A 538,472-nucleotide genomic window follows, 5' to 3' on the forward strand; every position below is an offset into this window, starting at 1 on the left:
AAACCAGTGTTTTCGACATTTTTCAGCAGGTGCTATTTCGCTCGCCATTTCTCTCCTGTTGGTCCTACGCTGTTTTCGCTGCGTTTTCTGAGTTCCCGGGTGTCCAATTGATCAGAAAACGGTCGTTTGAATCAAATCTAAGACCAAAAATTTTTCGCCAAAAAAAAAAGCAAGGCTAACCCCTTTGTATTTTTGGCGAAAATTTTCGCGATTTGAAAAAGTGCTGGAATCAATTCTTCCCGGCACTGTTCCGACGTAATTTTGCGAGAGAAATCGATTGGGCGCAGTCCCAATACGCTGCGATCAACGCATCAAAAGTTACAGCCAAAAAACAAAAACCTGAGTTTTCGACATTTTTCAGCAGGTGCTTTTTCCTTCGTAACTTCTCTCCTGTTGATCCCACGCTCTTTTCGCTACGTTTTCTGAGTTCCTAGGTGTCCGATTGATCAGAAAACGGTCGTTTGAATCAAATCTAAGACCAAAAATTTTTCGGCCAAAAAAAAAGCAAGGCTAACCCCTTTGCATTTTTGCGAAAATTTTCGCGATTTTGAAAAGTGCTGGAATCAATTCTTCCCGGCACTGTTCCGACGTAATTTTGCGAGAGAAATCGATTGAGCGCAGTCCCAGGACGCTGCGATCAACGCATGAGAAGTTACAGCCAAAAAACGAGAATCTGTATTTTCGACACTTTTCAGCAGGTGCTTTTTCCTTCGTAGTTTCTCTCCTGTTGGTCCCACGCTCTTTTCGCTGCGTTATCTGAGTTCCTCGGGGTCCAATTAGTCAGGAAAGGGTTATACAAATCGAATCCAAGACCAACAATTTTTCGGTCAAAAAATGAGGAAAAAAGTAAGGCTAACCCTTTGCATATTTGATGATAATATTGTCGATTCCAACAAATGGTGAAATCAATTTTTTCGAGCACGATGTCTGTGTCATTTTGCGCGAATAATCGATTGAGCGCAGTCCGAACAGGTTATGTTAAGCTAGTTAGGTCTGGTACGCAAGGCTCATACTCAACTCTGTCAGGCACGTTTCTACCCATAGTTTCACCGGCCACCCGTGAGATTACATTGATAGATCAGGTTAGGATAGTAAACATAGCCTCTAAATTACTCTCAAAGACGACACAGACGAGGCTCCCACGCTTATACCATTACCTCTTGCAGTCAGAATGGAAGTAAATATTAAGGATGTTGTGGTTCCTGGCGATGTCGCGGTAGAAATAATGAAATCAAGTGAAAAAGAGCGAGTGATTCTTGGTCCTGGACTGCGTCGCGACTGCGACCGCGTCCTTGTCACCAAAGCTGGTGTACTGAAGAGGCGAAAACCAGCTATATTTTACGTGGATAGCTATCAGAAAAGGTTAATAATATGAAATGTTCTATGTATTGGTCTGTCCAACTCAGCAATAACGTAAGCTGATGCATGTTTATCATATCATTCGATCAATAAATAATATTCTTGCCTGATTCAAGGACTTTTCTTCGTTGCTGTTCCTTTTCGCTTCGATATCGATTAACTGATATTTTCAGAATAAATTACCACAATTGTATTTCGAGCCTGTTTACCTTTTACTTATCAACATTATGCTTCTTTGCGGAAACATCTCTTTCGATATGTTCTAAATAACAATTTATTTATTTCATTACAGGTACGTCCCGAACAGAGGGGAGAATGTTGTTGGAATAGTGACGCAGAAGGCTGGGGATATTTACAGAGTTGACATCGGGGCAGGGGAACTGGCATCTCTATCCTACTTGGCTTTTGAAGGAGCAACAAAAAAGAATCGACCTGACATTGTCGTAGGTGACGTGATTTTTGCCAAGCTACTGGTGGCTAGCAAAGGCATGGAACCGGAGTTGATATGCGTCGATTCTCATGGGAAGAAGGGCAAGTTAGGTGTCTTAAGTCCAGATGGGATGCTGTTTGATTGTTCCCTTAGTTTGGCGAGGAAATTGCTTCACCCAAGTTGTCAGCTGTTGACATTGCTTGCCAAAGAACAGGCCTACGAAATCGCCATAGGTATGAATGGAAAGATCTGGATGAAGGCCAGATCGGTCCACGAGACAATAGCGGCTTGCCATGCTATTTTAGCTGCGGAAAACACCCCACCAGCCGAAATGCCAGCCTTGTGTTCGAGTATCGCCCGTAATTTACTCCGAATAAGCTAAGAAAACGACTAATTCCACAATCCTTGGTGTACATCCAGATATTTTAAGTATTTTATGAAACATGCTTTTTTTTGCAATAAAATCTTCCTTCGATATGAGTGATAATCTACTTAGATTTATTGAAAGCAATAGAGCACACAACAGTCGGCAAAAGATAGTGAGAAAGAATACTCTGTAAGTTAGAATGTAGTTTTTGGAGACAATTTTTTATTAAAGAATATAATACTTTAATACCATCATCGTTTGAGAAGATGAAGACAAAGGACGTAAACAAGGAAAGTAGATGGGCAGGGTACAATATTGAGTGGTTACTATTTTAAAATTAATTATTATTCATCACGTCTATTTGGTTGCAAGTCGTATGTGTGTGCTCTAATTTCTACACGTATTCCAAGTGTTCCTACTCATATTATAACAGTACTATCCTACTTAGTATCCTAGTATACTTCGTTTCACACCCCATTCATTGTTAAGCTACAGAAATTATGATCTCCATACACAAGTGTAATCAATATTTTTCAATTTCACAAATTTTATTGGTAATTTGCTATTAATTTACTGTATATAGTAATATTACGTTAATAATGCACGTCAAGAAGTTTGTCCAGCATTGAAAAAAAGTTGACGTTACAAATTCCAACAAACTTTCCACCGAAATTGAGAAATTAAATCTTGGTAAGAACGCGAAGAATTTAACGTCAAAAATCATTTGAGTAATAGCAGCCAGTCCAACGTTACGCTTGACCATAGATCAAAACGTTATTGGTAAAGAATATTATTATATTACCGCAATTTTCTAATTCAAATTAGTATAATCATAACGATTTCTCATTGCTGGGCAATTAATTGTAATCAAAGTATATGTATACTGGGTTGTTAAAATTTTGTTCAATTTTTTAGTGTGATGAAATAGATAATTTGAGTACAGTAGTCACAATAGGGTATAAGGTAGATTAATGGTTAATATTCAATGTGTAGTAGAATAGTATAGCATAGCAATAGTATATTATACGTGTATGTATATAAATAAAGTAATAGCGTTACGTAAATAGTAGAGCCAGGTCAACTTCAGAACTTCTCGAGCTTAGGTTTTGGATGAAGACTTGCGTTTGGACAATAATCGATGTTCCAGAAGAAACTGTCAAGCTAATTACAGGGTGAAGGATTTTAGAAGTGTATATATGGTATAGTCATTAACGTCCGTTAATGATGATCGATCAACGATCAAGCTCTAGATAATATTTACTTATTCAACGAGGCTACTGTATCTTGCATGCAATTTATTCTATCAATTGATAACATGTTTTGCATCCGCGACAAAAATATGAAGATAGAAAATCACGTCGAACAAGCGATATGTTGTAAAGAATTTGATTCAATCTGGTATTAACTGAAGTCAAAACTGGCTCTAATAATTATCATTTCATAATTTTATCATCAAGCTCAAGAGGCCTCAACAAGAGACTCTGAAACCTTACTTCACGTTTCAAATAACTGTCAGGCGGAAACTCTTCCCGCAAAACGGACTGAAATGAATGAAATTTTTCTCAGGAGTGCATTAAGATAATCGTGGTCTGTATATCCAATAATATATTGTATCACGGCGTGATAAATTTATTCAAAGCTTGATCGCAAAAATATCGAAAGCAGTCAAAGGGCTTTACATTTCGTTACTTGACCGATAGACCTATTTATTGCGCCACTAATCTGGAACTTACAATTTAGCGAACCAATCGAGTCTGCTTGTCTCTTGAAACATTTTTTTCTTACAACAATATCATTGTACACGATAAATTTCTCTATTTTCTTATGGCATACGATACCTCTTCAGAAGCCTCTTAAAGCCGTTTGTAGCCCTTTAATTTGAATACTTTATTACTGTTAAACAATATTATTACAATTACTAATTTATTATACTTTATTATAAATTAATTAAGGATCTCTTAATCGTATATGCTTATGTGTTTTTATAATAGTATGTACGATAGCTTTTCAGCAGCTTACTTCTGTGCCATCCCCATATGGAACTGGACTTTTGTTAAGTTTCAGTAATTTCAGAAACTGGGTGACTAGCGGCATTCCCAAACCTTTACCGTCTGATCCACGCTACCGCTTACCACGTATGGATGGCTCTTGTGAAAATCTACAATACAAAAGATGATGTATATCATGCCTCCATTCTCATAGCGCCTGAAGGGCTAGCCCACTTATTGCAATATTCCCTCGAGTAATTAATTAAAAAGCGGAGAAAACCAAAAAACTCACCAACGGACGTGCAGAAGTGCATGTGTGCCTCAAGCGTCTTCATTGACCGTTTGTTGCGGGTGTCCCATACCCGCAGCGTCTTATCGTCTGATGCACTGACTATATATTTACCACCTGGGTGGAACACTATTCCACGTACCCAGTTATCATGCCCTTGGAGAGTGAATAGACATACCCCAGCCCCAACGTCCCACACGCGTATTGTCTTGTCTCGGGATCCAGATGCCAGGAAGGGTCCCTCGTGTGCCCCTTTATTGTCTGCTCCAGCTGCAGCGTTGATCGCTCCACGCGATGTTTCCGGGGCCCACGCGATACATTCCACAACATGATCGTGGTCCCTCAGTTCGACCTGTAAGGAACCAAGTATAGTTTATATCATGTTATTCATAGGATTGATTATTTACTGGATAAAAATTAATGGAGGGTACAATTAAGGAGCATTTTTAGTACCTTGGTTTCTTTAGTTGCAACGTGCCATACCCTGACAGTCTGGTCGTTTGAGCAGCTTGCAATCAGTTCACCGCAAGGACTCACCCGTGCCATACGGACCCATTCCCTGTGCCCCGCAAGCGTTTTTACACAATAACCAGTAGCAACCTATGACCAAACAAAATGGTGATATTAAATCGTTTGTCACATACAATCCTTTCTCTAAAAGAAATATCAAGAGAAATACCATAACTGTTTTTCAGTGTGAATTTTGCACCCTACTCCTTACCTCCCACATTTTTATGGTCTTGTCCCGTGACGCGCTGACAATAAAGTCTCCTTGCGGCATGAATGCTACCGAACTAACGTTATGGTCATGCCCGTGCATCGTCTTGATGCAGGCAAATGACTGTTGAAAGTCCCACAGCTTGATTGACATGTCAGCGCTGCAGGATACCAAGAGCTTTCCAGTAGTATCGAATGCAATATCTTGAACACTGTCCGTGTGGCCTTTGAGTGTTCGCTCAAATTCTCCGCTTTCGAAATCCCAGACCTAGGGAATATTAATAATTCAAATTCTGCGGGTATACATGAGATATACACGTGGGAGTTGTACAATTGAGGAGGTTCATAATCAAATATATTTACATGTGACAATTTTACACGGTATGGTTAGCCAAGAATGATCAAGGAGATCCTACTTGCACATGCCATGTTAAATTGTATTGAAACTCACCTTTAGCGTGGCGTCTTCACTGGCAGAAACCATAAGGCTGAATACTGGGTGGAAAATTACTCTGTTTACAGGCGCCCTATGCCCAGAGAGACAGAACTTTTCAGGTGGCCTCGGAATCCATTCGGTCGGTGATCTCTTACCCCTAGTAGGCGCTCCCTCAATAAATTCTTTTTCTGCCTCTGATAGTTTCGACTCGAGTTCCATGACCTATAAATATGAAATAACATTGGTGGATTTTATCATGTAACATGTATGACCCAAGGTATCCAATTGATGTGAATGGGTATGACATGCATACCTTTTTTTGTAGTCTTATGACTGAAGTCCACTTCTTCTCGAGCAACCCACCGTATTTCCGCTCCACCTCACCAGGCATGTCAGCTTCCTTCTTGAACGCTTCCAGGGCATCTTGATATCCATTGCTACTCAGATAGTCTGCAATCGCCTTGTTTCTGCAACGTAAATGATTTTTTATTCATTTAACACATTATCTTGTTCCATATAAATCACAGTAAACTTTTGATCGTACCTGTAGAGCATATACTCATGCAATGAATTGGCAATTTCCACCATCTAGTCTAGTAGGTTGTTGAAAAGGACTGGGGTATTTCAAGTGAATTTTCAATCAACATTATTGAAGTGTTTTATGAGCAACATAAGCATGGAGAATCTGTAACTTTTGTCTATGTATAGCAAAAAGTTCAGTTCTCTTCTCAAAACAATCTACATGAGTGCATTTTTTGTGAGTAGCGGATATTTTTTGGAAAAGTATAATTTCGTAACAAAAATGTTATACTTTCTGATAATATGTATTGTATACTTGGTGATAATTCCAGTTTTGAGCTCGGCACAAGTAAATTTTATGAATGGAAGGATTTCGCGGAATCGAAATTTCCTTACATTTCATTACACAGTATATTTAAAATTTGAGTAAAAAAAAGTTGAATATTTCTATTGATTGGCAAAATCTGAAACCATACAGGATGCAAAACTCCTGTCTATCATACCAAACGGTAAAAAGGACAATTCTCTTATACCAAAACCCTAACTTCAAACCTAAGTTGGGTAAGGGGTCGAGTTCTGAACGAATCGTCGAAAATACATCGATACTTCGAACCGTGTGTAACGTAAAATACATTGACGATAACAGAAATGTACTATAGATACGCGTGAAATGAAAGTGAGAAAATTCTGACGGGATTAACAAAGGTTGATGAATTCCCGAAGAGATGGAATCAAAATCGAGATAATTACAAAGTTCTACTTGAACGCGCGTTTCCCGAATTATTTGGTTTTCCGTCGTGTTCCTACATGCTTCGAAACCCTTAGGAGTGCGGCGAAAAACACCGCCTAGCGCCTTCACAATCGATCTTTCTTTAAATTCTGCAGCATCAATGAGCAAGCCAAGCATCGTAGTATAATTCCGGTCTATAGGCGGTAAGCACCGGCAGGAAAGGTTGAGGGTGACGTCAGTCAGGGTGGGCGGGTCGAAAGCCACCACGCGGATACGCGGCCGGCGTCGGCGCGAGCGACGGCAGAGGGATGAAGGGGAGCGTGTTATTGATCCCTTTCAGGATCGCATCCTTCCGTGACGCCCGCGCACGACTGAATAATAACGCGTAGCCGCCGACTGGATGAACAGACGAATGATGACTATAAAAACCGCTCCAGCGAGATACCGAGATACATAGAGACTTACAACTCCTCCCGCTGACGTTGAGACAAGACCATTTTCATGATCCTCGGATGACCTGGATAATCCTTAGTAACTCGGGTGCAGATCTGGGCTTCAAGGACCTCACCGCAAGCTTCGGGGCTCCTCCAGCCTCGACTCAGTACTCTGCCGCGGACGTCATCATCTGCAAGCAGATAATGAAGTAGCGTCGGTTGTAATGAGAAAATCACAGCGTCCCCCCTCTTGCAACTCTGTCACGTCGTCCGTTTTTCGGTTCTTCTCCTAGAGCGATGATGGTATAAGTTTTCAATTCGAAGTAATCAATTTGTATCGCTCGTTTAATTGTTTAACAGGTGTAAATATATTTAACGAGCAATCCAATAAGAGCGCGAACGACGCACGCCGCGTAAATTACACCCGGCATTAGCCGTGCAATTCAACTTGAACCACGCAGTTCATTTTATATACACCTAAAATAATATCCATTGATACTTTCACCTGTATCTGGTGTCCTCGACCACCATCAGACTATCGACCATCGCCGTCAATTCATAAATTAAAACCGAATGAGTAGAGTAACCGGGAAGGTGGGACAAAAGCGCTATTCGGCGTCACCGATTCTTCTTACGTCATGCAAGAATTTTAGCAGCGAACGGAACGATTTCTGTACTGCTGGCACACGTTTCGCACGTGTGCGTGCCGTTTAACTTTTCTCAAGCCTCGGAAGCGCGACCATTATATCTTATGTCCAATGCCCACGTGCTGAAGGCAGGCATTCGTAAGTGCGTAATATGAAGTTATAAATTGTGAAAAAATGTCTCACAAAGGAGGACCGGATACAATTTTCACCAACAAAAAATCTTGGTTTTTGTATACCATAATTTTTGATACACTTGACAAGACGGCGTGCAAAATCGATGCCAAAGATGCACGAGACGCAAATTGAAAACCAGACGTGGACGTATGCGGAAATCGTAAATTCTCGAGTAAACATTGAAATTTGGAGACCTTGATAAGTCGCAGTCTCCGAAGACGGGCGCCTAGTCGTCGCCCCCGCATGCCACGCGACAATCAATACCTATCCGACAACATCGGATGCGCTGGAAATAATCGGCACCGCGGTCGGAAAAGGAGCTGATTCTTGAAGCGAGAAGCGGCTACTATCAGCAGCTTGCGAATTATCTATGATTCATTTCACGTGGTAGAGGAGAAATAATTTTTAAAAAATGGCGAGTAAATCGCGACACGAAACAATATTCTTTCATTGTTTACAACTGTTTCGATGATGCTATTATCGCACACTTGTTGTAATCATTCGCGGGAGAATTTTTTGAGGTACATACATACATACATACCGAGGAATAACGTAAAAATATTACGTTCCACTAATGAGGGAGGATTTCTTTGATCGAAGAGCCTGTAACTTGATGAGAGATATCCCGCGGTGTGATTGATGCTGCGCAGAAATTTAAAAGATTTTTGCAAGCGACAAAAAACATGGTAACATAGCGTTGGTGACAAACCGCGAGACGCGCACGTTGACAGCACTAACAGCTGATCTCAGGTCGCAATGGGGAGGGTGGGAGGGCAGGCTATACGCTGTCAAAATTAAAACGCATACATACTCCGATTCGACGTTTCGGATCGATAATGGATGTGAAGCGAGAGTCTTTGCGAACGCGGAATTGATCTGGATCGACAGAACTACGGACCAAGAGTTCGGTAACACGTTTTCGATAGACGGTCATCGCAATTCCAACGTACCGCGCAAGCCATAGCTTGGCGAAAAAATCAATTCCAAGAAGAGAGACGTGAAACTTTGTTCGCAAACCTCTGACAGCCGATCGGGGGCGCGGGGAGAGGCAGGGAGATAATTTTAGTTCAGCCCTTTTGCCCGGAGGTAATAAATCTCAACGGTTGCGATTTGGGAGTAAATTCGTGTGAATATAATCGCGAGAAAAATTAAAGAACCGTTTTGTTGTACATACGCAGACCACGGCCATTTTGATAGGACCCGTTGACGTCTGGCGATGAAAACGTTACGGATTATCGCATATATTCGACTAAAACTACCGCTAAATGTATGCTGTGTCAAACTGGCTGGTCAATACTCACAGTAATCACGACAATTCGGCGTCAGAACGCTTTCGAACTACTGAAAATCACTCGACAACCGGGATACACAAACGTTCAGAAGCTTTTCACGATCACTTCCACAGACCAGACTACTCGCAAGGTGGCGCGGGGCGCCTCAGGGCGCATGCGCCATCTTTCCTCTTACTCACCCCCGAAGTTAGAGCATATACTACCGGAGGGAGCTACCCATCCCATCGACCTCGGGAAAAATGCAGCTGAAGTGATGAGAGTGTGAGACATACATCAGAACTACTCCGTCTCTCTCACTCGGCATTTTATTGGCTGAGAGGAAACGTATCGGCCAATCAGGTGTAGAGCAAAAGAGACAGATTGTAACTCACATGTACCTTTCTCTCTCACTCCTCCGATACACTATCTGACACGCGAAACTACCTCAGTAGTATATGATCCAAGCCCCCGAAGCGGACGAATTCCAGAAGCGTTTCCGCGTATCGCGCGCCATCTTCTCGTCGCCGTTTAAATCGATTCTTCGCAGATGTTTCTAAAGTACTGTTTTCAACAACTCCTTTCGGAAATACGATTAACGAATGCATTTGGTCATTAGACTCATTATGAAAGTACTATTGGATAAGATGTTTTTCGGTCCCGTAAATCTCTGCAAATACCTTTGTCCACTGATCTCTAGCGATTTGTCATCTGCACTGTTGATCGTCATTCACCAGTCATGCGTGCCGGTCCGACGGCAGCGACGTTGTAGGCACGTTACGTTCATACATACACGTACGAATAGCAAAACATGCTGAGATTTTTGGTGATTTGTGAGCTTTGTAATCTAATTTACACCGTTGCTTGGTCAGTATAAAGACTGTTATAAATACGTGACTCACCGAGATCCAAATGTTCTTGTTCCGGAGATGCTCGATTCGAGTTATAACGTCGAGTACACGGAGCACCCCTGTACAAGCAGCTAGGTTATACAGCGCCGAACGACTTGAGAAATATGATGCCCCGGTTTCAGCGGACGATGATTTCAGCAACGTACGTAGGGAAGAATTCAAATCTTTGAGAATCGCGATATTGGGGCTACCGAACGCGGGGAAGAGTACTCTTATCAACCAGCTAATCCATCATCAGGTACAAGGAAAGCGTTGAAATTGCATAAAAAGACCAATTAAATTTGTTGCTGTCGCTGACCTCTCCTCTGTAAACCAGGTATGTGCCTCGTCAATGAGGAAGCACACGACCCGTATGGCATGCCGTGCCGTCCTACACACAGACACCACTGAGTTGGTGTTTGTAGATACGCCTGGTGTCGTCACGACCCAAGAAGTCAAACGTCACAACTTGGAGAGTAGCTTCCAAAGTGACCCTGAAGTCGCCCTAAAACAGGTAGATGTTGTAGGTGTTCTCCACGATGTATCCAGATCCAGACTTAGACAAGAGATACTTCCAGAAGTACTAAACCTGTTGAAGACCTTGGATTCTGATACGCCAACTTTATTATTAATGAACAAAGTTGATCAGATAAAGAATAAACGAAGGTTGTTAGAATTTGTTAATCACTTAACTGGTGAAAATGGATGGCAAAACTTTGCAGATATCTTTATGTTGTCTGCATTGAATGGGGACGGAGTGTCGGATTTAAGGGTAAGTAATTAATTATTAAAATCCTATGATTCCATAGATTATTTCATTCAACATTGATTAATTTCATGCTGGAAATTAGGAATACCTCCTTGTTTCGGCAAAACCTCGAGACTGGGACTACGAAAAAGATACTTTAACTGATCAAAAACCAGAAGAAATGATTATACGTATTGTACGTGCCAGCCTCCTAGATGTTCTTCCAGCAGAAATCCCATACAACCTCAACATTCAGATGGAATATTACAACGTTTGCGAGGATGGAAGCATCAATACTTTTGTTCTGATCGAATGTCCCACTGAGCGATTGTACAAGCTAATTCTTCGCAAACTGAAAAGCAAGTTGAGATATATGGCTGAAAAGGTAGAACAAACACTAAGTAAGAATCTTCAACAGACCGTCAGAGTAAGATTGGTTTTCCAGCCAAAAAGAGTAACTTAAGTATACAATTACATGATAGCATCAGCGTGTATATAGTAATAGCAAAGTATCAATTATTCTTTTATATCTCCTTGTACACTCCTTGGTAGTTCAATAAAGTCTACCAACTGCGTATGATTCGATTTCGATGTCGTGGCACCAATTTTTTCCTCTCCAACTGCTCATTGTACAATCGGCCGTTATATACTTATAATATTATTATTATTGAAATTCGGGAAAGTGAAATCCGTGTCCTTGAGATTTTTCGCTATCCACTCGTCCGCATCTGCCTCGAGCTCGGGTGTAAATGTATCTATCCATCCTCCAGTCTGTCCTTTCCGTATGAAACTTGTATTTGCTATAACGCCGCACTCTTTCAATTCTGTCCCGTTTACGGTTGAAATTTGCCGAAAACTATTGAAGTCCAAGTAATCAACCAGATTGAATATCTGTTCCCTAGTCAGGCTTTTGTGCAAGAATTTGGCAACCTTCACAATGGTTCCGGGTAAATCCTACAACGGTGAAATCGTAGTTAATCATCCGTATATGTGGATGTGGAGCACTGCTCAATTATGAAACATACCATGTTCATATCCTCGTAAAAAAGGAAAAGCAAATTCGGGTGTGTCCTCAATGCCCAAGCTTCCTTCAAATGTTCCCAGTACGGTGACCACGTTGCTAAAAAGTGAAAGTCAACGGTAAAAGCTTAATGACTTGGCAGTTTTTTCTTGGAGTTCCTGGAGAATTTCCCAAAACGCAAAGAAAGTGATTGACGACTGTGAGAAAGTGTCAAACTTTTAATGCATACAAATCACAACACTATGACGTGCTTAACGCCCGAGCTAACGGTAAATACACGTTGCATTAACTCGTATTTGTCGATAATATTACATGTATGTCTTCTTCGCAGAGCAGAGTCGCTATTATTTTGAAACTCACTTAAATCGTTTCTGAAGCACTCCCAAAACGCTGGGAAGTCACCAATGTACCCCTGGGTTTTGAAAAGCCTGTTCAAATGAAACCAGGAAACTGCAACGTCCTTTGGATTCCTGGCAACGTAGAGAACCTGCACTTACAATATTTCAACAAGATTGAAGTCAGCGATTTCGACTGATTGAGTACATGGTGTAAGAGAATGATATGTCACCGTTTCGAAGATCCTGAAAGATATGCCCTGGCGAAATTGATCTTGATCTTGATGATCAAGGTCAAATGAGGTGAAAAAATTTTACGATACGAAAATGTTCTACTCGCCGAGGAGAACCAGTCTCTGAGGAACCATGGATCGCAAACCACTCGTTTTTATAGAAAACTGTCTTTGAACATACAAGAAATTCGATAATATTAGGAAAAAATTACAACTCGACACTTCACCGAATTTTTAAATTATTTAGTAAACTTTCGTCATCTGTCAGTTGCGCAAACGGATTTACGAATCTCTTGTTCATGAGAAACCCAACGAACATCAGCACCGACATCGCTGACGGGCACGAGTAATTCAAACGATCTTAACATTGTAAAATATACTCATGACATCTGAACTTGAACATCGACATGCAGATCAATTTTGCGATGGAATATCTTTCAGGATCATTACCGATCTCGACTTGGGGAATTATCTGGTAAAATGGGGACTAATAATTTTTCACGCCCTATATAACGATTATCACGTAACTTGCCTTGCATCCGACGTCGAGGAGGCCGGGCAGCAAACTGAAGGGGAAATGTGACTTGATGAATCTCGGGGAGGGTGCGTTTTTGAAGAATTCGTACCCAGGCACCGCGACTTGCCTACAACGCGCTACCATTACCGGATCATCTTTTACCGCATCGACGAGCTCCTCGATCACTTCGGGATGCGCGCATAGGCTTAGCCTGAAAGAAAACAACCACGACTTAGTCTCAATTTGCACTCTGCAGCTACCTCAAACGAAGTATGTGTAGAGGAAAAAGGAGAACGAGTTGGCTTACTCTAAGAACGGGAATCTTGTCGTGAGATCCACTTTTCGCGCTGTCTCGAAGTCCAAGTCGTTAGATATCAACCACACTAATTCCTGGGTCCAGGTGGTACCTGATCGACAATTCAAATGGTTGATTAACAGTGTTTACGGTCTAGTAGTTTCCTGCGATCATGACGAATCGCTTTTTGCAGGGAAGAAACGGAATACCTGATCTTGGGAAGGAGATGACCCAAGTGTCGTTCGGTCGAGCTTTGAAGTTGTAGAAATGTTTTCCTTGCTCGACGTATTGTTGCGGAAAAATCCACTTCTTCTCGCCGACTTGAACCCATCCAGTTCTTTCGCCAAGAAACAACTTCAGCATTTTTTCGCTCTTTTCTGGGTCCAAACGCCGATACGCGGGCGGCTCGAGACTCATTTTTTAAATGTACGTAGTTAAACGCGCGACACAGGCTGAGCGAACCGTTCTTCACTATTCCCGGTCTGTGTAAGAATAAAGACGATGCTCTATGCGACTTTCATTTTAGCTTAAAACCCGGGCTTCAACTCTCGAGTGTTAAATGTCGAACCTTTTAATTTCGCGAAAACCAGGTTCATGTGATGGTAATAAACGCAGAATGGATGTGAGGGAATTCTTCGCAGAGTTTACACTCGTAATTGTTCGATCAAAATGCAAACTAAATCAGTTCGTTGCTACAATTGGTTTTATTCACGGTTGAATTTCTCGATTTTTTAACAGTGATGCGAACTTGAAGGATCCACAAACGATACTACTGAAATTTGACGGTGAAGTTGGTGTTCGATTCGGGTCAATAAGCTACTTTCACCACAAAGAAATTTTTACTTTCGCTACCAGCAAAAGTGGGGCCTTCCATTTGTCGTCGTACGCGCAATATGATTTTGTCATTATTAGCATCATTTCGAAAACATTCTCTCTTTTACCCATCGGAATTTCCGTCCATTCGATTCAGGCTGTAGAGAGTGCGGTGGAGGAGGAAACGGATGTTTGACAAGACTGAGGTGCGCTTGATACACACAACACTACTAACGGAAATGTACACATAATAATATAACCGGAATATATAATTATATTGTAATATATATGTTTAGTTTCTAAACTGAGATTATTGCGTGGCTATTAGATGCACCAAGGCTGTCGAGACTTCCTGCCATTATCTCAAATAGATTTTCGCATTTTCTTGGATACTTTCATTATTATTATAACGTATGTATGGGTGGATCCAGCTCATATCGTCCGCCCTCTAAACCTCGACACCTTGGACGTTTTTCTTTTTAGGATTTTGTTATACTATGTGAGAGTAATTCCGCGGATTTTTTTTCAAAATTTGTCGGCTTTCCATTGCGCAGATTTCAGCAACCGATGTTTGGCAATTCTTGAAATCAAAGAATTTTCAATCTCAATTAAGTCGTAGAAGACAGTACAAAAATAGCGCTAAAAAATTATGTAAAAAAATTAACTTTATTTAGGAACTTTCAGTTACAGTCTCAGGGTAAATCAGTCTTTTAGTTACAATATATGGACAGTTTACAAGCTGGAGATTTAGACATCATCACGCTAAGAAGTCACGTGATTAGTTCACGACTCGAAAATATAGAACGCCGGCAAGGTTGTATTCAAACTGCAATTTGAATTATCAATTAAAGAGAGGAATAAAACAAACAGTTGATAACTTGAACGTCATAGGAACTAAAAACATTCGGGTCTCAGTACATTCTCGGTAATAACCATATTACCCTCATTCTGAAAAGCGATTATGTTGGTATTTGGCAGTGGGAATACTTCTACTTCACCCAGTCGTAGAACTTTTCCATCCTTGTCGGATTTGAATTCCCCAATGCCTTGATCACGTATAAAGTCACGTGAATCTCGTAGGTCCGAGGTCGATTTAAAAGATGTAGAATCATCAGTCGTGTCCGGTAAGTTTATCTTCGTCATTCCTAAGTTAGTCTCAATTTTTTCATTAGGCTTTGAATAAGTAGACGCTTGCGTTGTAGCAGCTGGTATGGCGGGCGCTTCTGATACCGAGACGGATTTGGTATTCGTTACACAAGAACTGGTAGCATCCATTTGATCCATCCACAAATTCTTCATTTCCGGATTAGAATTGAATACCTTACAGCGTCGTGTATGGATTCTCATATTGTCTTTACGGTTGAAGAGTTTACTGCAGCCAGGACATGGATATCTGAAAGAAACCGTTGAACAATACTCATTTTAAGTATAGGATGGTCCGAAAAAACATTAGGTTCAATTTTTCAATTTTCGCTTATTTGTACAATACTTTTTGTTAGATATATGTATACATGTATGCTCATGAATATGTAAATCCTCAACAGTATTGTGCATCACCTAAGGGGATCAGTCCCAAGGTTTAATAAAGCAGCTTTTTATTTGTCCTTGTTCATTTAATTATTACAAACAACAGAGGACTTGTAAATATTCTTTGCTTGCCAACAAATTGAAAGCATTCTACTACCAAACCTAAGATATTATTGTAAAAGGGGAAATAAAATTTTGGAAGTAACTGAAATATTTCTTGACAAATTCACCTTTTACCCATATGCACGCTCATATGAGCAGAGATGTGGGATTGTTGGCCAAAAGACTTCTGGCACAATTCGCATTTGTACTTTCGAATTCCTTGATGTTTAAGAATATGCTCCTTCAGCATATGTTTACTTTTGTAGACGTTTGAACAAAGTGGACACCTGTATTTAGCTGCTGAATGTACCTGTGATTTCACAACGATCCTGGTAAATTTATTTCTATTCATTTTGTTCATTGTGTGAGCATGTACATTTAAAAACTACGGAAATTACTTTTTCATGGTTGGTTAAAGCTTTTTTCGACTTGGTTCGTATACCGCAAACACTGCAGATGTAGTCCCGCGAGTGAACCTTGTCGTAATGCTTTTTGAGGGCCTCTGCATTGCAAAGATATGTAGAGCAAAGCTTGCATATCAGACTCCTATCTTTTTTGTGCACAATCATGTGTGCTCGCATTCTGCAATTTGAGAAAAACTTCTTGCCACAAACCTCGCAGGATATATCCTGTAAAATATGAATGTAACTTATAGTACATGACGCAAAGCTTTTCCCAAGTTCAGGAGCATAGGAATAAGGCTTGGTAATTTATGAACACTTCGACATGTTACAATTATATTAAGTATTACGTCATATACTCACTTTCGCGGGTTTATGGGTAGTTTTGTGATAGCTCAGCACCTGCCTGTTGGAAGTGGCGAAGTCGCAAATTTTGCATTTGTAAGGTTTTGCACCCGTATGAGAATTAATGTGTTCCTCTAGCAAGACTGCAGTGCCGTAACTTTTCTCACATAGATTGCAGTGGAACGGTTTAATCTTTAAATGACGTTTTCTTATGTGGCAGCGAATGTTGCTCACTGTTAGTGTGACAAAGTCGCACGATTTGCAACAATACGGCTTCATGTTTAGGTGACCCCAAACATGCACCTGTTGGATTTGTTACAGTATTGTAAAAATTTTCCAGTTACATCTAGATGCTGCACAAGTTAGCAAAAAAGAAGTAGTCATTTACCTGGCATTTGTCCATTCTTGAGTATATCTTTCCACATATTGAACACGTTACTCTCACTTTATCTAAAATCTTTATATTTTTGTGAACCTTCTCGTCATTGACTACACCCATGTTCACAGTATACAGAGTTTCTATGATCTCCTTCTGCTCGTTTGTTATCAGTTCGGTAAGTTTACCAAATCGACCCTCAGACTTTTTTCGTCTATCCTGACAACTAGTAACATTTCGTTTACTATGCTTATTTAATTCTTGCGAACCATCGTCCTTCAATGAATCTATTAAAGACAATGGTGCGTCAATGATCTTCGACTCGTTTCTTTGACAATTTATTTCATCGTTTGACGAACCTACCACTGTTAGTAATGCCGATGCAAATTCATCACCTCTATTTGTTTGAACATCCTTTACCAATTTGATCACTGAGTTTCTCACCAGCAAAGCTGCTGTGGAATTCGTTTCACGCCCGACATCTTGTACAGATTCAATTTTTGAAATATCGTCACCTGCCCATTCTTTCGTTGTATCATACTTCCAGGATTGTATTTCTCCAGCCTCCTCGCCAGGTTGGGGACTTTTCTCAACTGATTCTGCGCCTACTCCTCTTGAAGAACATTGTGTGATTGACATTATAGCACAAGCTCGTAATTTCACAAATTTCTCACTTCGATTCATTGTCCAATTTGAGTTCTCACCTTTTAGCATATTTGGTACATTGTTAGATTCGTTAATTTTATCCTCAGTGAAAGTTGTAAGCTGCTCATCGAATTTCTTGGAATTATTCTCATTCCGAGAATTATGCTTGGAACATTTACCATCGAATTTAATAATCCCCTGTACAGCTCTACCTGTACCTCTGACACCTCTTTCCATCAAATTGTTCTTCCACGAAGTTGAACATGCTAGATTTTTGCTTTCATTTTTTTGCATTTTCCTATTACCACAGTTTTTCCGCCCTATTTTTCGTTTGTCACTATGGGTGAGTGTAGCGCCTCCTTGGCCAAGACCATTGCAACTTTTTCCATGGGTTTTTATTGTTTTAGAATTACGGCTCCGGGCCAATGCTGCCTTACATGTTTTATTAGGCAAAGTTCTCTGATTTTGACACTCTGAAATTTCCATTACTCCGTTTTCCCTTAAATTGCCAATATTTTCCAAAGAGCCGGTCACACGTTCAAAAACCTTGTTCTCCTCTTTAAGTATCTTGACTTTGTTTAATTTTTTCTTCTGAATGCGACTGCTCTTTCTTGGTAAAGACTGTTTGTTGTGATATTCAAAAATTTGTTCGAAGGGTCTGTTTCCTTCGAACTTTACATCTTCTGTGGTAGGCAAGACTTTTAATTCAGCTCCATTAGATCTAATCAAGCTGTTGTTCGGCAAAATATTTTCTTTATCCACTTCTGAATCTACTTTAACATCACGCTCGGTCAATTTTTTTGTTCGTTCTTTCTGAAATTGGAAAATTTGTGTGGTTCAGTTAATTGACATAAATAATATGTAACTATCTAAGGGAATGTTAAAAATATACTATATAAACTTACAGCTTGTAAAAGTTGTTGTTGTGTTTCATGACATTTGGTGTGAAAATCGCTAACAAATTCCAAGGTGCCTATGCACCGCATGCAAACTTTCTGTGTCAATCCATCATCCTCCTTGATCTATAAAAATAAAATCCGAGTTGAAATCAGTTATACAAATAAGTTGAATAGTATAATAAAGATATCAAATAAATATCAGGGTTCATAGAATTTCTTGTGGGGTAATTGAATATACTTACATAATAAATTAGATAATTACGCTTCCTTTACTAATTGTATTTCTTTTTCATTTCCCCTTTATAAATCATCAAAGAAAAAGATTCGTTTAGCTTAAGATATAGGTAAGCTGCGAGCTAACTAACATCCAGATGGTATTCAGCTTATTATTCTAGAAGTGCAATCTATTCAAGGATGGATATGTGGATGGATTATGTTTTTTGGTGATTAGATTGTAAAGCAATTCGCGTATGTCGTTTTGGCTTAATACCAGGTGAACTTTACTTTTTTCTCGGGTCGTGGAAAATGGTTAACCCATGCCTATATTATGATTGTAAACGATATTTTCGGTGTTTCAAAATATCATTCTTTATTCATGATCTTATCAAATAGAACAGATGTTTTTTTCAGAGGTACTTTGCTATTTCTTAATTCAACACATAGTGTTAATGGTTTCAGATAAACATTCTGATTTGGTAACTCAAATAGATATTTAAAAAAATGTTCATGACAAAATTTTTTCATGTTGTTAACAATAATTGGAAGCTGAACTGACAATGAGTACGGATTGTTTTTTACTAACATAATCTTCAAAAAAATAGCTGTAGCATAATTAATTACTTCTATTTAGTTCGGCAAAGACAACGTATTACAGTTTTATTCAAAGTTCGATTGAAAAATTAATTTGTGTGAATTCGTTGCTTTCCGTGTTTACATTTCTTTAACCGCTTATGTCAACGGTCAAACACATGCAGAACTTTTATATTCAATATTAAATAACACAAAATTGTGCTATCTTTATCGAAATGAATATAAATATTTGATGCTACGGTACTGCAAATTGCTGAAGGTTATTTAAAAGAAAATCATAATATAGTGACTTCAGCTCTCTCTTAATAATCGACCTTAGCCGATTCGTCCATAAATACTACTTTGATAAGGAGTTACCCATTTTTTGCTAGATCGCATGAGAAATGCATCAAATTTTCTTTTAGTTAATATGAATTAGTATAAAGTTGATGCTGTTTACTCGTTTTCAATTACATGAATGTTTTCACAAACCAACAGCCAGGCCGTTTTCTTAAGTTAAAGGCACCTGCATACATATTCAATTGATTATCATAAATCTCCTGTGAACCTGAGCATCAAATAATCAATGCAGATGTATTAATTGCACTGTTTATAGCAAAAGATTTTAATCTTTTTGACACCAGCTCTGGAAGTTTAACGCAAATACTTTCCTAAAACAATGATTACTGTATAATATTTATCTCATACGGTTTGGAACTTTCTTAAAGTTAATTCTAAATGTAGAATTTTCAAAAATATATATTCGCTCGTTACTATCTCAGTATAAAAGTCACAAAAGTAGTCTTATACATCCCTCTTCAAATTTCATTTAAATTAGTTAGATAAACAGTGGAAAATTGTTTTATTTTACAATAAATTTGAAATTAGTAACGTTGACATAACGAATTATTAGTAAAAAATAAATAAATCACTGACTTCCATCTTTACAATGGCTTTGAAGGTGCTGAGTTTTCAGAATCCGTATGTACTGTTTCAGTAAGGTTTACTGAATTTCAGTCAGTATTGAAGTTACGAAATAACGATTTTTCCGAAAAACACATTGTTACATAAACGTTACAAATTTCAAACCTGTACTTTACATCAAATTTTTGAGAATTTTTCATATGTCACATGTTTGTGACATCTCACCTTGGAAGCCCTACAGATTTTTAGTCGCGACTTATGATTTGCCAAAGATATCTATCAACCTTTTTTCCAGTCTGCATAATTTCATTGGAATTTTTTGCCCCACAGTCAATCTTTCCTACAGTTAGCCCAAATTTCTGGGTATAAACTTAAAGGGCAAAACAGGAATAAAGATAAGAACTGTTTGCTTGGCACTTTAGTGTACAAACAAAGGAAAATCCAAGTTTAAACTATTTTTCAATTGGAATTGCAGGATCAACATTGTCCTTAGCAGCAGCCTTGGTTCCCTTTTGCTTATCCTTTGGCTTGGCGCTTGTAGACTTAAAGTGCCGTTTTCTATGCACCTTCATGTTATCTTGCCGGTTGAAACGTCGTCCGCAATCAGGACAAGGGTACTTTTTCTCTCCGTGGACGTGTCTGTGGGCAGCCAGATGACTTGCCTGAGCAAAAGTTGCACCACACTTCTGGCATACATGTTTACGAAGGCCCTGATGTTTCGATAGATGCTCACTCAAAAATGTCCTAGAAGCGTATTTATTATTGCAAATGGGGCAACTGAACGGCCTTGGATTTTTGTGCTGAAGCACGTGACTCTTGTACTTCGACTTTACTTTGAACTCTTTGCCGCAAACTTCGCAGACATGGGTTGCAGCATGGCTGGACTTGATATGGTCATTTAGTACGGATAAGCTAGAGTACAAATTGTAACAGAAGTGGCATCGGAAATTTCGCCGATTCTTCATATGAACGCTGGCTATGTGGCTCAGCAGTCTCGTGCGAAACGGAAACACATTGCCACAGTACTCACACGCAAGATTCTGGGAGGGTAGGTGAGACTTGGCATGCATTTGTAGTGAAACTTTATGGTGATATCGAAGGCCGCATTCGTCACATGCATATGGCTTTATGCCTTGGTGTACATTCTCATGTTCTGTGAGGTCGAATTTAGACCGCAATCTCCTTGGGCACTTGGGACATTGGAAGGGCCTTGGATTTGTGTGGGTGGACCTGATATGCTTCAGAACGTCAGACTTGCAGACAAATTTAGCTGGGCAGAGGGTACACAAGTATTGTTTTATCCCGAGATGAGTTTTGACATGAACGATACACTTGTCCTTGCGGCTGTATTTCTTTCGGCAAAGCCGACAAATGTAGCGCGATCGCTTGTCCACAATTGTCTGCTCAATGTTTTCATCCACGCTAATTTCTTCTCCGTCCATGCGGAAGAGGTCTTCTGGATTCCGTCCAGCTAGTAGCCGTGCCTCAACATCCCCATCTTCATCCTCCTTAGAGTTCGTTCGGTTGAATACTTTGTCAACAATAGCACGAATCTCTGAGCCGTTCTGATTTTCAAGGAGTTTTACTATAGCCCCACGATCTACCATGCATGAGCCCTGATCAGGAAACACCTTGGCCAGGACGGTAACACAGTCGGTTTTTTGTTTGTGCCGCAACTCAATAATGAAGTTGATGTCCTCATTGCAACCATTCATACCTGTAGATTCTTTGACCGTGACTTGCATATTCTCTGAATTAGCAACAGTTGTAAGAACCTTGTTCAAGGCAGAAGTGGGAATCTGTATCATATCACCATGCTCCTGGGATGGCTCAGACACCTCTGAATTCTGGCAGGCCACTGAGCCAATATTTTCTGTGTTATTGCCGTGGCTTCGTAGCCTATTTGCAATTGGTGCATTCTGACAGACTTCGTTTATGTCAAATCCAGGTGTATCGTTATTTGTACTACTGCTGCTGCTATTATTATTACTATTACTACTACGACTACTACTACTACTGTTACTTTTACTAATTGGCTGTTGAGTATTTTGCAAATTATCGCATTGAGTTGTATTTGTTTTTGCTGTTTTTTCCGTTAAATCCACCAAAATATCAACTTGAGGTTGCTTTATAGGCAGATTTGTGACTGACGTTTCAACCGAATCTGGGTCAATTGATATACCAGTGCCTTCAACGATAGGTGAAATTTGGCCATCCAAAGGTAGACTTTGATTGCAGTCTTTGGAAACGGCATCTTCACCTGGGGGATTTTGGTTTTTGTCGACGTTATTGTTGTTCATTGGAGGACAAGACGGAGTTTGGTCGTTTTTCACTTCATCCTGCAGACAGAGCAAATTAAACGTACGAGGACACTGAGGTGCTCGAAGTACCCACAGAAAGATGTGTACATAATGAAAATTTATGAGGTTTTACACAAAAACTCGAAGACTATTTATTTGCAGGCACCGTTTGTTTTGGACTCAGCAAGCTAATCAATGTTGCCACGCACAGGAATTGAAGCAGAAAAGCAAAGATAAATCCTTCATCTGGAATAAATAGAAATATTTCTTGGCACTATACTATAAAGTGAAATACCTCAATCTTTGATGCTCCTGATTTGGCAACATTGAGCAGAAAGCCCCAGTGTGAAAGGCACATGGTTAGAAATGATTTTTAATTCCATTGTAAGTTGAAATCAAAAACAAAAGTAGAAAATATATAAAATATACCACGAGTCCATTTCACACGGAGAGAAAAACATCCAAGCAGAACGTGTACTTGCAATCAATTGTATCAGATATAGAGTAATAGAGCGGCAGAGCTATGGGGATTTAGCTAGTGTTACAGTGAAAACAATATATATGACTTACAACGTCAGTGGGAGATGGCCAATTGAAACGATCGCGCAACAGTTGTTGGGTGCGAAGGCATTCCTCCTGAAAATCGCAAACGAATTCCAGCTTGCCCAGGCACTGTACGCAGATCGCCTTGGGCAGCGGGTCCATCTCATCTATCTGCGATTCAAACAAAAATTCTAAGGCTTAGGCATACAGCGAATAAACAAAAACCGAGTAATAATAAAAGACTTAAACAGTCGATGAATAATGTTTTAGAGGATAGAAGTAATAATATGAGAACCAACATAATATATTCATTTTGTTGACAAGGAGACAAAACAAAACTTACGAAAACAATTTATTTCAGTATCTTTTGTTGTGTTTCGTGCTGTTCTAATAGTTTTATAATAATTTATAAAGGAAAAGAGTAAATAAGGAAACTTTCGGAACTTAATATGTCTTGTATTACTCGATACTCTGCATCAACTCGATAAACGTATAGCATACATGATCTTTTTTCTCAGAGAATACTGCCGTAACCATGTATTACACATAAATTCACACAATAAAGGACAGATGGTTCAACTGAAATAAAATACTTCAAATTCAAGAAGACATGTGCATGTGGCGTGCGGTTGAAAAACCTATAGACACATTTCGAAATATCTAATCAGGTTGACGATAAAAAAAAACAAACTTCTCAAATGAAACAGTACAGATGAGCGACGTAATATTTTAAAAGCCTACCGCTCTATACTCTATTGAAAACAATAAAAGTTTACAGGATTAAAGTCTAAGCTTACAGCTACAAACAAAAGACGTACCTGCTGCGACACACATGGTATGTGTCAGATTATGAAATAGTTTCAACAATTCTCACATCACACAGAGGCTATGTTTTACAATTTTCACAACTAGTCGCAGACTTGAAAGGCATCATCACAACGTTTAATAAATCATTCTATTTATACCTTAACGGCTAGATTCGGATACTTTAAGAAAAAACAAAAACATGCAATATGTTTATACTAGTTTTACGCAAAATGGTTGGGGGGCAATCGGACCTTAGTCTTCGGATATCCTTATCAGTGAAATCATTATCAATGAAATCGAGTATCAGCGTGGTTCAATTTTCTTGATGATTTCGGTGTAGGGAAAAAAGCCATTTAAACCTAGGACCATCCACGTGGGTAATTGATCGAACGCCGCCTTCGACGGTTTTGACCAGCCGACAACAACATTGGACTCCGGGCAGTGAGTGTGCGTAATCAAATGTGAATTGAGGTATACAATTACCAAAATGTTGATTTTCGTGTGAATCTTCAAGCCCAGATATCTCTTGGTCCCTTCCTCGCCAAATACGTCAATGTAAATGCTCTCGCACTGCCCGCAAAGCCTGCAGATCTGCGCCTCCTCTTCCAACGCCATTTTCGTTGTTGTGTACGCCGACATGGGGCACCGTTCAGACTACTTGAGAACCCGAGAAATGTTGAAAAATCATCAGGAAGAGAACCGATGACATCAAAGTAAACCATCAATACCTAAACCTGCCATTACTAAACACTGGAAAAATTATCGTTACACACACTATTTTTAAACTAAAAAAAAAAAAGGAAATAACGCGTAAAGAATAATCGTGCCTATTGCCGACTCGCTGCGGCAGACTGCACTCTTTTGCACGGTCAACGCGCTTCGCGTAGGGAAGGGGGTGAGGAGGGTCAGCCAATCAGGTTCTAGGACAGAATTGTGAACCGTGGGGGTGAATCGTATATGCTCTATGGTTTAAAGAGCGCTTCTTATCGACAATACATGGTACTGAAAATCTAGTAATAACTTGAGTAATACATTATCTGACAGCGCTAAGAACTCCCTAGGATAGAGGCAGAGGAGCTACTCACGAACTCAGTGGCGCAAAGGAGATATGAAATTGTTCGAATTCTTCACAGTACTGGGTATTAATACCGGAACGCACCGTAGGACACACCATTGCTACCAGTAGTTAAGAACAAAAGGTATCGTGCGTTGGGTCATCGGATAGTCAAGTAGATGGTCAGGAAGGTCCGGAAAGTCCTACGAAAGTCAAGGTTTACGTAAACAAGACTGTCAGATTCATAGTATTAATTTCAGGCACAAGTCATGCCTGGTACATAGTTTTGATTACTGGATTTCTAAAATGAATTTCAAAACTGTTGAGATAATTAAACTGCGAGTAATCTATCTCTACAACTCATATGAAGTGATACCTTGGTTGACCACTGAATTGTAAAATGTACCAAAGTTTGTTGTTCTTTTTCATATTCTTCGCATGATTATTATGCGTATACTCATTACTTCAATATCGGGTGAATAATTAATTCAAAACGATCTATGAATGGGGTAAACCTGGGAAAAGTGCTAACGCTCTGTTCTTTAAATTTCAGCAATGGTTGTTAAAAAGCCTTCTTAGTCAACGATCTGCGGCAACTAATGGACAATATGCCTAACAAGCAAAATGCTAATGTCAAAGATTCGACATCAGTAATCAAACTGGATGTCTCGCCAAGGAAGGAACCAATTCAGAAAAGACAGAGAGACTCAAGTCTTGCTTTAAAGCCAAGTGCCAAACGGCAAAAGTTTAATAACAGAACTTACTACGAGAGTCCCTTGAAGCATTTGGGAAAAAGCATGTATACACAATTTTATGATCATTCAATCAAGTCTTTATAAATGTGCAACTGCATTCGCATTCACCATTGACAAATCCAAAGAATACAGTCTCATTATCATTTTTCAGAGATAGAACCAATTCGGCTGTAAGTCTAGATGAAAGCGTTGTTGTAATAGAAGATAACACAGACTTTCAAGCATCAAAGAGTTCAGCTAGCGCAAAAAGTAACAGTACACAATTGACTTGTCCCGATGACAGCATCATTATTTTGAGTGACAATGAAGAGATATCGGAGAAACAGATCAATATCGAAAAGAGAAATCGGAGAATTATTCACGACCAAGATTCGTCCACGGTAAATGCACAAGTGTCAGAGGTTGCATCAGTTGAAAAACGAACGATCAAGAAAAAGAATAGATTTCAATCCCGAATCACATCTCGCAAGGCCAAATATGGAGCTAAGACTATAGTTAGAAAAGTCAATTGTCAAAAAAAGCAAGATCTAATGCCAAAAATGCAACCTATATCAATTGACTCTGAAGATGAGAATATAAGTATGTTGAAAATCCATTGGCTACAGAGACTTGGGTAGATCTTGGGTTCTTGAGTAAAAACTAATCATTTCACTAATTTCGAAATGTTTTCAGTTCCTAATGATGACACCACCAAATCACAAGCAAAAATTGCAATTGACAACAATTCTGAAAGTCTTTGGACATCTAAGGATGTTTCTCCGCCAAATTTCCAGGGTGATGTTAAAGAGAGCACAAAAAATACCAAAACCAATAGTCTTCGCACAGGTGATAACAAGTCTTGAATCTTATAAAAAATACTCCAGTTTTTCATAATATCTCCACCTTCTAGAGAAATAGAAGTGGCGTTTTCAATGTGACTAGAAATTGCATTAAAATTACATGATTTTTACTGACTGTTAATCGACCTTAAATCGTTATACACACCCTCTTCCAAGTCCAGAAAAATCGGAAATGTATTTCATTATTTTTGTCTTTGATGAATGTTATGTTGTAAAGCATTTACTGTTTTTTTTTATCTACTCTGTAGAAACCAACTACCTAGCACCGTAAATATTTGCGTATTTGGTTTTCATATTTTGCTGAACACTATCAAAAAGACACTCACAAAATGTCGGACCATTATGACCTATAGTAATTTTCAAAGTTGTATTACATTCTCTGATTGATCTTTTAATGCCAAAAATAATTTTTTGTATTTCTTGAAAGCATTCGTTTAAACAAAAACTAATTACAGAATCTACAATTCAGTCAGAAGCTACACCAGATGATATTTTAATAGTCTGGACACAAACCGAAAGATGTCATACAGCTGCAAAAGAACTTCCTTCACCATGTGAGGAACCTACAGAGGAACCTTCAAACCTAGAAGAAAGATCAGGCTTCTGTATAGATACAAAGGGCGATCCGTCCAGTTTGCATCATTTGAATGAAAACAACAATAAAAGCGATAAAACAAAACAACAGCTAAACCCAAACTGGGCTAGATTCACGAAGTACCAATCCTCCGCAAATCTACCTGTAAAAAAACCAAACATTGGATTACATCAGCCTGAAGTAAATGCAGTTGGAAGATGTTACACCACAGAAATCGTTGTCAAACGACCTGGGAGCTTACGGGATATTGTCATTGATGGCAGCAACATTGCAATGGCGTAGGTTTACACAGTTGAATTATCACCACCAATCATTGCTATAAATGACAGACAGTGCATAAGGCTGTAAAAACTGTCATTGATTGCAGATACACAAATCACAAGTACTTCTCGGAAACTGGACTCAAGTTGGTAATAGATTACTTCAAATTAAGAGGCCATACTGTCAAAACCTTTATCCCCCAACATAAACGATCCATGAAGCACCAGCTGCTTGAGCAGCTTTATTCCGAAGGCATCGTGGTTTTCACACCTAGTCGATACATAGGAGGAAAAAGAATCAGTTCACATGATGACAGGTAAGCTTTTCTTCAATAATCTTTTATGCAATAATAATTGTATGAAATGTGGTTTCACTGCTATACAATTTTTGTTTCAATGGCAACTATAAGAATACAAGAAAAGGAAAATATTTCTATTTTTGACTGCATCAAACTTGAGATTGACGTAGAGAAATTTGAATGGCAGCATTTTTTTAAACTAATATTTTCCCATACTTTACAAATAAACATCTAATATTTCCATCAAAAGATATATTTTGGAATACGCTACAATGTGTGATGGGATAGTGGTTTCGCTGGACCAATACCGGGACTTGTACGCAGAGAAACCCGAGTGGAAAAATACAATTGAAAACCGTCTGTTAGTGCCTACCTTTGTCGGAAAATGCGTCATGTTTCCTGAAGATCCTCTAGGAAGACGTGGTCCAAAACTCGAAGAATTCTTGAGGCATTAGCAACGATTGTGGTTTTTATGCCATAGGAGCACGAAATTGTATCAATATGGTAAAAAACAACGCTGTCAATCCGTAAATTTAATAGCTTATCTAACTTTTCATATTACAAGATTAATTAACAAATATGTGTTGGCCCAAATTTGGTAAGGCTGCGTGTTAGCGCTTGGATAAGGTATAATTTACATATGTTACATACATTGATGGAAACGTACAAGTAATTTTTATTTTCTTCTTTGGATGTCATTTCAGCGCTTGGTTGACAACAAATTACTATGATTTAATTTATTATCCAAGTTGATCTTATTCTTATATGAATACGTACTCAGATATTCTAAAGTAAATCCACATGTGTAATTTTCTGTTATACACATTTATAGAGTATTTCATATACAGTGACTTATTAGTTTGATATTGTTTACTTACAAAAGAGCTTCTTTAACCAATGTAGAAATATTTTTCGGTAAACTTGTTTGATATTCAGTACAATGCATATACCATATGAAGTGGCTGTCACAAATTATTTCCACCATCCATTGATGTAAGATGTAAGTATTCAAAGGAATAATCCGAATGCACAAACATATTTAAATGAAAATTCAATGGATATTCAACTTGGACCTGCCAAGCGGCATTAAAGGTTTCAGTATAGTAGCCTAATGTGTCAGATAGTGAGAACGGAAATTTTACCTTTGGTACATGTATGCACCACTGTTGGAAAGTTACATTCGAGTATGTTTTTCAGCCATCACGACAGGGTGTTTTGTTCCACGTGGGTCTCCAACACCATTTTCGTGACTGTCGCAACAACTCCATGCTCTCTTGAGCAGCCTTCTGGGCCTGGCGTTGCATTACAGTTGCATTGTCATTGCGTACACCTGATAAGATGCTGTCGTGTTGAAACGCCGTGCTGACCTCTGAAAAAAAATGAATGTGCAACCATGTGCTTAAACTAAAAGGAAAAAAATTATGCAAGAAAATACATACTTGATTTTGCAAATAATTTTTGTAAGACGTAGTTATCGTCTGAAGGTATAGGCTCGTCAATTTTTTGATGTCCAAAGCGTCTTCCAATAAGACAAGAGACGCGTTCTCCCTCAAATAGCGATGAGATTCTACGACTCTTTCTATTCTGTGAACGTTTTTTCTTGTGCCTTGACTCATGCTTTGGTTTATGTCCTTTGTCATTATCACCAATAGGCTCAACCTCGTCTGTCTGGTGATTTACAATTTCATATTCTCCACTCATCTGCGATTTCACTTTAGATTCAATACTTCCGTTGAGTTCTGAAGGTGATTGAATATTACAATCATTTTCGATATTATTAACAGAAAGTTCTACGGTTGATGATTGTATATGTGAGCCATTTTCATTTATATCAGGCACTGTTTTATCTAATAACTCAATGTTGTTTTCAATTTCGATATTAATTTTGTCATCCAGTATTATTGGTTGATGAATTTCATCAGGATCAATTGGCTCCAATTTTATTGCATCAGCAGCATGGTCCAGTTCTTTTTCTCCAACTCCACTCGTATCATTTACCAAAGATAAATCATGATCGTCTTCCATAGGTTTTATACTTTCGGCATCCGTACTAGTAATCTCAAGATAGTTAGAATTCTTTGCGCTGCTTTTCGTTTTCACGTTTATAGGTGATCGATTTCCCCTGTCAGTACTTTTTTTTCTATTGATACTACTGGAACAGGTTTCAGTCGTTTTAGTGTTGTTGACTCCACTGCCCAAAGTCTTGGTCTTTTCGCAAATACTCTTACTCAGCTTGGCAGCCAACTTTCGCATTGCTTCTACTTTGTCTGAAGAGAAGCTTGGACTGCCTAGTGATAACTTGGAATGGTGAAATAATTTTTCCGATTCAGTTTGATCATTCCCAATTGGTTCATTCAATGAGAATAACTCTGTGAGATCTGACGTCCGGAACAATCTGCGCTGACGGGGATCTTCCAACACTTTGTTGGAAAGCAGTTGCTTGAATATTTGGCGGTGATAAATCTGGAAGTTTCAATATTATAGTTTTTTATTTCGGTAGGTGCTTGATTTGAATTGAGCATATAAATTAACGGCACGAACTTTACCTTTTCTTCTATGGTGCCAGCAGTAATTAGTCTGTAAATGGTAACATTTTTCACCTGACCTATTCTCCAGGCACGTTCTCTGGCCTGTGCATCAGTTGCGGGATTCCAATCAGGATCATAAATGACAACACGATTTGCTCCTGTTAAATTTATTCCCAAACCTCCGACTCGTGTGGTTAGAATAAATACGAAATACGAAGTGTCCTAAAAAATATACGGGTACAGTGATTTCCACCTGTGCTTTTACAATCGAATAAGAAGTGAAAGAACGTTATAACGTACTGACTTTATTGAATTTGCAGACATCTTGTTGCCTCTGAGACATTGGCGTAGTACCATCCATTCGTAAATACGAATAATTCTCATGCTGAACCAGAGTTTCTATGACAGCAAGCATCTATAAATATTGAACAGAAGGACATCATTTCGTTTCAAGCCACTGTTTATATTTGTAGCTGCTATCACATAAACGCAAGACTTTTTCTACCTTAAAAAGCATTCACCTGTCTACTCTGTGTGAAAAGTAATACTCTGTGCCCTTGTTTCTTCCATATCTTGAGTAAAGAGCGTACAACCGCCATTTTTCCAGCACGCTTCCAGTATCCAAAATTTTCTACATCGACGTCGATCACTTCTTCTTCATTTGAATGGTATTCATTTGGATCCTTTTTGTTCATTAAACAATATTAGCTCTATAATGTTCCACAGCTTCATTATCGATCTGTGTGAGATACTCACCATTTTATTATCGTACAGATAGAGATCCGGATGATTGCATATTTTTCTGAGTGCTGTCAAGGCAATAAGTAGCCGCGCCCTGTATCTACCGCTATCCCTGGAATTGCTACGCTCGTGCAAGATGTATGAAACATCTTCCGATCTTAAGTAACCATTGTATAATGCTCGTTGCTCGTCCGTCAAACTGCAGAATAAGACCTAAGCATATCGGAGTTATAATTGCTCTGCAATCTTACTAAAATTTGAATGCTGAAGCGAAATATTTCTGAACTAATATTGCACTAAATATTTAGGCATGCCAAACCTGTTCGTTTTTTTCAGGCAAGCTGACATGATGCTGAACGTCACTTTTTGTTCTTCTTAGCATATAAGGAGTGATAGCATCATTCAACATTGTAGCCACGTTTAGTGCAGTAGCTTCCTGAAGGGAAGAAGCATTTGTGTAACCACCTCGGGTAATTGGAGCTGCAAAATGCTCCATAAAGGCAGGTAATGTACCCAGTTTACCTGGCAATATGAAATCGAAAAGTGACCATAATTCCCTCAATGAGTTTTGCATGGGACTCCCAGTTAGGATCAGACGATGAGGGGTGGAAAATCCTTTAACAACTTTTGTCACCTGCATTTGCAAAATTTGAACGCATTACCATAGATACAATATGTAACAAAGACAGAAATAGAAGAAGAAATTTATTAACGGTATTGAAACTAACCTTAGCCTCTGGATTTCGTATTTTGTGACCTTCGTCAAGAATTATATAATGCCATTCCATGTTGAGTAACAACTCTTTGTGGGTCAGAACACCGGTATAGGACGTTACCAGTATTCCTCCGCATTTCAGGCTTCGCACCAAAAGCTCGGGATCACCTGCAACATGATTGTATGCTCTAAGTGCAGAATTACCGCTCATTAAGCTCTATCGGGTGTTGACTTCAATTATTGATTTCTAAACTGCAACATTACACTACCTTTGTGAGTTCCCATGTAATGTAAGGTTGCAACTCTCAATGTTGGCCACCACTCATGGAAGTGTTTAACCCACTGTTCCAAGAGCGTAGCTGGACAAATTATGAGTGAGGGTCCCAGTCCTCGAAATCTGCATTTTGTAATAAAAATTGATGGAACGACAAATATGGGTGGATGGTTATGCTGCTTCATGTAACAAGGGAACTTACCTTCCACCATCTAACAATAACTCGCTACAATCTAGTCCAGCCAGGAAGGCAATAAGCTGTACTGTTTTTCCTAAGCCCATCTCATCGCCTAGCAAGCCACCCAAGTTTCGCCCATGTAATTCCCATAACCACTGTACAGAAACCTTTTGATACCTTGAAATAAATCGTATTGATTATTTAAACTGCATTACCAGTGCATGGAGTTGAAAACGTTTTACCTATACCAAGGTACTTACTTGTATAGTCTTTTCCAAACAGACATGGGAACTTTAAACAGATTATCCACCTTATGATACTCTTTTTCTTTTGGGAATCCGCTGCTCTCAACTCTTTGGCGGTAAATCCATTCATCGCCGTCATCCAAAACTGAAATTGTAATATAATTGAACATTTGTCTTCACATCAGTTTAAGATTGGTACAAATCGTGAAAAAAAGTTAAAGCAATACTTACATAATCTGTTGTAACCAGATTTTGTTTTTATATTGCGAACACTTTTCTTTGCTAAAGATCTTTTAGAATCGTCACCTGTTGAAGAAATTCTTGGTATAGGCTAATAGACTGGCGAAGAAATAAAATAAAGTAGCCCCCAAAGTAGTAAATACCTGCCCCCAAATCCAATTTGAAATTAAAACCAAGATTTTGTCAAGAAATGGAATGAATAACACATTCTTTCCTTAAGTACTCTTCTACATACGTATATATTCAATCTTTTAATACCAGAGTCTGGCTGCTCATCACTTGGTAAGTATTCGCTTCCAGACTCGGAATCCTCTTTACAAGTATCAGAATAGTCTGCAGCTTCAATGTTGTCAACTCCAGTGGATGGACCAGCTTTGTTTTTTAAAGGCTTGTTTTTGCATTCCACATCGACCATAAATCTTCTTGTATTTCGTGGTAATGAATTATTCATGGCTTCTGCTACAGCACTGGCCTGATTGGACTGGTGAATAGCTACTTTGTTCTCTAAGTCGCCTCTTTTCATAATTTCAGGTTCTTTGAATTTTGTCCTTTTTTGAACATACTTGGACTTAGGATTGTTTTGAAGTTTTTGCTTCTTGCATAAATTTTTATCTTTCTCTTTGTTAGTTAGAGGGCGCTTTTTAGAGCATGGCTCTGTTGCCTTGCGCCTGGCAAGCTCAGCTTGTTGAAATATATACTGTTCCAAATCCAAAAGCTGGGTCGTTTTGTTGAAAGTACTGAGGAAATGACACAGGTAGAGTACTTACGTCCTGTATTCCTTAGGGATTACAGAGTGGATTTTAAAACTTTGTTTACCCTCCATTTTTTGGTTTTTGTGCAGCTCTAACAGATGCAGCTTGAAAAGGAGTGATTTCTCCCGACCGAACCTGATTAGCTAGTTCAGCCTTATCTGATACTAAAGATGCTTTCCTTGTGTCGACAAGTGTATCCTTCGTAGTAAGTGAAGCTTCAATTTGGTGTGAGATCTCAGCCAGGACGCTCGTTTCCGAACGTACCGTAATGATCTGTGGGTAAAATTATAGGTAAATAAGTACAATAAATTCCGTGATTGCACTGAATATATCGCTTGAGGTATTCTTGCGAAAATCAATCAAATTCACCCTGCGAAGTATAGAGTCGTCCTGAAGATCGCCATTCCGATCGTTCCTAGCTGACTTATCTTCAATATTCGGATGTATCTCGCTGCTTTCCATTGCGGAACTCATCTTGTTGAGCCGCACTAATACTTACGACTACATAAATTCGATGGATTTCAATGTTTTACCGAAATGATTCACCGTTCTATTTTATCGCACGTGATGATTTATTTGTTATTTGACGGTGTAGGACATAACCTCTGGATACTGACATATGTATACGTCACAGACTCAATGAGCATGCAGATACACCGTCAAGCTTTCTCACCCAGGATCCTGGACAAAAATGGGATTGTCCATAACTAGCTTTAGACCAACAACTAGTGTGCGTAAACGGGGATTTTTTCCGGGAAATACCAATCTATTACACCAGTTAGGCAGACTTTTACCAGCATATTAGGAACTCAAGTGCCACTTGTCTATATTCCAGCGATTAATTAACAGTGACGCATGCAGGTGATACACGGTGCCAACGAATTCAGACGTACTCTGAATTTGTTGACGGTGCACTCTGAGAGAAATTTCTCCAGTTTTTGCCAAATACTAAAGGTATCAAAGGAGGGGACACGTAACAGTAGTGCTCAGTGCAACTACATGAAACCGTGGTTAAATAATTATCAACAATTACCGAAGTAAATTTTTTATTTTTAAATTCATAGAATTTCCAAGTCACCTAGGTGAGTCGCTTTTGAGCCAATCCAAATTCGATACAATACAAAATGCTCAGCAAAAAAAAAAAAAAAAACTGGTTTACCCCTTTTCTACTTACTGTCAATTTTTCTTTAATTTTTTACCAATGTCAGCAGGATCTTACTGCAATACGAATAAAGATGAACAAAACTGCTGAAATAATGAATTAAGATACATACATAAGGTTTTAATTTGGGGACAATGGATTGTAACTGATTATGGTAGCAAGAATACATTCACACCCAAACCCACTTTGGAGTTGTCATGCCAAAGTTGAAGGTTTCTGGATGACCACAGTGAGGCTCATTTGGAAATGTTCTAGTCCAATTAAATGCCGGAATTTTGTTAGAAAAATTTGGCCCTGAATAAACCTGGAAGTTCTCAATTCCATCTATGCCAGCTGTGACAATTTTAGCGTCGATAACACCAACAGGGAACGGTTGGGCATAGAGATCACCTCTGAAAGCGAAAATTTCTACTAGATCGGTACCCGATGTCATGCTAAAGTTGTTAAAAACAGCATGGGCGTCTGGAACGTGACCGTGCATTAGATCAGCGATTTCGCTTGCTGTCGTTATATTTGCCAGTTGCCTTGCAATCTCATTACTCCTAACGCTGGCAGCATCACGTGAAACACCAGCGACCTGGCGAATTTCCTTAAACATCGGCGCCCCAGTGCAGGACACAAAGCCAACATTAACAAAGTCCTTCGAATAGTCAACAGCATGTGTTATGCTTGGAAGCTGTTCAACCAGCCAAACTGAGTTTAGCCGCGGATCAACAGCTAACCATTGACGGCTCGCTGTTCCACCGTTGTAAAGCGCCAAATGTCTGGACCAAGTAAGACCGTCGGTAGCAAGACGATTTGCTGACATCACCCGCACTGCAAGCATTAACTGTAAGGAATTACATTTTGGTTCATTTTTGTCCATAATTTGTACAAATAACGATACTGGTGCGGTAAATTTCAACTTTACGCACCTGATTTTTCAGAATCGGCTGACTCCAAATACCATGATCACCAATCGCCAGAGGTGTTCCCGCTACTAAAAGTTCTCGACCTTCATTCTCAATAATGAAATATTCATCCTGTGATGACAATGCTCCAGGATATGATGTCATGACGATCGATCGACCAGGTACCACCTGAGAATTTTCGGATGGGGAAAGATGGTACCCTAAATCGTATCTTTTGAGAAGCCTCAACATTTTGCCATATCTGTAAATACAATCTTGCGTTATCTTGGGATCTAAATGATAAATTATTATTCTTCAGCAAATGATTTTAAATTAACTATCTGCCATACATTGTACATACTCATATTAATCCATGCTGCATGAAAGTATAAATAATCGAGTTATATAAGCGATTTTGTCATTGTAACTACAGACGTCATAATAATAATGATTTTCGTAGATTTTCCAGTCATGCGACAACTCTGATTTAAAACATTTAAGATTCTCACGGTGCTGCGGTGTTGTGTGCCAATGTGATCTGGGGTTCTCCATTGGTTTTGTTGAACAACTTGAGAAAGGCCATTCCTGCAAGATCTGCATTGACTTTCGATTTATTGATGGTGTCTTCAAGATAAGGCAGATCAGATGCCATGGCGAGCCACAGAAAATCTTCAGATGGAATTTCCACTGTCTTTCTACTGCGACGAACGGCAAACTTCCAGCCAGCTTCCATCCCAGCAAGTTGAGTGTAGAACAAACTTACCTACAATTTCATGAAATTTATGTAAAAAAAAAGGATATCATTTTCAGCTTTTGCACGTTTTTTCACTGAAGGGTTTTCAACAACGGGCTAATATTTAGAGAACACACCATGTGCCAGTACGGATCCTTGGCTGCCAATACTTCAGCACGCTTTCGATGGTATTCCCGATTTTCTTTAAGATGGTGACGAATTTTTTCACACATCGATTCTTGTGTGGAGCATGGCGCTTCAATTGTGTTATGCCAATGGTGATGAATTAACTGCCAAGTCAAGCTACCCTCCAGAAGGCCGGTGGAGTATGCCTGAACCGTATCTGGATAATCTTCAGAAGATTTTATCTCGATGACTGACCAGCTGAAATGAAACATGGCACAATGTGATCGTTTTCAAATTACTCTAAAAATCCCATACTTTTGTAAAGAATATTCTATTAGTGAAGACAACAATGATCAAACAGCGTGTGTCTGTGAATAGGTTTGATATTGTATGATATCTACCCTGTATGGTGTATTCCGGTTCTATAATATGCACGAGCAGCGCCAGTTGGAATAGCTTCCAGATCATTTCCTTGTCCCCAAAAATCTATTCTGTATGCTCCATTCTGTTTCCAGGTAACAGTTGCCGCGTACGTACCATCGTTCTCAACACTAGAACGATAATTAAAATGTCCAATTATATTCTACATATAGATCTACATAATCACACGCGTTGTAGAAAACAAATGTGTTTACAAACTTTGCAGCACTGTAGAACTAGAAAGGGACTTGGACTTGTTAAAATACATTTGGCTATGCGGATTTTACTTTCAATTTGTGTAGGCCTTTTGAAATTTTGGAAACTTTGATGTTTTGAATATTTAGATGACGAAGATGAACAAAATCAAGGGGACCTTGTATATACGTACTGCCCAAACTCGCCAAGGATGATGGCCCCTATGCCCAGGAGGGCAACGGTGCCAAGTATGTATGTGGAAATGCGAGTTTGCAGCCACGAGGCTCCGACCACCTTCAGCATGGCTCATTAGTATAAGCAACACACCTTGGTCCAAAAGGAAATTAAAAAAAAAATCACAGCACTGCGTTCTCAACCCATCGATTACAAGCTTTGACGCCCAGTCGTGGCCTCTTCCTTTGAGAAGTTGCCTCCGTAGTTCTCCTTGCGGCTGATTATACTCTCTGTGAATCAAACAAATGTGCGATGGCAATCGTTATTTGCTTGGCCAACTCTAGTTTTTAAATCTGATTGCATCGAAATTTCGGATATTCCATATTTTCGTTGTAAAATTGTCTAGAATTTTCAGCATATAATTCAAAATTCAACTTCCCTATACCTGATAGATCCCTAAGACGCAATAATTATTACTTCTTTCTTTCTGCAACGGATACCAACTCGTCGCTCGTTTCACCATCAGTGCGACTTGCGAGTGTGTGCAATAAATACACAGTTAAGCTAAAAATTTATAATCCTAATCTCTATCACATCAAGACGAAATCTAAATGTACATTTCAATATAACTGAAGTTTTCCCAAGTTGTGTCTAGAATTTAAAGCATCATGCCTTATTAACACACACATGTTGCGGCAACTAAACGTCTGGACTATTTTATTTTATACATTATGTAATTGGGTTGATATGAATAAATAAATAAATAAACAAATAAATACAAATATACTGAATTGTTCCTGAAGAATTAATTGACCGTTATTCTTCCAGAGTCTGTTACTTGCCTGCCGAATTCAAAAAGTGAAAATGAGAGACGATGGAAAAATTACATATATAAAGACAACTGTCCACTGCAAACCAAATTTAAGAATGCGTGAAGACAATCGTTTGAAATTCAGGATAGGAAATTATGCTCTGGTCTATTAATAATTATATCACGATTTCGTGATGATGGAAGAAGGCAATTATTATTAAGAGCTTATTCTATAATAAGTTGAAATTTTCGCGTTTAATAAATGAAAAATTGGTATAAATCGATAAAGCAAATATTGCAATCCTGTAACCGGCTATCAATTTATAATTAAACTCGATAAAAATAAATTCTCACACTGATCGAAGTAACAGACGCGATACGATTCCGGAGTTCTTTCGAGCCGTGTTATTTCTATTCGTCCAAGCCCGAACGAGTGAAGATCGTAATGAGAGAGCCGTATTTACGATATATCCACATTGATCGTTATACAAATATGTACACATGCACACACTTACGTATATACAAAACGTACAGGGGTAAGTGTATGCATGTACGTCTGGCTGAGGTGTTCTGCATGAAGGTATAATGAATATATTACAATATTCTCGGAATGTTACACGTGATCTTCTCCGTATATACAGATAACGCAAAAAATAGGTGTAGAACACGGTTATACGGGTAGATCAGGTATATACTTATATATCATACATTGAAGCATAACGTATAGGTATCGTTCTACTAGATTGACCGCGATAAATCAGCTTATGTAATATCATATACTAATTTTTTCGAATACTAAGCGGCAGGAAGCGACTGCGAATTATAACTACTACCGCATGCGTATAACGTACGCGTCACGGGGGGTTAAAAATAAATACTTAAATATGTAGTACTAATTGACCTCAGATACTTCTAAACAGCTTTAAACGAATTTACAACTTGTAAAACCTTCCTGGAGCCTTCAGGCCACGTGTAACTGCGATACATAATCTTTCTTATTAATGTTTCTATGCCTTTTTTCTCCCTTTCCTGTCCACTTCCATATTTCTATATTACCTTTATATTTTAACCGCAACGCAGACGATAATTAGTGTACAAACAGAGCTGTAAGCCGTACATAACAATTCTCGAGAAAAATCGTATTATGTAAAGTAATGCGAGGTTGAAGTTGGTGTAAAATTGTCGTTACGAAACATTGCGGGAAAAAAAATTCCTATTTTCTTAATATTACAATGATTTTTAAGGAACTAAAACTTCCAAATATGAATGTGTTTTGTTTTATTACGGTTCACGGAATTTCAGACAATTCCAAAATGGCGAAATAACGGTTTTTCCTCAGCATGAATCGTTACGATAACGTTACTAACTTCAATATGATATGGCAATCGGGTATATCATCTTTCGCGTAAAATCGGGTTTACATTTAAAATAAGCAGATATAACGTATGTAGAGTTTGAAAATTATAGTTTCCTTCCTAATTAGCTTGACGGTGTACCGTGATAAACATGTTTATACATTTAAAGAATCTCGGAAAAGTGTTTACACCTATAAGCAAGTTGGACAAATTCATTTTCAAAAAATAATTTTCGTTTGTAAAATACGTGTGCCCTGTGTGAAGTCAGAAATTATAAGCGCGATATTTCGCAAGTAACAAAATCCACAAGTCAATCCATATATCAGCATTATATTTGACCCTTGAAACCGTTCACGTTTTCTATGGATACTTTTCTCATCTCGTATGTATATCTCTTTCAGTTTTCGATGTATGCACTTAGGATCCTCGTTCTGCAATTTCGATATAAAAATCATAATCTGACTAAAACCTGTACCGAATAATTTTACACGTAATTTATGTACTTCAATTAATTCTAACCATTACCGACGATCTGTGAATTATGCACACGCCGGTGACGTAACACGAATTTTTGTAAATAAGAACGTGATTCAACGCTGATAACAAGATACCTACTGAGTATAATTTCAACCAAACATGCATGATGACGAACAGCTTCACGTGATCGAATTATCGGTTATAGATTCTTGCTCATTCCTAAAATACTATAATTCGTACATCATTACTCTCGAATAATACATACACTGTGTCGAAAATATTTTCCAATCACACCGATACAACAATTATTGTATCTGAAAAAACCAACTCACGTGTATTATACCTGGAATAAAATTGATCGATCGTGAAGCTCTCATTATACACAAATATAGTAGTACGAAACAATCGCGTGGTGTAATTTGCAGTTGAGTCAATTGATAGCCGATGTAGAACGACTACAGCTATATTAATCACTAGATTCACAATAAGTTACCACTAACGGCGCGTTGCCGATAAATATATTCTGCTTGCAACAAAAACGAGTTCGATTCAAAGTCACGTATTTATACTTATAAATATAATATATATATAATACGCGCGTATTTTATATACCGTACGATTCGCAACGTTGCTAATAAATACTGTACATGTTGCAAAAAGTGAAGACAACGTGTCCGTTGTAGATCCCTGTAGAAAAAGGCATGCAAAAATGTGTTTCATGATTGCGAGAGCAAAAACTTTAGCCTACATAATAAGCATGATTTGCAAAATGCAGAGGACTGCACATTACAACTGTTGCCGAGAGCTAGGAGACTCGTCGCGAAAAGAAGTCTGCGCGTGTAAATATAATGAAACATGAAAGTTTTTCAAGGAGACTTTATTGACTGATTTCTTCCACTTGACCAGACGCGAGTCGAACGTGTATTAAGTATAACTATAAGTAAATACGTATGTTGTTTCATTCTATTTCTACGCTGTCGCGTCTCGACGCGCAGCACCAACATGCATAAATTTAGAACAGCGATCGCCGACGAATAAAAAAAAATAAAAAAAAACAAAAAAATAAAAAAAAAAACATACCGTTGCAAATGAATAAGTACTAACTTCTGCCAAAGTACAGTTTTCCACCTTATCTTAAACCCCTCGCGTAACGGGTTTAACCCTTTGAGTCACAGATTATTGTACCAAGTTAACTTTTATAACAACATAATAGTTTTTGCTTTTGGGGTAGCTGATTACGAATCTGAAAGCAGATTTCGAAAATTCAAAGTGGTGAATCCAATATGGTGGAGGAAAATTTCAAATTTAATCAAATCCGGTAAAACACTCTATGCAAGGGTTTTCGGGGTAACTGATTGGATCCACCATACTGAATTTTCAAAATTTGATTACAGATTGGTAATCAGCAGCCTCAAAAATCTATGAACAGAATTTTTTTTCCGGATTCGATCGAATTTGAAATTTTCGTCCGCCATCTTGAATTTACAAAATCCGATTTTAGTTTCGTAATCAGCGACCCTAAAAACTTTTAATTTATATAAAACATTTATACGTGTAGAGGGTTAACTTTCTCGGAAATAAATTATTCCTTAAATTTTCCCGATCTTTGTCAATCGAATTTGTTGTCAACAATAATAATTTACATTACATCGCAACAATTACTCTCGATTATTGAAAACCCACTAGTTTACTATCAGAAATAGCAAAAACATCGTAAAGAAATATGTTTAAAAGTTCTCTAAATATCCCAAAAAAAAAAAAAAAAACAATGTAAAATAGGTGGTAAGAATACTTATCAATACGATTCAATTTCGCCATTCGATGTAAATATATGTATACGTTTTTTATATTTTATCGCGGGAGTAAATGTTTGAGGAAAAAAAAAAATTATAACCGTGAGAGATAAGTGAGCACTGGTCCGTCTGCTTGATAAAAATATCAGCATCTTTTACGAAGTATTTCACCTATAATATTGCCAGTTGTAAGAAGAGTATAGGAGAGGATTAATTTCAATGACGTAGCCGCAATTGAAACCTGATTCTATTTTTAGCATGTGGACTCCGAAGGCTTGCCCGTACGGTTAATTATTATCTATATCACACCATGTTTAAGATGAAATGACATCGGAGTCACAACTATGACGATTAGACGAAACGTGATTAGATTTCAAGCGGTTAACGCGTGCCGGGAGTTCAGCTTCCTCCGCTTTGTATTTCGCTTATTATTTTCCGAGTGCATCAACCGGCGCAATGCAACGCTCCTGTCGGCTCGAGACTTTGGCCCTCAGGAGGTCTCAAGGTGAAACGTTCGGTCGTCTGTCGGTCAGCTGGTTTGGGGGGCCGCTATTCCTGTATGACGTGATTCGAGAGCTTTGACTCCACGTGAATAGGTTACCGACGCGTCGTCTAGCGCCGGACGAGTATTCAAACGAGCTTTTTCAAATGGTAAACGAATCGCTTCGCGTTTAAAGGATTACATGTGCAAAAGTGTGTTGTATTGCAAGTAAGCTAACACGACGTAAGCTTACAGTCTGTTAGATTACGCGCTGCTTCGTCCCGCACATCAATTAAAGAATCAACTAACAAGTGGAATAACTAAGAAAAAAAACTACATTACTAATTCTTAGCGTTACGCTTCGAGTAAATAACATAAATGGTTCACAATTACTACCCATATTATATTACCCGCGAATCATTGGGTTAAAGAAAATTCTATCTACACAGTGACGCCTGATCTCACGCGTGACTCAACGCCACGTGTAAAATTGATGTCACGAAGGTTAACGATTACAGTATTATACGGTAACGTTTAACTCGTTGATCGCAAAAATGATGATACGATATACACATACAACAGTTTTAAATAAATCGAAAACAGAAACGTGAGAAAAAATTTTTACAAATAATCTTTCATTATTCTCTTACATATATAATACACGGTAATTCTTTTCAATTTAATCTTACCTAAGGGAGTCGAAGTTGTTGCTGGTCACGCGCAGAGACAAGGAGAATCAATCGGCACATAGAGATTACATTCCTCACGCAAGAAGTCGGTCGCGGGATGTGCCTCCAACCGTTCACAAGTTTCTCCGACACTGACTGATGAGAGACGCGGAACGAAGTTTCGCTGGAACCGTCTCCCCCCCCCATCGCTAGACAACCCGCATCCCCTCCTTGTCTCCCCCCCCCCCCCCAACCGCTCGAACCCGCTGCCATCCCCTCCTTGCCGCACGCCTCCGACCTTCTCGGTTGGCAACGACGCTACGCGGTAACACGGCCCTGATATGCCGTGCCGATGCGACGCTGAACGAGACTTGTCGACAATCTATGTGATCGCAAATTTTTCACTGGTTCACCGTCCGACGTCGTGTGCTGCAATGTTACATTCATACGTAAACGAATAACTATGCCGGCAGAAACTTTTTCTTATTTCTAGGGAGGCAATGATGCGAGGCGAGGAAGGTCAATGTCTTCTGACAGGTCTCTTCTTTTTCCTCTTACCATTGACAATGGGAATTAGACGAGATGCGTTAACTGACGTGAGAATGCGATTTTTTTTAAATCGAGAATTGTAGTAATTTTACGTCACGGGGATTCCCCGAATAACTATTGATATTTAGTAACTTTTCAGACGATTTTTTTTGGGGAGATTATTACGGTAAGGTTGTTTTCCCCGACAAATACACACACCTGCGCGTATCTGAACGATCCTTGTTGTCACAACGCGGAACTTAAAAGTATAAATTAGTAAATTATTGAGCTGGTTGCAGGGTTTTGAAGAAGGCGGGACACCAGATACGTATCATCCATTATATACATTATACATGTATCTTTAGTTAAGTAAATAGAAATAAACGGCTCATGCATTTATGGCGTGTCATTAATCTCAATCGATCTTAATTATTCCACTGTAACTGGATATTTGTGTAGTCAGTGCGACGTGTTTGAATGTACGGATAACCTGAATCCTTGATCTTCGGCAACTTGTACGCACGAATTAGCTATAAAAGTACAGATATATGTTTGCATTTGCATACATAAAAAATGTGTAAAGAAAAATACAGTTGATTTTCACGATAATGCTTGCGAAAACATTCAAGTCCACGCATAGGTATGTACGCAAGCAAAACCGAAAGCTGTCGTGTCGTCGTCTTTATCTCATTCGATTCGCTTGCTAATCGCTGCCAATTAGCGCCTGAATGCGTGTTAAGTTACAATAATTCATCTAAGCGCGATTGATCATTAAATATAACACATATACCTGATTGTTCTGATCGATTACCGATGCAAATGTAGCGGAAGCAAATAATATTTGATTATTGGATACTGTATATGTATGATATGGCTTTACGAATATCTATAAGTATAATATATTTTCCGCCGCAGGCGTTTATTTTTGCGTTTTTAAATTTAGCAACCGACTATCGTACTGTATAAAAAAAAAAAAAAAAAAAAAACAACATTTATTTGGCAGCTGGTGCTTGAGGATAGTTTGTTTCACAGTTGAGTAGTTAAGAGAAAATCTAGTTTCTTTTTCAATAATTGGAAATGCTAGCACAACAATGCAATACGTGTGGACGCAGATCTGTTTCTATATATACATGTGCATACATATAAAACGTAGTGTCAAGCATTGCGTCACGTTGCGAAACACTTTATGACACAGTAGCAGAGAAGATTTATGTATCTTTGCAGTTCAATGTTTGTCTTTCCCATTGATATATTCAGCTGCATATATGTTTACACCTATACATATATAATAAATAAATTGGAAGCTGTCATCCCCTATCGGATTGAGAAGCTAACGTGTAATCTTGAAAAGATCTTGTGATCTATACGTGTATACGGCAGCTGTATAGATGACTCTGTATAACGGAAACGAAATTCATAACCGAGGAATTTCTTGATTGCGGTTTCTTAAACGTCGCGTCAGCCCGAAGGAATGCAATATCACCCCTTTGGAATGTGCCCTGGGGTCCATTGGCAGTTCGTACTTGCATATTATTCACGGCACTCTCCTAATGAAATGAGGTCGAAACGTTCGGGAGTTTCATGCTTTCACGCGATTCAAACGCGTGGTAGAGGAGGATTGCGCGCTATCCTTTTTTCACTTCACCTTCGCCCGTTTTAATATTGCAAAATCGTATAAGCTGCCTAATCTCAATAGTTAGAATTTCAGCAACGCTTCAATCTACGTGCTAACGCAACTCCAAAAATATCAGTTATCCGGGTCCGCAAAACCTCGTCTAATCGACTCCTTCGCTTATCGTTAGCAAAGCGATCAAGCAATCTTCGCGTAATTGGAGTTAATTTCATGGTTGATTACATTGATGAAAATACGTATAACCATGACGAGTCGCGTTCAAATTGTTATTGCTAGCGATGATTTCCAACAAATTATCCAGCATTTTCAACTTTTAGTAAAAAAAATATTAGGCCAAATTTATTAATAATACAATATAACATATTTATAAAGGCCGAGGCTTGGGATACCTTCTGGATAAAAATCGCTGAAGATGCGCGATCCTGTAGAAGCGCAGGCGTCCGTAGGATCTGTATCCCCGTCTTCGTCGACGTCCTATACATTGTCGGGGTGGAAATACGCTCGTCGGATGCGCGGCAGTCTTGAGTCTCGTTTCGAACTTGGTACCGAATACGAGGTCGCGATTCCCAACGCCGAAGTTTGCTCTTTTCATAAGTCTAGCTGCATCGTCTTACCCAGAAAATAATTTAGAAAATAATTAATCTGTTACTCGCGAAGTATATCGATCACTTTGTCAAAGTATCACGTCCCGCATCGCAAACATGAAAATGTTATTCTTGCTGCTTCTCGCTGTAGGAATTACGACGAGTCTCTCCCAGTCCAATCATGGGCAACCAGCGATTGAAAATACCATTAAAGTATCAAAAAGAGGGACGGAAAGCAACCGCGTACATTCGATACCCTTGGGTTCCGATGTGACGTTTCACTGGAGGTGCATTTTTTCGACCTGCAGTAAACCGACCGACTCCGAAAAATACATCAAATTCTGATATAACATGACAGGAAACATTTTTTTAGGGTCGAACTGACGGACGAAACGATCATGGTAGAAGTTCACTATGTCGGTGAAGATAACACCTGGTTTGCGGTTGGATTCTCTGATTACGGCGAGAAGAGCCCGGCTGATTATTGCATTTTGTGGTCAGGCTGGCATCGGGAAATAAACCTACAAGTAACACCTTTGGCTAGTTAGCCGATTTTTACCCAATATCGACGTTACTTTTTCTATATATTATTGCATGAAATTCTTCCGGACGTACAGTAAATATTTTCCTGCAGGACGTTTGGGCGGATGAAGACGGTAAAATAAGCGTCGACGATCAACAAGACTGCAAAGACTTTTTATGGAAAAAGCGGGGAAATGTGACGAAATTTTCTTATACGAGAAAATTTGACACCTGCGACAACGAGGACTACGTTATCGAAGTATGACCATCACAATTGCCGTGATACAAACCAAAGTTTTATATCACTTGTAAGAATTATTCGATGTCGACGGATTTATACATACTACCCATCAGGATGGGACGACGCACATTGTCTGGTTGAAAGGCGAAGGGCCCTTGTACTCCATCGCGGGTCTGCAAGTCTCCGACGCCAAGGTGACGGGGATGTCCAGGGCTCAACTACCCAGGGTGGTTCACCGCGCAGCGCCGGTCCCGAACGACGCTTGGACATTAGAACTTTTGGCAAGCCAGGTCAAGGTACCCAGCGATGAAACGACCTACTGGTGCAACGTTCACAAGCTTCCCTCCTCCTTGAGAGACAGGTAGGCCAAGAAACAAATCGAGCGAAAGGATGATATTATTTTCGACTTGTTTAGACCGTTTCCAAACCCGTCTGAACCCTTCTGATTTTTTTGCGTCCCGTTCCGGTTTCATTTTCACGCGTTTTTACCGTTTCTGTACATACCTGAACCCGACCGATTTTTTTCTAATCAGCATCGACGGTTGCCGGACCCGCTCGAACTAGTCCCAGTTTTTCCGGACCCGCCCGAACCTTCCTGAATTTTTTCCGATCCATGTCGATCGTTTCTGGACTCGGCCGAATCTTTTGGAAATTTTATCAACCCGTTTCTTTTTTCAAATAATGAGATATTGTATTACGTGCGTTATAGCGATAATCCGATTGATTTTTGTTCGACAGGCACCACGTCCTCAAGTTCGGACCGGTGATTCAACCGGGCAATGAGCACCTTGTTCATCATATGGAAATATTCCATTGCGCTGGGCCCCCCGAAAGATCTATTCCCTCATACGCCGGCCCGTGCAATCATCCCGATCGACCGGAGGAAACCAAGGTGAAGTACAAGATTCGTTTCTTTTATTGTAGCTCAACGATTTCTTTGAAATTTTTCGACGAGATTGGTGTCCAGGTGAAAATTTCTACTATTACGAAATTTTACAGAAATTGTAACATTTTGTATTATTTCTTATAAAATTTTAAATATGCATAGTGTTTCCCAAACAATGGGTATCTTTTGTTAAAAATTGTAGTAGCTTGTAGATTTTTTACTGAAAAAATTCAAATTTCGATGAGAAATCTATAAGTTTGTATGAGAAACTATGCATATTTATAATTTTGTACGAAAATAATTTTTTTCACGAAATTTTATACACGAAATCGCCCAATTTCCCTAAAAATTCGTTGAATATCGTAGGAATCATTTTCATCAGGGTGGTCGAAGTACTGCGACATTGATGAGCCTTTTTTCCTTTAGCAACTAGGCAAGTTGCGATCAAGAGATTCCAATCAACTTGTAAATACCTTTTATTTTGAACTGACCATCTTGGGCGATTGCAGGTGTGTCAAAAGGTACTGGCGGCCTGGGCAATGGGGGCGGAGGCATTCGTTTACCCGGATGAAGCTGGTCTTCCGATAGGCGGTGAGGATTTCAATCGCCATGTAATGCTCGAGGTTCATTACAACAATCCCGAGTTACATTCAGGCCAGGTAGATTCGTCGGGAATTCAATTTGTTCTCACAAAAACCCTTCGGAAGTACGATGCGGGCGTAATAGAGCTCGGTCTTGAATACACGGACAAGATGGCAATACCACCCGGGCAGGTAAGAATTTATGTACCTTAATTAGCCTGAAGTTTCGATCGATTAGGTTTGATTAAAAAATAAATATGTCACGGATACTCGCGCGATGTTTAAATTAACTAAGTGGTATATCTTATTCTCTTGGGCGGCTCACCAACCACAGTTTAAATAAATTTACCACTGAACAATTTGTGACTTCAACTAAAAATCTGCGTTAAATTGAATTCTCGATCAAACTTGATCGATCGAAACTTCGGAAATATAAAAATCTAACATCTCAGGATCTATTTCTACACACGTCGCATATACCAATATTAATGAATTTGCCGTTTAGGAAGCCTTCACTCTTTCGGGTCACTGCATAGCGGAATGTACCGGAGTTGGTTTGCCCAGGGAAGGAATAAAAATATTCGGGTCTCAGCTTCACACCCATTTGCTCGGTACGCAGGTCGCGACTCGTCACGTAAGGGACGGCATTGAACTACCGATACTGAACCACGACAATCACTACTCGACCCATTTTCAGGAAATCAGACTACTCCCCAAACCCATCACCGTTTTGCCCGTAGGTATTTCTCGGCGAAGCGTGTAATTTATCGCTGTTACTGCTATTATTATTATTGTTCCTTTTTACGCATCTCGATACTTCGTAACAAAAACATATAGATTATTGTACTCAGCACCCACTTTCAGGGGGATTCTTTGATAACAACGTGCACGTACAACAGTCTGAAGAGGTCCAAAGTCACGTTGGGTGGATTCGCGATATCGGACGAGATGTGCGTCAACTACATTCACTATTATCCGAGTACGAGACTAGAGGTAAGTACGATTGTCGAACTTGCACTACATTGAGAATGCTAATAATATCTGCAACCACCGCAAATCGATCGTTAAATTGCGTAACTTGTCCAGGTGTGCAAAAGCGCGATTAGCAGCGACGCGCTTAGGACATACTTCCGTTACATGCGAGACTGGGAGAACCAGCCGACGTCGAACGCCAAGGGAATATCAGAGAACTACCACAGCATCGAATGGAACAGGGTCCGCATAGCAGCCCTCCACGATCTTTACATGGCCGCGCCATTAAGTACGTGGTAATGAAGCTGCGGCTTTGGTCAGGACCCAGGTTCACGGGACGATTTGGTCCAAGTTCCATAGCTGATCATTAACACTCTCTTTGGACGATGTCGACGCTTTCTTCCTTCCCGCAGGTATGCAATGTAACAGCTCGGATGGCTCCCGACTTCCAGGGCTATGGGAAAACGCGGCGTTGACACCGATCCGGTTGCCCTTGTCTCCACCAGCTCGTGACTGCCTCGGTATCTACGAAAACGCATAATCATTACGGAATATAATTAGAATACACTTGAAGACTTCAAAGAAACGTATGCCGTAAAATAAATATATTATTCAGATTCATGTGTGAAGATGCACTCGTTGCAAAAATATGTACCCCATTTGGTCTTTGAATTGTCCTGTAAAATGCGAAAATGTATCAATAAAAGTGAATGTGATAAAACAGAAAATTTTCGTTCAGTGATCAGTTGAGATTTGATGTATTAAATTTTGAGAAGTTTCTATGTTGCAAAATTTGATAAAATTATTTTTTCCCTGCCGCAATTATTATCTGGCTTGTTTGTCGTGGATGAAACACATGCCAGGTTTAGGTATTTATAGGACGTTATAACGCTGAAGTAAATGATTCAGCTCGGACTTTCTGTGTAGGTGTATAAAAATATTGGTTCTGGGTAAACGATTCAAGGCAACAATACGTTTTCGTTTACAAAAGGAAACATGGGCCAAGGACATGTAAAGTGCGTATTCATGTGGAAAATTATTGAAGAGCTAACACGATGCTGAGACGTTTATAAAACTCGCTTTATGTTTCCAAACGAGTGTGCACTAAAGTAAGAAAACGTGAAAGCACTCTATCAAAGAAGCCTGATAAAAGCAAAGTTGCCAAACGCCCCAGGAAATCCCCGAGGCTGCTCGCCTTCCCCTTATCAAAGTTTTGTAAAGAATGCTTTTCATTCATCCAAACGATCTAGTTGGATGGAAAATATCGATACATATATAAAAAACAACGGAAGTTGCGGAAAGATTATATAAATGATGTATATTGATACAATATTCATATCTTATATGTTTATATATAATATATAGATGTATAATTTGTCCGGTATAAATGTGTACATTACGTATTTCAGATCGTACTTAGCTACGCGATCTCGGCAACATTATCGTTACAAGATTAATCGATTGACTCTCATCTTATACCATAAATCCAAACACAAGTGTGTGTTACGTACACATATATATGTATATGTATGTAGGTATATATTACAAAATGACGGCCACGCCAATTGCTTATCTAGTTGTGATCATATAGTATAAAATTAAAAAATATGTAATATATTATACGGTATTATAATACACGGTGTATGCGCATTAAAAATTAGAATGAATTGTCTTTACAGATCTTTCTCTATCCGATTGTTTCCGTTTTTCTGAGTGTCTTCCTTCGATTTTATTAATAAACTTTTCTTCTTCTCACTAGCTGCGCGTAAACGCAAGACACCCAAAACTTTTGACGCAAAAAGAAAAGAACGGAATCATCCAAATTACACCCGGTACTCATAACTACACTACAAAACATTGTGCACAACTGGTAGAAGACGCATGAACACTGGTTTTCTCTCGTTATTAATTAAATATGTACGTGAGAACTTTCACTATGACAAATACCTTTCTCGTACCTGGTAGTTTGTAAATAAAGTTTCGCGTATGGAATAATCAAATGGCGAGATGATGAAAATGATAATAGCAATAAAAATCAAAAGGAAGAAAACCACGACAAAGCATAAAATAGAAAAATTCTCACAAGCACACTTTGGCAGTATTGGCCGCAGAAAAGTCCATAGTAAAAAATATAATGTAGTATCTAGTCGTTTCAGATCGTCGTCGTGAAAAGACCTCACGACGCGTTTCATCATCATTTATCAAAGTACCTTCAATTTACCTTGTAGAAGCAGCCAAACTCGTTGCTGTTCGACTGCCAGTGGTTAAATATTCAATCCTGATATCACTAATTCGAATTATTTTATAATATTTATATAATATATTAGGATATAGAATTATGCGGCGTATACGTATAACTAATCAAGTGCTACATCATTTCCGTCCGTAATATAGATCGTATAAAGAAAATCTGTAAAAAAAACGTATAACGAAACCCAAAAATACTGAATTCCTGTCATCTATCGTAAAGCGTCGATAGCGTACACGTCAATTGTACGTCGCCAATCTTGGACTAGAGTGATTGATTTTGTTACAGGTGCGTTTGTAGGAAGCAATATAAGATCCCGGCCTGAGCCATAACGTCAACGGTTCCAGCGGCAAGAGGGTCTCGACTCTTTGGATCCGCGCGGGAATGAGTACCGGGTCGCAGGAGTGTAGGTCCGAATACGGTAGCTAAATTGTGCAGGGACATTTTGTTCTGTGCCTCGTGTTTGTTGACACGAATCAAATGAGACAGGAGAAAGTCAATGACGGCTCTGTTGACAGGCGGCAGGTTTTCGTGGACTCTTTTTAAAGCAGCTACCCTAGTCATCTCTCCGGTCTGGAAGGCCTCAAGAAAGGCAGGATAAAGTGCGTCGGTGAATAAGGCTTCTGGCATTTCACGGAGGTAAAGTTTCAAAACGCCGGTTACTGAATGAACGTCCACCTGAAATTATGAATCGGATCAGCTGACTGTCCAACTGTAGATGCGAGTTCATACTGTCACCAAGTTACCTCTTTGAGAAGTTGCTCAGCTTCGTAAGCATTGCTTTCGAATGATTTTCGAAGTTTGATTAAATCAGAAGCTGAACCGGACACTCTGTACAATCCGACTTCGCCAACTCCCCGTCTTTCAACTTCGCGAACACAGGCAGTCACTATGAAAGGAACGTCGCGTTTTTCTCGCCTGAAATAAATTGATGTTTATGTAAATTGATAAAAACCCTAGTCTAAACGTGTCTGTTTTATGTATTACTTACTTGCAAACTTGTTGAATCTTTGCACCAAACAGCCCTTGGGGTTTAGCGGAAGGTACTCTTCGTAGCGTTACTTCGCTTGGAACAAATTTTAGTACTACATCAAGCGTCGCAGGGCCTAGACTCAAGGCTCTCTCAACTTGTTCGGACTGAAGCCATGATCTACTCAGTCGCTGTGTACATTTACCTCTTAGTACAGCTCTCGAACCAAATTCTTCGTACAATAGAATCCTTACGTTTTGACTTCCTTCTAATTCAACAACGAAAGTCTCACCTAAATGGGAATCAACCAAATATTATGCCGTACCAATCAAAGTATCCTTTAATAGATAGTGCTTTAAAAATGTCATCTAGCATAGTACTATTGCAGTGTGTACTAATGCCTGCCCTAATGGAACTACACGCACCCCAAGTTGGTGCTTGACCTCTGGCAATCCGACTTTTGGCCCGCTTGAAATAGTGGCCATAGCTGTCGACTTCCACCGTTACATAGAGATCTCCAGGCCTGTCCAATCCAGGAGGTGTGAGTCCGAGTAGGGTAATATGCAAATCACCCAGTAAGAGACTTTCGTCTCGTCCCGAGCGTAGAAGGTAACTGCCCATATCAGTTTGCAGGTAAGTCCGGCAGGCGGTAACCCACGCCTGGAGCTCATACATGGATAACGGCAATGGCCCTGGAGGTTGGCCACCCTAACAATTGATTTGCGAGTATGGTCAGTGAAATTTAATTAATTCAATTATTTTGATTCAGAAGTATTTTGCTGTTTCAAAGTACCTGTTGTAACGCTTCAACAGCCTCGACCCACTGCGCACGTTCAAATTCACTGGAGAGAAAGAAAGTGTACGAATTGTGGGTACGGTGTTGCCCTTTATGCGCAACCCGTAGAACAAGATTTGGGGAAGCCAGTACCAGCTGAGCCTCAAGTTCAGCCAATTTTTTCCGATGTTTTTCCGACCCTCTTCCACCGATCCTAATTCTCTTCTCATCGTTCTTTTCTTCCCATAAAATTTGGTCCCTTACCGTGCATGCCTGAGATCTATCTCGAAGAGAAATATATTATAGTTTGTGTATACTGTATAGTGCCGTAATAAACAAAAATAGGCATAAAACCATCTAATGATTAGGAAAAATAAAACTTGTGTTATTATGTGTTACAAGATATGTATACCTGAGAGCAACAACGTTTGCTGGACTTGTCTCTCGCGGTTCGCCACTATCTTCCGAGACGAGAGCCTCACCTAGAGGAACGTACCACTTCAGTTCAAAAGTAAACTTGTCTCTTCCAGAAGCCTTGTATTTTGCACAGGCAATAACGTCATTGAACAAAAATAAATGTCGCAATTTACGGTGCCCATCTGCAAGTTCGACGACAAACGAATTCTTAACCAGTCTTCTCTGGGCTCGGTCATGGCTCTGTAATAGTTAGGATCACATTAGGCTCATCACGTATTTTGAATTAAATGTGATACGCAAAGGAAATTGGGTCAAAATACTTACAGGAAACATAGATTTTGTCTGAATAATATTAAATTCATCAAGAAAGTGTCTAGTCATTGCCAAGGCCTCGGACAATGGCGTGTGATCAGCGTGATTTGACGGCGTGTGCTTAAGGAGATCCTGAAATCGACATGTCCATAATGAATTCGTTTGATTTTACCGGAAATTGAATGAAAGACGACTACTCACGTGCAGTACTAAGGCATTCTTCTGAACACGGGCAACGGGCTTGTGAAGAAGATCTTCCAGGGAGAGTCCCTGTCCCTTAGGTAGGCCTTTCAGTCTAATATCTTTTGTGATCTGTCCAAATTGAGCGGAATTGGCACTGCATCGGCGCACAGTATCCGTGGCACGGGCATAATTGTGTAAGAAAGCTCCGTAAAGGCCAATGTTGCTTGCCATCACCTGATAGGAATACATTAAAATAATTGTCAAAATATTCATCCACCTCAATAAGGTATATCAAGTATGAAATAAAAAGTAGGCACCTTGAAATGCTCTCCAATCGTAGTTCGGGAATCCCACTTCTCCGACTTTTTTCGCAAACCTTCCAAAAAGTCTCTATGCAGCGCATGCAGCTCTGGAATTTTATAAAACATTGTGCCGAACTCCTCCTCCGAAATCACAGGCTGCGATGTTGTCAATGTAGCTCTGATAGCTTTCATATACTACAAAAGAAGACAAAAACGCACAATTTATTTTAAACCTGTCACTTTGACTTGTGAAAGAATGGATTCCCGTAAGGGCCTTTTCCAGCCTCAAAAATGGTTGAATAACAAAATGGTTCATATACATACATTGAATAGATACATGCACGCTCTGAAAGATTAGTTCTGTACAGTTGTAACAATAATTTGGATGTTTAATAAACATGTATGCATGTGTTATACAGAGTGAGTCGCTCGATATATATCGAGAATGGGAGAAGCATAGTTAATGCAAAGTTCGCCCCTCCAGCCAATCAGAGAAGCTATGAGATCTCTCCAAATCAATATCACTCTAACATGATTACCTTTACCGTTGATACATACACAGAAACTCCGTAATTACTCTGTAATCAACCATCTGTTAGCATCATATAATGAGAATGTAAATCGGTTTGATCCATACATCACTAGTTTTCATATTATAAGTAACTTCTCTAGAGCTTTAGTGAAGTATGAATCGCCATTTCTTTGTAAATTACACTACACTACCATGCCACCTAATGCTTATATATCGTATTACATCTTATTTTATGTACAAGGATATATCCCGTTAATCTTTAAATAAATAAATAAATAAATAAATAAATAAATATACAGTGCTATGAATTGTGTGCGTGACTTCGCGTCAACTAAGCCCTTTCCATTCTCAACACATTGAATGACTCATCCTATATGATCAAAGTTGATCTTTGACGGGATTTTGGCTGAGAACTCATTATTTTTTGCAGTTCTCTCATTAATTTGTGAATCAGTGCAATGGAGCAGCACGTTCTTTTACAAATATGTGATGTAGTATGACGTTAAACTTTGTGTATATATAAATCAAAGTATTGATCCATTGCGCTAATAGAAAAATCACTCAAAGAAGTGCAAAAAAATGTGTTTTCAACCAAAAACCTTGAAAAAGGTCAACTTTGGATATGTAGCACACACATATATTTTCATTAAACATCAACATTTTTCCTAGAACATCGTAAAATTGATTTTTTAGAACGCTTTTCTGCTAGAAAGCTATATATAATCTTTATTTGCACCATATTGTTTTTCGAACATTTCTGAAGCTGGATAAGGGTCTTTTAGATACCTATCTTTTTGATGATTTCTCAAAATATCTCAAATATGATTCAAATTTTACTGTATCATAAAATATCACCTGCAGCATGACGGAAAGACATTCTACATAAACAGCTTCACTGTCAACGACGGAATTTATGATGCACTTGACCATTGACGTTCGATCGTCATCTCGCTCCCCACCCTTGTCATGTCTTCGTGGTGTCGTAGGTGTGGGGGATTCTAAGCTTCCTTCACTCAAACTGAGCGGCTCTGCATCACTACTTCCTGTTTCATTGTCAGTGCTCAGTGCACGGAGTAGGATTGGGGGAGCCGGACTCGCACCCTCCTCGTCCTCGCTGTCCAAAGCTGCCCTGTGCCTGGAAGAGATAAAGTTGTTTGAATAATGCAATATTTGCTTGTCAATATATGTGACTACAAAACTCCATACTGTATAAAATAGTCAATGTTGACATAATTGCTCTGGTTCCCAGGTGAGTCAGGGAGCGACGGCGGCCTTCGAAGAGGTACTCGATTACTATTAGTAAGTGGGGCAACACGTGCATCAATGTAAACATATTCTCCCGTCGGATCCAAAGCAACTGAATCATAGAGTGGCTCATCATCTGATGCCTCAGAATCTCCATCTTCGGCCTCTTCATTTATTGTATTCTCAGATTCTAGATAAACAACATGAAAAGGTTATAACACCTTTAAATTAAATTCAGCCTTAAATATAGCCAAGCAATTTTCGAAGATACTCCACTAAATGAAAAAATAGAACAAAGAAAAACAATAAAAAATGTACCGAAGAACCCTACAATTATTATCGTATAATTTGTTATGTGTGCTATTTTAAAACCATACTTCAAGAATAAATATGTCTAAAACAAATGCAGTATTGACATTACTGAATGAAGAAATTGGTTGCATTACCTTTATCGTCGCCATCTTTGGTTACTTCTTCACTTTTGTCTTTTTTCGTACTACCAGTTACTTCGATAACGGTAACATAATTACTAGGAACATCTGGATTACTGTTTCTCCTAAGTTCAAGCACCTTTTCAGGACTTCTTGGAATCTCGCTCCTGGGCCGTTTGCAAGAACTCAACGTTGAGCTTAATTCAGACACGCATTTATCTTGGAGCTTGCTTATATCCTCTCTTAGTGGAAGAGACGGAGCAGAGGATTCGAGGGCTGAGCGTAAGCCGGTTAGTTTATCGGAATTTTGTAAATTGTTTTCAAGATTTTCGTAACTATTTTTAATCTGGGCTTCAACTGCTGTTGTTTTTTCTTCCACAGCTGCAAAGCTTGGACAATTGGATAATTGTTTGTGACGCTCTACATCAGCTAACAGTCTTTCTAGATATTCTACATAAAATTCTTCCTTCTCAAGCTCCTCCCGTAGCGCAGTGACCTGTCAAGTACAGAGCATGACAAATTTAATACTGATTGTGCATGCGACCAATAGCCAAAGCGATGACACTTGTCAAATGACAGAAAATCATTGTCTAAATGTGCACTGAGTCAAATAATCCACGATGTTACTCACCTTTTGCTTGTGTTTCACCAGGTTGGCACGGACGTCCTCCTCCCAAGCGGCAGGCAGGGTGCTGTCCGGGAATCTCTGCACCCATACCCGTTGAAAGTCACCAAATACGCTCATCACTTATAGATGAACTATCTCAGATCACTCGGCCTGCGTACATCGCGCGTACGTCTGTATATACAAGACCCCCGCGATATGTTGCCACTTGGTGGGCGCTTTTCCGTGGAACTCACGATTTCCTCAAGGCAGACTGGGATTCTTATCGGATTCGGGGAAAATTGCCGTCATGAACGTGACGTGGGAACTTCGTAGCCCGCGAAATCCTGCTATTGCTCAATTTGTGTACAGCGAACTGAATCCCAGTGAGCTGACCGCAAACGAGCAATCGGTCAACGATGATCCATCAGAAAAATCTTCACGACCTGCCCGACTAGTCGGCTGTCATCTTACAACACCTACGGACGTCTTTGGTGAAACCCCCACTACGCAATAACGAAATCCGTGCCGGGAAAGCCACAACAAATTTGTCTGGGGAACTTTTCTTACGTTAGCCCACGGCACTCATTGAATTCATTTTTGATCAGATTTTGATTTTCTTGGGTACAATCGTAAATATTTCCGGTTACTAACCGTTATTTAGACACATTCCTCACTTTAAATACATCATAATCAACCGCTAGACAGACCCATGTGGCTGCAAATCATCCCTGGAGGATTCTCCGACTGAATGAACTCCCCAAATATAGAAGATTTTGTCCTTTTGCCTACAAAACTTACGAGTTACATGGGCCCGGGGCCAGATTCGGATTTTGTTTTCTCCGATGAAAAGAACATTTTCCGATTGAAGCTGTTACCACTGGTCTAGACAGTATTTATCACTGTTCTCGCTAGTAAAAAGAAAATCAGAATCAAGACTCACGAGCTTTGAGGGGGTCTCCTCGCCGTTTATGCACACTGTACGAAGGGTGCGTTCCGATAATAGGTATCAGAACTATCAATAATCTTTCATCTCTTTTGCGATGGCCAGTTCGTAAGTAGCTCTGCCTCTGTCCTAGGGAGTTTTCAGCCCTGCTAGCTGCCAGCTAATTACGGAACGCACCCAAAGAAGTAAATCATTCATTGTTCAAACTGTAACGCCTCCGCGCTTTCGGCACAATTTCCTTTGTTTTGAAAAAATAAACATGATTCACCGTCTTTAGCATTTTTTAGTCGATGTCATAATTTATTCACGGTTCGAGTGCGTTCCGAAATTAACTCCCGCGATCTTGTATACTTCTAATGCTAAACAGTATCTTGTATCTTCTTTGCAATGTCGAGTTGACGTTGAAAGTTCGGCGTCTGTCATAGGATGAAGAAATAAACTTCAAATGTTTTTCACCTGAGCAGCGCTCAAAAAAATTCTGGAAAATAAGCAAACTGTATTACGAGAATCCCATAAAAAATATTTAAGAACACTTCCCGAGGCTTGCCTGACGTTGTCCAAAAAAAAAAAAATTGTTTAAGGTTAGGAATGTCAACTAGCAGTGAGAAAAATGACAGGCAATTAAGCCTCAACCTGATCAAGGATTTGAAGTCAGATTCAAAGACCGAGATTTGTTCGTCATTGACACTTTTGAAAAGAGACTCAAAATGTCAAAAACAGTTTGTCTTGGACGGAGGTCTTCTTTTATTAGTTCAACTTTTTCACTCCGATAGTCTCAAGATTTTGGATCTATTGTTGAGTGTCCTGGCTAACATGTGCCTCCACACATACGTCAGGATCGAGGTGAATCTCTTCTTAGTTGTCAAATTTTTCACGGAAAAGTTCGTTATTGACCGAACATTTTATATAATCTCAAAAAATTTGATCTCAGTTTCGCAGCAGAAACCCTGCCTCCGAGGTGACGAATCTTTTGAAAAATAATAAGTCACAGAGCATTCAATGTCGTGCTTGCAGATTGATTGGAAATCTGGCCGAATGTTCGTGGCATGCTAGAGCTTTGTGCCAAGCAGGTGTTGTTAGAATTATTACCAACGTGTTGAAATCCGCAAAGACAATTCGACGTGTTCAAATTACAGCTGTTAGAGCTATCAGGTAAAGAAACTCTTGGGCTTTACAAAGAATCTTTATGTCGGTAATAAAGTATATCATATTACTTTAGTAACTTCAACTGTACTCTGCCAAAAACATTACTGTACACATATATTTAACATAGGTTCGTTTCTACCATTGTACTAATAGTTCAACATTACTGCTTTCCAGGAATATTTGGTCCTCAACAAAAAGCAGTCGTGAAGAAATTCTAGAGGTGGGAACGTTTCGTGAGATAACAACTATATTTGTACTCACCAATGAAAAAAAAGAAGAAAAGAGTAACCAAGAGTTAATCCATGTCTGTCTGAAAGCTATGCTTGCCTTTGTTCAATCATCGGACCCACGATGTGGCTCTCAATTACAGGAAGGGTTTAAATGTATAGTTGATCACAGCCAAAAAAAGAATGAAATGGCTATCAAATGCTTGTATGTTCTCTCTCAAATTGCGGAGTATCGACCATCACTAGGAACATTGGGTGCTGTTGAATGTATTGTATCGTCAATAACTGAAGATAGCAAATTTTTGTGGGAATTGTTGGGAAGTCTGTGTCTATTTTGTCGAGAGGCTATTAATCGCGCTCGAGTACGATCAAGTACTGGTGAGTTCAAATTCAGAGGTCCAAAACTCAAGAATTATGACTTTGACTGGCTGCCAATGGGGTTGTAACAATCAGCAGTCATACTTGGGAAGGTGTTTTGGAACCAAATTCTTAATTTACAAATATATTGCGATTGCCGTCAATGATAATAATGCGATTTGTTGCCATTGCACTGAAATCACATTTGTCAGAAAGTAAAAAGTCATGATGAAATTATAAATTTTTCATTTCTGCTCTGTAGGTTTAGAAGTCATGCTGGGAATTTTGAAAAGACCAGAACACGACCGATATCATCCTATGTTGTTACATGCTCTAGCACAGTTCATATATGATGATCCAAGCATTTTGAAAATGATAAAAAATGGTTTGTTGGATGTACTGATTATGAAACTGCAAGAAATGACAGCAGAAAGTACGGGTGATGATGCAGAACGATATGTAACAAAAAAACGAAGTGCTTCTAGTCCTTTGAGCCATAGAACAGAGACCAAATTTAACAGGAGCGAATTTGGACGGTGAGTTATGCCAAAACATACCCAGTAGGGCTAAACAATGATACATCTGAGAAAATCATCGCATTGAATTCAATGTAAATTGCGTAATAGTTTATCCCGCAAAGGTGAAACAGTAGTCTTCATTTTATTCAAATACCCGCATCGTTTATTACGTGTTCAATGCAAAATAATGATTAAACTCAAAACACATTACCGGCTACGATAGTTATTTAAATACCAGGTACAGCTTGGACTACAAACAAGGTGACTGGAGTCCAGGAAGTGCTAGAAGTATGTGTTCATCACCACCGAGCACACCACCCCTCCAATCCTTCTTTGAGGATGATACAAACAAAACAGATAGCAGCGCCGAAGAAAACTACAGTCCAGTATGCAGCGATACTGAATGTGCTGAAAATGATGAAGGTGCTAAACGATTGAAACATGCATTATTCGTTCCAGAGAATATATATTGCTCATTTAACATTTTTACTGAGTTAGATGATGAGGTCGAGTCTACAAAAAGCTGCTCATCCATCATTCTGGAATCTGCAGCAGAGTCAAACGACTTTGGTGATGCTTTCAAAATGACGACGATGAGGAAACAAGCTGACATATGGACATTATCGCTGCTAAGTCGTTTGAGCCATTCAGATGAACCAGTTGACAAGCTGGCTGACCCTGCAATGATCCAGCCATTGATCGCTTATATTCGAACAACGAAGAATAGTAGAGCATCGAGAATACTAGCTAGAATTATTAGGCAAGATGATCTTTATCCATATGAGCGTTGACGAATTCCCGTAGTAACAGTGAATTTTTTCACATTTCAGGAATAGAGCCTATTTGGTCACACTGTTGAAGCAAGGATTCATCTTCGAACTGCAAACTATGCGCGGTTCAGAGCAGTACACTCGGCAGCTGTGTGCATTGGCAGAAACGGGCTGTGCCCTCGGCGAACTTGCTTCGATATTGCTCCGAGGCCAAGAAACTCACAAATTCATTATAGCTGTGTCGATTCCATATTTAATACAGTCCAAGGATTCACTTCGAATCCTGTTGAAAACGCACGATGGCTTAACTTTGGTATTTCGGGTCTTGGCTGACAAAAGGCACTGTTTGCACGTAAATGCAATCCACGCCGTTTGTCGGTTGGCTAATGCTCTAGACATCCGGCCAGAATTAGTCGATAGAAGCCAAGGGGAAGGTGTGGCTCGAATTGACTACGCTAAGAATTTAGAAAATCATTTAAAGCCTGCAATAGTGACGTTTGAGCTAGACAATGGAACTACCGTAGATGCGTATCGGTACATTCTATGTCAAAAATCTGAGGTTTTCTCCGCAATGTTGGAAGGAAATTTTTACGAGTCTGGTAAACGCAGGGTACACCTGAAGAATACGTCCAAAGAAGGTCTGGATACGTTACTACTAGCAGTAAATGGTATGCCATATAATGAAAGAAATATCGAATCCCTACTAGACGCTGTACTTTTAGCTGATAAGTTTTTGATGCCAGATATTCTTGAATCGTTGATAGAACGATCCCTTTTAAATATCAATTTTCAAAATATTAGTCGAACATGGCACTGGGCACGTACCAATTCCTGCCATGAGCTTAGACTTGGTTGTATAAAAATATTTTTAACCGCAAAATCCACCAAACCTGAGAAATTGGACGCATTTGAGGATTTTTCAAAAAGTGAGCATTTTTCACTGTTCATCGATGATGTCGAACAAGTACTAAAAACTGGACTTTCTTGTCATTGAATGATTCATGGCAAAGAATAGAGAACAATTCATTGAATGGTTTGCTCTACACAATGTCGCCCCAAATTAACGGCCACTTATATTATTAAATAATAAATAGAAATATTGGGCTGTAATGCGAAATAATCGAAGTCAAAGAAATATGAAAAATTCCGAGATGTGCAGGCAATACCGGAAAGTTAAGTAGAATAGGGACAAAGCTTGTTAACAACAGTTCAAGCGAAATAGAACAGCTTACATAAATTTGACAGTAATATTAGTAAGATTTTTCAAAGAGTGACCTGAATCCTAAGGTAATTGTAAATTGATAATTGTAAGCATGTTGATGCAGGTAAATGACATCTGTGACAACAATAAATGTAATATAATAAATAGAATCCTTGTTCAGTCATCCCAGAATCGTGCATGTCAACATAAGTCGTGAAAATTATTCATTTCAATTGAACGTTTCAAGTTACACGTATATGTTGAACCTGTATAAATTAGTCAACTCTATTTTCAAACTTTTCAAATACATGCACAAAACAAATTAGGAAGCAATGTTTCCTAAAGATGATCATTACAGTGAAATTGAATTCCCGTATTGTATTGTCGTATTATTGCAATTATACGCAACAGTACGAATAACCAGTAGTCATTGTCAGTGCCATTGAAACCGTGTAACAAACTTTGCGAAGCGTAGCGTGCGCCATTCTTTGCCGAGATGGGACAATAATTTGGCTACTACCGACCTTGTCTATTCCCGGACTCGAAGTGTTCAGTCTAGTTCACAATCAGTCCAGTTCGATCGGTCGTTCGCTAGTTGTGAATGCAGTAAAAGACAAAGGTCGTGGTAATTAATCCCCCCAAAGTTAACGTGACCGTGGTCAGTTCGGTTCGACAAGTGGTGACAGTCAGCGGCATTGATTGGGGCTTCATCTACAAACGGCGTAGCGACAGTGCGATTATACTACCCATGTTTATCTGCCGCGTCAATCGAATACCGATAAGTCATCGTTGCTTTACGCAACAGAGCGGAGACGCGGAACCCAGTAGCCGCCAAACCTCGCGTTGAGTTTCGATTTTTCGGATCCGAACCTAAGGATTTTTGGCAAAGATGGATACCGACGTGGAAACTTGTCTCAAGGATTGGAATGAGTTAACGCAAGAGTACAAAGTCTTGGAGGTACGGAGATCTTTGAATAATTAAAGTCACAATGATAGACTATAAATTCTTTAGGTTAAGATAAAGGGTGCACAGACTTTTGAATTTCAACTAGGTCTGCAGTTATTTCCCAAAACACCTTCGTACATATAGACTTAGTTACTTGCTTATCGCGATTTTCGTTCAAGTCGTAATTGTAACGTAATATTCACCTTATACAGATTTGTTAATTGATCAGTTGGGATCCCACAACATTATCTCCTCTAATTCACCTCTTCACAGATAAACATATGCTTTGTATATTACAGGCGTTGAACAGAGAGTACTGTGCAAAGTTGGAAGAGGTAGGCGAGCTTCAGGCAAAATGTTTGCAGGGAATATCGCACCAGCGATATAGAATGAACGTGATAACCAAGTCTCTCAGGCAGTGAGTTGAAAGACTACATGTTAAAATCTCAGAGAAGCGAACATGTCAACAAATTTTTACTGTTGTCTATCCCTTGTCAGATTAGATGCTAGTGACGTGCGTCAATCTTTAGATAAGGACATAAACAGACGACTTGAACAGTTACACGAAATGGAACAGATATTGCCAAAACCAAACGGGACTTACTTGAAGATCATACTGGGCAATGTCAATGTTTCAATATTAAACAAAATGGACAAGTGAGTATTCATCCTCTAGTGGGATTTAAGTTTCAAAATGAAGTTAATCTTGTATCGTTCCACAGGTTTAAGTACAAAGACGAATATGAGAAATTCAAGTTAGTTCTGTCGATGATCGGCTTTGTCTTATCTGTTGTTAATCTCTTCACCAATGTGAGGTAAGATCTATTGATCAGAATGTCGTTATCATTGTACCATATAGCAGCTATCATATGCAACAAACAAGATAATTTTGGGTCTATTCACCTTTTAGGACACTGGAGCTAAGCTTCATGTTTCTCTTGGTTTGGTATTACTGCACATTGACTATACGTGAGAGTATATTGAAGGTCAATGGATCAAGAATAAAAGGTTGGTGGCGTTTTCATCATTTCTTGTCAACTGTAGTATCCGGAGTTCTATTGGTTTGGCCAAATACAGGTCCTTGGTATGCTTTTCGTGGCCAGTTTATGTGGTTCAACGTCTACATTAGTGAGTAATTACCTTGATATTTACGTTTCGATGCGTGTTCCCATTTCATTCGATATTTATTTCCAAATTACGACATTAATGGTATTTCATTAACCTGGTAACCTGAAAAATCAGGATATTAAAAAATTGACTTTTTAATCGCCCTAATTAATTTTACAAATGTCATATGTTATAGGCGTGGTTCAATATCTGCAGTTCCGATATCAACACGGTGTATTATATCGTTTGAAGGCCTTGGGTGAGCGGCACAACATGGACATAACAATCGAAGGTTTTCATTCCTGGATGTGGCGCGGACTGTCATTTCTTCTTCCATTTTTATTTGTGGGCTATCTTTTTCAATTGTTCAACGCCTATACACTCTACAAGCTGATATGGCATCCTGAGGCGACTTGGCATGTTCCCGTATTGAGTTTTACATTTCTCGTGCTCTTTCTAGGAAACACGATAACTACGGTTATGGTTATACCCCAGAAATTACGCGAGCGCGTTCGAAACAGCTTGCCAGGCGTTTTCTCATCAATAACAGAACGTAGAAAAGAGGCTACTGTGAAAAAAAACTCTGAGAATAAATCCGAATAAACTAATTGCGTTAGAATGAGCTTCTGGCAATTATAAAACATGGTCCCAAACCTCGCAAATGCCCCATTGCCACTCCAACAAATTTCAGAGAAATTACCTTACTCAGGCGGGTTATTAAGATTGAAAAAATTGCGTGTTCAATGTAATTGTCAATAGGTTTTTTTCTAGTAGCGTTATCTCGTGACTTGAACATATTATTTTGTATTTTCATAATGTAGCATTCTGAAAAATATGTCAACATCAATCAGTGAACAACATTTACTGGCATTTCTCGATTTCTTATCACTTTTCTCTTATGCTTGACATGTGAAAATGTGGTACTTCGCTGGATATTGCGAACGGAAAGCTTTATAACATTTCTAATTACGTTGTATTATTCGAATCTTGCTGTATACCGTAAATGAATACAACGCATGTGTACTGTGTATGTACGACAGGCTGTGTTATATGATAATTCTCTACATTTAATGTATTTGATGTACAATGTGTATGTGTAAATAACAGTGAATTGTATAATTTATCACATAACCGAACAGTCATATCGTATAAGAATTGTGCGAACTAATTTTCCATACTTTAGCGTAAAAAATATAAATTTAGTGTAGAATATGCATGTGACAAAACCATATTACATACACAGGTACAAACACGCGCGTATGTCTATACATGGGATATTTCGTTGAAAAATGAAATGTACTGTGATTTTCAACATTGTCAGTGTATCTGTCATTGATTTGGGTATGTGCAGTCCCACCTATACCGAGTCACAGTGCGGAATTTTCTCAACAACGTGATTTATGATCGCTTACAAAGAATACAGTGATTTGTTAAAATAATATCATCTTTAATGGCAATAGTACACATTGCATTATACATGTAATAATATGTATGCATGTACATTCACTAACTTATTCGCTCAACCCCAGTAACGGAACCGAATATCTAAAATACAATAGTTTCTATAAAACTACGTTAACGACATAATGTAAACTTATTCTACCCGTCGGTAATTGTTTGAAACTGGAATTATCCGAGGAGCGCTTCAAACTTTTTGTTTTATTGTCAACCAGTGTCGCCATCTCGCTAAACATCGATAAACTAGACAACGAAGAAAGGCTTTCACCGCACTTTCCATGGTTTGTAAGGCATTTCGACGATTTCAACGAACTACAGCAACTACAGTATTACTTCGTGCATACTGCACACTACCATTGTTATTACGCACCTCAAACTTGCTTGAAACACCCTGAATTCCTAATCATAACCTTTTCGCCCGGAGATTTGATAACTGTGCAAACTAGTATTGACCTGTTTAAAGAAGTGTGCGAGCATAGAAATCATAAATTACAGTCAAAAATTGATCTATATTTATCTAATTTTCGAGTGAAATTTTTTTTATCCTATCTAGGGCGGGTCGGTTCAAAGTAATAAGTGAGGTTAAGATCGAGGATGTCAGGACCTAAAGCTGATTTCGTTTATCCACTAAGAGTACAATACTGCGGAAATTGTTCACTTCCCATCGAAGTAAGCATAAGCACTACTGCTGATATTTGTCCTCCGTTTCTCCTGAAATCTTCAAAGTGTCTACGCGTGCTACAAAGTGAACAATCACGCTACATTCCGGCCATTCTAAGCGTTGAATCAAATTGACGTTTAATTATCCCGAATTTTTCGGAAAAGAAAAAAATTAGAGTGTGAACGATTATTCGAGGCACGTTTAAGACGAGTGACAAACGTTGCATGAAGCCCGTCCTCTTTATACCTTTGCTAGACATTTGAACTTTGGAGGGCTGGCCTGACTCCTTTAGGAGCCAGCAGGTAATTTGGAAACTCTACCGGACATGCTGACTATTTATGTCCATCAATCATACCTCTAAAAAATATCGAGTATCAAAGGAAAAATGTCAGCCCTCTAAAGGTTAATGAATGATTGTATTGTATCACTATTGAAAATTACACGCACACAAAAGGTACGAACTATGTTGCCAGTTCTTTAACTTTCAGATTGTGTTACCCAAAAATTATTTTTACATAAAAATTAGTTTACCTCGAAAACTAGTTGGGACACTCTACTCCAAAAATTTTGTAACACACTAGCATTTGGCACATTTAGAATGTCCTATATAGATTGACTCTGTAGGGCGGCGAATAGACACAATGTAAAGTCACTGCCTTGGATTCGGACCTTTTTGATTACCTATTACTTCCACTAATATTACATTAATAATCGTTTTGCAGTACTGCGAATATTATCCGGAATATGAGAAGTGCAAACACTGGCTGGAGAGAAACCTTCCTACAGAATTTGAGAAAGTTAAATTAGGTATGCGTTTTTTAGTTTTTCAATTTGAACATCATTCTTGCATGCAAGGCGATTTCATGTTGCAGAGGATGCAGCAGCTGATTCGGGAGGTGGGGAAGATGAGAAGAAGCGACAGAAACGTGGTGGTAAAGGAATGTTAAAAACAAAGAAGAAAGAAGACGTACCAAAATTGGTAACTGTTTCAAGGGCTCCAAGAGGCAAAAAGAAGTCTGTCACAGTTGTTACGGGTCTTAGTACGTTTGGTATGTACATTGAAAAACATACTATATCTTGTCCAATTTCCATATGCTGAAACTACTCAAGATCATTGTTGTTTGGCACAAGCTGCAAAATGATAATATACCATAGAGCGCAACAGTCTGGTAAAGCTGTTTTCATCTTTTTTGCAGATATCGACCTTAAGGTAGCAGCTAAATTTTTTGGTAGTAAATTTGCATGTGGCTCCAGTGTAACGGGGGATGACGAAATAGTAATTCAAGGAGATGTCAAGGATGACTTGTATGACGTTATCCCTGAAAAGTGGCCACAAGTGAGTTATATTTGATATATCAAAAAAATAACGACTTGAATAAAATCCACTCAATATACACTAATGACCGTTTTTCAGATTGATGAGGATTCAATAGATGACCTTGGCGATCAGAAAAGATAGTGGTACAGCCATTTACGTATGCTAATTGATATTTTGTCATGACCTCGGATGTTTATTATAAATAAATGTACATAAAATAAGCTAAATGATTATCAGTTGCTATCCATAACACACGTCTTACTGGTCAGTATCCATTTCCATATCATTTGTCTTATCGTTACCCAGGTGTGTTGCGATCACTTGGAGCAAGGAGTTTACTTCGTCTTCTGTCAACCTCTCTTCACTATCTTCGATTACCTGGATATAATTGTGTTACATTTATGTCCGGCTTAAGTGAACATCAATATTAGCTCATTATTGTACAAATTGTTTACCAATTGAATTTCAAGCGCAGTCGTCGGACACAAATTAAGTAGGGTAAGCTTTTCACATTTGGTCAACTTAAAAGCTTGGACTGCTTTTAAAAATCCTGTAATTGATTCTGGTGTATGTTTCTTAGATGGTGTATCCTCCAGGTATCTTATAGTTTGATAACTAATCGTAGCCAACTGATTATGGGGCTTACGATGCTGCTTGTTAGATTTAGCCCCTTGCAAGATGTCCAATACCTCGTAATTGCTCAGGTATCCGACGCACGCCTTTTGCCTTAGAAATTGGAATTTTGTAATAATTAATGAAGAAATTAGGAGTAACGGGCGACCTCCGCCGTCCCTCGTACTGTACTCACAGTTCCATCCTGTTTACGCAATTCCAGTAGGTCACCAGATAGGTTAGGCTAGTTTCGGAATAAACAGTATGGACACGTACCGCGTTTATATTTGAGAAAAATTGAATCTGAGGACGGTCAGCTTCATCATCCCGGACTGGTTATTTATTATATTATAATTACTTGAGCATCATCATCATTCAAACTTTACTTGAGTATGTATACGTATTTCGCAGATACCATTTACAACACGCGTGAAGTATCAACATTCGTGATCAACACCACAATGTGCGCGTTCTAAAACCCTAGTCAATTCTGGCCAACTCTACGCGTTCTACTTGCGTTCTACCTGCGACAACCCGAAAACTATAACTCGATCAAAATCAAAGTAGATCCAGTATCAATTAATCAGTTGTTTATTAAAGTATAAATGTACTCTTTGATGGGGGAAAAAAAGTCAGAAAAGTGCCGGATCGGCTTTGCTCGCTGTGCTCGCTGTAGCGATCGAGAGACACCAGCCGGAAAATTTTGTGAGCGCGCGAAAAATTGTAAATTTTAACTAAATTTCATTTTATTTCATTTCCTTGTTCGATACTCCATATTATCTTATATTTGCATACGATACCGTTACATGGTCGTATATCGTATGTGGACGTGTGATTGTCCTAGTTGTACGATACTTATTGTACAGTTGCTAACACTGATGTCGGTAAATAGTGTTTGAACTGCGTCAGGCAACCTTAAGTTGGCGGAGGGCAAAAGGCGTGCGACGGCCAACAGCTGATCGGGACTACTTCGCGTATTAATACAACCGCTCACCAGATAAGTTGCGGCTCTACGTTCAGACATTTTCTGAAGGGGGAAAATTGCGTGCTATTTTTCGGGAACGTTATTCAGTTATTGCACCATTGTCCGGGCGGTTGTTTCGATTGCGGAGTTGAAAATTGTGCGGTAAAATCGGTGTATTGTTATGACGTAGAATAGGAGTAACACATCGCTCCGCAGATGTGGAAACTTATTAAATTTTTTCCAAAAAATACAAACGCTTTGTGGTTCGTCGCGTATTGATCTCTCAGGGCGATGTGGAGTCTTGTGTTATGTTGGCACTGTACTATTTTGTTTGTAAACTAATACTCGCTACAAAGATTATTCTCAATCAAATTACGAATAACTGATTGTGAGAATGGAGATCGTCGGGGATTACGAATACAATACGAAAGACCTGATCGGCCACGGCGCTTTTGCCGTTGTATTCAAAGGCAGACATCGCAAGGTAACTGAAACGGGTTAGGCGATCGCACGTTCATTGTCGTTTTCATTGTCAACTATTATAACGTTGCCTCTTTCTTTACAGAAACTTAATTTCGTTGTCGCCATCAAGAGCATCACCAAAAAGAGTCTAGCCAAGTCGCAAAACCTCTTGGGGAAGGAGATCAAAATCCTAAAGGTCAGTGAACCATCCTCAAAGGTATATCCGTGTCTAGAGGGATATATAAGTAAACTTTGAAAGAAAAAAAAGAAAAATTCTCACACATTTAAACCAGGCACGCCGCTGCCGCGACATATTTTTCTCCGGATCTATTTTTGTTCTGTCTAGTGAAGTACGATATAACCTCTACTATCCATGTCATGCCCGAACGGGTTTCCCATCTGCTTCCACCACTTTGTAATTTCTACACCAGTTTTTTACTCACAATTGTTATTTTGACTATTCATTTTTTACGTTATCCGTGTTAACTCCACCCTTGCTGGGTGAGCGTAACTGATGAGGTTTTAATGTATTCAATCCCCTCCACCTGACCATCTTTCGATTCCAATGTATCTAACATAATATAATAACTACTTCATTACAGGAGTTGACTGAGCTTCATCATGACAATGTCGTTGCACTGCTGGATTGTAAAGTTCGTACCTCACATTCTCAATAATAATTCATAAATAGCAAATGAATCTTTTTGAATCTTCTAAACAGTCCATTGAACTAAATTACAGGAGTCTAATCACAATGTCTTCCTGGTTATGGAATACTGTAATGGCGGTGACTTGGCAGATTACCTGAGTGGTACGTATTTGGAATATTCCAGATTGTCATTGTTATAAATGACACTCATCAAACTTGGAGCCACATTTCGTAGTATAGTGCAACCTCAGTTATACGTTTCGCACTTGTATGTATTTTTTCGTTTACACATTACATTTTCTCGGTCTTGACAATTTGTAAATATTGTCACTAGTGAAAATATTTTACTTTTATATTTCTCGTTTAAAGGTTTGTCGCACTTATATGCTACGTATTACATCCCCTAGTGCTGTCTCGATGACCCTATCTAATCTTTTATGTGTTACCATTTCGAATGTATGGGTTTGAGCTACCTGAAAAAATTCAGGGATACGCTTTCACTATCATAAAATATGATAGTGTTGTTTAGAATTATAAATATAAGTCGAATGGCAAAAAAAAATATATATATATATATTATTATTATTAGGGAAGAGAATTCTTTGAAACATTACTGTTTTACAAAAAAAGGTATGAGTCAGAATGACCCGGTGTATTCTCGAAGGGTTAAACTAGCGCATGCCATCTTGAAATGCTCTAATAATAATATCGTTCAATTTTGCTAGAGGTGAATTAAATGACGAGATGAGACCTATAAAATCACTGAAAATCATTAATTTTTCATTTTCCAATCATGAAGGTTTGGAATACTTAAGTATTTCACCCTAAAGTTATTTTCACATATATATCAATATTGCCATATCCCTTTAAAAACGTATAACTGAAGTTTCACTGTAGTAGCTAATCCTGAATCTATTTTTTATTCTTTTTGTAGTAAAGGGCACATTATCTGAAGACACAATCAGAGTGTTCTTGAAACAGCTTGCCGGTGCCATGAAAGCTCTACATGCTAAAGGCGTTGTTCACCGCGATCTCAAACCTCAAAATATATTGTTGAGTCACTGCTGCGGGAAGGCTTGCCCTCAGCCGCATCAGATTACTCTGAAAATTGGTAAGTTGGAAGAAAAGTCCTTAGAATACAATATCTGTGAGTGTATCTACCAACATAATGCAACTGTCTCCGTCGATTGCTGTACACGTTTTTTCTCCTGTGGATTTTTTCAGTACATGTTATATTGAGAATGCATTTTTTTAGCGGACTTTGGCTTTGCCAGATTTTTGCAAGATGGCGTAATGGCTGCAACGCTGTGTGGTTCACCGATGTACATGGCACCTGAAGTTATAATGTCTCTGCAGTATGATGCTAAGGCCGATCTGTGGTCATTAGGAACGATTGTGTTCCAGTGTCTCACAGGAAAGGCTCCCTTCCAAGCCCACACGCCTCAGGCCCTGAAACTATTTTACGAGAAGAACGCCAACCTGGGCCCAAAGTATATTTTTCACATTTAACTGTTTAAATATTCTGATTTAATGAACGCACCAAGACTCACTATCTGGCTGAACAATATTTTAAGTAAATAGAGTTCCATAAATTTGCACAAATTCATACAATACATCTGCTGCAGTTATTGAGTCAAGATTAATTATCCTGATGTTAACAGTAATTCCTCTTTCAGAATTCCTGTTGGTACATCACCAGAACTCTCAGACCTTTTGGTTGGCTTGTTACGACGTAATGCCAGAGATCGCATGCCATTCGACGAATTCTTCAATCACCCATTCTTGCAAGGACCCAGGGAGAGTGTCAGCCCTCTACCGGTTGAGCTTCCCGCATCTCCTGGAGGATTAGCGACAGTTGATACAGGACCTAGCAGTCCTAGATCTGGTCCAGAGGCTCACAGCCCCTGTTCTAGTCCAGATGACGATTTTGTTCTAGTACCGAGCGATCTCAGTAGCGAAACCGAAAATAACATGCCGCAACCAATCAAGTAAGACTGCTGAATTTTTAACAAAATGAGATAAGTACTGCAAAATAGTAAGTGGCCGGATAACTTTGGGACACAATTTTTACCAGGTATGTCAAACAGAACAGTCGCGAAGCTGTTAGTCCTCCTAGACCCAGTTTTCTTCCAATATCTGAACCAATACCAGTACCAACCCAACGTAACATAGTACAGCCGTCATCGCCATCGTCAAATAGGTCAAGAGTCGAGGGTAGCAGTGTGCCTAGGTCACAGCCCATAACAATGAGACGCAGCAGCGATACTCGCCATAACTATGCTCCAGACATCGGCTCGCTAAGCCCACCAAGCGTTCAGTTTGTGATTGGAACTCCACCGGGTAGAAGGTAGAGTAATGCAGTTATTCTATTGATTAATAAAACTATCCACCCTACGTTGGTTAGTAAAACTACGATTGATTTCGTAAGTTAGTCAATGACTCATTGCGTTTTGTTGTTTACCTTATATTTATAGACTAAGTGAAACGCCTCCACCTCCAAGTACGTGGCAGGTCAGTCCTGTTGCGAGACATTCCTTTTCCCATACATCCAGTGGCAGCTCACCACTGCGACGTTCTTCAGGCAATAACGGTGGATCATCGCCTCTGCTCACCGGGCCTTTGGCAGTTTTAGGATCTCCAACTACCAGAGCTCTACACGACAACAACAATACTCTGAGGCATTCGCCTGTTATCCCTTTTGGTACTCGTGCTGTTACTTTGCCTGAAATATCTGGTGCGTCCCACTTTTCATTTGAACAGTTCTTCACTTCTTTGATTACCACCAGAGGGACGTCATGCAAATGATTTTATGTAATAATTTTCCGCAGAAGCTGGCAGTTTTCAAAATCTCTTCCCTGAAACTAACCAATTCACCACAGACGACCGTCCACTGACCTTCCTTGCTCCCGAACTTCCGGAAGAAACACTTTTAGAAAGAGAACACAACGAGATATTAGCCAAATTGAACTTTGTTGTCGCGCTGTGCGAGTGTGTCTGTGAAGTGGCACGGAGTCGCGCAGGCCCCCTTGGAGCTCCCATAGGTTCCCTGGAGCAAGCTAGTGGTGCCGTGACTCGACGACGAGCTGAGCAGGTTGTGCTTCTCGTCAGGGCGCTTCAGCTTCTCAGCTCAGGTTTGGGATTAGCTACCCAACAGTTGAAAGCTGGCAGACTACAACCAACGGCGAGTGTAAAAGAAGGTACATAATATATTCTTTTCTGCTTTAAATCTGAAACATTTATCCTCAGAATGTGCCAAAAATTTCGTCTCTTAAAAATATTCTTTCTTTACAATTCATCAGTTGTTTTTCTTACAGCTAGATAAAAGCCATACGTGAAAACCATGTGGGATTGCTTTGACACGTATATTTGAAAGATCATTTTTAACCTCATCTCGAAATTAACTATCAACTTGCATTCGAAGCAATAGGGTATCATGTTGCTTTGCTAATTTATGATACAATTATTTCTAGTGGTCAGTGTAATGAACGATAAGTTCCGATCGTGTCTTTCTGAATGTAAACAACTCAACAGTGCTGGGCTATTGAGGCAAGCTGGTGCAACTGCAGATAAAATCCTCTACAATCATGCTATTCAAATGGTAATTTTTCAGTCCTTTTTGTGTCTTGATATCCAAATCCATTGATCAGTGACAATCATTAAAAAAAAAAAAAAATTCAGTGTCAATCTGCAGCGCTTGACGAGCTCTTTGGAAACCCAGCAGAATGTTTCCAGAGGTATCATACTGCTCAAATACTTCTGCATTCTTTATCCCAACATGTCAGTCATAGCCAAGACAGGGCTCTTCTAACTAAATGTAAGTTTAACGCTGACTGAACATGTATAAGTTTAATAAGCGTTAATCCACTATACCTGGTTTACGCAATGCAAATAGTCAAGACTAATAAGCACTTACATTTTTAGATAAGGATGCTGTTGAGAAGAGATTATATGTTCTACAACAGCAAGGCTACATCTACGCGACGGATCCAACGTAACATAAAACAATTTGGCCGCAAAAATACAAATTCCCGCCCAACTTGTATTGTATCCTGAAATGTTGATTTGAAAAAGAAAACTCATCTGAGTAACAAAGCAAGACGACCTTCGCGTTGTCGTAGTTTCATATTACTTACCATAATTTGAATTTATCATTGACAATATATATATATACGGTTTTTTTTTGGGTAATATTGCTTAATCATTGTTGAACATCGATTATATGATATCTACGCATACATCCGTGCAAGTACACTTTATGTGTTGGAATATCCATCAAATTCTATAATTGTTGGATAAAGTTGGCGATGTTAGACTGCGTAAATTCAAGATAATCGAAAACAATGTAAAACTGGTATAACAGACGAGTCAAAATATAATGCAAAGCATGAATGGGCGATTTGTTTTTAATTTTATATTTACAAATTGCTCGGTGAGTTTTATGATTTTCACAACTGCTTCACGTTAGACATTTTCATTTTAACAACCCTGTATGACAGTTTTCCAAATCTAAGGGTTGAAATCACACTACTGGTGGCATACATTTTGTATGTATGCACGCATTTACCTCTGAGTGGAGGTATAATAATAGTACATGCCTGTGTACGCGTGTTTAATACATGTATTGCACTTTATTCGTGGTTGCAGGAAAATATACTAACGTTTCTTTAATATCAATTAATAAACAGACGTGTACTGAACGGCCGTACGTGTCCTTGATTAAACGTAAGTTTGAAAAAGAATAGCGAGCAATGATCAGCAAATAAAGGTTTTAGAGGTCCGTCAAAAATTTATACATAGTTTATTTGCCAATAACATACCGATACCTGATACCATGTATAGAATTAGTAAAATATAATATTAATAAACTTTTCTTTATGATTTGTTTCTGCTTATCGGATTGATATTCCTATGTTCGTATTGCGAAAAAATATATAAACTAGTATAGTTAGAAGTTCGTACCAATTTTACCTGACTCGTATTACCGCAGTCAAAATTGCTATATGCAAAAACAGGGATGGTAACCCTGTAAAATTCCTCTGTGTCGTCAGACACATTGAAGAGGATTGGGCCATGTCTAGCAGCGTTGTGATGGTACAATTCTAATCCTTCTTGCCCTCTATTGCAGGAGCTGGATTATCTCTATAGACAACATAGTTTAAAGCTGTGGCCAAGGTACCCCACGCCAAATATGGTATGAGCAAATAGCCAGCAGTTTCATTTACTTTGAAGAAAGCAACGGTCGTTACTGCGGTGCTGCCCAATAACACCAATATTTCGTAAAAACTCTGTAAGAAAAGATTCTTATGCTTTATTACAGCAAGAGATCAACAAACCTGGCAAGCAATGAATTTTGTATATTATGTAAGCTGACCCATTTCAAGCTTTTCGCGCCGAAAAAGATGGGAGTCCAGGCCCAATTCAAGCCAATATTTATCCCATAACTTATTAAGGGATACCTCGCGTCACCCTCGAAACCCCCGCCGTCGCGCCAAACCAAATAAGATGCGTAACCCATGCCGCAGTAGAGGGTCGTCCAGACAGGGCCAAATGCCCAATTCGGCGGCCGCCAATTCGGTTTGCGCAAGGTCTAGGGAACAGTAGAGAAATACTCAAACAACGAAATATTGCAGTTGCCGGGTAAAATTTGAGGAAGGAATACGAGTAGATAACTGGCCGATGAATAATCGCGATTGTAACGAACCACGGAAATCTTTATGCTTCATGCATAAATTATACGTAAATAAGTACATACCAGTAGAGAAAATGCAGAACCAATATAGGTTGAAACATACCTCATACCACGGCTTGATATTTTTCGTGGTAATTAAACTGCCGGCCCAGCCTCCCAAATTTGGAAGAATAGTTGCACCTACAGCAGGCCAAACTATCTCTATAGGCATTTTACCTCCGTCAATAGGCGGTGGTCACCCGTAACGAATTGCGTACGTAAGCGCCACCAGTAGTGTAACAGCTGATTCTCTGGCTGTTACCACCACCACCATACCGTGATGGCAACCGCCGACTTCTGTTATCATCGTGAGAATCGTGATTAATGATGATAAGTGAAATGACGAACTTTTGGTTACGCAATCATTGCGTCAACTTGTCAAACCGTATCGTGTATCGAATTACCAACAATCAGGCGTTGTATCTGATTAACAACGGAGTGTAAATTTGATTCTTAATTTTTAGATATGTAACTTAATTTTCGTACATTTTAATTATTCTATTATTAAATCATATCTAATATATTATACGTATAACAAGAACTAATTAAAATGCCGAAAAATGACGTGTCATTTATATAGTACAGGATGTATACATATTATAGATGATGTAATATACTGCTAATTGAGACATTATAACTTTTTTTCCATTCCGTACCGCCAATTTCGCTAATACATCGAACACCATTTCCTACACACTCTGTGATTGAGGCTGCAAAAATCATTCATATATTTTAGTTAGGAAAATCATAGTATGGTTCGCACATTTCTAATAATACCAATTTGTAATCAATGCTTATTTAAACTCACCATTATGTAAATGTGACTTGGTAAGGATCGTTCAAGCATTTCGCCAAGTCTGCTTCGGCTCACCTTATGATCATCTTCTGAAAAATAAAAAAAATTGTTACATGAAATTAAATTTTATTCAATCAACTGAAATAACCGCATTCTTTGTCACCATACCACTAATCTGTGTTGACAAAAGGCAATTATTATAATAAATATAAGCACCAGAAGGCATAGCCAAAGTCAACATAGGCAGGGCTACTGAACCAGCTACTAATGGGCGCAATACCCACTCAATCTTGCGCTCCCCCTGAGGTAATATGCAAACTTCTACCTGTAGAAAATAAAATACCAGACAACGGAGCTTAGTTATTCATATGAAATTAATTGGTCGACTGATTCTGGTTGTAAATATGACAAATCATTTTTCTATGTACTGATTACACTGTACAATATGGCTAGACAACGAAATAATTTACCTGCTTTTGTCCAGCAAACATGAAAGCATCACTGGCATCCATTGTGAGCTGTAAGGTGATCATATAATCGGAATAATTACGAAGATAGTAGGAAACGCAAAGTGGGGTTCGAACCGAACCATGTGCAGGCAATTTTGCCACCAATCCGACTGGTGTTTCTTCGACCCATAGGGGTGACAGTGTTACACTGCTACTTGTCACTAAGTCTGTGGGACTATTAGTTCTGAAAAGCAAAAATATATCAATAGACAGGGGGATATAGACTGGACCTATTCTTGGTCTTGTTTAATTTTTATTCAGTGTACCTTCTCCACTGGATCGTATATACACCTGTGCTGGCTGGTTGTTCGCTACCTGCCTTCGGAATAATACAGTACGCTTCTGACCCAGCTTCGCCATTACATAACGTAATTCCAGATAAAGCAGATTCTTGGACCTCTTCGTCTTCCCTTTGCATTGACTCACCCTAAGTGAAAAGTATTTCCAATGTCATATTGGAGTAGGGGTAAAAGTGTATACAGATTATAAGATAAACGGGTCACAATATTCATCTTTGAAAAAAAAATTAATTTCATAGAATTTTAAAATGTAGAAAGTCAAAATACAGAAAAGTTAAAATCTAGTAAGGTGAAGTATGGAAATCCCACAAAGAATATCGCCAAAATTCTGGTCTTTATGATTTGGTTTTTCATATTTATTGCACTTTGGTAGTATGAGTAAATTCATCAACTTACCAGTTCAATGCATGTGCCAATGATTGTTATAGGAGATGGGGATGAGCAAATTATATTCGGCATCATGATAAATGGTTCGTAAACGAAGCCTTTACTAATTGGTTCAAACAATGTTGTGTAGAATTGTGTTGTGATATCAAATGGTTTAACCATTGGTAGATTGTAGGTGATTTCTCTCGAATATTTCACTTCCTCAATATTAGAGTAATCAACCTATCAAGCAAAAGTAGTTTTAATTATAGCATAATTTCACTTCGAGTTTCGCGCCACGATCTAATGGAACCAAAATTATACCTTCATGTTAATATTCCGATTCCCAATACTATGGGCTCGTATATAAACTATTTTATGTATTGCCTGATCCTTCTCAATCATTGGAATATCCACTGTTATGGGTCCCGCCTCTTGCTTGGTATTCGTAGACAATCTCAATTCAGCTATATTACAGTAAAATCATTAGAATAAATGGCGGGAAACTGATAGTACCATGTTCTTTTGAATTAAACATGACATACTTAATTGTAGGTTTCAAGTAACTGAATCAGGTTGAAAATACATACTGGACTGATCATTGCCTCCATCCGGAACCAAAACGATAGATAATCGCGTACTTGCGACTTGCTCAGAAGTGGATAAGTTTATATTGATAGGAAGCCACTCGCCTAGTAGACCAGGAGTTGCTGAATCGGCTAATATTTTTATACTCGATTCTTCCTGTTCAATTTCTGCACTTACTAAAGGTCTCATATTGTTGAATTCCAGAACACTACCACTGTATAATCAATAATTTCGTAAAAATATTTTCGTAAGCCAGTAGTAGATGGTTTAGATTTCCGCGTGAACAATTTGCTTACCGGATTTGTTGAATTTCAGGATACGTTCGATCAAGAACATTGTTCTCCCCACCAAGAGCAGAAAATCGCATGATCAAGCAACGATTGCTGTCACTACCCAGGTACAAAGAAACCGTGCTGATCTGAATTTCATTGCCAACATCTTGTTGCCTTGCTTGAAATTGGCAGAGAAATTTTTTGGTTTCTTTCTCTTGAAATATCACTGGCTTATCTTGGATATCGCTTACTGCAAATTCTGAACTGTAACCAGGACTGTTAACAGTTACAGATACTTTGGAAAACTCCATACTTTGATGATAGAGATTCCTAATGAAACGAGAATGTCAGACTGTTATTATTGTACCAAACATGAATTCAGATAAACATCACTTTGCGTCAGACCAGATAATGAAATTACCTAATGAATACTTCAATTGTCACATTTGATTTTACTGTATACGTTTTTTGCGTGAATCTAGCTTTAACCTCCATAAATGTTGCCATATTATTGGCATCAATTGTAATAACGAATGGTTCTGATTTATTGACGATAATATTCCACTTTTCCATTGCCAAGGACGCCGTTGTTTCTGGTAGATGTGGTTCAGGATTGGGAATATTTTTCTAAAAATGCGTGGAATAATTATAAGCCATGGTTTTCATCGAAAAGAAAAAAATCCAATGAATATTGCCAGGACCAGTATCTTTGGCAGTAGCCCTTGATCAATTACCTGCAGTATATTTGATATATTGGTATATATTGCAGCTTGATGATCCTTTGGAAGACAAGATGTTGGTCCCAGTGCCTCTAAGGCTAATGTGAGGTAGTCTTGCAAGCTCGTGGATAGATACGCTGCTCGCAAAGCTTTAGTCAAAATATCTGTCAACAGCCCTGGCCATCGTTCACCTCGATAATCCCATAGCATATGCATCAACAGTCTAGTAGAACAAAGAATTTAGGCATTTATTCTACTGTTCAATTCACTTGCATAAGCCTTCAAAGGCAGTCGTATAAACTTACGTGAGTGCTTTCCCGTAATCTCGAGAATTGTAATACTCATCAGCCATTTGTACAACTGAAATATTAATTCTTTAGAAGCCAGTGATATTCAAATTAATACATTTGCATAAAGTTATGGTGGTATTCAAACCTAAATGACGACGCATTCTTGGACATCGATAAGTTTTGAACTGGGAAATTGCATGTCCTAAAAGACCGATGATTATCATCTGAAAATAAATTGTAAACAACTATTTCTGCTACCAATTTATCACACGCATTACAATATTACCTCTCAGCATTCCTGAGAAATTAATTGACTTACAGAATGGTTGACAGTAGTCTTCTCTTTGTGTTGTAAAGCTTGAATAGCCGCTGCTTCCCGTGCCATGTCTGCAGGCTCGGCACTCAATTTCCCTGGACGCCATGGTCTCTGACCGTAATATTCAAGTTTGTCTTGGCCTGCCAAAGGATCAGGTTCAGGATACTCATTAACATCCTGAATCATAATCAAATACAGGTTTAGATTCATTATAGATGAAATAATATAAACCAAGTCAAATATCTGCTCACTTTGCAAAGATCTCTGCACGCTGTTTGCCGCAAAGTAGCATGCTGAGCTGCCAGCTGAAAGTAGTATCCTGGATGCTGAGTTTGAACAGCAGGAAGACCTTGCCTGATGGCTTCATCAAATAATTCCGCAAACGTGGAGAACTGTCCTGACATCCACGCGTGATGTTCAAACATTAGTTCTTTGGGACCAACTTTCAATTTAAAACTGTAATGGTATATGGAATTTGAGTTATGATATTCCCTTTGAATGCAATCAATTTTCTGGTACTGAGGCCTACTAGTAATTGGTGAAAGATAATCGTACATGTAAAATTTTATATTGTAAAGATATACATACCGATCTGTGTGAGCTCTAAACTGCGAAATAGCATCACGGGGAAGATTTAAGTTGAACATTAGACGACATAGTTTGTAATTTATGAAGCTTGCAACAGTCTTTATTTCCAAAGCATTTGTGTCCACCATTCGTATATCGAGCAAGTTATTGTACGCCAACTGATAATGCCTGTGAAATAAACACTTGCATGATTAGAAGGGATTGGTTCGCGAATTGAGTTATTGAATACAAAAGTGTTAGCTATGATTCGAAGTTCTCAACAAGCTTGTTTTTTTTTTTTTTACTAGTCTTGATTAGGTGTCCAGATTGAAATATCACATGAAAAATAATGACAACTTGCTTGTGAGCCATGTGCTGATCCTGTTTCAATTCATTTAGAAAGCCCATCTTAAACTGATGCCGGACAAACAAATATTGATGTGTAGTCTTGTTCAGGTGATCTCTGTGATTTTTCACGATGCGGGCTTCCAGGTGATAGAAGTTTTGGGCCAAATCATAGAAGGCATTTTCCAACCTACAGGTACAGATTGTCATTAGTCCTATTCAAACTTGCTGAGCACACAACCAACAAGTATTACACTTTATTATTTCAAGCAACTACCTTAGAGTATAACCCAACAAGTGATCGCCATGAGGTAAGACATATAACGATTTGGCTGGCAATTCACATGCAGCACACAAAGCTGTAGCACGCTCAGTTGTTGCAGCATCTTCAGCGCCTGGTTGTGGCGGTGCTCCATGCTGTATTAGAACTACAGCAATCTTCGTACTTCTACCCTCGATAGCAGCTCTATGATTGTTTGAAGATTTGTTATACTTAGATATATTTTGATTTGTAACCAAATAAATAATCTGATACATGTACCTCAAGGATTGAACTCTCGATGCACATTCGATCTTTTTTTCATTCCACATAGAATCATTCCAATCCAAGTCATAAAATATAACAACGACGGATGGTATGTCATTTAGATATTTATTCATCCAATTTCGTTTTAATATCCCTTTGGGTATGTACCATTCGTAGGAGTTACGCTACAGCAGACATCGAAAGTTATTCGTCATGCCATTCAATTTAAGGGGACAAATTCTTAGTGAAATAACTTGAATATTCGAGTTGTTGTATCGAAGAGTGATCTAATGTCAACAGACCTTTGGTTTAACTGTTGGAAACTCATGGGCATTGCTTAATAGTTTAAACTGAACAGCTGCACTGTCTGGCCGGCGATTGTTGCTGAATGCATCCCAAATCAATCGGTGAATCGCATTGTTTATTGTATCCAATCCGGTAACACCGATCAAAGCCAAGGGCTTCGCTGTCAATTCTGCAGGTAGTTCTGACATGGATCAATGGACAAGAACCAGGAATAACAGAACAGAAGTCCCAAGTAGAATCTGTTGTAAAATTAAAAGGGTCACATATCTCAATTTGAAAGCTGTGATAAGTTATTGAGTTCAAACGTTATCAAATCTATTTGGTTTGACATTTCAATTGAGGTTAGGCTAAATAGGCACACTTAACAAAATGTGTTTTCAACCTATTTGAGAATGGTTTGCGCGTAAACTGGGCTCAGCGCTCATGCAGGATTTGGCGATTTCTTCTTTTTCTTAAGTCTTTTAGTTGGCTGTCGGGTCCCTACAGAGACCCCTGTACCACCAGTTATGACGATTTTTTTGAATGACAGAAAACTCAAATGATGACAGCTACGGTGTCAGGGCGGAGTAAAGATGCGAAATACGTGGGTAACAGATAGCGTGCTACCGCGCAAGCGTTGGCGAAACGTCTGCTATAGTAAGAACGAATCTGTTATCCACGATGAATTGATTGTGTCAACTCCCAAGCCGATCAAGTCTCACACAAAAAATGAGAAGTATGATTCCGAATAATTTTAAAATACACTTTCCTGACGGTCATCACAATTTGCGGAGGTTATGGGAATAATTAAGGTTGACAGCCTCAACGGAAGAAATTGCGACGCCTCGTTGCAGGCAACCCTGACTACAACCTTGTCAATTTGTAGTATTTACATCAAAACGGCGTTTCATCTACAGACAGGACGTATTTTGACATGTGTGCTGGCATGTGGGATATTTCGGAATGATCCGAAATGAAAAAATCAGATATAGATATACATTGAATCAGTGTCGCGGTTAATACAGAGATCAGTGGTGTGGAGATCAGATTTTTTAATCTGGGAACGTTGGCGTGTGTAGATTTCAAACTTCCTACATCAGATTTTTTAATCTGGGAACGTTGGCGTGTGTAGATTTCAAACTTCCTACATCATATTTTGAAATCTGAGTGTCTTTAAAGGTATCGGAAACTCCTAAATAGTAAATTCTTTCCAATATTTTGTTACGATAAAACGTCAACAACATAGGCCACGTCGTTTCGAAATACGTTCATTATTATTTTCAACGCTCTTCCAAGAATAGATTTCGGAAAACGGTGCTGGAAAATGAGTCCCAAGTCGCTGCGTTAATTTCTGAAACCTTAAAGTCAAATAATTCAAATAATTAGCATTTAACCGTACGTTATTTCAGTTGAGTTTCTTGGTCCAATTTGTAAAAACGGGTCGCAAATTGGCAATTTCGAAAAACACGCGACTAAATTTTTCGAGACGCTATGTGCACGTAGCTTTGCTAGAAAAAACGTTTGCGCACAGTCTCAACCCGTTGCGATCAACGAATCGAAAACTACAACCGAAAACAGAAAAATTGCTTCGTATTTCTTTAGGTGTTGGTCCATTTACGTTTGGAACACTTTTTCTTGAATTCTTCTGGGCCAAATTAATTCAGAAAAGGTAATTGAAATTGATTTTGGGTATTAGTCGATTTCGAAAATGGCTAAGATAAATTTACTCCTTATACCAACGTTTCTTCAATTCAAAAAATTGTTCATTGGCATTATCTGTTTCCAAAAAAGGAATCTGATAGAAATCTACTTTTGTTGCAATCCTTGCTATTGTATATCAGAATTCTTCATAAATAGCCATCACCTTTTGTTAAACCTAAGATCTGTTCTATCTTGTAGGTCTTTCCATTAAATACATTTAAGATCCTAATTATTAGTTTATAAATGCTCAATCACGGTCTTTATTATTACAATTTGTATCAGTTTTCCAACACACACTGCACAATCACTAGCAGAGTAATCACATTTTCTCAATACAACTAATAATTAAAAATATATTTACACATATCTAGATCTATTCATGCATTCGTCACTTGTTTCATACGGAGTTTATTTCACAATATTTACATACTTACTTACGCTTTAGGTACATACATGAGTACTATACCGTAAATATCGCTTAAAGCGGGCTGGCCGACCAACCTAAGGCCACTTTATGTCACGTGTCAACCACTGCGAACTGGCCTTTAGCGTGGATGTAAGTTGTCCGTCTTAAGAGATATTTATGGTGTAAATTTGATTAATCTTTGATTTTACTTCTTGCTCTCAAGTGTTTCTTGTTCAACATATAAGGCCACTTATTTGTTACAGAACGTATAAAAATATTTCAAAAGTAGACGCATCTTCGACTTCATGTAATATTCATCCGTTCAACAAATTACCAACATGCACAATTATAAATATACTTATCGAATTATCATATGGCTCGGAAGCTCTAAATATCGTAGGTATGTATATCTATCAACCATGGTAAAGAACATACTGGTGGGACCGGTACCAACGAGAAGTAAACGCTGTATACCGCGCCTTTAGAGAACAAAAATCAATTGTACAGAGCAGAAAATTCTGGAAGCAAAGATCCAGTATCAAATAACCGTCTCACATTACTCCAATTGACAACTTGGAACAACATCGGATCGGTGGAATTGACATAAAAGTCAATAAATTATTCTAGGTCGTGAAACAGAGACAAAGAGAAAAATTAGATGAGGGTGAAAAATCACCTCCAGAACCGGTTTTATGACTTGCCAACTTGTGTAGAAAAAATATGCCGTACTTCCGTAACTTCAATATACCATATACATTTCAGGGGCTTATTGAAAATATCAAAGGGTAAGGAAGCAAGTTCATCGGTAATCAGCGGCTCAAAAACTAGTCTCTCCGTGAAATAAAGATGCAGGTAACGTTAAAGTCCGTCCAAGTTATGCATACCTGCACATTACCAGATATGTTACGGGCATTGTGTAGGTAAACGGCAAAAACTGAATAATCTTAGCCGAAACACTTGTGATTATCTCTATATAGAATTAAACGGCGACTATTTTACTAGGATCAACTTTCACTCTGATGAACATCGTATCATCTTTGACGAAATGTCGTTTTTTCACCATCTCATGAGATACAAACCTAGGAAAACCAAAGCCTAGGGAATCTGGCTCACGACTAGGTCTCTGAAAATTTTTCCAGGTCGGATCAGGTATAAAGCTTTCTACGATGTTGCACGCCTTCTCTGCAACGACTGTTTGATCGAACATCGTGAAAGAGACACTATGGGAAAATGGCCAGCGCAACAAAGCATCGTATTCCCCTGGCAAAATCTTGATATATATAGAAATGTGACTCCCTTCGCCAGTTCCATTCCCGTTTAAGAAAACAGATGCCTGCAAGTAATCAAAATAAAAAACAACATGTTAGCTATACGAAAGGATACATCTTTTCTATTCTTTAGAGCGGATGCAGAAGGATTAAAAATTTACAAAACAAGAAATAATCATTACCTGCAATTTATACCCATATTGACTAGTATAAAAAGGTGGACTAACTAGCTCCATGCCTTCTTTGACCTTAGCTTCAGACATTTTCGCGGTGTAGTCAGATATCTTCCATATTAGTGTACCGGTGTAATTAAGTGATAATTTACTGATCGCTGACTTCAGACTAGTGATTTGATGCTGTTGCTTCGTAACAACACTGCACATCAAGCTCAGGTGCATTTTTGTGGATTCTTCAAGATGTTTATCCAAAGAAAATCTATTACCCTGTAAATTTAACGCGTAGAGGGTCAATGTAATTGTAAGAGAACAAATAAAGCGTGTCTTATGGAAACCTGAGAAATATTTCAAAAACTTTAGTCTCTAGAGCACCTGGAGTCACAGGCAAGCTTACAGATGTCTAAGCATTAATATAAACATTGCATACCTTGAAACGGCACCCGGCATCTTTGAAAGTGCACGAAAGTAGATGCGTTGTGCAATGGTCCTTCAGGTGAACTTCGAGATCCTCCCTTGGCAACACTGCTGTCTCACATCGATGGGGACAAGCAACAGGAAAACGACCACACTTTGCGTGATGTGCACCAAGAGTATCAAATACAAATTCCTTGTTACAGTAACGGCAGGCTACCAATCTCTTAGCGCATTCGCCTAATTTATGCTGACTTAGATGCCTTCTCTGCACTTTCATGCCACATTTGTTCTCGCAATACAGCGGTTCATATCCGCAAGTACCACTGTGCTTCTGTAAGTATGAAATTTGAAAAATTATTAACTATGATTTGCGTTGTTGATGATTGAAGCTACATTGTTTATATTAATATTATAAGTTTACTGAAAAAAGGAACAAAAAGCATGTGACTCCATTAGTTTAACATGCAGGCACTTTTATTTGTAAATTGAATGTAGGATTAAAATCCGAACGTTTTATCTTGAAAAGGTAAAAGTTTCCAGGAATCGGTAAATATCCGAAATACAATAATTATCCTTACCTCAAGGGTATGACCGGTGAATTCCTTAGCACAAAAATCGCATCTGGCCCGTCGCTGGGCACACGTGTATTTGAGATGGTCCTCCATTAGAACCCGTGGAATCATTGCCCCACATTTGTTACTGCATGGTACAGCGTCATGTTTACACGTGTTCAAGTGAGCCTGAAACAAATCAAATTTAGCCGTTAGATTTTTACATTTTATGCAAGCCCCGCAAAAAAAAAAAAAAAACCTAAAACTGCACCATTTTTTTCAAAAATTTCTCAAAGCTAGTCTTGATTTTTCATCGTATACGCATCGCAACTGATTCGGTAATTGAAAATAGAAATGCAATGGTATTGTTAACGTAAAGAAAAAAAACTCACTTTTAGCTTTCTAAGTTCATCTGACCATTTGCAGCCGTCTTTGTGATGAATGCAATAAACTATCGACCCCATTATTGCCTTCTCAGCTTCCAAGTCTTGAAAACTCTGAAAAACCAAAAATAAATGTCGAAAACGAACATGATTATCACTGAAATTTATATTGAATAAATATATTACTTATGATATTATAAAAAATAATTTGATGTTTATTTGAATAAATAGTTCGCGAAACTCTGTCGAAGCATAGAAACGCATATCTACGTACATATCTATCTATATAAATCACTGTATACCTATAGGCAGAGTGTTGAGTTAACAGCAACGTTGAAATGGCGCAAAAGTTTCCCAACTTCTGCCTAACTAATTTTTATCGCATTTATCGACGTATGAAGTAACTGATATTTACCGGTCAGATTTAACACGAACTACATGCTACATTACAAAATATCGAACGCGATTTAAATACATCAGTTGGGTACACGTTTTATAGAAACGCGGTCAATCACCAATTCTGTTTTCTCTCGTCACTTTACATACTATAATTCAGATACACCTATGCGTATTCACCGACAAATGTGAGTTGAAAAAAATAAAAAATTTAAAAAAAAACCATACCAAGAAAGATAAAAGTTAAAAAGATTGTCTAAGAGACACGTTATTTTTTAGAAACGTTAAGGACGATCGACACCAGAAGCGTTGGTACTGGAACGGTTGCTGCAGCGTATAGAACGCGATGTAAGAAAGTAAGGAGTTATTATATTATGGGTATACCGAAAGAGTCTTGTGCGGCGCTCGAAAGATTTCAAAAATAGCACTGCAATAATGTACTTCGATGCAGGAAGCCCAAGGTAGGAGGTAGGCATTAAAAGAAGGCTCGCGCACGTGTACAGTCTCGAATGACTAAATGTGTATCCAAACGCGTAACACAGCGGTCACAACCCTCCGTGGGAGAGAAACGATATTTTCCGAGGTTCAAAGTACGTAGATGCACGTATACAACTTACAATACTTACAGTAGCAAAGAAGTTACGGTAAGTTTTGCGTAAGTTCGTACAATGTATACAATACATACATACAAATTACCAGCCCATTTTATGAGCCGAGAGCTGTGCGTCGTTTAGCTTTCGACGATTTAATGTTACAACACCCACCCACCAACCCACCTACCGACCTACCTGCTCACAAATATTCCAAAGACATCTGGCACGCCAAATGATTTATTATTAAACTGTACGTGGAATGTAATGGAATTCAAAATGCGGTCGGTACTGACCAAAATTTATATATAAAAAAAATTAATAACAGGAAATGGCATTACAGTTAAAAACAACGAGAGCTGTATAAGATTTGAGAGTACGCTGCCACAGCCAAGTCGATGATTGACTTGAAATATCAGTAGTAATTTTCGTTCAGTGTCCTCTCATTTCACATTCTCCGTCTCGTGCGTCTTCGAAAAGAAAAGAAAACGAAGCGGGATCAATTAAAAAATACGGAAATTGAATCAAGAACATATCGATGTGTACTCAAGTACAGAGGCGCAACGAAAATGTTCACATGTAGAGTATATAATAAAATCCGCCCATAAACGAACTGATTGTTATTACGCACTTTTATGCGACTCGTTACACGGACAATTTCTTAATCAAGGTTTAGTTAGTACTTTTTACGTACTTCCGTACCATGATAAAGTGAAGCTTTATGTCGTGTATAATCGAGGGTTGGGTATAATGAAGAGGATTCGAATCATCGTCAGGTAACGCAACGCGTACCTAGATAAGTAAAAACGTACCGACTCGTAAACTAGAAAAAGACCACGCAAGGGTCGCCCGTCGTTGAGAGTTTTTCGTGACATCACCCGTCGCTTGGGGCAGTTAGTTACAGCGGTTACGAGGTGCCGGTGCCGTCTGTTGTGTGACGTCAGGGCAAAATAACGGACACAATCTTCGCGTTCCACTTTATCCGGGGAACGAATACATCTATCCCCCATGCCTATGGTCATACCATGAGAATATAAATACCGCTTTCGTGAGTCAAGTGTGAATCTTACTCGAATTTTCGAATGCAAGTCTTCCTTGATTTAAGGAGACGCAGTTGTGAGCATGTGTCGGTAGTACATACAAAGATAGAGAACGAATGGATGAACGAATGACGGGTGGTGACCGATTCGTTTATGAATATAATATGTTAAAATAAAATGGAAAAGAATAATGCTTTGAAATGAGCGAAGGAAAATGAAGAAATAAAAGACGAAACAAAAATTTGAGACGAACGGAAAGAGGTATGAGAATAGATGATACCTAACTGAAATATTGAAGGTTGACACGAAAAGCTTCGGTTAAATTCCAGAGTGATTCATTCACTGCCATTTACAGAAATGCTAGTCTACGGTAAATATTTTCTAGGGTTATTCAATTAGCCCCAATTTTCGTTGACGAACCGTGCATCAACGCAGCAATCTCGTGTCAAAGTTGATTGTCAACGTATAAATACACTTTCAAGTCACCAATCTCAACAATCAAAATTGTTTTCGGAACGATGGTCAGGTCATTACAATTAATTTACCCATCCGAATGAAATAAAACAAATAACATCCTTGCCCAATGATACCAATAACCTTCCTGTACTTTTTCCCTATTGCTAAAATCAGTTAATGTCAACGAACTATAAAGGAACCAGCATCTTTACATACGTATCTCTATGCTATTATCTCTGTATTAGTTTGTACTCAGTCCTGGGCAACTCTTTTCTTTCTTCCCGTTTTCTATTCTGTTGGATCTAGATTAAGATAGTAGCTTACTTAGTTTAGATATAGGTTTAGTTACTTCTGTGTAAATTTTTCTTCTATCAATTTTTTTCTACGCTTTTAATAAATTGTTTTCACGAAGCTCAAATCTAGCAGCCAAATGTTAAACTCTTTGAAAATTTAAAAGTATTCGGGGTTCAAAGTATTTAAAAAAATTTTCAGGTTTATTTTACCTTATTCAAAAAAGAATTAAAACCTTTAGCTGCTAATTCTGGCTGCTAGTTTCAGCCTTGTTTGTTTACGATGTTGAAGTTAGTAACGTAATCGTAACGAAACATTGGGGAGAAAAAAACCACTATTTTCTCATTTTTTACAATAATTTAGAAAGTAATTAAAATTGCAAAATCTGAGTGAGTATAAGTTTTGTTTCGCGAAATAACGGTTTTTTCTCAGCATCAATCGTTACGATAACGTTACTAACTTCAACATGATGTTTGTTTTCAATACCCCTTCCCCCTCCCAAGCAAAATATTTTCAATTACATGCAGAAACGTAACGCACGCGAGTGTTGTCTATAATTGTAAGGTAGGCACCTCTTCGCATAGTCGATTCATCGGTCAGTCGCGTCGTCCTCGCGCGCCGCCGACGTCCCTAACCGTGCGTAAAAGTTTCGCATCCCGAGGCGAAGGCGTCCGAACTGTCTCGGAAGTAGCCGAGGCCATCCGTTGCGCTCGGTTCCCACGCTTCCGCCGACCGAGAAGAACCGGCAAGCAACCGGCAGGCGAGTTGAGACAGGCAAGGCAAGGCGCGGCTACGCAAAGGCAGGGCAGGGCAGGGGACGGAGGCAAACACCACGGTTGATCCTGAGGCGAGCGCAAAAGCCGGTCGGAGCCCTTTCGTTTTGTTGCATCTTTTTTTCTTTTTTCTTTCTCCTACCTCTAGTTATTTCGCATCTTTTCGCACACATTCGCTTGACCGGCGTGTCGTGCGCAGTTGTACCGTATTATACCTATATAATATAAACGTAAAATTTATAAGAAATTACGCATGCTCGATGATGATTTAGTCGACGTTGATCCTCTATAATTGTCTTTTTTAGTCATGAAATCGCCCGACGCATCCGAGGAAATAATCTGAACCCGCGCTTTTTATTCATCTTCGCATATCTGAACAGACTATTATTCTTCGTGTCGTACCTATATATCGCGCACATCGCACACATATGTAATACTCGTGAATACATCGAGTTGTCCGTTACACTCTTGTAATTTCATACCACGACGCCGAATTGAAATATGCCAAGAGAAGATTGTGCTCACCCGACATGATGCGGATTATTGCGGAACTTTATGCTGAATAGCGGAGCGTTTCTTTTGAAAATCGAAGAAAAGATGAGTGTAGATGTGTACGCGTTATGAACGCACGTAACTACTACCGTTGTCCCGTAAAGCCTCGACATGGTCTGCGGTTTCGGTCAACGTGAGACCAAGTTATGCGTTTCCGTTGTACGTTTACACGTTCTTGGATTTAATTGGGATCATCTTTTTAATAAGAAGAAATGATGGCGTCGCTGTCAATAATTAATTATTGACCTACGTTGAAAACCAGCAATTCTTATGAAAACTAAACCAAGGCATTGGATCGCGAGTGTGCAAGTAAGTAGTGTATGAAATTAAAAAGCACCGTCCATATTGAAGTCTTTGTCGTCGAAAAAATACTGGTGAAGATTTGATTAGTCGTACAAATTTCAGGAAAACTGCGAGCGGAAAGGGAAAAAGATTATCTTAGGATCCCCGAGCTAATTGACGAAGGAACGGAGAGTACTAAATACTTATTTACATGTATGAATTAAAAAGGACGGACTTTGATGTGACGTATGTATAAACTGACCTAATAATCTAATCCGAATTGTAGTGCAATTGGATTATTTTGCGGCCTGTAATTGGATCGTATAGTAATGGAGGACAATACCTTGCCAAGTCTTTCCTGCAATCGAATTCCTGTAAATCGTATTGCAGAAAAACGAGACTATTTCTGGCGAAACTGTACGACTTATTTCGGAAGAAACCTGCTACGATTGTTGTACCTCAGAAGACTGACACTTATCGCATGGGATGCTCTTTTTCCGTCCCTAACAAAAATGTAGCGCGTGAAATCCGAAGAAAACCATGAAGGAAGTACGAATTGGCCTAGTTTCTAATATTTTACACACCTACTTAGAGCAATCTATACATCCTCACATCTCGTTGGCACATGCAATGAAATGAAACAGAGTGATGTGCGAAAACCGCGTATGTCCGTTAGCTCGGTGTTGAAAGGATGAAAGACAGAAAAATATAATATATCTGCTCATGCCTAAGAATGACAAATTCTATCTCTTTTGCTCTTCGACGTGCAAAGATTCCCATAATAATTTTAATCACATTGTTTCGAAACATGCATGCTTCCAAACAAATTACAACTACGGTGTAGCTGAAAAGCTGACACAATGAAGTTGAGGCATTTGGGATTCAATGAGCAACACAAGTAAAACAACACTGAAAGTGAAACAAGCATAATTGTCCATGTCGTGTGGTCATCACTGCGTTGAGATCTTGAAATTAAAACTTATTTTCTATTCTCGTAATAATCCCGTCTAAACACATTAGGTACACCTGTGTAATACGTATATGTATAATTACACGCGGGGTGCGTTGCAAAAGTTTGTTGTAGGGGAGTCAACTGCATGAGACTGAAGTTAGTAACGTTAACGCAACGATTTTGGAAGTTTATAGTGACTTTGGAGTAGTTAAGTTTTCAACACATGAATAAGTTTTGTCTTATTACGATTTATGGTATTTCAGATATTTCTGCAATTGTGAAATAACGATTTTTTCAAAACGTAAATCACTACCAACAACGTTACTAACTTCAGCCTCATTCAACCGCGATGTGTTTCACCTTCTGTTCTTCCTCGGTGAAAGAAAAGTACGAGATTCCACGCGCAGCAGGCAGAACGTACCAAGGAGGTCAGGATTCGGTCAACCAACTGCATTACACTGTTGCTCGATGCATGAATTAAACGTTTATGCATATTCCGTTTACATCACGTAACTTTACGTGCCCTTCGGCTCACTGTGTGGTTTGTACTTCCGTAGTTGACGACGGCGCGACAACGACGGAAAGAGAGACAGAGAGGGAGTACAATAATAGGATATATAACAGAGTATAAAAGAAGCCAAAGTTCGGACGACGAAAAATGACAATGATCCCCTCTCACCTCTTCGTTGATGACAGCTGGTTTGTCGATGTTATCGCCGATGGGACTCGGCGGAGTCGTCGGACTCGCGCTGGGGCTGACTTGAAAGACTTTCGCCTCCTTCGCGGGTCTCTGGGGTGACACCCTCGCCGGAAAACTGAGGGTCTTCGTCCATTGCGTAAGGCCGCGAACCATTTTTGCAAACTAACAAAACAGTTATCAATCGAGGGAGAATCGTCACCTCGTCGCGCCCCGGACGTTCACCCTGTTATTCACGACTCTTGCCTTATATCACACATTCAGAGTATGCAAGGACAGACAGACGTATCCGAATTCACTTTTTCACACAACACTCCACCGGGGATGCCGTGAAACCTTGTTCTATCTGTCGCCAATAATGTACTTTCGTGCATGCATACACGTGAATTGGCGCTTAAATGAAACACAAACACAAATGTAACGGATGATAATGAAATTCTGCCCACAGCCTCGTCAACGACGACGACAGCAACAAAAACAACGCGTTACTCACTTCCCGAACGCGTGTCTCATCCGGTTCTCGCGCGATGCGACGAAGGCAAAACGATCGTTCAATCACGGCTCGGTAAGACCGCGGATCGACCGACTAGCGAGAAGCTTTGCGATTGACTGACTGGCGGCCGAAACTGCCTGCCTGCCTGCCTGCCAGGCCGATGCAACCAGTGTCGCGGAGCTAAAGAGTGCGGAGAACGAACAGACAGCTGCACACCGTCGCCTCGGGGAATTCGAAGCTGTGATTGGCTACGGTCGCGCGTGTGCGATAAGGACGGACTTTCACAGGCAGTCAGTTAAGAGCGAGATGCATCGAACGAGGGAGAGAAAACAGGAGTGAGAGAGAGGGAAGGATAGACGGGGCTTCGAGAGAGACAGAGAGGGCGAACCGGAGGATATTGGTAAAGTGGCACATGCCAAGAGACAGCCTTGAGGTACGCAGGCTTGCTTGCGATTTTCGCGATTAATCTGTTGGTGGTTCTCCCATACTTGTAACGTCTGTTCGAAAATCAAACCTCTGTAATCTACGAAAACGCGTGCGGATTCAAGACCGATTTGAATCCTTGCAACGAAGAGAAATCGCAAGTTTGCTAGAGGAATTAAAAATTCAATCTGAAAATTGACTGTTCCATATTTAAAGAAATCGGAAAAACTACCCAAATTACGCAATATTTCAAGTATTCCACGTTTTCCGCATGCTTCATACACGATCTCGTCACTAGCGAACGGAAAACAATTTTACAGTATACGTAAAGGAAATTTGAATGAAAACGATAAATATTTTCAAAAATCTAGGGGAAAATCTAGGGGAAATAATTCTTGAACAGTGTTCATCCCCTGAACACGAGCCCGGTAGGTAGTTTGCTTTTTTATCCATTGGATCAACAAGTAGTGGCGGGTCTGTAAAATCGAGAATGCAGCATAGGTAACGTAGTGCGACATGCGGAGCGAATGGGTGTGGGGGAGGGGGGATGGTAGTTGTGCGACCCGGGCAGCTGCGGCCTTCTTCGACCTTCCCCCTTCCACGCGAGTACCACTGTGAAGTCGGTGGTAGGTTAGGTGGGTACAACAGACTCCCGATACCTGATGATGACCGTTCCCGAGAGCGGTCGCGAGTCACGGATAGCGCGTATAGTTATATTGCCACGCAACACACTCTGAACCGGATGGCTAACCCATCGGCAAGTGGTATTATCGTTCAACACTCGCAAAGTATGGGCATTTGGTTTTGATTATACGCACGCGAGTATTTATATGCACATAATGTATTGTATCCCTGCGACCTTCGGTTGTAGGTACGTAGGTTAGGTTATACCGTACCCTTGATAAGGTAACACGCAAAAGTTATCACACGTAACTAATGATGATAGGGCTAAACGGTTTGGTGTTGATACTGCGCCCAAGCTTTCGGCTTACGCCTATATCGCGGCTTGCACTTTCTTTCTCTAGACGATTTCGATAAGTGACTAACTACGCGAAATCGAAATGGGATTCTTTGTTTCAGTTAACCCCTTGAGTCATAGTAGTAGGTATTATTACCACATATTTTACATACATTTTTTTGTATATTTAGAGAACTTTTCGACTTATTTCTTTGCGTTTTTTTTTTTGCTGTTTATGATAGCATACTAATAAGTATTCAACAGCCGAGAGTAATTATTGCGATATAATGTAAATTGTTATTCTTAGAAACAAATTGATTGAAAACAGTCGTGAAAACTGAAGGAATAATTCATTTCCGACAAAGTTACCACTCTACACGTATACCTTTTTTACATAATTTATAAGTTTTCGGGATCGCTGATTAGGAATCTCGAATCAGATTTTGGAAATTCAGTACGGCGAATCGAATCAGCGAACCCGAAAACCCCCTGCATAGAGTTTTTTGACCGTATACGATGAAATTTGAAATTTTTATCCGCCATATTGGATCCGCCATCTTGAATTTTTGAAATTTCTTCACAGATTAGTAGTCAGCGACCCGAAAACCATTGCAAAAGTTGTCTCGGCGCAATAAATTTGTGACTCATCTGGTTGATTAAAAATTTCGATATTCCATTGACGCCGTGTCTCTATACCGAGTTCACGTGTGCTACGAAATCTTGTACCATTATAGCTTCACCTGCATCGGAACAGACTAGACGTGACATAGACCAAGGAAGGAGAGAAGAGGTAAAATGATGGGGGCGAGTCGATCGCAAGAAGGCTGGGCTGAAAGATCATCTGCCGCTGCAGGATTCTTCGGGGACAAAGAAACCGAAATTTCGAACCGAGAATGTTATACCATCGAACACCTGGATGCTGTTTAGCGAGACTGGATGGAGGAAGCTTACTTCGAAGTGGGTGACGAGCATGAAATAATATTGAACCGAAAGCAGCTGCTCCGCGCTCTGTGGCAGCTGCAAGTCTGCAACCCTCCTTTCCTCACAATCTGGTCGACAGACATTTCACGTATAAACGAACAAACCTATGTATATCACACCAGCCTGGCCCTGCACTCACATCTTGAGGCTTCTAGTCTACCAGCTGTACTTTTCCTATAGTCTCGTTGTAGGTGTGCCTATACACCGCAGAGGATGTAGCTGAAGAGGATTAGCGCGAACGATCGTCAAACTGCGAGTGGCGAAACGCAAAACAATAATTACTTATACTTAGATACCTTAGACCTCTAAAGGCTGACGACTTTATTTCAATTACCAATAACGCGTTCTTTATCGCCCCTTGGGCCTCGGGATCCTTATGGGACTAATAGTGAGTGTAGACTATTATCGTCACATTTTATTTCGAATACGAATTATATCGATGACGAAAGAAACGGTTGGTATCACCGATGGAGTTCTTTATAGAATTAAAAAATAATCGTGGCGATGGTAAAAAAAAATATATATATATGTGTGGGTGTGTGTATGCCTACAGAGAAACGATTGCTAAAATGCTAATGTAGTTTGACAAATTCCCAACATATGATGTCTTCCTCGTAATCTGTGCTTGAATATACGTGTATGTGATGTTTAATACACGACAAAAAACTATAAAATGAAAGCATTAAAAGAATATATTAAATACGTCTACTGGACTTTCCGAAAGTTATGGTATTTTAATTTATACCTCTACACTTTCGCCTATTATATACAATTTTATAAATTCCAACAAATTAGCCACTCGAAGCTCGATTTTTTCCTTACAGATTCCAACTCAAGATTTATAAAGTAATTATAACCTAACAAAACCTCATTTATTATCGGAACTTAAACGAACTTGGTAAAATATGAGAATCACGCGTTATACACCCTCAAATCTATGCAGGAATGTTTACATGAAAAAAGCTGCGCCTTCCTCTACTTAAATTTTCCATAGTTGGAAGACATATAAAGTATTTTTTTTTTTAAATAAAACACTTTTCATCGCTGATGTTTAAAAATTAAAAATGCTTTGCCTGAACAGTCTAAAAATTCAAGATGAGGGTGTCCGTCCGTCGAAGGGTCCGACGGACATCAGAGCCCGTATAAAGGCCAGCTGCCCTCATGTAAAACCAAATTTCCTGAGGCATGCGAGCACATCTGCCACACGTCCTGTAGGATAGCTATATACGTATACATATACGTGTGTATATATAATGTCTATGATGTGGGTATAGTGAATACTAGACCGCTAGAGAGCGCACGCCCTCTCGACGATCAACCCGTGGAGGGAAGGAAATGAACACAGACCTCGTGCAGGGGGAGTAAGACACGAGCTGTTAATTAAACCAACGCAAGTATGCCTCGGCGGAAGTTGCGCAGAGCGAAACTCTAAACTTGGTCAATTGTAGGATTCTTGAGTCGTGAGAATAGCGCAAAAATCACGGGTCTGCCTGTCTGTAACTACTAACTACTTGCTAGTCCGACAGTTGTGTGCGTCGTCGGGTGTATAATAACCTCCTCACTGACGGGCTCGAGTGAAAGGTGACTAACCCGTAAACTTCGTGTATATACCTGCCTGTGCCTCAGGTGGATATGTACGCGGTATAAACGAGAGGCGCCTGCCGAGTAGCATCTCCGACAAGGGAAGTTAGAAGGACACATATCTATGCCGATCCGTATTACTTTATTGTTCGCATACCTGTAATACTTGTATTTACGTACACCGCTTGCATTGTTAAGATTACTCGAATTATATTCAATTGTACGGATGCTACAAACATGCCCCTAAAAATAATAACTGCTTCTGCGGTTCGTTCATATACGTACATCTAATGTACATATACTCAAAGTTCAAAGATATTTTGTGCTTGGTGTGTGTCAGAAGTTCACAATGAGTTCTATGACAGGAAATTCTTCTGTTAGATTCTGATGCGGGAATATAATATATTTGTAAGCTGCCCGTGAATGAAATTTTCAAACATATTATAATATATACCCATATAAACACAAACACGAAGCTGGTATATATTTTCTTCAATTACTTAGTTAACGTCCACCAACTTACTTGTATGCATTTTTTTACATCGAGTCGTTAAAATCTCACAACGACTGCAGGAATACTTTAGCGAATAAATCATGATGAACATCCGTTCGATTAATGGCAAACTATAATGCATTTTGTTTTTTTTTAAGCGCTACCTAGTAAGAAATTGAGATTTTATAACACTCGACTCAAACCGTTCATCATACGAACAGTAATCGTTGAACTGTACTCTATAAAAATAAATAAAAATAAAATGAAATACACATCTGAGGTCTTGAAGGCTAATTGTTCTATTTCATTCCTCCGTTATTCGTCAAACTTTATACGTTAAGCGTTCACAGTGTTCATGAAAAACTGAATTAACGAATGACGCATGAAGGTCACTCCAAAGTTTGGTTTGGTCACTTTCGAACCGCGTCCGTTAGAAGTCAGGAAATCGAAGACCGTTTATTCCGAAGGCGTGCGGGCTCGAACAGGTTTTCATAGAACCGCGCCTACTATCGTTTTCAAGAACGTTACGAATTTTGAAAAGTCAACAAGAAAATGACCGTCAATCAATCAACGAAAACGATATTAACATTTCGTGTTACGTGTTATACGATAGCGTACGGCGTGGGCTCTAAACCTTTATATAAATAAATGTTACACACCAGCGAAGGGCCAACCACCTCGACGCGCCGCTGCACGTCTGGTAGATCCATACTTCCGGCAGTATTTCCTGTGTAACACTGTAAGAAGAACTTAAAAATGTGTACGATAATAATGATAATAATAGTAATATTGGTTCAATGAAATAAGATACTATATATATACATTATCCGCGTTAAGACCACGATCTTTGCTATCTGTAAACTTTACGTAATTAGATTGTTTATTATACCTGTACCGAAATAAAATGAATCCCTCCCTCGACCGAGTGAAGGAGATTTTGTTGTTTTAATCATTATTATTAAAATTTATTTATGTATTCCAAGCTTAGCTATTAGAAATATAGTCAGGTCACTGTATGTATATTGGATGGGTTTCATTACTATACGTCTTGCTAGACGATACCTGGAATGGAGCATTGATGTAACAAACTCTTCTAGAAAGTTCAATTTCGTTTGATGAAACAACGATTCGTTTACTTCGCCAGTACGTATAGGTATAGCTTTTATTTCGATACTTGAACTCTGCATTATACAATCATCGTTAATCCAATTGGTATATTGCTCGGTTGCACATTAGAACAGAGACATTACGAAAATGCATTACTCTGCTGCTGTTGCCGCCCGCAAAATCTGAAATCTTATCAAATTACCTTCCGCTAACCGAGGAATACCAATTGGATCAACGGTGATGGTACAATGCAAAGTTCAAGTATGTATTAAAGTAAAAGCTCCGCACGATCTTTCTCGCGTGCGGATCACGAACGGAGTCCAACGACGTACATGCGTGCCTGCTTAGCGTGAATCCTATATAAAGAACAGCATGCTTCCCCGTGCCGCAGATGTTACATAGGCATACATGACATGTGTGTGTGTGTGTGTGTGTTGTGTGTCTGGTACACAGCGAAGTGAAAGGATCGACGATACGCGTTCATCCCACGTCTCCGGTCTCGTGTTTCGGACTATTTGTTACACAGTATGGCGTATTATACCATTAAATTGTATGTTATATGTATGAGGATAGCTTCTGAACCTTATAACATTCGGACCAGATGCATTATATTCATAAACGTGTACGTCTCATTCTGTTCATCCCACCGCGGCAAATGTACTTACAATTAGCTACAAGTTAAGTTTTCTAAATTGTATAGGAGGTACGATAAAACGCATCTAAACAACGCAATTATCTGCAATTCATGTCACATCTTGAAAACTTGTTGATCCTATTTCTTGTATGAATCACAACCCCTTTTATATGCAAACACGTAAGTTATTGTTAGCCTTGTGAATACACTTGAATCGTCAATTATACCCCACCCGATGTATTCCAAGTGTGTAGGCCACGTGTTCTGTACTATAAGCACAAGGGTTCATCGACTGAAAAGTATATGTAAAATTTACGATAAACCACGATATACTTATACTGTAATGCCAAGTTAAATGTATAAGGGTGTAAGTATGATGAGATGCAAAAGACCGTCATCAACTGTCCTCACAGTTGTCGTTCTCCGAATATGCATTTTCCGTCATTCAAGAATTCTAATGGCATTTATTTACCCGTGATGCGGAGAGACATAGATTCGGTGTGTCCAAGTGATTCATTGCGCAATTTTAGTATCTCGAATTGATCTTGCGCCACCGAATATATTGTGTAATTTAATTAAACATAACCATTTGCCATTAATACCTAAATACAATTTTATGAACATTCTGTATGCTATAAACATTCCGAGCATACTGTACGTTGTATTGAAACAATTTTACGTAACTATTTATTACGATTCGCGGTAATAAAAAAAAAATTGATGCAATCATAGAAGAGTTTCAAAAATCTTCGATTCTGCATTATTATTCGTGTGTCCTAGATGAAGCGTCCCAGCAAGCCTGACACACGTTAAAACATATTTTCGCAACGTCTTGAAATCTTTACGGCTAAAGTTTTCAGGTTTCATTACATTTGCCTAATGGCTCTGGAATATGAGTTTAAAGCGGAGTAATAAACAAATACGTTACACACGCATGCATAGTAGACAAGTATTTATGTCTGTCCGATTATTGTACGAATGGCTGATTACGAGGATGAATTACACGCGTAATCGATCACAAACCATCCGCCAGCCATAAACATTGATTCGTAATGTTGTCTCTCTTTGCTATCTGTTCCTCAGAACTGGATAATCAGCACATACGTACATAATTGTAACTTTTAAATTTAAACAAAATGTTTTTATAACTCACCGTGTAAAAAAGCCGGCCAGCATCGTTGCAAGTATTGGTGTAAGCAAGATATTGAAATAAATCTCCGCATGGGACGAAATTGACGAATTTAAAATCTGCGACCATAGATTTTAGGTCACAACGACTCGGACTCGCTTTTCGCGTCTTTACCGTACATACACGAACGTAATATAAATACCGTTGGCATTTTAAGGTAAAGATTGAATAAAAACCGCGAAACAAACGGTCTTGTTCGAAGAAGAATACACGTTAAAAATCATGAGCATGACTATTTTTTGTACGATTACATGTTGCAATCATCACGCTTAATATCGTAGATTACAAGTTGACCTGCATCACTTGAAAACAAATTACCAAAATAATAAAAGTTGTGTACAACTTTATAAGAGAAACCGCGTGTTGCACGGTAGTGTGACCGAGGATCGACTGGCTGCGTGACTTTGGTCTCTCACATATACGGATACATCCTGGATAGATAGACAGTGCAACAGCTGTCGTGTACTTGCAGGTGATAGTTGTGTACGCGCTTATACGTATACCCATATGGGTATTAGAGTACCTACCCAGAGACACGTCTCAACACCGATGCCGTGGTTTGTACGCAAGTAAATACATGTGTACGTGCGTGTGTATATTGGTTGGTTTATATAGTTATAACGCAGGTGGCGAACAGGTGAACGTGGCGGAACACAGGAAGTTTCAGAGACGAAGACGGATACTAAGAGACAGAGACAGAGACAAAGGGGACGGTTGAACAAGAGGGAACCAAGCTCTTTCAGAGCAGTGGCTGTTTTCAACAGGGACAGTTACTTGCGTTGGGTTTAAGAATTAGTCCCTGCACTCAATGCTGCCACCTTATTACATGCCATCATTATAATTATAACATGAAAATTTCATTCAAATCCCGCGGAGCAGATATGGTGCATCATCATGTACATTACCGCTTCTTCGACACTGCAATTTCATTCTACTCCGGTACAATTTATACTCGGAATATATGTTACCCACATCCTGTAATATACTTTTTCATACGTGACAGCGAAGACGGTAGAATGACATTTATTCGTACTTGGTATAAAGTATGTGAATGTCGAAGGTTTTGCTGGTACAATATGAACGTTTCAGTTTCCCATTGATGTAAGTATTTGTTACACGACAAAACGTCCTGGGAGTAGGTACACCGAATTATCACAGATCAACGCGTTTTTCGAATCAATTAAAGGTCATTCGACATATTCGGAGGGAGAAAAAAAATATTTACACAAATGACTCGCGTATTTTTAACGCAGCTATGTTCTCGTTTCTTGCATAATACGGTTAACCTGAGATTAGCGAAAATTTAAGTAACCTCTGTACGAGGTAGGGTGAAAATATTGGATTGGTTTAGATGATAGTAATGTAGATCGAGGATTCGATTAAACGGAATCAAAAAACGGGAGTGTTTTGGGATGAGTTCTTCGGCAAGAACAGACGAAAAATTTATCTACCATGAAGGTAACAATGGCGATTCGCTAAACGTGGATGACGTGACACTGGCCAATGTAGCCGAGGTCGTAGCTAATTTGAACGAGAAAATACATCTCCTGCGAAAAGAAGTTCTGGAACTGAAAGATTTTGGTACCATTTCGTTAATTCTTCGTCCATCAGCGCCGAATGGAAACAGCAGCCTATTGGGGTAATCATTGTCAATGTATTAAACAGTCGAGGGGACATATTAAGGCTTTGCATAAAGAAAAGATGGACGAATGATTGATAAGAGTTTGTGATGATTATACAGATTGCCCGTGCCGAAGAAGAAACGAAACGCAAAAAACCTGGGACGTAAATGTATTAAGAAAATTTCATCCCTGTCAATTTTCGAGAGAAAATTACAGAAAATAGACTGCGATCTGTGTACCGGTGACTGGAAATTAGCAGCGTCTGATCACCGTACGGGGGACAAGAATTTTCAATTGAAATTTGAAACTCAAAGTGGAAACGAACGCGTTTACGTTGCCGGCGTTCAGAACAGGTCGAGATCAGCGAGCCCATTCAGAGCAGAAAATGAATCCAAGAGCAAAAAACGACGTCCGGTCGTAGCTGCCGGCGAAGCAATACCGGAAAATTGTAAGCTCGTTCGCCGGAACGCAAAGAGCAGAAGAACCGCTGGGTCGAAGACTGCAGTTATTAAACGAAGGGAAAAACGGGCGTTGGATAAAAGTGAATATGATAAGAACTACGATACGGGCGTAAGCAATGTAAGGATCGATACTGTGGAAAAAAATTTATTTGACGAGAATTCATGCGGCGAAAAACGCGAGGAAAGAAAAAGGCGCCCACGTAAGTGGAAAAAGTCTATGCACACGGAGCCAATTACAAAGTCGAATAAACGTTTGAAAATTAAATGTTATAGGAAACGTGTGAGAAAACGTATATCTCGTGGCGTTCAAACACAGCCAAAGAAAAAATTCTCGTTTCGCATAAGGAGGGAAATCGTTAATCTATTCAAATGGCGATCAAATGAGATTCGACAAAGCAAAAGACTTTCGGATAGTAGTGACAAAGATGTTAATCCGGGGAAAGATAACGCCGAGCTAATTTACAAACCACATATAAATTCCGACGGAATCGACAAAGTTCCGAATACGCCGCGCGGTGAAATTACTAATTCTCTCGCGTATTATTATAAGGAACTCAGGGAAAAGCCAGTCTCAGTATCTGGAGAAGATTCGATAAGGAAAAAATATAATGCAAAATACGATTTTAATGTCCATGGAACGAACGTCGATGTCAGACGTAAAGAGGACAGGATGACAAAAAGCAATGATAAAATATTGCAAGAATTGGAAAAGGGAAGTGCAGTGGATTTGCGAAAGAAAAAAACGAAAGCCGTAAAAAAACGTCGTGGCGGAACTGCGAAAAACGCGGGGAAGTCGATATATGTAAATAAGAGAAGCTCGTTAAGGCCAGACGGGGTAGAATCTGACGATAAAAGAAATACTTCAAAAACACGCCAATCAATCAAACACAAAAATAATTCAGTAGATAAATCCGAAGTGTTTAACGATAGTAAAAAATCAATAGAAATGACTAATAATGAGGACGGAGACGATTTGACACAGGAAGGAGTCAATGCGTATAATGAAACGGTCATGGACGCAAAAGAACGATCGGCGATTAGGATGGAATCTGAAGATTCAAATGGAAAGAGAAATCGATTAAATTTTAAATTGTTTACCAATAGAGTGCGAAGATCTTTCACCAAGAAACCGGTATCCGGTAAGGTAAATACCGAGAAACACGGAGAAGAATATCAGCGCAACAAACTGGTCAACGAACAGTTAGACAAGAGAAAAAGCGACATTGTTGACGTAAAAAGGCGACTTAATGCCTGCATAAACGATCTGAATGACATTATTTTCAATTTATCAACACTATTTTGGGAAATACCCGCTTTGGAAGGTCCAGCCGGTGAAGGAAACGGACGATTTTTAAGAAAAGGCTGATTTCTTCTTCATTATCAAAGACTCAACAAAAATTCATCACAAACTTATCACCGTGGGAGTAGGTATTCACAACTATACGTGTTTCAAACGGGAAGTCGATATTCCTGCTGAAATTTATGTTGTTTTTCATCGTACCGTATCGAGGAGAGTCAATCGCTCTCGTGCAGCGTTTTCCATTTGACTGGTTCAACTCATCACCAGCTGACACCGACGTAAAATGATCTCGTTCATCAGATCTAACGGAACGTTTTGATAAAATTACTTTGTGTCTACGCAGTGCAGTGCCGCTTCTATTGAGCGGTTACAAAGCTCTCTTTAATAATCTCGTGCGACCCCTTCATATAATAATTATCCCTAATGAAGTAGTATTTAATCGAGTAAAAATTATTGTTTCCTTTCGTTGGAACTCAACGAATTGAACGCACCGGGATAGATCACGAAACCTATAGGTTTCAAATTTATTGCCAATCAAACTACACTTCACCACTCCATAATAGACTGATCAGATTTTAGATTCGAGCGGAAATCTCCAGTAGGATTTTCCCAATGCTATATTGCGACTGTATGAATGTATGTAGGTATATTATGCATACATCCCAATGTTACGTGTAAGTGAATATTACATCACTAGACCATCGACTGAAAGTTGAAGACCATTGAAATATCTCCTTCTTCTTCTTCCTTATTGGCTACTCTTATTTATCCAAATGTAAGTGCCGAAGAATGTCTGTTAACTTACATACGGTACATACATCCATATTAGCATTGAAATATAAAAATACCTGGAACGTGCACCAACAGTTTTTATACAACGCGATCATGTTTTACGCCGTTTTTCCGTACGCAAAGTATCCGTTTACATGACGGTAGAATGATTCAGCAGGTGCGCATGCGCGGAGTACAGACAATACCACTTTTGACACTTAAAAGTTTTCTGTACTGCGCGTACAGACTGTAGCAAACAAATCTGACATTAGGCGACCCTAACCTCAATTTCTTGTTTCATGAAAAAGCGCGCAACATACGCTTTTCGCAGCGGTCTTTTCACTTCGAGTATTTGTTCAAAATTCTAGTTTACTTACTGTAAACTTGCACTAGGCCCAAAAAGATCGAGTTTGCCTCCTTGTTACACATTATATTATTTTTTTATTATTATTATTATTGGAAAAAATTACGAGAGATCGCAGAGAGAGGGCCATCTCTGGGTCACTCCAGAAACTACCCAGAATAATGCTCCACACGATCGTTGGCCGAAGCACGTAAAAAATACGCAAGTGCACCAAGTGCACTTAGAAAAGCCTAGCGAATAATGCGCATGTGCAATGGCTTCTATATGCCGACCGGCCTTTACCCCCACCATCAACATTTATGCTCCGTCCGCGCGTTTAGTGTTCTTATCTTATACTCGCTTATTGCAGTGAGCGCAGCGACGTGTAAAATATATATATATAGTGGGCAATGCCGCGCGAAATATTATTCAAGGAGACATATGGTGACAGCGAGAGGGAGGTCATTTTTGTAAATTCCACAGGTGAATTTAGTCAAGCTAACATGTTTTATAGCCTACTGCCGATTTCCGCTTGCTAACCTAAATAATTCTTCGTGATTCTAGATGATCTAACAGTAACTAGAGTGGAGCCACATTTGCAATCAAAATCAAAAACTTACGGAACATGGATATTGACGTTTTTAAAGGAGGTCTTCTTGCCCGCGGGATACCCGGAAAGTGTGCATTCAGATTACGTTCCATATCAAATATGGGACACTGTTCAGGTATTTGTTTACTACACTTGCAAAATGTTCATACGCCGAAACGAATGGCAATAATGTTGAAAAATGAGAGAAACAAAGCTTCTTACTGGATTTGGTACAGTAACGAAATTCACGACACGTATAACTACTGTGACATTAAGCAAGCCTATTATATTTTCATTTCAGGCATTCGCTAGCACTATAATGGGAACTCTGACTACTCACTCGATTATGCAAGGGGTAGGTGTCGGGAAATCTTCAGCTAGCGCATTGGCTGCAGCGATAACTTGGATTTTGAAAGACGGCACTGGGATGATTGGTCGGATTGTATTTGCCTGGTGGAATGGGTAATCGGATTATACTTGAATTTGAAATAGCTAAGACAATATTGTATCAAACCATAATATTTAACCTGTCGTAACATATTTCTTTTCAGACATGGGCTCGACGCACAGTGCAAAAAATGGCGTTTATGCGCAGACATTCTCAACGATTGTGCCATGGGCATAGAACTGACTCTTCTTTATTTTTCAAACTATTCTTTAATCATATTATGCATTTCTACAGCATTAAAATCTGTTGTTGGTGTCGCTGGATCGGCAACTAGAGCTGCATTGACACAACATCAGGTATTTAAGTAGTGAAACTACTTCAACATTGCAAAGCAAAACTCCAATTATGACTTAGTGATTTTTATTGATCAGATGAATTTTTTGTATGGTAACCTGATGAGTTCTTGTTTGCAGGCATTACAAAACAATTTGGCTGATGTCTCAGCGAAAGATGGAAGTCAGGAAACATTTGTTAATTTAATCGCGTCATTTGTGGGGATTCTGATATTATCTAACATTGGCGACGGGAGGTAAGTTATGACACACATAGAGACACTCGTTTTAACAATACACTAGTGTCGTAAAAGTTTCTATTCCTAACCAACATAGAAGACATGCCAAATCCATACCAAGGTGGTATGTACAGCTTTCAGAACTGGCTGTAATTCCTAGTCAGTTTCATTACACACATGTACATAGTTTCTCAACGGCTTTATGTTAGAAAACTGAAAAGTAACTGCTAAAGATGATCTACACACAGATATGTAATGGAATTATTTATATTGCTGGCGACAGTGCATATGTATGCCAATTACCGTGCAGTGAAAGCACTACGTTTGAACTCGCTAAATGAGGATCGCCTGGCATTGATATTGAGGAGCTTCCTCACCACTCAAAGTATACCCAACCCTCTTGAAGTTAATCGATCCGAATCTGTAGTAATTGGCCGAAACGTGTGTACGTGTTAACATTATCATATCACAGGTTGGTTGTATGAAAACTCAGTGTGATCCATCCTCAATTTTTCTTTTGGTTTATTCTAATTTCAGCAAAAGATATGTTTGGCTTTGGGGTCAAAATGGGCGTCTCGTTAGAAAGTGTTCTTCAAAATAATTCAATCACGCCTGATGATGTGCGGCTTCTATCAAAGCTTTTTCAAAATCGAAAATATCTTATTGTGATGGACGTAAAGCGAAAAACCATATTCATATCTATTGCAAGAAATGCAACACCCTCTGACCTGCTGCAAGCTTATTTTCACGCGTGTCTATGCAGCCTTGTTACTTGTATGACCCTTAGATGGCCGATTGTGAGTCTGCTTTTTAAAAATCGAATTTCTTTCTAATGGTTGCATCAAACCGATTTTAATCAATTATAGGACATCTTACTGAAAGGGAGATCGCATGCACCCTCTTATCCTCTGATGCGGCTGTACATCCTGAGTAAAAAGTATCCATCTCTCAGTAATAGAGCGCTTTCGAGAATTCCAGGGGAAATAATTTTGGCCACAAACGATATTATCACCAATGAGTATCAACTTTTCGAAGAGGCACTAGAACAAAGTGGTGTGTTGAACATTACTATCATTGATTCTCTATCTAACTATTTGAAATTACAATTAACTCAAATGTGATTAACAATCGAGATATACATTCACCTTCTTGTCCAATTTTGTGTTTCCTTAAGTCTGGAGGACAGAAGTGAATTTGCTACCTGCTGGACAATGGCGAGGTATTTGGAACCACCACGAAGATAATGAACCAAAGTCGAAAAACTCCTAACTCGCAGGACTTACAAATTATGAAGAAGTACAGACTGCGAATGAATAGTTCAATAATAATTCTACTGAACCACATTAACCCCAATGTACTTCAATGTTACTGAAAATGCACCATTGTACGTGTACATGTTATATTGTAACATTAACTGTATTGTATTGTATCGACTAATTAGAAATTTTCAATACAATTTTGTTGATCATTTTCACATGCTTTGAATAATCCAGTCTTGCTGTATTTTATAAGCATTGCACTCTTATTTTGATCAGTTAATAGATGATAATTATTTTTGCAAATTTATGTAAACAAGTTTCAAGAACAAGTATTTTGCTCATTCTCGAAACATGTTTAATGCTGGGATTATAAAAATATACTCGGTTAGGAAATTTGGCCATACGAATCACTGAGAGCATATGCTAAGATTCGTATTCTTGCTTGGAACTAGTTTGAGACAAGTGTTTCACTATATCCATCCAGTCCCATCCTCTGGGCTTTTCTCCTTTACCATCAGCTTTATTCCATTGTCGTCGTTTTTGTGCCTTAGTAAGCTGTTCTTTTTTGACTTTCTTCGATGACTCATCCTATGTAAGAATGAAATAATTGCATTGAAAGAATAAATATCGACTCACTAAGACAAGGAATTTATACCTGAACGTTTTCGCCTGTGATTGAGATTTTGTTGACATCCGTTTCAATTTCTTCTATCGAGTCTGGTTGATCTATGATTAACTCAGCTAGGTTTTCTTGGACAGATTGGAACAATGTGTACGTCATTGCAGATCCCAACCATTGCTCTGCCTCAGCATCAACATATGCGGCCACTTTATCCTTCACACCTTGCACACTATATTATTGCCAATTATTTTTTCATTGTAGATCGTAACTATACAACTAGACATATCCAAGGTACATACATAGATTAATCCTTTCATGATGCAACTTACATATGTTTGTTGTAAAATGTGTTCATATTGACATTTGGTTTTTCCGACGGATACTTGGGCCCCCAGGTTATTTCCAGTAAAAATGATTTCACATCATCATTTTCGCCATACTGAAAATCGACCACACAATTGTAATAAGTATCACAGTAGCTATTCCCACTACAAAGTGAATCTAACAATTTAATTTGGTATATAATTGCATAAATGCATAAATGAAAGAACTGGCAAGCGTGTTCAACGTATATATGTATGTTGGCATGGACGTAATTGTACCTTGTACTGGTATGTCGTAGGGTCGAGCTGTTTGAATGCTGCATCACCATCATAAATTGAAAGTAGGACCTCCCTTTCTTCTTCTTGCAGTTCGGCATCCGTCATTTCGCAAAATTCAAGCACCAAAAATAATCTCAATAAACCAGAATTCGAATCAAAACGTCACTTGGAGGGTTAAGTTAGGTTAGGTTAGGTTAACACAACGACGGACTACCACCACTAAGAAGCGATTAAGGACGAAATGTATATTTTTTTTAAATCATCAGGTATCGGTCTCCGACTATGTCCCAATGAGGGCGCAATAGACCAGAGGTTAATCAGGACCGGGAAGGAGTTTTATTAGGCTACTGTATGGCTCCAGTAACATCGGTAATACTCTGATACACGGCTTGATGCGAACTACCGCCATACAATACACGTATAGATATGACTGAAGTTTCTCCTTCTTCTTTTTTCGTGTGACGTACGATTCCCCAAACGAGGATGTGCCAAAAATATAGTTTCGTGCATAGTTTCTTTTCTACCTTCTACTGAAAGTTTTTACATAGGCATAGAACATGGACTGCTGCTCTCTTGGCAGCAGATGCGTCCTACCATAGACGTCTATGAGTGCGGTTTATTTGCCACCTTTCGAAAACGAAAGGCTTGAAGCTGCCGATAGGCTGATTTTTGAATATTGACCAATCATACCAGTCTTTCAGTTCTTTCGTTTTCGAAAGGAGACAAATAAAACGCACCCTATGTTTCTATTGGTTTCTAGGCTCTTGTTCCATCCTCGTACAGTTTGTGGTTCCTTCAATGCCGCCAAATTCAAACTCGAATGACTCTCACGTTTTTGGAAAATAAACGTGGACTGAATGTTCTTCAGCCAACGCAATAAATAATCACACAAGTGATTTTTAAACTCAGTACGACAGTGCCAAATCGACGTATGTACGTACAATACCTATGCATTTGTTTTACGGTAAGGAATAAAAGTCTGAAATCGAACGCAATATGTGAATTAAATGTTTCACATAGCTACCTACAGGCGTTGACTGACTTGAGTCAACGCTATAGGGTACATCTTTTTATTATACTTTATTGTAATAAACTTGAATGAAGCTCTCCATCTTGACTCAAGAGCATTTAACTACTCATTCAGTTTGTAGTACAAATCCAAGTGATACTTGTCGTAAGTAGGATGACGCTGTACGATACATTTCCAATAGTAAATCTCACCCACTAATGCAATGAAACTAGCAATATAGCCAATTCCAAGAGCAAGCAATGCTCCGTACAGCTTACGAAGGTTTATTAGTCCCTTTGTGGAACTACTCTCTTGTGGTCTTTCTGCATTGATGGTCCACTCCATTGTATCGCTGAGCCATTTTTGTATTAAGCCAGTTTCTGTAACGCGTCGTATCTAACGCGAAATAAAAAAAATTATTACACCTCGCGATCTTTCATCCCAGTCACGTGCATTTATTTAAGACGGTTAGTTGTATACTCGCCACAAGATCTACACGCCGTTTGAGCGGAGAGTTTCTATCGAGACCAAGGGAAACAGGCATGTGAATAACGCACTCGGACATTATGTGCAGGTTTCGATCGATGGTGACTGTTTTGTGATGCTTGGTTGCATTCAGCTTCTGTGCTTCTTCCAGTTTCTGTCTTTTTGCACGAGCGTGACGGAGGAAATACTTATTTTCGTAGTAAGCAAATTTTCCAGCAGCAACCCGTGAAATAGCTTCATTATCCTGAGTTATTACCTCAAACTTGTTACCAATTTCTTGAGAGTCAGTATCGAGAGAAGACAGAAAAAAGTCTTTCATTTCCTCACTCCATCCACCTACGGCAATTTGACTGCTTGCTAATTGATTCAAAGTATCTATCGTTACTCTGAAATCATTCAAACACAATTTTAAACATACAGAGAGTTTTCCGTTAATGTGGTCACTTTGCAACTGTGGCGGGTTACATACAAGTGTCCACCCTGTGCGTGAGGCTCTGTCAGGCAACCTATCTTTGTAAAACCAAGCCTCACGTACGTGGTGTACATCTATGCAGGAACGGCTACAGTCATATAACAGTCGGATTCGCAGAAAACTTTAGATGTAAAAAATAGTTATTGTTCAGTTAAAATTTTACCTGCTCATAGGATTTGCAAGAATAGCTGTCATGCTGGCACGATACGCTACAGCGACTAGTATGCTGTAAAGCCACCACCATCCTATAAACACCCGAAGAGCCCAAGCATTGGGAAGGCGAGGTAACGAGACCGAGAGTAGCATCCCATAAGTATACAGTATGCTATTTTGAAATTCTGTGTATGGATACAGACTCAGCAGCGAACCCGTTGTGTTTTTGTGTCGTTTCACAACTTGTAACGTACTAATATTTTTAGCTGTCATCTTCTCTTTGTATAAGTGCAGAGTTCGTTTGTATGTATGAGCGAATTGGTAAAATATTAATCCTCCCAAGAATAGAGCTGTCAAAACGGACAACCACATGTACATCCTGGGAATAACGAAGAAACTCATGGATTTTCTTATATTACTCTAGCAATCTTTAGTTTGCAATGCAAGTAAATTTACTTTAGAATTAATTTAAAAAACGTACTTGAAAGGCATGATGAGTATTTTCCAGGAATTATCATTCAATGATTCGGGTGTGAGAAATGTGAGACACTCGGTATTGTACGGCTCTGATAAATCAAATAGTTCCAAATGATTACTAGTATAGTGGATATCACCAAGTAGAAATGGACTATTGCCAGAAGCTGCCTCGCCAAAGAGACCTGTGAAACGTTCGTTCCCTCCAACAGTTCCCCATTTTTCGTTATCCACATTAGATGGAACATACACCACAGGCCAAAAGTTCAAAGCCTTGGCAAGAATTTTTATCAACTGAAAATACATTGAAAATCATCCAGATGGAAATTTTTAGCGGTTCCGATCTTTTCGGAGATAGTAAATACCAACCTCGATCTCAATGCCAAATGCCACCGAATTGTCAACAAGATTTCCGTCACGTGATATTTTCAGTTTTTCACTGACCGCCGGAATGTGAGGAAATATGGGCACCCTACAGAAATAACACACTAACTGTATGTCAATGAATTAACCAATATTCTTTGGATACTGAACTGCAAGTACAAACCTGAGCGACTGATTGAGGAGGTTTCTACTTTTGTCAGGATAATGTTCATTCTTGTATCGAAACCTTCCACGATACCAAGTATCAATATATTGCAGTTCTAGGTCACCTTCGCTCTGGTATGGTAATGGTACCGTACTAAGGTCAAACCATTTAGGAAAAGTTTGTTCTCCTGAGTGTCGTTTAGCAGAATTATAAATACGAATAAATATTACGTTCACTATCCTGTTCCAAATATAATTTGTGCTGGAGTTGAATAAACGATCATCATGTAGAAGTATCAAGTCTCCACGGGTGTTAATTAGACGTTCCCTTGTGAAGAAAGCAAGGAAATGAATCTTTCAAACGATCAATCATTAACGTGGATCAACCTAGATGCAAGTCTATGTTTTTTCCTTACTTCTCCACATATTGAAGCATACGGGATACTTGTAGCCCATTTGTATTGAGAATTACGTACGCACTGCAATCAGTTGCTTTGCTGGCTCGAAGAACTTCGTGAAATCTCCGTTTCGGTGGAAAAAAATCATCATTTTCTCTAATGACAATCTACGCACAACGTAATGACCCAATGCAATTAAAATAGTGCATGATTACACATGCTATACTGACAATGAGTTTATTACATGTTACCATACCATATAAACTGACACATAGCTGAACCTCTTGTTCCAATCAAGATTTAAAATTTGATGATAGTACTTATCGACAATCAAATTAACGCAGCGATTTCGAAGCAGAATCCCTTTAGCCACAGCTTCGATAACTGACATCAGAGACTTTCCTCCTTCGTACTTCTGTTCGCTCGACAAATAGCTGAACAAATTAATTAATCAACTAGGCTGTATTATAGAATAAAAGGATATCGTCTAGGTAAAACTGTCGAGAAGTGTGTATATTATTCTATTTACATTTAAAAACCTATATTTAACCTTACATACCTTGCGTCTACAGCAGAAATCAAGTAAACAAGAATTAGAATGCAAAGCATAATAAGACTGATAAATACCGAAATAAAACGGAGTTCAAATGAAAGTCATGGAAAGCATTCTCCTGATTTGAATGGCAGTAAACCCTAAACATTCTCGTATTCTGAACGAACAGAGTAACTATCTCTATGGGTAATGAATAATTGATGGTCCAATTAGTGTAGCAATTCGATTCTATTCAATTATGTAAATAAAATTAAAGGTCACGAAAAACTAGGCTTTGTACTTTAATAGTAACAAATAGTTAATCGGATAACACTGATGCTGCCCTTAAAGTAGATCCCGATTTACAACGAAGTTATTGATATCTTATATTTTCTAATCCTATCTATCTACCTTAAACTTAATTAATTTATCTATCTATCTAGCTATCTATCTATCTATCTCTCCGTGTAGTAATAGCGATTTCTACCTGCGCTAGCAATTATAATGAACATTGTTAACTAACATAACAGAAGTCTACACTCAATTTAGTTGCGAACCGTAGATAGAAGTGAATCTTTTTCTCTGCGCTCTATCAATAACTTAACCCCTAACTATCATCAAAGCTTCACAGGATATTCAGATTCTGTAGCTTGCTTGTAACTTACATGGTCAATGTTCGTTGACCTTTCATATTTTACACGCTGTAATTCAAAGATGAAAACCTTATTGGTAGTTACTTAATTTTGTAGAAAATTTTCACATCAGTTACACAATTCGAAAATGAATTGATCATGTACCTGCATTCAAAGTTAATACCACATGATTCTGTAATCTAGGTATGACAAGGTTTATGAATACTCTCCCCTTTTTTCAGACAGCACTTATCCCGCTCGCTAAGGTCTTTCCAAAATTTAAGTCGCTTCTTCAACTTCTCAAGGTGTGAATTCATTTGGCATATAATTTTCTCATATTTCAATATGCACATATTCTTTTCTGCTATTTCTTTTCTAAGCTCTGCAATTATTGCATCTTTTTTACTATCTTCCTGAATATCAGATACAAATTTGTACATTTCTTCTTCTTTCGTATCAGCCTCACTATCGAACGTTGAAACAGACTCGACTTCGGTTTTTGTTGTTACAGCTGTAGAATTGTTTATGTCTCTGACGAAACGTGGCATTTTCATAAAATAAACTAGCGGAGGAGGTTCCTTGCTAAAGCTGTAGGACAAATCTGGTTGAATTGGTATCGGTACTCTTGGCAGGTTTCGCTCCTTCCTCTTAGTATATTTCAAAGGCTTCTGAATTATTGTTGGGACTGCATTCCATTTCAATCGATCCAAACGCTTTGATTCCCACTGATCTTCATCAAAATGAACCTGGAATGTTTTACGTCTTTAAAATTTGATCCAAAGTAAGTTGCATGCCGTTAAAATCAAATAACAGCGAAGAAAAAGAATACTGGTAAATTGTTTCCGTATGTAAATAATTTCATACAACTATATTCTAACCCAACCTCGCAAACATACGAATTGTTCGTTGGTTCCCAATTTCTTTTCTGAATGTTCGTCATCCATAATGTTCTTCGCTCTGGGTCCCTGGGGAATCTCTTTAGTAGAAAACCTTTTGTTGTTGAATTATTACATCCAGGTGCCGAACACTGAACCATAATTATCTGAAATTATTACTTATTCATGGCGACTGATGGTTTTAAAGTATTATGAACGGTATACTATAACTTTGACCTACCAGACATTTGATATACTTAAATGAGTTCTTTTCAGGAGAAGTATATCGTTACACCTTCCAAAGTAAAAAATGTAATTTCAACAACGAATTTGGTTGACGCACGCAAGGTGAAAACATTGAAAATCTGAGGTTAGGAACTGAAATACAAAAATATCGTTGACAAAGCAGAACCGACGATTCAAATGGCATGAGATTCCACGAATTTCTCACCTCATTACTCTGTCCCAACCGTGTTTTTGAAAATTTATCAACAGCTGTTTAGCCGAAACGGTAGTAGAGCAAAAAGCAGGCATGCTCGCTTATGCAGTACACACTGCATGCATGCATGCATGTATGTACACATAAGAATGGAGGATACAAACACAAAGTTTTGATAGCCGTGAGACGCCCTCATTGGTCGAGACCAGTTTGAAGATTTGAAAGCGAAAGAGAAAGAGTAAAGAGGCGGTGAAGGCAATCATGGAAATAGCGATAGCTGCGACGAGTACGAAACCAGATACAACAATAGCGGATTATCGTTGCGTTGAATATTTAACCGTACAATACGTTTGACACTTGTATCTTGAAATTGAGTTGTAAAATTAATATGCCATAAACATTGCAATAATATTGTGATAATCTTATCGTAGATTAATACCATGATCGTGAAACATTATGTATAGTTAAGCATGTAACATATATATACTGAATTTTTTGCGTTGCCATCCGATGTCTAAAAACTTTGTACAGTTAAACGTCAAGCAACTAATTGTGTGTGTATATACATTCCACAGGTCAGCGTGACTGTCAATTTAAAAATTATTTACAAATACTTTAAATTAAATAGTGCGCGTTAAGGCTGAACGTGGCGCATATTCAAGAAGGTAATTGTGTAGAAAGCTAGTATCATACAAGCCAACAATAATTCTGTTAGTTAAAAAACAGGTGCGATCGCATGCAGTCGATTGCAATTATATGTGATATACACAGTACAACTTTTTACAGTGCATTATAGCATTTATATCATCAGGTTAGAACACACAGCGTATTTAATTCAAATATATCGAAGTTTAGAAAACAATTATTCAACGAGTCACGTCGTAAACGTCATTCGTAGGCAAGTTATAAAAGTATTAATGCGCCTAGGAATATGCATATATGTACATACATATCTATATGCATATACGAACATATATATATATATGACCAATTGAATAATATACTGTGGTTCGGGGGATGGAGTCATTCAACCATGTTTTATGTTGGTCTGTGAATTAAGATTTGTATGAAATTGGTCTTTGTATTCACAATCAAGCAATTGCGATTTGTAATTGTGACTTATACGAAGCCAAACTGTATTGCGTAATTAGTGAAAAAAAAAAAAAACTGTATTGTAATTTCTTGCGTCGTCTCCTGCGATTGTTCAAATGCAAATCAGGCCGGGATCTACAAATTTTTATACGTCTACATCAATTCCCGTTACAAGAAAAGGCTCCTGGCAATTACCTTGTATATGCGATATGTGATATAATCAAATCAAGGGAGAGTCTGCAGAGATTATGATATCTAGCGATTTTAATCAGTAATTTGTCTTCAAATGGTCCGCGGCTGCACTTATTCGCAAGTGCACAAACTGTATCTGTCGTAAGGCCGCGAGTCATTCTCAGCTACTTTTTCTCCGTCCATTTGAATAATTGCAAAATCATCCTCTCTGCCCTAACCTGTACCGTCCGCGTAGCAGCAGACTGAATTAAAAACTGGCAAGAAAAATTGACAAAACCAAAGGAGACTGACAGAGAAAAATCTAGAAAGCGAAGGGCAAGTACGTAGGTACGTTCATAGATATACATATTATCGCGGCCAAATACCGAACACCGAAGACTTGAAGTTGGCGATGTTTAGCGTTCAATCATCTCTGCGGTAGTACGGTAATAGCTTGATTATTAATTGTAATTAACATGTTTGCATAAATATACGCATTGCTTGGCTTTTGGACCAATTTTGAACAACACTACACTATATACATCGCGTACTTATAATTTGTACGCGTACTTGCCAAATTTGAAATTTCGAACAAACTAGGCAATTTCACCTGTAAATCTATCACATGATTGGTTGAACGCTCAAATTGTTTGTGTCAAGTCTTTCTTAAGGGGGTGTCCTGGTCGATTTGGACGTTAACGTATATATCTCCAAAGATCGAAGTCCTGTACCTCAAACGCAAGAAAGAGCTTAACAGCTCCATTCTATATACAATTCTGAACAAAAATGCTTCAATAAATTTTCATTTCACGTAGAAATAAAGAAATGGCATGAAGTTTACTATTACGATTTCGTAGAATCTGTGTCATGATGCATCTTAGAGGACGTACACAATATACATAAGTCCGGAAAAACTCAGCAAGATCGCTTATATTACTGATAGCCACGGGCCTATCAAAGGTCGCATCTAACGACATCCGTTGTTTAAAATAAAAAATTTGTTGAGGTAGAATTAACTCAGCTAAGTTCACGTAATTATATCTTCTATCCACTACGTAAAATCGGATGCTTCGCAAGGACAGATTACGCGAGATTAAAATTTACATTCAAATTGTCACTGAGCTTCATTGGCTTATAAACCGCGAGACTTGTAGAACTTTGCTGAAGATTTGCATTTCATCGAATGTGAAATGAAAACAAGATAATTCTTTTTTCAAAAAACTAATAATCCATTGTCTATCAAGGACGCAAAGTAGGTCTTTTTACGCCGCGCCTAATTTTGCAATATGATAAGACGAACATTGCAAATACGCGAGGCGAGAAATATAATTTCTTCGATATTTTATTTCACAAAAGTATGGTTTACAATTTTTTTTTTTAATCCCACGTAATAAAAAGAACACTTTTTAGTAGTAGGAGGTTAAAGTGTACTTTTTTATACTGTCGGTAAAATGATTACTTTACGTACGGAACCAGAATCTTATTTATACGATTTATAACACAGTAATATATATTACATAAGTATGCTGGTTTTTCAATTTAACACGCTTGGATTACTCGACCTTATCTGCTTTAAATATGCAGAGCGTACATCTATCAATAGTAAAAACATTTTTTAATTGAGCCAGTTATTGAATTGAAATACACGAGTACCACTGGTTTAAATGATGAACAAAAATTTCAGAGATTAGGTACAATGGATCTCATGAAGGTGAAAAATTTAATACGCGATCTACCTCTGGGGCCTCTCCACAGATACAGACAACAGGCCACGTTTGATTGGAAATCGCTAAAACTCAAGTTTCACGGTGAGGCTGTGTTGCAATACAAGGTAAATCTCTGAATAAACAATAACTCAAAAAGATTATTGTTCGTTTCGACTGTTCACACACCCTGATATCTCATAACATTTAGAACAAAATGTGGTCATACATGGAAAACTCACCAGTTTTCCAACCTCACGTCACCTCGCAGACAGTGGACGCACAGCGTAGAAGCTGCCATGCAAAAATGCTTGCCATGCTCAAAGATGACCTGCTGCAGGCTCCTACTGAAGTTCCTGTGAGTACAATGTAGGAAAATTAGATTTCATACAAAACTTGGACAATCTTGCGACACTTTTACATAGTCTAGTTCTTAAACCTCCCCATCTAGATATGGTCTTACAAGGTAAACTGCTCGAGTAGACTCGGCCAATCGGATTTGCATTGTAAACAGGCGAGTCGCTGGATCTAAACAAAAAATGTATACCTGAAATTGAGTGTATCTGAAGGCCACTTGTTCATGACAAAATACTTGACGATTTTCATTTTCAATAATTTTCCCAACCCACTGTCGAAAGTTTTCGATAAAAGAAGATTAAGGCTGACATTCAATATTTCTAAGCAGTTGAAATTGTCTGATGCTAGAAACATGGAATCGTTAAAGTAAAATACTCAATATTGAAACGTAGAAATTATAAATTAATGTACCCATAGGATTGGTTGGAGTACTTTTAGTTACGATCACAAGAACATTTTTAAAACAAGACAGCGTATCAATTGCTACTTTTGTTAAGTTTGTCGATACAAGAAATTGAAGCAAATGGGAGATCACATTTTTGTTCCCCATGAATGGATGGTATGATTAACAGAATGCTTGATACTTGAGATACCTATATATTTCAACTCGCCATACTCTCCTCTAATATTTGAACTTACAATCAACCCACCGGGGTTACTCGACAAACTTCTCTTACAAAGGCAGCTGAAACCAATAATATTTGATGATACATTATTCAAGCTTATCGTAACTACAGTGATGTGAAACTATCCTTAATCATTTACCAGAATGCTGCTTGGATCGATACAATGTTTCAATATGATGGATCACTACCTGTAAAAACTGCTGTCACCTTTGGCATGGTACCTGGAGTGGTATTTGCGTTAGGAACAGAACGACACAGTGAATTTCTTGAAAAGCTTCGAGAGGGTGAGGTGAGCATAATGCGTGTGTCGGTAGTGGTAATAGCAGTGTCCAATCAAGGATTGATTTTAGAAGCTGTTGACCTTTATTCCAATTTTCCCAGATACTCGGATGTTTTGCTTTGACAGAAATATCTCATGGAACAAATGCTAAGGGTATAAGGACAAGGGCTACCTACGAACCGAAGAAGCAATGCTTTGTTCTTCACTCCCCAGATTTTGAGGCTGCAAAGTGTTGGGTTGGGGGACTCGGTAAGGGCCTTGCAAATATTGATATATTAACTGTGATTCTTATCTATCATCCAAATAATATCACACAACCGTGGTAACTGAATTATGATACGTAGGAAAATCAGCAACACATGCTATAGTATACGCACAACTAGTAATGCATGATGGTACAAATCATGGACTACATCCATTCATTGTACCTATACGTGATGTCCGCACCTTAAAATCGCTACCTGGGGTAAAAGTTGGAGATCTTGGCGAAAAAATTGGCCTAAATGGAGTAGACAACGGTTTTGTGCAATTTACTAACTACGTTATACCACGAGAAAGTCTTTTGAATAAAATGGGTGATGTTACGGAAGATGGGAAATATGTCACACCTTTCAAAGATCCTAGTAAACGATTTGGTAAGGTACTCCCAACAACTCTGTGATATGTTTGAAGAAATTTTGTAGTTTATCCTCGACTCTGCGTCCTTTTATAATGTTTAGTACCTCGTGAGAGTGGAACGCGAATATTTTAAATTTCGCTCAAAATCTTTGAATTTAAATTCCAGGGGCATCATTAGGGGCGCTTTCTGTTGGGAGAGTAAACATAAATGTCATGTGCACCGCGTATCTAACTGTTGCAATAGTTATTGCAGTTAGATATTCAGCCGCAAGAAAACAATTTGGACCTCCCAAGGAGGAAGAATGGCCAGTTCTTGAATACCAAATTCAGGTAACACATTGGAGTAGGGTTTTCATTATACTATAATACATGTTTTCATAACTATTATGCATAGTAAGCCCGAAGTTGACCAAATTCAATGTTCAATAAATTCATGTTTCAGCAACTTCGACTTTTTCCACATTTGGCAGCTGCCTTTGCTTTAAAAATATTCTCGTACCAGTTCAGCATTAAAACAGAGGATTTCCAAATCAAAATGATAAGCGGAGAAGACAGAGATCTCCTTGCTGCCGAGGGTCTAGAGATTCACGCACTGTCCTCTGCAACAAAGCCTCTCTGTGCATGGACTGCTCGTGACGCTATTCAGGATTGCAGAGAATCCTGTGGGGGCCATGGATATTTAAAAGGTAAACTTTGTAGTTTCACGCCTTATATTTTTTTTTTCTACCTTCTACTCATTAATTATTATGAAATACACGAATATTCTTTTCTTGCAGCGTCTCGCTTGGGCGATTTGAGGAATGATAATGATGCAAACTGCACTTACGAAGGAGAGAACAACGTTCTAATCCAACAAGCTAGCAACTGGTTACTCAATCAGAGATTATCTATTGAAAAAGATGAACCTCTTCTATCTCCACTTGGCTCTATAGACTTCCTACCAGATGCTCAAAGTATTCTGCAGCTAAAGTTTACCAGCACTACCATCGAAGACACGATGAAACCTGAGAGTGAGAATACATTTATACTTTTTATTTACAGTAATAGTAGACATGCAACCACTAAGCATTTACGTTCCATGTTAAGTATTAACATTCAAGGATTCAATAAGTGACCAATCTTAATAGGTACAAAAATCTTTCTCATTACAGATCTACTCAAATCGTTTAGGTGGCTGGTTTGTCATTATCTTGAAATAACATACGAGCGTGTAAAAGAATTAAGTAGTAATGGACAAGATTCTTTTTCGGTGCGAAATAATAGCCAATCATTTTTCGCTCGGACTCTGTCACTGGTATATGGGGAAGTAAGTTATGAATAAAAACTGTTTCCTCGAAAAAGCGAATAAAATAATGTCAATGAAAATTAACGTTTCTAACGACTTATTAACATTTTGATTACCTTTTGTTCCCTTAGCATGCGATAATAAAGGCCTTTGTTGAATATCTGCAAGATCCTAAATGGAGCATAGAGGAGCGAAAAGTGTTGTCCATATTATGCTCACTATACGCAGCTTATTTGCTTGAACGGAGACTGGGTGACCTATACGCAGGTGGATATGCGGCACTAGATTCTAAAATTGACATCTTGTTACGCGACGGCATAATTTGGCAATGCAAGGAACTTTTGGTAGATGCTGTTTCGCTTGCCGATGTCCTTGCACCACCAGATTTCATTCTCAATTCGGCACTGGGCATGTGTGATGGTCAGGTATGACGAAATCTCCCCATTGCACGGCAGTCAGACTATTCCTCTTGCCAATCTGGCAATTTGCAGTGCTATTTTAAATCTAATGCTTGTGTTTTCTTTCACAGATATACAAGAATATCGAACAATGGATTTTAAAAGATAAGCAAAATCTTGAGCGGCCATCATGGTGGAAAGAAATTTTGCAGGCAAAATTGTAAGAGTTTTCTGATACATATTCGTAGCGCAAATTTACTCTTAACATTCGTATAATTCAATTTTTATACAATTTTAATATTTTTATATAATTATATGCCTGGGGTCCTTTAATTCTGTACAAATAGGTTGATATGAATATATATTATAAATAACATGAAGTTACATCAAGGGTGCCAATAGAATTTTCCCATGATTTTTCGAAACTAACACTGATATCGTAGGACAAAGATATCTAATCTATACAGTAAATTTCCACGGGATATCCTTAAAAATCAGAAAACAGGTTGAAGAGTTTTCTATAAACAATGATGCAATGCATGAATATAATAACCTGATATTGTTAACTCGTATAAAGTGTTTTTAGAAGTGCAAAGTATGAGGCTGTCGTGCTCATTATCTGGAACAAAGTAAGTAAATAAAACTAAATTAATACATAACTGGGTATGAAGTATGACGAAAAGAAATCACGAATAATATATTTTACCCACATTAGTAAATAATATCAGGGACACATCGGCAAATTTGAGGGCAGTAAGTTTAATGGGTTTTTGAATTCTGATCATCATAATGTGGACACAGGTAGGAAAAGCTTCATTGTCTTGCTGAGCGTTGTACCAATCTATATCGTACAGGGCCAAGCCAACTTCTAAGCTCTGGAAAAACACTGGTTTTCTGCATCTCTATTTTTACTGTTAAAATCTACCAGCAGAAGCAATAGTCCTCTCAACACTCGTACTTACAGCAAAGATCAGAGAACTCCCGAACCAGCAGTACAATAGTACTTCGGAAAATTCCATGGAAAAATACACTATAAACAATGCTACATTTCCATTGTGCCCACCTTTGGTCTACAACACAGTATGGGATTACTTCAACTTGACAATATGAAAGCAAGCAATTACTTATACTTACAACAATTGCATGGAATGTCACCATGCACATGCTTAAAGTGCTGACAACTCCAAGGCCGAAAATAATCGGACTGTAAATTTGTTCTAAAATGTAGCTATGTCTGCAAAAAAAAAAAAAAAAAGAATGACTGTTGCGATGACATACAATTATTTACAACACACTAAATCATTTGTTACAAAAAGAACAATCTTACTTGATGATAGCTTGATGTTTTTCTACACATAAGCGTAAATAATCCAGTGCCAGCTTTGTTTTATCCTTCTTATCAAGGCTTCTTAATCGTAATTTAATCAGAGCACGTTGTAAAAGCTGCAAATGTAGTACTAGGTGCTGAATTGCAAGGCAATAAAACGCGTCAATTCCGGATATGTAAAAAATCAAGGAAACTGAACATATTGTTACCGGCACATACGCAATGGCATGTTGCACGGAGTCATTCAAATCTAAAGGCAATTTAACTAGGTACGGAAGAACATAGACAAATTCCGTTGGTGCTTTTCCTGATTTCCATTGATAGAATATGGAAACAGCAGGTGCGAAAAAAAAATTAGCTATTGTAAATATTACAATACTAAGAAATATGTAAGTGAGCTTGTGTGCTACTTTTGCTGCGCTGATCATAGCGTCTGTGTTGTCTGGGTCTCGAAATTCTGTAATCCACATTTTTCTACCTTGTGCTTCAAAATCAAGAATAATATGTTGCTTGAAAAAAAATACAACTGCCTTGTGAACTATAAGAAGTGACGTTGTCGTATTACATAATATTTCCAAGCAATCAAAAAAGTTTCCCCAAATTAGGTAGATGTGGTAGAATTGAGTCAAGGTAAGACTAAAAAGAACAAAAATATAAAATATTGTTAGAGCACGTCTCCAAATCGAATCGACCTTCCCTTCAACCTGAATATACAAAATCGCAAATTAGGAATACAATTTTTTATTCACAGGATCTTGTTTCAAAAATATACATTCATTAGATGCTCACTGGTTCATTACTCTAACATATTATTTACTGTTTCACTTTACTCACCTGAGGCCACAAGCCGACTGCCCTAAGTAATCGCTTATTTATATTTGTATACTTGTCATAAAATTTTTCAATCTCTGTTTCTTCCATTCTTTGCATTATTAATTCAGATTTGTAGAAGTTTATTAATATTTGAAAGATGTATATGAGTGATGGCATTCAGTCAACCTCTGGTGCATATGAGCAATTCTTGTTAGCGAGGCTTGCTGTACGGATATTTATGCCTGTACAACTCAAATATAAAAACAAAAATGATTACATATTGTATGATAAGCCCCTCATTTCCAGAGCTATAACTCGATCTAAATTCTGTAATGATCACACGTATCAACAGACATAAGATAAGCGTATTTTGTACGAATACTGCAAACCTCTCATTATTAGTTGGAAGGACGAGCAATCAGTGGTCAAATAAAACCAGCTATTATCATGATTACATTTGTCTGGAGTACTTATGTACAAATAAAATATAAGAGCATCTGTTGTTGGGGTTGCATCATTTGCATTCTGCACATTAGTACAAATTTCTTGGCTTATAACGGCTGATTATGATTACAAGCGGCGCAGAGTTTAGAAACAAAGTTCACAGACTGACATCTCCAATGTTTCACCAATCTGTTATATAAAACGTATCGACGGTTCTCTTTCTCTCTCTCTTGTTGCATTTGAAAAAGTTTTAATTCTGTTAAAACAAACGTGTCTTGCTCCATTTATCAGGAAAATCAAAGTTCCGTATGCTGAACAGGTGGCGAGAGATACGCATCAGCTTCAGCGAACCACTCATCATACACTTGTTTGGGATCAATTTGCCAAAATTTGTGAAACGATACCGGTTCTTGTGACGCAAGATATACTTTTGGATAATCATCTGGTCGGGCCTGGAACAATGGTATTTTATTAAACTGTAATGAGCCAAGCTAACGAATAATAATTATTCTATTCTTAGCGGACCTGATGGAAATGTGGTAAATGTATGGGCTCTGTACCAACACGTTTAAGGCATACTCCAAAGAGAAACATGTCATCGGGTGTGGACGGTGATGGACAGCTACAAAAACCTGGTTCTATTAATTTCTGGACTAAATTAGCTGATAGAACCAAACCCGCTCCACCGGTCAAGTAGTTGTATCCACTATTTTTCCATAAACGAAAACCATATCGTTCACCCAAAGCTACAGGATCGGACGGATTGTAGCAAGTCAGCAATTGCAACAACTTCCCTAAGCTGTTAATATTTAACGATAATTGAACATTTCTCGCACATTTAAATAAGACTCTCTATCAAAGATAAAATACTTGCCTCAAGATTGTATCGTCATCAGTGATAACCAACCAATCCAATTTTTTACTCGTCAAAATTTCATTGCTGTGTTTCAAAATTGAGTAAGTTTTTGCACAGTGTCCTTGCGTGGTATTTGGAGTGACTATAGCTTCGGGTATATTGTCATCTGTTCTGAAAAAAAATTAAATACACTGAAAGTAACAGTCAGTGTCAAATGTTGTTCAATTTAGTACCATTGAATGGTATGACGAATAAATGCAAAGCACGAATGGTAAATCTACGCACCTGCTTTATCGCTATAATATCCGATATTGGCGGCATGTTTAGCCCATGTTCTCTTGATAACTGAAATTCTTTGCACGTGAAATTTACTACAAGTTTTGACTGCTACATATACCTTTTGTATAGGTATAGATTGGCCCTGAAATGTTTTCAAGTTTCAGCAAGAATCTCAATGTTATGCATTAGAAAATGTTAACATTTGAAACTCTTACACAAGGATGAAAATGCTGAGGATATGTAGCACAAGTGTCGTCAGAGACTACGCAGAGTTCAGGGACGTGTATCAGTCTAGTTCCCTTTCCATTATCCCAAACAAATTTAGAAAATTCATAAGCAGCGTCTATGGAAAATTCTCCTTCTGGTTTTTCACCACTGGCAACTCTTTGTGCTAATCTTTTGATATCAAATTATAATAAAACTGGGCAATTAAACATTATTCTCACAAGTACATATTAATATTAAATCTTATATTTATATATACAATGGAAAGTAGCATGGAAAATATTTGAGATAAAGCAAATTGTTGAATGAACATACTTTTTAACGAGTGGTGCTGTAATAACAAATCCCGACGATGGATTTGGGTATTTGAACTTTTTAGTATGATCAGAAAAATGATGAATTATTGTAGGCTCGTGATCATAAACTGCATATCCCAGCCAGATGTCCTAAAAAATAATTGTAAGATGAATGGAAATAAGGATCTGTGTCACATTAGGTTATAAAGGGATTGCCAACTTTTTGCACCTGTGAGGAATTTAAGCCCCTTAAAAGATCCGTCAGACGTTTCAACTTGATAAATGTATTGACTTCGCAAAACAGGTACCATTGTGATTCTTCAACATTTCTAATGAGATCAGGCAATATGTTTCCAATGGTCCACGAGCCAACTAAGTTCAGCTCGTGCGTCAAAATAATATTGACAGAGACCTAAATCATAAATAATAGCATACAGCTTGTTTGAACAAGTCCTTGTTTTAAAATCAAAAACAAAGGAAGTGAGGTCGTAGAAACTTTCTAGCAGTTATAATTGTATCAACATACATCTTGGAGATCTTTTGCTTGTTCTTTGATATTGTCACGCAACCTGTATGCTTTAGCAGTGTGATAACCCGGATACTGACTTAATACTGTAATAACTAACTTGGCTGCATCTGTAAAGACAAAAAGAATGTTCCATGGGAAATGAATAATCGAGTGAATTCACTCCTTCCTCATACTTTTATGACTTAATTGTTATTACACAAAGGGTGTCTGATGCAAAATAAGCTGCTAATAGTGGAAATGTATGAGTTATGAGACAAGCTAGTCATCAACTCACAATTATGCGTACAGAGATATAAGATTGTTTTCAATATTGTTGCAAATTATTCTGGATTGACGCTAATATGGGGATTTTCTTCTCTAATCACTGACTGGCAAGTCAGTGTTATTAAATATATGTACTTTTCCAAAGAAGTAGGAACATCTTTATCAATTGCATACCTGAAGCAATTGCGACTAAGGCAATTTCCAATGCGAAAGCAGCAAATATTGCCAGTTTAATAAAATGCATGCCTGATGTGTAATTTCCCCTGGAAAAGTATACATAAAATTGAATTTCGATCTTGAAATACAATGAATTATGCACAGGACAATATTACTACATGCAATCAAATATGGCATGATATGGACGCTGACTGGAGTCATTTCATTTTTAGAAATTAATAAACCATGCTAATTTGTATTGTTTCGTACCTGGAAATAATGTTCACACAAGGTGACACTTGAATATACCTGTTTATTTACAAATGCAATCAGGTGTTATGCATAAACCAATGACCTTGGTTTCATCGATAGAACTGGTAGCAGCTGATAGATGGCAGGATTTCCACGGGCGTCCAATTGACCCCGCAGCGCCACGCTGTCGACGGCAAAAAAGCGATCATGAAAATGGGTACCGACGCAACGACAAAATGCGGCACGTTAAAACTACGAGGTAGAGTCAGTGGTGCTCAGTTGCGTTTTTATCATAAGAATTAAAAAATCTAGGATTGTAATTGGAAGTTACGAAATAAATCACAAACGTATCAACAAATGATGTTATTGCAGCAAGAATGGTTGAGAACAAAACTGACTGCAGAATTATCTTACATAATAATACTCAAAACACCTAAACTAATCTTAGTAACAGAAATTAGATCGGAAATACTTGGGATGCATCGGTAATACGAACTGAAGTAATTCCGAGGTAACTTTTGTTACAAACATCAAAATCAATGTCTGCTACAAGCCTCATAATTGCCAACAGACGCTTGATAAGTCCTGCAAAAATCGCATTAGGATGTGCCATGAAAAATTGCTGATCGGGGAAATATTTCACGTCAAAAAAGATACTCTGTCAAGTCACCAGAGATGAAATATTTAATCAGCAATTTGACACATTTCAATTTGATTTTAGCAGGATTTATCAAGGCTTTATAAACGATTCCGGAAATCGAAGCTAAAATCGCTGCAGATGTTGTTAAAAAAACGTTTCATCGGAAATACAGAAGATTTCACTAACTGCGACAGACGTAAGGTTTGACTAGCTGAAACAGACAAAAGGTTTTATTAGTTGAAACAGAAGAAATGTTTCGTTTGCTAAAACAGTCAAAAGGTATGAGTAAGTGAAATAGAAGGTTGGTTAACTGAAACAGAAAAAAGACTTGATTAGCTGGAACAGACAAAAGATTTGATTAGCTAAAACAGAGAAAAGGTTTGGTTAGCTGAAACAGAAAAAGGTTCGATTATCTGAAACAGATACAAGATTTGATTAGCTGAAACAGACAAAAGGTTTGGTTAGCTGAAACGAACAAGTTTTTATGAGCTGAAAGTGACAAAAAGTTTGGTTAGCTGAAACAGACGAAAGGTTTGATTAGCTGAAACAGACAAAAGGCTTGATTAGCTGAAACAGACAAAAGGTTCAATTAGCTGAAACAAACGAAATTATGATTAGCACAATGACAAAATCATTTCTATTATTAATGAAAGAAATTATAAACTTTTTGATCAAAATTAATTTTGTACCTAGAATTACTGAAATAAATATGCTTTATAAATACTTACGAGAAGATTCTTCACTATCACTATACACTCCGCGATTTTTATCTCCGTGAATTGACTGCCGTCTTACATATGCCACTCTGTCTCTCAGAACCAAAAAGTATCAAGTCAACGCGCAAAAGGCGCGGTCAACTTCAACTTGAAAACTCAGTTCTTGGTAAGAAAATTAATTTAAAAGCGGAAGGCTTCACGTATAGAAAATGCTTTACTTTTTTCATGTACCATTTACGAAATCGTTAAGCAAAAGGAGCGATCGATCGATTCGCATTTATTAAATGATATATAAAAGAAGTGCGTTTTACCGTATGTTCCATCATAACTCTGATGACGAAATTCCCTTACCAATCCCGGTTTTCCCGGTGTGTAGCCACCCTGATTCTCAATCATCGCGCAAAAGGCGCGTCTGATTCCCGTGATTACTACGCGCAAATCGGCACGATCGATTAACCTGTCAAAAAACCTTCAATATCTAGGACTTGTTGCAAAATTCTGCAGAAACCCAAGCCGCATCTGTGTCTCCTTGAATCCGACACATTGCGATGCGAATTGTTGTTCTGAGAAGCGAATCAAGTCCGGGAGGGAGGTTGGAGGACATGCATTATTGTGTGGCGTGGCGGTCGGCGGTCCTCTTCGACGCGACGTCTTCGAGCTCAGCATCTCTCCCCATCTAGCGTACCACGGAACGCGATGGATGGTCCAGAGATGTGTTTTGCCCATTCAGACGATCACAGAGATCAATTTAATGAAATAATTATCGATAATGACTAAATAATTAAATAGACAAGAAATGGGAAATTGAACCTCGTTCAAATTTGAAAGCTCACTAATAATTTAGAGACTCTTGTATTCAAGTCTTTTGAGTATTTCTTGAGGAAAATCACTGTGATCATTTGACGCTGTGGATTACAAAAATTTGTAACATCGCGACACATCGCGACCTTCCTACCCTCGCCTAATTCCCAACGGAACCACCCAACGGAAATGTTGAAGAGAATCACACACACACATCTACATTAAACCCCGCGACGGATCCCAAAACGACCTCCTACCTACCCGATTACCTATATTCGCTCTAAACGATTCTCCATACTTTCCAACACACATCATTCTTCCTCATTCGCGCCGTGGTCACTGTGACTTACTTTTTCAATGGTTACCTGTGGGATGCAAAATGTTTTTGTACTCTAGTCAGCGAAAATACTATTTTAGTGATTGCTGGCTGACTATCGGTACATAAACCTTTTGTAAGATGGATTAAAAACATCCTAAATGCTAATCAGCATTTTTCTAAGCGAGCTAAGCCTGTAGTTATTCAATAGTTGCTGGGTATTAAAAAATTGAAAATGATTCAAGATATATCATGCAATTTGATTACGTTGATACATTCTGCCAGACTTTGAAATGCTATCGATTAAACAATCGTTGGAATATGTTTAAACCTCAGATTTATTCATCACTTAAACAACATCATTCGAAAATTCAAACGTTGGTAGATTAATATATCTGTAGCTAAACACAATTTGTTCTCGCGAATGTCGAGTAAGTGATGGTAACCTGTCGCGATGCTCATTCCACTTTCAGCAACGTGCAAAATTTCTAACTGAGTACCTATGGTAAAATAGGTCAATTGCTACGAAAAAAAAGATCCAATTTAAAGTCAAGCAACGTTGCGATCATGAATGAGCCTATCCATGCAGCTAGGAAATCGAAGATTTGTGTAACAATTGTTACCGCCACGCCACATGATAAAGGAGTCCCAGGGAAATACCCGTAACCTAAGACGTGCAAACTCACCAACGTTGCTGAGTAATGGAGAAGTTACTCGGATGTCTCTGCTTAACTCTAAAAAAGCGAAAAAGGAAACTCGAATTAATTTAGCAAACTGGATTTTTAGTTCTCAGGTAAATTATTACTGTTGTCTAGTTCCATATTTATTCACCGCATGTCATGCAATGACAAAAATTTCCAATGCACCACATTGAATTATCAAACAATAATTAACATAAGTTTTCTTACCTCCTCCAGGTTGCTCCACACTTTACATGTAGTAGTTCTCGTAGCATCTCAGGTTGTATGGTGATGACACACTTTTCACACTACAATAAGGATATAATAAAATATTACTTGCACAATGTATTTGGATCACATTTCATGTCACTACAGATTGTCTGTCTCAAAATAAGTTACTTGCATGATATTTCAGTGGTTCCTGAGTTAATTATAAACGAACTGCAAAAATTAATTAATACTAGAGGGCTCATAAAATAAGCACAGATTTTGAATAAATGCACAAAATTAGTGAGCAGTTAAAATCATTTACGATCAAAAGGGATATGGTAATTAAGAGTCATATTAAATATGTACCTTTCAGTTTTATTCACTGCATAGCTTGTGATTTAATTTCTAGTTCGTTGTCAAAGATCGATTGATTGGGTTAGGTCATTCGGATCATCGCTAAATGTGGTTGACAGTGCTGTAATATAGTTTGCCCCTGTTAACAGGTAAGAAATAACAACATTTAATTAGTATTTGTTTTGAAAAATTGATATACAAAACGTTGAAAAATTACTCTTATTTTTGTAAATATAATGTAGAACTGAATACCAGTTAATTTCAACTAACTGAAGTTTCTCAAATTGAGAATAGCCTAAAAGTATAATCAAGAACGATCTCAAACATGTACCTGTTTTCTAGTCTTCCACAAAATTGCGACCTGTTCACTTTCTGGTTTTGTTTTCCATCATTGTGTTACCGGGGTCACTTAATGCGGATACTCGCTAACCTCATTCATTCTTACAGTAGCTCGATTCTGTAATCAGCTAAAGGACGAACGAACAAAAATTTTTTAATATTTGATCTTAATCACCATCCATATACTCAATAATGTTTAAATGCATCTAAATTTTGGTTTGTAGCTAATGTGTTATGCTAAGTTTTGGAATATCTTGCCAATTACATAAACAGGGAAAAAATGAATGGGATTGTTTGATACCTGTTGTTTATATGTAATAAGTTCATCAGTTCCGTTACCGAGTGGTGTCTTCCACGATTTATCGACACGGCCTTTCAATCTAGGTAATTACTAATGCCGATTAACGTTGTTTCAGTTTCTTTCTGCAATCAGGTAAGATAAAAAACATTTTGTGAGTAATTTATGGATCTGTAATAACGATTTGAATAGCATTAAAAATTCACCATATTTATCCAAAATATGATAGGTACAGTAACGTTCATAAGTTAGGGATCTCTTTCCAAATTTTAAATGAGGACAAAAATATCTCAGCCAAAACAGTCATAAAAGTGAGTTTTTTTTTTTTTTTGGGTGAGATGTCAAACTTATTGTCCGGATCTAAAATTCGAAAAGTGATCTCGCATTTATGAACGATACTGTGTGAGGAATGAATAACAGTTGACGATTTAGATTCTCTCGCGATTTCGAAACGATTAGTAACGTCGAGATGCCTTAACTTTTGTTAGATGGTAATAAACGATTACGAAATGGAGGATCCCCATCGATCGATCTCCAGGAAAAAATTCGGAAACAGATGGAATCGCTTATAGTGTTTTGTTACATAAGAAACAACGCCAAATTAACCACGAAATAAAACTTCATTTTACAAACGTGTATCGACGTCAGAAACGCTATCTGTGAATCGAGATCCGAGACGCAATTCAAAGGTCACCTTCCGCAAGGCCCGTTTTTCCAGAATGTTAGAAAGAAAACAAGCGAAGATTATCGACGCATTTTCTTGTATCAAAACGCTTGTGACTGGTCAAAAGTCTGCCCGAGAGCAATTTCAATCTGTTAATAACCTGTTGTTCAGCCAACTTTGGAAAGCTAAAATCTAAAAATCCACAAAGTAATAATTACACTAGATATTCAAAGCCCAGTCACAGTTTTTTTTCTCGTAGATGGCTGCCTAAACGGATTGAGTGAAACTTGCTAACAATGCGACTATGCACTTACCGAAAGTTAGCCGCACAAAAAGAAAACAAACGACACCCGACGCAGAGGGTCGAAAATCGAAATCGCCAAAAGCTGAAGTTGCATCATAGAATGAAAATATGATACACGAAACTCACCTTTGATGTCCCCGGTTGTTGATATTTCCGTACTCGGTTCTTTTATCGACCATACGCTGCATGTCGTTCGTATATTATTCACAGTGAGTTTCGTGGGAATACACTAAGCGAATAACGTTGCACAGCCGGTTTTTTTAACCATAAGGTATCAATACTTAGCCATGTCCCGAATAGTCAAAGCCTGTGTATGGAGATCTGAATTCTTGACTAACAACTCGCGTGATTTCACTACGGCTGCTCGGCAGCGACTGATCCGCGCTACGCTCGGAATCAAGTCTCAACCGGTTGGAAACGCCATGGAAGCTGGGCAGAACGCGTTTAGAAGTTTGAGAAATTGCCGTTGCACGAGGCGTCAGGCGTTAAGTGAAATTTTTTGGCGACTTCCAACCGAATAAAATACGTTGACCAAAGATATATTATATATACTTCATTTTCTGCGGGTTTAATTAGCGGAAAGAGTCCTGAAAAAACGATTCTGAGATGAAAAGTTGCTGAGCTCTGAAAATTGCAAACAAAGGAAGGCTGGTACGCCCTTGGAGTTTTTCAGTCGAAATGTGGCCGATTTCGGAAAATACTTAAATCAATTCTTTGATACACTATATGGACGTAATTTTGGGAAAGGAATCGATTGCGCGTAGTCCAAATACGCCATCAGCTACTTCATTTCACTTCTTCATATTCTCCATTTTTTCACACTTTCAATTTACAGTCCTAGATTTTTGAATTCTCAGAATAAAAATGTAATTGAGATCCACTGACCTAACTACGTGGGTTTCGACGGGCGGCATTTTGCCGTATCCTCGGTACCTATTTTCATGAGTTTCTTCATACCGCGACAATTTACCGTCCTGTTAATTTGACGCCCGTGAAAATCCAGCTATAGATTCCGACGCGAGACTGGCATCAAAACAGCAACGATTAAAAAGTTAACGTTGCAATGCACAAGGCTTAGACGTTGTTAAAAATATAAACGTATGAATAAAATGGTTCCTGAGAATTTATTCATGAATCTGGTTTTTCCTCTCCTCGCCTCCTTCTAGCGATAAAAAGAAAATATTTCTAATCTTCGACGGACATCTGACTTCCCGTTTCCGACACTGTCCAAAGCTTGGACATTTTGTCGCCATCATAGCGACGAGGTTGTGATCGGGGTGGATCGCGACATAAATCGTCGTTTACGGCGACAGGGAGGCACATCTCTCCCTCAAAAGTGTACTCTTGTGTGGAATCTTTAACACCTTAGTTTCGCATACAAAAATCTGGTATCGCCTTTCTGGAGGTTTTATACTTTGGAACTGTCGAAGATGGCTTATTGAAAAGATGAAGGGCCTGCACCAAAGCTACGTTTCTCCACAAGGAGGAGACCATATCTCTGCCAACTACAATACACTTGGTCGTAACTACGGTCGATTCAACGATGGAAAAGAAATCACGATTACCGCAGTCGTCCTCCAAGGGGACGACTGGTGATGCTAAAAAGAACCAAGGTGCGTGTTATCGTTAGCTCCGACTTACATGTTACGTACATATATGCACACCTGCTTACTTTCCGCGAATAATTGCACACGTCACGTGACAACACGAGTCTTTAATGTTAAGTCATCGGAATATAAGTGTACGTGATTTTTGAATCGATAGATTAAAACTCAGCACTTTACCAACAATTTGAAGAATTGTACGTATGTCTGCATGATATTCGCAAGTTTATTTACATTCCGTGACTTACAACTTTTTTTCCAGATATCGTAAACACCAAACTATTTCCGAGAAGCTCACGGAAGCGCGAACCAATAGGAACCACAAATTTGCCAAAAAATGAACAATCTCGAAAATCCTATGTACCAAAAGGAAAAAATCATGATAAGAGACCAAAACCTAAAGGACAGTATCATGGCAGTCCAAAGGAGGATACCAAGGTTCGTCACATAGGATGTTGATCCTTCTAAAAATCCTCAAAAAGTGGCAAAATAATATGAAAGCTTTATCTGCCCTGAAGCACTATTATTCATTGACAAAGACGATTTTTTCTTGACCTTAGTGACTTGTTGACTAATATTATTCTTGGATATGAAGGTCAGACAACAACAACAAGATTCAAACTCAAACTCAAACCTCTTGATTCAAACTTACAACGGCCGTCGTGTGTTTTATTTTATTAAATTAACAATAAGTATGAAGGCTTGGGAGCTACGTATCGCGATCGCAGTGTGTTTTGGTTTTAGTTTTTTTTGTCTTATTCTATTAACCAACACGCATTCACCACTTAATAGTGGTCCCTTTCGTCTGGAATTGAAAGTGTCAAACCACACCAGGTAATTCCTCTCACTTATAGTGCATAAACATCCTGGCTTATTATCTAAACTATTCATGTTATTGTTATAATTGAGTTGTACATTATTTTATTATTTCTGTTCGTGACAGATGGTTTAAATAAATTTGTTCTGAGGAGGGCCCCCATCAGGGCTGAAACGTAAACACAATAAAAAAGTGTTTTGTCGTCTGACCTTCATATCCAAGAATAATATTAGTCAACATTATTCATCGACACTGTTGAGGTTACTCAGATAACGCTTATCTATTAGGTTGTTAATTTCGTGCAGTGCTCAATGAATTTCTCACGCAGAGAAATATTATCAGTTCACGTTTATCATTCTATGTTCATTTGAGATAATTAGTAGCAGTGTCATAATGAATTTGATTTGCCAGGTAGAGGAAAAAGATGTTGCCGAGTATGGCTCGGTCATGGTCCAAGGAAGTAGGAAGCAGAATTTGAATCATCTGTTGAATTTTCACTACGAGCCACGGGATATACGTGGCGTGTCAAACACACGGAATCTGGGCAGATTCATCAACAAGTATAATCAAAATAGCAATCGTTGGCTTCCACCCGTGCAACGGCGTAAATACAACACGGAACAGTTTTTACAAGCCAAGTACGCATAAATAACAAAGATTTTTGTTTTCCAACGTGGCCACAAATTTTTGGGAAAAAATATTGTATAACATTTTCAGGTTTTCAAAATATGTAGCCACCCTGTTTTTTCATTCATACATATTTTCACATATTTGTCGAATATTGGAGAGAAAATACAACAGCATAGGCCGACAACGGAGCTGTCACCATTTTTTTTTTTTTTTTTTTTTTTTTTTTTTTTTTTTTTTTTTTCACGGACAGCCTCATAGTCAACATATTTCTCTTTTTAGTATGTAAAAATGCTTTACCTTAAATCAGACCACATTAAGCTCCACTCCCTTGGTCTTGCAATTATTTTCACCCCTTTATATTGCTCTTTCCAGCTGCCAGTTTGTTGTGAAAAGTGACGGTGATTATACAGCTTATCTCGCTGATCCTGATACCCTGGTTCAATGGAATTTGATTGAACAAATTGTAAGTTTTTATTTACTTTTCAGTACTATCTATTCACATTACAAACAACCGTTAACTTTTTAGACACTGGCAATGGGCGAGTCACACTATTTCGTGAATTACCCAGTGTAATCATGGTAGTTTAGTAGTTTTCCGAAATGTATCTGGTCCTGTAAAATATTTGGTTCTGACAGTTAACTTGTGTACCTCTTTATGTGTTCACAGAGAGTCCACAGCTCGGAGATCTTATCTTGTCCAATTTGTTTATGTATGCCTGTTGCTGGCAAGATGACTCGCTGTGGTCATGTATACTGTTTGGCATGTATTCTCCACTATTTAGCAATATCGGATAAGCCTTTGTGTCCCATTTGCGGAAAATACATTGACAAATCTGACTTAAAAAGGTGCATAATCTTGTAGTTGGATTATTGAATTTTATCTCTTACCGAATGAAACAATTTTATCAGAAAGAATACATTCTTCACTGAATCATCCTTAATTCCAGCTTTGTACAAATTACACAAAAAGTATGGAATGTTGACGATACTGTAACTTTGCGTTTGATGCGTCGTGAAAGAGGATCATTGCTTGCAATTCCTGTAGGAGATTCTTTTCAAGCGGCTTCCCCAACCACATTTTTCACATTGCTCCAAGATGACCCTAATATTATTTACTCAAAGTTGTTGCTTGCCGACTTCAATAAGGTAACATTATCTAATCTCTCATAATTGTGCCACAGTTTTTATTTATTCTGCTCGTTCCTTAAAAACATGTAATCGCCTTTTTATTCTCATAGATTATAGACATCATAGAGTGTGAACGTGTTCAGCTCCAGCTTGAACTAGCAGAAGATGCTGAGTCTTCAGAAAATTACTACATTGAACAAGCTCTCAGGGAATTGGCTACAAGAGAACAGGAGCTTTTTGCGAAGGTCTGTCACGACCAACCTACGTGAAGAAATAGTATAAAAATACTATGAGAAATAGTTCACTATAATTCCGATTGTAAATAACTAAAATTCGATTTTTACTCATCTGTACTCTTCCTGGACAGGCAACATACTGTAGTTTGGATCGCGAAGCTGCAGAGAATAAGATAAAAGAGGATGTCAAGGAAAGTCAATCAAAAAGTGAGGTAGAAGTTGGAGAAAAAGAATCTGAATCGAGTAAAGATTCGGCTTGTGAGTCCGGAGAAATTCTCGTACCATGTGCTCACGATTCCATCTCCAAACGTCAAACTTTGACTGCTTTGCCGAAGTTTTTTTACTTCTACCAAGGTGAGTACGTGAACTTGATCAACTGAATTTACCGACTATTGTGGATGTTTCGTTCCAGCGGATGATGGGCAGCACATTTACCTGCATGCGATGAATGTTAAAATGCTGGAGCTGCAATACGGTAGTTTGGAAAATAGCCCTTCCACTGTAACAGGAAAGTTGTTGGAAAAAGAAACTTGTAGTATGACTGAAGAGCTGAGACGCAGATTACGTTACCTTTACCACCTGCCCCTAACTTGCCAATTTGGGATTGCTGAGATTCAACTAAAGCCTCCCATAATATCGAGAGCAAATCTTTCGGTTTTCAATGGTAAAGGCTCAAAATTAATTTGTCATCGAATTAAATAACGTGCCCAATAATTATGTTTGTTATAAACGCGGAAAATCGAAACAGGCAGACAATTTATTAAAACTCAGCACCCATACCTGATACATTATTCTTCCATGGTATTACAGCGCAACTTGTGACACGTAAGAATCGACGACTGCGTCGTGAACGTGATGAACAGTACAGGGAGAAAAGGATCATGGAAGAAGAAAACAAGCGCATTGGAAAGTACCCGACTCCGAATGTGCATATTGAGTCTCACCGTCATTTTCCTCGATGGCAATCAAATTCACCATCTGTAGAGTAATAACGAGCTTTAATAATACTGATGATGTATTCAAGTGCTTATGTAGCTAATAAAATGTATATAATTGTTGATGCTCCGATAATCAAATAGCTCATATCATATTTATCAGGTTGAATATTCCATCTTCACCGGAATCCGTAGTGTCCAGCGTAGCAAGCAGTCCAACAATGCAATCTTTGAACATGGATTTGGCAACTGCAGATTCCCGTGACAGTGGACCATCTTTTGCAGAGATGTTACGTACTACTGGATCACAAGGTTCATCGAAAATCAATGTGCCTGCATCGTCTGCCTGTAATTGGCCTCAGCAAAGAGGTGCTGCACTCACATCAATTTCAGACAGTGAAGAGGTTGAAGGGTATGCTCCAGCTCCATCCTACAGTCAAAGCTTTAGCGATGCTTTGGCAACAGCTTTAGAACACACAGAGCTACAGCCTACAGGTGCGTCGCACGTTGAAATATATCTGGAAGATAAAAATATCGATTGCAATATAGTGTATTTTTTGAAGCTCTAGTTCTTCCTTGTTTAGAGTAATCTGATGTATTTCAATTTATTTCAGGAAGCAGCGAAAGTCATGACAGTGCTTCTGGAAAGAAAAAGAAAAAGAAAAAGAAAGGAAAAGCAACAGTCCTCTTCGCTACAAACATGGCTCGTGCATCATAGATGCAACTGTGCAATTTAATTGCCTATTCTTCTTGACGGTCTTTCCCTGGCATTGTTTTGCCATTATGGCGGATTATCGATCTTGGTTCAAATACATGTATATTATTTTCAAAAATCATGGCATCAATATACCTAATTTTTATTTAAGTAACATGTAAAAATGGACGAATATTTGATGTAACCATTGTGTCCACATAAATATGATTAATTTTGGTTTGGATACATGAAAATACTCTTTTCATTACCCACGAGAACGAGTAATCATCAACAAATGATATTGGTACGAAATTTATTCCATCGCTTTATTGGAATCATTTCGGCATCATGACACTTTTAAACTTCAAGGATATGTTATCGCTACTAAGTGGCAAAATATAAAAAAACAATTCCTCAGATTAGAAAGGTAAGTCAATTGAAATCAAGGAGCCACTCGTGCGAAGTTTTATTATTTGTTGAAAATTGTAGTATTAGAAAATCTTTTCATAAATTGTAGGATTATGGTAGTATAGGCTTTTAAAATAGATTTCAGCCTCCTGTGATGAAAGTGTATGCGCAAAGAATTTTTGGTAGCGGTGGGCAGAATCTCTTTCGAAAGATTCCTTCGAAACTATACATTTTCATTGGAGGTTGAATCTTTTTTCAAAACCTGTACTACCATAATCTAAAAATAGGTAAACGGATTTTCTTATACTTTTTTTTTAGTCAGTTTAGAAGAAAATTTCAAGTTATAAATTTTGGCCGATGAAGCAAAAGTAATGGAAAATTTGACAGAGGTCACATCATGTAATGAATGTTGAATTGATCGAACTTATTTCTGTCGACTTTAACTGTATCGCCAATCTAATTGCTTAAATTTTTGTTTCCGACACTTTTTGTGATAAACGATTAGTGTGAATGTGGCCTTGAATAACGTACGTATTTTTTTTTTCTTCAAATTGCTATAAATAATTACATAATTGAGAAGAAAAAGAAAAGGATTGTTTGATTTGTTGTGATGCAAGGATGTTGATTCAACAAAGCATGATTGTGTTTGCATGTTCATTTATTTATTTATTTAGTTACTTATGATTGGGTATTCATGAGACTGACTGATTCAAGGCAGTGTCAAAATGAAAACTGTTTTCAGTAGAGATGGCTACCAGGTGACGAGGTTTAATCGACCTCTTCGATCGTAGGTCCCGATGCGCCACCGGCGCCTGGTGCAGCTCCTGCACCTCCAGGGGCAGCGCCACCAGCTCCTGGGAAACCACCTGGCATTCCTCCCGGAACTCCTCCAGCTCCCTGGTAAAGCTTGGTAACAATTGGGTTACAGATGCCTTCCAGTTCCTTCTGCTTATGCTCATACTCTTCTTTGTCAGCTAGTTGGTTGGCGTCAAGCCATTTAATGATATCGTTGCATTTGTCAAGGACTACCTGTTTGTCACTCGCGCTGATCTTGTCCTTGAGCTTTTCATCTTCTACTGTACTCTTCATGTTAAAGCAGTACGACTCCAAGCCGTTCTTAGCAGAGATAGTTTCCTTCTGCTTCTCATCCTCACTACGATACTTTTCTGCCTCGTTGACCATTCTTTCAATGTCTTCTTTGCTCAAGCGTCCTTTGTCATTAGTAATAGTGATCTTATTTTCTTTACCAGTCGATTTGTCAACAGCAGATACATTCAGGATACCATTAGCGTCGATGTCAAAAGTTACTTCAATTTGAGGAACGCCTCGGGGTGCCGGTGGAATCCCGCTGAGCTCAAACTTTCCAAGTAGATTATTGTCCTTGGTCATTGCTCGCTCACCTTCGTAGACTTGGATGAGTACACCAGGCTGATTATCGGCATAGGTAGTGAACGTTTGTGTCTGCTTAGTTGGAATGGTTGTGTTACGCTTGATAAGTGCAGTCATGACACCGCCGGCAGTTTCGATACCAAGAGAAAGGGGAGTAACATCTAAGAGAAGAAGGTCCTGCACTTCCTCTGACTTATCTCCATGGAGAATGGCAGCTTGGACAGCCGCTCCGTAAGCTACAGCTTCATCTGGGTTGATAGATTTATTCAGTTCCTTGCCATTGAAGAAGTCCTGCAAGAGCTTCTGAATCTTAGGGATACGAGTGGAGCCACCAACCAGAACAATGTCGTGAATCTGAGACTTGTCCATTTTAGCATCACGAAGGGACTTCTCCACAGGTTCAAGAGTACCACGGAAGAGGTCTGCACACAATTCTTCAAATCGAGCTCTTGTGATGGAAGTGTAGAAGTCAATTCCCTCAAAGAGAGAATCAATCTCAATGCTGGCTTGGGTGGATGAGGATAGCGTGCGCTTCGCTCTTTCACACGCTGTGCGAAGTCGACGTAGAGCACGTTTGTTCTGGGTCAGATCTTTCTTGTATTTTCGCTTGAACTCTTGGACAAAGTGGTTCACCATGCGATTGTCAAAATCTTCTCCACCAAGGTGAGTGTCACCAGCAGTCGACTTGACCTCGAAGATTCCATCCTCGATGGTAAGGATGGATACATCAAAAGTACCGCCGCCAAGGTCGAAAATGAGAACATTACGTTCTCCAACAGCTTTCTTGTCAAGTCCATAAGCAATGGCAGCTGCTGTGGGCTCATTGATAATTCGCAGTACGTTCAGACCTGAGATGGTACCAGAGTCTTTGGTTGCCTGACGCTGCGAGTCGTTGAAATAGGCGGGAACAGTGATCACGGCATTGGTGACGGTTTTACCAAGGTATGCCTCGGCAGTTTCCTTCATCTTAACCAGGACCATTGAGCTCACTTCTTCTGGGAAGAAAGTCTTCGTCTCTCCTTTGTATTGAACTTCGATTTTGGGTTTTCCACCATCACTAACAACGGTAAATGGCCAGTGTTTCATGTCTGCCTGAACTGTGAGGTCCTCAAAGCGGCGACCGATCAGTCTTTTGGCATCTATGGGAAAATGTCATATTTGAAAATTTTATACTCAGAAACATTACCTGACGAACGTTGAAGAGTTGAACAAAATTACAGTTCAATCGTGAGTAAAATTTAATCATTATAGGGTCCGTAATTGCTATTATAGAATAAAATTAAAATAAAAGACGAAAAAAGCGTAGCAGAACCAAATAGAAAGTTTCAGGTATTTCCTCAATTTTTCAATGTACTCATACCCTCATACAATGAAATGTTGTGGCATGCAAGGTGATTTGAAGTAACAAAGTCCAGTACTTACCAAAAATTGTGTTGTTGGGATTCATGGCGACTTGGTTTTTCGCGGCATCTCCGATGAGACGCTCGGTGTCCGTAAAGGCAACATAGCTGGGTGTAGTTCGATTTCCTTGGTCATTGGCGATGATTTCCACCTTTCCATGTTGGAAAACTCCTACACAGGAGTAGGTGGTGCCAAGATCGATACCAACTGCAGGTGCGTTAGCCATTTTATGATTCTAAAAAAATTATCGAAAATCGTTAGCTTCCATTTTGCGAAAAATGAACAGACAAGACTAGGCAGGTTGCCTGGGATATCGATGCGACAAGGGATTGACGTGATATTTTACGATTACAACGACGATATTTCAAGACCTTTTTTATATATCCTACCTTTGTTTCGTTTGTGTAGTTATGTGGTTAGAGCTCGAAGAAGTTTTCCGTACAACGATTCGCAACGTGAGTGACGAGTCAGGAACCTCGCCCGTTATATTATACGGCGGAAGGACGCTTCTGGAAACTTCTCCCACTGCGTCAGTGTTGTGAACCAATGAGAGCCTAGATTAGGTTTACCATGGGATTCTATTGGAGAGAAAACTGGTAATACGTGAATAAGCTTATTAACATCACTTGAATTAAATTGATACGAAGATGAAATTAAATATCCGTAATAATAAGTTTGATATATTTAAAGCACAGACATATATCACTAGTTTGTCAATTCGTGTTTGTTTTCTGATGACATGGACTTAATTTTGACCGGAAAATAAAGCTGCGAATCATGGAGAAGAATCTAGAGTTTATTCATTATTTAGCACACTTCCGTAAAACCGCAATACGTGATTAATGGCGTCATTGGCATCATAAGATTAGATGTAATCCCCGGATGGACCTTGAATTTAATGCCACTTGCCAGTTTATGCAATTTACCCAAATCCTAACCTTACCCTAAAGCATACCGTTACTTTTCTCCCGAGTCCATGTATCAAACTTAAGTTGTTTATTTGAATATTTGCTTGCACGAAATATCTTTCCAGTGCCAAATAAGGACGCTGAACCATCGCTGAACCTGACGTTGATGGTCGATCGAGGCTTCTTGAATCTTCGCCTTCTGTTCGACCACCTGAGTGTCTGACGCATATACCAATGTGTACAAGGATAATTGTGGATAATCACATGAACTGTGTATCATATATACAGGCCTCTGAAGAATACCCTTTCTCTACTGTTTCTAGTCATATGATTTCGCCAAAAATGGCACACGCTTTACGTGTATGTGCAAAGCAAAATTGCGATGTTACGGAAAAGGAAGCAATCCGAAGCATTACGCATCATGGACTCGCTTGACGTCACAAGTAGCAAGATCGCTAATGGCTATGCGATACATGAACCTCGCGCTTCGTACGACATTTACTATCTGATACAAGATGGCCGCGCGGTTTGGAATTTTTATTCCAGGACTCTTTATTCGTTGCTCCACACGAACAACCGCTAGCTGCTCGCTCAGTTCGTTGTGTTCAGCGACGAATAAATTAGATCCCCCCCATCCCCACCTGTGTGTTGGCATTCGTAGAGGTATGCATTTTTCTAGCTCGGCAAACTTGAAAAAGTTCAGGAATTTTTTAGGTAATTCACGAGTCATTTATATGATTCTATATCAAATTATATCGTATTTTTGTATCGTATACTTGTTTAAAAGTAGTAGCGCAACTTTCCTTCACACGTGTTTAAAATAGATGAATTTTATTTCGAGACACTATGAATTGAGACCATGAAGTAAAAAGGGTGGTGATGCCACTGCTTATCTTTCTATATGCATGAATGTATATTTGTATACATGTATGTACACATGTGTGTACGATCACGCAACAATATCGTACGCAAATATACAATAATTTTGTGTAGAACAAACAATTGAAGACTACACTTATGGTGTACTACAGTCACCAATGCATGACAAAATATTCGTATACATTTATGGACAAAAATTGATGTACATGCATACACAAGTCAGTAAATGATTTAATAATTGAAATTAGAACTACTGATTTCATACGAATTTTCAAATATGCAAGTTTTCGCGCCATGTGGGTGACGTGATACGATAGATCAGAAAATAGCAAAGAAAATTCAATATTGGTTACAGTATACGGTTACGATAATGACAATTAAAATATTCTATACACCATCAATTGTATTTTAAAATGATCCAATAGTACAATGATTTTTACTTCAATACTTGAAAATTACGTTCCTATTTCTTACTTGAAACACGCGCTATCTTCAAGGTGGCTAAACTGGAGGGCTCTACTCAGCGTCACTGAATCAAAGGCATGAAAAAAGGGAGCGCCGGGGTGGCGGGCTGTCTGAGGCTCCTTTCGTTGGAAAAACCAATTGATGTTTATTATAATTTATACTGCAATTTTACGAAGGGTATTTTATTGTCACTGAACAAGAAATGCAGTGAGGGATTTCCATCAAATTTTATAATTTTCTAATATTCTAATGAAAACATAATCATGTGTATTGGTCCGTGTTGAGGATACAAAAACGGTGCTAACGCTGCCATCTCATATGGGATATGAAATTGTTCGAATGAATACGTGGCCGATAGACGTATTTGACACGTAAACTCGTTCAGGAGAAATGTTCAGAGTGGTTTCCTCTCGTGGTCAACACATGCTCATAGACTCGGTTGAATTCAAAGCAGAGGACTCAAAGTTAAGTTGCCAATTCTGGGTATAGTTTTTAACAATTAAATGTATGAAAAGTGAAAGTAAATGATTATCCGGCATCATCAGTATATTTTTCAAAATTACGTGCTTAATTACATGCCAAGCCGTGTTAAATAAATATGCGATTGTGTTTCTAACCTATCATTTAATAATTCCCCCTTTGAAGTTGGTGAACGATGAGATTAATACCAAAGGAAATTCTAATCGATCGTTTTTAAATTAATGTTGACATTTGACGGCACCTGATTGAATTTTATAAAAATGATGCTGTCATGTATGAAGGATCATTTGCTTGCGTGGCATATACATATTGCCACGTTACTTATTGCATTCAGCAATATTCCACCTGGTATCGAATGTCTGGAAGTGATATACGCAATCAATGCTGGTGGGGAGGCGCATGTCGACAGTATAGGTGTACGATATATGAAAGATCCACTAATGGGAAAAATTGGTACTGCCTCAGACTATGGAAAACAGTTAATCATAGGACGTGTCAATAGCGTAGATCAAATACTCTATCAGACTGAACGTTACCACCATAGCACGTTTGGTTACGACATACCAATAAAAGAGGATGGAGACTATGTGATGGTGCTAAGGTTCTGCGAGGTTTACTTCAATTCCCCAAATATGAAGGTTGGTGCCAAAAATATTTCTGTTGGTTTTTCCTTCTATCATATATAGGACTAATCAATATTAAATTAGACATCAAAAAAAAAAAAAGCAAAACTTGGATCAAGTTGACGTCTGTTGATTAGATAGAGATATGGAAGACGTAAAAGTATCAGATGACTTTCCAAATTACCACAATTGTCAGAATGACTGGCCCAAACTTCCCTCAATCACTAGGGTGACCTACTAAAATTTACCACTGTATTTTTTTTTTCTTCATGCAGGTGTTTGATGTCGTATTAAATGGAGATCATACCATCGTTACGGATTTAGACATATTCGAAAAAGTTGGACGTGGAGTAGCTCATGACGAATACATACCATTCAAAGTACAAAAAGGAAAATTAATATACAATGACGAGGAATCAGACATACTTGGTGGCAAGATAAGGGTCGAATTTATTAAGGTTGTTGTACTAAATAAATTGCAGCACTGCTTGCACGTGCAAATATCAATGGAAGTCAAATGGTAATAATAATAATTTACAGGGTTACAGGGACAATCCGAAGATTAATGCCATAGCTGTAGTCAAAGGCAAATTAGAAGGTACCAATACATTCTGGCTTTATGAATATTACTTACGATGTATTGATTGAAGTATACACTTTGATGATGTAGTTTGTGTACTTATAAGTTTGTCTTCATTTTCTCAGATGTACCTCAATTGGGGCCGATCCCTCAAGAACCGGAGGAATACCGTGGCATGCAGGATGAAGAAGAAGAGGCCGTTGTTCGCAGTCGGCACACTAGTGGACCGCGCACGCCAGATCCCTACTCGATAGATGACACATCAATTTTACTTCCTATTTATGTAGCAATAGGAGCATTTATACCTCTCCTTTTCTGTTTATGCAAACTTTAATTTAGCTCCGGATAGATTCCTATTCCGCCAACTTCCTAGTTTTCATACACTTAATTAATATAAGGACATATAGAAGGCATAAAAATATGATTTTCTATTGTTAGTGAGCTATTAATATGTTGCTTGACGTACAACCCAAATTACAGAGAATTTATTGCATTGTGCTAAAGATTATATTAAATTATTTCATTTATAGGTGATAATATTGTCGGTTAGTATTTATATAATTAATGATAATTAACTTTTTGTTATTTACCAGACAGGATCAATGTCTGCAGATAGATGAACATTTGCCAATCCATACGATTGAATCTGCTTACCTATTACGTAAAGTATTCAATTAGACTGCTACAATTTCACCTTGTGATCCTAGAGAAACTTTAATTAGTTGAAAATGCTAGCTGTGAATAAGGACAATTCACACCATGTACGGAATTATTTAATAAACAGTTGTATCCAACGTGATCTCTCCGGACATGTGACCGCAACATGTTATTTTCAACGGAAATTCCGAATCGAACGTGCGGTGTTTTATTTTTTCCGTTCTGCTAAGGTTTTATAGATTAATGTAACGTGATACTTTCGCCTTGTGTCAAACCAGCAACTGTTACTGTTTCCCTAAATTGTTTGGTACTCTCAAGATCCCTTTACATGTTACAGAACTGCAATTAAATTACACAGAATTCACCTTGGAAATGTTCTATTTCGAGTGTTAAACTCCTTATTCTGTTAATTATTGACCATGTGGAGGGGCGATTGAAGTTATATTTAGGTAATAACGTTATATATTTGTTATCAATCAGGTTCTAGATAACTGTGTAATTGATTGCTTGATGGCCACGTCAATTGTGGAATCATCATAGTATTGACAGTATCTAAAATTAGCTATCAAAAATAAGAAAATGTAATTTGCCCGTTGTGCAGGGCACAATTTGCCATGATTAGCTTTTCAAGTGAAATCAGGTATATTATAGTAACGTGGACATAAATGTTTGGAAATTGTCGAGAATCAATTCCAGGGTATTGTACCTCCAAACTGTTCTTGCACCGAATTGATTATGCTAGTTCTCATCTTGGGAAAACGAACAGTCTACAAGTTGGAGCTGCTGAACTGATAAAAGCGCATTATAATTATCAGTGCCACGAGTTTACATTCGCATGTATTTGGTGACAAGTAACAAGATATGATCTTTTGTTGAGTAATATATTGTATAATTATAATGGAAGGACAGACGATATTGATAATTTTGATGCAATCTACCTACTTATGTAACTTGTAGCCATGTAAACTGTTGGTGTACACCGGGGGTATTTTCCGTTCGCCTCGCAACGCGCGTTTTCGCTCGAGTCTACTTGCACGGTAAATGACGAGGCGCCGATACTCTCAAACCGCAACTATATTTATATCAGCAAAATGTGGAAGTTGGAGATTAGATTCAACGTTTCCTTACGAATAATGAACTACAAATACACGATTGAATTCGATGTTTCTTGAAAAAAATAATTACCTGCAAGTATACCTACGCTCATGCTTAAACAGAAAATCCGTAATTTTTACCGGTGAATTTAAATGTCTACTTCTTATGGTGAAGTTCAATCAGTCAGGTCGAGTAAAGAGTATTGTCTCGTCAATTCTTAATCTGTAAATACATCTGCTTTTGAGACTAGTATATTAATTCGCTATTAACTAACTCAATACGCATTTTTAAGGTGCTCTACAGGATCTAGGAAACATTTTTGATCAGGACTTATCGTTTTTCATCATTAAAAATGCACTTAATAACGCAGGGCTTGCACAATGTCTGCATAAATTTAAAATTAGTGTAAAGATATCAAAGCATCTCACAACCAGGGATTCGTTATTTGTCATGCTCTTCATCAGCTGTTCGAATGCGACGTTCATCTGTTGAAGTGATTTTCACATTTGCCTGTATGAATTCAACTATAATCAACTTTAATACATGTGTACTTTGGTGTATCGCGATACGATTAATTGATATGTCGCGTCACGTCACTCAAGCCCAGTACTGCGTATAAGTTATTTCAAATGAGTTATAATATGCCCTTTGAAACGCATTTCATATGCACATGCGGACCAATCAACTAGCCTACAGGATTAATTCAATTATTTCAAATCCGCAAAGATAGTCGGTGAGATGGACAGAGAGGACTGTGATCAGTTTATGACATAGGATGCAGCCCTACAAGCGCATAGTGACATTACGAATTAGAGATAAGGATAGCCAAATGAAAAATAATAAGGGAATAATAGTACATAGGTATAACACGCACAGATTTTGTCTGTGGCAAAAGGAATAAAAGAGACGATGGTTGGATAAAAGATAATTCATGTATTTCCGCATTCAATCTGAATGCACTTGTCTGTAACCCATTCGACGATGGCTTGACGTTCGCCGTTCTTTGGAGATAGGATGATGATCAAGACGTTCGATAGTTGGGGAATGAAGGCGTGTGCATCGCAACTTCGCAACTTCTAAGTACCTGCTCGGTACAGGGTCCAATCCTTATACCATTATTATCTAATCTGTAAAATGAAGACTCATGCCGTCTAAGCTCAACCAAGCCGGGGGCTTGGAGTTGCGTAACTGCAAGTCGTTCTTGTATAAAAGGGAGTTTTTCTGCGGTGGATCTTCAGTCGTAAAGCTCAAACAGCAGTGCACATAGGTACTGACTTTTGTAACCCAGTAGACGCTCAGTAATCTCTTTTGAAGCAAAATGGTTCAAATCGTTGGAAAGTACCAGCATGTCGCTAGCTCTCCCGAGTTCGCAGACTATCTCAAGGCTGTGGGAGGCGACGATGCCAGGGTAGGGCTGCTCCTTAAAAGCAACCCATCGTTAACGATTTCCGAGGCTGGCGGTAAATGGACAGTGACAGTTAGCAACGAAGGCAAGGAATCCAGTTCGGTTTTCAAGCTGGGAGAACCTTACGACGAAGTCTTGCCACAGGGCGCAACCCTGAAAGTATGTACCTTCACTACATAGATAATAAACAATACATGCATATAAACATAATACATACATGTAGGTAAGTACACGTTAGTGACTTCGAGTGAAGCGGTGTTACTTAAACCGTGCTTCTTCACTGGTGGTGTAGAATTGTTAGCATGCCATAATAAAGTAACAATATACACCAGTGCACTCATTGAGCAAATTTTGTCGTAAAAGTACAGTATAGTCGATATCTGAAGTTATACGTCATACACGTACAGTTATAGACGTACAGTTTCCGGCGCGAGGATTCATATTTTTCAAAAATGAAAGAAAATGCAAAAATGCGGTACAAGTTAGAATATGGTTGTGATTTTCTTTGCAATTAGTTGCTAATATTATCAATATTGAAACAAATGCATACCTTTTATTGCAGAGCGTAACGAAACGCGAGGGCGACAAGTTCATCACTGAGTCAACAGTACCCGACGGTAGGAGGGGTCTCAGAACTTACGAATTCACTGACGCCGGTATCACCCTGGTAAGTTTTTACATCAGGTTTATCGGTATCGGTTCGAAAAAGATGTAACATCAAGCTTTTCAATGGTCAATTGAACCATGTCGGTAAAATTAGAGACAACGGGCACTGCACTAATCATTTTTAAATAATATTGATTGTTTTTACGGATTAAACTATCTTACAGCTGATGTGTGTACTTGCCCGTGATAATTTCTCTGACACGTAGTGATTTTTGTAAATTGTTGGGTAACATTTCAAATCTTTGGTAAATGTAACTATTAAACACCTTGAAACTGGACATAATATATAGGGTAGATCTCTTGAAAGCGCCGATTCCGAGCCACGCGGTTATCGCCAGCGTCAACTCATGAGCAACTTTTACTTCACAACGAGCCAAGCGTGGCGGACAAATTCTTCGAACGAAAACTTGCGCTTTCGAGAGACCTTCCCTGTATAGGCGATGAATTATATGATTCGACTATTGAATCAAATTTGTTTTTCAGCATCTGGTTGACGAGAAGAGTGGCGTTAAGGCCACGCGTACTTACAAGAGGGTTTAGATTGATTAGTCATTGGCTAAAGTATATACACCTTCGCTACAAACGGATGCCGAACTCGGACACGTCTCTACCGATATAAACATATGTATAGATTTTTCAATGTGTATCAATAAATAGTTTCATACCGTGCAATCTACATATGTATAAATTTCCTTATCATTGTGCCTCTACCCAAAGTTACTTAAAATCCTATATAATTACACGTACCGATTAGGCTGTACCGTTTCAACATAAGGGGGTGCAGCCTGGTCAATTTCGATGTTGACGCATATATCTTCAAATATCGAAGTCCATGTATCTCAAACGCGAAAAAGGGCTTAAGAGCTCCATTCTACACGCAATTATAAACGAAACCACGTCCAATAAATGTTCATTTGACGCGGAAATTAAGAAATCTCACGAATTCTATACGAATTTACTATCGCGATTTCGTAGAATCCATGCCATTTCTTTATTTCTGCGCCGAATAAAAATGTATCGGCGTCTTTTTGTTCAGAATTGTGTATATAATGGGACTGTTTAGCCCTTTTTCGCGCTCAAGATACGTAGACTTTGATGTTCAGAGATATATACGTCAGCGTCGAAATCGACCAGGGCACTCCCTTAATACGACATAACACTATACGTTAGACATTTCGTAAAACCAATAGGTATTAACTGCCGTTAATCGTATATACGTGGACTCACTTCAGTAGCGATCGGCAAATTTTCACCCCCCCCCCCACACAAATATACTGAATTTTGGTATCTCGTTGCAGCTGATTGTGCTGATTGATATGCATCAAGATATTGTACAACGAAAAACGTTCTATACACCGATTCCAGTGATCTTTTAATCCCGAATAGTTAGTCATATATAATTTAAACTACACGTATAATTTATGAGGAATACATCAGACACAAATCTAATTGATTTCACGTGTTGCTGGTTGAGATAAAACGTGCGCTGTGTCACGATACATGTACCGATACTTTATTCCACAGACGTGTCGACTCATTTTTTTTTCAACATTGACAGATCAAAATCTCCTGATAATTGTTGATCACGAGTTGAAATTTTTGCATGCACCGAAAGCTTAAAGGTATACCAAAGTTACATGTGTGCACGTATTTGAATATGCATAGTTGCATCGTGGAATAATATACATACATATACATATATTTCTTTTTTTTATAAACTTTATTACATTTTTTTATACTGCTCGAATTTATTAATTAATAAGGTATCACATTAAATCATAAAGGTGCGGTACACTGATGGTAATACGTATATGGTGACGAAAATAATCCGTATGTACTCAACTTCGGTAGGAACAAACAAAATAAATAGGACTTTCATTATTACGATATACGATGATTAATTATCATTTATAACATGCACATATAAAATTAAAAAATATAAAAAAATCATCCAGTTTTGCTATGTCATTATGATATAATAATGATGATAATAGTAATAATTTCACCGCCTCCATTCGTTGCGCTTAAGAATACCTAATTCGTCGTATAATGTAGGCTGGAGTCACTTTTCGGAGGCGATATCCGGGGGCGGCGTGTCTTTCTCTTATAATTCATGACTTTATGGTATTCTTTTTTTTATACTTCGATTCTATTTTTCTCATGTTTAGAAAATTTCGTTCAAATTTTTGCTTTATGAAATCTCTTCAAATAATAATTATTATACCGCACGCAGATCACCTAAAACGAGCACCTCGAAATTACGTACTCTCAAAATATTGTATCGTTATAATAATAAGTAATTCTCAAACTTGTCTGATTATTTACACAACAAAGGTTTCAAGCCTTCCTCTTTCACCGCGATTTTTCATATATCAATGCAACTCCACAGCACACCGAAGCAGTTAAGCAATAGTATATTGTGATTGTTTATATATAGCATAGGTATACTTAACTTTCTTAATTATGAATTGATAGATATTTTTTCCGTTTTTCGTTTTTTTTGTCATTTTTTTTTTTTTTTACTTTAATTCTTACCATTACGTAAATATTATAGTATAAATTTTTACTCTTTACTTTCCTATCTACTACTGTGAATGCATTGTGGGTTTTCAATTCACTTTTCGAATTCATAAGAAAACTACAGTAGCGCGGCGTATTCTATCGGCGCAAGCTATTCCGAAATTAAGTATGCGCACTTGTGCGTAATGGTCCTTGTTGTAATACTCCGACGATCCAAGTCGTATTCAGTCAGCAGTCATGATCAGTTGATTATCAGTCGATGATGTGACCAGAGATGCATCCTTTTGCGGTACGTCTTCTTCGATAGTACTAGTTGATATTATCGTCTTCTGCTCGTGCACTTCAGTAATTCCGTTCTGGACGTGTTCGGCCTCAATTGAAGTCGTTATCGTTGTCTTTGTCGTAGAATTTTTTACCGCTGACAATTTTCCCCCTGGTCTCGTTATGGGAGCTGGTTTTTTTTGCGGCGGTGTGGTAGCTGGAGCAGCATTTTTACTCGTCAAGTTTCGCTTAGCAGTGGTTGAAGTGGTGCTCGTACCCGTTACCGAAGAGCGTCCAGTTCTGGTTAGCGTTGATGCATTTGCGCGTGCTGAGGACAATTGTTTATTCGTTGTCTCTTTTGCCTGCTTGTCAGCTGCTGGCGATTTTGGCATAGCAGATTTTGGTTTTGCTACAAGTCCAGTCGCGCCGATAGTTGTAGCGGTCTTTGGACGAGGTGAAGATACAGAGGTGCTTGTTGGCTTAGGTTTTGCAGACGTGTTTGTAGCGGAAACAGACCTCGGTTTTGCTGTTGTTGTAGTAGATGAAGCAGAAGTTGGACGAGCTGTTGCTGACGGCTTCATCGTAGTCTTGGAGACAGTGGTTGACATACCTGTCGAAGAACGGGTTGCCGGCTTAGAAAGAGCTGACTTGCTGGAAGTTCTCACATCACCGTTGGCTGTAGATTTCTTGTCACTGGAAATTGGAGTAGGTTTAGAAGTAGTGCTGGATGGTTTCGACCTGGGTGCTGCTGTTAAGGATACACTGGTGCGAGTTGTTGACGTCTTGGTCAGAGAAGCCACTTTCACAGGAGCTTTTGCCGCTGGAGATTTATTAATTGTGCCAGTGACAGACGTTTTGGCAGTCTCCAGATGTTTGGGACGAGATATAGTGCTACCGGTAACTGCTTTTTTTGGTGCTGAAGCTCCAATCACTCGCTGAGCTGCACCAACACTTTTTGTTGGAGAAGTTGGTGTTGATTTGTTTGTGAGTTTCGCCGCCGTCGTAGTTCTGGATCCTGTTTTGGCCGCAGGTTTCACCTTTGCTGTTTTTGTAGTAGGTGATGCTGTAACTGTTGCTGCAGTGGCTGCTGCTGCAACGGCAACAGACGCGGCCACAGTTGGGGACAGAGGTGCACGAGGCAATAACTCATCAGTCTTTGGCACTGCATTGTCATTCCTTTCATCTTCTCGAATTTTTGCCACCGTCTCGCTTTCTTCTAGTTCCCTAGAATCATCGTATTTCACTACAGTGCTCTTCTCAACTGAGTTTTCAACAGCTTCAGGGGCCAGGCTTTGAGATTCGGTTTTCACTTTGGGTTCCACAATTATTCCGTTTGATGGACGAACAGTATGTAGTTCAGGATTCAATTGTTTTTCCAAGCCAGTGAATTCCTGCATGGATTCGGATAGGTTCATAACTGGTGTGTCAATTTTTGGTTCTTTGTTGATAGCGTTCTCCAGAGTTTTTGGGTCCCCTTCGGACACTTCTCTTTCAGGAACAGTAGTTTCCTTATCCAGTACGATTTCCTTATGCAATTCCACCTCTGTACTGGTGTTATTTTCTGTCCGCATTTCGTCTCTTAGTTCTAGAGCTCTATCTTCTGTAACTTCCGGCTCAGAAGACAATGCTGATGTAATCTCTTGCTGTGCAATCGGCTCTGACATCAATTCTTCCGGCGCAATGCTATCGTTGCTAAGCGGAGGATGTGTGAAATTAAGCAGAATTTTGTTTTGCGCCAAATCCTCGGTCGACTTGTTGTGAAACTGTGATTCGTGCATGACCTCTTGCTTAGGAATTTCAGAATAAAGTTCTTCAAGAATTTTCTGCTTTTCAATGTCAGTATTTGGTGATTCTTGGGTTGACGTTTCATCCAGCATAAGCTTGAAATGCTCATCAGGCGAAGTATTCACCTCTTCATTGAGGCATGATTCATTCGGAGCCACGGGTGGTGTGACAGGAATACCTTCAAACGGCGTTGAAACTTTTCTTTCGTCAGCATCAAGATCTGAATGCGACTCTTCTTTTCGCGATGCAAATGCATCCCCTTCCTCAACCGGAGGTTCGCTCGTGGGTGGTGGTGATAATCGGGAGTCTTTGTTTTCGGTTTTTGTGAATGAAACATATTCAGAAACGTCCGTAACTTCATTCCGAAATGGTAAAGTCGTGTCACCTTCAGTCGCAGGCATTGGTGAATTCGGTGACGATGAAATGGCGGGCTTCGGGCAGGTTGAGATCTCGAGGTGGCTAGTGGTTTCCATGCCCGGCGAGGCTGACGTGAGAATTTTGGGAACTGGGGAAATGTTAGTTTCAATATCAATCTGCGTCGATTTACCGAGAACTTCCGCTTCACCGAGTTCTGTACAGAAAATACGCGGCGCTGGTTCTGGAGTGATGCCACTATCCAGCGTTGAGAAAGAGTCTACAGCATGATACCCTGTGTCTCCTGAATAATTTTGTGGTGACGGTGTGTTGACAACGTTACCGGAGGCTGTACTGAAGGATGGAATCAACTCCACCATTCCAGACATCAGGCTAGTCTCATTTGCTATCAATGGTTCTGGGGAGCATGGATTGGATATTTCCGTTCCAGGCAGGTCGTCATTTTTCTCGATCTTTTCGCCCAACAGATCGAGCATTGGTTCGTTTCTACTATCCGGGAAAGCGGCTGTCGGTGGAGGGTGATCGGAGCCAGGGGTGACAAGAGTTGTGAGCTCTGGATGAAGTTCGGGTGACTGAGCAGTGAGACCGTCATTGTTTATATCTCCTGTGTTTTCCTCGTCCCCATCACCCATTAGGTCCGAGTCGTTAAGCTGGTGTACGATGTTCAAGTCACAGCCCTGGTCAAATGCGGCTTGGAAATCGCCTGGTGTTAAGGACATTGCCATAGGATCTTTGGAAATGTCATAATCTCCGCGTTCAGAACCTGCAAACGAGTCGTCTGTGATAGATATTCCAGTTCTTTGGAAATCCGTTGTTGTCATGAAGCTAGTCGTTGATTCATCGCCGAATTCGGCTCTCGTGGATGATATTGCAGACTCATCTAAGCCATGGGGCGTTCGGTTCCCGGTTTTCTGCGGATCCATTAAGTAATCTGTGAATTCAGGCTGCAGCAAATTCTTGGTCGACTCTTCGTTCGAATTTTCGGTTTCATGGGGGCGGAGGGACACTTCAATCTGAAACTCTCCTTGACTGGGTACTGGTATATCATCCATTTCAGGGGTCTGCTTTTGGGGTGACCCTGACAGAAGGAAATCATTGGTCAAGCCTGTCCTGGTTGATAGCATTGTTGGCGGAGAAACCGGGACGAATTCCGCTGCGTTTGGATTTAATTGGAAATCCATATCTTCTTGACCTGCTTCGCTGGTTGCGAATTCCACTTGTAGTTTTTGTTTGGCACAAATCTGAAAAATTCAAATGAATAAGAATATTTCTTATGACGTACAAAGCACAGAATAATCTTAGCTTAGAAGCCTAGCAATCTGAAAGAACTTTGGTGCATGCACAAAATAATTGAAATCTATTGGTCAGCGAAATCATACCGCGACAACATTTTCGTCTGGAAAGCAAAGCAGCCAACTTGGTCGAACAGGGGCATGAGCTGTCAAACACTTTCGTAATATATAAATACGTCATTTTTTCAATCTTCGACAAAACAAGCAGAAAATACCACACAGTTTCAAGTTTACAAATTCAAAAATAATGCTCCTTCAATGCCTGTCTATAAGTGAAAAGTATTCCATAACTTGCCAAATTTAGTTCAGACCGATTCTACTCTCTCATCATTCATGGTTTGTTTACATCGTCACTATCCTGTCAATGCAAGATTTGACACATTCTAGCAAATAATGTCGTTATACTGTCACAAAAATTCCGGAAGGCTTGACAGTTTCAATGACACGCAAAAACTGATTTAATCACTACTCACATCAGAATCAATTTGCTCTGGCTTATTTATTTCCTTGTGGTGATCCTGTAAATCGTCTTTGCCAAAGTCCACAGCTTCTGGCAATTGAGTTTCGTTTGGACAATCAACTGCTTCGTTCGTAGGCTTGACGCTGGTTATCGCCTTGTCGTTTTTGTGGTCGACCACCTCCGCAGGCGTAGTTCGTTCCTTTTCCTTGTTCGGATAATAGTTCCACTCGTCCTCAGAGTCCTCGCTATCTGCTACATTATCTGCTTCAGGTATTACTGCATGCTGATCAGGTTCTGGAAAGAGAAATCATTTCGATGACGTCTAAATCGAGGATGTATGGAATCACATTTTAGCAGGTTATTATTAATGCGGAATCATGGAGTTGGAAACTGACGATACTACACAATTGTTAGTCATGAACTGTGTCATGTTCTATACTTTTACTCATTACATGTCATGTGTACAATATAGATATAAGGATGATTCACAATATTATGTCGGCATAAAAATTAAGATAAAAAAACTTTGATGCATATCGAATCGTCACCCCGAGTTTTTTGTCTCACTACGTACATTTAATTTCCTCCAATTAAAAATAGGTAGAAAAAAAAATTCTTGGATTTCCGCGGAAATCGAAGCGCCGCACCTCGAATACAACAGCGAGAAACTGAAGAGAGGGTAAGAATGGATGGGGCCTTTGCACGAGACAATAAAGTTGCGGCTCCTCGTCGTCGTAACGCCAAGTCTCCCACGCCGTTTGAAGCGGCGCGCGGCAAAGGAAAAACGAAGTGTTCGTACTTTGTACGAAAAACCGGTAATTCAATGCTCAGGGTTATGATTTTTCAACATTTCATTGGGCAGTGATAAGTGGGTTCGATTGATTCGTTGTAAGTTTAGATTAAATGTGAAAGGACAAATCTGTTATCGATCAGGCCAAACATCAAAGAAAAAAAAAACTCGCCATGCAAGACGAGGCAAATATGGTCTACATTCGATCATTCTTTCGAAATATTGAAATAAGATTCGCAAACTTTGCCAAAGCCGTGACACGGACTTGACGACCTTCAACTAGAAAATGAGTCGATGAAAATGACGTCATTTTCTGAATTGCACAAATGCAAAGCTAGCAAGCGCGGTAATCCGAGCATACGTAGTTCTAAGTTTCCGAAATTGGTGAAATAAAAAGATTCACATCAGCGATAAGCGACCGTCGCCGCTTCGAGAGAGTAGTAACGCCAATCGGGGCGGACAGTTTCGTTCTTCATTTCCCTGCGACATGCAGCCTTTCTCGTCAGGCGCGCACGCACGACATACCAGGTGCCGAGAAGCTAATTTTATACCTACACGCGTCTCGCTTTGGTTCTTGCTATATTCAAGGCCCGGATAGCTTCCTAGCGTTTTCAGTTGGTTGATGCTGCGTGTGGGGCCATTGCATTTACGATGTAAATCTCACCTTATCTCGTGCCAACCCGCAGCATGTTTAATTTTGATTTTCAATTTGTCATTTATATTATCACCAACGAGCCAGAAGTTAAGAGTGAAATTTTATCAACCTCTGTCAGATAATAGTAGATTGTGCATCAAGGAGTCGAAGTAGGTTTTTTTTTATTCCCAACTCAACCATGACGTTCATTATTTTTACCTGAAATATGGCATATTATTCCCTCTTTACTTTATTCCCTCATCTATGAGAAAAATAATTCCAATTTTCTCGCGCATTTACGGGAAATATGACTTATATTTCACACAAATTAATTTATCAGTTTTAATGGTTTTCCCTTTATTTTTTTCACTTTTATCTCTGTATTATTATAAACATTCGATAATATTATACTTTTCAGACTGATAGATCACACTTACACGTAAGAGGAAACCACTTTTAAGTCAATAATGTGGCCAGAGTTGAGTCGAGAATAAATTCCTATATTTAACACGGGAATAATAGTCCATTATTTCCGCGGGTGGGTTTACTGTCCAAGCGAAGCGTACTTCTTCCGTGGTGGATGAAATCTACGGCTACCATAAGACACTTCCACCTACCAAGTTTCTCAAGATCCGTCATTATGAAGCGTATACAAAAAATTCAAACAAGTTAGCCATTTTTTTCGTTACAGTAAAAAAATTTAATATCAATTGATTATCTTGTGAATTGTTGATGTTACTAATGTAGAGTAAATGCCATTGGGGCCCTCCCCCCCCCCCCCCCTTTCGACCTCTCTCTACGCCTCCATGCCCTAACTCCTGCTGATTTGCATCCATGCACTTCTTGTATGCGTTTTTTGGATTTTCTCTTCTTTCTTTCTAAGTCAGTAAAATGTGGCCATAGTCGAGTCGGCAATAAAGTCCTATACGTAACACAGGAATAAAAGTCGTTTATTCCCTTGTTACATAATCTATTATTACGCCGAGCGTAAGAGAGCTCTTTTTTTTTTTTTTCTACTATCGCAGAAACGATCGCTTCAAGTACGAAATGCAGACAAAAAAAAGATTAGGTTGAAGTTATTAACGTCAATGTCATGAAACATCAGGAAAAAATCATTTTTACAAAATTTTAGAATAACTTTCAAAGAGTTAAGTTTTCAAATTACGAGTTTTCAAAGCATGCGTTATGTTTTACTAAATTACAGACAATCCTAAGTTTGCAAAGTAACGATACATACAATCTTTCATAAACATTCATCGTTGCAATAGCGTTACCAGCTTCAACCTCGAAAAAAAAAATGACACGTAAGCCATACTTGCGTTACATAAATATAATTACTGTTGTTGAAAACGGAGAATACACGGACGTGCAAAAAATATCTCCCTTGTCATTAGAGCATAATAACAATTATTTAAGTAAAACAATACTGCCTGGTTTTACCAGCCTCCCATTTGTCTCCAATATATGTACTGTCAGTCTCTACAGTTCAACTGAAATCTGAGTTGATGGCGTTTGTCGAATCAGCCGTTAACGGATGTCGTTGATAAGTCATCCATTATTTTGTAACTTATATTTTACCTCGTGCATGTTGGTTTAAGACAAGTATTTTTCTTTTTTACGCCTTTTTAGTTTTTACTGAAGTACACAATTCACGTGCCACGATGTATTAAAATTTTTAAGACTTCAATTTGAATGAAATTATTCAAGGAATTCAGTTTTTGAATTGTTCAGCGAAAAGAAACTCGCGTGCATGGAAAAGCCCTTGGAAGTGCATTAAGAAGAAAAAAACAAAAAAAAAAAAAGTACTTCGTCACATGCAAACGGGTGAAATTTCGTTATTACACTTTACCTAACATATACTGGAAAATACCGAGAAGTGAACAATTTTTTACGCCTGTGGTATACACGTGTAATTTATGATTAAGGATTATTTATTGTATTTGTCGTCCGTGAAGGTTCAAGAAAGGAATTTACATCCTTACATAAAATTCTTCAATTTGTTATACATATCAACATTTGAAAACAAGAACTCTCGTTTGACAGACAAAAGCGCATCGTAAACAAAGCGGTTCCCATTGCCCTTGCCTATTATTATGTACACGTGTATACTTTATGTGCATATGTATCCACTCGTATAATTAATCGCGATAGAGTCTCCGTGCCAAAATAATAACAACAAAACGAATAAATCGACAACGAAACGTTCGATGATTCGTAATTAAACTTATTTGTCGGAGGAACATATTTATTCCATTCTCGTATCGACAAGTCTCGACGAAAAGGATACTCAAACGTTAGGAATTTCGATTATTGTCATAAAACAGACTATGATGTGAACGTGAGTGAAAATGTGTAGGTACGCAGGTGATCGGAATAAGTCTCCGATCCTTTGCTTTAAACGTCAGTCAAGAGTCAGTCAAGAGTTCGTTAAAAAAAAAAAACAAAAAAAATAATAAAATTAAAACAGAATCGGAGTGATTTTTTATCCGAATAACACGAACGTCGGGTAAAGACTGAATGTACATACGTTGAATATATGCATTCAGAGAAAACCGTGAAGAGACGAGAGGAAAGGAGGGGGGGGGGGCTAGAGTTAGCCCAACCTGGTCACGATATTAACGACACCGGTGAATTCGCGTTTGTTCGTGACGTTAGAGTATCCTTGGCCACGAATCGCGGTTGCAGATTTACAGATTTATGAAATCCACTAATCAGGCATGAGACGAAAAAGGAAATAGAAACTAAAGCGAAACTGTTTTATCAACGAGTCGGTTAGCAGCCGGCCGGAAGCCGGTCGTGCGTTGAAGCATTTTTTGAATCGTCGTTAGAGAGGCAGGAAAAGAAGAGAAAATAAGAATACAAACGAATATATATTTCGGGAACATCGCGGCTATGCGTCGAAATTAGATTTACTCACCGTCTAGTTATTCCCTGTATCATTAATTACTCCTTGGCAAGACACGTGACCACTTTCAGACACACCGCGAATTAATAATGTGGCGAAAAACTGGACAGCACGGGTAGAAACAACTGAAATTTCGTAGGATGTTGGAAAAATGTCTAGGAAAGAGAGAGTGCGTGTGTTTGCGCGTGTGTGTATGTGTGAAGAAAAGAAAGACGCGCACTCCACCCAACTACGAGAGCCTTGCGCATCCAACTGCCGGATCCCTCTGCCCCGCTTTGCCCTGCCGGTTGACGACGAATGAGCGTCTCAACCAATCGGAAGCCGCGGCGCGCCAACCGGTCTGCGGTCGGGCGGCGGGAAATTTGAATCGTATTTAATATTTATAACGCAGTAAATTGCAAGCGCGAAACACCGGCAGGGTGTCCACTAAAACTCCATCGCAAAATTCCCTATATTTGCCTGGTTTTCCAGACAAAAACCGTATAATTTTCCCTGACCCATTCGGATAAATTGGATGAAGAAAATTGAAAAAATGTGCGTATTTCCCGTGTTTTTTTTTTCATGAAAACGCGAACCGTCACTTGGGTCAGACTATCCCATCTCTAGCCGATGCGCCCGATCGTTTGTAAGGTAATATTTAGGAATATTCAACGTTTGAAGAGAAACTTCCGGCGATGGTGAAAATAATTTGTATTCGATCTAATTCTGAAGCTTAATAAAAAATTGTGAGACGTATTTTTGTGGAAAAAAAAAGAATGTAGCAAACGATTCCATGACTTTTCGCAAAAACCACTGACATTTTTTTGACTATTACAGAATTTCAGAATTCCATGACATATGCAGGTTTTTCAGAATTTCCTGAACAGTGGCAACCCTGACCCATTAACGATTGGCAGCTGTCGAGGTGGGGGCCAAAACTTGGAAGGATCAATATTTCGAATGGCCGATATATCGAGATTTCGAACAATTCATCTGTCGACATTTTATTTTCGCATGTTTGAAATTTCGATACATCGGCCATTCCAAATCTTGATCCCCGCCCAACGATTGGATATCCAAAGCGACGCAATGTCAACTGAATGATTGAAAATTTGTTGGAATAATTCAGGTCATTTTTCGAAAATTTGAGTAACTTCAACTAGGAGCAATCCTGAACTTACAATTAGGAACTGCTTGAATGACTCCAAAGATAATCAATTGAATTGTTTTACGCAAGTTCAAGCCTGCAAACAGTAAGTCAAAAGCGAGTTATCGCGGTGTAATTGACGTACTTATTCCTAAGCCGAAAAATGTGCGAGAGAATAAGTATACATAAATAAATGGATAAATCAACACCGAGTCGGTCTAGTCTACTATAAAATACTGAAAAATGCGTCGACTAACACCGTAAGTAGGTATATAAAAAGTAACAAACCTAGTCTAATTCACGAGTAAAAGACGATAATTAGTGCAGGAAGTGCAGGAACCGGGACTTGCACCGATACCAGTCCAGCAATGAGATAACGCGGTGGTGAAAGCTGAAACTGGCAGAAAGTCGGCCAACTTCGTTGCGAATAAGAGCATGAGCCGTACGAGCGTCGACATTCAGTCAATTGGATATCAGCACACGGAGCACAGTTTTGAACGCTACGCACGATAGCCAAAAGTAATGACAACCTCGGAGTAAGCATTATATCCCTGAGCTCTACAACGATAGCAGGGATTAGAATCTAAACTTCCAACGATTATTTTTTTTTTTTTAGAAATCGATTCCAAAAGTTTATGCCGCCTATACTCGCCTATATATAATATATATAATAAATTGGGTTTGTATACGTATGGCAAAGTAGCCCAACGCAATGTTGAGTACATACTTATACTCTTGTTCTTTCGCCTGGGATACGATTGAGTGAAAGTCGAAAAAAGTCTTGCCATATTTAAGAATTAGAATTTCAATGATTACCGATTTGATTTACAGTCAGTATCAAACTCAATGTTTTTCTATGCAAAATTCTTTTCAATATGAATTTACTTTTTCTGACGTTACAAAAGCACGACTAAGCCGAATAGACGAGAACCTGTGCCGTTATTTCTTGTATCTTTCCTTTTCTTCTTCTGATCTAATTGTTTTCCGTTCTCTTTGACGGTGGTTGGTAGGAAGAGTGGAGGAAGGACTGTGTAAAATAGAAGTTTTACTCTCCTCGCTGCATCGCCGAGGTCGGTGTACCGAAGCCGCGTATAAAGTTAGAAGTTATTCCGGTGCGCGCTGTGTGGGGGCAAAAGAATGTCAAATTTTGAAATAAGTCTGGTGTTGCTAAGATTTAGTATGGCGGAAGAGGAGTTAAGCGGCACGTGAATAAAAAGCTTGATATGCAGCAGCCCCGGATTTTCTTTAAAAATCTAATTATAATTATAAGTGACGCCTTTTGGTGTCCTTTTGGTTACGAGAATTGCATCATACATCTTTACATCTTGTTAAATTTTTCATATCTCGTAAAAATTCTGACTATGTAACACGTTTAAAATTTCAGGGAAACGTGTAAAAACATTTCGAACTGAAATTCTGCGAAGTAATTGGAAAACTGACAAAGTTTATTTACAATGAAACGTATTAGAACCATTTAAAATCCTCGATCAAAAAGTTGACCACTTTTCAAAACTCTTCAACAAAATTGAATATTCTGTACTTTTCGAAGGGAATTTCTTTTTTTTCGACGATTTAAAAAAATAATACTCGCACAAGTCTCACTCATAAAAGGGTATGAAATCGCAATTTTTCATTGCACGAATAACGTACCAACCATAAACATCTCTGGACGTAAATAACTCGCATTTATGTTTAGAACCAATCGAGGGGTTAATCACTCGTGAAATCTCATGTACACTTTTCCGGGAATCTTGTGAAATTTCTTAAAATTTTCATTTGAAAAAATCCTTTGGAATCTCACGAAGTCTCTTGTAATATATTGAAATCCTTCGAAATCCCTGAAACCTTTCGAAATCTCTTGGAATCCGTGAAATCTTTCGATGTCTTCCGAAATCGTCTGAAATCTTTTGAAATCACTGAAGTTAGGTTTTGAAATAAACCCTTTGAAGTCCCATGAAGTCTCTGGTAATCTTTTGAAACGTCTGAAATCTTTAAAAATCCTTTGAAATCTTTTGAAATCATTGTAATCTTAAGATCAGTTATACAAATCGACGAATGATTAACCCCTCGAGGCCAACTCACAGTGGTTGATAACGCCAGGCACGACGCACGTCACCTTCGTCAACAAAAACCAGCCAGTGTGCAGAAACATGATATAATTAATTGACGTGATACGTATAACAGACTGTGTTAAAAAAATATGAAAAATAAAACTAATTACAAAAATAATTGAATGAACAATTAAAAATTTGTTCCATGAATGCGCGTGAAACGCCGGTGACGAAAGATTGAGAAAAACAAAAACAAATTATTTCTGAACCTACCGTAAGTACCAATTAAAAATTTACCTGCAGACAGGTGCGAAACAACCGATTCGCTTTGGGGTACGAGTGCTTCTTTATGTTCAAATAGCTCCTGGTCATCGCGATGCTTTCCTTCGGGGAAAAGCTTGCGCGAGATGTTCTCGTTAGGTCCGACTAGCACAAGACCTTCGTCTACCGCGTCGACGTCGGTTTCGGGACCAAGGTCATCCTCGTCGTCGTCGTCCTGTTCATTGTTCCGTGCACCGTGAGCGTTCCTTTCGTACTCGGCCGGGCAATTTGGATGTTTCCCGTTACTCGGCGCGTCGAAATGTCCGTCATAACGAAGGTTTTCATCGTTATCGGCACAGGTGCCGTTGGTCTGTTGTTGGTGCTGCTTGCCGAACGGATTCTCGTCAAACTGCAGCCCGTTGGCGTTGCTCAGGAAAGGATTCGTCGACTCCATGTTGTTCAGCTGGACATCCGCGAGCAGCGGATGAGATGAGGGATGTCGTGCCGCGATCTGACAAGGATCTGTCAGAAATACGACGATCGTTGATATGTTGTCGGTCGAACCCTGGCTCCTTGCAAAGTACACCAGACGTTGGCTCACGACTTCAAGGTCACCTGTAAGGGAAACAGAAAAAATCATGGTTACACACGTTCCAGGTTCTGTTACACGGTGTCGATTATGTAGTGTCCAAGCATTCCGATTGGTTTGCAAAGTTTAGTCAACCAATCGGAATGCTTGGATGGTGGGTAAATGTGAAAAGTAAAATTACATAATTGACCTCCAGGTTACAGAGACAAAGGCACACAGAGTCAGCGCGACCTGTCGAAGTCACGGGAGCCATGCACTGCAACTTCAAAGTCATTGCACTATTTTTTCGAGTTGATATTTCTATGTCTGCTAGGCTGCGAAGTCACTTTAGTTTGGCTATTCAGGGTGGGAACAAGTTTTTCGGAAAAAAATTCCATGACCTACGACCTAGTTTTCCCCGACATTTCCCCAGTTTCAAATTCAATTCAAATTGAAGAAAAATATAACGTACAGCAAAGAAGTCAGTTTAGGCCAATTTTTTTTTGTTTCCTCGAGGAAGAAAAGTAAACTTGTTACCTCGAAAAATAATTTCTAATTCCCAAGATGGAAAACTGATATTTTCCGTTTATTCCATGAAAGATTTAAAAATTCCCCTGACAATTCCAGGCTTTCCGAGTGGATGATTTTGTACGCGATTTCATTTCTCAACGCACTAATTATTCTCGCCTGCTAACAAAGCGAGGTTTAATTAAGGGGTTGTCATATCAATTGTCAATGTCTACGCTTATAGGAGGGCACAACGTTATTACACAATTGACGGCGAAGTAGTTGAAATGCGTTGCGTCGAACGAACTTCCTCCAGTTTATTTAACAGCTCCCGGTATACGCAATGCGTAGGTAATACACTTTACGAGACTTGGTCCGGTGTGACGGATCAGGAACGAATTTAGCAGTTTTCAGTTAATTAACACGTAACCATGCCGTGTATAAGTCAGATTAATTAGGTAGAAATTGCATCTCTAGTGAATCATGAGACTGCAACATTCAGGTGGAAAAAGAACATTAGAATTTCGGTTAAGGGCTGTGAAGTTTACCAATACGAAGGATCAATTGTTTGCAAGAAGAAAAAGAAAAAAAAAAAAATTCTGCTATCGCAAGAAATCAGTGCGCATTGATTCTAACGATCATACAAAATATCGCCATCATATATATATGTCTGTTGCACCCAATTAGAATTTTTTTTTTTTTTTTTGTCAGTTTGATATCAGTGGAAAATTGATATAAATTACTGCATCAACGATGCAGACATTTATATCAAACGGTAGAATCGACGCTCATCGATTTCTTACGCTAATAAATTTTTTTCCAAACATTTAGTCCCACGATCAAACGTAACAACGCATACTGAAAATTGATTAAAAATGTGTATAACTGAAACGAACAAACTTCACAGACCTTGCGATAGGGTTCAGGGAGAGATTCTGTTAATTTATTTCTACGAGGGGGGGTGAAGGGGGTGGTTCCGACTTTTTCTCTTTTTTGGGGGATACCGCTCGAAAAATTTACGTATTACGGAGTTGTCTCGGTCGATTTGCGAAAAAATTCAAAACAAGGACCACCTCGATAAGTGCAACGATAGAAATTCAAAGGAAAAGAATAAAAATAAAATAAAAAATGAAAAAAAATAAAAATAAAAATAAAACAACAATCGTCCTACGGATGCCTATGACGAGATGTTGGGGAGGTCGTGGATATTTTAATAACCTCTGCCACCCGCTCAGACCGCGGTGTGGGCCGCGTCATCGGAAAAGGTTTAGGCGGAGCCGGTGTACGAGTGTTGGTAGAGCGGATGATGGTACGTTATAGGATGGTACAATATAGCGCCGAAGAGGAGTTGAGAGTCGGAGCAGGAGTAAGTAGACAGAGCAACGACCTGAATATCCCTCGACACCCGGCCATTCCCTGCAACGGCCGGTTTTCATCCGGCGCGTTTGTAGCCTTTCGCTTGGACTCGCGTTCAATGGATCTGCGGGATCTTCGCGCTTCTCTCTCTCTCTCTCTCTCTCTCTTTCTCTTCCTTCCGCTATTACCATTATCTTTCAGACCGTACACGTATTACAATAAATGCAAGTCTGTAAATTTATACGCAAGAAGAGTGCGGTCGTTCAACCGTCGCGGTTCTATAGCTGTTTTAGATATTGAATGGGAAATGAAAAATTTAAATAGAAATTAAAGAAGAGGATGAAGATGAGGAAGAGGAAGCGATGCGGGAACTTCTGCAATTTTATGTCTATCTACACCACCGCCACCTACCAACAAGTGTCGAGAAGGGTGATAAACTAAGAGGATGCACACAGTCAGCGTCTCGGCATGCGCTTTGCCAACGCAGATCGAGCGGAATGAGAGAATGACGATAAAGAGAGAGAGAAAGAGAGAGAAAAGCGTCGTGTGTCGGAGTGCCGATGTGTCCCCTCGAAGGTTGAATTTTGCATAATTATAACCAACTTGCACACATACATCGTAAGCAATATCCAGCATGTAACGCGATAATGATTATTCCAGGACTGGTCATTGGTTACGTAGGAACAGCAGTTGTGACAGATGTTTGTATAACAACCCTGGTCTCATTGTTATTGTATTTTTATTTATTTATTTTTTTTCAAATCTGACCAACAATTTGTGTCCTTTATTTTCACTTCATCAAGGTATGAGAATGAAACCGTCCAACCAAACGTTCATAAATTTATACATAAAACAAACCATCCGAAATATATCTACTATATCGATATAATTGTACGTAAAAAAGTTGACGAATCCAACGATTTTCTAATCAAATCATCCGTTTGTCATGCAACGACGCTCTATACCCTTATAATCCTTGCTACAAGTGCTTGCAAGCATTTTATAAAATACCTACCCAACACCGATTACGACGTGAGTAGGTACAACGGAGAGACACGTGAAACCGTAGAGGTAATAAGATGAATCACTCTAGGCGCATTAATCCTCCAACTCCTCCTCCCCTGCGAGTGCAGCGATTAGGGCGAGAGACAAGAACGAATAGACGAGAGACGAGGAGAGGACACGTGCCGACTGTCGGTCAGTCGAAAACCACGCCTACGCCAACTGGCAAATCTATTGCCGGATGACGCACCTCATCCCCTCCCCTTCCACCCCTCAATGCTCACACGTGCCCTCTTTTGCCCCCTTTAATTCCGTAGTTAAATTTTTTTATATACATAATACAACGTACAATCGAAATTAATTCGAATAACATGAGACGATAGATAAGAGGAGAAAAAGAATATTCGACTGGACGTTAAAATGAGTTTCAAGAATTACTCGTAATTCACCAATTCTGGTATAAACGAAATTTTCTCAATCATTTTCCTCGCTGTTGATATACTGATACGGCACGACGGATCATTTGGTTTATTTGTTAATTTGTAAGTGGATATCAACAGCCCGCGAGTTCGTTCGACCGTTTTCTATATGTAATAACACGCCGATCGTCGTTTAAAAAACTATCAGTCGTGGTATACGATGGGACGAGGAAGAGGAAATATCGAGTTACAGATCCAGTCTGCAAAGTAGGTACAAAGTCGTCGTTACAGTCGGGAAAGCTACTAACCATGTCTCATTGTGTACCGCATTATTCGCGTCGTTTTAAATAACGATGAAATGAAATCGAGTAACGACCAAAGTATATAACGTTTATGGAAAAAAAAAAAAAAATAGAACTACACTTCGCCGCTGGTGAATATTATATTCCAAATGTAACATTTCCTCTCGGGGATTAATTATTTAACCGTATAAATTATCAAACGATTAAGCATTTATCGCATTTTTAAAGACAAATTGTGAAAAAGATAATATGATATAGCCGAGACCTCAAACATCTAAAAATATATGTTATACCAAATTAGGATCGTTGAAAATTTTCCGTCTTTTATTTAAGATATGAGTTTTGAATCGTTGGATCGTTTATCGGTTGATAATAATTGATACACCGGATGGAGCCGATTGAATATTATCCCATCAAGCATCGAGCTATTCAAAATGCAAATTATTGGCGGTGATATAACTTAGTGTAAAATAAATCACACGAAAGAAAACATATACATGTAATATACAATGAGTACATTTCCTTGCGAGGCACGCAGAGTTTGTCGCATCGATCGGTAGGTGCCAGACGAGTTCCACACCTTTATAGGCTTCTTGACAGACGGCGGAAAGACTCAATTTACGTCGATAATAACGTTTAATTTGCAAGCGATTTGATCAAAATAAGCCTGTAGAATTCCCGCCGCAACTAACGACGGGCTGATAATACTTGTAGTAGTATCTCAACTGTAACTAATATCAGTCAGAAGTAATCACCCTCGGATTGGTCGGCGGAGTTCAATTTCCGCCTTTATTTCTCCCCGATAAACATTAATTTTATTCACGAAAAGTTCAACACCGATAATCATTGTATACGACACTATACAATAATCCACATAATTAACCAGGCAATGTAAAGTATTTATTTTAATAGCGAATAAAAATCAAGGCCTGCCGGCAAAATTGCTGCTGATGCTGGACTGTAAATCATCTGTATTTAATGTATGTAAAGTAAATTTATACATCAGCTAGTATCTGTTTCGTTGGTAAAATTTTTCTTACTCGTGGAGAAAAGTGCAAATTATGAAATAATAAGGGAAGGAGAGAGAGAGAGAGAGAGAGAGAGAGAGAGAGAGAGAGAGAGAGAGAGAAAAAAACAACTAAATAAAATGAAAATACGTCAATCCGAATCGATAGACAATAATTTTGCGTATCGTATGAACAAAATAACAAATATAAGTTGACCTGTCGTAATCGCGATACCCAATAATCGTTAGACGAAATCTTTGCAAGGTGTTTCGTATTTCTTTTTCTTTTCATTTTTTTTTTCTTCTTCTTCTTCTACGTCTTCTTTTCTTCTCCACAACCACTTCGAAATACGCGATAAATGGCGGCATCGGTAATAGAAAAATACGTAACTCGCGCGTTGCGTAATTTGTTTTTAAAACAGGAATCCTGACCGAATTAACGAATATACGATTTTTTCCCTACGCGCCAATCGACGATAGATAATACTGCATATATTGCACACAGGGGGTGGATGGGGGTTGGGGTTGGGGTTGGTAAATATGTATGTATACCTTTTTACACGTAGGAGTAAAAATCGTGCATGAATATCTCGCACAGCGGGCGTGGCGTTTCGCGACTAACTGAAGAAGATTCCACCGGTTACCGAGTCTTGTTCCCCACCGGCACCCCTTAACCCCCCTTTTCTGTCCGACGGCTGCGTGACTCACTCCTCAACCCCGTCTGGCCTCCGAATCCCCCCTCCGCTCCGCCCGCCGCCCGCAACTTTATGGTGTTGTATACCATGTAGGTAAAATACATAACGCACGCGACATAGGCGGGGCTGGTACGCGTCAATCGGACCTAACTTCGGACCTCGCCACCTTCGGTGTTCATCCCCCTCCCTCCCTCCCGACAAATTTTAAAAACTCGGTATTTTAGGAACGAAGTTAAGTTTTGCGCGATGCGAGTCGTAGGGTCAAGTCGAAAACGATTATTGCAAATACGAGAGAGAGAGAGAGAGAGAGGCGAAAAGAACGTTTTTCACGGAGCAAGAAATTGAGGTTAGGATTTGTTCGGAACGGCGCATGCGCGGAGTACAGAAAATACCAATTTTCAACTCGTAGGAGTTGATGGTGGCCGTTTCAGCAATACGCGCGTGCGCATTCGCAGAGTAACTCGACCGTTATAGAAACGGGTAATTTGTGTGTACGGAAAACGTGCTCGTGTTATATAAAAACATTTTCAAAGCGCATCGAGTGTGAAAAGATTGGAGAGGTGACGATTTAAAAATAAAAAAATTCATCGTATCGAAAAGTATTTGCCACATCGTGCGAATCGAAAAATAATTCGAATATTACGTGCTTACTTACAGATTGTATTATTAGCAATGACGAGCGGACGATTTATACGCTTAGTAACGAAGCGCGACGCGGACGTCGCGCTATTTCTTTTCTTTTTTTTTTCAGCACGAATTTATAAGTTATTTAGCACAAGTTTGTTTCACATTTTCCAATGTATCTCGCGTAACAGCACGTAAGACGTGAATAATTTCAAGTAAAGAAACATGCGTAATTCAATTTGAGAAGTTTGACAGAAACGATGTCATGCTGGATATATCGGAGAATGTACACGTTCGGGAATTAAAGTAAACGGGTGAAACTTGGTGATTTCAAAGTAGGCGAAAGAATTTTATATCTTTGGACGATTTCAACGATATGAGCAACGGATATCATAAATTTATACAACCGCGAAAGTCTAAGGTATATAAATTTGTACTTGCTTTATGTCGGATTGCTCATTGTCAACAAGAGGAGGCCCGCATTGTTGGATTACTGATATGCCTGCTGCTCATTGAATTCACGTATAACTCGCGTGATGCATAATAATTTCATTACAGGGGGTTTAGTCTCACATCTCAATAACTTTTTTTCAATAATTTCTTTTCTTTCATCGTATAATTATTTAATAATTTCAAATTTTTTACACATAACAGAGGAAGTTGTAAAGTATAATACAGCAAAAATTTATTGTTCGTTTTTGACGTTAAGTTTCACCGGTGTGACCGCCTGAAGTTTACCCCTATTTAAAACTGCCTGACGCGATATCTCAACTTTAAAGCATCCAAGAAAAACAAATAACAAAGAGATGTGTAAAAAATTAGACAATACTAAAAAAAATTTATTATAAAGACGTAAAAAAAAAAAATAAAATAAAATAAAATAAAATAAAATAAAAAAGGCACTGAGATGTGAGACTACCTCCTTAATAAATAATACAAAGGTTATACGGTAATATTTTTCCTTATATTACACCCCAATCGATTTTTAGCAACCTGCAGCAGAGTTGTATGTAATATACCATTCGAGTTTGATCCTCGTCGAAACAATCGAAACGTGACCGGCATGTGATATATACCATAACAGACAGGGAGAAGGCGTGTAACATGACGTAACATCCTGCAGCAGCCAGGAAACCCGCACGAGAAGAGAAACCGAACTTCTTAGTTGCGGTAAGAAATAAAAAGGCGTTCCTTAACTCCGAAGGAATTGCACCGTAAATGTATTTGTCCTGTACACCTCTGTGTCTGCATGCCATGGTTCTCAGGATGAATTAACCTCTCTAAGAGTGCCGGAAAGTCTAAATATAGTCTCTGCCTGTGATCGGAACTTAACATACGCTATATGTATGTATCATGTACATAAGATACAGACTTGAGACTTTCTAAAGGGGAATAAAGCTCTTAAAATCCCGCTAGTCTAAAAGTTATAAGTATGTATATATGTTTCTTTGTTTCATCCCCATGGCTTTGTCATCTTCATACATGTACCATTGTTGATGATTGTTAATCATTTTGCATCACACATTCTTGTACATGCGTTCAATTTCATTACTAATATATTGTTATTGCATAATGCACATGACGTACTTAAGTCTACTCCGGTAATAACCATAATTAACCCTCCGCCAATCCTGACTTTCTCACTTATCGGTGTCTCGGAATTAATTTATCATTGTTTAACCATTCAGTCGTTGGCAATTCGTTAGATAAGGTAAGTGTTGACACGTTTATATTCAAAAATTATAAACTGACGTCACGAATAGTAAATTTCTCGACAACTAAAACCAATCGCCAGAGGTTTAGATGCTGCAGATTTGTTTCTTGATAATTTCAGAACCAAGGATCAAACTCGTACAACCAAAGAAGGTGAATAATTGGGACAGGGTCGATAACTGGTACGCTTATCTGACAGGTCCGAATGGTTATATGATCAGGTTTTGACCCCCGGTTAGTGAGGCGAGTTAAAATGTGCAAGGAGTCCAACCGTGCACCTGCAAAGGTTGATTCTAAAACCGGAATAGTGTGTACAAGGATATATATTGGTTTAGATTGTTATCGCGGTAGAAAACCAGAAGCGTTGAACAGGTGGAATGCTTTATAATTTGTTTGTTATACTGTGAGCTATTGCCGTGTGGTATAATAATCGCGCGTTACACTGCAAAATGTCATTCATCGCCATTGCAACGTGTGTACTTTCATAATTTCGTTGCGTGACGGCGCGGTACGTAGAATTAGCAGCTGGTATAAAGTGGTATAAATGTGGAAGTGCGACAGCGACACCGGCGAGTTCTTGTAGAGTCAAGCTCGCATAGCAACGTCGTGAAAGAAGGAAGCCGTCCAGATGGGGAGGATGACGTTACGGGACACGAGAAAAATGTAAACTGACGAGGCGACGACGAGCTGTGTAACCTTTCTTGTTTGTAAAGTAAGCTCTTTGCCAAACCAGAAATTCGACATATGATGCATTCTTCATTTTTATTTCATACGTTTACCACGGAATAGGTATTTAGCGATAGGTTAAAAGTTAAGGGTTAACACCACTCTAGGATTTTAGGAAAATCCTACCCTTTTTTTTTTTTTTTTTAATGTAAACTGTTTTCTTTTTTTATTAACAACTTACTGCTTATTTTTTGGCCAGACATGGATTCATTTTTTCAAAAGTGCTCCATTTCGACAAAATTTTATTGAAAAAAAAAAAAAAAAATCTACATATTTCTATAGACAATAAGTATATATGTAGATTATAATATTTTTTGGTTTTTTGTCCCAGGTCTTAATAACTTTACGAGAAATCCGTCCTCCCGTGAAGGAGTTTTAAAAAAAGATGATTTCAAAAATTGGCTCAGTCGCCGACATTTTACATCAAAATGGAGATAATTTTTTTTTTTTTTTTCATAAAATATTATAAAAATAAACCCTCTGTAAATAAATCCTATTCCTCGTTTCATGCTCTCGAAATAAAACGTCAAAGTTGGACCTTTTTTCAGCCGTTAAAGTGGTGTTGCCCCCTTATAAGGAGAGGTCGGAGTATCGACCGCAGAGTTTACAAACGTGAGTTCGTGATGGGCTACTTCAAGAAAAGTTGAAAAAACGCACTTGTAGCTGATTTTCGCTCGGTTTTAGGTTACATCACGCCACAAAACTGTACAGCCGAACCCGAATATTTTTTTAAATATTTGTTTCAACAATTTTTCTAACTTCCTTTACCCAATGACGACGCAAGAACGATCATACAAAAGCCCTATTACATAATTTTCCAAATTTTCAGCGATTTTAGGGCTCAGGAGGGGAAAAAGGAAAAAAATTGATATCGAAGAAAATTTCAAATTTGATCAAACAGGGTCAAAAGACTACGCAAGGGTTTTAGGGGTCGCTGATTGGATTTGCCATACTAAATTTACATAATCCGATTTCAGACTGGTAATCAGCGACCCCAAGAACCTTTGCACAGAGTTTTTTGATCGTCTTCGATCGAAATTGAAATAATCATCCGCCATATTGGTTCCGGCATCTTAAATTTTTTAAATTTGATTTCAGATTCGTAATCAGCGACCCCAAAATCAAATCATTTATGTAAATCACGTGTATGTGTAGAGGTGTACCTTTTTCGGAAATAAATTATTGTAATATCTGTTTCCAACAATAATATTTTACGTTGTTATCGGAACAATTACTCTCGAGTATTGAAAACCTATTAGTATAGCAAATTGATATGAATAAGAAATAAGAATAAGAAATTGATAACAATATTTATATAATAATAAAAAAATAACAACGCTTAAACGTCATAAAAATATTACGTATGAGAAGAAAATCGAATCCCGGATACGGCAGATTTATCCAAAAGAATTATAATTAATAATCGGAGAATATCACGCGGTCAGGCAGGTCAATCGGCCGGTGAACCGCATCCACATTTGCGAGGCGATACGCGTACCGCGTATGATAGCTTCGACGTATGTACATAAATAATAGCCACGCATACCTCGGCGTACGTTAGGTATCCATATACCGTATACCTAATCGTAAGCCAGATTGGGACGTTATTTTGTGATTGTGCGTGCATGCATTGAGAAAAATTTTAATTTCAAATCAATTAAATAAATAATAAAATTGTATTTCTTCAATATTCGGATATAATGCCGCGGTAAATATTATTCGCTATATATTATATAATATACTAGGTATACGATACTGAAATTATTTTTTTCGACAAATACAAAATAATAAATTTCGGGATCTATCTCCTCGCAAGTCAGTCAATATCGTATACGAGATTCACTTTTTGTTGAGAATTTATAACCAAATACATTCTTAACTACAATGCCGATAATACAGTTTATTGGGATGCTGTGAAAATGTGTATTCGCTGCAACGAAATTGAGATTTCCTTGGATAAATGAAGTCCCCGTAGGAATTTGCGGTATGAGCATATGACTCATGCAACTATCCAGTATTACCCGCGAGGCTATAATTAGTCCTCTGGCATATAGCGTAACACACGCTTTTAACTCGAGTATTAAAAGTCTTGGGATGAGCGCAAAACGGCGCAGATAATTGTATGCATACGTATCTCGCGTATACGTATAACGACGGTCTATTTCGGTGCGAAATTTATATCGGGGCGGAAAAATTCCATTTTAATTCTCATTCCCTGAGAAAGTGGGACAGGGCGGAAACTTCGTCGCCTCACACTTGATCGGAAGTAGGTAAAAATCGCTAAATCGATACATCGGAAGCTGTACTTTAAGCGAAATTGTTCAACAATGCATCCTACTATCCTCTACAGACATGTATATACGATAAATTCTAGAATTGGACGGAGCTAAAGCGACCAGTCAATGTCAGGCAAAATTATTATGTCAGTTTTTCGGAGATCACAGGAAATCCTTGCGAAATAACCTGGCGTTTGTAAAAGAATTTGTGTATGTATTGCATACACTGAAACTCGTATCCGGATAGCTCGCAGACTTTATTCACGTGTGTGTGTGTGTGTGTGGGTGAGTAAAAGCAGACGCCCATTAACTGACAAGCTAACGAGAAAGTCAGTCTACCCGGTTGCTAAGTGCCTATGTAGCACCTACTTGAATTTCAAATACGAAGAAAAAAATATTGTACAAATAATTTTTCTTACAAAGCGTAACATGCATCAGGCCGATTCTTGTTTTCGATTTTATCAAATTTTTACACAAACCGTCCGGCAATTTGGTTTCAAATAAATAAATAAACATCTTCCCTGAAGCGATTAGTATAATCTCAACCTTAACAGCCATCGCGCAATTGTTGTCATAGAATATTTTACAGACGAAGCTGATATTTTTATCATACATAATTATTATCGATTCTCACGAACTTCTCACAGCGTTATATTTATATTATTTTTTTTATTCTTCTTTGCAAACGATTCGTACTGCACGACGAAAAATTATACATATATACGTTACACCGAAAGTGTATCACAAACGTGGTTATTTCGAACGACAAAGTCGTACACTTTATAACTATAATTCCGTGTAAAATACACTCACACCTTGATTGCACGTACATTAATTTTTTATGTGTTTCAAGTCTGTCGGTAACGTCACTTTAACGACGCATATTCAGAAAAAATCTTTACTTTGTTATTAGAGAAGAAAAAAAAAAGTCAACTCCTTGAAAGTCGTTCTAAAATTCTACAACAACCGTTTCTTTCCATGATATTTCGTTAGGTTAACGTTGCCGTGATTTAAGCCTTCTATTTTTTTCCACCTATTGCAGGAAGAATAAAATTTGAAAAACTCTTACCGTCTGGATTTTACCGAGACAAAAGATTGGTGAAATGATTTGTCTAGCGAGTGATGCAAAACGTACGGCTGGTTATTTATACGCTCAACATTTCTGTAGTAGCACTCGTACAACAAGGTATAGAAGATATGTATTAAATGGAAAATCAGAGCCGTTTTTTAAATCCTCTTTCAGCCAGACTCGAGTACCTATGTCTGCAGCGGCTGCAGCTCATTGAGGATAAAGAATAAATTGATCCTGGCGATTCCTCGGTGTGAAATGTACGTTGATCCCGTACGTATACCTACACAATATAACGCAACGTTGCCCCGATGAATCACGAATTGCGAAGCCCCGGGTTCCGATCCGACGCCCGTCGCGTCGAGCTGAGAATCGCGAAAATCTTCAGTGGTTCTCAAACGATACTTTACTTGCCACGCTACGCTTGCTCTGGTATCGCGGTCACCGTTGCAACAATCACTATTATCAACAAACTACCGCTAACTCTACGAGAATGGAAAGAAAGGCCAACAATGCATATGGAAAACGAGATGTGTTACAATTTATACGGTTCACGAGGGTGTCTAATTTACAAACGATTGTGACGTCTCCGGAGTATCTATGTACGTACATACGTAGAAAAATATACAGGGTGTCCCGAAATTTCAGGCAATAAGTAGTTTTTACAGAAAACACAGGTTTGTCGTTCAATTTTTTGAAATTTATTCGTGAAGTATACAGTATATGGAATGGCTTTGTTGTTTTATTGAAATTTTCCATGACAGTTTTGCCTAAATGTGACTGAATTTCGTTCACAAAGCGGTCAGTTTCCTCCTTCAAGTCGTAAGTGATCGTCGGCTTGTCGACGCAAACCTTGGATTTAAAAGCATTAAAATCTGATAACCAAAACGAGAAATTAAAGCGGCAGGAAAATTGCAACAAAGTAGTTCGCATGTGCAAGAAAATCCGTGGAGGTCGTTTACCCGACATGGAATTCCATACATAACCCGAACGTAAATTTCCTAATCGCAAGCCTGTATTTCCTATCAAAATAACTTCTCGCTTGAATTTTGAGACACCCTGTATATACATCAGGTTTTGCATGAGTATTATACCCTTGGCAACAGCCCCGGCATAGTTGTATCGCAATACTACGATCATATTAAACAATGGAGTTCGCGGAACCAAACCATAAGACGTAGTTACTGAAGCAAGACAACCTCCTCGCCTCCACTTTACCAAGGTTTGAAAAACCTACCGCGGGTATGATCGTTCTCCGAGTACCGCTTCGCTCCGAAAGCTCGACAATAAATATTTCTGCACCGTATTATTGACGTGGAACAAACTTCGCCGATATATCCCGGTCATCTTCAAACGGATTAAATTCGAGTCACTGCTCTGACCATCGTCTGCATACGACGAATTAACGCCAAATTACACAAAGAATTTGAATTTTACTGTACACCTATAATATGCGCCAGGTAAACCCGATGTGTCGCGACGACGACCGGCGGGATAAAGGGGGGGGGGGGGGGGGGGGTGATGCTTTAGTCAATAATACCGTCTGGCGATCGCTGCGACGAACTTCAGACAGCTGTACCTCATCATACTTGGAAACGTCTCGCAGTTTATGTACAACTTTGCTGATCCGAGCCCATAATTGTGGTTTCACTCTAAGCTCGGATAATCATCGAAAAAACTCGGACGATAGGGAAATAAGGAAGTAACAATAGATATTTTTTTTTTTTTTTTAGTGACGACGAATATGAGAATTGTATTTACCTATAGGAGCAAACCGGCTTATTGTGGTTGCAATAACTTAAAAAAACGTCGAAAAAAAACGAACATAAAACGAAACTTGAAATACAATTTTACATGTATGTATTCGGAAAAAACAGCCCTCCGTCACTCGGAAGCGAAACTTAACTTTAATAAACGTATATTTGTTATAGGATTCGATATTTCTGACGAAGTTTGAATGTTTAGTAACGTTATGCATGCGACAATGCATGTTAAGAAACTTCATTGGATTGTCTAAGATTTAATAAATCATAAATAAAATAAAAAACAACAATAAAAAATGTAATCACGTTTTGCAAAGCGAACTCATTGTTAGTCACCCTAAAATTGAGCAATAATGCATTTTTCCCCTTGTATATATATACATATGTTTCGTTACGTCAACGTTATTAACTTCAGCCTCGTTATATTTCTATTTGTCGCAGACGAGACGAGACTAGTTCGAGTGATTGTGAACTCGGATAAGCGAGACTTGTACTGTATTCATTCTGCTTTCGTCTGCTTCCGCGAGTATTTATGACGAAGAATACTCGTTTTACAAGGCTCGGTGATGATGTGTGAGAAACGAGGCACGCAGCATTAATCATCCCTTGCGTCGCAGAATTACGTGGAGGAATTTAGCTTTGTCGCGGATAAAAAACTCATAAACGGATGAAAATGCGTCGCACGCACGCGACTTCAATAAATCGCTTTCCAATTCAATCGATTCACGTTCCGTATAAAGTAACTAGGCAATCAGGCAGCCGGATCATCGGCAGATTGCTATATTTCATAAGCTTTACCAGTTGCAAGCTGTAACGTTCGCGTTTGTAACTTGGTAAAGGCAGCTAATCGTAAATGCAGGGAACTGAATTTCGCTAAATTCATATCCAAAAAGAATCAGTGCAATCACGCTACCAACTTCAAGCAACAACTTATAAACCACGAACCAAAACACTATCGAACTGGTAAATAATTATCGCATCGTGATTAAAAATAGGTAAAAAATACTATTTCGCAATGAATTGAAGTTGTGCATTAAACAGTAATATCAAAGTATCGAGTCATAGCTGCACCCGGATGAATCACCGCATACCGTATACTCGTATATAGCTATAACGTAAATACAACGTGTAAAACTGTTAATCGAATATGGTGACAAATCGCGGTTAGTCGTCCTTCATTGGCAAGTGACGATGTCTTCCTTAACTTCGGAACTTACCTCGAATTTAAATCTGATCCGTGTCGTGTTTACGGTTGATAGACCGTATCTCTGGGACGGATACGGACAACAAAATCTACGCTGAGAATCCTTCCAGGGTATAAAAAAAAAAAAAATAACAAATAACGAAGAAGCACTTCACTCGCTGCACGAAATGGATTAAGTACAATATCAGACCGAACAACGGTCCACGTTTCGAACAAAGAACGAAGCACTGAACGACGGTTAGAGAGGAGCCTAGATTTCGTTTCCGACACAGTTTTCCCCGGTGTTAAAATCGAAGCCGCACGACGCGAACTGTGCGAGATACGATCAGGTCAGCGATTAATTGTAAGCGAAGTATTTTGCCCGGCCTGAATCGTGCCTGCACTGCAGATTCGGACCTCGAAGTAGGAGGAGTAAGATGTTGAACGGGGGTGCAGGGCGTTGTAACCGTGGGGTAAGGACAATCAATATGCCTGTTTGGCTTGGTAAATAACGCGGGCAACGGTTTCTCAGGGATGATGATTATTATTATGTCCCGATGTTGGAACGCGCAGCTCGGCCAACAGATGCCAAGTGAATGAAGCGAATGCAGCGTACCCGGCAGCCGGCACCAACCAACCAACCACCCAACCCCGCAGTCTCTCAAGTTTCGACGAGAGTTTCGATGGATTCTCTCCGACGGTGGACGACGTAGCCCGGCCGGACGTTGCGCTATAACCGCACAATACTTACTTAGCCGTCGTGTTATCCTTTGCCTCGGTTTGCTCGCTTTACACTTGTCTTTCGCCACCTCGCCCCGTGCCTTTGCTCCGCTTCGCTTAACTTTCGTGTCTATTTGGTTTGTTTTGGTACGTAGCCGACCCGTGACGTCTGTGACGAGGACCCCTGGCACACGTATTGTGTGTGCCATGTACTATACGACACGAATAAATACGATCCGTGTCTTTTTTCTTTCCCTCAGATTATTTTAACTGCTGGGAATTTCTCGTTGTTACGAGCCAATTTTAAATCGTGGTGTCCGGTGGTCCTGGACATCTCTTTGAATTTTGCTTGTCCTTAAGATGTCCTGGAAATATTCCATTTTCAATGCCCTTGAATAACCTGAAAATGTCCTTGAATTTGTTACGGATTTTTTACTGGACACCGTGTCCCTGAGGACACAAATATTGCCCGTGAGATATCGCACGCAAAGACAAATTCGAGGATTGCACTTTGACGCCGATTTGCCGCGGCTTAGTTATTTTATCTAGGTATGTACAAGCTGTGGCAACGGTTATGGAGCCGGAGGAAATAGGTATGCAATCATTGTTTCTGTGTGCAACGGTTGTTGAAGTACGAAAGGGGCATGCCGAAGCTATAATTTCTAGATTATTAATCTAGACTAAACATCTAGGCTGGAATAGAGAAGCGTGCATTTTCATAACGGTATAATTACAATTGTAATTCAAGCGAGTCCTTAGATTTCCTCGCGGCCAGCGTCGAGCCAAAACTGGATAGATACTTGTGGCCTAGGGTGGTCCTTATTTAGGGTGCTGATGATTTTTTCCGTCCCACCTCGTAAATTGACTTCAACTATCTCAAAAACGATTGTCCAATTTTTTCAGATTTTCACCTCAACTCAAAGATCGTCCGCTTTGTGATCAAAGTTTTTTGTTGGAAATAACGTGAGAGAACCTTTTTTTTCTCAGTATATATTTTATTGTTTTTCCCATGTTATTTACATAAGAACCTTCGATCGCGAAGCGGACTTTCTTTGAGTTGAGGTAAAGATCTAAAAAAGAAATGAGGCAATTGTTTTTTGGATTATTTGACGTTCATTTGGGGGGTGGGGTAGAAAAAATTCGTCTACACCCCGAATAAGGACCACCCTACTGTGCCCGGCATAGCGGGGGAGGGTAATTTCCGAACAAAACCAACTGATATTGCCACCCTGATTACAGATTTCGTACTTTTTCATGTATCGCTGAATTTAATCGTGTCAAGAAAGGATGTGCAACGTAGTATGCATGGGGCGTGGTTTAAAAATCAATATCACATGCAAGATTGATTGGAACTGGCCGATCGTGAAGAGACCTGGATTGGAAACATCTCGTCTACCTATGGATCCGACGCTGTATCCAATACCAATACGCACAGGTACGAGGTACGAGAGTGATATGAGACACCGAAAATACATATAGCTTGGCAAATTTGACACTGACAGTGCGAAAGTTGCTGGGCACCGGTAGTGGCATAAGGTAAGTATGTACAATGTACATAGTGTACGTACGTACATGTAAAAGAGCATCGTGACCGTTACATTAATGATCGGGACTCGCGGACGGTACGTAAGAATTGGATATCATGTTACGAGCTAGGCACGATCAGGATAATTCATCCAGCAATTATTCGGTCTATTTGCATATCGCGGCAAGCGCTGATCGTGCGAGTGGCATAATTTCTCCAATTTGGCATGGCCGTATACATACAGTAGCCAAGTGCCGGAGCGAAGGACTTAACCCTTTCTTACCACCTGTTGTAGATCAATTTTTTGTATATTTAGAGAATTTTTCGCACATATTACTTTGCGATTTTTTCCTATTTCTTATAGTATGCTGGTGGGTTTTCAATACTGGAGAGTAATTGTTGCGATATAATGTAAATTATTATTTTTAGAAACAAATTGATTGTAAAAAACCGTGAAAATTGAAAAGTGACGTAATTTATGACCGACAAGGTCAACCCTCTACACGTGTAGTATACATGTTTCCCATAAATTGTATGTTTTTGGGGTCACTGATTACGAATCTGAAATCGGATTTAAAAAATTCAAGATCGCGGACCCAATATGGCGCTGAAAACGAACTTAATACCTACCTATACAAAATAGAGTTTATTCGATAATTATTTTTCCCTGAATTTCGACATGCGGAATCCGAATCGACGATTCATTTTCTGCCAAAATGTTCATCTTCCTTGTTAAAATAGTTGCGATTGGCTATACGGCTATAGTGGCTACCGGAAAAAGTTCTAAACTAAAAATTCTCGTCTTTTAATTTTCAATTTCTACAGATCTTGAATAATCACTAATATAAATGACGATAAAAGATTATTTTTTTAAATCTTTCGAATGAATCCCGTTTGGTATATTCAAGTCTGCTCGGTGTATCGACTAATTTTTATCCTCATTTTAGAATTGGGGGCGCTGGCCTTCTCACTGGGTCCGGGCGGCATAATCCGTATAAGGGACGCTATCGCCGGTCACCTTATACCTAGATAGGTACAACAGTGTCACGGTACAACCAAGTAGTCAGAACATCATACCGAGATGTACGACTACTTCAAGTTTCGAATGTCTCAGCGAGTCTGCGGCAAAGCATGTAGGCTATCCTTAGGCCCACGTAGCTATTACCCGTGTTACAATGTAACGGGCATTCGTTCTCAGTCATGCTCTGCTTCTCGTGCGCCACGGAGGTATGGGTAGGTAAGAAGTAAGAACCAAGAACCCACGGTATCCCGTGGTTTTGCCGGAGTGACGGACACGTTTTATACAACGAATGGATTTGCGCATGTACCAACTTCGCGACAACGAACCCTGGTGAACCCGTTCTTAATTCTTCATTACACATCAGCGCTTCACTTACAATTAAACGACCAGGCATAATTCCTGTAAAATTTTACCGAGGTACAATATTTTCTATATTGTCTGATTCACCGTCTAACGGTTGGATAATTCGTAAATTGCATATGCGTGCATACAGAAATACAATTTAGGGGGGCGTTTAGGTTTGGTCGGTGTAAAATCATAACTATTTTTAGGATTTTCCTCGGTCAATTTTTATCCGATCGTCTTGAAATATTGACACATTCTTCAAAATTTGTTAGATTCGATTTTTTTTTAATTTTAACCCCAAAAGTTTTTTATAAAAGTTATTTTAATAATATTTTGTTCATTATTGTATACATTGGAATTTTTTTTTTACATTTGGGCTACGAGCCGAACCCGAAAAGGTGTTTTTAACTGAAAAAACTTTCTCAATCTGTTAAAAGTTGGACAATGATGTCAGGAGACGAGCCACCGCAACAGCCCTCGAGTTTGGAGTCATTCCCCATGTCGCCAATTTTTTATTAATATCAATGAAAAAATTCTAAAATGTTCTTGAAATTATAAATAATAAAGCCCTCAAACTCAATTTGCTCTAAGTGTTTTCATTTTCTTGAAAAAAAAAAAAAAAACACCTAAAAATAGGTATAATTTTAGACCTTCCAAGTTATCCCCCCTCCAACTGAAGATCAAAACAAGTTGCGGTCATGATAATAGCCAGAAAATAGGGAAAATTGAGTTTTTCTTTTTGTTTTTTCAAAATACTCACGAGGATCGTCTCGCAGTTGTTGGTACACGAGGGTTGTAGCCATGGCCTCGCTGACGTAATCCCAGAGACCGTCGCACGCAACGATTAAGAAGTCTTCTGTCCCGTCCAGGGGAATACATCTTATATCCGGATCCCCTGTCACGTACGGCTTGTATTGTACATCACCTGAAAAATACACTTGTACATGTACGTTTGCATACATGAAAATGTCATGGCGGAGGCATGAGAAAACAAGATATACAATTATGAATATTGATCTGACACGTACAATGGGGGCCAATTACCAAGGTTGTTAACCCTGGGCACAAAGTCACGTTACATGTACTTATTTATTAATTGAAAATGAAGAAGTATAACAAATAAAAATATTTCCCTCACATGAGTGAACTTTAAACTTGAATTAAAACTAATTAATTTAATCATTAAACGCCAGCTTTTAACTTCTGATATGTGCGAAAAAATTTTACGCTCCATATTTATTATTTCATCGCGACTCTAGATAGAATTGTACGACATGGCGTACAATAATTTTCTGCGCATATGTACATAGGTATAAGCTGCGTTTAACTATCGCTGTAACAGATGATAAAAACAGGTAAGCTGAAACGTTTTTCAAGATTGTTTTTCTCGCATGCACGTAATTTAAAGGATAGGCAAAAATTTAGTGACTCTTATCAAGTGGGATTTGGCACGTCGGGACAAGAGTAATCGTACATCCGTAAGAAGCACGCGATACCGCATCAGTATTCCACTTGGTTCTAATTAAATTTAACTATCTAATTAATGAACGCATACATGAAAAGTAATTTAAATAATGAAGAGCGGCAAGGTGCCGCGGCGGTGACTTCCGGCCTTGTATCCATCGCCACATGGTTTGTTCAAAGGCGGTTAACGTATACGAGTGTAGCTAGTTCGTTTATTCGATTCATCACTGAGAAGTCAAAATTCTCCGCATAACATGGTTCTGCATATGAAAGACGAAGAAAATTACTTTTCGCACGTGGTTTTGAGACATTTCTGAAACCGTTGAGAAGAATAAGAGGGAATGTCGCGAGCCGTCCGTCAATATGGCATGCAGTTATATGCATAGACTTTGAAGAGATGTTTAAAAATTATTACCTCTGTCCAGCGAATATTGACCGCGTAGTTTTATACGTAAAAAAAAAGTGGGAACTTCGCTGTATACACATATCACGAAGGGTTTAACGGCAGACAAATTATTCCATGCATTCAAACGATTGCTTAGAGCCCTTATAGAATATCAGAGAGAAGAACGACGGCGTTGCTGCGATGCACGTATGATTGTGTCAACCAAGCAACCAATTCCATGACGAACGAATTCGATAGCCAAACGTGCCCAGAATTACAACGCGATTTCCGAACATGGCGCTGATTGTCTCAAAGATGCCTTAAATGGCATTGGTCACATCGCGTTAGTATGTGACGTTAATTTGCAATGAACAGCGCAAAGAATATATAGTAGAGCTCAAAGAAAATTTAATTAAAATAACAGATAAATGATATAGACTTGACAATAAGAGAATATACTAACAGTCCAATCACGATATAATTATATCCGAACTTAAATAAAAAATTCTCTAATGCTACGGATGAATCTACCCATAATAAAATATGAGCAATTAGCGGAAAAGTTTCGTTGCGAAGCGGATGTTCGTGCTCATCAGCCCCGACCATTTTAGTGTATGAAATGCCAGTATGATACATGTGGAACCATGAGTTGTAAGCGGCAAAAAAAAGTGTCAGTTTATACAGATGTATGTAATATGTAACACGCGACTTTCTCGCAACGAGACATAACGCTGCGACATTGCCGCTGTTATAACAATTAAAGGAAAACGCGAAGCGCAAAGAACAAAAATGCGGATGATAAAACGGATTGGTTTCGGTATTCAGGTATATTAGAATGTATATACGATCATGTATTGTCGAAATCCACTAAAATTACGTCACAAATCACACTCATTGCATTAAGTCTGGACAGTTCCGTACTCTAGTTAAACCCAGTAGACGATAAAATAAATAGCTTGTTTCCTATTACATAGTTAGTTTTTCACGCATCTTGCGAAATAGACCATTCTTCTCGCATTTCCCGAAATGCGACTCCTTCCTCTGACCAGTAGGATATATGCTCATGGACAGCACATTGCCTATCCTTTAACGTTACTATGGCGGTTGGAACCGAGTAACCAGTGATAAAGGCCTAAGCGTGACAGAGAACAGAGAACCCTTAAGGATATCAACGTTGCCAGATCGGCGTGCAGCCAATAACTACCCTTATCGCTCTACTCGGCTTCACCGGCACAGAGCCGGCATTCGCTGTCTAAGTGTATATAATATATCTAGACAAAAACATTTGAAGTGTTAAAAAATCCGCCAAGTTGCCAAAACCGCATCACAATAAAAATACAAGAACAAGTTAGGTATTGTCAGTTTCTGTTGTGAAATTAAGAAAGATCTCCAAGCTATAGGATCTCTTAGGACTTGGGTAAAAGTCGTGAAGTCGGACCTCGCTGCTTCGTGTAGTGATATTGGAATATCGTTCCAAGAGCTACGTACATACGTGGTGGGCACATTTTTGTTGAAAATCAATTATGTATACTATAGCGACAAAGTGATCACGGAGACTAATCTGTTCCAATATCACTACACGAAATAGCGAGGTCCGACTTCACGACATACGCCTAATTGCTGCGAGATCCTAGGGCTTGAGGATCTTTCCTAATTTCACAACAAAGACTGGCAATGTGTAATGTGATGCGGTTTTGGTAAATTGGCGGATTTTTTTACATTTCAGATGTTTTTGCCTGGATTTCATTACTTTTTCTAAGTATGCGGAAATGGTACTGCTATACCGCAGTAACCAATAAACTAATTGTCAGTAAACCACAACTTTTGACCGCCACGATGAGAACGCGAAATAGCAATGCAATACCGATGCTGCCGATCTAATTGGCGCAACTCTACGTACATATTACTAAATAAACATAATTCCGATAGATTTTTTTCACTATTGTTATATTACCTACTTCAGCTGACTCAACATTATTCATGTTAATTACTATCAGTAGTTAAGTTCTACCAAAGTCGCGTTACGAATGATTACCTCATGGTGCTCGACTAGTTTTACATGGTGCAGTCAGTTCCAGTCACGGCTGAACTCTATTCAGTTTTCGACTTCTTTTCTTTTGTTTCACAATTATCATCTTACGATTTTTCTGTTTGTGAATGTCACAAAGTGTTCATCAGATGATGCCTTATTCAAATTTATACCAGAATAATGCTAAGTCTTGTATTAGCAATATTTAAATGTTGTCTCTCGTGTCGATCGTTATTACGTTCGATTTTTGCAATAACGGATGTTTCAGCTTCGGCGTTCTCTGTTCAGAGCTGTATTTGCTCATATGCCGACATTATTTCTCGAATTGATCAAAGACAATTAAGAAGCACAGTTACGAAAGTAGGGCTTGACAATAATAAAATAAAGCTATTTTCCAAAGAATAAACACGAACCTATAGCTCTTGAAACTGCAAGCTGTCCATTTACACGCCATATTCCCCAATGGATGACTGCTCCTCCCATATCGTTTACACGCTCCCGTTCGTCCTGAAAGTTAAGTACATCTTTAACAGGCGAACGATTGATACGTATATACGACGAGTAGTAGAAATACAGTTAGATTTATGAATCAGGAACGAGGTGTTAATAGCGCGTTTTCATTGTAGCAGAACGAATTTGTAATTTAATACCGTAAAAATAAGTAATTTTTGCAGAAGAAATAAGATCCCGAGTATCGCTTGGATTTTGCATCTTCTACTTTGATATGTATAAAATCAAATCCTTTCTCAGTCCAATGAAAATTTTCATGCATTTATTTTCAATACATACGTTTCAGTTTCAGTTGAGGAGTGAAAAGTGATAATTTTCCTGTTCCTAAATTTTATGAGAAGGAAGTTCAAGTTGCCTACTTCACAAATCGCTCTGATTTACAGCATTAGCTGCCTATCAACAGTATCAATAGATCTTCAGTTTTTTTTTCAAAGGACAATTGTTTCTATTTATCTGTAATTTAATCTAACCAATAGTTCAGGAAAAGATAAATAAAAAAAATTAATAATACACTTAATGGAATCCCAGGCTACGCACCAATGGAAATATCTTTTGTAATTTGTACACTTTCGAATCACCAGTTACAAAATAAAATTCCATTATGTTCGTCGTTTATTCGTTTGGCATATGATGACTCAAAGGGGCACACAAATTGACGGAGATCGGAGATTGCTGGAATTTCATACGTACGAAGAATATTTAGACTCACTGGTCACAACGGTAGATCTATGCTACCTGAGAAGTACGACGGTAGCTCGTTCAATAGCAGAATTGGGCTACAGATGCATAGGAGAGACTCTGACAAAGGAAGAATTTTACAGACGTCTCAAGGCCGTTGAAAATTTATTGTATCCAACTCGCGGCCCTTATGAACTCGCGTCAGAGTTAATTGTACCAGCTAGTACCCTTCAACAGGAGTTGGCTCTGCGGGAGCGAGCGAACAGACTTGGGACATTGATGACGATAGTGTTTCTGCGTCATTTCACAAGGTTTGGATTCGAGGTATCAGGCTACATCGACTATAGGCATAGATTGACCGAGGAAGACTGGACGCCGTTCTTTCAAGGAAAAAGAAAACTACTACCGCTAGAGTCCGATCTGGCTTTTTACCACTGGAGGATGGGAAAAACCGTGTGCAACGAAACACCAAATTTTCATCCATTCATAGACCCCAAGCAGGGACTTGTGTTAAAGAATCTGCACGATCGAAGCATCATTTCTATTGATCCTGACGGACCGTCACCTACGATAAGCACAACGCGAGTAAACGTGAAATGTGATGGTTATGAGCAAGTCGTTTTCTACGACCACGTTGTGAGGCGAAAACTTTGAAGCAAATTACTCAGTTAAATTGATTCAAGAGAGATTATAATTATTTTCCATACTAATAAACTCACATCTCTGTCAGGTTTATGAGGATTTACAAGTTGAGTTATTTGGCCTCGTTTAGCAAGCACGGCTTGAGAATCACCCACCCAAGCGATATAGAGCTTTCTTTTTGACAGTAGAGCACAGACTGCCGTTGTCCCACTGTTGAGATTCTGTTGAAAAAGAAAAAAACAACGAAATATTAGTTTTAGTACCTGGATCAAATTACGCTTCAAAATTTATGATGCCCTGTCGCTTATTGCAGGCTCAATCTTTGCGTGCGCATATCTGACTGCCCCGACCCATACATATTTAGGTTGAATACAATTTGCCAGATTTACCGTACCTGTTTATTTGATTTTTCAATAAAATGTGCATCTGTGGTAAGGAAAGCATCTCGCAAGGCACGTTCAGGATCTGTGGGATAATGATTACTCTCCGCTAAATATTGATGAAGATGAGCTGCACAATATACCGCTGCATCTTGCCCGGCGTGCCCGTCAAAGACCGCATAGTAGTGTCCTGGAGAATCATCCTGCAAATGGAACAAGTTCCTTATAGATTAGGAGTAACTACTAGGTAAAATTGAATGTTGTACGTTAAATTGTACAACTATATTTTTGTCTCTACAAGAAGAGAAGCGTACCAATTGTCTGTAACTTTGTCTTAACTTACCTGAATACTGAATATGGTGTGCAAGTCGTGTATGACCACGTGACGATCTTCCATTTTCCGCCTGCTATTTTTGATCGCGCATCTCGAGACCAATGGAATCGGGGTGGACGGAGGAGGTGGTAGTAACGCTAACCTACTGTTTTCCAAATAACGTAGGCAGATCTCATTGACCTTACCGATCACAACCTGCATCAGTCTAAGTGGTGCGAAAGCTGAAAAATACAAAATGATTAATAACTTAAAAATGTATATATTAAGCGGTAAATAATCTCTTAGTGATATATTCTGTTAAAAATAAGCAATATCTATATATAGAATATAAATTTAGTCATCACTGATTTGCTAAGCAGGATTTGCTAAGCAGGAGAGTATGCTAATATAACATTCAATATAGTTACTGTTATCCTGAAATCGCCAGCCGCATGCCTCTGACTGTTTACTGCAAATCCGCTTCACTTCCTCCAATACCAATCGGACCAGGTATGATTGTAGACTAGGTGGACAATACCTGAAAAAGAGTATAAGACAATGAGAAGATAAACTTTAATTCCGATGAACACTTTGACAGTAGTGAGATTCTATAAATTTAAGCAGATCAATTGTGACGTTTACTTTCTTTTCTTTTTTTCTTGTGAAACAACTCTTGTGAAGGCAATTTTTTTTCCCAATAAGTTGAACTTTATTTCATTAATTTCTCCACCAGAACTGCAGTGATTTAAATAAATTGCAAACAAAGTAAACTATAAAAGTAAATGTAAAAAATTCTATTTATTTGTATACTATGATAATTTTTTGTATCTTATTTAATAAATCAAGTGTAAGTTCAATGAGTGAGTCATGAGAAATTTTATATGGAAGCGATGGTAACAATCAAGCGGAAATATATACATATAGCAAAGATAAAATCGGCTTTATCACACGCATGTATAGTATGCATGAGATAAATATCCTGTTATGGCATGATATGAAATGCTGCGACATTATTCGTGGAGAGGGGGAGCTGCACAGGGCGTTATACACAGAGATAGTCTACAAGTTATCGTTCGCGGATAACGAAAATTGTCGCTCGACATTAGCGTTACCTAGAACCTACTTATAAGTATAAGTTTTCTCGAACACCGTACTTAAGCAGGCTGGAGGCGTGTGGAAAAACATTTAGAACTGCTACAGCCCGAGCAACAAGAATCAGATTGAACGAGCTTTCAATAAAATCGGGAAGAACGTAAATTTTGAATTCAACAACGATTGGTTTGATTTATTCTATTACTTTCACGAAGCCCGAAATACATCACATCTTATAATCATGGCAGAAATAGTAGGAGTTTATCGTCACGAACGTAGCGAGAATTTTGACGAATACTTCAAAGCTGTTGGTAAGTGTTTTTTCTCTCAATTTTCGACACTTTAATCCATAATTCAATTTTTACATTGCCGAATGCAAGGTCTTAAAGGTATATTTTCTACTTAAAAAAAAATTAAATAAATAAAAATACAATTAGTAGATGAACTACCCAGCTATAAACTATGTTTCAACATTACATTCGTGTTAGACACAACGCGAGCTTTTATCGTAAAAATATAATATTGTAGCAGCATATGCGCCGGATGCAATGATAAGGTCATTACAAAAAGCATGCGTGTAGACGCAAGTCACATTTTCACGTATATAATGCAGGCATATGCGTATTGATAAAATTTGCAACATATGAATCACGCCCAGAGTATATATCATCAAATATATCTTATCTATAATTGACATTTCGAGACGGCTTTAGAAGGTGGATGACATAAAATTATATAAATATAATTATATACGTTGCACTCGTAATCTAAAACCCACTTTCTGTAACCACACCGATATCTTATCATGGATATCGGTACGTGCCCGATAACATCTTCGTGATATAATGCGAGAAAATGCTGACAAATTATTAGACACAGACTTTACATATAAGCTACGCATCAACCGATGTAAGAATCGATAAGGGATCTGACATTACTAATCAATCATTTTCGTACATACCTATTGCGTCCTTATATACATATACCTAACGAAATTGAAGTTGGCAACGTTATCGTAACGAAACATTAAGAAGAAAGTTACTATTTCCTTATTCTTACAATGATTTTAAAGGAACGAAGAATTCAAAACATCGGTACGTTTTGTTTTGCTACGATTTGCTGAATTTCAAACAATTCCAAAATCACAAAGTAACGGGTTTTTCATCACGATCAGCATGAATCGTTGCGGTACCGTTACTAACTTCAGTATGGTTATATCTACGTGAAGTTCAAAATCATGAAAGTTTTATTTTTCCAAGAACGTTAATTATATTCCTAATAATGTTGATAATATCATCCGATTCTTACGCGATTTTTACACCTTTGCCTCAACCACATGACGTTTAATTGGGAAAAGAAATATGACCAAAACAAGTTATAAAAAATCAACGAACGCTTCACGCAGAATTTGTATGATGAGGCTAAAGTTAGTAACGTTAACGTAACGAAACATTGGGGGGAAAAATCACTATTTTGCAAATTTATGGTGACTTTAAAGTAGTTAAGTTGTCAAAGTATGAATACATTTTGGCTTATTACGATTTACTGACTTTCAGACATTCCTGCAATAGCGAAATAACGATTCTTCGAAACGTTTATCATTATAATAACGTTACTAACTTTTCAGCCTCGGTTTGTATGCATTTGTGTATACAATACATGTGCATGCGAGTTCCGGTCAAGCGAACGCATTATTTTTTCTATATTCGTCCTCGCCAATTTAATTGAATTGAAAGGTGAAAAATTAAATGAGATGGAAATTATTTCAGGCGTGCCCTACATCGGTAGAAAAATGATGGCCATGAGTAATCCACGTCTGGAAATTGAGCAAAACGGAGAAAAATGGACCATCCGAAACGTATCTGCGATGCGAACTAACGAGCTAACCTTCACCCCCGGGACTGAATACGAGGAATCGATGCCATCCGGAGATGTAGTCAAGGTCGTACTCTCTTTTCAGCCTTACACTTTTTCTAAAAGAAATCGGGAGGGAATTGTAGAGCGGAAAAAGTTGGATTTCGAACTGATTATCTTTAGCTATCGCTGATTGGAGCGGCGGTCCCACAAGTTTTTGTTTAATTTGATAATAACGTCTCTTTCATTAGTCACGGTACTGCTCGTCACAAAATCTCAGATAATATACTATTGTCATACGTCTTTGACGTTCTTGGGTTTTAGAATGTAACAGATGTGGTGGACGGCCGGCTAGTTACGAATTCGATCAGTCCGAACGGTTCCAGAATAACACGGACATACGAGTTCACCCCCGAAGGTGCTATTTTGGTAAGAAACATGTTTACGATTTATCTACATCAGGCATCACGAAGTTTGCAACGTTATTGTAATGATGCATCTTTAGAAAAAACTCATTATTTTGCCAATTTAGGATTCTCTGTAATTTAGGAAACCGTTAATAAAGTATGAACAAAGTCAGATTTTGTAAATTAAACTTTTCCAGTTATTCTAAAAGTGCCAAATATAGTAATTTTTCTTTCTACATTTCGATACGGTAACGTTACTAACTTCGGCCTCGTAAAATGGTCTGATGAGGTGCGACTACATTAGACGTAAAACAAAAATCTCACAATTTGTCATCCTTGCCATTATAAGTACAATCCAACGACAAGTAAAACTAAAAAAAAATGCAGTCTTCTGCGAATTGAGAATAGCGATTATTATACCAGTGCCCCCCTCCCACTCTCTCGCTACTCGGCAAGTAAACATAACATTTCTTTCTATCTGATGGTGAGATTCAGATTAATTCTCAGTGCTAAACGACACTGCAGGCGTCCCAAGCGAGGAAATAATGTAGCATGCAATAATTACAAAACAATTCGCTATTTCAGACTATGACACATGAGGCAAGCGGACAAGTGGCCAAGAGATTCTACAAACGTGTGGTCGCTACGTAAATGGTGGTCGGCTGACAGTGAAATTTTTTTTTGATAATAATGTACACATTCCTATTGAGACTACGAACGGTTGGCGTATAACTAATCTTAATTTCTTTACTTTGGGTTTATTCCTAAGTAAATAAACTCTATATTTGTAAATTTATATAGAATGAAGATTGTTTATTTCGCAGCGATTTATCCTGAAACTTTACCCTAATTTCCTCATCCTTACACGTTAGTCGAACGAGGCTGAAGTTAGTAACGTTGACGTAACGAAAAATTACTATTTTGCAAGTTTATAGCGATTTTGAAGTAGTCGAGTTTCATAAAAAAAATATTAATACGTTTTGCCTTACTATGATTTACTGCGTTACTAACTTTAGCCGCATTTAGGTGGCCCGGTTATGTATTGATGAAACTCGCTGTGAATGATTCACTGGGAAACACCTGTGTCGCAAGGTAGTGAACACCACCTGTCGGCCGGCCTTATAATCGCATGTGTGGGTTTGTGAACCGACGGTAACGTATTTACATGTATAACATATTACTCCAGCTATAAATTGCTGTGTGATCAGGGTTGCCATGGAAACGATGCCGTCTCAATAAATGCAGAGGAATACCACGAGATACCGTTTAAATTTAATTAATACGTTTCCGCGGGAGTTGGTTACATCGATCATGTCGCTTACGAACTGGTCAATTCGGCAATGAATTTCGTATTCGGAAATTCAAATCGAGTCACCTCGGCTGCAGTGCAGCACGTATTTTTACTACGATGAGTCGCCACTCGCCGGCCAGGTGACATGTATAGTATTGCGTAATATTGTATGAGCGTCACACATACATAGCATCGATATTCATGCACAGCATGTGACGAGAAAATGGTATTACAGGGCGCGGTCAAGACGCAATCTAACAATACAGAATGTGTCAACTGCACAGCGGGCCGCGAGGATATTGGTCAGAGCCGACCCCACCCCTACCCATCACGTTACGAGTAAAAGAACGTGAGATTGCGTATAATCTGCGATGTGTGGCTGTCAAAACATTCCATTTCCGCGATGTAAACACCGCTGGTAATCGCCGGATCGCAGATAGAGAAGATAACTTGTATTTTTCTGGACTTGATGTATATCAATGGCGATGCCGCAACTTTTGTTTGTTGAAAACGTTACAACGGAGCAACCGTAGAGAGAAAGAAAGCAGTGTTAAGCGTAATATGATTTACAGATCACAAGATAATCCACCGCATCTTCCGGATCGTTGCTGACTAATGATGTATACACTTACTTTTGATTGAGATACTGTAGCGTCCAGTCGATTATTTCCCCGCTGATCTCAGCTTCCGTGAGATCGTACGAGCTGACTTTTACAGGTAGTTGGTCTTCGGGGTCGACCTGGGCGACAAAATGTTCGAAAAACCGACGATACGCACCGAGGTAATCGCCTTCGCCGCAGTCTGTAGCCATTTTTCAATCTTCTATGTTAATATTTTACAGGTGGGTCAATGAGAAACAATTGACAAACGACACAGTGCCAAGTATAACAATTTCGGATTCACACTTTGAATTACGCGGACGTGTAAACACCCAGATTAGTGAAGAATTGTCGTTTTTTACCTCCGTTTAGCCTTATCGCTTAATATTTGATTTTCACATTCGATGTCTCGTGTAAGAAAAATATTCGTTGATATGCGGTATTTGTACTTTGATTACGTCACTCAACAAACATGCCAAAACTGGATTCGTAGTAAAGGAACTGAACGGGTATGATTATACGCTATCGATATCATCAACGCCTACGGGGAAGGATCAAATATTCAAAACACTCTTACAACACTTGTCTCTCTTTTTCTACAACTCGGCTCGTCGCGAGTCTATCTCAACGAAATGAAGTTCACTGCGATTTGCAAGCGCGCCACCTATCGCTCACTTCAGGACGCACAGCTGCCAATAGCAGGAAACTTCTGTACCCGCCTGCGTTACACTTCCTCTTCTATTTTTACGACGGATTCTAATACTTATGCTCCAAGTTCTAGATGCTGCTGATACGCTTGAATACAACAAACTTGACAACTTGCGGTGCACGCACCATATTTCCACATATATTTCCAGTGTTACACACATGAGCGGTAGACATGAACTGTCGTCCCCCCGTCGATCACCTAGCGCCCATTATTTGATATATATATACGTAAACATACACGACATCTCCGACTTCTAACTAAACTGTAATTGTCACTACACAGTGCCCGATATAGGTACAGCTGAGCCATTCTATACTGCGTGATGATTGAGTTGCCACCGTTGCCACGCAATTCATACACTATGCGTAACGAGTTTGCTAGCTGCAACATGGCATTCTAGGTTAGGACGGCCTGAGTAATCACATGGTCAATCAACGCCAGCTGTACCGTAGCTGCGCCATGAGCAAATGCATCTCATGGAGCGGCATTGGATGCCGATGATTCGTTCATGTTAAGCGTATCGTTGGCTTTTCCGTCATTGTCTAAAGCGTCAAATGAAAAAGGATAAGGAATTGATGCCGGCTAGTCATTAGGCCATTCTGATATAATGGAGATGTGTTTTCTAGCATTACCAGACGTGTCAGTGATTATACAAATTTTTGTATTGGACTTACATTATCCAAGTCCATGGCAAAAAGTATTTCACAAACTTTCAAATGTTATTGGAACCGCAAGGTATTGAAAACAATCAATGGCACTTGGATGATAAAAAAGAACCCATACCTTTTTAATGAAGGACTTGGTGGGTTATGGAATGCTCGAGAAGCAAGTTGACTTTAGTTCTTCCCTGTCTTATCATGTTATTGTGCTCTGTTAGTTAAGTGACAGACTTCATCTCCATGCGATGTTCAAATGTGCACTAGGCAATTATGTTCAGCAATTGGTTCCCTATTTGAGTAAACCTGTAATGGGATAAACATTTTGGATAGAACTGAACAGTTTATTAGTATGCAAGAAAATTATCCTCGCTTTTGAGTATTTTTTTGCCTCAGATAATGGGATTGAATTTATTTACACTACGACTTGTTACAAATCCTTCTAAGATATCGAGCATGAGTCTTTTTTTTCGAGAACTGGTTCGGCCCCACTCTTCAACTCATCTGCCTTTATCCCAAGGTATGAATTCTCATTGATCTTATTGAACCATTCAGGTAAGGGTTTGCTCCAGTCTTCAGGGGGTGCATTTCGCTTCTTCCATGTAGTATTAGCGTAATGTGGCCTCAGTCTGTCTGTTCTACGCTTTTCTTCGCTTTCTATGAGTGATTCCTGCAGACAATATAAACGAGTAGCGGACTGAATTAATACTTGCTTGCGAAATGCTTAAGACAATACCTATATCAATTTCAATATTTACAAATGCTGTTTCGTCCTGTATGCTTGTCCACAGTTGGCAGTTTTTGTAATCAATTTTCCACTGCTGGCAATCGAGATATTGACCATGGACGAAATACTGCTGGAATCTACCGCGGAAGCTTGAACACTCGGAGAACTCAGCATCGTAAACAAAGCAGGGTCTAACCTGTAATTAGTGTATTTAATTTCTAAATAAATACAGAAATTTTGGAATTGTTCAGTCATTGACATAGCAATACCGTCTGATATAAGTCATGTATTTCATCGAAAAAAAAAATCGTTATGAACGTACTTCAGGGATTGTCGTAATCATAAAAATTCTTCAAGCGAACATCCCAGCGCCGAGGAAATAGGCGAATTGTATTTTACAGTACAATTTTCTCCAGAAAAACGAAATCGTTTCAAACTTTGTAACGTGATAGTTTTTGCAATTTTGCGCGTGTGTTGGCCAAAGGAAGTTCGAAACATTGTCGAAAACACAAAATATACAACAGATTCTCACTTATTCAGAGGTTATAATACGCTATTATTTCCGATTCACATCGTTTTCTGACTTTCAGATTAATTTTCCGAACTTCCCTCAATTACCACACAAGAATTATGACAAACACGAAGACTTACTAAAATTTAAACGATTTCAAAACTCTAGAAATAAAAAAATTGAATCGTAAAATACTATTTGCTACCTTCGTTAGCACTTCGACATCCCTTTAATGTTAATTTACTTGACGTTATAACAGAATATTGCTGGTTCTCGGTCCGTTAAAATGTGTACCCTTATACAGTTTGTTACCCTTGGCCTCGTCAATTTAAAATACACAGTAATGACGAGGCCAAAAGTGCATAGATCCAAATTTGAAGAAATAAGTCACGGCAAATGATTCGACAAAGGTAAGTCTTTTGCTTCGTACCATCCATTTATTTTCCAATATTTTCTCTTCTAATTTTTGTGGTTCCGTCATGTTACTTTCAGAAATAAAAATAATCAACAGAGATGGTAAGTATAAATTGTAAACTCTATTGTAATTGAGCTTGCGGACTGTGCGAAACGATCACTCGCAAGCATGGCTAGGCGAGTAATAGGTCACGTTTACGCCAAGAACTTGATACGCGTATTTCAAACCGTCTAGGGGATTTCTCTTGTAAATCTAGTGTATCATTGGTGGATCGCAGAGTGCGTTCCAAAATTGGCACTCAATGCTGTTGACAACTTTTTATCTCTTTTGCGCTGCAGAGTTCGTGACTAGCTCTGCCTCTGTCCTAGGGAGTTTTTAGTACGGTCAGGTAGTTCGGAATGCACTCTATATCATCTCAGCTGTGATGTAAACATGGCGACTAGTATATTGGGGATACTACAAGTTCGGCCTCCGTATCTTTATTTTTTATGGTCCACATATTTTGTCATAATTTGCATTCCATTTGCAGGTGGGTGAACCTATGCACTTTATTAACTTCTCCAAGTAATCATGATGCTGTAGCTTTCATCATTAATTTAGTTCCGTATGATAGAGACGTGAAACTATATTCCAAGATATTCTAACCTCTCTTCTTAACTTGACGTCAACCATGATCGCATGAACGAGTAAAGCAATAAAGTTCGCAAAATATAAGCGGTTTCCGAAAGATTGGGAATAAAATATAATGATGTCACGATCTGTGAGAGCAGAGACACGAAGTCGTGCCAAAGATGATATCAAGCGGGTGATGCAAGTTGTCGACAAAGTACGACACTGGTAAGTAAACATACGATCCAACAATAATAAACACTTTCTGGCTTGTTAGTCCTATGGTTGTATAAAGCGAACTTTGAAACCGTAGGGAAAAGAAATGGGTGACCATAGGTGAAACAACGATGAAAATCTACAAATGGGTTCCTATATCTACACTTGAGCAGGTAACATTTCAAGTTTCTATTAGTTCTTTGATTTTTGAATCTTTTTTAGTAATCCCAGATAGTGAAAAAGGGTCTGTGCAAGTTGCATTGTTCTGCTAATATAATTATTTGTAAATGACTGCAAATACTCATGCATATAATTATAGACTAAAAAATAATCGTAAAAGCTTGGATCTAACGATGGCATCGGTGCTGATAAACATTGACTCAAATCGTATTATTCACAACTATGTAAATATTTTTGGCAGCTTGCTGTAACTTAAATTCACTGGAGATTAGTAGCAACTCTATAGGCACAGTGCTATAATGATTGCTGCTAGTACTTACAACTCAGTACCACTTAATGTAGTAATCTGCTCTTAATTTAGTTATCTGGGTTGTTGACTTTGGTTTTATTCTCAGTTTCTGTGCATACCTAATATTTTATCTTATCTTGTTAATGTAGAAAAAAAAAGGAAAGGTTATTGGTGACAAAGAGAATAGTTTAGCTAGGAAAGCCGGCATGGATTCCTCAAACTCAAATTTTGGTCTCGCAGAGGACTCTAATACCTGTAAGTCATTAGTTCTCGATCCACCGACTCTAAGACCATTGACATGTATCAGTAATGAGGCAGATTTTTTGAATAAACAGGTTTTTCAACCGTGAGTGACTCACAGGGACTGACAGATTTCTCCGCACATCTTGGTTTCTCTGAAGATTCAAATTCGCAGAACAGCGAGCCAACGCCTAAGAGATTGAAGACTGATTAAGTTTTATTCATGTACACAAATATCAAATAATCAAGCTAAGTTGACTTTCCATTAAGTTATACTAAACTTTAAAAAGTGTGTAAAAAGTTTGTCCATTCTATTGCATGCTTGCAAATCTTGACTAGTATCATATTACCGAACAATAATAAATATTTGATCATAGGTGATGGTATATATCTTTCCGAATTATAGTTGAACGGCACATAATGTCATTCAACTAATATATCCTACTTTGTACTCAGAGTTTTCTGTGAATTCGGACAGTCCATATCTAGCAGGAGACCCAACCTGGACATACACAACAGCATGAAGTTTGGTTTGTAATGCTACAGTAAAAGTGCAACAGGCTTGTTAGGTAATGGACCTGCTACGTGCTATGGAATGTCCGAGTTTACAGTTAAATTATGGTAGGTACACCAAAAATACTCCAATTTCAATATCGTCCTACGACATTTAAATTTGTTTAAGCGATAAAGGAATTCCTCTATCCACTTGTAGTATTTAGTCATATCATACGTGGCATTATACTTTCGGATCACAAATCAATTTTGATGAGTTGAAATTGGTTTTCATAAATGCTTCTTTATTAACAGTAATCAAATACTAAAAAAATTGTATTCGAACCTTTAACAGAATGTTGCCATCTTACATATCTCACTCTGGTTTATAATCATGGCAGAGGTGGACTATCAATTACCAGGGCAGAGTTTTGCCGTCATACTGTAGGAACGATCCGGTGTGACTTTTGTTGAGCGTTTTCAGGGTAGATAGAATTGCTTTTATACTGGTATCAATGTCCATAGGTGCATTTTGTGTACCCATGTCAGTTTTCACCCATCCAGGATGAAGAGACGCCACAAGAATTCCGTCACTTTGTAAATCCATACTCATTGACTTGGTTGCTGCATTCAGTGCGGACTAAAATGGCGAGTAGATATTTTCTTGGGTAACAAACGACCAATTTAAATAATTATCACAATAAAAAAAAACATATTACTTTCATACCTTGCTACACCGGTATGCGTAATATCCACCCTGAGTATTTTCACCGATGCTGCCAAGAATCGAGGACATGTTTATGACTGCTGCACGTTCGACGCTCAAGTCTTCAGTCTCTTTATTAGAAGCTGCCTGTTTGAGAAGCGGCAAAAATGCCTGACAGAAAATATTGATAATTTAATAATCTTTTAATGATTATATAAGAATTTTCTCCAATGCTCAACTTTAATGACAATAGCATTGACAGAAGAATCGGAAACACCTGAGGGTAGTTGATTCCATGTGGTTCCCTTAGCAGACAATTTCAGCATTGTAAGGGGGACCAGAATCGAATATACTGGAGTGTATACTATAATCGTAACTAACCAGGTAGCAAAATATGCCTCTTCAAAACTTACGATACAGTGATATTAATTTCCATAATTACGAAAACCCGAATTTATATTTGCATACAGTTATTGACTAATAATTACAGTCAAAATTTGAATATGGAGACAGCATTCATGTTAAAGACTATCAACTTGAAACTTGGGTATTGTTTGTGTGTATGTCGGTGCATTGATTCAAATTCACTTGAGATTAAACTATTCTATAGCTTTTTGAAGGCATAATGCCATAATTTTCGCCACGTTAAAGAATGATTCCGTGTTGGTACAGTTCTCACCTAAAATGTACGTGTTACTTACAAGCATATTGCTGGAATTTTATTGCACCAGTGTGATATTTATAAATTAATGACATCGATGAAATGAAGTTACGATTTACCTTCGTCAGTAAAATCGGAGCAACAGTGTTAACCAGAAAGCATTCGGTCAATTGTTCTTCTTTTACAAGCCCGAGGCGAGAGAATTTAGTGGCAATCCCAGCGTTGTTCACCAAGACGTTCAAACCCGCATCTCCAACCTCCTTTGAGACCTCCTCCACCACCTTTTCATAGCTTTGTGTGTCCTTAACATCTGCGACGGTAAAAATAGAAATTAACACGTCACATTCTACATATGTTCACATGTAAAGTTAAAAATTAAAATACCGTTAATTTTGTTGTAAGTCGGCGAATAGTTCTTGTACGATGTATTTTTTTCTAACAGCTTGTTTATGTATTCCAAAATTTCGGTTGATAGGTTCGGAAAAAGTAAACGGACGTACAAATAGTCGATGTTCTACTGTAGTTTCGAAATAGTAAAGGTTTATTGCGTCAATCGTGTGCTTAGACAGGCACATGACGAGCTCATTTTTGCAGGATGCATTATAACTAATCCTATAAAGTATTGTCAGTTGTTATGTTAACTGGCTAGAAGAGGCAGAGAACAATTCCGTGTGAAGCATGCAGTTCGCAATTAGAATGAGACGCTGTGATCTCGATTTTGCAAAAGGGCCTTCCCCTGGCATTCAATGAAACGTTTTGTTGCCAAGCGAATTCGCTTGAAATCATTCGCGGTCGATACAACAAGATCTGGGTCAGGGTTCCGCTGTCTATAGAGCGCTTGTCATATCGACTTTCCTGTACAAGCAACATTAATATTTGTAATTTTACACCGGGGAAAAAAAAAGGGTAACAATGTGAAGGTGGGTGAAATGAAACACAGCTGAATGCAACTTGATCTTTATTCCCGGAAATTAGTAAAGTAATCAATTGTATTGAAGTTAGTAACGTACGTTATCGTAACGATTCATGCTGAGGATAAATCGTTATTGCACCATTTTGGAATTTTCTGAAATTCGGTAAACCGTGATAAAACAAAACATACTCATATTTATAAATCTTAGCTCGTTAAAAATCATTGCAAAATTGAAAAAAATAGCGATTTATCCCCCAATTTTTCGTTACGATAACATTACTAATTTGAATCTCGTAATAATAAAGGGTAAAAAGTAATTATTCGGTAATAAAGGTGTTGCGTCGTTTACCACGCAATCTGTTCGTGAGTACCGAAACAGCTACGAAAAATGTTCAATCTATAACACTTTGAAGATTCGTCATTTACGCCGCTATCACGATAAGCTCGTGCGTTAAGCCGAGTCTCGAGATATAAGGTATTACCGTAATTACTGTTTTTCGTCTGGCGATCGCGCGAAGTAACGGACGGTTATCAGTTCGAAAGGACGTTGAATTTAACAATAAGGATCGAGTACAATTATTGCCGAGGGCAAAGATGAGTGAACGCGGGAAGAAGAAGAGATCTTGGGGATTTTGCCATAAAAAACCTGAAACTCTTGACGACGATTCGGGCGAGGAGAATACTCAAGCAACGTCTGCTGGAACGGCGTTTCCACCGCCAACCGAGGTGATACAAGTACCAGTTCTCGAATCGACAGAAAAATCAAACCCAACTCCAGAAGGTAGGCGTTCAAGGTTTCACGTCAACGGCGTTACTTCAATCCATAAATATAATATTAACACATTGTGGAATTACGTGATCGTTTGATTCTTGATACGGAAAAAGTCGATCTTCAGTCTAGGTACAATTGTATGTTTGATTTTCACTTAAATTTCACCGCCAAGTGAAATTATTTTTCAACGTCAATGAATCTGAGATTTGAACAAAACATGTCTTATTGTACTATAACATATTCTTTATGGAGATACCGTCCTATAAATCGCGTGTATAAGTATATCTAATAGACTGCAATGTGTTATTGGGAAAGTTAGGTAATAACAGACGTATATACCTATGTACTCGTATATTATAGGAATGATGTACGATCACCAAGAATAATCGCTAATCAAAGTTCAACTTGCGAAATGAACATTTCCAAACTAACTGGTTAACATGTTTGCCCGAATGAAACAAGCCATACAAATTAATAGATTCTTGTCTAGATTCAATTATATGATTTCCGTTCCGCTCGTGTTAAACGATAAGTCGATGACGTCAGGAATCTTACGTGATAAAATAATGAATAAGTGATTGTAAGTGTACTATTGAATACACGACAGCTGCCTGTATCTGCAATTAACGCATTGCAAAAATTCTCACGCTATAACGTCATGACCGCGGGTATATTACGATATGATAATAACGATCGAATAAACAATTCTTAAAATTTAGATATCATCCGTCGTAACCCGTATCGATGACTGCCATACTTTGCAATAATTTTATAAGATACTGATATAATGTATGATGTACGCAGTTCCTGAAGATGAGTACGACAACCGAAATTCGATTTTTATCTTGCACTATAATGCCCGAATGCTACGAGTATAAGTTAAAACAGGTTATAACATCTATTCTTCGCGGGCATAAAAAAAATATGGACTCATTGTTATTGGCTTGCCGTTTCCCCTTTTCTTTCTATAACATGCATAATTTATCACGTAAAGTCCTTTCTCCGTGTGTATATTATTATTTCAATGTTGATTGTGAGAGATATAGCTGTAAATAGTTGGAACGCGAAATAAACGTTTCGTGTAAGAAAATTTTTACGAGCGAAACTTTTACAATTTTTTCTTCAAAACTTTGACTAAATTCGACTCCTCAGACATTGAAAATGACCTACCGTTTTGCTGAAAATCGATTTGAAGAATTCGGAAATATTCTAGAATTTGGTAATCCAAACACGTGTACTTAAAATTGTCTTAAAGACTCACCTAACTGTAGAATTCGGATATTTTTCCATTTATCTGCCAATCCCTGTAATTCCTGAAAAGAGAACAAGAATTGATCAGTAAAGTGTACGATATCATTATATTGAATGATCGCATAATTCTTTTCACTGTATTATGTACAACAGATCAATTGCACAATTATATACTTAGAACTTAATCAAAGACCAAGTTATAGCAGACTATGTGCAAAATTTTAATAATAATTTTCAGGTGTTCTAACAATATTCATCTACTAGTCAATATTTCTCGTTTGTGATTTGCCCTGCATTATCTGCACAGATCAGATACATAACTTCCATAAATTATCGTTTCATTAGGATCGAGAGCACATACTGTAATGTTGTACGAGCTAGCACTAATTGTAAGAATTATTATTGTCATCAAGATACCTCCTATAATAGTTTATGTTAAAGATAGAAGATGTGTGGTTAATTGCGAAAATCCGATAACCTCTCATATCCAAGGTTATGAAAAAATTGCGAATTTGTGTAACGCGGGTCACAATTGGACGCGATTTATCTTAGGTAAGCCTGGAATTATGATCTAACGTTCATCTAATCCGCTAGCCAAGGTATTTGCAACGATGAAAGTATACCACTATTCTTGCTCAATATTGCGCAAATTTCCAGGCTCTGAAATTATAGTTATGATTCAAAATTACGTTCCTGCTCTTATTGCCGCAACACGGATACAATGCATGTGTTACTGTATTACGTGAACCCAAAAGCGTAATTATTGAAAACTGTGATTAAGATGAGAAATTTAAATTTCGGAAGCTTTCTGCAATTCTTACGTTTTGTACGGCTTTATGATTTCCCTGATAGGTCAAATGAATTTCTCTAATTCTCGGCCGATGGATTCCATATACAGAATAAATTTATCTATATTTCAAAACGATGCGTGGTAAATACCGCATGTCGATTTCGAACCATGTTGAAGTTAGTAACGTGATCGTAACGATTCATGCTGATGAAAAACCGTTACTTCAAGATTTTGAATGAAACAAAAACAAAACATACTCATATTTTGAAATCTAGGGTCCTTCAAAATCATAATAAAAATAATAACACTGATTTTTTCCCCAATGTTTCGATACGATAACATTACTAACTTCAACGTCGTGATTTCGATGGATATGACGTTAAGATGATCTCTGTAATATCGCCCGATGAACGCACGGTCTTCTACGGAGATATTCAGCGTTGCACCGACTCAAGCTCGAGTAAAATATACACATAAATGCATACAGTCCTATCTCTACATAATATTATCTCTGAACAAAATGTGTGTTACAAGTCAATTAGTCTAACACGCAATCATTGTGGAACATTACACTTCAATTTCGATATCGTCATCGTGTCGTAGACACGGATCAACAAGTTGGTGGGGAATGTGGGTAGTTATTGGGGTATAACAATAGATGGCGAGACACGTCTCTACCCCGTCTGGGGAAGATTAGTAGGTTTTCATCGCTTCTAGCGTCGAGAACAACGCTGATCGTCTTTCATTGGGTGTCCGTGTCGTCGCCTAATCTTCATCTTGACGATTCAAGAGCAGCGAGTAACCGTGCAAAAAATAATCTCAATTGATATTACAATTTTCTCACCGAAAACCTAACAATGGCTCCCATTGGTGAGTAAGAGTTGCGTTTATTAACGTCACTAGGGCGTGCACGGGTCCACAATTACGTAAATATAATAAAAATGTACAGGCCGAATGAGTAGTGATTTACCGAAGCTTTGTTAACCGTCCGAAGCGTCGCGAAAATCTTATCCGGCGGTCTCACCGACTCCGCAAGATGTTTCACTAAACCGAGACCGAGTCCTCGGTTACAGCCCGTGATCAATATAGATCTCATCAAGCGGTTAGAGTGTCTTGCAGTGATAAAAAGAACACCACTTTTTGCTTTGCCTCCGGTCCTCGTCGTGGAATCCGTACTTCACGGCCATTCGAAAGTGGAACGTTGGGAGGGGACGGATAGCACTGCCGGTCGGACTTTAAGCGAATTATACCGTGTTTCCTTTTCATTGTGACGTCATCGAATTTTTAACTTAACGCCGGTCATTGCTTGTTGCGTATGGCTGCATGTACATACATAATATATACATACGTATGTAATCTGGAAGCATAGTGCTACCGCATTGCAATCACTGTCATCATGGCAACGTTAATGTTCTCCCTAACGTTCCTGCCGCTTCGACACGCCAGGTCGAAACTATTAGCTTTCCCTAAGTCACGAATCAACTGTTTCTTGATCGGTAAAAAATCGATCGCTTGCTACTCCAGTGAGTAAATTTATATTCACCTTCAACTGTCTGCACCACGTTGAGCTCTACTTATATCTAACCATTTAAGTTTTTTTTTTTTTTTTTTTTTTTTTTTTTTTTTTTTTATATAGAATTATGGGGTGTACCTACGCTATTTTCTGTTCATTCTGTTTGATTTCACACTCCTTTTTTCTTCTTTGTACCTAACAGATCAAGCCTCAACATACGATTTAATCGTTATCGGCGGAGGTTCAGGTGGCTTAGCCGCTGCCAAGGAAGCTGTTGAACTTGGAGCTAACGTTGTAGTGTTGGACTATGTCACTCCTTCACCCCAGGGTACCAAATGGGGTCTTGGTGGAACATGCGTTAATGTTGGTTGTATTCCGAAAAAATTGATGCATCAGGCAGCTTTACTTGGTGAAGCAATTCATGTGAGTATAATTCAGTAGAATTAATAAATGATAGAATTTTTTCTGAAATTTTACCTCCTACACCTGTTGTGTTTTCGAACCTTTTCTTCTCAGATCAATTCGTAATTTATTATTTTTTTATCATTGTCTTTAGAAGGCGATGTTGGATACTATGTTTATTCAACTTTCATATCTGTGTATTTTTATTAATTGTAATTACTCATTCTTTCATAGGAATCTGTTGCTTATGGATGGCAAGTACCGAATCCAAAAGCTATACAACACGACTGGCAAACCTTGAAGACTGCTGTGCAAAATCATATCAAGTCAGTCAATTGGGTTACTCGTGTTGAACTAAGAAACAGGTAAGTCAAAGAATTTTTAAGATAAAAAAAAAAAATGAAATATTGCATATGTGTTGAATCTTTGTTTGTCAATGGCAAGTCTGTTTACTTGAAGATTATAATTGTTCGCTTAAAGCCCTATTTCCTTTGCACGCTAATAAAAAATATTTGATACTAATTTTCAGTATTTATATTTCAGAAAAGTTGAATATTTAAATGCTCAGGGTTATTTCAAAGATGGCACCACAGTTGTCGGAGTTATGAAAAATGGAGAAGAAAAGGTTGTATCTGCCAAGTATATCTTGATCGCCGTCGGTGGTAGGCCGAAATACCCAGATGTACCTGGAGCTAAGGAATACGGTATTACCAGCGATGATATTTTCAGTTTAAGTCAGGCACCTGGCAAAACCTTAATCGTTGGTGCTGGATGTATCCTTACATGAATTTTGACTTCTTTCGAATTTGAACAATGATGTGACACATTTATCATCACTGGTTACTTTGAGTTTGCTACCGTGAATCAATATTTATCCTTAGTCAAGACTTACAGATATTGGGTTAGAGTGTGCAGGATTTTTGAATGGACTTGGTTATGATACAACAGTCATGGTGCGTTCTGTTGTACTGAGAGGATTTGACAAACAGATGGCAAATATGGTAGCAGACGAAATGCAAGATCGTGGTGTTCGCTTCATTTATAAGGCTAAGCTCAAGGCTATCGAAAAACAGGATGACGGACGTCTGCTTGTCCATTGGGTGGATCGTGTAAGTGTTGCTAGACAACTTATCGTACATGTGTTTTATGTGTCTCATTCCTCTGCAAGCTTGGATTCAGTGAACATATCAGTTAATGAATCCAGCTAGTAAATTTTACTCGCAATACCGTTTGTCTATTTAAAAGATTCAGTACCTTGTGTTTATTCTTCACATTATTGTTGAAACGTATCGAATCATATCTACCAATACTTCAGGATGGAGGTTTATATCACGATGCTTATGACACTGTACTTTTTGCTATCGGACGCCGATCACTGACCGAAGAACTGAAACCTGAGAATGCCGGTCTCGAACTTGTCCCGGATACTGGAAAAATTAAAACTGTCAACGAGCAGACCAACATCTCCAACATTTATGCTGTCGGCGATGTACTCCATGTACGTGAAATCTTGTATACACGATTGCCCAGAGTTGAATACATTTAAAAATTCTGACAAGATTTGCATTATGAATAATTTTCTGAAGGTGTTTTAACCACAGAATACGATTTTATGAGCATATATAACTTTTGTTTTATTTGTAACAGGAAAAGCCAGAACTTACCCCAGTCGCGATTCATGCTGGCCGACTCTTGGCTAAGAGGTTATTCAGTTCCTGTGATGAGAAGATGGAGTACACAAACATTGCAACTACCGTTTTTACCCCCCTCGAATACAGTTGTGTTGGACTAAGCGAAGAGGAAGCCATCCACATACATGGGGAACACTATGTAGACGTCTACCATGCCTACTACAAGCCAACAGAATTTTTTATACCGCAGAAAAATGTTAGTCATTGTTACTTGAAAGTCGTCACTCTGCGAACTGACAAGGAGGAAGTCCTTGGAATGCACTTTATTGGCCCTAATGCTGGCGAAGTTATTCAAGGCTTTGCTGCAGCTATGAAGTAAGTAATTCACCGTCGAGCTAAATATCAAATTCATTTGAAACTAATATTGGTGATTAAAATTCTATTTGTGCTATAATTTACAGATGCAATTTGACTTACTCATTACTCAAGTCCACTGTCGGGATTCACCCAACAACAGCTGAGGAATTCACAAGAATAAGTATCACAAAGCGATCTGGGATGGATCCGACACCACAGAGTTGCTGCAGTTAGAGCAACATTAGCAAAGATAATTGAACTTCTGATGACTGTTTCCTGTAGGCTCAGCATCATCTAATATTGGCATTTGTTACTCTGCCATGCTGCGATAAGGAAAATAGTTATTAGCAAGATCACAATTGACACTTTTTTCTATCACTCATTTAGATATTACCTTGCATAATGAGTTGTAAGGCTGCAAGCATGTTGTATCTATCATACTCTGTAGCATCATATAAGATTGTATGCACAATGAAAGACATTAACGCCAGTGCATAAATAAATGAAACGTACTTTCCACAGCAAACTGCTGTTATGCAATACTGTGCATAGCAGAATGATGTCATTTTACGTCATGATTTATTCAGTTAACTTTGTCAAATTTCAATATCAATGGAATAGGTGCAAGATTCAGGTATAGAGAGAGTTTTGGATCACATTCTTTAAGAATCGTTACAATTTTTTTTATTTTCATTGTTTTACTTATTAAAAACTGGTGTCTGGGACAAAATAAATTTTGAATAATTATTACAGTGTGGCATGTAAAATAAACAATATTCAATAAGTTATACATTTTAAACTCAATAATAATTACACGACCCTAACCTTTAATGCCAGCTCATTGACGGCACTTCATTTTCTTTTTTTTTTTTGTTTCGTTGTTGCGGCCTGTGTCAGAAATTGACCTGCACGCCAACAAGGCCATTGGTGACAAATTTTGACCTTCTCACCGTGCTTACAGAGCTCGCGTTTTTTTTCTAATTATTATTTATTTACCACCAAATAGTATCAAGTCTCTCTGGACAGCCCATCCAGTATTGGGGAGCCGGAAGAGGGTAGCGATTGTCAGTCTTGATTAGAAGGTTATCGAATTTCCAAAACAATTTGTCCTTGAAGAAGTAAGTCTTGCCTGCCATTATAAAAACATTCATTAGATTGAAAGATTTAAAGTGTTGGTCCATGATGTTTACCACAGTCCTTACCGTCGATCCATGTCATTGCAGCATCGATGTGAGATGGAATTCCACGCCACCTTCTTATGTTGTGAGGATATCCAGGATCCAACATGCGGGATGTTGCATTAAATCTCCAGAATTTCTCACCCCTGGTATTAAGAATGCAAAAAGAATATTACTTTCTTCCTCAGTGTTAAATTCTATTTCTTGTCAAGTCTCGCTTACCTGTACAGGTAGACTTTTTTGTTTTTCTCCCAAACTTGCACAGCGTCTATCGCATCAACACCTTCATCGATACCATAATCCGTTAGTGGTCTGGGACTGTTTTCAATAAAAGAGTATCCATCATAGACCCAGTATTGTTTCCCTGCCACATAAAATTATTTGAAAAATTTCAGATCGTGAAACATGGTTCTCAAACGGTTCGGAGGAGTGAAATGCTATTTATTGACTTACCACTGAAAAGAATAATGTTAGCATCGTCTTCTCTTTGGTAAGCAGCATCAATTTTTTTAACATAATCTGGCAGTTGCCAAAATAACTCATGGAACTTGACCGGATAACCATTTTGAATTATCCCTCGCTTGCTCAGTCGCCAAAGATACTAAAAATAGGGAATCCTGTTAAGAAAATCACGTTTTGTATCTGGCCTGCTGCGCAGATAACTAGCTTACCTCTCCTTTGAAAACAAAAAGTTCTGTTCTAAAAACTGATATGGCGTCAAAATTGCCATCACAGATATCGGGAATGGTCGATGTAGGATATGTCTCGACTTCTTCGTAATCTTCAGATTGATGCCGAAGATGATCTTCAACTGTTTCGTAATCCCCTATGTACGTCACTTGATAACTCCGTTCTGTTGTAGTTTCCCGAGAGGGTACTTCTGTGACTATGTTTACCTCGGCATCTTTCTCTGTCGTGACGCGCTCCGTGGTAGTGGTAATTGGCTCATTTGCTGCAAAATCATCATCTTCCACATGTTGAGAAACTAAAATTGATACATACAGTTAATTTCTAAATGTACGACAACTGTATCTGGTGGTATGGCGAAGTATGTACGCGCAACATCTGATCGTAAGACTGTCTTTGAAAGAGTGGATTTGCCAACACAACATGCCGATGTATTAGAGATGCATTGCAAAAGTGGTAAATATATTTCAATCCTTACTGTACAGCTGATACAATCCCAAAATATCATCATAGTCGAGCTGCATGTCTGGGTTCGATCCCCTGTAGTAGGCATACATGACAGAGGTAGGTGAAGGCGAGTGAGCGAGGCCCAAACTGTGACCAATTTCATGAACGGCAACACTGTAAAAGTCAGTTCCGTCTTCTGATTCCGTAGGCCTTATTCTCCACTGTTCGTCGTCATCAAAATGAAGATCTCCCGCGTAAGACCCCATCTCGTTGGGGAAGAAGGCATGGGCCAGGACATTTCCAGGACCGTCGAAGGCATACCTTGATCATTCGAACAATAAACATGACGGATTTTCGTTACAAGATCCAAGGTGAAGAAACAAATATGAAAGTAAAAAACAGTACGTACACCGCAACCGTGTTATTTGATACACAGATTGTACTTCAATATAAATGTATTAATCTCACCCATCTCCGTGTTCGCCTCTTCCAAACGCCAATATTATATCTGCACTCGGATCGTTGATTTGTTTAAAATTCAAACGCGAATATCCACCCCAAACAGCAAAAGCTCTTGCGATTTCGTCACTGACAGCCTCTTCACTTAACTTCGGACTCCAGTTTGCTATGCTGTAATAAAAAGTGCATTGAATTCATTTATTGGAGAAAGATTAATTACCAACATTTATCATTTAAAATTGTCAATTATTGTGATGATCCATTATTTTTATCGTCGTAATAATTCTTATCTCCAAGGAATTACTATCCGTATATTAAGACTTGGTTCCGGTCAACGTTTATTTTGTTAAAAACTGTGACTCACTAATAGGTGATGTTTCGTTTTCCCCATCCTTTAGATCCGACGACGTATCGCTTCCTTCGAGTGTTCACTTTTCTATCAACATCAGGAATACCGCATCGTGGTGATTTCATCAACTTGAAATGAAAAGCAATAATTATGTGGCGCAGGTAAATATTGGCAAAGATTTAAGAGAGACGAAACAAATTTGCACTTTCTTCTATAAAAAGAGCAGCAATTTCAATACGCCTCGACTGGTTTAAACTTATTGTTAGAAAAATAATTTCAAACAATCGACACTCTATTATTGTACTGTATACAATAGTCGTTTGTATTATGATAATGATTACCTGGAGTGTGTTATTATCGAACACTCCCGTTTGAGTTATGTTGCCGAACTTCTGAACAGTCTTTAATGCGTTGACCATCGAATCTTGGCTATACTGTGCTTCCGCTCCAGGCATTCCCTTGGGTAAGTACCCAAAATTCTTCATGAACGTCAGCTGTCTCAAAAAATAAATTTAATTTAGTCATTGGCGTTTTTTTACCTCGAATCGAGGAAATGGAACGGTTGTAAACCACCAGAAGATTGCGGTAGAAATGATAGTCGGATAAAAAAAATGTTTACAGTAAAGCAGAGAAGACGTGTTTAAATAATTATAGCTTATACGCTGCAATAAATTAGGCCTGAAACGAAGTGAATCTGGTAATTATTAAAGATTGATTTATCAACTTAAATCAGTATCGCAGAGGAAGTGAACAGTGGAATTCCTTTTTACAGATATCAAGAATTGACGACAAAAAGTGATATCGCCGCAATAAATGGAATAAAGTGAAACTGATAAATTCAGGCTGTATTGATATATTATAGTATCTCTCTAAAATTTTTATTCATTCGTCTGCAATCAATAAAATTAAAGGGTTTACCAAAGAATGAAACAATTATTCTACACATTGCGTTTTCTATAGGACCAGAGTGAACGGTATAATTCCGACTTATACGAATGTATTATTTTTTCCATGAAACGTACTCATAGTTTTCTGTAATTAACAACGCTTATCGGCAAGAGCGGGCTGATATACCGACGTAAGGCGAGAGTGCAAGCGTTTCAAGTATGTCGTGTATGCATACATACATTTACTGTCTATGTACAGAGAATGTCAAAGAACTCTTAACTCGGAGGCGGATAAAACAGTGAGTAAATTTAAGTCAATTTAAAAAATCTTTGAGCTAGACCGCTTGGCAAATACTGATATTTGCTCCATGCAGTCTAGTTTGAACATACCGCGTATGCTGGAGGCACTGAAAGTGCGTCTGTCGATTTTTCAACAGAAATCGGCGCCCCGCGAATTTCGACGATTGAAAGAATGAAGATGCAGAGCACTTGGATGACGGTATAACGCATCATCACGCTGCCCTCGTGGACACCCACATGAACTTTATCACTGTCTGACATCGTCGATCATTTACTCGACGTTTGTTTCCACTGATTGTAAATATATTTTTACGTTCTTCTAACAGTAATTAGGGTGCAGGTTTCAAACGAGCCCGGATCAAACGGCAGAGATCGATCGGTTATAAATTAATGTGTAATTTGAGTTTGCGGTAAGGAAAGTAAAAAAATTATTGAAAATAGAAAAGTAACAATAACAGTAAAAGTGAAAACGTGTGCCACCACTTAAACTTTCTGGCGAGCTTGTTCGAAATTCAGAGTTTCGTTATTTATTATACATGGAGCCGCTTCTATGATATCCAGCCTCGGCGGCCGAGGAACTGCTCTCCGCGGATTGAAAAAGATAACTGAACAATATATATGAATAAGTATGCGCGAGAAGTAAAATGATCAGAATACGTATATATGTACAACGAGTGGTAGGCCGAGATTGTAACTATTCTTTCTACTGCGATGATTCTCGTATTAATATCGAACGATATTGGGACGAACTATATATATAGTATATATATTCTCGGGCGGGGGGTAAACAATCCATTCATAATTGTGTAAAACCGCGTTACACATTTGTATAAAACCACAAGGTAATCCTTACACTTTCTTTAATATGTACTTACACGCTGACCACATGTAAATAGTAATGGGGCAAAATTAAATTAATAATACAGGATACTGTATCATGCACGGATGGTAATGACGATATCGCAAAATGACTATAATAAATTCCTCGAATCGACGGAAGGAATTGTCTTAAAACCGCGAATACTGGCTAAACAAAACAAATATAGGAAAATTGTACTCATGTACGATGCTTTCGACACGTTTGCTCTGCAATGACCTATCATTGATAAACTTCTTTCATACTACATGTAATATATGTATACAATATGCGCCAAACTATCGGAGTAATGGTATATTTGATATTTGACTTTCGGGCTTATCATGGATCTATCTGCGGTCAGTTTAAAAAAAAATTCCGTACGCGCTTTTGATGAGTGATCCATATCTGACGTCTCGTCTACGTAAATAGGGGTTTTATTTGAACGTCACGCCAATGATTCTTCGATTCTAATCATCGTGGGCGAAATGACGTCAGTCAGTTACGAACTTGGTCGAATTTGAGAAATAAAAAAATGTGTCTTAAGCATTTAACAACGAAGCTGCAACGCTATAAGTATGAAATCAGTGTCGTTTGTGCAAAGTTGATATTTAGTTTCATCTTTGTACGGCCAATTTAAGCACGTGATATTACAATTACTGCACTCCAGCAGTTATTATTTTTTCTAGTAATAACGCGTTACCATTCGAATCAATGTATATAACAAAAATTAAATACGCTTCGAAAACGACAAAGATTTAGGGCAGGAGGAGTCCATTTTTCCTGACGCATCCCTGCACAATACGTACTTCGGAAAATATAATTCCGATATGTGTTTGTTATTGATTTTACGAAGGAAAACTTTGACAGCGTATAAAATTTAGTTAGCCGTAAAAAAAATCAAAACATATACCATATATCATAGGTATGTTCTGAAAGCGTAATTTCAGTGTCATTTTTTATAGTCATTATCAGGTAATTGTGAAGTAAAAAGTCGTACGATCGCAGTGAGTAAGTCACCGTGTAAATATAAACAATCAGTGGTGAAAAACCTGAAGCTACAAGTTCAGGGAAATAAGAGGTAAACAGTGTGAACGGAGCTAATGTTACTCAACCCATAATTCACACGCGGAATATAAACTACAATCGCCAGATTATTAATCATTGCGTGTTTTCTTTTCCTAACCCGTCGCAAATAAAGTTTCCGGCATCGGGAAAAACTAGAAATTAGAAGATGAATAAGCGCGAGGATTCGTCATCGATTTCTTCCAACTCCTGGATTTCCTTCGGAACTCCAGTCGAGGATGAAGAGCATTTGAAAAGTTCTCGCTCACCTCGGCACAGCTCATCTTCCGAAAATCCAAAACTCACACCCTTTGTAAGTACTATAAGTATATACCAAAGAAATAAGACTAAAGTTCCTACGTATACAATTTATGAGGGTGAAGTTAGTAACGCTATTGCGACGACTAAAGTGTCAGAAAACCGTTAATATTTAACAATTGTATTTTGAAAACTTGACTAGTTTAAAGTCACTATAAACTTGAGAAATAGTAATTTTTCGTCACGTTAATGACTACAATGAATACAAATATGTGTTATACCCTACGGTTTTCATTTACAGAAGCTGCGACACTCTTACGGCATTAATCCACGAGTTCCACTTGTCAACTTAACATCCAAGGACCGAACTCTAATCGCTTATGCCTGCTCGCATGCCACCGCATTGTACGATTACACATCGAGGGATATGCATCTCCTGCAGGGACACGTTAGAGAATTAATATATTAGTACAGCCATAACCGTTTCCAGTATTTGCAGGTGAACCGGACAACCGTGGTTCGTTCGACTTATCATAGTTGTGTGACTATGTAATGCTAGTAAAGCGCATGCAATCAACGTCAGGTTGACCCGACGTTGGTCCTCGTCGTTCGCGTGTCAGGGGTCCGCTTCACCGGATACTCGCGGTATAATGAATCAAACATTTGTTATTACTTATTATACGTATATTAATGTGCGACAGTGTAAGCCCTCACTCCTAGGTTTTCCTTGGTAATTTTTTATGATTCCCCGAATCCTCACGGTTCGCAATTAGTCATGTAATAACGGTAGTTTCCGGTGAATCAACGCCAGCAGCTAGAGAACCGAGGCTATATTTTGTATTTCGATACTAACGAATAACCAACTACGTAATGAGACTTGATTAATGGTATGTCAGTTCAATCTCTTTCATTTGATTTCTTTTGTAATATGTTCGCCCCTTGACATACCTTATTTTGGAGGGTGGTTTCACCCCCTGAAAGTGTTTGACGGCACATAAAAAGATTGGTGTCGCTTAGTTTTTAGTCTACTCTAACATATTACAAAAGAAATCAAATCGGCGAGATCGACGGCGATACCTTCCTTGTTAGTATATGTAACGGCAGTATTATGGGTGGATCGTATATTTTTTTATGTTTATAATTTCAGCAAAATTATGTGTCAATGATATCTACAGATACGGAAGGAAAGTGGTTACTGACTGTTGATTCCGGGAAGGATAACGTTGTTATTATTTGGGACACGGAAACGAGGTCATGCTTGCTAAATAAACGGATGAATTGTTGGAGCGCATTCGTCATCATTAATCATTTTTCTTCACATGATCACTTAGAGTGCCAATATGTACGCTGTTCAATCCTCACGGCATGGAAGAAATACTGGCAGCCAAACTGAGTCCAAATGCAAAGTACATTGTGACCATAGGAAATGGGATAGAAATGACGATAAAGTTCTGGTTGTGGTCGTATGGTCGCCATGAATCCGATGGTATTGAGTAAAAATTTTGATCATAGGACATAAATTATTGAAAATTATGAATCAATACGTTCCAAGCTATGAATATTAATTTTGTTTCATAGCCACTGCCGTTTTAACCGGTCTTGGGAACGACAGAGTGAAAGAAATTATTTTCAACTCCGAATTTTCTAATCATTTTCTACTTGGCTTGGAAAGTAATCTCGTATTTGTTACGTGGGTTAGTATTGTGTGATACCATGATTTAAAAATTTCTATCAACATATATTACAAACACTTACAAAGTTTGTTCGGCTCACACGTCAACGAAAGCTTTATGAGAGTTCTATAATGGAAAAATTCATTTTTTACTGTAGGATAATCAAACGTTGAACTGGAAAATAGCGAAAATTAACGGCGATGCCGGGCGATTAGGACTCTTTAACGTTTCTACGTACATCATGAAAACTCATCAAGTCTGGACGGGTACTAGCAACGGTACGAAATTGAATTATTCGATGAAGAATTTCTTACCCTCGCTAAGAAATAATAAATTATTTCCTTTTAGCATTCTGATCTCGTGCATATTAATTGCAATTTGGCAATTACTTGATGAGGATTTTTCTCAACAATAAGCTCAATATTTTCTAGGACACATACTAGTCTTGGGTGATATTCTGTACAGAGAATGCTTTAGTACTAAACGGAAACCGAGCAATTTCAAAACACATGTGAAATCCCTGCGTCTACAGTCGTGCGAAATATCTGCCATTACGAGCCACGAGAAGTACAGTTATATCTGTTGAAATAAGCTTTTTAACTTTTCCATTCGTCGAATCTATAACGGCTAAATTTTATCACGGAAACGTCATATATATGCTACCTATAGATCTCAAGCCTCGTGATGAATGGATCACGCATTATGTTTAAACTTATTTCCTGATTTCAGTGTCGTAGTCGTCGGCAATGTTCTGGGTCATATCAAGTTCTACGACAATCAATTGCGGCTGATGTTTTGCTGTCAGAAATTTGGTCTCGATAGAATTACTGCAATCTCTTTTCATCTCAACTCTCGCCGGAAGGCTCCTATTGAAGTAACAAGCGAATCGTTCGGTAAATTACATTCCTATACTGCATATACTGCAAACTTGCACAATTATACATGTAGAGAAAGTTGTTTTTTCTCATTTTTCAACAATAGTTATTACCGACTAATTTATCGATGACTTTCGATCAATTAGGTATGAATTTTTCAGTTGACTGTTGACTTATTTTTCATCAGTGGTTTCCTCGACCAGTACTCTCGACCGTACTGAAAATTCTAAGGATGACGTTGATAATGAAGAAATGGATGGCGAGCCGCCTTCGGATGATCAAAGTAGAGGACCTGCCCTTGAAGAATTGCTGTTACCCAGGAGGTCCAAACACGCAATAGAGAAACGTGAAAAGTTTGCCAACCTTGACTCGAATATTACGATATCCTTGGATTTGGCGCCTCCAGTTAATCCAGACGAAGATCAAATCGTCCTTGACAACCGTGTGATGAGCCAAAAGCCCGAGATAATACCCTCGGATTACACCCTGGAACAAACTCCGTTTATTATCGACGATTTCATAGTTTGTACGAAAGAGTGGACGAATCCGCACTATACTATATAGACCTACCGCAGATTTTCATAGCTATAATTTAATGTCTTCTTTTCTCCAGTTACAGGCACATCCAGAATAGCTAGAGTGGAAACATCTAGTCTCAAGTGTCACTATATTTCACATCAGGCTGCGGCAGCCGTTACAGCTGTCGATACTCATCCCGACAGGTTCAGTGACTTCCATTGCAGTATATATTACTCTTTAACGATCCATGTGTCGAACATTTTCGGAGAAGTAACTTATCGGCCAAATTCGTTAATTGCCGTTCCAACACAATGTGGTATGCACTGACGGCTACAGGGATATCCTAGCTACCGGCAATATGGCAGGCGGTATCCATTTGTACGAGTACAACAACCATCATCTTCTGGTATCCAAGCAAACTCCGCCAATACCATCTTTCGAAGAGTTGATCGCAAGTGATATCACAGGGGCGATAAGAAATTATGTGACATGTGTACATAGCCATCAAGAGCCATTGGCTGGAGTCACAGCGTTGAGGTTTTCACCAAACGGCAAGAATTACATCACGCTATACACTCTCAGATACGGCACACAGCTCTTGATTCTTTTTGTTATACAATTCCCAGGACGGGAGTTGGCCTGCGGTATGCAGAGTGGTGTTTTATGGATTCTAAATCCCAGTACCCTGGATCCAGAGGATCGATTGCCGTTCAAGCATTCATCCAAGTCGCTTCTGGATATCGTTTACTCGGAAAAATCGGATTTCATGGCATATAGGGTATGCAGCATGCTTTCTATTGCATCCCTGTAGGAACTGATCATTCAATTAATAACTCTTAATCCAAGGATGATAACATGACTGTTGGAGCGTACCATTACGCGGCATCAAGCGCAGAGACTGGCGCTGATCTAGCAGTTTGGAACTTTCTGGGCAAATATCAATCTCACCATTTGCCAATTAGAGAAGTTCTATTCGGACCACCCTTGAGCGGAGGGTCTGTACCCCGTCTGTTTACTCTTGCAGAGGACTGTAACTTTATTGAGTACGACCTGGAGAACAGGTGCAATTTGCTTCTACGCAGAGTTGCCAAAGTGTAAGCCTCAATTTTACTCGATGAATTTTCATTACTCCACCACAGCGGACCGTATCCAGAACCCGGTTTAAAGATTTGTAAGGTAATCTGTATAGAGAGTTCAGCAATTCCTCTTTGTATGGCTTGGTATCCAAAATTTGAAGTAGAGAGATTCTTCGTATTTTCTAATACAGAGGTTTGTAATGTTTGATTAATTGCAAATAAAATAAGAACGCGTGAAAAAAATGTTAATTTTTAGCAGAAATTCAAACTGTTGAACGACTGTACGAAACTGATTCAAGGAACGTACCTTGGTCCGTCTTCCGGGGCTCCAGTGGCCAGGATAACAGTAAGAACTTGATAATTATGGTTTTAACGAAAAACGCCGTGATTTAAATCATTCTTTGACACGATGCAAACACAGTTTTTACCGACGAGAAACATGCACAATCAGGCCTACATGGTGTTTGCTACCGATACTCAAATCGGGTTGCAGCTTCTTCCTTTCGACGGGAATCCTTTCATGGTCGTGGGAATTGTTGGTCACCCGCAAATGGTTAATTTTTCGTAAGCACTAATCACATTCGTAGTTTATCATGACAATAAACATATGTAACGTTATTTTTCAGATTACCCATATGACGCTCAGTTGTTGCGGTGAATTTCTCTTCACTCTTGGCTACCGAGATCCATGCGTTTTGATGTGGAAGATTAATCCGCGGTAATACAAGATGAAAACCCAATCATAATAACAATCTGATACAGCAACCAAGGTTGCAACTGTATTGTTAGAATATTATAAATATTTTATCCGAAAAATCTCTATTATAAGCTAAGGACTGCAGACATCGAACATTTCGGAAATATCTGTAGGATATCCCCAAGACTACGTTAAGAAAATGTCGGACTCCGAATTAAATATTTTGCTGATAATACTGAAAAGAAAATATTTTGTAGAGATTAGGAATATATGACAACGAAATAGTTGAAGGTTTAAAAGTAATTTTGCAACGCTGAATATCTTATTACAGCGCTGTCGACATTATGGCTAAACTAGGTGGTTCTAGTCTCTCCCCGTTTTACTGCCTTATTGACGGAGGTCAGGATGGCTGGCTGTTGAATGAAATGCAGGATCTATTTTATTATGCACAAATATTGCATCAAGGAGAGAATACAACAGCTACTCGAATTGTGTCGGATAAAGTGTCAATTACGCAATTGCCAAACCTAATGCGAGCTGTTGGATACTATCCTAGTGCCTGCGAGGTGAGTGATGTCGTTTGAAAATGGCTACAGCCGAAGAGGGTATCTCTAGTACACATTTCAAAGGTACTATTTAATGTGGACAATTATTCGGTATAAAAAATTAATAAAAGATAAAATTTCAAAAGGACGCCGCAGCAGTGTTAAGCATTTCTAACAATAAGGTATATACGGTTTAGTGGTACACGCACAAGTAAATGGCCTGTGATATTTTGGGGTGTAACTAATTCTTTCTGGTTACAGTACACAAGTTATTTGGTTCATAAAAATTAAGCCACGTTCTCTGATGTTACCTGGTTCACAAAAATGTATCGATTTTTTTTTTCTTCTTGTAAGCTGAGTAGAAATGAATTAATGCATCAATCCATTTTCACTTCGTACAATGATTAATTTCAGTTTACATACGTATCAAAGCGTTAAATATTTCTTGCGCGAACCAAACTTTCGTGAAGCATCAAATAATTTGTGGAACACAGGTATATATCTACATATAATGCAGATATAATAGTATTATATGTCAAGCTCAAGTTGATTATTAACGTTTACCATTGACGTATACCTTATACATGCCTTCCAAAGACAGTTAATGCTCTGTGCACTTTTGTAACTAGCTTAGTGTACGTTTGAAATGTGTAATTATTGCGTTTCCCTCGTGTATGCAGGGTTTCGGAGTTACAGATCTTTTTGATAATTTGTTTGCTTATGACTTTCATCATGTTCGTGAACCGTCCGCATCAGCTGGAAGAGCTTATGACAGAGGTGGTTTCTAAGAATTACGCAAAAACTGGGCAGCTGGTTGAGGAAATCACATTTGAAGAGTTTGTGAAATTGTACGTAAATCATCGCCCCGTGTTCGGTACGTCTATGCAGCAGATAAAGAAAGCCTTTGCGGTATTTGGTAAACCTGAAATGGAGAATAGTCCAATCATTACCAGAGAACAGTTTATAGAAATTCTAACTGAGCATGGTTAGTGGCATCACATCGCATCGATTGGGGTAAATGACGTTTGTAAACATTTTCAAAAGGGATAAATTGCAATAATTTCGACTTAGGAGATCGCATGAGTACTGAACAGGCTTACAAAGCCCTCAGTCTTCTGATGCCGGTGGAAGATGAATCGGAGAAAGATGCTGCAGATATCAATTTCTCGTTTTTACCCGCGGTAAGTTACTACACAGTAACACTCTTATTGGCCAGTTCCAGAGCCAGTTATTATAGCAGCTGAAGACTTGACGTGAACTAGGAGCAGATAAGAATACGACATCAATTCGATTGCTTATAGTAGTATATTATTTTATGGTACAGGATATATCTTACAAAGATTTTGCTGTGGAAATTTTGGGCATCGAACCCACTGCGGAGATGAATATTATTTCATCGGCCAAGGATACTCCACATTGATACAATTCGACAAGACAAATATCAGTAAGTTATGTGTCATAATGCGGTTACATCTTTAAAATCTGCAACGTTCATAGATCTACTGCAGTTTCCATCCACAAGTTTTTCACTCATCGTTTGGCTCAGCACTGAGCTTTGACAACTTGTGAATTTTATCGTGTGATATCGAAATTAGAAATTTCACAGACTACTTTTATAACATGAGATCATCTACTCACTATATGTATTGTACGTGTTATAGGACCGCTGTAGAACTGTTGCACTTAATTATTTATTAAATACCGAGTTACTTGATGTACGGTTTCAACCGTCTATCGTTAATTACTTTCCAAATTTACGGAATGTTGGAAGGTCATTTATTAAAATTGATCAACTGATTGTTTCACTGTTTTGACGTCGAAATATTATTCAACTTATTATTTTTGCCTCGCTTGTCGAATTCCGGATCACCTCACTTAGAAAAATTATTAACGAAAAATTGATGCCTCATTTACTAATGTATTTGCGCTATTTCTTACATGATAAATCTAAAGTTGTCGTTCAACACGATAAGCCAAGTCGAGGTACGAGCAAAGTGTTGAATATCACTACCATTCGCAAAGTATAAATCTCGGCTCCATTAGGAGAAAAACTATACGTATGTTATATCATCCCTAGTTGGGCCAAGCTGTTGCGTATAACGATCAAAAGTAATTATTCGTACTTTCCCAGAAAAGAAACTTGAATCTGATATAAATTGTTTAAAGCGGAACAAAGCGAAGATTATTTGTCTAGAATCACTTTCGAAAATATTTTTCTTTGTGACCAATAGTCTAGAGTGAACGTAACATACACAATAATTGACCAGGAATTTACTGGCATAAATACATAGTGTAACAATAGGTGAAGTACAACACAAGTTATTGTAATGATACATAAGTATTATTATAAATAAGCTTTACTGGCTATCAAGATAATTGTATATATTGCAACTAATAATGATTAAGTGCGAATAATGAACATGAACAGTAAAATACAAAACGTTATAACAATTGTTAATCGCTGCTCGGTCGTAAGTCATGCTAAAATTGTAATTTAATCGATTGAACATTCCATTTTCTAGAAGGAGACTACTTAGAATTACTTTATCACGTACAGTAATAGCTTAATCCAACAATGTATTTGCATAAGAATTTTTGCTACGCAAAACGTGGAACATATATTCATATCAGCTCAACTTTGCTTTCTTGTGTCTGCATGTTTAATCCTCATCAACGACAACAATTATTATGAGGTCATTGATCTATTTTTAATCAATGAAAATTGTACTTTAGAAATAATTCATGCAAGTATATATCTGGGGGAAGGGGGGTGTTAAGCGGAAAATGTATGTAAAATAAATATTATGCTAGCTACGCGCGGCGATAGGAAAATTTTTTAGCTATGTAATAATTTTTAATGTGAGACAGAGAAAAATGCGTTGGGCAGTACAGCACCGGTTAGAAGTATTTGCACCTGAAAACGGATGAACGTAACAGGAATACAGGCCTAGACACTGCCAGCAGTGACAACAACCGCATCAGTGCTTACAAATTTTATAACTGTTTTAAAATCTTCTTCATTCCATTTTCACCTCTGTCCAGTTATCAGAACTTTCGTACAACATATGCGAGCTATTCTCTACAATTTTAGGGTTTACCTAGAGTAATCTACACTGATGGCATTAAAAGAAGTACAAACAAATTTTTACAGGAAATCCTCATTTCATCGTTATAAACTCTACGTTATATTTACAATTATATACAAACAATTGCTGGTTTGAGAAAAATATCAACACAGGTCACTATTGCGTTATTCATCATGAGACGAAAAGGAGAAAAATGTCAGCTATTATACCTGGAAGCATTTGCTACATCTTTGGGTATTGAACCAATTTCAACAGTTTGATCGACTACCGCCTGGGCTCGTATCACTTTCTAGATCTCGTGGATACATTTTTGCACGAGGGAGCCTAAGCATTCTGTCGTCAGACTGAGTCATTTCTTTTCTTTCACTTTGACAGTTCAACGTAAATGATTCAGTTTTGTTCAAGATAGATGTATGCAGTTTCAACTCTTTAGTTGAATGCTCGTTGTTGGTATTATCAATCAAAGTAATCGTCATTACTGTTAACAATACCATGCTTCTTCCGACAATCTGGGCAATACCACTTTCCTTTTGGGGGCACCATTATTCCTACGCACTCAAAGTGAAACCACTCGATGCGGCAGTCATCCCCGTCACAAGCAATCATTTCCGATACTTCGTCATAAGGACACTGGCAATAGCAATATAAATTGTCAGAACGTTCCAAGACTGGAGCATTGTTCTCAGTTGTGTGAGAGTTGTGTTGCAGTAGATGATGCATCGGCGGTGGTTGTTGTTCATGATGATAATGTTGCACCTGCGACTGCTGCTGCTGCTGCAATTGATGATGCTGGTGTAGAAGTGGCTGCTGTTGTCGTTGTTCCTGCTGATGCAATTCAGTGTCAGATCCACTTGAATCGCTACTACTATCTGCCTGTGCTTCAGACTCGCTATCAGATACTGCAAACGTTGGGGATTCCACATGCTTTGTAACTGAAGCAAAAGGCAGTGACTTATCAAAGAACGCTGTCTGTAAAGGTCTCAGATTTGTAACTGGAGCTGGAGCAGGAGCAGGTGGCGGGGGTTCGACCTTTCTCCATTTCAATGCTGGTTGCTTTTCACTATCTTCATCGCTCGAGTCGCCGTAAAAACGTTTCGGAACTCGCTTTCTTTTCGATGAACGTTTGTTATCAGTTTCAGATTCGCTTCCAACTGTGTGAATAGCACTTGAGTTTCCTGTGTGAGATTCCTTTGCAGAACATACTTCTGGGCCAGGTCCCGAGAAGTTTGGAGTGGAAGATCTGCTAGGTACAACAGTTATAAAAGCTGGCGTACTTGAGACAAATCCCGGTTTTGTTTGATAAAAGGATTTCGGAATGTTCAACTTTATGGATTCAACAGTTGGGGTGCTCGTTCGCTGTTTGTCTTTGTCACTTTTCTTCCGTTTCTTTGTTTTTGCTTTCTTTTTTGGCTGTGGAGTGTTTTCACGGCTTGCAGCAATAAGTGGGGGAGCTTGTTTTACAATGTGTTCTGCCATGTTTATTGCTCCGTTGTTGAGGTGCTCTGTCACTGGTGAATCTGAAGAAGCAGGTGCAACAGCAGCAAGCAGCGTCAACTGATTACGCTTTTCAGTTAATAGCCTATTGGCAAGCTGTTGGGGGTGTTCGTCGTAAAAGTCTTCGTCAGTTTCAGTCTCGTCTGTATCAAGATCGGATTCTCTGAGTAAAGTGTCTGGAGGAGGTGCCGGATTACACATGTCGGCAGGACTGGGACCGTTTTCAATTTGCAGTGGCGCTACAATGGAATCAGGTTCAACCGAATCAGAGTTACCTCGTTTCGTCAAGTCCTTGAACTTTCTGCGATCCTTGCGATTGAGTTGTTTGCGAGGTGATCCCTCAGACGCAGAGCTATCTGACTCTGAGCTACTGGAGGAACCAGATGAAGAGCTGCCAGATGATGAGCTGCTGCAGCTACAATTAGTTCCGCATGAGCAATTGCTGGAATCGCTGTTGCTGGACGAATCACTTGATGACGTGCTACCGCTATGCTTCTTCTTGCGTGGCGTTTTAGGTTTCTTTTTACTGCTTTCATTTTCAAAACCTGCATTTTGAATCACTGCTGGTTGCATTTCTGGGCTTTTGGATGGTTTACCATTATAATCATGTTCTGTACTGTGAGTCTTACTATTTCCAGCATTTACGCCTTCTTCACCAGATGAAGGATTTATTTTTTCCATTTCAGATGCAACCACACAATAGTCGTGATCAGACAATACGATCTTTCTCAAAATTTCTATTTCTTCATCACTATTTTTTTTCTCCGTACTAGATGACTCTTTCATTTCAAGACTAGCCGTATATGACTTAAAATTATCCCAAATCCCGTCAATTATTTGAACCTCTTCTTTTTTCTCGTCTTCGATCAGATCAATTTCAACTGAAGTCTTTGTAAATTCACTCGGCGTAAGGTGAACAGGTTCCACAAATTTATCATCCATACTTTTGGATTCTTGTTTGAGTATATCTTGAGCAGGAGTTCCTTGGTTTGATCCCTTGGAAGGTTGACCTTTCTCATCTTGGCTGTCCGAGTCACTATCTGAGGATAAATTCAACGGTGGCAAATCGTAAACATCGACTACTTTCTTAATGCTTTCTTTGCTCTCTTTAGCAACGTCTACTATCTCTGCCACACTGTCATTACTTGTTACTTTATCTTTCCCAGACCTTTCCTCATCATTGAGCAGCCGACGATGAGTCTCATCAGTAACATCTACACGGATATCAACTTGTTCTTTGTGATTCTTTTTGTGCTTGAGCATCAACTTCTTTGATATGAATTGTGCAGTACAATTCTCACAGCTATAAGGTGAATCATTGGAATGTAATCGCTTGTGCACCTTCAAAGCTACTGCTCGAGAAAAACTTGAGTTGCATTCTTCACAGACAAAGGCAGTTGGTGGGATACAAAAATGATAAACGTGTGGCCATTTCTTCTGCAAACACTTTTTGCACACAACACTCTCTGTGCCATGTTTCCAAAAGAGGTGCTTAGTGATATCTGGTTTATTCCTATAAGCAATTCCACATCTGTAGCATAAATGATGGAGTTTGTGTTTCCAGACATGGTTGGATAGTCTCTGTTGGTTTCCCGTAGATTCCAAACAAACATCGCACGCGTGATGTCGCTTCCGAAGGTGAACCATCAGCCGGAACGCAGAAGGCAAATTATTAGTGGTGCAGAGACAGCAGCGATACTTGACGTTTATATTGGGCGAGTAAACTCCTGGACATATGTGGCACAACAATTCACTATAGCTGTAAAATGTGGACTTGCACATAATACATATTAATATGGTCTTTTGGTGCATTTTTCTGTTATGTAGATACAATTCTTTGTGTACCGACGAATGAAAGCGACAGTGAAAGCATTCGTATGATCTACCGTTGGATACATTGTATGTGCCTGCTGTAGAATTATAGCTATCTAAATTGAAGAAATAAGCTTCAATACTTTGCAGGGCCTTCTTTATCCTTGATATAAACTGTTCTCTGTGGATTATAATAGCAGGATGTTGGGGAAGGAATCTATGTTCAGCTAGCATGTGGAGTCCCAACTGCCTTCCATTCACAGCTATTTGGCGAGCGTGGTTGCAATAGATGCAAGTCGGACTTGCCGCTTCTATACAGTGCTTAAGAAGTGTTTCAATTTCCATGCTCTCCATAGTACCCTCAACATTGAGATCTATACTTGGAACTTCTTGGCCAGCTAAAAGAATCCCATCCAATTCAAAGTCAGTCTTGTCCTGATTCCCATCTCGCGACTTCTCACCTCCAGAATTATTCTCATCATTTGTGTCTTTGGCTAGTTTCTCAGTTTCATCTAAGGGGCAATCCACGACAGCTAGCTTCTCACTGTCAGTGTCACTTTCCTCTGCATCTAATTGATAACCGCCGGTACTGTCTCTTTCTATTTCTGATAAATTCGGTGTCTTTTCTTCGGATGTAGTACCTTCGCCATTATTATTCTCTTCCGACTCTCGATTTATGTTGTAGTTCTCTCTGCTGTTAACCATGGTATTTGCATTGGATACTGAGAACTTCGAAACTCTGTTCGTACAGATTTTAATTACTAGACTTCTATCTGTCGCAGCAACTGCATTGAACGACACGGATGTTTGAGGTTCTCCAAACTCGTTAACCTCTTCTTTTTCAGTAGACTCATTAGGCTCTTCTTCTTCGAGAGGCACCTCAGATTCTTCCTTCTCCACATCTTCTTTGGGTGGGGTTCCCTTCAAAATATCATCCAAAGTTTGTACTTCATGTTGAGGACTAAATAAAGAATGTGACACTGAACTTTTAACAGGACTGTCAGGCCTTTGAATCTGAGGTGAGGTCTCATCATTCTGAGTAGTAACTGGCATCCCACTACTATTCGGTTCCTCGTTGGCTGACTCATTACAGACGGAACCTACTGAGTTGAGTCGTTCGTCTAGTTCCGGATTCAGGCTCAATGACACTAAATCCTGTACTTGAACCAACTCTGTGCTTTTTATGGGCTCTTCCAACTCCTGTTTGCTATCCTGGTCTGATACTTGACTGGAATCCCCGTGAAATCGTGACACTTCCATAATGGTTTCTGTCACACTATCGTAACTCTCCGTGCTGGCATCTCGTGGTGATTTCTTACTGCAAGCTTCGTCCTCTGGCTTCTCACTTTTACGTGCTGAATCGTCAACACCTGTCATTTCGATGCATCTTGAAACCTCCATAATCGTTTCAGCCACTGTATCTCTGGCAGTGCCAATGAGAAACTCTGTATCAGAGCTCTCGCTTGTGCCGCAATAAGATTCGCTGCCGTCGTCATTTCCAGGAATAAGCTGTGCTTTTTCCTCTGTCTTTTCAGTCTCAAATAGTTTTTGAACCGAAGAATCCAATATTTTTGACGAATTGCTTGGCTTTAGCCTGTTATTTCGTATTATTCGTTTACACGTACCCTTTCCATTCCCAACTGCTGATTGCATTTGCGCTTTCATAGACAAGGTGCTACTTACCGGTAGCGGAGTCGTATCCGCAGGTACTGGTCGGGCTTCTGAAACCAAAGCGCAAGAAGAAGCATGCGAGTCAGTTTGCCGACAAACCGAGCATGTCTTAGCAGTAGGTTGTCTCTGTGGCACAGAACAAAAGTGATTATAAAAGTCATCAGTCTCGGAAAACACTTTCTCACAATTGCAGCAAATTAGGTAGCAGGAACCTTTGAAAGCATTATAGAAATCTTCGACAGATTGAAACTCTGTCTCCGGTACACTATGCTTGCTTGACAAGTGATACGAGAGTCTCTCGGCTTGACCAAACATTCCAAGGCAAAACAGACATATGTGTCGCTTGTGAACCTCTCGCATGTGCAGGAAAAGATTCCAGTTCTCAAAATACGTGCCACAAGCAGAGCACAGATATACTTTGCGCGTAATCCTAAAGTTTGTAGCTATTGGCATTGAGGTAGATTCGGGACTTCCCAAAACTCCCTGCATCGGAGACATTGATGTAGTACAGTTTCGCTGGTGCTGTTTCAACATCGACATGGTACAGAAAGTCGCTCCTGACTGACACTTCAAACACTTGTATTTTGCCGCAGGTTGAAGCCCCAGGTACTGGGCGTACTCAGTGATTTTTCCTCTCTTAGTATCCAACTTCTTCTCTTTGACTCCTCTTGAATTGAAGGCTTTTGTTTGAAATTGTATTTCTACGGATTCTTTCCGCAATATAGAGGGTTGATTTTCTTGCGTCTGGGCAAGAATGCGCTTTTTGAAACCTTTGTATGCTATTCTGGAAGACGAACCAAGGCTCTTGCTAGCGTTATCCTCAGACTCTGAGGAATATAAATTTTCTAACGAACTCGTATTGATTTGGTCTGAACATGAATAAATTGTTTCGTTGTTTGATTCTTCATAGTCAGTCTCCTTGCATTCATCGTTGACTGCAGCAGCTGCGGTATCCATAACTTTGCACTCCCCGTCTCCATCTTCCATAATCACGTTGACTGCGATCGCAGGGTCACCTGGAATTAAGATTTATAATGAGATTGATAACTCAAAGCAGTGTTTGCTAATTTACCGCGCCAACATTTTTTCATATGAAGTGTTTAACAATACATATTCACAGTAGCCTAGGGGTATGGAACTCAACATTAACTTTCAAGTCTGCTTTTTGGATTGGATTGGAATTTATTTTTACTCTCTTCAGCTGCCTTATATAATATGACAGTTGCTTGTCAAATAGTTTTGAGCATTAAGACAAAAATACCAATTGACACTATAAGAAAGTCTTTCAGAATACTAAGCCTGCCAGTTTTTTCTTAGTGGCGCGCATCTTGTATGATAGATAAGTATCCTGTAATTATAATACTTTGATTTTCAGGGACATTCAGTTAATAAAAATATTTGGTGTATTACTACGCGATTGAATTATATAACAAGGCTTCGGATAGCATAGTTTCTACAAAAATATTGTAGTGTAACAATATCGAAGCATTTGTGTGTATATAATGCTTACAGCTCATTGACTTGCCTAGCTACATGTTGTATAATAATAAAATTTGTATGTCAAGACGAATCAAAAGACCAGTTTGTATATGGTAAATTCCAATACCTGATCAACCACCCTGTCTATTATCACAGGCAATAAAGAAACAAGTTAACGGACTCGTTTACAGTAGCTGAACACTCAAACGATACTGTTGAATATAATTTTGTCCAAGCTAGGCATTATGCACAAGTACTTTGTCATCGGTTATAGGTTATCGGGGCTTTAGACTAAAGCTATACCAGCTGCCAAACGCGAGGCATAGATAGAACGTAATCATGTTAACTAGCTGAAAACCAAATTATTAATGTTTATCTTTGCTTATAAAGAACTGTTTGATTTCGTAAGAATGTATTTTTGTGTAATTCCGTGTCAGCATTAAAAAATTTCTGCAAATCAAGCTAGATATCTTCAAAAGACAAAAGGATAAACTCATGCCAAAGCGTGTAGCTATAGGTATTAAACAATATATGAACAGCATGATGTAGAATATCGAATTAAGAATTTTTATAGAAGTCTAAGCTTCTCATGAGATTTGTCACGATTTTAATCACTAGACTTGGCTGCATTAGCAACATTGGCTTCTTTGGTTAACTGTGACTGTGAAACTGAACTTTGTTGATAAACTATCTCTGAAAGCGACTACGAAATCAGATTGAATACTTGGACATACTAGCGATATGAATAAAAATGAATAAAAATGGGTAAATATTAAAGTACACCAGTGTGAAAATTTCTACTAGCTCGACAAATCTTGAATCTCAACAAAATTAAATGTCAGGCAAATCTTGTCAATGATACCAAGAGAATTGTCGAAGAAAGATGCCTAGTCAGTGAAGGAGTTTCAACAAATTTGAAGGAGTAGGTTGCATGCATGGAGATAAATTGGATAACATCATTAAGCGAAAAGGAGGACGATAATATCATTGCGCCTCCTGATCGGCCTGAAGGAAGCTGAGCATAATACGAAACCGTGATGCCATACCTTAGTGGGTGATTCCTATCTGATCGCCGTATTCTCGTATACGAAATATTATATCGAAATACTCTTCCCGCAAATGCGTCCAGGGTAAGCCGATAAACGACGATCGGTCACGCGCAAATTAATAGCTTCGTAGCGCTTGAATTATTCCACCGCGCCGAAAAGGTTAGTAAAATGGCGTCAATATCAATGAACGCGGCTCCGTCCGCGCTTCCAACACATCTCCAGTGATGCCACCTTTTGTCATGTTCCCTCTGTCGTCGCTAGCTGACACGGCCCAAGGAATTAAGGTTTTGGGAAAACTCAGGGGAACAATTAGATATTTCGAAAATGTCTCTTTGTTTAACAAACATCAAAACACCTCGAAACTGCACACTACACCCCGTATGAGCCAAACGATTCTTGACGGACTTGGGGAGGTCGGTCCAGTCAGTGCCCGCGTGAAGAATTTTAACGACCAGCGAATCGCGGTGCGTAACTACACATGTAGTTATTGTATGCACTAAGAGGCTGGTAGCGTTGCACTTGACGATGCCTGCTACGACGTGCTGCTACTATCCCGAGTTTGTAGTGGGTCGAACGCTCGAAGACGTCTGCTGGGATTTTAAACTCGGGCTGAGTTGAGGCTCGGTATGACTGGCGGTAGACCGAGCGACCGACCGACCGACCGACCACGACGACCGACCGACCGCGGTCTTGTTACGGCTACTCTTAGTTTCCGTACTACTGCTAATCTGAGCTTTAGGGCAAAAACTCAGCATATAGGAGGTGGCCCTCGGACCTTTTTCTTCCTAACCCTAACCAATAAGCCCAAGAGCACCCCTCCCCTCCGTCTCCTTGCCCATAGGCGTCGTGTCGTTATGCGTGTAACGATGGACGCTATGCATACTACCCATGATATCCCTATGCGTAAGTATGTCGCGGTACACACGTTATACAGCTTACAGAGCTCTACAGAGTAGATCTCGCGAACCTCACTGTACAATTTTGTCATCTGTACAGCTATTAAGGTATATTATACTCTATGTTTAAACTGTATATACATGCACACATATAACTGTGAGACGGCAGTCATTGCATTATCATTTATCATACACGCATTCTTACGCAGGTCCAAACACACATCATACCGCGCTTGCATTTTCCTAGGATTTTGCTTCTGCCATGCGTTGAAAACCGGGGAAACCGTATTCACTGCACTCCGAGCGCAGCCAATAAAAAACACTAACGCTCGGTGCACTGTGGGGTAAATTTAGAACCTATGAACTCATAAACTAACATGCGTGCGTTCCGAAATTACTTGGCAGAGCTGAAAACTCCCTAGGACAGAGGCAGAGCTAACCGCGAACTAGGTAGCGCAAAAGAGATGAAAGATTGTTGCCAGCACTGGAGCTAATATTGGTTGGAATGCACCCAATTCACTTATTTATTTAAAAATATGTTGCACTCTCTGCAAATATTCTAGCCTTCAGCCAATGAAAAGGCTAGAAAATTAAGGAACTGTACTAGCATGCACTTTTGCTGTAAATCGAATTCGCCATTTATTAATGAGATCGGTTGACATGAGAAATCCCCCAGTTCATTTCAAATCTTGTACACGATGCCGCGCATATCAATCACAGTACACGACGTAATGTCCTATTCCATTGCTGTTTTACGTTATATTATTATGACTGGTATTAAGAAGTTGACAGTTCCTTGATTGATTAAAATACCCCTATCTGTCAGCGCTTTCGGCCGTCAGTGTGAACGAAAAAGACAGCCTCCAAAACTTAACCACTACCGTTTTCAGACCTGTATGCGAGACCGTGATTAATACACTGATCTGTACATATAACTACTATAGAAATAGAGGATTCCCATGGGCCAAAATATAAAATAACATTAATATTCGATAAGTTAGTCAGCGAAAACTTTAACTTTAGTGCATGCATTACACGCGTCTCTAAATGCGGACGCAGTACGCAATCCACAGTGACGCAAACGCACTGAGACGAAACTTATGGAATAATAACGTTTCACGGGATCTCTATAGTATATTATATCAGTGGATTAACATCATGTAGTAATACGCGATCTGCGCGATGGAGTGCGAAATTTAGATAAACCTGTAAACCTACCGTACGATTGGTTAATAACTGCCATGGTCCGTATGAAATCTGCCTGGTACAAAACATGGTATGTTAAGAGCGATGAAGTGTAATCTGTGGATTTCATGAATTGGATACCCAGAGCATTTTTGTGAATTTTACTAGTAATACTTCAAACGACAACAACACATTTTGATAAATTGAACAGTGATTGATAGGAATTCTTCGTATTACCAACGAGCAATACTTTTTCCAAACATGGCATAAATAGGGTAAATCCAGAGTTGGGAATTGAATATACCAATTTGGTTGAAATGTCAATTTACATCATTCACGAGAGATGGTGATGACATTTAGTGTAGTATGTTAATTTAAATCCACTTATTTCCCGTTTATCATCTCAAGGGAAAGGAAGAAGAAGAAATCCACTTATTCTCGTTCTATTCACAAATTTTAAGGTTAAAATGGCAAGCAGAGACTCTTCTGCTGTTATGAAAAGCGCCGATGACCACAGCGTCGAGGTTTGTATGTGAAAATAGGTAAAGATTTTACATCAGTTGGTTTGTCCATTCGTCATTGACAATTTCCTGTTCAATTGTTAACAAAACATAATCATGACAAATGATTGGCAGAATAAAAACTTTCATAGTCACTAATCATCGCATCAGTTTTACAATATAGACCTTTTCAAAGTGATCAAAATTGCTTCACAATTTTTGGGGTTTAACCCTGTTTTTAGGCATCAAAATGGAACAGCTTTGTTTGCAGCTGCCAAGCTCAGTAAGCTTGTGAAGCATTCCTAGAGAAAGAAAATACTAAGCTATGCTAAACCCTCAGTCTTAATCTTTACCCTGACAACAGTATCAAGAATCATAGACTGCCTTGAAAATGAAAAGATTTGCCATTATTTTCTATGTCATATTTCTTGCAAGTATTTACAAATGAATCTGATTCCAGACACTGGCAGAAGTTTTTCGATGTTTCATTTGTATGGAAAAGCTGAGGGACGCTCATCTTTGTCCACACTGCAGCAAATTGTGCTGCTACGTCTGCATCAGGCGTTGGTTGACAGAGCAGCGTTCCCAGTGCCCCCATTGTCGTGCGTCTCTCCATCTCCATGAACTTGTTAATTGTCGTTGGGTAGAAGAAGTGACTCAACAGCTTGACACGCTTCAAGCTGTCGGCATATCCAATTCACGTCACGAAGACTCATCAAGGGATAGGTATAGATTCCGAACCCTAATTTGCTTCTAATTCTACATCTGTTTTCAGTTTTACAATATTTGCTAACCGATCACACAGCCAATCAGCCTTATCATTTTTGAAACAATGTACTGGAGTAACAATCGTCAGATTCACTTCGTTAGAGAAGACAATCTGAGATGGCAATGACACCTGTTCTTCTTTTTTTCTCTTTTCATCCTGCGCCGTTTTGTACTGCATACCTATATTTTGAGTATTTTCATCCTGTAAAAAGTTTACATGTGCATCAATTAGTCCTATGAATTTGTAACTCTAATTTAATTTTGTTACGAATCTGTACATTCAGCCATTCTATTTGTCTGTACATTACTCTCTTGCGTATTTATAAGAGGATCATTGTTTATCGATCAAGGGTTATTTTCATTAATGCTGATGAATGCCTTCACTATAACTCATAGTAAAAGTTGGAGAGTGAGAAAAAGAAGTGTAATAGAGATTTTTATTGTGTTGTAATGTCCTTTGACTTTGTTATTATCTTTGCGATATGCACGACAAATCAATACCTATTCAAAATTGTTTATTTCTTGAGCATCTATGTAACATTAGGTACGATTGATCTTGATTCGCCCTATTTTGATAAGCTTCAAGGTACTGATATCTCGAGGTTAAATTTGTATATAATTATGAGACTCTCGCCAATTCAGAACAGCTGTCTTTATTAAACAAATGATTACTTGACAGGTGCACAACGCATCATGAAAAATTATCAGTCTATTGTTGGACCTGCCGTCGCTGTATCTGCCATCAGTGTGCTCTGTGGGGGGGTACTCATTCTGGACATACATTTAAACCTTTGGAGGAAGTTTATGAGCAGCATGTTACTCAAATTAAGGACGAAGTTGGACAGCTAAAACGACGGCTTATGGAACTCATAAGTCTTGTACAAGAAGTGGTAAGTTTATACGGATATGAATGGATAAGCTACGTCCGCCATGTGCCGAAGTCTAGGGCAGCAAAATGCGCAGTTGTGCACTTTATGGTAAAAAACTTCACAATGCCTCTATTTTAGGCAGTTTGGGTGCTTGAATAACTTTTACATTTCTTCAATACAGGAAAGAAATGTCGAGTCTGTGAGAGCAGCAAAAGATGAGCGAGTGCGCGAGATAAGGAATGCTGTTGAGTTAATGATTGCTCGTCTCGATTCTCAATTAAAGGCCAAACTTCTGACTTTGATGGGTCAGAAGAATTCTCTCACTCAAGAAACTGAACAACTCGAAGCTCTGCTGCAAGAAGTTGAACACCAGCTTCATTCGTGTACCCGTTCAGAACTTATTGTAAAAAGTGCAGAGCTCTCCCGAATGATACATCAAGTCCGAAAAAAACCAATGGCTAGTTTCGTCACTGCACCTGTACCTGCCGATTTTCACAGGTACACAGATTTTCGGCTGCTTGATAATGCACAGAGTAGATACATCTATTCAAAATAAATCTGCGCTTCTATCGTATTCAGCATTGTAATTATAATGACATTACACCTATCTGGACTATTGCCATGTATCAAGTCTAGTGTTGCCTTAATTTTAATGCAATTATGTTTTGCGCTTCAGTGAAATAGTGCCGGGGTATGATAGCGCGACATTTGCAATGCAACAGTTTACTCAATTGCAACTGAAGGCAGATCCGGTCTACTCGGCACCGCTGCATGTCAATGGACTTTGCTGGCGGTTAAAAGTTTATCCGGATGGAAATGGAGTAGTCAGAGGAAATTACCTTTCCGTCTTTTTAGAGCTCAGCGCTGGATTGCCGGAAACGTCAAAGTAAGGCACTTTCACTTTATATTATAGACTAACTCAGGTGGACTATACGTTAACGAATTTACACTTTCACTCCAATCATAGGTATGAGTATAGAGTTGAAATGATACATCAGGGCTCCAGGGATACTAGTAAAAATATAGTACGAGAGTTTGCCTCTGACTTCGAAATTGGAGAATGTTGGGGCTATAATAGATTCTTTAGACTGGACTTACTTGCGACTGAGGGATATTTGAACACAGAATTGGACACGCTGATATTGAGGTGCGTTTCTTGTTTTCCTCCTATATGAACACTGTGACAACATTTTTGAAAGTCAAACATAACGAGAACAAACATTTTACTCAAAATTTGATTGAATTGAATTCACCTTACCTAACAGCAGAAAATTTGAAGCCGTAGAATGTTTCTAATCCTTGAATGTTACTCAGATTCCAAGTGAGACCACCAACATTTTTTCAACGCTGTAGAGATCAGCAGTGGTACATCAGTCAATTAGTCACAGTTCAGAATCAGTATGCGACGCAAATAAATGAGCTGAAAGAGGTAATAAGAGCTTTCAATATTCCAATCACACGGTTCAGAAACATATTCTATTTATGTGGAACAGAAACTTCCAGCTAATCACCAACAGATTAATTATTTCCAATCAATATTTTATTCGTAACATAATCAATTTATTTTTGTTTAGCGATTAGCTATAGAAATATCACGGAATGCAGTGACGGCTACAAGAGCAAGTAGCGGAGCTACTATATGTGATCCATCAGCTGAATCCATTGGAACATCCTCCACCCAGCAGCAGCAACTCTCGGGCGCAGGAGACCCTCTTCTCAGTCCCAACTGCGTCCAATTGCGTATTTTTGATCCCTTCTCACCGGTTAACATCACTTCCACCAGGTTTCTAGCTTTCTCGTTTTTCCTTTTTAAATCTTCTTTCTTTCATTCCTCTGTTTGCCTCTCACAGCTTGTAACTCTGATAAAAAAAAATCGCACACAAAGATGCTGCCTTCTAGAATCAGGTATCTTATAAAGAAGGTGCCAACTTCAATACTCTATCACTGTTGACATCCTTTTTTCAGGTCAATACAGAATATAGTGCCTAGTGGAAGTCTAACTGGCACAGGGAGTGGAAGCAGAATCCTTCCTAGCAGCACGGCACAGCTATTGCCAATGCGTGAGCTGAGAGACGTAAAAAATATTCGACTTCTTGGTTCAGTTTCCACATTGTCTTCACCTTCTTCGAAAACAAGCATGAAACAGCAAAGAGCTGGTAGTATAAACGCGGCAACAAGGTCTCCAAGGAACGGAGGATCTTGTCAAACTGATGGATCAGCAGGAGATTGTCAGGCCTTGGTGAGCCATTCACCAGTTCCATCCCGCTCCTCTCCTACCATGCTCAATCAGCAGCCTTCCACACTTTCGTCCAGCAGCAGTAGCAGTGATAGCGGCGTAAGGATAATTTGTAACGTTTCTCCAAAAAATTACAGTCAATCAGGCTATCACGTTCGTAATATTCGGGTACTTTATTCAATAAACGTATGCAACAATCGCAGTTGTGTTTGGCGTAAATTTACGAATTCAATAGCTACCCACTAAGTATTCAACACGCAGAATGAACTTTTACTTAAATTGCAAGTGTGCCCAACATAGTAATCCTGTGTTTTAAATTGAACTGGATGTAGATTTTTATTTTACAAGTCATTTTGGGTTCATTGTCAGTATTATGCTTTACTTACGGTGCTTGAATCGTTTGTTACAGGAACTCAGCGAACACGACATATATTTGGATGACTGTGACCACCATGATACTAATCTGGGAATCTTGGACGACAATTCTAATGATGAAAATGACGTTGATGACGAAACTATGTCCGGTAAGAGAATGTAGAACTCAATGTACCTAGAAAACTCTCTCGCAGCATCTATACACAAAAAAATGTATTTCATCTCCAGGGTAGATATATTTAAAATATTCACGTATATATGTACATACATTTGTGTAATATCGGCAAATGTATAATTGTATGCATTTATCTAAGCAGACAAATGGGAAAATTTCACATCTCACGGTCGTACTGTAATCTATGGATTAATGACCTAGGTGATAGCTCCAACGGGGGATCTTCAGTTGAGGATAGGCAGCTTGTGCGCAACTGGCGCGATAGTGACCCTGAGTTAGATAAAGATGCTGAAAATGAGAAGCCCGCTAACGAAAAACAGGAAGGGGAACGTGTCAAGGAAGATCTCGCTTCCAACCATCCTACACTCTTTCCTAAGAATATTTAGAGGGATTGACTTGAAAATTTCTGGCGACTTCGTTGCTCAATTATTCAGATTCTATGATTATGTAAACCAAAGCAAGAGATACCGAAATTTACTGTATTTCGCATCTAACTCTGAAAACTTTCTGTCGGAGTTTCCAATATTACCCATATTTATGTGCATTAATCAACTAGTTGAAATTAAATGGTCAGAGTTGGCAAACTCTGTGTATCTACCTGTAGGCGACCAATCGGCCTTTTAACCTACTTCGCTTTTTGACAGCAATTCTGGAGTGTCTATTTACATGTAATTTTAAACTGAATAGCAATACCTGGTTTGAGTGAAATTTTGTAACGAAACCAATATTCAAAAGTGAGTCCACTAAGAAATTTCGGGTAGATTTGTCGTATATAGTACACGATACACCATGTTTTCCGAGCTCCCCCCCCACCCCCCACTAAACGTAGTTTTAAGAGTAATCTTTTATTCCCTAGGGCTTAAAAGTACTACTTCACTCTTTGTTTAGACGCACCGAAAAGTGAGGAAAACGTGGGAGTGTGGTGTGGCAAAAATTAAATTCAGGAATTCCGTGATCGATATTTACTTGCAAATAATTCTGTTTTATTATCCCTTGGTATGCTTTTGAAATAGGTTTACCCAAGTACTGACGTGTGTTTTATGCAATACGCATTATTGTCTAGGCATACTTGCGCACATGAGTCACACTAAATTCAATGAATTGAAAAGGTTTAGTGTTTTGGTTTAAGGAGAAAATGATGTTGAGGCTGCGGAGTCATTGGTTGGATGGTTACCCAGAAAACGAGTCGACCCGCAAGAGGCTCGTGAAAATTTCAGAGATGCTACCAGGTATACCTGTAATTTGGGAGAATAGACCTTTGTCAATCTTAACCCTTTGTGGTCACCAGAGGTCTAAACGATCCCATATGCAGCTTTAAGTTAAAACTACTCTAAGTTGTTGGCGAAGGTGATTAGCCTACCGTCTAGCGCTACTTTATTTCACTCCGAAATGAATCCTCCAGATAGTAGAATAAATACCAGTTTTGGAATGCTCGCTATGGAGCTATTTTTTTCCTCAAATTATCATATCTCAAGAGTATCACCCTAAAATGTTATGAAAAAAAAAAGTTAAAATTGCAAGAGTTATGATTTTTTAAGTAAAAAATGGCATTTTTCACGCATTGACTCCTTGCTGATTTTTTTTCGCTATTTTTAAATTCGATTAATATACAATACCGTCAATTTCACATTCTAGAATGTTCAAACTAATATCCTGAATTTTTATGAATCATTCGAAACGATACGGTCAACGCAGCAGATGTTCAAACACGGCTGGGGTCATTGTGTCCCCGTGTGACCAGCATATTACAGTCAGAACATGTGACCATGGAGGGTTAATGGTTATAGGAATATACATAATAATACGTAATTACATTTTGATTAACAAGGTTACGAAGAGGTGATGGCTTGGAGGATGAAATAATGCTTCTTCACTTGTTTGAAATGCAAGATCGGAAGTCTGCCTGGAGCGACCCGTCTTTGTGGTCCTCATCATTGGTTCCAAATCATCATCCGGATGAAAATTGTGACTCTAAAAATGTTCCGGCAACATTGCAACACACTGGATCAGTATCAATGCGTCAAGGCACAATGACTCCCTCTCACACTGCAGCCAATTGCACACACAAGCATTCTGAGTTGGACGACTTGCACACTGGCCCAAATTTCCCGGGTCCGCATAAGTCTCATTCGATTGCACATTTATGTCAATCTCAACTGCCATCCGATCAAAGGCCTGAAGTACATCAAGCTGATAATACTTTTCATCAAGATAGTATCAAAGCTATCGCTTCGGGAATTCAGACAACTAGGTCCGAACCTACAACGTGCTCAAACTCAGTAGATCGCGAAAAAGACGTGGCAAAGGCATCAGGAAGTCAAAGTGTGGATACCAACGTGCCTACAACATCTGACCTGATGGTACCAGATTGTAAGTTTGCTAACGAAGCTGTTGTCAAGCTTTTTTCTCATGTAATATAAGTCAATTATTCCAGTATCAGTTAAAATTTATGCTACTTTTAACATTGACTAAAGACTTCTGAAGATGATCAATCTAATGGGGTTTTGTGTGTCTTATGGGTTTGTACATTGAACGGCTTCCTCTGACAAAGGAGATACATATATTCTCATGGCGCTAGATCCACTCAAATTCACGTACCCGTAGAGTGCCTGTTACAAAAATTTGCACAGGATTAGCAGTCTCTAAATTCTTCACTTTAATGATGCTTTATAACACAACTAACTGTATTTTGGAATTATTTACAAGTCATCGAGAGGTTGTCATTGCTTTCTCTTTCTGTCGCAGTGGCTCTTGGCAGCAATAAAATTATGTCAAGACACATCTCGTCTCTGCAACAATCATTGCCGTTATCTATTGGTAAAACTGCTGGTGATCAAGACAGGACGAAAATATCAGAGTTCGAAAAATTGTTGGAAACAATTCAATTATCACCTTGTTTGCAAGAAGATACGGCCGCCTGCCTTGTCAAACTGAGGTACTTACGATACTAATTCTCATCAGCAGATTTCAAATGTTTCAAAATAAGTGATTACTCATTTATTGTTCGTTCTCTCAGCAAAACCAATTACTCTATTTGTAGGCAAAATTTAGCCGGTGAATGTAAGAACAGTAACTGTTCAAGTAATTCTGTACCATCTCCACTTTCCCTGGGCTATGAGGGACCATCGACATCTTCGCTGGGTAGTAATTTACTTCCCGACCCTATTTCAAACTGCAATAATTATAGCTGGTCTCCACCATTGTATCAACCGCATAAACATGGTGAGTCCAACTGACTGAATGGAAATATATCTGATACTTGTTTCTCAACCATTTTATACTCACTTTGTAAACACGGAAAAAAGGATATTAACAATCTGCAATTTGATTTCAGGTTAGAAGAAAATTACAGAATCGTTATGTGCTAATTACAGTACATTAAATATAACTTCTACAAGCAATTAATTTTCCTACTATTCAATTTAATTATAAATTCATAGACTTTACAATGTATTGCAATAGAGTTGATGGCAAGAAGAGATGTTTTGAAGTATGTTCGAAATTTGTGTAATAGGTCATTAGAAACACTGATATCGTCAATTTCAGAATAATTTAAGTGTTCCTCGCGCTGTGCATATTGTACACTTTTTGTGGATGTTTAAGGACGAATAAATAGAGAAAAAAATAATTGCAAATTGATGTTAGATTTCATAAATATTGCAAAAATTATTTATTTACAAATGAATAAAATATGGTTTGAATAAAGCATTACAAATGAAACATTTTAATATTTTTCTGCCCTATTGTTTGTAATCAACGATGAACACGATCGTTGCAATTAGCAATTAAAATTTAATTCCAAGTAAACTAGCCAATTGAAGGTGACCAATACGAATGAAACATCAATTTCTGGATCTAGGAAGAGAAAAGTATATTACAATACATAATACCACTGATGACATGAATATTTTACAACAGTTTTTATCATTTGTTTGCGTTGTCAATTACCATATTTTTTCTTATACACGTAAAACTGGGTTGTTCCTTGAGTATACATTGTAAAAATTGTACTTTGTTAAAGTTTATAGGCAAGATTATAATGTTTGACATCTGTGGTTTTAAAGCAATGTTTCTTGATCAATACCTAATGTGTAAGTTTGTCCTCTCACAGGCATAGTATAGTGTTTTCGCGTTATAATAACTTGTTAATAATCAAAACCGTTTACCTTTCGTGGCAATGAGTGTAAATATACCCAGTGGAAAATCCATTTCAAAAATATGGGATTCTATTAAAGCTCGTGAAATTTTTTATTTATTTTTTTTTCAATTAAAGATCAAACAATTCTGCATGAAATGATTGTGTTACGAAAGTAATTAAGTTGAACTAAACAAATAAAAATGAACGTTGAAGGGCTTCGATCCTTACAGTCTGCTCCAAGAGTACAAGATTTTTCGGGGGAAATTTCACCCTCATTGCTTGTCAGAAGTTAATCTCTTTGTAAGGTCAACACTTTTACTGATTATTTGACTTTTGTTCATTATCATTGTTCGTATATTTTGTAGCCTTAATCTTTAATATATTTTTGACTGTGATGTATTGTCCCTATTTATATGAAACGAAATGATTGACAATCAAATCAACAAATAGTCTCATAGCGTTGATCAAAACGTGAAAGAATCTAATGCTAAATAATAATGACGTGGATGATTAACAATAACCATACTACTTGCATCTAACTAAACAAATTGAGTAAAAAACAATTGCCATATGACGCAATACAAGTGTTTTTATAGGCGCTAGTGCACGCCTAGCTTCGGATGCTACATCGTCTATATTTATTAGTAAACCAAATATTGTATCAGTACATTAGTCGCATTTATTTTTATACTTGTGTAAAATACTTGCAGAATGCTTAATCTAGTTTTGTTTGGATTTTTAACTCAAGTTATTCTGAGCTTTCAGGCAATGAGTCTTGAATGAAACTTCAACACTATTGAGAATAATTATGCTTTCATCCAATGGGCAAAGTGACTCTTTGGTGGCTGTGTACTTGTGCTTGAGTGCCACTGCCCTGGACTCAGTCATTTCGAATCGACAATCCTGGTTCAGAGTATGAGTATATGATGTGAATATTGTATTTACCGTATGAAATAAAATTCACGTCCGTAAAACTCTGGGATTGGACTCCAAAACTGGAACATCCAGGATAAACTGCTCGCTAAATAAATAAACCAACGAATGCCTATTGATTGTTCCGGAGGTTTGACAAGGAATTTTCAATTTGGTGTAACCATCTTGAGTTGCATTTCTTGGGCTCTGTTATTAAAATAGCGCACACAGTCAAATTTTTCAGCCACTAGTACGCTCGTAACATGTTATTTATTTATTTAACTTCCCTACGTTAACCTATGAATGGGAATAACTCGTACAACTAACAGTTGTTTCTATTGTAATAGAACGTATAGTCAAATTGGAAAATGGTCAGATAGTGTACATATATATTAGTACATTCTCTACCGTGTGATTCTTCCCAGTTTATCTGCAAATATAAATGAGATATGCAATTTTTGTAGGGGAAAAGAAAAAGTGCACAGATTACCGGGTGATCCTGGCGATTTGATGTAGTTCATACGAGGATAAAATTTGATGAAGTTACAAACAATTAGACAGTAGTTACGTAGTACTTACTGAATATAATTAGCTTCCACTATGCGAACTCGTATTTCTTCGTCCTCTGGATACTCCCTTGCTTTTTCCTCGTTTGGTACATAATGGGTTTCATTAAATCTACAGAAATACCTTCCAATCTCGTAATGATTTACCCACTTCGGTGGGCAGGCAAGCATCAAATTCTCTGAATCATAAAAACAAGATTCAAATATTGTTACTTGTTTATTGACTTGAGACACCAATGCGAAGTCTCGCTGATGCGAAGTTTGGGTAATATGTATAATATCGTTGAAAGCATTCGTCAGCGAATTTTTCATTGATACGAACACTATAACCATCAAATGGAAGAAAGCATAACATTCTTTTCAAAGCGTTTTACCTTGGGCAGCATAACGTGACGACCCATCCTCAGCAAATACATTATAGAAGGGCTGATTTGATCCACCGCAAAGTTCGTCTACGCCCATCTCGGTCATCCATTCCGTCGTAGCTGCGCAATGTGGATCCCATCCAGTTATTACACACAAGTAATCATAAGTTCGGTGTTTCATGATCAGTCCAATGGCATACAATACTTCCGGTGTTCTCTTTTTTGGTAATATGTGTTCCTACAATAAAATTGAAATAGATTCATAAATCAATAAACCGATTATTATATTTTTCATGTGAGAATCATTGGCAATTGTTTCTCACCTCAGGAACATCCTTCATGTGCCGTTCATAGTCGTGGAGCATTTGTAAAATATGATTAGCCTGTCCTCTTGACCCAATCTCAAGATCCTTCAACATGTTAAGTATGAAACTAGCTGAACAAGTTCGATTATAAACACATTTCAACACTACCATAATATTTAGTTACCCGTTGTATCGTGTTAAGCGTGTTGACTAAACCTGCTAGATCCATCTGATGGAGCATGTAAAAGCGAGCAAGATGTAATATGGTACTTGTATCGTACGGCTGTACAAGATGTAAAAGCTCTAAGGCTGAACGAAGACGAGCTGCTCTGTTATTGAGTTGAGTGCGTTGCCGTCCAGCGACTTCCAAGTTATTTGCCATACGTCCGATAACCTGGACATGTGCATCGGGTAAAAGTGAATTACTCTTTTGATTTTCGATACTGCTACTAATCTGATAACTCTATTACATGCAATTAGAACACTTGTATTACCTCTATGGCAGTGGCGGCATTGTGAATGTTATACCGTTGAATGGGACATCGTGACGTACCGCTAATTTTAGGACAACTGTTTTTGGTCAGTAGTTGCCCGTCATAAAATACATCTATGTAAAAACTTTCATCTTCTTCCGATTCTGGGAGGGTACTGAAAAAGAAAGAAGTTGGGATTATAATCATTGGGGACTGGTACGAACGATCGAAAAAAGAGTAACAGATATTTTCTTACTACTTCTCCTTCCAACGTAACAAAAAGTGCGCAGGAAAACTGACTGGCTCACACCGAACTCCAAGCCTTCGTGCTATACTTTCAAACACTATTGCCAATGTAATGGGAATACCATGTTTTTTTTCAAGTACCTGGAAATTTTTTAACAATTCACTTCCAATCGTTTACAAGAACCAAAAAAAAAACGGCTTGTATCAATGAGAAATTAGAAGTTTTTTTTTTTTAAATTCACCCTGTTAATAAAAGAATTCTCTGACGAATAGAACATCTCGCTATTTCCGTGGAAACAAAGCCGCTTGAACATGACTTCACAAAGTGCAGTGATAACTTGTCTCGAATTTACACCGCTCCATTGATTGTCATCAATGTTGGCCAATTTCCATAATTCGAATTGTTCTTTGGAGGTTGAAAAAATGGGATGCGAAGGATTCTGCTCCCTCAGATGTTCTTTGACTTGTTCAGCGATCCTATCCAATGTCGCAGATATGGACGAGTAAGAAATTCGCAACTCTGGCTGACTCCATTGAGCAACTAAAACGGCACCTCGTTCTAAAATCTGGTCTTTTGCCGGAAGATTAATATATGCCTGCCACTCTTCTCTCAAGCAATTCTGTCGAAGGTATCTTATGACTTTGTAAGCATAGTACTTGTGGGTCAGGTTGCTTCTTCTGAAACAGATGATTTGAGATGCTAGTATGTTAATTGTGTCAACAATAATTATGCTATAGAGTAAACTGAATTTCTTTGTAAAGTTAAAAAAGCATTCAAAAAACCTACTTTGTTGGACAATTGATAAGGGTAATAAGCTCGTCAATTAGGAAATGGCATGCCAGTAAATATCCTTCGTTTTTCAAATTCGTTGGCGCATCGAATTCAATCAAATCGGAATTAGAAAGCTCTTGTTTTCTATAATACTTGGCAGACATGAGGGACAGTTGATGCTGCAATCGCTTTCTGTACATTACAGATTTCTTTATCTCGTCCAACCAATTCGACACTCGTGGTTTGGTCCTCTCGGTTGTTTCGTAAATTTCTTTTAGATCTGGCCACCTGATAAATGAGAAAATTTTATTTTCAATTGAATCGAATAGACCTTTCAAGATTATGTGATTTTCAATAATCATTAAAGGGCTAATACTTGACTCTAGAATTTTTTTGATCTTACAATTTTTGGATCAATAGTTATAGCGTCAAGGAAATGCGAGCTTATCCCAAATATGAGTAAATCTAAAGATTATATCCTGTATGAGAGTTTGTCTCTCTGTAAATAAAGGGTAATAAGTATAAACAGAAGGATGTAACATGGTAGCAATAGATTGGCGACTACATTAATTTATTTATACCATGCTCGAGGTGTAAAAGAAAAAAATATTGAATATTGTAGGACATATTGAATATAAGCTGATCACATAATTCACTACTATGTTTGAATTTGTTAAAACTGAAAATCTATTTGTTTTGCAGGTGTTTGGTATTTAAATTGGACGGTATATATAATATTTTGAAATGTCGGCGTGTTTGTTGAGACTGAAATACCTTTGGAAAAATTTCGCTCTCCAGAGTTTGTTGCTCCCTGTAATTATTATATACAAGTGTCTGCAAGTCAAGGCGAGGTTTATGATGTCAGTCATCTTGACATTTTCACGCTCCAGCATGTACTCGATTACCTCATGCGGCAATGAAGTTATCAACGCTTCGGAGACCATTATGAAAGTTTTTACGTGAAACACTCTCGGTTAGCTATCTGCAGTAAGGCATGCGAAACTAAATACGGTTTGCGACGTAAGTAAAATCACAATCATTACAAGTCATACAACTACACCGATTATCCAGTTTCGTACAGGCAACTCGCAGCACCGTGAAACACTGAGCGCTGTTCGTCACTCATGCAGGGTCACGCAGATTACGGAATACGTATAGACTAAGGTAACATTTAACTACCTTAGGTACGGACATGCGCATTTACAGCGCGGCGCGGCAACGGTATTGAACATTGTTTCGTCTTCAGCGCGGTGGAACTCGCGCTTCGAGAAAGCTGCGATGTTATTGGCTGCTGGTTCTGCGTTCAATCCGAAAAAGTGTGTTATGTCAAGTATGGCGGCCCTTGTAATTCGAAAGCAAATGAAACCAATGTGAGACTTTTATTTGTTGATAATTAGAACGAACATAACGTAAAGATAGTTATTTTCTATGATTTTTACTTCACTATGCTTATACTTGACAATTGTACCTCTACACGTTTTAATTATCAACTCACGTAAGACCTAACCTAAACACACCTAGCCTACAAATCTGTAACTTTTAAATGTTGCTTCTTTCTTTTACAGTTTTTATCGGAGATTATACGACATAACTAAAGATAAAGTCATTGGAATTAATATTAATCAAGGATTGACAATAACTTGGGATCAACGCCAGTTATTTCATGCAACTATATGGTGTAGACGTAAAAAAGCTGTGGATGCGGTATGTTATTTATTAGATAAATACCGGGAGTCTAAATAATTGTGATACCTAGTTCGTGGTCTTTGTATATCTCAAATTTCATGATTGACTCTGAAGGAGTAATTATAAAATTACAGAGATCGATACGCCCTATTCTATACCCTTCAAAATCGAAAACGCAACAGCTAGAGGCAGTAAAAATATGGAAGAATATGACTGTCGCAGAAGTGGCGCAAGCTGCAGAAAAGGATATAAGCTTAGTATTTGAGGCTATGGAATTTACGGGTGGTAATAGATTCTATAAAAACCGCAACTCTGTTATAGATGATATGAAAGAAATCCGAGAAATCATTAAAATATTTGGTAGAAAAGTTGAATTCGTATCGCAACCCAGTGATAATACAGAGTCTGCTGATGACACCAATAAGGATGCACTAAGGCGGTAAATATCCAGTATATTTTAGCAATAGAATATGAATAAAATAATTTCATTTCCATACCAAAGCTTCTTGTAATTAAATGGTTTTGCCTAACTCTTCATTCAAAAATCTTTGAGAGTCTGCTGCATAGATCGCGTTATGAATTAAATGTGATTTGTAAGCAGTCGTATTATTCAGGCCTCCACCAGACCCGGCTGTTCTGATAAAACGTCATCCAGTAGTTACAGTCATGGGCCACGTTGACCATGGAAAAACAACACTCTTAGACTCGCTGCGTAGCACAGCAGTTGTGGACTCTGAGTTTGGTGGGATAACTCAACACATTGGAGCGTTTAATGGTGAGGACTTGTACATTTCAAGTCTCATTGAGTGCAAAGATTATACTGTCATGTTTCTGTTTGTAAGACTTATCGTGATTCTCATTTCAGTTACCCTTGACACCAATGAAAGGATAACTTTTTTGGACACTCCTGGACACGCGGCATTCAGCGCAATGAGAGCTAGAGGTGCACATGTTACAGATATTGTTATTCTAGTGGTAGCCGCGGATGATGGAGTGATGGAACAAACAATTCAGAGCATTCGAATGGCAAAGGACGCTAAAGTGCCGATAATCGTAGCAATAAACAAGATTGATAAGCCAGATGCTGATATTGTAGGTAAACGTTGTAAACGAAGCAACTTCTTAGTGTTTGTCACACACAAAATTAATTAAACGTATGTTAGTATCGCCAAATCGGAGATGCATTCACTGGTATCCATTAATAACGGATGATTTAATCTTCTCGTTTTTAGGAACGGACAAAGGCAATGCTGGCACAAAATGGCATACAAGTAGAAGATCTAGGTGGAGACGTGCAGAGCATAAATATTTCAGCGCTGAAAAAAATTAATTTGACCGACCTGACTGAAGCAATCGCAGCGCAAGCAGAAGTGATGAGTCTCCAGGGAGATCCTACAGGTCTTGTGGAAGCAGTTGTAATTGAGGCATCCATTGATCCAGGACGTGGGAAGCTTGCAACTGTATTGATTCAGCGTGGAACCCTCAGAAAAGGATCTATTCTCGGTACTGCAACAAAAGATTTTTCTATAATTGAGTGGCAGTTGCTTCAAAGTGGATCTGTCATACAAAAATTATTTATTTAGTGTGTGGAAAAGCCTGGGCCAAAGTTAGATCAATGTTTAATGAAGATGGTAAACCTGTGATGGAAGGTAAGTTGTCCGATGCTGTGCAGGTCATTGGATGGCGCGAGATGCCAGTTGCTGGGGATGAGATACTTGAAGTTGAAAGCGAAAAGAGAGCAAAAGATGTAATCAAGTACAGGATGAGTCAGGAGTTTGAGAAGAAAGCCAAGGAGCACGCGAAAGCTGCAGAGGAAAGACACCAGCAACATCTTGTTGTAAGTTAAATCCTATAAAATCTACGGCAAAATCTTTGTTCAACAGTTTGTGATTTTAGGAATACAGAGAAAATTTATTGCAAAAAAGAGCGTTGGGAATAAGATATAAAATGAGAGCGACCGGTCCGCGACAAAAGGAAAAACCCCGCGATGACGGATCGCTCAAGGTTAACGTCATCATCAAAGGCGATGTTGGTGGATCTGTTGAAGCTATATTAGACGTACTGGATACTTACTCTAGCACAAACGCGTGCCAGCTTAACCTAATTCATTACGGTGTTGGAAACGTCACAGAGACCGATATTGATTTAGCGGATGCATTTAACGGTGAGCGATTACTCTTCCTGGACATTAAGAAAAATCGTTAAAAAATTTTACATCACAGAAATGGTTGAGGAAAGCCAGGGATTTTTTAAAGAAAAAAACAAAATCGAATCTTTGTGAAAAGTATGATAGAAAATTTAATATACTCACTATTTGCAATGTCAATCGTTAGTTGCTCGTATCACATTCCAGCTATAATATATAGCTTCAACGTTGAGACACCAGGTAAAGTTGGAATTCTAGCCAAGGAGAATGGTGTCCAGATCCGGCCATTTAACGTCATCTACAAACTAATCGACGATTTAAAAGATGAAATAAGTAGAAAGCTTCCCGTAGTTCAACGAGAAGATATTCTTGGTGTGTTATTATCGATAAAAATTTTTATTTTGGGTGAATAAAGTTCGAAAATATTGATAAAAAAAGTTTGTTAATTTAGGTGAAGCAAATGTTTTGCAACAATTTGAGATATCTGAGAAAAAGAAAACAGCTTACGTAGCTGGATGTCGATGCGTAAAAGGAATGCTAAAAAAATCTGCATTATTCAAATTAGTGCGTGGAAAGGAAGTGATTCACTCAGGTGAGAAATATACACATATTCATCAGTTTGTAAGTTAGGAAATCTATTAGAAAATTAGGCTACTCAGATATCTTGATTTACAGGTCCGTTAGAATCGTTAAGGCATATCAAGTCTGAAGTTGAAACCATTAAAAATGGGGTGGAATGCGGTCTCAGACTGAAGGATCCTGAGGTTAAATTTCAGTCTGGTGATACCCTGGTTTGCTACAATTTGGTTGACGAAGAGCAGAAATGCGAATGGGATCCTGGATTTTAAATTATACACTGTAAAGACGTATTGTTGGTAACTAATTATGATCTAAAAATTTGTTGTATAAAACGAATAAACGATGTACATATGCTGGAAAAACTATGGATTCTTTTTCTCAAACGACCTAGGCAAATTTAAAAAGTTTTGTATTTATTCATTCAATTTTTTTGTTAGATAAAGAATATTACTTAGGGTTGCAAAATGAAATCATGTACAGATTTATTCACAAATCTGTTCTGAAGATGAATTGATGAAAAATAGAACCAATATTACATTTAAAAAGTAAAGAAATATGATTTGCATATTTTATTCGAAATATACACGTTAATAACATCATTAGATACTATTGTGCAGAAATAATTATAATTTAATAGGATATTTAAATAGATTGGATTAGATATTCATTATAGATTATATTAGATGCAACGATAGCAAATGTATCGAAACAAGACTTGCTGATGAAACATAAATATGCAAGATGAAATCTTGAAATGACAACCAGATAAGTTCATTAACTCTAAATTAATCAACTGAACCCAGTCAAGTAAATGATCGAAATAGAGAATACAGTTCGCGCACCGATTTGGACACTTACGATTCAGATACTGGAAGTTTTTTTAGAACACTAGTGACTACTGTCATTTTTATTTTAGCGTGAACATTTGATTTCTCTACAACTATTTATAACAACCGTGAGGTGTATCGATATTTGTAATCCACCTTTTTTTGATTTCCGATTTTTTTATTGGTCTGTGTTAGAACTCAAAATCAAGATAACTACACTTTATAGCCCCATGCCTACTGTATACATGTACTACAGAGTATTTTTAACTTTAAAATCAATTGGCTGTCATCGAACGTTATAAAAATATAAAAATATAGTCAAATATCGTTAAGTGTCTTTTTTCCAAAACGTGTGCATACCATACATTTCATAATTTAGTACGATTGTTCATCCAATTGGTGAAAAAAATCAAGAAAGCTCTGCAGTACTGATGTACAATAGCAGTGTACCTAATTGTAAGTATCATCAAGTGTTGTAATTTTTTTTTATTGAAAATAAGTATGCTGATGTGTTAAATTTTAAAGAAAAATCCATAATCGAATCAAAGTAATACTGTTACATTATTTACTTGGATTTTAATACCGCCAAATCAAATTACGTTACAAAAAAAGATCCTTAGTTGTAAGCACCTAAGAAAATGTATATATCTATCAATAAATAATACTATTTAAACTCTTAAAGAAACGCACGTTGCTCTATTATTCTTTGTATTGATTATTATTGCATGTTGATAATTATTGTAAGAAGTAAAAGAAAATTAAATAAATATTGCGAAATAACCTAAGTAACTTGACATATATAATTATAACGTTTATAGTTGACGTAAATTCAAATATGTTTCTGTTATCATGGTTTAGTAAGTATTTCGTCACTTTAAGCAATATAACAACAAGATTACAATATCAATGAAATTATAGGGTAAAATATATACCTTTACCTATGTACAATAAATACAACATCCAGTCGACTCTTCTTTATGTTGCTATACTATATGTAATTTATAGATTATTAACGAAAGTTATTTTGTCTCAACCTAGATAAATCTCAAGAAAGTCCAAGCGCGATAACGGGTAATTGTACAGATATAATTCATAGCATGTTAGTTATGAGTCCTGTAGTAGTTTGAATTTCCATTAAGTAACGGAGTGAAAATGACAGGTATAACTTCAAACTAAAGTTTGAACTGACCGATTGCATACATGTTAGTTATAGTGAACTGGAATAATTTGATTTCTAATTGGATTATTATCGTATCGTGAACAAGATTTACTGCCGATAGTGAGGAATCTGCTTGTTTCATACTTTCGTTTTAAGAAGTAAATATTTATATCATCCTTTACTATGTCATAATTCGATAACAAATATCCGAAGTATATGTATCTATTTCTGTAAAAATATGACGAATAATTCTAGATTGTCTTTATGTTACAGATGCATCAATTTGACCTTTGTTGAAATTTTAAGATCTTGTTTATGTGTATATGCTCTGGTCGTAGTGTTCAGTAACGTACTGTTAACAAAAGCGTTCATCGAGTTTGATAAGACGTTTATAGAAGTGTATCCATATAATAAATGATTTATGATAATGCAATCTGATGTAGCATTGAAGTCATGTGATACTTTTGTTAATTTTAAATGCATTTATAACAATGTTACTAATCGAGTATGTAATATTCGTATCCAACTACGATTTACATGTAATATAGATATGAAGGTATGTATATCATATCATACATACGCAACAAATAATTTTACAGTGAAATATTTTGTGTTTTCCATATATTTTATTTTCTGGAGTGTAAATACTGACTAACATCTAGCATGTTTCATCAACTTTTTTATCAGGGTATTTAAAAGCGGGTTTCTTCTTCTGTTGCATAGCGAATAATTCCTATTTTTGTATATAACTAATGTAAAGCCATTATTAGTTTGCTCGGAATGAATAACGACAAAATTGCGGAAATAAAGCTTTACGAATGTGTCAAGTAATATACTGAAATTTAGTTAAATTGTACAACTCATTACATAGATAATTTTGAAATAAAATGGATTTCAGGCCAAGAAATGTAACTGATGAGATATACTTTATACACAGTATGGAAAAGCTTGATGAAGAAAATATTCTGTAATTGGTAATACTTAGATTGGAATTTGATTATCGTTAGGGCACTGACTGCATGATTAAGGATATTAAAGGTGAGTCTAATTACGTTGAAAGTTGCTTAAAATAAATACAGTTATTTCAATCAACGAACAAAATCAGTTTAAACTCTCCGATGATACAATATTGCCCAACATTTGGACTGTGTTAACTAATATCCAATTCTCAAATTATAACGCTTAATGCAGATGATTAAATAATATATGTGTGTATATATGGTTCTATATAATTTAGTACTATGAAATTTAATACAGATAGACTAGACATATAACAATATTTATAATATAATATAAGAAATTAAATCTAAGGACGGAAAAATTGAAAATATTTTTTTAAAGGGGGATCATCTCAATTCCCCGAAGTACAAATGGTAGCTCAAATTCGGTTTAGGAAACACGTTCAAATAGGACATTATAAAATTCTGGAATATAGTGTTGTATAAAGCTTGAAAAAGCAAACAGTTGTATTTACTATTATTATGCTCGATGCAAGAAGATATAAATAAGTTACTCTCGCACATAATGAGGTAGCACCGCCTAATTGTTACATATCCATTTATTCGTTTGAAGCAAATAAAAAAAAATTTAAAAAAAAAACCCCTACGAATTATTTCATATAAGTAAAATATACAAACTTTGTTGGGTAAATTAGTTTAAATCATTCCGATTTTATGTATTATCCAACTTTCTATACGTCTATATAGATAAACGTTGCGCAGCTTTTATGCATTTTTTTTTGGGTTATTCCTTTTATGGAAAATGCCAATGATGCAACGCTGACAATAATCTTTGATTTCTCGTTATCATTATAATTGTTAGTATAATATTTATCCAAATATTCTAAAATCCCATTACCTAAATCTTGCAATAGAGATGTTTGCAGCTTTCTATAACTATTATTATCATTACTTTTATTATTATTTACAATCATAATTATTAATAAATAAAAACGTAATATTAATAATTTGATCTTACGAAAAACGCATAATCGTTAATTGGTATAAATAAACAATGTTGTCCTCTACTGTTATTAAAAAATTAATTTACAACAGAAAGAAGAGAAAGTAATGAAAACATAAAGTTGTACATAACTTTTCACCCTAATCTAATAATGAATATTTCATTCAGTGAGTTGACCAGAACATTTCCACCGATCTTTACTAAACCATCAGCATGACGGTTGCAAATTTTTAAATTGTAAAAAAGAAACATAATACTTCCCAAATATACAACGAAAACGTGTTACTACTCTGCTATTTGTATCTAGGACTATCCGGTGGTGTAGCCTGAGATGTTCCTTTGTGTTTTGGGCCAGTTTTGAAAGACATTCTTTTCACTGGTCTCGGCGAGATTCCATGCAGCGTTGAGGTATCTGTTGTATCGCTGCTAAACCATACTCTGCTTCCATCTGATACTGAAACCGACGCAAGTTTTGTTCGTCACATTTAATAGTTCATCGTTGGCTGAGAAAAATCTTTCGAGTCTTTTTTATTCTGACTATTTTTTGTGCATCTAATTAGAGTATAACTTGAACTCGGTAATTTTTTTCAGCCAATGACAATATGATTATCTCAAGAGAAATAGTTTTTTTTCTGCTCATTCTAGGTTGTGAGTAATAAAAGAAAAAAAAAATTAAATTGACTATTTTTAATGGATTTTCATATCTATGAATATAACACCGTACATGTAAAAAGAGATGTCAGTGATGTGATGAGCTAATAGAGCTAATTGCTAGCTATAGACACAAAAGGCGGAAAATTACCTCGCAATAGATTATGCAAGACTGTCGAAAGAGAATTATAGTTATAAAAACATATATATATATGTATATATATATACACCAGAGTAGGTTTTATGAAGAACAATTCAGAAATAAACTATAGGGTTGCTACAGAAGATTAACATGGTTCGGAACTAGATTTTTTTCGTTCAAATTTTCTTTTTACTTTGAACTACGTGAGTACTGTAAACGAATTTGAACATCAACTTTTTGTTCGTGCAATAAATTTTCTAATATTGTATTACATTGCATTCGTGCTTTTTTACAACTATAACTTCGTATACACGGTCTAATTTCTACTCGTAATACCAATATTAGGTGCAAAATCTGTCTTAGCTTTAGGCTTCGGGAAAGATTGTTTGTTTCCTTGCTTTATTACACGTAAGTTTAAAGGTTCATTTTGTGGTAAGTATGTTTCAAATATAGGCTATCATCAGAGTAGATCTTAAATAGTAAAGGAAAGTTATTTTGATGTAAGATAGTACATACGTGTGTGTGTGTGTGAGAGTGTATGGATGGGAGGTGATAGTACAACATTTGAAAAGAAGATACACAAAATAGCACCACCTCATACAGGATACAACAGAATGTCACAGGAATAATTGAAAAAAAAATTAATAATACTAACTTGTCGGATCATGTTACAGGGTTGGGTGGGGGTTAGTGGACTGGGTTAGTCACCTCTGTTTGCTCTATTGTCGCTGCTGGCTGCTGAACTACTCCGAAGACTAGGTCTTCCGTGATGCGAGTCGATAAGTGCTGCCGCAAGATTCGAAGAAGCAGTTGACTGTACGCTCGTCATAGAACCTTGATAACGATAAACCATAAAACCTGCATCACTACACCTAATCAAACTAATAAAACAACAGTACATGAGAAACTATCATTAGATGATTCTTCTAAATCTAGTAACGACTGTGACTATAGGTTTTTCTAAACTCTATATCATACCGGAAACAGAAGATGTGCAGCTGAAAGGACTTGGTGGCTGAACAGGGGAGTAAACATTTGCCGCAAACTCCTCAAAAGTTGTAGCTTCCTTGTGATTTCTTACCACAGTATCGAGAGACCTTGCTCTTTCCTCGTAACTAAAGATAGAGAAGAAGAAAAGTTTTCAACAAATTTTTACTGCTGAAATTTCAATCTTTTTAACTTACTAATGCTGGTACAGCGTCAGGGTTGATCTTTTAGCTCTGCTGGCGGCAAGTGCGGTTGCTCTGACCAATCCGGGTAGGACTGCATCTTCTACAATTGATTCATCGAACAGTGGTCCAAAAAATGGGATTTCTGTCTTCCTTGATATTTGAATTCTAAATAATTTGTTAGGCAAGGGATAAATGACTATCAAGACGTCGCAAAACTCTGTGGGTATAATATCCCTGCGATAATCTCTCCAATGTTCAGACCACACAATGTGAATTTCGTCGTTACCAAGATGCCTTGTCTGAAATAATCCAATGCCTGTGTTATATTCGTTGTCTTTTTGAATTTACTGTAGCTACGCACCTTTTGCAGAAGACTCTCTGGGCTGTCGGAAGGCATTCTAGTAGCGACATGGAAGATAACCTCGGTGAAGGATGTTGCAAAATAAGGAGCAGTAACGCCGCTAGCTTTTCCAGGAACCAAGCCACCGAGAAAACCAGTATGAGATTCCAATTCAATCTCCCACGCGAGCCTAGCCACAAAGTTTTCATACTCTTTGCTAGCTGTTACGTTATTTAATATAGAATTCTTGTCCTCTTGGCCCTGGCTGACGTAGATAACTGCCATTTTATGGGTCTCTCTGGAACGCTGACTGTCCAAATTTCTCAACTCTCTCAATAGCTTCTCATTTTTAGAAAGCAAGTGTAATTTTCGTCTCTGCTCCCAGCCTGACAGACCGAGATGCGAAAACAGAAGGCGACAGTGATGAAATGGTGCGGGCGGTGGACGACAGGATGGAGGACTAATTGCCGCTGCACACATGCTACAGAATGAAAGATTTAGTAAAATAATTTTGTTTTGAATCTATTCCAGCTTTGATTAAATTGAAATTTGTCTTATTAAAATTAAAATATGTGTCATCAGAATACATTTTCGACATTTTTAGTATATAACAACTCACCTGATATGCTGATTCCAGTTGTTAATGTGATCTCTCTCCATATTTCTTTGCCCTAAAATAGAAGCAATAGTTTCACTTTCAAGTTGAGGCCCTTGTGGCGAATTTGCAGGAGCGTTAAGCGCTATTTCTGGATTCGTTAATACTTCAGGGCTGGTGTGGCCTATGTATTGCAGGAGCTAGAACAGAAAAATAAAGTCCACTAGTATCACTTATGATCGCGGTAAGATAAAAGTGAATTACAACGAAATGCAACAAACATCATCAAGATTATCCATGTCACTGGCAGCATTCGCAAACGTGGGAAGAATGTGCGGCTCTCTGTGTCTCATGGTGTGTTGAGGAGGACTGCTTTGCGCTGGCAGTACGCTGCTCAGATCTTCTCTGCGTAATTTCGAGGACCAATCGACTATAGCCAGGATTTATTCTCAGTTAGAAACAGTTTCAATAAAATGTAATTCAAAAAATTCAAGAGAGAGCGATTTACCTGGCTTTCCAAAGGGTGGAGGTAAGTCGTCGTCAACGAAGGGTTGACTGTAGAGAATGGAACTATCCCATGAAGCCTTGCCGGCCAAATCTCGAAGCAGAACACGTACCGTTGATGGAGCAGTTGTCAAGCCAGCGGTGACTCCGCCGCCAGGTGCATCCAGCGCTGCTAATTCGACTAACGAAAGTATTATTGAATTCGATAGCATCAAGAGCTGGACGTTTGGAACTTGGAAAACAGCCGAAGACAGTTCGTCGCTGTCTATTCCAGGAATGTCGTCAAGCTCGACTACAAGAGATGAAAGACGAGCGGCACCAATGCCCATTGGAAAATGTCCAAGATGATTTACTAGGTGCATCAACACCTGGAGAATAAAGGACGATATATATACTGCGAAATTCATTGGATTAATTGTACATAGTGAAACGAAAGCTAACCATTTGAGCAGCCAGCTGAACTGATTGAACGTTTCCACGCCTCGGTGATTTCATACCAGTATCGTCGACTAAATTGTCTAGAGAAATATCAGGATCAAAATCGTCGGAGTCAGGCTGGTAACACTTTGCCGAGTCTTGTAAATCTTTGCTAATTTTGTTATGCATAATGTTGTCTAATACCTGAAAACATTACTGATTAGAAATGTTTCGCAATACTTTGCGGGGAGGGAAATCACCCAGTTACATACTGTAAATAATGTTAGAAGCAACGGCTTTCCATGGAATGGTTGTAGTAGTACAGACGGTCCCAGCTGCATAGCCCATTCGCCGAGGCAAAACAGCATCGAAGTTGCCAAAGCGCTTCGCCTTTCACGACCAGTCATGCGACCAAGAGTCTCTGCTAGAACCTGGAAATTGTGAAATGAAAGATTGAAGACAATAAGGAAATTGAGGGAAGTACTAGCTGTGCTTTTGTAGTGGAACAAAAACGAACCTGAATAATTTTGGCTGGAATGTTTGGATAAAGTTCCAACAGTACATCTGCTTGGTCGCAGAGTAACAGAAGAGCATCACAAGCAACTTGACTAACTGTCGCGTGAGTTGCCTGAAATAGACTTTAATATCAGTACATGTAAAAATTATGTCAGACTATTACCGTCATGTGAGGCATTGGGACAAAGCGATCGATACTTTTGGACAGAGGCAAAACATTTCATAGGACAATAAATTGCTCAGAGAAGATCTAATTTTTTTAAGTAGTAAGCTGTAAGCTCTGATGTTGAAAAATGAAAAACATTTTACTGGACCCTCACTTTCCCCTAAAATAAAAGTTTTGAGATGCCATGGGTCTATCATTTAGCTGTATAATTATTTCTGTACACGATCATTGCTGGTACTTCTTTAATTTGGAAAGCTTGATTCCTGCATTTAAACAAAAACATAGTGTAATGAAGAGTGCAATAGATCATGCGAAACAAATAAGCGTACATGAACGACATTGTGGTAGGTACTTCATAGTGTTCGTTCTGTGTACAAAAGCATGAGTCAATCAAAGTCAGTATTAACGTAGCCAATCACTAGTTGATTTTCGGTGTACGCTGAAAATGATCGATTAAATGTAGATTCAAACTTCTAACCGTATTCTCTTCTGTAACGTGTTCGACGTCGCTTTATACAATTTGATCTTTCTTTGCGGGATGAAACAGACAACGATTTAGGCTTCAGAACGTCGGACGTGGACAATTGAAATAACAAATGTTGGACGGACACTGAAATAGTTCAAGATGAACAATAAAGACTTGGGAGTGAGTTTGTAGGAGCGACCAAGAGAGAGACTACCTTGTCTAGCAGGGGAAAATTCATCCCATCCTTTCGCTGCCCAGCAACCTGCAACCTCTGTCAACCAGACCCAACAGAAATAACAACAATACTAATCGCTACAATAGCTGCAGCATCTAAATCACCTCCGATATTGAGTTATTCAACAATATGTGTATTATAACATGCAGCTTTGTTACGCGCGTTAAGCATTGTGCCGTATATGTGTATATTGCTTTACTAAATCATGCTTGAGTGGCTCAATCGACCAAATACCAAATGTGTCGTTTCGTTAATAAATAATAAAATTTATACTACTTTGAAATATAATATCATAAGATATATTGAAAATGGAATTGAAAAGAAAATAAATTGTCGAAGATTCAAACTACTATCACCACTTCAGCTTTGTAAAAAAAATATATACTTATATACTTCTGCGCTCAAACGAAATTACAACATGCATAGATTGATCATTGTCCATTGAATCTGATTCAACTCACCCTCAGGCCTAGAAGAAGCACCGTAACAGCTTCTGGCACTCTGACATGTTGCGTTTTATGCGACAATTCTCTGTAGACAAACATGCTGATGCTGGAAAGTGCGACACACCTTGCCACACCCGTTGGTTCTCTGCGACAACTCCTGATCAGGATCGTCACGATGTGCTCCTTTTCGAGTTTAAAACATGATATCATCTCATTCTTTGAACAATCGTTGTTAGACCTTACGCGGTATTAAAGAAATATAATCTTGAAACTTTAAACTTTGGCTTTTCAGAAAACTTGTCAAGACATTTTCCTTACCTTCGCATCGGGGCACGTTACTGTTACGATATCGCTTCCAGAGGGCTGTAATACTGGAAGTTTAGCAACTGTAGCTGGTAGTGAGAGCAGCGATCCCAATATGGAAACAGCTTCTGTTCTGGGCGCCTGTAAATGTGCCAAAAGTTTATTATACACTGACTAACAGCAATAAAGTTACGACGAGTCTCACCTCAACGTCGTTGCTGTTGAGTATGACGTTAGCTGCGTGGATGTAGTCGAGAATTAGTAAACTGGAACCAGGCAGATTGAGGCTGAATAATCTGGGTCCCGTGTACTTTACAAGAGCGTGAAGAACCTTGGTGTTATTGCTGACTATTCCGTTGTGTACAGCGCGGTAAAATAGCGTTAAATGTGGCTTGGGAAGAGATATGTCCATCGGTTGAACAGTGAGAAGACAAATCAAACGATATGCGGCTAGCCTTCCAACTTCATACTGTTGCGGCAACTGTATCGCCTGCAAATGAGTAGAATAACAAGACAATTTAGTTGCTTTTGCACAGTAAGGGGACAAGAATAGTGAATAATTTGTCGCACCTTGAAGCACCAGGGAGCGATTATAGTCAATGGTGGAATTAAGTCTGGTACAGGAGGTGTGCCTTGATTGTCGCCGGACACTCCTTGGTTTAAACGAATCTGAAGCGAAGATAAATTATTGAATTAATTAGCCGGGTGCTTGAAAACGAGTCTATAACTGTGAAACTCACTTTTATCAGTGTGTGAGTCAGCTGGACAAGGTAGTCCATAACTTGTCCATGAAGAGCTGGGTCTTGAATATTGTTAACATCGCCCAATGCTGATAGCATTCGTCGCCACAAAGCTACAGCGACGTCTGGTAGCCAACCAGGAACTCCGCCTCCAGCCATAACTGATCGTCTTTCCGATACATCGCTTGTATCTGAACAACAATAATAGAATGTTAAACCGAAGTGTTTCGAAATTCAATTTTCAAGCAATTCTTTAGTATCGTAGGTCAAGAACTTGTACCGTGTTTTTTTTCTCTCTTTCGAATTCACATAATCAGAAATAAAATATATATTTCCTTGAGGGCTGTTTGAAGAATACGAAATGTATATTTTATAATAAAATTTTTTTCAAAAGCGATAATGATAAACACGATTTCCCAGTAATAGCAAATAAAAATTAGCCAATGTATTGAGCAAATCGAATATGGCAGAGAGACAGAGCGAGAGAGAAAAAGAGAGAGACTAAAACAGACGAAAGGACAAACGTAAAAAACTTCTTACCCTTGAGTAATTTTTTAAGCGAAAAAGGCATTGTTGTTGTCCAAGCAATAAAGTAGAAAGATTCTAGATGCACGAATTGATCAAGCTATCAAAGAAGTAAGAGTGAATGATCTAAATGTTAAGTTCCCACTTACAGTTGCGTAAGTGAATGAATAAGTAGAATTTATAAAAACACCATCTTCAGTCAAGCGTCACTTCCAGTTTGCTTTAACTAAGAGGTTTAGTACAATCAAAAGGAAACATTGAATTCTTCCTGCGTTTGGCAATAAGCCATTTGTATGTACTTTCCTGTTTAAATTTCTAATTTCAAGGCTTGTAATTCCCAGTAACACAATTTCACTCAGTACCATGTTGATGTTTAATAGTAAATGAACCTGACGTAAAGTAGTTATCAGAATTAAGCCATGTGGTATTTTATCGGAGCGTGCTAATGCAGCTATTAAATTACTTCATGTATTTACGACGTTATGTGTAAACATTTTGCAGAAATTCCTAAAAATCCATCGAGCAGAGTAATATGTAATTACCAAAAAATTGTACGCATGATTTTTAGGTAAATCGTTACAAACGTCGAATTATTCGTCTCAAGACTGTATTTACAATTTCGAATCGATAAGAAAATTGTTGCTTATTGAATATTTGACGAAAAATATTGTCGATTCAAACTGCGCTTAAACGTGTACAGCAACGCTTATTTTATATCTTAAAATATTCTAATCTCGGTAAGTGAGATAGAAAGAATAATCATTTTTTTACAATTCTCAATTCACTGCCATTCTAAAATTACCGTGCAGTTTGTTTTTCATATTCTGGGGATGCTGTTACTACTCACCAATGCTGTTCCCATCAATATTTTCTATCTGTATTGGACTATCCTTGTTGCTATCGACGCCACTGCTGGGTGTAGGCGAAGGACAGCGCGGAGATGGAGGTTCGCTGTCGACGACAACGACGCTGTCCAATGACTTAGTGCGTCTGCTTGGTAACATTTTTGATACTGTTGTTGCAGGCTCGTTACCCGTTGTAGTCGTAGCAGTAGTGGACAATAGCCTTGCCATATCTTGCTCTATTGACAAGGGGAGTACTGCCCGAGGAAATTCACGCTTAGTTCACAATGATCGTATATACCGCAATCAGAAATTGCGATGTGCCTACTTTTTCTTCTACAATATCACCACGATTCGTTAATCGCAAGTACCGAATTAATGCGAGTCCATTCAATTCACAGTCAATATTTTCACATTTGCTGTCCCATATACCACCATTGGATAATTATCCATTTTATTACTTAAACTCAATGTGAGATTAATTTTAGAGCAGAGGCATTGGACACTTTAGCAGACAGATACGTAATTGAAAAAAATTGTGCAGTAGAGTTTCAAAAAACAACATTTTTTACTGTCACCAACAAACACTGCTTGAATAATTGAAATGGCGATGACTGATATGATAAATAAACGTAAGTGAAAAACGATTTAAAACTGTGCTGCATCCGATGAAGGAGGTTTGACACAAGAGTCGATTATTTTTATCCCAGTGATGATGACACACCGAAAAAGCGGGAAATAAACAACAATAATAATAATATTTACGATGACAAAAATAAAATAAGAATAAAGGTAATAAATAGACCAGGGTCAACAAAATGGCTGTTTTATATGCATCCATGTTTGAATATGAGTATGAACACGATGGCGATTAGATTGTAGACTCACAACGAAGAAAAAAACATCAGCGAATCATCAAGCCTACCGACAAATTTAACCAGTGATCATACAACTTACCAGGAACTCCGGAATGTATAGTGTGAGTGCGATGTCTGTGCAGCTTAATTTTTCCTTTCCCATTGTATATTGTGTTATCGCTAGCGCTTCTCGGAAGCGGACGGAATTTTCTAGGGTCGCGCAGTGGATGATCTGCGAGGTTTGAGAGAAAGCTCGAGTTGAAATTGGATTACACCGAATAGTTTAGGCTTTTAAAATGGTCGAAATGGTCTACGCATATTTTTAATCACCAGTAACACTGTCCTTCATGGTTGCCCCAGTTTCATGATCAACACTTCCTCTCCTTTGGGGCTGAACACATCCCGTTGAAGCGGCACGGCTGCCGATACCTCGTCTTTTCTTTGACTTTTGCTCACTAAGCCGATCCAGTGGTAGATCATTGAGATCAAGATTGTACACATGTCTTGCTAAAACTCTGGTTAGAGTGTCTAAAGTTTTCTGCAAATCATATTACGGAATTGAAATTTTACGAATTATTCTGTTCGAAGCAGTTTGAGATTTTTTAAATTTGTAAACACTTCAGGTAATGGGATTTTTTTTCCCATGTATCAAGGATAAGTAATAAGTTACCTCTACAGTTTTAAGTGGTACTAATGTTAATTGAATATTTTTTCCCTATAAATTATCTGCAACCAGTGTCGAATACTGATATTCTTTTTTACATGCGTGACTGAGTGATCCAAAACAAAAAATAAAAATAAAATACTAATTCAAACCACTTTGGGACTTTAGTGGAGGGTGTGTGTTGTGTCAAGTTCGCAACTTACAGCCCATTCACGAATCAGCTCTTCCCATTGGGTTAGGGAAGTTAAAACGGCGAGAAATTGGTCCCAAAGCTGAGTAGATATAACAACGTTTAAATTAGCTTTGATCCAAGTTACTATCAGAGTCTGAAATATCGCCGGCGCCAATTTACCGCCGATACTTTCTTGTTGTTTTCTACGCGATGTTTTGTCGCTTAGTACCAAAGATGTTATCTGTAGTAATACTCTGAAAAATAACAATTAAAAGGATGAAATGCAAAATTCCAAAGGTTTGTCGATAGTAATAAATCATGAGTTCAGATTACAAGCACGAAAAAGTTATGGCGTGTGTCAATTTGTGTACTGAAACAAATATTCACCGAAGTAATTGTTCCCAGGTGGCGGGTTCAAGTCTGACTTGCATAACGACGTGGCGATAAACATTTAGCACACGTTTACAGCTATCAGTTTGTTCCTCTAACAGAGTTGCGGACGCATTACCCCCTGGCGTTTCTAAGAAAAATACGTTTGAAGCTTGTGTTACAAAAACTTGTAAAACATTTTGCAATCCAGCCCTCACAAACAAATTTTCCCTGTGAATAGCTCCAAGATACGAATCGTTTCTCAGTCTAGTCTGTCTGTAGCTTTCCGGTGGACTTCGATCGTTGATTAAAGCCTCCCTCTTCACTTGATCTTCAATTTCTCTGTCCTTATGACTCTCCAAGGGCTCTAGCATGAATGATGGAAGTTCCTGACGATAATAGTTGACGAATTAAATTCTATACTACAATTCGAAGCAATCAATTCAAGTTCCACTAGCTTTCAACAAAATAGCTTACATTCATTTGTATCCAGTCTTTGTAAACAGCAATAGCCTTTCTTATAGCACCAGCGTGAGTGAAATCTAGTAGAAATGCTTGTCTGTAAAGTTCGTGAACGAAATTAACATTGTCTCGGTTCCCGTAGAAGACTTCTCGCACTAGATTAGTGGCCAGCACAGTGTTATCCTCCTGGTTTTCATGCTGGGAAGCAACTTCGGGAGACAAAGTATTTGGATCCGTTGAATTCTGGATAACGGATACACGCCGAAGTTCTGGTTCTGGATTTTCATCACTAGTTGTCGTGCTGATGAGATAAAAACAATTGATCAGTTCCTTAGAGGATCGAAAAAAAAAAAGAACTATTTTTGAACATGTAATCATAAGTAACAATCATTCGTTGTTTCGTACTTTGGTAAAGGCTGCAACAATAGACCATCCTTCTTCGTGACATGAGTATATTTAGCGACCCATTTGATAAGCGTAACTTTGCAGAGTGTGTAAACGTCCTGGCCTTGATTAGGGGAAGGTTTCCTCATTCCAGGAAGCTCTAAATTCGGTTTGTACAGTGAAAAATTGTCGTTAAACTCTGGGCAGATGTATCGCAAGTAAGTTGCCTTAAATCTTTCCAGTAGAAATTGAAACGCCTTGTGTTGTCTGGCGTGTTTGTCTCGCCATTCGACCTTGACAACCTGTAATCATAGGAAGAAGAAAAAAGAAAATTAAAAACGACGGGCGACAGAATAGGGTTCCAATTGTATATTTATCCACGATCATATACCTGGCTAACCATAAAGTCAAGTAGAGCTTCGAGAAACCGCACGGTTTCGTGGTCCAGTGGCTTTTCGCCGCTCTGCGGCGGTAAAATTGGCCCGCCATCAACCAGGCTGATGGGTCCTTGAGTTACCCCGGTGTCATGGAAAATGCTTTGTCCCAATTGCGTGTCATAGAATTCTCTCTTTTCCTTGTCATCGTAGCTCGCTGATTTCGTTGGCTTATCCTTTTTGTTATCCGACTTACGCTCAAGCTTATAGGGCGATGCCTGACTTGGTGGAAAGCCGGGTACCAGACAGGCGAACATTTGATGTATGTGTTCCGGAGCATTGTCGCCGAGCGCTTGGTACCAGAGTATGAAGTATCTGCAGCGATAAATGAGCAGAATTTGAGGATCCGTAATTGTTGCGAAAGTAATAAACAGGAAGCAAATCGGAATATTTCAATGAGACCATAAAATTTTGCAAAACCTTATGGCTTGACGACGTAATTTCCAGCTGTTTCCTGGGTGTAAAAGTTTCCTCAATATCCTGGCAAGGCTGTGGCACTGCCATCTTCGATTCAGAAGCTCAGGAAGGAGTGTCAGTATTTTTTCCAAAAGCTGTAACACCTGTTCCAGTTCTTCTCTGTGCGCCTTGTGAACTGTTTGCAGAAAAAAATCTATATTTACAGGTCAATTCTAAAACGTCTTTGTATCTCCTGATTTATATCGATTATTTTTCAACACACAGAAAATCATGCCATCAATCTATCAAGTCATCGCTTTCTGAAATGGGTCATTTTTGAAAGGGGAATCGTTACTGCCGTTTCCGTGCAATCTCATATTTGATCATGCAACTTATTAGCGACGATGGAAATCTGTATTAGAAGTGCAAACGAATGGGAAAAAAAAAAAAAAACGAACGATCGAATAGCAACATATTTGAGAATATTACAGTTATTACATAATTGAGCCATAGAAAGTAGGAGAATTCAGAGATATTTTTATAAGAGAATAGTTCATCCCATTGTGCAGTGCGTTACATATAAATTTCATACACAATTCTAAGTTCTACGACCTGATCGACTGCGAAAAAAAGTATATAAAAAAAAATATATATATATATGCAAGGTATTTTGCATGCTCGGCAAAAATGTTTCACTTACCGAGGTGAAAGGAAAGTTCTGTCAGCAAAGTGATAGAGGGGGAAAATAGAGAAAAACAATTGTCATCAGTACACAGTTTATCGAATACACAGAATTAATGATTGTGACAATATAACAACAGGCAACAATAAATTAATTAACAAATGCCCATTGATGAAACCAATGTTGTCATTGATGTATTTGTTTATATAAAGAATGTTTCCATACACATGTGTATATCTTTTTGCAGTAAACGGGGCATAACATTGTGGAATAAAAAAAGTTTAGAAAACTTACCACGCTGGCGTAAATTTGCTTCCGCGGAAACAAAGCAGTCATATAGTATGAAGTATACATGACTGAAATTCCCCTCGAAGAAACCCTTCGCTTCATCCGTGTCTACGTTTTCTGTAAAATACAGTGAAAGAAAAAAAGAGTGTAATGAGACGCTCGACTTTTCTGAGAAAAAATTACAAGTCCTTGATATCGTCAAGGTAAAAACATCCTTTGTTTTCTAATGTTTTGCATCGGAAAAATAAAATACTAGAGACTTACAACTGGGCAAATAGATTGTTGTTCGTGGAAAAGAACTTGGGATTAACTTATTGAAACGATTTGATAACATCATGATATGAGAAAAGAAAGTCTTGCGGATGTAACATAAAAATAATTAAATGAGGAAATTCTGCAGCAAGACGGTTCGGATTGAGAAAATTATTGATATGCAGTTATCTGTTTTCAACAGTGAAGAGTAATTTTAGCTCCAGATGGAGGCCGAACCAAGCTGTGTGGTCAGCTTGGTAATGTGGTCCGGTGATTAGATACCAACCAGTTACTATAATGTCGTTTGACCACAACTGCCTCAGGACTACGCAGAGGTGTTTTATTTATTCTAGGCATTTTTTATTATTGCCATTCACACTGGCAGCAAGTGCTTGTATCTAGCAATTTGCCGACAGTAAAAATTTCAGGATCAGGAAAAATGAATAAAAATTACATATCCTATACAATGTTTTGTCAGACTAGAAGAGCCATCATTTACAGATTACTAAATATTCCACATCTGCCTGGTGGAATAATTGGTGAGAAATTTATTCAAAAATCAATTCGTGTCCGTTTGGACTCGGTTTCAATTGCTCAGATTTCATGTTTACGTTGCAAAGAAAAATAACCAGTTGGCAAAAATTAAGTTCTCTCAATTTGTAAAGGATGACTCATAATCATGGTCATATACATGGTCATTTTTCAAGGCAATATTCATCTTTGACTTGACACAAATAAATAAAACCATTTCAAACTTACTATAAAATTATAGCATGCAATCGAAGAAATGAATCGGTAATTTTTCTGTTATGGAATAATCCGATCTAACATGAAATGCAGAACAACATAAGAATGTATAATATGATAATAAACACCAAGTAATTTCAAGTAAATACATTTACTGCAAAATATTTTGTATTTCTCCAAGGATCCTGACAAAATATCAATATCAAGGATTCTGTTAATATAGGTAATTAAATACAAAAGGAACTTGCAAATTTTTATTTACATCAACAACTTTTTGTATTTCAGAATAAGAGAAGATTGAGGATAATATATAGCACCTCTCTCTTGTTGTACAAAACAAATATTTACATGCAATCGTGTCAGTCGATGCCAAATATGGACAGGACAGATCGTTTTATGTGTTTACTCAAAGATGCAAATCTCAGATCAAATCGGACCATGTGATACACCGATATTAATGGAATGCAGATCAGGGACTGAGTTGCGTCGCGACGTGTCTTTGCTGACGTTAAAGGCTTCGACAACTATCCCTTATTCTACAACAACAAATGTGATTTCAACTATGCGTAAAGAAAACAGGTATTTGTGATGAAAATCGCGTAGGTGTAAAGACCAACAGAAGTCTCTCTTCAAATAGATGTGAAAGAGAGAGAGGGAGGGGGGGGGGGGGGAAAGAGAGAAAGAGAGAATGTGAAATAACACCCTGTTGGTTATTGGAACCTAAAGGTGTTTTGGTTAATCAAATGTATCCATCTGATTTGACACAGCAGGCAGGGAGGTTTGTAAAAAGATATTTATCATAGTGTAGGAAATGCCAGATACTCACCAAGAACGATTTTCAGATGTTTAAACCTCGTAGCGCTGTCCTTTTTTACATCCTGTATCTTGAGTGTTGACTTTTTGACGTCTACGTGAAGTTTTTTGCTGAACATTGTCGTTCAATGCGAGTCGCCGGCGGACTCGCGGAGAGATACTATCATCGAGCGGATTGGAAATATTCCTCATCAGTTACACGCAATGATAATTACCCCGACAAAACACCCCGAAGTACGATTGACGGATCGGTATAAAAAAGTAGCTAATACATGTACCAAATGTCAGTGTGTCGGACCGAGCACACTGCACAAGTCGGATGTCCGATGTATCGTTAATCGCACGTGGCAGCCATCTTGATTCTCGCCGCGAACCTACTTGCCAGATCCCAAAGCAGGGTAATGACATCACCGATCGTTAGATCACTCCGATTACTCCGATTTTCAATATTAGCGAGCAGCTGCGACCTGATATCTTTGAAATATTTTTAAATACTGATCCAATTCTAACTCTCGCTTATAAGCAGCACGAATTTCCTTTTCAATGTATGTCAGGAAAATGTAGAAACAGTTCCGCAGTATGTGAGTTTGAATTTGGCGCGCCGACTTAATTCACTGCTGCCAACTGCTGCGCCACTGAAGCGAAAACTGAGCGAAGGAGGCAAGCTCGGACAAAATTTCGATCGCCTGATATCGCCATTTGCATGGGAACGAAGCTAGCGCCACAACGGTCGACGCCACAACTAGTAAGACAAGTTTAAAAGTAACGAAGTTAGCCCATCGAAGGCTGACTAGTAGTTACGTACTCCGTGGTCACTGCGAGAAGAAACAAGCGCAAAGCGAGAAACAAACGGACAGAGAATGACCGAGAAGCGACATGGCGGGAAGCGAGGTAGCCGGTATCGAGCTAGATTTTACTAGGGGCGGCGGTAAGAGTCGTCGAGCGAAGATAAAGTCTTTTTGGGAGTTTATCGACTGTCAGAAAGAACTGGTTCCCCTTCGGCCGGCTCAGGGTACGCTGTTTAACCCCTAGGTGATAGAACAGCGTTGACGAGAATTCTCCGCATTCGAGACAGGTCTGACTATGAAAGCTAGATGGTCCTGATCGGCGTGTTTGCGTAAGAAGTATTTTCAGTAATTGCTTCCCGATCTATTTTAACAGATAGTTAAATTTTTCTTAAACGACATATAACGTACATGCTAAGGTAGGGGTAACCTGCAGCCAAACGAATAAAACGTTAACGCTAATTGTATTCGTTGAATCCATCCGATGATTTGCATGATTAAAGAATGGCTTGCAGTTGCAGGTTCCGTAGAAAATACATGACACGCCTGTATTTTGAGTACAATGTTTTCGGTGAACGAAAACAAATCATACATTTTTATTAAGTAGTATTAACCTAGTAAAAAAAATCTATTATTTTCGTCATATCGACGGATTATCGAAGCCGCATATTGCGATTATAGATCGATTTTATGTAAAAAAAAAAAACAAAAGAAACTAAAGGCGTCGCTTCGTAAACACCGTGACTTAAATCTCCCTTTCCAACGAATTTGCGCTTTTATAAACAAGTAATAATCCGAGGGTATATTTATTTCGACATATTTCTATTATTTCACCCCTCCGACGCAACAATCTTCGTAATTCAATGCACTTCCGGTTCGAATCGCGACCGCAAGTTTAAATCTATACGCAGATAATGTCGATGGTTTTAAAAACAATTGAACAGAGCGCGGGATGTGGTAGTATGCGTCGTTCAATTGTCGGTTTGTTAGCTCAGTTCGATCCTCGTTCGACAACCAAGCTTTAATTGAAAGAAAAAACCCTTGTTAAAGCACGCGAGAGTTGGCTGAATCGTTAAATTCGGGCAGGAATGTGTAACGTTTACTTGTAACACGAAATAAAACGCCGCGATAAAAAGACATTAGTGCTTATAGTGCGGAGTTTTCAGTTGATCAATGCTTAATTCGAGCGCCTTGAAGTAAGCTGCGAACATACATGGTAAAATTTGTCGGCAGGCAATGGCCATGAGTCGCGAGTGAATTGGTCGAAGGACTCGTCAGTTCGGTGCGACAAGTGCCTTGATTCGACGATTCCAGGATGCGATGACAACAGTTCGGGAGTTTGTGCCGGTTCCGAATCGCCGCAAAGGAGGAGGATTTGGTTCGACGAATTGAGGATCCTGAAGGAGCTGGGACTGGACCGAGTCGCCTTGGCAGCCAGTAACACCTGCAAACGCTGCGTTCGCGAGGAGCAAAACATGTGAGTCAGGTTTTTCCATTTCGATTATCAGTGAGATTTGGATATAGATTTATTCAAAGATCGTTTTTGCTTTTTCTATGTAAAATGTGCATGTTTTTTTGTTCGATGTTATCCACAGTTCTCCGCACCTGAGCAGCTATATGCTTGTGTGAATGGAGTCGTTTTTTTTTTGTTTTTTTTTTTTGTTTCTACAAAAGTTTTATTCCGATGGCAAGTTATTACTTTACGGTTTGACATGTGTATGTTTTGTGTGTCTATATTTATACTTATTCCGTATGTTACTTAATTACTTATTTATAAATATTTCGGTTCGTACATCATTCCGTCGCTTTCTGTGTTATAACTGCTTGTGATCACAATTGTTTTTACACCATAATTAGGGAGGTAGAGCCCGAATTTGCCGATTCCGTGCCGCCGTCTTACCAGGAACTGACCGCGGACTTGAAGGCCTTTCAAGAACGCGTCAAGCACCAGAAATCGAAACCCGCTTACGAGAAACCCGCGAAGTATCAACATTTGATTCCGTGATGATGGATTACGTTGTATTCGACATAGTTTGTCTCGACGGTAGAAATTTCAGTGTGGAAGTGTGGTTAGGTTCAGTTTCCCGTTTCCACGTCGATCAGGCACACTCGTATTAATCTATAAATTGTTCGTTTTAAGATATTGATTCTGTTTACGGCGGATTGTCCGTCTCTTGAATACAGAAACAACGAATTCCATCGTACGTCTGTGATAAACTATTTAGAATCGTGTAAATTACTTATAGGTCTACATATTATATACCATATAAGCTGCTTGCATGGGGCGATTTTCGTTCCCGATCATTGCGGATAATCCGATGAACCGATGGTCGATTTCCGGTAAAATCTACGACCCGGAACCGACGTATATTATATAGAAATACACGTATAGAGTGTATATATATATATACATGCATATAACGGGGGCCGCAAAAAGCGCCCTTAATAAACGACCGTCGTTCGGCTGTTTTGCCGCAGCGGGAAGGGCGGTGGTAAAAAAAAAAAAAAACTGTTTACCCTTGCGGGGGGCGTCCGTAGGGGGCGAATCCGGAAGTCCCTCTTCTCCCATGTACGACGTATGCACGTCTAATAGTAACTCCCGGCAGACCTGCACGGCTTTAGTAATTCGTTCCGCCTTCTTCTTCTTAGCTTCCTCGTTCAGTTCGGGGTATCCCCGTGTTTCTTTTTTCTATCTCTCCCTCCCCCCCCTCTCTCTTTTTCATACGTCATGGATATACTATACATGCATATAATCAAGGTTGTATGCATAAGAAATCGATCCACGAATGAAAAACCCGCAACGTCACGTCGTGCATCGGATAAGCCAACACATTATAAGCTACGTGAAAAAAGCATTGCGTCTATCTGTATAATAAAATTAACCTGCATGACCGATTTTCCATGTGGTATTCAAGTACGAATGTATACGCGTGTGCGCCTGACGCTGAAATCCGTTGCGAAAAAAACAAATGAGGAAGAGTATAGAAGAGAATAGAAACCGAAGAAGTATACTATACGTATACGCGTAATCCTCGACCTGCCGCAGGAGTAATTAAGACCAGGAGAAGGGGATGCGGAGTGTTTTTTAGCTTTTAATACAAGAAGACTGTGCGAGGGTCGCGTTATACCCGCCTTGTGGTAGAACGCGTTATGCGCAAGGAGAGACCCGGGACCAGATGTCTGGGTCCGTTCGTTCGCGTCGCGTCCTCGCGAAGGAGGCCCCATTCATGCGTCGACGCGAGCGAGGAGCCTAGTCTATCCCTGCGGTGCAAGCACCGCCAGAGCACACCTTGCTCTTTGGTGGGCTTACGGCTCAGCCGCCTTCTGGATAAGAGAAATTCGATCCACCTTAGGCCTACGACTATATCCCCGCCCCCCCTCCACTCACTTTTCTGCTCCTCTTAATTCCACGATCCTCGCAATATCTTTCTTACCTCCAGCGGCGGCGCATGAACCGCGTCCTTATTTTTATTTTCTCGTTTCTTCACAACCTGTAGTGCCCTTTATTTTATTCCTTACATTGTGCACACTGCGTGCAATGCACTACAAGAATTCGGGATATTAAATCGGGTGGAGGTGAAAAATAAAAGAATGACCGAACGATGGAAGTATCCAAGATGTAGAATTTTCAAAGACGTGAAAATTTAAATTAAAATTATCGAAATTCAGAAGGTTTCAGTGCGGGAAGTCGAAATACGGAAATACAAAACATTATAGAACAACATATAATCTAGAATCTTATTCAATTATATATTATCGACACGAATTCTGACGTTTCTACATTTTGGTATTATATATATATATATATATTCTGACCTTTCTATTTTTTTACTTCCCCGTACTTCGATATATTCAACATTTTCTACTTTACCAAATTGAATTTTCGCTTCTTTAAATATTCGATATTGTCACCTTATTCCATGTCTTGGTCTTTCTAAATTTTCACCCGCAGCCATTAATTCTCTCTCCCTCTGTAACCAGAAAAAAACATTAGAAAACATCGCGTTTCAGATCGCGACATATGACTGAATCAAATTTTATCCCTCCGCAGTATATATATATATATATGTCCATACGCATATCGACAGCTCAACAGCTTCGGTTCCTCTTTATAACCAACGAACCACCATTCGTCCGTATCGTGCTTTTAGAAAAAATTGAATGAAAAAATGTCTGGAATAACTAATCGGTGACTCGATACTGACGAAACAGTCGCGTCTTCTTCTCATCCGATGTTTAATCGGTGTTGGCCCGCATCGTCAGTCTGATCGAAGACCCCCCAGTCGGGTCCCATTCGTCGACCGGGTGTGCGGCTCTTCGTTCGCGGGCCACTGGACGTGTCGATCCCCCCCCCCCTCCCTTCCTCTCTGACGTCATCTCATCTCATCTCATCTCACCTCACCTCATCTCATCTCATCTCATCTCATCTACTCTGCTTCTCGCTTCTCCGGTACCTGCGTCGCGACTCGTCCTCTCCTCCTTACTTCTTCTCTTCTTCCACTTCCACTTCTTCTTCTTCTTCTTCTTCTTCTTCTTGTTCGAATATCCAAACCAACCCGCGTGGTGATGGTGCCCGGTGGTGCCGATGTAACGAACAATGGAGGCGGGATGCTCATTTGTCTGCGGGCATTGTTGCTCGACCAGGCGGAAACACGAGCCTCCCCCTTTTCCTCCTTTCCCCTTCGTCCTTCTTCACGTACCTACTCGATGATCCGGTTGCGGCCACACCGAGTCTCGACTCAAATCAACCGCGGGCGAATATCGACCCTTCGAATTATCACGCAATCATGATTAACAAGATATCGATTTGCGATGGGGAAATCGGGATGATACCATTTCGATGAATCTGAGGAAGAAATTCGTCAGTCTTTAATCGATGTATCGAAGGAGTAAGATTGAAAGAAATCTTACCGTTGATCCAATTTCTCATAATTATAACGAACGATAAAATATCGAATATATGGGTGGTGCTTCTTAAATGATGCTTCGAATCTGATATGTAACCATAATCCCAAACGTACCGACAGAACCAAAGTGCAGACCAGTCCCCTTAATCTGGATAATCCTAATCGTTGTAAGGTTGTCAGAATGTGACTTCCGCTTTGCGACGGTGAATCGATCAGCTGCATCCATACGACGTATCGAATACCGTCCACATCCTGTTTCACTGCATAAATTGGCGTTTGTCTTTTCTTTTCTACTACTTTTTTTTTTTTTTGTTTTTCTGTCAAATGTTCACAAGGATACACGAATACAAACACGTGTACACGTATATACGTATTGAAACTTGATTTGGGTTATTAATGCGATTTGAAAGGTTTAGATCGTTATAACGCGAGAGATTCGTTCGCCGGTAAATTTCGCAGAGTCTGCGGACTAGTTGGGGGAATTCACAACTTCACATATCGACCTTAGATCCATCCGTACAACAAATTTCGGCGTTATTAAATTATATACAGGCATACGACGACGGTCCGCAAAACTGGAACAAGACGCAGCTTTCAAAGCTCGTTATATTCACTTGCCTGTACATTATACACACGTCGTATACTACATTCATACATTTTACGTACATGTGTACGTTTATTCCCTGCTTTTACGTTGCGTGCGCACCGCGACGGTGGACTTGTTGGAAGAAAAGAAGCAAGGTTACGAACACACGGACTCACACAATACCCATATACATATATGAATATATATATATCCATGATGTTATATGTGCGTGTACATAATATTACATAGGTATATACGGGCGTCTTCTGGCTCATTGAGCCCCCGGAACAGATTCGTCGCGACGTGGTCGACGTCCCCGTGGATTACGTGGGCCTTATGTTAGGGTCCCAAAAATATACTACGGTCAAGGTAGCAGCTCCTCTCGCGATGAGAGGAGGAGAATTGGGTCCTGAAGGGCGGCAAAGAGGGGGGGGGGGGGGAGCAAGGGGGACATCGTACCTTATCTTCGACATCGGTTGAGCTTCCTTCTTCTTCTTAACGCGTGACCGAAGAAGACCGCCGTGTAACAAAAATGAAGCTGCTGCTGCTGCTGCTGCTACTACTGCGATTATCTATATATATATATATATATATATATATATATATATATATACACATATAATAATAATAAATGCAAAATGCAAACTTATCCACATGTAAAATTTTTACTATATAACACAGATTTTTATACGGTATTCCGTAAAAATATTTGCGAAAGAAATTTAACGTCGTTTATTTATTCTTTGTCGATACAATCACTTTTTTTATATTACCGTGTAAATTGACTGAAAAAAAAAGAACAAACGAAAGCAAAACGATCTCTTGAACCAATCAAACAGATAAACGTTTCAATTTGTATCAGAAAATTTGACAGCGACGCAGGTATAATCAATCACCGTCAATAAATAGTTACTTGTACCGGTTGTTTTTTTTCTTTTTTTTTTTTTTCTCTTGTGGCGGTTTTTGATACGTACGACAATATTCGAACGTTTATTAATGTAATTATTGAAACTCTGCCATTTACCACAATTTTTTGGTATCGTAATTTGAAACAAAGCGATATATTCTCTCTTGCAATTAGTGCGGTTTGCAGTTTCAATCTTTCGCTACGCGCTCCCCGTTCTTTGAGAATGATCGAGGGATGGGAAAGGAAAGGAAAGAAAAGTTGAAGGAATGGGGAGACGAGGAGAAGCAACCAATTTGACGGGAAGATAATTTGATGTTAATAGAATATTGGCGAGCAGTAACCATAAATCTTTGGTTAATTTGGCAGAGTGATTCAACTTGCTTCTGTGCTGCTGCTGCTGCTGTTCGCCTTGTTGCTCTTTTTCAACGATTCTTCTTTCTGCTGCTCTTTTGTTAAATGCACCTTGATGCGCATCTCTTTGTGTTACGTAAGACTGTTGCGTCTAACGTTGTATACATGAACTATTATCGTTGTTGTCATTATTAAGTATATTAAACCTTGAGCGGGATTAACTGCTGTGTATAATTGATACAATTTTATTTTTGCTATTTTTAATCACACATCCGTTGAGAAAATGCGATTTAAAGCTGATCCTCGTTTTCCAAGCTTTAAAACTTTTCAACAATTGATCGCGATGATTTTCTTTTTCCTGTAAAATTCTGTCGATGTACGAGACAATGTACGATCGGATAGTATTTTTGAAAATAGTTCGAAGTGCTGTAAAAAATCGTCGATCATTTAATTTCGCACTACAGTAGTGACGCGATTTTATATCCTAGGATATGAATTTATTCGTTTAATTCATCCCATTTACCGTGACCTTAAACATTGGACTCGTAATTGCGCGTTTAGCAAACTTCCAAAGGCGTATCGAGGTTCGCTTCAGGCCTGGATTCGTATTTTGCAAGGATAATCGTGTACGTAATTTCGACTCTTTAACGGGTTGTTTCGATTTGCCCCGTTGCGTTGAACACGCGCTGCAACCAACTAGGCGCGAGGCGCTTTTAATTCGTTCAGGGATCGTCCCGCTGCTTGCACCGATCAAAACACTAATTTCACGGACGTTTAACGCTCCGATAGCCGCGAGTTTGCGCCACGTAATGTTGCCGATGGTACCGCGGGTCGAGGGCTGACCCCCAAACAACATCCTCGGGGTTAAACACCCTACGTTACACGAATATTACGCATCGTCGCTTTCCCGTCTCTCTTTTCCCTCCATCTCGCCCCCTCGCTCTCGTATAATTAATCACACATCGGGCTGTCTACGTGTCGTCGATTTTTCATATAACAATTATATATACGTGTACACAAATGTATGAATAATTTTTAGTTATACTTACAACGTGTTGTATATATTATAGTTGTTATACGACAAGAAAATTTACTCTCATTAATTGTCGTGATTTATTTATTGGAAATTCATTCAACTGCGGTAATTGTGAGCACGCAGTTTGTAGGGTGAAATTTAAAACTGCGAGTTTGAGAAAAATTTGAATATTTTAAGTTACGACGGAGACATCTGATGTCTACTTTTCAATTAATTTGCATAAAAAAAGTGAGTTTGTTAGTAAAGTTTGGTCAAAACGAGTCCTCGGAAAATGTCCATTTTCGTCTGGAAAATCGAGAAATGTAATGAAGTTTGAACGATTTGCTATTTTATAAGTATATATATATATATATATATATATATATATTTCTCTGTATTAAGTACACGAAAAATCATTATCTATTGTGTACGCAAGTTTGGAGTCGTGGACATACTATTATTATCATTATTACTATCATTATTATTGTTATTATTATTATCCTCGTATACTTTAACGTACTGTACAGAGTTCGAAGAGAAGTTTTATATACGTATAATACATACCCACCGAAGATCCAGTCCTTCTACATAGATCTATACACACGTGAATACACGTAGGCATGTATTTATGTATAAGGATGGGCCAGATGGTCGATAGGAAAAGGAGATCGATTATTATCGTCGATATTGCCGAATGATCGGTTGATCCGTTGTTGTTTGTAGGTAATGAAATTAAAAATTCTACCTTTATGGGTGTTTCGCCGTAGGGTCCGTCCCCTGCCTCTGCCCCTCGTCCCGACCTCCTCACCTGATATTGTTATTATTTATAAACGTTCGGCGATCGCTGATCGAGCCGTACTAACCCGCAGCACATGCGCTACTAGAAAGTCTTCTTACCAAGTCCTTAGCTTGGGTCAGGAATAACCCACTTCAGGTTAACTGCCGCCGCTGCCAGGCCTCGACCTCCGTCTCTATTGATTACCTGTTACCATTCCGCCTCCTGGGCTCGTGATCCGTGTTATTACAACAAATTTTAGTCTCCCCTCCCACCTCTCTTTCATTTATGGGATAATATATATATGCCGTTACGCGCAAAACGTGCAAGGCTGAAAAGACACGAATAAGATCTTTGACTCTTGACGTAAAAGACTCCGTGGTGGTTTTCCTCGATTTTGTGCAAAATTCTCATACCGGGTCGGAGTTGAATGAAGCCAAAGCAATGGACCAATTTTCAACCGAATTGGTACGTCCGACAATAGCAACGTTCGTTGTAACAAATAGTTCGCTCGATTTTGCTGGTCAGAATCTGATCGGCTCTGAGTTGGAAAATATCGAATTAATCAGGATTGAAATGGCGCAAATCTGTCGATTCATTCTCAAGATTTTATCGTATGAAAAATTGATCAGTTGTGTGTCCAGATGCGGGACATTTGAAAATGGTCGGTAATGATTTTTCAAATCTCGAAACATGGGTTCGGTTCATACATCGAAAATTAGCGCAAGCAGCCGTTCCATCGGAATTAAGACAATAATACAGTATGTAGGGAAGTTATGAAGATCGAGGGCAAACGACGCCAAATTTATGTAACAAGTAAATATGTCTGGCTGGTTTGGTTCGGTGGGAGTTTCGTTGTCCCATTTTCCACGGTGTAGAGAGCTAATCATAACCGAAGTGACGCGACTCGAGACTTCGCATGTACGTATAGAGTAGAAAGATCAAGACCAGACGTAACTAATTATTCTAATTTGTACAGAATTTGTCCCAATTCGTCGTCGTCGTCGTCTTCCACGTCGCTATGATATAACAGCCCTAGCTAGGAAGAAGCTATTATTCTCTCAGACGTTTGCAGACAGAAAAGAAAAAGAAATAAAAAATTGAAATTGCCCGCACACGCATTACACACATCTCTGGATTTCACACTGTGCTTGCACACTGCCTATTTCATATCAGAACTAAACACCGGACTACCAGCTAGATCTGGACAATGGAAGACCAGACTACGTAAATTGCTATTTAAAACGTCTCTATCCGTTATTAAATGTATGACTGCGGAATATATTATGGGAGAGGATTTTCCACGTCGCGTTGCTCTCGTTTTGTTCCGTTATTCTCATTTTCAGAAAAAACAGTTTAAAAAAATGTGTCCATTCTTCCACGAACCATCGTCATCTTGTCGTCATAATATGGTCATTAAATTGAGGAATTCAATTTCTAATCAGGTTCAAACTGAACCTGTTCCATCTTGTTTCTCGCACTGGAATCGTCGCGGAGTGTATGAAACTTGTTTTTTTCTTTTTTTGTTATTTTTAAATTGTTGTGTCGTTTCGTTTCCGAGAGACGTTCCGCACCTGCAGCCGTTTGTTTAAAAGGGAACATCCTGTTGAAGTGTTTATAGATATTGTTTATTATTTGTGGAAGACTGGATGTAGTGCCTGAATATGATCGTGGCCCGAACGAATGCGTGTTGATTTAAACACGTTTATAAACGTACACAGAGCGCAAGCGCGCGATAAAACGTGCGAAGCTTCGCGCCACAGTCAATTATCATTAATTACGTTGACGAGTGACAGCCAGGGCCACCATCGTCATCACCATAGCCATCGGCCAGCCGACGAACGAACGGACGGACGCAGAAAGCAGTAGGTACTTTAATTCGTCGCATCCCCCAGCCGACCTCGACGACGCAGTTCGTCTCTTCCTTGGTAGTCAGTCGGTACTATACGTCCCAGACGTGACAGAAATACCACTATAATGCAGCTACTACTATACCGTAACCGTTAACGACAACAACTCGCGCGTTAATTTGCTTACCGCAATTTGCTACTTCCTCGTATTAACCCATATTACGAAATGCACCAGCCCATTGATAATCGTCACTCTTCGATTATTCCTCGATTCGCTTCATACCCCTTCAATTGACCTTCTGAATTCACCTCCTTTTCATGGACGTGTGAAAGGTTGTCAAATTTCAAAATTGCAGGCGGGACGAATCGTTGGATGCTTGCAACTTGTTACAATGTGTCTCGTTTTCGATTGTACTGGAACCTACAGACTGTACAGAGTTCTCATTAACTGCTCCTCGTTCAGAGAAACCAACGTTACTTGCGGTTTGACACTATTCTCAACGTAATCCGAACATCTTTGACCTTCCAAGGATCTCGTCAACTTGTACAATCATTTCAAAAGTGGATTTAAACGTTCTTACTGACCAGGTATCAACTGTTTACAGAATGGAAACGAAGGTCTGATTGCATAAGAAACGTTTCGACGCTGTGACATGTATGCGCCATGTGCTTTGCCGTGGCAAATTGACAACAGCAATAGCATTGAAAATTAGTATTTAGATGAGTTGACTCCAATTGACGTATACCGTGAGAATATCTCGCTGTGTGAACCTCGTCATCGTCGAGATCATCTAGACCCAGTATAAAACACTTCGTACGTTGCCACGATGCCGTTAATAATGCAAATTGTTGGACGTATACGTCCGCGTGCTCACGGGTTACGCAACTGCATTACACCCGCCTTCTTCGTTTCCCTAGAATCTCGGTATTTTTTTTTTTTTTCGTTACGTTGGATCAATTCCATGCTTCAAAACTCGTAGATATTACTTACATACATTACGTTTTCAATGTTTAGGGGACTTTGGATATAAGAATTCGATAATAGCGGTAGGAAAGTGCCGGAACCTTGCCCACTTCAAGGATTTGAATTTCCGCCACTTTTACTGTTGATCAGTAATAATTATGGAACAATGTACGAATAAGCAGACCGATGGCAAGAACTCTAACCCTCAATTCGTAACGAAATTTTTTTTAATCGATTTTCCTAGTCTGAGCAGAAATTGTGAAGCGATACTTTTAATCCCGTTCATCTGGACATTTGAATGCCAAGTTATGGTCTCCGTGTGTCGAGCCAAACACACCGGGAACTAAATCTCGTCGTGAATGAGGGGTATAATTTTCACGCTTCGTTTAAGAGAGAAGAGTCGCACATCTTGTGATGATATGGCGCCAGTATAAATAAAATTCTCACACGTACGCGGTGTTCCAACAGCTAAGGTATATATGTATACATGCATTCATTCATGGACGCGGACACACGCAGTTGTTGTGTATAAAAACGACCGAGGATATCTACGCGCGTATAGCTGTCAACGTAATAACATAGTTTTCGGTTTCCGTATTGAAACACGATTCTCTGCCACACCACTGCCATGGGGTAGGTCGTCGAACAGCAGCCACGAGTCGTATTATACACCCCTCCACGCGTGAAGTGGGTTGTTATAACTGGCATGCCTATGTGTATAAATGGCCTGAAATACCTTCTCACACCTGACTTAATGTAGTAACCATATGTATACACCGTGGTTATTATACGCACTATCCAAGTATCATCCCAAATCACCACATTTACATGACCCACAGTATGGGAAGTAGAAGAAGAAGAAGAAGAAGAGGTGAAATTAAAGTTACACTCTAAAAAGGCTTAGATCTTATTTTTGCAGTTACATTTCTGTTCTTCAGCTTTATCCAGTGTCGTTGCTTCGACAACGAACTTAAAGTTAAGGATGCACGAGACGTATAGTCAGAGCGAAAACATGCCGACGGAAAAACGTGACAGAGGTTTAAAGAGTCCAACTCTGAAGCTGATCAAGTTAGACAGTAAAACATGTTGAGCTCGTCACCGAGATATCTAAACCATACATAGTTTGACAACGGCCTTTGTTTCAACACTTTTCTGAACTAACCGTACCTGTATGTTCCTTTGTTAATCCTTAATTCATTCCACCGCATTTCACATTCCTCGACTTGATACTTGTAAACCAGCGATTTACTGCTCCATCTGAAACGTTACGTGTGATTTTGCATGCGGGAAGGTTGAAACCCTTAATCCCACGCTGTTCAAATTCATCCCTGATTGTGAACAGTATGTTTTAAACCCCTCAGATTTTTGATTTTCGTCAGTACAACTGGAGCACCGCATGTCCGACGTACCTAACGTAACAAACATTCCCTCATTGTCGTGAATCCATCCCCTGATCCCTCTTCTCGCGTGCGCACCCCTCTACCCCCGTCCGTGTGACGAACCATTCGTTGTCCCTCCGCCGGTTGGCGGATGCTCGACCAATGAGCTCGGGCCACTCGAAGGGCTCGTGTCACTCGATTGGGGATTTTGAGCATATGTCTGGTCTGCATCGTGCCAAAGCGAGCGAACCCTCGCGTTGGGGATGAATCGGAACAATATGGTGAATGCCCACGTGAAGATACGTGGTTCACGGTACAGGCATGTCAGTTTATACGCGGGTAGATGGATGGAAATAGGCGTGCTGCTGTCTGTGAGCTTTCGGAGGTATTGTATTGTTTGCCTGCGCGATCGAACAATAACTCGAATAAAGAAAAAAAAAAAAAAAAAAAGAAGGAAAGAAAGAAAAGGGAGGGAGCGCAGGAAATGTAAGGGAATTGAGAAAGGCTCGCGTATTTATAGAAAAACGAGGAAGAAAGAAAACTAGGAAGGAAGGAAGGAAAGGAGGACAATCTTGATAATCTGCACTCGTTATTGTACCGTCTACTACACATTGTGCTTTTTGCGCCCTTTATAAGTTCCTTCAAGGGGTTCGAAGTCTGTACAATGTACGAAAGTTGTCGCTTATATCTGACCGCTTTACAGTTCTCTCCTGTAGTTACATCTCCATATTCTTTCCTCTTCTCATTATAACCGATAGCACAATCACCCTTATCGTGTCTGTAAAATTATTATTCACCGAATTGCGATCGAAGGAAAGTTTCATTTGCCGATTGAAAACTTATTTATCCATCGGTTGAACTTTTCGGGAAAAAATTTAACTAAATTATCTTCCAACGAGTAGACGGACTAAAAAAATTGGATTATGCACCTGCGACGTAATGTACTTGTCACTTGTATCTCAGGTATAATAATATATCCATACACGAGTAGAAAATTGTAGGTACAAGGTGTATTATTTATATATACATATATATATACTTTTACATATGTACATTATGAATATACACGTTACGTAGAGAGTTAGAGAAAGAGAGATGAGGAGGTGGAGGAGTAGGAGGAGAGTGTAAGGTGACACCTGTAGGACATGTCCGCCGCACTGGGCTTCGCCGTCGCCATGCACATATTATCATACATATATTACATACACACCATGGCCTGCAGCTCTTCGCTGCACCTCGAGATAATCGTTGAGTAAAATATGCATAATTCGCAACTTCGCAGCAAACATTTTATAGCTAGTACGATACCTTTCTGGACGTGAATCTTGTGAACCATATTAAAAATGGGACTGTAGAAAATGTCGAATAAATCTGATGACAAAGAAAGCAACACATTGAGAGAAATTTCGTTAAAATTAGTCTCGTTACGATTATAAACGAAATAATTTGGTATAGATCGTTGAATGTACACTTGTATAGTCAGACTTTTTAAAAAATATGATTCAAGTAATCGTATTTATGTGTGATTATAGTTGTCGATTCTGGCTTTTTGCTGATTTTAGCCAAAAGTTTGTCTAGTCTGTCACATGTTGTCGTGTAAACAAGGCTTCAACATATCGTTATTGTCGCAGCAGTATCTATGAAATCAGTAGTACGAGTCACCGTATCCAAGAAGAAGAGTGTAACAGGTACTGGATTTTCAGGCCTCCAGTTTTAACGCAGAAGTGTATTCACCGAATTGTATGGCGAAAAACGAAGGCAGTGAAGCGGTGAATTACACTAACCGTAACTAGAAATCTACCTCCTTGCATGTGTGTTGTGTAACATAGTCATAACCCGCCACGAACGATCCGCAGGACAGCTTGGCAGCGTGTCCTGCGAAGCAGTGAGGTCGTGAGGATGTTATAAGGTACCGTATATAGTACCTTATACCTCTTTCCCCCTGTAGAGACGCGTAGATGCACCGCGTTTCATTCGGAAGGCTGCAGGGAGGTCTGATGGGTTATGTGCCCTAAACGCACGTGTGTATTCGGCACAAAAACTCACCGATTCGGGGGTCTTCTTTATGTCTGGGTGTGCAGCGCGGGCCTACTAGTTCGTAACTTGACACCGAGCGTCCTCGTCAGAGGCCCCTGTGTCACGGGGCCCTCCTGTTCACTTCGTACCTATCCTCGCATCCTCCGCTTTCGTCGGTCCTCGTTCCTCCATGAAAAGTAAATCATAACCGTGCATCCCGCAGCCCAGTGACGTTCGAGGATGCTGCCGATGTGCACAATGCGTTTTCAGGTTAAACGTCGCTCCGCATGATCCGGAAGCTTACCTGATTTTCAGACCGTATTGTGGTCCTTGGAATCACTGATCATGCCCTTCGTCGCCAGGGTGGCTACTGGTCAGGGAATTCTGGAAAACCTCGAAATGTCATGGAATTATTCGGTAATTATAGAATAGTCAAGGAAATGTCAGGGAATTTCGTGACGGAGATTTAGTGGCCACCCTGATCGATTCCAAGGACTGTCGCTGTTGTACCTGGTCGATTATTGTTCCACTTACCAATTTTGGTTTCGTTTCGTTTCTCGTATACGGAGATTGGATTTGATACGGTGGTTGGTATGAAACTGAAACTAGCAGCCAAACAACGCGTTAAACTTTTTCGAACTGAAAAAATACAGTTCAGTCCTATCCTGATGATTCTATGAATGTATATATCGGGGGTTCAAAGCATTTCACAAAATTTTGATTTTCGGATTTCACTACCTAATTCGAACGACCATTACAACGTTTTGCTCCTAATGTTGGCTGCTATCTTCAGCATCGTTTTGGTTGGTGGATTGGATAAAGATTTGGAAAATAGAGGTACCCAAAGTCACTGCAGACCAACCTGATCTTGATCGCGAGGGTTTAAGGTACGTAATCTTTCTCCCGGCTCATTTCTATTCTTCACACTGTTGCGGAGTAAAATTTGAATCCTTGTCTATACGAGGGAATCTCCGATCTGTGATCCTGGAAAGAAAGAGACAGAGAGAGAGAGAGAGAGAGTGGCTGCTGCCACGTAGCCGTGACGTGGTGTGGCAAAGGACGATTATACGCAGGCAAACAAGTTGGCATAAGGCAGACCTGCCGGGGTTAAAGACAGGAGTGCCATAAAACGTTGTCGAGGCATACACACGTAGGCATACACCTACAACGGGGAGACAATTTGTCGGGTGAGTTTTTCTCCGGGCTTTGGTCCGCTTTCCGCCGGACAAAATCTCTCCCCCGCATCTGGGGCGGTGCGGAGACTCTCCGCATCAGCGTCGTCCCGTATCGTTATGATTTGTTGCCTTCAAGATCTGGCCGTTCCCCAAGGAGACGCAGACGCACAGGCGTACGTCGTATACCCTCGCCTTCGTATGAAAATATAGACGAAGAAGGCCGGGAGGAAGGAAGAGAGCGAGAGAGAGAGAGAGAGAGTGAGAGAGAGGCACCCACGCTTTCCGAGAACCTCGACTGACCGCGCCGTCCGTTCCTGATGTTCTCCGCGATCCTCGAGGGTATCGCACACACGGCGCTACCAAAGGTCGGGAGATTGGACGTCAGATTCCGGGGAAGGTGTAATGAGCTACTTAATTTGTGAAATTTAAATTCAAGAATAGCTAGGGGTAAAAGAAGCTGAGAGAGAAAATGTACCGTGTGCCAACGCAGGTGACTCGGAATGGAACGTTGCGGCGATATTTTGTCTCTTCTCGAATACCTGCATGTTTGGTTTATGGTACACTGAGAAAAATTTTTAGTTCCGGTTACCGCTCAGTCCTTGACTAATTTTAATTTTTTACCATCATCGAAAAATATAGTTCTATAGGTAGAAAATGAAAATTAGTTTTGTAGCTGTTACCGCAAAGTCTAGTATCCGTTACTATTCTTTCTCATTACGATCACTGTTGCCATATTTTCTTGCAACTGTTGCGAAAATTTAACGCTCGTGCAACGATAACTTGACGTTAAAGCCTTGTTTGACTAAAGAAGTAGAGTAAACCTCAGAAACTGATTTTGCGTTGCAATTGCCAAAAAAGGATCGACGATAGCGCAAAATGTTTAGGCGTACCTCGTTTTTCCTAATTCCAACAATATTGTAACAGATTTTTTAACGATGCCTGTTTTACTGAATTTCTCTAGTAACTGTAACAAATGAAATTTTTCCCAGTGTACATAATAATATCTGAGCCCGTATGCCTACGCGTGCGATAATTCTCCAAATCGAATCACGTTCAACGTTGCGGAAAATGGAGTGTGGATTGTTAATCTCCAATGTACCCGGCTCATCGTAACGATTATACTGCTTTAAAACCTGCTGGGTCTTGGATGTTACAAGCGGTTTATAATTGATCATTCGAAAGGCTCATAGTCGAGGCTCGTTAATTTCCGTAATTGTTATTACCGAACACTGTTCTGAACGGTGATTATTTACATGTAGCAGTAGGCACAGGTAGCCCTTGATCGTAAATACTGAATTATATACAAAGAGGATTATTGCGTCTGTGCAAGGAGCAGGTCGTACCGCAGTTATCATAATATATAGTAGCGGACAGGAGGCGAGTCTTTATCGCTCTCTCTCTCTTTCTAACCAGAAGCGGTACTAAAACCTCCGCAAATGGCTTGTACGTGGGTATACTTGGAAAAGTTGAAATAAAAATCTGTGCATCCACCCCATTCGCCTTCGCTGGGGAACGAGGAATGTATAACAGAAGATAAAGCGAGCTTGAACTATCGGCACCGTAAAATTGATCAGCTGAAAACCCTCAACCGTACATCAACTATCACTCACCTTTACACATCCATCCAACCTGTTGGCAGTTGACTAATAAATTAGTATAAAGTACCTTCTATCGGTTGAAACCCAATTTCCGGTCCACTGATCAGTAAGAGACCGAAGTTAGTGACGAAACATCAGTGAAAGCTTCGTTATTGTGCAAGCTTGAAACAACTCTCAAGGAGTCGTCTTAACAAAACACGAGAGTACGTTTCGTTTCTTAATAATGACTAAATCTTAGACAGTATAAGCGTTGCAAAGCAACGATTTCTGCTAAACGTTCGTCGTACGACAGTAACGTTACTAAATTCAATCTCGCACCGATCGCTAACCGAATCCGAATCCAAAACCTGCGAGCCAATTCTCACGTAAAAACGAAAAACGCTACGGTATTCATTCGGTGCAGATGACGTTGAATCGTTGGTTCACTACCGACCGAGTTTATTATCACGAAGAATTTACAACAAAGGTCGGACATTCGAGCATTGTTAGGTAAGCGGGTCGACGGGCAGCAGATGCGTTTCGCGCACCCCTGAGCCAACGTGACGTAACCTAGACCAACTCCAGCAGGACTCACGGGTATGTTGGATGCGTACGTACGAAGCTGTGCGGTTGAACGCTCGTCGCCGGCACTTCAATGAGCCGTGATTACGCCACGAAGTGCCTCCTCAACGCCGTCCATTGTCAGGCGTTGTAACTTATTATGTAGCTATCCGTCGCGCTGGGGGCTGCACGCGAAATAACTCGGGGGGTTACTGCAGTAGCCATTATGTACCATCCGTCACGTGCAATCCCTTCGGATCAACTGACGCAGGTCGAAGAGGGCAGGTTCACAGAAATATTATACCTAGACTGTTGAAAATTTCATTTGTTAGAGTAACTGGAAAAATTGTGTAAAACAGGTATCGTTGAAAGAACCGTTTGAATATCGCTGGTATTACGAAAAACGAGGCAGGCCTAACCATTTTGGTAATTGCAACGCAAAATCAGTTTCTGTGGCTTACTCCACTTTTTTCTGTCAAACAAGGCTTTGACATGGTTTCATTATCCCTCATCGAAGTCAAAAAAAAAAAAAACTGGCTCGTACCAAACTTTTTGGTCACTGGTACAAAAGCAATTTTCATTTTATACATAGAAATATGTTTCTCCGTTACAGTAAAAAATGAAAATAGTCAAGGAACTGTATTGCAGTAATTGCAGCTAGAAATCTTTCTCGGTGTTCATCGATTTACCATCTTACGGTCTCGCAGTTCTTTATCGTTCGCTCGTTTCTACATTTTTCTTTCTTTCGTTTTTTTTTTTTTTATTTCGAACTCAACTAGGCGTATATTAATATAAGAATAATAATAAGTAGAGTAGTTAAATTTTAACTGCAGTTGATGCACTCTCCTCTTCTTCTTTTTCTTCTTCTTCTTAATCGAATCCGTATTACGTATTATATATATATATATATATATATATATACTTGTATATGAGCCAATATTTTCACGCTACTTGCTCGTTGCGGTTATTTTGAACCGGGTTTTATAACGCTTATTAAAATTTTGCAATTATCCGTTTTACGCACGCGTGTTATAATAACCAGGGCCCGTGGTAATGTGGGTGCAAGCTGTTTTTCAGGATGATTTATTACTCTATATGCCGCTTGTATTTATTAACCAAGCGGTTTCGAGTAATTTACTACATCCTGCCAATAACCGCGTATCATATAATACTATACTATATATAATACAATATAATATATTATATCTTGATATATATATATATATATATTTTTTTTTTGTTTATTTTATCGAAGTACTTGCTTAGAATCTGGAAACAGAATAGAAAGAAAAATACAGTTTAGTTTTCGATAAATTTCCAATATGCTTGACTTGTGATAAACAAATTTATTAACTAATCTAACTGATATCCACTCGATCCTTGCACGAATTATATATATATATATATATATATTTGTGTTTCTTCCTTTACTCGGTTGTGCGATGAATAGACGTAGCCTGAAAGATCACAGGCATTGAGATTAGACGTTCAGGGTATAACAGGGGTTAACTATCCATGGATATAATAAATTTAAAGACCTGCCATTAGAGACAAACGGCGCAGGCCACCAGGTGTACAAAAACGATAAGCTGCTGCTGCTGCGGCGCAGGTAAATGGCGGCGTGAGTTGCAATTTTTTTTAATATAAATATAAATTGATTAAAAAATTCATTTCCTCTCCCTTAAAGGGATGCGGAAATTTAGTATTATATATAATATTTAGAGGGTCAGTCGAAGTGATGGGAGGTAAAGCGTGAAATACACCGTTAGACATTTTTTTTACCAAAAAAAAAAACATAATGTCCTACTTAAATATTCATGTTATTTTTTACATTTCTATCAACGAATGTGACATAAATTTTCACTAACGTCAATATTTGATTTGTAGTTTACGTCTTTTCTTTAACTCAGCAATAGATTTAAAAATGGTCAAATGAACCCAAAAATCTTAGTGAATCTGCTGAAACATTTTTCTTCTAACGTTGTAGATATATATATATATTCTCACATTCATTATAGTCCTCATTCAGCATCGGTTAGTTCATATTTTATATTACTGTCTAGTATCCGAAACGCCGCAGTGTTTCACATCTATCGACTCTTAGATTCATTTAAGCAGCAGCCGTCACGAGGAAAAGAGCAACAAAGCATTAAGATCGTTTTCACGATAATTATCCGCAGCACGGTACAAGGGTGAAAAGTACATGTCTGTCTGTCTGTGTGTGTGTGTGTGCTTGTGTTTGCGTTTGTGTTTGTGCAGCATGGAAGAAAAAAGAGTCGAGCTGTTCCGAGTGCCTTTATTATACGCACATTGGTGGATGACGATGATGACGAGAGGAAGGATGAGTTTCGAAGGGAAAACTTGCGCACTACGACACAGGGGCGCTTTTCTACTTTACTTTACTCTCTTTTTGCCGCGGCCGTACACACACACATATATATATATATATATATGGGCTATTCCGCGTCAACCGGATCAGTCATCTCTCAGATATTTTTTTAATTTGGCATGTGGATTGTGTGGGACGAGTTAGATTTTTGTGCCAAAGCGCGAATCTCATAATGCAAAATTCGATTTTTTATTAACAATAACAAATTAGACTCCCATTTTTTTCAAAAATTCATAACTTCGGCAAAAAATTAGATACAATATATTTTTTTTTTTCAAATTACGCGGAAAGCTCCATAGAATTTAAAAAAAAATACGAAATGGTAAAAACAAGTTGTTATCAATTGTTTATTTAACAATTAATTTTTCAAAGATTTTCAAAACAGTGACTGACACGATCAAAAAATTTTTTTAAAATTCTGACATGTTCCTTGAACTGTACTACAACCTGTGAATTAATTCCAGAGGGGTGTTTTTCTTCGTTTTCGAGTAAAAAATCATTAAAGGTGTCGATGCGCATGAAATTGCGGCCCGCCGAGTCTCTACGTAATGGCGGGCGGCCGGTTGCCGTCCACCGCTACACCGCGGTGGCGTCGCAGCGTTATTTTAGAGTCATTTTCACGATGTAGGACATGATTGAAGAATCTGAAAAAAATACTGTACCTTCACAAGGCCTGCTCAAAGCGATAAGTGAAGTTTCAGGAATGTGTTTTTCACCGTTTTTTTATTACAGAGATTCAAAATAACGGTTACACACCATGAGAGTGCACATAAATGATAATAATTACATAACTTGCTACTTATTTTAAAATAAAAACACATTCTTGAAACTTCACTTATCGCTTTGAGCAGGCCTTGTGAAGGTACAGTATTTTTTTCAGATTCTTCAATCATGTCCTACATCGTGAAAATGACTCTAAAATAACGCTGCGACGCCACCGCGGTGTAGCGGTGGACGGCAACCGGCCGCCCGCCATTACGTAGAGACTCGGCGGGCCGCAATTTCATGCGCATCGACACCTTTAATGATTTTTTACTCGAAAACGAAGAAAAACACCCCTCTGGAATTAATTCACAGGTTGTAGTACAGTTCAAGGAACATGTCAGAATTTTAAAAAAATTTTTTGATCGTGTCAGTCACTGTTTTGAAAATCTTTGAAAAATTAATTGTTAAATAAACAATTGATAACAACTTGTTTTTACCATTTCGTATTTTTTTTTAAATTCTATGGAGCTTTCCGCGTAATTTGAAAAAAAAAAATATATTGTATCTAATTTTTTGCCGAAGTTATGAATTTTTGAAAAAAATGGGAGTCTAATTTGTTATTGTTAATAAAAAATCGAATTTTGCATTATGAGATTCGCGCTTTGGCACAAAAATCTAACTCGTCCCACACAATCCACATGCCAAATTAAAAAAATATCTGAGAGATGACTGATCCGGTTGACGCGGAATAGCCCATATATATATATATATACACGTACATATATATATACACTCGGCTAACAAGTAGGTATTGTGGCCCGGTGTCAAGATCCTATACTTGACAGCATCATCCCCTTGACTGGACCCTCTTCAGGGGAAGCGGCAGCAGCCCTCTCGGCGTCTCTCTTGATGCAGTTTCACGAGTGTCTAAATAAGTCCTTTCGAATCCCCGCGCGAGCCTTTATATATATTATATATATATATATGTATATATATATATCCTCTGTTATTATACCCCGAGTGTGTATAAGCCGATGGTACGGCTACTGCGCACATAATCCAGTTCCTGGCATGATTGTGTCATTGGAGTGGTTCTCCAAAAAAAAAAAAAAATAAAAAAAAAAATAAAATAAACAATACACGTATTGTTTGTTTTTTATTTATTTATTTTTTTTCACTGCTAAATCTTCATAAAACTGTTGTTTGTGACGCGAAAGAAAAATTCCCCGGAAATTCGAACTCGATCGGACCAGATTCCGAGGTTCCCACTTCGGGGTTTTCTTTTTTACATCGAAACAACACGCAAGAAAACAAAAAAACATTCTATATTGTATAAATATAAATATTTAAATATTGAATTCTCTTTTGAAGTTTTGTTAATTTAAGTTTCAAGTTTTGACTCGTCAATAAACGGCGGTTCAAAGTGCGTTCCACACGCCAAACACGTAATTCGAGAGTGCATTTTATCTCGTCTTTTTCTGACATTATGTACATACACGTATAATATATACTCTGAATATTTTCCCACATCCTCCAAGCTTTACAAAATTTTTTCCATTCGGTGTTCGTGATAAATTTTTCGATCGGCGCTTTGTATCAAAAAAAAAAAAAAAAAAAAAAATGAAAAAGAAGAAGAAAAAAAAAACAAAGTTAAAAGAGAAACCACCCCAAGGCGAACCCTTAAATCGGGCAGCGAGGCGCAAGTCGGTTTACAAAGTTTTATTATACCCACTCCCGGGTGTCAACTGCTCTTATTTCGCGTCGTTGCAGCAGCGGGGAAATACGACGGGAGCTTATTGTCATTTTTCGAAACACTTTCTTACAAAAACCCGAGTATCGCTGCTGCTGCTGCTGCTGCTGCTGCTGCGGACTAGATTACGTCGATCGTCCGCAGGTCGGACGGGACGTGCAGGTAGATTATACGAACACCTCTCAACCCACACTGTAGGCATTTTGTACGTGTTATACAGATATTGTGTGGCATCAGGTAGGAGGCTACGCGGTTACCGGATATACTTACGACCGCTTGACTGGACCCCCTCCCCCCCCTTCTTTTCCCGCCAACCCTATAATCTGCATTATCACATTATGCGTTATACTTACACACACACACACGCACACACACACGCACACTTTAGAACGATTCCATCGATGTGTGAAACCGTTAGAAAGGTGCAGGCTACCGTATCTCGTTGGTAATTTTCTTCCGCGCATATCTTGTAATAGCCGTAGTAATCTTTCTTGAAAATTTCCGCACCTCGTTCAACGCAGTTTAGTAACTCGATGCCTAATCAAACCGTTTTCCACGTTCCCGGCGTTTGTTCGTAATATTGCGTTTAACGACGGTAAACGTTGAATGCAACGCTGAACAAAAGTCCTCTTATTGGTCTAATGCGATAATCGTTAGGCATTTAACGACGGTTGAAGAAACGTATTAAAAGAAGAGGAGAGAGGAATCCCTTAAGGAATATACGCAACGAGTATAACGAAAAGGAAAATAAACTATAAGACAAAAAAAAAAAAAAAAGAAAACGTAACAACACGAAGGATACGTCGTTAGAAATAAATAAAGTCACGAGTAAAATAGGTTAATTAATCGGTAAAAACGAAGAGCAATTATCGAATAGAAATACGAAATATGTAAATGAAACGAAGGGAAAAAAAAAAAATTTCGCGAGGCTGAAGTTAGTAACGTTCGCGTAACGAAATATTGGGGAGAAAAAAAAAAAAAAAAATACTATTTTGCAATTTTTTTTAGTGACTCTTTCGAATTGGCCAAGTTTTGAAAATATGAATTCCACCGTTTTGCCCTGTTTTATAATTTTTACCGCGTTACAGAGATTCCTAAAATTATGAAATAAAGAGGTTTTTCCGAAACTTTAATCATTTGCAACGCGTGGCTTGGTTTTTGGACGCTCTTCTAATCGTACGCTTCTCTTCTCGCCTTGCGAACGCGAATTTCAGCTGCCACTTTATCGCAGTATTCAAACCGTCTCTGCGAGTGAGCGGAAAAATTTTTGCGCTGCGTTTGGCGTACTGCGGGGCATGCCCATTACGACTAGATGCGAAACTGGATAAAAATGAAATTCAGCAAGATCGGATCAGCACAAAGGAAATCGTTCGTATTTACTACCTTATATACCTACACGCGAAAACCGGACCAGATGCTCCCTGCAGTGCTCTGCGTGCAGCTTCGAGCATCGGGCACCTTTTCAGAAACGGTATTTGCTCAACGGAAGCATGTGAATCAGGGTGGCCACTGGTCAGGGAATTCTAGAAAAACCTGGAAATGTCATGGAATTATTCGGAAATTTTTAAACAGTCAGGAAAATGTCAGGGATTTCTGCCGGAGGTCAGGGGGTTTTTTTTTGTTTTTTGTTTTTTTTTTTGATACAAATACGTTCCATAATTTTTTTAAGCTTTAGACAAGTTAGATAGAATGCAAATTTTTTTACCATCGAGGGAAGTTTCTCTTCACACTTTCAATATTCCTACATATTACCCGTACAAACGATCGTGACAGTTCGTACTTTCGTATAAACGGAAAAAAAAAAAACAAACAAACAATTATATGGAAAATACGTATACTTTTTTCAATTTGCTTGCAAACAATCTATCCTTGCCGGTCAGGTAAAACGACAAGATTTTTGTCTGGAAAATCTGAAAAATTTATGAAATTTTGCGATGGAGATTTAGTGACCACCCTGAATTGTTTTTTTATTCGCCAATATTCCCCTTCGTTAATTTGCTCTCAACGTGACGCAGAGCTTTGAATCAGATTAGTATAATAAACTTCGTCGAATCGAAATCTCGCAGTATTTATCCTTCGGGACTTTCCTTAACCTTTGATCCTTCGAAAAACCGTAAACACAGGTGGAGGAAGGAAAAAGAGCAAGAAAAAAAAAAAGATAGAGAAAAAGAGGGAAAATTGGGGCGTCTAATCTTATCTCCGATCGGAAATCGAAACTAATTCAAGTTACTTGAAGGCTGTTTGTTATAATTACCTCTTCGTATCCGTCTTCGATCTCTCTACAGCTGTACCGCACGGCAAAGAACTTCTTCTTCTCCTTTTCTCAGGTCAAAATCGTTCTTTCGTATGATTTTGCTGCAGCTTCAGCTCCATCATCATATCACCGTTTTCACTGTCTCGGAATTTTCATTTCTGGATTTTGGGTATTCGGACTAGTTTTGTACATACATGTACAATCACAACGCATAGACTGCGACATTTATCGTATGTATAGATAATATTCCTTCTTTTTATTATTATTTTAAATAACATCAACTTTATTATTCGTACAGTTTTTTTTTTTTTTTACCTTTTTCTTTTTCTAATATCATCTTTCTTCACACGTATCGTGAATTTACAGTAATAGAATCATCGGTTTATTGTTAGTTAGTTGTGCATGACAGGCTTGTTCGCTAATCGTTTCTCTTTCTTTGTTTTTCATCAGTATTATTTTTTTTTTGTTCTCGTTTATGTGTGTGCGCGCGTATATATGCATATATATATATATATATATATACACACACACACCGTACATTCTATTGTTCGTTCTCAATTATTTAATTTTTCCCTTCATTCTATTTTATTTATGTACGTATCAATCGTCGCGTAAGGTTAAATTTGTGTACTATTATAGGTATATATATATAAATATATATATATATATATATATATACATAATGTTGTTCTTTTGTGCAATTAACATCGTACAGCGTAAACCTATACGTACTGTATATAATTAAAAAATCAAAGCCCTTTCACTTTTCACTTTTGTTTATTTCTTTCTGTCATACTTTTTATTTTTTTTTTTATTTTTCCGGCTGGTACGGTTGTCTTATTTTTTTTTTTTTATCTGTCTTACTTATTTCTTCAACTAGTACTATTACTATTGACACGATCGTGATCATTGTCGTCATCCTTATTGTTATTGTTATTATTTAGTAAAAATTTACAAGTGGCACTGGGTCATCGTCTATAACAGGCATAATATTAATAATAATACCAGGCATATAATATCATGTTCGTGTATTATAATATACTGTGTTTTGTTTTATACTCGCGTTAAATCAGTTAAATAATAAATTCTATTTCAATGCACGCGATCATTATGTTCGAAAATTTTACACTTTGGTTTTGTCTTTTAATTTTTTTATTTTTTTTTATTTTTTTATTTCTTATTCTCATATTCTTTCGTATAACGAAATAAAATTTTCAAATCGAAATTTCAAATTGAAATCGGAGCGAACAAATAATGTATCTCTTTCACTTTTTCCATATATATATATATATGTATATTCCATATATATATATATATATGTATTCTCTCTACCCTGTTTAGTCCCAAAGACTTTTACATGCGATCATGATGATATTCCTATTTAGAACCGCCCTCCGAAAAAGAACCCTTTTTTTTTATATTCTCATTCTTTTCTTCTCTTCTTCATTCACATCTTTCATCTTCCATCTGTCTCGACTGTACGAAAGAGGTTCTCGATAAAATCTAATCTATACATATATATATATTTGTGTGTGTGTGTGTGTGTGTGTGTGTGTGTGTTTCAGTGTGATATATTGCAGTTAATAGAAATTTGAACATCTGCGCTTTGTATGTTATATATAATATATATATGTATGTATGTACGGTATGTATAATACATATACAAAATTTTACTTTCATTATTGTTATTATTATTACTACTACTGTTATTATTATTATTCTCCTTCTTATCGTTATCATTATTATTACTGCTATTATCGTATTTACAGAGAGTAAATCGCGCGTTTATCGTCCTAGTTATTACAGGTATAATACTTATTGTATTATACGATTAACAATATAATTTATCAGATAGGTATAATAATAATAATAATAATAATAATCGAATTCATCATATTATTTTACCTATATTTATATACTTTTATGCGTACAATAGCATGTTGTTTTCTATGTATCGTAATCGTGAAACGCGAATAATATTGTAACTCTGCAGTAAAGAATGTTTGTTATCAACTCTGTTTGTGTGTGTGTGTGTGTGGGTTTTTACGTATAGATTATCTACATATTTACATAGGAGAAATACAAAAGCATAAATACATATACGTATGTATGTATACATGTAGTTGCATATGAAACGTACTTGCGGTTACGCTAACGAAAACAAAGAAAAAAAAAACTGCGAGAGCGAGAGAATAGGAAACAGTGAATTAATTATTCGTAAATATATCGTAACTGTAATGAAACTCGGAAGATTAAATCGTTCGAGAACAATTATTTACATAGGTATATAAATTTCATCAAACGAAACAAAATGCTTAGCTATATCGTATAGTATTTTGTCTTTTACTGGGTTCTTGTAATATAATAATATCTATCGTATTTTTCAAATTCTTCATATATATATATACATATATGTGTGTGTGTGTATTTGTATAATATATTTGCCTCGATTTTGTTGCCATCTTGAATATGATATACATGTATATAATTTAATATATTCATATATATCACAGCGAGACAAGCGATCGGCACTGTTCAGGGATATTTATTTCTTTGTTAATTTATCGGAATATTTTTTTTCTTTTCTTTTTTCTTTCTCAAGGTAGAAACGTTACTTTCGTTCGGTACACGTGTTGTATATGTATATACACATATACATATATATATATATATATATATATATATATATATATATATATATATATATATATGTAATAATGATTAGCCATGACGTAAAATAATTCGACGTGGTCGATGTAAATTTTATCACTGTATCACCGGTACTGTATTTCCGTTTTTTCTTACATTATTAATTGAAATTTTTAACCGATTCTTTTCTCTGGTAAAATTTCAAAGTCATTCGAAATAGCTGAACGATATATAATTTATATATATATATAGGTATGCGTTATAAATTTATAGATACTACCTATACTATAGAATAAAATTTTCCATTCTTTTTTAAAAAATACATTTAATTATTCGATTTTCGATAATTCTTTTTCTTTTCACGGTATTCATTTTTGGTACTTGCTTGTTCGATTCTTATGCAACTCGCGACAGAATTTCTGCACAAAGAGATAAGAAAAGAAGACAGGGAGAGAAAAGAATAGAATAGAATAGAGAGGGTGAGAAAGCGAGAGAAGAGAAGAAATATATACAAAATATATATATTTATATATATTATTGCGATACGTAGTAATGCGAAGAAAAACGTCTTTTGTTTTTGGAGCTCGTATTTTACGGACCGTATACCTTATCCCGGTTCGGGACCGATCAAAGAATGCTAGAGAGAGAGAGAGAGAGAGAGAGAGAGAGAGTGAGAAAGGCAAGGCGCCCGCAGCCTTCCCGATTCTTCAGAGACAAGTCAGTAAAGACCTCGGTCTTTTTCGATACCTAGAGACATTGACTGTGTCGGTCTTCTTCGTCCTCCCCGCGTGCCCCGTGTCAACGCCTCCGTATAATACGAATTCTTACGGGGCAGAAGCGGAACCCGGTCACCCGAAATTATTATCCACGGTATCAATCTTAATCGGATGTGAATAGCAGATGTGAAAAATACTGCAGGGTGCCTGCGACGGAGAAAGGCCGACGCCAGGCGTCATCGATGTTGACGTATTTTGCTCACCTTTACAACGCGCAACTAACCATTGACCGTAAACCATAGGTCGAGTACGAGTCTTACACGCTTGCTCCAAACTCTGTGCTGGTTGTCTCCTGCACCCTTCGTAGATATTTCCAAGCCTCTGCGTAAAGCACACTCGGATGGACGCAGTCCGTTGGTTTTACGCTCGCGTGACCCAGCCGCGAATCGACCATTACGTCTTTTCTTGATCACGTTTACCCTGATTACCCTGAACCCAGTGTCACAACGAGTGGTAGTCCCCCAGTACCAGTCCGCTGTGGTAACCCGTGTGCGTTGAGGTCATTCCCATCGAGCCCATTCCCTGGTACGCACCCATCCCCATACCGTTCATCGACATCGTGTTCATCGAGTTCACACCCTGCATCGTGTTCGGGAGCATCGTCGTCGGGCCCATCGGACTCAGGGCCCCCATCGATGGGGCTATCGCTCCCATCTGCATCGAGGTTGCCGTGTGGGGCAGCGACTTTTGCAGGTCCGATGAGGTCGGCGTCCCGATCAAGTAGTCCTGGAGCACAATCAATCACACCTGACAGTTACGGTTTCGACATTCGTTACCGTTTTATCGGTTCGTTATTAATAGAGTGCAGGAATCATGTACTTCCGAACTTTGCACTCGCTACAGATATGCCGTCTCCTTCCGAGTTGTACGCGAAAAATAGCAAAACTGGTCTCAATTAAGGGGGTTATAGGTTGCACGCTCTTTTAGGAGTTTTTTTTTTTTTTAAGACCATGAAAACACTTGGAGCAATTTGAGTTTTAAATGAACGTTCGATTTTTCCCAAAATTAGACTAGGTCCGAGTGGAATGAATGCCAAAGCAATGGATCAAGTTTGTTTCATCCAACAATAAGTCTATTCATCCGATTCCGAGTTACAGTCATGCAAAGAAACGTACATCGTCATGTAAAACGGTCGGAGGCGATAATCTGTCAGACAACATCGCAAGGTCAAGTTCAAATGTAAATCGAACTTCACACTTCCGGGATGATCGCGATACCTTCCCTTCCCTTCTCCACTGAATCCAGAGAAGCCGGCAGCTAAAAAGAACGAATTATCGTCAAAGACACCAACCTGCGGACTGTAGTACTGCATGTAGTCGAGCTGGCTCTTCTGTTGAGCGCAACTAGGAGGTGGCGGTGGCAGGGTGGCAGTGGGGTGAACGAGGCCATGGGATAAGTGTCCGCCTTGTAAATGGTGTTGCAGCTGATGGTGGATGTTGCGTTTATCGTCGCCGCTTTCGCTGCTCGTGTCATGGTGCTGCATGTGGTGCGTCGTCGTGTGGCTGTGGCTCAGCGTCGAGGAGTGGGCTTGGTGGTAGGAGTGCGGACTAGAAACTACGCTGGTTGGGGGTGGCGGTAGCTGGTAAATACCCGAGGAGTGCTGGTGGTCAACCATTTGCTGCTGTTGCTGTTGCTGTTGCTGTTGTTGCTGCTGGACAGCGCACGCCGAAGGCTGTTGTTGACTCACGGATTGTCTCTTCGTATCGTCGCCGCTTTCGCTGCTCGAGTCTCCCAGTCCTCCGCCGTGACCCTTGTCTTCTCTTTGACCGCTGGAAAACAGGGCAAAAAGAAAAGAACATGGTGAATCGGGTGAATTGGAATAGTGCGAAGACACTCGTCTCGTTACTAAACGAATGGCTGACTCCTGAGCTTCCGGCACAAGGCAGCTTGTGCCGATTAGAAGCCCCAAGAATCGATACTAGCGCTGAAATACCCGAAGTTAAACTAACGGGTCACGTGGGTGACAGCCTGTCGGAAACGGATTTAGTCACATGGTACTGTCACTTCAACCAATGACATACACAGTGAACCACGTGATTCGTTGGTTCCATTGAAACTGTCGAAGCGCTGGTGTCCATTTCGTCTTCTCCTAATCAACTCAAGCCGAGGACGCTGGTCAGCCATCCAGTTAGTACAGAGATCAGTGTCCGAAGATGTGTCGGACAAACTGTACACTGTGAGAGAATGATGTAGGGGAAACTATCCTCGACCTTGATTTAAGGTCAGGATAAAGCATCAAAAACTTCATCGTAATCATTAAAGTAGTCAAAACCATACACTCGAACCGTGCCTTGGATAAGTCCAAACCGTAAATCAAGTCTGAGGACCTCTACAATCATGTGTACACCATATTTTCTATCAGCGTACTACATTCTCTGTGATTGTGTCTAACCATTATCAGTCTATGCCTGACCCTCAAATTTTTATCAGTTATAATCACGTCCCGTGGTTCGCAAGTATCCCATCGGGATGTCGGAGAAGAATCGTAAACTAAGCCTAACCTAACCTAACCTAACCTAGCCGCAGGTCCGTTTGCACGGCATTCCAGGTACATAAAGTATAAAATGTGATTGGTGAAGCGGTTGTTTTACAAGACATTAAACGTTCCGTTGTTCATCCTCTTGGAGAAAGGATAGTAGATTGGTCAGAGAAGATGTTTGGAATGCTTCGGGTTTCATTGGGAAAAATCGGCCAAATGAGATATTGAAAAAAGAGGTAACGGAGAGGAAAAATACAACTTTTAAAATAACACCGCAGAACGCGAGAGTGTCGCTGCTGGACGCTGCACGGTGTCTGAAACGGAAATAGAAATCGTCAGAACGTTTCACGTGCTCTCGGTTCTCGCAGAGTCTGTGTATAGCAGTCGGACGGTACCTGCGTAATATTTATTTATTTTTCACAATCACACGGCGTGGCGCCTTCCTCCTGATATCGCCGTCAACTTGACGGACCAAGTCAAAGCTCTTCCATCCGTCGTAGCGTTTTTTCGGGTCCTTCCGAATTCGCCGATGTTCGGAATTAGCAACTGGCGCACAAACCAGGCCGGAAAAGAGTTATTTCCTACTCCTTATTCTGGTTTCCTTCCCGGTATCCATTCTCTTTTTTTCTTTCTTTTTTGTTACTACCTCTGACAGAGATTGCTCCGCAGGCTCACGATCAGAGTGGGGAGTCCGTTTTAACGTGAAACGGAACGGGGAGTCAGCGTTGAAGGTGTCCCCAGGTATGCCTTATCTTTCGAAGATCGCGCAATAAATTTAGACGCTGCTGCAGCGCTTGGGTTCGGTATATAACGCGTGGATCCGCTCTTATACATACATACTGCAGTCCAGAACTCAGCCACCGGGAGAAGAAGAGACGGACAGCGAGAAATAGTTGGAATTAGACAGGGACAGGCGAGGAGATCGTCAAGATGCAAAGAATATCCCAGAGCCAAGTTCGGTTCTTCGTTCTCCAGAATTACGATTCATCAGCATTTTTTAAACGCCATCAAAGCACCTCGTTCAATTTTCATCCTCACGTGCAAGGTGTGTTTGTACATACAATGTGCGTAACGTACTATCATCGGGACATTGAGCATCTTCCACTTCTTGTTCGTTAATTTTTGTTCCTCCGTACTCGGATTGCTCGAAAACTGTTTTTTTTTTTTTTCGAGTCGAGTGACACGGTCTTCTTATCGGGATGATTGGTTGGTTATTAGCTAATTCCTTCAACACTTTGCGGCACAGCGTCTTATATATGCTACACTTTTTTTTGAATGGATTACTCAATACTTATATTCAATTTTCGAGATACCGTTGTCAGCTTTGTTTTCCACAACTGGACTTCCAAGATGTAAATGTTGATTTTTTAAGAGAGATTACGATGATTCTGCACATATAGTGAGTGCTATGGATAAACAGCGTGAATAAATGTAATTGTGGGAAGATTATGGAAGGACTAGAAAAGTGGGACTCGGTAAATGAATCCGCTAAAAATGAATCCGACGATAAAAATTTCGAAATTTAAAATAGCGGATCCAATATGGCGGAATGAAAATATAAAAATTGATCCTATTCGCTCATACTAGATCCACTGTTTTGAATTTTGATAATTTCTCAGATCTGACCCCATTTTTGATATCATCTGCCTCGAGAACCCTAATAAATCAAGTTTCAGGGAATTTGATTGCAGGAAAAAGTGTATGCTTCGAAGGGTTAAGCCACTTTTCTAATGGGCTTGCTATATAGTTGAGCTCCGGTATTTTGATCCTTGGTGTTTTTTTTTTTTTTTGCCTGTTTTGCAGCTATCTAGAATATCTTTTTTCCTCCATTTTTGGGACAGCTATGTTATGTGTGAATGGTGGCGGTAATTTGTCAAGCCTAGAGGCTCGCTGGAGCCCAGCAGGTGTGACGTGACAAGATTCAATTAGCTGATAGCCGGTGCGTTTAGCCGAAACGCAAATTAAACGACGTCCCTTTTTAGCTTGTAAAAGTGCAGCAGGCGTCCGGGGATCGTGATACCGGTAGAATTTTATGAAGGGTATGTAACGCGTTTCCCGATCCCTTCTCCATCTTATAAGTTGCTGCTGCTGCTGCTGCTGATGCTGATGCTGTCGGAGAGATCTTATCGGCGACAAATTCTTACGCTCCTTATATCCAGGAGGTATATTCTATCCCTATACGTATATAAACCGTCGATAAAGTTCGCTAAAAATTATTAAGAATTATTATCAACTTTTTTCTTTCTTAATCTCGTCTTCTTCTCTCATTGCCTCGTGATCCTGATAAAAATCTACGCCCTGAAAGTTGCTGTATATATAGTAATAATAATCCGACAATTTATTACCAAGTTAAATTTCGCAAATTATTATAATGCTAAACTCCACGCTGTATAGCGCATCTTTTCCATCTATTTTCTGCCGTAGTTGTCGCTTGTTATTTTCAAATTCCACGGCAGCTATTTTTCCCTCTCAAAGCTAATTATAATTTTTTTTCTTTGCGCAATATACAAAAAACGGTTCAGCGTTTCGAAACACGTATTTCATTCGTATAATCTCAATTATAATCCCATTCGGGTGAAATATTACACAAAGCTGGTTTTTTCTGTTTTTTTTTTTTTTTTTTTTTTTTTACCACGTTCATAAATACATTTATAGTTTTGCGGGAAAGATAGAATTCTTCTAAACTTACATATTAAAGAAAAATAACTAAATAAATCAATTCGGTAATTACCAGGCTTGTTTTACTGACAATTATATACCTACTCCTATCGCCAGAGAGAGTTTCAGGTACGTTAATCGTTGGATAGATTTATCAATTGTCAAGATCTCCCTATTCCCAGAATACTAGTCCATAAATCTAAATGAAATCGTGTCTTCGAGATAAAGACGAGAATTTAGAAGTAGATAAAAAAATAAAAATAAACGAATAAACAATATGTTCCAGAGTACACTATCGGGATCTATAAAACTATGTAACCGAGTTTGTACTTTCGAGGATAATAGTAAGAACTACTATTATATTTACAGCTGCTTTGGTATAACTTGATAAAAAAAAATTGCTCAAAAACGGGGGGAAGAAAAAAAAAACTAATGTAGAATAAAAGCGAACAAGAGTAAATGAATAAAAATTAAGAACGGTTTGGGCGTGTATCCAGAATTCATCTACTCTTAACGAGAGATGCGATGTATAGATAATGCCTGAGTAGTTGTTTCGTTTGTGACATAACAACTACATGGCCGGTGGCATTTGCGTGCAGAAAACAAAAAGAGAATTACTCATCGGCCTATTTCAAACTCCTCAATCACGTAGGAAGCGGAGCTGAACGGGGTCTCCACCCTCCCCCCCCCCCCCCCCCCCCCGTTACTGCTCCTTTCCTTATCCCGTTTTGAAATGGACTGCGGACAACCGGTGGAAACTAATAATAATTCTTCTCCTCTCTAGTCCGAGGGGTTTTCGTCTCGGACTCTCGTCGTCCAGTCGAGTAGGTAGGTATATCAGATCGGAGATCGTCTCCTGGGTCCAACTCGCGGTTATACCAGTGAATACGGAAATAGATCGACGACCAAGCCTAAGACGAGAACGACCTACCGCTACACCAAATATCACCAATTTATCTAACGATAGTCGAAATTTTCCGCTCTAAAAAACCAGAATCAGTACTCGTTTCGTGTTAAAAACCCCAATCATGAGTTGTATTATGGTACAATTAAGTGGTCTTCGTTATACATATATGGCGATAAAAACGTAGGTGCTTGTTTTTCATGTTTTTATTTCAAGAAAGCTTCGTTTTCTCGAGTGCTAAGTATGTGCCATGAAAGAGAAAAATCGAAGGATTTTGCAAGCCGTTTTCAATTTATTGCCATTTCGACTGCAACTGCGTTCTGTGTGCACCCTCCGCATCTGCATAGTTGGGTATAACGCGTTTTACAGTAAACTGGAGGCAGGTGATCCTTATAGGCAGTCTCCTACTTGAGAAGGATCTCTAAGAAGGACCAAAAGCGCAGCTGATTCCTTAAGCAGATAAAGGAAATCTCGTCCCTAAAATAATGGGCGACCAGTCTACCGTGTACACATCGTACGAACTCTGTTTACAAACTTCGGTTCACTCCTTATGCTCTCTTCCTCATCTTCATCCCACTCTTATTCTTATTCTCCCTTCTTTTGACTCTGGTATTCTTCGAACCATGTGATTTTTCCGGCTCTTGTGTATACCTGGACTGTGAGCACCGGGGTTATAGCAAGTAAACTTGGGAGTGAAGAATTTTTGGAACAAAAGAAGTCGACCAAGCTTTTCTTCGCTTTATATGAAGATTTAATGCGGTGGCAAGCGAGAGGGGAAAATGGTAGGAGAAACGGTCAGGCTAGTGATTAAACGGTTTGAAAATTGAACAGCAGCTCTTCTAATTGATATCAGAAAAGGTAAAAGAATTGAAATTGCAGGAGTATGCGTTGAACAAGCAAATAGCTACAACCTGTTCCTTTTCTTTCGTTTCCTTGTTTTTCCTTCGACTATACCTTGGCGTAAGCCGGCCGTGTTAAAACGTATTCGATGTTTTCGTATTCGTTAATCCGGATTATTTCAAATCCACCGACCGAAGGGATAGCGGCTAAGCTACCGACGGAGAGAGAGAAAGAGAGAGATAGAGAAGGCAAAACCAGTGATGGATCTGTAGCAGGAGCGACAGAGAGAGAAGCATAGCGAGGGAGGCGGAAATTGTGTTTCGTTAGTCTCAACTTCGGCTATATTAGCCCGGTGATTATCATATTTGTTGCTAGTTAACAGGTTCGTTTAGATAAATGTGATTAAGCGTTTTACTCTCGTGTTTTTCTTTCCCAAGTCCAAACCACCCACTGCGATTGGAATTTCAGAAAACCCGGCCTTATGTTGCCCTGGTCCCGATGCTGATGCATCCCAACTACCGTCGGCCACCGTTTCAACGAACTTCACGCCGATCTCTAATTGTCAGTGCCATGCGTTTGGGCGATTTCGTTTTGATATAAGGTAAGTGTACCAGTCATTGACACGCTTGGAACCACTTATCGACCCTTTTATTTTCCATAATTATAAATTGACGGCAGAAGTTGTGAATTTCGCGACGACTAAAACCAATCGCTGGAGGGTTAGACACTAGAAATTTATTTTTTGGTTTATTAGAACCAAGGATCAAACTGATACAACCAAAAAAAGGTCAATAATTGGGACTGGGTGAATAACTGGTACACTTGATAGCAATTGCAGAATGAAGTATCGTTTCAATAACGTTTAAACATTGTTGGAACAACAAGGAAATGTGATATTGCTTTTCGGTAAGAAATTAGAATAGTTAAGGACTGTACGGTAACCACAGCTAGTCATTTCTCTCTCTCTCTCTCTTTCTCTCTCTTGCTCAGTTATTCAAAAGTTATTTCAACGATGTTCTCTTACGATGTCCGAATCGTCGAGTGAGATGAAAAACGTCGTTCTAAAGTTCAGGAGAACTCTATGGAACGGAAAGTGTCATTGCTGGTAACGCAAATCTTGGTCCTTCAGCTGATAATGCTCGACGTTTTGGAGTGTGATTATTCGTTTACGATTATCGTATATCAAAGCTTTATTTCGGTCCCGCAAGACGTTGCATCGCGGTTGAGTTCATCATTTGACTACAAGTGTTTGCAGGTAATTTACAATACAGCCTACGACTATGATTCGAAATAAGATATGAGGGTGCTCTATTTGCAGAAGACAGTCCGCAGCGATCCTCGACTGGACGACTAAGAGATAAAATAAAAGAAATACTGCCACGGTAATAATGTTATGTTTTGGCATTTGTATTATGTACGTATAACTTACGGATGCTGGTGGTCGGTACGGACTGCCAACGGAGTCTGACTTGGCACGGTGCAGCACGTACCTACCCTCAATACTACAAACGTCAAACGATCCGGCATGCTTCAACCTTTTATCTCTATATATTCATTTCAGCCGTAATGTAACCAGCTACTCAACGCCAGCGACTCTTCATCCTGCATCCAACAAACTGTCACTCCATGCTCCAAATGTTACGCTGACGCGCTACTGTTGGTTGGTTCGTTGATTTGTTTGGTTGAAAAAAATAAGTGGCTAGATCCTCGTGTGTTCGCCTGTGTCCAATCGAGTCCACGGACTATCGTTTATCTACGACGTTTCGTACAGCGATAAATATTTTTGTTATATATGTGTTTTTTTTCACCTCAACGGAAATAGATAAGTAGCACGTAACCTGGAACGAGTTCTTCCGGGTTTCCAACTGACTTGAAAAGTTCACAGAGTTCCGCTACGTCGTACTCTGATTTACGTAGCTTCGATTCGTTGACGAGATTAATTCGAACACCGTCTTGACATACTGTAGTGAGTCCGTCCGTTTTCTGATTTTCCCGACGGTGAAATCACAGTCACCACGTGACACTCTTTCCTCTTGGATTTCGGGGCACCGTGCGAAACGGCAAGTAATTATCCTATCAGAAAACCCGAGTTTTCATCGGTCACTGTAAAAAACGCATCTTGGTGGGGTGATATTAGATTGAAGCCTGCTGCTGGTGCGGATTAATTAGCGCCAATTTTGTACCGAGTAGAATAAGCATGGAATGGTGTACGCCGGAGATGCTGATTATAATAGACGGTTTCCCAAGCAGGACGTCGCATGGCACGGCTGTAATTAACGAGACTCGTGCTCGTCTAGACCGACCTCCAGACTTTAGACCATCCTAAATTATCCCCGTACCACGAGACGTGGGCCTCTCGAAAACGCCGCGTGTTCCTTACTTTCCACCTGTGTCATCCATAAATCCCAAACCGGCTATCGATTATGCGGCATCAGCCTGCAAGCCGAATCTGATCGCCGGATAATTAAGACGATGAATGAACCCGGGAAATGGAATATATATACTCAAATCTCTAACACTGGACCGTGTCGCTGCTGCAATGGGAACGAAAGAATCGTCTTGATCCTATGTACTCTAAATTTGAATCGTGATGCGATGAGAATTGTTACAATGCAGGAACAGCAGTTGTCCCGGTCAGTCATGCAGCGTTGGCTATTTATTTTCGGTGAAAAACTGGTCGTTACCTAAGTTTATACTGTCTTCAATTAGTGCAGACGGTCCTTCTCAAACGTGCTGTGTCAATCTCGTTGATTGAACGAAGTTACGGTTCACTGATTGCATAGACTATTATCAACCGGTGACTCAGTTTTGGAGAGTATAAGACAACGGAGGGTTGTGATGAGAACAATTCTACCACGTGCGGTTCTTCTTTTCCAGTATACCGATCCCGGGTCCGGCATGGCAGACACCCTGACACGTTCGGTACCGTGAAAGCGGCAGTGTTCAGGAGCCATTTTGGAGCAGCACACATGAAAAAACAGAAAAACGCGACCCTCGAGGATATACACCGTAGGACGAGGGATGTCGTACCTCCTTCAAGAACACGTCAAATTTGACGGGCACGTCGAGGACTCACATGCGTGCCAGCCGGACGCGAGTGCGGAGCGCATGCTTTGAGGGGGAGCAAGAAGGGAGCAAGACTGCCTGTCTCTCGAACCCGTCGGGAAGAGAGGAGCCTCGAGGAAGAGCTCTCGCCCTCTTATTCTCCTCGATGCCTCGATGCCAGGGTCAGGGTGGCCGACCCACAGGCGGGAGCCAAAGGAGGAGCTAAACCGAGGGCGGAGTAGCTCGCTTACCTACGGCTACTCCGAGCCTCGATCGTTACCGAGGAAGTAGGGAACTGGGAACTCGCGGGGCCACTGCCTGTGGCCACGACGCCCCGCCGGAGAGGAAGGAGACCGAACCCACGAACAGTGGGGACTTTCATTCATCGAGACTTCCAGGAACGCGATTATAAACCGACTTTATTCTCGCTTTCGGCTGCTCTTAGCCGCTAATTCTCATTGGTACTCTCGGAACGACGATCGCGAGGATGTATTCATCCTTGAATATAAGGTGTTCGGTGAGCTTTCGTTTTACTGGGTCAGAATCTGATTCGGGTGATGAGGTTCTTCGGGTTTTTGTGTTACTTCTTACGGTATAATCGTCTCAGTGTGTATCCGATCAGAAATAATCTAGTCAGGTATCGATTTTTACAAGTCCGTTAAGGATCATTACACATTTGCACCTTATCCTGATTACTGACTCATTTTCACAACAAACACTTAGGTTGGGATTCTGACCATGAATTTCCACTCCGTGTGGAATTTCCAAAACGTTGAAAGTTTGGAATTCTCTCTTCTCAACCTTCAACATATGCTTCCACACTTTTTTCATTTTTCTCTTCTCTTAACAGAATGTAACTTAATGTTCGACGAATTTATAACATCGATAAAGAATATACTATATATCGTGGATATTTTTTTCTTCTTTCTTTCTCATCTCAAACGTCTTCTGCATTGTACAATTTCAGTCGTTGGATGAATTACGTGTCAGATGAACAAGGCATAAATTGTTCGATGAATTTTATTTTCCCATGATCAGTAGTAATGTTTCGCAAAGTTCAGGGTGTGGAATAGATTTCACGACGGTTGCTGAGGACTGTTTCTCTCTCTTTAACTTTTCCACACATGATAACTACGTCTGCACAAATTGGCTGTATCGCAAGATCCAACGATAGCCTCGTCTTCTTAACGGAGCGTCATAATTTAACGGTCAATAAATTGTTGGTGCGTCGTCGTAGAAAATATTGTAACGTGTAATAAGCGATTCCCTGCAAGCGACGATGTCGTGAGCAACGTTTGCTTCTACATCGCATCTTTTTAGTTTATTTATTCTCTTCATCTTTTCGTGACAAAAATTTATTCTTCTGTTCATATATCTTAGAAAAACATCTTAGAATATGACGTTTTGACAGATGATACGAAGTCTTGACACGGCTGATGATCAGTTGCTTCTTTTCTTTACAAACACCAAACGCTATTTCGGTTCGTCTGGCTTTGTCTCGCCGCCAATTAACTCCATAATTTCTACCCAGACGAAGTTAGACCAATGTTTTCCAATACGATATTGCCGTGCTATTCGCGTGGCTTGAGCTTCAAATCCACTCCTACTTCTCCTTCTTCATTTTCATCTCCGAACGCTGCTACTAGAGATGACGCGAATTTGTGGAAACCGGAGTTGCCGTGATCTTAGACTCCGAAGAGGCAAGGACGCCTTCGCGCCGCTGGCGAAAACATAATAAACCGCGTTTTCAAATTCCTGTATCTAGGGGGGAGGGGAATAAGATTTAATGCAAACACGTGAGAACAAGACAGGTCAGACGCACTTAGGTGCGCCGGCTATTATTCTGTCAACCAGTAGATATACTTCAAAGTTCCTCGAGGCGAGGTGAGACGGCGGTGGTGACGGTTGTGGCCACTGGCCTATACTGACAATGAATAATGTTTATCTTTACCCTACGCATGCCGTGCATTTGCACGCTTGCACACTATAAACTGCCCCCGGAAATAGCGATCGAACTATATTTGATCAGCTAATGACGATTGTGTTATTTAGAAATTGTAACCGGATACAGACCAGTGGTGGATAAACAGTTCGGTAATATCGCCAATTCTCAATTCGAAAGGCTCGTTTCATCGGCTGGCACTGATTTAACACCTCTTATCGAATTGCGATCGCGATCGGTCTTGAGATATGATAATTTCAGACCATAAAACGGCTCTCGGCTGGACACTTTAACAAGGGTGCAAATAGTCGTCAGAAGTGGATTTCACGATCAAAACACTTGAACACGTTGGAATGAAATACGAGTATTCCGTGAAGATAAGTCTGGAGATGAACCTCGTTTACTAGAATTTGTCCAACCGTAGACTCTGGTTCCAAGAGACTTCCTGAACTCTTGATTCCAAAGATCCAGTGACACTTGATCCGCGCTTTTGCCAATCGTATAATTAAATACCTGCAGTAGCACGCGCGGTTGTAATTTTGTCAATTGGATTCAAGGACCGTCGTTTCGTTGCGTGGTTTTCTTTCGTAGTATCGTTGGTGCTCTCCTCTCTTCTATCTCCTCGTATCCTGTATCGCAACGAGTTATCTAACCAGAAAGAACTCTGGAGAGGATCAGAGCACATGGTTATAGGTATAAGAGACTTGGGTAGGTGGTATAGTTCTCTGGTTTCAAGCTGCAGAGCGCCGTTTTGTAACCGTAGCTTCATTCCGTCGCGGCACGGCCGCCGGCTGGCCGGCTGTTGTTGGTTGAACCGTACGTCGCGCTATTTTCGTACCGAATTCAACGCGCGGCCTGCTTGCTCCTCTCCTCGTCGCCGTCGTCGACGTCGCATTTGCCTACTCTCTCTTTCTCTCTTTCTCTCCTTCTCTCTTTCACTCTCGTCCGCGTTTATTATACGTACACGCATACACAAACCGTCCAGCTTATAAGCTCGTACCCTTGCACTCCTCGTGCAGCAGCAGCTCTTGCTGCAGTCCACGGTTTAGTTTTTATCTGCACCCGATACTTGGTCTGCAGCGCGTGCCCTCTGAAAATTCTTTTCACGAACCGATTTCTATGCACGCGTGTTGCTCAATTGTCACTGTAAATCGGGATCCCCTAAATAATCAGTTTTAACAAGCAATTAAGACGTCAAGCTTCGAAACATCGCTGGTTTTTAACACCTCTGATGCTACTATTATCACCCATTTCATTCCGCGACATTTATTGTTCAATGATCGATTAGTCCATTGTGAATCGAATTCGAGGAAATTTTCTGACCTCTTGTAAATTGGAAGATCTTGATGATCTGTAACATATGGAAAATCGTAGTATCTACACCGATTTCGTGCCTCTATTATCTATCTCAACTTTTTACGATACGTCGTCTAGATTTCTAGACAGATTCCTGACCAGTTGCTCACCGGTAACCCGATCCCTCGGGAGTTAGTTCTCAGCTTCTTCCCCCTTGGGCTCTCCTATAAACTCATCAGCATGCGCCAACGTCTATATAGAGACGACGCGTATTGTAGCGTTGTGTAGGTATCTCTGGCTGTTGGGACTGCAGGCTCTATCAGCTGCAGATGAGCCGCGAACTTTAAGCTCGTGCTCTTTGACGGTGCAGCAAATTATATCCTCCAGCTTGCCCCAGTGAAGTAATTTTAGAACTCGGTTGAACCATTAATATTATAATCGTCGTCATCGGGCGTTACTTGAAAAATTTCCGTCATTCCGGGAAATCCTTTCGAGCATTCCTTACACAGACTCTGTAGATCAGGATCGAGAACACTGCGTAATAAAATCTTGAGGAAGGATCCAAGTGCTCTGATCACGCCGTACAGCAAATGGCGGTTAAAATTCGCGCGAAAAAAAGCCAAACTTTGGAACATGGAGACTACGTAAGGAGTAGGAACTCCATCTATACGAATTGCTGCCCGAAATAAGAAGGTAGCAGTGAAAAACCTTCTACGAATCACATTGCAAGATCATCGATCAGTCGATCTTGGGCATCCCTACATCCGATGACACTTCGGTGCAAAAGAAACACTAGCGACGTTAGTGGTACTAAAAATAAATAAACCTAACGTGTACGATTACTGTGAAAAGTTTTGTCGATTCATCGATTTGAGTTCCTGTTCCTTATCTAGCTGGTCTCCATGCTTTGGAAGTCCCATGCACATAGTCACATACGTACAATATTTATAATATGCGAAACTGCTGGTGTGTGTATTTATACGTAAAGGTAGCGCAAATAGAGCCGAAAAAATAGTGAGGTTTGCGTCGGGGATCTGCAGAGGCGCCATCAAACCCTCCTCTCCTTTCCTCTCCTCTCCTCATGGATGAAGTGGGTGGTGTGTATATAGCTGTGTTGGACCGTACCCACGTATACGTGTGGGTGTGCAACGCATACAGCAGCGCCAGCCCATCAGCTCTGGCTGGCTCCTGTGTCGCCGGCTTTCCCTCGGGATGTCGTCGTCGAGTGTCAATATTGGCGTAACCTTTACTAACGTTTCTGGGGTGGTTGGTAGGTCGGTACGCCCCTTATTCCCTCCGCTTTTCATCCCATCCATCCATCCATCCATCCATCCCCCGAACGAACACTCCGCAAACCTCCACGCAACTTTCCATCTGCGCCGATCCTGCGCACACGCCGACTGACTGTACGTACTTCCATTCCATTCCGTATCCCTTTCCAATTCAATCGCATCTCTGCGGAGACACTATTTCACCTTTCCTTCATCGAAAATTTTCAATCCATTATTGGACAAGTTTTCCGCGGACTTTTTTGCGGCAGTTTTATACCTCACCATGATTCTTCAACTCTTTTTGCAGCTGAATGTAAAGACCTCTTGCAGTAGTCGGTTCCAGTTCTTCTTTCCATTTTCGCATTCACCGTTCAGTCGATTCCGATCATTCCCTTTTCGTTTCATTGGTCTCGCGTCTTTTTTCTCCGTTCTGACATTACTCACTACCGTACCAATTCCAGTACGGATCCAGGGAATAAAACTGTCCGACTTTTAACTTCATCGTCAATCGCAACGTTCGGAATTTGACTTGGACTCTTGAAGTCTAGACGCGCCCCCGCGACCGCGGCTTGCATCAGGGTGCGCAAAGGGCGGTGAGGGAGGAGGGGGAGGAGGGGGAGGAGAAGGAGGAGACATTCAGGGGGTTCGATAATGGCTCCTGCATCCCGTCTCTCTGTGTCAACAAAACGCTACTAATGCACGACCCACGTATCCCGGTGTACCTTATACCTACCGTATGTATTATACACATATTTGTCTGCCACTGCAGCAGTCGTCTACCCATCAATATACGCGACCATACCTTCATGTGTGATATCGGCCGGCTGGTTGGTTGGCAGGCATGAACGCATTTGTGTAATGTACATACTCCACAAGGATATACCTCGATGGGTGTACCTCCTCAACCTGCGTAATGCATCAGAAATGAAAATCATAATACTATCCCACAGTCGGCCGGGAAACAGCTTGAAGTGAAGTGTTAAAACTTTTCACATGCTTATACATGGGTGAATCCCAGTATTGTTAACTTGTCGTGACGATTATTCGATTCCAAGTTACAGGGTCTTTTATACTCTTCTTACAAGGAAGGTATCTCGGATAGATTTCTCCGATTTGATTTCTTTCATAATATGTTATGGTAGACTGAAAACTAAGCGACACGTATTTTTTTTATCCACCATTAAAATCAAGGTACGATTTGGCAGGTTTTTGCCTTTTTTTTTGTTTTTCAATTGTGAAAAATACATTTTTTATTTCTCGTTATGAGAAAACTTTTCCACTTGGATTGATTGAATTATCCGAATAATTTTTCAAAAATACAACTATTCAGTGTTTTTCAAGAGAAAAATACATTTCGAAGAAAGAAAATGATAGTTTGTTACCTCGATGTCTCAGAACTGTAGGAATGCGCGAAAAACATGACTTTTTATGTTCATAACCATATTCCTAGACTTCAAAAATACTCAAAAATCATGTTTTCAAAATTAACCATTCACCCGAGACACGAAAAACCTTGAATTACTTTGTCGACGCCTTGGCAGTTTTAAAAAAGACTCGTCATTGTTGCAGTTTCTGGAACGCCGAAGTACGATTTCGAGAATCAAGGACCGGGATGCGTGAAACAATGATGACGTAACAAAGCCATTGCAGCCGTTGGTGCATTATCACGATTACAATACATACGAAGTCAGATTTTGCCGAGGCGAGACCAGCGGTGAGTTGTTATTGTTAGCCGATTATGAGACAGACGAAACACCCTGCCGAGAAAGAGAGATAGAGATAGAGAGAGAGAGAAAGAAAGAGAGAGAGGCTCCGGCCTGCTGCAGAGGCGGGTATTATTTATTATTTTTGACTTATCTATGCGCAGTGTGTGCGATAAACGAACGAACCGACTCGCACAGTTATAGGTATGTGTTATGGTATACGGGGTGTCGCCTTCGATACAAAGCGGTTTGATTTTTCTCCTGGTTATAGCGGCAGGTCGGAATCATCGTCTCTCATCTTTGCCCTCATCAAGCGATGAAAACACGTCTCGATTTCGCGGTATGAAAATATTATGTATTGCCAAAATATCTCTGCATACGTGCAGGGATTATTGTTATTATACCAGTATCGTTGTAAACTTATATGTATATGTTTCTACCTTAGTGTAACTTCCTGCCTCAACGAATCTAGGAGTTACATAACACCTCGGAAAAAAATCTCAACCATATCGGGTTTCGATCTCGCGTTCACACATGTATATATATATATATATGTATGTATGTGTATATACACCGTTAAATATCATAACGACACTGATGTTTGTGTGTGTGTGTGTGGATTGGCCACGGGTACAGATATATATGTATGAAAAACCATATTCATTATACGACAATTTTTGGATTAAACGTTTATCGGGAAACGAATGAAAGAAAATGTGCCAAATTCGGAAGAAAAATTGTAGAAAAAAGAAATTATCATTCAAAAATCAGGTTCTAATAAACTGGATGATTATAAAATCGGTTAAAAATCATTCCATGTTCTGATGGCGATATATAAATTTTACTCCGAAACGACAAGTTGAAGCTTGAGTAAACGCACCTTCGTTGAATTACAATATGTTAATCATTTTTCAACGGATGATTTTAACTCTTGGTATGAATTATGATCCAAGAAATTTTGTGACTTATATCTAGAAATATTACACATAACAAAGATTTGAGGACGTCGTTGCAGCAAAGGAAACACGATGGCCGCTTAGACTTGTCTAGCATTATACAGATAATCAAAAAGTGTGTGAAAAAATAAACTTTAAGAAAATATATCCGGTTAGGCCGCGGTTGTCTTTTTTTTTTTTTTACTTTCTTTCCAACTTCTTGTACATCAGTTTTATTGTTTTGGTTTTTGAACCCTTCTTTTCGGAAGCTCATAAAAATCTTGAGTCTTCCTACCGCACCTTGCATCGCAGCTTTTCTACACACTAGATTTCGTTTTCTTCCTATATACATATATATATATATATATATATAGTGTTATACTAAGTATAACGTAAGCGTAAACATTACTTTTATGTATGTTTCATAGAGCATATATATTATATATATATATGTATATATATAACGCGTCACAGAGAAAATAGTAGAATTTCAAAAGGAACAGTAAAAGAAACGAACCGCGCGAGATGAGATGAAAATAAATAGAAAAAAATCAAATAAAACAAAACAAAATAACACCGCGGTGGTGAGAAAACGGTTTTTCAGGGTAAAAGAGGGAAAAGAGAGCTGAGGTCTGCAGCCACCTGGCACAACTTTTATACCTATGCTCAGGACTAGCTGCAGCCGCGTCAGCCACAATTATTTCACATGATGAGTGTACTACACGTACACGTACAAGAATCGCAGTTAAAAACTTCAATGGAAACCGCATTAAATACCCGCCGATGATCTCGATGTCTATGCATAACGGTGCAGCACTGCGGCACTGAAACTCGTGATCGGTGTGATTCCGGCTCGGTCTTTCTTTCTTTCTTTATTTTTTTTTCTTTTCTTTTTCTTCTTCTTTTTCTCCATCCCTTTAAATCTACGTCTCAAAGGAAAGCCATTATATTTTTGGGTAAAGATGTATGAACCTACGTGTATACGGTACAGCTGCACTGAGAGAAATTTTTAGTTCCGGTTACCGCTCAGTCCTTGACTAATTTCAATTTTTTACCATGATCGAAAAATATAGTTCTAGGTAGAAAATGAAAATTAGTTTTCTAGCCGTTACCGGAAAGTCTGGTATCCGTTACTATTCTTTCTCATTACGATCACTGTTGCTAGATTTTCTTGCAACTGTTGCGAAAATTTAACGCTCGTGCAACGATAAATTGACGTTAAAGCCTTGTTTGACTAAAAAAGTAGATTAAACCTTAAAAACTGATTTTGCGTTGCAATTACCAAAAAATGATCGACGATAGTGCAAAATGGTTAGGCGTACCTCGTTTTTCGTAATACCAACGATATTCAAACAGTTTTTTAAACGACACTTGTTTTACTCAATTTTTCTCAGTGTGTAACCGCATTGCTACGATGCGAACGTTGTACTTTTTCTCCTCTTATGTATACGTACACCGTATCATCGAAATTGAACCAAGAAATTTCTCATAAGTAATCAAATTTTTCAATAATTTAATAATTACTTACAAAAAATTGTCGTTGAATTTATATTTAATCGAATGGTTTGGTATCATTGATTTTGGTTTCTGTCAATGATGGACAATTCATTAACACATATTACCTCGTATAAATATGCATATGAACAGCGCGGTATTATATATATATATATCTATATATATACAATTTTTAAAAAATTAAAAAAAAAAAAAACAACACCAACACAAAGAACAGAAGCAGCGGATTTAATGCAGCATCTCGTCGACGTGGCGAAGCAAGCGCAAATTGCATCCGTTGCAACTTTGCTCCGTTTGCATGGCATGCGTGCGGATGAATATATTACATATATATATATATATGTATATCATATTATATTAAACATGACTAACCGTTGGAGTGTGCGATTCGCATTGCTGTATTATAACCGTGCAGCTCGAGGCTCGCGTGCAGATATCAATGATACGGAAAAGTCAACAAAGGGGGTAGAGAGAAAAAGAAATTGTAAAAAAAAAAAAACAAAGTAAATAAATAAAAATAAATACAACTAAGCGGGTAGTAAGGAGTCAAATACAGGAAGAAAGAAAAAAAGACGGAGAAGAAGAAGAAGAAGTAGAAAAACAATTCTCGCACTACGGGTGATGCAGGCTCGCGTTACAACCCGCGTCTCGGTAACTGTAAATATTTGATAGGAAGAGGCGATTAGAAAACGCTGAGATTCACCGACTCGCATACGTATGCGATATATCGTATCGTCTATATATATATATATATATATATATATATATATGTCATATACAAATACGAACACTGACGAGACTGAGATTTCATTTATACAATCGGTTGAAGTTTTTTTTTTTTTTTCTTCTATGCTTGTAGGAAAAATTACAATGAAAAGGAATACATAAATATACTTATGTAAAAAAAAAAAATGTATATAATTCATGGGAGTGTGAGATTATTCTGATAATTTAAAGATTGATGCGCTTGTTTAAACAGTTGCATGATCGCTTCGTCAATATTGTATCGAATTTCATCTAAGTACAGTGTATTGTTTATTTTTTGCATCGAGGGTTTAAAATCTCTGATCGTAGTTTTACTTTTATAACAATACCTGCGCGTGTTTTTTTTTTTTATCAGATCGAAATTATTTGAACGTTACGTTACCTATAACGATCCGTACTTAGGAATAATTATCCTGTAATTGTACGGTAACTCTACAAATTAATGAAATTTTTCTGACGGTATAAGCCATGTATTATTATAATATGATACAAATGAGACACAGAGAGAGACAGAGAGAGAGAGAGAGAGAGAGAGAGAGAGAGAGAGAGAGAGGGAGAAGAAAGAAAAATGAAATGAAAACGAAAAAACATCGGCAGTAGAATGCACCGATAACGATAACGACGATTTTATAACGGAGACGAAAATAAAATTAGTCAAGAAAAAATAAAAAATCAATCTAAAATAAAAACTATAACTCGCAGAGCAACAAAAGTGGAACGACGATGTGACTCCGTCATACGACGCGTATCTTTACACACATCTATATATATATATGGTACAACGCACCACAGATCGGGTCTGCATGCGGTTTTTTGATCTATGGGAAAATGTACACAGAAGCCGTAGAGCTCGAGGCCAGATATATAATATTATTATGCTTGTGTACATTAAACACACACGCACGGATGCGTATGTAAATTTACACCCTTCCCCGCAACACGTACGTCGGTTCCGCGGACCGACTCGGTGGTGCTTCCCACTTCCTTCGTCGTCCTCGTCATCGTCATCGCGTATATCCTCCACGTGTTGAGCCGGTCGTTTCGAACCGGTTCGGAAGACCGACCGATACTTCGGTATAATATAACTTCCCGTCGATGTAACAACGCGAGCGATGTACGCAAATACGCACGTGTGTTGGGTACATTGCGGATTAGTTTGGTACCTTGCGGATGATAACGATGTTTGCGCGTGTAATACACCTGCAGCAGGCGAAACTACCGATTCTCGATTATCCCTGCATCGCATGATGCATCGTCGAATGGGATTGAATAGCGTTTTTTTTTTTTATTTTCTATCGATATCAAAAATTGATTTACAGTGCGGTACGAAACAACCGGTGATTAGATCGTGAGTATCGATTTTGGGACGGAAATAGTTTCCGGGTGTCGAAAAGCTTTGGTTTTCATGAGTCTGCGTACCGCGATTCGTTGAGAAATTAAACTTTGTATGCATTTTTCGTTGATTTTGATATTTCAAAGTTGCGCGCAAGGTTTATCCTACAGTTTGTTTAAATTTTTGCACGTTTTTTTGTTTTTTTAATTTTTTCACACATCGTCACGGGATTCTTCTCATCTGGGAGTGAGACACGCTCTAAATTTTATGTTGATAAACTGCTCGTTTTGGATCATGATTCTAAAAAATGATTTATCTTCTTTTAAAATCGAGATATTAACGAAAAATCCTATGACAATTTGCTGGTATTTGCAAGTAGATGATGCCGGAAAAATTCGTACGCTATGCTACAAATATCAAGTGAGAAACCTTGCGCGCTGTGAATATATTCACCTTTTTACACGCCGTTAAAATTGACTCTAAAACATGTAAGAACCTAATGGACGCATACCTAATACCTCTATAAAATTTTCGAAACTCGTTCTGAACGAGTTGAAAAAATTTCCTGAAATTCCTGTAAATACTTCCTGAAATTAAAAAAATCTGACATTGGCTAAATTTAGCGCCTCTACAGCTTAGAAAGATCTTTCTTCAAACTTTCGCCCGTTTTTCAAGTACATACGTACACTGCGATCCTTCTCCTTGTATCCAGGCTCCGTGACCGGTACAGTCCTCCTCCTCGAACCTCTCAACCCTCAACAATAATTATATATACCCGCTGGCATTGAGCACACAGTTTGACAACAAAACCCCAGAAGGCCGTTTTGGCGAGCAGTGATTTCCTAAGGTTTCCCAGCGGAATTGTTTGCGGATGAAGCCTATGCTAATTTTAGGCCTACTCGAGGAAATCTACTCGTGGATGGTGAACCTCCTTCGCATCCCAAGGATGCGCCATGCCTGGGCCTGACCGAAGCTCGTTCTGGGCCGGTTGTTATTGTTTTAAGAGGAGCGCTTCGCTGCAGGTCGCGTCAAAAGGAAAAGCCGCGGTTACCGCTGGCAAAGGGTTGTTTGAACAATCGCTAACTACCGTAGAAACTCCAAGGGCTCCCTGCAGCCCTCCTCCATCCCCTCTTTTCCTCTCTCTTTTTCGTTGTTGTCTCACGATCTTATTCTTCGAGTCGTAATAACTCGCCGCCACAGCCGCCTAGGCGTAGTTTATACACCGCGCCTACCCTTCTCTCACCGAAACGAAAAACTCACGGAAAAAGGCAAACGTAAGGCTTACAAAAGCCGGATACCACCCGTTTCTGCACGTGGTTCACCGCGACAGCTTTTGCCTCTTTATAGGTACACCCGTACACCTCGGTTTACGCCATGTGAGATACGTTACGGAAAAGTTTACCCTGAAACGAAAAGCTGTACACTGAGAAAAATTTCATTTGTTACGGTAACTAGAAAAATTGGATAAAACAGGTATCGTTGAAAAAAACTTTCGCAACAGTTGCAAGAAAATATAGCAACAGCGATCTTAATGAGAAAGAATAGTAACGGATACCAGACTTTCCGGTAACAGCTCGAAAACTAATTTTCATTTTCTATCTAGAACTGTATTTTTCGATTGTGGTAAAAAATGAAAATAGTTAAGGACTGAGCGGTAACCGAAAATAAAAATTTCTCTCAGTGCAAGTTTGTACGACAATTTTGTATATAGATCTCAAGCTTTTGAAATGTTGCATATGTTTTGCTACGTAGCGGTTTACTGCTGAAATTTTCTATAATTCTTAATCTGCGATATAATCATTTTTTGTACACAAAATTCATTGTCACGCGAATCGTACAATTTTTTTCCATCTCCGAATATCCTGAAGTCATGATTAAAGATACGATCCTCGGTTGGAAAGTTTGATAAAATGTGTATACATACATATGTTTTTTTTAATAACGCTTTCACACGTAATATAATAATAAAAATAAATTCTTTCCTATTTCACTATCGTAAAATCCTATTGCCGATATTCGAAAAATTATCACATCGAGTCTTACATCGATGTCTTAATTAACTTTAAAAGCAACGATATAAAAAATTCGAAAATAATTTAGAAAGTTGTGAGTACAAAAAGCCTGTGTACAAAATATACAATCATCGGAATGAATAAAATGTATTAAGACACTAACGATTCTACGTTTCGGCTTTACACATTTAAAAATACCCTTATAAATTGAAATCCCGCGTTTTTGACATTTGCTACCGACATATTGCAATCCCAAACAATCCCTGTTTTACAATATTTGTAAATTTTTACCCACCGCACCGAAACACATGCATAGATTATTTTCACGTAAAACGTGCATGTATAATTTAAAAAGAGATCCTGCGAGCATGTGGAATTATTTACGATTCCGTCGAGCCAATAATTCATTTCATGCGTCAAGCAATCTGCTCGTTCGTATCGCGAGATAAGGCTCGATGCTGTTGCTGCTGCTGCTGCTTGGGTTGACGGGAGGAGGAAGCTGTCGATGCCCGTGTGTAAATACCGACTGCGTCGAGCGTATACGTACATCGGTGAAACCCATGGGGAAACACGGGGAGAGCTGGTTAACTCCTCGTTCCCCTCGGGATAGGGCGTAAGTACGTATCGATGTGGGCGTTGTTGCCACGATTGTTATTATATTAGCCTTGAGCGGTCAAAATCCAGAGAGGAGAGAGAGAGAGAGAGAGAGAGAAATCATTTAGCGAAAGATTTCACGTGTCATAAATCGCCCCCGAAACTTTTGGATAAAATAAAAATTTGAAACGGGAGTATTTCAAGAATCAATTAATAGGTGAAACAAATTTTTTTATACTCGATTAACTGAGTCATCGTCATCGTCATCGTGGTTCTAATTTTGCCTGATTTTCGTACATACTTAAAAGTTGAATTAACTCGTATAGTATAACACTGATTGTGAGAAACAGTTTGTGCGAATGAACGGTAAAAATATATCAAAGTTTTTAGTATGTTTTAGTTCGAAAGTATACTGAGAAAAATTTCATTTGTTATTGTAACTAGAAAAATTCAATAAACCAGGTATCGTTAAAAAAAACTGTTTGAATATCGTTGGGATTACGAAAAACGAGGTACGCCTAACCGTTTTACGTTATCGTCGATCCTTTTTTGGTTATTGCAATGAAAAATCAGTTTCTGAGGTTTAATCTACTTTTTTAGTCAAACAAGGCTTTAACGTCAATTTATCGTTGCACGAGCGTTAAATTTTCGCAACAGTTGCAAGAAAATCTAGCAACAGTGATCGTAATGAGAAAGAATAGTAACGGATACTAGACTGTTCGGTAACAGCTAGAAAACTAATTTTCATTTTCTGCCTAGAACTATATTTTTGGATTGTGGTAAAAAATAAAAATAGCTAATGCCTGAGCGGTAACCGGAACTAAAAATTTCTCTCACAATCAGTGTAGGGAAGAAGAACAAGGTAAAAATCGTAATTGTTCCGTGTATCGTTCTATCGAAGTGTGCGATATTGTCACGATAGAATTTAAGAAAATGACAAGTATTCGTTTATAAAAATGATATTCTTCACAGTAAATTATAGTAAGTCTTATTTCGTGTGAATATTAGAATTCTAGATGCATGATGGAAATATTGACATGGTCAATATCAAACAGTACAAGTGAAACTGTGAAGGATAATAGAGAACTGAAACGTGTAAGTTTTGGTTTTTCGTTTGGTGCGTATACCCAGTCAACACTCAATGTCGGATAGACATTTTTGAGATTTACTATTCGAAGAGTCGACGTCGGTAACGGAGATACAACGATCGTCGGAAAAACATCGACGGAATGTCTAATCCGAGACTTTCCGACCATTCTCACGCGTCGTAATGTCTTGTCGAGTTTCTGCAAACGCACACGGAATTTTTTGAAATTCATATATCGCGACGTATTGATAGCGGTATTAATTGTTCGTCAAACGTCGAAGGAACGTCGGTTTGGATATAAAGTTTTTTTTTTTTTTTTTTTTTAAATTTTCTTTTGCACATCGTTTCATTCGTTTGAGAATTTCAAGCAATTTCGGCGGACAAAAACGTTAAGAACGACCAAAAATAATCGACGCACCGATTAGGCGCATGCGCACTAGCATACTCATTTTGCGTACGGAAAACGTGCGTGAATGAACGCGTTGCGTAAATTACTGTTCTGGTTGAAAGAAAACATAATAAGAAAAAAAAAGTAAAAATAAAAAAAAACTCACCTGTGTTCCGCTGCCCGGTCTCTTTGTCTTCGGTTTTTAAACCAGTTGCTAACTTGGGTCGTCGTCAGTCCGGTACTTTCGGCAAGCTCGCGTTTTTCCCTCGGCGAGGGGTAAGGATTCGCCGCGTACCACTCCCTCAAAACGCTACGGGATTTTTCTTTGAAACAGTAAGAGGTCTCTTCGCCGTCCCATATCGTCCTCGGCAAAGGGAACTTGCGTCTAACGCGGTATTTGCCTGTTTGATAAAAATATGGATTGTGAAAAAAACGACGATTGTGAAAAGGGTCGAACCGGATTAAAGGATAAACCGAAAGCTGAAATCGATTGAATAATTGAGTATCGATTCCTTATCTTCCTTATCTTCGAATAAAAAGAAAAAAAAAAAAAAAACTACTCGCTTCGTCCGGGGCGATAAAGGCGGGGTGATATAAATCGATACTGACCGACGGCACCGAGAGGTCTTCCCCGCAGTCGTTCCGCCTCGATGTAGTGGGCCTTCAGCCAGAGCGCCTGGAGTTTGGGGTGGTTGTGAGGGCTGAAAGTGTGGCTCTCGAGTATCCGGTACAACTCCTTGAAATTGCCGCGGTGGAAGGCGACGATCGCCTTCGCCTTCAGGACGCTCTCGTGCCTGTGCAATCTCGCGCACGCCGGCAGGGACCACAAAAATCTTCCGAGGCGTTCGACGGACCCGGCTTGCTGGAGAACCTGTACAGACGACACCATCGCCTTGAAGACGATAGACAGGAGGGGCACACTGTTAGTCGAAATGACGAAAACGCGACCTCCTATTAATCTAGTTTATCTTGTATCTTTTCATCTCGATTCGAAAATCAATCTACCGCTTAGCCGGGTACTTTTCGCTTTATTCGCTTTCTCTATTTTTTCCAACTCTTTTTTCTCTTTTCTTTTTTTTTTTCACACGATGCAACGCATCGAAATTTCATCAATTTTGTGATAAAGCAATTTTTTCTCCCGTCCTTTCGTCAAGTTTTTTTTTTTATTTTTTTTCTATTCTCTCTTACGATTATTTCATTATTTTGAAAAATTTACCAGGTATACAATTCTTCCGTTTCAATTCAACATTTTCCCTCTTCTCTTGTTTCCTTTTACTTTTCATTCTAGTTTTAGCTAATTTCTTTTTCGCTGTATACAAGACAACTAGCGTCCACGTCACACGATAAGTATACAATACATAGGTATATATTGTACCATTAAGTTAATGAAATTTTTTTTTTTTTTTTTGCCATTTATTTGCATAGTTTTAATTCGACATTGTTTGCCGATTTTCTATTATTTTTTCACTTCAATTGTTCGATCATTCGTTATAGCCGAAAAGAAAATTTGTCTTTCCATCTATATAGACGATATTCAATTATTAATGTACGTATATTTTTGAAGAAAAACAATTATTTTCGTGTGACGCGGGCAAGGAGCTAACGTGTGCAACGACCACATATATATATATATATATATATATATATTATATACACATATATAAATGTATAGGTGAATAGATATAGTGCGATAGTATAATAAATATATATATATATATATAAATAATACAATAACTGTAGTTTCTTCTTTGAGTTTGTCTCTCTCTATTAGGTTTCGTTAGGATGATAAAAAAAATATATATTATATATAACAATATTCATACGTAATTTTTGTAAAATCACATATATAAAATCATAATTTATAGTTTCGGTCATTTTTCATCCTTGAAATTAGATCTGGGGGGGGGGGGGGGGGGAGGGAGAGGTTATCAGACGACGAAGAGGCTGAAATTTTTCCTCATCTAATGTATCGACACGAGATATATACATAATTTTACTTGCCGCGATTACCTAAATCGTAAAGGTCATATATCTTATAGACATTAAATCGTGTATTAACGTATAGATATTTACAATATCCGTGTATACTATGCATGTATTATGTATACGTATACTGCGATTTTATATACCCTGTAGGTTATAAACATATGTGAGATGCGCTGGATAGTGTAATAATAAAAATTGGCTAAAAAAATGTGTGTATAATATATATACAGAAATTATTATAAGCTATTCCCGGGGTTTATTTTCAGCCATTATATTCTACACATGCAGCGCGTTATGTACTCGATATTGAACATAATACGTTAAATAAGTGATGGGTGTATATATAAAAAAAAAAGTCTTGTTGCGAAGGTAAAAATTGGAAAACTGTATACAATGATACTCGATATGCGATGAGGTATAATTTTAAACCGATGTTTTCCCACTTATTTTGCACCCTGTTCTCTTTCCACTCTCTCTCTCTCTCTCTCTCTCTCTCGCTCCATTCGTCCATTCATTTCTTCTAATTTAATTTATCGCAGAACAGTGATTGATCACGCTTGTCATACCTAATGCTCCCTGTATATGTATGTATACGTGGCTAAAACGTTTGCCAATTATCTTGAGGAATGAAATATTATGTGTGTATTTCGATTCGCGGCAACGATGATTGTACGTGAAAACGGCAAGTATAAATTATCTCTTACGCGAATTGATGTTATTGAAATAATTTGTGCCCGAGTTCTATTTTCGTTTATCTATTTTAGAGTGAGAAAGAGAAAGAGAAAGAAAAATAAGAATAGCGTAAAATGTACGACTAATTGCTCCTTAATTCGGTCGGCACGCTGACGTTACTTTAACCAAGTGACATGTGCCTCAGGTAGATTAGCTCGTGTAACTCAGCTGCAGGTGATCAGCAGCATCGGTGTTGAAACCGAATGACGGTCAACCTCTTTTCTATTTATTTGCAACCGATTGGGGCCGCGCCCGAATTCCGCGAGAGTAATTCCGTTCCGATCATGTTGCTCCAATTATTCATCAACAACTGCGGTGTTTTCCCGCCCTTTAATGCGTTCAAATAGTAGATCCGATCTATTCATTCCGGAATTGATTCATCGTTTGCTTACGCCGATCCGAACAAATGGGTATATAAAAATGAGACGTGAAAAATTAGTAAAGAATATACAAATATTCCAGGGATCTGTCAGCTTGTCGTTAATATTTCGATTTTACGCAATTAACTCTAATTGTAATATCACGCAGGCAGCTGTATCGTGTGATTCTAGTTATAGCAATAAATAACGAATCTTCAAAGCAACGTCAAGTCCGAGAGATTCGTGTACGAAATGAATTTCGAGTGAGAGAGAAAGAGAGTAATAACCGCGTATATGCCCGATGATTCAATTCGTACGAAGGGGAAAAAAATGTATTAATAGTATTAATACACGAAGAGGATGTAGCTGGTACGTGGTTCTTGTGATGATCCGAACCGTAAATCACTCCGCGATATGCAGGGATTTAAAACTCGCCGAACGGAAGATCTATTCGGATCAAATGTCAGTCATCGTGACCTAAAAATCTCAATGCTGATACGTATTATGCCAGAAACGGCAAGGTTTTATTTATTCTCCTCGCCTTGTTATTCGTGCAACACCGCGAGGTATCGATTATTGATGTCATTCTTCTTATCGATCTTTCACGTTAGGAGAAACCAAAGAAAACAAAAACTGGGGAGTAATGGAACATCAGGAATGGACGGAGCAGTTATACTCCTTTCCACTAAGTGCCAATATTTAAAAAATGACGTCTAATGGTACTCGAGTATCTCAACAAGTCGGGAGTGTAATGAGAGTGCTTGTTGAGTATGGGCGTAGAGATGAGTGTACTTGTAGAAGGGCCTCGGCGTGATGAAACAATGGGATCCAGGTGCCGAGGCTGCGTGGTACGGCAAAGCCCATGCAAAGGAGAGGGAAGGGTTAAGATCTATAATTATTACCGGTTGAAATAGTGGCTGTAAATAGTCGCGAGCGTACCAAACCGTTTACTTGGTACGTGTATACACAAACCCGAGAACGTTTTCACACGTCCAACACTCCAAGTGCTGCATTAAGTCCGCTTCGGTATAGCACAGGGAACGGCACAAACAGGGTTGACAGGTGACGAAAGCTTTATTGGGGGGAGGTTATAAATAAATATTCAGAGCTGATTGTAGGTGCTGTGGGAAAACTTGGAAACGGCTAGGATCTCGCTTTTCAACTATTCGCCCCGGACTTTTCTCCGCGAATATGCAGTCGTCATGCATTTGTGGCAAATATCACAGTGGCAGAAACCCAAACACAAAAATTTCAAGGTTCTGATCTAACAGTAATCTAAATTCACTAGCAATGCGCAGTCCATTGTTGGACTGTTTGGTAACGAATTGAAGATCTTTTGCAGCGGTGATTGACGGATGATACAGCACTTTATAACTCCTTGCGAAGGATGAATAACAGTTTTGAAATCGGATACCGAAACATTTGAACGGTATTAAATTCGGTGCTCCATTTTTTACGGTTTGTAGGGAAGTCTGAGAGCGGTGCAAGAGTCAAATAAGATGGAAATAATCAGACTGTAGGAGAATCGTGTCACCAAAGTACAGAGGAAGCAGGAGAAAGATGAGAGCTTGGAAGCTTGATGGCTTCAAGTTTAATGGCATGCAACCGTTTTCCATACGCCATGTAACACATGGTGGATGAGACCCCTTAATTTATCTCGATACCAAGGGTCACGTGACGTGACTAGAGTGGTGGCCTCGATTGAATTACCGGATTACGCTTGCCGACTGGCGGCATGGCATAGCTTATAGGTAATCGGTGCCAATTTTACATCGACCGAGTATGACTGTGTAAACAATCAATGCCCATCGTGTTCTTTGTGTATAGGTTAGTTGGCGTACCGGGAATTGTGTAAACCATTATATCCCTGCCTGGGGATTTTCTTATGCCTGTATACTAAATGAAACGCGAAATTGAACGAGGGGCTTTGCATGCATGCGTGCATGCAATCTTCGGAGACGAATACCATGCAGGCGGAGTTCTCTCTCTCTCTCTCTCTCTCTACTGATGAACTTGATGGTTTACGCAAACGTTTCTTAGCCCGTCGATAATGCAATGAGTCTTTGTACAAAACGACGATGACTATACGACTTTGCAAATTCAAAAGTCTAATCATAGGTCGTTGAGCAATAATAGAGGATATTTATGTTACTGTGCGATCTGAAGATGACCTGAGAAAATGAGCTTGAAGATTAGACCAGGGTTGAAGACAATTCGAGCTGCATGTCTTTGTCGCCTTTGAATTTTATAGTCATATTCCATTTACGTTCACATTACAGCTGCACAAGTTTTTAACAATCAGGCAAACTTCTCACACTCGGCACAATTCTGTCATGCAATTGCGAATAAAGTGAATATGACATTTATGCAGTTTTACAAATTCCGTAGATGTCATCTCACGATGTAGCCAAGATTATTATAAATTTATGGCCCCTGAAGCTAGATTCTTAGCACATGATATTCCACTGGTGCGAAATAAGACAGTTGTGGTTCTGTTCCGTTTTGCAACGTAACTACAAGTTGGTTTCGGTTTCACGGGCATTCGACAAATGTCTGATTCAAACATTGTATAGCTACGACTCGTCACTCCAATGATCAATCAATACTTCGTTCATTGCCTAGGTTAAAGTTCCCCGCCGGTCGCACGCAGGTATAAAAACTACGGTGTCAATTTTCGGATACCGCAGAAATCCGCTGCACTGCGCTTGGTGTAGAAATTCAACATCGTGTTTAGTGGTACGAATGTCAGAGTTAAGACGGTGTTAAATTAATCGGGGAAAATGGAAAACTCGGTGCAACACCGAACCGTCTATAGGTACGCTCCGACAAGGGAACCCAAAAAGATCAGTATTTGAACTCAGGCTCCCAGCGTTTATACTGCGTAACGTATGATTAAGGTCTCGTGATGAAACATGATCGAGAAAGAAGAAAAAAAACTAACCATCCAACGAAACCGTTCATCGATCGCGATCGATCGAAGGCAACCTCTACCTTCAAAGAATGTACAAACGCACCTCACAAACGCAGGCTACTTGTTCCTGGGTGAACCCAAAGCTGGGTAACTGTCCATTGGTTCCGCCGCCGCCGGCCGAACTTGCCGGGCTATCCTGAGGGCTGTAGGTCGTCGGTCCGCCGGCGGTCGTCGCGTAGCTCGCGGCTGTTTGGGCGTCTATCACGGGGGCCCCCGACCCATGACCTAAGGGCGTCGGGGTCCCCTGGGGGCTGTAGTCCCCAGCCGGACCCAGCAAGTCGCTACCACCGGGGCCCATGGCTTGTTGAACCCCGGAGCTCGCCCCCGCGCCCCCGTACCCAAGCATCACCTCATCGCCGGGGCCAATTCCGCCCCTTGCAACTCCGCTGGATCCGACCTCCACCGTGAATGTACTGCAAATATTTTTCACTCTCCCACCTGGTCCCGTTCACACTCAACGCACTGAGGATCGGCACTTTTTGACACCGCGCGCGATTTCGGCTGTTCGTCGTGAGGTTCTTCGACGACTCGAATCGCTCCTTCACTTCATCATCGAGTCCACTTATCACCGATCATCCTTTACTCACCACCACCCGTACTTTGTCTTTCGTATTATGTACACTGATGAATCGGTCTTATATCGATGCTCCTTGGGCTCCGGGCACGTCTCCCTCTTTTGGACTCCCTTCGATTTCGGATAGCTAATGTGACACGCTGGCCTCGTGGTGTGGATCACTCGGTTCCTGCCCACCGTAATTCGGAATTTTTTATCGCGTTTAACCCTCCTGCTACTGGACGCGGTGGTATCATGACGTGATCCGAGGGTACGACAAGAACCGTAACACTATTTTACCCAGAACGATAACCATGTCGAACACTCGCCGGACATACAAGGTGCAGGCAAAACTGTACAACGGAAAGTACCTGCAGGGTGGGATGCACAATTATCACTTCAGCTGAGGGTGACCGGTGTCACTACAATGATCGTAAAATCAGTCCGGCAGAGGATGATGACCGGTAGATGATGATTCACGAGACAGTGGAGTATCGAGTGTAGTAAGTCGAAAATGTTGAACAGACGGTAGAGAGGAGTAGTTCAGTGTCGAGGAACATGAATGTGGGCTAGTCGCGCGCGTATTCGGATATTTTTAGTCACTCCAGAGTCGCGCTGTTGCTGCTGGTGATGTTGGTGCTGCTAGTGCTCTCTTGCTCTCGGGTGTCGCGGCGCTCTTTGGCGTACATAAGCTATATTCTCAGGTTACAAACAGCACTAGCAACGCCGCTTCCGACTTCGGGTTCCCAATGAGGACGTCAGGAACGTTCGCGTTTCGCTATCGCACTTTGGTACAATTGCACCGACGGTCGATATTGGTGTCCATTTTCCAGTTCAGTGTTCGCTTTATCACGGTCTCGCTCTATTTTCGAATCCCGTGTACCAAGACCTGCGAAATTCAATCCTCGTCCGCGCAGGCACACTGATATTGTACACGTTGCATGGAGTTGGGAATATCTCGATTCCTACGTCGTCTATTATTAGCCCCGGGTTCGACTTGAGAGCTTCTTCTTCTCAGTCTTATGCCGAGTCTACTACCTACTGCTTCTGCTTCTTCCTCTTTTCCTCCGCTTCCTCCTCCTCCTCATTCGCTTGCCAGCTCCTCGTTCCGATCCAATGTTTTCTTCATTTATAAGCCGCAGCACGTTTCGCGGATCCGTTTGGGCTGTTACATTTCTTCTTTAAAATGCTCCGTTCGCAACATCGAAACTCCTCTTCTTTGCAAGTACATTTACCACATGACCTGTTTATTATATTTTACACACGCACAATCACCATTTATATACGTCTAATGCACAATTTATTATCATTTACACACTGTCACTGTAATCGAATACTTGCTTTCATTTGCACATATATACTCATTTACCAATTGCCCACTGTTGGATACTGTTACACACCACCGTTTCAATCAATCGTTGTACCAAGTGGAGTGGAAAACCTTTGGTAACAAAGTGGGAACCGAGACGATATAAGAATGAGAGAAAAATTTCGTCTGACAATACAACCAAAAAAAAATAAAAAATCAAACAGTAAAATGAAAAATCTAGTATAAAGCGGTGGAGGATTGAACGATGTTGAGCAATAAATAATTAAGCCCTTGTAACGTGAACGTGCGTTTCCTTTCTCGTTCTAGCTCCAGTACGATAGTCAATGGATATCCCGGTGCCGAAAAATTAAGGGTATCCAGCATACTCTCCACACGACCGACGCGCTTCAGAGATGCTGTCGTATGCGCACCTACGAAAGAACTGGCGAACGGCGGGGCCCAGTTCTGACCTCGTTGTCATGCGCAGCTTGGAGGCTTATTGGCTGGGGGTTTGGCCTCCATGACGACTCCGGCGACTCGCATTTCCATTGGCTACCAGGCGGGGCGAGTACCACCATTCTAAACCGCTATTGGACCCGACCTAGGCACAAGGTATTAAACTACACCTTTCATTCTACCCCAGTCTTTTCATCACCGGTCTACCTGTGAATTGTTCTAATACGCCTTATACTTGCTGTGCAATTATCGTGGTGTCGACTAAATCACTATCGCTTGAATGACCTCAACAATTCGCACTTGCCCGTCGACTGATAACTATACATGGCGTATGTGGTATTCTCTTTCCGACAAGGAAAATCCGTGCATCGTTGAAACTCAAAGAAATATCTCAGATATTCATCCTTTTTTTACATCAGAACGTTGCAACGATTATGTTGAAACACTTCCTGCCTTTCGGTCGATTTTAATTTCACCTTCTTATTTCTCGTCAGTGCAGTAGCTTCACTTTTATAATTCCAAAATATAACAGTCGCCTTCTTCGGCTTGCTAAATCGGTTTTTTTCCCCCATACAATACGATTAATATTTGGTTACTTCGTTTACCGTTTCGATTTATTTCTGCGGTAGGATTGGTCGTATCTTATATAGGTACAGGTCCTCAGGTATTGACGTTATACGAATAAGAAAGGACGATCGTGCATTCATTTAAGATAAATAATTGCGTATGCATTATACGCGCTGATACCTTCGTACGTATACTTACGACCGTACGTAGGTATACCTACTTGAATGTATCATATATATTATATCTGGGGTCGAGAGGTGTTGGCTGCAGTAATTTGAGATGTGAGAAAAGTGCGGAGTAAGCTTTTCTCCGGAACGAGACAGAGAAAGAGGTAGAGGGAGTGTAAAAAATGAAAAAGTGCTTGTGGAGAGCGGTTTATTGTTATCGCTATTGTAGATATTTACGCCTCGGGTTTTCAAACTGTTATCATACAACGCCGACTGTCGACTGGGATACATTATTACACTTCAGTTTGACGACCACGATCATATCGCTGTAATGATCAGAATATTACGGTAAAAAACCGCCCGAACAACCTCATACACACATCCATCTTATTATGCTGATTGGCAGTAACTTGATATAAGAAATATTGCAGAAATTTACTCCGTCGAGAATAAATAATACATACACGGGATTAATTAATTAAGTTATAACACCTGCATCACCTTTGTTCTTCGCCTCCATTCGTAGGATTCATTTCACAAATCCGTAGAACATGGGCGAGCGGAAAACTGATATGATATACATGATAAGAATTTGTACAGTAATTGAAATTCTGATCGGCCATTTTCTTCATCGAGTTCACTGATAGACCTGCTTAAATATTTCACATCAAGTTGCACGCGAGCTGGTCATAAATCGTGTCAGGGATATAGATGCGCGTGGCTTGGGTACAAGATGGATCAGGCACAGGGATAAACTAGAAACACAATATAATCATATCTTCGCGTTCGCGACGTCGTGTGTATGTAGCTGCAATACAAATGTCAAAAGGTCAATGTAACGATTGCCCCTTATTTCATGCCCCGAACATCCAATTTCACCTCATGATACCTCATGATAGTTGGTTTGTATATGTATATAAGATAGATTGAATTGTCGAGAAAATGCCACACGTGGAGTAGAACAGCTTTCAGGAATTATGTAATACCCAGTGCGGTATTTTCAAAGTGTAAGAAACAAAAATTTGACATTCAGAGTTTTTATTGGCCAGAATTATCGATGAAAGACGGGGACTATTTAGACACGCGCATTTTTGATACGCATTAAGTTTTGTATGAAGCATCGTATCAAGCTTTGTTACCTTTGTGTTAACAGCATGGAAATGTTTTCCGCGATGCTTTCTTAAGCTGGTTAAAGATTTTGAGTAAAGAAAACAATCCGCCGCTGAAGAACAACTTACCGTCGGTTGTGAACGATCAGCGGGTGACAATGCGGCTATAATTGTCAGTCTGTAAAACGAAGAGCTAATTTCTTAGTCAACGAATGACTTTGGAAGCGTGACAATGCGGCGTATAGACGACCAGACTACGATCGATTTCCTGACTTTTTATCTTGTTTTTCCTCTTAGCAACTGAAAGAACGCGTTCCTCTTTGTGCTACCGCAGTAGATATTCGACAATGAATCGTATCTTGGCTGCAAAAAGACTTCATACATGTTATACCTCACATAGGAAGCGTCATACATTGTTGAAATCAGTTTATACCATCTTCGTACAATGCACGCCCTGAACGGCGTAGTTCAGAACTGCTGCGGCCATGTTGATTCGTTACGAATCAAATTTCCATCAACCCTCAACTCTCGAAAACATTCCCCTTCTTATTACCGCCGGCATCGTTATCTACGAACCGATTCACCCTGTCGTATTATTACGCCGTAATCCCAAAACCCACTCAACAACGGTCCAATTGACTCGCGGCAGAAATATTGCAGAATTAAACTTTCGGTATGCTCTGATGAAAATACTCACCGTAGGCAGTTGAAGTTGAAGTTGATGTACGTTCTGCAGGTTTTATACACACACACACCGTACCATACATAAATTGCACAATGCCAGCCATTTCCTTCCTTCCTTCCGTTTCGACTTCCTTTGGCCAGACGAGAAGCCAGCAGTGCGATGAATTGAAGAGGGCTGATTGATTTTCACAATGGGGTACCGCTCCGTTTCGATCAACTCCACGACCCCATCGTATAGCGGCGGTTTGTCCCGCCTGCATGTCTGCCCGACTCGAAGGTGTCTGTTCGATTTACTGAACTGTCAAATAAACTTGAGGATGAAAATTTCCAGCTATACAAGCGACGTGATTTAGCAAGGTAGACGCAATGAGATCTGAGTAACCCGATGACCTAAAACGCTTCCAAATAATGAACCTTGTGAATTTGTGAATTTGTGAAAACTCTGCAGTTTCCTCAAGTGACTTTTCTTCTCCCTGTGTCTGTTACGGAAATCTTGTTGCGGATGCCTGAGTATGGCTATAACGAAACCCTGAAGTGCGCGGAAATAAGAGCATCGCTAACAACAATGGGCTGCAAAAGGGCGGGCGTCCACTGCAGCAGAGAGTGACATTGATTTCTTTATCCCTCGGGATCTGGACGTTGCGTAACAATGCGAAAAGCGGGCAGTGAAATGCTCGTATCGCGTTCCCACAGGTGATGAGGAGGCGCCAGGTATAGAATGCAGCTTCTGATGCAGAGAGCCCCATAGAGCGGTTGAATACCTTGTAATTGCCCCGTCGTTCCCCATTCATCCTCCCTTGCTGCCACAAAAATTCACTACCAAGAACCCCGGACTTTACAAGCTGCACACACATGGAACACAAAGCGCAATACCTACAAGCAACTCAGTTCAGTACGCCCCACATCTTTCAGGACTAAAGAACAAATCATACGCTTCAATTGTCAGCTAATTACGGTCTGTGTATACTGTATAGTGTATAGCTATAATCCACACACCCCAGTTCACTCGTTTTCTTGTAAATAATTACAAATTCATTCGGAAACAGACGGTAGTTCCAGTTGTAGTTCATAATAGGTGCCTATCATAGAAGGACACTTGCCATGTTTGAAATGCGTACGATGTCCGACTGTTGAAAGATCCTTAAAGGTTCGATTAAAAGTCCAGAGCGGATCTTTTAGTCACTGTATCTTCTTTTCTGGGTTGCTTCTAATTGCACGGTTGACAATGAACACAAAACAAATGGTCTTCATTTACCTAACTGAGAAAATGTCAAACAGTTTTTTATCCAGTGAGATGTTCGATACGCTATCGATGTCTTTTGGTTGGTATTGAAGGGGTATTTCCTCTATTGACACCGACGGTGATCGAGATTGAGCGAAGCTATTCCACGTTGAAAACTTGGCGGAAGTTGAATTATCAATATCCTGCGAGGTGGAAGCGATTGGAGAAGCCTTCGAGTCCAAGACGACTGTGTTTTTCCGCAGAATCGAGGGTCCGCATGATTTCTTTGTAGGTTTTCTGTTGCACGGTACTTGACTGTTCTTCTTACTTTTAAAATCGGCGTCCCGCTTATTGTACGGATCTTTTTTAAACCCTGCCACATGTTTCACCGGCTTATTGCCACCACACGATGAGTTTCTCTTTTTCTGCCTATTGCTACACCCGCCGTTCTTCCTTGTCTCCTCTTTTTTCGGCGGTTTACAATCTTTCGCATTCTTCTTTCCGACATTTTCGTTACCATCTATCTTCTTGGTCTTCTTCTTGCTTCTTGGGACGCTGAAGTTCTTCGTAATAATCTTCTGTCGCCACTGCGGTTTTCCGTCCACTCTCCACTCCTCTTCACTTTTCTCTTGAACCCCGCTTAATCTTTCTTTTATACCGTACTCGGACTTTGAACCACAATTTGTCAGACTCCCGCGTTCCACCGACTCCAGAAGAAGAGACTCGATGACCCCGGGTTGACCCTCCTTCGTCACTCTCAATTGTGGTGCCGATTGTGACAACTTCAGTAACCAATCATTGATCGTTCTTTCACCTGAAATTGAATCGGACACAGTTTTCATTCTCTGATCCTCGACCCGCTGACAAGATCGACCAGGCGGAGATTTCGGAGGACAGGGTCTAGAACATTTTGGTTTCGGAGGACAGGGTGGAGGACATTTTGGTTTCGGAGGACAGGGTGGAGGACATTTTGGTTTCGGAGGACAGGGTGGAGGACATTTTGGTTTCGGAGGACATGGTGGAGGACATTTTGGTTTCGGAGGACAGGGTGGTGGAGGACAGCATGGTGGAGGCGGACACGGCGGCGGCGGTGGACACGAAGGTGGGTTTTTCGATTTTGGGCCTGGACACTTGTGCTTCTTGCAAGAGGCGCCTAGAAGCGATGCAGATTCTTTCAGCTCCCCGGGTAAGTTGAGACTGAGCCGTTGTTGAGGGACGGGAAAAGTAGTTTGCGTCTCTGAACTGAGCGGCAGACGTCGCGGAGCGGCACTCGGATGAAAATGCGTTTGGTTTTCACCTAGAACCTGTAAAACATCAAACCCAAAAAACTATTACCTTGACAGATATCCACAAATACTCATACCCTTTTCGATTATTCATCTTTGAGGAATTTTACCGACTGATCGGAGTCCGCTAACAACGATCTTCTCGCGCTACTTTTCCGTTGAAAATCAAACCCACACAAAATTCCGGAAGATTGTTTCAACTCAGTTATTATTGAAGGCAATGCACGAGGGTGTTTCGAAACTTCGTTATAGTTGACCTTGGATTTTTGCTGTGTTGTGAACGTCGGAAATGAACCCTGATCGTCAGCAACGTCCCTCTTGAATACATCCCTCTTCGAAGACCTGACTACGAAGCTCCAGAAATTACGCACCGGTGGTGATCTCAGATTACTCGATACCGTCTATCGATTATTGAAAAAAATCAATGATGTATAATCGACAGGTTATGCGCTCGTTATTTTTCTGTTCACGTTTGCTGGCTGCAAAAGCGTCGTTAAATTTCATTTTGATAAAAAATCGCGAATACCTGGTTGCCTGTAAGAATACGCGCTAAATCCCGCATAGCACAGTTTTTAATCCCGTGCATTGTGGCCGGTTTTGAGTATCCGGAGGTCGTTTGACGAGAGACCATTCGTTCTATTTTTTAATCGGAGTTGAAATTTGCAATAACTATAATCATGGTCGTCGAAATAGTGACCAGAAATTGTACAGATATTGGTGAGGACGATAAAGATTACGGATCGGAAGACGAGAGATTTATTTTCACGTGTCATGTCGTGTCAAAATTTAATAAAATACCTCCAGTCATCAGTTGTGAAAACAGTCGAATCCCAAATGCTGCATGTTCATTAAGATCGAAGTCAACGGCAATGAGACCAGCTCTGAAAATTTTCAACTCGTCGTGAACGGTGAGAGCAAAATGCGATGAGTTTGGTTTTGTGGTTTTCCCTGATGGTGTTTTGTTTCTGAACCGGATGTTCCCGGTGAATCCTTGCGAAATGTGGTTCCTTGCTTCCTCCACCGGCCGGGGAACTCGGTCGTATCGATTGTTCGTTCGCATGTAGGTATCTCTACCTGCCAGTAGAAACCTATCCCAACCAACCAGAAGCCGGCATGAGGCAGATCAATGTCACTGTGTCCATGGAGACGACGGAGCGAAGGGAATTAATGCATGAGTCCAAAAACATGCACGTATAGAGAAGAAGAAGAACAAGAAGAAGAAGAAGGAAGAGGTTTAGGATGAAAATAAGGGAATAAATTAATTCTAGACTGTTGCTTAAATCGTGCCTGCATGCACGTTACACCTTCATCATTATACGATGAAACTGCGATTTCTATCTCACGCCCAAGCCTAGGTACCTTGACGCGCTGTATAATGTGGAGCAGGCGAGACCCTGTCATGCAGCAACCACAACTTGGTTAAACCTGACGTAAGTCAGCTAACAACTCGGCTTTGATGCGCGTTCCACGTATCGATATCAATATCGAGCTCTAACATTTTCTCTCTCCTTATGGCATACAAGTGTACGTATAGTACACGCTGTGCTTAGACACGCACAAGTGAACCGAAGACATTCGAATTCTCACTGCCATTCTACTTTGCAGCGTCAGACCTAGATTGCGATTCTGCTTCAAATATTTTTTTCTCCTTACCTCTCGTTGTCGGTGTTTTTTTGTTGTTCTTCTTCTTTTTACTTATTTTTTTTTGTTCTTGTACCTTCCTCAATATTCGGCTAAGTGTGAGACAAATGATTTCCTACGTGGAACGATCTACATCTAGACACTAAGCAACCCGGAATAACAGATCTCGGTGAGCACTAATCTATCACCACGAGTTTCTAGCCGAGAACCAACTGCAGAGCAAACCAGGAGCGACGATCCGCGCCGTGTGAGAGCCAGAACGAACCGACAGTAGCGACTAAACTTAATTAATTTTAAACAAAGTTAAAGTTAGCTGACGTACGGCTGCTAACTGAAAACCCCGGCAGCTCTGGAGTAACGTAATACGGTGTCGGACTACCTGTGAGCTGATCCTAACCTCAGAATAAAGTCAGCCCCTTAGCCCGCACGCATATTCATGAATCGAAGAAGAAGAAGAAGACGCCACCCCTTTCCTCAAGTTCACCCTTTGCTCTCCTATCTCTCTCTCTCTCTCTCTCTCTGTTAGTTTTGTTTTGGCTCGTTTCTGTATCTTTATGGAAATTTTCTTTTCACATCGGTGCAAGCGGAGGAATTTTTTCAGAAATGAATTTTACACCCTAATTTAGACGGTCTTTGGAATGTTTATTTCGTACGGCGGGAGAGTACGGCAGTTGACTTCCTCGCTTTTTTGCGGCCACATAACGCGGGCTACAAATTAGGAGAAATCTAAACACGTCGTAACGCGTACGAAAAAGTATATGGGAGAAAAGAAGCCAAATAGTAAAAAGATAAAATGAAAATAGGATAGACGGGAGAAAGTAGTAGAGGGGATGTGGCTGAACTTGAGTAAAGGTGGTAGGATTTCCTTATTGTTTATAAAACACATAAATTTCGTAGTGCTGAGAGAGAGAGGGAAGAATGAGAAAAGTTTAGTGAACAGGGATTTTACTAGGCAAAAACTGAGTGTAATCTACGAGGACTGCGAGGACGAGTGAAGTATATAACGAGAATTTGTTAGAGGTATTTTTAATGGTGTCGCACTCTCGAGGGGTGAGAGTAAAGCTATGTAAAAACCCGGGGAACCCGGAAGTTGTTTTACACGAGGTAAATTTATTCTTATATAGTGCCCGGTTTGATCATATCGTCAAATCGAGGGCGTGTGTAACGGATAAGTTTGTTAACGCAGGTTCAATTTGAATATCTCCTATCGCGATCAGCCTCGCGGGGCTGATATTCTCTTAGGCTAACCCTGTTTGTTGACTGCGGTCAGATAGGATCTCTCTACAGGCCGCCACTTCATCCCTACCCGATGGTGGTGAAAATAATTATAGAATATTAACGCTGGTTGAATCGGACGGGAATAACTCCCTCAGGATACCGAAATCACCCCGCCAAAGGCGCGAGGGTGCAAGCGATAAAACCAACTCCGGGTTCCCGAGGGTTCCCGAGGGCTCTCGAGGGACTTGGAAGGCCCGCGATAAGTAAGTCGATCTGCGTCTGTCCCTTCGCTGCTGTATATATCCATGTTTTTCAAATGGAATGGAAGTGATCTGGTTACAGAAGGGTGGCAAATTTATATTCCTTACGCACTGCTATCCTACTTATTATATCCAACATCGCCCCATCTTACTTAGGTACATCGCACCGGCTCGTGTCCTCGAAATGTAATAATAGTTGTGTTATACGGTATAATAATAGCCTCCCTCGGCCAAGGGACAAGTGTTTAGGTATCGACACCCACGTGTATCGTTGGTATTATACACCACCCCGCCTAAATCGGTCCACGAAACTGATGTGAAAACAAACGTGAGCATTAACCAGCGTAGGATAAGGAAATAAGCAAAGCTTTTTTCCCACCTGCCACCAGAAATTGATCAGCGTGCAGAGGTTCAAATTTAACAACGTATTGTAGTGTTGCTGATCACAAAAGTTTTTCAGTGCTATGTCCTCGCTTGACTGAAAATATAGCTCATAACGAATCATTTCTCATCCGTTTTTAATCATACCTTCGCTATGAGAAGTGTGATCAACGATAAGTTTGGAAACGTGGATATCTTTGGATTTTTTGAGTAAACAAAACCGATTACCAACAAAGCAAGGAAAATTGCACCGAAATAAAAAGAACGGAACCTATCCCCTGACCTATGTCACGTAGCGCAGGTTTCCGCGATGGTATCGCAGTTCCATCTCGTTATAGGTATCTCCGATGACTTTCCGGGGTGGGCGGAGGGGAGGTAACACCACCCCTGGCACAAGGCGAAAAACAAAAAACGTGGCAAACTGTGCGTACACCTACACGTATGTGCGTATAGGTATTATTATACGAGTTCGCTAGCACACGACAGCCATATCGCGTTTCTTCCAAGCATATACGCTCTCCGACTGTATATACGTTATACATGTACACCGACTCGCGTTGTCTCTTGTGCTGTTGCTGGTGTATTTTATAATACGGTTGCTTTCGGATTACTCTTTGATACTCTGAATTTGTTTCATTGTTTTTCCGACTCTCTTAAGCACTCGGAGTCTCTGGAAATCGGACCGAGATGATCATCCACGGAGGCAAGAACTAGGCACCTATCCAGTCCCTAAAATTTGATCAACCGTAAAGTATTTCACAATCTTTTTCTCTTTTCTTTTTTTTTATCTTCTTCTTCTATTCCATCCATCCCTCTTCCCTCTCAATCGTCGAGGGGTAAAATGTGTAATCTCATGTTTCAATCTTTAAGAAAGAAACCCGACGTTGGTATTAGCTTACTTCCCTGCAGAGGCAATAGGAAAGCTGTTAATTACTCTTAGTTAGTTTGTGTACACACAACCGAAGATTGTCGGTGAGGCTTCTTCACTCCTTGACAATATTCATCGACTTCGGTGTATAAACGCTATATCTATACGTGTCCATTGTCTGTTGCACCTAGATGTGGTCCGTTTCTTCAGTAAATAGAATAACAAGGCACATCGTGAGAGAGTGTACTGACATGCTTCATGGATGTGTACTTGTACTCACTACCTATGGCCCACAGGCTTGTCAACTATCTCGGAAGCTGATGGGTATTGGTGAATCTTGTTTTACCTACCCACCTAGCCGAGCATCGTCCACTGTTTATTTCGGTTCACAATGCCTCTTATACCGCCCGGCAGGCGCATGGTTAAGAACAAGGCGTAATGGAGGCAACATATCTCCTCCTCCCTGGTTTACAACTAGGTATAGAAGCGGGTCCGTGTGTGGTCCAATCCCTATTTCTCTCTAAAGAGATGAGAGAATACGCGGGACATGGCACCCCCGCAGCACCCCCTGAAACCCGGCGGAACCCCCGTACCCTGCAGCACAACGAGCCAGCCCTCGATGATGTTAGTAACCCGATATCACCACCATCCGCGTGCACACGTTCAGTGTCTGCGTGTCTGGATACAGACGTTCTCTCCAGAGGGATAGAGTGGGCCGCGGTGTACAAAGGTGTTCCATTATCTGTTTATGAAACACTGCTTTGTACGATGCGTTATTCAACCAGTTATAATATGGTATGTACTAGGCACGCGGTAAAAAGGGTAGAAAACACACAAGAAGAGGAATACGAAAAGTAAAAACGTTAAAATGTGTAAAAAAAATTATACCCAGCAATACGGTAAATACCCACTGGTCGTAAACATCGTGTAGGTACATATACTGATAACCCACCAACAACTTTTCGACGATTTATCGCTGGGCGTCAAGACTCATTAACTCAAACCTCCGTCCTTTTCACATTCTATTCAAGATTCGTTTCAGTCATATTCTCCGATTTTAGTTTAATGAGCAGTTGAAACAATAGACCAGACCACCGGGGAAACACCTTCGATAGTACCGAATCCAGTCTCACGATTCTTTCGAGCCACAAAGAGAGCTTTTGACTAACCATACAAGCTGGTAACGGAGCACCGAATTTACTTATCGAGTGTGCCGAGGCTTCCAAGAAATACCGAGGAACGGGGGGAATGGAGGGAGCAAGCGTACCTACTGTGGTTTTAGAAATCAGCTTGACACATGACAGGATCGAATGGACTGCTTCTACTCTCGCGGTGACAGTTTCTGGGAAATTGGTTTTTTGGGGAGCCAACCGCACGATTTGTGTGTTGGTCGCTCAATATATGTCCCCGCGAGCGAATTCACTTCCTGCTTCGCTAATTCTTCCACCACCCACGCTTTCTGCTACACGTATGTTACTTTTGTTCCTACACATCCACGGGTCAGACTAACTCGATTACTCACTTCCATGTACCTACCGCAAAGTCTTTCTTATACTCCTCCAGCACACTTGTTGGGTGAAAAAGAAACCATACCGTTTTTGTCAGCGGAACAGAAACGGATGCTTGATTTGAGAAAAGGAGGTGAACTTTTGACGAATAAGAAAAAGAGTATCAGGTATCACTTCTTGGAAAAATCATCCGTCTCGTACACTCAAGCTGAGGATTTGAAACGAATTTCAATTTTTCCCATCCATAAATCAATGCTCTAATTTTGGCGTTGAATGATGAAACGTTGAATGGTTCCGCGGTTATTTCTAGCGCGGTAGAAACTTTACTTCGGAACCTGCTGCCATTGGGTCAAAGCAGCGGAGCTACGAAGAGAGTAGCTGATGGCATGATCAGACGTAGTTAGTCTCGCAGGTGAAGCGAGTCCGCGAGCGCACGAAGTTCAAACTTTGATTAAACGGGCAGACGGGACCGAAGCTAAAACTCATTTGTCTGGCACCCTAGCAGCTCTCGGGTCTCCATCGGCCGCATTGGTCGGCCCCGGCGGGCATCGACTCGTTCCAATATACCATGAAGTTTATTCGCTCGGCGGAAATGTTGACGGTTTCTGCGATCGTGTTCAAAGCTCTGCAGCAACGGTTTTAGCATCATCGTTGTCGTTATAGGTGTATTATATTTGCGTCAGGCTTTCCCACTCCGTTCACTCCTCTCTTTACAGGCCTTCGACTAACCCCGGTGTGCTCCCCGATTTGAGCCAAACACGCGCCGTTCCTGACTGATGGTATAAGATTTATCTCTAATCAGGAACAAATTAGCTACGTCTACCAGTATCTGCGTCGGTGACCAGCCAATAACTAAAAGACTCCACTCCAGTGGGTGCCGGTGGTGGGTGGACGTGTGTTCGGGGTGGCCACCTGTCTGGCGAGGTATGCGCTGATAGCATCACCGCGTCTAACCGAACGAAACGAAACGAAACGAAGGTGTCCCTCCTCTTTCTCTTTCTCTTTCTCTTCTCGCCTCCGAGCCTCTCCTTCTCTCAAGCGCTAAGCAAAGACAACCGCTGTAACTCACCTCGACAAATTATAGACTCGCCGGAGAAGAGGAGCCAATGGCTTTCTCGCCTCAACTGAATTCAACTCTCTGCCGCAGCTTCAATCCTCGTTAGGGAAACCCTAGGCTGTACATGATATCTGACGTCTTTCTCGTCTAGTTTTTTAACGCAACTGCAAGCGGCGGATGGTAGTAAAAATATGATTCAAAGTGTTAACAGTGTCGAAGAATAAGCGTGAATTTTTTACCGTCGTCGAGTGAAATCGAGGAACCGCAGGGACTTCCAAAGCTCATTTCCATCCGATACAAATACTTAGCCCTATTTGGAGATAAACAATTACGATGGAATTTCTAGATACGTTTAAAATTCGAATTCCAAGATTCGGCCGGTGATAGGATCGACACGGTGCTTTGTCAGTCCTTCCTGTCAGACCGCGTGGCTTGTTCTTCAGTCTCGGAGTCCCGAGGGATCCACATACGTATATGTATACATGCAAGAGAGAAAGAACGAATAAGAAAGCCGGGCTAAAATCTTTTACGCTTTTAAGGCGGGCGAGCCGCTGGTCCGGGGAACTCGTGTAGTACAAAACGATGTACAGGTATTCGTGTTAACGCTGCAACAGTGTGGTCAACGAGGAGATTCGAGCTGATCGTTTATCACCAGCGCAGCCGTAGATGCAGTTTCGGATTTGGACCAAACTCAAATCAGCTTCGAGGAATCGGGATATACGAGCAATTTTCACCCGGGATTTTATTTAATCGTGTGGAAATTTTTGTTAGAGAAGAAAATAAGAGAGCACAAGAGACGAAGAGAAAGAAAAAAGGTAAACAACGACCTTCTCAAAATCTTATGTTACGTTCAACTGCTGGAAAATTCACCCTCGATCGAATCTTCACCCACCCTGTATCAGCAGCGACTTTACCAATGACCACATGGTCTCTTTCCTTCCTCATCTTCATCATCATCATTATCATCGCGTTTTAGTGCAGAGAAATGGTACACAAAATCCACGATTACGCACAGCAACACTAATCCAATATACTCGTATAAATATTAATGTTGTGATTTTTTTTTTGTTATAGGATATTCTTACAACCAGAAGAAGCAGCTAATCAATCATAACATCGCATCCCTCGTTCAAGTGCATCATCATTAATTTGTAAGTGAACAAAATCCCGTATCAGAATTTTTTCGTCTAAAATTGTTGGCTATAATTCGTAAACGGTTCGTCGAACGATCGTTTCGTGACATTTTCTGCGTTCCTTAAATGTTTGCAATTGTTATATCGACGTATTTTGAACTTGAGAATTGATTACAGCTGCCCCCCCCCCCAGTCGATTAGAATAAGAATTCGCTTGTTTGTTTGATTCCCGAAGAATCTATATCTCTGCTCATTGTCTTTCTCTGCCCCTTTGCTCTTCTCAGACTGTGCGAAAATTTGTGTTGGTTCGAGCTGGGTTCGAATTACGTGAATCGGCATTTTACTTGCCTGGGGCGGCTTCTTGCTACCAAAGTGTATAACAATCCAGTAAAGCCTGAGAGATCCGCGTCGGCGAATATCGACGATTCGATATCCGGGTGAATTTTGATTGTTAGTTGTGGTTACCTGTAGAGTTTGATAACTAACTTCTATCCGTAACTGTGTTCATACGCCTATATTGGCAGAAAAAAAGCTTCGAAACGACGTCTCAATAACAGCAATGGATAATATTAAGGACGAAATTTTTTGCCCGTTGAATTAAGGCTGAGCTGTAACCATTCAGCTGAATCTGTGATTCGAATTCGAGCTGGTCTTTGAGGCTGTATATGATTTTTAACGCGAGTTCTATATGCATACCAGTAAATTGTCACTTCCGTTTCGTATAATAGTTACATCACCGAATCAACGAATGAAGAATGAAATCGAATGACAAATGTAATCGAATAACGAACGGAATTCAATACTTTATTGAATTGAATCGCAGCCCGTATCGGGTGACTCGTTTCTTATTGTTATTAGTAGTTGCTAGTTATTGTCGCAACAAAACCTATAATGTAATATCATTCGAAAACTCTCTCTGTAGACACGTATATAAAAGAATTTTCAAAATTGGAACCATCATCCAGCTCGGGCCAATCACTGATCGATCGATTGACAGGTTACGCATAGTTCGGTCGTGTAGAACCAGTTACAGCATTATAAGTAGTGCTAGTTTCGTCGCTGCTTAGTCATTCGTTCATTCATAAATTTATGTATAAATTCATTCATTCATAGAAATTCACGGCGCAGACAAGTCTGGTTCCTTGGGTGCATGATGACAAATCATTTTCCGTTCGGTGTCGACGAAGAATAATTTATGTGCAGCCGAGCTTTTGACACTCTATGGGTTAGCGATGGTCGTTTCAGATATAGGCGAGCTGGTCCAGCCCAAGGTGCGTTCGGTTCCATACACACCTCCATTATACCACGTACTGGCATTATACACCAGCTCACGTTTATCAGTCATCGTTTCTCCTCTCCGCTTCTCTCTTTTTCTCTATGAATGGTGCGATTTTCCCCATGGCAGAAGAGATGACCCACGTGCTCAGCACGTGCTCACCTAAAATAATCTTGAACCGGCCAGTTCCGAAGAGTCGCTGCTCAGGCTCTGGCTCTAGCTCTGGCTCTTTCTTCTCATACAGGCTTCCGAAACATCAGGCACGCGGCGGTCCGCCGACCGAAGACGGATTAGTTTATCGATGCCAGGTTGTTGCCACCCTGTCGTATTACGGCTACCACAAATCTCTTCGCCTCGAACCCAACGGAGACCCTCACGAGTCGAGTGACGTTTCACTGACGACTAACTCCGTTGCGTTAACATCCTCGAATTATGATCGATGGCGGTATTACGCAGCTCTCCACATAGCCTTGGCCACCTTTTCTTCGACCCGAGTCGGACCCATCTCGATTTATCCGGGCTTCCTCTGGCATAGCGCGCGTGCAGCTGCATCATCCAGTGCAGTGGTGCCAACAAATTACCCTTCATTATACACCGAGATTCACGTGTCTAATTATCTCCCAGCAGGTTTCCGTGCCAAGTTCGAAACTCGGATTCAGATGTAACGAGATTGGAGTGCGGCACCAGATTCGGCTGCTGGGTCCTAAAAAGTTCAAGTGGCAACGACGCGGTGCAGCATCCACGGGGATAATAGTTCAGTCAGTTTAGTACCGGGGTGTTGGGAGCATTGTTTTAGTGTCAGAACGGCAGGTAGACCCCGAGGCACCACGCGGTGCCAGCCCCAGGAGGGCCTCGCGGTAGGCCCCAGGAGGCCCGGGGCCCGCCCACATCGTGCCCACGTAGCGACGGGGCCCACGCGAGATCTTAACCCGCCGATAAGCGACCCACGGATATTTATTATTTATAATTTACCCTTCTTGTTAGCGAGAGTGTCAGTGCCACCTCACGTCGCGTACCTGAAACTGCATTTTGCACGCGAGTCAGACCTGAAGCTTTACGCAGATAAAATTCAGAGTGTATCACGTTGTGCGAGCGGCTTCGTGACAAATTTGTAAAAAATAAACCCAATCGATCTACCGCAATTAAATTCTTTCACCGTAATCATCACCTATGGTTTCATTCACCTAGCTGTCTGCTTTTGGCGTAGCTGCTAACGAGCGACGACCCCGTTATCATTCCCTCTCTCTCGCATACTCTGGTTCTTCTGCTCTCTTTTTCCCCATATTCTTCATCCTGGAGCAGAACGTGGCGGTACGAGGAGGAGGCGGGGGTGTCGCGTTACCTCCCGTGCGGCCAGGTGTCGGATTACCCTCGACCTCATCTTCCTCTCTCTTCGCTGCCTTGGCGAGTTTGCCACCATCAGCATCGCGAGACTCGACTTTATACGCGACGGAGGGTGCGAGAGAACGCTGAGGGTCGGTAACGTGTTTTAAAACAGTTGAAAGAGGGAAAGGCACTTCCTCCGCTGGGACCCCAAAGTGCCGGAAAGATCGAGCGAGCCTTCGATGGCACCTGGTTCGCACCAGATGAAGCTCCTTTCTCTCTGCCCCCGCTGCCATTCTCTCATATGGGATAGAAATTACGACTCTTATGTAGACTTTTATAAGTGTGTGCCTGCACGCATGGGAACGTTATGAGAAACGGACGAGAGGGATATGCTGGGATTAAAAAACCACAAGACAGTTCAAACGCGCGGGGCTTCTTCTTCGGTTCTTCTCAATCTACCTATACATTTATACTACGTACATGCATACCACATGCGGCCGCACTGTCAGCAACCCACAAATAAAAACCGGTACAGTCTGTTCTCGACTGTCACTAACGTGAGCCAATAATGTGGAATTCCCAACAATCCTAATGGTCGTGTTTGATCTTCGATCACTGCTGACGGTTTGCCCGTCCCGGAATATGAGATTCTTGTCTAGTAGCATGGTCGAAACGATACTTTGAAGTTCTGTTCCACATTCGAATGCCGAGTTTCAAGGTGGGTCGAGATGCTAGTCGAACTTGGACTCTCTCCGCATCAATGAACCTGGACCGAAGCTCATCAGGTGTACAAATGAAAGAGAGGGCAGGAACATAATGGTCTACTCATGAATTGAGAGAGTCAAGTGTTGGTAGAGGAAAGGACTCGTTTGATACAGTTTCTGACGGCGGATTAAGTAAGAGTTGCCACACATGCGACGCCCAGACATCAGGACTGCATGCAGTGGAGGTCCCAGAAGCAGAAGCAGAGGCAGAGGCAGAGGCAGAGGTACGGAGGTAATTTAATCCTCACCAAGCCGTAGGTACCTACGATCGCTTCGCATGGCGGCCTCCATCCACCTCTATATACCCGCCACTAGTACCCACCTCTTCCACCTTCTCTGAGTCCCCCCCCCCCCCCCCTTCATCCCACCGTCTTCCCGCACCTCCACCGTATCCTGCACCTTCAGGGTGGCGTCACGCTCAAGACGCTTCCGGTGTTGGATTACCCCTGTGTGGTTCTTTTTTCGCTCCCTCTCTCTTACTCTCTATCGTTTCCATTTTTTTTTTTTTCAAACATTTTTCTTTTCTTTTCTTTTCTTTTCAACGCGCTGTTCTTATTCTCGTTGTTTTTGTCCGGTTTTTTCAAAAGTAAGAAATTTAGTAAAAAACTGATAGATAAAAGAGGTAAACAAGCGACAACTAGCTGTATGTCGCTTTTCTTTTTTTGTTTTTTTTTTTTGATTTACACCGCATATGTTTCTTTCCAATCCTTTTGTCTTTGCGGTATTATTCCGCTGTTCAATCTTATCGAAACCAGCCAGAGTACGAGAGAACGGTACTATTATTCTTGTATATCTACTCATGCTCTCCGCATTGCACCTTACTTAAGCCGCTCTACTCGATTCTTGTACACCTTGTTGTAACGAAAGATGATTATACTTATTATGCAATCATTGTGCTTTTCTTTTTTTTCCTTGTACCACTGTGTCCGCTGTCGTTATTACACTGAATCCATTATTGTGTAATGATCAACATTCGATACCGCACACACACGATGCGTTATCAAAATTATAATCATTCGTTGAGTATGAGATGTTTCAGTAATGTAATGATCACATAGGAATTTGATCAAAGTTGCAAAATATCTACTTTATTACAATTTTTCAAACTCAAACCAAGACTTCCTATCTAATTCAGATGCGCTAAATGTGCCATGCGCATATATATGTACACACACACATGTATACGTATATCTATGTACGATCAGGATGTATGAAGTCAATACAGGCGCAAACTGTTGTACCTTTTATAATTACCGTAGTAGATAATTAAATCGACCCTCGACACACCCTACAATTCTACCCCTCCCATTAAATATCAGGATATGGTGTATAATCGATATCATCATCGAAGGGCGTCTCTGAAGCGACGAACCAGCGAGGGTTGAGACCCCGTCGAGAACCCCGAAACTCTATAACCGAATCGAACCGAAACTCAAACTGGAGTGAAGTGAACTCCAACGGGCGTTGTTGTTTGCGGCTGCTTGGCTCCCTCCAAAGAGCCGCGAAGTTTTCACGGCGAATTTTCTGTCGTAAAAAATAAATTGTACTCCCCCTTATTATAATTCTCTCATCACAGCTCTTCTCCTTTCTCTGTTAGCGCGAGCCAAGCTGTTTAGCGATGCCTTTTTTGGCTTTATGCGGTTATATAATTTTTGATCATAAAGAGCGTTTAAAAAATAGAAATTTTTTTTTTAATTATAAACTAGAAAAAGGAAAAATAACACGAAAACTTGAAACTCGAAAATTACATTGACGAGGTACAAACTTTTCATTCTTTTACATAATTGAATCGTTACAACTCCTCCAGGGATTTATACACGAACAACGTCCTGTTGTTCATTATCTGATTTACTACAAAACGCGTCAGCGCCACGTGTCCTCCGCATCCTCATCCACGTGTCAAAGGTGTCCAAACTTCAGCATAATACGGAACTCCGTTAACTGATCATGGGATCACACGTGCCTCTTGGACTGCCGTGACCATATGAGGTGGGAGTACAAGATGATTATAATAAATGCGGAAGATAATGAACCGGTTGATAAGCGTGCTAAATAATTAGACCGATCTGCTATTGTCTGGTAATTTTACACAATGAAACAGTGTGTATTCGGTGAAGTATATCATAACATGTGATATTTCCTGTAACGTCGGGCTCCGTGAAATGAAAATAAATAAATAAAACGGCGAAAACAACGACGAAATGAAAAGAGGATGAAACGAGAATTTGCAAACTTGGCGATACATGCGCTGTGCACGATTCGCGGCCTGGTCACTGGGTAAGAGATGTAATTACAGCCAGGTTCCGACCTCCGCACCATCCCGGTAACCTATTCCCCGTCCATTTGGTGGGGCACGTGGCTGACATTGTTGCTCTGATTCCATATTATTAGCCCGGTCCGTATTCATTACTGCCGCTGCACGTATGCATGCGCCCTGAGAATTTAAGTCGGGGAATGACGATGTTGTTCTCTTCGCGGTGCGTTTCAGCATGACGCCAAAACGTGCCTGCCCAGCCCCCACCACCACCCTTCCTGCCCGCCACGCGGGGGTTTTCACACAATAATGATACCCTCATTATCTTGTCTTTTCGAATTAGCCTCGTTATACCTTGACGCGAATCGCGCCGCTTCTTAGCGTGCCAAATGTCGAGCTCAGTGATTTTCCAAATTTCTTACTCGAGTACGTTTTTAGTTGTCAGGGGATAAATGGACCCTTTGGATGGACTCAACCTTTCGGAGCTAGTGCGATTTTTTTTTACCGATATCTCGAAGGAACGATGAAAAATCGAACAGGGAGAGAAAGAGAGAGACGGAAAGAGAGCGAGAGAGAGGAGAAAAGATGTGAATCATATCACGGAAGCCTTAAGTGCCTGGAGCCAGTTGGTTAAAACAATTACGACGCGGACGCCTTATACTCAGTTCGAGGGTGAATATAAGTAGCTAGATATTTACGACTATTGCTTTTTGCTCGGCCAATAACATTACAAATGCATTGGTTACACGAGGTAGGCTGAGATCGAGAAGCAAAAGGCAGTCTGCCGTGGCAGTCAGGCAGACAGGCACCTCCTAAATTGAGAAATGGAAAATTATAAATTACCTCCGCACCGGCGGGATAATAATTCTTCGTGTTAATAATATTACAAACGATCAAGACTCTTTGATCCATCTTCTTGCGATCACAAGTCTTGTATCCTCTTCTGGATTTTCGTGTTTCCGATTGCACGCGAGAAAAAATATCATCCCAGGTTCCACGGATGGATTCCTGAACGCGCATTAACATACGTCCGTCTGCAGGCCGTAATCGTGTTTGAGAGAATTATCGTACCCCACAGAAGTAGAAACCTGCATGGCACGCGGTAACTCAGAACGAGGGAAATTTTCTCTCTATCCGAGTTGAAAAGTTTCTCTCCTCCGTATTGGGATCCATGAATTCGAAGCATTTGAGAACCCAGCGGTCTTCTCTTCGACGCTCCGTTCCAAATCCAATTCCGGTCTCATTCATCATCGGCGTCAACGAGCTGGACGTGAGTTACTGTGCAGGGTCGTTCCGGCTCGGACAGCTAAAGACAATTGCGTTACGCACCATAAATATGTATGCGGTAGAAGCGGGAACAATTGATTGGGTGTAATAACTAACTCAACTCCTTGCCTTCTCCTTCGCCACCCTCTTCCACTCCATTCTTCGCCGTTTAAATCCTGCGGAGATATGAATGCATAATAGGTACACTCCCGGAAAGTGATAACGCTCCTTCAGGGTCCGACGATATATTTTCTATAACTACAGCAGAGATCGAGTAAGGCCGGTTCTGTACGTAAATCCCGATACCGACATCTTACCGACATATTAACCGCTTTCTAGCTCAAACATAAACCCTTTTTCAGGTGGAGGGTTTATCGCCACTCTGGTCAACTTTCTTGACCATCGGAAAAAAGGAGTTGTGTCTGAGGCGTAAAGCGGTTAAAATGTCGGTATCGGGATCTGTACACAGAATCGTCCTTACCTCTCTACCAACTACGCTTGTATTTCTTACTAATTTTTCTCGCCAATCTTTCCCTGCTTCTTCTCCAAAATACTCACACCTCATTTTCCTGCTTCTCCGACTCCTTGACTCGCCTAGGTGGGGGGAGAAAGATGTCGAGCTTTTCACGAGGTCCTTTCGATAGAAATCTGAAGGTGCGGAGGAACGAGAGAAAGGGGCGCGTCAGCTCTCTTATCTCGACAACTGTAAATCCACCACAAGTAGAAACAAAACTAAAGAAGAGAAGGAGAGAAAGAGGGAGAAACGATCCTAAACAATATTGTCTCGAGGATGAAAGAGGTGGTGGAGACTCGAGGGTGAGACGGTGTCTCCGAGTCGAGAGCCCATACACGATCGGTCCCAACTGATAACCAAGGATCGTGCCACCGATTTAGTATGTACACATCTTTTTACATTTTATTTTCACTTGTTTCTCTCTTTCTTTTTATCTTTATATTCGGAGAGGTGCACAAGTGCGACGGCCTCATCGCCCGCCGTCGCCTTTGCCTCCCAGATTACGATCGGGTAATTACGAATTATCAAGCTGCGCGCGCCCCACCGATCCTTGTCTTTTTTATTCTTCCTCCTTTTATTTTTCTTCTTCTTCTTCTTCATTGTATTTCGTCTATTCAACAGGATTCTACGAACTCTGAGATTTCACGTCCTTAAATTTGAGCCACATTTTTTGAGACGGAAGCAACGAAACACCGCACTTCATCATTTTCTTCTTCCTCGAAAACTCGATTCATTATAGATTTGTTATTTCTCCTCCTTTTCTAACGAAAGTGTAACAATCACACCCCCCGCAGGACTGTTCGATATCCTGCAGGGTGGTTTCTCATTTCAACGATGCTTCTCTTTCCGCTTGACAACTTGTCCCATCGTCAACAATATCAAAGGCAGAATTAGTTGTATCGATGCGCTGCACCTCAAAGGCTCTTGTCAAGGAAGCGATCTGCCCTCGTTATTTTTATTTTCATTATCTTTTACGTTACGCTATTGGCTTCTTTCCACCATGGCTTGCGAAAATCGCGAACACGGAGGTCGTCGTGCCTCCGGAGTCCCATCGGGAGGTGTTAAAACGGTGTAATTAACATCAGGAAAGAAGCAGGGAGGAGTCGGGGTCGAAGGATCTGGAATACGCATGAAAGATGCGTGCTCGCGCGTCTGCAGGCGGTGAATTTGGTGCGCCGGGAATGAACGAAGCCAATCTACCTACCTGCCTTCCACGGGGAATCAGGATTGCTCCTTCCTGCAGCAAGCGAGCCCTGGAAGGGCCACCTTCACAGCTGCCCAGTGGCCGGTGAGATTTACTACCGTACCTCCGCGTATTTATGAACTACCTCGAGTCTCGACTCGCGTCGTCGTCGTCGTCGTCTTCTTCGTCGTCGTCTTCGTCGCGACGCGATGGGGTGGGATACCATGCGATGCGATGCACCGCACGCCAGCCAGTGCGAACCCACCATTGATCATGTTTCGTGGATAGTTAGAAGCCACGAAACACATTCCTGGTTGATCGACCACCGCAGACCGTCGCGGCTCCGGGGGCCCCTTCATGGGCCCGACGCTCGTGACGACGCCGTGAAGTCAGGCTCAGGCCCTTGTACTTTTTACTTTTCTTTTTTTTTTTTTGTATTTCAGTTAGTAGTTTCCCTTCGTTGATTTACGCTTTTTACTCGATAGAGTAGGAAGTGACACGCTTAGGTGTACGGTTATGCTGCAGGAAAGAGCTCGAGTACGGACCATCCTTAACGATATGGAATACCGTAGTCGTTCGTTTACGCTACTCTGATAGTATGCGGTTGGCGAAAGCAGTTTGAGAACATTGATGAAGAATTTTCTCAAAAACGTGCAGAACATTGATGGGGAACTTATCCAAACATATTCGTACAGCATTGCAAAGTCGGACTTTTATTTTCGTCCGACTTCGTAACCGGTCACTGCAGATAATCGTGCGGTTGGTATTATTGCTGCAAAGAGATAAAGTAGACGACAAAAAAAAAAAAAGTAGAAAACGCGTAGAAGAAAAGAAACTAGAATTGAAAACAGGTACTCGTACCTATCTATCGACCCACCCGCGATCTCATTGGATATATTAATCCTACATTATATGTACATACGGGATTACGTAATCCGTGGGACTTGTGGTCAGGTCATACATAACTACATTGAGCAGATCTGTTGTAAGTTCGTTCTGCACAAATCGGCAACGTTGTACATGACCGTAATAACAAATGGACATTTAATGGTAAAGTAGTAAAGTCACCGTGTACTCCACGGGTGAAATCCATGGAGAAAGCATCATCGGAGAAGGAAACAACAGAGGCAGAGAGAAAGAGAGAGAAACGTGGATAAAGAAGGGTGCCATGTACGAGGTTCCAGAGAAACGAGCAATAAGAGTGTCGAAGAAGTGGAGAGGAGACAGGGGAGGGGGGGGGGGGGGGGGGGGAAAGGCCCCCGGGACGTCATAAACAATAGCGAGGAGTAATTGATTCTCTAATAACTTAACGCCTGCACGACCTCTCCTCTATAACAGCTTTGGGTAGACGTAATGTATGGCCGTGATGCGCGTTCACGAAAACGTTTATGTATACACCTCGTAATGTATGCGTGTGTATTATACCGTGTATAATAAAGGTACACACGCGTAACGCCACACGTTCACCTATCGCCATAGAGTATAATAAATGTATAATGTAGATGGATATACCAAGGTGTACGTGAGCATTTGACATGTACAAAGGTTCGTGAGTAAAGAGAATTAGATACTGCTGTAAAGAAGGATGAAAAAAAGGCGAATCAGAAATCGTATCTTTGATCAAACCATTCAGTGGTTCGTAAATCAAATTTGGTCACCGAGGTCTGGTGTTACACGTAGTCAAACATTGTGATAATGAAGTGCACAACTTGATTCGAGACTGCAGTTACTCTTGGACTTGGATGCATGAATTCACATTCTTACAACTGCGTTCGCATCACTACTTTCAAATTGTGCAACTACACTTCGAAACACCTTCGTGACTAAATTACTGTTCACCAAGTTGAGGAGACTTGATTTGAAGGACTATTAGACACTGCATGGTCGATCTAATCTCGAATAAATCGAACGAATTCTGTGAGATTGATTTATACTTTAACGTGCTGGTATATTCACTTTGTCTCTGATCTGCAGGCAGGATAATATAATTGGTATCTTGCGATGCAGATGTGCGCTATTACTATACACGCACCTATACGTACATACGTATAACAGACAGGCAATACTCTTGGAACATGTAACGATACGAGAATTACGGTTTGAAGATGATGAACAACAAGAAGAAGAATGTGCAGTATACCTACGTTGGAAAAATAAGAATAAATAGAGACACTGATTCTCCGCCGGAGTAACGAGAGTAGGTACAGGTAGGCGTAATGGGCGTAAAAAAAAATAAGATGAAGAATGAAGGACAAAGCTTGGAAAAAGAAAAAAAAATGGAAAATAAGGACTCAATGCCAAAGGACTGCGATCGCGTCGCTACCGCTTCAAAGCGGCCTGTCATTAGGATCGATATTTCTCGGGGAACCCCCACATAGCAAACAAATGACACTCGAGCCCCAACCTTTGCCGCCATTAACGCGTCTGCGCACACGTAACATCTCCTCCCCTTTTCTTCTCCTTTCCTTCAATGCGCCTTCCTACATTACAGGCATCTGTCTTCTTCGTAGTCATCGAGGTGGTGGAATCGTTAGTCATTTATATTTTTCGAACGATGGTGATAGGAATTGACAGTCAATTGAAGCAGGAATCAAGCCGTAAAAATTATAGACTTGAAGCACTTGACGCAATATTAGGTGATGTAGTGAAATCCTCCATGGCCGGTTAACTTCGAGTACCGGAATGATCGGTTGAAATTGAGCAGCACCATAATAATCGTCTCGAAAGCTGTACGACAAGACTTAACTGCGGTGTGAATAAACATGAAGAAGTTGTCGAGCCATTGGAAATGGTATAAAGTCACACTTGAGAGGGTACAGAATCGAATATAATCACCGTGCGAAGTCGTTTGGAGACCGATATAATAATATGTCTAAATTTTTGTACAATAAAATGTCCGAACGAGATAAAAGGTAAATAATATTCAATATGATAACTTGGAAGGAATTTGAATCGAAGTCTGCAGGACGATAAAAACCGTATTGAACAGCCCGTATAACCAAACTTGTTCTCACACACCTTCGCACCTAGCGGTAATCTCAATCTTCGGATATTCGTACACGCTCGTAGGTATGCACCTACGTTGGCTACAGGCATATCTCCCGTAGATACTCGGAGGCGTCGAGTATCACGGAGTGGTCGCCACAACGAGAGTGGCGTTTCTTATGTCTCGCATCGTCTAACGGCTTGCAAAATTATTGCCCGTTGATTCGCTGCCCGCTCTGCCGCGCTGCTGCATCATGCATGATGAAAAAATGACGAGGCAAGTGTGAGGGACCTTCCAAGGTCTGCAGCAAGACTCTGCGGCCCAGCGACGAGAAAGCTTCGGAGATCTTCACGGTTAAAATGGTGATTACCATGTTTAGGTCTTCTTCGGCTTGACCGCTCTCCCTGCAAATTTAAAAATAGTTGGACGCGTTGGTAGGTTGGCAGGTACTACGTCGGTACTTATACTCACGCCCCGAACGATTATGGTAACGAGACCTCTTTAGCACCACACGTCCCCCCCATCCACGCGGTCTTCCAACCCCTTTTTGTACCTTTCACCCCGACGCCGACACCAGTTTCCTTTTTTCCGTTTATTCCGCACCTCGCAGACCTCGTGGTATAATCCATTCCCCGCATCTTCCTGCATCGAAGTTTCTTCCCGTTCCTCAATGTTTACGGTTAATATCTTCTGCAATGTTCCAACGAGCTTCATTGAAACCCTGCGCTATCTCAACGGGCACATCGAAAGTCACATGGCTCGAGGCGTGGAACCGGTATTACATTAGGTTTACATTGCCCACACCTTCCCCACGGGGTTTTAATAATTATCTGATTATTGCCAATCTTCGGCGTAAATATTCCTATTCGCGACACGTTTCTGCGTGCCGCATCCATCCCCTCGGCAAGGTGAGAAAATTCTACATGTCGTGATCTTTTCCATAATCCGGACAAAATTAGAGGAACAATTAGTTCATGGTGTACGGTAAAAATTCCGCAAAAAAATTCAAGGACATTAAAAATAGAATATCTTCAGAACACAAGAAACATTAAAGGATAGTTTCCAGGACTTCTGAAGGACAAGCAAAATTCAAGAACATTTCCAGGACCACTGGAAACCATGATTGCAAACGCATGGCGAGTTAATGGAACTCTTGCCTCGACGCTGAGAAAATTATACCACTCAGGATTCTTCTTGTTGAAAAATTACGATTTTTTTCAAGCGTACAAAGAAACTGCCCACGCGGACGTTTCTACACGCGCGTATATACTTCGTCCGCGTTTGTAACGTAATAGATTATTGTAGAACGCGTGCGTGTGCATTATAAGATAGGTGCAGCAGGGATTGATTTTAAATGCGTGTACACCTTGTTGAGGTCCGTAATTGTATGTGTATTATAAACCGAAGGAGGATGTTTCACGTGCCGCGTCTTGTATATCTACGTAAGGTATGTATGTAGGGTAGAGAGGTCGAAGATGGATTAACACGAAGCAGCATGCGGAGTTCCGAAGAGTGCGGGAATCCTCTGTAAATCATTCGGAACTAACCATAATGTTCCTTATACTCGGCTACATCGTCCACCCCTCAGGGCTCCGCCGGTAATACAAACTCCGACTCGTCTGGTTAGAATTTTACCTATAAAAAATTGACAGTCTTTCTATCTCATTCCATTTTTCATTTTCTACAGATTTTCACCTCATGACAAAAACCACCACGCAGATTTCCTGTATAAGACGACCATTCGGTGAACTAGAATTCCGTGGAACCGAATCCTCCTCCATCTCATCAATTCCGAAACAAAACATACTGGCTACTATCGTTCGAAATTCGAATCACTCGAATAAAAAATTTCTGAAAATTCGACTACGTATCGAGCGAGTGATGATCAAGTTCTGTTCTTAGAGCTGACAGCGTGTTGGGATTTGAAGTTAGGCGCTAAAGCTAACAAATAATAACGGAATAAACAAACAACGAGGAAAATGTACGGGGGAACGAAGAGCTCCGAGATCTCGACGGGGACAGTCGAGAAGAGATCGAGCAGCGAGATCTCACCAGATATCTCGATAAATCCCTCCGCGGACAAATAACGACAAGCTTCATTACTATAAATACTTCCCGGAGCCGGTGCCCGAGGAACGAAGCTGCGTGTGGGGTGTGTGTGGGACTCTGCGTGCGATCCTCCTCTCTTTTCTCTCGTTTATTCCGGCCACTTCTGTCCGTCCGATCTTCACCACCACCCCCCCCCCCCCCCTCCCGTCCACCCCCTTTTTTCCATCTATGCAGTCACTTCTACACCGAACCAGCCGTCCTTACCTCACCTTACCGTAGGTACCTTATCTACGGAATACGATCACCATCGAATTGTCGTTCCTCGACGGTTCTCTTTCTTCCCTTCGAATCGTACTTGTTCGAAACATATTTTCGTTGGTTATTAACCCTCTCCGTTGGATGATTGCCTCGCCCCACGTGGGCAAGTTTGAAACGAGGTGTAGAGATGTGCGCCGTGTTGCGCAGGGTGTGGAGAAGACTGTAGTTAACGACTATTAATATCGTCGATCGGTATCGATAGTTCTCGCGCCGGCAAGGCGTTATAATAATATAGTCGGTCGTAACCACGACCGCCTACTCGACATCTAACCCGGCCTCATCCCCATCACCCACTCAATAATCCCTAACCGAACCTGCCACTCGGCTGCATTCTTTCTCTTTCTCTAAATCGCCCGCGTTTTCGAGCGGGAAAAAGAAAGAGAATCCCAAACGGCACGTAAGAATAAATAACATGGTATTTAATTTATTAATTTATATCGGAAGATGCGATACGCAACGCGCGAATCGCGATATCGGTATTAAAAATAATTGTAACATTTTAAGGTTGCGCTTCGAAGTTTAATCGAGGACTTATTTGTTTTTTCACCTTTCACCCCTCTTCTCTTAATTTTATAAAAAACTCGTGTACACTTTTTTCTTCAATATGCTTTACCCGATAGCGTTCGTCTGGGATCAAGAATTTGTTAAAAACATCCTATAAGCCTAATCGTGCTATCGCGACGAACTTCGAAATATGTAAATATAAGCCTAATGTAAGAATTAGAGGCGATGGGATATAAGTGAGCCGTAAATAAAACAGATTACGAACTATAAACGAAACGGTTATAGACGCCCACAATGGCTCTAGCTGGATGTGGAGCGGGATTATCATATCAAGATCTCTCCACGGGTCGACGCGGAGTTACTAAAATGAACTACGGCGTGGTCATTGTTCGGTAACAATAGTTTCGGGGTGTGAATGTTTCTGCCACCGAAATTCGGCCCGACCCGAAATGGGCCAGGTGGTGTCAAGTTAGCTGCACGAAAGGCGCGCATTTGTATTCATTAATATCGAATGCACTTAGATCGAATTTGAGTTATCACACTATCCTTGTAGGCGTACCTACTGATTATTCAATCATATGGTTAACGCCGGTTCATTGAAATTTATGGAAGGTCTGGAAGGCTTTTGATTTCTGCCAACTGCTGCACCGAGTTTCAAAGGCGAATGCACATTATTGCCTTTACCAAAGTATACGTGTATAACTCGAAAGATCGTTTCAATACGTGAATGCCAGGCAAGGGACGAACGTATTAATATCTGTAGATTCAAACAATCGAACAAATATTGAGACATGCGTGGAAATCAAGTCGCAATCAGTAAACGAAAATGAATTTGACAGTTCAGTGTCTGGATGAAAGATTTTCGGTTTACTGAGTACGTAAAATGAGATATTTCTCGTTCGATTTAATTCGAAATTTTACAAGTACGTACATTCGTCACAAATCAAAGAAACCCATCAATTTTCATTTGTTAGATTGTGCTGAATATCAATATAGCTAAGACTACCTGATTGTAGGCAACTTGAGCTTCTCCGTTTCAATCTCGACAGTAATTTTGTTAAAGTCAAGTACTTTAAAACCGCTACTTTCAAGTTATTTGATTTCTCCGGACGGCCGGAACCAGTGCAAGAATTCGTGACACTTTTTGAAAAATTTAATGTTCATCGTATTCGATCGCTGATTTCATGACCATTCGAAAACCGATTTAGTCTTACCGGTTGAGGAAAACTCCTTTCGGTACGTCCTGAGCGCGCGATCTGCGTTACCGATAACGTCGATAAGAAGAGCAGCGTGCCGACCGAATCGTTACCGTGAACACTCGGTCGAGATTGAAATAAAAAGAAAGGCAGGAGGCGCTGAAATCGTAAAGTCGGCTAGTGTTCGGCCATATTGGAGACGCAGCGTCTTCCAAAACGATGCGTCTTCCCTGCAGCCTGCAGCCGAGAGCAGTCGAGAGTTTTCTCTGTTCCGAAGTAGAACGTAGGTGAAGATCATCGGAGCAGATAGATTGTGAATAACGCCGCCGAGGAGCTGCGCTGCGCATCCTCGTGAAAGACAATATAAACAAAAGAATTAGTAAAAAAATTTCTCCGTCCGAGTCCGCGAGGTAGGAATAAAAACTACTAAATTCTAATGCGGTTCGTTTGTCCGAATCGAGCGCAGCCAGACTTTTAATTCACCTGCGTTATATGTATTATACGTACATATACCGCATCCTATAAGCGGGGTGAGTTTTTGTCTGTCCTCGATTTCGACTCGCGGACAGGATGAAAGTTTGACAGTTTAATTCCCCCTCCCTTCCTCCCTCTCTCCCTATTCCTTCCGTTGTCCCTGCTCGACGCAGAGCTCGCGGAGACTTGTGTCCCAATCCTCTCGTCTACGATACCGTCGAATCTATTTCAGTATCCGTAAATCGGCCTGTCCGCACCCCGAATATACAATGCACGGAATCGTCGAGACGTTGGGGAGCGTCCAACCCTCCGATTAATTCGAGGTTATGTTCACGCTACGGACAAAATCGCTAGAAGCAGATCAGACCGAAAGATCGAGTCGCTTTGAACCGCTGGGAAGGAAGAGGTTGTAAAAATATTCCTATTTCTGTAACCCTTCTAACGACGACGCGACGACAACGACGACGTCGCGTTAACCCGAAGCACTTCTTATCTCATGAACGTTTAATGCATAAGGCAAGTACCGTTTTATTATTATAATTGTACAATTTTTCACCCCCAATTGCTGTTTTCGTTTCACCGATTCTGATCACTCGTAAAATATTTTAGTTTTCAATAGGAAACAGGCTTCTACTTTTTGTTTATTATTTTTCTTTACATACATACTAATTTCAGTCACTGTGTAAATTTTCACCAGAAATTATTTCACCGTCACAATCTTGCGTTTGGGAAACAAAGTTTACTCACGACCTCTTTTTCCAAAATCGAATCCTTCAGCTGCAGAAATGATGGTGCAGCAAGGAGAGGGTGGCTCGGCGGCAAAATCACGTCGCAATGGAGCTAGGCTTTTTAAGAATCCGCCGCAGCCTCACATGTGCATACAGGACTATATACAGGTAAAAGGATCAGTTTCTTTTATCGGACCGCCAGTTTCCTTCTATCACCCCTCGTTTTTAACATGCCACGGTTTTTTATTCACCTTCAAACATTTGCAGGGATCGTGGGATCCGTGTTACGTAAACGTACTGTCGTGGGGTAAAATCGCCATGCCGCATCGTCCCTCGGAACCTGTCCCTCTTTGGGGAGGTATGAGGGTCTTACCGCCGAGAACTGAAAAGCCACAATGTTCTGTTTTCGCTGTTATGGCTAATCCGGAGATACTTCGACTCAATGGAAAAAATGCTCAAGATCCACAGGTAAAAGAAAGACAACGACGTGGTGTTTTCAGCTTGAAAATCAATGCTGGTAGATCACTGATTTCCGGAAGTGTGATGTAACGAAGAAGATGAAGATAATATGAGTCAATGTAACGAAAACCGCATTCTTCACGACTGAAGTATCATAACTTCTCTATTTGTTTACTTTCAGGAGCGTTCGGCATTGATTGATCTCTTGCTAGATTTTGTAGAGGCGATGAACGAGGGAGTGGTGTTCACGCGATGCTACACAGTCCTAAAAGACCGTGACATAACAGGCGAGCTGAAGGAAGTGTGGATGGCGGTGCAAGTGAAGCGAGACAAGGAGCAGGAGACACAGCAGGAAACATGGATAGATGTACAACCACCAGCGCCGCAGTACCCGCAGTTTGAGATGAGTCAGGATTACTCATACCAATCGGTAAATGACCAGCAGGTTTATCAGCCAGGTCACGTAGTGCCGCAACAGTATCACGGAAACGTTGGGGTGCAGATCTCGCCGCAGGATCAGTACAACTACGGAGATCGCGGCGGGGTGAGACAGCAAAATCAAGGACAGCAGAATTGCCCAGCATATCCGATGCCCCAATATCAATTTCAACAGCTCCCAAGGCAGCTGGTTCCCCAGTACATAAACTCTAACATGCATCCTAGCGTCAGCCCGAGCTATCCTGGGCCAAACGTTGTTGGTTCGAACGTGAATCCGAATATCCCTGGTTATTATCAGCAGTACATCGCGCTCCAACAGCAAATGGTTGGCCAAAGGCAGATCGAGAACGTCATGCACGCTGTTCGAGAGACCCACAGCGATATGCAACAGCCGCCGGCGATGCACGTTCCTCATATACAGTTTGAGCAGCCTCCGCCTTTCAACTTGCAGACGACTTCGCAGATGAACGTTTTGAGGCTGGGTAGACCGCACATGGGCGTGACACAGAAGAGCAACGCGAATAAGAGACAATCGAGCTCGCCTACCCACTCGAATCAAACTGCAAACTCTACTATCGTTCGTCAGCCTAAAAACAGCGTGGAAAAAAGTCCTAGCAAAGCGTTCAGGGTTAGGGCTCAGCGCGGCGACCAGGCGGGAACAGAAAAACAAAATGCTGGTCAAGTCTCGCCTGAAAAGATAAAGCTAGTGGTGACGGCAGAGAAGAACAACGTCAAAGATTGCGATGATCAAAGTGTTCAAGTTACCGATCTGGACGAAGAACTCGACGCCAAGAAGAACAAGGCTAAGGATTTGAAAGTATCGGTCGCGGAGGAAACTCTGAGTGCGCAGAAGACAGCAAAACAGCAGGCTATCGCTACTAAAAAAGACCTGAGGCAGTGGATTCTCAACTCTTCAGACGATATAACCGTCCTTGAGACCGACCTGCCGCTCGAAGGTACTGAGGACGGTACTGTGAATCAGAACTTGAACACCAAGCCAGTAAAGACGCAGATATTAGTTTTGAAAAGAAATTCATCCAAGGTTAACAACAGCGATTCTGGCAAGAGTAGCTCGAAAGATCAGAAGGTAGTCAAGAACGCCATAAGATTAACTAAACTCGAGGGACAACAGATATACGATTTAGAAAGTGAGAGGATAGACGATAGCAATAAAGAGAAAGGAGACGAGCTGGTCAATCAAGCTCCGTCTGAAACTGCGGAAAAGAAACCTGTCGACAATGGAAATAGCAGGAATGGATTTTCGCAGCACAAACAGCATAAGGAACAACAACAACAGCAACGACCCAAGCGGTCGCAAACGGTTAATAACTTAATAAAAAACGTATTCAAAATAAATCCAAGTACGTCATCAAATGACGATAATCATAAAGACAAGGTGAATAATCATACGAAAGTTATAAACTGTAAATCTAACAACAAGGGTACCGACGACGTATATCACGGTTACGTGATACTGAGAAAGGGGGAAACTAGCCAGCATAATGATGAGGACGTGGTGAGAGAAATGGCTCGGATATCAATTCAAGACTGCAAAGATACGACGACTGAGAACAGCAATACTGTTAACTCGTGATAGCCTGGTTAGAAGAAAGACAAGTTTAAGATGTTTGAAGATGTACGGAAGGCCAGGTAAGAAGTGGTCTGTCTTACGTATGCTTGCGTGCGAGTGTGTGTGTAAATAAAATATATTATATTATAAAGTTTATTTTTAAGATCAGGCTAGATAAATTTTAACATTAGTGCCCGTTATTACTTCAATCATAATCCGCTTTTGTTTTCGTTTATTTCACTCTATTAGAACGGCTGTATGTGCGAATTTTTACGCATTTCGAATGTCACCAATTTAAGATCACGTTTTAATTATGTAAAAATATTACCAGAGATCTTTGGTAATGTTTCCTTGATAATATCACTTTTGTCTGTGATGTGAAACTCGATTATTGGTCATATCATTGACGATTTTTTCATATTGTGTTCGTTTTTAAACTGCACAAACAGACAGCTGATAAAAAAAAAACAACCTGATATCTTCAAATCCTGATCATTTTTCAGGTTTCACATCTGTTGATCAAGAATGGATGCAAGTTTTTATTATCACTTTTTCCAAATTTGAATACTGGAATGTGTAATTGAACAAAAAGGAAATAGTGAAAAACGGTAATAGACAGTTATGCGGACATTGATACCAAGGGTTTAAAATTTCTTTGAAAGAGCAAAAAAAAAAAAAAAAACGAAACTAATACGGAAAGAAATATAATTACCTAACGAAATATTTTCTGTGTCTTTCTCCAAAGCGGATTCCGTGTAAAATCAGCAATACTTACGATATATCGGAATAGATACGCCACACGTAGATATAACGAACTTTACGAATATGATAGTTCTAACCGAAAACGCGAGATTTTTAAGACTTATAGTATATACGCTAAGTGTAAGATGCAAAAACGATGAAAAAAAGAAAAAAAATGAAAAACAGAAAAAGCGAAGAAACCGAATATGATTGATGAGAATTACAAGAGGCCTAAAGAGGAAATTGGAAACCCGTGAAAACCAATGAATCTAACTCTGTTCTCAATCGACATAGTAATGCACCAAAATGTGATTGCATATTAAATTTCGAAGAAGAAAAAAAACTAAGAGCTAACAAAAGAAGATATGACGAAGTCTGATATACCTAGTTGATTAAGATTCTCAGTTGTAAGAAATTATCTTTTTCACCATTACGTGGTGTATATAATTCAATTCCTTCTTAAATTTTTAATTTTTCTTTTTTTCGACCTCTGATAGGTTCAACGACTATTTTATGTAACGGCGTCTTTAATGCCTGCACCAATGTCTGAGACTTTCTTATACACTTGCGTGTAATAACGATATGTATTGATATTTCCAAAATTGCAGAACGTAGCGAATTCATCCAATTTTTCTGCTATTATACAACTGCGTAGGTGACACTGACATGATAGCATTCAACAAGTGAATACCCTGGCATACCCCATAACAATGATATTATAGAACACTCCAAAATGAATGGTAGGATGATAAAAGTAATGATAATGATGGTAATAATAATAACAATAATGATCAGAATAAGAAATATCGGAACATTGCCATTTATTATTTACGTAGAAATATGAAACCGTGTTATTCCGTACAGTTGTGTAATTAAATATACCTATTCTTGTTATTATCGCGATATCAGATATCGATTGATTTTTGTATTTTTAATATTTTTTGTTCGCATATAAATATAGATGTATATGCGTGTATAAAAGATACATGAAAAAACTAAAGCAAATTGGAATTTGTGTTTTTTTTTCTTGTTTTTTTTTCAGAGAAGATCAGTTATACCTGCTTAAGATACCAGAATTGTTATAACACATTTTTCGTACCCTTAGACCGTTAGAATCCTTAGCTAATGCCCTCTACTCTAGTTTCAAAAATAGTCAAATAGTCAAATTTCACAACAATAATCACCAGCGTTAGATTCAAACTCTAGACTATATATATATATATATAAGCAGAAAAAGAAAGACAGAATAAACAGAGGAAAAAAAAATTATTCTAGAATCCAATTTCATATGGCACCGATTACACAAAAAATAGACGACAAAGTTTTGACGCGAATTAAATGAATGAATTGTTACAATGAGTATTTCATTTAGCCTCCGTTCTGTACTCCACCCCTCTTCAAAACGTTGATGATCGTGCTTTATGCCAAATGACGCTTTACGTTAATCTGAAATTTGATGCGGAAGATTTCATCGTTTTTGAAGTCGAATGATGTATTATACCCCTTATACGCGTGCATACCTATGATGTGTAAGTATGATTCTGATTTGCTCACGCTCAACGAGAAATAAATTATTCTTGTTGCTGTTCCTGTTGTTATTATTATTATTACTACTACTATTATCGCAAGAACTATCCAGCGTCGACTCTTTCTCGCGTGCGCGATCATCTAAAACCCATTATAAGTCGAGAAATTAGTAACTACGTTTATAGTCACGGAATTAGCAACATCCTTGAAAGTAAATCGAATAATAAAAAAAGAAATTGAATTTAACCGCGAAGAAAGTTTCATAGCATCGTGGCATAGATTGGCGCAAATTAAATACTTGCATGGATGTGTGTCTTTCGATCTTTCTATGTTTCAACAACGAAAGAAGAATATCACATGTAACAAATATGCGCGTTTGAATTTTTACAAAAACAAGGAACAAAAAGAAATTATAATATTAATTTCGATTAAACACCAAATTTGACTCGTACCAACAATAAATATTACAAAAGTTGCCATCTAATTTCAGCGGAAAATAATTTTTATTCGACTTTTTTTTTTTTATTTCTTTTGTACCGCTTCATATTTAATAATTGCAATTATAGTCCATACCAACATTGATCATTCGCATAGTATAATTATACTTATTTATATCATTATTGTCCTAATAATCGAACTTCGTCAACTACTACTACTAATTACTATTATTATTATCATTATTATTATTATTGTTATTATTACGCAGCATACAATCTTTTAGTTTTCGTTGATCAAATAATTTATGCGTGAAACATACCGGGTGCTTCTTCAATATCATGTATAATATATAAGTTATATCGGGAGCCTCACACGATATTAAGATCTCACTCTGTAATTATATACATATAATAATGGTAGTTTAGTAATATTGTGAAAATCCGTTGGAAAACTCGTTTACTTTGTCCACATATGCATAAGTCACAGGCTCTTACACAGAACATCCCCTTTCTGGTATATATACATATATTTGAGTAGAAATCATTTCTTATCCTAATTTTATATCGGAAAGAAATTATTTCAACGACGTTTAATCGATCAATTAAATATGTATGTATATATTATTATTATTATTATTATTTTTTTTTTTTATTTGAACAGTTTTAAGAAATAATTCGTTTTTAAAACAAACATGCTGCACCCCGCTCACAATAATTATATACTAAGTTATTATCATCACTATTAGATAATATAAGTCTAGACATAATGTATTAGCAGTATTGACGTTATTCGATATCATTACGCTGGTAATAATCTCATTATTACTTTTAATCATCCATTATTATTATTATTATTATTATTATTGTTGTTGTTGTTGTTGTTGTTCTATAATACACGAATTTTTTTTCTCGAGAAAATGTATCACGTACGTATTAAATTGACTCATCCTAACTTATTTTCGCACTCATACGTGTAAATATGTAAACATAATCGATCTGTCACAGTAATTACAATCATACGTAATAAGAAAATATTCGGCATGCGTGCGGTGAATATATGTTAATTTGCCATTCTGTAACTCAGTGTTACATAAATATTCATACAATTATGCGTTTTGCATAATTCTATCTCTTATTGTCATTGTCGCTTGTACAGCATAGATAAAAATACACACTAAACACTTTTATAAATCGTGCACGCCAACACATATAGGCTTTTTTATACCAGAGTTTATCGAATTTCGTGCGTATTCGAACAGGATATTTTTTTTTCTTATTATTATTATTACTACTACTATTCAAATACTAGAACTTTTTTTTTTTTTTTTGTTTCTTTTTAATAAAAAAATAAAAATTTTCAAAGTTATTCGAACCGTCGAGAATCCTCATGTGAGAATCGTTTCAACAATTTCTCGTGTAAAATTGATGATTCTAAAGTATGAAAAATAAATTGATAATCTCTGTTTCACATCAAAATTTTTGGCCTTTTTTTTTTGCTATTTTATATTGTGTCAAAATTCCTGACGATTTATACACACCGAGACAAACGAAACGATCAACTTTGCGGATCTACTAAATTTACATTTTTTATTATATACCTATGCTCTTCGCCCGGAACATTCATCCATATTACGCTCGTGTCTAGATCTACGAAAGTGTGTAAGCATTTGTATATGTGTGACGAAGAACTTTCACTCGTATTTCCAACGCTTCAACCGTACGTTAAATTTCCCCCTCCTTTTGACAGGAACTTATACAACAACGCAATCGGAGCAAACGTGGCGATGCGCACGACGATATTATTGTAATATCATTAGAGGACGACACTCTATACTTTCCCTTTCGCAAATCGCTCGTTAGCCTTTGATTTTTCATTTTTCCATCTCGAACTTCGATCGCAACTAAAATTCGCATTTAAATCTCCGTCATTGCGTCTTTAGATCCGCTCGCTCTCTCCAGCTTCCGACAACACCGTAGAAAATCCGCTATTGATTATGACTGATGACAAAACCGAGTATGATAGACAAGAAAATAAAAAAATAAATCCGGAAACTTTGCTAATCTTCCGACGTTCTTTTATCACCGGGAAAAGAAATTCTTCCTTGTTCTCATCCTCGGTAAGAGCGATGCTTTATTCGCTCAAAAGCCGGCCAACAAATTGAGACCCCCGCCGACGGGAAAACACCTTTCGTTTAATTTTAAATGGAGAGGGGTCATATGGGCTTAGAGAGACGGTACCTAGTCGGGGTTACCGTTGTGTGAAGTCGATGGGCAGCCTCAACAGCACCAGAAGCAGCTCTCTCGTTCAACTTAAACTGACCGTTGTCACGTCGAAAACGCGGACATTCGCGTGATCCGGCATTTCATTCAACGTTTCGGCGTAGTTTTCGGTGATTCGGTCGTCCGTCTATCCGCGTCCAATAAGATCGTCTCTACATTCGATATTGAAAACGGTATTAACGATCGTGGAAGACTGATTCTGAGGCAGTCTTCAGATGGTTTTAAAACCTTTCGCAATTTTGGGCTCGGCAGAAGTTTCAAAGAAGAGGAAGCTTTAGAACGCCAACATCGCCATGTTCAGGGAGAAACAGGACCCCGAGAATACAGGTCAGTCGGTGTAGTCGATGTGTAACGCGCTCGGTCAGTGTATGTATAGCATATTTGTCGGCAGTCGGTGTAGCCATCGAACTCTCATTCGTTCGATCACAGCGTCGATGATAGCCTGAAAATCTATAAACGCTCATTGCGTCATTTCTGTAGTAATTAGAAAAATTGAGTAAAACAGGTATCGTTAAAAAATCTGTCTGAATATCGTTGGTATTACGAAAAACGAGGTACGCTTAACCATTTTACGCTATCGTCGATCCTTTTTTGGTAATTGCGACGCAAAATCAGTTTCTGAGGTTTAATCTACTTTTTTAGTCAAACAAGGCTTTAACGTCAATTTATCGTTGCACGAGCGTTAAATTTTCGCAACAGTTGCAAGAAAATCTAGCAACAGTGATCGTAATGAGAAAGAATAGTAACGGATACCAGACTTTCCGGTAACGGCTAGAAAACTAATTTTCATTTTCTACCTAGAACTATATTTTTCGATTGTGGTAATAAATGAAAAAAGTTAAGGACCGAGCGGTAACCGGAACTAAAAATTCTCTCACAGTACATTATTTTATACGAAATTTCCGTCGTTGTCCGAGTTCATCTGGTTGAATCCTCGTTTTCCAGATTTGACAAAAATCATTCGAACATCAGAGAAAAACTCGTGCATTGGTATACAAGTTTTCACTAAAAACACGCGAGAATTACAAGCAACAATATTGTGTTATACGGCTAGGCGAAGAATGTCGGCGATTGGAGTATTTCGTAAGAATTGTGCAAGAAGCGTGAAGCTTGATCCTCGATCTCCGACGATTGACACTCTTTCACTTTAAGCGCGGACAAATATTATGAACACGTGAAAAATGGATGGAAACGCAGTTGAGATGAGAAATTTCTATTTTGCGACAAAATTCTTTTACGTCTACGACCGATTCTTAGACCGAATTGTATATAAACGTTACATAAATTATTTAACGGGAAGTTATTAAATTCGAAATCGAGACTTCTTGAATTCGTATAATTCGGTTAGATTTTCGATGTGCTGTGATTCGAACTTGGAAGTGATTAGCACGCCGGATACCTTGATACGTGTACATTGCATGTTACCGCCAATTTGTGTTGTTACACGTTTACACGTTACATACGCGTTTCTGTAGAAGTGCATTCCGTAACTTGCCAATCATTTACAACAGACCTTGGCTCACATGTCCAACGCCTGTTGTATGTGCCTTTTCTCTCTCTTGAGTAAAAACCCTTATAGGTTCAATTGTTTCTACTTGGTATTAAAAACCAACTGTAATTATTTATGCGACCATTCAGAACGTAACTGAAGATATGCCTGAGGATAAAGAATTTTTTCACCGATACTCGTTTTAACTGTGTTATACTTCCGTTACTCTTCGATTAAGAATCATTGAAACTCGATCATTTGAAATTAATCCACGAATGGCGGTTCGCGAAATTTGTGTCACCCATCGTCACTATACATGTCTACACCTGTGTTGATCAATGAATCGATCGGATCCGGCTGATTTGCATATTTAAACAGATGTCAGCGATCGGATAAGATCGATCGTTGAGCACATCATAGAAACTATGTACGTACGATTCAACATGCCGCTAGCAATCGGTACAGATGTACCGTCTTTTACAAACTCTGAATACAAATTAGTCAAAATTGTGCTACGTTCTCCAAGGAAATCGCACGGATCGGCGCATTATACAATCGGCATAACCCACGTTCGCGGACTCGACGCGACTCCGTGAATGTCAAATTGATTTATTTGGAAACAGAACGCTGTTGACACATGACTTTTGCTCTCTGTGTATGTTAATATGCTCCTTCACCTGTGAAGGTAACAAAAATTCACATTCAAACCGTACGCGAATATTTTTGTCACGCAAAAAATGTCGTAAAATCTCTGTTCTTTCCACATTTCAAGAATCGATGTTTAGCCGATTATAACTATATTCTTCTCTTTTTTCGGTTATAACATTTCAGACTCCCATTCAGACACAGGGTCAACTGTTTTTCTTTCATTTGGGAAGAATCCAGTTTTATCGGTTAATATCGTTAAGAACTCGTTTGGTATCGAAACTTGTTGAAATTTCGAAACACCGAGCGAAAACCAGTTCCTAATTTTGGTTTTTATTTTTCTTCCAAGTTACCGAGTCCGCAGATGTTCATTTTCATGAAATTTTTTTTAATATTGACATCTAAACACAATATTGCAGAAAAGGTAGTCGAGGAGCGTTTCCGGTTGCTGGTTGAAGTCGGATCAAAGACAATGGCCGACTCTGAATTACCGGAAATGGATCTACCCGCCTACTACGATGCGGATAAATTCCGGGTGGGCCAGACTGTCTTTTACAACAACGTGTTCACGATGATGGTCGCAAAACTTGCCGGTCTTCTATCGCTTCTAGCCGTACCGTCCATCCTCGATATTCTCATATTCACGAAACAGAGCGGAACACCGTGCACAGCCTTTCGTCGATATGTTTCAACGATTCTTCACACTTTCATATGGTACGAACGGGAACCGGAAAAGCAAAAGGAGTAAGTGCAGAAGAGATTTTCAATGTTCAGATTTCTAAAACACTTTCAGTCTTATATTCATTGTTCTATAATTCAGTTTTTCTGGGTTCATGGTGTGGGAGGATCCTGAAATTAAAAATACCTGAGCCTCCGTGAGACGAGAACGTTATTGGCAATGCTGTTTGCATACTTGCAGGCGTACGGTAGTTGGGGATTCACAGTGATTGCCCCGTAAACTAGCGCCATCTGTAAACGAATCCCGCACTATTACCCATATTCATTGTGCTGAATCCAGTTTAAATTGGGCGCGTTTATTTTTCCCCCGAAACATTATTTGAATTTTGTTTTGTAATTTTGTCGGAAGAAGTGCGATGAATACTTGATAAGTAAAGAGAAATTTTCTTCAAAATATTTCAACGTATATTTTACCTGAATTTTTTTTCGATTTCTCATGTACAAACGATTTTGACGTCCTGCGTTTTTGAAACATGGTTTACGAATTTCCGAGTTTCGTAATCGTTTGAGAAAAGAATACGTACAAATACTTGCATACATTAATGCTTGATCCGCGTAGATCGAGATGAAGTTTCCAGTATAACGACATCACGGATAATCGAGCAGGAGAGGCTGCGGTGGGTTTAACCCGTCCAAATAAGGTCAGACTCGCAAGTAATCAGGACACATACGTGAATGCTGCAGCCTCACGACTGGCCGCCCGGCTTATTCCCAACTGCTTCGTAACTCTATCCGTATCATCGGATTTCTTCCATTTTCAATTCCACGAATTTTTGAGCTGCTTCTAAATATAGCCACGGGCTGTAGCCACAGCGACAGAATTCCAGACGCAAAACGAAGAATCCAATACCCCGTAACACCGAGTTCACTGCCTTTTGCCAAAGGGTCGAGATCCTCTGCTCCCTTTCTACCGGGGGTGGGGTAAAAATGTAGAAAGATCAAACAATTTCAGGACCACAATATCGAATTTTTAACGAAGCGCAAACTTAATTTGTACAATTTAAAAAAATTGAAAGTCGAAGTGTGAAGAAGTAAAAGAATAAAAAGGTCAGAACATAGAATCGTATACAGATTCTCGATTTTGCCGTTCTATGTTTTAACCTTTTTATATTCTGTCAATCTGTACTTTGCCTTGCTATTTTTACAATTTTCTATAGTTAGACTTTTCTAATTTAAAATTTTTATGAATCAGATTTTCGCCAAAGTTCCTTCTATCAATCGACGATTCTAGTTCTTTTTACCCCTACCCGTACGTAATTTATGACGATCGTAATTTGAGTTTTTTCTTATTCGTCGGCAGGTTCTTCGCCTCCTTGAAAAACGTAAGGAGGAAACACTGCGTTGCTTCCAAGCGAGCATCCGAAGCGGGTATAAATCGGATTTCCCAGTTTGATATGGCCGTGACTCAGTTCGGGTTCATCGGATTCACTATCCTATGTGGCGACGAACTCGGCGTCGCGGTGTCTCGGAAAGACCTCGAGGGGCTTATCCACCTCTGGCGAGTCATTGGAAGCATGCTGGGGATAGAGGAGAGGTATTCAATTCAGTTCAATTATCCAATCCGTATCCACGGGAAGGTTTAAGAAAAAAATTTATATACGTATATAAGCAGTTTAAGCTTAGAAGACAAGTTAGATATACGTTAATTTTTTTGTTTCTATTTAGAAAACAAGTTAGATATAAGTTGTTCGTTGATTTCTACTCGCAAACGAAGTAAATGGAGCCACAGCAATGAGATTATAATATCGTGCAAAATAGAAATAAACGTGAAATTAAGAACAGACGAAAACATGTAATAATATCAGTATACTATACTACTTCAATTTCAATAAGATATATCTATCAAAAATATTTAACAAATAATCGATTTTCCCTCTTATTAAAGGTTCAATATCTGCACGGGATCGGTAGAAGAGACGAAGGCTCTCTGCGCTCGGATTCTCGACGAAGTATTTCTGCCCTGTCTCGCAGCGAAGAGACCAGAGTTTGAGAAAATGCGACAAATTCTTCTTGAGGGAGTTTGGTCGATAAGCCCGCAGATTGATCCCGACGCTTTTACCGCCATTACTTATCGGCTCGCTATGTCCGCCACTTCTAACAACAATCATTCCCTTGAAGTGGGTGAGTCCAGTTGCCTCAAAAAGTTTTCTACTCATTTTTTTCTTTTACGCTCTTACGCTGCTGAGGAAATTGTCGGCAGTTGATCGAGTTATACGGAAACCTTGAATATTGCGTCATTTGAACTATGTTACACTTGTGTTTATTTTATATTTATAGGATTGTAGCGAGGTAAATAATGTTATTTTTTTTTTTACGTTTCAGATACTTCATCAATGTCGTCTTACAGCAAATTCTTGCTTGGCTTTCAAACCTGGGTGCACAAAAACCTATTGCAAACGTCTTTATGGTGGTCGCCGATATTTCGAGGATTTTTTAACGCACAGATGAGACTTTCGATATTTCTTACCGAGCATTGGCCGTTTCTTGCCTACCTTGTATTCGGGAAGCAGCGATCTCAAGTCAATATTTATAAAATGCAAATCGATTGACAAAGTTAACCGTAGTATAAGGAGTACCTGGTAGAAATTCCTTTTCTTTTGGAAATCTGTATATATACTGTATATATACATGAATTTGCGTCCGAAATGAGGTGCGTGACGAAGCTCACGTTTACAGCTTCAAAATACGGCAATCCTACGTCTGGAAATGTGGAAATTTGTTAAGTTTTATATAAAATACTTATTTTAGAAATTGCAGAGGCTGTCGCAGGGAAACAGAAAATTTCCTAGATGATTTCTTTGAACATGATCTCAGCGATTTTTCCCTGCTTCTGCGTCCCGAAATTTGCAAAATTTGGCAGAGTCATAACATATAGTGCACAGTATTGACGGAAAAAAAAAAAAATTCACCACAGTCGGGACGTTGGAAAAAGTAAAACGAAACGTAACGGAAACAAAAGCAATCTGCGTACCTGCAATTTTATTAATAATACTCGAAACAATTAATTTTTAGTTGTAAAAATGTGTGTTCGTATGTACCTTATACCTATGTATACTTAGATATTTAGCCTACGGAAAACAAGGTTTATTATAGCACTGTAATACAGTTTTATACATGCAAAAATCGTTCGAACGAAGCCTGTATTTTGAGTTAATCCTGGAGCTTCGCCTATGTGTTTTTCTATTTTTGTATTTTTTTTTTTTGTACGGTATCTTTTTCTCTACAATAATAAGTCGACTATTTTCCTTAACAATAAGTATGAGACTCAATTCGGAACTTGGATAAACACAAGTTACCGTATAGCTATACGTTAGATCGTTGCAGAAATACAATTATACAAACGTGTGTAGCTCATTCGAGTTTTATTTTTATCGGCGATTCTGGACGTAGCACTGTACACATGACAGTAACAAAGATCTAATCTGATATCCGGCGCCAAAACAGGTGTTCTTTAAAGACCTATCGAGGCGATGACGCGTCTCGCTTTTCAATCTCGCCGACGTTTCACACGCAGCTAGCCGAAACAGATCTGGCGGTGTGTTTGAAAATAAAAAACAAAATTCGCTAATCCAGAGGCGATGATCCCTCCGTATTCATAGAAACAAAGCAAAATCGTCTATGACAGATCGTGACATCCGCGTTGACGAGCTGACGTTTTTATTCTTTCATTCTCACATTTCTATAGGTATCTGAAACAGATATCAAGATTAAATTTGATCGATCCTTGCGCTGTTATCACAGTTGAGTGATAAATCTCAGTCTATTGCAGCTGCATAGTGCGATGGATAGCGGTAAGAGTAATATTATTTGGGTTAAAATTTATGTCAAAAAAAAAAAAATATATATATATGTATATTCAATACCCAACTCTGCGTATGTTTATAATGTCATAGCTCTGCATTATAATTATTTTTCATTATTACTTGATTTTTCGCTTTTGTTAAACATGATATATTTTTTAATTAATTGATACCACATATATGCGGCAAAATGATATATTGTAATTACCGAGCTCACTCGTTACCTTAGTGACTTGACGAGCTATAAAGTAGCGGAGTAAATATTTACCTGCACTGAATGCACCGGGTATCGTGTTTCGTCTCGGTATAATTCATATGATGTATATAACCCCGTATAGGAAAAATGTAATTACACATAAAGTGACGCAGCCATACGTATGTATACAATATGTACATTATACTTGTACACATCTGTGCGCGACGCAAGGTAATAACCATTGGTAACAATTCCGTTGCACAGTATACCGCAGCAGAAACAATTACGTAACTTGTAACGATGTAACGTTTTCGATCGTTCGCTCGTTCAATCGCTGTGCGCAATTACAGCCTCGGTATGTATATAATGCATATGTGTTATTATCCGGCAGTTATGCATGTCGACGCAAAACCGATATTAATTCTAACTACGCAGCATTTCAACCTCTATCCGAAGTGTTCTGCACAGAATAAAAAAGTATGGAATTTAACTTTCGATTTTGAACAAATTTTCACGTTTACGATCCGTTATCAAGTGGATTTAATTCGCTTTAATATTTCCTGCAGTTATTAAAAAATCCATTGGTGCCACAACAGCTAGGAAGACTTTCAGCCGCGGCTGACGATCAAATTCGAGACGACAAATGACGGATGGGTGGTATCGCGTGCCTGTGCAACGGTTTATCGAAGAGATTAAAACCCGTTGAAAAGCCTCGAGAAGCTGCAGCGAGCTGCGAGTGCGGGTGGGAAGTCGAAACCGGACACGCGATAGCCGTTGGACTCGGTATCTTGGAAGGGAAACGTCTCTTCCTTCTTGCCGTGGGGATATTTGCCGAGTGGAACGTGATCCGATTCGCTGGAGGGTTGGTACCCCTGATCCTGACGGTAGTGTCCGCCTGTCTAGGCGGGCCGGCAGCCTTCGCCACAGTCTTCGCAATCCAGAAGTAAAGACAAACACTATCGAGTTAACAAACGTTATCTCCGGGCAGAGTGGGAAATTCAAAGATTCTCGGTAGCGTTGTGAGTCCTGCGGTGACTGAATCGCAATCAGCATCAACATTCATGCATACCACATCAGCCGCTCTGCACGTGAAACGCGTGTGTTTGAGCTGGATGACTTTTCCCCGACTTCCTAGAAGCGTAAAACACTCGAGCGCAGGCTTTGTACTATTTATCTATCTCGCTCACTGTGCACCGATAACAAAACGCAATTTTTCCCCAACGGCATAGTTTTCAACCTGTTCCTGGCAAAGGGCCCCGCAGAATCTTTATGGAAATTGGCTCCCAGTATGTTATAGTACATATCCTCCCGATTAAAAGTTCTCATGGATACAAGTCCCAAAAATCAGTAACATACTGTAAATCCAGCCAATTTCCACAAAGATTCTGCGGGGTCCTTTTCAACACCAACCGTTCGTTAAACCTTATCGATATAACAGGCGACGACGGGAACCTCGCTACCGGTGTCTCAAAGGGCTCCTGAAGTGCCTATCAATCGCGGTTCTCTTCTGCGCCCTGATGAATGCCGCCGTTATCGCGACTTTCGGTGCTTACCTCAACATACGGCGGGAGGATATTGCCGGTGTTTTCAACGCCTCGATGATGCTCTACGCGGAGGAATCGTCGCACAAAACCACCATCGACCAGCTCCAGTTCACCTTGCAGTGCTGTGGTCACGCCGGCTACAGCGACTGGATCGCGTTCGATTGGCAGGTGAGAATTTGCCCGTGTTCTTTCAGCATATCCGGTTTCTCGCCTTTTTACACGAGACCGAGTGTGAGCCGTCCTATGTCGTGTTTTGTACCTAGTATACTATAACTGCAACCTTCTCTACCACTGTCAACAGAAAGCGGACTATGCATCGCGGGACGAGATGTCGAGTCAGCGGAGGATTTCTGACGAGGATCTCCGGTCCATGGCGGTGCCGTTCAGCTGCTGCAGGCTCCGATCGATGAGACCCTGTTTTCACATGGATTTTACCATGAACGCAGATACCATAAACGACAAAGGTTGCGCCGAAGTCCTGAGCCGTCTGGTTTTCCGCAGTGCCGCACTCGCCTACTGCGTTTCCGCGTTCCTCGTCCTCACGCAGATTCTTCTAGCCATCCTCGTGCTAAAAGTAGGCCGTTACAAGTTTGGAAGTTTAAAAACTGGTGCTCTGCAACTAATCGATCATTCGAAAGTTTTGCATTAATCAATTAATCGAACTTGCGGTTAATCGGTATATGAATCGAAACCGCCGATTAATCGATTAATCGCACGGTACTAGTAAAACAGTGTTCACGTTGTTAAATTGAACCCCCATCGTTATAACTCCGATTCTCCGCAGATCGCCAAGAGACCTTTTCGATCGGATTGTCCATCCCTCTGCGAATGCACGGAAAAATGTCCGTCTGTGTGCCCGCTGCTTGATCATCAATCCAGTACATCGTACGTGAGGTAGATTAATGTTTCGTTAATTGTTTCGCTTCGTGGTCCTGTTCGAGTTTCAACTATACTGCACAGGGCTTCTAGACCACAAAAAATCTTTCTCAAAGTCCCCAAATCGATCTACGATGCATGCGCAAGTGGTGGAAATTTTAAATGTGTGCAGGCGGAATGCGCAAAAGTACTCGACAAGTGGAAGCGGAGGTAAAGTGGTAAATTTGAAATGTGCGGAGTGGGTCGATTTAGAGACTTGGGAAAATTTTGGTGGTCTAGAAGCCCTGCAGCCTATTTACTAACAATTGTAACAATTGTACCTACTCTAAGAGACACTCGACATATTGGTCCTATTGAATGCCTTTCTTTAATTTAAGCTCCACCGGCAACACCTCGCCTTGTAGCGATCGTGCAAACTCGTCGGCAGCAAAGAACAGAAGAAGAAACGGGAAGCTGAGTACGATCTCCAGCCGGAGTTCCGGCTCCTGCAGTAGCTCGTCACCGTCGCCGCCTCCGTCCTCGGGAAAGTCGAAGACGAGTTCCGCAAAGAAGACATCGGCCAGGACGCGGTGCAACGGCGGCTGCGGGGCCGCGAGAATTCGGCCGAGTCTTCACACCGAGCATCGAGTGCCGAAAAAACGATGCGGCCAAAAACGCACCGTCCGACCGAGTTGACGTCACTTAATTCGAGCCGTCTTGATCGCGATACCAATTTGATCTACGTCAGGAATCCGCGAACAGATCCAAGATCGAGAGATCATGCAACGAATTTCACCGGCGTTATAATTCTTGCTCCTTTGATCTCATTCTCCAGTCGAATCTCGCGTACGTGAATTTACGAGAATTTGCAAGCCAGATATATGCCTATATATAACCGGTTTCCGATGGATATGTAGGTACGTTATTTATTATGTGCACACGCATATTGCCATATGAGATCGTGAGAGAAGAAAAAAATCAATAGATGTATGAGAAGAAGTGAAGGACTGCAGTGTGGATCACAGGGGGCGGAAACCTGATTCTGCGGCCTCGCCGCAGCCACGGATTCAATACCGATAAATTAATCCACCGAGGTAGATAAATTCGGTATGAAGAACGAGCTACGAGATTAAAGGGCTGCGTGGGCGATAGAATATCAGCCATGCTCCGTTTTCTTCGACAGCCGTCGTACGCGGCATGAATTAAGAGAGAAGCTGATAAACTGCAGTGAGTTCTCCGCTTCCCGCAGCCCCGATGCATCGAGATTTATAATTATTTATACCTATATCCTGCTAGTCTGCGGCACAAGATTGCGTGCGCCCGATGCAAGGACACCTCTATACCTGTGGCACAACGCAATAATATCGTAAAAGGCTTGATCAATCGCTTTTTCGATACTTTTCACTTATACATACACCGCGCTGCACGAAGCTGCTGATAATGGCGTCGGTCAATTATCTACCGTGTCTTCAGCACACCGTTCGGTGTGAATGTGTTTTTAATTAATTTTAACTCGTAACTGTCGATAAATAACGATCTATATGGAGGCGTCTACAACCGCTGATCGATGTTATTCTGTGTATCTACACGTATTTTATCTATAAAGCATACATATATAGTATATACCCATATATCGAGTATGAGCACGTTATCTGATTCGGAAATCTTTGCGTATTTGTTGAAAAATTAGGGGCTGAGGCCTATTTCGATATTGAAAAACTGCAATTTCAACCCTGAAATGGAACCTGGAGTCTATAATCCGATCGTATCTATATCTTTATTTATCCGTCTCTGAATATATATAATATTGCCTTATTTTTCTACAAATTAATCTGTATAAGGTACATACGTACAAAGACGCCGTTGAGGCGGAATACAATTCGGAACGATCGTTATCGTCGGGGATTTTGCGGTAAAGGAAGACCCGCGAATCGCGAGTAATTATAAATCCTTGGTCTCGGTTTCTAACTCCTAAATTGCGATAAGAATTGCGTACGTCGGTGGCAGGGTAATGTGCACGATGAATTCTTCTTTGATTAGAAAATAATATCAATTATACCATCAAAGATCTAACGAGGAGATAATGGCTTCGTAGATACCTATATAGGTATAAGAGAACAGCGTTGGTGGGCGGGACGAATACTCTTGTAGCTTCACAATGTGACAAATTTCATCAACTTATATAATGTTGTACATATGCACTGTTAACGATTGGCTGACCTGCGTTTAAATTGGATATAAACACGGCGAGGGAACTGCTTGGAGGGGGAAAATCGGTTCGGCTATTCATTCACGTGCTAGATGCAGAGACTCAGTATTATACGCGACTCGATTCCTTGCCAGACGCGAAAACATCCAGAGACCGGAGGAACTGCAGAACCGCGATCCTCAATAATTTGTCTCCTCTTGAATTTAACCCAGTGGGCTTTGTTCAGTGATCGGCGTAGAAGGACAATCCCAAAGTATTATCGAATTTGAGAATATAGGGAATATACTTTTATACAACTTTTTACAAAACTTAGATGAGGTTGGTATAATATGTAGAAATAAACTTGAAGCACGTTGCTATTTCATTGATTTATTCATTCGGACAAGTTTAATTATTTATTTCTTTCTTTTCAAGAGATATTTTTTGTTTTGCTTAGAAATAATTATATTTTTTCCAACATATCTTATCTATATTTTTCCTGTTTGTCAGCGTGCAGGGCGCAGAAATTGGCAGTGAGATAATTCCTGGGCTACCTATAATAATGTAAGTGTACATAATAATATTGTGTATTAAGCAAAAGGAATAAGAAGCTTGAGTAATAAATGTGAGGGGAATTCAGACGACGTTTTCTTATCAATTTCAACGAGTCGAGTATTACAGTGCGAAAGTTATTGCAGCGGTGCAAAGCTGTGGGAATAAATATTATAATATGAATAAATCGTCGGTCGTCATTTATCGCGTCATGTCGCTCGCCTAAATATAACTCTTCGCGATCATTGCTGATTCATTTTTCATCAATATCCTAACGAAATAAATTGATAAATAAATACAGGCAGCACCACTATAAATATACCATACCTGCGGTGTATGTACATGAATTTATGAAGTATATGAGAAATAAAAAAAAGAAAACAGCAAACAAAAAAAGATGGACAAATAAAGAAGCAAGAGTGCCGCGCGCGAAATTAGAAAATAGAACGTCTATCAACGCGTGTTTCTTTAAATCGTTCCGGATTTTCACGTTTTGTTTTTTTTTTCTGTTCATCCGTGCCACTTCAATTCTCGATTAGCAATTTTGTACTGAAGCATCTCGAAAGACTCGGAAATCGATGGTTAGTCCGAAGGGGATGTCGAAAAATGGTCTTGAGAAACTAAAGTTCGTTTCACAACCCGGTGATAGACATCGATCGCAGATCTGCGCATGCCGATATCTGTTTGTCTTGAAATTTATAAAAAATGTTGAATATATCGTCGAACCGTTGTAACTTTGAATTGAAGGTTTCGTAAAAAGGCGACGCTTTCGTCTTTGCAGGTCGTTTCAAAGCCGCTGCAGTTGCACACCGCACATCGTTCTCATTGTTGCGGGTTTGTCGCCGACCACGGGTTCTACTTATATGCAACTCTATTATTACGCGGTGCGTACGCAGTACGAGTATAAAAGATCCGCTAGGTGAATAATTTCCCCTCTAGTCCATCACGTCGCGAGCAATTAAATTCTCATAATAAAATTGAAAATGAAAAAATACACACACACACACACACACATCTCTATATATACGATCAGTAGATCGTTTGGAATATAAATTCTCTGGTTAGTCGAGCTTCTGTAAGTATTTTTTTTTTCTACACGATACTTGCAGTACTATCCAATGAAGAACGTTTTGGGAATGACATTTTCACTGGAATGCCGGACTCTTCACACTTCAGGCGTTGTATGTATATAGTATATTTTTGAAAGCAAAAATTTCACCTATAACGACGTATATGATGGATCTTGAACGTATATTTTTGACATTTATACAAATAGCAGCTTGGTGAATACATATAACGTAAAGCGGTAGAGTGGTCATTGAGAAATCCGATCCTTTCATATATTACTACACAGATACTCGATCTTATTTTATACCCGACAAACACATCCGTAAAACGATACACTTTCCTCGTTATACGCGAGCGGGAAAATTTCTGAAGACGGAAATATCATCGCTTCTAAATATCACCCGAAAGAGACGTGGTGCATGCAGACGACAGTCGTGACGTTGCGACACCTCGAGATTGCAATTAGTGATTTGATAGTTTATTCAATCTCCGGAGTGCATTTGCCAGGAAAATGATATAAGAGAAAAATAGAAAATACCGGAATAATAAGAATAATTTCAGAATTTTATTAATGCATGTAGCTAATAATGTTCGAAATTTGAATTCTTGATTTGAATTTCGAACGCGTAGAATAGGTCGTAGAAACTACACGATTAACGAACGTCATGTGGTGAGATAATTAAAAATATTTTATCGATTCGTCGACGTATTAGTGTGTGGAAAAATAAACACGGTTAAAAGTAAAGAAATAAACGTTTGAAAGTCATAATATGCACACGTTTGGTTTATGAAACGTAAACCGAAGACAAAGCAACCTTAAATGACATATATATGTATATAGTTGTTACAGCCCGCTATTCCTTGTAATAAACCAATGAGAATGAGGATAAAAAAAAATACAGTTCGTAGAAAACGACTCTCGTAACATCGCTTGCCTTCTGTATGCGTACGTGTACGTATAATGTGTGTACAATCGGACCGCATTTTACATCTCTTGGAAGATTGACTTTTCTGATTTTAAAATACATTTTATTTTTATTTTACGCCTTCTCTTTGCAGTTCATATATACACACACAAATCCTACAATCCATAAAAGTTTACTGCTCATCTTTAAAATCGAACGTTTATCAGTCAGCCTATTATATTCCTCGGGTTCCATAATTAACCGATAGGAATTGATCGATCCGAATGCGTATGTTTTATTTCTATTTCGTGTTTCTTCAAAGATTTGAAACGCGTCGTTAAAAGAAAATCGAATCGTTTCAGTTTTACGAATCGGTATATTATACTGTAATAAAGATGTAATGTTACGTTCGGTAAATCGGCAAGCATGTGTATTATACGTAGGTTAATAAATTCCAACGATGTTATACAATATCCCGTGTGTAACGTATCGATAAAACTTTCAGGAACGACAAAACAAAACAAAAAAAAACCATTTGCTTAATTTCGACGGTACAATCTCATGCATCGCCTCGATCGATATCGTACAAATATCGAATTACTGTACAGGAAAAGCGAAATAACCACTCTTAAAGAAAGGCGATAAGAAAACGTCTCGCAACGGGTTTTCGTTTGCAAGGAAAAAAAAAACGGGTACAGAATATATACGTTTAAACGAGCGAGGTCAACGCGTCCCTCGGTTTTCTCCGCTCCTACGCCACTGGCTGTGCATGCGTTTGAGGTTGGAGCCGAGCGAGGTCGCTTTCGAGTTTTTGAACACGTTTCTCGCCGCTAGGCGAGGGGGCGGCGGGGAAGCGGGAGAGGGGCAGTGAAGGGGGGGGGGGATTAACTCCGCGCGGCTGGTTCGGTGAGTATGAGGAGTATGAGTAAGTTCAGTTCCAAGTCGTCCGCCCCACAGACAGCATAGCATGTGCCCACCAGTCCATAGCCACGTACACGTCTACCTGCCGCACCACCAGCCCCACAATAAACTTGTCTCGTACGGCTACCGCTAGGGTCAGACCGATCCTGAAGAAAATCACTCGTGGGGCGCACGTGTGTGGGTGTGTGTACTGTGTATGTGTTTGTTTTTGATTTCGTTCGCGGTGGTTGACAGAGGCTTCTTCGAGTCGGTCCCCGCAGTAGTTTCGACAGGGAGTTTATTACACGCTGTTCAGTGATTGAGTTACCGTCGATATTTTCACTACTATTTCCACTCCTGCTAATACCTATTATGATATTTTACTGGATATTCACGCTGCATTGACACCGTGTTTCATTACCTCTACCCCTCATTTTATCAACAAAGTTCGTGAAAACAAAAAACGTGCGCGCACGACGCTCATTTGTCAACGTTCGAAATTATTACAGCTGCGATCGTTTTGACGGCCTTTTACGACGAAGAAGAGGAAGACTTTTGTCGACAAGATGAGCTGCTCTTCGGCACCGACTGCTGTTAACAAGGGCTGCGAGACCCTTCTGAGCAAATGCGAGATCCCGATTATAGACCTCGAGCATATGGGTGAGTTGACATCAGTTTTTGCCAATTTAACTAACCGCCGTCCGCCCTCTTTCACTTCTTTCAAAGCATTTGTGCAATTTTATTCATACGAAAGGGATTTTCCAGGTTATTGTATCCACCCTACCGGGGAGAGTATGTTGTGTCTGGGTTCCTATAATTATACAATAGTTTCCGTTTCATCGTTTGTAGCCGCCGCGCTAGACGATATTCGGCCAACTTCGCGCTCCGATATGTTCGAACGACGATGCTCGTTTGTTCAACTCGTATTTCGATAAAACAAAACACTGGAGAGTATCGTTTATACTCGCCACGCTGGACGCTATGCGGCCAACTTCGCGCTCCGAGATGTTCGAACGAAGATGTTCGTTTGTTCAACTCGTATTTCGATAAAACGAAACACCGTAGACCATTAGCATTGACATTTCGCCTTTTCGATCGTTGTTGCGACAGCGGCAGCTAGTAGCTGATGTTTTTTGGTTGCTTAGCAACGAGAAACGCGCTCACATGTATGACACGCATGACACTCCAGGGCTTTGCCTTCGGGGACAGAGCCCGTCTCTGGCTCTCGTTTTCCCTTTTTACTTTACCCCATTCATCTCATCACTGCCCCTTTCTTCTCTCTTACCGCGTAGTTCCTATATCGTTCTCTCCTCTTCCTCCTCTCTTGTCAGTTTCTCGATGAACACCGCTGCCGATTCTCTCTGTTCGAAAAACAACCGGTTACCTACTCGGACTCTGGATTATCTTTAAGGATCTTCGTTGCACCCTCACCAACAGTCGAGTGGATATATCGGATATCTAAATCCCGTGAAGAAAGACTGTGAGAGTTTCGATTTCACTCGATACAAGATTGTTGGTTTGAAAAAGTTGTATATGTATACGTGAACAGCTGATAAAACTTCTGCTGTAACGGATAAACGATAGATTTTGCGTCAACGTAGTTTGTCTCTGATGCATTTCAATCCATAAATAAATAAATGAATGGATATCGGAAAACGACATTCACGCAAGGACGCAGATTTGAAAAGTCTAACGATAAGTGGCATCTCTTTTTTTTCGCTTTACGTAGGTATATACACGCGACTCAGTCCCGTCTAGACTCTCGTAATTCTTTTATAAGTATCACTCGACTCTTTCTATCTTTCTCTCTGTCTCTCCTCCTCTCTTGTACGAATGTATTTATGTGTAACGGCCGTCTAGCCTCGTCTGGGCGCACGGCCAACGAACCGACCAACCGACCGTACGTTTCTTTTTACGATCACTTCCTTCACGCAGTTCTCATCGTCGTTGGAGAAAAAGATGGATGGAAGACGAAGAAGCAGGAGAGCGAAGGAAGAGGACGGTCTTCGTCTATAGGATCAAAAAAGAGAGAGAGAGAGAGAGAGAGAGAGAGAGAGAGAAATCAAGAATCTAAATTCTAGATCAGAGCCAGTCTCCTTTAGTCCCGAACGACGACGATATGTAACGTCTTTGGAATTGCACGCGGAATTTAGAATTATAGATAGAAAATTGACGATGAAAAAGAAAAAATAGTGTCCCACACACATTGTCGCTCGGAGCTACGTTACTTACACCTACTCGAGTAGATATAGATATCCAGACATATGTATTGGGAGACCGGAAATGCGCGACGGAAGATGATGGATTTCCCTCTTAATAACCCCTCTTTTCTTTAGCTAGAACGTTCCGAGGTTCCGTCTCTTGTTCCTCTCTGCATTTACATTTAACACAGTTGATCGTATAAAATATATATGCATGAATCGAGGTTGCCTTGCGGTAGCTTTTGTATATCGCGTGCGATGTCAGCTCGCCGCATCACGCATGCCTGTCGCATAAATACGCACATGCATGCACGTAACATTACACATTGCATACGTGCAAATCGGTTTTCTTTCCGCGTTGGTGACGCGTGGAGCACGCTGCCTCGAATAGCAATCGAGAAAATCTCGTGCAGCCTTGCAGCGATTGCAACTCGCAACGATGCAACTCGGGTCAAACGAAACACCCTGTTTATTTTGCCTTTCTCTCGCGTTGTTATACCTGTATAACTCTTTCCGGGGCGGAGTTGAAGTCCCGAATTTGAAAATTTCCGGAAGCGACTAATTCCGGATTAGTTGGTGGGGAAACTTGGAGTTAAGAAATCGAACTTAGAAGAAACAACAAAATGAACTTTGAGCGTCGGCTTAAGGACCATTCGTAACTTTGATGTTTCTTCAAAGTTTGATTTCTTTACTTTAAGCTTCGCCGCGAGAAAATTCGTAATTTCAACTTCGACCCCTTTTTCTCCAGAATCCATGCAGACAGACGAAGAGGGGCAAAAAAGAAAAAGAATAGGGAGGGAGGGACTTTGTTCACGCTATTTTGCGTGAGGTCTACGCCAATGTTCCAGAGGATTCAGCCTCTCGACTCCGCCATTCACTAACTTTTTTATACCACTCTCTTTCCTTCTTTCTTCTTTTTCTTTCTTTGTCTTGTTTGAAACCTCTTGGCTGTACGTATAATGCATGTTTACCGTTCCTCTATCCTTCTTCGTACATGATGAATGCAGGACGCTCTCGGAACTCACTCAAAAGCTCGTAAAATTTGAGGTTATGATCTCTCTTCTGTGTTAATGTAGTGAGCACAAAGCGTCTATTGAACTTCTCATATCGCGGGATTTGTTTCAATCTAGTATATTATTCACTTTTTATTGTGTATTTGATTTATTTGCATAACGAAACTATTATTATAAACACGAGCGATCGGATGATGTGAAAAAGGTTTTTTTGTTCTTATTACACATACGTAAAAGTGCAGCTAGATTCACGCCCACTAATTTCAGGCATAAATGTAAAATCTAATACTGATAATTCGTACGTATTTGATATTTATTATACGTATATATACTGTATTAATTATATTTTCCTCTTCGTTAATAATTTAACCTTCTTAATTCATCGTTTTATTTTCAATTTACCGCTTCGATTATTTATTTATTTTTTTTTCACATGCAATTATAAAGTTTAAGAAATAAAATAATAATCGAAGTACACGGCGTTGCGTGATTTTCAATTCGGTCATCAATCAAACGTGTCCACCTTATATGTACCTGTATAATATACTTAACGCACATGCGATGAGAGAGCGAGAGACTCGGAATTATCTCGGTAAGAAAAAATCAGTAGGGCCCTGATTGCCAGTTTCATTTTTTATTTTTTCCCCACCTCGCTGCTGCTTCTCATGCCGAAACAATAACGTGTATGTGTACCTGTGTATTATCATTGAAGAATATTCAGCACTTATCTCCTTTGTTTCAAAAGATTATATTCTGTATTCTGTAATATTAACGCGCGACTAATAAGAAGAGATATATATATATAATCTGTGCAATACTGGGAATAATAATTACGCGTAATTTCGAATTAATTTAATTAGAAAAATTGAATGAAACAAATAAATTTAAAAATAGGAACGAAGACGATAATTTTTTGATACTGTATAATCAATTATTCGTGAGTTGTGTCTAAAAATAAATAATAACTCACGCACATATTACAGGGAAAATTGTTTCGATAAGATAGAAAAATTTCAAACCTTCAACCTCTGTATAAATATAATTTCATATATCCTATAAATGATGTTATGTTTGTGTAAATTCTTGAACGGCGGTTTAATTTTATTTTAATTATTGTTTTTACCTAAAAATTCTACCGATTCGATCGATTTCTAGTCATTTATTTCTACTTTTTTATTCCGAATCTTATGTTTCATAAATATTATATTGTGTAAAAAAAAAAAACACGTTCGAACAATGAAATTTTAAATTTGAAAAAAATATAAGAGGAATATTATATATACGTACATGTACAATAATTTCAGTGGCATGCGGTTGCGGATTATTCATTTCGTTTTGCTATATAAAACCTCGCAAGTCAACGAAATTTCTGCAATTTCATGCGTGCGTGTGCGTCCGTAGGCAAAAGTTATAAAGCATTTATACATTGGTAATAATTATCGCAGAGTTGTGTGATACACGTGCAGTTTTCGAATCTTGGAACGTTGTTTTTTTTTTTTTTTTTCTTAATTTTCAATATTATCCTTCAGTGATTTATCCTTGATCCTGTATTGTTACATATACTTCAATTACTTACTGTTTAATCGAATCGATCTTTGTATTGAAATATTGAGTGTATGTAATAACGATTAACAACGATCGCAATAAATTGAGAATATTTTATATCGGCGAACTTCTGCACGCGGATATATTGTAACTTCGAACCTGTTTTAACAACGAAAAACTTTGCAAGTGTACGTTATATACATGTGTGTGTGTGTGTGTCTGTGTATGCATACACACAGCTCATAGATACGAATGTCTGTTTATCCCCTCTTGAACGCTCCTCGTACGTATATATATATATATATATATATATAATATATAATAACGTATATAACGTGTATATAATGTATAAATATATGCAGTGTAACGTATTCGCAACCGAAAGATTTTAAACCGCGAGAGAACGACCGTTGAAATTTTGCCCTCTCTCTCTCTCTCTCTCTCTTGCTCTCTTGCTTTCTTGCTCTCCTCTTTGCACACATTTGGCGAGACTGATTGATCAAGGCTAACGATAAGCGGTGTGGCGTTTAATTACTTGCCTCGTGATAAATTGTAAAAAATTAAAAATACAACAACGAAAAACCGAATATGAAAAAATGTTAATAACGCCGAAGTGCGGACGTAGGAGAAAAAAGAACGAAAGAAAATTAATAGTGAAACGACGTGGAATAAAAAAAAAGTCTGTATTCAACGTTGATGGAAGAAAAAAGAAAGAAAAGTCGCAAATTAATATACTCTGTGTCTATTCTTCTAGCGATTTTTTCTTCCACCGTTATTGAATTTATTCTTTTACATGTTTATTTGTTTGGCTTCTTTTTTTTTTTTCTCTCATCCCTTTTCGCTGCCGATTATTATTATACGTCTCTGTGTGTAAAACCTTTCCCAGCAATCTTTATCTGTTATTTATCGATGCGATAAAAAGAGAATCTAGATTACGTACAACACGATGGAATAAAGCGACGAGTGAACGAACGAATGACTTTGAATTACAAGAAGAGGCGGTTAATTTCATATTATGCTGCTATATGAGATGACGCTAGTTCGTCGGGTGATTTTAAATTAACAGTTGAACAGCTGCTCGTATCGTGTATGTATGATAATATGTATGTACATACGACACATCCCCACACGTATATCATGTGTGCTGCTTTTATGTACTAAAACTGTACGCAACGTGACGTGACATTGATGTTGCACCGTTCTGCTGTGTCGTGTGTCTAGACGTCAACTTTCCCTCCTCTTGTGTACACATTGTATAAGTATATATACACATATATACCTGTATGCATACATAATGGTACAGAAGTTAAAAATTAGATTTTTCATTCGATTTGATGCGTTAAATTCTATTTTTTTTTTTTTTTTCTTTCTACCGTATAGGGGACAAAATTTAATTAAGATATCCTTATCGTCGATTGATTGATTAATTGATTGATTGAATTTCTTGTCTTTTCGTACAATTTAACGTATACTTGTACATTATGCACATTACATATTCGATCTATTGTAGATGTACTACATGTACATGTAGGTACGTTTTATTTTTGCTTTCTTTCGTTCTTTGTAAAAATGAAATGTTTCTTTCCGTCGTAAAGACTTTCTTCATATTTAAAACACGCAACGATTTTCGAAACTTCTTTTTTCTCCTCTACGCTTTATACAGGGATACAAATCGATTTTACGACCTATAATCGAGGCCCGATTTCGCTTACTTCGACTCTGAATTCGCATATCTGTTTGTATATATGTATATAATATGCGCATAAAACCGTTACGAGAATTTTCGAAAGCTGGATGACCGTGGACGCCGGTTGTACGCAATTTACGTTTATATTATAATATACCCAGTTACAAGTTTATACATTAGTCATGTGTAAGTATGCGAATTTTAATTTTCATACGACGAAACTTGGAATAAGTTTTTACAAGAAGCACGAGGTTGAAGCTGGTAACGTTGTCGTAATGAAACTTTGGGGGAAAATAAAATCACTATTTTTTTAAATCTTGCAATGTTTTTTCAGGAAGTAAGATTTCGAAATATTAGTATATTTTGTTTTATTACGGTTTACCGAATTTCAGGCAATTCCAAAATGGCGGAATAACGGTTTTTCCTCGGCATGAATCGTCACGATGCATACATTGCCAAACTTCAATATGATCAAGACGCGAAAAAGAAAAATTGTTTCCCGTTAATTCCCGTCGTTCTCGAAGTTTCGCAAGATTCAAATGAAATTTATTATAATATATCGGTGTGAGTTAAATATATACTAAATGTTATATGCATATAAAGCTACAGACAAAGATGCAGCATTGCGCATTGTATTCTGCATCAAGGCCTTTACGCTACAGTGTGTACGGAGCCTTTCTATCCTTTGTACGGATCGGTTACTCCCGATTTTCCTTCCTCTCTTTACAGGTATTTTCTTTCTTTCTTTCTACTTTTGTTTTCATATTTATTTTTCAAGTATGTAATATATTTTATAGCATATCTATATATGCTATTAAGGCGGAGCTAGGTTGAAAACCAGAAAGATTGTATTCTTTCCCTATTTCTATGATGTACACTTGCTCGATAAGTCATGATTTTTTCAAGCCAGTACGAAGAAATCGATTTTAACAATCATTCACGCTGAATTAACTTGGATAAATTTAATCGCAAGTCTTACAATTAAACGTTATTTCTATATTCGTATATTATTGAAATTGCACGTGGCCAATTTTGTTTTACCGATATGTAAAACGATTTTTACTGCGTATAAATAGAATACCAATGACACTCGATTATGGCTTGAATACTGCACTTCCTGTTTCACGTTCAGGTTCACCTAGTTAGATATAGACTCTGTTTGTTTACCTTCTCTCTTTCTCCGTCCGTTTTTCTGTTTATCTTTCTTCCTTCCCTGTTTCTTTTACATTCGCTTATAACTGTAAGAATTCGTGCAGACGTCAGTGGCTGAATATTGCCGACGATAATCTACGTACAACGTGTAACGTACCTACATGTACGTTATACACACACCGTATAACCTCACAGTCACGTACAGTTGGGGACAATGAATCTGACACCAAAACGGCTAATTTTTTACGCAAGACAGTTACGTTGGCAACACTGAGAAACCTGCAGCGCCACAGTCGGCCGAGTGCGAAACAAACTCAATCTCAATAAACGTAACATAAACCATGACCGTCGCATCTAACCTTAAAATACGTGCCAATCCAACACGTCATTATCTCCACGGTATTCTAAGGTTAGATTCGACGGTCATGGGTTATGTTACGTTTATCGAGATTGAGTTTGTTTCGCGCTCGGCCGACTGTGGCGCTGTAGGTTTCTCTGCGTTGCCAACGTAACTGTCTAGTGTAAAAAATTAGCCGTCTTGATTCATTCTCCCCAAGTGTACGTACACGTACAATACAAACGCGATCGTTTATCGCCGAGGCAGTTAAAAGCACGGAGTCGTGTCGACTATATACCACCTTGATCGTTTTGTCGTCAGGCGAGTTGCGTCGTTTCGAAACTATCTAGAATCTACATACATACGTATTGTAAATACACTTGAATGGGAAACTAAGCAACCTTTTTATATGCGTATATATATATTATATATAGTATGGAATTTTTCGAGGCGGAGTGTTTCCGTTTTCCATTCTCTCGTTGAGACAAAAGGCAAAAAAAGGAGAAGACGAAATACATAAGGAAGGAAGGAAAGAAAGAAAGAAAGAAACAGTATGTACAAGGATTGAGACGAAAGCTTTTTTTTCCTGGGTAGAAGAAGAGGAAGAAGGAGAATAAGAAAAGAAGGAAATGAAATATAATGAAAAGTATACATCACCGCATGTATATGACTCACGGCTTGTTTTACAAAGTCGACAATATGCCGCAATTGTGTGTACACATATATAAACACACACGCGTATAATGTCGTAATTGAACCGAGGAAATATAAATGAACATATCTTTCAACTTTTTGTGTTTTCTTTTTCTTTATTTTTTCTGTTGGGATCGTTGAAAAACCGAAAAAAATATTATCAAGCCTGATCGACATATTTATTATTACTGTTATTATTATTATTATTATATATTATATATTATAACAATCGGCCAGGAAATATCTGCAGTAAATTATTTACATGCGCGTTTATACATATAGGTATAACGTACCTAAATTTGTTCATTCAACAAAAGTGTCGCATATCGCATACACGTGACGTATATTATATTATTATACACCTATGTATAACGTTGGTGATATATAAACATGTGACATCCATTAATACGTAGATTACACGTAATTTACGTGCGTATACAAATATGCAAACACACACACACACACACATATTCATATAATATAAGGGTGGAAAAATACTACATTATAACGTAAAATTTTTTTTTTTATGTTGTTTTTTTCGTGTGTGTGTGTGTGTGTGTGTGTGTGTGTGTGTGTGTGTGACACATAAGAAAATAAGATGGTATAGCAAAGATTGCTTAAAAAAAATGTAGCAACATAATATTGTCGGTTAATAGAATGAATACAGTTTTATATAAATACATAAACATTATAGCGACGCGCGAAGATGAGCCGCAGAACATTCTTCCTTTCTTTCTTTCTTTTCTCTTTTTTCTTACAACTTGGACAATCGATTGTAATTATGCGTATGCACGCATCAATATACGTACAACGTGTAACAAATTATACGTGTCGTTACTTTTTATTTATTTTTATTTTATTTTTTTTATCTATTAGAAGAAGAAGAATACTAGGTTTTTGTTTTTTCTTTTCTTTTTTGTACAAATACAGAAAGAGATAAAGATAATCTGTGGTATTAAAACAATGTGTATATATACAAACATACCTACGACAAAAGTCTTTCCTGCATAACTGCGTTACACTGCTGTATGTGCCTTATTATAATTCTTGACTTCCTGCTTGGTTGGTTGGTTGGTTCGTGCAATGTTTGCTATTTCGAGATACGCCTAGGCATACGTTCGATGAAAACGGCATATATATACGTACAATACGTGCCAATCGTTATAGGTATGTAACTACGTTATGTACGTGTGTGTGCGTCTATATATATATATATATATATATAGACGCGATTATTATATATATATATATAATAATCGCGTTTCCTGTACATATCTATGTACAATACATGCGGATATGCATTGGTGTGAGCCTATTGTCTAATTCGTAATTGTCTCATTCGAGTAAAAAATTATCTATAAAGTGTGCATATATATATATACTTACAAGTAAATTAAATATAAACACATAATTAGAGAAAAACTAATAATGATAACAAGAATTCAAACGACGCTGATGCGAACGCGAAACTATTCGTATAACAAATAGGCCCGTAAGTGTTTGTTGTATAAGTTATATATTAGAATCGTATAGGATTTATTATCACGTATAGTCGAGTTACGAAACGCGTTTGAAAATTATTAATATTATATACCTACGTGTGTGCGTTATTCGCGACGATATCGCGGAGTAAACAGAATATGATTGAAAAGATTTGGAATGAAATTATAATTACTGCAGTGAAAATTTATATATATATATAATAATTAAAAGACAAACTAATCATGACGTGTATCGCAAATATTATTGATATTATATATATATATATATATATATATATATATATATATATGTACACATAAATGAAAATTTGACTTGATTTCTTCTTCTTTTTCTTTTCATTTTTGCGAAACAGTTTCTTTCGCGGCAATTTTTTTATTTTTTTTTTGTGCTTCATTTTCAACGCCTCGTAGGTGTAAAACTAGATTCTCGTATGATAATTCTACGAAGATTATAAACGTTACGCGCGTAAATAATATTTGCAAGTAATTCTGACGTCAATCGATTGCCCAGAAGATTCGAGATGATTTTTATTCCGTTTTTATTCATCATTTTCTTATTTATCTTCTATTTCTTATATTCTATATCAAAATGAAATTTAAAAGAAAATTTATTAATCGTTGGTATCGTGCGGAAAAGAAATGACGATAATGAATTAATTGAATATGAGATGACAAATACGTATAGTAATGATAATTATAAACGAGTTCCTCTCAAGCTGCAAGACCTTCTCGATTTCGCGCGCAATTTATTTCGAGACGAGCATAAAAAAAAAAAAAAACAAGAAGGTTAAATATTTTTGAAAAAAATATTTCATTGATGACATATAATTAATGAATATTTAAAAAGCTAATCATTCGCGTATGGAAATATATAAAAATTATTAACTAATAATATTCTGAGCGAGCTGGATGTTTGCTGTGGAAAGAAAGTATAAGCAACAAAAACAAGTCGGTTTAAATAACAAAAAAAAAAAAAGCATAAAGAAATACGTAAAAAAGTTTTCTAATTGTACAAAAAACGGATATAACACGGTTGGCAAAAATCCTACTTACCACTGACTCGGAGCGTTAAACGTTTTTTTTCGCCAAAATGTTTGCGATCAAAAAATTCATCGAATTCGAATATACTTGAGCGTGTTTTGACGACGTCGCTTTCTTGGCCACAAAATGGAAGGAAAATATTAAAAAAAATAAACTTCATAACCGCGTAGTTCGCGGTTTTAATTTGCATAGGTGATAATAAAAAACGAATTATTATACACAGTGGCTTTTATAATCATACGACGCGCATATAACGCGTTAATCACAATCGGATGCTAATTGGAAAACGATATGGTATGCATACGTATGTACGTGTATTTTTCGCTTTTTAACGCGCGAACACAGTATATAAATAGATATGTACTCTTCTAATTAGCATCTTATTACAATTATACACCGCACAGATGTTTACGTACGTGTATTTATGCATTAATACACACAAATATAATATATCTTGCGTTAAATTGTTCGATAATTGCGAGTTTGATTAATTTATCACTATAGCTTTTCTTTCTTTCTTTTTTTTTTTTTTTTCTTCCTTCTTCTTTTTGTTTACACTGTATTGCGTAATGCAACATTTAACGTTGATCAATCCCTGATTTATTATCACCGTTTTATAAACCTTTATACATTATACGCAACATATGTACGTACGTATTTACTACAGATATAGTAACACGATCGCGTGTATAATGCGTTGCGAAATAATAATTCATGAGCGTTAAAAACCGTCAGCGAAAGGAAACAAAACTATTTTTTTTTTTTTTTTTTCCATCAATTTTAAGGTAAAATTTGAGAAGCGAGATAATTGTAGCATTGATTTTTTTTTCCACTTTTGCCTCCCTATTTTGAATCCCCGAATTGAAGAAAGGAAAAGAAAAAAAAAAGTCGAGTATCTCATTTTAAATGCAACACGAAACGCCGCGTGTTATTGTTAATAATAATAATGATAATAATAATAATATCGCGACAAATGGGTTTTTGACTGATTCCAGGGACGGAACGCTGTCCCCAAAAAGGAGTTGTTAAACAAGTTGCCCGGAAGCTCCTTAAAGCACTTTCCGAAAGAGGATTGGCCCTTCTTGTTAACCACGGGATACCGGACTGCAAGGTACCTTTCATTTTTAACACATATACTTATATTTATATACGATTGACACGTTGAAAAAGAAGAACAAGAGAGAGAAAAAAAACAAACCGTTCTTTAAACCAATATCGGGATTAAAAAAACAAAAAAAAAACAACAAAACAAAAACTTGTCTGTAATTAATTTTGCCATTTTAGCGAACAATATTACAATATCTTGGCCTTTCATCCTTATCAACATTCTCAGCCTTGTTATACTTATAAATAATGTGAATAATTTGATTTATTGTAATAACGTATAATATATATTTATGCGCCGCAGTCGAGATTTTAAAATTATTTATTGCGTCTCGTTTCATTGTTTACCTGCAGATATATTACGTCTTTTTTTTTTTTTTATATCTTCTTCTCACTACACGATTTATACTTTATCACGTTATTTTGCGTCATTTCTTAATTTTTTTTTTATTTTATTTTCTTTTCGCCTAGCCGGTTTGAAAAAAATTTGCCCGACATTCGAGGGTAAAGGTAGGAACAAGGAGTATAAGTAAAAAAATAAAAATAAAAATAAAAAAAGTAAATTTCTTTTCTTTTTTTTTTCTACATCAACGTAACGCTTGAAAAAAATAAATGCATTCGTACGTCCTTCGCGACGGAAACTTTAAACAAATACAAACGATTATAATTAAGCACGGTATTATATGCATTATATAGGTATGTATATTATATACGCAAATGAATCGGCATGTAATAAATAAAAAGGCATACCCGCGGATGGCTGCGGCTGGTTTTTAAAATATAATTTATCTGTAGGCGTTTCTCGCTCTCGCCGTTCCTCCCTCCCCCTCCCGCCTGTCTCTTTCTTTCTCTCAAAAGCATAATAATGAATCATCGGTCCATGCTAGCTACACATATATATCGAAGAATTGAGAATAGTGGGCCAGTAGGACACAGAGAGACTGGCACGTGGTATAAGTATGTATACATACATACCTGTATTTATGTAAATTTACATATGCGTATAGATATGTAGATTTAGTATAGGCATGTATATGCTGCCTAAGTTCGTATAATACGATTCTCTGCAAAATCGCAACACCAGAGAGGGAGAGAGAGAGTGAGTGAGGGAAACTAGGGCGAGAGAGTCTTGCCTACTCGTATGTACACGCATCATACATAAAATACATACATGTATACCCGTATGCAGCGCTAGTGTCTCTAATCGCGTTCGCAGAGTGCAGCGTGTGCGAGTGTGTGCAACGTAAAATACACCGACGCGTTCGATGTTCGTCATGCGATGTACTCGTTTCGACATGCATATATACATACCGTATTAACCGTACGCACGTAAATGTCGTACTTTCGTAACCGCCCCCCTCCCCCGGTCCCCCAGTCATTATCTTGCGCATCGTGGATCGTGTGCATACCATACATACATGTGTGTGTGTGTGTGTGCGCGCAATATATATATTATATATACGTATTACCGACGTATAGATACACACAGACAGAGCTGAATAACGTATCGAAAGTTGGAATGATGTATCGATGTAGGTGTAATGCGCAGAGATGGGAGGGAAAGAGAGAGGCTGCAAAATTGTAAATTTTCACTTGCGAGATATTTTATTTGGTTTTTTTTTTTTTTTTTTTTGTTTCGTAACGTAGGTTCGGTGTTGCAAAATTTCTATATCAGTTGACCGTATACAACAATTTTTACGGTAATACGGGTTTAACTTGTTTTTCAAGTTTGCACGGAATACCCTGTACGCTGAGAAAAAATTTTAGTTTCGGTTACCGCTCGGTTCTTGACTATTTTCATTTTTTTTTTTTTAACACAATCGAAAAATACAGTTCTAGGTAAAAAATGAAAATTAGTTTACCAGCTTTTACCGGAAAGTCTGGTATCCGTTAATATTCTTTCTCATTACGATCGCTGTTGCTATATTTTCTTGCAACTGTTGCGAAAATTTAACGCTCGTGCAAGGATAAATTGACGTTAAAGCCTTGTTTGACTAAAAAAGTAGATTAAACCTCGGAAACTGATTTTGCTTTGCAATAACAAAAAAAGGATCGACGATAGCGCAAAATGGTTAAGCGTACCTCGTTTTTCGTTATTCCAAAAATATTCGAACAGTTTTTTTTTTTTTAACGATACCTGTTTTACTCAATTTTTCTAGTTACTGTAACAAATGAAATGTTTCTCAGTGTAGATTATTATTATTTTTACCATCATCATCATTATCACTGTTATTATACGTATATCGTAAAGAGCAGCGGCAACACACGCAAACTATTAATTACATTCTGCATAAGCGAAACATCTGTGCAAACAATTGAAAACCGCCAACGTCATGTATACCCAATTCATGTTACATGCGTACAACTGTTATTATAAACACATTGCGGGCAATGCGTGCGTGTGCCAATTACTTCCTCCGGGCTTTATTCTACCCCGTAAAATTTCCTGCGCGCGATTAAACAATCTTTTATTGCGCGAACGGTAGTAAAATTATATACATATTATGTTATACGTGTAATAGTTCGTATTATATCGCCTGAATTTTTATGTCTTTATTTTTTATTTATTTTATTTTATTTTTGCACCTTTTACCCGTCTCGTTGCTTTATGTCTTCTTATATCCCGTCAGCTATTCTATTTATTGTTAGTCTTTACCGACGAATTTATTGGCATTTTTAGAAAACCATTTCGCAACATTCGCGGCTAATTTTCGCCCACGTTATACGTAACTTTGTATCATTGTTGTTGTTGAAAAATTGTTTTTTTTTTTTTTTTTAAATTTCATTAGTTTCCCACGACGATAAATTAACAATATATTATATATGTATATATCATGTTTTTGTACGTATAGTGTAAATTAAATTGTGCCAATTAAAGTGTGTCCGCAGCGTATACATTATATTATTATACCTGTATATGTGTACGCTTTGACACGACGTTTTTGGCTCAGGTTCACATCTGTGCAACCCGAGGTTATAATAACAACAACAGTAATAATGATACGAACAAGTGTAACAATTGTAAGAGCTGAAATCCTTGATTAACCGGTGACCATATGTGTCAGACGCGAATTTGAAACGTCTGAATTACAGAACTTTGTTTATAGGGTCAAGGATGTCTGCGAATTTGCGAATATTCATTTCTGTTCGGACTTCTTCTTTTCTTTCTACTGTTCTTTTTCATCTTTTAACTTATTACTTTGTCGGGTTTTTGAATGACATTTATTTTACTCGAATCGATTATCGTTGTATTAAATATATTAATCTTACGACGAGTTATCTTTAATTTCAGCTGAAAGCGGTTTACCGAGCGTTGGATGGATTTTGCGAATTACCTGACGAGGAGCGCGTCAAGTATGAAAGAAATTCGGCATCTAATCACGGCTACGTGAAACCTGGACTGGAAAAGTGAGTTTTTCGTATTTTTTTAACAGCTGGTATAATACGAGTACACTTATTATAAAATTGGCAAATTTGTTCGTTTCTTGTTTTTGTCTTTACATAATTTCACCGCATCAAATATCGTTAGACATTGTTTTACGCGCAGTAGATATATTGACACGCATCACCTATTGTCGCAATCTAAATTTTGTGTGATTCACATAATATTTTTACAGAGTTTCGGAAGACGACGAGAAGGAGTCGAGGCATGCGTTCAACGTAACTGGGAGCGGCGGTGTTTTGCCGGAAAAGGAAGTTCCCGGTTTTCGCGATGCGGTCGACGAACTTGCCCGTGATTTAAAATCTCTCTCTGCGATGCTTCTAACCGTACGTTATTGAAAAACAACGATAATAATTATAGCAACAATAAGGATTTATTCTAATTTCAAACATGCCGTCAAGTTGTTTATAAAAATATTAATGAAAATCACGAAATTAATAGACATGGCATGCCAATAACATCTGACATGGTAATAAAATTGATTCATACTTTATCAGGAGTCGCAAATAATGATTGATAAGTATATAAGCGGAACCGATTACACGCGGTGCTTTACCGGCAAGATTGAAATATGTGTATACGTACATTGTTGAGAGAGAGAGAGAGAGAGAGAGAGAAATATGCATTCACTGTGAAAGATGAGATAGAAAAAAATCATCGTCGCCGTTTGCGGTTTTAAAATCTTAAAACGCGATTTGCCCCGATAAGATTATACATCAAAATTATTATAGTATAATAATCCTAATATCGATCAAACCCGTGCAGATTTGAAAAGATTATAAGATCGAGATAAGTGTATTGAATTTTTTTTCTATTCTTTATTCTTTCATTTTATCGTATTACGATAAACGATTATAATTATATTTCAAGTTTCGGCGAGTTAATTGACAAATATTTATGTTTATTTAAAAAAAAATTCTTAAAACAGACCCTCGCCGTGGCGCTTGAACAACCGGCGGATTTCCTGCTTTCGAAACACACCAAAATTTTGGGCCCAGGCAACGAATCTACCTTGCGTCTACTATATTATCCACCATTGGGAGCTCCTGTTCCAGGACTAACGCGTTGCGGTGCCCATCGAGATTACGGAACTTTCACGTTACTCGCACAGGTGAGGATGATCCTTATAACATTCATTTAATGTTATTCGATAACGTTTGTTGCTCTGATATTAAAACATGTCACGAAAAATCTTTGTACACCTTATACTTACCAGTTTCTTGCGATATCCAAGAAAACAAAAATCAGGTTGGCCACTCAGTTCTGTAATTCAAAAATTTCCAAGAAAAACTGCAAACGTTTGCTAAAGTTCCCTGACTTTTCAATATACAATACATAAAACGTAATTCATGGTTTTTAAGGTTTTCAGGACGACTGACCAGCCTGATTTTGAAATACATTCGGATCTGGAGAACGCTTTTCGAAACTCAGAGTATTCTTTTGTTTTTACATTTTCCGTTTCTTAACCGTTGAATCTTTTTTTTTTTTTTTTTTTGGTTTTTTTATTCTTTGCATTCACGAATCGCAGGACAGCGAAGGTGGTCTTGAGGTGCAAACGCCTCACGGCGAGCGTTGGAGTCGTGTTGGTCATCTGCCGGGTGCGATATTGGTGAACACCGGTGACATATTGGCCGCATGGACGAGAGATCAGCTTCCAGCCCTTCGACACAGAGTCGTGATACCAGAGTTGTGCGGTCGAGGACGTCATTCGATAGCATTTTTCGTTCATCCGGACAACGATACGCGGATAGAACCGCTGGACACTAAATTGACTACCAGCGTTCAGGAATCAGCGCCGTGCAGACTGCAGAAGAAGAAGAACGGCGTTCTGACCGCCTACCAACACCTTCAACGTCGGTTTCGGGAAACATACGCGTCTTAACGAAAATTTTCCTTTCCTTCCGTTTGTCTTATTTAATTAAAGTATACCTTCAAAGCGAAATGTAATTTCTTTTTTGCTGTTTTCTTGGTCGCTTCGATGCCGATCGATCGGCTTGTATTATCCGCACATGCGATTTATACTTAGGTGTTGAGTTATTGTTACTCGTTACCGTTAATGATTTTTTTCTTCGTACACAGTATGTATTGTTATTATTATCATCTTTATTTTTATTATTATAAAATTGATAATACGATATACATAGCGTATAATATCGTTTGCAGTACGGTCGCGGGTTTAATTTTTATTATTGTTATTATTTTACGAAATAACAAACCGCGGGTTTAATTCACGGTGATCAAATACCTATCGCGCTGAGAAATTTCAATATACAATGCACGCGCGTGAAAAAGAAGAGATGTATTTATTGGACAGAGAACGAGGTTTTTATTTTTCATTTTACAATACTGAATACGCCTTGTGTATGAACTTGATAAGGGCTTACGTTTTATTGACGTGGACGCAGCGATTCAAGAAGATCGGTTCATCCGTTTTTCTTATCTCCTAGTTAGATGAATTCAATGTACTTGTATCATGCAAATGCCGTGGGGTAGTTATTATTATTAATATTGTTGTTGTTGCTTTTACTCCCGAACACATGAGAAAGAAAATTAAGTCAGCATTGCTCATGCCTCTATTTTTTTTCATCCTTAGTTTGTCTACTTAAATCTTTTAATGATAATGTAGTTCATCTTGGAAATAAATGAAATATTGATGTGTTGTGTCAATCAATTTTTTTTTTTTTTTTTTTTTTTTTTACGACAACATGATTTTAATTAAACAAATTCCAAGTAATATTTGTAGTAATTCACACGTATTGATGTATGTATCCGTGTATCGTCACCGTAATTATTGTAATGACGCGCAAAAATTAAAACTACGCCCACGTTTTACTGTAAATAAATTAATTGCGAAATTGCAATCGAGAAAACCGAAGTAAAAGTGTACGTTAACGATAGATATCCTTATTCGATCGGGCGATAAGATATTTTTGGATAACATGTTTACCGTTTTATATTCTAAATTGAGAAAGAACGGATAGACTCTTTATCGTCGGAAATTGAAATTATACCGATTATTCGTGTATAAAAAAAAAATACCACAAAAATAAACTGCTTGATATATGAAAGAAAAAACCGTGAATTATATAATAACAATAATAACAATATTGAAAGCGAAATATAGAGAAAAAACACGCACACAAACACACACACACACACACACACACACACACACGCATACTGTGGAGTCTCAAGCAATAATAAAATGAATTTGTACTTACCGTTCGATAAATATTTGGATTTTATAATTCTCCTCCTCCATATGTATTATGTATATGCCATCCTATTTATTAATCAAATTTCACCGAAATTTGAATATTAGTTCAAGCGATTTTTTGTCGATTAGGCAGTCACGTGGTTCGCCGTTATTATCACTCATTTTTATTTTTAGAATATCACAAAAACCTGATTTTTATAACCTACGTACGTGCGTATGTATGCGTGTACATTCGTGAACTGCGATACGTTCTTACAGAGTTTGAAGCGATTGCGATAACGAGATAAATTTTCTTTGATTATTACCGATGACTGGACGTCGTAAGTGAGTGAAGTTTTACAGAAAAATCTCTGACTAAACAGCAAAGCGCTAGGTAAAAAAAACTTATCTATGTATTTTTCTCTGTACCTCAGAAGATAACGTAATTAGCTTTCACGTGATTATAAGCTTTCAAGAGATAACTAATTTTAATGCCATTGTAAAGTGATTTTGGGTAACTTAAGTTAAGCGTGAAAAGGATATTTTGAAAGATTTCTTCTCTTTTTTATAAATGTTTTAAAAATATTTTTTTTATTTACTCTGTGGGCATATGTTACGTGATATAAGTGTATGAAAAATATTATTATTCATATTGTTCGATAACGGTAAAAATAAACAACTGGGTCCATTTTCGATCAAACATTTTGTGTTTAGTAATGATACATTATGTAGGATTTGTAGACAGGGATGTATCACTCATTGTAAAAAGGGTAGAATTTGAAACTATAATATATTTTTTTTCAAATAGTTTAAAAACATTTTATTACTCAGTATTACTTGTCCCGATCAGCAACATACGATAGGTCTAGTTCGTGGCTATATTATAATAAAAATGAATGTCGTGACAACAATCCCACAGCATGGTTTACTTTCTTAATAGATAGTAGATTTGACGAGCAAATTACCTGCAAAATCATTTTGAACCAAGGATGAAAATGAATAAACGCATGAATGGTTCAGGCTCAGTACATACTATGTATCACAGTGAATCGGTTGTTAGAACGAACACGACTATCATAAGAAGAAAAGCAAATTTATCCACGGAACTAAATATTTGGAACTTAAATGAAAGAGACTGTTGCCTCATTTCAGTTTTAACATTGTTTAATAATAATATAATTGAACAATAACGGGTAGTGACGTACATGCGTATAAAATTTCAATCGATGAAAAACATGTGTATCGCGAAAATACTCAAAAAGTACTATTACAAAGAAAACGCCAGTTGGAATTGGTATACAGCTTGTAAAAAGCTAAAGAAATTCAATAGAAGTTTCGTAATCTCTCAAAGATACTTGACACCTATTTTTGAAACAACAGATGCTTGCCTGAGGCTTTTTGTTTTGCTTGGTACATAAAAAAGGCGGAAACTGGTTGTCTGGGATTACGAGCCAGCATCTGCTCTCGGAATGAAGCAACGCTTGGTGCTTTTGGCGGATGTTTGTTGACCTTCTGTAAATTGACTACGCTGAACTGTGTCGTTCCACCGGCAGTGCTAAGTGGAGAAGAATGATTTTCTATACGTATTGATGATTTAAGTGGTTCGCCTGGAGCAAACATTTGCCTGGAAGGCATTATCTGTTCCGTCTTCTTTGAGAGCTTCTTTCTCTTTTGAGGCCTCTGAGGTAGGTCAGATAAGTTGTTGAGTAGATCGTCAGGTAGCCTCTTGAGTCTACCTATTGCTGGTTCTTTGGAAGCTGATTTTTTGCCAATCTTGACTTCTCGTTCCTGTCTCACTCTTTCGAGCTGATCTTGTTTCTTCTTCTTCTTCGCCTCTTTCGCTGCCTTCAAACTAGTCGCAACATTTTTCATTGCTTGAAGTGCCTCAGTACGAGCTTCGCGAAATCCTATGCTGTCAGGTCCCTCATCAGAATCAGAATCCTCTTGCTGTGATTTACCTGTGTTTGATAATAATCTCATTTTCTTCGTTAGTTGTGGGGTTTGAGGTGTTCCACTGGATTCTAATCTTGCACGTTTCTTTCTGGCTGTGGATTCTTTCAAAGATTTACGTTTTTTCGTTGAATTCTCTTCATCCTCACTGGGATCTTCTGTGAAATTTTCAGCTCCATTCATCGTGCTTGTTGTTGATGCTTTGTTTTGTGCTTTTCTATTTGAAGTGATACTACTTTCATTTTGACTAATTATACTATCTTCTGGTTCTGGTTCAAACTTCTTACTTTTGGATTTTCGCCTTTTTTCCAACATTTTAGTCTCTGGCTGTTCTGTTATTTCTGTAATCGACTTATTTTTCTCATTTTCAAAAACTTCGTCGTCGTTAGAATCTTCCTCCTCTTCATCCTCATCTTCATTATCACTTTCCCCATCTTCGTTTCTATTCGACTCACGTTTGTCGGATTCTTCATCTGTTTCATCGTCTCTTTTATCGTCTTCATGATTACCGTTCAATTCATTACCTGCTTCTTGGACCTCATCGTTCATATCGTTGTCTTCAATGTTAAACTCCTCAGCATCATCTTCATTTTTATCTTCATCTATTTCTGATGCATTATTATCTACGAGCTCCTCTTCTTTCATTTTACTCAACCCTTCTTTATCGTAAAGTTTTTTCACCTTTTTATTTAATTCCAACAGTGGCAAACTCTCGTTCAGTTTTTCTTTCATCAAAAATTTCGTTATCGGACTCTCAGAGTTGGGAGTTTTTACGCTTAGATTCAAGTCTGAAACCTTGGCCTTGAGGACTTCAGATTCTCTTATAATCTGTATTGAATCTCTCTGATTTTTGTTGTTCGATTTCGGGCTCTTCTCTTTAGAGATTTTCTTTCCACTCTTAGGTGTTTTAGTTTCTGGTGTTCCCAATTTGTTTCCTTCTTCCATCACGTTGATTGTATAAGGTGTAGAAATTGCTAACTCTTCTACCAAATTTTTTTGCTTAAGTTTCTTTGCAGACTTTTTACCAACCGAATTATCTAAACTAGAAGATTGACTTCTGTTTTGATCATTAACTTCAGATGAAGAGTTTTGATCTGGTGTACACAGATCTATTGTATTATTTGACCACAATTCTACTCTAGAGTGTTTCTTCTTGGGAACGCTTTTCTCAAGTTCCTCCACACGTGGCGATGCCGTACGTTCAACTTTGCCCAAGTCTAGTACAACTGTGTTTTTCCTTATCTTTTTACCAGATGAAGTTTCATTCCTGTTTAGGGAGAAATTTAACCTCTCTGGCCCGTCGCTGATTTCTGGGGATTTTGTGATCAGCTCTTCACTTCTGACTTGACGACGGTACACGGGAGTTGAACGATCCGATTTTCGCTTTGATTTCTTATCTGTTCTTTCTGTTTCAGTTTGGTTGTCGACGTCTTCGACGTAATCTTTTTCATTCTCTTCCTCTTCTGCCTTCTTCCCCTCTTTTTCATTCTCTCCCTCTTCTTGATTTTCCGCTTCATCTTCGGATGAAGATTTTTTCAAGATTCTCCTGTATTTGCTTTTAACAGTCGCACTTTCTTCTTCTGTGACTTCGTCTTCAGAAGCTTCAGATGATTCTACTGCATCATCAGCGACAACAAAGTCTTCTAGGTCAGATCCATCGTCATCTTCATCCGATTGCTCTGATTCCGACGCACGACATTCATCAGCAGCAACATTATCATCAGAGTACTCAACATCGTCATCTCCGGCAAGATTCAACTCCTTAGCCACATCTGGGTCGATTGTATTATTGAAATCACCTTTATTTTGATTAGAAATAGCTTCGTCTTCACTGGACTCGATGTTGAACAGAGAACCAGTTAATGGAAGGTTTTCGTCTGAACTTGCCTCTTCTGAATCATCAAGATTGTCGGAGCGAGAATCAGAATCTACAACAGCTACGATGGAGTAGTTTCTGTTCAAATGGCCCCTCGACATACCAGGTGTTTGTGTCATGGGAGATGTCTTGTCCCAACTTTCGACATTTTTTTTTACATCTTCGCCAGAGTCTTCATCAGATGCTTTATCGCTCTTCTCATCTTTTGAACTTTCATTAAATTTGTAAACGTCGATAGATTTTTTTGGTGTTTTTGATTTTGACTTTCGTTTCTTATCTGTCTGAGACTTTCGTGGCGATAATGGTTCTTGTTCACCTCCAATCTCTTCTTCAGCTGCTATACTTATAGGTATTGTTTCTGCATCACTCAAGATTTCTTGCATCTCCATGTCTTTTTCCTGAGATGTTGCTACTGATTTCCTATTGCTTTCTTCCTTGGCTTGATCGCTGATTCCACAGTCCATCGATGCGTTCGGATTCAGAGATTGGCCTAGCGATTTTTCAGTCTGTGTTGCTTCTTCCATTTCATCCATGTCCACATCTTCATTCTCTAACTTTTCTGCGATTTTTTGACTCGCAGATCTCCTCTTTTTATCAGCTTTTCCACGATAGGCACTTTTGTCCACTATAACTGTTTCATCAGAATCTGAAGCTTCATTGTGTTTAGAATAATCTTTATTATTTGAATTCTTGCCCCCTGAGTTATCCATTACAAGAACTAGATCCTCTTCAGAATCACTTTCATTCTTTGATTCACATGCTGCTAAAGTATCAGACACTTTTTTCATTGTGGGAGTCAGATTACTTTTTGTTGGACTTGCTTTTGAAATATCTTTCTTCACCTTCTTATTCCACTCATCAGCAGATATGTCTTGGAACAAATCAGCAATTCCAATGCTAGCATCACTGTCAGAAACTACATTTTGACAATTGTGTCCTGAAAGCTGATCTTTCTCACGTGTCACTAATTCAAGCTGTTTTGAGTGCCGTTTTGCGGGCGAATTTTCACGTACCAACTGCTTCTTCATTTCTCTGCATTCTTTTTCATCAAGATATTCATCTTCATTAGCATTATTTTTGGAATTTATATCGCCATGAGTTTTAATGTTAGAATTAAGTGGACGATCATTTTTGGAAGGAGATGTATTGGTTTTGTCTGTTTCTTCATCACTGGTATTTTTCTTATCTAAAGACTGTCTCCTTTTACCTTGTTTCACCTGTGACTGAGGAGTCAACAAGCTGTCATCATTTTCATCTGCCGATATTTTGGACGAGGTCTTTGTTGTAAACTTGACAACATTATCAATTCGTTCCAAGTTTAAACAGAATCTCTTTGTTTGCGTATCCCGCTGTTTTTTCTCAATAATATCACTGCCACTTTTTCTAGACCTACGACTCGGCAGAATTGGTTTTTCAAAAACTTCGTCGTTAGTTTCAGAGTCTACATCAGGAATATGGTTTTTGGCCGTAAAGTTAAGACCATCTTTGTTTAGGTCAAGGGAGTGATTGCTGTCATTGGAATCGTACAGGGAAAATTCTTCCAGAATTTCATTCTCACCAGCTGTTTCGTCAAGTCTTTTACAACTGGTCGTTACATTCATGAATTCAGCATCTTCACTATGAACTACTCGATCTTTGGTAGAAAGTTGATTACCTTCTTCATGTAACACTGAATTGTTCTGAGTCGTGTTTGAAAATTTAACGCCAGAAGTCTCTTTTTGAGTTTTTTCGTCAGAAGTTGAACTCGAAGTGTTCGCAACCACATTTACAGATTTGCCATCTTCAACTGCTATGGACTTCAGTACAGAAGTATCATGCCTTGATTTAGACAGAACCCGCTCATCTAACGACGTATTCAATTTTCTTTCATCGGAGTTACGTACAAACAATGCGGAACCAACTGATTTTGATTCTCTAATAATATTTACATTTGATACGGTGAACCCTAAATTTTTCTTGACTTTTTCAGGGGAAACGTTCAACTTCTGGTTCTCCTTATTGCCAGGACTCTGTTCGTGCTCTTCTGTTGATTTATTCAATAAATTTTCTATTTTCCGTCCCAGTTCCTTCGGTGTGTCTAATGAATGATGTTTCTTTTTCTGCGAAGATGAGCTCTGTAATGACTTGATTGAGATTTCTACCTTATTAGTTGGCGAAGATTCAGCAGTTTCAGTTTGACAAGGTGATCCAAGCTGGTACTCAGATTCCTTAGTTTCCTCATTTACAGATTTGTTACACGGTGATGTTACTGAGGGAGACGACTCCGACGATTTTCTGGTACCACCACCATCAGCAGTTGATGGTTCCGTACTCGTTTTCTCTAACAAAAGAAATGCGAACAGGAATATAATAAACTGGCCCGCTACTATTGCGATCATAATAAATTACAGATAGAAAGAAATAAATACCAGGACTGCTCTCAATTTTTGTGTCCTCGTTTATCATCCACTCATTTTCTGTCTTAGAATCAGTTTTATCTTCATTGATTTCTTCATTAAGAACTGGTTCAGATGGAACAACTGATACTTGTGTTCGTCGTCGCTTCGAAGGTGTACTCAGCACAGATGTAGCGTGTTGCATTAACGCTGTTGCACCTTTTGTTGCATGCTCAATATTCGACTCAATTGAGCTTGCTCTGGTTCGGCGTGTAACGCGTCCGACCGATGGTGGTGACTGTGACTCTGACACAGCTCTGATAGATCGCCTATGAAACACATTAAAAGTTAGGAAACTTTTAAGGAACTCCGATAAATCATTAATAAGCAAGAACGTGTCACACTGTTTGTCGATTGAGGTTATTGTAACATCAAATTGCATTAGTACATTCTACTTTTTTCTGCAAGCAGAAAAATGTATTCTGCTTTAACTTAAGAACTTTAATCGGACAAATTTTCTTGAAATTAATATACCTAGTTCTAGCTGTAGGTTTTGGTGAGTCAGGCGACGAGTCTTGTTGAAGGTTGTACCTAGTAGAGCGTGCGCTAGCTCTTGGTGTTCCAGGCGCCGATTCTAGTTCTGGATTTTCACTTATACTTGAGGAAGCTGAGTTTCTGCGTGATCTCAAGTTTCTCGTTGGTTCTGGGACAGCAATCGCGCGTCTACGAGTAGTTCTTTTTACTAATGTTGCCGTTTCTTCTACACTTTCTGGCGATGAGCCATCAGGATTAACAGAACCATGGCGGATTCGAGTACTTCGGCGCAATGGAGAATCCGAAACGGATGCTGCAACTGCTGCTCGTGTTCTGGGAGCCTTAGAGACTGAAAATTAATAGTAATTGTGTGATCACTGTTGATCGCTATAAGAAAAAAAAGAGGGAACAAGCAAAAGGTGCCAAAGTATGTTCATTATCATAGATAAAAATGTTCTCTCTAAAGATAGGTGGTGATTTGCCATTAACTGTCGGCAAATTTCATTTCTGGAACAAGCTCTCGCGGATTTTCGAGCTTCCAAGATTCAGAACTAAGAATAGATAAGGGCGATAAGAACGAAAAGCGTTTGTTACCGAGTTCTGTGAACAGCAAAAAGACAGGGGGGAAAGAAGGGGGACGATTAAGTTCGTCGGTGAGTAGCATAGGGTCGCGAAATTAGGTTGAGTAAGACTATGTGATTCGATAAAAATTATTTTAGTTATGTTTGCATCGATACACGATTCCAGATGTAGGAGAACGTGGTTCAGACGATTTCCGAGGTATCAAAATGCGAGGGAGATTAAAGAATGGCAATGTTATCGTGCAGACAGATTTGAAATCGTAACGGTCGTTAGAGGGTTGGCAGTTGTGATAAGAACGAAATTTACACTAAAATTTGAACTGCTGCTTACCTGCTTTGGGTTCGTAATCTTCATCAAAATTGTTAACAACGGAACGCGGCATTGTTTGAAATGTTGTATTAACATAAATTACTAACAAAACGTACACGAAACAACGTTCAACCGTGCACAAATTTCGCTTTTCTTAGGAGCCAAGAGCCAAACGGTCCGTACACGATGCAAAAACACGTGTCCTCGGGAAAATTCGTCGCCGCTTTGACCTCAGGATACACCGTAGTTAGAATCGCGCTGTAGCAGTTATTTTCAGATCGAATGTACCATCTTGTGGCGCCGCGTCTGCAAAGCTGTGATGACTTCTTCTTAACCGACCGATGTTGCCCGCGCTTATGCAATTCTTTTTTTTTCCCGCTCTTCGGTACGGCAGGTGAAACCTGAAGTTATCTCTCAGTCCTTGAATTTGAAACACGATTTGACCACTGCTAATTTAATCAATTTAGAGCTGGCAGTACTGATATATTGTCAATCATTCACAAAACGAAGAATCAATGTTCTATGTCGATTTCAAGCCCGCGTTATCAAGAGTAAAATTATATACCATGGAAATGATTAGGAAAATTGATGAAATCAATCGCTTTCATCAAGACATCTATACCAAAGTAATACTTTGATTTTTAATATTCAATTAGGTAGGTGTCTGATCCCTCTCTCCCACAATAACTTAGCATATATACATTTTTGTACTAAAAGAAATGAATCAGTTACGTTGCAACATTAACAATACCATTTGTTGCAACTTTCATATTTCACAATAATGAGACTCTTGTAACAAGTAATTAAACGTAACCCTGGATGAAATTAGGCGTTATCAGACGATTTTGAAATTTGATAACAACCGTTATGAGAAAAAAAAAACAACAAGAGAATAGCCGAGTGACAGAAAAAACATTCGAAGATCAAAAACTGACGTTATTGGGTTGGCAGATGTGCTTCAACAACATGAGAACAATGGTTATGCGTAAGTTTTGACATCGGTTGCAACGACTATGATTTGAAAAATTGGATATGGGATAAATCAAATCAACTTGGGTTATGTGTGTACGGTTAAAAATACCTAGTTCCTTTTCTTTTTGTTGCCGGCCGACCCGCCCAAACTCGACAACGCATTGAAGAAAAAAATTATCGATTTGTATGAAACGATTGATACTGATATTAAAACTATTACAGATACGACAGAAATGAAAGCAACAATGTCCATGTCCTGGCGCTGATACCACGGTTCGTCGGCCGTCGAGGAGTGCAGATGCGGAGCGCCTCTGTGACGTATAACGTGTTCCGTCCACCAAATTGCGTTCTCGAGCGAATCGCGTGTCTTGTCGTTCAACAGCAATCGTAGATTCAACATCCGCTGTTTGTACCTGAAACACGAAGAAGACGAAAATACATAGTGAGTAGTATTGATTGTAACATTTGTACAGAGAATCGTGGTGCACGATGTGTTCTAAATGAGTATAGCTTGTAACAACGATTTTACCCTTTGTCCAGGGCGATGGTACGAATTGCTTCCAGTAGATCGTCCCTTTTGACAGCAGTGATCTCGAGCTTCTTAGCGACACCAAGGGATACCATTTTGTCGACATTCATATCTTGGTCACCGAAAACTGGCAAACCGATCAGAGGAACGGCGCGTGAAACGGCTTCCTCTGTACTCTGGAGTCCACCCTGATAGATGAACACCTTCAGGTTGGGGTGAGCTAATATCGGAAAAAATTAAATACCGACTTTACTTTTTAATACATCGTCCAGGTTATGCTTCGTAAATTATGATATTTGTTTGCGTATGAGTTACAACTTATAAACCGCCTCGCTCGCAGCTCGGCTTGTAGATAGGTACCTAGGATAGCTTGTTGAGGAACCCACTTCATTGCGATTACGTTATCTGGTTTTTTTGGAAGTACTTCATCCTCGAACTTCCAAATCACTTTGTAGGGTAGTTCAGAAAACGCAGCTATGAATTCATTGCGTGTTTCCTCCTTTAGCATGTTACTTTTTGCGTTTGATCCAAGACTCATGTAAATAAAACCCTGGGTAGCATTATCGAGAATTTTTTGCAGGTCCTGAAAACGATGAGAAGAGAATTATACCGCCGTAAGATATTAATTGAAAAATTTTCATTCGAAGTGCAATTTTGGACATGACGTATCTCAAAAGATGCAGTTAGAAAATGCTTCGTGAAATAATAAACAGCTCGCCCAGGCTTAAACATCGTACCATTGATAACGGCTTGATCGATTCTGACACGTGAAAACCTCCAATTTCAATGATGTTTGGAAGGTTCGGTCTAGCGAAAGAAATTGGACCCTGTTGATTAACGAAAATCAAACTGATATTTTTATGGATGTCACCGAGATGCGGGATCTCGATTCCCATGTGCTTTTCCGCGATTGCCTGGTGTTTCGGCAAAAATTCTGTTCTGTAGTAGTAAATGTGTCTCCAAGCTTTGATAAAGTTATCCAACCGCTCCCATGGTACCCAGGCTCCAAAATTTCTCATATCTTTGTTCCAATTCGACGGATGAGAAGGCAGAATGGGATTGCCGATGTCGTATTGAACACTCATTTGTAAGCCGGCACTGGCGATCCCTTGAGCGAATGTTGTGCTAATCATTTTATTTCGTAGTACAAAGGAATTGGTAAATTGTCCAAAACTTTCGGTATTGCAATTCGGTTACTTACCGATTATCGGAGCTTTGAATCGTTCTGCAAGAGACAGGAATGCAGGATACACAAAAGTCTCTAACAATATCAAGTCAAAGTTTTCACCGCTGTTCGGCGCATACAATTTTCGAAACTCCGGATGATTGAATACTTCATTGGTATGAAAGCACGACAAAGCTTCATAATGCTTGAACATGTCAACGAAATCAATCTTTCCTCGTAAGTCTATTAGGTTTCCAAATTTAAGGCTATCGTAGAGAAAATGAAGGTCTATTTCCTTGTAGTTCTTCAAGGTCGAATCGTTGACTGGATCTGTCGTCAGAACGACGAGCTCGTGGCCTCGTTTATTCAATTCCAAAGTCAGTTTGCGGAATACTACCTGATGGCTGATCGATGCCATTGGGAATACACCCAATATCCTCGCACCATTTCCACAATGCAACGCACTCGTGATTAACGCCAATGCAACCACGATGAAGTAGCGTGACATATTCGTAGAATTACAGTCCCAAACTGAGCTGCGATCAGAGGCACAAAATGCCGCTGACGTAATCTTACCATGCTACACTACTGTGCGTATTTATAACTATACCCATAGAGTACACCCGGTTCTTCTGCAAACTTGTGTTGAGCGTTGCGTATAATCATGCGTAATCACGCATGTGCTTCTGTGCGATCCGTAATAAGTCAGAGAGATTGAGTTGCTTCAATATTTGCAGCGTTTTCATGAGTCCAAGGTTCGCATAACATCATATTTCGGTACGCTAATATTACGCAATCTGAAAACTAACTCTAATTGGGTAATAATCTACTCCCCGTTACACTGTAGCCGTTTCTTAAATCTTATTTAATACAACTTCAATTCATGATCTTACGTTCATAAAAATCTGTAAAAAGATGGTCAATTAGAAACAAATTGTTGAGAAAGAGAAAAGAATCAATTTCCTTTCTTGTCTTTGCCGACTGATCTTGTAAAGTTTCGGGTTAATGCGTTTAGACAGTAAATCAGAGACTTGTATAGAATAACCAATGACGATATGAGAGTGATGACAAATATTGCAGATATAAACGCGACGATGTCCATGTCCTGGCGCTGATACCAAGGCTCGTCGGACGTCGAGGAATGCAGATGCGGAGCGCCTCTGTGACGTATAACGTGTTCCGTCCACCAAATTGCGTTCTCGAGCGAATCGCGTAGTTTTTCGTTCAACAGCGATCGTAAAGTCAACATCCGCTGCTTGTACCTGAAATACGAAGAAGGCAAAAATACATAGTGAGTAGTATTGATTGTAACATTTGTACAGAGAATCGTGATGAACGATGTGTTCTAAATGAGTATGGCTTGTAACAACGATCTTACCCTTTGTCCAGGGCGATGGTACGAATTGCTTCCAGTAGATCGTCCCTTTTGACAGCAGTGATCTCGAGCTTCTTAGCGACACCAAGGGATACCATTTTGTCGACATTCATATCTTGGTCACCGAAAACTGGCAAACCGATCAGAGGAACGGCGCGTGAAACGGCTTCCTCTGTACTCTGGAGTCCACCCTGATAGATGAACACCTTCAGGTTGGGGTGAGCTAATATCGGAAAAAATTAAATATCGACTTTACTTTTTAATACATCGTCCAGGTTATGCTTCGTAAATTATGATATTTGTTTGCGTATGAGTTACAACTTATAAACCGCCTCGCTCGCAGCTCGGCTTGTAGATAGGTACCTAGGATAGCTTGTTGAGGAAGCCACTTCATTGCGATTACGTTATCTGGTTTTTTCGGAAGTACTTCATCCTCGAACTTCCAAATCACTTTGTAGGGTAGTTCAGAAAACGCAGCTATGAATTCATTGCGTGTTTCCTCCTTTAGCATGTTACTCTTTACGTTTGATCCAAGACTCATGTAAATAAAACCCTGGGTAGCGTTATCGAGAATTTTTTGCAGGTCCTGAAAACGATGAGAAGAGAATTATACCGCCGTAAGATATTAATTGAAAAATTTTCATTCGAAGTGCAATTTTGGACATGACGTATCTCAAAAGATGCAGTTAGAAAATGCTTCGTGAAATAATAAACAGCTCGCCCAGGCTTAAACATCGTACCATTGATAACGGCTTGATCGATTCTGACACGTGAAAACCTCCAATTTCAATGATGTTTGGAAGGTTCGGTCTAGCGAAAGAAATTGGACCCTGTTGATTAACGAAAATCAAACTGATATTTTTATGGATGTCACCGAGATGCGGGATCTCGATTCCCATGTGCTTTTCCGCGATTGCCTGGTGTTTCGGCAAAAATTCTGTTCTGTAGTAGTAAATGTGTCTCCAAGCTTTGATAAAGTTATCCAACCGCTCCCATGGTACCCAGGCTCCAAAATCTCTCATATCTTTGTTCCAATTCGACGGATGAGAAGGCAGAATGGGATTGCCGATGTCGTATTGAACACTCATTTGTAAGCCGGCACTGGCGATCCCTTGAGCGAATATTGTGCTAATCATTTTATTTCGTAGTACAAAGGAATTGGTAAATTGTCCAAAACTTTCGGTATTGCAATTCGGTTACTTACCGATTATCGGAGCTTTGAATCGTTCTGCAAGAGACAGGAATGCAGGATACACAAAAGTCTCTAACAATATCAAGTCAAAGTTTTCACCGCTGTTCGGCGCATACAATTTTCGAAACTCCGGATGATTGAATACTTCATTGGTATGAAAGCACGACAAAGCTTCATAATACTTGAATATGTCAACGAAATCAATCTTTCCTCGTATATCTATATGATTTCCCAAATCAAGGCTATCGTAGAGAAAATGAAGGTCTATTTCCTTGTAGTTCTTCAAGGTCGTATCGTTGACCGGATCTGGCGTTAACACGACGAGCTCGTGGCCTCTTTTATTCAATTCCAAAGTCAGTTTGCGGAATATTACCTGATGGCTGATCGATGGCATCGGGAATACACCCAATATCCTCGCGCCATTTCCACAATGCAAATCACTCGCGATTAACGTCAATAAAAGCACGATGAGGTGGAGTGGCATATTTGTAGACTTGTAGCTGCAAACTGACCTGCAATCGGAGCAACAAAATACCGGCAGCCTAATCTCAGCACTGCTGTACAGTGCATGTTATAATTATACCCAAAAAGTGCACTCGGTTCTTTCACGAACTCGTGTTGTGCGTTTGCGTATAATCATGCCCAATCACGACTGTTTCTGTGTGATGCGTAACAAGTGAGAGAGATTGAGTTGCCTTGGTAGTTGCAGTGTTCTTGTGAGTCCAAAGTTCGCATTAAATCATATGTCGGTATCCTAATATTACACAGTCTGAAAACAAAATCTAATTGGGTAATAATCCAATCTTATCTTAAATCTTATGTAATACAACTTCAATTCATGATCTTACGTGTATAAGAACTGTGAAAAGATGGTCAATTAGAAACAAACTGTTTAAAAAGAGGAAAGAATCAATTTCCTTTCTTCTCCTTGCCGACTGATCTTGTAAAGTTTCGGGTTAACGCGTTTAAACAGTAAATCAGAGACTTGTATAGAATAACCAACGACGATATGAGAGTAATGACAAATATGGCAGACAAAAAACACAACGATATCCATGTCCTGACACTGATACCAAGGATTGTCGGCCGTCGTGTCGCACAGTGGGGACGGAATCCAAAATCTCTGACAAAATATCGAAAACGAATTCAATTCGATTAAAAGTCGGGACTCGGAAGTTTTTTGGGTCGCTGATTACGAATCTGAAGTTCAAATTTGATATTTTCATGGATTTCACCAAGGTGCATCATCTCGATCCCGAGATACTTTTCGTCGACTGTCTGGTGTTTTGTCAAAAGTTCTTTCCTTTAGTAGTAAATGTGTCTCCAAGCTTTGATAAAATCACCGAAACGCTTCCATCGGTGGATGAGAAGACAGAACGGGATTGCCGAAGTCGTATTGAACACCCATTTGTAAACCCGCACTGGCGTTTCCTTAAGCAAATGTTATGCAACGAATTTAACTTCACAGTACAAAAGAATCCACAAAACGTCCGAAACTTTCTGAAATAAAAATCGATTTCTTACCAATCATCGGGAGCCTTGAATCGTTCTGCAAGAGACAGGAACGCAGAGAATCCAAAAGTTTCCAACAATATCAAGCTAAAGTTTTCACCACTGTTCGGTGCGGCCAGTTTTCTAAACTCCGGATTACGGAATACGTACTTCATTGATACGTAAAGTACAACAAAGCTTCATAATGCTCAAACATGTTAATGAAATCAATCCTTCCTCGTAAAGAAAATGAAGGTCTATTTTCCTATAGTTCGTCAAGGTCGAATCATTGACCGCATGTGTCGTCAGAACGATGAGCTCATGGTCTCGTTTATTCAATTCCAACGTCAGTTTGTGATATACTATCGATGCCACCGGAAATACATCCAATATTCTCGTACTATTTCCACAATCCAAAGTGACAGCGAGAAACGCTAATGTGAATAAAACAAAGCACGCGGACATAGCGAAGTCGATGAAACCACGGACTGAACGATGATCTGACAGCACGCGTGGATAGATTCGTCTGTTATCAAACTCGATCAAAACTTTGACCTTTTCACCGCTAATATTCCGCAGAGTATTAGTAAAGAGCTGCCTCTCTTATTTGCCTTCGTAATGTTCTGCCTCCCCTCTACGGAAGGGGAGAATAAGTATGGCTCCCCACTCTACACGGCGAATCAGAGATAGACTAAGCGCTTCTCCCTTCTCTCCATCTCTGTTCCCTATGAAGTACTGCGAATTGGTATCTGTATTCCCCAGTTTCCTGGAATTCGGATCTAATCTCGAAACCCGAAAATCACTTTTGCATACGTGCGGTTCGCATGTATTTTACTTTTTACATTTGATCCAGTACTCTGATGGACAAAAAATCCTAGGCGCAATACACTGCAAAATTATAATTTATGATTGTTCAATTTTAGATATTTGATTTTGGACAGAGTCCACTCTCAGAACGATCAGTTGTCAGCGACCTTATTCTACGACCATCTATATCCAGCTCCAAATCTACAGTTTACGGAATACTGATGATCAATGCCTTCGGAAATACACGCAATATCCTCTTACCATTTCCGCAGCGTAACTCGCTTTGGACGGCATCTGATGTGTGTACCAATGGTGAGGATACATCAAAATCACAGAGGATGACACACTGACTGCATTATCATCTTGGACCGTTGTAACGCATAATCACAAGTTAAAATTAAAGGTTGGATTTGGTTGAGCTCATTGCTCAAATTACTTTTCAAACTAACTCGTCTTCGCTGCAATAAATTCCAATGTCTACGATTTTCGATGATTCCGACATCCAAAATCGACGACCATGAACTAGCCCGGGGAAAAAAGTTCACATCTGACCATGAATACTTCAATATGATAATATACGAACGATCAGATATAAAGTTACGTGAATTTTGGCCATGTCGGTATATATATGCTCAGATAAAAAGCATATCTAATCATATCGGTCTCGACGACTGCATCTTAGAGGCGGATTATTAATATAAGTGTACCGGTACAACGTCCAACGTTATAATGCGATTATATAATTCAAATAACTTGGCGAATGCCTGCATGATTGAACACTGCAAACCGTCACTTATCATTAATATTCCGGATATTTGTAGGACATTCGTTGACGTCGGACGGCAGGAAGAATCCCAGGGATAATTGTGAACCGAGTAGGGGTCAAGTGACTCTCCGTCAGTATGAAATTCTGTCGGTGACACCCGTATCGAACAGGTACTGGTGGGTATAATATGATGTCGTACTGTTATGGCTGCACCGGTACGTGATCGACTCTCGAGATGATCATTATACCTTCGTATCTACGATTTTTTTCCTTTCTCTCTCACCATCTATCATTCTATCCATCTATCTATTTATCTACTATCTATTGATCTATCTATCTCTTCACACCTCTCTAGACAAAGTAGATTTCATCAATTTGAAATCATTCCATCTCTATCATGCATTAGACCGTGTAATTCTTATGGAAAGAATATACTCGAGAACTAGCTGATATGAGTGTAGGATCTAGGCAAAGACTAACGTTTTTTTCGGCGGAAAATGAATGCATGAATGAATAAAAGTCGTCCATTAGCTTCAATAGCTACTTAAGTTTGCTTATACATTGCAATAATACAGCATATCTGTCATTAATAGTGTTTTTCAAAGTAGCCTACTAAACGAAGTCCTAATATACATGACATATTTTGGCTCCTCCCTCTTTTTTCTGAATATGTTTCGCTAGCATTATTTTGAAATTTGGTAATCGGTCTTCTTTTTTTATTTCATAGAGTAGAACATCCTAAATTTTCAATCCTTCATACCATAACATTCTCCGTTCTTCCGTATTTATTCATCTACTGGTATAAATATTTCCTTTTTTCCGTGTACCTACACCTTCTCTATATTGCATTAATTTTATATTATTTTGCAAGTATACAAGGCACAACACATTTACAGTTTTATATTCGACTACACACGTATTGTACTCGATCCTTTCGTTTACCGACATAAAATGTAGTATTTCTAACATACCACTGCTGATTCTTACTCTTCTGATGCATCCAAGTATTATTCTCATCCCTTGGTTTTGCATTTTTTGTAGATACTCTGAAGGCATATGGAGGCAGCCAGAAAATATAGAAAGGACTGTATTAAACCTATACCTACGGAATCCGCAGAGGCATCCGCATGCTGATTTTGAGGTCAGTGCTGCTAGACCTTGCACAGATACCCTGTGGAGAGTTGCATGTATCACGTTCGTCATTCCCCGAGCATAATGAACACTCGCAGCTCAAACGAGTAGGTATCTCACTACTCGTTGGCGAGGGTGGTCGAGGGCCTTCCATCGCCTCGCCACGTCAGGGTTGAAGTTGGGGGAGGAATCGCGTCGAGCCATGCGGGGGTGGCATTACGGGGTGACGGACTGAGCTCTAATTAAAAATGTTCTCTTCCTCTCTTTCTCTTTCTCTGTTCGTAGAAGCCTCTATAGATATATCATAGCCAACGTTCAAACGCGACGGTGAATATACGCACATTTAAAGCGACAGATTTTTCCGGCACGAGAGGCAAAGAGAAACGAATCGAACCCGATACGTAGCAGGCAATGTTTGAATTACTACCGGACAAAAAAAGGAAGGAAGAAAAAAAAAATTGAGAGAGAATCGCGCGGCGCTCTTCAATAGCAGCGCATGAATAGAGTGTTTTAAAGGTCTACAGAACTTGAAAACTTTTGAATACACGTCTGTGAAGATAAAGTAAAAAAAAAAACATTCTGTTGCCGCACGCTTAGAATTACCATACAAGCTTCGTTTATACGGAATATCTTCCAAAGTCACTATGTAAACATTCTTCAACCAAGATTGTGTAATGAAGTTGATTATTGTATTTGAATTTGAAGCTGCTAAGTTTAGTATTCGATATAACGTACCAGGCAAATTCACTGAAACTATTCCTCTTGACTTTATAATACCGGAATACCGTTAGATAGAATAAGCTTCTCAACTTCTCAACTCTATATTATTATATTCACACGTGATGTTTATCCGGATACAAGAGAATTTACGAAAATTTGCTAAAATAGGAGGGTCGCAGCAGGTCCCATCCTTATCATTAGTGTCCCCCGAAAACGGTCAAATTCATCCTAATTACGGGGAATGAGAATATAGGGTTACGGGTCTAGAAATGACCAGCGGTCATTAAGGAAACGGTGATTGGGTACTGCGGAATTTTAACCCCTCAAATTCATTCTGCCCCCTGACTTTGTGTAATGATCACACCGATGAGAGATGAAACCGGAAATCTTGCACCTGCTCTTCTGTTATAATTGACATAATTTCCATCCACACTTCGGACAATTTATATTGATGAACCCAAACGAAAGCGATTTGCAAGTTTCGTAAGCTTCAAGCTTTTTTCCCTGTCTTCTGTTTTTTTTTCCTGTACATGTTTCGAAATCGTTTGGTTTCTCAATTACATGAATGTATGTTTTTTTTCATTGTAGAAAATACGCCGAGGAACAAAAAATTAATACCCAATATTAGAGATTGATAAGAACTCGCGGTTTTCATTTGTCATTTTTCAAACGCACAGTTGGATCGTTCGAAGCGGGAGAGGCCTTTTTTATTTTTCAAATTCGTTCCACGCATTCATTCATCTCGCGCTTCATCTCATATTACGCCACGTGCCCGCAGTTTTTTTTTTTTGTTTGTTTTCTTTCGCCTTCCTCTCTTATTACCTACCCCTGGTTTTCTCTTGAAACGTCACTTTGAAGATTTCTAATTTTTTTTTTTTCATTTTCTTTTCATTTTCTTTTCATTTTTCATCCTCTACGTTTTCTATACACTCATCCTCCTCTTTTATTCGCTGAGAAGAGAGAACCTGCAGAACCGTAGAATATGCGAGTTATGTGTGCTAATACGAAACTGCCATAGCCATAACAATAAGCAAGAGAGCGAGGGAAGTCAAACAGAATTTCGCAATTCTCCGTAGGTCCAAGCTACCAATAATATCAGATCCAATAAAGAAGGGAAAGAAAAGCAGCAGCGTAGAAACCCGGGAAGAAAGGAAATGAGCGTCGAAATAATGAAGATATTAAATTTGATAAGACACCTTCTTTCGCTATCCGAAAGAACCGCAAACCCTTCATTTTCATCCTCAAAATTATTCACCCCTCGGGCAATAATTTGTGGATATTTTTATTATTCTGCGAATGTCGATTCATTCGTTTATCTATTTTCAATTTTTATACGTGTATATCCATGAAACAAAAGGGAAACGAGAGACTTGTATTAGTCTTTCGGGAAGAATCTATGTGCCGAAAACGAATTAGACGAAATATATTATAAATCTTCTAAATGAGAATTACTTGCTTTAAAATCTGAAGCTAATGGTGCAATGTGCACACCTATGGACAACCAAGTGTTTTGTCTAACGCGAAGATGGAAGGCACATCAATTAATGTGAAGTATCTCTCGGCTCGTACTGCGGAAATTATTCAAGCTGTATAAATCTAGAACTCGACTCATGGTGTAACTAAATTACCGTTAAACCTACGTACATAGAGACAGCTAAGGGCGTAAAGGTACACCCTGTATATAATCGGACCCAAACGTTTGCGTATATATATCCTAATCTGAAATGCAAAATCTGAATAGCTCCCCTCCTCTCTCTGTCTGGCTCTCTTTCTCTCGCTCTCTCTCTCTCTCGCTCTCGCACTCTACAAGCCGAGCTCGACGACTCCGTGATTGTTTTGAAATCGAATCAAAATCTACTCGAATAGCAGTTATAACAGTAGCAACAGATCCGCAGTGATCCATCAGAATTAAACCGGTGTGAAATATGCATGCGTCAGATTTTATATTCTGTGTACAGAAATCACTCGTGCAGAAATGAAACCGCGGGCACTCCGCTATGCGGTTTTTCGCTAATGACTTCGCCGAGTGTCAGAGAAAAAAGGAGAGAAAAGTTGGAATATTCTAGTGTACTTTAAACCACAGAATTTTAGTACTACGTGCCATGCGCCGCACCCAATCCCAAGTGCAAAAAATACAAGGCACCGAGAGAAATATAAGAAAAAGAATACCACAGCTACGAGCAGGAAGGTATTATTGAACGTATGTTTTTGTAAATCTGCATAAGCTCCTGTAATGCGTGTAATAGTGATAGTAATAATAAGAAAAATAATGGTCTGGAATGTTGTTCCACTTGTACCTCAGAAACCAGAACGAGGAATGCGACAAAACTGAAGTATTGAAAGTGAATTAAAAGACGAATACCATTTCAAAGAAATTATTTTTTCTTATCACTGTTGTGGAAAATTTTTGTCAGGACACGAACAAATCTTATACGAATACCAGAATGGTGGGCACATAAGTGTGTATATGTAAAACCAACACATGATTGTTCTTTAAATCTAAAAAACTCTTCAGGGTCGGCAACGCTGACATAAAACATGCAACGTCTCGGACGTCCGTCGCGGCGTCGTGAAGTGTGTAAAAAGCGTTAAAAACTGGTAAATCGTTGGTGGTATAGCTTCGCTCCTAACTTCGGCCGCATTCGAGGGTTGAAGGGAACAGCCGCGCCGTCTGGTGAGCGCCGCCCGAATTTCGGGGGCGCGTATCATTTTCCACCCGCCATACGGTCCAGACGTGAACTGGCGAACATACGACGCAGTTTACGACCGACGTTCAGGGAGCGCGGTTGATGCTCCGGTTCGTTCTCTCATCTTCTCGCTCTCTCCCTCTCGTGGATGTGTACGGACTTCAGAGTGAGGTGCGCGGATGGTGCGAGTCGGCCTCGCGGTGAAACTCGATTCGAAATTCGTTGCGCGAAGATAATGAAGGAGAAAAAGTAAGAAAGAGAGTGAACATAGACTCGAACAAACATACGAATACGGAGATCGGTCCGATGTTGTTATCATCGATTTGAAACAATCGAAAATCGGGAGTAAAGTAAAACGCGCGGAGACAATAAGAGAACAATCACAATAATGTAAATCTGTGCGAAGAGTTTCGGCTAATCTCTGATGCTTGTTTGCTAGTTAGAATTGTTGAGTTCGAACCTCGCCGACGGAAGGACGCAGCCAGGTCATACTTCGCAGCATGGATCTACAACGAAAACAACAACAGAGGGAAGAGCATCGGGAGCAGCGACGCGACCTCAGAGTTGTTTTCGCAATCGCAGTTTCCTTGACGATCATTGCAAGCGGCGTTGGAGCGACTGGTAAGTCAAAATTTGAAATCGTGTTTACACGGTGTACTCTATTTGTCGCGAACTGAACACTGCGACATTTCGTCTTTTGTTTAATAACGGTCGGTCGATCGATCGATCGATCCGCTTTTGTTTTTTGAACGGACGAGTTTAAATAACGAAATTGAAGTTAGTAACGTAACCGTAACAATATATTGCGGAAAAAATGTCTATTTTCTTATTTTTACGATGACGGGACAATGAAGGTAGTAATATTTTAAAATACGAGTAGGTATGTGTTTTTTTTATCACGGTTCACTAAATCTCACACAGTTCCAAAATCGCAAAATAACTTTTTCCCTCAGCATGATGAATCGTTGCAATAACGTTACTGACTTCAACATGATTTTAAATACGTTGTACATTTTTCTTCCTGTTACTTTTTTTCACTCATCAATCATTATCGCACGAAATACACGACGAAAAATATTTGCCACTCAACAATACTGGACGATAAGTAGAGGGATTGGAGCGTAAATCTAATTTATGATCGTGAGAAGAGAAGAGAAGAGAAAACCGGTAGCGACGGCGGAGAGACGACACGTTTTTGGTAGCTGCAGCTGACTGAACGGGAAATGATCGAGTTTCCCTTGGATTTCCATTCCATCCTAGGTTATATCATCTAATTGCCAATTATTATACAATATGGAGGATTGATTGTTCATGTTGTTGTTGTTATCGTTGTGCAATTGTCATTGACGTCGATATCTACTGCTGCACACTTACCCACACATTCTAGGGATCACCGATAATTGACTGCATATTCGCTGTTCCGCGTTTCGAATCAACGCGAATGTACGTACGTATGTATAACAGTTATACCTATAGTATGTACATACGTATGTACGTATTATGTACTGGAATAAATTGCAGAATGGATGAAGTGAAGCGAAACGAACCGGCGCAATAATTGAATCCTCTTTCACCCTCTAATTTGAACGTTAATACCTTTTTAATTTTTGTTTCTGCCTAGCATTTTTTTTCTTTTTCTCTACTGTTAATCACCTATCTCCTCTATTTTTTTCTCGGCATTCCACGCGTTTATCTCGATATCACGCGATTAAAAAAGAGGAGCTTATTACCTCTAATGAAAACGAGTTACATCGGCACAACTAGTCTTAAACGAGACACACCCGCATCGATGCCGAATCCACGGCATCAACTTCAGCATCAATCTGCGAGGCCAGGAGACGAGGAAGGATGACGACGATCCGCCGAATCGAGGACTGATCTTCCGACGGCAGCGGTGAGGGTGAATCCTGATTGGCCGAAACCTGCGGCTACACGACGAAAAAAGAAGAAGTTGAACGGGGAGTAAAACGAACATTGACATCCCGAACTTGCGGCGCTTTTGTATCACAGGTATATAAAAATCCGACTGACGTTTCTCGAAGCTGGCCAATTCTGGGGGACGAAGGTGGAATCGGAACTTGCGGCGAATGGTGAGCGTCGATGCCTGCGGTTGATTCAGGGGGAAGATGCAGGACAGCAGGAAACACGCGTCGTCATCGTCGAGGATTGTCCGTCGTCGCCTCTCCACCATCCAGGATCATCCCTGACCTGCCCGATAGAGAGATCGTACATATGTACTGTATGTACATACTACCTACACACGTCAGTCGGTATTTTATATCACCTGTGATACAAACGCCGCAGCGGACATCCGCTTGTCGAGATTTGTCATCGAGTGTCGCTCGTCTTAAGCTTTTTGTGCCGATAAAACTCGCTTTCACGAAACTTTCAGAAATCTCAAGTTTATCCAGGATCGATTCGGACTATGAACTTATAATGATAACACTCAAATCAAGGTTTCGCATTCTCTGAATTTATCTTCCTATCAGCAATCATTGATATTGATTATCCAATCGTTCATTTTTTTTTCTTTCTAACAATTGGTTTCCATTTAACGAATCAATTGTTGACGAATTGAAAATGTTTTTTTTTTTTTTTATTGCAGAGTGAATGAATGCAATAAAATTGTCTCGAGATCATTGTATACTTTTCAAGTTTTAACCGTTCTTCACAAGGTTCTTTTGTTACCCACAACCTTGAGTTTTTCAATCATGTACCAACGTAAACAAAACGATTTTGTTTCAGAACTGTATATATATATATATATATATGTATATATAATTCACAATATACAATATATATACATATTAGACTGTATCAAAAAGAATCAGTAATTTTTTTTTGCAAAATTTAAGGCGAAAATATTGTTTGAAATGACTTAATGTTAATATTAGGAGCGCCTCATCGCGAGTTTTTATTTCCCATTTAAATAACATGAGAAATTTTTATGTTTTATCAACTTTGGAATTTTATAACTCGTCAGCGCATCAGTGTACCGATAAGACCGGAATGTATTTTTGTATAATAGGGAATTGAACGCTTCGCGAAAAGGGTCTTTTATCATTTTATGATAAATCTTACTCTTTCAAAATTTATTCAAGGTTCTTAAATAACTTTCAACTCTTAAGTAGATTTATCATAAAACGATAACATAAATAAATATCTTTTTTGCAGAGCGTTCAATTCCCTGCAGAAATAAGTTCCGGTCCAATCGGTTCACTAACGCATTGACGAGTTGTAAAATTCCAAAGTTAAAAAAACAATAAATTTCCAACGCTATTCAAATGTGGAATAGAAAATCGCTATCAAGCACCTTTAAATATTATATATTGAGAGCTGAAACTTGGACAGCATCGTTTTTTCGTCATTTCGAACAGTATTTAGTCCTGAATTTTGAAAAAAAAAAAAATGGTCGATTTTGTTTCTACACAGTCTGATACATGTAAACTCACACACATAAATATAATCTTGCCGCGACCCCGACGCTGCGCTTGCTTTTTAGCAGCGTGCGAGAACTTATTGTACAGCTTTAGAGCTTTCTGCCTTCGTACCGTCTCTTTGTTCGCCAAATGCATGTAAAAAGGTATACTACATATACATGTACGCACATGTATCTAGGATATAATATCCCACATGTATATATTGTAACGTCGGAGGGGGGCAAACGCTTCGATTTGTCGCGTCTTATATTGAAACATGCATATACGCGAATTATACGTAGTGTAACCCTGTATCCTATGTATATGAAATATATAGGCCCTTCGCATCGATTTTCAACAAGCTCAAACGACGCTCGGCTTATCGCGTCGCTTAATCTTGCAACGTTAGCTTAAGAATGTATAGATGGTAGTGTTATACATCATATATGCATACATGCATACACGTGTTTACACAGAGTTATTGCGTACTGTTTCTGCACTTTATTATTTGTTGTTATACGATGTTTCGTTGTTATTTGACTGTGTAATGCAGCCCATTCTTTATTGACCATATATTACGTACATGGGGAATTCCATGCGAACCTAACAAACGTCTGACCCTTGTCATTATTTTATTATATTGAAAATTCGTTTCTGCAATTGTCCCGACTTTCAAACGGTACCCTGAATTTCTTGACATTTTTTATTCAACTGGTTAATTATTTATAAATATTGAGAGCGATTTTGAAAAGGACGTTTCTTAAAATTCTTTAAAAAAAATTTCGAATACCGTATTTTCTTTTTCAAACGGTCTGAAAATTCCGAATTCCGAAATTTCATTCCGAACATTTTCAGACCGGTTTCATTACGAAGTTGATAAGAAAAAAAAAATATATCGATCGAGCCCAAAAAAAAAAAAAAAAAATAAACAAAATTCGCCCCGTAATGGAACCAGTCTGGAAATGTTTCAAGTGAAAAATACAAGTATTGGGAATTTTCGGATCGTTCAAACGATGTTTGAGTTGATAGAAAAAAAAAAAAAAAACAATAATCGCTACCCATTATCGGCTCGGTCTGCAAATGTTTGTACTAGAAAAATACGGTGTCTGAAAATTTCTTCAGCATTTTAAAAATGTTCCTTTTGAAAACCGCTTTCAACACTTGCAAATAATCCAACGATTGTATGAAAAAATTGGCAAAAATTTAGGATATACTGTTTCGGAGTTGGGACAAGAGGACGGACATTTTTTTTTTTTTTTATTTGTCAAACAAAATCATGAACCGCGAGGATCAGACGCCGCGTTCTTCTGTTCGCGAACAATTCGGCGATATAACATTCGTCTCGAATAGAATCTTGCCTGCCTTTTTGCTTGTCGGGGGGGGGGGGGGGGGGGAGGGGAGGTTTACAGTATTCGTATATACAAGTCCTAGATATATACGTATATCCAACACGCGTAGGTATGTACACCTACCTGTAATAGAGCGTATATATAAGGTACAATATAAGGTGCGGTGCAAGGTTGGATCGGAAAATTGTGCAAACGTGGCGCGGCGGGTCGGTTTTGAATAGCTGACGTCTAGGTGACGCCGGCGTGGGTGGTGGATGGCTGCGTGGGCGGGTTTGGGGGATGAGGGGGGGGCGGGCTGACCTCGATCGATAACATCACCCCCTACCCCTTGGCGTATTGTAAATACGAACCGCGAATATCGTGCCCCGTTCCCTTTACCTTTCCCCTTAATACGAGAGTTGTTGCGACGTCGTGTATAACCTCTACCTGTATTATACATTTACACACGTGTATGAACACGGAGGTAAATTATACACACCGCGTGCAGTTCGTTGCATTTTTACGACGAGAGTTACGGGTACCAGTTTTTTTGTTTTTTTTTTTATTCTCCTTTTCTATCTCTTTCCGTGCCTAATTGCTTCTGCTTCTTTTATTTATTTATTTGTTCCTTCCGCACTTGGGCTGGTGTTTTTTACGTATATAGATTGTGCGTGTGTGTGTGTGTGTGTATATTTATTTATTTATATATATAATACATTACATTGTTCGATTTGATATTCATTCGGATTTTTTCGTTCAACGAGCGTTATATATAATAACTGAGTAAATTTCATGACTTATGGTAAGCAGGTATACATTTTGTTATTTTATTGCAATTATTGGTATTCCTATTCGTATCTTGTAGATGAAAATGGGTCGAGTGCCACGGGAGCGGGTGGATCGTGCGATGTGAAAATGTCGCGGAGAGTAATATCATTATAACGAATAGAAGAACATAAGATCGAAGAGAGACGGGAATTAAAAAAAATACCTGTATAATATTTCAAATTAAACATTTGGTTAAAAACAAAAGTATATATGTATACTGTAAGCAAAATTCTCTCTGCAGGTTTTTGCGTTACATTTTTCTTTATGGAACTTTTTTTTTTTTTTTTTTGCTTCTCCCATTTGTTTGAATAATTGTTGGACACGTTACGTGTATAAAAAATTGTCATTTGTCGCGATATTAATTATTACAGAGAACAGGTACCTTTTCTATTTTCGATCAACGCTTGTCGGCGTGAAAAAAAAAAAATTAAAAAAATATCCCGGTTGCCTCCAATTATTTGGCGCGTTATAATCTATTTCGGATTGATGAGAATTTTTTTTTTTTATCTTCCGTCACTCGTTTCCCCGTCACTCGTTAATTTCATCGGCGACGAATTAATTTCTTTACACGTTTCTTTACATCGACCAATTTATTTATTTAATTTATTTTATTTATATATATATATATATATATATATATATATATATATATATATATATATATATAATTCTTTTTTAAATTGTACGTTATATTATTTACAAGTACGCGTTTAATAATCTGGATATCGTACGAACGGCTGTTTACATCGATTATTATCGTTACGTTACCGTGTGTGTCTGTTGCGTTATGTAACATGCGTAAGTACCGACGGTAATAAAGAATGGAGGCAGGGATGAAAAGGTGCGAGAGGCTGGAAAAAGCAATCAAATCGAACGCGAGAGAAATAAATATATGTAAAGCCGGTAATACTCTTATCCTTTTCCCTCCTCTTGTTTTTCCGCCACGCCGCCGCCGCTGCTGCTGCTGCTTTTCGTTCGTTCGTTCGTTCGTTTGTTCGTCGTTCATCCGGCCGTTCCAATCTAACTAATTACACTTTTCGCCGTCTCTCTCTTTCCCTCTTTCACTCTGTACTCTTCTTTGTATCGAGGTTTCCTTTTGTCCTTCTCTTTTTCTCTCTATATCTCACTCTGCCGCGCGAATCTCATTTGTATTTCAAATTTACACACCACCACCACCACCACCACCACCACCTTGTCTCCCGTGTACTTTTATTTAGATAAACGCAGTATTTCGAAATAAAGACTCTGAACCAATCACATTTCCCCGAAAAAAACTCGCCCACGATTCTGTTTGCTGTAGATATACGTTTTATTGTATACAAATTTCTTTTATTCTTTCTCCTTGCTGCTAAGCGTATTTTTTTTTTCTTTCTTTTTCTTTTTTTTTTTTTTTTCATCGGAAAAACTGCAGACTTTTACGTAGGTGGGTAGAAATTTATGCGTGGGTGTTGGGAAAAGATATATTTTAAAATTGTCGAATCGTATCTCTGGGGGCTGGGTTGAAATTCCAAATTTGAACGGTTCCCAATGCGCCAAATATCAAATTTTTTGGCAGAGAAACTTGGAAACTTAAAGTAAAGAAATCAAACTTTGACGAATACATCAGAGTTTCGTATTCTTCGGTTTTTCTGATTTTTCACACCAACTCGTCGAGTAAACTAAGCCGTGCGAGTGTATTTTAATTTTCGACATTTTACTCTATCGAATATTTATTTTTCGAAATTTTTTCACCATCGTAACTTTACTTTTCGAAACTTTGCCCTATCGTAACTTGAATTTTCAGAACCTCGCATTTCGGAACTTTGAAACCGTCGGCTTTCCGACGGTTCGAAACTTTGCTGTTACTTCAAAGTTTGATTTCTTTACTTCGAGCTTCTCCGTCAAATAATTCGTAATTTCAGCGCTTTCGGAACTTTTCAAATTCAGAACCTCAACTCCGTCCCTCAAGAGTGCGAAATCATCTACGCGTGTAAACGTTGGGAGAGTGAAATGACTAAAGAATAAGAAAATATTATTTACCGCGTGTATTATTATATGCACATGCGTGTGTAAAAGTAAAAGAACGAAACTTTTCTCTCGCGTGAGACAATTGAAACGAATGTCAAATCCAGGGGCGCGAAGACGAAGGAAAACCGCGAGTGTCGTGTCGTAACCTTTGTTGGACTACCTTTCCTTTCCTCGTTTCTCTATCTCTCTCCGTCTCTTTTTTTTCTCGCCCATCCTTCCCTTTCGCATTACATACACGCTTGCACAAGGCGATTAAACAAGTAACGCATATTTTTTGTTTTCTCTTCTTTTTGTTTTTCCCGTCACTCATCTCGATCGTATTTAACACGTCAAGTAATCAAATCCTTTGAAGTACAGAAGGATTGAATTGAGAATTAAATTTTTATGGAAAAAAGTTTTTGCCTTGCAATAAGCAAAAAAGAATCGACGATAGCGCAAAATTGTCTCGTTTTTCCTAATTCCAACGATATTCAAACAGTTTTTTTTTTTTCACGATACCTGTTTTACCCAATTTTTCTAGTTACTGTAACAAGTGAAATTTTTCTCAGTATATTTTCTCAATAATATGTCTCCGATATCACGTGAGTATAAAAAATCGAAACGTTAAATCCATCCGAAGTCTCTGATCGAAATTCGTTCCATCGTCGCTGCGTATTGAAAAATATTGAAAAATTTATACGTCAAGAACACGCGAACGAAAACAATGGAAAACCGTCCTCCAATACTTTCTTCGTTGGCTGTAATCGCCAATAAAATTTTTGACGAAATGAAAAAATTGGAATTTTTATTCACGTACGGTTTGACGGAAAATGGACCCACATTCGCAACGAGAATGAGTAAAATTCTTTTCACGTCTGAGAATTTTTATAATTTACGTAGATTTTGATATTATTGGAATACCGGAAGCTACGCTAAAGGAAAATGAAAAGGCAAAATTGAAGATACATAAAATTGTTGAATATAGAAATTGGAAATGTCGCGGAAAGGATTATTAGATTCGAATTTTCAGTATTTGTGATTGACGTATATTGCACGAATCGTATCACGTATACATACATTTTATAGAGGGAATAAATAGCAAGTCGGGTCAATCATCGTCAGAATAACGTGTCAAGTACGTGGCTAGATTATACCTTCACCGTAGGAGAGAAAATCAGGTTTTCATATGTGAGCGGAAAACGTGAATATATTTACGGTAGAGATAAAACGTCGAAGGGTAAAAATGATGAAAATTTTATAAAATATCGCGCAGATACGCGCCTACGGAATTTTTACGATAGTATTTTATCGACGAAATTAAAGGTAACTAAACGATAAGTAACGATAAAATTGAATAATTGATAAATTGGTGCCGAGTTAACGCGCGGTGGAAAAGGTAGATAACTGTTTGACCGTCCTCATACGTTCGTGACGTAAATAGTAGTGGATGTCAGTATTTGGTCAGACTTCGAAAGTCGCCTCGCACTTTCACTTTTGTCGTTCATTATTTTCGACGGTGTTTGAAAATTCTTTGTTTTGCAGCAATTGCCGCAAATTTTGGTCGATATGTTTATTATTATTATCATTATTTTACTTTTCACACGCATACGCGTTTCGTGTGAAACAACAATGAAATCAAACGTTACGCTCGGAATATGTTTTATTTTTTATCCCCTCTCTCTCTCTCTCTCTCTCTCTCATTTTTTTCCTTGTTATTTCCTCATATTTGGTACGTTTTTTTTTTTTTTTTTTTTTTCGCCGCCGCCTGTTGGAGGAGATATTTTTTAATATCTGGATAAGAAAAACGAGGGTAGCGACTGCGGAGTGGGAGAAGGAAAGAAGGAAGGAAATGGTAATAAAAATCGGATTTCAGTAACTTCTCGTTTTAAAACTTTATTTTTATAATGTTACGTACTTCGTTGTTCGGTTCTTCGATTCTTCGGTTGCATATTTCACGCCTTGGATTCTATTTGTTATACGTATACTATATAATATTTATGTATTTACGATCGTTCGAGATCGCGTTCGTGTAGGGTGGGAAAATTTTAACGAAGCACATTTTTTTTCTTTTTTTTTTTTTGGTAATTTAGAAGACACGTCTCTCGTTGTCAATAAGACTAAACACACCCTGGGAATTGTAGTGCAAATAGGTTAACAATGAAAATCAAGTAAACTGATAATAAAAACGTTTCAAATAATATGGTTAATTTTTTTCGTAAGATCCTTGAAAGAGATAAAACAAATCCGTGTTACAACGGATGTTATTGCAAATTTAACGTAATTCGAAAGAAATTGTGATTTCCAATTTTTTCTTTTCCCATTCAATTTTCTTCTCGCTGTAAAAAATGTTTGGGGTAAAAAAAATAAATACGATCGTTCTTTGCATGTAAAATCGTGAAACGGCCGTTAAAACTTTTCTTAGGACGACGATTATACTTTATATTTTTTCAGTTTCGAAACTTTTCGGCGCTTGGTTTTATTTTATTTATTTATTGTTTTTTTATTTTTTGTCTTCTTTCCTTCTTTCTTTCTTTCTTTTCCTCTCTCTCTCTCTCTCTCTCTCCTCATCCCAAATTTTTCATCTTATGAATATACAATTATACGGGGCTCGTACATATATAAATATAAATATATATTTTCAACTTTTCGGTTATACCATTTTGAATTGTGTTAATTTAACTGTTGCGGGTAAAAATCCCGAAAAAGACGTAAAAGTCGACCGGTCGGAAACCCGAAACTTTTGCCGGATACAAATTTTGAAATAACAAACGATCGTTTGAAATAACAAATTATATTTCAGGTACGCCGGGTCGACAAATTCTGAAAATAATTGCGATCGCGTTTTTCGTTGCGTACTTGAAAGGAAAAAATTATGAAACCAATGTGAGACATCGACGTGGTAAAATCTTTATCGATATATCGTTGAATGTTTTGCAAAACAAACCTTATTAACGTATCGCAAATGGGTTTATAAAGACAGAGACGCGCCTGCGAGTTTAAATTACGTACTCTTTCTTTGTTTCCGACTCTTCAGCAGCGTCTCGTTTCTTTTTCTTTTTTCTTTTCCATCCCCCCCCCTCCGTCTTTCGCAACTTTTCACCCTCGAGCGAACTGAGCTTTCCTTTATAGTTTACCTGTTTGTTTGTTTGTTTGTTTGTTTTTTTTCTCATTTCCGCTTTTTTCCGTCCCTCGTATCACGTTTCGCGTATATATTTTCTCTTTTAATACGTTTCTCATTCGACTTTTGCATCGCGTCGTTATTTCGTTCGTCGATAAGTCGTACACGAAAAATATATGCGTGTTTTAAATTTTTTTCTTGCTGAAGCGAAATAAAATTGGTGAAAATTTTCGTCAACTTTTAAGGTTAGGAGAAAGAGAGAAACTTAATCTCTCTTTCACCCTCTCCCTCTCTCTAGCTTTATTTCCTTTTTTTCTTCGTTTCTTCGGCGTTCTTATTGATAAATTCGCACGCAAATAATTATTCAAGTTTTTTAAGTTGTGGCGAGGTTTGAAATTTTTATTTTTAAAACAATCGCTAAACCAGCGCGATTCCGGCGTAATATATATATATATATATACATATATAAGTGTAAGCGATCTAATATACAAACAATAAATAATTCCCCTTGATCCGAATTTCTTGTTCTTTTTCTCGTTTCTATTCCACTGTTGGAAGAGTTAATCGAAAGATGGATTATATTATTACTTCGACAACAGCAGCGATAACAGGAAAAAGACTTTCATTCACATACTCAGCGTATAATATAGTAGGCATACATGTAACATCGAGGGTGGATGTAGAAGAAAAAGATGATAGGATGTATAGAGATAATTTTGAGGGCGGAGGGATATTATATATATATATGGGATAAGCGTGGCAGTAATTTTGGACATCGAACTGTACCGATAAAACCGATCTGGTCGTATCTTTTATATATATATATATACACAACAGAGTATATGTATATAGCGAATACCCCATAAAACCCGGATGAAAAATAGGCTTTCAATGAACGGACCTGACTTTCCGATCCCAAACTTTTTTTTTTTTTTTTTGGGGGGGGGGGGGGGGGGAGGGAATTAGCCGACTTACATTTCTGAAAATATATATACATATTATATGAAACTGTGTTTGGAATATTGCAAAGAATTCGAGGCGTGTTAATTAAATGACATTGTATATTGTCATGACGTTGAAAATCATTGACTCTTAAAGCCTTTATTTATCATTATAACACGTAATATATGGTCGTTCCTTTACTTCGAGAGAGAGAGAGAGAGAGAGAGAGAGTTGGTACATTCTATCATAATAACGAAAGGAAGAGGTGGAAGAGGAGGAGGAAGGAATGACAAGGAAAAACCCAAAATGTCAGCCACTCTGGACGAGATCGTTTATCTATGCCCTTTAACAATAGAACGAGCCTTTATTTCCCTTTTTCTCTTGTCCCTGATTCTTTTTTCTTTCTATATTTTTCTTCCCGTTTTTGCCTTACCGCCGCGCGTAAAACGTACAATAGAAAATTGGGCGGGGGGGGGGGGGGGGGGGGGGGCAGTGGAGGAGAAATTTTTGTCTGTGTTTTTTTTTTTTTTTTCTTACCTTCCCCCTTTCCTTTTCTTCTTGCTCTTCTTCCTCTTCTTCTTCTTCTTCTTCGCGATTATCCTTCTCTGCATCGTCGTTTTTACGATTAAGGAGAAGGAAGGAAAAAAAGGAAAAGAAAAGCGAAGCAAAAAACAAAATAGGAAAAAAGAGACCAAAAATTTGCAAACGACGACCACCAATAAGAAAAATGTGCGTTCATTCGAGGAATTTGGAAATTAACGAAACGGGGATATTAATACGGTCGATTCCCTTGTCTATTGTACCCCATACTACATGCACATTATCTGAGGGATGAAATGAAACCCGCTCCGTTCATTTTTAACGCATACCTTGTATAACCGTGCGACTCGTCTCGATGATGTTACGTTCATGATAAAGTGAGAGAAAAATAAAGAAAGGAGATTAGACTCTCCTCTGCGGCAGCGTTTGGACCAGAAATTCTCTCTCTTACTTCCAGACGTTTTACAAATGGAGTCGTCGCATTCAACCAGTGGTCGTCGTCTGTTGTTGCTGTTGTTGTTATTATTATTATTATTATTATTATTTATTTTTATTTATTTTTCCGTCCTTCTTTTTCTTCCGTTTCGTTTGATATCTTGATCGTTCCCCTTCCTATAACAATATATGTATACACTATACATGGAATTGCCCTGGACGACCTTTTTTCTTCATATTTTCTTCATAATACTATCTTTAAATCCTTTTAATCACACATTATTGTGCTGAATCAAGTTTTATAACGAGATAATATTTTATGGTTTTTTAGGCTAGCTGATTACGAATCTGAAATCAGATTTGGTAAATTTAAAATGGTGGATCCAGTATGGTGGATGAAAATTTTAAATTTGATTTGATATATATATATATATATATATATATATGTATATATATATATACTCTCGCAATTCGGCCAAGCAGACGACGGAATATCATTATCGCGCATACCGCGATTAATCGGACTTGCAAATTTCCACTCTCGCTGTATAGATCACATAAACCGCATACCCTCGGTTAACTACACCGCTTAGGATACACCCATTCACTCACCTCGTGTCTAACCTCCCCGATTTCTGCTCAGGGATGTACACGCGTGTATATATTAAATATATTATGTACCTGTACATACCGGGACGATCTCTTGAAACTTGAGAATCAACAGCGCATGCGCCAAATGATTAGATCTCATTGGTCGGCGAAATTTTACCGCAGCGATACTTTTTTCTGCGACGCAGGCGGGCCAACCTAAGAAAAATGTCTACGTTTGAATTTTCAAAGAGCGTAATCATTAAATTCCGACCGTTCTTCGAAGAATCGACTTTCCGACTCAAATAACAAATGCTTCCCAAACCTTTCCGAGTCACTGCCTCGAATTATTTGAGATTCTAACCTCGAAAATTCGTACGCTGTTGATTTTCAAGTTTTAGGATATTTTTCCGGTATACATGTATACATAGTACATACATATCATGTATAATCGCACTCATTCCCGACAGTCTACCTATACACACAGATGCGTACGTACGTTAATAATACACGCGTAATATATGAGACCCATGACAAATGTAATATGTGCCATGGTTATTCACTGGATGAAAAAGTTCAGCTCGGCGTAAAATAGCAAAAAAAAAAAAAAACATGAAGACGAATGAATGGATGGATGGATGGAATGTCTGGCAGCGTCGTGTATGAGGAATGAAAACTGAAGGAAACCGCGGTAACAATAAAAGAAACGAATGAAATTACGTAACCAACGGACGGAATCGGGAGCGTGAGTTTTTTAGTATTAAGAAAGTTGCCGGAGGGGGGAAGGGAGGGTGTAAGAATGACGCTGCAGGATGAAGCATGACTTTTTATATATTCGCAAAAAAAAAAAAAAAAAAAAAAAAAATGGAAAATTTTGTTCCGTCGCGTTTCTACGTTCGACTAATTTTTATTTTATTTTTTTTCTCAACAAACTAGCGTGGGGAAAATTCTAAAAAATATGTATATTATAAAACTGCGTATGAAAAATACGTAAGAAAAAAAAAATGCGTCAGCTGTCTGTGCTACAAAAAAAGAAGCAAGTTCTTTCACGTTAATTACTTGTAACGAACATATAAATAAACAAATCATTGCAGTTTTACATGAAATTCTAGTGACTTTGACACCCAAGAGTCTGATGCGCGTATAAAAGGTGCAAAAATATATTAAAAATATGAAAAAATAAAATTGAGTTTAAACAGGCCTCGCAAAAAGTTGAACACTATTTGAGCTTATTGTTACGAGTACAGAAAAAACTTTCTTCTTTTCTTCCTTCCTTGCTTGCTCTCTTGTTAAGGTTTTGCGAACTCACAATCAGAGCAGAGAAGAAAATCTCCCTGCCATCCACGACGAAGACGACGAAGCAGAGGCGAAAGCCTTCTGTTTCGATCGTTTAAATTAGGCACAAATCTCGACTCGGTGAATTTATACGCGGTATAATTGCAAGGTGGATGGGAGGTGGTGGATGGAATGGGATGGGATGGTTTCGGAGGATGATACTTAGGATGGATTTTCGAGGGTTGTGAAGCTAAGTAGGATTTACCGCAGGTATAGACGTACGGGGTGGAGGAGGAGCGTGACAACGATGATGGTGATGGCGGTGGTGGTGGTGGTCATAACTGCTAAACCACATCTCTCCGACACCCCGCAGATAACCAACCCTGTCCTCCCTTGGGTTCACCGCTAAACCCCTACCGATATACGTATAATAACTATGTCTGTGTACACTTGGGAACAATGAATCTGAGACGGGTAATTTTTTAACACTAGACAGAGTCACGTTGGCAACACTGAATGAGAAAACTGCAGCGCCACAGTCGGCCGAGCGCTAAACGAAACTCAATCTCAATATACGTAACGTAACCTATGACCGTCGAATCTAACCTTAAAATTGACGCGTCAATCCAACAAGTCGTTATCTCAGCGGTATTCTGATTAACACTATTCTTTAAAAAAAAAATGTATATATATATATATACATGTGTTTGTATCAAATGCATGCGTTTTTTCCATATAAAAATTTGACTGCTTCGACAATTTTATGGAATTGGCCTGATTATTTTTTTTTCTATTCGACACGACGATTACTTTTCTGGGGGGTGAGCGCGAAGAAATTACAAAATAACTCAAATCAGAACCACCACCCTAGCTAGCTATATATACGGATAATAAGAAGTCTGAAGGGAGAGTGTGTGAGAGAGAGAGAGAGAGAGAGATTGAGTTTCAAGTTTCAAAATATGTGTTCAAATAGAGTTGATTAAGGGATGGCCCGGGTAACTTGTATATATGTATATACGTAAGGAAACTGAAAATGTCGAGAAGGCAAGTCGAGTTGGCGTCTCTTCTACCGTCGCTTTCGGTTCTCTCTGCGAAAAGTTGACAGTATCAACAGTGAGTTAAGTTGAGGGTTTCGTGACGGAAAACGTGGTCGAAGAAAGGAAGGAGGGAAGGAAAGAAGGAAGAAAAGAGGCGCCGCAGTCGCGCGTGTCTTTCCGAGTTAACGTCGACTGATCATCGTCTTCTTCCTCGACGTTTTTTTTTTTTTCTCATCCTCCTCTTCCTACACTTTGACGTAAACTTGTGGGAAAAAAGAGAACGGAAAAGAAAAAATAAAAAGAAAAACAAAAAAACAGAAAACTTGTAGGAACTTTTATCTTTGTATAAACTTTATTACACGTAATCCATGGGGACAGACAATTAACGGAATAAAGTGCACGGGTGTGAAAACAGTACGAAAGGGGGGAGAAAGTGAAGAAGAGTAAAACGTGTCAGAGAGAGAGAGAGAGAGAGTGACGAAGATTAAAAATTGTTCTTATTGTTATTATAATTTTCTTTGCGATATCCCATCTCGTACCGCGGATGGTACATGTGCTTTTTTTTTTTTTTTTTTTTTTTTTTTTTTTTTTTTTTTTTTTTTTGCAATAATCGCAAAAGCATAGAGCAAATTGAATTTCGTTGTACGAATTATCGTTTCTGATTTGCGTTATTTTGGATTTTTTTTTTTGTTTCTCTTTTACAAAATTTTCACACTTTATTCGGCCTTCTTCTTTTTTTTCTCTCGTTCTCTCGGCACGGGCAACATTTAATCCGACTCCTATTTATCGAAGAGTGACTGCAAATTGAAGAAAATAATTATAGAATAAAAATAAAACATTTTTATTCCCTGTTTATTTTTATTTTTACTTTTGTCCGGTTTTTTTTCCCCTCGCCGTATTAATCGAACCAACCCTTTGTGTGTTCGTGAATTCAGTCCGCTGATCTGGCGGTCTCCTTCTTTTTGTGAAATTTTTTGGTTTTTGACGTTCGCCCCTCCGATCCGTCCTAATTGAGTTGATCCATCGTATATATATACGTACCGTGTATACAATTTTTGTGCCTCTGTGTTCTATGCGTAATGTATATATATATACGTACACAAACGAAGAGTCACAAAGCAGCGTTGTGCCAAGGGAAGGGTTTAATGCTTCGATGGTTAATTTCACTTGTGTATCATGTATTCCGTGTGTGTGCGTGTGTCATTTTTATCACGTATGCGTTGGAAGCAACGTATACAACGTTTGACGGATTGATCTCGTCCGTTGTACACCTATACATTATATACAGGGTGTGTAATGTGTTTAAGGCACACCGGTCGACACGAATTTTGAGGCTGAATTTTAGTGGTAAAATTTTTTATTTCTTTCACGCAATTGATAATGAAAGCAAGAAATTTAGATTAAAGTTTGATTTTGTAGAAATTCGAAGGATATTTCAAATTTTTTCAAAAGAAACCTCGAATTTTTTTTTTTTTTTTGAATCTCTTACGAATCTTTGATAAATTTTTCTACGCAAAAACGGAGCGAGGATTGTGAAACGTAAGGAGAGTAATAGAAGTAGAAAAAGAAGAATAAAGAGAAGACAAAAATGTACGTACGGAGTAGTGACGATATTTTTCTTCTTCTTCTTTTTTTTTTTTCCATATCTTCGAACTCGTTCACGCACGGTAACCCCGATTTATTATTCAGTGTCCTTTCTATCTTTTATAACCGTAGCCATACACTTTCCTCTCCATCATTCTTTGATTTTTTTTTTTTTCTTTTCTTCTTCGTCTCGTTCATTCTTTCTCCCTCTCGCCCTCCCTATCCGCATACACCGTAAAGAAAGAAAGAAAGAAAGTCTCTTCGAATAAGGTAATGCAGTATCCTGATACCGCTGCAGGCTATCGGTTATAATAATATAAAAATCGTAACCACCCTCACGTCACATACATTTTATAACACACGAATCATTGCTTCGCAGTGGTCACACATCTTTGAGAGAAATTTCATTTGTCGCGGTAACTAAAAAAATTGAGTAAAACAGGTATCGTTGAAAAAAAAAAACTGTTTGAATATTGTTGGAATTAGGAAAAACGAGGTACGCCTAACAATTTTTCGTAATGAGAAAGAATGGTAACGGATACTAGACTTTGTGGTAACGGCTAGAAAACTAATTTTCAATTTTTACCTAGAAGTATATTTTTCGATTGTGGTAAAAAATGAAAATAGTTGAAAAGGACCGAGCGGTAACCGGAATTAAAGATTTCTCTCACCGTACGTATTTGAAACGTTGTCCTTGGTATTATTATCATCATCGTTATTATTATTAATATCAGTATTAACATTACTACCGTTGTTGTTTTCTTTTTTTCTTTTTTTGCCCGCTACAAAATTATAGGAAATTGGGAGACTTTCGTACTCTGACTTGTTTTTCTTATTTTCAATTCGTTGTTTACTACGCTTTGTCTCTCTTTTCACGCGCATTAGATTAATTTTTCCCACTTCTTCTTCTTCTTCTTCTTCTTCTTCTTCTATTCTCCTGACGTCTTTGTAATTCGTTTATCCTAATTCTCTTTGCAATGTTTTCTTCATCTTTTTTTTTTATTTCTACTCTCCATCTTTGTTTCAATTACTGTAATAATTCTTGACGACATTCGAGGTTTTCCGTCCGATTATTCGTCCTAGGTGCGTTAATGCGTACCTACGCATACGCGTAATTCCTGTAATGCTATTGACAGAGACAAATTGTCCCCTGCAGGCTTCAAAAAGCCGCGTAACGTATCGCGTATGTATGCATATGTGTGTAAATATGTATGCAAAGGCAAACCGCGCCCATATTAGTCAAACGAATCATGCGAACTCTGACATGCCCGCATATAATCATCGATTTATATTACACACGGGTTTTGCATCTACATATTTTATCCACATGCACGCCTGTATATTATACGTACGAATGTGTGTAACAAGAAAAGGTGAAACGGGCACGCGATGATTGATGGTTTTTTATTTTTTTTTTTATGCATAATCTGTATAATTTACGTCAGACTCACGCTTAATACGTTGTATTATAACATATACTGGGTAATGTCAGATTGGTAAAGAGTGCAAGGAATAAATTATTAAAAATTAGATTCAAGTCCATATTTTAATACTTGTACTAATTGTAAGTAACAAAGATCATATTTGAAGTTGTATAAACAAAGACTGAAAAGGTTAGTTAACAAACATCTTCCGTCGATAATCAATCAATCAATCAATCAATCAATCAATCAATCAATCAATCGGCTCAGTTCGAAAACCGATATCGGTAAGTCAACGAGCAAGATTTAGAAGGGAAAATCTGCGAGAGCCAAGGTGGCCATTAATCCAGAGTTAGGTTGCCTGCATAGCGAAGCAAAATACACGGTAGGCATAAATTTCAACTCGGGTCGACGTTAATAATTAAGTATTATCGGATTGCCGGTAACGCCCCAACCCGCATCTTCTAAATGTGTTTACATATGTAACCACGCACCATACACGGACATGGCCACGGCCATAGCCATATATATATATATATATATATATGTTATATACGTGGTTTTGATCGAGTTATGGCGATGGACCCTGCGGAGGTTCGTCGATACTTTACAACAAAAAGAGAGAATCTCGGCGCAGTTCTTTTGCGATACAATTATTCGCGTAATAATAAATCCGCTTCGATTTATTAGGTTAATAAGAAATTACTTTGTATTACACGATAACGATGTAAAAAAGAAAAAGGAAAGGAAAAGGAAAAGAAAAAAAATTGAGACGAAACTCGCGGCAATTAAAAGATTAAGGGAAAAATCTCATCGCCTGATACGTTATACATTTATTTGTTTCCTTTCTCTCTCTCTCTCTCTCTCTCTCTCTCTCTCTCTCTCTCTCTCTCTCTCTCTCGCTCTCTCATTCTTTTTACTCGGCTTATCAGAGGGTGAAAATACGCGGCTTTTCCACTGCTGCAGAAAAAGGGGGGATGAGGGTGGATAAAAAGAGGAACCGGAAGTAACCTCTTCCTGTCTCGTGTTATATATATATATATATATATGCATATGCGTGCATGTATGTAATACAATAATTTATGTCAGAGTAGCACGGACAAGACTGTAACGAATATTTAAAAGTTTTTCGCCGTTGGCTTGTAAATATTTTAACAACCGGCGTGGTTCTGCGGCTGTAGCCGAAGAAAGAATATCGCGAAGTAGATGTAATTAAGTAAGTAAGTAAGTAAGTAAGTAAGTAAGTAATATACGGAGAACGCGAAATTCCCGATTTTTCGGTGGCGAAACTTGCAAGTAATGGGAGTCAAACTTTGACGAAACGTTCTGATTTTTGTTTTCTTCCTTCGTTCTTTCACCGGAAAAAAAACCTCGCTCCCATTTGCATCGCTCTGTTATTAATTACGCGACGTCATGGCAACACGGAAGCTTTCTCGATGCAAAAAGTATAAACCGAAGCAACGAGGAGAGTATTTCGAAAATCAATAAAGACGAGAATTAACTGTTTCTACAGAGCGAGAGGAAAAGGAGGAGGTGGAGGGTTAGGTCAGCCGAGTTTGCATAACATCGCTTTTCACGAGGTTCGAGCTTCAATTTTCAAGCTTCAAGCCTCGAGCTTCGAGCTTCAAATTGCACACGAATCGATGCACTCGCGTGATTATACCGCACGTCTCTCGATATTCCATTACGATTTCGAAATGAAACTCGCTCGGTCGTGCTTTTCAAAAGCATGCGGGAAAAGCTTGTGTCTTTGTTTTTCTATTTTTTTTTTTTCTTTTTATTGTTTTCCATCATCCTCAAGTAGAATCTTTTTCCCTGCGAGGTTTCTAAATTCTTCAACTTGTTTTATTATTTTATAATTGCAATTTGTTTTCTGTTCATTTCTTTTCTTTTCTTTTTTTTGTTTTTTTGCTTTTTTACGCTCTCTTGCTCGTTACTCCAACGCCCGAAACGCCTGCGGGAAAAATTCGTTCGGTTGGATCGATAACGATGTGAATTTGGCAGGTTAAAAGAAATGAGAGGCATGAAAAAAAATAAATAAAAAAATTAAAAAAAACGTAACAAAGAAAGAGAGAGAGAGAGAGAGAGAGACGAGAAGAAGGAAAACGTAAAAAGGATACGCAACAGATTTATTCTCAGCTCAGCAATCTGGAGAATTTCAACAAGCTTGGTACAATCAATGACTGCACAGAGATAGAGAAGCAGCGTGGGACTCAACGAAGCGTGCCGCGGTTCTGTTTCGCAATCAGAAATGCAAGACAACCGGAGCTTTCGCGATTAGTTAGCTCAACGGCTACGCAATCGAATGCAAACTGCTCTCTCTCTCTCTCTTTCTCTCTTTCCGTCTCCATCTCTCTCTCTCCGTTCTATCCAACCAGTACGATTTCAACTACACGGATTCAAAATTTCATCAAACTCTCAATATATCGACACAATATATCGACTAATCGACTATCGATTAATCCGTGCCAACTCGATAGCTGTCGAAGCTAATTATTAGCAATTTTTTTTTTTTTTTCTTTGGATTCATATTTTTAGGATAAAATCATAGGAAGGAAGATAAAAAGAACAATAAAAAAAAAAGCTCGCATGTGTACGCATATAAATAAATGTAACCTTGCATACCGATGTTTTTATCATTTGATATTGAAAATGCGCATCGGCGAATCTCCCGATCTCTCGATCTCCTCACCTCGTCCGGAATTCAATCTGCATTATACACATGATTTATGTATCATATATGCGGCTATGTACAGAAAACATTTACTGTACGTACATACGTGCAGACGTGTCCGTATACACCATATATTACCTCTAACCTGTCACACTTTATACATACATACATATATATATATATATATACACGTACACACACCCCATTGAAAATCGCTTGAGAAATTCTTTACAGTATACGAAAGTCTGACGCTAAGGTTTTTCATTACCTACATTACAGATAGGTGCGCGCGTGTGTTTGTGTGAGGGTATATAGAGAAAGAGAGAGAGAGAGAGAAAGAAAAGCTACACTCGACGGCGTTGGGATAGAAATTGCAGAGTGAGTGTGAGAGAGAGAGAGAGGGAATGAGCTAAGAGGAGGTGGGGGGGGGGGGGGGATAGAAAGGGGGGTGTAAAAGCAATTTTTCGAATCGGACGCAACGACCCATCACCTTGCACAGGCAAGATGGCCGATTTATTTTTCACGGGCGTTTAATCTTTCAATGAAACTTTCTCTCGACCGACCCCCTCCCCCCCCTCACGGAACTTCCCTCTTACGATCCTTGCCTGACACACGCGCACACACACACACACACACACACACAAGTACCTTGTATAGGTAGATATGTATTTAAATAAATAAATAAATATATATATATATATAGTCACGGTATGGCTTGGAGAAGATATTTTTCGCCCAAGATCGAAGCACTGTAATTATTCATATTATTATGTATAATATATTAAAACCGTTCGTGTTGGTTGGCTCGTGTTCCTTCTCTTTTTACCCTCTCTTTCACCTTCACTCTCTCTCTCTCTGTCTCTATCTATCTTTCGAAGGGAAAAAAGGAAGACGGTAATAAAGGTTGTATTGTAGAAAATAAGTAAACAACTTTCTCATTTGATTCAAACTGTATGTATCACAAGTATGTATAACACGTCGACGTCGAGAAGAAGAAATTGATAATTTATAATTAATAAAACGTGAAAAATCGAAGGGAAAATGATGCGGGAACGATGTGAAAACTTTTGTCGGATATTCGTCGTTTTTTTCGTACCTGGCGCGTTGCTGTTATATATATATATAATATATATATGTATATGATTTAACCCTTTGCCGGGGTAAATTATATAATTAAATTCGCGATGCGTTGCGTGCACGGGGTGGGCAAAAAAAAAAAAAAAAAAATGGAACCGATTTGAAACGTGGACGTTCTGTAATATTAATTATTTTTTTTTTTTTCTGATTATCCACATTTTCAAACGCTAAAAGTCCAAGATTCGTTCGTCTATCTTTTTGAGAAGTAATAAAAATTTTTCGAACAATCGTTCAACACGTTTGAATTTTGTTCACGTTTTAAATTTGTCTAGTTTCTTTGTTTTTTTACGTATATATAGGCTAAATTCGTTTTACACGAAATTTCGTTTTCTCTTTGTACGATTGCTATTTACCTTCCCACGTGTTTGATTTTTTTTTGTTATTTCATTTAATTTTTTTTTTATTTCAACTCTCTCCTTACCGCCACTTTTTCGCCCTACTTTTCTTTTTCATACACACATACATGTACGCAACGTACATCTTTTTTAATCCCTCCGAGTGAAGGGAAAAAATTTGGCTATTTTCTTTGCGGGGAAGGTTGAAAAAAAAAAAAAACCGCAAAAAAGAAGAGGCGGGGGGGGGGGGGGGCGGTGAAACGAAAGAGAAAAAAAAAAGGAAAAAGAATCGAAAGCGCGAGCGAGTGAAAAAAAGAATTTCGAAATCTCTGCACAAATTATTACAACATTGTGTTATATATCTACCGTATTTTAGAAAAAAAAAAGGGGGGGGCCAAAGAGGGGGGCGGGATCAAATTTTTTTTTTTTTTTTTTTTCATTCGAAATATACACATGTTCACACGGTTTGATACGCATATTGTACGATGTCATTTATTTTCTCTTTCTTTTTCTCTCTGTATATATGTATACACGTACATACATATCGAACTTTACGAGACGACTTTGGGACTTTGTTTTCTTTTTTTTTTTATTTTCTCTCTTCCTTATACATTCCTTATTTTCCTTTTAACATATATATAAATTTTTTTTTTTTTTTTTTCACTCACTCTCCTCGTTTTTGAGGTCGAAAGGAAGTATCAAGCCGCAGTCTCGTTTCACTCTCCGTTTTATTGCGCTCGACCCGATCGTTGCATTTTTTTTTTTTTTTTTTTTTTTTTACTTTACACGTATTCTCTTATTCGAATTTATATTTACACACGCACACACGCACGGTTATATTCTTATACATACTTATATACCGGTGCAAAGATACAGTATCTGTTCATGAGCCGGCCCGAATTCTATACCGAATAAATGAGAAATCAATTTATTTTTATAAATAATACGCGATATTGTTGCATGCTTTTGTTCATTTAGTATTGATATCATTGTCGTCGTTTCATATTTATTCAAACCAACAAGAATTATCGTCGTAATTCATCAATATCAATATTCTCTAATTTTGCATAATTTAAAAAAAAAAAAAAAAACGCCTGATTATCGCAATCACACGAAGGTGGAAAATTTTACGGTGATTTCCACACGCCGAGTAAATATATACAATAATTATATTTATACAGAAGTTTGCCGTGAGTGTAGTAGAAGGCTTTCCAAGTTAATAACTAAGGTTAAATTTCGCGTTATACGTCAAGCCATCAGATAAATAGATCTTAATTGTGGGGTAAATGGCGATGGGCGGATAGCAGGGGAGGGGGAGGAGGAGGGCTGACGATGTCTGTGTTAAATTTACCTTAGATGGTAACAATTGAAATTTCCCTAAGCTAAGCATATTTAGCAGTAATTGTGTAATCAATTGCGAGGAGAGACTTCCATTGTTATATACACATACATATATGTATATATAAATATATATATATATATGCACACGTATATACGTCATACCTAAATTATTTCTTCAGTCTGGCACAACAATGCGCTCCTTGGAAATTAACACCGTGTACCATGGTAATAATATCTAGATCGAATCGTTCATTGTAACAAATTGCAGGCTTACAGTGACGTTTTGTTCGGTACAATATATGTATATATATATATATATTTTTTTCGATTCGAATTGATAATTTGAAAACTAATATAGACTCGATAAACTAAACGATTTATAGATTTTAGCGAGTTACTAGAACTGGGGGAAAATGTCTGGGAAAATTGTAGGTTTTCGGTAATGGAAAAGCTGGAAATGTAATGTAATTATTTTTTTTTTTTTTTTCTCTTATCCTTTTACGATAAAATTTTTGACCTTCCCGTTTTATCATCGTAACTGTAGGTTTCGTTTCTCCTATATATATATGTATATATATATTATAAGGTTCCTGGGAACAATTCGTTTTACATTATCGTCGAAGGATCAGCAGCGAGTTTTGCTGCTTTTGCCGCGCGTTGCCCGATAAGACGAGGAGACAAGGAGCTGCTGCTGCTGCTGCTGCTGCTGCTGCTGGCCTCTGGATAAAGATATTACTGGTTATTACTGACTGTGCTACCGCTGCCGAAAGAGGAAGGAAAGAGAAGGTGAAGGAGATGTGGAAGGTGAGAGGGATAAGCCGGTAATCTGGCTCCCAGCCGCTGTCTGCCAGATTACGACCACCCCTTTTTCCTTTCCCTCGCCTTCCCTTACCTTACCTTCTTTTCCTCACACTTCTTTGCTATCCTTATTCGCGACGCCGACCTCTAAGTCACTCTCTCGATCGACCCGATCATCACTCGTACATCATACGTAACCCTTCGAGAACATTTTCTTCTTCTTCTTCTTCTTCTTCTTTTTTTTTTTTTTTTTTATTTTTCTACCGGCCAAATCGACGCGGATTCTCGTCTGCAACTCGAGACGGAGTTGAAGGACAGCTGGCTCGATATATACGAAGAGAGAGAGAGAGGGTGAGGGAGAGGGAGGAGAAAACAAAAAGAAACGAAAACAAAAAAAAAACTAAGAGAATCTGAGCGATGAAACGCAACTCTCTGCTTTAATTATTGTGCGAATATTGAAGGAAAAGAATCTTCGTCGAGATGATTAATTTTGTTTGACGTCTCTCTTCTTTTCTTTTTTCTTTTCTTTCTTTTTACTCCGTCGAACAATCCCCTTTACGCGACTTCTTTTCGTCGCGCGAATATTGTCGGGAATATTTAATAAGAATAATAATAAGAATAATAATAATAATTTAGTGTACAAAAGTATCAAGCAATACATACCGGATTTACCGTTTACTGGTAAAAAAATGTTGAAAAAAAAAAAAAAAGAAAACAAAAAATGACAAAAAGAGAGACGACGAGAGACGAGAAACGTCACGCGAACGGGGCGAAGAAATCGTCGTACAGAGTCCGTTACCCGAGGCAAAATCGAGGAGGGTATTTATGGGGCGATTTGAGTCTAAGAATGCCGAGCCTCGAGCGGAACTCGACCATTAGCTGAATTGGTTTCAGGGGTTCGATGTGGAGGTGGTGGTGGTGGTGGTTGGTGGTTGCGGAAGGGTGGATGTGGGTGCTCGGTCTCCATGCCCAAACTCTAAACTCCTGGGTCAAAGAGCGAGGAACACGTACCAAACACTCCTCTTACTCTTCCTGTTCCCATTCCTATTTCTCTTCCTCTTCCTCTTCCTCTTCCTTCTCCGTAGCAGCGACACTCCCTTTCTAAACTACCCTCGGGGCCAAAGTTTCACTCGTACCATCTCCCATAATCCCGTGTCTCTTCTATGCAGTCTGTCCTGGTCATGGTATCCGGGTACGGGAAAAGCACACCGTAACATCCGTCCCGTCCATCCATCCATTCGTTCCACCTTCGATCACCTTCCCTCGCATCTCTACCTACTACGGAAGTGTGTTTATTTATTGCTCGCATTCATCGGACCCCGCTTCGAAACCCTATGGATGAAACCAACAGGGAACGCTTTACCTCTTGCTTCGGAATAATTGGCGCCGCCCAATCGTCTGTAGGAATTGATTTTCTCGTCTATTAATTCATTGTATTGCACATGTACCGTAGAGGTATTTAAACGCCGGGGAGATTTTATGGGGATAATTTGTTGGGTCGGTAATTATCGTCACATGTCATTGGTGGAAAATATTATTGGACGTTATTTTTTACCGTTGGATTTCAAAGGGGGATTAGTTGATGATATTTTTTAGGCGAAGATGAAGAAGGAGAAGTAAAATATCGGTGAAAGAATAAAATTTCGGTACATCGATCGTTGTAATTCGAGATATCGTAGATCGATTGAATTTTCTATTGTATTTGTATCACGTGATTAAAATTGACCGAGTAATTATCAATACACTGTTATTTGAGATAGAAATAAAAATATGGAAATATCGTTCGATTTTTGCGATGTTTCATTATTTATCTTTGATTCTAATCGGATTGTTTTGAACGTTTTTCGTACGGAATTTACGGTCATTTTTAAGAGTATTAAACACTCTTTTATAGATTTCTCATTGCCAGACTTGCTGGGTTAGTAATCTAGACTACTATTTTCGTTAAAAAAAAATCAATCTGTTTAAAAACTCTCCAACGGATCAAGCTTTCGGCAAATTTAAGTTGGGCAGCTTTAAACTAACGAGACATTGAAACAAACGTTACTTTCATATGCCTTTGAATTGGTTTAGTTTCTAAAATGGGTATGCGGAATAGGTTTTTCTTCGTTACCATCTTTTCCGCACCGAATATCGGACAACCCTGAAGTTTTGCGAATTGACGTTTCAGTGATTAAAAAATCTATGACAAGCTATGGAAAATATGGAAAATATAATACATGGGGAAAAAAAAGAAGATGAAACAAAAATGTACCGCGGTTCGCTTTTCATACTTGAACTATAGTAAAACACGCTGTTTCTCTAATTTGGAGAGAGAGAGAGAGAGAGAGAGAAAAAATAATTCGACCTTTTTTTTTTCGTTTTTCCGCTCTACTTTGTCTTAAATCTTTCTCCTGCTTCTTCTTGGTCTCGACGGATTGCGCAACCGTTCTTTCTTTTTTATAATTCACCCTCGTCGTCTCTCTCCTTCTCTCTCTCTCTCTCTCTCTCTCTCTCTCTCAACAGCGAACCAGGCACAGTTTCGTTGGCAATTAGGACACTCCCACGAGTCTCGGACCGTCGTCTTCGTCGCCAATGAGAAGGAAAAGCCAAACGAGAAATAAGAATCACGTGAGATGCGAGGAAGTAGAGCGTGTAGAGGTAATAAAAAAAAAAAAAAAAAAGCGAAGAACGGGAAGAGGTGAAAGGAATTGAAGAGGATGAAAAAAAAAATTATATAAAAAAAAAGACTTCCATTAAAAGTTATGCAAGGTCCCCTTGGTCCTGAAATTTGCCAAGAAACGTTACGACTTTTCTCTCTTTCTTCTATTCTTTCTTTCTTTCTTTCTCATTACCGGCTGATGAATGCAAAGAAAGAAAGAAAGAGAGAGAGAAAGAAAGAGAACAAGGAAAGCAAACATATAACAATTGTTCCCAATTCATTCGCGTTTCATTATTTTTGTTCCGTAACTTGTGTTTCCTCTTCTTCTTCTTCTTTTTCTTCTTTTTCTTTTTTTTTTGGAAATTTACAGTCGATTCACAACCCGTGCGTTTCTGGAAAACGGCCGAACGGCACGAGAATGAAGTTGAAATTCGATAAACCACGATGAAGAAAATACGTATACTCATATTTTTAAAAAGGAACTCTTTGAAAGTCATTTGATAATTGCACAGTAATGATTTTTTTTTTTTTTCTTCCTGTTGTTTCGTTACGTCAACGTTACCAACTTCAACATCGTCGAATGGGCCGATTGCCTGGTCGGATCAGCTTTGCTCTTTGGATATAAAGAAATTAGAGTCGGTTGAATGAAAAAAGGAACAGTTGTTTTCTTGTTGAGAAATATCGTCGCTTAGGCCGAAATCTGAAGAAAATCTAAAGATCTCTGACGAAGTCATTAAATATTGTTTGCGAATTCGAAACGAGAGACTAAAAATCAACCGATTGTCCGTGGTTCTGAGAAAATATGCACCGGTTAGACACCGTCTGCAATTTTCAAACGCACTTATTTCACGATTTTCCCATTCTAAATATTAAAAATAAAAACAACCAACGCAAGTTAATGTTCCTAACATATTTATACTTGTAACACATCTCGTCTCTCTTCTATTTCGACCCTCCTCCTCCTCCTCCCCCCCCCCCCCCCCCCCCCCCCCCCCACGTTTCGGCAACGGATTTCTCTTTTCGTTGCGCAGGAAAAGAAAAAAAAAAAGAAAAGAAAAACGAAGAAGAGTCTCCTGAAAGTGAAACGCGAGTATTTTTATACAGTACGTACGTAAAATGCGTTATAGATACGTTTCTTCGGCTGTGAATTGATTATTATTATTATTTTTTTTATTTTTTTATTTTCATTTTTTCGCCTCGCGTCGTTTAGTTTCCGTTTTGTGGAAAAAGTTGATTGAAATTACTTCTCCTTCCTTCTACTTTCCTCCTCCTCCTCCTCCTCCTCCTCCTCCTACTACCACGTTTCCTCAGATTAACGATCTTTCTTTTCCGCGGCTAGCTCGAAGGACGACGACGACCAAAGAAAAACAGGTTCAATTTACTTGTGTGGGTGTATTTTTTTTTTTTTTTTTTTCTACTTCCTTTTTTCATCCATGCCTCTTATTCTTCTTCTACTTCTTCCTCTTGTTCCTCATCTTATACTCGGACTTCTTTATCCAGGCTTCTGTAACTACCCTTATACTTACACCTGTACCTTATAAACATATATATGTATATATATATATGTATATATGTATATATATATATCCACGTCTCGCTCCAACTTTCGCTAGCATATTTTTTTCGTTCATTCACCTCTACTTCCCCAACTTTTTTTCCCTCCCACGCCGCTCTTCTTTCTTCGACTCCTTTTTCAACGCGTTCTCCGTTCGTGTATTTTTCGTCCCGCGGTTCGTCCGACGGATGAATTACGGAATGTTTTTCGTCTCATCGATCACCTCGCGAATTCGTTAGAATACATGGTATACGTATGTGTATATATATATATATATATATATATACACACCGTATGGAAGATGGAAATCTGAAGCGGAATTTTCGTCTTTTTTTTTCCTATACTCCTCGTCTAATCTGCTAATGCTGCAGAAGTAGAATTAAAAGTTGAAAATATAAAACAACGATCATTATAAATAATTATACTTCGACTGTGATTTTTCAACAATACTTATTACCTGGGACAATATCGCTGATGGGAAAATAAAATGTCGGAATTTCAAATCTCGAAATGGAAATTACAACTTTGTGCGCGATTGTTGCGTTGTTCCAATATCGTATTAATTAACAGGTAGCGAAACAAATTTCTGCGCCGTTGTGAACGCTGCTTGTAGGCTCGTATTTATTACCATAGGGTTACCCGAGGGAACAAGCGGCAAGCTAATTGCAATATCGATTTTTAATATTTTGCGTATAATAATAATAATAATAATAATAATAATAATAATAATAATAATAATTCCACGACATCGAGTCGTTGGCTGTAAACGCGTTATACCAGCGTTGTTATTACGTTGCATCGTAAGCGGTTACATTGTTGAATGCATTATATATCTACAGGTTTCACTTTTATTACAACGATCTAAATTTTAACAGCTGAAAAATACGGTTTCACAGTCGACAAATAATGTTTATATATGGGTATTTTAGATATCCTCTATAAAATACGGATAAAAAATTGAGTGGAAAAAATCGCGAGAATATGAGGCGGAAAATAAACAAGCGGTGGAAAATCTTGACTTCGAGTTGCTTGTGAGGGTTTTTTTTATTTTTTCTTCTACTTCTCCTTCTTCTTCTTCTTTTTCGTCATCTTAGTTACAATTCAAACGGAATATTGAAGTCGTGTACGAAAGACTGAAATGAATTATTGAAAATTTATTACCTTGTAACCTGGACGAAATAAGGAATGAAGGGGTGGTCGGGGGTCGGGGGAGAGGGAGAACGAATATGGACGGTACCTTTATATACGTATACGTCGATTTATATACTTAACATTTTCTCTCGCTCCATTCGCGTTTAGATGCTTTGAACCGTTCGCTGCGACGACGTTGAATCTATTTCGAAGGGACGTGATTTGAATATTTTTCCAATCCTCCTACACACACACACACACACACACACACACACACACACTATGAGATCAAAAATTATTTAAGAACCTTAAATAACTTTTGAAAGAGTAGATGTAACATAAAATATCAAATGTTATTCAAAAAAAAAAAAAAAAAAAAAAAAAAAAAGGAGCAAGAGGAAGATTCAAAATTTCAATATTTATAATAATTTATTACAGGCAGCAGCTGCTCAATTCGTAAACAAATTATTAACGACGATGATAATGATATTAATAATAACAATATTAATCGAATCAACTTCCCCGAAGTCTATTGAAATCAACAAAACGTTTCGTTTGGTGCCGTTATTATTATTATTATTAATATTATTATTGTCATTGTCGCATAACGTATATAAATACAATTTCGTACGGAATTGTATTATAATTGCTACCCGTTCATTCGTTGCTTCGTTTCCCTCCGCCAACTGTTCATTAAAAATGGCGTACAGGTACAGGATATTATAAACCCTGCTGCAAACGTAACAGCCTGATTGGATTTATACAATTTTCCAAATTTAATACAATCTCTCTACGCTGTTACGTATAAGTGATGTAATACTTTTTATACAATTAACGGTAAACGATAATTGCCTTGACAGGGGGGGGGGGGGGGGGGGGGGGAGGGAGTTGAAACGTTGTCGTACTGCGGCTCGTGTACATTTCGCACAGTGTTAACATTCTCCACATATATATATCGCATTGCAATATCTTACGAAACAAGGTACATACACGCATTGTTGTATTGTATTATATTTATATACGTGGGGTATTACGTAGTTTCCAAGTCGAGAAAGCGGATAATAGTTTTTGGCTCATTATGAACATCAGACTTAAAAATGATTAATGTACATGGGCTGCTAATTTGACGTGGAATGGCCCATATGTATTATACATATATATTGGAGTGCCTGTCGTGACAATCGGAACTTTGCCATGCAACGTGTGGGATGAAGTTAGAAGCGCCCAGACAATTGGTTGGATGATAAAGAAGAAGAAGAACTGGAAGAAAGGCGTGGAAGTGGAGAAACGGAGCCGCCGATTTCTCCAATCTGAGAGAGAGTGAGAGAGTGCAAGAGAGCGCTTGGTGAAAAACACCCTTTTCGATGTATTAATCCAAGAGTCGGATCAGACCGATTCTCATTCTCATTTTCATTCGCTTCACACCCTTCGGTAAAGGGGAGGAGGATGGGCTGAAATTAATCACGATTTTCTCCTCGAGAGAGAGAAAATGGAGAGAACGAGCTCAATCGGTCAGTCATCCCTTTACTTCGAGGATGTCGAAAAGACCCCGAGACTTTTCTCCTTCTTTTTCTTTTTCTTTTTCGCTTCGTTTCTTACGAAAAAAAAAAAAAAAGAAAAAGAAAAAAGAAAAAAGAAAAACTTCAGGCGAAACACAGAGGGATGGAGGGGGACGTAGACGGACTTGATGAGAAATTCTTCGATTTATGGTGAACGAAAAGAGTGTAATTGAGGGTGGTGAGAAACAAGAGACAAGAAAAGGAGGAAGGAAAAAGAGAGAGAGAGAGAGGGAAAAAAAACACCGTACGATTCGTGAAATTGATGAAAAGTTTAAAAACGCTTTTTACCCGCGGCGCGTGGCGGGCAAAATGATGAATGGAATTTCTTTGTCGTATGTGCGAGAGAGGGAAGGGAGGGAGGAGGCATAATAAGAAGGGGAGAGAGAAGAATCGTTTCACCCTTTTACCTACCTGCCTTGAGCTTTTACCGAGAGGTGGAGGAGAAAAAAAACAAAAAAAAAAAAAAAAAAAAAAAACAAAAGAAAAAGCAATTCTTAAAAAATGTAAGGAAAAAACGAAGGAATGCAGAGAAAAGCTAAAAGGCAAGAAGACGGGAATGACGCGACGATCGAGACAGAAATCGAAGATGAGAGGGGTGAAAAACATTATACGGAGATTGGAACTACTAATTTTACGTGTCAGCTTATTGGGACCGTTTGGTCTTCTTCTATTCTTCTTTGGTTTTATGGAAGGGGGAAAGCGACTGATAGAATTCCTCGGACTTTACCCTCCCTCGCATATTGTATCTTTCCTTTTCTTATCAACCTTAGGATCTTCCACCTTCTATTCTTCCTGAGAGTAATTCTGAATTTCTGACATGAATTTACTTCCTTGTTTCCAACTCCTTGTGTTCGTTCGTTTTTGTATTCACCTGCAAGCTCATCCTCTTTTCATTCATGACAAAGAAGAAGACCAAGAAGAAGAAGAAGAGAAAGATGAAGGAGAAGAAAATGCGAGAACATAAAACTCAAGCCTGCGACGAAACACTGACGAAACAGCCGATTTTCTTCCCTCTTTTTTTTTTTTTTTTCTTCCCCCTTCAACGTCAATCTTCCCCAACTTTTTTTTTCCTCTCTCCGAATCATCGCCAGGCTTTCTTTGCGTTTGGTTTTAATACTGAAATTCAAATACTCCCTGTATACAGGTATACGTACGGTTGAAAGAACACTTCTTTCGGTTTACCGTTTCCAACCACCTCATTTTCTCCGTTTCTTCTTCTTCTTCTTCTTCTTCTTCTTCTTTTTTTTTTTTCTTTTTTTTTCCCTCCTTTCTCTCCTTTCTTTGAGAACGGCGTTTTAAAGACCTTCACCGCTTCGTCGGCTTCCAAAATTCGATTACAAAAGGTTTGGGGGGGTTGAAACTGTGATGAGCAGCAGCTACATTGGCAAAATATTGAACAGTACATACACGGGTCCTACCGATCTTCTTCCCTGCCATAATCAGGATTCGAGTCACGTCGGTTTTTAAGACCCTGCACATGGAGGGAAGATCTTTTAAATTCTACTCCGTAGCAATAAACCACCACCACCACCAAGCTACCTGCTACGCACGTCCAAACTCGCGAACCCCAAACGAGCCGCCGAGTTTCCAAACAAGAGTAATTATTTAGTTTGACTGAGGAAGCCAGGACTCGCAATTCTGAGACTGGAAACTGCTGCTACGAAATCTCGAGCCAAAGCCTGCATGTATAAATTATGAAAGTAAACAAGTGTAATGGCGTCGACCGAAGCATCGGCAAATTTACACGACGTCACTTCTTGTTTCTCTTTTAGTTTTCTTTTCTTTCGTTGTTCGTTTCCTCCGTCTCACCTGGTGGCGAGAGAGAGACGGATCGATATATTTTGTACCATATCCAGACCCTTCGCATCGCAAACCGTTTGGCCTGACGCCAGATGTGTGCACAATTTAATACCACCAACGAAGGTATCGGTGTCAGGTGTTGCTCTCCTCTTGGTGGGCGAAGGTACCGATGTGACTGGAATAGAATTTCCTCGGGGGCGTACGAGGCGGGAACTCGTCCACCACCACCACCACCACCACCACCACCATTCTCATGGAATCCATGCTGCTGGAAGAGAAGCGGTTGTCGAGAGTGGGTTTCGGTCACTTTTGTTCAGGCGTGTTCAGTGTGGAGTGAAGTTGAGGAGATGAGAACGAGAAGCGTTTAGCTCTGGCATCCCTTCAGTCCAAGGTGTGTACACACTTTTCGCCCCCTTTTAGATATCCACTCCTGCGTCTACAGTTCGACGGGGATGTGGAGTCAGTAGACTTCGCTCCAAGATCTGACTACGTGATGTTTACTCCAGCTCTTTTCTCTCTCTCTCTCTCTCTCTTTCTTTCTCTTTCTCTTTGTACGACGTTGGAAGAATACTTTAACGACGCGTCGGGTTTTTTAAACGAAAATTAGGTAAAGTGATCCAAGGTTAATCGACGTCGTAACGAGACTGAAGTTCGTGATGTTGAGGAGAAAAATTGCTGATTTGGAACTTTGGAATTACATCGAAGAAGCTGAAAATTTTACTCGGGAGAGTTTGGAGGAAAAACTTGTTCAACCGATACGCAACTCCGACATCAATCATACTTTTATATCCCTCGAGAACTTCAATCGGTAGAGATGAAATCATTTGATATACCTGCGCGTGCATGGTTTGTAAATAAAAAAAAAAAAACAAAAAAAATGAGACACGAGAGGTTTAATTTTTCACTGACGATTGTTAATTGGGATTATTGACTAATATCGTCATTACGCGTCGACTAATCGGGACAAATACGTTGTGTATGGTAAAAAAAAAAAAAAAAACCGTAAGAAATTCAAGGACATTGCCAGGACATTTTCAAGTTATTCAAGGATGTTGAAAATAGAACATTTCCAGGACACAAGAAAAATTCAAGGATAGTTTCCAAGACCTTTTAATACCGAGTAAAATAAAAACCACGAAATAGCTGAGAACTCCCGAATTCAACTTTACCTTCACCTTGTCGGACCCACCAATAAGAGACGAACGAGTCAAATCCAGACGTCGGCAATCAAGAGGTTACAAATTTACGAGGGTAAAAGCTGCCGCCGCTGCCTCTGCCGATTTCCGCCTGCCTGCAAAATGTCTCTCCGCATTGCCTCGTCGTAAAAGCTACTTTCCGAATTACGCTCGGTGGCGGTGGTGGGATTTACCGAGGTGAAAATAGCGCGGCTGGATGGCTGGCGAATGATCAACGAACTGCAACAGCGTACCTTCGGAAATTAAATTCTCCTCGATGCAAGTGCGGCATCGGTAGAGCCATTAGACCGAATTAGGAGTGCCAATTCCCTCGGGCGGCTTCGACTTGCTGTGTAGAAATTGTTTTCTTTCGAGGTTGTTTTTTTTGCTTTTTTTCTTTCTTTTTTTCCTTTTTTTCTTTTTTTTTTTTTTTTTTTTTTTCCAACCATTATTATACCGGCTCGCACCGCTATTTACCGGCTTTTCTCTTCGGTACCGGATAAAGGAATACCACCGGAATCGTGGTGAACTTTTGATCGAGGATAAGCGTTTTTTTCGTTGTACGTTATAGTAGACTAAAAACTAAGAGAAACGTATTTCTTTTTATCCGTCATTAAACACTTTGAGAGGGTGAAACTGACCTCCAAAGTCCTCCGGTTCCCCTCCAGTAAGTACATCCGACAATTACGTAACATTTTTTTTAACCGATTCGATTGGGAAAAGTTTTTTTTCACAACGAGAAATGAAAAGTGTGATTTTCTCAATAAAAAAAAAAAAAAGAAAAAAAGAAACCGCCAAATCGCCCCTTGAACGTGCATTATTTCGGAGGATGGACTTTGGACTTTCAACCCCCTCGTTAAAGTTCTTTAATGACTGATAAAAAAAAAAAAAAAAAAATAGGTGTCGCTTAGTTTTCAGTCAACTGAAACAGACTGACTTACCAACTGTTTCGGATAATCTTTTGGGAAAGGAAAAGCGTCTAAACACACCGTCCGAATTCTTTTTTGCGCGTATGTGCGAGTGCATGGTCGGCGTGAAAAAAAGGATGTATCGTTTCTTCCGCTCTTTGAAATCCTTGAGGATGAGACAGGGTGAAGCAGCGCAAAGAAGGAACAAATCCCCGATTGATGTAACGCCCAAGTTTTTCTTTTATTCCTCTTCAAAGGAGTTGCATTTTCTCTTCCTTATCCCCGTAACGAAATCGGAAACTGCTGTTAAAAATTCTTCTTCTTCTTCTTCTTCTTCTTCTTCTTCTTCTTTCCATTTTGTTCGTTGTGGTTGGTACAAGGATATTAAGTTTGTGTAAAACTTCCCCTATACTCTCTAGGGAGTTTGTCAAAACAAAAACCGTGGATCGCTTCTCGGTTCATTTTTTTATAAGTATATACGTAGACAGACTTGCGAGTGGTGAAACACAGTTTCATATATAAAAAAAAAAGTAAAAAGCGAAGCGAAAGAAGAACAAGAAGAATACTCAACCACCCAGCTATATATACGTCGGTACGTGATTCCATGGTACGGAAAACGACTCTCTACCATCTGTGATTGCACTGCAGTACGAAAAGGGATGAAAGGAAGAAGGAAAAGGAAGTGCGCAGGATGTGTACAACTGCAAATAACTCTCGTACCTCGTGTTGTTCTCTTCTATTCTCTTCTTCGAGTGTCTCACATTTCTCCCCCTTTTCCCTCACATCACACACACACACACACACACACCCTATTTCTACGCTCACGCTTCCATCCGCCATTGCGGACGCTCCAATCTTCTTTCTCGAAAAGATTGCCGCAGATACTTGTTCGTTTCTACTCGGGTTCTTTGTGGTACCGAATTTAGTGAAATGTTGGCAAAAACTAGGGAAACAATTTCTGCAAAAAATACTCTTACACTACGATGTATAAACTCGGCTTTAACGGAACGTCGATAAATGGCACTCGAGCACGTTTATGGCTTTGGTTATTATACACCTATCGTAAAAACCTTTTACCAAATACGCTACACGTGCTTAACCTTTTTTTTTTTTTTTTATTCTTGAAATTGTTTACATTTCATCAATTTTTTTATACATCAAACCCCGTAGAAATAGTCGTGAGAATTTTCAGCTGGATAAATCGTTTTATTTTATAAAAGTACCTGTATTGTTCGTAAAAAAACAAAGTATCAAAGATAACTTAAAAGGTAGAGAGAAAAAACTGTTTCCCAGGTGGAAACATTTCCAGCGTAGTTTTGTTTCAGCCGTTTGAGCGGTTTGGAACTAGTGGAATTGCAAATTAAAGACGACACGAACTGCGTCACGCAATTGAATATTAATTTTTAAACGTTGCAGCTAATCGTCATTCGATCGTAAAGCCTCGGGTGCTTCTCGATACAGCGACAGGTTGTAAAATAAATAAAATCTCCCTGAAATGCGAAGTTGATATTTCGAAATTGAACAGTGCCGAATTATTTCGTAACGAAACTTGATACGATAGTGCAAAATTTCGAAAAATAAATATTCGATCGAGTAAAATGTCGAAAATTAGAATATACTCGCACGGCTTAGTTTACTCGACGAGTTGGTGTGAAAAATCAGAAAGACCGAAAATCCGAATGACCACGATTCCGAACGTAAAAGAAATATCAAAGTCGTGAAATTTCATCGAGCCAGAAATTCACGGAACTGAAAATCTTCGATCATTCGGAATTTCGATGTTTCAGATTTTTAATTTTTCTCATTTTCGCACTTTCCAAACTTCGACTCGTCGGAATTACGCCTTTTCGACATTTTCTCCTTGCGCAATTTCGCCTTTTCGGAGCTTTAACGCCTCAGGTTTCGGACCGTTCGAAACTTCGGTGTTACCTCAAACTTTCATTCCTTTACGTCAAGTTTCGCCACCAAAAGATCGGGAATTTTGCGCCTTCGGAACTTTTCAAATTTGGAATTTTCAACCCCCCCCCAAGGAGGTAACGGAAATTCCATTCTATGCACAAGCCATTAACCCGCCACCACCACAGCTTTAATACCTTAAACTCCTTGGTCAACTGTAGTTTAATCGAATGAGCGATGGTTAGTCGAATTGAACTGAAAAAGGTAATAAAACGTAATAAAACAGTACAAATATAAGTAATCGTAACGAAATAAAAATATCCAACAACTTTTACAGGGTGCAAAATATTTTCCTATCACTCAACTTGTATGTACGTATATATATTAGGCTGGTCCTTGTTTAGGGTGTTGACGAATTTTTACCGCCCCATAACTGAAATCAATTTTATATCATTTAAAAAGAGTCGTCAAATTTTCTTCAGATTCTTACAGCTAGTCTGAGATTAGCCCGCGTTGTGATCGAAGTTTCTTATGGAAATGACATGGTGAAAACTTTTCTTTCGCACCATACATCTTATCGCGAAAGTAATAATGTTCCAACAAATCTGTAACTGCGAGGTTTTAGTCGGCACAAGCGATAATGTGTAGAAAAAAAAAATACACATCGTCGTACGAGGCAATCTAAACGAATTGCACTTCCTCTAAATAAAAAAAAAAAGTCAGGTTTCGAGGTTGTGCAATTCGTCTAAATTGCCTGGTACGATGATGTGTATTTTTTCCCAGATAGTAGCACTAATTCTCAACAAAACTTCGCGGTTACAGATTATTTGGAACATTGTTACTCTTGCGGTAAAATATATACTGAGAAAAAAAAGTTTTACCCATGTCAATTTCCATAAGAAACTTAGATTCGGTGTAAAAATTTGAAAAAATTGGGCGATTGTTTTCGAATTATTTGAAGTTGATTTGGGGGATGGTCTGGCAAAAATACGTCGACACCCTGAATAAGGATCACCCTAATATACATATATATATATATACACACACACACATGTATTTCAATCGCATACACTTTCCTTCGTGTGTAGAAATTTGCATAGGTTTTTTTTTTTTTTACGGTCTTCCGCATATTCCCCCATCACCGACGTATTTCCGGTGCCGTAGTCAGAGGTCGGGAATTTCTGTATTATTAATCCAAATCCCCAAGCTGCATCATGCAGCAGCGTCAAGCAACCGTTCACTCTTTGGTATTTACGTAGGAAATTAATAATCAGTATTTTGCCACTGCCGCTCCTTCCGCAACGTAGGTGAATTTCCTCCCGGCGACGCGCCGGAAGTAAAGTCGTGTTTAACGAGTCGAAACGTACACCTAATTCCCCCGTTTTCACCTCTGCTGTTTGAACTGGTAAATTTTAGCGACACCGATCCGGTTTCAACCTTCTTTCCTAGCGATTTTTCGTACGTTAATACGATATTTGCAAATATTTCACATGCCGCAAAACACGTAACCACTCAAGCTTTATTCGCGAAAAGTTACCCGCGGAAGCAATCTAAACTTTGTTAATTTAGAAATCGAGACTCTTTTATACCTTCCTCCCGACCTTCACTTGCGACTTGCCACACGAGTTGTTCGCAAAATTTCGTAACGTTTCGAGAAGTGAAAATAACAAGATGAAAAGAAAATAACGTTGTAAGGAATAAGATTGGAATATATTCGTGTGTATGTACAACAATTACGTGTCAATCACTGCGAAGGATCGAGAAAGAAAGTGTAACGAAAATTGGCAAAGAATGCGATAATAATCGTTCGCAGTCGTTTATAAATGGGATGAATTGATTATACGCTGTGATTTTTTTTTTTTTTTTTTTTTTTTTTCGTTCGTCGTCATCGGAGAATAATTATTCGGAATATCTCTCGGTGTTTGAAAATCTTTGTTGAAATATATACAGTTTGTACAGCCAGGCAGGTAAAGCTTGGATCTCGTATAATTGCGAAAACTTGCAGATGTCTGCCTAGCCGCTGATGCCAAGAAGGCGAGATAAAGTTTTGAGAAATTGTGGTTTCAATCACCCTCTGAGGCTGAAATTCGAGAGCCATTTTCCGTTCGTGTAAATTACACCGTACCATCCACCTATGGATATAACGTACAATAATAATAGTAATAACAAATCGCATTGAAATTTGTCGAAACCGTTGTAGTTTCAAAAATAACTGTATCAGTCGATACGTGTTAGCTTAAAAAATGTGTACACATATCAACGGATACCAGACTTTCCGGTAACGGTTAGAAAACTAATTTTCATTTTCAACCCAGAAGTGTATTTTGTCGATTTTGGTAAAAAAATGAAAATATTTCAAGGACCGAGCGGTAAACGAAAATAAAAATTTCTCTCGGTGTAATAAAACGATTACTTCGAGGAGAAAAACCCTCGAGAATCTCAAGCCGGTGTGTTCCATTGTAGCTCGTGCTTTCGATGGTTTATAACCGTGTCCCCGGGATGGCTCGTGATCGTCGGGTCAGGTCGGGTAACACACCGCAGTACCAAACAAATTGGAATTTATTGCCGAGATATACGAGCGATTTGTCCTTTCGATCGACAGACGAAAAGCTGAGCTTTTCCAACAGCTGCCCAAGCGAACGTTGTTCCGCAACCGTTGATGCCCGCAAAGAGCTTTTCCCAATTCCGAAAGAGGGAGTAAAAAAAAAGAGAGAGAGAGAGAGAGAGAGACCTTCAAACACCTTTTTTTACCGTTCCGCTTTCCCGCACCCACGATTTTTTCGCTTTCACCTAACTCTCTCTTTCTCTCTCTTCTTTGGCTTCTTCAGCTTATCACCAAGACGCGTTTCTGCATCGATACCGACTTACGCACTCGCTTTTTACAACCCTTCTTCGCCCGCGTCGAGGGATGCCGGATGGATGCGGGATTCTTCGCCCCCCTCGACCATCCGTTATTTAACTTCATACCTGAATGTATATACACCTGTGTAGGTACGCGTATAACGTATATTATATACAACCCCATCCGTATCATTGTCGGAGAGTGTGCCTGGCGGTGAAGGTGAGAGTGAGAGAGGGTCGGAAAAGCACTCCCGGCACGTGATATACCCGCGTATTGAATTGCCAGAGGAAAATTGAGAGAGGGATTGAAATTCAATTCAAACCGGCAGCAGAGTTACTCTACTTACAAGGTATACATATACGGCCGTAATATGTATTACGACCAGCGATACATTTCGCTTATATTGAATTTACATTCAGCGACAGTCCACTTACGTACCTTGTAACCAACAATACGATGCGACGAAAGGAATATCACACACTCACTTACAACGGTTATACTTTTACTCTGGATAGTCGATTAGAAATGGTGTAGTTTCACGGTGAAATGGTCGTGTAGAAGTCGTTTTTCACAATCCATCAACTCGCAAAGTGACCGCGGAGTGCAGTGTGGTCAACATTCCATGAATTTGAAGTCTTGGCCTCGTCGATGTAACGGAGTAACGGTTATTGGATTTAGGTTTACGAATACTTGACATCATTTTGCGTTGACGTTAACGTTTTGGACCAAGCGAGAGCCACTCTCATAAGAATGAATACGTTTGTTAAACTGTCGAACAGGAAACAAGTGAGGAGGGAACTCAGTTGGGTTGAAACGTTAGGACAAAATGACGTGAGATTGTTCCGCTTCGTTCACTTACCTAGATTTAAAATTTAATGCTCGTGCAAGAATAAATTGACGTTGAAGCCTCGTTTGACTAAAAAAAAGTAGACAGTTTATTTAACGATAGTTGCTTTACTCAATTTTTCCAGTTACCGCGACAAATGCAAATTTTGTCTCAGTGTAGTTTCTTACGAAATGAGAGTCGGCGTCTGTAACCAATCACGACCGCTTTATCGCGTACGACGAAACAAAGAGAAGGGATAGTAGATTTGCTTGGATGGATTTGCTGACTTACCACCAACACCGGTGAACCCCAATCATATTTTTTTTGTTGTATGTAGATTACACATTATACGGGAACCACGCGTACATGCATAAAACATTTATACCTACCTACCCACCTGATGTTGTCCGCAGAGTATAACCGAGGAGTGGGTAGGTATCGAATATCGCCTAAAGGAAATCGATCAGATTGACGTCAAGAGCTTCTCCACTTCTCTCTAAGGAGAGAGTCTCACGGCAAAGAGGAGGAGAAGATCTCTCCACTCTCCTCTCCTCTCTCCTCTCCTCTCTCTTCCCCTTATCCTCAGCTCGCTCTTAGATGACTACCGCACGAAGTCTCTCAGTCGGTTAGACAGCTAACAGGACTTCATCCTGCAACCCGAAACACCCGATATATTCAGTTTAGCTCGAGCTCCTTGTCCTCTCACGGTACGAGTACGTTGATATAGTATGTAACCCTAACCTCAAATTCAACTATGAAAGTTTTTTTTTTTTTTTTCTTGTTCCTACTCAAGTGTAATTTCAACGCTGAAGGGTTTTGCGGGCGGAGTCGACGACAAAGACGGAAAGAGAGAGAGAGAGAGGGGAGAAGGGAAATGGTGTCAAAGTTCAAAGGACACCCTCCGTCACTTCGGGTCACTTGATCTAATTATTTCATAACGTCTACATCAAAGGGAGACGTATGAATATATATTGGAACAAATTTTTCACCACATTCTGTCTATTTTTTTTTTTTTTCTTCTTCTTTTTATAGTATACCAGGCTGTTTCGTCGATATTTTATATACCTGCGGGAAATTCAGCGCATGGTTCAAATCCCAACTCCATTATTTTACGTCACGATTCGGAGTAGAAATTAGAGAAAATGAAAATTACGTTGAATCGATGTTGCAATAAAATTTCGATGAAATAATCCGGAGATTTGGATAAAATCACATCGTTGCCGATGCGAAAGAATGTCGAATTTATCCGTGATATCTTTTTCCAAGTCATTTTTTTTTCACGTCTTTTGTAATCCTGCCTACTTTTTCCGAGGACAACTGGAATCGTTTTAAAGCCGTTGAAAAGCATTTGAAATCTATCGATCCACCTGCCAAGTACTTCAACAATCACGTGTTTCAATTCGAAACACACTGCGAAATTCCTTGTCGAGATCGTTATTGCGAACTAGAAGATCTACAAGTCGTTTCGTGAAGCGTTTCCAATTCCGTTCGATGAAGAGAGAGAACCGAAAAAAATCTTGGCAAAAAAGAAGGAATTTTTTAAATACTTCGTAACAAAAATCAAGTTTAAAAAATAATATATACATATATATATATGATAAAATACATCTTAATAAAAGGCGTGGAATGGAATCTAAAAAGAATAAGATGGAGGAGGATAAAACGAGGGTAGGAGAACGGTGTTAAACCGACAATAAAAAAGCTGGTACAAAAGGTGACTGGAAAAATGTTCTTCCCCAATATATATATATATGTGTATATACATACATGTATAATATATAAACGAGAGAAGTGCGAGAGCGAGAGAGAGAGAGAGAGAGAGAAAAAGTAAGTACGGAATGAAACCGAGGGGTAGAAAAGCCGCGTTCCCTTCCTCTCATTTTATTTTTCTTTCGGCTTTCTCTTTTTAATTACATTAACGACCGCGGTCCGGTTTATACTAATTGTTAAAAAGGGAGCTCTCCTCTCGCCGGTTTTTTTTTTTTTTTCATTTATCCCCCCCATTTTCGCGGCTCCGGATTCTACGGTAACGAAAGTAAAAAAAAAAAAGGAAAAAAAAAGAAGAAACAAATTTGAGCGCAAAATAGGGGAAAAATCGCGTTGCTGCTGATGGAAAGGGTGAGTTTTTAGCAGACGGTTTTTTTCCTCGCTAAATACGACGGCTATACGACGGGTGGTTTAATTTCCTTAAATTTCCATAATCTTTCGCTAAATTTACCCTCCCCCCCCCTTACTCAGGGTTGCTTTAGGTGTAAGGTATAAGGTATAAGGTATATTATGCGAAGGAAAACGCCGTTAGAAATTTCAAACCCCACGCCTCGCCGTTTTTTTTTTTTTTAGCTTCTTTACCTCCTAATTCTTTCTCTATCCTTGCTTCGGGATTTTGCCGGGAACTTTTCGACATCGTCTCTTTTTTAATTGTCAATCGTTTCAAGTACCGTAAACGCCAGATTGCTTTATCAATTAACAATAGAACTACCAGACCAGTAAAAATTACCGACCTTAGAACGTCATTTTATAATTCTTACTTCGTGTTGGATTTTTTTTTTTTTTTTTCTTTTTTTTTCACTCACCCCAACGATAACCAAAGAATTACTCTAATGAATTTTATTTTTGTTTCGCTGGACTGATTTTTACAATTTCATTAAAAAAATTCCTAATTAATTTACGTTAAATTCTTCTTACCTCCGTAATTCCGGAGCGTTAAATCAGAAACTGACGCTCAATTTATGCTCGTAAAGTAAGTTTTCTTCTTATTATCTTAATTCGTGATTCGAAAAATTTCACCAAAGTTTAGTCCGTGATATTGCATTATATTATACAGTCTTACGTCCGTTATCTTTTCTCTCGTCGCGTACTTGTTCGTGACCTCGTTTCGGCGAAGGGTGCACGGTGATCAAGACTTAATTAAATCCTCCGAAGCTGTTTGGACAAGACCGAGAAAAATAAGATATAATAACGGTGCTATTTTCGTTATTTGTTTTAATTGAGTCATTTATTGCTCTGCGGTTAAAGCACACTTTTACATTGATAAAACGAGGAAAGAAATAATCAAGGACTGAGCGGTAACCGGAACCTAAAAATGTTTTTTCTCACTTTATTTGTGTCGTCAGATTTGTGTCTGAGCTCGATGAAGACGTCGTCAAGGACGATCCCCTGGGGACAAGCATTATCGGACGATCATTTCTCTCCTTCTCTCTTTCTTTTTTCCTTCTTTTATTTCCGTTCATTTTCAGTGTCTCTCGTCACGCGATCGCTGAGCGGAAAGAAGAAAGAGGATCATGTCTTGCGTAGCTGCTCGAACATTATGAGAGATGAAAATTGAACGGATCAAAAAAAAGAAAAAAAAAGAAAGAATTAAAAAAAAAACGTAGATCGCAAATGCGATACAAATGGAATGCAATTTTAACATTTGGCTGTAAACTACTTTTTACTTGAATTCACTTTTCTTGTACGGCGAACTTGCGCGCGCGTCGATGTGCAAAAAAAATATTTAAATTTTTCGAGAACGTAATTTTTTGACAAATATACCAGAAATATTTGTTGCGTTTTTTCGCTGCTAAACTATGACGTACGATTTTCAAAAAAAAAATTTCAACTCGTTCAGAAAATAACCGCCTTTTTTTTTTTTATTTTTTTTTTTACACCATCTTCATTGCGTCGTCTCAACTTCCGATCGGAATATGTAAATGAAAATTAGAGAAATGTTTTTTTCACGTATTTTTCACCATTGTGTTCGTTTTATGTTTTATTATTATACATTTGAATGTAATACGTCATCTTTCCGCCTTCTTCTTCTTTTCTTTCTTCTTGTAAATTCTACATACAACCTGAGTGTGCGTTTTTCAATTCATTTTCATTCTATTACTCTTCTTTTCCAAAACTCTTAATTCGAGCTGTCAGAGTTTTGACGCAAGGATCTAGGTACCCAGATAATTCGTCTTTTTCTTCTTCTTCTTCTTCTTATTTTTCTTAATCTTATTTTTCTTTTCGAGCCCGACAGGCTCGCGAACGTGATAAAGTTTGAATAAAATTTCTGGAGGCTGAAACACCTTGTGAAAGTTTAAAGAAGAAGAAGAAGAAGAAGAAGAAGATGATGAAGTAAAACATATAACGCACATCGCCGTTTAGTATACAATATACGCGGAAAAAATATATACATATGCAAATAACGTAAATACTTGACTATAAACCGCGATATATATTCCGTCTGATAGAGAATTTGAGGAAAAGTTACGCGGAAAAATCCCACGAGCCGTGTGTGTCCTTACCCCGTACGTATACACATAATCCAAACTATGTATCTATCCACGTACACTAAATTATACCTAAATATAGGCAATATGGTCGAGACGACGTCGCCTGCTGCGTTATCAACTGCTCCGAAATACCTATACGTATTATACCTATATACGTCTATACGGACGGCGGAAATGAAGCGATAAATTTTCACTACTTCCTTTCCTTTTGACCTCCCTTCCGCAACCGTTTCTCAACCACGGTAAAATACTATTATGTTTATATATGCGTGCGAACGTGATTTACTACGTTTTTTTGGTTTTTTTTTTTTCCCCCTTTTCTCCCCCCCCCACTCTCTCTCTCTCTCTCTCTCCTCTCTCTCTCTCTCTCTCTCATCTCTCCTCTCTCTCTCTCTCTCTCTCTCTCTCTCTCTCTCTCTCTCTCTCTCTCTCTCTCTCTCTCTCTCTCTCTCCTCCTCTCTCTCTCTCTCACTCTCTCTCTCTCTCTCTCTCTCTCTCTCTCTCTCTCTCTCTCTCTCTCTCTCTCTCTCTCTCTCTCTCTCTCTCTCTCTCTCTCTCTCTCTTCATCTCTTTCGATACAATTTACGTTTAGCGTTATAAATTTCTAGGGTGTATCTTGTACGTCTGTACGGCTTCTTTTTTATTTAATTTTTTTTTTATCGTTTGAAATTCGACATCGCGGTAAAACTAACGCTTACTAAATACTAAAGTATGAAGGTACGATATTGGACGGGATGCGGAAAGATGAGATAAAGTTTTTGGCGTTACCCGCGGTACGTACGACTGCTCCATGCTGTAACTGTAACCAGGGTGAAGCAATTTGCCGGGAACGTGCAGGGCTGTTGAAAAGTGAGTTGACTCGAGACTGCAGCCTCCCATTTTCCGCCTCTCCTCTCCCTCCGCCCCATATTCAACTTTCGCATGAAGCGAAACTACCTTATACCCCGCATTTTCAACTGTATAACCACCCCACCACCCACCTTATATATACCCTTATGTATCCCACATATTGAAGTGAAATATTGGAAAACTCTCTCTCTCTCTCTCTCTCTCTCTCTCGGGGTGAATATTATATAACGCGTATTTTTACCCCAGCGATATTTTTCCGCTAGGTTCGATAAACTCCCGGTGGCCGAGCGTATTTTTTTCATATTTCTGTAATATTCGATGAAACAAAACGACCGGGGGAGGTAATTAATCCCGTTAAATTTTTCATTCGTTAATTTTCTCTCTCTCTCTCTCTCTCTCACACACACACACACACACACACACGCACATAAGCTATTTTTGCGATCGGTCGATAAGTTCCCGAGTGTCACGGAAGAATCGAACGAACGGTTTGTAAGGTTTTTTTGTGAGAAAGTTGAAGAGAATTTTTTTATTTTTTCTTCACGAAAGTTCGAGCGTGAAATATGTATATATGCGAAAAGAAAATTTATCATTGATACGGAGAGAGTGCGGTAAAGAAGCGCGACAAATTTTTCAAAATTCTAATCCTAAGGTAGAGATGGAATTTTGAAAATTTCTTTTCGTCAATGGAATTTGGCGCACCTCCATCCTTGTGACTTTGAACGCTTTATAATAAGCTTTACCGTGCCTTGTTTCAAAACGGGCATCAAAGAGATTCTGCAGAGCATCTCAAATAGAATATCCGAGCCGAATGTTATACGAATGTTATTCGAATTCGAGCAATTTATGAAAAAACAAAAATAAATTTAAAGAAAAAAAAATAAATAAAAAATTCCGATTACTTTTTTTCTACGTGTTATTTAAATGAAAAATGGATGAAATAAAATTGGCATATCTAAATATCAATATTAAGAGCTCATATTTGACTGAGATATTCCGTTTGAGATGCTCTGTCGAAATTTTGATGCGAGTTTGAAAAAAAGAGTGTTTTTTTTTTTTTTTTTTCTTTTTTTGGCTCAACCTAATATATGCATATATATATATATATATATATATATATATATATATATATATATATATTGTGTGTGTACTTGTACGATATACTCTGAGAAATTCTTTCAGCCTAAAATTCCAAGGAATTTAGTGAAGAGCCGCGTAGGGGAATTACACGTGGCCTGAAGTTTGTGTGTGTGTTTGTGTGTGAGTGTGTAAGGTATATAATACGGATATGGGTATAGGTATGTATAATAGGGGTGTAAAGGAAAGCCTTGTATAATTTGGTTGTAATTTATTAATCCGACAATTAATCCGACCCACGACCTCGCGGCCTGTACTTTACCCTTTCAACTTTCCCTCTCTCTCTCTCTCTCCCCTCTTTTAAAGCACGTATAACGTACCAACTACCTAATTACGAGTAAATTTTGTCCCCCGCCCCCCTCCGTGTGACTAATTACTCGTGTTTTTTACGCGGTAATTGACATTCCCTTCTTTTCATACTTTCGTTCTTTCTTTCTTTCTTTCTTTCTTTCTTTCTAGTCGTTTTCTTCGTTCGTTCTTAATTGTTCATTTTGAAATTCTTTCCCGGAGTGAGAATAAGAACGGAATAAAACTAGTACCGTGAAATTTTAACTTGTAGTACCAAGGTGATATAACGATTAATTTTACACGTAGCGCGAAAATTTTTACACTTTCATAGTTTAAATTTTTAAAAACAATTTAACAAAGATAGTGATAAATGAATCGAATATCTGACGAAGGAGTGAAATTGATAACGTAAAAACGACGAACAAAAAACCAACAACAGATGGAACAGAGAGAGAGAGAGAGAGAGAAGCGGAATGCAGGAACGGAGAAAAAGGAGCTTTGGCAAATTATTTTACGAAATCGAGACTTTTTTCATCTTTCTTTTTATTATTATTTTTATTTGTTTATTTATTTTTAAAAATTTCTTTTATCCGAGAACAGTGCCTGCGGGTCTTGGATTAATAACGGATTAATTACGACACGTTCGTGTTCGGTTCGGTTCTCTTTTTCTTACCGCTCAGCTGCTGTTGTATACGTATAACCCTACGGGTATAATAACTTTATAAAATTATCTGACGAAGGAAGAAAGAGGAGGATGAGGAGGAAAGAAGAGCAGCCTGATGCCGCAACGTACATATACCTTATACATTTTAATCCTCAGCAGGGAATATAAAATTTATCGTACCGCCAAAGATGCTTTATGCCCTAGAATATTATATTTTTACATTTCTACCGGACGTCTGACCGTGAATTGTAATTTCTTTGAGTACGACGTTGTTGTCTCGTTGTTATTGTTGTTGTTCTTTGTGCTCTGTTGATTTTAGAATACGTATGAAAAACATGGAAGGAAATGTAGATTTGATGAAAATTACATTTTCCGATTTTAAGGGTTGCACGGGTAACTCTAGTTTTTTGATTTCTAAACTTATCGGTTTTTCTTTTTTTATCCTTTTTTTTTTTCCTTTGATTTTTACGTCGTCGCGTTTTTATCACCGCGATCCTTCGGGGCTAATAAAATGGGTTGAAATCTTTGCTTTTTACGATTCCGGAATGCCTGTTACTACTGCTGTTATGCACGACGATTTGGACAACGATTAAAACTGATTTGACGACGGTTTTCCGGTGAGAAAATCAAGGGTAATGAAGGAGTGAAATTTGGTGGAAAAAAATTCGGGGGAAAGTTTTAAAACAAGGATCAGAAACGGCGGGAATTGTATTTGTCGAAAGCGATGAAGGAAATCGTTTGAAAAATTTAACGACCGTCACAACGCTAATGGAACAAAACATCCCCCCCGCTAATGTTATAGAATATTAAATATAACGAATCTAAGGAAAATTCGAACAACACTGCAAGCGTTTGAGAAAAGGTTTTATATTTTTTATTTTATTTATTTATTTATTTTTTTTTTATATTTATATTATGTTCAAAACAATTATAATTCCCGTATTTTTCATCTGATTCTGACAACGATTTACTAAGATATCCGTCCAATTTCCACTATTGTTCATCTCTAACGTTTCTTCAAATCTTATGCTACACAAAAATGTCCGAGAATTGTAAAACTGCTGAAACGAGTCAACGGAATAAATGAGAAACTTGAAGAAAACACAATTACAGAATTACGCGTAATTTCTCAGAACGTTTTGTTTTTTACACAGGGTATTAAGTTAACCAACGTTGATTAATTACATTTTATTGTATTGTTTTATTCTTCTCTCTCTCTCTCTTTCTCTCTCTCTTTCTCTTTCTCTTTATTTTCCCGAGAGGAGGGTGTGTTACAAGTGTTTAAACGAGACGCGGAGGTGTAGCAGAAAACGAGAGAAGAAGAAAAAGAAGAAGACGAACGGATATTTTATGTGTATTTATACGTGACGGTATAATGAATTAGCTCGAATCTCGTATACCGTGTAAGAATTAGTTATATAGAGCAATCCCAAGACTCCTGCAGCGAAATTTTCTCACAATAAAATAGTAGTACATAGGTATAAGGATGAAAAGGTGGAGGAAGTGAAGAATATATAGATAAAATGTAGCCTGTCATCGTTAGAGTCTAACGATCCCTTAAACGCAACGACGCCAGATAATTAAATTCGGTCAATCTTAATTATACTCGTCAAACGACGCCGGAAGGATCGTACTTTCTTTTCTTTTTTCTTTTTTTTTTTTTCCTTTTCTTTTCTTTCCTTCGCCCTTCCATCCACGGGAAAAATTAATTACACGTGCGCGGAGGATAGCGTTCCGTGGAGAGATGAAAGTGGAAGAAAAAAAATTTTAACTTTCGATAAATTCGGGGTGAATTGAAAAAAAAAAAAAAAAAATTGAATACATGTATATATGTATATTTTATATACATAATCGGTAGAAATTGTGGCGAATAAAATGCAATAAACTGTGAGCTGAGTGTAAATTTAAGTCAAAAGTTTACCCCTTACAGAATATATTTAAAAATATCGATGCGAAATGTAACGTCGATTGATTTTTTTTTTTTTTTTCATTCTTTCAGTTCGTTTATAATCATCGAAGGTGAAATTCTTTATACAACAGTTTCGTGCTAATTAAAATATAGATGGAATTCAAACGAGGAAATTGAATCTGTATGTTTCAAAATCCGTGTACGAGGTTTAATTAACAACGACTTTGAGGGTGAAATTCACCCGACATTTCCGCCTTCTATTATACCCAAGCGTGAATCGCCTCTCGAAGCACTGATATTATTAGGAACGGTCTCTGCACTGAGAGAAATTTTTAGTTCCGATTACCGTTTAGTACTTAACTATTTTCATTTTTTATTTATTTTTTTTTCTTTCTCGTTACGATCACTGTTGCTAGATTTTGGCGCAAAATTGTTAGGCGTACCTCGTTTTTCCCAATTTCAACAATATTCAAATAGTCTTTTTAACGATACCTGTTTTAAAAAATGAAATTTTTCTCGGTGCGACCATCGGCTGTGAAAGGCTCTACACGATGTATGCGCAGCGTGCCTATACGTATAATTAATGCGTTAAGTGGACTGGGAGTAGCGAATCCGAAACTCAATTATGATCCAGTCTCTGCAATAATTTTCACCCCCCAACACTCTCTCGCTTTACTCTCAATTTCGTACGTTCGAATGATCAAAGCGGCAGGAAGGGCGGAACGAACATAACCTCGATGGTTGTATTTAAGGTTGGCGTTACCTTTCTACTGTCTGTCGGTTTTTGCGCACCATATTAACCCGCTCTCAGATTTATTATTAGGTTAAATACTCCTGCTTTATGCAGCGACACGCGGATTCGTGTACCGCCAATTAGTAGTGAAAATTTCATCAAGTCTGTACGGTAATTGAATCGGTTTATTACACTCTTCGCTTTGTAACTACGTATCTCTATTTCGGTATCTAGAAGAACCTTGGAAAGAGGTTTTAGCTGTTGTTTCGTTTGAAAAGTTAAAACGAATTATCAGCATCCTCGTTATCGTCGTTAACAATTTGTAATTTTTGCCAAATTACGTTTACGATTCTGAAATATTTTTTTCTTTCACTCATTGGTGAAATAATAGAGATTGGGTCGTCAAATCTCTTTGGATTTAACTTTTCAGTCACACATTATTGGGCAGAGTCAAATTTTGTAACAAGATAGTGTTCTGCGATTTTTGGCGCTGCTGATTACGAACCTGAAATCGGATTTGAAATATTCAAAATGGCGGATACAATATGGCGGACGAAAATTTCAAATATGATCGAATACGGTTAAAAAAAACTCTGTGCAGGGGTTTTCGGAGTCGCTGATTGGATTCGTCATACTGAATTTTCAAAGTCTGATTTCAGATTCGTAAACAGTGACCCCAAAAACTTATTAATTACGTAAAACACGTACATACGCGTACGTGTAAAGAAAAATACTTACTACTGTGACTTGAATGGTTAATGAATACAGAATACTTTGCATATATTTATAAATCATTATAGTCTGTATTTTCTTCGTTTATCAATATTTTAACTTTCGTATTATACATATCTGAACTTATGAGTACAATAATCCGATCATTATTATCCATTTACGATTAATTATTATACAACATTTATTATACATACGGTATATATATATATATATATATATATATATGTGTGTGTGTGTATAAAGACGTTGATGACGAAGTTTTGCTTACAATTAGAAACTTTTCTCTAAAGGTATGCGAAATTAGCGTCACTCGTTGAAGAGACGGGTACGAGCTTACACCTCTTGTCAATTTGCATACATCAAAAGCCTCGAGTAATTTCAATTAGCGAGCATACATTCAAGTGTAATAACTTCTCGGAAGTGAACACCTGGAAAAAAAAAAAAGAAATGTCGATGTCGCATTGAAATTTTACGTTATATTTATAACGTACAGATAAATTATTTCACAAAAATTTCAGTCCGTGACTCGATCGAAAGAAGTAGCAAGTGAATAAATAAATAGATAGAAGTGTTAGGGATAAATTCGACGAGTACGTAAAATAATCTTTCTCGCAATTATATCTTCGAATGAAAGGGCAAAACTCTTTTTGTTTCAGCAGACGGAGAGGATAAATTGGCAGCGGTATCGAGTCTGAGAATATCGGTGAGTGAATATCGAATATCAGTGCTGTTTTACTTGGATGATGTAACAATCTGATCGGTCGAACAACCAGCGTGATGGGAAATGTTAAAAAAAAAAAGATATCACCTCCGGAGTTTTTATCACGATAATAAGCGAAAAATTCTTATTCGCCAATTGCTTGCAGGATTCAGCGGGGATCGTTTATTCTAACAAAACGCTGCCGGAAGCAAAACCGATCGAGGAATCGAGGGAGAGGAAAGAGATGGAGGTGGAGGAGGGAATCGGCGACGATGAAGACGAGGATGAAACCCTGGATGGAGATGAGGCCGAGGAGTACGAAGGCGAGGAAGAGGACGAGGTCAACGAATATACCGAGGAATTGAAGGCTCTCGCTGAATCACACGAAGCTATGTCGCGACGCGACGATCAACATCCGGGGACGAAGAATCGCAGCGGAAACGGTCAGTCTTCGCCTTCCGGGAGTCCGGATCTTCCTCTCCGGCTCGATACGGCCAAGAAGGATTTTGACTCGAGGGAGAAAAGCGTCGAGAGCGGATCCGACGAGAGCGAAACTTCGAACGAAGCCATTCTCGATGGCACAGAATCGGAAGACAAGGAGGTGATTATCCGATTATCGGGGTGCCGACACACCTGGAAAATCTGGAAAACCCAGAAATCTCAGGGTATTTAAAAGGGGTCATGAAAAAACTTGGAATTGTCTAGGGATTTTTAATTTAGTTACGCGAAAAAATTGAAAATATCGATTTTCTGTCATGGGAATTAGATATCATTTTTTGAAGTAACAATTTTACTTTTTTTCGTTGAGAAAATAAATTCGAATTTAATTCGAAACTAATGTAGTGTTATTATGCTGAATGATTTAGATTTTAGTAACTTACTAGAACTAGGGAAATGTTAGGGAAAACTAAGGAAATGTGGTAATGTCATGGAATTTTTTATCTCCAAAAATTTCTGGCCATCTTGGATTACTGATTTGCGATTCGAATATTCCACAGAACTCGGTCGATGGTTCGGTCCGATCTAACAAATTCGTTGTTTTGATTATGCTGTTTTTTGATGTATGAGTAAAAGAACCTCAAAGAGAAGAATTGTCAATCCCTGAATGTTTTAATCCTCGTTCTTGATATTTTTATTCTTATTCTTTATCTTCTTTTTAAGGTGACCGAACTCCTAAAGTACAAAGGGACGAATCACTTCAGAGTCGGTGGCAAGAATGAAGGGAAGGAGGACAAGGATGAAAGTGTGAAGATGAAACGAGTACCGACGGTAAAAAAGGAACTGAGCACCCAGAAGGAGATCAAAACACGGAATGATTCCAGTGCAGTTGAGAAGAGATTCAGCACAAAGGAGACACTCGAGGGGCTAAATGATGAGGCCAAGCAGAATTCGATGGGACAGGCGAAGGAATCCCGGGATGATAAAACTGCGAGTATCTTGACTTGTGAGGTGAACGCTAATTCTGCTTCATTTCTGCAACAACGATGACAATGACCTTTGCATCGGGGAATCGAAATGTTGTTAAACGAAAAGGGGAGAATTAGCAGATTACGATCAAAGGATGGAACGCAATTTTGACATTTTGTGATGTTTTCTGCCTTCCAGTCATCCGGTGTTAGTGATGTTGACGAAGAGGAGTTCATGGAACCGGAACTTGAAGATTACATGGACGAAAATTTGGACGCCGATAAGCCAACCGATTTTAAAGTCGGTAACTTTGATCCCGCGAAGCTTGAGGACCCAAGGAAATTGGACAAGAGGCAGGAAGCTGTTCTTCGCGATTTGGAGGCTTATTTGAGGGCTGAATACGATGCGGAACAGGAACAACAGCAGAAGCTTCAAGAGCTTGGAGTGAGTATCAAACGAATCGAAACGTTTTTACTTTAAGCAATTTATTTTCAAACACAATTTATGATAATAAATTCGAATCTTTAATCAATTGTCGGACGGGCGGGTAAAAAGTTCGGTAGGAAATCGAGAACACCTGCGGTAGAGTATTAATATAAAAAAAAAAAAAGTGCCTTATAAATTTTGTCGGTGGAATAATAAAATAACATTATTTCCATGTCTCGTATATTTGAATATCGAGTCGAGATATGAATTAATTGAAAGGCTTTTATCGTTAACAGTATTTTATGCGTGTATGTATACAGACACATATATATATACATATATATGTAGGGGTGTCGAGGGGTGTTAAAATAATTCGGAAAATTCGGGAGAAAATTGATTTACAGAGCTGCAAAAGCGACGCGCCGTCTCAGCGAGTATTTTCTCTAAAGTGCTGATGCTGCTCTGCGTATATTTCCCCCCTTATATATTATATATGTACACCTGTATGTAATATGATAATAATCATCGTCATTCCGAATGTTCTGCGAATGCAGCAAAAAAATATATCACTCTCTTCCTTCCGCAATTTCACGTCTCGTTAGCGTGCGCAGCGTGCGAAATAACGCGACGTTCTGCTGTTATAACGGAAGAGTGAAAAATAAATGAATTGCAACTAGTATTTTAACCATTTATTTTCGTTTATAACTTATACACTTCTTATAAATAAACGTGTCATTCTATCGTAATTCAAATCCAGTATCGAAAAAACGAATAGTTTTGCGATACCCTTCAAGAAATGAGATGCAGACTTTGAAAAATTTTGATTATTTATATTGCAGTCAGTTTGTTTTCTTATTCCTAATTATTGTTTTTGGTGTTTAAAATAATGACTTATTTCCTTTTCAGTATCGTGCAATTGATCGTTCAGCGCAATTTTTCCGTGAATGAAAAGTGAAAATATTGTTTTTTTTTTCCTCTTCTTATTATGTATAATTGTTGAACATTTTTTATCTAGAGGAGCTATCATTTTATACCTAAGCCTGTATAAATCTTTCAGCAATCTGGTTAATCAATTACCAATCGTGCCTTGCACGCAGCTATTGAATCGTCGATTGGTATAATAATAATAGGGCAGACAGCTATGGTAGCTTAACATACGATACGATACGATACGATACGATACACACTGGAGATATAATAGAGAGAGCTATCGGGAATACGAATGAATTGCCAATTAGCTGCCTATTACTTTACACTAGAAGCGTTATCGCCTCTGATTAATCAACATCTAACAATCCCTGCTAAATTCCGGCAGTTTTTCAGCCCTTGTTATACGTACTAAAATCAGTAGGTATTATCAAAGAGCACGACTAGTATGGAATTACAGTTGAGTTTAATTCTTCTTTTCTTTTTTCTTTCGATACATCAGCTAGTTGTTTTTTTTTTCCAATTCTATTATAACCGTTAAACTTTGGTAACCATGTTGTTTGTTCGTTTTTTTTTTTTTTTCTACATCTACGGTGGAATATTATTGGATGCATAATGTATACCACTGTCAATAGTAATCCGTTAAATCATGCAATGTTTTTCACCTCTCTAATCCTTTAGGCCCAAGAAGGCGCCCTGGCCGAAAGTTTGCTCGAACTGCTGGTGAAGCTTGCCGAAAACCCTCGTCGATGGAAACGAGTTCATCGACTTCTCAGTAAGTCCGCATGATTGATTGATCGATCCGCTCCTTATACAACCCGGGTATAAGATATTCGATGTATGAAATTTGGAAGTAGAATAATAATGCAGCGCATCTTTCCATGTGAACTTGAAATTTTCTCAACAACAACACAGTTCTCGTATTTTTGTGATACTTTAAACATATATCAAGCTTTAATTGATACAGCACGATGGTGTTGAAAGTATGAAACGACGTTTTCAGTGGACGTCGAGGGTGGCTTGGAGCTTTCGCGGCAAGCGCTCGAGGCGAGAAAAAGAACTTTTAATCTGAACTCGTCGGCTGTGACGACTGTGACGCCGACTACTACGTCCCCGGTTTCAACGACACCGAAAAAACCCCGTAAAAAGCCTAAGCTAAAGAAAAAGAAGAAGAAGCAGAGACACCACAGATTTTCTACAACTACCACCAGCCTGCCGACCACCATACCATTGCTCACGACCACTGAAGCACCCTGGCTTATAACCACACCGATGAAGTGGCGATTGGTTGCCGAAAGACTATTCGGTCCTCCGTGGGCTCAAGATTTGCAGGTATATCATTTCTACAACGGTTTTGAAGGATGATTTGCCATGAAAACATTTGTGGAAATCTGTCATTTCTTACAATCATGTCGTTGGTCGTATTTTACAAGGTTTAATTAGCGAAACACTGGATGAAAATCACTGTTTTTCAAGTGGGGGAGAAGTTTGGAGGTACTGAATTTGCGAAATATTATAGTCTATGTTTTGCTTTATTATGGTTAATGAATTTTACGAACAATCCCGAAGTCGCAAAATAACAATTTTTTGTAAAAATTCATTGAAAATGCGTGATATTTGACAATATTGCCGATTTGCGAATTATTTGCAAGATTTTTCAATTAGAATAACTATATGCAAAGAAAACATTCGAGCTAAACTGCTAATAATTGTCGGAGATCATAAATAATACCTCAGATAGCAAACATGGAACCTCGTAAGAACAGTAAATTTGTGTTTCAACGTGATTTTGAAGTTGGTAACGTATCAACGTTACGAAATAGGTACATTGAATAAGAAAACAAACGCTATTTCGCAAATTTGAAATGACTTGAAAGGAGTTGATTTATTCAAATCACAAGCATACCTATGTTTTGATTCAATTACGGTCTCCCGAATAGCAGATAATCACAATTAAGTTAAGAAATAAGGATTTCTCCCAAGAAAAAATGCATTGTAACATCAAAGCCACGAACTTCAGCTTCACGTTTTTCACTCTTCAGGACGATCCGGAAGTGGCTAAGGTGCGTCTCACGGCGCCGTCGGGACCGAGAAAAGTGTCGCTTGTAGGAGGAGGTCGCGACTTCGTCGATCAGTTAGGGGTGCGAAAGCAGCTGGACGAGCACAAGGCGTTGAACACCGAGCGTCAGGCGCTGATGTTGGAGTCTTCGCGCGAGTACACGGAGCCGCGTCGAGTTCATTACGGGAAGGTGAGCACCCACCAGGGTGGAATATCATCGAGTCGAGAACCGTCAGCGGAGGGCGTCGCCGGTTTCCGAACTGGAAATCGGGACCCGGCTCGGGTTCGAGGTTACGATCCGCCACAGGATCGTCGGCTGGGTCTCGGCAGCTACGCTGCCCAGCTTTATTCCCGGGGCCACATGACCTCCGCAGGTGACGAATTTGGCCCCGTTCAGAGCTATGCCCAAAATCGCGAGTATCGGCCGCCAGGTCGGGAATACGCGGCAAGCGCGAGCTGGCGGGATTCTAGATACAAGTACGGACGGCCGAGTTGGAAAGCCGAGGATCCGGAACAGTGGCGAAACTACAAATTCGAGCCCAGGGAATACTGGTCTTCCAGAAATACCGCTTGGGAAAGACGCCCTGCTCCATGGGAACCGCCAAAGAATCCCGCGCCCTGGGAGGAAGCGGTCTCCGCATCTCAGACCAAGGGCAACGACGAATCGGCCGGTACTCCCGACCCGAAAATCACCGTCAAGACCTGGAATAGCCTCACTTCTGATCCTGCTACGTGGCCGTTTAAACTCGCGGATACCAAACCATGGCCCAAAGATGCTAATGGAAAATCTTATAATCCCAATGCCGCCTTGGTTAGGAAACTTGGGCTCGATCAAGACGCGAAAACTCAACTCGAGACTCACAATGTTGGAAGCGATTTGCGTAAGTTGGTGAATTTATTACTGTTCGTTTATTTGATGTTGACAGAGTTTGTTTCGTTTTCCTTTACTTTTTTGTCTTGTATTTGTTCCTATTGTCGACTGGTTTCAAATCTTCCTGAATTACAGTTTGTATTTTCGGTTTAGTCGCGCTCAGCTTCGCTGGAGTACTCGGGTAACTTGTAATTGTCAATATTATGCTGAAAACATTGCGCGGCTTAATTATTGATAGTCTCTAATAATTAATAGCAAATACAATGTTTTTACAAGTGAGTTTATTTCGATTTGACATATTAGGGTGCGATTAAAAAGCGGATAAAAAAATTACACACGCGTAATTCATGTGGATTATGTAAACAACGATAAAAATTAAGACAGTCAACGACGACTTATCCGTTGTACAAATGATCGACTCCCGAAAGTATAATATTAAACAATCAATGTGTATCCTTATTTTTCAACAGTGCAACTGCAGAAGAGCAACGGTCCGTCGGGAATGAAGTACAAGGGAAAAGGTAAGGAACTGAAAAAAGAGGCGGCGACGACAGGTGTCGAAGCGGTGGAAGGGTGGTCGCCGAAAGCGGCCATGTCTCCGAAGATTCAATCGGTCGGTGCATGGGTGATGCCGGCGGATCAGTCGACCTGGAAGCCGTATAATCTGAAGACCGTCGACTCGTACGGCGAACCGAACAGACAAAGATGGAACCCAGAGTTCCCGGGTAAGTTTTCGAAACAGGGAGACGCTGGAAGCTGGCCGAAGTGGAAACAGTTCGCCTATCACAGAGTTACCGCCACCCCAATTTTAAGCCAAGGAGCTTCCCTCGACGGGCCGAGGGCACGGAATAACGCGTACATCGCGGTTTCTGCCGTTACTTCACCGAAGTACAATGGTAATCAATGGAGGAAAAACGACATCGAGGAAACTCCGGTCGCTCAAAACGCCGCACCGCCTCTTTTAGACTCCGATCATCCTGTGAGTCAACTCAGAGCAGCCGGTGGCCCCCCTATTTACACATGGAAAAAGGACGGCGTTACTTCCAAGGTCGGTGTTGATACTGGAAAAGTAAACGCCACCGATCCACTCGAGGAACAACTCGAAACTCTGAGGAGGGACACCGCCTGGTCGCATGATGAAAATCGCGACAAGATTAAGGTGAGTATCTTATTACGAAATAAACTGTTTATCGTTAGCTTTAATTGACATTGAACCAGATTTGAAAAATTAAATTAAACAAACTTGACAAAGAAATCAGTAGATAATAGAACTTCGTTCATGCGTTAGTATTACATTATAATGAAAGATCCAATTCAAATATAACGATAAGTAAACTTTTTTTCTCCTCCAGACGTTTCAAGCACTCTACAGGAAAATTTCTTGCCGTGGTAAATTATGCTCAGTTTTTTTTTGTTTTTTGTTTTGTAGAGCGATTATATGCGAAAACTTTACGTCGACGTGACTAGGACCCAGATTCATGCAGAATAGATTATATGTACAGTTTCTCCCATTGTTCCAAGAAGAAAAAGAAGAATCACTTCAAACTTCTCAGTTTCTTGTTTACGCGTTCTTTACTCCCGGTTTTTACACGCGGCACAACTCACAATCAGTTTAAGTGATTCGGACTGCTAATTCATTCGCAATTGCACAGGTATCCTAATTAGAATATTCTGTTCTATCTTTTATTGATAGTTTCGGTGCACAGGTATTTAATAGAAATATATAATAATATCATATGTAGAGAAATAATAATTTATACACAATAACAATAAAAAATATATGGTTACGTGTATAGTTACTGTCAAAGTAACTATATATAGATATACATAATCTGCAATACATTTTTCTAATTGAACAAAGCCTCTGCAATAGGTACGCATGACAGTTAAATATTGACAAGAAAAATTCAGTATCTTTTTCACACTTCAACTGAAGGGTTTACTTACATCTGTCATGTATACAATTACTTAAAATAATTCTCCAAAATTCCTACACGATTCAAATTCTATGCACGTAAATTGATGAGAACATACAAATCGTCGTGCAGTTCATTTATTATGCCTACAAATGAAGCTCGAGTTTCTTACGGGTATATTATACCCCATGAGAAAGAATTAAAAAAAAAAATCATCAACGTTACTTAATTTTAAGGAATGGAAAAAAAATTGTTGTTCCAGAAACAGCTGAATGTGATTAACGATGCTTCGGAGACGTTAGCCTCTCGGTTTGCATCGGGAGGTACATCAAACTCTTCAAACAAATTAGAAACGTCAGCAATTCCCGCTGAGGATGGTGGCAAGGGTCATAACAGTCCTAATCTTGATGCAGATACTGACCAGAATACCAAGGATGTCTCGCATAAATAGAGATCACCCAACCGCGAGGATGGTTCTGATATATGTCTAGATACCGTATTGTTCCGAATATAAGCCGAGGGGCTTTTTTGTTGCCAGCACCCGGCAAAATCGTCCTCGTCTTAAAATAAAACACCCCGAAATACTGTCTCAGAATTGGGGGTCGGCTTACAGTCGGAACAATACGGCACATTTGTGGAAAAGAAATGTTATTGAAGAAATGGGAGACATGAGCAAAGTGAAGTGGCATGACTTTTTTATTTATTTATTTGTTTTTTTTTTTTATTATTTTTGCCTATCAATTTTTCTACCACACTGAATGAAATGAATAAATGAACGAAAAAAAACATTTTTATTCCGAATAATTGATGATGCTGAACTGTGTGAAAAGTTATTTTCTCTTTGACCTTGTCTCCCCTAATTCAATACACTAGGCATTGTCATTATCAATTTAGTAATGCACACTATAGCTACAGGAAATAGATTGGCGAACGTAGCAATGGCACAGAACGAATAGTAATTGACCAGCTCGAAGAAAAGAATTGCAGATGGGGAGAAAGTGAGATCTTTAAACAACTGCCACTGTAAAGGAGAATAATTTGCGAAATTGCAATTTGAACAACTGCTGCAGCGTTTAATATTTTTTTCATAATAAATTTTAACAAACTTGCTGTATGTATTCATAAATTGAAGACCGGTGGAACGTTACACAGTCCAAAAAATGTTATTATGCTTACAATAATAACAAAATTCTTGATTCTAGTCAATATCGTATTTTCTGTTAATTAAATAAATAATATAAAATAATAATTATACTTATATGTTTATCAATTCATGGTGCATATCCACCTGGTAATGACAAGGATTCTAATATACGGCAGGGCAGATTAGTATAATACTTTACAGACAAATGTCATACATCCATTTACGAAAAATATATGTTGACAGAATGACAGATTCTTTCTAAACCATTTTTAACAACAATGCTTTACAATTCGCTCAAGCACCTTGATATACGTATCCAGAAGTCCATACTGAAACGTCTTTTGTGCGTCAGAAAAAATTAGCGATCTATGAAAATATTGTGGTAAAGATTTAAAAAACGAAAACATTCTAATCGAACATTCATTGCCTAAATCATCACGTTAATCCTGCCATTGGTACTCACACCATTGATATAAATTATAAATAATCTAGGAAGGATTAGCAGAGGAAACAAAAAATAATAGTTTTTGTGTTTTAATCGGAAGTTATTAACTTGAAGATGTGTATAAGAGTTAAATAACATGATACTTTGTTTCATAATTTATTACTATATATATATACATTTAAATAATGTAACGTACCGCAAAAACGTGATCGTTATAAAAATTGGGAATGAGCTGAACATGAAGTTCGCGTGGATCTTAAGAATAATGAGAATAACTGGCAACGCTGCAACTGCGGTGTATAACGTATTTTGTATAGATGTAGTCATTAGTAGATTTATTAAATTAACTATAATTAATTTAAAAAGTATACATATATATATATATATATATATATATATATATATATATATATATATATATATATATATATATATATATATGTGTGAATATAATTATATAATACCAAAGCTTGACCAAAAAATGAAGTGGAAAAAGAAAAAAAAACATACATTTTACACACAGCAACACAATCTTGGAAATACGGTCGTTGTGTAAAGGCAGCATACATACTATAGTAATAATTTATTATGTAACAATATAAGTACTCGATGCAGAGTTGATCCCATATCACATTCGTTACTTAAGTACTAAGTTATATATTATATGGATATAATTGTTTCTGGAATAGAATTGCAGACAACACTTTACTATGTAATTCTATTCACTATTAATTTTTATCGTATATACTGATGTGAGAATATACATTATGATAATCATATCAAGGAATTAATTGATGTTATTACGGTTATCGTTATGACTTTTTAAATTTATTTTTTAACTCACCGAATCCCGGTATAGATATTTTTTGTAGCTGCATGGGCTTCACGATTTGAAATTGATTTTCGAGGCTTCATTGTAAAAATAGAAACAAACGATGAAGAAAAATTTCAAATCATATAAAATAAAATCTTTAATTTCTCGACGGCTATGTGATTTATTAGATTGTTGTATGTGTGTTATAACATGTATAGTAATGCGCACACCTAACAACTGTGATTGCCGTCACAATTCTACGTTACGCTGTGAAAAATAACAACCACAGCAAGCAAAAATAAATAAATAATCCAAAGCCAAGTGTGGATGACAGTGAAAGCATACGAAAAAATGCATGCTGTAACGGGATATATTATCATATTAATATATTTTAATGTCTATTTACCACAAAATATAAAATGTTGACATAAAAGTCACGAATACCAAGTGTTTATACTACTTTCACATCAATTTAAAACTAAATACTCCTATATCAAACTAAACCACCATCCGCAGTAATTTTTAGTTGTTCATTCTTAATTTTGAACCCTTAATTATTTTTTCACCTCTTTTCTTATTCGCAGTGTTAATATTCAATTGGCCATAAAATGGAAATTAATTTGAAACGCGGGATACGTTATTTTTCATAAAAATGAATTCGAAAATTCACTTCACCCCGTCCGTCTTTTTGCCATTAACCTACCCCTGCAATTGTACAACCCCCACAACAGCAAGGTATACAAGTTTACATGTCTTGCAAGTAATAAACCCCTGCAATTTCTACCGATCATAAACCGAGGGAAATCTTATAACGGTATCTAACTCCAAGGCACTTATCCGTTACCTATGAACTGAAATGCTTGCAGTAAGGCCCAGTCTCTGAAGTAAACCAAGCAGCAAATCACTTCTACATTACCCTGGTTGTTTTGCGCAGAGTATCATGTTCGGAAATCTGATCAGTAAGTTATTACCATTACACATATGAAATTACTCTTAAACAGTTATCACTCAAAAGCTTTGCAATATACATTTTCAATCAATATCAGTGGTGTTTGAATGCAAATTGGTCAAACAAAAATTAAAGAGATGGCGCTAGCTACGAACATGTTTTTGCAGCAGTGTTCGGTGAACTAGTACTAGAAATGTAGCGTTGATCATTGTAGGCAAAGGTTGTAGGCAGACCGTAAGGGAGGCTGTTTTGTTTACCTATGTGTTTACCTAGAACTGTACTTGTACACTTGTACTGACTTTTTACATAGAAGAGTCATTCGGGTCGCAGCTCGCTTTGCTGGACGCCGCATCGAGGTTGAAAGGTTTGAAGTGAGAGCATCATTCCCAACCGTCAAGATTAATGCGGAAGAAAATGTAATCTATATTTAAACTTTGTGTCACGCATTAATCGAGCCTGGTAATTTTTTTCAATACATTGTTTCTTTTTTCTTAATTTCGTTCAGCTCATTCAGCTACGAAAATAGAAGCATGTAAATCAATCCCGTCAATCAAATAAAAGACCACGCGGTCTTCAAGATTACGATTTGCCGCAAATTATCGTTAAGCTTTGCTCTGAAACGTTGATGCTCACTGTGAGTTTAACGATAGGTTAGCCAGGATATTCATGTAACAATGTGATTTCTTAAATGAGAATACAAAAAAAAAATACACATCTCTTTATGAGTGAATAAAGACAACGTTGGACTCGGATTATAGATCACTTGGAAAAAAACTGTACATTCTCAAAACTGACATCTTGGAACAAATTGCAATTTTATTATATTCTTGTTTCAGAGAAATAAAACACAATGGATTTCTTCGATCTCAGCAAACCGTTAAAGCGGATATCAATTGCACAGGGAGCAAGCCAAATGGTGAAAAAAATTTCGGAAGATTCGGATGATGACTCGGTTTATACAACTGCGACTGGCACGGACTACGTTGCTCAATATGTCGAAGAAGAGAACAAAAATTTCATTCAGGTATTATTTAACTATTATCCATGTTATCTACACAAGTAAATCTGTACTAGTATCACAAATCAATTTTTATTAGTAACTTCAATTTCACACAACTTTTTTTCAATTTTTCAGATGGTGGCACAGGGGCGTGCAATGGGACACGACTTCGGAACCTCTGTTTGTGATCTCGTTTCCCAAGGCACTATACCAAATATCCGCGACATCAATGTCGCAGAGCTTACAAAAATTTACGAAACTTTCAACTTTGCTTATCGGCCGAAATCTAATCTTGCTATAATGTCAATGAAGGATCGTATTGTTTCGATGATCGAAACTAATCAATGCGTTGTAATACAGGGACATACAGGCTGCGGAAAGACAACACAAGTTCCTCAGTTCATCTTGAATTCTTGCTTCGACAAAAAAGTACATTGCAACATCATTGGTAAGTTAAAATATAACAGATCGTTTTTGAGCTAATAATTTGACATCTGGTTAACGCAAAGACGGTCCTTCTGCCGAATTAACTGACGTGGTTTGGAAGAGATTTAATACAAATCGGCGATGAAAGTTACTTTCTTCACCAATACATTATTTTTTCCTTATTATTTATCACTGAAAAATATTTTACCAACAATTTTGACTAGTTTCCAAGCGAACATACTCTTTCGACATTGAATGATCCATTCGAAAATAACGTTCCTGGACGAGAATAATTGTTTAACATCAACTGCAGGTTTGAAAATAGCTGAAGCTAATACTCTCAATACAATTTTACCAACAGTTACTCAGCCAAGAAGAATAGCTGCCATCAGCATTGCTAAACGAGTAAGCAAAGAGAGACAGTGGCCAGTTGGAACATTGGTAGGATATCAGGTTGGGATGGTGAACAATACTTCGCAAGATACCAGATTGACTTACTGCACAACAGGAGTTCTTCTTCAAAAGTTGATAAACACTAAGCACATGATGGATTACACTCATATTATACTTGATGAAGTTCACGAGCGGGATCAAGATATGGATTTCCTTTTGTTAGTAGTTCGTAAATTGTCAAGACTGAATTCACATTCGGTCAAAATTATCCTTATGTCCGCCACGTTCAAGGTTGACAAATTCTCCAGCTACTTTTCAATACCTATTGGAAACAAACTCGAACCAGCCCCTGTTATTGACATTGAAAAGAAACGTCAATTCAATATTCACCACTTTTACTTGGGTCAACTTGAACAGTTGGGAGCTGTAAGACAACAATTCTACTACAGTTATTTTTTTTTTTTTTTTCATATCTACTTTGCCCTATTTCACATACTACATTCTTTCTTCTTCTTACAGCTGCCGGAAATTTTAGCTGCGGACCCCACAGTAACACCCAAGATGATGAAACTTTGTTTGAACCTGATAATGGTTTTCGACACGATAGACAGGCAGGAGGCGGGAAGCAACTTTGAAAAAAAAGACACCAACCGCAGCGTTGTACTAGTCTTTTTACCAGGAATATTTGAAATTGAGGAAATGTTCAGTCTTCTAACTGACCCTGAACATGAAAGCTACTGCTGGGATGTGGTTGTGATGCATTCGTCCATAACAAATGAGGAACAGCAAAGGATATTTGAAATGCCACCAACAGGTTATCGTCGAATAATACTGTCCACCAACATTTCCGAAAGCAGTATAACCGTTCCTGACGTCAAATACGGTAAGAGCTTCAACAAAAAAATATTAATGCCATCGATGCTGAATGCGTAAAATTTTTAATTACTTTCCAGTCATCGATTTTTGTCTCACAAAAGTACTCGTAACCGATCCAAACACAAATTTTCAATGCCTTGAAATGACCTGGGCTAGCAAAGCAAATTGTGACCAACGTGCCGGTCGTGCAGGCCGTGTAATGAATGGACGAGTCTATAGAATGGTACCTGAGAACTTTTACATGGTTAGTACTGCAGTTCAAACTCTTGAGAATCACCAACATGATCTGAAATTTCGATGTAAAGTCGTATCTTTGTGATTTTTCAGAGTGTATTACCTGAAGAGGGTGACCCGGAAATGTTGAGAGCACCTCTTGAGAATTTAATTTTAAGTGCCAAATTATTGGATATGGGTGAGCCGAAAGCAATCTTGGCCCTGTCTTTAGATCCACCAGATCTCAGCAACTTAGAACGCACCGTCTTATTACTCAAGGAGGTCGGTGGGTTGATAGACATTGAGGATATGAACTTCGATAGTAAATACGACGGTTACTTAACCGATCTGGGTAGAATAATGGCCCGACTTCCTGTCAGCATTCATATAGCGAAACTGTTCGTACTTGGACATGTTTTCAGCGTCCTAAAAGAGGCAATTATAATAGGTGCGAGTATGTCGGTAAAGAGCATGTTCAGTACTCCGTTTAGAGAAAAGCTAAAAGCCTACAACGCTAAGCTCACTTGGGCAGATAGTTCGTGCAGCGACAGCATAGCTTACTTAAATGCTTACAATGTATGGATTCGAGAAAAGGTTAGAGGTCAATTGTCCACTAAGGCTGCCGAAAAATCTTGGGCTCTAAGACACTTTATCCAGATCAGAGTGCTGCGCGAAGTGGACGCCATGATACAAGATATTGAGAAGAGATTATCGAAGATGGGGATCACGGAAACGGTCGGTACCAACAGAGTGCGGTACACAGAGGTCGAAAAACCTTTAGTGTTGAAAATTGTAATAGCCGGTGCATTTTATCCTCATTATTTTGTACGGAGACTGCAGCGCGGCGAAGTTGACGAATGTATGGCTGTCAGACTGGTCGGAGGAAACGACCCGACAAATTCTGTCTACCTGCAAGGCTGGCCTACACAGCAACCAGGCCTTTTATATGCTAAACAATTCCAACAAGTGTTTAAAGATTGTCAGAATTCGCCAGATGCGCAAATTCGTGTCTCTTTCGACGGTTCCAGTCGTGTTTATTTACAGTTTAACAAAAGCTATGAATCTGGCAGTCACCAATCACAACCCAAAGCACCAGGGAAAATTTCTCTTTCTGTTTACAAGGCTATGAAAATGCGACAGAGCGACATGCCCATACTTATACGATTATTCGACCGGGCAACCGCTATTAAAAAAGCAGAGGAACTCGGAATACCGACTGTAAACGTTACGTCTATGACTCGCAAGAATGAACCACAAAAAAAAGTTTTCATGCGACCTGCATACAGTCCAATTTTACCCAGTCTCGATGTTTCCTACATTCCTCTCGTTATTGCATATGTGAGTATGTTGGTGGTTTATTCATTTCTGTGTTTATATATTGCTATTGTTATTCTTATGAAGTTTGTAATCATTAACTGCAATTCGTTGAACAGATTGAAGCTCCTGGATGCTTCTGGGCCCAAATAAGAGATGAGGAGACGTGGAGTAATTTGCAAAAGATCAAAGAGCTTGTTAACGTGATAAAAAAAACTTCCAAAAACTGCTCAAATGAAAAGCTGCCCATTGGCTCACTTGTAATCGCTCCTTTCGAGGATCAGGATTCGGTGAGCTACTACAGAGCAACAGTTTTGAGCTATGAACAAATACCCCAAGATATTCTAGTTCACATATTTTATATCGACTATGGGAACACGAACAAAATTCATCTACGCGACCTAACACTGGTACCAGAAGACAGTGAACTTCACCAGATTCCCAGCCAGGCGTTTAAATGCGTTTTGTCGAATTTGCAGCCTTCTATGTTGCGCAATTTAGAAGGAAAGTGGTCGAATGCAGCGTATGAAAAATTCGAAACGATACTATCGGGAGATATCAAGCTATATGGAGAAATATACTCAGTCGTCCATAGTGTTGTAGCAATAAAACTCTATCGCGTCGATCTCAATAATGAAAAGATTGACATAAACCAATGGCTGATCAAACAGGGTTTTGCAGAGTTCAAAGAAGAAAGTTACCTTTCGAGATCCAACAACGTAGCGCGATCGCAACAGGAAGATATGAACACTGAACAGCAAGAATATCATGAGCAACAGCAGTACGAGAGTAATTACCAAATCCCAAAGTACTCAGAACATATATCTATGTCTAATTGTTATGATACAGTGAAACTTAGAGGCCCGTATTCCCCGCTTGAGATGGATCTGATCAACCTAGTATCGGCAGGAAGAGCTAAAAAAATAAACATTGAACCAAATTCTGTAAATTCTGTACTGCTAGATACAGATCCAGCTGATTATCACGAAAGATTATTAATTGCCGGAACAGTTGGACAATCCGTTAGCGGGGAAAGACTGAACCTTCGAAATACAACTCTGATGCCCAACATTCATGGATTGCCCAGTTTAATGGCACTTATTTTTGCCCCAACTATTGAGTTGCGAAGAACGGAAAGTGGCTCCCGGTATATCGGAGCTCTCTGCGGACTTGGTTTTGATCCGGAAACTAACAGAAGTCTGTTTCCAGACCATGACATGAACGTAGTTTTCGATGTTGAGATTTCGTTAGACGATTTACAAAACGTATGGTTGCTTTTTTGTGTTTCTTTTCGAAAAATCATTTCATCAAATAGGTAATCCACGAATATTTTCCATACAGATAAACAGATTACGTCACTGGATGAACATGGGTATACACATTGAGTTATGTGAAACTGATTCAAGTGACATGGCTTTATGCCAAAGAAAAACAAAGGAGACTTTATTTGACCTAATTTGTAAGAAACGAAAGTCCATCGAAGTACAGAATGCGTTGAATTCTCTAAAGTGGAATTCAAACAATCCTAACATAATTCTGGAACCAAAGAATGTGGGATCACCGACTAGTACCATTTTCAAATTACACCATGCATTGGATTTGGAACCAGTACCTGAAGGGTACGAGGAAATGGTTTCCCACTTACAGGAATTGCGATCTATCGCTGACTGGTAAGTGCTCCTAACAACGTCGACTATTGTATCAATAAAAATGACTAAAATAATTGAAAAAAACATACAATTTTAGGGATCAGTTCAAGAAACAGCCTCATGACATCCGATGCAAGTTGTGCGAGGTAGATATAACAGACATTCCAATGCTTCGTTTTCACTTAAGCACACCGGGGCATAAAAGTAAGCGGCTAGAAGCTAATCTTTAACTACATTTAAATCTACACACAAGTAAAAACATGTATCAACGTATTCGTATTCAAATTATCCACTGAAAATATTATTATAAACTGACGTGTTCGTACATTGACATTAATGTAACAAAGAGAATATGCATTTAATTTTTTTAATACTCGTTCGAAATCAAAACAATGGTATTTGAGTTACCTCGCTGTGCCGGATACATTGCACATAAGTTTGTATCTACTGATTAACCATGAAAAAGAAGTGTAATAATTATTATTATAAATAATAGTGCTGAGTTTTACTATGTGAAAGATTTTACGTTTGATTGTGACAAAATTGAGAATAATTATTATTTAAAAAATTACGTCATGCAATATACTTAACTTCTCAATTAAAACAGCGATTCTAGACGTAATCCTGTGTGATAATAAATCAAGTTTTTTCGTAAACGTAAAAAACTGTAATACTATTTTATATCAAGTTTCATAATAAGGTCTAAGTAGGTATTATTTACTAAACAAGTTTTGACTTGTTTACAAACGGATAACGTTCATTATTTTCATTTAAAAAAAAAAAGAAGAAACAACGTGACAAGTTTCGGGTAAATAAGTGCAGCAACCCGAAGTAAAGAATCAACGGAATCTGTATGCAATTCACCATCTAAATACATCTATTAATGTAATTTGGCATACATACGTGAAAATATCACTGTATCATTATATGACATATGTATATTAGCTCAGATAAAATATAATTACTGATTAAAATTTGTTACACATTGTTAAATAAGTACCAGATTTTCGAGCGCCTATAGCAATAATAGAAAGATATTCAGAAATTCGAAGTTAAGGTCTTCGAACAAGTATGCAGAATCTCCTATCAAAATAGTGTATTTTTAACTACTCTATCAAATTCTCTTTATTTCGCTCATTTTTCATCAACTATTGCATCAAAAATACTAGCAATGAATTGGATATCTAACAATATAAGTGTCGGTATATAGAAAGTGTTATGTACCGTTTGTCAATAAACTGTTTTATTTTACTTGTATTTTGGTTCGTATATCGTTTATGTGATATAATAATATTGTCATGTTTATCATTATCATTCAACTCATTAAACTTCTCGTTGCATATACCGTGTAGGTTGAGTATACAATAGACGACCACCGACATTTGCAGCAGACGCACTGACATAAGTACCAGGTGGAGGTGGATACGCACCAGGAGGAGGCTGTGGTGCCCTGACTGGATACCCTGATGTAATACCACCGGTTTTAGCACCCTGTGAAATAGTGATGAAAGAAGTAGTATGAAGGAATAAAACTTTCACAACGAATAAGACTTGTATGTTTAGGTTTTCAACTTGCGAAACCGATACCTGTGGTGGCTGTTGTATGGGAATAGCTCCTCCGTGAACAGTGACGTGGCTACCTGGCCGGAGGTAGAATTTGTCCTCCGAATAAGCTCCTTTGTGCTCCAAAGAATGCATACTTGCAACGTAAGCTAGTGAAAAATTTTTTTCGAATTTGGTCGAATTCTTCATGAGTGAATACAACATCAGGGTTTGTTTATGAATATGTTATTAATCTTAGCTTGGTTAATTTGAATACTCCTCTGCATGCCTTACCAGGTTGATGAGATGACATTGTGCCTCGACTACCAGCCAAATAGTTCAGTTTCCCAGGTTCAGGTTCTCTAGAAGACTGAGAACTAGGTGCTGTGTAGTTGTAGACATTCTGACCCTGTGGCGCTGAGTAGAAATTTGACGTTGAATACTGGTTTCCCTCTGTGAAGGAAGATCAAATGGTTAGTACTACGTTTTGCATTCAAATGAGCAGACTCGTACGAAGTATTAGGTTTCGATTTTACCAAGCTCATCAGAAGTTTAAATACTCACTGTTCCAAAGCACAGCTCTGACATCGCTAGATCTCCTCGCCGCATCTTCAGATTCTAAAAAATATACCATTTGATACCAGCAACAAGAGGACATTCTTTTCTGCAGAAAAATTGAATTGACTAAGAATAGTCTGTTTAAAACATATCGAATAAGACTTCTTCATTCGACAAAAAACAAAAATACCTACTTGCTGGCGGTGGATTATAGCTGGGAATGGAAGGTGGAGGTTTATATCCGTATCCGGAGTGATACGGGGAAGCAGTGAGAGGCGGTGAAGGACTATGCGTTCGCTTCAAGGGTCCCTGAAAACAGACACAAGAATAAGATGAAATCGAAATTGAGGTAATGATAATTTTTGAGAAAAATAAACCAAACGATACATGCAATTCTGTGAATTGTACGCACACTTGGCAGCATTGAGTGCGTTGGTGCAGTTGCTGGAACTTTGTAATGCGGACTTCGTGTTTGCAGCGGTAAAAACAACTGAGGATGAACCACTCCGGCTCCGGTGCCAGGGTAGCCACCCACTGCCGACAACACCTCCGACGTTACGCTAAAAATGTAAGTTTTTTCATTATTACCAAAGAAACGTTACTAACAATGAAAGGCGACATATCTCATTTATAAAACAGCTCAGGCTGCTGTAAGGACCAAGATTTTGAGGTTCCTGGTTCTTCTGCAGAAAATTTATGAGTCTGATAAGCACTATCAGATTCACAAATTTTACGCTAATTCATTAGCGTCTCGAGCAATATTAGTCATCTGTGAGCACAAGGCAGTATTACCGAAGTGCTAACTGTAAGGAATTGCTTCATTGTATTGATAAGTTATCACCTAGTCTCTTTGATAAGTTGACGTCTGCGATTATCATCTTCGTTCAGAACTTTCTTTAGTTGTAAAAAGAGCTGATGCTTCTCATCCTTGAGTTGCGACAGTTCACTTTCGAGACGTGATATCTGAACGCGAGTTTCTCCAAGTGTCATAACATCCTGCTTTTGTTGACGCTCTCTTTCCTTCCTTTGACGTTCCTCTTCAGCATCTGCTTCTTGCTCTGTACATCAAATATAACACGTGTATGCAAAGGATTTGTTACGCTGTTGATGTTAAAAAAAATTTCCATTTGCGTAGGGCGATATTGTCACAAAGTTAAAACTTGAGTTACCTTGTTTCTTTCTTTGACGTTCTCTAGTTATATGGGTTTTTAAAGCCTGCCACATCTGTTCGCTGCGCTGTGGTGGCTCGACTATTACAGCTGGCATGTTGATGGGGTGTCAATGAAATTTGTTCACTCCAAAACGAAAATAGTTTAGTAAGTCCTACAAAACTATGCTGTCCGTCCTGTAACCACCAGTCTACAAACGCGTTTTCAATAACTAGTTATTGATTTGTGCAGTAATTTTCATTTCGTGTTACGAAGTTCATAGTGTATTTTTCTTTACATTTTAATATTATTTACTTTTTACAAACAGATGTTAACGCAAATGACTATAGGTTGGTACTATGATAGTTTCGCCCACTTTTGTACCTGCATATATGCCCGACACACGTATACGGGCCTGTGTAAGCTTATTGCTTACTCAGAGGCATGCAAGGATAATAGACCATCGGAGTACGGAGGTTGCACGTTGGTAAATGCGGTAGCGCAATAGAAAGAGAAAGCTGCATATAACACCTGTATCCTTGTCTAATGGCGCATGCGCGTTCCGCGTTTCTTTTCAGCAAGAATGAAATAGAAAATGAACGGAGGAGTGGAAGTTCTTATATTGTATATACATAAAACCACGAATAAAACATTAGAATCAAATAATTGAATGTTAAATTGTAAAATGCTGTCTGTGCTTTATTGATTCATTTTTGGGAAACCTCCAATCACAATACGAATCAATGTATATAAGTATGAAATTTGTAGTTTAGGCTATAAACTACAAATACAATACTTACATGTCAAAACTACGTTCGCATTTTGGAATTTGTTTTGCTTTACATATGAGGCATATTCCTGGTATTTTGGTTAGTATTTTCAGTTATTTTCATACACAAAATCACATTAAATAACATTTGGTAGCAACATGGATATAATAATAAACTCAGTGGACGCGGTGAACGCGCAAATTCGTAGTTACGCGTGCCCCGCGCATGTGCCACCAGACGAAGACTGCGGTGAACTATGCAACTTTCTCTTTCTATCCCGCTATCGACTTCTCAGGCCGGCTACGCGGTCTATGCTTATAGGTATTGTCAATGAGCCAAACGCTACTGGTACGTTTTCGCTCTCGCTTGCTCGCGTTGTTCGTACCGTAAAACCCTCAACTTTGGATTGAAATTATTCGGAAACGGTACGGTGGAGCATACTACACTCAGCGAGGGAAGATTTCGACAGCTCATGAAAAATATTGTAATGAATTAATACACTTTTTTTTTTTATTCATGTCCCCGTTTTAGTAGCGCCCTATGATACTAAATAAGTCTTTGGAACTAATTTTCCAGGTGCTCCTGGACGGTAAATGCATTTCGGTTACCGACAATATTCTGTCGTATTTAGCATCACGAAAGCAATGGATAATGCAGAGCAATATTTACCATAGTAGAGTACAACTGCTGGTGGTCGAAAGCCTTTTTATAAAAAAATATGTATTGATGATAGAACATGATTCATGGGGTCCTCTATTAACGATTATACCCAAACTACAACATCATATACGTTTTTATTTTGTCACAAATCATCGATTTATTACATACAAGACAATAACTAATTCACGAAACACGTATCAATGTCTTTGATTCCTATTCGATTCGTTATTCGACAAAGAAACTACATGTGCGCATCATTGGCAAAAATCTTTAAAATGAAGATACTCTTCTTATTACACGTAGTATTTTCACTCCGTTGTCTGTCAATATCGCATCTAGTATATCGAAGCTAAAGACATGTGTACATACTTCATGAATTATAATAGATCGACGTCAATTCTTGTTCGTGTTTTGAATTTAATATCATTAAAAAAAATCAGATATATTGTCCATTATTCACACTGAAAAATATGCAACTCTGATTTTTGAAATATTATTTAAAAAAAGACAGCAATGGGGACCGTCAATGTGGCTGGAAATTTTCTTTATAGTTGTACCACATTATGTCAACAATGTTTGTAAATCAGAATTTTTTGTCATGTTAATGATAATACATGTTGAATTATAGCGAATATTTATATTCTCACATTCACAATCAGTTATAGGTGATGTATCCGTTGTTGTTTTACATAATATCTCGATCATTTCAATCACAGCGGTTTAGTTAGCAACAGTAAAAAAGCGAAAAAGGAGAAGAATAAACGAACGTAAATGTAAGGTGTTAACATATAGGTATAAATGCCCATACGACATCAAATCTTCAGTTCCTAAGACAACAGCGCAACTTCAGCTTGGATATTTTTACGTGCTTGTTCCTCAAACTTTTCGCGAAACTCCTTGGTAGCAAATATGTTTGGAATTTGCAAAAAATTTTGCAACACCTGTAAAATTCGTATGCCATCAACCCAAAAAAAAAAAAGAAAACAAAGCGAACAAAAGATCATATCAATTATAAATGTCTGTACAAAGTAGGAACATAAGGACGTATACAAATTACCTTAAGTCTTAACGCGGTATACATCGGTGCACTAAGGAACCCATATTCACCGCGTACACGTTCTGTATATTCTGTATACTTCTCAGGTTCGGCACCCAGTATGGCCATATCCAAGTCAAGAAGATAGTGAGCATCCTCTTCGCCAAAGGCACCTCCAACCTTGTGTGCATCTGTACTATGAGTAGCAGCTGCTTTCAGCAGAGCACAAACCTCATTGCGTAATTCTCCATCCTGGGAATGTAGATTGTCAAGTCTTTGATAGAAACTTGTAACGTTATTGAATTCAATTAGAGAGATGTACCGAGATGAAAAGTAATTGAACTCACCGCAGGGATTTCTGCCTCATCTGCAAAGGTAATAAAGTGTTGTAGATTTTTTTCCTCGCAATCCAACGCCTTTGGATCATACTCAAAACTGCAAAATTTACATCAGGTTTAAATATTTTATTTATCTTTATTCAAACATATGTTATCATCGATTGATAAGTTACTTTTGAAAGAACAGTGCGAGGAGTACGGCCCTGGGATTAGTTAAATTGTCCTTAATCTCGTAGTAGTGGAGTAACTTGTCTTGAAGATAATCAAGATTGTGGTAGGTTCGTTTCTCTTCAGAATAGACATCCTGCAACTTGATTATCCAAGTGTCGCACGTGTCACTGTTCAATCCTTCTGTAGCCTCCTTCCAACTTTCTTCAATCGATGCCATTTTGCGTTATGTACTAATTAAATTCAATTTTGTGCCAAGCAGGTCAGAATTTATTCCAGTATCCAATTTTGCGTACATAAGACTTGTACTTTTCAATTTGCTATAACAGATAATTACGGTAAAGAATCTATGTTACGATTGACATGACTTATGAATAAAAAATTCTCACAACTCAATAAAAATGATATATGGGCCAGGGATGTTATTTCACGAGGTATGAATAAACGTTATTTTAGAAAACCATAATTCTGAAGACCAAAATTCGAAGTGATATTAAAAATTTATTTAATGTGCATAATTCACCTTGAGCAGAGCCCAATTTGACTAAACGGAAGTTATATTTACAAGGTAAATAACAACAACTATTTTTACGCATTCATCAAGTAATAAAATATTTAATTTCCATAAATTCGATCCCTTTAACACACAAACGAACCATACGTCCGGCCACGAACGCTTCTTCTACGACTTTATTGATCGCGCATTGGGGGCCATTAAAATACGAAATTTTCGCGCCGCGTATACGCGTTCGACAATTCTTACAGATGAATTTACTACTTAATAGTACGACAACGTAAAATTGCGAGTAACGTCTTTAATCAAGTAATAGGACGTGAATCCGCGTTTAAGAATTGATCAAACGATCCCAGGAATAACGTTTAAGTAATTAAGGCATAATATTATACTATACTAATATTATAAGAGGTAGTTTTCAACGGATAATACTAAATACTGTGTTGTTCCGAGTATAAGCAGACCCCGCATATAAGACGACCCGCAATTCTGAGAATATTTCAGGGTGTTTTTCATAGTTACTCGCATATAAGACACCGGGTCCGCGTATAAGACGAGAACTATTTTGGCAGGTACTGTCAACGACAAAAAACCTCAGCTTATATTCGGAACGACACGGTAAGTATGAAGATTATAAAAATATCGGAATTGACTAATTAATCTAAAACACTACGTATAAATAACGAAAAGATATTAAATTTGGTTAAAATTACAAGCACTTTTAGATGCATTAACGAGTAAACATTGTAGAGAAATATGTACCACAGTATATCAAGACATTAAATGCAAGATTAACAAGACAATTAATTAACACTCTTCATTCCTAATTGGGATTGGGGCTTGAAAATGAAGTACGGCTTTTTCTTGAAAAAACCAAAGAACTCGATCAATCGCTTCAATATCTGTTACTTTCATCTGAAATATATGGGAATACAATATAAGTACACATACGTTAACTAAGTTGACAAAGTACGCGTAATGAAATTAAATCAGTTGTTCTCTGTTCTGTAAAAATTCCAATAGTTTACTTAGAAAATGTGTAGTTTAAATTTATTTTTCAACTCATAGTCACTAATGTATAAAGGAGAGATCGTGACAAACCTTATTAGATTTAATGGTAAAATTTGGCAAGCTAATTTTTTCCAGTAAACAATATCCCAACTCGAGACTAGCACTCTTCAGCATCTTAATCCTCAGACATTCGAAAAACCGATTCACCTGACTCAAATCTATTATACTAGCGACTTGCTCATTATCGTTTGTGGCACTCAGATGAGTGGGACAGATTCTGAAATCAATTAAATTCAAAATCAATAATAATTTCTACATATTCAGAAACACGACATTTCAAATAATGACCATATTTAGAAGGCGTTGCTACTGCATCAAAAGTAGGCTAATAATAAAGGTGAAAGTAGTTGGAATTTACTTTGACCACAAAGTCTTCATAGTCTTCAGCGGAAATTTGACTTTGATCAAGTCAGATGCCGGCAATTCAGGGATAGTATACTCTAGTATTAATTCATACTGAGCAGTCTTCTTAGTGCTTCGCGATTCAGCTACATCAGAGTTAAGAACAATCGTAGTTAACCACATAAGATCTTCCTGACTGGCTGGCATAGCTGTAATTGTACAGTCAAACATCTGACTTAATGTAGAGTGTACAGCCTGCGCAACACCTTGCAGTCCTCTGTTTAATAGAATTGGTAATTTTACATTTTCCGCTTCCACGTCAGACCTAGGACCCCAGGACAAAAATATTCCCAGATAAATTTGTTTCATTTCAGTATCCTGTTCGTCGTCTTTGGAATGGACTTCTACCTGGAAAAAAAGGTTGTCAGTACGTTTTATGTAGTCTCCATTACAAACTGGCGAGTGGGGGTTACATGTACGACAGATTATGAAATATAGTCATTCTCATATATATAGAGAAATTTTCTTGCTATTCAGAAGATTTTGTTAAACTTGTAACAATTTTGATTATTGAAATCAATCCCTCTGTATTCTGCAAATAACCTTGGCGTACCTTTACAGCTGGAGGATCTGAAGGACTGCATACCAGATGATGCATAGGAGTGAATTTAGCTTCGTAAGATACATTATCTTTGTACAAAGAGGTTGCCACCATTTCTCTGAGTTTTTTGGAGTACTGTTTTAATCTCACGTCATCTTTAATGTCGAGACCGAATAAAGGTGATACTGCCGAGATATTCCAGGTGAGTTTAATCAAATCTGCAAATGAATAGAGAAAAATATGTCATGCTAACTAGCAATCATCTCTCCATCCACGTCACATAAACATACCTAACAAAGCATCGTCTATGTTATCTTCGGCATCGGGGTCTTCTATGTCAACGACGGTATGCCTGGATCTTGGGTCAAATTGCATTCTGCGCTGAGCACGACCAGGGGTATAAGGAGTAAACATAGTGGAGCTGTTTCGAAACCTTTTGCTCTGCGGCGTTGTTACTTCTGAGTGGTGATCTGACATTTGTAAGTTTCTGCGCGGCTTCTGAGAAGAAATTGATTGAAATATTTGCTTCGGCTCGATGCATGCCTCAGGGCATATTTACAGAGCAAATAATGTCAAAAAATCTTTGCTGGAACAGTCCAGTTATGGAGATTTTACCAATGTTACATCCACCTTCATGCATATTTACGATCGAATGTAAGTCCAGAGCGAAAATAGTAAACACTGCTCAATGCTTTCCCGTAATCGGTATCAATTTTGTTAAGCAAATATACTTACAGCGTGTATCGAAACCAAACAAATTCTAGAACGACTAGAACCTGGTCGTGCCGTTTTTGGCGGGGATATATAGCAAGTAAATGAAAAAACTTGCTGTAACGCTTTCGATGAGACGCTACAGTTTTGAATTTTCCGAACTGCGTTACGATTCGCCAGGCTACGAATCGAAAACAGATGTCAGATTACAGCGTACTGGTTGATATCCAAAACAGAGAGAAATCCAAAACGTCCAAAACCGTCACTTGGGAACTGTTGAGCACGCATCACGCGGGCTTTACACGAAGTTACATCTCCGAATCAACAATGATCAAGATCTCTCGCCGTTGGTAACACCAGTTAGATTCATTGGCATTTGATATTTTCTATATTTTCGTGACAAATTTTGTATTAAGTACGTTGTTATATCCTCATTTACCGCTATCTATTTTCAAGCAGTTTATACCGTTTCCCGCGAAATTATTTCGCTGCTCGCAACATTTGACAAATGACTACAAGCAACATGGCCGCATTACAACTTCAATTTGTCACAAAAAAAAATAAATAAAAATAACACGGGATATCGCATCCAGTGTATAGATAGAAATCAGTAATTTACACGCACATTGCACTCATTAATGATTTATAATCCTTGATTGTTGACATGGCGTCGCAGTGGGACCGTGATCTGATGCTTTGTAGGTTACTATGAGGTTTAAAAATAAATAACACCTTGTCAAGATCTGAGTGCCTTGAAAGACGGGGACCTAAAAATTTAAACTAAACCTCCGAAGAAATATTCAACGGCATAAGCTTCAATAATGCCAAGTTGGACGACAGTGGTCAGACTGTTAAGACGTCGTTTCGTTCTTGGTGTTATATTCGCGGTTTCTCTAACTTACTGTGCGCTGAGTTTACTCCAGCATGAGGTAAACATTGTTAATTCAATTACACATTTATCGGCGGTACACATAAAATTTACAAATGACGCAACTTCTAAAAATAACAATTCGTATGCATGTCATGAAAAGCATCATTGAGAGAGAGATAGATAATTAAAGCTTCGCATTATACATATAGAAAAAAGTAATATAAATGTATTTGTTTGATGATACTTTAAGAAACATCAATAATTTATTACCAATTCTTCGTATTTCTTTCCTTTTCAAAGAAAGGAGCTTTGGTAGAGAGCGACGCCGATGATGACCAGCTTTATTTTTCGACTGACAAACCGTACCTCTGGGAAATGCAGGTACTGAATGATGATATTGACCCCGATGAAGAGGCGACATCTGCTCTTAACGGCAGTCATCCAGCAAGAAATACTTGCCGAAATTCCATACAGGTAACGAAGGTGTTTAGAGATATTTTTGAACCATTTAATCAATGTAATTGAAATTTTGCAGGGCAAAGCACTGATTGTGGACGAACATGGATATGTGTGTACCAGAGGTGAAGTTCTGCCATCAGGATGTTGTTCGGAAGAGATATCTGCTGCAAATGTTAAAACAGAAGAAACTGACACAAATATACAGACGTTAGTTAAACGAGAGCGTCATAGTTGCCAAACTTGCAATGCTGAAGGATGTTGCGCAGTCTTTGAATACTGCGTGTCATGTTGTTTACGCCCAGGAAAGGTATGTGTCGTTTGAAAAATTTTCAGACTCAGTTGGCAATCCTACTTAACTTTTTTTTTTTTCGTTTTTCTGTAGGCAAATGAGCCAGAGATAAAATCCGCTTATGATCAGAGTCGCAGAACAAGAAAGGCAGAAGAAAATGTGTTTCGCCATCGATTGCGAACTCTTGATCGATTTCAAGTTTGTCTGGCTACGTGCCGAACTTCAAGTGCCTCGGTTAGACACGAGAATACTTACAAGGATCCACACTCCAAGCACTGCTACAACCTGCTGGCTCATAGCGCAAATTCTAATCAACGTTATAGGCGTGACCTGACCCATATTTTACATATGAATAATAACAGCAGCCCTCCAAAGGTTGCCCTTGCATCTTTTTCTACTGCCTCAGTTCTTTCCGATATCCATTTGCCCCGTCATGTCATACCGTCAAATTCCTGACAATCTTTACTTCCAATGACTTTGTGTAATTCACAGAATTCCTGATCAACTTTTTTTCCCAAAGAATTGGTAATCAGAGTCCAATTTACGTCCAACGAGAAGGAGAGAGAAAGTGACTTTCAACCACGGTAGTGGGTGCGTTTGTCAATTTACGTTCAGGGATTAAGGGTGGACCAACTTCACATACAAGTATTTTTTATAATAGCCGTGTGAGTACAATAGAAATCATATTGTTTATTTCATTTCATCTTGAAACGGTTAAAATATAACGTACATTTTGACCTGTAGGAACTCTTTAGCTACAGATTATTTTTTGGATTTTTGGGGGAAAAAAATAAAATAAACTTGGGACTAAGTATAGTAACAAAAACAAAAAATTGAGATTGAAACGGAATACATACATATTACAAACTAAATTACAGGAAACGAAACGGGAAAAAAACGTCTTACACTTCTAGTTTAAGTCTAATATTGTTTTTCTTTTAGTTTTAATGTACACGATGGTAACAAATATTGTATAAAATAGTTATATGCGCGTTACACGTATGTAGGTATTATACACGTCGGTCGAGCCTTATTATTTTGTTTCTTCCGTTTTTCTGTAAATACATAAGCTGTTTACAAGCTGATACGCCGCGCACAAGTTAGGAGGATACATCGCTCGATAAGAAATATATATACCAATCAATTTTTAAAAACGTTTGTCAGCACACAGCCAACATAGGCTTCGTCATATTCTTACGTTTCTTTGACACACATATTAACAGGTGTAATTTTTTTCATTTCTCATAAAACCTGTTATTAACAGATTTCGTCATAGTAGAGACGCTCTGTTGCAGGACCTTGAGGTTTGTGCCCGTTTGCATACTTATCATCATCGATTAGTTTTGGATAATATATCTCTTTTCAATGTTATTTGAAATTTTCACCTATCTAAATTTAATCGAATACATTATCAACAACGTACGTATCGGGTCTTGTTTTCACTACAATGCATATTTGAACTTAAAAAAAGAAGAAAAAATAATGAATAATTGTACAAAACTGTAGAGCGAAATCGTTCAATTGCTCGCAAGAACACGTGTTGCAATGACCATCGGTAATAATTTAACAAACGTTCTTTCAATTTTTATAATCACGGTATAACGACCCGACAGTCAATTATCCTTTGCGAGTAGGAATTATTCTTATACATGTTATTTTCTTTCATTCTTCTTTTTTGTTCAATTATTTTGAAATGGGTAAAAAATATAGGTAATATTCCTCTGTCCCTTTTCCTCCCCTTCTTGGTGTCCTCCTCGTGACTAGATTCATTTTCGATTCATCTTTTTCTTTTTTCGTTTTTTTCTTTCTTTTTTATTCTTACTTTCGCATCTGAAAATTCTCCTTTTGGTAATACCGATTCGACTCTGAAATTCACCTTCACCATTATACCTACCCAGAGCAGACCTCGGAATGCTCGTCCCACGCGGATACCTGCAATCGGTAAAATCATTTTTTTAAATCGTTACAAAGTCCATTTACAACAATACAAGTTTATCCTGAGTACTACGACAGTATAAGTTATAATTACCTGACACTCTCGACTGCAGTACCACTGGTTACCGCAACCCGCGCAGACAAATTGCGCGGCCCGATCTTGGCACCCTTGACAACGTGGTGGACTGTCGTCCCTGGCATTTGTTGATCGGCTTCGTTCTTCGATTACCGTCGTTTCCTCCTCTACGTCTTCCTGTAATGATTGTAGAAAAAAAAACATTATAAATCGGTAGACATTTGATATAACCCACTAAGCAAAAACAGATCCCAGAATGTGGTGTACAACAGATTCCGGACTAAATTGTATTCGAATTAATTCATATACATTCAATTCAATCCGAAATTTTCGAAGAATGGATTTAAGCCAATAATTATTTATTTATTGGGTCATCTCAGTATGTATACATATCCCTGGATAATCCTCACTTAATCGTGCTTGAGAATGAGAATGATTATTTTTTTTCATATCTAAGAAAATGAGTAAGTAGCTGTGGCTTACCACGTGAATAAGGCTGTTCGAATGAGACTGAACAATCGGGGTGTTAACCACAGGCGTTATTGTTATTTCCGTCCGTGCCTGAAACGAATTTACGTTAATTTTGTGACTTAGAAACCCACATGAAAGGGAATTAAAAAGCCTTGGGAGGGAGAAAAGAAATAACAGTGATGTTTGCTACTCTTACTATTTGAAATACGAATACATGAATTGAAGTAGTGGGCCCGGAACAAGTAATTCCATTTCTACATAGATACATAGAGAATATGCGAACGGGGTATTCGGGTTTGTTAAAAACTTTTACTGACGGAATTGCTTTAATTAACAGATTTTCTGAACCGGTAATTAACGTTTTAAAAATTGTATGAACGATGTATAAAAAGATACAATGAAATGATTGCAAATCATGAGGGGATCAAAATTCTGTGCAGATTACCTGGTTGGGAAACTATTGAGTCGAAACAAATTAGGCGTGATTTAAAAAAGAAACACCCACACAGCATTGTAGATATTCAATTTTTAAGTGAATTACTTGACTTTTGCCAGTTTAATCAGATTTCCAAAGTTTGCACAGATCCTCCTGGCTGAACGTTGTGAAAAATATGGGGGAAAAAAAAAAACACCAAGAAAAATTGCCACTACCAAACACCACTCAACGACGTAAAAAATTTTCTCTCGAGCTCACTTTGGAGGAAGATAAAAGGTCGCTGATGGAAACGGGATTGGTCCCCTGGTAGGCCTGTAGTAAATGCTGCGTAGTAGCGGTCTGCTGTTGGGGTGTGGATGTGGCTACGGGGTTGCATCTCTCTCTTTCGGGTGCGGTCAATAGCCTCGCCAACGTTGGCGAGAACGTCGTTGGCCGTACAGTTTGGGTTTTAGTCAAAATACCGTGAAGCAAAGACCCGGATTGCTGTACCGTAGCCGCTTGAGGCGGAGCCGGAGTCGGTAATACAGGATGAAGTGTTACGTCCGGATAATTCTGTGGCGTTTTCACCGCTTCCCCTGAAATTGCCGGTATAAATAAATTTTTATGTCTATCATATCTACGAAGATTGTGTAAAATTTGAATTGCGCGAAAAATCACGAGGTTAGCTACCTTGCTGCTGGCTTAGCTTCGCAAACTGTACAAGAACGTCTTTAAAGCTCATAGAATTGCTAGGGTCAGTTGGATTTGAGCTGCTCTTGCAGGAATCCGTGCTCGAAGGTCGAGAATCGGCTCCAATCTGGGTCGTTTCGACGACCGCACCTCCGGCGCCCAAACCGACATTAACAGAATTTCTCATTCGCCTACTTCTGGAATAAGGAAAAGTGAATAATCTTGCCTCTCTAAATCACAGTTTTCGAATTTCTTCGTAACACTTAACGTGATGTTGATATTTATTTTCGCGTCGGATTCAGGAATTGCTTTTTTGATATTCCAAAGAATGTATTTAGCTCAATTCTCACTATTACCTATAGTAAATCATCATCAAAACTGTTAACGAAGAAGTGTGAATTGTCACAGTTTGTAATTTATTCGAAATCACATCATTCCTATGCATCACCTTGAACTGTTTCTACAACAAGCTACATGCGCGTTTGGGCTAATGATACCGAAGACGGTTCCCTGCCTCGCGATTCGCGTACCTTCGAGGCACAGTTTCGGGATGCCGAAGCCTGTAATCGGCGATGATTGTTCGCACGTCGACCATGGGACCCTGTCGACCTTCCCCGATTTGCCTGTTCTCCGAATTTTGCCCGCCGTCCGAGGATTCCTTCTGTCCGTTTTCATTTTGCTTAGAGGTCACCTGTTGATATAAATATATACGTAGAAAAACAACGGCATAAACAACACTAGCAATATTGTAAGCCCAATTTTCTCACGGTATTCGATCTAGCTGTAAGCGCGAATAAATGTAAACTCAAATCTTTCTCTCTCGCTCTCTCACCTGCGGCCTCGATGTACTCTTGTCGCTTAAGGTCGCCTCAGTCGAGTTACTTTTCTCTTTCGCGTTGTCCCACTCCTGTTCCAGCGAAATACTCCCAGTCGGTAGTACGGACGAGGACTCGTTAAGCTGGCAACTGTTACCTTCCATAAAACCGACGACCTGCCGCCTTCGTTCGATCCTCAGATAGGCCTCTTCCTTCAACTTTCTCATGCTGAGAATCTCGTTCCATTCCTTCTCCTTGTCACGTGCCAGCTGGTCTAATGCCTGGTCAGAATATGCGAACACAGTTTTAAAATTACGTATAATATTTAAAAGAGCTGTGATACCTTAAAGGTTGCATGGATGACTTAGGGGATGACAAACTTTATGATACTCGTACGGTATCACAATATTCAATCATCTGATGTTGGTAATTGGATTTTAATGTCCCATTTTCCACTTCTAATCGTGGATACAAACTTTTACATCAATTTTACAGGTGTGTAAAAAGTCCGCGCGTAACAAAATTACGAAACTGAAGAGAAAACTTGTCTGCCGTAAAAAAAAAAAAAAAATAAAAAAACAAATAAATAAATAAAAGACAGAGATATATAAAAAAAATATCACCTGTAACTCAGCGCGCAGCTGTTCGGCCCTGACGGCGAGTTCCTCGGTTGTAATTTTATCACCACCGACGATAGACGAAATGAGTTCCTCCCTCTGTTCAAGGCAGGCGCGTTTCGAACTACCGTTAGAATTTTGCATAATCTCATCGGTGGACCGTCGTTTTTTCGACAACCTTTCTGACTTGAGATTCTTCGTCGTATTATTGGAACCGCTACGTTTTCTAAGCTCCGGTAGGGCGTCCCTCTCATGTTCCAGGTCGGTTTCCGGTTCCGATGTCGGCTCTTTTTTCACGCCGTAGTTCCTTGCTGGATCCGCGGGTGGTTCGCCGCCGTTTCTACGATGATTCGTATGATTCTGATGATTTTTACGATCGCGATGATTCCTCTGATGCGAAATCGGTAGAGCCGTCGCCGTAGATTCGGCGTTAACGACCCCTAAGCCCGCGTTCTTCCGCTGTTCTTTCACCAAACTTTTGCTATTCACCGGCGTTGTCTTCTCTCGTTTACCCTGAACGATTTTCTCACCCTTCTTAGCCACCTTCTCACTTCCCGCGCCACCTTTGCCGATCCCAGACGTATCCATGGCGTGCATTTTATTGAGACTGTGGAAATAACGGTAATGGTCAGTAAAATTTTATACACGGTATTGTGAATTATATGGCATATTTGTGTCTCATAATAGTATACCCAGAATAAACCGTACTATTATCGTCCTCAAATTTGGAAATTAGGGTTTGAAAATTTTGGAAAATCGTTTGTAAAACCATAAAACTTGTCATACGTATATATGTGTGCGCGTCCGTGCGTTCGTTTGTGGGCAAATTCGTTTCTCAAACGAGAAACGTATGCGTATATTAGGTGCATCATCGTACGCTGACAAAGGCGATAATCTGTTTACTCAACCTACTAATTGACACTATTGCGATAAGTGGTAATTGGTACAATATATATAGGTATATATTAAATACATATTTTTTCCAAGTAGGGGCAACGACGTAATAATATCTGATACCAATCTGTGGTATGATCGGCTTGCATGTGATTATACGAGGCAGCGCATTGCATTTTTAAGAATCTTGTTACACCGCAGACAAATGTGGTAATAATAATAACGACGTTGCATCCAAACCATAGTTAGTATCCGTAAAATATTTTAGATTTTTTCGCAGAGCGAACGCAACCAATGCGCGTCAGTGGGAAATCGGAAATGTCAAAAAGGGTCCGAGGATGTCGCAAAGATCATATTCTCCAGGATAATCGTCCTATATACATATACATGGATATGTATGACGTACATCCATGTGAACCGCACAAACTAGTACACTACAAAGACGAACGTGTTTGCGTACACGTTGCATTCCTGCACAACGACACAGATTAGGATGCAAGTATAATATGCGGAAAAAGTATGAAGAAAGAGTAAGGAAGATAGGAAGAAGAAAGGTAGGCGGACGACAAACGCGTAGGGAGAAATTCGGTAACGAGATTACCAAGAAAGAGAGGGTCAGGGGCAAGGGGGTAGGCGAGGGTTAGTGCAGCGACCGACGACAGGGGAAAGGGAAGATAGTGAATAAGGAGACCCGGAGCAAAGGGTGGTGGGGGGAGGTTGAAGAAGAGGGCGAGCTGAGCGCTGACTCACCGCGGGGCTGGTTTAAGTCCTAGGGCGAGTAGGACGTCGATTCCCGCCATTTTCTGTTCACCGTCAGCGGCGATCGCGTTAACGGACGACGTTACAGCAGCTTTGTTAAACCGAGCACCGGATGCAAGTGATTTCTTTTTACCACCCTGAACAACGACGACGTTTTCGTCCACGTTGCCTTCTTTGACCGGGACATCGGTACTTGTCGGGGTTTTGCGATCGTTGCGAATCTGCTTGGGTTGGGGGGGAGGGACCTTGAGAAGCGACCGCTTTGCGTCCTCGACCAGCATCTTTGTTACCGGCTGGACTGAAACCGGTACGCATACGGTCGGCACGGCACCCCTTCGAAGCCGACTTCGTGCCGGAAGACCGAGCACCATGTGCTCGACGTCCTTCTCGTACGACTCGTTGGTGAAGTGGAGAGAGCATATCCTTGCCGTCTGTATGTTGAACGGGGCATTGCCGTTCGAAAGCGGAACCCGACCGCAGGCGCGGACCCAACGGGAACGGACTTCCGGTAGCTGGGGGAATCGATGGTAACGGATACGACGACCCCGGGTCCTTCGGTGGCTGTTGCGACACGTTGCAACGGCGCATTGCGGCATCTTTATTCCTCTTTTTCTTTTTTTTTCCCTCTTTTCTTTTATTACGCAACAACACAGTTTTATCCTTTGCACCAACGTCTTCGGGTATCGGACACTCTCACTCTCTCTCTCTCTCTCTCGGTGTAGCTCACGGTCTCTTTGATCCCCTTAACGACGCTTAACGTCGTCGTTCACGCCACTTCACTTTCGTAGCTTACGTCGACGAAGATGAACAACGCTCGGCACGTTCACAGTTACCTGCAGCGACACAACCTTCCACTGTAACTTTTAACGAGAACAAGGACGCGTGCCTCCATGGCCGCGCCGTTCATAGTTCCGATTCCAATTCCACTTCGAAGCGTGTTTGGTACGCGGTAACACGGAGTTCACTCTGTACTCAGTTCTCGATGGCACAGACCGAACGACCACGGAGATATTATCTTATCGGTTGAGTTCGCCCTTGCCTTTGTTTAATTACATGAAACTCTAATGGCGTTTATTATTGTCACTGGTATCGTCACGTTTCCTTGTAGGTTGAACCAAACCTTTGGACCACGTTGACCATCATCCACGATGACGGTAACGATGACGGTGTGTAACCACCCGATGAGTAACGCGACTCGAGAGTTTACCGGCAGGGAGAACACAAACACTGCGATAGAGGGTGGCTGTGACGAGGTCCGCCGAAACGACACGAAATTCACGACAATGTCAATGCCGATGACGGTAAAGTAACTATACGTACAATCATCAACACTCTTCACAACAATGATAATAATCAGCGATGAAAAAACTCCCGTCGTCCGTAACACGTGTGACCGATATGAAGAAAACAACAATGAGCTACGCGTCCAGAGTCAGTAGCAACAGCCAGCGGACGATCAGTGGTAGATGGAACCAACCGAACCGGGCAACTGCGAACGCGTGATACGGATGAAAGGCGGTTCACAACCGTAGCTAGTTACGGCACTGTAGTATATCGCTCTCGTTGGCTCTCGTCGCGCATCTGCCAATAACAAGGAGACTTAAAGTGAAATGGCGGCCGTCTTGTGGCACCAGACACCCAGACACCAGACTCCACAGACGTTCGAGTAGTTAATACGGATTGACGCGAAGCGAAGCAGCAGCAACAACAGCAGCGGCATGAGTACCGGCGGGTCGGCCTGGTTCTCCGTGTCTTTGGGGGCGCGTGGTGGTTGCCGGTCGTTGTTTCCCTCCCCCACTTTCTTCCCCTGCTCCTCCCCCTCCTCTCCGAATGCCGATTGGACACCGAGTGCCAGTGTCTAACGGAGAAAACCGTCTGATGACCCCGAAGTGTCGTCGTGAAGTATCGTGACGAAGCTCAGAACCGAACTTGAGCGAAGAGTGCACGGCGGCCTCCGCTCGTCCGTTCCTGGGTGACGCACGTCGCGACTGGCCTATGCCGAACACCAAGATGACAGGGAGAGCGAGCGAGCAAGCGAGTCAGGCTGGCAGTCAGGCAGTCAGGCAGGCAGGCAGGCGAGCGAAGCGGGAGGCGCGGGGCGAAGAGCGAGGGATCGAGGCGGCGAAGGAAGCAGAGGAAACCACGCCGCGTCGCGACGCGCAACCAACAGAGGGGCTGACGGAGAACTCGAGGCGGGAAAGAAGGCCGGTGGCGAAGCGAAGCGACGCGACGCGACACGACGCAATGCCTACGGTCTGCGGTGGTCCTCGTTGGTCTCCTATGACGCCGCTGATGCTGCCGCTGGTGCCACTGACGCTGATGCCGGCCGGCCGGTCGGCAGCAGGGGAAGCAGCTGCCTGCATCGTGTCCCGTTGCGTGGACTCTACACCCATACATGTATAAATTCGGGGTTCGCCGCTGCTGCTGCTGCTGATGCCGATGGTGATGCTGATGCTGCCGCTTCGAGTCATTGTGTTGGTACCGCTGCTGCTGCCGCGGCGGGGTAGAGGAGAGGAGAGAGATATAGACGGAGTGTGAGAACGAGGGAGAAGCGAAACGAAGGGTCGGGACGGGAAGGGAAGGGAAGGGAAGGGAAAGGGCGACGGGGAGAGAGAGAGAGATATATAGATAGAGAGCAGAGAGCGGGGAGGACGGACGTACGAGAGACCAATAAGTCCTCCTCTAGAGGGGTTCGCCACCCCCAGAGAATTTGCCGGTTTCCCCTCCAGCCAGCCGGTGGTCCTCCTCCTAGTCTCTGTTACCTCGGGCTTTTCAACCAGCGCTACCAAGCCCAGTTCTCTCCCTTCTTCGGCTATCCTATTTCGACGTTGTTACATGACGGGGTCCATTGAACCCGCGCGAAAGGGCGAAACGAGAAGGATTGTTACACGGCGCAAACTAACTATACCGTTGCTGCGGCACGATGTAATGTTCAATGTTCGACGCGCCTTGAAACGTCGTTAGAAAAAGACGGAAGAGGATGTGGGTATGACTGAGCGTTCAGATATGACCTTGGACCCGCCCTTGCCGCGGTGTACGGACACCAAAAACCTCCAGCGATGTATATAATACATATATATATATATATATACATACATATATTTTTTCTCCGTCTATGCGATTAGGAGCTAAACGGCACGGCATGCCAGGTTTGGGCTGGTTAGTCGCGATAGCGAACCGCAACCGGGGAGGAGGCGGTACACGAGAGAGCTTTGTGTGCGAAGCGAGAGAGCGAGAGATACGAAGCGTTGCACACGCACGCAACTCCGTAGTGTCCAAAGCGTGTACAACCGTCCAGAGAAGAGGAGAAGAGAAGAGACGGAACGGAGGCCCTGCCGGCGACAAAGACGGAGCTACTTCCGGTCCGGCAGCCTGTACGTATACGTGCCATTCAGCCTCCATCGCCCGGATAACCTCGGAAATCACACCGCAACGTTTCACGTTCGCGTTTCAAGGATGGTGGTACCTCGTTTCAGGACGAGGGAACCAGAGCCCATCGCGTATATCAACCCGCGGCAAAGATCGTCGTCGTCGTCGTCATGATCGGGGTTACGGAACGAAGCGCAGCTGGAGAACGATGGCCGGGCGTTCCATCCCCTCCATCCAGTCTCCTTTCCCTCCTTCTCCTCTTGCCGCCCTCTGATCGCTCGCCAGCGTAACTCGACACCCGCAAAGACCAAGCAACAGCCTGTGCAGACTACAGAGGGAAAGAAAGAGAGAGAGAGAGAGAGAGAGAGAGCGAGAAAGAGAGAGGAGGGGAGAGAGGAAGAAAGAAGGGAAAGTAGAAGAGAAAGGAAAAGAGACAACGCATCGCGCGAGAAAACCGATCTCTTCGTCATCGAGAGAAAGAGCACCGCGTGTACTGCGCCACGTGCATCGGATGTGCAATGATACATCTCACGTATCGTCTTCCTCGAGAAGAGGAACCATCCGGATCCTTGTTCGTTCGCCGGTTACGACGTGAAGACCATCGTCAGCCAACACGTCGCTGCCTTCCTCAGCTATAGTTGGTTCGTTCGTTCGTCCTGCGCCCCTCTCCATCATGACGGCCGCAGCAGCGTCACCCTCAAAGGATCAATACCCGCTGCTTGCCTGCCTGCCTGCCTGAACAACCACCCCTTCTTACTGCTGCACGTCGTGTACGAGTGGCGGCTACCGCAGCAACAACTACGCGACGCGTTTCAGGTTCATCCGACCCCCGGGCGAGGGATGAACACCCCTCTGTCCAACCATCGCTCACTTCTTCGTGTCGTTGCCACGGAGGAAAAAGAAGAGAGAGAGAGAGAGGGACGGAGAGAGAAGACAAGAAAGACGCGAGAAGTTGAGCCACCCGAACAACGGGACCGAGAACTGACTGCACCCTTCACGGTCTAACGTGCCGAATACAGGTTGCATTGCACCGCGCGTAGACTAACAAGAATGTAGGGGGTAAAGAATCGAACCGATTTGACGTCGTTCTTGTACACGTTAGGATGACGGGCGGAAGCCGTACCGGACCTTCTTCTGCGATAGAAGAATTATAATGGAGGAGGAAGAAGACGGAAAATATATAACACTGTACCGCAAATTATAACGGGACACGTTTCCAAGGAACAACGGGAATCGATTGCAATTGCAAATGAAAGGAGGACTTCGGATTGCCGATTATATGGCCTGTTTCCCGGTACCTGGATAAGCCGGGGTCGGACGGTCCCTTGAAAATTCCCGTCCCAACCGACCACGCATAGAGCTTAAGCCATGGAGCCTGGTTTCTACAGTCTAATATTGTATATCAGGGGAACGGTGTTTCACCGAGTGCGCATTGCTGGCTCCTTGAGGGGACCTTCTCTTATATACCTGCGGATGGTACCGAAATAGCGGTAATACCCCTACGGGCGACGAGTAAATGACGGTGCCAGTACACACTGCGTATACTTTCGCTCGGCCAGATATTCCGCATGCCTTCCATGGCCCGGCTAAGTATTCGGGTTCGGCCGCGGTCGGGTTTATGCAATGTACGTACTCCTATACGGGACACTGTCCGCAGGTATAGATGTGCAGCCATCGGCCTTTGCGCGGTGGGAATCCTCGGCCCCAACGACCCCCGGGGGTCTCGATCCTTTGTTCGTTCGTTATGGCCCTGCAGTGGTGGTAATCCATTATGGTGGCGAACGGTACTAGTGGTGCAGGACTCACGGCATTTCAGAATTTCGGAGACACGTTGCACTCGCAGATGACTTCGGCGATGACTTTCGAAAAAAAAACAAAAGAAGAATTTATTGCTACCAGATTCAGGCTCGCAATAAGTCTGTGAGATAAATCGATAATTCCAAGATTTTCGTAATGTCTACAGGATTTGTCGAACCATTGTTACTGTAACGGTAAAACTGACAATTGCTCAAAGTACGCTTGTAAACCTGAAGGAACTGTACATGGTCCTTTTGTTTCCTTCTTAGTGCCACTCCTTGGTAAATCCTTGAAGAGTTTTACAGCCATAATCCTAATCCTCTGTAATTTAAATTTTGGACGAACCGCAATCACCGATGAAGGAAATAGTTGTAAAATCACCTCGTAAACTGTTTCGATCTTCATCCTATTTCTGTACACGTTATATTATGCATGCACGGAGAACCATTTCGTCCAGCGCAAAATGGCGTCTAAACCGTGTTGCCGTAGTCGCGACATTATACGGTTGTCGAGTATATCCGCGTGAGTTTATCTCTGTAATTTACGAATCTAGAATGGTTCCGATCGTGGTATCGGTAACATGCTTTCATCACACGTTTCAAGTAAGTGTATTATCGTCATTGTATTGATTCAGATGCACGCAGCTTCGCTAATATTGTATAAATATTTAATATCATCTGAAATCCGACCGATTGTGCAATACATATAATACTAATGTTTTATACATTACAACGTACGCGAGAAGTTAGACCACCATCACGGTGAACCATCGTCATCCACCGTCGTGGCGTAATGAAAGAAAACTGCGTTACCAAATGACTCGCAAAAAAGCATCATGGAGAACCGTATATATACAGTAAACGATATAATATCTGACCATTGAATAGTTATACCGCGCATCTGAAATTTCCAGCCATCTCTCTCTCCCTCTCTCTCTCTCTCTGTCTCTTTCTCTCTATCCACCGAGAGATCATCAGTCACCGAGGTGCGGTTATATCTCGAGGGCTGATCTTTATCTCTGTTGGATCCGCCGATCGCGGGTAAGCCAAGATATTCGACATTCTTTCGGGTTGCGCCGGTGCTCCAGTCAGGGACGCTTCAGGGGCCCAGGGTCGCAGGGATCGGTCAGAATTAGGTTTAGGCGGTTAGATGCGCGCGCATTAAGTTATCGACGAGGAGAGGAGGGCTTATCACGTGTCAATGTTTGCCTTTTCCAGATCGTCTTCACCGCCTCCTGCATCGGGCACGTCCTCGTCGTTGTCGTCGCCATCGTCATCGCTGATGAATGCTTGCCCGCACACAATCTCCGTCACTATATGTGTAGTCATACCAGTGCATTTCGTGCGGGGCGCTTATCCCACTCGTACATACCACGTCGGTCGCTGGCGATGATAAGACGGGCCGGCCCCCGAGGTCCGATGGCAGGGGCGTCGTTTACACGTAGGAAACAGGAACAGTCACCAGGCATTCGATACTACCCACGCGCATCGGAACCATCGAAACGACGATAGCCGTTATATATGTACGTACGTACGTACGTACGCTACACAATAAATAAAGAGGGTCAAAGTGCGATGATTGGAAGAGATGTGGGACTGACCGCTGCATCGTCAACGAACACAGCACGCACGCCTAACGATCTGTTCGTTGGGATCGAAGTGTTGGAGAGGTAATACAGAAATTTTGGTGTCTATAAAGCGTTGTTTGAACGAATTATCCAACGAGCATGTCATGTGTACAAGTATACATCGTGGTGTCCGGTAAGAAAATCCCTAACAACTTCAAGGACATTAAAAATAGCATTATACAGTCAGAACGCAAGGAAAATTCATGAACAATTTTCAGAACCTTCAAAGGATAACCACTGAATACCATGATAATTGTTTTTTCAAGTTTCAGTTTCATTTTCATTTCAACTTACCACTTGATGCTCCTTTTTATGATGTTGCTGACGACTCTCTTCGACTTTCTGGTAGCGGATGGTTCGACCGTTTTCTCATGGCTCTCCTTGGCGTTGGTGGAGGTACCAAGGTCCTCATCCTCGGCGTCGATCTCCAGCCTATCGTTATCGTTATCGTTCTCAGTCTCGTCCTCGTCCTCCCCCTCGATCGTAAGCTCGTCGATTTTACTGTTCGCCGAATTCTGAACCCACTCGGCTACGTGATCCTGAACATTTTCCGGTTGGCCGTCGTTACCTTCGGGGACCAATACGGACTCACCGCATCGCAGTTCCTCCTCGTTTATCAACTCGCTTACAGCCGTTGGCGGACCTACAATTCCAAGCTCGAGTTGTTCGTTCTCGTTCTCGTCATCGTCTTCCTCATCCTCGTCGTCCTCGTCCTCCTCCTCGTCATCCTCCTCGGCCATTTCCTCCTCCTCGTCGTCCTCGACTTCCTCCTCTTTCCGATCGTCGCTCTCTTTACTCACACGCGGCACCTCATCGCCGATATCCGTACTTGATTTCCCCCCCTGTGTTTTATCAGGTTCTCTTTCCTCGTCAGTTTTTTCTTCCGGTTCGACAACCCGCGTCGTTCCGTCCGCAACGACCTCCTTCTCGTTAGACGTCGTCTCGGGAGGATCTAATTCGAGCTCCTCTGCATCCTCGAGGACTTCCGCGTTCTTGCAGTCTCTAGAATCGTCCGGTTTCGAAGTTTCTTCGACCAGTTCCGGCTTCGGCGGTTCCGCTATCACCGGCGATAGGCGGTTTTTCACTTCCTCAATTTCCGGTTCCGTCTTCCGCGAATTCGACTTTGCATCGACTGTTCGAGGACTCTCGGATTTTTCATCTAACGCGGTTATTATCTCGAGCTGCTTGCTGCTGCACGCTGTCTCATTTTTCGACGGAGATTCTCTTCCCGTTTCTTCATCCTCCGTCCCTCTTTTTTTTTTTTCTCCTTCTTCTTCTTCTTCTTCTTCTTCTTCTTCGTCATCTTCTTCTTCTTCTTCTTCTTCTCCTTCCTCTTCTTCTTCTTCTTCTTCATCATTCTCTTCAACTTTGCGAGAGTTTAGATCACCGCTGTTGGTTTTTACACCGATCGAAGGCGGTGTGGAATCGGGGGTGTTATCAGTCGGACAGCCGTTAGCGAGTGACGACGCTGAATCTGTCGTCTTTGTAATCTCCGCCATAACTGCAATTGCAGTCGGTCGATACAATAGCTGATGAAACGAATTGTCGACAGCAACGACAAATCTTTTTTCAATTCCTTGGTTTTCCTCCAGTTGCTACACTCTGCAATCGCTTGAATAGTTGGGCTCCGAGAGCGCGCACGGTATCGTATTACAATCATTCATAATTCCGGGAACCTGTTGCGTGCCCGTAGAATCGCGACAATCGCATATAATTGACCCGTGTTTATATCCCGTGTTACACGGTGCGGTTATATAGTTCAGTTAAATTCAGTTTAGTTCAGCTCAGTGTGTAAAATCACGCTCACCACTTCTTGTTAAAACTGTGATGTGTCATCATTCGCGAAACGGGTGACGCAGAAGCCCGTATTTCTTCAAACTGCACAGGTACGAACACTGGAATTTAATTGTAACTAATTAAACGTTATATACCATCGAAGAGTTGAGAGGATCTAGTTTTATGCACCATTGTACCCAACGTAACGTAGCTTAACTATAGAATGCAAAGATTGCAGCAAACGGTTTTCTTTTTTTCTCTTTTGTCAACGATGCAGTTTGTTTTGTTTTTTTTTTCATTAAAATAAGAATAAACAAGAAGCGACACGCGACGAGTATAGTCGTTCGAAATTTAATTACTCGACAATTTGTTTTTTTTTTCTTTTTTCGCGTCGTCGTTCGTATCGCTCGGTTTTTCCTGTCCTTCGCACTCTACAGTTTCATTCAAACGCGAAAGCTTCGATAACTTCACCGTAGAGGGAAGCAGCTATTGAATGTTATGGAGAACGGAGGGTGAAGTGAAAGGGCCACGCGGGTTGGTAATATCGGTGTTGTTTATACCGACGATTATTACAACGTTGAATCGCGGCGTTTTCGCACACCTATGTAACGACCAATGTACACAGTTTATTCTACGCACATACGCGAGAGAAGAGAGCAGTGTCTTCTACATATTATAATTCCGAAGGAATATCCTTGACAAGGTCAATTTGACGCGTAACTAGTATTCGCATCGTTCATTTGTTCGTTCGATCGTTCCTTTCTCTCGTTTACAGAGAGAGATAAAGAGCGAGAGAGAGAGAGAGAGAGAGAGAGAGAGAGAGAGAGAGAGAAGAAATGAGACACAGCATGCATACTTTTACTCTCATTCAACAAAATACTATCCTACATGCATGGTGTACCGTATTTGTATCCCAGTTACGCGGGTATTTTCAACTTTTTCATTATTTGTGGATTCTTTTTCGTTTTTTTATCGTTAGGTTCAACCTACTCTACTCGTTATTTACTTTATTATATCTGGAAAATAGAGATGGAAAGCGAAGATCTTCTTCCCTGGGTGGTATGTACGTACATGCAAGAAAGTGCAAACAATTACCGTTAGAGTAATAAATTGCTATGTCTCGCCGCTAATGACCGATGGAAAGAATCGCGGTATTTCCTTTCATTCACGCTGCGAAATAAAAGTTATGGTATAACGAACGCGAAAGTGTTGAAGTATCTATAGATCCTATTCTCCGCGAACCGAGGAGCGACTTATTTCTTAGTAAAACACTCGGCGCGATTTTACATATTATAGATACGTAACGTCAAGTAAGTATGCGTCTATATCATTGCTGAACGTATGGTGGAGTATAGATATGGATATAAATATAGGTAGTCGTAAAATGTAACCACATATTGTGTGTATAGCCGTTGTGGTACAAGTATTAGAAGCTAGATGCAGACTTTATACCGACCATCATCAGACCCACAACGGCATAAAGTATAAAACGAGCAGCGGTATAAATACGGTAAAGTATAATAACAAGTATGAAGATAATATTACGTGTAAACTTTAGTTTGAAATTGATATTCCGCGTTTACTCTTAATTGAAAACTAATCTATTTCGAACGACTGCGTGTACGTATGTGTAACGACGAAGCTTGATGATACGGAGTTTCCTTTTAGTCGCTAATTAAAGAGCGTGAATTCATACAGGGGAATTCCTTTCACATAGCACGGAATCGTTCAAAGTAGGGCCCGGATTAATATGTAAATACATATTACTTATTTAAATCATATTCATTCCTTATTCGATTCTTGGAGCCAGAAAATACAGTTTCTATTTTCCATTATTTTAATTTTCAATCCTAGATTATACGTACGTACATACATATTTTTTCGTCCCTAGTTGAAAGTAACGCGGCACTGTGCAGTGTCGTAATTTCCACTTCAATATAAAATAGAATACGGTAATTGCAAGAACGAATTACGAGTGTTTGTGTGTGTGTGTGTGTGTGTGCGTACGTGCATGGTATGCAGTGTAAACAGCGAGCATTGGCACCATTCGACTCGTTCGGCAACTGCAGCATGCAACAGTAGCAGAATGCCAGAATGTAAGGGCGGTTGATGAGATGGATCGAAGTTGAGGTGGAGGAGGGGGGAGAACGGGAATAAGACACGAATTTTAGTGTCGGTCCAACTACCCGCCGCCTGCAGTCTGTAGAGCAGTGAAAATAGTTGTACAGAGATTGCAGTTTAGATTTTTGGCGTATCGGGAGCACGGCCTCACCAAAGGCTAGTGACCCCCGTCGTTTCTCGCTACACTCTGCACTATGTAGTCACACACTGCACACTCTGTACGTACTACACATAAATCCTCCACGTCTATGCGCGGCCGTAACGTATTTCTCCTACTACTGCACTACTATTTCGGCCTTATTATTGACATAGATATTATCATTTCCCTCTATTTCTCTCTCTCTCGCTTTTTGATATTGTATTAAAGACGCAGGAGTATCCTCCGGTACTTCTTTTATCTTCTGGAATTTGTTCAATTTTTTTAAAAAAATTTCCACGCGTGACAAACACGCTGTTACATATCCGACTTCCCGCTCTCTCCCTTTCCTAATTTTCCACATACGAACACAGGCACTCCAGAACGGTGGAATAGCGAAGAAAATGGAACGAAAGAACGAACGAAAGAACGCACTGTGCTTTCACAGCGTAGGTTAAACGTCAACACACACTTTTGCCGAGCTTTTTTTTAATCCATACGAGTATCCGCGATGGGGTTTTTTCGAATTAAAAAATCGCCGCGGTCGCCGCTGATGCCACTGCTGCTGCTGCTGCTTCGTCGATTGATATTTTATATAGCGGCGTGTTTTCTACAGCGTTCCGCGATTTTGCGAAGATTCCGTGACAGCGGGATACGTTAATTTATACTCTCGATTACGTTTTACGCACACTGGGGTTTATTCAAACTCGGGGAACGACGGGCGTCACGACACGGTACGCGAACGAAACACTGGTTGGTATATTTTACTCGAAAGAGAAACAGGCAGGCAAGCTTTCGAGCAGAGCAGAGCCGAGCGGCGAAGCAGCGGCGCACTGTCACGGAGCCAACTTTCTATTGTCAACCCGTCCAGGAGGTCGTCCCCTCGACGCGGTGTGCGTGCGTGAATTTTAGCGTGTGCGAGCCTCGCACGTTGTTACACATAGACGACATACGCAAAGAACACTGGCATACTAACACAACATCACAAAATGGCCACTACTCGCGTGCTGTGTCCGAGGACGTTGAATGTTTCTCGCTCGTCGGGGCGCCGGGGATTTTTTTTAAATTAAACGTTGCAGGATAATAATTTAATGCGAAGGAAATTATTGAACCCCGGAAAACGTGCGGTGCGGTTACGGATCGTAGTTTTTATTTCCTTTCGACGAGTCGTTAAAATTAATTGTATAGGTGGGATTTACGCTTTTCTCTCTCTCTCGACACCGGGTACACCCGGTTTTCCTTCTTACATTTAATCCACCGACAACGAAACTACCTCAGGCTTCTGCAGTTTTAAGTACCGCTTACTTGGCGGGGGGGTTAAAATCAGTTCCAGACCTCGTCGGTTTCTCTCTCTACTCGAACTCGTATACCCAGAGCAAGCTAACCTGTTTCTTTGCGCTGAAAAATCTCACCTTATTGATCTCTCGTACTTTCACGAATAAACGCTACGCGCCGCCACATATTTAACGCATTTCGTCATCCAGGGAATAGGATCGCGAAACGCTACTCCATCCGGCGGTATTCGTTGCGACTTTTTTCCGTGCACGTTTCGAGAGAGATCTTTGCTCTCGAAGTACGGCAGGAATCTGCATTGCCCTCAGTTGAATCCTCGGTAATGTAGATTCCCTTTCGATTCGATTGTAGCCCCCTCCCCCACGACCCTTCGGGCTATAGATTCTGGAAAAATCAATCTCGAGCATGGTGATATGAAATCGATGACTTTCTCGTAAGGATAAAAAAAAAACAGGTAACAATACAATGGAGGGATTAAAGTGGTAAAAGGTGAGAGGAAGATTGGTGTAATAACAATACATCTGAATCATCACCGTTGTAATGGTCTCATATATTTACAGACATCTTATCACTCTGATATTCGTATATATAATATATATATAAGTAATAATGAACCAACAAAATCATAACTTTTTTTTTCTTCTATCAACGTTCATATTAATTCTTAAAAGAGAACTATGTAAATTTATAGGTACAATGAAATCTACATGTAAGAGTCAATCAATGCTTGATTCGACTTTTCAGAAATTGACCGATCGTCAGTTTGGTACAACAAATATAGATCGCGAATTTCTACGTAAAACTAATCAATAAATAAATAATACAGGTATATACGAACGGTCGTGTATATACGATGTAGGTATGTAAATATGTGTATCTATATATATATATATATATATATGATACAGATCATATACTCGTATCACGTATAGACGTCGCAGGTTTACGGCTTCTCCTCTTCTCCTCCATTTCATTTATATTTTATTCTTTCACAACATGCAATCACACTTCAACCCCACGATCTGAGCATCGTAATATCAGGGATGCGTCGATCGGTACTTTGTTTAGAAAAATCGAATGATCGATTTAAATGAATTAATGAGTTAACGAATATCACCGAACAATCGAGAAGGGCTTGGCCTGTCCTACACATTTGACATCTTGGCAAATTTTTATGCCGAAAATGAAGGTGCGATTTGCTTTTGATTTAAACGATTCACGGTACATATATGTATATATATATTACGTGTAAAACGCTGCCGATTGCACGTTAAGTTTTAAATCTAACATTTTTTTCCTCTTTGTTTCAAATTCATCATCTCATTTCCGTCTATCTAGTTACCTATTATCTATCTACAGAGATCGTATAATATATCTAATTTAATAACAATGGTATAGCACCTATAAATATCATACATTTTCCTTACAATATTATTATACTAGTAGTATTGTATGCATGGTATAGGTAAATATACATAGGTATACATATATGATGCATTTAGCGATCGCACTTGATCTCGTCGAAGGTTAGCAATTGTCGTACATGATAGTAATGATTATAGTAATAGTATAGTAATAATGGTAGTATTAGCAGCAGCTTGCTTAGCCATTATTTACAAAATTTCCGTATATAATAAATAATAATTTTCACTGGTTTCGCTTTAAATGTAACAGCTATAGAGGCCGCGTTGCACGCGGCATACGTCAGCGCAGGTATTACATATTTATAAAACTAATCATACGTAGGCATACCTAGGTTCAAGCGAACAATGGCACCGCCGTGGTTGCAATTTATGAACGCGCGTTTAACACGTGTAAAATTAGTAAACGCATATACGCGTATGTTACGTATGTAGGTGACCGCAACGTTCGTCAAACATTTAACAACGCCTGTGCACGTGTTACGGATCACATAAATTATGCACACATATAGCTATACCTTTTTGACCATGACACGGTTATCGCAGACGATATATTTTTAACACTCGTGCAGTAAAATAAGTGCGCGCAATTTCATACTCGGCGAGAGGCAATCCATCCAGCTCGGAGCTTTAGGGGTGATGCTGATTTCCGTGCCCGGTACTTCTTCCCTGGTGGTTAAAGATATCCGAACTGGATCTCGGTCATGACGCTATCGTGGCTCTGTGCCACGATCCATGATTCTGCTGCTGTGTATGCTGCGGCTGTTGCTGTTGCTGCTGTTGTTGCTGTTGCTGCTGCTGCGGCAGCTGATGGTGCTGTTGTCGCTGATTTTCGGCTTGTTGAATATAGACCTGACGCTGCTGCTGTTGCTCGTAGTGATAGTGATGCTGGTTAAGGTGATGCAGGTGCCTTTTTTGACTGAAACAATTTACACGTGCAATCGATTAATATGGATATAAGAATACACTTGTACCGCCGTAAATAATTTTTGCGCCTATTAAAGAAGTATAAAACTAGTCAGAAGATAAATTGGTCGAATCCGGGTACGTAGTTGTAACGAACGAGTCTTTTCGCATACGTATAACAGTTTCGAAATTTATTGGCGACAAGAGCCGACAAAGAAAAAACAACCTACTGCATACACGTATATGTATTATTTCAACTGGAGTAAAAAATTGCCTACACATCAAAACATCTCCCGTTTCGACACCCCTCGACTCTTTACGACTGCAGCCGCGTGTGATCCAATGCCTGGCGTCCACACGTTCAGTTTTCTGCACATCGTCTTGTTATAATAGCAACCCTCTGCCCCCACCCAATCGCCAGCTGTTCCCTCCGCCACCACGCATCCACCCCATGGAGTCTATAGGCATCCGAAAGCCGGAGGTGGTGCAGGCGCCAGGCTTACCGCGGGGGTGTAAGAGGGTGAATTTAACATGGATGTATGCGCGCGCTTGTGCACGGCTGGGATTTTGCAGATCGATCAGGGCGCGACGAATTCGGCTAGGCGCCTGCGCCCCTCAAAACCGAGAGTGTAGAACGAATAGCCACCGGTACCACTTATACTCCATGGTGTATACCTATATCTATGCCGAACGCTAACGACTGACAAGGAAGGTATCCCAGGTCGATCTCTCCGATTTTATTTCTTTTGTAACACGTTACAGTAGGCTGAAAACTAAGCGACAAGTATTTTTTTTTTTTTTTATCTGCCATTAAACACCTTAAAGGGGGAGGGGTGAAACCACCCTCCAAGGTAAGGCATGCCTAGGGGTGACTTGGCAGTTTCACAAGAACGTAGTAAAAAAATTAAGAATGTAATTTTCTCAATTAACAGAAGGAAGAAAAAAAAAAAAAACTGCCAAACCGCCCCAAATAAAGCCACCGACCGCCAAAGCAAGGTGCAAAAGTGTGAGTTCAATGCACGTATGCACCTGATGTATGTTGCGCAGACCCTGAACGAATAACGTTCGTATGTTACACCTATACGTGCATTGTACAGGTATCGATAGACTCGTAGCCCAGTCCCATATACGCGAATTGCGTCACTATATACGCGTTCTCCGGCCTATGTACGTAATTCCGAGGTGCAAAGTACGCGTTGTACGTATGTCGCATACCCTGTCGCGTTAAGAGTATTATAGAATCGGCTTGCGGAACGTTGTGATAAACGTGATCTTTGGCGTGAACGTTGCCGTGGAATGTTTCTTCGATGCTGTAACATTGAGGACAATTTCGATCTGATTGCCCACCGGAGCATGGTCGTTTAATGAGAGCGAAGGGGAGAAGGAGGTCGGGTCGGACCTCGTTGTCAAACGAGAGACAAACGTCCGCCGGGCGACGGCCTCTCCACGTTCTGTACTCTATCTACTCTACCCCCCCGTATACCTCTATATCTATCTCTCGCGTACCTATCCGCGGGTCAACGTACTCGCTCTTATGGGAAACTATCCGGCGAGAGGAAGAGAGAGATACAGAGAGAGAGAGAGAGAGATGGAGCGACTCTGCAACCTACTTGTGCCGCTGTTCAGTCTCACCTTTCGCACTGTTCTCCAATGAGTTTTGAATTTCACTCCAAGGCAGGAGAAAATAATGAGAGAATCCGCTAGTACAAAGTCAATTTCAATTTTTACCGGTTAAATTCGTTGACGTTTGTCTAAAATAACTTCTTCGGACACCCCCCCCCCCCCCCTGCCCTTCTTGAACGTACGTAGACTAACATCGATCGCTGTATTAGGGGTGGTTAAGAATTAACATCATCGCTGTACAGATGTTGAATGTATGTATGTACCTACTCGCGGTGTAAAAACAACTCTGACGTTGGTATAATGCATCGATCAACGTTACGCTGTGCTAGACAGAAAATAGAATTAAATCGATCCTCGAAGCTGGAAACGTTTCCATGCCTCAGCCAACAGTTGACGACAATTGTGTTCCACCTGTGATGCTATTCTTCATATCCTTTAGTTAAGTCGGTGCAGTTTGACTGTCTTCCGATATCGCAATACGCCAGGAATTTAATTAAACCCCATACCTGCTGAACAAAGGATGCCAAAATTGCGAGTCCTCAGGCGATGCGGCGGTGGAGGTGACTTCCGATTCCTGTTTCAGTAGCCCGGTGGTACGGACCCTTAGCAGCGGATACGACCCACCGTTGGTCGTATGTCTGGGACGATTTGCCGAAAGATCGATGGGGGCTGGCATCAGGGTGCCGATCGGCTTGCAGGTCAGTTTCGGCCTTGTTTCATCGTCTTGTCGATCAGCCGGTACCGGTCCGTCGCTGTAGTCGAGTACGTGCTGCAGATGCGCCAGAGAAATGACCAAGAGATCCGGATCCCTGAGTAGTTCCGGCCTGGTCAAGGCCTGCGGAAGCCTGAGTTCCGGTCGGGAGGCAAGTAGTCGAGGAATTTCATTGGCTGGAGCGGCGGCCAGCGCGGGAAGAACGTCCCTGGGGACGAGGAGCGGGTCAGGTATGAGGTGACCGGATACCCTGAGGAGTTCACGTAGCTCGGATGCCGGGTCACTTGGTGAATCGAATTCCAGGGAAACGGGACCGTAGTCGTGGTTATTGTCGTTGTTGTTGTTCGTCTCCATCTGGAGCTGCAGATGGGACGTCGATGTCTGCCGATGGTGCTGACTCGGCGACGCGAGTATACCCTTCAGGGTTAGGTCATTCCGCGCGTCCTCCGAACACGATACGGAACAAGGTGGACTGGGCAGCAGCCGTTCCAAGTATGCCGAGGCTGGCCTTCCACCTGCGGCCGGTGAACAAGGTATTCCACTGGGCTGCGGAGAGGCTTGGACCACGGTACCCTGGGACCTTGAATCGTCGAGGTCCTCCGGTTCGACCTTCGGGTTATATCCGGCGCAGGGCGAATCGAGATCGACTTTCCTCACGCAGGATGGTATCCCTCTGCTTCGCGGCCGGTACCGGTAGCTCGGAATGCTGATGGACAGACCGGACATCAGCGCTGGAACGTTATGGGGTGCTTTACTCTCACCGGTACCAGCCGGCATCGCTACCAACAATCCGGGTGGTGGTCGTCCGGGTTTTCGGTGCCCCGGGGAGCCAGGTGGAGGCGAATTTTCGGCATTGTTAGAGGTATTCGCTGGGTTGCCTGCAATCGAGACCGACAGTCCAGGCGTGTTCCTCAGAGCGTTCAGTATCCTCGCCGGTGAGCCAAGGTTGGTCCTCGACCAGCTGGTATCCTCGCGTTGTTCCGCCCTCGTATCTTCGCTCTGCGATCGTGGGGGTCGCCGTCGATGCTGAGTGTCGTTAGTCCCCGCAGAGGGTGACGTTGAGGGTAACGGTGCACTAGCCACCGCTTGAACTTGCTCGTCGTGGGGATGGTTCGGAGAGTCGGGTAAGTCAGCGGTTGGAGTGTCGGCAGCCATAGCTGCGATGGCCGGAGATGCGGCGGTGGCGTCGAGCAGCCCAAGCATGTGTTCCCTTCTTGGGTCTTCCTGGTCAGCCGATGCAGCGGTAACCTGGGGGAGTCGTAGCTGCTGGAGAACGACTCGTGGCTGAAGGAGAAGGTGTCTTCGTCGCAGGACTTCCTCGTCCTCGGTCGACGTTCGTTCCCGCGACTTGCGACGATGGTGATGGTGATGATGATGATGATGGTGTCGATGTCCCCGGTGATGGTGGCGGTGCCTCCGCGAGTTGGCGGCAGTCCCACTGGTCGACGGCATAATCGTTGGAGTTACGGTGGTCCGGGGTATCGAGCGCCACCCTTGGGCCGTTTTGGTCAGCTTTATCCTGTTCCGTTTGTCGTAGTCCTCGCACCGGACCTCGACTATCCTCTGTTCCCGCTGCGAAGCCCAGAGGAATATCGGGTTCACCTTGGGCCGTTTTTCCTCCGGTTCTTCGGGGTCCGGTGGCTCCGATGGGTCCGGGACGCTACGGTGACGTTTGTGGTGCGGGCGTCGCGGACGCTGGGCCTCCGGGCCCCTCGCAGGGGCCCCGCTCATTGCGCCATCGACCGCGTTGCCCCGATCCTCCTCCTCCTCCTCCTCCCCTTGCTCTTCGGCCTCCACCTCTTCGCGCCCCTCTTTGCTAAGCTCTGGTTCTCGCCTCCCGGTGCCGATGACGCGGTACCCTCGTCCTCGTCGTCGTCCTCGTCCCAGTAGTCTTCGTCACCGTCGTATCAGCAGTCGAGGCCGAGGTCCGTAGTCCGTTCCATGACCACGTTGTTCCTCTCAAATCGGTACCGATCGGCTCACCTCTGAACTCCCAACTCTCCGTCCACGCCGGGCTAGAAAATCACCCGTTGCAGATGAGCTCCGGCTACCGCTGCTGTTATTCCCGCTGTTCCCGCACCACCAGCTTCGAACGGGCCCGCGATTTTGCGAGCCGCGAACCTGCGGCCGCTGCATGATATCTCTCTCACCTTTGGAAGCGCGAGCGAGTTGCGCGCGCGGGGATTAACGACCTCTGTAAAGAAACACGGAGGAATAGTACTTGAACAACATTATTCTTCGCCAAATGGAATGCTGTAAGTATCACGCTGAGTCCGTTCAACCGCAAACCAACTCATCCAGCACATCCGCACGTCCCGCTTACGGGTCCTCGCCTCTTCCTCTCAATCTACGTCCAGCTCACCGCACCTCACTTACAGGTATTACACCTACGTCTACTGCGGGTATTTATTATACATATACTATTATTCGAAACTGCACCGAGGCGGGAAAAAGCAAAGCTGCCCTCTGACAGTCCTCCTCCTCCTGTTCTTCCTCCTCGCTGCGTAAAACCGACGACACCAGGTCACACTGCACGGATCATCGGGACCGGAACACTTCCACCGCCACCACTTCCATCAAGCTTGGTAAGTATGTCTATTTAGGAAAAAGCAGCCGGTCTGTCATGAGATGCCACGGTGCGCGCCGCCTCACAGCCTGGGAGCTACTGCCAGAGCCTTGCCCCCGCGCAACCCCCGCGAACCCCGCGCACCTTCTCGCCCACGAACAGTCTCGACTCGAGTCGACTCTACCCATCCGTCGAGAGTCGCGTACCAGCGAGACGCTAAAGCCCCGTTTACACTAGACGGTATATTCCATTTCTACTTGGCACTTGGTTCCTTGGTGGGTCATGAACGTCCTCGATCGATGTGAGTCTGGTCGGTGTGGTCGAGTGGCACCGCGGTCGAGGGTCTCTCTTATCCGTTTCTCGCCGGAAATCGCAATCGGGTTATCGTGGAAGTCTGATTGCCGGTTAAAAAATCATGTTCTTCTTGTTTTACGGTATTTCGAGCATCCTGCACCGGCAATTGTAAGTCGGACTTTATCACCTCCTACGTTTGCGAGGTAGTTACAGGATCGTTCCAGGACACCGTGATGTGCTCGAACTACAGAAGAACCACACACACGCGCAGAGCTTCTGCTGCGCGGTATATGGTGTAGTTTCTCGAGGTAAGCGCAGGCACGGAGTGTAATTCAAGTAACGCGCAACTCAGTGCTGGTGGGTTGGACTCACACATTTGTATCGTACCTACATTGCGGTGCATGCGTCCCTTTGCTCGAATCCAGAACGCAGGCGTTCTCATCGCGACGCCCGCGCAGTCCACTCTTCGACTATTGCTAAAAGAAACGACCGCCAGTGGTGGTCGTCGATCGAGTGAATGGGGCGGTGGAATCAACTATAGACTAACAGACGACCGTTCACCGTCTCGAAGAGACTCTTACTTTTTAAGCACTCACTCACTCGCTTACTCACTCGCTTGCCTAACGTACCAATTGGACGTGAAGCGCATACCAATTAGTAAGGAGAGTGAATCTCTCGCCTCTCCTTACCAACCGAGAAGCGAAAAACCTTTTCCCAACAGACGCGACATCGAGACGGGAAAATCTTTGAATAGAAATTTTACAATAGGTTTAAACATCCTTCTCGTGGAATGGGCGGTTTCTGGTCGGACCCACTGGCGCCTTGGGCGGCCCAAGGTTTAAGGGCTTAGAATTTCGCCGTATGGAGTGGCAAATGTCGAGTGAGTGACTTGAGAAATACCAGAGAACCATTCTGTTGTCGAGTATAGGGTAAGAAAACTCGGCAGTCCTCTCCTAGCCAATGCCGTAAACGACAAGTCGAAAACCAACGAAACGAATTGTGAACCGAAGATGTATGCGAGAGAAGATAACCGTTACTCTCTCCCCTCAGAAACGGGGTAAATAATAAGAGACAAGACTACCCTATTTCCTGCCTCTTTGTATACCTATCTGCCATTTATTTGAAAAGATGGAAAATCGGTTGGTAAATTCTTTTACCGTTATCCATCAAAACATCGTTTTCACCATCGTGTATACGTAGATATAAAATAGAAGAGAAGAGGAACTGGTATGTTTCTTTCGAAGACTACATTGTATGAGAATAGTTTTGAATAAAATATAATATACACCGTTGCGAAGCGTGCGATCAAAGGCCTCGAGTTGACACGTAATGGTGCATAATTTATGCGAAACGTCTGCGGAGTTTACTAAACGTCCGTGTTATACAAGCGGGTAGGACACAAGTTTATGCAAATTAAAGGGTTTTCCCTGGGTATCGGAATAATCGCAACGCTCGGGATTTGATATACGAAGAAATACTTGGAAAACGATTGCACTTCGGTGCGGAGTTTACAAGGATCTATATGATCTATACATATTACATATTCATGCTTGATCGAGGTAGAAACCTACAACGCTTCAACGACCATTCGTTTCTCTTTCGGTTGACGTTAAGGGGGAAATCCCGAAATCATATTCGATTATTCGCAAACTCTGACGTGGCTCAATTGGATAGGAGAACAGGATGCACGTTTAGCGTATTTCCAGCGCATGTTACACACCCCAATCGAAGAGTTGACGGGGATGTACACTGAGGTCACTTCCAAATAACGTTGATTAAAATTTGAATTAAAACATCGAACGCGTGCTGGGTTCTGGGTAGTTTTTAATATCCAAATACAGCGATCGATCAAGTTATACGGGCATTGATCTGGCGATAATAGGAGCGACATCCCGCGGTCCCTTGCTTGACGAAAAATACTGACTCGTTCAAGCGTCGGTAACGGCTTTTTTAAACTCCTTTCGCGAAATTAAGAAATAACTATATTTGAACAGGCACCGTCGCCGATATAACACTTGATAAAATGCTGGAAGACTGAGAGCGTTATCAGAATGGAATGCCGCTCTTGTAATTTGTTAGTCAGCGCGTAAATCATGTGCCGTCTGTTAATCAGTTGACTACTACGTGTTCTTCCGATTGTATATGCGACATGTGTAAAGGTGTTAATTATTATTCCGTTTAAAATACGTGTCAAGTAACCGAAGTTTATCTTACACGGCTTATCTGAACTTATAAGCGTGACAAATCCTCCCGTAATATGTAGATCGGTCATAATAGTTGACCACACACGAGTCGGTAGTATTTATCTGCCAATTACCAAGATTTTTCACTTATACGCAGGTTAAAAGTCAGCCTTGGATGCGTGGAGGCAATTGAAATAACGATTCGCCAGACTTTGTATAATATACCAAAAAATACACGACTCGTATTTACGCTGAATTGTAGTTGTAAGTTACCCTACGTCTCTGTTACAAGATTAGATTGTGTTTCCTTCCGCGTTAAGAAAAAAAATTGCGTAAACTTATATGCATACACGTTAAAGAGTCCAAACGGATAACGAGAACTCGGACGGTTTGTGCGATATACAATTACAAAGAGTCACCGATATTTGCACGACTTATCAGTGTTTCGATATTTTTCGTGATTGCGATTTTGCAAACAGTTACGTACCAAATACACTAAACGAAGAACACGGCGAAAGAAACAAAAGAATTTTCAATAATTGAATTCAGGATTCTTACGCACAGGTAGAACCTGGAAAATCGAGAAAACTCAGGGAATTTGGAAAATAAGACGGGAATTTTGAGTCTGTCGAAAAAAAATTCGTTCTTATATACAAAGTACTATCGATCTTGAGAAAAAAAATTGCACTTAAAATTTTGTTCCATCGCACCACTTCGTACATTCTACGTAGGTATATTACTTGATAACAAACCTTGTTTCGTTTTTTTTTTTTTTTTTGTTACGGAAAATCGCAGGCTGTTGTTTGTAAATCGATATTCAGACGGTAAAGTTGGTTACTCGGTAATATTGATTGTATTAGTATTAAAGGTTACTGAAAACATCCTATTTTCAGGCTGCAATGATGTTACAGTAATCGTTAAAAAAACTGTTTGAATATTGTTGGAATTAGGAAAAACGAGGTACGCCTAACCATTTTGCGCTATCGTCGATCCTTTTTTGGTAATTGCAACGTAAAATCAGTTTGTGAGATTTACTCTACTTTTTTAGCTAAACAAGGCTTTGACGTCAATTTATCGTTGCACTAGCATTAAACTTTCGCAACAGTTGCAAGAAAATCTAGTAAGAGTGGTTGTAATGAGAAAGAATAGTAACGGATACTAGACTTTCCGGTAAGGGCTAGAAAATTAATTTTCATTTTCTACCTAGAACTATATTCTTCGATTGTTGTAAAAAGTGAAAATATTTGAGGACCGAGCGGTAACCGGAACTAAGAATTTCTCTCGGCGTATCCGTTTGATGCGACTACTGACAAAAACCCATTGAAAATCAGATTCCAAAAAGCGTACGAAAACCCTGTAACGATTGAACTCACTTGCTTTTTCAACTTTGATAGCTTGTTACACAGACACGAAAGCCAAGTGAATAAGAAGCGGGCTTTAGTGCACCGTCATGTTTGTTATTCGTTAATAAACACGACGGCAAAACCGTTTACTCAATTTCTATCACTCGACGTGCTCGTAGGCAAACCTTAACACAACTACATACCTAAATTGCGATAAACAACACCTCCGCTATCGCGGAGCAAGCATTCCTGAAATATTTCACCGCAATCTTAGGACAATATCCGTCTTCTATTGCCCAACTGGACTCAATCGGCGTGCAAGTTGATGAAATATTGGGTGTATCCGATCCGATCTGATGCCTGTACGCGAAAATTGTTTCTTCGTACTCCGTCGGATGTACGGGTGGGTGGGTGTGCCTCCTGGTGTATCCATGACTCGGGGTTCTATTTTCGTGGACTGCGGATTCTTCACCGCAAAACTAGGTATGCCTTGTTTAAAGGTGTCTGATTCACTAGCGCCGAACCGATCAGCAGACCATTCGCCTGACGTAGATCGTCGATAATTCTACGAGAGATCCAAACTGCCCATTTTTGCACAGCTCTCGCGTATTGTTGTTGCAAGGCACGCAGTCGTCGTGTAAGACGCATAATTCCGATCACCGAAGGATCAGCTCTGACATTATGTATATTATGCGAAATCATTTTGTAAAGATTGAAAAATGATTGTTGTTTTTTCTTTGTGGCAACTAAAAAAATTATCGTTTGGTTGCTTGATTGATGCTAGATGAATTAAGTGCCCCATCAGACAACGACAAAGAAATATTCCGTTGTGAATTTACTGGCTGATTTAATGGTACAAGACGACGAATGATTGACGGTGAATTCTGCTCATTATACTAGACAGATTATCGGGGAGCCGGTTCTAACAACTATTATCTCATCTTGCTTCTCTTGCAAGAAAGGATTCTCAACGCGTTACAAAGAGTACTCCATTACTTACGACCTCACCAGTAAAAAATTTACAGATCTACGATGTAACGTATTATTTGATATCGTTAATCCATCGATAGTTCTCATGATTTCGTAAATTTTATTAATCCATATCCACCGAATAGTGCACGGTTAAGGAGATATAGACCGAAACGGTTTTTCTCAAAATGGCGGCACTTCCGCCCTTCAAATTTGTAAGGATTTTGTGTATTTACATTCAGTACGTCATACTGAACCTATTTATGAAAAAAAATAACTCCTGTAATTTAGTGAATTATGGACAAGAGTAACGGGTCCCCTATCGCCTGTACTAAACGGAAACCCGGCTATTCTGGTATAATCGTGACAACCCAATTTCATCGGAATGAATAAACGCATTCCTTTTTTTAAAGCCACCATTTTAATGAATACGATTAAGTAAGAAACGCTATGTGACAGTTCTTTTTTAATGACGTATCAAGATTCCTTGAAACTTGTTGATTTTTGCATGACAGCTGCTTCCTGGCCTGCGTAGGATTCGTCATGCAAATTAAATGCATATCTGTTACAATTAGAGGATCGAAATTCTAGTCGTTAAAAAATGTCAACCTCTTTTACGTCTACATATATTCTTGGTAATGAATAATCGTCACTAGTTTTTCGATAGAAACATTTCTGCGAATGTAATACGCAATTGGTTTAACTTAATTTATTCTACAAGCCTTAAAAGACGGGACTTATCCTGTCAGAATCTTAATATAACCGTCATATGATTATAACAAAGGTGTCGCATGTTGTGTCGCGACCTTTACTTTTAGGAGAAGACAACCTGTTCGTGCAGCTTCGTTTTTTCAGGAGAATAGCCTCAGGCCGAGTGATTCGTAAGCGTAATTAGCGATGGCCATTAAGCTAAAAATAATCAATGCACCGATTAATCGGGTCGAAAAAAATTACCGAACAGTCTTAACAGCGCAAAAGTTTTCCTGATGATTCATAGTTTCATTCATAATATTTTTCAATATCGAATGAAAATATTCATTTATCTTTGACTTTTTATGGCAAATAGGTATCTTAGTAACATAAGTAATACATTGATAATAATTGATACTTTAACAATATAAATTGATATCGTATCGCGTCGTTTATGGGGTTGATAAAACAAAAAGCGAATGCGAGTGAAAAATAATCGATTATCATCGAAATTATCGATTTAACCTAAAATCGATTATTTCTTGTTATTCTTAGCGCAGTTATTCTCTCGTATTCCATCAAAAACGTGATCCGTTCGGCTCTGAACGACCGTCCAGACGGATAGGTTGTAAAACTTATTCATTCCGAGATAATAACGCTGCTACGGTAGGCGATTATCGATGTATGATAACAGGCGAAACTTATCGGAGCATTCCAAACGCCTTAGCAATATCATTCGAATCGATTGTGCAGACGATACCTACAGAATTCGAAACAAACGTACGAATCTTCGATATTTGCCAACGCATACCCGCGTTTCTCAGAGAATTGGTTATATGTATAGTCCGTTTTATTGTTAGACGAAAGCGTCTTTCTAGGAAATCATTAAAATGTCATGTGCAGCAGCACTTTATCGCTCAAATTTCGTCAACTAGTGCTGTTCGATTAATCGTTTTTTCGATTAATCGTTCTCACAATTACTCGATCAATCGACGCTTTCGATTTATGAAACGATTAACCTGCAGTATTATTATAAGGCAACTTTGATTAATCGATTGCTCGAAGAAACGATTAATCGATTAATCGCACGGCAGTAATACCAACCTTATTGAAACTTACGTGAAACGTGAAAATTTTTTTTAAATCGATCGCCATACATTTATCGAACGATTTCTCGACAATGGCGTGATATCAACGTTTTTTTCAAACCGTACACATACATAGACTACCGGTATTATCTTTTACCTGAAATATGTATACAACTGAACGCGGTCACTTATCGTTCTGGAAACATATCGATATCATCCTTATTAATACGATATAAGAACTTCATTATACGCATGTCTATTTATAAAATTCTGGGAAACCGGGTTTTTCTCGATATCGGATGGTATCGTATCAGGTGCGAAGTTAGCTGACAGGAAAATTTCGAGAGAGTTTAGCAATAAACTTGACGTAGGTTACGAATCTATTTTTTTTTTTTTTTTTTTTTTTGTAGGTATTCCGCAAGCTTCTGCTGCTGCTACAGGCGTCCGAGTGTAATTTGTAATTAGAAATCAAAATCAGTCATCGATATACGTTAAAGATACGAGAGTCGTGCGACTTTAGTGCCTATCTTCGTTTTCATACACATTGTAAGAGTGCGCGTCCCTGCACCGTCAGGGACAAGAGGAGCTAATGATAAATTACTACTAATACCCGAGGTTACGATCAAGCTAACACCGTGAAACCTAACTTGATATCCAGGCCTGAGCCTTGTCGAAGTTAGAAGAATTAGCCGCGGCGACACCGCGTGTCTTGGCATTTCGAACACGGTTATAAACGTCGATCAAAATAAGAGAAGAAGAAATAGAAAAAGAAAAACAAAAAAGGGAACGAACGCGTGGGCCGTACAGTTTAAAACGATACAGTGGCCCACGGCTTGTTCGGCATGTCGTTTCTGGGTGTGCTGGCATAATTATAAATTTATAAATTCGGTGCTTCCCGCAGTCCGATGTATTATTACATGTCACGTGATTCCTAATTATCATTATTCACTACATGTTTGCATGCAAATGTATGTATAATCATTAGCTGATTATACACACCTATAATATATTTGTATTGTTACGTGGAGATTGTCAGCGAGAGAGAGAGAGAGAGAGAGAGAGAGAGAGATTCATTGATTGATCGATTATTTTTATTACGCCATGGCAAGCCTTTGGCAAAAAAAAAAAAAATAAATGAATAAATATATACAAGAAAAATAGTAGAAAAATCAACAAATCAACGTAACGGTACTGCAAAGCAGTAAATTATACAGATATAATTAGCAAAGTTTGACGGAATTAGAATCGCATGAATCATAAACCACTTAGAATATAAAAATGTTACCGTTGCGAACTTGATTCAAGATCATGCATAATCATAAATATCGGAATATGTCAACGAAACGAAAGATTTTCGTGCATTATATATACTAGTAAAATTATAATCCATATTGAGAAATATTTTTTTACTCTCATAGGTGTAATTTGAACGTACAAAAACTTGCCGAATTAATGATAACAATTTTTTGCCAACCGACGTTCTCCGATTTGAGGTGAGAGAAAAAAAAAGAGAGAATCTAATCACGTTGATCCAACTGGACGATACACACGTTGAAATATTTTAAATATTATGATATTCTCAGATGAAAATGGGCACATGACGAATTCGTTTCGAAGGGTTGAGCATCGGGTACGATCATCTGGCACGAAGCTGCAAGCTCTAAAACAACCGCGTTGAATATCTTGACTGCGTATATAATATTTATACTGAATTATACGAACATCTGATCATCATTGTGTAATCAGACGAGAGTATAAGATTAATTGTAGCGGTATCATCGTAGCGCCAAAGAAACTTGGAATACATCTGGAATTCTGAACCTCGACCTTGCCTCCGTCATTTTTGTCGGACAGACGTAGATACCGATATTATGTTACCTACACGTAGTTCTACAATTTGAAAAATATGCAAAAGGTGAGAAAAAAAAAAATTGTCACTTTTATGCCGTATAATAATTATACATGTTTGTATGATCGTTGGGGAGTTTCGTAATCATTGCGTATTGAATGATTTTTAATTTAATGTGACTTAACGCGTAATTGATTGATTAAATAAAAATGTGGAAATTTCCAGAGGATACAAGAAAGAAGAAAAAAGGAAAAAAAAAATAGTCCTGGGTCGAGCGAAGAAGGTGAAAAGAGGAAAAAATCGAATGAGTAATGCCTTTTCCTCATCGCGCGATATCTCCATATTAATTATTTTCTTTTAAATACCTGTAGCTTGATAGTTACTCGGTCGATTTTAAGCTCAAAGCATTCAAAATTCATTGGGTTATAATTTTCCTGTATATTGTTGTTTTATCATTCGTTTTTCCTCTTCGTTTCATCTCCAAAATTCCGTCGAGCCAAGGACAGCTGATTTCCCCTGAAATGTAATATAACAATACATAACACGCGAGGTGTGAAGCGCAAGGGTTAAACATTCAATACTGCGATTCATGCGTCAGGCGTGATAAGAAAAATGGCTCGTGAATCGCGGGGGAGTCGCGTGCGTGTATCTTCGTGTTATTACCGCCGTTACGTACGTGCAATTAAAAATACATCTGTACACCTGTACACGTGTATATTACATAGGTATATAAACTGCTGTATTGTATATCCGTGTCCGGATTGGCTCGAAAAACGCGAAGGCGCTAAGAGGAAAAACCGTGTCTGTCGGTAGGAGTGGTGGGGATTGATCACGTGTCTGTTGTTCGAAACTTGTTCAACTAGCGATCCTCCGGCGATTTTAATCCCAGTTCGGTTCGAGACGCCGGCCGAAAACGATCGACGCGTAAGCATCGGAGCTGCTGCGAAACTGTAACAAGCAGCGATCAATTCGCCGAAATAACTGTATCTTGAAGATTTTATTCTACGTTATCGTCGTCGTCGTCTTTGTCGAATAAGCATATTTCGTTAGCGGTGCACGACGGCAGTGTTTGTTTGTTTGTTTTTTTTTTTTTTTTTGTTTTATTTATTTTTCTCTCTCCTTTCGTCCGTCCAATCGGCGTACAAGATTCTTTCATTCGTGAAAGCGCGCAAGCGCGCGCTGAGATCCGGTAACCGGAAATAAGTCAGAACAATCGACGGAGGAATTTGGACAAATAAGAGAATGGTGCAACCGCGGGATAAGAATTATCGAGTATTGGAATATCGAGTAGGGTAAA

The 538,472-nt window shown here is 39.3% G+C and overlaps 58 protein-coding genes and 6 long non-coding RNA genes across 160 annotated transcripts; 31 read left to right on the forward strand and 33 right to left on the reverse strand.

The window, feature by feature from the left end:
* The first annotated feature begins 682 nt into the window (after positions 1–682).
* Rrp40 (exosome complex component Rrp40) lies at positions 683–3,794 on the forward strand. Of its 4 annotated transcripts, none has more exons than XM_046625191.2 (3): positions 683–846; positions 1,167–1,362; positions 1,652–3,794. In XM_046625191.2, the coding sequence occupies exons 2-3, from the start codon at positions 1,172–1,174 to the stop codon at positions 2,169–2,171; spliced, it is 711 nt and encodes a 236-aa protein (XP_046481147.1). In that variant the 5' UTR covers positions 683–846; positions 1,167–1,171; the 3' UTR covers positions 2,172–3,794. The 4 variants fall into 4 exon arrangements, with proteins under 4 accessions (XP_046481147.1, XP_046481148.1, XP_046481146.1 ...); XM_046625190.2 differs by lacking the exon at positions 683–846 and adding an exon at positions 911–1,082; XM_046625192.2 differs by lacking the exon at positions 683–846 and having other exon boundaries at positions 901–1,362; positions 1,718–3,794.
* On the reverse strand, positions 2,484–9,548 carry Lis-1 (LisH and WD40 domain-containing Lis-1). 4 transcript variants are annotated; one of them, XR_011177132.1, is made up of 9 exons: positions 9,392–9,548; positions 7,301–7,460; positions 5,900–6,053; positions 5,602–5,808; positions 5,155–5,418; positions 4,887–5,033; positions 4,437–4,785; positions 4,176–4,314; positions 2,484–3,317 (listed from the first exon to the last, which is right to left on the reverse strand). XR_011177132.1 is itself a non-coding variant. In XM_046625184.1 (8 exons), exons 2-8 carry the CDS (start codon positions 7,336–7,338, stop codon positions 4,241–4,243), a joined length of 1,233 nt encoding a protein of 410 aa, XP_046481140.1. In that variant the 5' UTR covers positions 7,339–7,460; positions 9,392–9,548; the 3' UTR covers positions 2,484–4,240. The 4 variants fall into 4 exon arrangements, 3 of the variants coding, with proteins under 3 accessions (XP_046481140.1, XP_046481141.1, XP_068992164.1); XM_046625184.1 differs by having other exon boundaries at positions 2,484–4,314; XM_046625185.2 differs by having other exon boundaries at positions 2,484–4,314; positions 7,301–7,558; positions 9,392–9,511.
* Positions 9,549–9,876: 328 nt separating this feature from the next.
* Positions 9,877–11,587, forward strand: LOC124218591 (GTPase Era, mitochondrial). Its single transcript, XM_046625189.2, has 3 exons — positions 9,877–10,507; positions 10,586–11,020; positions 11,100–11,587. Exons 1-3 carry the CDS (start codon positions 10,271–10,273, stop codon positions 11,457–11,459), a joined length of 1,032 nt encoding a protein of 343 aa, XP_046481145.1. The 5' UTR covers positions 9,877–10,270; the 3' UTR covers positions 11,460–11,587.
* LOC124218590 (sulfotransferase 1C4) lies at positions 11,491–14,175 on the reverse strand. The gene is made up of 6 exons (XM_046625187.2): positions 13,607–14,175; positions 13,410–13,509; positions 13,118–13,313; positions 12,378–12,504; positions 12,022–12,116; positions 11,491–11,950 (listed from the first exon to the last, which is right to left on the reverse strand). Exons 1-6 carry the CDS (start codon positions 13,812–13,814, stop codon positions 11,639–11,641), a joined length of 1,038 nt encoding a protein of 345 aa, XP_046481143.1. The 5' UTR covers positions 13,815–14,175; the 3' UTR covers positions 11,491–11,638.
* Positions 14,176–14,863: 688 nt separating this feature from the next.
* On the reverse strand, positions 14,864–24,725 carry LOC124218580 (uncharacterized). 2 transcript variants are annotated; one of them, XM_046625163.2, is made up of 7 exons: positions 24,352–24,725; positions 18,512–18,628; positions 16,974–18,419; positions 16,604–16,888; positions 16,238–16,468; positions 15,968–16,149; positions 14,864–15,603 (listed from the first exon to the last, which is right to left on the reverse strand). In XM_046625163.2, exons 1-7 carry the CDS (start codon positions 24,505–24,507, stop codon positions 15,105–15,107), a joined length of 2,916 nt encoding a protein of 971 aa, XP_046481119.1. In that variant the 5' UTR covers positions 24,508–24,725; the 3' UTR covers positions 14,864–15,104. The 2 variants fall into 2 exon arrangements, with proteins under 2 accessions (XP_046481119.1, XP_046481120.1); XM_046625164.2 differs by lacking the exon at positions 24,352–24,725 and adding an exon at positions 18,748–20,675.
* A 270-nt stretch (positions 24,726–24,995) lies between these two features.
* LOC124218586 (NEDD4-binding protein 1) lies at positions 24,996–28,125 on the forward strand. 5 transcript variants are annotated; one of them, XM_046625176.1, is made up of 7 exons: positions 24,996–25,139; positions 25,476–25,721; positions 25,829–26,256; positions 26,350–26,502; positions 26,972–27,389; positions 27,479–27,688; positions 27,921–28,125. In XM_046625176.1, the coding sequence occupies exons 2-7, from the start codon at positions 25,522–25,524 to the stop codon at positions 28,123–28,125; spliced, it is 1,614 nt and encodes a 537-aa protein (XP_046481132.1). In that variant the 5' UTR covers positions 24,996–25,139; positions 25,476–25,521. The 5 variants fall into 5 exon arrangements, with proteins under 5 accessions (XP_046481132.1, XP_046481137.1, XP_046481136.1 ...); XM_046625181.2 differs by having other exon boundaries at positions 25,017–25,067; XM_046625180.2 differs by having other exon boundaries at positions 25,040–25,397.
* A 109-nt stretch (positions 28,126–28,234) lies between these two features.
* On the reverse strand, positions 28,235–34,244 carry LOC124218577 (DNA excision repair protein ERCC-6). Of its 2 annotated transcripts, XM_046625158.2 has the most exons (15): positions 33,713–34,244; positions 33,408–33,616; positions 32,850–33,328; positions 32,583–32,657; positions 32,367–32,496; positions 32,131–32,283; positions 31,924–32,051; positions 31,668–31,822; positions 31,259–31,573; positions 30,955–31,152; positions 30,720–30,881; positions 30,503–30,613; positions 30,217–30,420; positions 29,110–30,133; positions 28,235–29,039 (listed from the first exon to the last, which is right to left on the reverse strand). In XM_046625158.2, the coding sequence occupies exons 1-15, from the start codon at positions 33,815–33,817 to the stop codon at positions 28,864–28,866; spliced, it is 3,624 nt and encodes a 1,207-aa protein (XP_046481114.1). In that variant the 5' UTR covers positions 33,818–34,244; the 3' UTR covers positions 28,235–28,863. The 2 variants fall into 2 exon arrangements, with proteins under 2 accessions (XP_046481114.1, XP_068992670.1); XM_069136569.1 differs by lacking the exon at positions 32,583–32,657.
* LOC138191053 (uncharacterized) lies at positions 33,077–34,517 on the forward strand. Its single transcript, XR_011177296.1, has 2 exons — positions 33,077–33,345; positions 33,433–34,517. It is a non-coding gene; the product is annotated as an uncharacterized lncRNA (long non-coding RNA).
* lama (lamina ancestor) lies at positions 34,375–37,203 on the reverse strand. Its single transcript, XM_046625175.2, has 6 exons — positions 37,063–37,203; positions 36,656–36,805; positions 36,266–36,512; positions 35,905–36,158; positions 35,420–35,657; positions 34,375–35,334 (listed from the first exon to the last, which is right to left on the reverse strand). Exons 1-6 carry the CDS (start codon positions 37,170–37,172, stop codon positions 34,675–34,677), a joined length of 1,659 nt encoding a protein of 552 aa, XP_046481131.1. The 5' UTR covers positions 37,173–37,203; the 3' UTR covers positions 34,375–34,674.
* Positions 36,495–37,195, forward strand: LOC124218597 (uncharacterized). The gene is made up of 2 exons (XR_006883115.2): positions 36,495–36,632; positions 37,019–37,195. It is a non-coding gene; the product is annotated as an uncharacterized lncRNA (long non-coding RNA).
* Positions 37,204–43,236: 6,033 nt separating the features above from the next.
* Tbh (tyramine beta hydroxylase) lies at positions 43,237–49,584 on the forward strand. Of its 2 annotated transcripts, none has more exons than XM_046625174.2 (10): positions 43,237–43,796; positions 45,747–45,900; positions 46,008–46,154; positions 46,250–46,497; positions 46,875–47,028; positions 47,532–47,795; positions 48,109–48,339; positions 48,468–48,596; positions 48,690–48,864; positions 48,989–49,584. In XM_046625174.2, exons 1-10 carry the CDS (start codon positions 43,765–43,767, stop codon positions 49,114–49,116), a joined length of 1,662 nt encoding a protein of 553 aa, XP_046481130.1. In that variant the 5' UTR covers positions 43,237–43,764; the 3' UTR covers positions 49,117–49,584. The 2 variants fall into 2 exon arrangements, with proteins under 2 accessions (XP_046481130.1, XP_046481129.1); XM_046625173.2 differs by lacking the exon at positions 43,237–43,796 and adding an exon at positions 44,399–45,660 and having other exon boundaries at positions 48,989–49,583.
* Positions 49,585–49,867: 283 nt separating this feature from the next.
* RhoGAP1A (Rho GTPase activating protein at 1A) lies at positions 49,868–58,483 on the reverse strand. The gene is made up of 14 exons (XM_046625162.2): positions 57,249–58,483; positions 56,622–57,146; positions 56,006–56,486; positions 55,521–55,749; positions 55,170–55,449; positions 53,798–53,977; positions 53,499–53,714; positions 53,310–53,429; positions 52,981–53,225; positions 52,587–52,848; positions 52,219–52,501; positions 51,815–52,085; positions 51,570–51,741; positions 49,868–51,501 (listed from the first exon to the last, which is right to left on the reverse strand). Exons 2-14 carry the CDS (start codon positions 56,733–56,735, stop codon positions 51,106–51,108), a joined length of 3,249 nt encoding a protein of 1,082 aa, XP_046481118.1. The 5' UTR covers positions 56,736–57,146; positions 57,249–58,483; the 3' UTR covers positions 49,868–51,105.
* Positions 57,367–61,929, forward strand: Rnb (R and B). Of its 3 annotated transcripts, none has more exons than XM_069136522.1 (8): positions 57,367–57,583; positions 58,127–58,383; positions 58,472–58,692; positions 58,861–59,291; positions 59,533–59,806; positions 60,027–60,211; positions 60,287–60,548; positions 60,619–61,929. In XM_069136522.1, the coding sequence occupies exons 2-8, from the start codon at positions 58,129–58,131 to the stop codon at positions 61,550–61,552; spliced, it is 2,562 nt and encodes an 853-aa protein (XP_068992623.1). In that variant the 5' UTR covers positions 57,367–57,583; positions 58,127–58,128; the 3' UTR covers positions 61,553–61,929. The 3 variants fall into 3 exon arrangements, with proteins under 3 accessions (XP_068992623.1, XP_068992622.1, XP_068992624.1); XM_069136521.1 differs by lacking the exon at positions 57,367–57,583 and adding an exon at positions 57,721–58,036 and having other exon boundaries at positions 58,122–58,383; XM_069136523.1 differs by lacking the exon at positions 57,367–57,583 and having other exon boundaries at positions 58,122–58,383; positions 58,861–59,069.
* A 321-nt stretch (positions 61,930–62,250) lies between these two features.
* On the forward strand, positions 62,251–65,385 carry LOC124218589 (transmembrane protein 120 homolog). The gene is made up of 6 exons (XM_046625186.2): positions 62,251–62,717; positions 63,005–63,123; positions 63,204–63,362; positions 63,428–63,520; positions 63,616–63,833; positions 64,009–65,385. The coding sequence occupies exons 1-6, from the start codon at positions 62,649–62,651 to the stop codon at positions 64,413–64,415; spliced, it is 1,065 nt and encodes a 354-aa protein (XP_046481142.1). The 5' UTR covers positions 62,251–62,648; the 3' UTR covers positions 64,416–65,385.
* A 42-nt stretch (positions 65,386–65,427) lies between these two features.
* Positions 65,428–67,470, forward strand: DENR (density-regulated protein). Of its 5 annotated transcripts, none has more exons than XM_046625193.2 (6): positions 65,428–65,551; positions 65,824–65,939; positions 66,654–66,738; positions 66,804–66,980; positions 67,128–67,267; positions 67,346–67,470. In XM_046625193.2, exons 2-6 carry the CDS (start codon positions 65,865–65,867, stop codon positions 67,388–67,390), a joined length of 522 nt encoding a protein of 173 aa, XP_046481149.1. In that variant the 5' UTR covers positions 65,428–65,551; positions 65,824–65,864; the 3' UTR covers positions 67,391–67,470. The 5 variants fall into 5 exon arrangements, with proteins under 5 accessions (XP_046481149.1, XP_046481155.1, XP_046481150.1 ...); XM_046625194.1 differs by lacking the exon at positions 65,428–65,551 and adding an exon at positions 65,562–65,737; XM_046625195.2 differs by lacking the exon at positions 65,428–65,551 and adding an exon at positions 65,576–65,596.
* LOC124218596 (RNA polymerase III subunit I) lies at positions 67,402–68,539 on the reverse strand. Its single transcript, XM_046625201.2, has 3 exons — positions 68,058–68,539; positions 67,705–67,975; positions 67,402–67,627 (listed from the first exon to the last, which is right to left on the reverse strand). Exons 1-3 carry the CDS (start codon positions 68,063–68,065, stop codon positions 67,508–67,510), a joined length of 399 nt encoding a protein of 132 aa, XP_046481157.1. The 5' UTR covers positions 68,066–68,539; the 3' UTR covers positions 67,402–67,507.
* Positions 68,540–69,168: 629 nt separating this feature from the next.
* Positions 69,169–74,848, forward strand: Atg1 (serine/threonine-protein kinase unc-51-like protein Atg1). Of its 2 annotated transcripts, XM_046625171.2 has the most exons (13): positions 69,169–69,309; positions 69,391–69,483; positions 69,890–69,940; positions 70,029–70,098; positions 70,871–71,047; positions 71,192–71,426; positions 71,613–71,924; positions 72,011–72,283; positions 72,411–72,670; positions 72,765–73,133; positions 73,407–73,534; positions 73,615–73,750; positions 73,858–74,848. In XM_046625171.2, exons 1-13 carry the CDS (start codon positions 69,220–69,222, stop codon positions 73,929–73,931), a joined length of 2,268 nt encoding a protein of 755 aa, XP_046481127.1. In that variant the 5' UTR covers positions 69,169–69,219; the 3' UTR covers positions 73,932–74,848. The 2 variants fall into 2 exon arrangements, with proteins under 2 accessions (XP_046481127.1, XP_046481128.1); XM_046625172.2 differs by lacking the exon at positions 73,615–73,750.
* Positions 71,228–75,938, reverse strand: Tspo (Translocator protein). Its single transcript, XM_046625200.2, has 3 exons — positions 75,729–75,938; positions 75,308–75,523; positions 71,228–75,221 (listed from the first exon to the last, which is right to left on the reverse strand). The coding sequence occupies exons 1-3, from the start codon at positions 75,834–75,836 to the stop codon at positions 75,036–75,038; spliced, it is 510 nt and encodes a 169-aa protein (XP_046481156.1). The 5' UTR covers positions 75,837–75,938; the 3' UTR covers positions 71,228–75,035.
* A 277-nt stretch (positions 75,939–76,215) lies between these two features.
* Positions 76,216–82,319, reverse strand: gry (trafficking protein particle complex subunit 11 gry). Of its 3 annotated transcripts, none has more exons than XM_046625159.2 (21): positions 81,946–82,318; positions 81,560–81,802; positions 81,273–81,442; positions 81,009–81,197; positions 80,748–80,921; positions 80,408–80,575; positions 80,071–80,275; positions 79,823–79,996; positions 79,649–79,727; positions 79,519–79,573; positions 79,229–79,436; positions 78,916–79,121; positions 78,519–78,824; positions 78,225–78,436; positions 77,959–78,101; positions 77,665–77,877; positions 77,236–77,396; positions 76,931–77,153; positions 76,629–76,785; positions 76,473–76,549; positions 76,216–76,374 (listed from the first exon to the last, which is right to left on the reverse strand). In XM_046625159.2, the coding sequence occupies exons 2-21, from the start codon at positions 81,749–81,751 to the stop codon at positions 76,354–76,356; spliced, it is 3,333 nt and encodes a 1,110-aa protein (XP_046481115.1). In that variant the 5' UTR covers positions 81,752–81,802; positions 81,946–82,318; the 3' UTR covers positions 76,216–76,353. The 3 variants fall into 3 exon arrangements, 2 of the variants coding, with proteins under 2 accessions (XP_046481115.1, XP_046481116.1); XM_046625160.2 differs by having other exon boundaries at positions 76,677–76,785; positions 81,946–82,316; XR_006883112.2 differs by lacking the exon at positions 76,629–76,785 and having other exon boundaries at positions 81,946–82,319.
* Positions 82,320–83,635: 1,316 nt separating this feature from the next.
* On the reverse strand, positions 83,636–107,513 carry Traf4 (TNF receptor associated factor 4). Of its 5 annotated transcripts, XM_046628406.2 has the most exons (7): positions 107,251–107,513; positions 105,756–105,865; positions 86,451–86,555; positions 86,086–86,247; positions 85,521–85,838; positions 85,100–85,360; positions 83,636–84,982 (listed from the first exon to the last, which is right to left on the reverse strand). In XM_046628406.2, exons 3-7 carry the CDS (start codon positions 86,520–86,522, stop codon positions 84,629–84,631), a joined length of 1,167 nt encoding a protein of 388 aa, XP_046484362.1. In that variant the 5' UTR covers positions 86,523–86,555; positions 105,756–105,865; positions 107,251–107,513; the 3' UTR covers positions 83,636–84,628. The 5 variants fall into 5 exon arrangements, with proteins under 5 accessions (XP_046484362.1, XP_068992826.1, XP_046484361.1 ...); XM_069136725.1 differs by lacking the exons at positions 105,756–105,865; positions 107,251–107,513 and adding an exon at positions 104,861–104,881; XM_046628405.2 differs by lacking the exons at positions 105,756–105,865; positions 107,251–107,513 and adding an exon at positions 100,294–100,694.
* Positions 105,050–107,994, forward strand: LOC124220031 (RUS family member 1). The gene is made up of 9 exons (XM_046628400.2): positions 105,050–105,309; positions 105,391–105,551; positions 105,717–105,877; positions 105,967–106,159; positions 106,277–106,392; positions 106,623–106,819; positions 106,912–107,171; positions 107,241–107,427; positions 107,549–107,994. Exons 1-9 carry the CDS (start codon positions 105,237–105,239, stop codon positions 107,641–107,643), a joined length of 1,443 nt encoding a protein of 480 aa, XP_046484356.1. The 5' UTR covers positions 105,050–105,236; the 3' UTR covers positions 107,644–107,994.
* On the reverse strand, positions 107,757–109,367 carry LOC124220037 (RWD domain-containing protein 4). The gene is made up of 4 exons (XM_046628414.2): positions 108,858–109,367; positions 108,585–108,694; positions 108,289–108,484; positions 107,757–108,221 (listed from the first exon to the last, which is right to left on the reverse strand). The coding sequence occupies exons 1-4, from the start codon at positions 108,960–108,962 to the stop codon at positions 108,057–108,059; spliced, it is 576 nt and encodes a 191-aa protein (XP_046484370.1). The 5' UTR covers positions 108,963–109,367; the 3' UTR covers positions 107,757–108,056.
* A 184-nt stretch (positions 109,368–109,551) lies between these two features.
* Ir68a (Ionotropic receptor 68a) lies at positions 109,552–116,706 on the reverse strand. Of its 6 annotated transcripts, none has more exons than XM_046628389.2 (11): positions 116,505–116,706; positions 114,658–114,794; positions 114,425–114,583; positions 112,634–114,287; positions 112,396–112,544; positions 111,999–112,307; positions 111,821–111,923; positions 111,459–111,745; positions 110,988–111,356; positions 110,351–110,738; positions 109,552–110,262 (listed from the first exon to the last, which is right to left on the reverse strand). In XM_046628389.2, exons 4-11 carry the CDS (start codon positions 112,766–112,768, stop codon positions 109,990–109,992), a joined length of 2,013 nt encoding a protein of 670 aa, XP_046484345.1. In that variant the 5' UTR covers positions 112,769–114,287; positions 114,425–114,583; positions 114,658–114,794; positions 116,505–116,706; the 3' UTR covers positions 109,552–109,989. The 6 variants fall into 6 exon arrangements, with proteins under 6 accessions (XP_046484345.1, XP_046484346.1, XP_046484344.1 ...); XM_046628390.2 differs by lacking the exon at positions 116,505–116,706 and adding an exon at positions 116,143–116,289; XM_046628388.2 differs by lacking the exon at positions 116,505–116,706 and adding an exon at positions 114,868–115,010 and having other exon boundaries at positions 114,425–114,568.
* On the forward strand, positions 115,163–121,769 carry LOC124220026 (Acyl-CoA oxidase 3). Of its 8 annotated transcripts, none has more exons than XM_046628381.2 (12): positions 115,163–115,520; positions 117,803–117,949; positions 118,033–118,179; positions 118,947–119,093; positions 119,186–119,333; positions 119,429–119,719; positions 119,869–120,032; positions 120,145–120,388; positions 120,479–120,712; positions 120,854–121,008; positions 121,119–121,412; positions 121,517–121,769. In XM_046628381.2, exons 2-12 carry the CDS (start codon positions 117,815–117,817, stop codon positions 121,607–121,609), a joined length of 2,052 nt encoding a protein of 683 aa, XP_046484337.1. In that variant the 5' UTR covers positions 115,163–115,520; positions 117,803–117,814; the 3' UTR covers positions 121,610–121,769. The 8 variants fall into 8 exon arrangements, with proteins under 8 accessions (XP_046484337.1, XP_068992825.1, XP_046484340.1 ...); XM_069136724.1 differs by having other exon boundaries at positions 115,163–115,430; XM_046628384.2 differs by lacking the exon at positions 115,163–115,520 and adding an exon at positions 115,530–115,666.
* LOC124220043 (odorant receptor 13a-like) lies at positions 121,176–123,291 on the reverse strand. The gene is made up of 5 exons (XM_046628425.2): positions 122,713–123,291; positions 122,520–122,619; positions 122,348–122,455; positions 122,096–122,260; positions 121,176–122,004 (listed from the first exon to the last, which is right to left on the reverse strand). Exons 1-5 carry the CDS (start codon positions 123,180–123,182, stop codon positions 121,948–121,950), a joined length of 900 nt encoding a protein of 299 aa, XP_046484381.2. The 5' UTR covers positions 123,183–123,291; the 3' UTR covers positions 121,176–121,947.
* A 146-nt stretch (positions 123,292–123,437) lies between these two features.
* On the reverse strand, positions 123,438–127,000 carry LOC124220032 (beta-1,3-glucosyltransferase). The gene is made up of 10 exons (XM_046628402.2): positions 126,845–127,000; positions 126,593–126,681; positions 126,152–126,261; positions 125,855–126,037; positions 125,645–125,775; positions 125,320–125,500; positions 125,111–125,246; positions 124,844–124,991; positions 124,495–124,768; positions 123,438–124,421 (listed from the first exon to the last, which is right to left on the reverse strand). Exons 2-10 carry the CDS (start codon positions 126,660–126,662, stop codon positions 124,266–124,268), a joined length of 1,389 nt encoding a protein of 462 aa, XP_046484358.1. The 5' UTR covers positions 126,663–126,681; positions 126,845–127,000; the 3' UTR covers positions 123,438–124,265.
* A 2,947-nt stretch (positions 127,001–129,947) lies between these two features.
* Positions 129,948–130,675, reverse strand: LOC124220048 (uncharacterized). The gene is made up of 3 exons (XR_006883512.1): positions 130,556–130,675; positions 130,208–130,287; positions 129,948–130,033 (listed from the first exon to the last, which is right to left on the reverse strand). It is a non-coding gene; the product is annotated as an uncharacterized lncRNA (long non-coding RNA).
* A 2,705-nt stretch (positions 130,676–133,380) lies between these two features.
* On the forward strand, positions 133,381–138,436 carry LOC124220025 (E3 ubiquitin-protein ligase RNF10). 2 transcript variants are annotated; one of them, XM_046628375.2, is made up of 12 exons: positions 133,381–133,761; positions 134,015–134,190; positions 134,981–135,207; positions 135,572–135,662; positions 135,867–136,045; positions 136,147–136,345; positions 136,438–136,572; positions 136,695–136,917; positions 136,976–137,227; positions 137,374–137,548; positions 137,662–137,993; positions 138,113–138,436. In XM_046628375.2, the coding sequence occupies exons 1-12, from the start codon at positions 133,692–133,694 to the stop codon at positions 138,214–138,216; spliced, it is 2,163 nt and encodes a 720-aa protein (XP_046484331.1). In that variant the 5' UTR covers positions 133,381–133,691; the 3' UTR covers positions 138,217–138,436. The 2 variants fall into 2 exon arrangements, with proteins under 2 accessions (XP_046484331.1, XP_068992655.1); XM_069136554.1 differs by lacking the exon at positions 134,981–135,207.
* An 804-nt stretch (positions 138,437–139,240) lies between these two features.
* Hsc70-4 (heat shock protein cognate 4) lies at positions 139,241–141,927 on the reverse strand. Its single transcript, XM_046628393.2, has 3 exons — positions 141,780–141,927; positions 141,412–141,625; positions 139,241–141,128 (listed from the first exon to the last, which is right to left on the reverse strand). Exons 2-3 carry the CDS (start codon positions 141,614–141,616, stop codon positions 139,369–139,371), a joined length of 1,965 nt encoding a protein of 654 aa, XP_046484349.1. The 5' UTR covers positions 141,617–141,625; positions 141,780–141,927; the 3' UTR covers positions 139,241–139,368.
* A 1,811-nt stretch (positions 141,928–143,738) lies between these two features.
* LOC124220035 (malectin-A) lies at positions 143,739–146,119 on the forward strand. Its single transcript, XM_046628408.2, has 4 exons — positions 143,739–144,760; positions 145,021–145,203; positions 145,286–145,343; positions 145,451–146,119. Exons 1-4 carry the CDS (start codon positions 144,383–144,385, stop codon positions 145,657–145,659), a joined length of 828 nt encoding a protein of 275 aa, XP_046484364.1. The 5' UTR covers positions 143,739–144,382; the 3' UTR covers positions 145,660–146,119.
* A 2,183-nt stretch (positions 146,120–148,302) lies between these two features.
* On the forward strand, positions 148,303–149,824 carry Fabp (FABP-like protein). The gene is made up of 3 exons (XM_046628423.2): positions 148,303–148,641; positions 149,045–149,149; positions 149,632–149,824. Exons 1-3 carry the CDS (start codon positions 148,396–148,398, stop codon positions 149,686–149,688), a joined length of 408 nt encoding a protein of 135 aa, XP_046484379.1. The 5' UTR covers positions 148,303–148,395; the 3' UTR covers positions 149,689–149,824.
* LOC124220023 (uncharacterized) lies at positions 148,366–195,738 on the reverse strand. 3 transcript variants are annotated; one of them, XM_069136395.1, is made up of 10 exons: positions 195,565–195,738; positions 189,258–189,367; positions 188,860–189,071; positions 188,531–188,719; positions 188,214–188,357; positions 186,720–186,813; positions 183,189–183,353; positions 163,645–164,223; positions 155,855–156,135; positions 148,366–155,330 (listed from the first exon to the last, which is right to left on the reverse strand). In XM_069136395.1, exons 3-10 carry the CDS (start codon positions 189,049–189,051, stop codon positions 151,893–151,895), a joined length of 5,082 nt encoding a protein of 1,693 aa, XP_068992496.1. In that variant the 5' UTR covers positions 189,052–189,071; positions 189,258–189,367; positions 195,565–195,738; the 3' UTR covers positions 148,366–151,892. The 3 variants fall into 3 exon arrangements, with proteins under 3 accessions (XP_068992496.1, XP_046484325.1, XP_046484330.1); XM_046628369.2 differs by lacking the exon at positions 195,565–195,738 and adding an exon at positions 194,106–195,102; XM_046628374.2 differs by lacking the exons at positions 183,189–183,353; positions 186,720–186,813; positions 188,214–188,357; ... (2 more) ...; positions 189,258–189,367; positions 195,565–195,738 and adding an exon at positions 179,569–179,761.
* LOC124220046 (uncharacterized) lies at positions 180,627–183,500 on the forward strand. Its single transcript, XR_006883510.2, has 3 exons — positions 180,627–181,073; positions 182,010–182,500; positions 182,866–183,500. It is a non-coding gene; the product is annotated as an uncharacterized lncRNA (long non-coding RNA).
* On the forward strand, positions 187,447–188,148 carry LOC138190968 (cilia- and flagella-associated protein 299-like). The gene has a single exon (XM_069136100.1). The coding sequence runs from the start codon at positions 187,447–187,449 to the stop codon at positions 188,146–188,148; it is 702 nt and encodes a 233-aa protein (XP_068992201.1).
* LOC124220041 (fatty acid-binding protein-like) lies at positions 189,884–192,985 on the forward strand. The gene is made up of 4 exons (XM_046628422.2): positions 189,884–190,232; positions 191,691–191,863; positions 192,100–192,204; positions 192,768–192,985. Exons 1-4 carry the CDS (start codon positions 190,163–190,165, stop codon positions 192,831–192,833), a joined length of 414 nt encoding a protein of 137 aa, XP_046484378.1. The 5' UTR covers positions 189,884–190,162; the 3' UTR covers positions 192,834–192,985.
* A 29-nt stretch (positions 195,739–195,767) lies between the features above and the next one.
* On the reverse strand, positions 195,768–197,708 carry LOC124220039 (synaptic plasticity regulator PANTS). Of its 2 annotated transcripts, none has more exons than XM_046628420.2 (3): positions 197,106–197,708; positions 196,196–196,360; positions 195,768–196,107 (listed from the first exon to the last, which is right to left on the reverse strand). In XM_046628420.2, exons 1-3 carry the CDS (start codon positions 197,154–197,156, stop codon positions 195,880–195,882), a joined length of 444 nt encoding a protein of 147 aa, XP_046484376.1. In that variant the 5' UTR covers positions 197,157–197,708; the 3' UTR covers positions 195,768–195,879. The 2 variants fall into 2 exon arrangements, with proteins under 2 accessions (XP_046484376.1, XP_046484377.1); XM_046628421.2 differs by lacking the exon at positions 197,106–197,708 and adding an exon at positions 196,487–197,047.
* On the reverse strand, positions 196,221–205,425 carry sni (SDR family oxidoreductase sniffer). Of its 4 annotated transcripts, none has more exons than XM_046628409.2 (7): positions 205,180–205,425; positions 203,430–203,481; positions 200,603–200,793; positions 199,844–199,993; positions 199,463–199,756; positions 198,744–198,815; positions 196,221–196,360 (listed from the first exon to the last, which is right to left on the reverse strand). In XM_046628409.2, the coding sequence occupies exons 1-5, from the start codon at positions 205,303–205,305 to the stop codon at positions 199,532–199,534; spliced, it is 744 nt and encodes a 247-aa protein (XP_046484365.1). In that variant the 5' UTR covers positions 205,306–205,425; the 3' UTR covers positions 196,221–196,360; positions 198,744–198,815; positions 199,463–199,531. The 4 variants fall into 4 exon arrangements, with proteins under 4 accessions (XP_046484365.1, XP_046484368.2, XP_046484369.1 ...); XM_046628412.2 differs by lacking the exon at positions 205,180–205,425 and adding an exon at positions 204,359–204,394; XM_046628413.2 differs by lacking the exon at positions 205,180–205,425 and adding an exon at positions 203,668–203,801.
* Positions 197,501–199,000, forward strand: BCL7-like (chromatin remodeling complex subunit BCL7B-like protein). Of its 2 annotated transcripts, none has more exons than XM_046628415.2 (5): positions 197,501–197,619; positions 197,861–197,927; positions 198,013–198,088; positions 198,534–198,639; positions 198,720–199,000. In XM_046628415.2, exons 1-5 carry the CDS (start codon positions 197,523–197,525, stop codon positions 198,836–198,838), a joined length of 465 nt encoding a protein of 154 aa, XP_046484371.1. In that variant the 5' UTR covers positions 197,501–197,522; the 3' UTR covers positions 198,839–199,000. The 2 variants fall into 2 exon arrangements, with proteins under 2 accessions (XP_046484371.1, XP_046484373.1); XM_046628417.1 differs by having other exon boundaries at positions 197,516–197,619; positions 197,704–197,927.
* On the forward strand, positions 201,919–208,871 carry Trxr1 (Thioredoxin reductase 1). Of its 3 annotated transcripts, none has more exons than XM_046628396.2 (8): positions 201,919–202,177; positions 205,925–206,145; positions 206,359–206,489; positions 206,668–206,897; positions 207,019–207,233; positions 207,440–207,622; positions 207,772–208,130; positions 208,217–208,871. In XM_046628396.2, the coding sequence occupies exons 1-8, from the start codon at positions 201,991–201,993 to the stop codon at positions 208,344–208,346; spliced, it is 1,656 nt and encodes a 551-aa protein (XP_046484352.1). In that variant the 5' UTR covers positions 201,919–201,990; the 3' UTR covers positions 208,347–208,871. The 3 variants fall into 3 exon arrangements, with proteins under 3 accessions (XP_046484352.1, XP_046484355.1, XP_046484354.1); XM_046628399.2 differs by lacking the exon at positions 201,919–202,177 and adding an exon at positions 204,901–205,079 and having other exon boundaries at positions 208,217–208,867; XM_046628398.2 differs by lacking the exon at positions 201,919–202,177 and adding an exon at positions 205,453–205,732 and having other exon boundaries at positions 208,217–208,870.
* On the reverse strand, positions 208,495–219,571 carry LOC124220029 (matrix metalloproteinase-17). 3 transcript variants are annotated; one of them, XM_046628394.2, is made up of 11 exons: positions 214,610–214,791; positions 212,510–212,735; positions 211,574–211,726; positions 211,248–211,360; positions 210,893–211,054; positions 210,456–210,745; positions 209,962–210,275; positions 209,744–209,891; positions 209,513–209,654; positions 209,315–209,436; positions 208,495–209,241 (listed from the first exon to the last, which is right to left on the reverse strand). In XM_046628394.2, exons 2-11 carry the CDS (start codon positions 212,678–212,680, stop codon positions 209,105–209,107), a joined length of 1,752 nt encoding a protein of 583 aa, XP_046484350.1. In that variant the 5' UTR covers positions 212,681–212,735; positions 214,610–214,791; the 3' UTR covers positions 208,495–209,104. The 3 variants fall into 3 exon arrangements, with proteins under 3 accessions (XP_046484350.1, XP_068992497.1, XP_046484351.1); XM_069136396.1 differs by lacking the exons at positions 212,510–212,735; positions 214,610–214,791 and adding an exon at positions 217,510–219,571; XM_046628395.2 differs by lacking the exon at positions 212,510–212,735 and having other exon boundaries at positions 211,574–211,730.
* On the forward strand, positions 213,999–223,195 carry LOC124219914 (cilia- and flagella-associated protein 251). The gene is made up of 21 exons (XM_069136124.1): positions 213,999–214,356; positions 214,500–214,653; positions 214,900–215,046; positions 215,746–215,849; positions 215,930–216,084; positions 216,177–216,292; positions 216,429–216,549; positions 216,703–216,838; positions 217,001–217,164; positions 217,334–217,672; positions 217,760–217,868; positions 218,002–218,443; positions 218,512–218,726; positions 218,805–218,934; positions 219,041–219,075; positions 219,141–219,294; positions 219,368–219,459; positions 219,770–220,004; positions 220,740–220,968; positions 221,055–221,164; positions 221,308–223,195. The coding sequence occupies exons 2-21, from the start codon at positions 214,510–214,512 to the stop codon at positions 221,401–221,403; spliced, it is 3,273 nt and encodes a 1,090-aa protein (XP_068992225.1). The 5' UTR covers positions 213,999–214,356; positions 214,500–214,509; the 3' UTR covers positions 221,404–223,195.
* MESR4 (misexpression suppressor of ras 4) lies at positions 221,270–231,349 on the reverse strand. Its single transcript, XM_046628367.2, has 2 exons — positions 230,572–231,349; positions 221,270–229,062 (listed from the first exon to the last, which is right to left on the reverse strand). Exon 2 carries the CDS (start codon positions 229,031–229,033, stop codon positions 223,526–223,528), a length of 5,508 nt encoding a protein of 1,835 aa, XP_046484323.1. The 5' UTR covers positions 229,034–229,062; positions 230,572–231,349; the 3' UTR covers positions 221,270–223,525.
* Positions 231,350–232,605: 1,256 nt separating this feature from the next.
* LOC124220501 (uncharacterized) lies at positions 232,606–241,782 on the forward strand. Of its 7 annotated transcripts, none has more exons than XM_069136679.1 (16): positions 232,606–233,019; positions 233,117–233,179; positions 233,616–233,881; positions 234,603–234,813; positions 234,974–235,290; positions 235,469–235,678; positions 235,760–235,939; positions 236,107–236,221; positions 236,367–236,575; positions 236,758–237,031; positions 237,438–237,552; positions 238,708–238,807; positions 239,407–239,948; positions 240,324–240,513; positions 240,619–240,800; positions 240,913–241,782. In XM_069136679.1, exons 1-16 carry the CDS (start codon positions 232,999–233,001, stop codon positions 240,915–240,917), a joined length of 3,000 nt encoding a protein of 999 aa, XP_068992780.1. In that variant the 5' UTR covers positions 232,606–232,998; the 3' UTR covers positions 240,918–241,782. The 7 variants fall into 7 exon arrangements, with proteins under 7 accessions (XP_068992780.1, XP_046485436.1, XP_046485439.1 ...); XM_046629480.2 differs by having other exon boundaries at positions 232,607–233,019; positions 236,758–237,127; XM_046629483.2 differs by having other exon boundaries at positions 232,608–232,930; positions 236,758–237,127.
* Positions 237,246–246,502, reverse strand: LOC124220503 (F-box only protein 21). 4 transcript variants are annotated; one of them, XM_046629489.2, is made up of 10 exons: positions 246,130–246,502; positions 245,371–245,643; positions 244,826–245,261; positions 244,594–244,724; positions 244,359–244,512; positions 244,049–244,258; positions 243,883–243,969; positions 243,569–243,797; positions 243,208–243,373; positions 237,246–237,600 (listed from the first exon to the last, which is right to left on the reverse strand). In XM_046629489.2, exons 1-10 carry the CDS (start codon positions 246,297–246,299, stop codon positions 237,579–237,581), a joined length of 1,878 nt encoding a protein of 625 aa, XP_046485445.1. In that variant the 5' UTR covers positions 246,300–246,502; the 3' UTR covers positions 237,246–237,578. The 4 variants fall into 4 exon arrangements, with proteins under 4 accessions (XP_046485445.1, XP_046485446.1, XP_046485444.1 ...); XM_046629490.1 differs by lacking the exon at positions 237,246–237,600 and adding an exon at positions 241,220–241,433; XM_046629488.1 differs by lacking the exon at positions 237,246–237,600 and adding an exon at positions 241,220–242,835.
* A 66-nt stretch (positions 246,503–246,568) lies between these two features.
* On the forward strand, positions 246,569–251,188 carry mIF2 (mitochondrial translation initiation factor 2). Of its 2 annotated transcripts, none has more exons than XM_046629486.2 (11): positions 246,569–246,725; positions 246,921–247,059; positions 247,176–247,480; positions 247,656–247,816; positions 247,907–248,133; positions 248,274–248,544; positions 248,625–248,878; positions 248,938–249,205; positions 249,395–249,559; positions 249,639–249,779; positions 249,863–251,188. In XM_046629486.2, the coding sequence occupies exons 1-11, from the start codon at positions 246,634–246,636 to the stop codon at positions 250,033–250,035; spliced, it is 2,196 nt and encodes a 731-aa protein (XP_046485442.1). In that variant the 5' UTR covers positions 246,569–246,633; the 3' UTR covers positions 250,036–251,188. The 2 variants fall into 2 exon arrangements, with proteins under 2 accessions (XP_046485442.1, XP_046485443.1); XM_046629487.2 differs by lacking the exon at positions 246,569–246,725 and adding an exon at positions 246,737–246,850.
* Positions 251,189–251,896: 708 nt separating this feature from the next.
* Positions 251,897–268,644, reverse strand: LOC124220500 (probable Rho GTPase-activating protein CG5521). The gene is made up of 29 exons (XM_069136677.1): positions 268,308–268,644; positions 266,489–266,599; positions 266,213–266,230; positions 265,537–265,708; positions 265,074–265,431; positions 264,704–264,984; positions 264,314–264,599; positions 263,855–264,225; positions 263,499–263,721; positions 262,962–263,169; positions 262,732–262,863; positions 261,780–262,031; positions 260,408–260,598; positions 260,238–260,336; positions 259,873–260,157; positions 259,683–259,808; positions 259,380–259,547; positions 258,898–258,954; positions 258,053–258,163; positions 257,808–257,966; positions 257,560–257,739; positions 257,123–257,486; positions 256,896–257,044; positions 256,639–256,814; positions 256,041–256,500; positions 255,692–255,978; positions 255,486–255,622; positions 255,216–255,341; positions 251,897–254,168 (listed from the first exon to the last, which is right to left on the reverse strand). Exons 1-29 carry the CDS (start codon positions 268,411–268,413, stop codon positions 254,008–254,010), a joined length of 5,754 nt encoding a protein of 1,917 aa, XP_068992778.1. The 5' UTR covers positions 268,414–268,644; the 3' UTR covers positions 251,897–254,007.
* Positions 268,645–294,463: 25,819 nt separating this feature from the next.
* Positions 294,464–330,780, reverse strand: so (sine oculis). 2 transcript variants are annotated; one of them, XM_046626548.2, is made up of 5 exons: positions 328,524–330,780; positions 323,042–323,303; positions 322,599–322,833; positions 298,957–299,434; positions 294,464–298,391 (listed from the first exon to the last, which is right to left on the reverse strand). In XM_046626548.2, the coding sequence occupies exons 1-5, from the start codon at positions 328,824–328,826 to the stop codon at positions 298,107–298,109; spliced, it is 1,563 nt and encodes a 520-aa protein (XP_046482504.1). In that variant the 5' UTR covers positions 328,827–330,780; the 3' UTR covers positions 294,464–298,106. The 2 variants fall into 2 exon arrangements, with proteins under 2 accessions (XP_046482504.1, XP_046482503.1); XM_046626547.2 differs by having other exon boundaries at positions 323,042–323,324.
* A 3,796-nt stretch (positions 330,781–334,576) lies between these two features.
* On the reverse strand, positions 334,577–336,419 carry LOC124219945 (serine/arginine repetitive matrix protein 1-like). Its single transcript, XM_046628211.1, has 3 exons — positions 336,360–336,419; positions 335,944–336,234; positions 334,577–335,851 (listed from the first exon to the last, which is right to left on the reverse strand). Exons 1-3 carry the CDS (start codon positions 336,417–336,419, stop codon positions 334,577–334,579), a joined length of 1,626 nt encoding a protein of 541 aa, XP_046484167.1.
* Positions 336,420–359,732: 23,313 nt separating this feature from the next.
* LOC124219178 (transcription factor SPT20 homolog) lies at positions 359,733–363,891 on the forward strand. 6 transcript variants are annotated; one of them, XM_046626417.2, is made up of 5 exons: positions 359,733–359,945; positions 360,183–360,525; positions 360,787–360,905; positions 361,005–361,205; positions 361,378–363,891. In XM_046626417.2, the coding sequence occupies exons 3-5, from the start codon at positions 360,795–360,797 to the stop codon at positions 363,226–363,228; spliced, it is 2,163 nt and encodes a 720-aa protein (XP_046482373.1). In that variant the 5' UTR covers positions 359,733–359,945; positions 360,183–360,525; positions 360,787–360,794; the 3' UTR covers positions 363,229–363,891. The 6 variants fall into 6 exon arrangements, 5 of the variants coding, with proteins under 5 accessions (XP_046482373.1, XP_046482374.1, XP_046482372.1 ...); XM_046626418.2 differs by having other exon boundaries at positions 360,242–360,525; XR_006883333.2 differs by lacking the exon at positions 359,733–359,945 and having other exon boundaries at positions 359,956–360,525; positions 361,378–363,284; positions 363,708–363,891.
* A 4,256-nt stretch (positions 363,892–368,147) lies between these two features.
* On the forward strand, positions 368,148–374,023 carry LOC124219185 (uncharacterized). Of its 2 annotated transcripts, XM_046626435.2 has the most exons (5): positions 368,152–368,516; positions 370,743–371,067; positions 372,362–372,595; positions 372,947–373,182; positions 373,384–374,023. In XM_046626435.2, the coding sequence occupies exons 1-5, from the start codon at positions 368,483–368,485 to the stop codon at positions 373,608–373,610; spliced, it is 1,056 nt and encodes a 351-aa protein (XP_046482391.1). In that variant the 5' UTR covers positions 368,152–368,482; the 3' UTR covers positions 373,611–374,023. The 2 variants fall into 2 exon arrangements, with proteins under 2 accessions (XP_046482392.1, XP_046482391.1); XM_046626436.2 differs by lacking the exon at positions 372,362–372,595 and having other exon boundaries at positions 368,148–368,516.
* Positions 374,024–374,236: 213 nt separating this feature from the next.
* Positions 374,237–375,222, reverse strand: LOC124219188 (uncharacterized). Its single transcript, XR_006883339.1, has 2 exons — positions 375,130–375,222; positions 374,237–374,750 (listed from the first exon to the last, which is right to left on the reverse strand). It is a non-coding gene; the product is annotated as an uncharacterized lncRNA (long non-coding RNA).
* An 80-nt stretch (positions 375,223–375,302) lies between these two features.
* Positions 375,303–379,079, forward strand: LOC124219181 (uncharacterized). 5 transcript variants are annotated; one of them, XM_069135971.1, is made up of 7 exons: positions 375,334–375,412; positions 375,493–375,534; positions 375,654–376,000; positions 376,496–376,769; positions 376,903–377,175; positions 377,386–377,495; positions 377,855–379,079. In XM_069135971.1, exons 3-7 carry the CDS (start codon positions 375,708–375,710, stop codon positions 378,150–378,152), a joined length of 1,248 nt encoding a protein of 415 aa, XP_068992072.1. In that variant the 5' UTR covers positions 375,334–375,412; positions 375,493–375,534; positions 375,654–375,707; the 3' UTR covers positions 378,153–379,079. The 5 variants fall into 5 exon arrangements, with proteins under 5 accessions (XP_046482379.1, XP_068992071.1, XP_068992072.1 ...); XM_046626423.2 differs by lacking the exon at positions 375,493–375,534 and having other exon boundaries at positions 375,303–375,412; XM_069135970.1 differs by lacking the exon at positions 375,493–375,534 and having other exon boundaries at positions 375,318–375,412; positions 375,624–376,000.
* A 145-nt stretch (positions 379,080–379,224) lies between these two features.
* On the forward strand, positions 379,225–402,018 carry LOC124219184 (uncharacterized). Of its 4 annotated transcripts, XM_046626433.2 has the most exons (8): positions 379,225–379,983; positions 380,155–380,208; positions 383,579–383,729; positions 395,236–395,351; positions 398,637–398,752; positions 398,962–399,112; positions 399,715–399,897; positions 400,315–402,018. In XM_046626433.2, exons 3-8 carry the CDS (start codon positions 383,636–383,638, stop codon positions 400,666–400,668), a joined length of 1,014 nt encoding a protein of 337 aa, XP_046482389.1. In that variant the 5' UTR covers positions 379,225–379,983; positions 380,155–380,208; positions 383,579–383,635; the 3' UTR covers positions 400,669–402,018. The 4 variants fall into 4 exon arrangements, with proteins under 4 accessions (XP_046482389.1, XP_046482390.1, XP_046482388.1 ...); XM_046626434.2 differs by lacking the exons at positions 379,225–379,983; positions 380,155–380,208 and adding an exon at positions 383,099–383,271; XM_046626432.2 differs by lacking the exons at positions 379,225–379,983; positions 380,155–380,208 and adding an exon at positions 383,100–383,284.
* A 536-nt stretch (positions 402,019–402,554) lies between these two features.
* LOC124219174 (dentin sialophosphoprotein-like) lies at positions 402,555–409,842 on the reverse strand. The gene is made up of 4 exons (XM_046626399.2): positions 409,630–409,842; positions 408,718–409,066; positions 408,217–408,512; positions 402,555–408,128 (listed from the first exon to the last, which is right to left on the reverse strand). The coding sequence occupies exons 1-4, from the start codon at positions 409,679–409,681 to the stop codon at positions 403,345–403,347; spliced, it is 5,481 nt and encodes a 1,826-aa protein (XP_046482355.1). The 5' UTR covers positions 409,682–409,842; the 3' UTR covers positions 402,555–403,344.
* A 368-nt stretch (positions 409,843–410,210) lies between these two features.
* Positions 410,211–413,002, reverse strand: LOC124219180 (UDP-glycosyltransferase UGT5-like). The gene is made up of 5 exons (XM_046626422.1): positions 412,311–413,002; positions 411,847–412,217; positions 411,470–411,692; positions 411,110–411,329; positions 410,211–410,993 (listed from the first exon to the last, which is right to left on the reverse strand). The coding sequence occupies exons 1-5, from the start codon at positions 412,780–412,782 to the stop codon at positions 410,690–410,692; spliced, it is 1,590 nt and encodes a 529-aa protein (XP_046482378.1). The 5' UTR covers positions 412,783–413,002; the 3' UTR covers positions 410,211–410,689.
* Positions 413,003–413,120: 118 nt separating this feature from the next.
* On the reverse strand, positions 413,121–416,820 carry LOC124219179 (UDP-glycosyltransferase UGT5-like). Of its 2 annotated transcripts, none has more exons than XM_046626421.2 (7): positions 416,366–416,820; positions 415,690–416,272; positions 414,854–415,610; positions 414,390–414,760; positions 414,013–414,235; positions 413,653–413,872; positions 413,121–413,536 (listed from the first exon to the last, which is right to left on the reverse strand). In XM_046626421.2, the coding sequence occupies exons 3-7, from the start codon at positions 415,323–415,325 to the stop codon at positions 413,230–413,232; spliced, it is 1,593 nt and encodes a 530-aa protein (XP_046482377.1). In that variant the 5' UTR covers positions 415,326–415,610; positions 415,690–416,272; positions 416,366–416,820; the 3' UTR covers positions 413,121–413,229. The 2 variants fall into 2 exon arrangements, with proteins under 2 accessions (XP_046482377.1, XP_046482376.1); XM_046626420.2 differs by having other exon boundaries at positions 414,854–415,623.
* Positions 416,821–422,506: 5,686 nt separating this feature from the next.
* Positions 422,507–485,283, forward strand: LOC124219176 (uncharacterized). Of its 4 annotated transcripts, XM_046626402.2 has the most exons (11): positions 422,507–422,692; positions 422,883–423,064; positions 474,790–474,836; positions 475,000–475,434; positions 475,995–476,282; positions 476,439–476,684; positions 478,275–478,368; positions 478,597–478,925; positions 479,636–480,533; positions 480,994–481,682; positions 482,702–485,283. In XM_046626402.2, exons 2-11 carry the CDS (start codon positions 422,944–422,946, stop codon positions 482,888–482,890), a joined length of 3,336 nt encoding a protein of 1,111 aa, XP_046482358.1. In that variant the 5' UTR covers positions 422,507–422,692; positions 422,883–422,943; the 3' UTR covers positions 482,891–485,283. The 4 variants fall into 4 exon arrangements, with proteins under 4 accessions (XP_046482358.1, XP_046482360.1, XP_046482361.1 ...); XM_046626404.2 differs by having other exon boundaries at positions 422,507–423,064; positions 482,708–485,283; XM_046626405.2 differs by having other exon boundaries at positions 422,507–423,064; positions 475,995–476,261.
* A 550-nt stretch (positions 485,284–485,833) lies between these two features.
* spn-E (spindle E) lies at positions 485,834–492,506 on the forward strand. Of its 2 annotated transcripts, none has more exons than XM_046626400.2 (10): positions 485,834–486,250; positions 486,628–486,815; positions 486,927–487,239; positions 487,579–488,036; positions 488,130–488,493; positions 488,564–488,730; positions 488,814–490,037; positions 490,133–491,278; positions 491,355–491,683; positions 491,760–492,506. In XM_046626400.2, exons 2-10 carry the CDS (start codon positions 486,642–486,644, stop codon positions 491,890–491,892), a joined length of 4,308 nt encoding a protein of 1,435 aa, XP_046482356.1. In that variant the 5' UTR covers positions 485,834–486,250; positions 486,628–486,641; the 3' UTR covers positions 491,893–492,506. The 2 variants fall into 2 exon arrangements, with proteins under 2 accessions (XP_046482356.1, XP_046482357.1); XM_046626401.2 differs by having other exon boundaries at positions 485,834–486,207.
* On the reverse strand, positions 492,321–495,880 carry LOC124219183 (G protein pathway suppressor 2). Of its 3 annotated transcripts, XM_046626429.2 has the most exons (9): positions 495,711–495,880; positions 494,932–495,121; positions 494,604–494,820; positions 494,154–494,322; positions 493,957–494,071; positions 493,769–493,822; positions 493,499–493,657; positions 493,250–493,374; positions 492,321–493,153 (listed from the first exon to the last, which is right to left on the reverse strand). In XM_046626429.2, the coding sequence occupies exons 2-9, from the start codon at positions 495,026–495,028 to the stop codon at positions 492,986–492,988; spliced, it is 1,104 nt and encodes a 367-aa protein (XP_046482385.1). In that variant the 5' UTR covers positions 495,029–495,121; positions 495,711–495,880; the 3' UTR covers positions 492,321–492,985. The 3 variants fall into 3 exon arrangements, with proteins under 3 accessions (XP_046482385.1, XP_046482386.1, XP_046482384.1); XM_046626430.2 differs by lacking the exon at positions 495,711–495,880 and having other exon boundaries at positions 494,175–494,322; positions 494,932–495,288; XM_046626428.2 differs by lacking the exon at positions 495,711–495,880 and having other exon boundaries at positions 494,932–495,288.
* A 167-nt stretch (positions 495,881–496,047) lies between these two features.
* Positions 496,048–496,592, forward strand: LOC124219189 (uncharacterized). Its single transcript, XR_006883341.2, has 2 exons — positions 496,048–496,164; positions 496,257–496,592. It is a non-coding gene; the product is annotated as an uncharacterized lncRNA (long non-coding RNA).
* LOC124219187 (uncharacterized) lies at positions 496,456–501,375 on the reverse strand. Of its 6 annotated transcripts, none has more exons than XM_069135972.1 (6): positions 501,146–501,375; positions 500,701–500,908; positions 500,423–500,628; positions 499,826–500,217; positions 499,498–499,684; positions 498,004–498,202 (listed from the first exon to the last, which is right to left on the reverse strand). In XM_069135972.1, exons 2-6 carry the CDS (start codon positions 500,885–500,887, stop codon positions 498,146–498,148), a joined length of 1,029 nt encoding a protein of 342 aa, XP_068992073.1. In that variant the 5' UTR covers positions 500,888–500,908; positions 501,146–501,375; the 3' UTR covers positions 498,004–498,145. The 6 variants fall into 6 exon arrangements, with proteins under 6 accessions (XP_068992074.1, XP_046482396.1, XP_068992075.1 ...); XM_046626427.2 differs by lacking the exon at positions 498,004–498,202 and adding an exon at positions 498,406–499,311 and having other exon boundaries at positions 500,701–500,996; positions 501,146–501,368; XM_046626426.2 differs by lacking the exon at positions 498,004–498,202 and adding an exon at positions 498,406–499,311 and having other exon boundaries at positions 501,146–501,365.
* Positions 501,376–501,634: 259 nt separating this feature from the next.
* Positions 501,635–504,925, forward strand: LOC124219186 (SREBP regulating gene protein). 2 transcript variants are annotated; one of them, XM_046626439.2, is made up of 5 exons: positions 501,635–502,050; positions 502,293–502,466; positions 502,528–502,758; positions 502,834–503,115; positions 503,233–504,925. In XM_046626439.2, the coding sequence occupies exons 1-5, from the start codon at positions 501,943–501,945 to the stop codon at positions 503,239–503,241; spliced, it is 804 nt and encodes a 267-aa protein (XP_046482395.1). In that variant the 5' UTR covers positions 501,635–501,942; the 3' UTR covers positions 503,242–504,925. The 2 variants fall into 2 exon arrangements, with proteins under 2 accessions (XP_046482395.1, XP_046482393.1); XM_046626437.2 differs by having other exon boundaries at positions 501,909–502,050; positions 502,834–504,925.
* On the reverse strand, positions 503,411–521,631 carry LOC124219177 (AT-rich interactive domain-containing protein 4B). Of its 10 annotated transcripts, none has more exons than XM_046626411.2 (11): positions 521,544–521,631; positions 516,500–518,100; positions 507,766–508,366; positions 507,160–507,423; positions 506,858–507,018; positions 506,328–506,524; positions 505,917–506,233; positions 505,235–505,312; positions 504,770–504,928; positions 504,635–504,672; positions 503,411–504,570 (listed from the first exon to the last, which is right to left on the reverse strand). In XM_046626411.2, exons 2-11 carry the CDS (start codon positions 517,702–517,704, stop codon positions 504,507–504,509), a joined length of 3,084 nt encoding a protein of 1,027 aa, XP_046482367.1. In that variant the 5' UTR covers positions 517,705–518,100; positions 521,544–521,631; the 3' UTR covers positions 503,411–504,506. The 10 variants fall into 10 exon arrangements, with proteins under 10 accessions (XP_046482367.1, XP_046482365.1, XP_046482368.1 ...); XM_046626409.2 differs by having other exon boundaries at positions 521,512–521,631; XM_046626412.2 differs by having other exon boundaries at positions 506,328–506,521; positions 521,486–521,631.
* Positions 521,632–522,051: 420 nt separating this feature from the next.
* On the reverse strand, positions 522,052–529,372 carry LOC124220169 (myb-like protein Q). The gene is made up of 2 exons (XM_046628667.2): positions 525,988–529,372; positions 522,052–523,871 (listed from the first exon to the last, which is right to left on the reverse strand). The coding sequence occupies exons 1-2, from the start codon at positions 527,922–527,924 to the stop codon at positions 523,655–523,657; spliced, it is 2,154 nt and encodes a 717-aa protein (XP_046484623.1). The 5' UTR covers positions 527,925–529,372; the 3' UTR covers positions 522,052–523,654.
* Positions 529,373–538,472: the final 9,100 nt, after the last annotated feature.

The sequence above is a fragment of the Neodiprion pinetum genome, chromosome 5 (assembly GCF_021155775.2).
Source record: "Neodiprion pinetum isolate iyNeoPine1 chromosome 5, iyNeoPine1.2, whole genome shotgun sequence".
Classification (NCBI taxonomy): Eukaryota; Metazoa; Arthropoda; class Insecta; order Hymenoptera; family Diprionidae; genus Neodiprion; species Neodiprion pinetum.

Bases quoted from the DNA above. Each gene is read 5' to 3' on its own strand.
- lama (XM_046625175.2), bottom strand. From the start codon at position 37,172: ATGCTGAAGGTGGTCGGAGCCTCGTGGCTGCAAACTCGCATTTCCACA. The intron at 36,159-36,265 runs GTGTGTTCTCTA...ATGAAATTGTAG, and splicing joins AGGATCCGTACTGGCACATG to GTAAGTTTGTTCTACACTCA. The intron at 35,335-35,419 runs GTGCGTAAAGTT...AATTCCTTACAG, and splicing joins AGCCGATTCTGAAAAATCAG to TTAATGCTTGCAGTGCGGGT.
- Rnb (XM_069136522.1), top strand. From the start codon at position 58,129: ATGTCAACTAGCAGTGAGAAAAATGACAGGCAATTAAGCCTCAACCTG. The intron at 58,384-58,471 runs GTGAATCTCTTC...ATTTGATCTCAG, and splicing joins ACACATACGTCAGGATCGAG to TTTCGCAGCAGAAACCCTGC. The intron at 59,292-59,532 runs GTGAGTTCAAAT...TCTGCTCTGTAG, and splicing joins TCGAGTACGATCAAGTACTG to GTTTAGAAGTCATGCTGGGA.
- DENR (XM_046625193.2), top strand. From the start codon at position 65,865: ATGTCAGGACCTAAAGCTGATTTCGTTTATCCACTAAGAGTACAATAC. The intron at 66,981-67,127 runs GTATGTACATTG...TCTTTTTTGCAG, and splicing joins TACGGGTCTTAGTACGTTTG to ATATCGACCTTAAGGTAGCA. The intron at 67,268-67,345 runs GTGAGTTATATT...ACCGTTTTTCAG, and splicing joins TCCCTGAAAAGTGGCCACAA to ATTGATGAGGATTCAATAGA.
- sni (XM_046628409.2), bottom strand. From the start codon at position 205,305: ATGAGATCTATATTGATCACGGGCTGTAACCGAGGACTCGGTCTCGGT. The intron at 203,482-205,179 runs GTAAATCACTAC...TTCTCTTTTCAG, and splicing joins GGACGGTTAACAAAGCTTCG to GAATTACAGGGATTGGCAGA. The intron at 199,757-199,843 runs GTATGAAAGTAA...TCGCCATTTTAG, and splicing joins ACGCATACCGGTGTAGCAAG to TCCGCACTGAATGCAGCAAC.
- LOC124219185 (XM_046626435.2), top strand. From the start codon at position 368,483: ATGTTCAGGGAGAAACAGGACCCCGAGAATACAG. The intron at 368,517-370,742 runs GTCAGTCGGTGT...ACAATATTGCAG, and splicing joins ACAGGACCCCGAGAATACAG to AAAAGGTAGTCGAGGAGCGT. The intron at 371,068-372,361 runs GTAAGTGCAGAA...ATTCGTCGGCAG, and splicing joins GAACCGGAAAAGCAAAAGGA to GTTCTTCGCCTCCTTGAAAA.
- LOC124220041 (XM_046628422.2), top strand. From the start codon at position 190,163: ATGGCAGAAATAGTAGGAGTTTATCGTCACGAACGTAGCGAGAATTTT. The intron at 190,233-191,690 runs GTAAGTGTTTTT...AAATTATTTCAG, and splicing joins CGAATACTTCAAAGCTGTTG to GCGTGCCCTACATCGGTAGA. The intron at 192,205-192,767 runs GTAAGAAACATG...TCGCTATTTCAG, and splicing joins CCCCCGAAGGTGCTATTTTG to ACTATGACACATGAGGCAAG.
- LOC124220037 (XM_046628414.2), bottom strand. From the start codon at position 108,962: ATGACGGATGCCGAACTGCAAGAAGAAGAAAGGGAGGTCCTACTTTCA. The intron at 108,485-108,584 runs GTAAGTTGCATC...GCAATAATATAG, and splicing joins ACATTTTACAACAAACATAT to TGTGCAAGGTGTGAAGGATA. The intron at 108,222-108,288 runs GTATAAATTCCT...ATTCTTACATAG, and splicing joins TCACAGGCGAAAACGTTCAG to GATGAGTCATCGAAGAAAGT.
- LOC124219181 (XM_046626423.2), top strand. From the start codon at position 375,708: ATGGGTGGTATCGCGTGCCTGTGCAACGGTTTATCGAAGAGATTAAAA. The intron at 377,176-377,385 runs GTAGGCCGTTAC...GATTCTCCGCAG, and splicing joins TAGCCATCCTCGTGCTAAAA to ATCGCCAAGAGACCTTTTCG. The intron at 377,496-377,854 runs GTAGATTAATGT...CTTTAATTTAAG, and splicing joins TCCAGTACATCGTACGTGAG to CTCCACCGGCAACACCTCGC.
- Atg1 (XM_046625171.2), top strand. From the start codon at position 69,220: ATGGAGATCGTCGGGGATTACGAATACAATACGAAAGACCTGATCGGC. The intron at 71,427-71,612 runs GTATATTTTTCA...TTCCTCTTTCAG, and splicing joins AACGCCAACCTGGGCCCAAA to AATTCCTGTTGGTACATCAC. The intron at 72,671-72,764 runs GTGCGTCCCACT...AATTTTCCGCAG, and splicing joins TACTTTGCCTGAAATATCTG to AAGCTGGCAGTTTTCAAAAT.
- LOC124220501 (XM_046629480.2), top strand. From the start codon at position 232,999: ATGGTGATGACATTTAGTGTA. The intron at 233,180-233,615 runs GTTTGTATGTGA...ATCTGATTCCAG, and splicing joins CCGATGACCACAGCGTCGAG to ACACTGGCAGAAGTTTTTCG. The intron at 239,949-240,323 runs GTAAGTTTGCTA...TTTCTGTCGCAG, and splicing joins TGACCTGATGGTACCAGATT to TGGCTCTTGGCAGCAATAAA.
- LOC124218580 (XM_046625163.2), bottom strand. From the start codon at position 24,507: ATGTCGGCGTACACAACAACGAAAATGGCGTTGGAAGAGGAGGCGCAG. The intron at 18,629-24,351 runs GTAATTGTATAC...TTATTTTTATAG, and splicing joins ACACGAAAATCAACATTTTG to ATCAAGGAGGATGATGGATT. The intron at 16,469-16,603 runs GTGAGTATATGA...CATATTTTACAG, and splicing joins CTACCCATAAACCCGCGAAA to GATATATCCTGCGAGGTTTG.
- LOC124220035 (XM_046628408.2), top strand. From the start codon at position 144,383: ATGATGCTGTCATGTATGAAGGATCATTTGCTTGCGTGGCATATACAT. The intron at 144,761-145,020 runs GTTGGTGCCAAA...TTCTTCATGCAG, and splicing joins TCAATTCCCCAAATATGAAG to GTGTTTGATGTCGTATTAAA. The intron at 145,204-145,285 runs GTTGTTGTACTA...AATAATTTACAG, and splicing joins TAAGGGTCGAATTTATTAAG to GGTTACAGGGACAATCCGAA.
- LOC124220023 (XM_046628369.2), bottom strand. From the start codon at position 194,284: ATGGCTACAGACTGCGGCGAAGGCGATTACCTCGGTGCGTATCGTCGG. The intron at 188,720-188,859 runs GTAAGTTAAGAC...TTCCATTTGCAG, and splicing joins ACACCATATTCAGTATTCAG to GATGATTCTCCAGGACACTA. The intron at 183,354-186,719 runs GTTCGTGTTTAT...TGTATTTTTCAG, and splicing joins TGCAGTTTCAAGAGCTATAG to GTGATGTACAATACAAGCCG.
- Ir68a (XM_046628389.2), bottom strand. From the start codon at position 112,768: ATGTCAGTTATCGAAGCTGTGGCTAAAGGGATTCTGCTTCGAAATCGC. The intron at 112,545-112,633 runs GTATGGTAACAT...CGTTGTGCGTAG, and splicing joins GCTATGTGTCAGTTTATATG to ATTGTCATTAGAGAAAATGA. The intron at 111,746-111,820 runs GTTGGTATTTAC...ATGTATTTTCAG, and splicing joins CATTTGGCATTGAGATCGAG to TTGATAAAAATTCTTGCCAA.
- LOC124219177 (XM_046626411.2), bottom strand. From the start codon at position 517,704: ATGGCGGAGATTACAAAGACGACAGATTCAGCGTCGTCACTCGCTAAC. The intron at 506,525-506,857 runs GTACGCGAATCG...TCCTTATTCCAG, and splicing joins CCCGAAACTGTGCCTCGAAG to AAGTAGGCGAATGAGAAATT. The intron at 506,234-506,327 runs GTAGCTAACCTC...CGGCAATTTCAG, and splicing joins GAAGCTAAGCCAGCAGCAAG to GGGAAGCGGTGAAAACGCCA.
- Hsc70-4 (XM_046628393.2), bottom strand. From the start codon at position 141,616: ATGGCTAACGCACCTGCAGTTGGTATCGATCTTGGCACCACCTACTCC. The intron at 141,129-141,411 runs GTAAGTACTGGA...ATTTTCCCATAG, and splicing joins TCCCAACAACACAATTTTTG to ATGCCAAAAGACTGATCGGT.
- LOC124220029 (XM_046628394.2), bottom strand. From the start codon at position 212,680: ATGTCAGACAGTGATAAAGTTCATGTGGGTGTCCACGAGGGCAGCGTG. The intron at 210,746-210,892 runs GTGAGATTAATA...CGAATGATCAAG, and splicing joins AGAGGCGAACACGGAGATGG to GTATGCCTTCGACGGTCCTG. The intron at 209,892-209,961 runs GTAAGCTAGTTA...CCCTATTTTTAG, and splicing joins TTTTTGTTTTCAAAGGAGAG to TATCTTTGGCGACTGAGCAA.
- BCL7-like (XM_046628415.2), top strand. From the start codon at position 197,523: ATGGCGACTAGTATATTGGGGATACTACAAGTTCGGCCTCCGTATCTT. The intron at 197,620-197,860 runs GTGGGTGAACCT...CTGTGAGAGCAG, and splicing joins AATTTGCATTCCATTTGCAG to AGACACGAAGTCGTGCCAAA. The intron at 197,928-198,012 runs GTAAGTAAACAT...TTGAAACCGTAG, and splicing joins GTCGACAAAGTACGACACTG to GGAAAAGAAATGGGTGACCA.
- LOC124218591 (XM_046625189.2), top strand. From the start codon at position 10,271: ATGTTCTTGTTCCGGAGATGCTCGATTCGAGTTATAACGTCGAGTACA. The intron at 10,508-10,585 runs GTACAAGGAAAG...TCTGTAAACCAG, and splicing joins ACCAGCTAATCCATCATCAG to GTATGTGCCTCGTCAATGAG. The intron at 11,021-11,099 runs GTAAGTAATTAA...GCTGGAAATTAG, and splicing joins ACGGAGTGTCGGATTTAAGG to GAATACCTCCTTGTTTCGGC.
- LOC124219179 (XM_046626421.2), bottom strand. From the start codon at position 415,325: ATGCCACTCCACCTCATCGTGCTTTTATTGACGTTAATCGCGAGTGAT. The intron at 413,873-414,012 runs GTACCTATCTAC...TTCCGATATTAG, and splicing joins TCCTCAACAAGCTATCCTAG to CTCACCCCAACCTGAAGGTG. The intron at 413,537-413,652 runs GTAAGATCGTTG...TTCGTATTTCAG, and splicing joins ACCATCGCCCTGGACAAAGG to GTACAAGCAGCGGATGTTGA.
- LOC124219178 (XM_046626417.2), top strand. From the start codon at position 360,795: ATGATGGTGCAGCAAGGAGAGGGTGGCTCGGCGGCAAAATCACGTCGC. The intron at 360,906-361,004 runs GTAAAAGGATCA...AAACATTTGCAG, and splicing joins GCATACAGGACTATATACAG to GGATCGTGGGATCCGTGTTA. The intron at 361,206-361,377 runs GTAAAAGAAAGA...GTTTACTTTCAG, and splicing joins AAAATGCTCAAGATCCACAG to GAGCGTTCGGCATTGATTGA.
- Rrp40 (XM_046625191.2), top strand. From the start codon at position 1,172: ATGGAAGTAAATATTAAGGATGTTGTGGTTCCTGGCGATGTCGCGGTA. The intron at 1,363-1,651 runs GTTAATAATATG...ATTTCATTACAG, and splicing joins GTGGATAGCTATCAGAAAAG to GTACGTCCCGAACAGAGGGG.
- LOC124220039 (XM_046628420.2), bottom strand. From the start codon at position 197,156: ATGACGGAACCACAAAAATTAGAAGAGAAAATATTGGAAAATAAATGG. The intron at 196,361-197,105 runs GTACGAAGCAAA...CACTAATTACAG, and splicing joins TATTGGAAAATAAATGGATG to GTTAGACCCTGCTTTGTTTA. The intron at 196,108-196,195 runs GTAAATATTGAA...TATTGTCTGCAG, and splicing joins TACAGGACGAAACAGCATTT to GAATCACTCATAGAAAGCGA.
- LOC124219183 (XM_046626429.2), bottom strand. From the start codon at position 495,028: ATGCCAGCTGTAATAGTCGAGCCACCACAGCGCAGCGAACAGATGTGG. The intron at 494,821-494,931 runs GTAACTCAAGTT...TTTGATGTACAG, and splicing joins ACGTCAAAGAAAGAAACAAG to AGCAAGAAGCAGATGCTGAA. The intron at 493,154-493,249 runs GTATCGGTTTCG...ACTATTTCACAG, and splicing joins CCATACAACAGCCACCACAG to GGTGCTAAAACCGGTGGTAT.
- LOC124220169 (XM_046628667.2), bottom strand. From the start codon at position 527,924: ATGAGCGGGGCCCCTGCGAGGGGCCCGGAGGCCCAGCGTCCGCGACGC. The intron at 523,872-525,987 runs GTATGGGGTTTA...AAATTGTTTCAG, and splicing joins TGGCATCCTTTGTTCAGCAG to TCAAAAAAGGCACCTGCATC.
- spn-E (XM_046626400.2), top strand. From the start codon at position 486,642: ATGGATTTCTTCGATCTCAGCAAACCGTTAAAGCGGATATCAATTGCA. The intron at 490,038-490,132 runs GTGAGTATGTTG...TTCGTTGAACAG, and splicing joins TTCCTCTCGTTATTGCATAT to ATTGAAGCTCCTGGATGCTT. The intron at 491,684-491,759 runs GTAAGTGCTCCT...ATACAATTTTAG, and splicing joins TTGCGATCTATCGCTGACTG to GGATCAGTTCAAGAAACAGC.
- Lis-1 (XM_046625184.1), bottom strand. From the start codon at position 7,338: ATGAAAATGGTCTTGTCTCAACGTCAGCGGGAGGAGTT. The intron at 5,809-5,899 runs GTATGCATGTCA...TCATATTTATAG, and splicing joins TCATAAGACTACAAAAAAAG to GTCATGGAACTCGAGTCGAA. The intron at 5,034-5,154 runs GTAAGGAGTAGG...GTTTGGTCATAG, and splicing joins AGACCATAAAAATGTGGGAG to GTTGCTACTGGTTATTGTGT.
- Trxr1 (XM_046628396.2), top strand. From the start codon at position 201,991: ATGAGTGAACGCGGGAAGAAGAAGAGATCTTGGGGATTTTGCCATAAA. The intron at 206,146-206,358 runs GTGAGTATAATT...ATTCTTTCATAG, and splicing joins TACTTGGTGAAGCAATTCAT to GAATCTGTTGCTTATGGATG. The intron at 207,623-207,771 runs GTACGTGAAATC...TATTTGTAACAG, and splicing joins CTGTCGGCGATGTACTCCAT to GAAAAGCCAGAACTTACCCC.
- LOC124220503 (XM_046629488.1), bottom strand. From the start codon at position 246,299: ATGGTCTCCGAAGCGTTGATAACTTCATTGCCGCATGAGGTAATCGAG. The intron at 245,262-245,370 runs GTAGGTTTTTTG...CATCTGTTTCAG, and splicing joins CTTATCAATTGTCCAACAAA to AAGAAGCAACCTGACCCACA. The intron at 243,374-243,568 runs GTAAAACGCTTT...TTTATGATTCAG, and splicing joins GTCACGTTATGCTGCCCAAG to AGAATTTGATGCTTGCCTGC.
- LOC124219184 (XM_046626433.2), top strand. From the start codon at position 383,636: ATGAGCTGCTCTTCGGCACCGACTGCTGTTAACAAGGGCTGCGAGACC. The intron at 395,352-398,636 runs GTACCTTTCATT...CTTTAATTTCAG, and splicing joins ACGGGATACCGGACTGCAAG to CTGAAAGCGGTTTACCGAGC. The intron at 399,898-400,314 runs GTGAGGATGATC...CACGAATCGCAG, and splicing joins CTTTCACGTTACTCGCACAG to GACAGCGAAGGTGGTCTTGA.
- LOC124219174 (XM_046626399.2), bottom strand. From the start codon at position 409,681: ATGCCGCGTTCCGTTGTTAACAATTTTGATGAAGATTACGAACCCAAA. The intron at 408,513-408,717 runs GTATATTAATTT...TGTGTTTCATAG, and splicing joins AAACCTACAGCTAGAACTAG to GCGATCTATCAGAGCTGTGT. The intron at 408,129-408,216 runs GTATTTATTTCT...TTCTTTTGTTAG, and splicing joins AAAAATTGAGAGCAGTCCTG to AGAAAACGAGTACGGAACCA.
- LOC124220031 (XM_046628400.2), top strand. From the start codon at position 105,237: ATGCCGCGCGAAATATTATTCAAGGAGACATATGGTGACAGCGAGAGG. The intron at 105,878-105,966 runs GTAATCGGATTA...ATTTCTTTTCAG, and splicing joins GTATTTGCCTGGTGGAATGG to ACATGGGCTCGACGCACAGT. The intron at 107,428-107,548 runs GTGTGTTGAACA...TGTTTCCTTAAG, and splicing joins AGAGGCACTAGAACAAAGTG to TCTGGAGGACAGAAGTGAAT.
- LOC124219186 (XM_046626437.2), top strand. From the start codon at position 501,943: ATGCCAAGTTGGACGACAGTGGTCAGACTGTTAAGACGTCGTTTCGTT. The intron at 502,051-502,292 runs GTAAACATTGTT...TCCTTTTCAAAG, and splicing joins TGAGTTTACTCCAGCATGAG to AAAGGAGCTTTGGTAGAGAG. The intron at 502,759-502,833 runs GTATGTGTCGTT...GTTTTTCTGTAG, and splicing joins GTTGTTTACGCCCAGGAAAG to GCAAATGAGCCAGAGATAAA.
- Fabp (XM_046628423.2), top strand. From the start codon at position 148,396: ATGGTTCAAATCGTTGGAAAGTACCAGCATGTCGCTAGCTCTCCCGAG. The intron at 148,642-149,044 runs GTATGTACCTTC...CTTTTATTGCAG, and splicing joins CACAGGGCGCAACCCTGAAA to AGCGTAACGAAACGCGAGGG. The intron at 149,150-149,631 runs GTAAGTTTTTAC...TTTGTTTTTCAG, and splicing joins CTGACGCCGGTATCACCCTG to CATCTGGTTGACGAGAAGAG.
- Tbh (XM_046625173.2), top strand. From the start codon at position 45,491: ATGAAAATGTTATTCTTGCTGCTTCTCGCTGTAGGAATTACGACGAGT. The intron at 46,498-46,874 runs GTAGGCCAAGAA...TTTGTTCGACAG, and splicing joins CCCTCCTCCTTGAGAGACAG to GCACCACGTCCTCAAGTTCG. The intron at 48,340-48,467 runs GTAGGTATTTCT...ACCCACTTTCAG, and splicing joins AACCCATCACCGTTTTGCCC to GGGGATTCTTTGATAACAAC.
- LOC124220032 (XM_046628402.2), bottom strand. From the start codon at position 126,662: ATGCATTTTATTAAACTGGCAATATTTGCTGCTTTCGCATTGGAAATT. The intron at 125,501-125,644 runs GTATGTTCATTC...TGATATCAAAAG, and splicing joins ACAGCACCACTCGTTAAAAA to ATTAGCACAAAGAGTTGCCA. The intron at 124,992-125,110 runs GTGCGTAGATTT...TTTTCAGAACAG, and splicing joins ATATTATAGCGATAAAGCAG to ATGACAATATACCCGAAGCT.
- Tspo (XM_046625200.2), bottom strand. From the start codon at position 75,836: ATGCCTATAGAGATAGTTTGGCCTGCTGTAGGTGCAACTATTCTTCCA. The intron at 75,524-75,728 runs GTATGTTTCAAC...ACTGTTCCCTAG, and splicing joins ATATCAAGCCGTGGTATGAG to ACCTTGCGCAAACCGAATTG. The intron at 75,222-75,307 runs GTCAGCTTACAT...CTTTTCTTACAG, and splicing joins GCGCGAAAAGCTTGAAATGG to AGTTTTTACGAAATATTGGT.
- LOC124219180 (XM_046626422.1), bottom strand. From the start codon at position 412,782: ATGTCACGCTACTTCATCGTGGTTGCATTGGCGTTAATCACGAGTGCG. The intron at 412,218-412,310 runs GTAAGTAACCGA...CATTCGCTCAAG, and splicing joins ATTCAAAGCTCCGATAATCG to GGATCGCCAGTGCCGGCTTA. The intron at 410,994-411,109 runs GTAAAATCGTTG...TTCGTGTTTCAG, and splicing joins ACCATCGCCCTGGACAAAGG to GTACAAACAGCGGATGTTGA.
- LOC124219187 (XM_046626427.2), bottom strand. From the start codon at position 500,887: ATGTCAGATCACCACTCAGAAGTAACAACGCCGCAGAGCAAAAGGTTT. The intron at 500,218-500,422 runs GTACGCCAAGGT...CTTTTTTTCCAG, and splicing joins CAGATCCTCCAGCTGTAAAG to GTAGAAGTCCATTCCAAAGA. The intron at 499,685-499,825 runs GTAAATTCCAAC...AATTGATTTCAG, and splicing joins ATGAAGACTTTGTGGTCAAA to AATCTGTCCCACTCATCTGA.
- LOC124219945 (XM_046628211.1), bottom strand. From the start codon at position 336,419: ATGCACGGGATTAAAAACTGTGCTATGCGGGATTTAGCGCGTATTCTT. The intron at 336,235-336,359 runs GTATTCGCGATT...AATAATCGATAG, and splicing joins GTATTCTTACAGGCAACCAG to ACGGTATCGAGTAATCTGAG. The intron at 335,852-335,943 runs GTAAAATTCCTC...GATGTTTTACAG, and splicing joins TAGCGGACTCCGATCAGTCG to GTTCTAGGTGAAAACCAAAC.
- MESR4 (XM_046628367.2), bottom strand. From the start codon at position 229,033: ATGGAAGATGGAGACGGGGAGTGCAAAGTTATGGATACCGCAGCTGCT.
- RhoGAP1A (XM_046625162.2), bottom strand. From the start codon at position 56,735: ATGAGCGTATTTGGTGACTTTCAACGGGTATGGGTGCAGAGATTCCCG. The intron at 52,502-52,586 runs GTACTTTGAAAC...ATCAATTGTTAG, and splicing joins CTGTTGAAGCGTTACAACAG to GGTGGCCAACCTCCAGGGCC. The intron at 51,742-51,814 runs GTAAGTAATACA...AATTTATTTCAG, and splicing joins AAGATTCAACAAGTTTGCAA to GCGAGAAAAACGCGACGTTC.
- LOC124218590 (XM_046625187.2), bottom strand. From the start codon at position 13,814: ATGAGTCTCGAGCCGCCCGCGTATCGGCGTTTGGACCCAGAAAAGAGC. The intron at 12,505-13,117 runs GCAAGTTACGTG...TTGTAAGTGCAG, and splicing joins TCCTCGACGTCGGATGCAAG to GTTCTCTACGTTGCCAGGAA. The intron at 11,951-12,021 runs GTATGTTTCATA...TCACCGTTGTAG, and splicing joins TTTACGAGGATATGAACATG to GATTTACCCGGAACCATTGT.
- LOC124220043 (XM_046628425.2), bottom strand. From the start codon at position 123,182: ATGTGGATTACAGAATTTCGAGACCCAGACAACACAGACGCTATGATC. The intron at 122,456-122,519 runs GTAAGTATAAGT...ACTGTGTTGTAG, and splicing joins TGACATTCCATGCAATTGTT to ACCAAAGGTGGGCACAATGG. The intron at 122,005-122,095 runs GTGGGTAAAATA...ACTTTGTTCCAG, and splicing joins CCCTGATATTATTTACTAAT to ATAATGAGCACGACAGCCTC.
- LOC124220500 (XM_069136677.1), bottom strand. From the start codon at position 268,413: ATGTTCAGCAAAAAACTTCACGTAGACGTCAAAAAGTCAACACTCAAG. The intron at 257,740-257,807 runs GTATGTAACTGG...TAATGTTTTCAG, and splicing joins TGCTTCTAACATTATTTACA to GTATTAGACAACATTATGCA. The intron at 257,045-257,122 runs GTAAATCGCTCT...TCCTGGCTATAG, and splicing joins TCCACCCTTTGGAAAGCCAG to TCGATTGGTCCTCGAAATTA.
- LOC124220025 (XM_046628375.2), top strand. From the start codon at position 133,692: ATGGAAAAGAAATCACGATTACCGCAGTCGTCCTCCAAGGGGACGACT. The intron at 134,191-134,980 runs GTTCGTCACATA...TTGATTTGCCAG, and splicing joins GTCCAAAGGAGGATACCAAG to GTAGAGGAAAAAGATGTTGC. The intron at 136,046-136,146 runs GTGCATAATCTT...CCTTAATTCCAG, and splicing joins GACAAATCTGACTTAAAAAG to CTTTGTACAAATTACACAAA.
- Traf4 (XM_046628404.1), bottom strand. From the start codon at position 92,626: ATGGTTCGCGGCCTTACGCAATGGACGAAGACCCTCAGTTTTCCGGCG. The intron at 85,839-86,085 runs GTAAGGATAATT...TCATACTTACAG, and splicing joins TCACCGGTCATACCCTTGAG to AAGCACAGTGGTACTTGCGG. The intron at 85,361-85,520 runs GTATGCAATGTT...TTAAATTTACAG, and splicing joins ATGCCGGGTGCCGTTTCAAG to GGTAATAGATTTTCTTTGGA.
- gry (XM_046625159.2), bottom strand. From the start codon at position 81,751: ATGTCAGAACTACCTGCAGAATTGACAGCGAAGCCCTTGGCTTTGATC. The intron at 79,574-79,648 runs GTTTGAATACCA...TTAATATTTCAG, and splicing joins AAGAATGCGTCGTCATTTAG to TTGTACAAATGGCTGATGAG. The intron at 77,154-77,235 runs GTACACTGAATA...TTTGCTTTTCAG, and splicing joins TATACGATCCAGTGGAGAAG to AACTAATAGTCCCACAGACT.
- LOC124218577 (XM_046625158.2), bottom strand. From the start codon at position 33,817: ATGAGTTCCGCAATGGAAAGCAGCGAGATACATCCGAATATTGAAGAT. The intron at 32,052-32,130 runs GTAAGTTCCCTT...TACAAAATGCAG, and splicing joins TTATTGTTAGATGGTGGAAG to ATTTCGAGGACTGGGACCCT. The intron at 31,574-31,667 runs GTTAGTTTCAAT...TTGCAAATGCAG, and splicing joins TACGAAATCCAGAGGCTAAG to GTGACAAAAGTTGTTAAAGG.
- LOC124218586 (XM_046625176.1), top strand. From the start codon at position 25,522: ATGGACAATATGCCTAACAAGCAAAATGCTAATGTCAAAGATTCGACA. The intron at 26,503-26,971 runs GTGATAACAAGT...AACTAATTACAG, and splicing joins AACCAATAGTCTTCGCACAG to AATCTACAATTCAGTCAGAA. The intron at 27,689-27,920 runs GTAAGCTTTTCT...TTCCATCAAAAG, and splicing joins ATCAGTTCACATGATGACAG to ATATATTTTGGAATACGCTA.
- LOC138190968 (XM_069136100.1), top strand. From the start codon at position 187,447: ATGACTCAAAGGGGCACACAAATTGACGGAGATCGGAGATTGCTGGAA.
- LOC124220026 (XM_046628379.1), top strand. The intron at 120,033-120,144 runs GTAACACATTGG...TTCATGTTTCAG, and splicing joins TTCTTGAATACCAAATTCAG to CAACTTCGACTTTTTCCACA. The intron at 121,413-121,516 runs GTATGACGAAAT...TTTCTTTCACAG, and splicing joins TGGGCATGTGTGATGGTCAG to ATATACAAGAATATCGAACA.
- LOC124219914 (XM_069136124.1), top strand. From the start codon at position 214,510: ATGAATAAGCGCGAGGATTCGTCATCGATTTCTTCCAACTCCTGGATT. The intron at 216,085-216,176 runs GTATTGAGTAAA...TTTGTTTCATAG, and splicing joins TGGTCGCCATGAATCCGATG to CCACTGCCGTTTTAACCGGT. The intron at 217,673-217,759 runs GTACGAAAGAGT...TCTTTTCTCCAG, and splicing joins TATCGACGATTTCATAGTTT to TTACAGGCACATCCAGAATA.
- LOC124218596 (XM_046625201.2), bottom strand. The intron at 67,628-67,704 runs GTAAACAATTTG...AATTATATCCAG, and splicing joins CTGCGCTTGAAATTCAATTG to GTAATCGAAGATAGTGAAGA.
- so (XM_046626547.2), bottom strand. From the start codon at position 328,826: ATGCTTGGGTACGGGGGCGCGGGGGCGAGCTCCGGGGTTCAACAAGCC. The intron at 322,834-323,041 runs GTCAGTATCGAT...TTTATCAAACAG, and splicing joins AAGACCTCTCGGTGCCGTCG to GCAAATACCGCGTTAGACGC. The intron at 299,435-322,598 runs GTGAGTTTTTTT...CCTGTTTTCCAG, and splicing joins GACCGGGCAGCGGAACACAG to CGGTCAAAGAGAAGACAAGG.
- LOC124218589 (XM_046625186.2), top strand. From the start codon at position 62,649: ATGGATACCGACGTGGAAACTTGTCTCAAGGATTGGAATGAGTTAACG. The intron at 63,124-63,203 runs GTGAGTTGAAAG...ATCCCTTGTCAG, and splicing joins ATAACCAAGTCTCTCAGGCA to ATTAGATGCTAGTGACGTGC. The intron at 63,834-64,008 runs GTGAGTAATTAC...CATATGTTATAG, and splicing joins GTGGTTCAACGTCTACATTA to GCGTGGTTCAATATCTGCAG.
- LOC124219176 (XM_046626402.2), top strand. From the start codon at position 422,944: ATGGATCTACAACGAAAACAACAACAGAGGGAAGAGCATCGGGAGCAG. The intron at 423,065-474,789 runs GTAAGTCAAAAT...TTTTTGTTTCAG, and splicing joins AAGCGGCGTTGGAGCGACTG to CAGACGGAGAGGATAAATTG. The intron at 480,534-480,993 runs GTAAGTTGGTGA...ATTTTTCAACAG, and splicing joins CAATGTTGGAAGCGATTTGC to TGCAACTGCAGAAGAGCAAC.
- mIF2 (XM_046629486.2), top strand. From the start codon at position 246,634: ATGTTATTGGCTGCTGGTTCTGCGTTCAATCCGAAAAAGTGTGTTATG. The intron at 247,481-247,655 runs GTAAATATCCAG...CGTATTATTCAG, and splicing joins AATAAGGATGCACTAAGGCG to GCCTCCACCAGACCCGGCTG. The intron at 248,879-248,937 runs GTAAGTTAAATC...TTGTGATTTTAG, and splicing joins GACACCAGCAACATCTTGTT to GAATACAGAGAAAATTTATT.